The sequence below is a fragment of the Candoia aspera genome, chromosome 7 (assembly GCF_035149785.1).
Source record: "Candoia aspera isolate rCanAsp1 chromosome 7, rCanAsp1.hap2, whole genome shotgun sequence".
Taxonomy (NCBI): Eukaryota; Metazoa; Chordata; class Lepidosauria; order Squamata; family Boidae; genus Candoia; species Candoia aspera.
Window position 1 is genome coordinate 71830268 of NC_086159.1, and position 576716 is coordinate 72406983.

General features: G+C 40.0%; 4 protein-coding genes across 6 annotated transcripts; 3 read left to right on the forward strand and 1 right to left on the reverse strand.

Moving 5' to 3' along the window:
• The first annotated feature begins 19193 nt into the window (after window positions 1–19193).
• On the forward strand, window positions 19194–480383 carry LOC134500729 (platelet glycoprotein 4-like). Of its 2 annotated transcripts, XM_063308096.1 has the most exons (14): window positions 19194–19280; window positions 23404–23634; window positions 44413–44573; window positions 46138–46282; window positions 47596–47778; window positions 49238–49329; window positions 50849–50895; window positions 52423–52492; window positions 53307–53494; window positions 53944–54062; window positions 54546–54619; window positions 57459–57513; window positions 58169–58333; window positions 60108–60671. In XM_063308096.1, the coding sequence occupies exons 2-13, from the start codon at window positions 23515–23517 to the stop codon at window positions 58331–58333; spliced, it is 1419 nt and encodes a 472-aa protein (XP_063164166.1). In that variant the 5' UTR covers window positions 19194–19280; window positions 23404–23514; the 3' UTR covers window positions 60108–60671. The 2 variants fall into 2 exon arrangements, 1 of the variants encoding a protein (XP_063164166.1); XR_010068291.1 differs by lacking the exons at window positions 19194–19280; window positions 23404–23634; window positions 44413–44573; window positions 46138–46282 and adding an exon at window positions 480372–480383 and having other exon boundaries at window positions 47567–47778; window positions 60108–60538.
• LOC134500725 (platelet glycoprotein 4-like) lies at window positions 66796–82497 on the forward strand. Its single transcript, XM_063308092.1, has 10 exons — window positions 66796–66991; window positions 71020–71180; window positions 75155–75299; window positions 75967–76149; window positions 77888–77979; window positions 79522–79568; window positions 80485–80554; window positions 81128–81315; window positions 81774–81892; window positions 82372–82497. The coding sequence occupies exons 1-10, from the start codon at window positions 66872–66874 to the stop codon at window positions 82447–82449; spliced, it is 1203 nt and encodes a 400-aa protein (XP_063164162.1). The 5' UTR covers window positions 66796–66871; the 3' UTR covers window positions 82450–82497.
• Window positions 97725–130989, forward strand: LOC134500724 (platelet glycoprotein 4-like). Of its 2 annotated transcripts, XM_063308090.1 has the most exons (12): window positions 97725–97919; window positions 105668–105828; window positions 119954–120098; window positions 120782–120964; window positions 122914–123005; window positions 124540–124586; window positions 125520–125589; window positions 126163–126350; window positions 126809–126927; window positions 128081–128154; window positions 129699–129753; window positions 130711–130989. In XM_063308090.1, the coding sequence occupies exons 1-12, from the start codon at window positions 97800–97802 to the stop codon at window positions 130873–130875; spliced, it is 1419 nt and encodes a 472-aa protein (XP_063164160.1). In that variant the 5' UTR covers window positions 97725–97799; the 3' UTR covers window positions 130876–130989. The 2 variants fall into 2 exon arrangements, with proteins under 2 accessions (XP_063164160.1, XP_063164161.1); XM_063308091.1 differs by lacking the exon at window positions 105668–105828 and having other exon boundaries at window positions 97841–97919.
• SEMA3C (semaphorin 3C) lies at window positions 165935–341232 on the reverse strand. Its single transcript, XM_063308094.1, has 18 exons — window positions 341169–341232; window positions 332783–332924; window positions 253416–253576; window positions 244149–244211; window positions 236533–236652; window positions 233392–233482; window positions 217828–217947; window positions 214097–214239; window positions 209872–209986; window positions 208032–208101; window positions 201507–201651; window positions 195073–195295; window positions 183178–183266; window positions 177246–177287; window positions 175852–176009; window positions 173132–173199; window positions 170565–170695; window positions 165935–168705 (listed from the first exon to the last, which is right to left on the reverse strand). Exons 2-18 carry the CDS (start codon window positions 332883–332885, stop codon window positions 168292–168294), a joined length of 2256 nt encoding a protein of 751 aa, XP_063164164.1. The 5' UTR covers window positions 332886–332924; window positions 341169–341232; the 3' UTR covers window positions 165935–168291.
• Window positions 480384–576716: the final 96333 nt, after the last annotated feature.

Here is a 576716-nt window from a genome sequence, read left to right on the forward strand (position 1 = left end):
AAGCATGGAACTGCAGGTATGGAATGAGCCTTTAACTGTGTGACACTTAACATACCCTTTCAGGCAGTACAAATTGGTTTAAAACTATAAAAATACCTTCTTCGTTGCATTTGAGGGAAATGGGGAAAGGCCTTTAGGGAAGGTGTTTTGCCATCCTTTGGATCTGAAGATAAAAAAAGGACTTAAGAATGCATGGGGACATTCATATAGCAGTTGTCATTAGTTCCTTAAAGGAACCATGTCTTTTCTTAGGATCATACTATGTAGTGCAATTCCCCCAAATATGCCTTTGATTTAAGAAGTTGCAGATAGAACTTCTGCATATTCCAAAGTATATTTTTGCCTTGGAATCTGAACCTCTGAGAAGCCCTACAATGTAGTTTATGGCACCAATATGTAATTATCTGTGACTTTACACTGAGCTCAGATCTGGATTCTAAAGTGAAGTGGAATAATCTGGACAGTCTAGGATAGAACAGTTGAGAGTTATCTAGGTACAAGCCCCTCTTTCTTGTCTCCCACCTTCTTCCAACTACTGGGAGGCTGCCCTTGGGAGAACTACCTTGGGCTTCAGCATTGGATGTCACCACCAAGTTTTCTACTTTTAGAACAGGAGAAAGCACTCCCTCTCCTTCTACCCAGCTAGACTGGTGAAATGGCAGCTTGCTTCTTGTCTCCCTTTTAATTCTGTAGTGATTTCATTAAGTGTCTAAAATCTCCATCAGACATAGGACCAGAAAGCAATCTTTGCAAAGAACACCAGCCACGGGGGCCTGATGGAAGCCATATGGCTGTCCCATGCATTCTGAAGTCAAGCAAATGATGCAGTTTACATAACTGTCTCCTTTTGCAGTACAAAATGATGCAAATCCACAATTCACATTGTGTGGGATGATGTCATGAGGCTTGCAGTGTCATTTGTCCTCCCTCCCTCTTCCCCATTGACACTAACACAAGGGTGGCATTAGCAAGTTCACCGAAGCAAAACAATGAACAGGAACTGTACCTGCATGACAAAGAGGCAAGCAAAAATAATACCCTGTTTTTCCAATGGGCTTAATTGTATTTTTGGAAATACACACTAGTTTGTATTTATGGTCTCAACAACTACTTGTAACAATTCTCCTTCTTGCTTAGCATACATGTTACTGTCTATATTAGTACTATATGTTTTCTTTTTTTAGTTTATGTGCCATCAAGTTGGTGTTGTCTTTTAGAATGGCCATATATACCTTCTCCAGGATGATTTGAAGGCCCTTCAAGCCTTCCAGTGGTGCATCTGTCACTGCTGTACATAAATTAACTCCATCCACCTTGCTGCTGGTCATCTTTTTCTTCTCTTTCTTTCCACCTTTCCCAGCATTATAGACTTATCAAGAGAGATAGGTCTTTACATACCTACTACATGCTTACAAGGTGCTAAGTGAACAATAGTTTACACAGTTTACACAGCCTAATTTTCTGGGTTCTTGTGACATCCATTAACCTCAAACTAACAATATAGTCTAATACAACCTACTAGCCTAATGGGTTGGTTTATGGTTCAGTGGGAGCATAGCTTCCATTAGTAGCAAGTCTAGCTTTACTAATCTGGTACCCTCTTGATACAGTGGAAATTAATTCATGCCATCTTCCATTGGCCATGAAGTCTAGCAGATGTTGGAAGCCAAGCCATGGCACTAGGTAGGATAAGGGCAATAAGCATCATTCAGTAACTTTTACCCTTATTTTTTTGGGGGGGGGAGGGAACTATAGGTAAAGGCAAAGGTTTCCCTTGACATTAAGTCCAGTCATGTCCAACTCTAGGGGGCGGTGCTCATCTCCGTTTCAAAGCTGAAGAGCTGGCGTTTATCCGAAGACACTTCCTCCGTGGTCATGTGGCCAGCATGACTACATGGAACACCGTTACCTGCCCGCCGAAGCGGTACCTATTAATCGACTCACATTTGCATGTTTTCGAACTGCTAGGTTGGCAGGAGCTGGGACTAGCAACGGGAGCTCACCCCGTCACGTGGATTCGAACTGCTGACCTTCCGATCGGCAAGCTCAGCAGCTCAGCAGTTTAACCCCCAGTGCCACCGCATCCCTGGAGGGAACCATGGTCACTAAATATTTAATTTTACATTGTACTCTCCCAAATGTTTAATTAGCAATAACATTTTTAATGCTTTTCTTGTGCATATCTGGAATTTGCTGATTACAAAGTTAAAAGAAGAGACAAGCAACTTTATTTTTTTATGTATGTGTGTGGTGTGTGGTTAAGAAAGACTCCAAATATTTCGATTTCTGATATTGTGATATCTGAAATTGGTGAAAATGAATGTTGGTTGATGGCTTAATTCCAGGGTTGAACAAGGCCAAAAAGTTCTGAGAAAATGTAAAAAGCCTTACAGTGCATACTAGAATTCACAGGTGAATGGGTGTCTGTATTTTTAACTAAACTGCCTGTTTGTTACTATCTGTAAAAATATTTGGGATAAGTAAGGTCATTGGCAACCTATCTAAAACATTTTCTTTTATTCCTTGTTTATATTTTGGTGTTGTAAGGCTAAACATAGGATATGTCAACTTTTTACTGGTCTGTAAACAGTGATAGTAATCCTTCGGGTGGTTGCAGGGTGTTATATAGCTACACCACAAATAACTTTACCTGAAATATAAGTATTGCACATGATAAATTGCATGCAACTTGAATTATGGCCCAAATCCAAATGGTATTTTTGGTGGAGTGAAATCAAGATGAATAGCACTATTTGATATGGGCTATTTGTGGCAATTCTGATGAAGAACTTGCAAATACAGGAACTGCACTGTAAACACTCATAATAACAGCCATACAATGGTCTCCATTAAGCTTTCATTAAGATGGGTTTAAGTGCTGTACTGTACCTGTTCTTCTTACTTAAGAATGTTGGGCAACTTCATCTGGCCTGAGACACAATGGTGTGATGGCTAATGTGACCTCTAAAAATAGCTAAGGTCTCATAAGGTCACCAAAATCTCACTGAAACTGCCTCTTGGTGTTTGGAGGATGCTATGTGACTGATCTAAGTTTAATGAGAGACCTCCCCAAAATATGAGTAATTGAAGCAGGTACAATACACTTCTGTGCTGTCCTTTCTCCCAATTGCTTCCATATAAATCTCAGATTTTGGGCCAGTCATCCTCTCTCAGCCCAACTCACCTCACAGGGTTGTTGTTGTGGGGAAAATAGGAGGGGGAGGGAGTATTAGGTATGTTCGCCACCTTGACTTATTTATAAAAATAATAAAGGAGGGATAGTAAATAAATAATTTTTCAACAAAGGATCAACTGTATCAAATAAGAGACAGCATAGCCTGCAGCTGGATAGTGGGTGGGGCAAGAGGCTTAGAGGGGACTGCCCTAACAGCCAGGAACCACGCTGAGACAAGGAATAGGTCTCTAGTGTTTTATTACTGCTACATAACAGAAAATCCTAACAAACTGAAGAAGCGTGGGAAAAACCCAGACATATAAACCCCAAAGGCTAAGGCGGGCCCGATCTGTGTCTCTTTGAATGGATACCTAATTCCTCAGTACTACGCATGCACTTTACAGCCTGGATGGGAGCCCCCTGCTTGCCATCCTTACTCATGACATCACCCTCCCCTCCAGATTCACATTCCATTTCAGCCCCCTCCCTTCCAGAGGCTTGATAATAGTCGGCGTCTCCTTCTAAGGTCCCATGGGAACTGGGCAACGATGGAAAGTCTTCAAAGGAAAACTCCTCCAAGGACGAATCAGTGCTGCACTCCAGGCCTGATAACGCTTCTGGCCCAGGTAGCCACTGCTGGAAAATAGCTAGATAATTAGAAGAGTCGAAACCCTCCCCCCTGGGAAATGCACGCCTGAGGTGGAGGGCTGTGCCCCCCCCCCTTCTCTGTAACCAGAGTCAAGGCTTCAGGCGGGGGTGGAAGGTGCAAACTTATGAATTCCTCTGCCTGCTCATCCAAGTGAGGAATCTCTGGTAGAGTGCAAGGCTTGGGTTTGTGAGGGAAAAGCTGATGGAATCGATGAACCAGTGCTGGAGCATGTACATCTCTGGCATTCTCCCACGTGTGCTCTTCCTCAGGGTACTCTTTCCAGTGTATGAAATATTGGATGCCCCTTCCCCTCCTCCTAGAGTCCAGAATTTCCTCAACTTCGTATTCTTCCTCCCCCTCCACAATTACTGGATGGGGCAGTTGCGATCGTAAGGTACTTGGGGGAGGGTCTTTGGCTAGCAATGATCTGTGAAACACTGGATGGACTTTCATGGATGCTGGTAGCTGTAAACGATAAGCCACTGGATTTATCTGCTGTACCACAGTGAAAGGGCCCACAAACGTAGAGTCCAATTTCTTGGAGGGTCTGGTAGAGATCAAGAACTTGGTAGAGAGCCACACTTTGTCTCCTACTGCGATCGCTGGCCCCTCCTGCCTGTGAGCATCTGCCGCCCTTTTGTAAGCACTCTTTGCCCTGTTCAGCTGCTCCTTTAACAACTCCTGTGCGGCTTGTTGCTCTTTAAGAAAATCAGCCGCGGCTGGAACAACTCCCTGCTGGGAGGAGGTGGGCAACACCTGAGGGTTAACCCCGTAGAGTGCCTGGAAAGGGGACATCTTGGTCGAGGATTGGACAGAGTTGTTATAAGTAAATTCTGCCATGGGGAGCAGGGCTGGCCAATTGTCTTGCTGATAAATGGTGTAACACCTGAGATACTGCTGTAACCATTGGTTAATTTTCTCGGCTTGCCCATTACTGGCAGGATGATGCGATGATGACAGGTGGATCTGGACCTCTAATGACTGGAAAAGGGCCCTCCAGAACCTGGAAGTGAATTGTGGGCCTCTGTCACTCACCAAGTGATTCACCATGCCTCTATACCTAAAAACGTGGTCCATGAACAACTGCGCTGTGGCTTGTGCAGATGGGAGGCCCTTGCAAGGAATAAAATGCACCATTTTTGTGAAAAGATCCACCACCACTAGTATGGAAGTCAGCCCCTGGACTGGGGGTTAATCAGTCATGAAATCCATGGAGAATGTATCCCAAGGCCTACTGGGGATGGGTAGTGGTTGCAAGAGTCCTGTGGTCTTCCCTGGGAGAGGCTTGTCTTGTCTTGTCTGCAGGTATGACAAGAAGCAACATAACCCTTTATGTCTGCAGTCATCTTAGGCCACCAGTAGTCTCTCAGAGCTCTATGGAGAGTTTTGAAAACACCTCCGTGGCCTGCCGTTTGATGGTCATGGCAAAGTCTCAGTACTTCTTCCCTCAATGAAGGGGGAATGTATAATCGTCCACTATGCCAGAGGTTTTCTGCCTCCACATTAAATGGGGAGGCAGTGTCTTGCGGGTCCCTCTGGAGGTCATCCATCCTGGCCTTGGCATACGGGTCCTGTTGCTGCTGAGATCTGACTCTTGTAAATAGGTCCTCTGCTTGTCTGCCTGCTGCTCAAATCTCTGTCTGGTTCCCTCTCACAGACTGCTGAAAGTTCTGAGGTTGTAATATAGTAGCCTGTACCTCCTGGTGAGTGGCAGGGGTTGCCTGAATGGATCGAGACAGGGCGTCTGCCAAACGGTTCTGTGCCTTGGGAACATAAGAAATAACAATATTGAAACAGGAGAAAAACTGGCTCCATCTGATTTGGCGTGGGGTGAGGGATCTGGTGTTTTGTAGAAGCTGTAAATTCTTGTGATCAGTGCAAACTTTCACAGGAAAGGTTGCACCTTCTAGCCAGTGCCTCCACTCTTGAAATGCTGCTTTAATTACCAGCAACTGCTTGTTAAAAACATAGTTTCTCTCTGCTGGTGAGAGTGTGCGGGAGAAAAATGCACAAGGTAGCAATGTATTCTCTGTTTTGTTAGTATATTGCAATAAAACCACAGCGATTGCAAAATCTGAAGCATCTGAATTCAGTATGAATTGCTTGTGGGATCAGGATGCTTCAAAAGCGGCTGGGATGCAAAGAGTTGCTTAAATTCTTGGAAGGCTGCTTGCTCCCTCTCCCCCCAAATGAATTTGGATCCTTTCTTCAAAAGCTGTGTGAGGGGTTTGGCCCTGTCACTAAATTTATTTATAAATTTTCTATAAAAAATTGGAGAATCCTAGGAATTTTCGTACATCTTTCACATTTCGGGTGGGTTGCCAAGAGAGAATTGCCTGGACCTTTCAAGGATCCATGGATATGCCTTCTGTTGATATTCTATAGCCCAGGAAATGTAATTCAGTTAAATCGAAGGCACACTTCTCTAGCTTGGCGAACAGCTTGTTCTCACTCAGTCTTTGTAAGACATTACGTACATGGGTTACATGAGTTGTAGCATCCTCAGAGAATATTAATATGTCATCTAGATAAATGACCAGATACTTATCTAGTAAATCAGAGAAAAATTGATTCATAAATTGGGAAAATATGACTCCTGCATTAGACAAGCCAAAGGGCAAAACAAGGTACTCAAATTTACCAAACCTGGTATCGAAGGCAGTCAGATATTGATGCCCCTCTTTCATCCGGATCAGATTGTATGCATTCCTGAGGTCCAACCTAGTAAAAATGTGTGCTTTCTGTAAGTGATCCAGCAGATCAGATATTAGGGGGAGTGGGTAATTTTCCTTGACCATGACTTTATTGAGGGAACTGAAATCATGTACCACTCTCATGGGTGCCTCCTGGTTTGCTGGTGCCAACGGGTCAGGCTTCTTTGATATGAAGAAGGTAGGAGCAGATGCTGGGGAAGTAGATGGTTGGATGAAACCCTTTTGGAGATTAGAACCCAAGTAATCCTTTAAGGTGGCTAGTTCCTTGGGGAACATGGGATATTGTTTCCTTGCTGGAATCTTGGCTCCTGGTATCAACTCAATAGTGCAATCACAGTCCCTATGGGGGGGGTAATGCTGGGGCCTCTTGTTCGCTGAAAACATCTGCAAAATCTGCATACTTGGCTGGCAACTGGATCCCCCCCCCCCTGCTTCCATGACTGTGTTTGTTGCTGGAGGGTGGAGAGTGGCTTGAATCTTGTGGTGCTTGCATTCCTTAGCTGGGATTGAGATTGCTCCCAAAGTCCAATTCAACAATGGGTTGTGGATCTTCAGCCAAGGTGTGCCCAGGACTATAGGCACATTAAGTGATGCAGTAACATAAAGTTGGATCCACTCAGTGTGGTCTCCCATTGTTAGTTGCAAAGGTTCTGTGAAACTCCTAATCAGCCCTGCCTTGAGAGGCTGGCCATCAATGGTCTCCACTTCTACGGGACGTGGCAATTCTATGGTCAGGATGTTGAGGTCTTGTACAGTCTGTACATCAATAAAATTGGTGGAAGTTTCAGAATCCACGAGGGCCTCTAGCTTGACCTGGTGCTCTGGGTTTATGTGCATTATGACTGGTAAGTAGTAAAAGGATTGCCTGGAATCCTCGGAATAAGCCCTTCTTAATTGATTGATGGTCTCCCTGCTGAGCTCTGTGGAGGGAGACCGATGGAGTTTCCCTGGTTGGAAGTAGAGGCAGAGGTGGCTCTTGGTTCTGCTGCTTGCCCTGGGGCTCTTATGGAATTTGCTTGGCTTCTTGCTGGGCAAGCTCTCACCATGTGCCCCTGGACTCCACAGTAGAAACAGAGGGCTCTCTGTCTCCTTCTCAGTCTCTCAGCCTTGGAAATAAGCCTCCTGCTCACCCCAATCTGCATCGGCTCCTCTGGTCCTGAGTAAAGAGATGCTGCGGAGGGAGCTGGAAATCCTGGAAGTGCTCTGAGGCCCCTGCCTCTCCCCGGCTGCATCTGTCTGAGCTGTTCTAGCCTGGTGTCTACGACCACGGACAGTTGATATAAACCTTCTAGGGTAGCTGGTGTTCCCTGGTGCACTAATTCATTTTTAATTTCTTCATCCAGCCCCTGTTTGAATTGGCCTTTCAAGGCACTCTCATTCCAGTCCAGATCTCCTGCTAACAGCTTGAAATCAATGTAAACTCTCACCCTCTTGTTGCCTTGCTTGAGCTTCTGAATTTCCCGGCTGGCAGTGACCTCTCAGATCTGGTCATCAAAGTGTGCTCCGAACCCTGCCAGAAAATTCTGGTAGCCGTTGAGAATTGGGTCGTTGTTCTCCACCATGGGAATAGCCCATTTGGCTGCTGGGCCCTTTAGCAGTCTTAAAATGAAGGTGACTCTGGTTCTGTCTGTGGGAAACTCTGCCGGTCTGCTGTCAAAAAACATTGTGCACTGTGTGAGAAAGGTTATCAACTGTCCTGCTTCTCCTCCAAACTTCTCTGGTAGACTGCCCTGGGATCTCAAGACTACTGGCGGAGCTGCTGCTGCTGGTCGTGGTACTGGTTGTGGGTTAATCGGAGCTGGTTGTGTAACTGCTGTAGCATGGCTGCTTGTAATGTGTTGATCTGGAGATCTACTTGTGGCTGAAGTTGTTGTAATGCTCCTGCCAGTTGTTGGATGGCCTGCCGAATTTCCTGGTTTTCCGAAGACATTTTCCCAAATATCTCTTCCTTTCTTTTTTTTTTTTGTTCCTCCCTCTTTCAATGGGAGTAGAGAGTTTGTTAGGATTGATGTCCTAACAGCCATGAACCATGCTGAGACAAGGAATAGGTCTCTAGTGTTTTATTACTGCTACATTAGACAGAAAATCCTAACAAACTGAAGAAGCGTGGGGAAAGTCCAGACAGATAAACCCCAAAGTCAAGGCAGGTCTGATCTGTGACTCTTTGAATGGCTGCTTAGCTCCTCAGTACTACGCATGTGTTTTCCCCCCTGGATAGGGGCCCCCTCCTGCTCGCCATCAGTACTCATGACACTATGACTGTATCTTCAGATACCTCCTGTCTGAATATAGAAGGAGAGAGAATGAGAGAGAGAGAGAGAGAGAGAAGCAGTTAGAGAATGACCTTGGCTTTGAAAGACAATTGTAGTTGGCTTATATAAATGTAGATAAAAATGCAGAATTTCTGAGAAGCTGACACTGCTAGGAATGAGACCATTAAGACGTCACACTGCTTGAAAAGTATGGAATAACCTTCTATTCCTGGAAATTAATTTCTATCTTTGTTTCCTAAATCTTGCTTGAAATAAAGTTACCTCCTGTCAGTTAGCATGTTTTATAACTCACAAGACAGGAAATGGGATCTCTTCCCACAGCTTTTGCCAATGTGTGACAGTGGAAAGTTTAGCAACATCTACTGGAACATTTACAAAGGGTGTTGGTTTCCATTAATTAGAGGCCCAACAGTTGAGTAGCTGACTACTCCATATCTTTCTAAACATAGGAGATGTTACCGGGACACCACTGGTGTGGAAAATAATCCTTCTCCTGACCCTCTGTAATCAATGTCTACTGTTAAGAATTCCTGCTTATCCCTGTCATTCCCATATAGTAGACATTCGGTCAGGAGAATTGCAATGTTTATGAAGTTACTTCCAATTGAGACATAGTTCACCAGGACTACACTCTTCAGACCCTATTACTGACTTCTGTTTTATGTACTGTATTAAATTAAGATTTAAGACCCCAGTTATATACATGCCATGATATCCAAGGACTTGTATATTAGAAATTTAATGTCAGAATATTAGTCCCCCAAACCTCAGAATCTAAGAATTCTAATTTCTAATGAAAGAAAAATGGGTGAAGCTCTCCTGTGTTTTCTCCTACTATGTAGGTAATAATAGCACCTTCATTAAGATCTCACACAAAATAAGCTTAAATTTGTTTCAGCGTGTGTGGTACAACTAAGAATGGGTAGGCCAATGCAAAACTTGGCTGCTTTATTGACTGAATTAATAGGGTGGTATTCAGATCTGTCATTTTTAATTCATTTATGAAAAATCTCTATACATTTATACTTGTGACTCCCCCTAGTGTCCATTGCTTCTAACTTAGTCATCCTTGGGTTTTTTATTTCCTATTTCCATAGGGAAAGCTATTTTTCAGGTAACTATCCAATTTCATGGGCAACAGTCAGAAACATATACTTTCCCATCATTCGCTAAGAAAGCTCTGGGAAAAGATCCATGCAAGCAATGTTTCTGTTTCAGTTTTGACAGAGCTCACGTTTCTACTTCTATGGAAATTCATGGATTGTTAGTCCGTTAATACAGAGTTACAGTGCAATCTGGAGATCCTGGAGATCCTTATCTGCAAATAGTTTTGAAAAGATACCTCCTTCTCATGAATCTAAAAGAGGGAAGAAAGGTAGCATATTCATATGTCACCCCATCAGGAAGACCAGACTAAGGAACAGACACTGCAGACCGAAAGCTACATTTATTAGAACAGTTCAGGTAACAGAATCTTGTACCTAATGAACAAAACCATAATTAGAGGGAAAAGGTGGACGTGTTGACTGAACACAGGCACATGGTGAAGGCCACGGATCTAACTAAATTTTGGTTCTTTTGCTACTGTAGCCAAACAGTACTTCAGGATCCTGGCATGCCATCTCAAAGGCATGGTTGTGTAATCATGCTTCTTGGGAGGGTGTGTCCCCTGTTTTAAAGCAAAGCCATAATTATAGACCATAATCATTTGCAACCCACAAGCAGGCTACAGGACTTAAGTTCTGGAATAGCCGATCATTCTTTTGACTTGTTGTGATTTTCAGATGGCTAAACTTGAAAACTAAAAATAAGATCCGTTCTCCCCTTCAGCTGAGTTTCGCACTGCATACATGCTCAAGAGAATCAGACTGAAGGAAGGCCATACAATATATTTCCTCATAGGCAGTTCTGATACTGCTTCTTTGTGTTTCCTTATGCAATGGCTTCTCATCACCCATTGGATTTTGTCATGGCAGGGACTTCTTAGTTTCCCAGCTGCTAAGCCAGGTGAGTGGTTAACAATTACATGGTTTCATCTAATGTTTCTGGCATAAGCAGTTCTCTTCCTATTGTCATTTTTTGTCTCCTCACTGCTGTGTAGAGACCTGAATCGGTCTACTTGGTGGAAGCATCAAATCTTCCCTTAAGGCACTTGAAAAAGGAAGAGGAATAGAAGCGAAGATGTTGGTGGGTCATAAGAGAACAAAGCAAGATAGGGAAGGAAAAAAATCTGCCTGGGAGCCTTTTGAGAAATAGTAACAGAAGGAGCTGTAAAACAGATGGGTGAAATTAAGGTGTGTTCTGGTGATGTCCTTTGTCAAAAATTAAGTATGATCTGGACTGCAGTTTCAAAAGCTGGATTATACACTTTAAATTGAAATTGGAAATAGACAAAGATCTCTCAAGCATAACTTGTGTATTTGGAAGGGACTCATTACCTATAAAAATAAGCCCAGGAGAGGCAAGGATTAGATTAGTCTCATTGGTTCAAAGCCAGGTGATGTTCTAAATATAGACTCTTTGGAGCAAGAACATTCTATGTGTAATTTCTTTAAAAACTGGAACAATTATTTTTTTGGCCATTCCAGACCCTCTGTTGTGGTTTTATTTGTGTTGAAATGAGTGAATATATTCCTTCTTGCAATTAAACCCACCTTCATCCATTTCTGCTTAAGACTTTTGTTTTGTTTTGTTTTAATCAGAGACTTGTCAGATTGAACAACTTTATTAACTGCTTAAATTGTGTGGGTTGAGATTAGGTTATGATTTATAAATGGTTTCTGCCAAGAGGTTCATTTGTTTTAACTTTTATATATGTCTAAAGGCTGGTGGAATGTCTGGCTGCCTCTTCTGGGGAAATGGAGTGAAAAAGAGAAAGAATAGCTCTCTTAACCCATTGCCATTCAAGTAACAGCAGATCTTCAATTTCCATTTGTCATCTTAATTTTTTTAGACTAAAGGTCCACCAAAAGGGTTGAAATGAATGCATCTCTTCAAGAAGTATTAGAGAACTGCAAAATCCTGCAGTATTAATTACATTGGAGAGAGGACGAATAGACATTTATCTAAATAGCAATGTAGAATTTTTTTCAGTCAGGCAATTTATTAGGCACTTATTGTCAAGAGAATAATAGTTTGTCATTTGATTTAGAGGATATCTAATCCAGTTCCACATTTGATGAAGGAGATATCTATAGCATTCTTAATCCACTTATGTAATACCAACACAAACAAACTGCTTCAACTTCAGAAGAAGCTTACTGAGTCACTCTTCCCATTGCAGAATAAGGATGGGTAAGACATTTCTTCCATTCACATGTTGATCTGAGTTTACTACAGTCACAACTTCAGATTATAACAGTATCTGTTCTAAAGTCTACCCTTCTCTACTGCAAAACACATGCAATGCAATACATAGTACCAATGATACAAATGTGTATATTGATGAAAAATGCATACAAAAAAATAAGTATGCTCCCCTATCCCAAAAGCATGAAAAAGCACATATTAGGAGATATGGGTGTACTGTACATATTGTGAAAGCCACAAAACCAAGAAGCCAATTTGTCAACCCAATGCAAACCTCTCATTTATCTGCAATCTGTTTTATTCAGTTTAGGCTGTAACTCCTGCCTTGTGGAGAAAGAAGAGCAAGTAGTATTGATTTGCCTCTTCCCTAAGGTGCTGGGCCAGGATGGTTGTTGAGCCCTAGTTGGGTATGAGATTATCATGGTGCCTTCACCAAGGTTTGTTTGTTTGTTTTAATTTGGGGGGGGGGTCCTGATTTTTATTTTCTACTTATTTATAACAGCTTGATGGTGGTTAGACACCTGTATAAGATGGGTGGCCATATAAATCTTTTAAATAAATAATTTTGTGCAACAGCTCTTCAAATATTATGAAGTGGCTTCCAGCACTAGTCAACAAGTAGTTCTGGGAAGAAACCAGTGATGATCTTGAGTACCCACTAAGTAGGTATTCTATTACGGAAGACAACCTGCTCTAAATTGATCCTAATCTGCCCTTACTAAAGGAGAAAATATTTGATAGCCTAAAGAATAGATATTGTATGGGAGGTGGTATTCTCTGACTTATGTCAGGCTCAGGCTATTTAATTTTATTTTTACATCAAAACCAGCATATTGAATTGGACCTGTTAGAATATTGGAAGCCAAATTTCCATAGCCTGGAAAAATGAAGTAATTTGTTTTTGTTAGTAAGTGGATGATCATAACTCATCCAACTGAAGCTTCAGAGATGCCTTCAAGGGCACATACACACACATATACACACACCTGTGCATTATAGTAGTTTAATGAACAGGAGAAAAAGAAGTTAAGTTTAAAGCATACTAATATAGCATTCCATATCTTCATATGGATAGCATATTTATATGCTATTCAGCTAAACCTATTGCAGGAAGTGAGAATAATGCCTATAAATTTGCTTTGAGGGACTTGGAGTCCCTGTTGTCTCCCTTCCCCTTCCCCTTCCCCTTCCCCTTCCAGAGCAATAGAAGGCACTGAAGGCTAACAAGATGAAAAGAAAGTTTATTGAATAAAAAAGTCTTGGATTTGAATGGCAATGGCTCCATGGAACTATGAAATGTTTGTCCTATACTGAAGCTTCAGAGCTACTGTCATCCAGCTTGTTATGCTTCTCTGAGTGACTTGTGTTCTATAGTCTTCCTATATGTGATCATATCAATTGCTTTATATTCTGTGTCAAATACCAGGAACCTTTCCTCTTTGTTAGCCTCCCACATACTGTAGGGTGAAATTTGCTATGTCAGGTTAATGCTTGCAATTAGGAGCATTGCAGATGAAATGCTACTTAATTAGATGGGATTGGCTACGTTCTTCCCTCATGCAAACCTGTTCTCCTGGAATGCCCAATATATACTGGATACCTTCTGTATTAGTTCAGAGCAACTGTACTCCTAGTTCAGAGCTCCTATCCTGGAGTTAAGTTTACACACAGTTTTTGTCTGTTTTGTTTTCTCCTCCTACTTTGAAGATTAAGGGAGCTTTGGTTGTCCTGGGCTGTGTCAGTTCCTCCTGACCTCCCGAGACCGTTTACTGTAATCACTGAGACACTTTGCCTTTTTAAATCTCTACTGAGGCTGATGAAAGATCAACGGACTCTTGAACAACTGGGCAGTCCTACGCTACCCTGAGCTTCTGCAGAGTTGCTACAGCAACCTCTTTTCTCTGTGAATAAGGATTCAAAATAGCAGGCTTTTTTTGTTTATTTTGTTTTAACCACTCTACGAGTCCTGTTGGGAGAGTAATTGAGGGAAGTTCCTCCCGTGGTCCAGGTTGGTTTGCAACTTCAAATAATAGTTGGTGCAGGGTCTGTAATAATGGGTCAGGTTTTGCAGTTACCTTAAATAGCAGGAGGATGTGCAACCAGGGAAGGCCTGTTAAAACTGAACCTGTTTGTAAACAAACTTGTCTACCATTTTAACCACAGCTGTTGATACCTGGGGGTGCAGTCTTGCATTAAAATTAGACTATTGCAGGTGAACAACTCTAAAGCTGAGCATATTCATCACTTAAGTGAGAGATGTTCATGTTATATCAAAGACCTTCTTCCATCAGATTACTGTATTGTTAGTCACTATTTTACTGTATTTATAAGGCAACAGAGGATGCTGCCCTCAGCTTGGGGAAAAAAATGATTTATTATTTATTTTACTGTGAAAAAAAACATGCATAATAAACTTAGGATGACTGTGTCTGTTTTCATGCATCTTTTAGGTTGCAGTGCTCAGAATCCATGTTAGGGCTTGGGATCTGCTGAAATCTATGCACAGGGCCACAACTAGGGGGGGGGGGCAACCAGGGCATGTGCCCTGGGCGCTGCGCTGGTGGGACACCAAAATGAGCACTGGGGGGTGCCCAAATGAGTGCTGGGGGGGCACCAAAATGGGTGCAGAATCCATGTTTGCCCCGGGTGGCACAGACCCTAGTTGCGGCCATCTATGCATCCCTTTTCAAAATATAATTCCATAGAATTAGATTTCTCCAAGCTCAGAGACATTCATCTGTCTTCTTTCTTCCTTTCTTGGTTCTTTTATAGTAGAGATACAGTAAACAAAAACATAAATAATCATCCATAGAGTATATGAAAAGATGCAGATGAAATAGATAGTTTGAAATAAGCATTTTCATTGGTATATGCCTTTTGAATTTACATCCACTGAACTGCCACTCTGTTTTAAGATTGTAAAAGTAAAAAAAAGAAAAGTATTTGGCACTATCAGACTTTTATTAAAGTGTTTTGGAAGTGGGAGAATCCAATGCATAACATGTGCCTATAAGAGAAGAGAAAAATATGTTTGGGCTTGGAAGGTGTAATAAGAAATTAAAGAAATAGTTGAAATATACTAATATTTTAACTATTTCTTTAATTTCTTATTACAGCTTGCCAAAAATATTTTTCTCTTCTCTCACAGGCATGTATAGGCATTAAGCAATCCCATGTTGTGAAAGTTTAGGTGCTTTCAGTAAGCCAAAGCCAGCAATGACAAACATTTTTTAATTATTTTTTTCATGTTGTGGTTACAATATCAGATCTTCTGTAAGAGTAAAATAACTTCAAACAAGAAGGTTGTGACATATTTAAGGCTGCACTGGAAAAGGACTGGAACACTTGAATCTGAAGCATTTGCTCTAAACTGGATTACAAACCAAAATAATATATATATAGGTTGTGGCAAAATCAGTTTATATGAGCAGCTGGTGTCTTGGGAAAAATAGCCTTGTGAATGGTTGCTACAGATGTGAAAAGCAGATGCCGTTACTGACCTTGACAAGGTGGGGTAGAGAAAAATATTTTGAGCCTGCCTCCCTTTTTCGCCCTTCATGACCCTTTCCATTCAAGTGATGATTGTCTGGACTAGAGACCTGCCCCCTCTTCCATTGATTTCCAAGTACACCTTCTCAGGGCTTCTAATAATGCCAGTCTCCTCCAAGTTACATTTTCTTATTGATAGCCCTATATAAATTATGCATATTAACTAATCTTAATGGCCTTGCAGCCAGAAAATGGATGTTAACTGTCCGTTAACTATCAATGGGCAACTATCTTTGGTAAAACCTTGCCAACTATTTCCCCAACTCAGATTTACCTTCTGGTAAGCTTTTCACCAATCAAAATTTTAGCCCTAAAGCTGAGTAATTCTTCCCTTTCCTGAATGAAATCTTACCTTTTTTTTTTTTGCTCGTTGGACAAAAGCCTGCCTGTTTTGTTTAAAGGAGCTTTTTCCTTTTTGACAACTTTCCAGCTTTGATTATATTTTGGATGGTGGACAATATAAACCTTGAGATTCCTGTGGCAATACCAAAACAGTGTCCTTCCTTGAAGGTTTCTCAGTTAAATGCTATCTGTAAGCAGCTTGTCTAGGAAACCTTACAATGGCATGGGCAGGAATGAACACTGACTCATGTTAATGGGACAACTGATAACATGATCCTTTGCTTTTAGCTATGATGACACTTGACATACTTGCAATGTAACCACTTCCCCTTCCCCTCCCTCACAAAAAGCAGTTGTGAATTGGAGAGGGGGGAGCAGAAGGTAGAAGCCTCCTTTGTTATAAATAGCTACCCAGTACAAGTTCAGCACATTTTCTGGCAATCAACTGGGAAGCTAAATTGAAGAAGTAACCCAACTGTCTCATGACTTTAGGATTTATTATGTCAGGAGGATGCACACTTCTGTTCCAGAAGTAACCCTGGATCAGAGTAACAAGCAATCTTGTTTTAAGACTGGAATAGATCAATTTTCATTTGCTAAAGGTAAGGCTATTCTCATTCTGTATTTAGAAGCTGTCCAGAAACATTCATGGGTAAATGAGCACTACGTTCTGCTAAATTGAAACCAGTTTTTCTCTTGTATGCTAAATAATTTTTATGGCTTAGACGGCTTAGGATTTCTCTATTTTTATTTTTAATGGTCCTTTTTAGAATTCTGGCAATTGGAAAAACCATGTTGCCATCTGCATGTTGTTAATTGCGCAAATAAAGGTTTTGCAAAAATTATTTATCTGTAATATTTCATGTTATTGAGATGTATGAATTTCTTAATCCTCTTCTAAAGCCATCTAAAATAGTGGTTAATCATGATCTATTCATATCTTTGTGAGTTCCCAGTGTGTGCATTTATTTCTTTGAGCAAGTTCCATTTCTGAAGTTTTTGCTTATCTCTGAGTCAGTAATCTGTCAGTAATTCTCATAAGCAGAACAGTGTATCTTCACTTCCCAAACTACCCTGTCTTTATCAAAAGCCTTGTCGTTAACCTTGATGTTCACTGAAAGATTTTGTAACTTGGTTGGGTAATTTGAGGATAAGTCTAGTCTGTCTTTTTAAATAGTGGGTGTTGGCAAATAACTGGCATGCCATGTTGGAAGAAAACTATCCCTGACCTGTATCCCTGAACTGTGTTAATGATATAGTGGTTAAAAAGTTTTTGAAACGACATTCCAGAAATTGGCTGGCTTATTCAGAAAAAGAACCTAAAAAGAAGGGATTCTATTTTAAAGGTGTAAAAGGTTTCTGGGATATATTTGGAAGAAGACCATGGAACTGAAATAATCTATTGGCATATCAAGACAAGGTTTCAACCGTGTCTCTGGAAAAATAAAAGTTCCTTCAGGGAGAAGATGAGTGAGTCTATAATCAGGATTATTCAATGAAAGGGCACTCAGACTTAAAGAAATCCACAGTCTTATGCAATCAGAGACTTATTCAGCTTCAATGTGGACCTTTCAAATTAACACAAGGTCCTCTTGATGGAGAGGTGAGAGATAGATAATACCTCCTTTCCTTTCTAGGTGCCTTTTTCTTAATGTGTGAATATTGCAACTGGAATTATAGGCATTCTGTGGAGCACCAGATGTTCTACTGTTCTTCTCATTATTCCTGACAACTGCCATTACAAGATTGGAGCTATCAGGAATTGTAGTCCAAAAATAGCAGGAAATCCACATTTCCCAGCACTGTCTTAAATCTTCTGCAACAGTAAAGGAAGTGTGCAGGAGTTTTTGGGTTTGGTTTGTTTTTGACACTCATACATGGAAAAAAATCTTCCCAAGGAAAGGTTGCTTAACAAAAATATTCACCTTCACAAGAATATAATTGTCGTGGCTTGTTTTGAGCAGGTTGGTAGGTACCTATGTTGATGCAAAATGAGATTTGCTTTGTGTTTGCATTGAAATTTAATTTGGGAGCTATTTGCTCCAGGATGATTATTAGAAGAAAACAAGAAAAAGTCAGTTAAAATGCAGCAGGATGACTGGATAGAAATAATTGCAAAAATAAAATGGCTTAGATAGAACAAAGTAGGAGAAATACGCTAAGTGAAACTGGGACTGTGCTTACAATCTTGCTTCAGCTTTCCTTTGCTCCGCAGATCTGCAAAGGTTGTAAATGTGAGGACTGGTCACAAAGTTACCTTTTCATCGCCAATGTAACTGCAAACAGTTGCTAAATCAATCAGTTGCTAAATGAGGACTACCTATATTGTCCATTCTACAGTGGGGAGGGGGGAATCAGGTCTCATAACTGGAAATAATAATAATAATTATTATTATTATTTAAATTTATAGCTGTTCTTCTTCCTGCTAAAAGTAGCTGGGGGAGGGTGGAGTTTTGGGGAAAAACGACAGTCAGAAGCAGGGGATACTTAACAGTGGACCACACAGGAAAGGAGTTGAAAAAGACTCCAAGTTGATCTCAACATTTCATTGGAGTTCTTTGGCCAACACTGAAATTCTTTTGGCCACCTTAAGGATTTCTTAGTCTTTCCCTATTGAAGAATTGCTTAGGGCTAATCTTGCTTAGCCAATTCAAACTCAGGCAAGATGAGCCAGCTGCTGCTATGTGCTGAGACACACAGTCCAGGAGAGCACCATAGGCCAGTGTTTCTCAACCGTGGCAATTTTAAGATGGGTTTCTTAAACTTCAGGAATTCTGGGAGCTGAAGTCCACACATCTTAAAGTTGCCAAGCTTGAGAAACAGTACCATAGACAGATTAGTAGTAATGACGTGCTTCTATTCTTCTAAGCCAAAGTTGAAGCTGCACTCCATTGTTTTAAGAACAGAAAAGAACCCATATTCCTAAACAAATAGGCAACTGTCAGCTGCCTTTTGGGTGTGGAGCCAATGAGAACAGTGTGGCAGTGGCGCATCCCTTGTCTCTCCAATGTATATCCCAAAGGCAGTATTAAAATAGTTTGGCTGCCTTGAGTTTTTTTTTTTTTTATCATGCTTCTGCAGCTTTAATCTGGCCATGTCAGAGCTACTCTGTTCTATCTTGTAAGCTTCTCCAACACCACCTTAAATGATGCAATTACTGCTATCTTTTTTTCTTCAGTAAAGCAATTAGATAGACACACCTCCAAGCTGTTTTTGGAATACTATCATCTTACACTGCTGCTGCTGATGCTGCTCTAGCATGTTTCATGTAAGTATATGTGTGCTGCTGTGTATTAACTGCTGCTTTGTCTTGGAACTATGTGGGATCTGGAATGTGCTATATGGGGATCTGTATGGGGGAGAAATGCTGGATTTTCATCTGCAATAATAACCTTGCATGCGACTTTTATTATATAAGTACTGTATGTTGTTGATTAAAGTATTGCTGCTGATATAAAGTGTGCTCACTCTTCACATCCAGGCCAATAGATTTGCCAGATCTCTTGCTCTGGGGATTCCAGACTTGCTTTTGAAGTACTCATGCACAAATTTTGAAGTTGTGATCAAAGCTTCAGCTCTACTTATCATGCCCATGGCTCATAATCCAGTATTGGGTAGCGGGCTGTATGGATGATGATTTACTGGCTTTTATGCCCTAGCAAATGCTTCCCTGTTTTCTACCATGCTTTTCAGTGTGGCACCGACAAATGTTACTTTCTTATCTGTTGGCCATATGAGTGAATCTCTTATTTTCCAGTGTTGGGCACAAGGTTTTCAGGATTTGTCAATGTTCAGGAACATCCACGTCTCCCAACTCACTATTGTTTTTTTTGGAAACTTGAGGACTCTATTCATATTTCTTTGCACAGAGTAGCTGAAGTTCAACAAGCCAGTCTGGTGTAGTAGTTAAGGCAACAGGCTAGAAACCAGGAACGTTCTAGTCCCACCTGAGGCGCAAACCAGCTGGGTGACCTTGGGCCAGTCTCAGCCCTAGGAAGGAGGCAATGGCAAACCACTTCTGAAATCTTGCCAAGAAAACTGCAAAGGAGAGTTGAGGAGACAGCACTGACCCTTAAGTTTGCCCATTTTATATTCTTACTGTATAGCCTTTAGATAACTCCTTCAATGTACATATTAAACAGTTAATTTCTTAAGTAGATCCTGAATGACATCTTGATTTTGCCTTATGTTGAAACAGTATGTTTTAAAAGGAACAATTTATACGCAAGCTTCCCTGGGGCCATAGCACCTCCATAAACCAAGATGGGGATTACATGACCTGTGTCGTGGCAATAAAGTTGTTTCACATCGAGTTCTTTCTTAAAATAGTACAGTGGAGCTTAGAAATAATAATGGAAATTTTTGAAGGCATGCACATAGGCATCTGTTCCTAAGCATGATGACATCAAAAGGACAACATGTGCTTTGTGATATCATGATGCAAGCTTCTCAGGTATGTTAGGATGGAGTCTGCATTGTTAGTTTATATTGCACATTTTGTCTCCACCCCTTGGTATGGACACCTGTGGAAATGCAAGTTGAGAAGAAAAGTAATGGCCTTGTATTTCTTCTGAAAAGAACAGGAACAGGAAACACCTGATTTTAGCCAGGCACAATGCAATTGAAGTAGAAATTGTTGGAGGCTGTGCATCTGAGCATTTCTGCGAGCTAGAATCTGAACTGACCAATGATGTATGGGTGCGCATGTGTGTATGTATATCATACACACACTCACTCACTCACATTATAGGAATCAGCAAGTCCTAACACCTAGGTAACTACATCCTACCAAGAAAAGCATTAAAGGACATGTTCTCTGTGTGCATGGGGGGAAAAGCTGAAGGAAATGACCACTGATTATCAATCTCTTAGATAAAGAGTGGACAATCATAGATTAATAGGGGATATTTAAAGCCCTATCTATGCCCTTTTGCCCCCTTGTGGCCAGTCAATCAGGACATGGTGAAGAGACAGTGACATTGGACTTGCCCTCCAACAAAAATATAGCAGGGCTGAAGTTATTGAGCAGCATTTATTCATATTGCTGTGCTCTCAGTATTACGCAGAAGTCACATACGAACGAATTTAAAAATGCGATTTTTAATCACGATAGTGCCTGCTGTCTGTGCGGAGGGAGGCTAAGTAAAACGTTAAAAAGGTAGAACTAGAGAAATGGAAAGAAATGCTGGAGGTAATCTGTATAGTTTTACAAATACTGTATAAAAGGTTACATATCACCCTACTTTAAACATCAGTCAAATGATGAACCATCATAAAACAGAATAACCAAATGCAAAAGCTACTCAGACATATCAAAAGCCCACTGGAACAGGATCATCTTCACAGCTTTGTGAAACCAAAGCAACATGAGGGGTCCCCGTTCTTCAGAGAACAAATTATTTTCAAGGTGGGGATCATCACTGAGAAGGCATGCTCCAGAACCCGTTCGTTTTACCATATGTACCAAACCATGTAGGGCTATTAAGATTAAAACCAGCACTTGAATTGGGCCCAGAAGCCCCCCCGCCAAACCAATGCAGTGACTTCAGCAAAGGTGTAGCACTACTAAACTTACTCTTCCTCGTTAGTAGTTTGGCCCCTGTATTTTGAGTCAATTGCAGCTTCTGAGTCATTTTCAAGGGCAACCCCGTGTGAAGCATGTTGCAGTACTTTAAGCGTGAGATGGTAAAGATGCAAGTCCCTTGTGTAAAGGCTTCTCAGTCTCAAAGGATCCAGAACTGGTACACCAGTTGAAATTGGGGGAAGGCCCTTCTAACCCTGGCCTCTGTCTGCTGTTCAGGCATGAGTCCAGGAGATCCTCTGAATTGCAGACCTGCTCCTTTAAGGGGAGCATGACTCCATTCAGACTCAACTTGGAACTAGAACCCGTCCTGGCTGATCATCTACAGTCAGCAGTTCTGCTTGCAGGAATTTAATCTGAGCTTGTTTTGACCCACCCCAGACTTCACAGCTTCCAGACACACAGTGTCCTCAACTTTACTTAAGAGTGGGTGGGTCAGGTTCCATTGGGCAGGCTGGGACACTGATATCTAGGTAAGATTGTTCCTCACTCTAAATAGTTCAAAATTCAGCCCAAGTTATATGGGTCATCCAGAGCAGCACATGACTATTTGTGCCTCTTTTAGAATCTGAGCATGATCTGTCTCCCTTTCCATAGTATTTAACCCATGACAATCAAAAGATGGTCATTCTACTAGATGCTCTACAGGGTCATGGCAAGGTTTCCTGCTGCAGTTGATGGGAAGACATGACTATAACCTCCTTATGTGCCCCCTGAATTGAGGGTCTTATCCTATCTTCTGGGAAGCCAAGCCCGGCAAGCTGAAGTAGGCCATGAAGAAGGCATCGTTGTACTATCTCAAAGGAACACAGCAAGCATATAATCTTACAAAGACTGATGGTCGCTAACCCTAAACAACAATTGCAGCCATCCCAAGCCCAAAGCAAACGTAAATGTGGAATAGCATGGTGAATAGGCCAAACTCTTACTGCACCTCATAGCGGAGTAGCTGAGGTCTCAACTGTTCTTCTGCTATTTGGCTGCAAGAGTTCAAACCGACAATGGTGGAGCAACCTTCACACAACTGTCTTTTGAAGCAACCTTCTCAGTAGGCTGTGGTGAATGTTTTTTTTTAGGGTGATTTTGAAATATGCACTTAATTCATGGAAGCCATTGAAAGTCTAGATGAGAAGGTTGGGGAGGGAGGGGCTTTCAAATTGAAGTTGACTCCTGGCAGCAACATGGACCAATTCCTGAAGTCTTCTAGGCAGTGTTTTCCAAAAAATGTGCATCTTGGAATACCTCTATTGGTACTAGTGAGATATTAGCATTCTAGTATAGTAAGACTCAAATAATGCAGGTATATGCTTCTTCTAAGGAAGAATGGTAACAACTAATGAAAAGCATTCATAAATATACATTTAAAATCATGTAGAGAGAACTTTGCTCAGTCTTTGCTCTTTAGCAGGGTGGGAGGTTCATATGTTTGGCTGGAAACCAAGTTTAGAAAAGGCCAAACAAAGAATGTAATTCAGCCTTTCAAACTAATGATTGCAATTATTTTCCTCCCATCTGACACTTCTTGACCAAAGCATGGACTTATTTCATGAAGAGAGAGGTAATTCAGTCTGGAATTATTACTGACTTTTCACTTCTGAGTCTACATAAAAAAGTTCACTTTGGTATTAAACTGAAACTGCTCTGTCAATTTTAGTTTAGCCAGGCTTCAGTTATGTTGACTTTGCCTGTTTGCTTTTCTAAATGTTCTTGCATTTAAAAAAAAACAAAAAAACATTTGTTTCTAGGAGCACTAAATGATCTTCCATGTGATTCTTTATGCTGTATTTTATGCTTCAATCTCTTTTGAAAGTGTGCTTAGGTCTCTGCAATATATATTTTGAGGGAACATCAGAGTGAGAAAACTGAAAGGTCAAAGAAGCAGAAGGAACAGACACAGCGACCTGCAACTGTGTGAAGAAGCATGGGGTGGAAACAAAACTGTTGCTTGCTGATGGTTGCAGCCATCGGGGCAGTGCTGGCCATCCTTGGAGGCATTCTGATTCCAGTTGGAAATGATCTCCTTGAGAAGAAAATAAAAATGGTAAGAGACACTTCTAATCCCTGTATTTCTGCATATCTTCATCACTTTCTTCTCGACATTTGCTTGTGATGTAAACCACCACCATCACTAGCACCCTGCCACAATTGCTCTGACATTTTTTGTAATTTAATCTCACTATTTAGATGTTCTGACAAAGAATCTGCAATCTACGCAGAACCATTTCTGTAAAGAAGTAGATGTGTAATGTTTCCTTGTTTTTAGCAGGCAAACAGCCACTTACTATCAAAGTGGCTATTTGATTAAGTAGGCTATCCTGATTAATTGATTATTTTTATTTAGGTTTTTTTTTTTAAAAAATATTTAATTATTTTGCCTTTGTAGTTTTAAACCTTTTGGTACACCATCCCAGGCTACTTTACCTGAAAAGGAGTGTATGCTGGCTCTACCTGGAAGAAATGGTCATGAAGAACTCTGCCAACACCGCTACCATCTAGCTGGCATTGTTTGAGTCTGTTCCACCCCTTCCATTCCCTCATATCTTCCAGGCCCTGCTTGTCCTGTGATAGAGACATGCATCTGAGTGTCATCAGCATACTTATGATACATGACACCAAATCAATCAACGGCCACCTGCAGTGGCTTCATAGATGTTAAAAATAATATAGGGTAAAGGGCTGAGCCTTTGGGGTGCCTTTAAACAGTCTTCTAATCACACTGATTAGAAACTTCTGCTCAGGAAGAAGCAGAACCACTTTTAAGCAATGTATTTAAAAAAAAAAAATACAGCTGAGAATATTGCAGGCTCTTTTGGCCAAAATCCAACACTGAATAATACAGTCATTTAACTTTTAGTAGCTGATAATCTTTTAAGACATAATTGTTCACGGTCAGCTCTAGCATTAATGCCAATCAGGAGCTTCATCTAAAAGTAAATTAAATTGCTTGTGATTTCATGGTTGCCCTTCTCTCTGAGTTAGTTGCATTATCATATAAGCATTTTGCTTATGTGGCAAACTTGCTGTTAACATGTGCTTCTTTTCAGTGAGGCCTCTGATTTTCCAAGGATACTTGTTATTGCCACAAATTTCCTCTTCTTTGATAGAGCACTTCCAAATAACCAAGCAGCTTTCTAAATTTCAAATATCTGGAGCTGACAGACCGGAGCCTAGGATTTTTCTGAACCTTTCTTGCAACAACCATTGATGATGTCTTCTTGTAATTGGATTCATTACTTAAGCAGTAGCTTTCAAACTCGGGTCCAACCTCAGCTGACCAGCCAAGTGGATTTCCTGAAATGTTGTCATTAGAAGAAATCCATAGGATCTCAGAAAATCCTTCCCCTTTTCCTGTTGGTCAGGCTGATTGTTGACAATTTTGTGAGCTCTTCAAATGACCTGTGAGCTCTACAGCGGTCATTAAAATTTCTTAAGAAAAGATGACAATGACTCTAAAGAAGGACATGATAAAAAAGAATGACAGTGACGAGGAATTATTTTTAACAACTAAATGCACCCGCAACTAAAAGAACCCTAACAATAAAGAATAATGTGAGATATGAACTCACTAAATCTTTACAAATTGTGTTCCTCCAATGCCCATTTTCTCATCCTGTAGGTTTTCTTTTCCCTTTTTCTCCCTCTCTTAATTATATACAAGCACATGTGGGATGTCTTGCTTTTTTACATCAGCGACATTTTTAAAATTTTCACTGGCAGAAGCCAAGAGATGGAAGAAAGACTTGGAAGAAAGCTTTGGCTTTCTGCTTTGCTTTGACCACTTCTTTCCATTCTTCTTGTCTCCTTGGACACCAGCCAAGTTATGTCTTGTGTGTCCAAATCCCATCCCACTAGAAGGGTCAGGCGATCCAATTTGGGTTGCAGAAATCGAGAGGACCACTAGCTGGAGGAAAAACATGGAGGAAACACTAATTATTTATTGCTCTCTAGTGGTCCTCTGGATTTCTGCAGTCCAGATGTGGTGGCCCGAGGAAGAACAGAGCAGACAAAAACAAGGCAGGCAAATAGTGAGTCTGCCAGAGGGTAGAGTCTGCCAGAGGGTAGAGTCTGCCAGAGGGTAGAGGTGAAAAGAGAATATACTTTAAAAAAGGGCATGCTGTCCAGATGTAATGCCATGTGGGAATGACCTTGGGAGACAGGGGAAAGAACCACAGCCAAGTGAAAGGTTGGACAAGAGGCAGCTTATCCCACAAAAGGAATGTGGGCATGGCAAATAGCCCAGAAAGGACTCTCCTTACAGTACTATTACGTCGGCAGAATTCTGGGCTTTTGCCCATCTTTGCTGCTTTGAATGTTTGTTAGGCACACCGATTTCTCAGCAAGCGGTGTGTTTATAGAAAGCCTTATGCAAGATGAAAGAGCTGAAAAAGACAATTTTGAATGACTGCATCTATACCTGGACATTTCTGGGCTTGGTGTAAATAGCATGTAAGGCTTGCAGACTCTCCTTGGCATGTCTGCATTAGAATCGTGTATGACTATATTGGCAGTCTGTAGCTTTCTACTGCTGTTTCTAATCTGAAAGACCTCTTCTTCAGAATTTAGTAACTCTTTTTTTTTCCCCCTTTATGGTTTAGTTTGTTTTTTGTCTGTCTATGGCTGAATCTGCTCACTCTCCTCTCCTCTCTGTCCATATCCTTGACATCAGACATTCTCATCTCCTTTGTACTGTATGTCATCAAAACTTCTTGATCAGCTCCATCTGTTTCTTCCTCCTCCTCCTCCTCTTCCTTTCCCCTTTCTTGTCTCACTGCAGCATGCTTTGTGCTGTCAAAAGGACATGGCCCTCAAATGTGTACAAAAGGCAGACTGGTAGACTTCTCTTTGGAACTGGGTGATCCCGGCAGCACCAACGTTTGAAAACCTTTTGGCTCAGCCTCACAATCAGGCTATCAGTGTCAGAAGACTGTATTCAAAAATGAATCAGCCATGTGGCTGTTGCATTAGCCAGGCCTGCATACTAACTTACCAGCAAAAGAAAAGCTAGAGCAGCCCTCTCTTTGCATATTACTCACAATTCTTATAACAAACTGTTAATGGGCAAACCCCTAACTTAGACAGGAAGCACTCAGGAAATCTTCCTTAGAGAACAACTCAGGCAGAAGTCCTTTGGGAGTTGGTCTGCTCAAAGCAGGAGCTCTAGGGGTAAAGTCCTGAGACACAGACTGGTCAGATCCCCTGTAGTATGCTGTGGCAAATATCCTAAAGTTGTTTTTCATGGTTATTTCTACATGAAGACGTTACAAGGTGTGCTCTTGCAATAAACTCTTGCAATCAATCAAACACACACAAGCCATGGGCTCACACACGACACCACCGAACAGGAAGAAAAGAGGCCAGCAGAGGCAGAATGTAGCTAGCATACAGTCTTTCACCTGCCCCTCTCAAGGTGTGCACTATAGTGGGTAAGACTGCACCTATTAGTGTGGGATTATACTGACACTTAAGTTTAGAAACTGGTTGTGTAGTCTCAAAACTTGCTAATGCTACATTGTGCATTATATCCTTATTTTACTTCCTTGTAGTACCTAGGATTCTTGTTGTGAAGTTCTCACCACAAAGAAGTAAAATGCTTTTGACTCTGTAACAAACTTGGCCTCATGGCTTTTTCTTGGTATGGGCATTAGCTACCCCATACAATGAAGCAACTAAACCAAAACACATCAGGTGACCTTGAAGCATTTTGTCTTCTATGTGATTTATCCATGGAATATCCACTCCAAGGGTATGACTAAGTGTATTGTTAAATCTTAACTGACAACAGAGAACTATAGATGTATTCATCGTCCTGCCATTAGAGTGCTTCTAGTTGTCCCAGACTCCCATCCCGGGATGGCAGGTGAAAAAACTTCCAAGCTATTTGAAAGCCTACATACCCTCTGTGTGAGCATGTGAGAATGACCTTGGGATACAGGAGGAAGAGCTGCAGACAGGACAACCATCATGTAAAGGATATCGTAGTTCACAGAAGGGGAGGGGATTGGGGGTGGGAAGGGTTTCATAAGGGACCCTCCATAGTTTTCTGGAGAATAAAAGGAGAGGAGGGGAGAAATACTTTCAGACTTGCAAGATTCTATTAATGTAAGCTTATAATAAAGATATAGGGACGCGGTGGCACTGCGGGTTAAACCGCTGAGTTGCTGAACTTGCCGATTGGAAGGTCGGAAAGTCGGCGGTTCGAATCCGCGTGACGGGGTGAGCTCCCATTGCTAGGCCCAGCTCCTGCCAAACCTGGCATTTCGAAAACATGCAAATGTGAGTAGATTAATAGGTACCGCTTTGGCGGGCAGGTAACGGCGTTCTGTGTAGTCATGCCGGCCACATGACCGCGGAAGTGTCTATGGACAAACGCTGGCTCTTTGGCTTTGAAACGGAGATGAGCACCGCCCCCTAGAGTCGGACACGGCTGGACTTAATGTCAAGGGAAACCTTTACCTTTACCTTTTATAATAAAGATAGAGCTACTATTCATTGTTGTGCTTCTTGTCTGGACCAGCCTTGAAGGGCCAATGCCCTGGCACTGAAGGTGTGCACCATTTTTTCCCATGTGTTGCTTAAATTCATGAAGCTGCTTGAACCTGAGCCCAGCCATGTATTAGACAACTTTTCCAAGCAGACATTCCTAAGGTTTTTGCAACATTCTCTGTCAGTTTCTCCATACACAGAACGTAGGGTTTAATTTTAGCAAGCCTGGTCCTTTTGCCCCGTTCTGTGATAATATCCTTCCCTGAACTATTAAGCATGTCTTTTTATCATCTATAATACAACCTTTTTCTGTGTGCTTCTCTTTATTAATTGTTTTCATGTACTAGTGCAGGGTTTCTCAACCTTGGCAACTTTTAAGGTCTGTGGACGTCAACTCCCAGAATTCTGGAAGTTGATGTCCACACATCTTAAAGGTTGAGAAACGTTGTATGAGGATATGTCTTTTCCCCTCTCTTTTCAGTTCTACACTATCTGCTCTTACATTTCCTTTTTTTCTCATTTTACAGCAAGAACTAATTAAACATTAGAGCTTGAGGCAGTATTAGCAATTGACTGTGCATGTTCCAATTAGTCATGTTTTAGCTCAAGCAGAAACAGCTTCAGATTCTTTGCAATGGGGATACATACTTGATGTCTCTATCCTGGCTTTCTCTGTTCCATTCTACCCCACTGGGGCAATATTTGGCAATAGAAGAAAATGGGGAGGTAGGAAAACTTTGACCTACTGGGTATTATTTCATCAATATAGAGCAGGGCTCTTCAAACTCTCCAGCTCATTGACCCCTTCATGAAGTTTCAGATTGTTCATTGATCCCAAATGTTTATTATATGAAAATAATTTAATAAATACTACTTAGTTCATAGCACTATGGATAACAACAACAACAATAACATCAACTCCTTAGATAGTCCCATCAACCATTGGGGGTTGATATTGACCACGTTGGGGAACTCTGATCTAGAGAATCACTAGGAAACACACATGTTGGGTTAAGGTAGCTTGCAGCTGAAAGAAGAGGCACCATTCATTCCCAGCCCTTTCTTCCTCTTTCAGTGTTGTTTCCCCCACTCAATACATAGAACCAAAATGGCAGCTTTGTTCAGCCCTTGGGCTCCTGAGCAGGCATTAAATCAATTAAATTGTGTGAGAGGGACTTTGCATTCTTTCCAATTAGATTGACTACCTATCTGGCACCTTCTCTTGTTCAGTATAAACAAAGGTCAACACTGTATTATTTATTTATTCTTTTTCCACCCTGCCTTTTCTGTAAGGAATCAAAGAATGGTGTACAAGGATCACATCTCATTTTATTCCTGCAGCAACAACTCTGTGAAGTATCCTGGCTTGAGAGGAAGTAATCCATCTACGGCTGAGTGGTGTCTTGAACTTTAGCCTCCTTAGGTCTAGTCTAACTCTTAAACTACTAAACCATTCAGGCTGTAACCATTACACTACCCTGTTCACCCTGTTCACCACCCTTCCTCATACCTAGGATGGTCTTGCTTGTTTGGAAATGTTTTCAATGGTATCCTAGGTATGAGGAAGAAGAACAATGTCTGAAAGGGTTATGGCTATGACTATCTTCTTCAGCTGGGTCCTATGACATTTTAGGTGTTAGATTTATATTGCAATACATCTTTACTTCTGGAATTCAAGATGGCTTAGCTGTATGCCCACCACAAGCCAGTGGGGTAGGCTGGGCTGAGAATGACTGCTCAAAGTAATCCAGTGAGTTTCCATGGCTAAGGGTGGGCTAGAACCTGGGTCTCCCCTGTCCTGGTCCAACACCTTCACCATTACAGAAAACTGTCTCTTGAGTCCGACGCCTTACATTTCTACTTCAGATTCCTTGTGCATCTCCTATTCTGCTGTCCTCTCCTCTCTAAATTACCATAGACTTAGTTTTCATCTCCTCTGCCTTCCTTCTTCTGTACCAGACTTTCTTAATACTCTATTTTGCTTTTGTTTCTGTCCCCACTCTGTCTTTGGATTTCTTGCCACTCTTATACTCTTTGTGCTTAGTTGCAGTCTGCTTGATCAGTGTATCAGATTTTCTTCTCCAGAGGCACTTGCTTGGGTATTTTTGAGAGCCTTTCCTGCTACTTCTGCTCTGATATTGCCTTGGTTAGATTGAAAATCTTGGATCAGTCTTTGCCCTTAACCTTGGCTTAGGCTGGCTTCCTAAAGCCTTGCTTGCCTTCATCCTTATTCTTCAGTTATCAACCAGCCCTTAACCATATGCATTCTAGTCACTTTCTCTTCTGAGAATTTGCAGGACTTGCAAACCCATGCATATGGTGGGCATCAAATAAGTTGGATTTGTAGTCCCTGGCCAACATATGGGATACATCAGGTTGGGGAAGATTCCAATCTAGCACTTGGTCTAGCCCTGAAGGGTTCTAGAGCAATTTCTAGTGGTTGAAAGTTGATGAATAAAAACCTATCTGTATTGTTAGCATGATGAGGCATAATCTAAGGAAATCAGAAGCGCCCATGTTTCCAGAATTTTGAGTGTGGGGTTGTGTGATAAAGTTTTCACTTGACATTTTATGGATGCTTCCATTGGTAGTGGCATCAATGAGCCTCATTTCTGAAGGCTGATATATAAAACAGATTTAGATATTTTTCAGGAATAGGGGAAAAAAAAAACATTGAGTGTGAGGGGCATAAATATACGATCTACCAATCCTGGTTTTTGTTCTTGACAAATTGACGATAATTTGGAGTTCTACATAGATCTTCAACGGTTCTTGCCAGACCTTTGCATTTTGTGTGGCCTTGCCTGAGGGAGATTTCTGGAGAACTTGAAAGCTTGCACAGTCTGTGGTGGTAGCATTTGGGCTATACCTGGTCAGATGAATTGTTTCATTATGGATTTTTATTTCCAGAATGGAAACTCAAAATTCAAACCCTTTAGGTTTACAATGGTTACACTTCAGAGTTTTTCTAACAGCCCTAGCTGTATCAATGTTTCACAGTTATGGGGGGGGGGGGACCTGAGTTTATCAGTTCTTCCATCTCCATTTTAATGAGAGATTAGCTTGCCAAACCAAGCCAAATTTATTTGTGGTTGACCAGGTGTGGTTTGGCTTATTTTCTCTCATTGAACCATTATTCCAGTTCTTCTTTTGAGCAAAGCAGTTAAAAATCAATCGAGACCTAAGGGTTGAGTCTGCACATTTTCCCCAGTCACACGTGGCTTGTTCAGATGTAAACTCTGACAGTGAGCAATATTATATCTTGGTTCAGCTTTTCCAATTGCAGAGACATGGCCCAGCCATAATAATTCCCTACTAGCAATTTCCTTCCTCATTGCTACTTACTGTTTTAAAACAAAGGGTTTGTCCTTGGCTAGAATAAATAAAATGAATGTAAGCAATTCTGAAACAAGAGGAGTGTGCAAACAATGTGAGCTGTTCAGTTAACTAAAAAGAAAAAAAAGTTTATAGCTGACATAGTCCTGGCATGATTGTTATCAGGGTCATTTCATATCTGTTGTAAAGTACAGGTACTGTATATTTGGTGATTGTTGCAAATAGTCCTCGCAGCAGACTCCAGATAAAGGAAATGCTTGTGTGGAATGGAACTGTAGACGAGTTCTTAAGTCTGACTTTTGCTTAGATTCACCTTAGTGCATTTGTCTATGTCATGTCAATCAAATCTTATCATTTCTATTTGCCTATATTCAAACTGCAGGCTGTGCTGAAATTTTCCAATGTTGATTTTTAAAGCAAAGGCTAGATATTTGGCTGGGGGTGAAGCTGATCTCTACCAGAACCATTGTGTCTCACTAATGATTGCTACTTCTTTCCATTCTCATTTCTGGAATAATCAGAAGAGTTAAAAAATAGTGTACATTTTCCTGTATGATCTCCATTACAATGAATTATCTTCAGCCACTGTTACATAAAGCAGTTTGCTCTGGAGGTACAAGGCTGACGCTGTAGGCAAAAGCTAAACAAGTCCAGACTGAACAAGGGAATGATGTGCTACTGCTAAAACATTTGTATAACTTGCCTGTATACAGACAGAGACAGATGAGAATATTGACTTGTTCCATGTCCAAGAGGAAAGCAGCCAATGTTGTCTGGCATTCACTAAATGAAGGAAGTATTGGTCTGCTATCTAATCAATACTCTGTAAAATAAGAGTTGCCTATATTGATCATCAGAGCAGGTAGAGCCAGTCTGGTCTAGTGGTTAAGGTGCTGGGCTAGAAACCAGGAGTCTGTGAGTTCTAGTCTAGGCCTGAAAGCCGGCTGGGTGACCTTGGGCCAGTCACTTTCTCTCAGCCCAACTCGGTGCAATGTAGACTAGCCTCCTTGTGGTGCACCCCGGGCAACGTGACTTGTCACGGCTAAATAATCTACACATCTGGCTGCTGGAACTCACAAGGATTTCCCAGAAAGAAAAAAAGCAGCATGAACTGCTATGCTATACGATTCTATCTATCTATCTATCTATCTATCTATCTATCTATCTATCTATCTATCTATCTATCTATCAGAGCAGGTCATGGCACAGGGTCACCCTTTAATCATTGACTTGAAAAAGCTAAGCAGGGTTGGACCTGGTTAGCATTTGGATGGAGGACCAATAGGAAATTCCACAACTGTAATTTAGATTGGTTGCAGCATCCTGGAAGAAGGCAATGGCAAATCACTTCCTTATATTGCCTCAAGAAGACTTCAGGGATGTGTCCATAGAGTCACTAACTGAGCTCAACTCAGATGAGTCTTTATTTTTACTATAAGTGGATGGACTGCAAAGAGGTAAGACCAGCCAGGTAGATACAGATGGAAGGACCAGCCAGTTGCCAGTGGGAAGCCAACACAGTAGGACATGGGGCCAACAGAGCTCCCCACACAGGAGCAAAATGATACCCCTCCAATACTGGAGCTACTGAAGAGCTACATCTTCCATAAGCCTTTAGCTGATCCTCTTTTAAAGCCACACAGATTGAACAACACTGCACACCATCTCATGATCAGACCCTGCACATTCCACAGATTAGCACCACTTTTGTTTTGATTGTCCTGACTGTCTCCCTATTCTTTTAATTCTGCAGGACAATACTGATGTATCTCTATTCTGCTCCACCTTTATTTTCCCCACCTCCAAGCTGGAAACTTCCATCTATTTTAATGTTTTCTCATAGGCAGATTATCAAGAGGCTTAAAATAACTTATCTACCATTTTTGGAATGTTCAGTTGAGGTTGCAGAACACCAGAACTGTCTGCAGTGCTACAGGTGGTTGTTGAAAGGCAAAGTCCTATTATATCTGTCCAACTTTTAGACCTTTTCCAAAGGTCTATTTTCCTTCATTCCACCACCTCACCCCCCACAATACCACTTAATGGGTATAATTTTACATACACCACAACCCTACTGTTTCTTTCTTCCCCCTTCCAGTCTAGTTATTGCATATGTGGCATTCTATTCCAATCCTAGTCCAAAGGAATCCCACTGCCATTGTTTCTACTGTCTTATTTTGTCAGCTGGCAAGAGTTGGGATAGATTGGGGTGGCCTATACATGTAATAAATAAATAAAATGCATTGAAATCTTTGCAACATCTTTTTTTCTAAAGAATGGTTCATGGCTTTCATGGAAGAACAGCAACCATTCTGTTGAACTCAAGTTTAATCTCATCAACTCCCATAAACCACAGCATGTCTGCAGGGCTTAAGCAGAAGCATCATATCAGGCTGGCTAAAGATGACTCAGGTTCTGTAATTCAGAACTGCAAGACTTTGGAAGTAGGGAGGGGTGGGGGTGGGGCTAGGAAGAGGTAGGGCTTCATTTTATTGAGCTGCTTTCTATGGTGTAATATTTAAACATGCCATAAATTACAGTTCATATAAATGGTATTCCAACAATCTTTCCAAAAATGTTTAGAAAAGCTGCTTGTGACCCAGCATTAACACAAAACCCTACAGAGTTTCTCTACAAACCCTGAATAATCCTTCCACTTTTCCAGCCCAGGTTTGCAGGGGAATCTGCAAAAAAAAAAAAAACTTAATTGTGTCCCATAAAGAGGCTTTGTATGTATCTTTGCCTGATTTATGCAAATGTTGATGGAAATTTCCCTGAGGGTTTTTTCTCCCAAATTGCTTTTACTAGCACTTTTTTGTTGTTGTTCTTTGACCCAGATATTTTTCAAATGCAAGAGTTTTAAATAAAAATCCCAAGTAAGTTTTTTTAAAAGTAATCACTTTTATTTGCCTGTAACTTTCAGTAACACATTTTTTTAAGACTGTGTGTGTCAGAGTCAGATGGGGGGAGAGACCATTTTAAAGCAGTAAAAAATGACGATTACTATACTGTTTTACACTGGGGGCGGGGGGTGTCACATTACTACCAAGTCTGGTAGAGGTGAAATGTCCGAATTAATTTCCAACAGAATCGTGGTATAGACCTTTTATGTGTTCAGTTGTGCACACATGGACATTATGGGATCAAATATGCTCAAAACAAACAAGTATGGCATTTCGTTTTACTTTTTTAATGCAATTTGATTTAATTAACATTGCTATATGAGCTCATGTCTGGCTTTTTGTCATGAAAGCTAATTTGACAATCTCATTAGCCAGAAAAGATGCTTCTGCCATTGATGCTGATAAACTTTGTATATGACATCAGCAGTTGCACCAGGGGTGTATGTAGGGAGGGGCTCAACAATTTACATATACTTGATAATACAGCAATTTTAATAATCTTTTAATAATCTTTAATAATCTTAATTGTGTTAAACCAAAACCAAACATTATTATTTTTTTTATTATACCTTAATAACCTTAATCCAAATTGTTAAAGAAAATTAAATGAAATCAGCCAAATCCGTAGAGCAATCCAGATAAATATTCTTAAACCCTTATTCCACTTCAAAATAGACCAAAGCGTTTACATATCTCTACAACACACACACACAGCATTTTTCTTAAATCAAACAGCCCAACTGCCCCCCTGCCAAAAAAAATTCCAACTTCTCTTCAGGAAACCTCCCATACATAATAACCCCTTCTTTTCCAAGGCACTCCATCAGAAAATCCATTTCACTTATGGCTTGTAACTTGATCTCTTCCTTTAATTTATTCCATTCAACTATCCAATCTTCAACCAATATCTCAGCAGAAGTTGAATAAACATTCCTGTCACTGTTAAATTCCTCAATTTCATCTGCGACATCCCCAACCAGATGAGACATTTTAAAGATCATATTTTCCACAATGTCCTGAATGCCTTGCCTAAAAACTTGGTAAGAATCAGAAGGAATCTGCTTAAAATCTAGATGGAAGTCAGAGAAAGTCTGTTCAAGGTCCTCCATGTCTCAAACAGTAGATTGTGGTGCCCCCTTGGAGCTTAACCAGCGAAAGTCAAAGATATGAAGGAATGTGTTTACTTAAGTGAGAGTGAGATTAGCCAACAATTCCTCAGGGAAAGTAGAAGCAGAAAAGTGAAAGTTGAAAACAGCCAATTGGATGTGCAGGAAAATGCCAATCTCATCAAATTCAGTACAAAAATAATATCAGGGAGGCATTATTTACTCTCAGTCCTCCTTAACATTTGGATGGGAAACAAGCCAAAACTTAAAAAAAAAAAAAAAACCAAAACAACAATAAGCACTAAGAGAACCCACTTCTCCTTGAGGTAGAAAGCCTCTCTTAGGGTACATTTACTTAAAAATATATAAATTGAGTGATTTAGAAATGGCGTGGCTGGTCTTAATGTCCCTTTAAGGCTACAGTGCGGCTTGGAAATGGTGACGTCCCAGCCTCCCAGCTAGCTCTTATCAGACGAGCGCAAATGCTGTTTGCGATCTTGTGTCTGCAAGCAGCTGTTCTGGAGGACAGATCGGGTGATTCCAGGTGTTTTCCTTTCCCAGAAAAACGCTCCTGTGCTTCAGGAAAAATCTGCCTAAGCTCGAAAAAACTGCCACATTGTCAGTTCTGCCTGTGGAGCTTGTGGGCACAGCTGTTCAGTCCGCCATGTTCCCACTGGAATTCCTCTGCCATATTGACTTTTGACACCCCTAAGTTGCATATTGATATCAAGGCTTGTGTGGATCATTTTTGCTCCCTGAGTTCCCTGTGGGATCAAAATGCTTGTGGGACATGTAGATCTGTCTGCACAGATAATGGAGAAACCAGTGGCCACACTTGATCTAGTTGCTACCTCATTGATATTTCATCCCAGAGGTCTAGGTAACATATTAGGCAACCCTTGCCTTGACTACTGCTGTATGTTTCATGTTAGACTCTCCTTGAAGATAGTGGAGAAGCTTCAACTTGAATAAAATGCAGGAGATAAAAGCATGGAATTATTTTGGACTAACAATTCTGGTTAAATAGTGAACATGTATTTATATGAAGAAATGTTTATTTAAAATAAACTCAGTCTTTGCTTATCTTCAGCATGTAACAACTGCAGAAAATATACTCCCTGTTTTTTCAATGTTAAAATGTGAAAGAATGACAACATTTCACTTAATAAGGAATGTGTTTGAAACAGTAACAATAATTTCTCTCTCTCTCTCGGGTATTGTGGACTGAGTAAAAAAAAGTTTCTTTGGGCTGGCCCTGCATGGTAGGAGCTTCAGAAGAAGCTCCATTTGAGACATTGATTTGCTTCTTCATTTAGCCAGTTAGCTCAGCAAATGAAAACTCCACCCCACACATTGCTTAGGTTGATTAATTGATTACATTAATCAAGTAGTTGTTGACTCTTAGCAACCACATAGATAGGTTTTCTCTCTCTTTTCGAAATAAATTTTATTAAAAGTTTTACAAAGAACTAGCAGAAAACAAAGAGGAAAAGGAGCAAAGAGGAAAAAGAAGCAAAAAGCAGAAGTGCAGAAAGAATAAAAAGGAATAGAAAGAAGAAGTTTCCAATTTTCCTTTGCAGCAAATATAAGTACAATTACGAAATTATTTCTTATTCTATGATTACAAACATATGGAGTGGTTTTCTCCATTATGAACTGTCCCTAATCTGGCCCTTCAGCTCATCCAAGGGCACCCCCATTACCACTGTAACTGAGTCTGCCCATCTTGCTGCTGGTTGTCCTCTTCTCTTTCCTTCCACCTTTCCCAGCATTAGAGCCTTCTCCATTATGTGTCCAAAGTAGGATAATTTGATTCTGGTCATTTGTGCCTTGTACAATAATTCATTTAACAGTGAAAGAGAAGGACCTTCTCCCTCACTTCCTTGATATTTCTTCCTGTTTCATGAGGAAATCTTGAGTCATCTTGAGCCCACACCTATAGCCTGAAGTTCTAAACCTGAGCCCCAGCTCTTGGGCTATAAAATTGCATTGTTTCCTGGTTCAGCCGTCAAGGATGGTGAGGCACACTTTTTCAGTTACTTGTTTTGATGTGTGTGTAGGATATGATCTGCATGGCAAGCATCAACGTGTCCTGCCATGGCTTCCTTAGCTTCCTAGGCAATGGTGGGAACACCCTTTGACTTGCTTGCCAACATTCTGGCTTCACAGAAGATAGTGGAAAGCTTCTCAGTCTGAAGGTGCAATTCATTGGTGCTTCAAAAACTATGCAGGGATGTGAAAGTGAAAGGTCCCCTGTGTAAGCACCGAGTCATGTCTGACCCTTTGGAGGGATACCACTTTCACTGGCAGACTATAGTGGGGTGGTTTGCCATTGCCTTCCCCACTGGTCACCTTCCCCAGCAAGCTGGGTCTTCATTTTATTTACCTCGGAAGGATGGAAGGCTGAGTTGACCTGAGGCCACTACCCAGGAATCCAGCTTCCGCTGGGATCAAACCCGGGTCGTGGGGAGAGTTTTGGTTGCAATACTGTCACCCACCACTCTGCGCCACATGAGGCTCTTCTATGCAGGGTTAGGACTTGTGAATATCACAACTCCCCCCCTTATTTTTGCAGCTAAGCCTCAAAGCAGGAATACTCTCACTGTTCTTTTTTTCTCTTTCTCTCTTCCTGTCCTCTCTCCCTGGTCTAACAAGATGGCCCTGTCAGACAGAGATGAAGAGCATGCACAGAGTGCAGGAATAACAGCCAAATCAACATTGAGCCCAGCTGTCAACCAAATCAAAGGTTTTTGAAAAACAATTTGTTAAATCCAGACTGAAACCAAATCCATGCACAGAATGCAATACTAATAAACCAACACATCAAGGCAACAAGGAAGCCTAAAACTTTTAAAAATAAAGGAGCAGTAACAGCAGCTTAGCTTCCATGTAGCTAGGATGCCTCCTCTTGTCTTTGGGCTGTGTAGTCTGCTGGCATTTCATGTGAGTGTTGTGCAGCTTCAGCATTGCCCTGTACAATGTAGCTGAGCCAGGAACTGGGGCCAGTAACATCATCCTTGGCCATGTATAAAGGGAACAGGAGGTAAAGGGTCACTCAAGTTTTCCTTGCGTGCCTTACATCGGAAAATATGAAACCTTTGAGATATCCAGTTTTCTGGTAAACAGATTCTCAAATAAGAGGATCAGCAGACCACTCAGGCCCTTTTGTGGCCTGTTGCTTTGCAAGTCATATTCCAAAGAGAATTACCTCTCTGATGCTGCCAGGAAGAACGATTAGGCAAGCAATGCAGAGTTTGGTTACTGTTGACAGCTGAGCATCATTTTCTATGATAAGGAATTATGCAACTTCTTGATCTTGATCTTCTGAGTTACATCAATTGCCCTCAACTGTGTCTGACAAGTAACTGTCACATTTCTTAATCAGAAGTTCTCCACCTGCACACCACCATCAAAACCTATGGAGATCAGGGTTCATGTCTGCAGGAATAAAATGCAGAAGCCCCTTTATTAATGTCTGTTAATCTATGTTTTTTCTTCTGAGATTGCTGTGTCTGGTGTTGTAAAGAACATGCTCACTCTGCATTGGTAGATGAAAGTCGTTGACATTCACAAAGATCATAATGAAACTACTTCACCTGTGAGACACATTGGTTTAGAAATTCCTATACCCCAAGAATGGGATGTTGCTACAGCACTATTGCATGTGTCATTGTACTGACATCTGTTGTTGTTTATTTGTTCAGTCAGTTCCGACTCTTCGTGACTTCATGGACCAGCCCACGCCAGAGCTTCCTGTCGGTCATCAACACCCCCAGCTCCCCCAGGGACGAGTCCGTCACCTCTAGAATATCATCCATCCATCTTGCCCTTGGTCGGCCCCTCTTCCTTTTGCCCTCCACTCTCCCTAGCATCAGCACCTTCTCCAGGGTGTCCTGTCTTCTCATGATGTGGCCAAAGTATTTCAGTTTTGCCTTTAATATCGTTCCCTCAAGTGAGCACTCTGGCTTTATTTCCTGGAGGATGGACTGGTTTGATCTTCTGGCAGTCCAAGGCACTCTCAGAATTTTCCTCCAACACCACAGTTCAAAAGCATCGATCTTCCTTCTCTCAGCCTTCCTTATGGTTCAGCTCTCACAGCCATATGTTACTACGGGGAACACCATTGCTTTAACTATGCGGAACTTTGTTGTCAGTGTGATGTCTCTGCTCTTAACTATTTTATGGAGATTTGTCATTGCTCTTCTCCCAAGGATTAAGTGTCTTCTGATTCCCTGACTGCAGCCAGCATCTGCAGTAATCTTCGCACCTAGAAATACAAAGTCTTTCACTGCCTCTACAGTTTCTCCCTCTATTTGCCAGTTATCAATCAAGCTGGTTGCCATAATCCTGGTTTTTTTGAGGTTTAGCTGCAAGCCAGCTTTTGCACTTTCTTCTTTCACCTTCATCATAAGGCTCCTCAGTTCCTCTTCGCTTTCAGCCATCAAAGTGGTATCATCTGCATATCTGAGATTGTTAATGTTTCTTCCAGCGATTTTAACTCCAGCCTTGGATTCCTCAAGCCCAGCATGTCGCATGATGTGTTCTGTGTACAAGTTGAATAGGTAGGGTGAGAGTGTACAGCCCTGCCATACTCCTTTTCCAATCTTAAATCAGTCCGTTGTTCCGTGGTCTGTTCTTACTGTTGCTACTTGGTTGTTATACAGATTCTTCAGGAGGCAGACAAGATGACTTGGTATCCCCATACTGCTAAGAACTTGCCACAATTTGTTATGGTCCACACAGTCAAAGGCTTTAGAATAGTCAATAAAACAAATAGATGTTTTTCTGAAACTCTCTGGCTTTTTCCATTATCCAGTGGATATTGGCAATTTGGTCCCTAGTTCCTCTGCCTTTTCTAAACCCAGCTTGTACATCTGGCAATTCTCGCTCCATGAATTGCTGAAGTCTACCTTGCAGGAACTTGAGCATTACCTTACTGGCATGTGAAATGAGTGCCACTGTTCGATAGTTTGAACATTCTTTAGTGTTCCCCTTTTTTGGTATGGGGATATAAGTTGATTTTTTTTCCAGTCTGATGGCCATTCTTGTGTTTTCCAAATTTGCTGGCATATAGCATGCATTACCTTGACAGCATCATCTTGCAAGATTTTGAACAGTTCAGCTGGGATGCTGTCATCTCCTGCTGCCTTGTTATTAGCAATGCTTCTTAAGGCCCACTCAACCTCACTCTTCAGGATGTCTGGCTCTAGCTCACTGACCACACCGTCAAAGCTATCCCTGATATTGTTATCCTTCCTATACAGGTTTTCTGTATATTCTTGCCACCTTTTCTTGATCTCTTCTTCTTCTGTTAGGTCCTTGCCATCTTCGTTTTTGATCATACCCATTTTTGCCTGGAATTTACCTCCAATGGTTCTAATTTTCTGGAAGAGGTCTCTTGTCCTTCCTATTCTATTGTCTTCTTCCACTTCCGCGCATTGCTTGTTTAAAAATAATTCCTTATCTCTTCTGGCTAACCTCTGGAATTTTGCATTTAATTGGGCATATCTCCCCCTATCACTCTTGCCTTTTGCTTTCCTTCTTTCTTGGGCTACTTCTAGTGTCTCAGCAGACAGCCATTTTGCCTTCTTGGTTTTCTCTTTCTTTGGGATGTATTTTGTTGCTGCCTCCTGAACAATGTTGCGAACTTCTGTCCATAGTTCTTCCGGGACCCTATCTACTAAGTCCAGTCCCTTAAATCTATTCTTCACCTCTACTGCATATTCCTTAGGAATATTAGTGAGCTCATATCTAGCTGATCTGTGGGTCTTCCCTAATCTCTTTAGTCTGATCCTAAATTGTGCAATAAGAGTTCATGATTGGAACTACAGTCAGCTCCAGGCCTTGTTTTTACCGACTGTATAGATGTCCGCCACCTTTGGCTGCAAAGGATGTAGTCAATCTGATTTTGGTGTTATTCATCTGGGGAAGTCCATGTATAAAGCCGTCTCTTAGGTTGCTGGAAGAGAGTGTTTGTTATGCACATTGAGTTTTCGTGGCAAAATTCTATCAGCCTGCTTCGTTTTGTTCTCCCAGGCCATGCTTACCTGTAATTCCAGGTGTCATTTGACTGCCCACCTTAGCATTTCAGTCTCCTGTGATGAAAATAACATCTCTTTTAGGTGTGTTGTCCAGTAGGTGCTGCAGATCCTCATAGAACTGCTCTACTTCAGCTTCTTCAGCATCTGTGGTTGGGACGTATATTTGGATCACTGTGATGTTAGATGGCTTGCCCTGAATTCGAATTGAGATCTTTCTATCGTTTTTTGGATTGTATCCAAGCACTGCTTTAGCCACTTGACTATTAATTATGAAGGCTACTCCATTTCTTCTGTGGTCCTCTTGTCCACAGTAGTAGATCTGGTGGTCATTTGATGTGAAGTGGCCCATTCCAGTCCATTTCAGTTCACTGATGCCCAGAATGTCTATCTTTAATCTTGACATCTCATCAATAACCACATCCAATTTGCCCTGGCTCATAGATCTTACATTCCAGGTTCCAATGGTGTGTTGATCCTTAGAACATCGGATTTGCCGTTCACCACCAGCACCGTCGGCCGCTAGCCATCCTTTTGGCTTTGAGCTAGCTGCATCATCACGTCTGGGGCTAGTTGAACTCATCCTCTGTTCCTCCCCAGTAGCATTTTGACCATCTTCCAACCTGGGGGTCTCATCTTCCAATGGTATACCGACATATCTCTGGTTGTACTGATCCATTTAGTTTTCATGGCAAGAATACTGGGGTGGGTTGCCATTACGTTTCCCAGGGATCACATTTAGTCTGACCTCTCTGTTGTGACCTTCCCATCTTGGGTGGCCCTTCACGGTTTAGCTCATGGCATCATTGAGGTGCTCAAGCTCCAGCACCACAACAAGGTAACAATCCTTTGCTGAAGACTGACATCTGACATCCTGCAAATTATTGGAATGGTTCTAGAGAAGCCCGGCAGCTTTGCTTAATTCAGTTTGTGATGACTAGAAAGTTTTGCAATGCAATTGGTAGTTCCTACATTTTTGTAAACAGTATTATCTAGATATCCTGCCTGGAATTTCTCCATTTAAGATTTCAGAGCTCTAGGTTCTGTTATGTCTTTCCCTTTTCCAGGAGAATTATTTCAATCAGCCCCTTGTGAATAACAAATTATCATGAGAGTGTCATGGTATGCTGATAACCCTTTTAAACACCATGCCTTTGGTGTAAGTTTGGACTAAGAGGTCATATGTAGAGACAATGAATGCTATCATTTGATGCTGTTTGCAGAAGTAATTATAAAGACATGCTACAACTCCGAAGAAACTTCTTGCTTCTGCAACAGCTGATGTAGCATCATTTAGGACTAAATTGAAACTGTGGGCAGCACAGTAGATATATTGTTTGTAGCTCTCTGTTGTTGAGCTGTAATTCTACCTTGGATATTAGTATACAGCCCACTTGTAGGTGAAGTTCCATCATAGCCTTTGTGTTGTAGTTGACGTGTCCAACCCATTACTTACAATGCTGCTTAAATGGCATATGTCAATCTAGCCATTAACTGATATTCTTCTTCCAAAATGCCCCCCGCTCAACTGTTGTATCCTTATGCTGAGAAATTCACCAACATTGCTATCAATAGATACATAATGAACCACCTGGCTCAGCTGGACTTTCTTGCCAATAGCTAGGGTGGTAATATATTGTCATAAAGAAAAAATGAGCTTGCTTTATATCTTTCATGATCCCATCCCCAAAAGAGTTAGAAATAAAGCCAGTTAGTTCATTTGGTATATCAGGCCTGTCCTCACTCAACGACCTGTCCAGCACAGCTTATATCTGGCAACAAGTGTGATAATTAAGGCAAAAAATCTCAAGGGAATCCACCTTAGTACACACTCAGTACACATCCTCTGTGATCTCTGAGGAGCAGGTTAGAGACAGCCAGGATCACTGTGACATTGAGAATTCAATCAAACATTTGTACAAGGCTTATTAGATTCTTTCCCAATGCATTCTGTAGCTGTCATTGGTATCTGAAGCTTCATGAGTCAGAATGTTGCTTTAAGTGAGCCCAACCACTCATACAATCCCTAATTGAAAAAAAGCCTGCATGCCCAGTAAAGTTGGAGAGCAGCAGAACCATTCTTGTTGACTTGTACCCCAGCCTTGCTTGTGAAAATCAACAAAATATGTGGTACTATCCCATTGATAGTAATTAAATACTCTTTATCAGCACTTAAGAATTCACTGAAATGAGAGGCCCTGAGGGCATTAGACTGCTGTCAGTTGGTCTCTTGGTCCATTTCCTGCTCAAGACATACACTCTGTTTTGGTCAATAATAATCAATGATCAAAATAATTCTCTATGGCTCAAAAGATTTCTTTGGTCTGTAGGAACATCTTGAGGGCCTGCTCAGTATTTTATTTTGTTTCTGATCAAAAACAATTTTGATCATTTTGCTAATTTTGATTCCAATTAAGGTAGATTGTAGCATGATTAGTATAGCCTAGACCCAACCAAACTCTATTCGTCTCAGGAACAGGACATAAGTTGTCTGAAATGCCACTCAAAAAATGCTGCTCAAACTTTTTTAGTCTACATATTCATTATTAAAAACAAAATGAGTTTGATGCACACACTACTATTTAGAACTCAAAATTCATGATTACAGGATTTTAACAGTTGTAGCTGTAATTTGGCTACATTCTCTGAAGAACAAAGTAACCAGTCTAGTTGATGTCAATGAAGTGCACTGATTTTTTTTTATTTCCCTAGATGCTTGCTTAGGTTTTTGAAGAAAAAAAATTACTTTCTACCCTTCCTGAACCTAAATATTGCTGTGAAGTGAAAATGATATTCAGCTCAGATTTTACTAATCAATAAAAATTGATGGGTTTTCCAGGAAACATTATCTGAGCCACATGTCTTTTAAACAAATAAGGTCCAAAAATATGTCTATTCATAGAGGCTTGGAAAAAATATTTAAATGCTAAAATGTTGTTATTCCCTTCTACAGGAAGCAGTCATTGAAAATGGTACAGTTTCCTATGAGAACTGGGTTGTTCCTGGGAGTCCAGTCTACAGACAGTTTTGGTTATTTGATGTACAAAACCCAGAGGATGTGATGGAGAATGGTTCTAATCCAATACTTCAGCAGAAAGGCCCTTACACTTACAAGTAGGTCAAGACATGAGAATGTCTTGGGTACCTGGAAGAGGGATTAGAGAGCAAACACAGGTATTCATTGAGTTGGGACAGGAGATTGACTCTTACCACCTGTGCACTGCAAGAATCCAAAATGGAATATCCTTAACAGATGAGGGTCCATAATTGCTTGAACACATTCAGTGAAGGAGCTGACCACCTCTCTGGGTAATTGGTTCAACTGTGGAACTGCTTGGGAAGATTTTCTAAATGTTCATCCAGAATCTGCCTTTCATAACTGAAGCCCCATTTTTCTGTGATAGAGAACTAATAGTGGCTCACTTCAGTTGTGTGTATTCAGGGACATGTAATGTTGGGACTCCAAATACTCATCGTTTTACAGAAATGATTTTTATATATCAACCATGGATGACTGAAATGAATCATGGCTTCAATTTACTGATATATGTATGTCTGTAAATTTTGTATGTTTTTGTTTCTCTTTTTTTGAGCTGGTTTTCTTTAATAATTTTGTGCATTTTTCTTTTTTCTCCATTTTTTGTATTTAGTTAATAAAAAGTAATTTAAAAATAATGCTTAACACACTATTTTTCTCCTCTTCTTCCTGTGGTTCACAGGCTCCCCTTACCTTAGTCTTTATATACTTAACAAATGGCCCTGACCTACAATCTGGAAACATTTAGTAACTGGTTGCTGCCCACTATATTTTTTCTTCCCTCTTATCAGTCCTTCAGTCATAAAGACGATTTCTGTTTTCTCTCTACAACAAAAAAAAAACTGTTGGTTGCTCAGTTGTGCTTTATGTAGCAGATAGTTGAGCCTCCTGGAAAATACTGTAGTTAGAAAATGGAAGGAAATATTTCCCTTGCTTTTAAATCACATTAGAGGTGAGCACAAATGGATAACTACATCATGAGGCACTAATCCACATGATGCCTGCTTAGTGGCAGGGGATTGTGGGAAGTGTAGTTTCATTCCCAACATCTTGAGGATGCCAGATTACTGGTACTTAGATTGCACTCCAAAACCACTGCTTGCAAATCATGTTTTGAATGCTCTGTTGTTGTCCATGAGCACTACTCTCTATGACCAGTGGGGCTTACTCATCCAGCTTCTGCAAACCAGTATTTTTTTGCCTTGATCTCCATGGGGATATTGTGTATGAGTCTGGCTGTCTTGGCCCAGTGTAAACTTTTTGCCTTGCATTGAATTGTATCCTCAGGCTCTTAACAATAGCGAACTTCTTTCAAGTGTGTCTCTCTGTGTGTCTGTGTTTGTGTGGTTTGCTCTTCCTGATGGATATCTCTAGAACTATCAAAATGAAACAAAAGCTGAACCATCTACTTTGGGCTGGGGGAGTGGTATGCTTTTCATCAGGATTCACAGAGTGGGTAATACAAAACATACTGAAAGAGGTTCTAAATGTGGATATTTGTGTGTTGTGGAGGGGAAGGGAAAGGAATAAAAGTATTTGATGGTCAAATTTCCATTTGTCTGCTGGCAGAGTGCCAGCTCTAGTTACTTCTGGTTTTTGTTCAATGCTTAACAACTGAAGTGGAATTTCTTGTTTTTCAAGGATGCGATATAGACCCAAAGAAAACATCACTGAACACGAAAATGACACTCTGTCCTACTTCCTGCCAAATATTGTTCTCTTTCAACCTGATATGTCAGTTGGGCCAGAAAATGACACAGTCACCACAGTCAACCTTGCTATTGTGGTAAGCAAGCCCTCCGATAAGATTTATAACATCTGAATATTAAGTTGTAATAATAAATCAGTAAACAATTGGGTTTGGGGATTGTCAATACTGTGTAATGATGTTCTCTCTTATCCATTCCTTCAATGTTGTGGATGAATGAAATAGAGTCTTCAGCTGAAACAATCTACTAAATTGGTCCATTTGGCTCCAACAGACTTCCTTGCTTTGTTCCACAAACATTTTGTGGTTGTATTACCCTGGCCATGCTTTTTAGCTTCAGCATCTTTTCCATTTAAATCTTTGGAGACAGAGGAGGTTTCTCAAATCCCTTGTCCATTCTATACTTGGCTACTTTGGTGAGATGACTAACAAGGGTTCCAATTATTACTGCTTGGTAGCATCTCTAGAGGCATCCAGACCTATGGAGTTTGTGAGTTTTCAGTAGAGCATATTGCCCAAACCTCTTGGGGCCTGATATAAAGAATGATTTAGCCTTTGTTTGTATCCAATTCTTGAAACAATACTGCTTAAATATATGTGTGTGTGTGTGTGTGTGTGTGTGTGTATATATGTACAGTATATGCATATACTATCTCAGAAATATGATATCAGACTTAGTCTAGTGAAGTCTATGTTTTATGTGTTGATGAATTAAAATGACATCATTCCTTCTAAAAACTCTGACACTGGAAAATTTGGGTCCCTTTGGGGGAGATGGGCAGTGATAAAATTTGATAAATAAATAAAATAAATAATGAATACATCTAAAATTAATACATTTTAATTATTTCCCCTTCTGATGTCCCAGCTAATCTTTGACTTTTTGGCCAATAGGGAGAGAAGCTGGGAGATGTAGTTCAGCAAAACCTGGAAATCCATATATTGCTAATTCTTATCTTACCGTATCATTTCTCGATCTTAAATTTCATCAAAATGAGACATCATCTACCTGTAAATTTGATATTAGTCTCTTGTTGCTATTGTTGTCCACTTTCTCATCTTCTGACTTTCGACCTGACATTATTATTTTATTTCCAGAAACTTAAAACTAATTTTATCTTCTGTATCCTACAAAAGGAATGGTCAAGACTGTTTGTTATGATGGTGAAGATACACATCCTCTGCAAAAACATTTATCATTGAACTGTGATGCGTGTCTCATTATATTGATACTAATGCAGTTCTTCAACATGCACCAGGGTTCAAAACCTTAAAATATTCTGTGATTTGATCACAAAAACGATTTAATTCAAGCCTGTTATGAAAGGTTTTTGTTGGTTTTCATCCCAGTATCAAAGTTTAGGTTTCAGACATATTTTTATTTGCTGCAGGCTGCATCTGCTAAGTTTACAACTGGACTAGTTCTGGCAATGATGGATCTCTGGATGAAATCATCAAAATCAAAATTCCTCCAAACTAGAACTGTGAAAGAAATACTTTGGGGCTACGAAGATCCCTTCCTGAAAAGAATTCCAATGGTAAAAATTAATAAAGTTGTTGGAGTATTCTATCCTGTAAGTATGAAATCAAAGGGAACATTAATCACTTGTGGTGTGATTCTAAGAAAAACATGTATGCTGATATATTAAATGCATCCTTAAAATTCAGAAAGTTCAAAACATTAAAATTAGGGTAGCATTTGGCATATATTAGCATGACTTATCAAACACAACAGATTTTTATTCTACACAGAAAAAGCATTGCTGATAGCAATCTACTCCATCAGGTGTTAGAAATAAAGGACATAGCAACAAATGGGATTTTAATCAGGGTATAAAGTACTTTCCTTATCTTGTTTCCCTTCATCAGGTGATAGCACCAGTCTGATCTAGAAAGCTAAGCAGAGTCAGTCCTGGATAATAGTTGGATGGGGAAAACAACTGGGAAGATCTACTTTATAGACAATATTATTTTATCATCTTCTTTGAAAATATTTTTTTTGTCACAGATGAGTCCATATAAGTCAGCAGCTTGACTCAGAGATGTTTTGACTATCTCATTTCACAGCAGAGAAGTGAGGCCTAGGCCCAAATTATTTTTGGTCTGCACAAGTGTCTTTCATGGGTGTTCAGAATTTTTTTTTCCATTTTTTTCTCCCTGGGAATTTGGACATCTGAATTATCTAACATTCTCTCAGAATGAAAGGATTGCCTTTTGTATTTCCCATTTTCCTGCAACTCATTGTTTTCATATTTTTATATGTTTTGATATATATTCCTATATATATTCCTAGTTCATAATTATTTACATGCTTATGTTGCTAATGTATCTTGATACTGTTATGGGTGTGATTGTATTATGAGTGGGAAGGGAGATGTTTTAATATTGTTTTTTGTCAATATGCAAGAAAAGTGGGAGGGTGGGATTAGAAATTAAAGCTGTGGCAAATTTTACATGATCAACATCCAGAATATAATATTAGAAATTCTATTTATTCCAAAAATGACAAAGCTAGTCCAAAGGCAGGAGGAAAAGAAAATGAAATAATCATGTAGGAGGAAGATGTACCATTAATGTCCATAAACTATCTGAGTCCTTGTCATAGAACAGAAGTTAAAATAATGGTCACTTCCATATGACCATGTTGAGGTTACTGGGGATTTATCTGAAGTTGATTTGGGTTATTTTTAAAACACATGAATGCTTGGTCTAAAGCTGACTCAGGATAGATATAGATATAGATGATATAGATATAGATATAGATATATATTATCATCAATATATATATAATTATTTCCTTGTCACTATTTTCTAGTTTGAATTTTAGCAAAACCATATTTCAAACATGAAGATCTCTATGACTTAAGTACAAGAAAAAACTGTTGTCTCCTAAAAATAAAAATGGTAGACATTATTTTTTGTTTTTGTAGAGCAGCCTTCAGGAGACTTTCAAATAGAAAGAATCCATCTTGATAATCAAGCCTGTTTCTATCACAAATTAATTTTATGTTCCCTCTCTTTCCTTCATTCAAGTACAATGAAACACTTGATGGCCCTTACAGAATTTACAGTGGGAAAGATGATATAAGCAAGAAAGGAATTATCTTCACTTTTAATAATAGCAGGTATAATATAATAGATGTATTTATTTTTTTCAGAAATTGCAATAGTTTAGCAATCAGTTTTCTTTTGTGAATTCTTGCAGTATCTGCTTTCTTAGATAGATAAGATTTCCCAATGCAGTTGCACAATATTCAGGCATAGAAAGGTGTGCTGGTTATCATGTTGTACTGAAGACCAATAGTTTTTATTGGTTGTTATGACCAGATTTGGAGTCTGAATGGTTGACATTAGGTTTCAAAACCTTGCTTTATCATAAAGCAAATATAGAGTTGCTATTACTCAGCTTGGTCTCCCTTGCAAGATATCTACATATGCTTATTAAAATTCTTGGGCAGAGGGAAGAATACAGAGAAGATAAAGGTTGACCCTTATGGATCAGTAGCATTCTATGAGAGTTGTTAGGTTCTTGCATAAAATAACTTTCTTGTCACCACGGGGCCAATCCTAAGAAGATGATCTTTCACTTGAGCCATAGAGTCAAGTCCTTAGTATAAATCAGGGAATATTGCATTTTTAGTAGAGCTTATGTGCCATCCCAACACAGAGACATGGGCAGATTAGTCTTCCTCTTATTAGAACTGGAAGCCCATCCAAACCCATTTCGGCAGATCCAAGTGGGTTTGGATGGGCTTCCAGGTCCAGTAAAAGGAAGACAGGGTGACCAAGTTCACACGACACTATCCCTTTCCTTAACTGACTCACTCCCATCTGCCAGCTGTATGAGACACTGATGGCTAAATCAGCCAGGAACAACCCACTTTCTAAGTCATGTTGGGAGTCTGTAACTTTCCTTCAAATGCTGGGGGTGGGGGATGATTAAAAATCCACAGCGATGCAATCAGGGTTGACACCCCTTTAGACAGAGTTGGTGAACTGTACCAACCTCCTCCCTTATTTTCCATTTTGTCTCTCTTCCCAGTATGAGTGTAGGGAGGAAAGGAAAGGTCAGAAGAGATGGAGTCCCAGAGAAGTCCCATTTTTCTAAAGCCTTTTTAGAACTTCATCTGTGTGCAGCATCATTAACAAGGGGAAATTGATTTAGCCTGAAACAGACTTGGGGTGTTTGGAGCTGAAACAAACATCCTGTGGGTTAGTATTTGGAGATAAGTGATTTTGTTGGGGTCTTCTTCCAATACTCAAACCCTCATTTCCTGTTGGATCCACCTAGGAGAGTCATGTGATCACAGCCAATGAGATTTCAGTGTATGTCATATAAATACTGTACCGCTCTCCTGCTTCTTCACTCCTCTCTAGCAAAACAGGAGGCTGTGGTTACTTTGCACAATGCTTTATACACACCCCTCTAATGCTAACATATATTCTTATACCTTTCTCAATTCCTTCTTGTGGGGAATATGGTTACAAAAACCCTTGAGAATAGAATATCTACTCTGCCCCTGAAGTTATTTAATTCCCACACTTTCCTTAGATTCAGAATGCAATTGTTTAGCCAAGAAAACTGCAAGGCATCATCTGACCTGCAGTTGTTGTTGTTGTTATTATTATTTTCTATTTTTAAAGGACTATTAAATACTGGCCAAGCTATTGTGGTATGGTGAATGGCACTGGTAAGTGTGTAAATGGAACATTATTGAATTTCTATTTCTGTGTAGAGCACACAGATAAATTTTGGCATGTATTATAAGTATGCAAGGTTGGAACTGATGTCTAGTTGGAAAGACCCCAAAATAATGAACAGGAAAAGACAGGAAAATTGTGGCGGGGGGGAGCGAGTGAGCTAGGTATTACTTATGGGTCTGTGCAATCTCTGGCTAAATCAGTAAGCTAAATAAATCACAGTGGGAATGAGTAACATTTGAGGGGATTGAGGGGGCACCTACAGTGGAGGCAAATGCTATGATTTTTGTCAGATGTTGGGATACAAGAATATAAGGATGGGGCTTTTTTAATGACATCACCATGCAAATGTCTTTATTTGGTATTGCATAGTTTGCAGGAAATGCACTTGACACACTTAATGGGGTTTTGTGGGTGGGAGCAAGGACTTCCATGAGTGGCGTGATAAGACAAAGAGGTTAGAGATATACCCTTTATGTGAACAATGCTAGGCTGTTCATTGTTAGTGTATTGTGTCAACAGCTGTAATGTTTCCTACCTCAACACATCAAAAAACAATGCTGCTGCTCCTGCCTTTTGCTCCATCAAAATTGAGTGTTGAGGCTGGAAGAAGCTTTGAAGTTTGGGGGAAAAAGAAAGATGGATAGATTTCAGGGACAAGTCCCCAAGTTTGAACTAGAAAATAAAGTTCCATTTGTTAGAAATTTTTTTTTAAAAAAAGTTGCACTTGCTGCACTAAAAATTAAGTGACATGCTTGGAGGGACAGGTTTGAAAACGAAAGAAGGAAAGAAATATTAAGTTCAGGGTCCAGTTCAAACCTGTCCTGCCAAATGTTCCATTTGGGTGGGAGGTCATGAGGTCTAGTCTGCCCTTTGACACAAACACAGCCGGGTGACTTTGGCCCAGTTACGTTCTCTCTCAGTCCTAGGAAAAACATGCTGGCAAACCACTTACAAAATGTTGGAAAACTGCAAGGCCTTGTCTATGTAGTCTCCAGGTATCAGGATTGACTTGAGGGACCATAACAACAATTTACAGTTCAATATCCCAGCTCTCAGATATCTGAGTTAGCATTGCAAGGTTTTGAGAGATGGAATCATCATTTCACCAAGGACTCAATAAGTAGCGGCCTTTCTTTAAATGGTAATCTGTCTCCCAAGTACCTTATTCTCTTCTCTCATGTGGCGTCCATAGCTACTGCTTGATAAATGGTCTTCCAGGTTGAAACTATTTACAAGTTAAAATTTGCCTTGCAAGTTTTAGGTGTGTAAACTGCTGTAAAGCATTACCTGGATGTTGTAAGAAGGAGAAGAAATGCTTTATTTTCCTTAGTTCTGGAATACCTGCCTTAGCCTCTGATAGCCCAATAGTTAGAACTGGACAGCTGAGCTAGATGAACAGGAATCACAGTCAGAGCCAGCCTCAGTTGTAAAGGCATGCTTTGAATTCGGACGCAAGTTTTTTGTATGAGCTGGGAGGCTCACCATTCATATGATGTTCTGATTTTTACTCACAGATGGGGCATCGTTCGCCCCTTTTGTCAAGAGGAGTGAAGTGCTGAGTTTCTTTTCCTCAGATATTTGCAGGTAAAGATCTTGAACAACTGGTTTCATTCTTTGATTCAGAAATAATAGAATTTTGAAAATCAACAACATTCGACCAGCAGGCCGGCAGAGTTAGTTGGGCTGGACTGCTAAATTTAACCGTAGAGATTGGCAGATTCTCTATTAAAACTGTCACTCAAGATCTAGTTTACCCCCAAACTGTTAACATGCAGAGACCTTTACCACGTCAATACCATGCCCATTATATTGGAAACCAGTTGTGTTCTATGCAAAACCCAAGATTTCAAGGCCTTCCGAGAGTATGATGTTAGTCATCTTTGTTCTTATATGTGTCATGAGTAAGGATGGCGAGCAAGGGGCTCCCACCCAGACTGTCAAGCGCATGCGTAGCACTGAGGAACTGTTCAGCCATTCAAAGAGACACAGATCGGGACCGCCTTAACCTTTGGGGTTTATATGGCTGGGTTTTCCCACGCTTCCTCAGTTTGTTAGGATTCTTGTTAAGTACTACTAATAAATATTAGAGACCAAGTCATTGTCTCAGTGTGTTTCCTGGTAATCAGGACAATATGGCTTTTTAGAACTTGTGCATCCCAAAAAGAATGACTGGCTCTGCTGCTGCCTTGGTGAGATCCCAATCACTCCTACCTCACCTAAGTGTCATGGTGGAGGCTAAGCTGACTGTTGATTCCCTCATTTTGATAAAGAAATGAGATCAAAGATGATCAACACATGCTTGGAGAAATGTGATTGATGACTTCAAGATTGGGAGATCTTGTTCCTCATGGTGCATGATCCTTCATAGGTGCTGCTTCATATTACTTTTATTCTATAGGTCACTCTATGGAACATATGATAGTGACCAGACAGTGAAAGACATCCTACTTTATCGCTTCATTATCCCGCCATCGGCTTTTGCTTCACCTCTTTCTAATCCTGATAATAAGTGCTTCTGCTTGAAAGAGGAGGCAAGTCAGAGGTGTATATTTAGTGGAATTATGGATATCAGCCCTTGCAAAGAAGGTAACAGAAGCAAAAATGGGAGGGTTGGGAAGGCTTAATTAAAACTGAAATTATATCAAAACATGAATCTTGGCTGTACCATTTGTGACTTTTGGCTGCATCAAAATCAGCTTGACATTGCATGTTCAGTGAGTGTTCCATAACCATTTTGGCCACAGGTTGAACATCAGAGTTGATACAAAAGGGAGTAATGCATTTAGTAGGAACCTTTCAGCTACAAAATAGTCAACAAGTTTTAGCTGGGAGTGGCTGTTGCTGTGCTGGAGCTGCTCCCCCCAGAATTCAGTAAGGACCATTAGGTAGACCAGACCCAGGAAATCAACTCCACAGAAAGGCTAAATCTTGCAGGTCTTTTATCTCACCTCCATTTTTATACTTCAGGCATCAAGTGACATGGAACTTCATAATCTGAATTGTAAATTGCCTTCATTTCCCTTTTATTTCTACAGAAAAACCAGTCATCATCTCCTTGCCCCATTTCCTGCATGGGAGTAAGGTCCTTTTTCAATTTGTTGAAGGAATGAAGCCAAATGTGGAAGAGCATACAACCTTTCTGGATGTGGAACCTGTAAGTGACTCCAAGTTGTACCAGCTCCGAGACTGTAATATAAACCAAATCCATACGCAGACTGTCTCTGTCATAGAATGTGATCCTTGGAGTTAATTTTTGGATTTGTGCACCAAAGTGAAAATTTTTCTCCTACTTCATTGTCCACAGATTGGACGAAGAATTTCAAGAGCCCATCAGCCTGTACTTAGAGAGGGTTGGGTTTGATTTTTCCTGCTTATTCTGAGCACATTTTAAAAGTGAGACACCAATCTTGAAAGCAAACATTAATCTCTAAATTAATGAATATCATCCAGTGTAAGAAATTGCAAGTAAATCACTGAAACAAGTAATGAAGTTAGTTATGGGTACTGAGAATCAACCTTGTCCAATGCTGGTGAAAGCCCTTTCAAACTCAGCACCTGAATGCATTTTTCCTCCTTAATTCTGCTAATCTGTGAATGTTTCCCCCCCACAATGCTCACTGTATTTGTTTTGTTTTAGAACACAGGATTTACCCTGCACTTTGCCAAAAAATTACAGATTAATCTATTAGTGAAACCGAATGCAAAAATCACGTAAGTCTTGGCTGCTATTATTTTCTGTTGGGGAAAAGTTGGCCAATGGTTTGATTGTTCTGCAATCTTTGCTTATCAGGAGAACTGGCTTATGGGCAGCAGCATCTTGGGCAGGGGGCAAAATCTGCAAGATGACAGCCATGACATCTGCATTGAAGCTGCATCTCTTTCATAACTGCATGCTGTAGACACCACATAATATGCTTTATAAATTGGGCCTGACTCAGATTTCGGTACATATTCTCTACTCAATCAACATCTTATGGATATGGTGGAAATTGTACCCAATTTCTGAGTAGATGCTTTTGCACTTTTCTGATGTAGTGGTGCAACCAAAGTGACATTGGCTGCAATATCCTGTCTTGTTCTCCATCCTATCCTTTGCCCTTACTTTTCATTTTCCACAAAAAATCACTAGTCCTGTAATCTAAAGAAATCTTAGATATCCTTACTGTAGCATAATAGCAACCATTAGTTTAAATGAATTTAGGGTACTGAATGAATCCCTCTATGTTAACGTTGGGTAGCAGTGATATAGGAAGATGACTAGTGGCAATGGCAAAGGCATCAATTCATATTAGGTGGAAGAAAACAATGGTAAACTACTACTATGTTTTTACCATAAAAACACATGGATCAAAAATATAGTTTAATTTATTATTTATGTCTACTGACCATATTGGGATAGAAAATATAGAATGATTGATAATACTGTACCAGATGATAGGCCCCTCAGGTCAGATGGTACTCAACGTGCTTCTGAGGAAGAATTGAGGATCTTTCAGAGTACTAATAGTGTTTATGAAGTGGCTAGATTAAAGCCTTCAAGGTGCCTAGTTGCTTATGTTGCCATGTAAGAAAAGAAAATCTGAAGCTGTGAAAAGATAATTACAGTGGGAGTATGGAACATAAGATACATGAACATGGGAAAGTTCAACACAATGAAAGATAAATGAATTGATTACACATCAACATGTTAGGTATCATCAAACTGAAATGGACTGAACTTGCACACTGTTTTTTATTCAGGACACGAAAAATGGTATTGCTTTCCTAGTTTGGAGTCACACAGACTCTGATTTTAATAAGATAATGATATTCATTCATTCATTCATTCATTCATTTAATGAATTCATTTAGAGGCTGCATGACTCTAGGCTGTTTACAAATAAAACATTAAAAATTGAAAAATAGACAAAAATTAAGAGTAGAGGTGGCAAGGATAACAAAAATGGATGGGAATGAAAGTAAAGATTTGACACTGTAAATAAAATTAAATAGCTAGGAAGAATATAGTAAGGATAGTACTTAGGTATAATGCACTCAGCGACTGAATACTATCAATTGGACTTCACAGAGGACTCTTTAATATGATTAACCAATGTTATGGTTAATCAATGTTATCAGTAATTAGAGCATTACTGATGCAGCTGGTTGGAAACTGGAATGCCAAAGTTGGAAATAGTAAGGAGGAAAAAGTAGTTGGACTGATTGGCCTAGGAAGCCAAAATTTAACAGAATGACTTTTTTGACAATTCAACCATTTTTTATTGCTAACATATTCTTCCAATGACCAAAACAATGGATATATACATGGATGTTACTCAATGGAGTACATAGAAAGCATATTAACTATATTATTGGTACAAGGTAGTGAAGAGCTCAGTTATAACAATAAAGACAGCGGCTGTCTGTGGAACTGATCATGAAATGCTCATGTGCAAGTTCCGGGTCAAGCTAAAGTGAAAGAAGAAAGCCAATGATACCAACTTGAGCACAGAAGGAGAACAACAGGAATTGCTTTGAACTCTTGAATGTCACTAATAGGGAACCAGAGGAACTGTGGAATAAAATCAGAGAACTTAAGAATGAATATGAAAAGAGACTGCCAAAGACCAAGAAATGGAAGAAAGCAAATTGGATGTCAGAACAAAGAGTGGAAATTGCCCAAAAGAGAAGAGGAGTCAGAGTGATCCAGAGTTCTCATTAGAAGTACAAGTAACCAAGTCCAAATTATCCTCTTTTGGGTGCAGTATGCAATGACCCAGCTCCATTGAGAACTCAATAATGCTATGGAAGGAAAAAGGAGAGGAGCAACATGGATGGGCTTGATTACATGGGGGATGGGCTTGATTACATGGGTGATGGGTACATCACTGAAAAACCTGAAGGACCAAGTTAGACAAGATATCCTAGAGAAAATCTCTCTACATTATGTTGCTGCTAAGAGATGGTACTGACTCAGTTAACTGTAGGAATAAAAATATTCAGCCCCAAGGTGAGCTGTGGCCTTCAGGTCTCCTGTTATTGTAGCCCATGAAGACTTTTCTGAACAATCTGATAAGACAGATGGGAAACAAGTGAAAGTGGTTATCTGTTGGCATTAAAATCAATGGAAAAATCAAATCTCCCGGACTCACTCCCATGAGTCACTGCCATCCACATTTGAGATAAGGCCTTATCCACTTTGATGCCCTCATCCTCAATTCCAAAAATATGTGTGCTCAGCCACCAAAAAGTTAGCCATCCTTGCTCTATTTTTCATATTTTGAAGATGCCACCAGCCTTTTGCTCAAAGGTGATGATCTAAGTGAACGTAGACATTTCTAACCAGGTTGGGGTTGGAGGAAGACCCAAGTAGAAACATGCACAAGGATGTTTCCTTTCCTTTCCTTTCTCCACAAGGAAAGTTTCAACAGGCTTTGAGAAAACTAGTACAAAACTCAAAAGAATGTGGTAGCCATTTCTTGCATTCTCAGAAGATAGCTGGCCAGAACTGAGTTATCCTAATCTTGCTGTTTTTGTTTTCCTTTTCCTTTTTATTTATTTTTCCCTGCAGAGCACTAAAAAATATTAAGCATGAGTTTATCTTTCCTATTCTGTGGCTGAATGAGGTTAGTAGGTTTCTTTTTTTAATTGTTTTTCTCCTCCCTTTTAGTATTTAGTGTGACTCTTCATGCCAATCAGGGAGATGTTGCCCTGCTCTCTTCTTGTCCTTGTGCTAAGTTAGTAACTGCAGGCATGGAATGTGAAGATAAAACACTTGATCATTCTGGCAACATAGTGACAGGTTTTCCGCTTGTTAATATCCAGTGGGAGGGGGCACATTTTTGAAAATCCAGGGCTGCAGAAGTGCTTCTCCTTCTCCCCCCAACAAAAAAAAAAAAGCATTTTAAATGTGGCTACAGAATTGTAGTATTTTGCATGACAGGAGAGGCACATTATTGGACACATGGGGAGTAATAGCGCTCATGATCCATGAATCTTTTTTATTAAACCAGATGTAAGGCAAGTCCAGACCTCAGTACCTTGCTGTGTTGGTCCTTCTATCTCTGCTGCTTTTCCATTTGGTGACAGAATATCAGTTTGTTCTTTGCAATAGTTTTCTTTCCTGCTGCAGTTGTATATACCATTTTATGCAAAATTGTGCAAACTGCAAGATAGTACTTATTTTGGGATGGAGAACCTCAAATCTTTTGCTCAGTGTTCAGTCCTGTATTGATGCTGGAATGATGCTGCAAGCTCTCTCTTTTTTCTTTCTTCTTCCAGACGGCTATTATCAGTGATGAAAAAGCAGGAGTTTTCCGATCAAAAGTGACCAGCAAAATCAAGATGTTGCACCTCATTCAAATGTTGCTAATTATCATTGGTTCCCTAATGTTCCTGGGATTCCTGATTGCATTTTTCATATGCAAAGGAAAGAGTCCCAAATAAGTAAGTGGGGTTTGCAATTTAGATCAGTAATTAATTAATTAATTCAGAAGTCCACCCAGCTCCACCAGATTCTGTGTGGCATACAAGATTAAAAATAGTGAGAAGCAAGAACAACATGAAAAGACAATGGATGTCCAGGCAAACACCTCAATTAACAGGTAAAATCCTATGGGAGCTTAATACCCAAGGCCTGGGAAACCAGCCAGATTTTCAAAGAGTTCTTAAACATTTTCAGAGTGGGAACTATGCCAATCTCTGGCAGGATGCTGTTTCAGAGGACAGGTGCTCTGACAGAAGTGGCCATTTCTCAGCATTTTTTTTTTCTTTAACAGAGTGTATTTGTAAGTGTAAACTCTCAAGTTCTCACTCCATACACCCAGAGAACAGAGGATGGAAAAACTTAGTTGATTCTTCAGCTGAATGTTGAATGCAATTTATTTCTGAGCCTGACCGTTGGAAGGTATATCCAATGCATCTGTACCATTTTGGACTGTTCTTAAATAAGATTAGAAATGCAGGTCACATAGCAATCAATAGATTGATCAGTGATGCTTTAATGCCTACCTCCAATGTCCATGAGGGGGGCAGATCAAAAATAGCAAGATGGTGGTCATGCATACAGCATTGAAACATATTCAGAAGGGCCAGGGCTTCTATCAGGCTGTTCCATCTGCTGTCTTGCCTTTTTTACCCTTTGCCCACCCCCACCCTGCAGATGTTGGTGATATCCATGCACTCAAGTGAGATGGGCATTGCTCTGGAGCAAAGCTACAAATGAAACGTTTCCCTCTAAACCTGCACATGTAAAAACAGAATGCAAGAATGAATCGTATTGCCACATATGCCCAAGAATTAATCAAGGAGCTCTGATTTGCTCCACTTTCCTGTTGCACTGGCAGCAAATATAGGTTTGGCTTTGATGTGATGTGCCCACATGATATCAAAACCAGCCTCTTATAAATTGATGTGTAAGACTGAAACACCAATCAGCAGCTGACATAATGAGTTAATGTGAGAGTGATTTTAAAAAAATGCCAAGTGTGGTGCCATTTCTCCTATTTAGGAGCCAGTAGTACAACGTTCTTACCAGCATCATCAGACAAGCATCTAGAAGATGAATATGGTAGCCAATTGCCAATATGCTATATCAGTGTTTCTCAACCTCCTCAACCTTAAGATGTGTAGATGTCAACTCCCAGAGTTGACCTCCACACATCTTAAAGTTGAGGAGGTTGAGAAACTGCTCTATATAGTTGCAAATACTTCTTACTACTTTAGCTACATGAGATTACTTTGGGGAAGCATGCACTCCAGCATTTTGAACACTGAACTAATCAAGACCATGCTTATTAAAATTATCTGGGCTGGCTTAGATGCAAAGTATCTTAATATATTTTGCTAGACAATAAATTGGGGAAAGGAAAGGTCAGGGTCTTAACCCCAATCCTTGGGGGAGTGGGGTACAGATAATTTCATGTGCCAGCTATTACTTTATTTGAAACATCTCTTGCTTCTTTGTCAAGAAATAAGCAATTGTCTTTGATCTGGGGCTTCCAGTTATTGCTCCTTCCCAACAACTGGGAGATACAGTAGTGGATACAGATGTGGCTTGACTATGGTTCTGGATCTATAAGTTTAGGAAAAAAATAAATAATATGGATCCTAAGATGTTGGCTTTAAGATGCACTCCAACAGAAATTGAGTTCCAATCAATCATCCAACAATTCTGGATTTCTCTGGCTCATTTGTGGTCTTTTCTTTTCTCCTCCTGCAGGGTGCTGCTGATGAAGGCAACCATTTCTTCCCATTTCAAGCAAAATAAGAGAGAGGAGTTGCCTTTGTGGCATTGTTGGCTGTGTTCTATAAATGCAAATATCCTGAGGAATAAGCCTGCAGTACAGCCAGGCCAGTGAAGGATAAGTCTCTTGACAACTAGAAGCCCATGGACATTCAGATGAGCTGTTTTCACACCACCAGAAAGACTGGCATGACACTTCTGGGGCTCTCTGAATAAAATCCCATTTTCACTCCCTTCAAAATGGAGCTCCAATTTGGATTTGAGCAGCTCCTGCTGATTATGCAACCGTGCCACTTTCCCCCCTGATTCTTAGCATGCTGGGAATTAAAAAATTGGAACTGAAGTTATAGAACTGAACTGCTGGGCTCATCCCGCCCTTGAAAATAATGTGCATTTTTGTTGTTGTTGTTTGCCTCCCACTCCTCAGAAGAAAAGAACCCTGCTGTTTTTGTCTTCAAAAGCTGTGACTTTTTTTGAAGGCGAGGAAGAAAGACCAATAATTGTAGAATATTAATTGCTAGTAAAGGATTTACCAAAAAGGCCTGTTTGATTATGTGGGTTTCTGTCCATACTACCACAAGCTCTCCTAACCCTTTCTCTCTGCAAAGTAGTCTCTTGATGCTGTGTTGTGGGAAGAAGTTGTGTGTAATCCAAGAATAGGCATCTTAATAGGCAGATCTTAACATTTTTGCCAGTGTCTCAAGATAGCTGGGGTTCTATGTCACAAATGGTGTTGCTGGTTTTGGGGAGTGAGTCTGAGTTTGTTTCCATTTGTGATATCCTACAGTTTCCCAGTTTCCAAAGTAGCAGTAAACTGTGCAGTTTGTCACTAGCAAAGATTGTAACAGGGAAGTTAGAGAGCCAATGTGGTGCTCAGAGTGTTGAAGCCCAAGCAGGGGATCCAGCTTCCAGTCCTCCCTCAGCCACCGATATTCCCTGGGCAACTCTGGGCCAGCACACACTCTCAACTAACCTATTTCATAGAGTTATGTGAAAAAAGAGGGAGGAGTGCTATGCATGCCACCTTGAGCTGCTAACTGAAAAGTGTTATATGAAATTAATAAATCAGAATAAACTTGGGCCCTATGGAGCTTAATGACATGGACTTTGCTATCACTGAAGTGAATTCATCTTTTTTGTCCTGCTATCTGACCTGCCAGTGGAGAGAATGTGTACTTTAGCTTGTGGCGAACAGGTGGCAATGCTGCATTTCAGTGAAAATGAGAATGATTCCTTATTGGAAAGGGAAAAAAAATCAAAATTAAACTAGCCCTCTATTAAAATAAGTTTGGGATATTTTTTTTAAAAAGTCATGCCAATATGCAGGCTCAAGAAATTTGGTTATTTTTTCAGAGCTGGGGACTGGAGTCCTGCACCATACAAATGAATGGTAGCTAATACATTTTAGTTCCAATTTCATACTTCTAGTCAATTTTTGAAGCAAGCTATTTCTCTGAAGACATTGGACAGAAAGTTCCCTCATGCCCAATATTCCAGGACTGTGGCATCAGCAGGACTGAAGGGAAGAAATGGTTTCTCCCAGGAAGTTTAGAGAAGTCAACATAACCATTATGTGAACTAACAGCTGGGACACCTGTAACCATGTTGGTTTTCACATAGGGGATAATTGCATTACAGAGTTGCATGTGATACCAATGGGATTAGGATCAATGCTAATTATTTTACCTTTATTGTTTCAAGTCAATAGGTGATGTAACAGGGTCAACTGGTTTGCAGCCAGTGTAAAAACAGCTGAGTAAGTATTCAGGGCACCATTATTTGTGAACAGAGAGTGTGCATGCTATTTTGGGGTCTGGTCATATACCCTAATACACATGTCAATGTTCTTGTGTCTGAGCACAACATGTTTGCTGATGATGACTTTGTTCCAAGCTAGCTTTTCACTGACTCCTTGCCTACACTTGGAAGGCTGCCTTTTCACAGTTGACATGGATGCAATAAAAGCAGACAGTTGTCTTGGAAATTGGAACTAGTCTGTTGATGATAGAGGGCAGCCCTTAAGACCCAGGAACTGATTTCTGTGGTTTCTGCTTTTCTGGCTGTTGAGAAGTTTGCCATAGTGCCCCTGGTGTTAAATTTTCAGTATGTGCTAATGTAAGAGAGAACTTTTATAAAATGATATACCAGTGATATACGACACCAGCTAAACTGTAAAAAGATGAATAAATGAATAGCAAATCAGTGTTGGAACTGTGAATATGAAGAAGGGGCTTTTTTCCATGCACGGTGGACTTGTGAAAAAGTGGAAAGATAGTGGACACAGATACATATGTTGATGCAGAGAGTTTTCAAAATTAACATTCAGATGTAATTGGAACTTTTCTTTCTAGGACTTATTGACAGTCAACTAGAAAAGGCTCATGGACGACTGGATTTATATATGGCAAAACTTCAGCGAGTCTATTATTTGCACAAAGATGGATGAATACAGAAATACCCATAATGGAGGAATGGATCATGAAGATGGCTGAGTTTGCAGAAATGTCTAAATTGCCTTCCTTGATTAAGGAGGGAAGAACAATTAGTTTTATAAAAACCTGGAAACCCTTTATGGACTTTTTGCTGAAATTGGATTAAAATGTACTGATCATTTCCCAATTTATTTATTAAAATGGCATGTTTATGGGAAAAAGGGAACCATGGTATGTAATTTGGGAGGGTGAAGATGGCAATTATTATGTTTGTAACTGTTGCAAAGAAGATTGGAAGCTGTTTCTTTAGATACCTTTTTCTTTTTTTTGTTATCTTTCACCTTTTCTTTTACTTTATTTTCCTACTTTTCTTTCATGTTTCTGTTGCTTTTACAAACCTGTGTAAAATCTTCTTATAATAAAATTACTTTAAAAAAATAAAAATAACCTGATTACCAGAAAATGAGAGCAAACAAAAATCCAAGCAGAGAGTGACAATAAGTAAGTAAGTAAATATGGCTGGTTGCAGCTTTTCTGCATTCAGCTGGTGATAGGCAATTACCAGCAGAAAACAGATCAGCTGGTCTTGCTGACCTAGTCTTTGCTGGCAAGCAAGTAGCAAAATGCAGTTGAATGACATCAGAGCATGCATACTGACATGCATAGTGTTATAGGGCAGGGACATAAAAAGGGGGCTTGCATGGTAATATGACTGTGAGATGGGGACTTGCCATAAATTGTCTTGCTTTGTGGTTGAACACTTCTAACCTACTCATACTATTTCCTAAATTTGCTATTCAAAATGAGACCTTATTTATTTATTTATTTGGATTTTTTTTAATCCTGCCTTTATCATTTTTATAAATAACTCAAGGTGGCAAACATTCCTAATACTCCTTCCTCCTCCTATTTTCCCCACAGCAACAACCCTGTGAGGTGAGTTGGGCTGAGACAGAGGGATGGGCCCAAGTCACCCAGCTGGCTTTTGGAGCACTTTCTTAATATTTCTTAAACGAGTTTTCCATGAAGAGAAAATTACTCCACTCTTGACTTGCTTCAACAAAATGCTGCTGGTCTTCCAACTCTGAAAAGTAAGGCTATAGCTGTAGAGAAATAGATGAACACTGCACTGGCAATGCCCTTGAAAATGAACTCCTTAGACAAGCGGTTCTAGGTAACAGTAAAAAAGAAGGCAACTGTTGAACCATTGGGAACAGAACTTTTACTTTTTAATGTTTTAAAACATTAACTCTTTTGGAGATCTACCAGCTCAAGAGCAGGAGGAAATACTCAAGAGATTGGAAGATCCTATACACATGCTGGTGGCAACATGTGCAGTAGCTGCACCATTAATTGATTTTGTCTTCCCACTCAAGATGATTACATCAAAAGCCCATGATATACTGAAAACCGCAGTAGAACACTCTGACTACTTAGAGGGTGAAAACCAACATGAACAGATAGAATTAATCTGCCTGTCCCAGGAACTGAAAAGGGCTGGAGTCAAAGAGTCTGAGCTATCCATCTTATCCACACCCCTGAGGTCCTGAGGACTTTGTGATCTTTGCCAAAAAGACACAAACCTTCAAAAGGAAGAGGGTGTGTGTGTGTGTTAAAGAATCTGAAGCCAACAGAAATACTAACCATGTGAAGAATACAAAAAAATCCATAGCCAACAAAGATCCAAATCCCTTGATTTTGAGTTATTTTGCTTCTGGAATATCCCCAGATGACACCACAATACCTCCTGCAAAACTCTCAAGAGGAACAGCATAGAGAAGGAGATCCACAGACACCTCAGTCACTGTCTTTTGTTTCTCACCCACTGGTGGTCATCTCCTGGAGTGGAAGAATAAAAGCAGTGACACCTCTTTTATGAATTACATCCAAAAGTTTGACATTATTTTTCCACAGGAAACTTGGCTTTCTGAGGACGCAATACTAGATGGATTTAAATCCTTTTCAGTGGGGTCAATCCCTGGAGCTGGATGGGGCAGATTTTGTGGTGGCCTAAGTTTGCTTATCTCTGTTGCATTTCAATTTGAAATTCTTCTCTGGCATTCCTTGGAATGCTGTGTGATGGCTGACTACTTAAATTCAGCAATGTTATATTTTTAGTTATTAATGTTTACATCCCATCACTGCGGTTGCACTCCCAACTGAAAACTGTCTGGTCCAGATTAGAGACATATATTGGTAATTTACAATGTAATGTGCTTTCCGACTTGCAAGATTCTGTTCATGTAGCTTTATAATAAAGGAGAATTAGCTTATCTGGTCATGCTTCCTGTCTGGTCTACCTGGGAAGGCTGACATTAATCTTTCAAGTCTGAACTACAATTCTCCTGCCATTTCCTTAACAGTCTGAGAAATGAGGGAGGGTCCCTTCTGAGCCTCTTGCCCTTCCCACTATCCGGCTTTGGGCTAAGCTGCCTCTTAACTGACCATTCCCTAGGCAACATCTCTTCACCCCATCTCCCAAGGACTTTCCCATGTACAAAACCCTTAACAAATTAAATCTAAATCTGCTACAGTTCTATGCGTAGTGATTATCCAACAGAATTTACTCATTGGGCTGGCTCTAATCCTTGCCTAACAGACTATATAGCAATTTCCCAAAACACGATACTTTTTAGGTAGAGATTTTTCACTGATAGTCTTGCTGATAGTGACCACTTCCCAGGAATTTTAACCATCCAGATCCATATTTTAACCACTTAAAAGTTCCTGCTGCACCTTTTTCTGACCCGTGCTATACTGCTACCAAGGAAGATGAACTCTTCCCCAGCTAAACTCAACATTACTGGATTGGAGGGAATCTGAACAGATTTTGGCAGAATAACAATCGGGTTTAGGACTAATCATTTCCTGCCCCCTTTGTCATGCATTTGTATTACAACATTTAATAGAGAAGTAGACAGATGAACCCAGCTAGATAGATAGATGATTTCTATAGCTGCCCAACTCAACAAATGACTGGGTGGCATACAATCATAAAAACATAAAACAATTAAACCAACATAAAATAAATACAAAGGGTCAAGTAAAACTATTGCCACAGATTTTAATATAGCCAAGAAACGGGCGAAGAGTCAGTGGCACTGGATTTGCCCTCCAATAGAAATCTAGCAGGGCTGCCATTTATCGGGGAATATTCATTAATACCACGATGCTATCAGTGCTATGCAAAGGTCACATACAAATGAATTTAAAAATGCAATTTTTTAGTCACGATAATACCTGCTGTCTGTGGGGAGGGAGGCTAAGTAATAAATTAAAAAGGTAGAACTGGAGAAATAGAAATGGAAAGAAATGCTGGAGGTAATCTGTATAGTTTTACAAATACTGTATAAAAGTTTATACACCATCCTACTTCAAATATCAAAATATGAACCATCCTAAAACAGAATAATCAAATACAAAAGCTTGTTTTGACTACCTCCAGAGTTCACAGCTTCAAAACACTGGCACAGGGCCACCACGGCACCCCCAGCTCAGCCCAGGGTAGCAATCTAAAACTGCAGTCATCCCAAGCCAACAAGTTAATGCAAATGTGGAATAGCATGGTGAATGGGCCCAACTCTAATTGTCTCTCACAATGGATTGGCTGAGGTCACAACTGTTCTTCTTTCATTTAAATGTGAGTCTTGGAATACCTCAGGTGGTATTAGTGAGATATGCAGGTATATGCTTTTTCTAAGGAAGAATGAAGTAATAGCTGATCAAAAGCATTTGTAAATATTCATTTGAAACAACATAGTGAGAACTTTCTTCAGGCTTTGGAGAACTATGCTTTTTACCGGAGTGGGAAGTTCATATGTTTGGCTAGAAACCCAAGTTCAGATGTGACCCAATGAAAGAAGTAATTGAGCCTTTCAAGCTAATGGCTGCAATTAATTTCCTCACATCTGATACTTCCTGATCAAAACATGGACTTATTTCATGAAGAGAGAAACAATGCAGCCCAAAGTTACTACTAAATGACTTTCACTTCTGAATTTACAAAAAAATGTTCACTTTTGTATTAAACTGAAACTTCTCTGTCAATTTTATTTTAGCCAGGCTTCAGTTATCTTGACTTTGCATGTTTGCTATCTTGAGTATTCCTATTTTGTTTTTTTTTAACTGCATGTTTCTAAATGATGTTCCACAGCATTGTTTACAGTGTACTTCGTACTTTAATCTCTTTTGAGAGCATGCTTAGATCTCCGTGATATATATTTAGTGGGAACAACAGAGTGAAAAAACTGTAAAAGGTGAAAGAAGCAGAACGGGGAGCCACAACGACCTGCAACTGTGTGAAGAAGCATGGGGTGCAATCAAAACTGTGGCTTGCTGACGGCTGCAATCATCGGGGCAGTGCTGGCCATCCTTGGAGGCATTCTGATTCCAGTTGGAAATGATCTCATTGAGAAGATAATAACAAAGGTTAGAGACACCTATAATTCCTGTATTGCTGCATATTTTCATCACTTTTTTCTCAACGTTTGCTTGTGATGTAAACCACCACCATCACTAGCACCTACCACAATTGCCGCTTACCTTTCCTACGATTTAATCTTACTGTTGAGATTAAATTAGGTTCTGACAAAGAACCTTTAATCTGGGCAGAATCATTTCTATAAAGAAATGGATGTTTATTGTTTCCTTGTTTTAAGCAGGCAAGCAACCACTTCCTATCAAAGTTGCTCTTAGATGGTGTAGGTTATCCTGTTGGGTTAACTATTGATTTTTATTTAGGGTTTTTTTGCCTTTGTAGTTTTTGGGTCTTTTGGTGAACCATCCTAGGCTACTTGAACTGAGAAAGAGTGCATGCTCATTTGAAATGATGAAATACAAAATATTGTTATGGAGAGTGCTAAAAATGTTTAATGCATTCATTTACAAAAACCGGTATGCTAATTACTCACTAGAAAATTCTAAGTGGCTTTCAGTAATAAATATATATTTTTAAAAACTCACAGTATATTAAAATAATCAAGATGCACCAAGCCACATCTATATTCACTGCTGTCCCCTTTTGAAGACCTTCCAGTCTGAAGGCCCTGAGAAAAAGGACTGTATTTAAGCTGTTCCTGAATGACAAAGGGAGGTCCTTTCTGAGTTCAGGGGGCATAATGTAGCAAAGTCAGTGTGGTTTGGCTGAGAAGACCATCCTGTGGACCCCTATCTCTTTGATCTCTTGGAATGGGTACCTGAGACATCCCGTCCCAACTGAACCACACTGGATGGGCAGACTCCACTCGGAAGAAAGACTCTGTGCTAACAGGACTTCCATCTAGCTGGCATTCAGTTTGAGCCTGTTCCACCCCTTCCCTTCCCTCATATCCTCCAGGCCCTGCTTGTCCTGTGATAGAGATATGCATTTGAGTGTCATCAGCATATGGATGATACCTGACACCAAATCAGTCAATGACCACCTGTCGTGGCTTCATAGATGATAGAAATAAAGGGGTAAATGGCTGAGCCTCTGAAGTACCCTCAGGTACTCCTATCCCAATGACACTGATTGGAAACATCTGCTCAGGAAGGAGCAGAACCACTTTTAAGCCATGCCTCCAGACCTTTTTCTAACAATTGGCTTCACCCTTGTACCCAATTTACATCGTTGCACAGTGCATCTGCATTTAGGGTCCTGACTGCCCTGCTTCAGAAACCAATAGAGAAATAATAAAAGCAACTTTGGTTTTCAAAGCTTGCGGAGTGTGACGCTATCTGTAATGTAGATGTGCTTCCTGAAAAAAAAAAAGCACAGCATATTCAGAACACAAAGATGCAGCATTATTTTGCATGCCATACATTCTAACTTCTCCATAGCAAAACAATTTAAAACAATGCTACATTTACAATACTTCCAGTGGTCTTCTCTAGTTCCTGAACACATGGGGATGGTACATATACCTGCTGATTTTCTGGCCCATTCATATTCCAAATTGTGTTTGTGTGTGTTAAAAATAAACAAACAAAAATAAGCAAACCAATTGGAATTTATCAAGACATTCAGAACAACATGGAATGAAATGTAGGAGTTTCATCCAAAACTCAGGACAAAACATCAAGACACAAAGAGTTTAGTTTTTAGCTTTCAAACAGCTGATTTGAGCTTGGAACATTTAGCACATTTCTAAACTGATGTGATGTACATGCCTTAATAACCTTAAAACTCTAAAATCTATAGTATTTTTTAAAAAGGCAGCTGAGAATACTGCAGGCTGTTCCCTGTTCTCTTGGCCAAAATCCAATACTGAATAATACAGTCATTTTAACTTTCAGTAGCTGATAATCTTTTAAGATATAATATTTCAAGGTCAACTCTAGCATTAATGCCAGACAGGAGCTTCATCTAAAAGTAAATTAGATTGCTTGTGAATTCATTGTTGCCCTTTTTTTGCATCATCTGACCACTTAGAGGCTGCATTATCATACAAGCATTTTGCTTATGTGGCAAAGTTGCTGTTAACAGGTGCTTCTTTTCAATGAGGCCTCTGATTTCAAAAAGATACTTAATATTACCACAAATTTCAAGCAGCTTTCTAAATTTCAAATAACTGGAGCTGACAGTTAACATTTTTCTTTTTTCTTTATTCACCTCAAAGCCCACTAACAACCCAAATTCTTTCATTTTTTTTAACAGATGTTCAGCTGAGCCCAAGGAATCCTGTAAAATCAAGACTAGATCATCAGCAAATGCCTTTAACTTAAAGACCTCCTGTTAAATCTTTAAGCCTTTTATTTGTTTGTCCCTTCTAATGTCCCTCCCTATTAAACACTTCTAACACTAAAATAAACAACAAAGGTGATAATGGACATCCTTGCCTTGTTCCTTTTTGTATCTTACATGCTTCACTCAACTCATCATTCAAAATAATATTAGCCCTTTGGGATGTATAAATTGACTTAATTCCCTCGATAAAAGATTCTCCAAATGCCATGCTTTCCAAAACCTTAAACATAAAAATCCAATTCAAACTGTCAAAGGCTTTCTCTGCATCTAAAAAGATAAGGGCCATCTGACATTCATTATCATATTGGAAATATTCTATAATATCTAGCACAATTCTTACATTATCTTTTAACTGTCTTTTGGGTAAAAATCCACACATAACTAATGATTTCCTGTAAGATTATTTTCATCCTTTCTGCTAATACTGATGCAAATATTTTATAATCATTATTTAACAGTGAGATTGGCCTATAATTCCTAATTGAAAAGGATTCCTGTCCTTCCTTTGGTATAAGTGCAATGTTTGCTTCCCTCCATGTGTCTGGCATTGCTGAACCCAACCAAAGCAAATTCATCAGTCTTTTAAAAGGTAGAAGAATCCGATCTGCGAAACATTTATAATACATTGTAGATGTTCCATCCGGTTGCAAAGTCCATGGCCCAAGGCCAGGTGAAATACATCATGCAACAGCCTCATTGGAATCAAAAAGACAAGTTTGAAGTTCTGACTTAATTGTAACATTACTTTAAAGAAGATTATAACATCATTAGTATAGCCTAGATCAGGGTTCCTCAAAGTGGTCACTATTGACCCCAACTATTTGAAGGGTCAGCAAATGGCTGGGGGTCAATAGGTGGTCAATAAATGATGGAAGGTTGATTGGGGTCAGTTAAAGTTTTGGGGTCTCTATAGAGCTCCATGCCAGTCCCTAGTCCTGAAGGTGAGGTGGCTACTGGTGAGGCAGCGTGACTCAGAGTTGGATGGTCAGACGCCAGTGAGGGAGGCCTTGAATTGCCTCTATCAGCTGTATGTTGTTACTGCCTTTTTTGTTGTTATTCTTGTTATTGGTAGTACTATTAGTTTAAGTAGTATTTATTAAATTATTTTCATATAATAAATGTTTGGAGTTGATGAACGATTGGAAACTTCGTGAAGGGGTGGATGAGCTGAACAGTTTGGGGACTCCTGGCCTAGATCCAATCAAACTAAATTCAACTCAGAGATACAGCTGATATACAAACAAACTGTCTGAAACCCCATGGCCCCTTTTCCAACACTGCTGCTTAAACTTTTTTTAGCTTACATGGTCATTATTAAAAACAAAAACAAAATGAGGTTGATGCACATTTTGCTGTTCAGAACTCATAATTCGTGATTACAGGAGTTTAGCATTTGTGGCTGCCTTAATTTGGCTACATACTTGAAAGAAAAAGATAACCAGTCTAGCTGATGTCAAAGAAGTACAGAGAAACTTGTTGTTGTTTATTTCCCTAGATTCTTGTTTAGGGCTTTGAAAAATCTTACCTTCTACCCCTCCTGTACCAAAATATTGCTTTGAAATAAAAACGATACTCAGTTCAAATTTCACAATCAATAAAAATTGATGGGGTTTTCCAGGAAACATTATCTGAGCCACTCTCCCTTTGAGAAAATAATGTCTGAAAAGATGTCTATTCTGACAGATTCTTTTAAAAAATTAAAAGTTCAAAATATTCTCATTCCTCCTTACAGGAAGCAGTCATTGAAAATGGTACAGCTGCCTATGAGAACTGGGCTGTTCCTGGGAGTCCAATCTACGTACAATATTGGTTCTTTGATGTACAAAACCCAGAGGAGGTGATGGAGAATGGTTCTAATCCAATACTTCAGCAGAAAGGCCCTTACACTTACAAGTAGGTCAAGACATGAGAATGTCTTGGGTACCTGGAAGAGGGATTAGAGAGCAAACACAGGGATTCATTGAGTTGGGACAGGAGATTGACTCTTACCAGCTGTACAGTGCAAGAATCTAAAATGGAATATTAACAGAGGAGGGTCCATAATTGCTTGAACACATTCAGTGAAGGAGCTGATCACCTCTCTGGGTAATTGGTTCAACTGTGGAACTGCTTGGGAAGATTTTCTCAATGTTCATCCGAAATCTGCCTTTCATAACTGAAGCCCCATTTTTCTGTGATAGAGAACTAATAGTGGCTCACTTCAGTTGTGTGTATTCAGGGACATGTAATGTTGGCACTCCAAATACTCATCGTTGTACAGAAATGATTTTTATATATCAACCATGGATGACTGAAATGAATCATGGCTTCAATTTACTGATATATGTATGTCTGTAAATTTTGTATGTTTTTGTTTCCCTTTTTTTCAGCTGGTGTTCTTTAATAATTTTGAGGGGTTTTTTCTTGTTCTGTATTTTTTTTTTTTTTAGTTATTAGAAGTAGGTAAAAACTAATGCTTAACACACTATTTTCCTCCTCCTTCTCGCTATTATTATTAAAAAGAACATCCTGCACCCTGCAATATAAGGATGTGGTTCACAGGTTCCCCATCCCTTAGCCTTTATATATTTAAGAAATAGCCCTGACCCACAATCTGGAAAGTAGTAACTGGTTGCTGCCCACTATATTTTTTCTTCCCTCTTAACAGTTCTTGAGTCATAAAGATGATTTCTGTTTTCCCTCTACAGGCAAAAAACTGTTGGTTGCTCAGGTGTGCTTTACAGAGCAGATAGTTGAGGCTCCTGGAAAATACTGTAGTTAGAAAATGGAAGGAAATATTTCCCTTGCTTTTAAATCACATCAGAAGGGAACACAAATGGATAACTACATCATGAGGCACTAAACCACACAATGCCTGCTTAGTTCCAGGGGACTGGGAAGTGGAGATCCATTTGCAACATGTGTGGGGGGGGTGGAGGGGGGAGGAGGGCAGATTACAGGTACTCAGATTGTACTCCAAAACCACTGCTTGCAAATCACGTTTTGAACACTCTGTTGTTGTCCATGAGCACTACTCTCTGGAGCAGGATGACTCATACAGCTTCTGCAAACCAGTTTTGTACCAATCGAAGCAAATATTTGTAGCTCAGGGTTGAACTGTGGAGTCCTTGGTGCTATCTGAGCTTTGTTGTTTTCTTGCAGATGTTTCATTGCCAGACTAGGCAACATCTTCAGTGTGAAGAGGGAGTGGGCCTTGCTCTCAGTTTATATACCATGGTTTGTCCAGCTTGTGCTGGTGGAGGTGTTGTTCTCTTCTTGGGAGTTCCTTGATTGGGCTGTTGTTTGCTGCTTGGCTGACTGACTGAGTTAACAGTTCCTTGATTAGGGTATATTGTGCTGTTTGATTGTTCATCTGGTGTTAATCCTGGTGTTAATCTTTGCATATCTGGGTGTTGATTGCTGGCGAGGAGGTGTTCTGGTCTTTTGGCTTTTCTATTGTTTCTTCTGAATGGTACGTAAATGTTGTTTACCTCTATGTGTCTGTTGATGGCTGCTTTGTCTGAATGCCAGACTTCCAGGAACTCTCTAGCATTTTTGGATTTGGCTTGGTTTAGGATGCTCACAGTTTCCCAGTTGGAAGTATGGTTAAGTGTCCATGTGTTGTGAGATTAAGGAGTTTTCATGGTGTCTTCCGACTGCCAGTTGGTGTTCATGGATGTGCTCTGCTAGTCTTCTGCCTGTCTGTCCTACATAGTGGCTGTTACAGTCCTTGCACTGTATGTTGTAGATGACTCCTGTATTTTTTATTCTTGGGCTGCTGGGTCTTTTGTGTTGCTTAAGATGTTTTGAAGAGTTTTAGTTGATTTATGTGCTACAGTAACGCTGTGTTGTTGTAACAGTCTGTTGGTGGTTTCTGAGATGTTTCTGATGTATGGCAGAGTTATCCTTTTCATAGCTTCTGTTGGTTGGGTTGTAGTGGGTTGAATGTTCAGGCACTTTTTGATAAAGTTGGGGGGGGTATCCATTTGCTGGAAGATGCTGTATGGGTGATCTGTTTCCTTTTTCTGGTGTTCTGGGTTGTTGCAGTGTGTTTCTGCTCATCTGAATAACGTTCTTACCCAGCTCCTCTTGTGGGAGGTTGGGTTGTTGCTTTGGTAATGGAGCACTTGGTTGGTGTGGGTAGCTTTCCTGTAGACTTGTGTTTCTAACTGGCCACCATTTCCTCTGCTGATGAGGATGTCCAAGAAGGGTAGTGTGTTGTTGTTTTCTTCTTCCCTTGTGAATTTTATTTCATTGGAGATGTTGTTGATGGTTTCATGTGTTTCCTCCAGTTGTTCCTTTTTTATTATGACGAAAGTGTCATCCACATACTGGATCCATACTTTGGGTTGTATGCATGGGAGTGCTATCCTTTCCAGATGCTGCATTACAATCTCTGCTATGAGTCCTGAAATTGGTGATCCCATGGGTGTTCCTTTGGTTTGTTGGTAGATTTGTCCATCAAACGGAAAGTAGGTCATAAGGCAGAGGTCCATTATTCTGGGTATTTCTATTGTGGTGTATTTGGCTAGGTCAGGTGTGTTGCACAGAACTGCTGCCATGGATTCTTTTGCTAGTGCCGGGTCTTTGGATGAGAACAGAGCTGTAACGTCGAATGACACCATGATCTCATCTTCTTCTATTTTTATGTTTTTGATTTTCTGGAGGCACTGCAGTGGGGAGTGGATAGAGTGTTCACTCTCCTCGGTGAGATGCCCAAGTTTCTTTGTGAACCCTTTAGCTATGTTGTATGTGGGAGTCCCTGCTAATAATACAGTTGGCCAAAGTGGTAAGCACTACTCTCTAGAGCACGATGACCAGTGGGGCTTACTCATCCAGCTTCTGCAAACCAGTTTTGTTTTGCCTTGATCTCCATGGGGATATTGTGTATGAGTCTGGCTGTCTTTGAAGCCAATTCAGTGGCCTGCTAGAACCACTGAAATGGAGTGGAGCTTATAACACAGCTTAGAAGCTGGCACAGAAAAAGAAAAAAATATCTTAGATAGCTTCAGTGAGCATGCCAGAGAAACACAGGTTATTGCTCTTACACATTCAGCCCTCCCAAACACAAAGAACCACACACTTACACACATTAGGTTAAGAAGTAAAAAGAAGCTTACTGACTTTATTCTTTGTTGTACTGTAACATCCATCTTGGTGGAAAAGTTGAGGTTCCTTTGTTCTTCTTGTCTTTCTAATTACACAGTTTGCCCTAAACTCTCAGCCCTACAGCTGCCAAGAGGTATGTGTGTGAAAGAAAGGGGCAGAATCCCTCATCAAGGCCCAAGCACATGGCCCTGCTGAAGAGAGCAGCATCCATGCTGCCTCTCCCTGGGTGGAGAAGGGAAAAAGAAAAGAAAAAAAAGGAAGTGGGAGTGTCAACAAACAGCTTCCTCAGAGTTGCATTTTGGGCAACTTAATTTACATTTTAATGAGGCATGCTGGATTTGCCCCCCCGCCCAAAAAAAAAAACTTCCAACAGTCTTGGCCCAGTGTAAATTATTTGCCTTGCATTGAATTGTATCCTCAGGCTATAAACAATAGCAAACTTCTTTCAAGCTCCTGTGTGTGTGTCTGTGTGTCTGTGTGTTTGAACACATGCATGGGGGGGTGGGTTGCTCTTCCTGATGGGTATCGATAGAGCCATCAAAATGAAACAAAAGCTGAACCATTCACTTCTGGCTGGGGGTTTATGCAGGATTTGCAGAGAGGGTAATGCAAAACATACTGAAAGAGGCTCTAAATGTGGATATATATGTGTATCTTGGAGGGGAAGGGAAGGGAAGAAAAATATTTGATGGTCAAATATCCATTTGTCTACAAGATTTAGTTACTTCTGGTTTTTGTTCAATGCTTAACAACTGAAGTGGAATCTCTTGTTCTTCAAGGACGCAATATAGACCCAAAGAAAACATCACTGAAGACAAAGATGACACTCTGTCTTACTTCCAGCCAAATATTGCTCTTTTTGAACCTGAGATGTCAGTTGGGCCAGAAAATGACACAGTCACCATTGTCAACCTTGCTGTAGTGGTAAGCAAGCCCTCCAATAAGATTTATATCTGAATATTAAGTTGTAATAATAATTCAGTAAACGATTGGGTTTGGGTATTGTCAGTACTGTGAAATGAAGTTTTCTCTTATCCAATCCTTCAATGTTGTGGATGAATGAAATAGAGTCTTCAGAAATGCTGCATTATCAACTACTGGTAGTGAGGGATGCTGGGAGATGTGGATCAGCGAAACCTGGAAACCCATATATTTCTATTTCTTATTGTATTGTTACTCTATCTGAACTTTTCATCAAAATGAGACATCACGTACCAGAAGATCTGACATTAATCTTTCATTGTCATTGTTCTCTTCACCACCCTCTGATTTTTGACCTAATTTTTTTTTCCAGAATCTTTAAAACTATTTTTATCTCCTCTATCCTACAGAAGGAATGGTCAAGAATGTGTGTCTGCTTTGATGGTGAAGATACACATCCATTGCAAACATATGTATTATTTAACTGTGATGCATTCTCATTACATTGATCTTAATCAAATTCTTCAGCACATGCTAAGGTTCAAAACCTTAAAATATTATGTGATTTGATCACAAAAATGATTTAATTCAAGCCTGTTATGAAAAGTTTTTGTTGGTTTTCATCCCAGTATCAAAGTTTAGGTTTTAGACGTATTTGTATTTGCTGCAGGTTGCACCTGTTGTCTTTCCAAATGAACATTTTCAAGCAATGATGGATATCTTGATAACTTCATCAAAATCAAAATTCCTCCAAACTAGAACTGTGAAAGAAATACTTTGGGGCTATGAAGATCCTTTCCTGAAAATAGCTCCAATATCAAGCATTGATAAAGTTGTTGGAGTATTCTATCCTGTAAGTATGAATTCAAAGGGAAAATTAATCACCTGTAGTATGATTCTTAGCAAAGAGTGTATCTTCATATAATAAACACATCCTTAAAAGTTCAAAACATAAAAATTAGGGTAGCATTTGGCATATATTAGTATGACATATCCAAATTCCAGAGATTTTTATTCTACACAGAAAAAAACATTGCTGATAGCAATCTACTCCATCAGGTGTCAGAAATAAAGGACATAGCAACAAATGGGATTTTAATCAGGGTATAAAGTACTTTCCCTACCTTGCTTCCTGTCATCAGGTGATAGCACCAGTCTGACTGTGGCTGATCTAGAAAGCTAAGCAGGGCAAGTCCAGGATAACAGTCAGATGGGGAAAACAACTGGGAAGATCTACTTTATAGAGAAAAAATATTCCAAAAAAGGTGATAAAATGCCTAGATATGTCTACAATATATAAGTCAACACCTTGACTCAAAGGTGACTTGACTTTCTCACTTCACAGCAGAAAGCAAAGGTTCTCTATCTCACTTTTATGTGCCAATGTGGGAGTTGCTTCTGTGTAGTAGAAATGGACTAGCAGATTCAGCTGTAACTCTGGGTTTCTTCATTTGATGGCTAACTTGATGGAGAAAAGAACCGTGCACTTGACCTGAATAATCACTTCAGGTATCCCTGTGCATGCTGTATTTTAGTGCAGGCATTTTATCAGGCATGGTCCCAAATTATTTTTGGTCTGCAACAAGTTTCTTTCATCAGTGTTTGGATTTTTTCCCTCTTTTTGCCTGGGAACTTGGACATCTGAATTAACTAGCATTGTCTCAGAAGAAGTGAAAGGGTTGGGATTTGAATTTTCCATTTTCCTGCAAGGGATTGTTTTTGTACTTTTTATATGTTTAAAATTCATCCTAAACCATATACATGCCTTTGTTGGAAATGCATCTTGATACTGTTATTCCATCATCTGCAGGAAGGGAGATATTTTAATATTGTTTTTGTCAATGTGCTTGAAAAATGGGAGGGTGGGATATGAACTTAAAGTTGTGGCAGATTTTGCATGACCAACATCCAGAATATGATGTTAGAAATTCTAATTATTCCCAAAATGACAAAGCTAGTCCAAAGGCAGGAGGAAAGAAAATGGAATAATCATGTAGGATGAGGAAGCTGCACCATAAATGTCCATAAACTATGTGCATCTTTGTCATAATACAGAGGTTGAAATAATGGTCATTTCCATATGACCATGTTGTGGTTACTGGGGGTTTATTTTAAATTGTTTGGGGTTATTTGTAAACAACGTGAATGCTTGGTCTAAAGCTGACTCAGACCATCTTGAGACTTTTTTTTTCCTTAACTGGGACTATTTTCTTGTTTCTTGTACTATGACAAAAATGCAAATAGTTTATGGACATTTATGGTGCAGCTTCCTCATCCTACATGATTATTCCATTTTCTTTCCTCCTGCCTTTGGACTAGCTGTGTCATTTTGGGAATAATTAGAATTTCTAACATTATATTCTGGATGTTCTGGATAAATATGTTCTGTGACCACATTTCAGACATGAAGATCTCCATGTCCTAGGTACAAGAGACAAAAAAGTTGCCTGCTAAAAATAAAAAATGAAGAATGTTAGACATAATTTAGATTTTGTAACGCTGACTTTTAAATAGTAAAGAATTCATCCTGATGATCAAGCCTCTTTGTGCCAAAAAATATTTTTCTGTTCTCTCTCTGTATCTCCTTCAAGTACAATGAAACACTTGATGGCCCTTACAGAATTTACAGTGGGAAAGATGATATACGCAAGAAAGGAATTATCCACAGTTATAAAAACAACAGGTATACTATACTGTAGATATATTTATTTATCTGCTTTCAGAATCTACAGTAGTTTAGTTTAGCAATCATTTCTGCTTTGTGAATTCTTGCAGCATCTGCTTTCTTAGATAGATAAGATTTCCCAATGCAGTTGCACAATATTCAGGCATAGAAAGGTATGTTGGTTATCATGTTGTACTGAAGACCAATAGTTTTTATTGGTTGTCATCATCATATTTGGGGTCTGAATGGTTGACATTAGGTTTCAAATTCTTGCTGTATTATAAAGCAGTGTAGATGTTTTGGGCAAGTTGCTATTACTCAGCTTGGTCTCCCTTGCAAGATATCTACATATGCTTATTAAAATTCTTGGGCAGAGGGAAGAGCACAGAGAAGATAAAGGTTGACCCTTATGGATCAGTAGCATTCTATGAGAGTTGTTAGGTTGTTGCATAACATACCTTTCTTGTCACCACGGGGCCAATCCTAAGAAGATGATCTTTCACTTGAGCCATAGAGTCAAGTCCTTAGTATAAATCAGGGAATATTGCATTTTTAGTAGAGCTTATGTGCCATCCCAACACAGAGACATGGGCAGATTAGTCTTCCTCTTATCAGAACTGGAAGCCCATCCAAACCCATTTCGGCAGATCCAAGTGGGTTTGGATGGGCTTCCAGGTCCAGTAAAAGGAAGACAGGGTGACCAAGTTCACACGACACTATCCCTTTCCTTAACTGACTCACTCCCATCTGCCAGCTGTACGAGACACTGATGGCTGAATCAGCCAGGAATAACCCACTTTCCAAGACATGTTGGGAGTCTGTAACTGTCCTTCAAATGCTGGGGGTGGGGGATGATTAAAAATCCACAGCGATGCAATCAGGGTTGACACCCCTTTAGACAGAGTTGGTGAACTGTACCAACCTCCTCCCTTATTTTCCATTTTGTCTCTCTTCCCAGTATGAGTGCAGGGATGAAAGGAAAGGTCAGAAGAGATGGAGTCCCAGAGAAGTCCCATTTTTCTAAAGCCTTTTTAGAACTTCATCTGTGTGCAGCATCATTAACAAGGGGAAATTAATTTAGCCTTGGGGTGTTTGGAGCTGAAACAAACATCCTGTGGGTTAGTATTTGGAGATAAGTGATTTTGTTGGGGTCTTCTTCCAATACTCAAACCCTAATTTCCTGTTGGATCCACCTAGGAGAGTCATGTGATCACAGCCAATGAGATTTCAGTGTATGTTATATAAATACTGTAGCGCTCTCCTGCTTCTTCACTCCTGCTCTAGCAAACCAGGACGCTGTGGTTACTTTGCGCATTGCTTTATACACACCCCTCCCATGCTAACATGTATTCTTATACCTTTCTCAATTCCTTCTTGTGGGGAATATGGTTACAAAAACCCTTGAGAATAGAATATCTACTCTGCTCCTGAAGTTGTTTAATTCCCACACTTTCCTTACATTCAGAAGGCAATTGTTTAGCCAAGAAAACTGCAAGGCATCATCTGACCTGCAGTTGTTGCTGCTGTTGTTGTTGTTATTATTATTTTCTATTTTTAAAGCACTGCTCAATACTGGCCAAGCTATTGTGGTATGGTGAATGGCACTGGTAAGTGTGTAAATGGAATATTATTGAATTTCTATTTCTGTGTAGAGCACACAGACAAATTTTGGCATGTATTGTAAGTATGCAAGGTTGGAACTGATGTCTAGTTGGAAAGATCCCAAAGAAAAGAACAGGAGAGAGAGAGAGAGAGAGAGAGAGAAAGAGAGAGAGAAGGAAGTGACCTAGCTATTATTATTTATGGGTCTGTACAATCTCTGGTTAAATCACTAAACTAATTCAATTACAGTGGAGTTGGGCAACATTGGGGGAATGAGGGGGCACATACAGTGGAGGCATAGACTATGATTTGTGTCAGATGTTGGGGTGCAAGTAAACTTGGTGTCCTCATGGTTTGCAGCAGATGCACTAGGCACACTTAATGGGGTTTTGTGGGTGGGGAGCAAGAGATATACCACGTACGTGAGCTATACTAGGCTGGTTCATTGTTAGTGCATTGATTTAACAGCTGTTGTCTTTCCTACCTCCATACATCCACCCTCTCCAAAAAATGCAGCTGCTTCTGTCCTTTGCTCCATCAAAGTTCAGTGTTGAGGCTAGAAGAAAATCCATAGTCTTGGGCACCTTGCTATGCCATGGCTACTGGTTGATAAATGGTCTTCCAGGTTGAAACTACTTATAAGTCAATATTTTGCCTTGCAGGTTCTAGGTGTGTAAACTCCTGTAAAGCGTTACCTGGATGTTGTAAGAAGGAGAAGAAATGCTTTATTTTCCTTAGTTCTGGAATACCTGCCTTAGCCTCTGATAGCCCAATAGTTAGAACTGGACAGCTGAGCTAGATGAACAGGAATCACAGTCAGAGCCAGCCTCAGTTGTAAAGGCATGTTTGAACTTGGACGCAAGTTTTTTGTATGAGCTGGGAGGCTCACCATTCATATGATGTTCTGATTTTTACTCACAGACGGGTCATCGTTCGCCCCTTTTGTCAGCAAGAGTGAAGTGCTGAGGGTCTTTTCCTCAGATATTTGCAGGTAAAAGATCTTGAACAACTGGTTTCATTCTTTGATTCAGAAATAATAGAATTTTGAAAATCAACAACATTCGGCCAGCAGGCCGGCAGAGTTAGTTGGGCTGGACTGCTAAATTTAACCGTAGAGATTGGCAGATTCTCTATTAAAACCGTCACTCAAGATCTAGTTTACCCCCAAACTGTTAACATGCAGAGACCTTTACCACGTCAATACCATTCCCATTATATTGGAAACCAGTTGTGTTCTATGCAAAACCCAAGATTTCAAGGCCTTCTGAGCGTATGATGTTAGTCATCTTTGTCCTTATATGGCTTTTTAGAACTTGTGCATCCCAAAAAGAATGACTGGCTCTGCTGCTGCCTTGGTGAGATGCCAATCACTCCTACCTCGCCTAAGTGTCATGGTGGAGGCTAAGCTGACTGTTGATCCCCTCATTTAGATAAAGGAATGAGATCAAAGATGATCAACGCATGCTTGGAGAAATGTGATTGATGACTACAAGATTGGGGGATCTTGTTCCTCATGGTGCATGATCCTTCATAGGTGCTGCTTCATATTACTTTTATTGTATAGGTCAATCCATGCAACATATGATAGTGAGCAGACAGTGAAAGACATCCTACTTTATCGCTTCATGTTCCCGCCATCGGCTCCTGCTTCACCTCTTTCTAATCCTGATAGTACCTGCTTCTGCTTGGATAAGGAGACAACTCAGAACTGTACATTAAGTGGAGCTTTGGATATCAGCTCCTGCAAAGAAGGTAACAAGAAAAAATGGGAGGGTTAGGGTTAGGGGAAGGCTTAATTAAAACTGAAATTATATCAAAACATGAATCTTGGCTGTACCATTTGTGACTTTTGGCTGCATCAGAATCAGAGCTTGACATTGCATGTTCAGTGAGTGTTCCATAACCATTTTGGCCACAGGTTGAACATCAGAGTTGATACAAAAGGGACTAATGCATTTAGTAGGAACCTTTCAGCTACAAAATAGTCTTACAAGTTTTAGCTGGGAGTGGCTGTTGCTGTGCTGGAGCTGCTCCCCCCAGAATTCAGTAAGGACCATTAGGTAGACCAGACCCAGGAAATCAACTCCACAGAAAGGCTAAATCTTGCAGGTCTTTTATCTCACCTCCATTTTTATACTTCAGGCATCAAGTGGCATGGAACTTCATAATCTGAATTGTAAATTGCCTTCATTTCCCTTTTATTTCTACAGAAAAACCAGTCATCATCTCCTTGCCCCATTTCCTGCATGGGAGTAAGGTCCTTTTTCAATTTGTTGAAGGAATGAAGCCAAATGTGGAAGAGCATACAACCTTTCTGGATGTGGAACCTGTAAGTGACTCCAAGTTGTACCAGCTCCGAGACTGTAATATAAACCAAATCCATACGCAGACTGTCTCTGTCACAGAATGTGATCCTTGGAGTTAATTTTTGGATTTGTGCACCAAAGTGAAAATTTTTCTCCTACTTCATTGTCCACAGATTGGACGAAGAATTTCAAGAGCCCATCAGCCTGTACTTAGAGAGGGTTGGGTTTGATTTTTCCTGCTTATTCTGAGCACATTTTAAAAGTGTGACACCAATCTTGAAAGCAAACATTAATCTCTAAATTAGTATCATCCAGTGTAAGAAATTGCAAGTAAATCACTGAAACAAGTAATGAAGTTAGTTATGGGTACTGAGAATCAACCTTGTCCAATGCTGGGGAAAGCCCTTTCAAACTCAGCACCTGAATGCATTTTTCCTCCTTAATTCTGGTAATGTGTGAATGTTTCCCCCCCACAATGCTCACTGTATTTGTTTTGTTTTAGAACACAGGATTTACCCTGCACTTTGCCAAAAAATTACAGATTAATCTATTAGTGAAACCGAATGCAAAAATCACGTAAGTCTTGGCTGCTATTATTTTCTGTTGGGGAAAAGTTGGCCAATGGTTTGATTGTTCTGCATTTTTGCTTATCAGGAGAACTGGCTTATGGGCAGCAGCATCTTGGGCAGGGGGCAAAATCTGCAAGATGACAGCCATGACATCTGCACTGAAGCTGCATCTCTTTCATAACTGCATGCTGTAGACACCACATAATATCCTTTATAAATCGGGCCTGACTCAGATTTGGATGCATATTCTCTACTCAATCAACATCTTATGGATATGGTGGAAATTGTACCCAATTTCTGAGTTGATCCTTTTGCAGCTTTCTGATGCATATAGTGGTACAACCTAAATTTAAACATAAGCCAGTTTGGTCTAGTGGTTAAGGCAATGGGATAGAAACCAGGAGGCTGCGGGTTCTAGTTCTGCCTTAGGCTGAAAGCCAGCTGGGTGACCTCAGCCCGTCATTGTCTCTTAGCCCTACTCACCTCACAGGGTTGTTGTTGTGGGGAAAATAGGAGGAGGAAGGAGTATTAGGTATGTTCGCCACTTTGAATTATTAAATTAAATAAATAAATAAAAATAAAATAAAATGACATTGGCTAATTCTGCAAAAAAGGCATGCAAGGTTGGATTTAGTGTTTGTTGTTGTTTATTCGTTTAGTCGCTTCCGACTCTTCGTGACTTCATGGACCAGCCCACGCCAGAGCTTCCTGTCGGTCGTCAACACCCCCAGCTCCCCCAGGGACGAGTCCGTCACCTCTAGAATATCATCCATCCATCTTGCCCTTGGTCGGCCCCTCTTCCTTTTGCCTTCCACTCTCCCTAGCATCAGCATCTTCTCCAGGGTGTCCTGTCTTCTCATTATGTGGCCAAAGTATTTCAGTTTTGCCTTTAATATCATTCCCTCAAGTGAGCAGTCTGGCTTTATTTCCTGGAGGATGGACTGGTTGGATCTTCTTGCAGTCCAGGGCACTCTCAGAATTTTCCTCCAACACCACAGTTCAAAAGCATCGATCTTCCTTCGCTCAGCCTTCCTTATGGTCCAGCTCTCGCAGCCATATGTTACTACAGGGAACACCATTGCTTTAACTATGCGGGCCTTTGTTGTCAGTGTGATGTCTCTGCTCTTAACTATTTTATCGAGATTTGTCATTGCTCTTCTTCCAAGGATTAAGCGTCTTCTGATTTCCTGACTGCAGTCAGCATCTGCAGTAATCTTTGCACCTAGGAATACAAAGTCTTTCACTGCTTCTACATTTTCTCCCTCTATTTGCCAGTTATCAATCAAGCTGGTTGCCATAATCTTGGTTTTTTTGAGGTTTAGCTGCAAGCCAGCTTTTGCACTTTCTTCTTTCACCTTCATCATAAGGCTCCTCAGTTCCTCTTCACTTTCAGCCATCAAAGTGGTATCATCTGCATATCTGAGATTGTTAATGTTTCTTCCAGAGATTTTAACTCCAGCCTTGGATTCCTCAAGCCCAGCTTGTCGCATGATGTGTTCTGCATACAAGTTGAATAGGTAGGGTGAGAGTATACAGCCCTGCCGTACTCCTTTCCCAATCTTAAACCAGTCTGTTGTTCCGTGGTCTGTTCTTACTGTTGCTACTTGGTCGTTATACAGATTCTTCAGGAGGCATACAAGATGACTTGGTATCCCCATACCACTAAGAACTTGCCACAATTTGTTATGGTCCACACAGTCAAAGGCTTTAGAATAGTCAATAAAACAGAAATAGATGTTTTTCTGAAACTCCCTGGCTTTTTCCATTATCCAGCGGATATTGGCAATTTGGTCTCTAGTTCCTCTGCCTTTTCTAAACCCAGCTTGTACATCTGGCAATTCTCGCTCCATGAACTGCTGAAGTCTACCTTGCAGGATCTTGAGCATTACCTTACTGGCATGTGAAATGAGTGCCACTGTTCGATAGTTTGAACATTCTTTAGTGTTTCCCTTTTTTTGGTATGGGGATATAAGTAGATTTTTTCCAATCTGATGGCCATTCCTGTGTTTTCCACATTTGCTGGCATATAGCATGCATTACCTTGACAGCATCATCTTGCAAGATTTTGAACAGTTCAGCTGGGATGCCGTCATCTCCTGCTGCCTTGTTATTAGCAATGCTTCTTAAGGCCCACTCAACCTCAAACTCTTCAGGATGTCTGGCTCTAGCTCACTGACCACACAGTATTGTTATCCTTCCTATACAGGTCTTCTGTATATTCTTGCCACCTTTTCTTGATCTCTTCTTCTTCTGTTAGGTCCTTGCCATCTTTGTTTTTGATCATGCCCATTTTTGCCTGGAATTTACCTCCAATGTTTCTAATTTTCTGGAAGAGGTCTCTTGTCCTTCCTATTCTATTGTCTTCTTCCACTTCCGTACATTGCTTGTTTAAAAATAATTCCTTATCTCTTCTGGCTAACCTCTGGAATTTTGCATTTAATTGGGCATATCTCCCCCTATCACTCTTGCCTTTTGCTTTCCTTCTTTCTTGGGCTACTTCTAGTGTCTCAGCAGACAGCCATTTTGCCTTCTTGGTTTTCTCTTTCTTTGGGATGTATTTTGTTGCCGCCTCCTGAACAATGCTGCCAACTTCTGTCCAGAGTTCTTCCGGGACCCTATCTACTAAGTCCAGTCCCTTAAATCTATTCTTCACCTCCACTGCATATTCCTTAGGAATATTAGTGAGCTCATATCTAGCTGATCTGTGGGTCTTCCCTAATCTCTTTAGTCTGATCCTAAATTGTGCAAGAAGAAGTTCGTGATCTGAACTACAGTCAGCTCCAGGCCTTGTTTTTACCGACTGTACAGATGTCCGCCACCTTTGGCTGCAAAGGATGTAATCAATCTGATTTCGATGTTGTCCATCTGGTGAAGTCCATGTATAAAGCCGTCTCTTAGGTTGTTGGAAGAGTGTGTTTGTTATGCAGAGTGAATTGTCTTTGCAAAATTCTATCAGCCTATGTCCTGCTTCATTTTGTTCTCCCAGGCCATACTTACCTGTAATTCGAGGTGTCATTTGACTGCCCACCTTAGCATTCCAGTCTCCTGTGATGAAAATAACATCTCTTTTAGGCATGTTGTCCAGTAGGTGCTGCAGATCCAAATAGAACCGCTCTACTTCAGCTTCTTCAGCATTTGTGGTTGGGGCGTATATTTGGATTACTGTGATGTTAGATGGCTTGCCCTGAATTCGAATTGAGATCATTCTGTCGTTTTTTGGGTTATATCCAAGCACTGCTTTAGCCACTTGACTATTAATTATGGAGGCTACTCCATTTCTTCTGTGGTCTTCTTGTCCACAGTAGTAGATCTGGTAGTCATTTGATGTGAAGTGGCCCATTCCAGTCCATTTCAGTTCACTGACGCCCAAAATGTCTATCTTTAATCTTGACATCTCACCAATAACCACATCCAATTTGCCCTGGCTCATAGATCTTACATTCCAGGTTCCAATGGTGTGTTGATCCTTAGAACATCGGATTCGCCGTTCACCACCAGCACCGTCGGAAGCTAGCCATCCTTTCGGCTTTGAGCTAGCTGCGTCATCACGTCTGGGGCTAGTTGAGCTCATCCTCTGTTCCTCCCCAGTAGCATTTTGACCATCTTCCGACCTGGGGGTCTCATCTTCCGATGGTATACCGACATATCTCTGGTTGTACTGATCCATTTAGTTTTCACGGCAAGAATACTGGGGTGTGTTGCCATTACCTTCCCCAGGGATCGCATTTAGTCTGACCTCTCTGTCATGACCTTCCCGTCTTGGGTGGCCCTTCACGGTTTAGCTCACGGCATCATTGAGGTGCTCAAGCTCCAGCACCACGACAAGGTAACGATGCTTTGCTGAAAGGATGAAAAATAATGAGAAGCAAGAACAACATGAAAAGACAATGGATGTCCAGGCAAACATTCCAACTAACAAAATCCTTTGGAACTTCAACACCGATCTTAATTCCAGAACTGGGGAACTACTCAGGTTTTCAAGGAGGCCTTAAACATTTTCAGGGTGGGAACTATGCCAATCTCTGGCAGGACAATGCTGCAGAGGGCGGGTGCTCTGACAGAAGTGACCATTTCTCAGCATTTTTTTTTTCTTTAACAGAGTGTATTTGTAAGTGTAAACTCTCAAGTTCTCACTCCATACATCCAGAGAAGAGAGGCTGGATGTCATGTTCGCCATTTCAATGTCTTTGATACATCGTAACGTTTCGCATGTCATTAGCTGGATACGTGTTTCATCTTTCACGGGAGGATGGGAGTAGTTATCTCTTGGCTGTGCTTTGGAATGTGTTTGCTATATCTGCTATGTTCAAGGTTACTTTCCCAGGCTAGCAGGTCTGACGATTGCTAGCACCTGGGCCGGGCGGGGCTGTTGCCAGGAAGGCGGGATACGTTTGCACCGAGGGTTTTAAGTTTGTATTTGGCGCGCTTTTTGCTCATTCTCAGCTTTCTCTGTATTTGCCATAAGTTCCTTAATAAATCAGATTTCATTTAGCAGCCTCTTGTGAGTCTGAATATTGGGGCTGGGCAATCATTACACTGGAAAACCTTAGTTGATTCTTCAGCTGAATGTTGAATGCAATTTATTTCTGAGCCTAATCATTGGAAGGTATATCCAATACATCTGTACCATTTTGGACTGTTCTTAAACAAGATTAGAAATGCAGGTCACATAGCAATCAATAGATTGATCAGTGATGCTTTAATGCCTACCTCCAATGTCCATGAGGGGGGCAGATCAAAAATAGCAAGATGGTGGTCATGCATACAACATTGAAACATATTCAGAAGGGCCAGGGCTTCTATCAGGCTGTTCCATCTGCTGTCTTGCCTTTTTTACCCTTTGCCCACCCCCACCCCGCAGATGTTGGTGATATCCATGCACTCAAGTGAGATGGGCATTGCTCTGGAGCAAAGCTACAAATGAAACTTTTCCCTCTAAACAGGGTTGTTGTTGTGGGGAAAATAGGAGGAGGAACGAGTATTAGGTATGTTCGCCATCTTGAGTTATTTATAAAAACAATAAAGGTGGGATAGAAAATAAATAAATAAATAAATAAATAAAATGTGAGCATGATTTTTAAAAAATGCCAAGTGTGTATGGTGCCATTTCACATATTTAGTAGCCACAACATTCTTACTAGCATCATCAGACAGGCATCTGGAAGATAAATATGGTAGCCACTTGCAGGTACTCTATAAGATAGGTTCTATGTTACAAATGGGTGGTACTAGCTTTGAGCAGTGAGTCTGCTTCCATTTGTGACATCCTACAGCTGCTCAGTGTTCCCCACCTCAAAATAGCAGGAAACTGTGCTGTTTTTCAGCAGCAAAGATTGTATCCGGGAACTTAGAGAGGCAGTGTGGTGTAGTAGTTAAGGCACCAATCTGGAAACCAGGAGACTGTGAGTTCTAGTCCTACATTAGCCACAAAGCCATTTGGGTGATCTTGGGCCAGCCACTCTCTCTCAGCCCTAGGAAGGAGGCAATGGCAAGCCACATCTGAAAAACCTTGCCAAGAAAACTGCAGGGACTTTTCAGGCAGTCACCATCAGTTAACACTGACTTGAAGACACACACACACAAACGTGGTAAAACTGTTGGACCAGGACTAGGTAGATCCAGATTCTAGTCCTCCCTCAGCCATGGAAGCCTGGATGACTTGGGCCAGTCCCCCTCTCGCAGCTTAAGAACCAGCATGTCTAACGATGAGGATGTTGGGTGAGGCAACCGAGCTTCTAGCTGACTGTTAGCTTCTAATCTTCCCTTAGCCACAGATGTTCCCTGGGTTGCTTTGGGCCAGTCACACCCTCTGAATCCAGCCTATTGCACAGAGTTATGTCAAAAGAGGTAGGAGTGCTATGTACGCCACCTTGGGCTTCTAAACAAAAAGCGTGATATGAAATTAATCAGTATCAACTTGGACCCCCATGGAGCTCAGGAATGAATCTAATTAGGCACTTGGTTCTGTTTTTCTCCTCAAAACGAGGCCCGTAAGGTACACCAGAACTGCAGATGAAAAGGCAGCATATGAAAGAACCATGAAATTCTGTCTTATTCTATCTAGCTTACACAATTACAGTTCATATCCACTCCAGGAATCTAGATTTCCAAATCATTCTGTAGCTTCAAAGGCTCTACCTGGAGCACTGGATTCTCAAATGTTCATCTTAATTTTTTCTTTAAAAAGAAAAGAAAAGAAAAAACAAACCTTAATGACATGGATTTTGCTATCACTGAACTGAATTCATATTTTTTTGTTTAACTGTCAGACCTGCAGGTGGAGAGAATCTGTACTTTAGGTTGTGGCCAGCAGGTGGCAATGCTACATTTCAATGAAAATAGGAATTATTTTTATCGGAAAGCAAAAATCAAAATTATGGTAGCCTTCAACATACAACAACATAACAGAGACTTTAATAACGAATAATTTACCTTAAGACCAAAACTATTATTGTACACAAATACCTCAATGTATGCTTTTCCTTCCCTTTTTCATTTTACTAAATAAACATTATATTTAATTTTGAAGAAAAGTGAAATAATTATAATACTTGTAACAGTCAAAACTGTAATTAATATTAATAGAAGATCCACTTTCTTTCTTTTTTCTTTTCATCCTCTAAGGCTCTTACGTGATAGAATATAAAGAATTGAAGCGTATTATGTAAACATCATTGCATTGAAATAACATATTGTACTAAAACTGAGAGGATGGAGCGATAGATGGTTTATATGGTTAGGTTTAATAATATGTTAATAATATGTTAAAGGATTGTGCTAGTTCTATATTAACATTTTATGGATATACTTTTGGTTTCTACAAATGTCATTCACTTATTCATTATTCATATTTTTTCTGATTTTATTAGCACTGCTATACTTTTGATTGTTCTGTATTGTGTGTGTGTGTATGCATGTGTGTGTTTCTGTATATATGTATATATGTAATATATATCTATACCTATACCAATGCCTATACCTATATAGATATAAATATGATAAGATCAAGGAAGATCAAGCCGAGGAAGTGCCATGGCAAGACAAGAGCCTGCATGGGATGTCCCATCGACAGACAGCTGAGGTGGCTGACCTTGGGAAATCCTACCAGTGGCCGGAAAGGGCTGGACTAAAAGACAGCACTGAGGCACTGATCAGAGCAGCACAAAAACAGGTGCTAAGCACCAGAACCATTGAAGCAGGGGTCTACCACACTAGGCAGGACCCGAGGTGCACACTGTGCAGAGAGGCCTCAGAGACAGTCCAGCACAGAGTGGCAGGGTGTAAGATGCAGGCAGGAAGAGCATACACTGAACGACACAAACAAGTAGCTGGCCTTGTGTACAGGGACATCTGCAGGGTGTACAGGCTAGACCCTCCCAGGTCCAGATGGGAGATTCCACGGAAGGTTGTGGAGAATGACAGGGCTCAGATCCTGTGGGACTCCCAGATCCAGACAGACAGGCAGGTACTGGCCAATCAACCAGACATCATGGTAGTAGACAAGGACCAGAAGACAGGGGTGGTGATAGATGTAGCGGTGCCAAGTGACAGCAACATCAGGAAGAAGGAGTGTGAGGAGCTGGAGAAGTACCAGGGCCTGAAGGTGGAACTGGAGAGGATGTGGAAAGTGAAGGCCAAAGTGGTCCCAGTGGTGGTAGGAGCGCTCAGGGATGTACTCAGGGCTGTGACCCCCAAGCTGGGAGAGGGGCTCCAACAGATCCCAGGAGCAACAGCAGAGCTCTCTGTCCAGAGAGTGGACAGTGCTAGGAACAGCTAAGATACTGCACAGAACCCTCCAACTCCCAGGCCTCTGGTAGAGGACCCAAGGTTGAGGAAGACACATAAGACCCATAGGGGTGAGGAGGGAATATTTATTTTTTATATAAATAAATTATACTAGCCCTCTATTAAAATATGTTTGGGATATCTGAAAATTCATATCGTGGTGCTGGAGACAACTACTACGCATCTCATGGACAGTGAAGATTACCAACAAAGAGGTCCTAGACAGAGTCAAACCAAAAATATCCCTGGAAGCCAAGACCACCAGACAAAAACGGTCATACTTTCATCATGTTATGCAAGCTGACTCACTCAAAAAGACAATTATGCTGGGATTGGTCCGTGGTAAAAGAAGAACGGGCTGCCCCAGGACTCACTGGCTTGACACCATCAGAAGGGACACTGGAATGACTTTGATGGAACTAAAGGATGCTGTAAGAGATAGAAAGGCATGGAGAGCACTGATCCACAAAGTGACCGAGAGTTGGACATGACTAAACGGATAGACCAGACCAGTTTCAAGTCAATAGGTGATGTAACAGGGTCAACTGATTTGCAGCCAGTGTAAAAACAGCTGAGTAAGTATTCAGGGCACCATTATTTGTGAACAGAGAGTGTGCATGCTATTTTGGGGTCTGGTAATATACACTAATACACATGTTAATGTTCTTGTGTCTGAGCACAACATGTTTGCTGATGATGACTTTGTTCCAAGCTAGGTTTTCACTGATTCCTTGCCTACACTTCGAAGCTGACTTTTCACACTTGACACGGATGCAAAACAAGCAAACAATTGTCTTGGAAATTGGAACCGCTTGTAGTCCTGCTGGCTGCTTTGGAATCCTAAGTTTAAAGCTTCCTGATATTCCAAACTAAGTATGATCTCTAATTTTTTATTAGCATATCATTAGATCATTCTATGTGGGTTATCTAAATAAGGAATTCTCTGCCTGCAAACTTATATGTTTACTACAAGACGAAGGGTAGGGGGAGGAAAGAGGAATTTAAACACTAAAGTAGTAGCTTCTTCCCTGCCTAATGGAAAAGGAGCTGACTGACCTCTTCATTCCACAATTTTTTTTAAAACCATGATCATCTTTGGGGGAAGCTGGTCCTTAAAGCTTTGGACACTAGGTGGGGCCTGAATATAACAGCTCTGTGGAAAACACAGATGATTTTGAAAGACCAGTTCAGCCCTTGTTTCAACTTTGTTTACTCCAAAGCCCCCCCTTTATGAAGTTAGTAAGTTGCTCTTTGCTGTGCTGATGAATGGGTGGTGGTGGTGGTGGTGGTTTGATAAGAATTTCTCAATATTGGCACAGTCCTTCAGAAATGGTATGGAGGTAAAAAGAGTTTGGGAAAAAAGTGGTTGAAAATAATGTGTGAGCATCAACAGTTAGGATTATGATCTGCAGTATGTCTCCAAAAATAAAATTATCCAGGGGTTAAATAGAGTTGATACTGCACCACACAACTTTTCATATCTTTAAACTTATTGTACGATTATTAACTGCCCAGATTCAGTGCCAGATCTGAAAATTTAGAAAACAGCCTTTGGTAGTTCAATCTTCATCTTCATCTTCTTCTTCCTCCTCTTCCTCCTCCTCCTCTTCCTCCTCTTCCTCTTCTTCTTCTTCTTCCTCTTCTTCCTCTTCCTTTTCTTCCTTCTCTTCTTCCTCCTCTTCCTCCTCCTCCTCCTTCTCCTCTTCCTCTTCTTCCTCTTCCTACTCCTCCTCCTTCCCCTCCTCCTCTTCCTCCTCCTCCTCCTCCTCCTCCTCCTCCTCCTCCTCCTCCTCCTCACCACTAGGAACAAAAGTGGCTTTATTCTGGATGGGAATTTTAGTCTCCAGGAAAGTCCAGGCCCCCACGTTGTGAGTGCTCTCATAAGAAGCTGCCTCTAAGATAGCTAGGTGGGCAGGTTGTTCACACCTAGGTGAAACATGCCAATATTTGCTGATCTAAGACTTGGTTTCATCACTACACATGAGGCACTATTCTGTGGGGTGACCCTTGAAGGAAAGCCAGTTTGGTGTAGTGGTTAAAGGTGCTGGATTAGAAGCTGGGAGACCATGAGTTTTGTCTGTCTAAGGCACAAAAGCTAGTGGGTGACTTTGGGCCAATCATGCCTTCTCAGCCATTCCCAAAAAATGTTGCAAAGAACTTTGTGGACTTGTTCCTGCAGTCACAAACAATTAGGGTTGACTCTATGGACCACAATAATAGCGATCCTTGCAGAGGACAGTTAATAGGTTCACTGCCTTACACTAAGGACTATCTGAAAGCCTGGAATGGCTTGGAGGTTGACTAAGAGACTACTAACTTTGACATGCACTAGAGCACTAAGGAAGGACTCTTCCTTAGACTCTTCTTAAATAAGTCTTCTGAGTCACATGTTTGTGTGTGAAGCAGCTGGGAGAAGGCCATTCTCTGTGATGTTGGCTAGCTTTGGAGTATACTCCCTTGAGAGTTGAGTTCAGACACTAGACTTTAAAAAAAACTCAAAACATTCCATTTTGAGCCCATTGCCAGTGTTTTTCACTGCTGTTCATATATTTTAAACTGGATTCTGTTCACTTTATATTAATTATGGTTCTTTCTCATTTGCCTTCAGTGGTTAAGTCTCCCAGAGATGCTGGGGGTCGGGTGGCATATATATTTACTATATTATGATTGATCGCACATTCAGCCACATGTTTAGTCCACCTATCAAGTCCTTCCCAAGGACCTGGGATAGGCGGATGTTGTATATTATTATTCTTAATAAAAATATCACCCAAGAAATAGCTGAAAATGAGCCTAAATGTTTACATTTTTCAAAAATAGTCTGTTGATGATAGAGGGCAGCCCTTAAGACCCAGGAACTGATTTCTGTGGTTTCTGCTTTTCTGGCTGTTGAGACGTTTGCCATAGTGCCCCTGGTGTTAAATTTTCAGTATGTGATAATGTAAGAGAGAACTTTTATAAAATGATATACCAGTGATATATGACACCAGCTAAACTGTAAAAAAATGTATAAATGAATAGCAAATCAGTGTTGGAACTGTGAAAATGAAGAAGGGGCTTTTTACCATGCACGGTGGACTTGTGAAAAAGTGGAAAGATAGTGGACACAGATACATATGTTGATGCAGAGAGTTTTCAAAATTAATATTCAGATGTAATTGGAACTTTTCTTACTAGGACTTATTGACAGTCAACTAGAAAAGGCTCATGGACGACTGGTTTTATATATGGCAAAACTTCAGCGAGTCTATTATTTGCACAAAGATGGATGAATACAGAAATACCCATAATGGAGGAATGGATCATGAAGATGGCTGAGTTTGCAGAAATGGCTAAATTGCCTTCCTTGATTAAGGAGGGAAGAACAATTAGTTTTATAAAAACCTGGAAACCCTTTATGGACTTTTTGCTGAAATTGGATTAAAATGTACTGATCATTTCCCAATTTATTTATTAAAATGGCATGTTTATGGGAAAACGGGAACCATGGTATGTAATTTGGGAGGGTGAAGATGGCAATTATTATGTTTGTAACTGTTGCAAAGAAGATTGGAAGCTGTTTCTTTAGATACCTTTTTCTTTTTTTGTTATCTTTCACCTTTTCTTTTACTTTATTTTCCTACTTTTCTTTCATGTTTCTGTTGCTTTTACAAACCTGTGTAAAATCTTCTTATAATAAAATTACTTTAAAAAAATAAAAATAACCTGATTACCAGAAAATGAGAGCAAACAAAAATCCAAGCAGAGAGTGACAATAAGTAAGTAAATATGGCTGGTTGCAGCTTTTCTGCATTCAGCTGGTGATAGGCAATTACCAGCAGAAAACAGATCAGCTGGTCTTGCTGACCTAGTCTTTGCTGGCAAGCAAGTAGCAAAATGCAGTTGAATGACATCAGAGCATGCATACTGACATGCATAGTGTTATAGGGCAGGGACATAAAAAGGGGGCTTGCATGGTAATATGACTGTGAGATGGGGACTTGCCATAAATTGTCTTGCTTTGTGGTTGAACACTTCTAACCTACTCATACTATTTCCTAAATTTGCTATTCAAAATGAGACCTTATTTATTTATTTATTTGGATTTTTTTTTAATCCTGCCTTTATCATTTTTATAAATAACTCAAGGTGGCAAACATTCCTATTACTCCTTCCTCCTCCTATTTTCCCCACAGCAACAACCCTGTGAGGTGAGTTGGGCTGAGACAGAGGGACTGGCCCAAGTCACCCAGCTGACTTTTGGAGCACTTTCTTAATATTTCTTAAACAAGTTTTCCATGAAGAGAAAATTACTCCACTCTTGACTTGCTTCAACAAAATGCTGCTGGTCTTCCAACTCTGAAAAGTAAGGCTATAGCTGTAGAGAAATAGATGAACACTGCACTGGCAATGCCCTTGAAAATGAACTCCTTAGACAAGCGGTTCTAGGTAACAGTAAAAAAGAAGGCAACTGTTGAACCATTGGGAACAGAACTTTTACTTTTTAATGTTTTAAAACATTAACTCTTTTGGAGATCTACCAGCTCAAGAGCAGGAGGAAATACTCAAGAGATTGGAAGATCCTATACACATGCTGGTGGCAACATGTGCAGTAGCTGCACCATTAATTGATTTTGTCTTCCCACTCAAGATGATTACATCAAAAGCCCATGATATACTGAAAACCGCAATAGAACACTCTGACTACTTAGAGGGTGAAAACCAACATGAACAGATAGAATTAATCTGCCTGTCCCAGGAACTGAAAAGGGCTGGAGTCAAAGAGTCTGAGCTATCCATCTTATCCACACCCCTGAGGTCCTGAGGACTTTGTGATCTTTGCCAAAAAGACACAAAGCTTCAAAAGGAAGAGGGTGTGTGTGTGTGTGTGTTAAAGAATCTGAAGCCAACAGAAATACTAACCATGTGAAGAATACAAAAAAATCCATAACCAACAAAGATCCAAATCCCTTGATTTTGAGTTATTTTGCTTCTGGAATATCCCCAGATGACACCACAATACCTCCTGCAAAACTCTCAAGAGGAACAGCATAGAGAAGGAGATCCACAGACACCTCAGTCACTGTCTTTTGTTTCTCACCCACTGGTGGTCATCTCCTGGAGTGGAAGAATAAAAGCAGTGACACCTCTTTTATGAATTACATCCAAAAGTTTGACATTATTTTTCCACAGGAAACTTGGCTTTCTGAGGACGCAATACTAGATGGATTTAAATCCTTTTCAGTGGGGTCAATCCCTGGAGCTGGATGGGACAGATTTTGTGGTGGCCTAAGTTTGCTTATCTCTGTTGCATTTCAATTTGAAATTCTTCTCTGGCATTCCTTGGAATGCTGTGTGATGGCTGACTACTTAAATTCAGCAATGTTATATTTTTAGTTATTAATGTTTACATCCCATCACTGCGGTTGCACTCCCAACTGAAAACTGTCTGGTCCAGATTAGAGACATATATTGGTAATTTACAATGTAATGTGCTTTCCGACTTGCAAGATTCTGTTCATGTAGCTTTATAATAAAGGAGAATTAGCTTATCTGGTCATGCTTCCTGTCTGGTCTACCTGGGAAGGCTGACATTAATCTTTCAAGTCTGAACTACAATTCTCCTGCCATTTCCTTAACAGTCTGAGAAATGAGGGAGGGTCCCTTCTGAGCCTCTTGCCCTTCCCACTATCCGGCTTTGGGCTAAGCTGCCTCTTAACTGACCATTCCCTAGGCAACATCTCTTCACCCCATCTCCCAAGGACTTTCCCATGTACAAAACCCTTAACAAATTAAATCTAAATCTGCTACAGTTCTATGCGTAGTGATTATCCAACAGAATTTACTCATTGGGCTGGCTCTAATCCTTCCCTTACAGACTATATAGCAATTTCCCAAAACTCGATACTTTTTAGGTAGAGATTTTTCACTGATAGTCTTGCTGATAGTGACCACTTCCCAGGAATTTTAACCATCCAGATCCATATTTTAACTACTTAAAAGTTCCTGCTGCACCTTTTTCTGACCCGTGCTATACTGCTACCAAGGAAGATGAACTCTTCCCCAGCTAAACTCAAAATTACTGGATTGGAGGGAATCTGAACAGATTTTGGCAGAATAACAATTCGGGTTTAGGACTAATCATTTCCTGCCCCCTTTGTCATGCATTTGTATTACAACATTTAATAGAGAAGTAGACAGATGAACCCAGCTAGATAGATAGATGATTTCTATAGCTGCCCAACTCAACAAATGACTGGGTGGCATACAATCATAAAAACATAAAACAATTAAACCAACATAAAATAAATACAAAGGGTCAAGTAAAACTATTGCCACAGATTTTAATATAGCCAAGAAACGGGCGAAGACATTGTGAAGAGTCAGTGGCGCTGGATTTGCCCTCCAATAGAAATCTAGCAGGGCTGCCATTTATCGGGGAATATTCATTAATACCACGGTGCTATCAATGCTGTGCAGAAGTCACATACAAATGAATTTAAAAATGCTATTTTTTAGTCATGATAATACCTGCTGTCTGTGGAGGGAGGCTAAGTAATAAATTAAAAAGGTAGAACTGGAGAAATAGAAATGGAAAGAAATGCTGGAGGTAATCTGTATAGTTTTACAAATACTGTATAAAAGTTTATACACCATCCTACTTCAAATATCAAAATATGAACCATCCTAAAACAGAATAATCAAATACAAAAGCTTGTTTTGACTACCTTCGGAGTTCACAGCTTCAAAACACTGGCACAGGGCCACCACGGCACCCCCAGCTCAGCCCAGGGTAGCAATCTAAAACTGCAGTCATCCCAAGCCAACAAGTTAATGCAAATGTGGAATAGCATGGTGAATGGGCCCAACTCTAATTGTCTCTCACAATGGATTGGCTGAGGTCACAACTGTTCTTCTTTCATTTAAATGTGAGTCTTGGAATACCTCAGGTGGTATTAGTGAGATAGGCAGGTATATGTTTTTTCTAAGGAAGAATGAAGTAATAGCTGATCAAAAGCATTTGTAAATATTCATTTGAAACAACATAGTGAGAACTTTCTTCAGGCTTTGGAGAGCTATGCTTTTTACCGGAGTGGGAAGTTCATATGTTTGGCTAGAAACCCAAGTTCAGATGTGACCCAATGAAAGAAGTAATTGAGCCTTTCAAGCTAATGGCTGCAATTAATTTCCTCACATCTGATACTTCCTGATCAAAACATGGACTTATTTCATGAAGAGAGAAACAATGCAGCCCAAAGTTACTACTAAATGACTTTCACTTCTGAATTTACAAAAAAATGTTCACTTTTGTATTAAACTGAAACTTCTCTGTCAATTTTATTTTAGCCAGGCTTCAGTTATGTTGACTTTGCATGTTTGCTATCTTGAGTATTCCTGTTTTTTTTTTTTTTAACTGCATGTTTCTAAATGATGTCCCACAGCATTGTTTACAGTGTACTTCGTACTTTAATCTCTTTTGAGGGCATGCTTAGATCTCCGTGATATATATTTAGTGGGAACAAGAGAGTGAAAAAACTGTAAAAGGTGAAAGAAGCAGAACGGGGAGCCACAACGACCTGCAACTGTGTGAAGAAGCATGGGGTGCAATCAAAACTGTGGCTTGCTGACAGCTGCAATCATCGGGGCAGTGCTGGCCATCCTTGGAGGCATTCTGATTCCAGTTGGAAATGATCTCATTGAGAAGACAATAACAAAGGTAAGAGACACCTATAATTCCTGTATTGCTGCATATTTTCATCACTTTCTTCTCAACGTTTGCTTGTGATGTAAACCACCACCATCACTAGCACCTACCACAATTGCCGCTTACCTTTCTTACGATTTAATCTTACTGTTGAGATTAAATTAGGTTCTGACAAAGAACCTTTAATCTGGGCAGAATCATTTCTATAAAGAAATGGATGTTTATTGTTTCCTTGTTTTAAGCAGGCAAGCAACCACTTACTATCAAAGTTGCTCTTAGATGGTGTAGGTTATCCTGTTGGGTTAACTATTGATTTTTATTTAGGTTTTTTTTTTAAATAATTGTTTTGCCTTTGTAGTTTTTGGGTCTTTTGGTGAACCATCCTAGGCTACTTGAACTGAGAAAGAGTGCATGCTCATTTGAAATGATGAAATACAAAATATTGTTATGGAGAGTGCTAAAAATGTTTAATGCATTCATTTACAAAAACCGGTATGCTAATTACTCACTAGAAAATTCTAAGTGGCTTTCAGTAATAAATATGTATTTTTAAAAACTCACAGTATATTAAAATAATCAAGATGCACCAAGCCACATCTATATTCACTGCTGTCCCCTTTTGAAGACCTTCCAGTCTGAAGGCCCTGAGAAAAAGGACTGCATTTAAGCTGTTCCTGAATGACAAAGGGAGGTCCTTTCTGAGTTCAGGGGGCATAATGTAGCAAAGTCAGTGTGGTTTGGCTGAGAAGACCATCCTGTGGACCCCTATCTCTTTGATCTCTTGGAATGGGTACCTGAGACATCCCGTCCCAACTGAACCACACTGGATGGGCAGACTCCACTCGGAAGAAAGACTCTGTGCTAACAGGACTTCCATCTAGCTGGCATTCAGTTTGAGCCTGTTCCACCCCTTCCCTTCCCTCATATCCTCCAGGTCCTGCTTGTCCTGTGATAGAGATATGCATTTGAGTGTCATCAGCATATGGATGATACCTGACACCAAATCAGTCAATGACCACCTGTCGTGGCTTCACAGATGATAGAAATAAAGGGGTAAATGGCTGAGCCTCTGAAGTACCCTCAGGTACTCCTATCCTAATAACACTGATTGGAAACATCTGCTCAGAAAGGAGCAGAACCACTTTTAAGCCATGCCTCCAGACCTTTTTCTAACAATTGGCTTCACCCTTGTACCCAATTTACATCGTTGCACAGTGCATCTGCATTTAGGGTCCTGACTGCCCTGCTTCAGAAACCAATAGAGAAATAATAAAAGCAACTTTGGTTTTCAAAGCTTGCAGAGTGTGACGCTATCTGTAATGTAGATGTGCTTCCTGAAAAAAAAAGCACAGCATATTCAGAACACAAAGATGCAGCATTATTTTACATGCCATACATTCTAACTTCTCCATAGCAAAACAATTTAAAACAATGCTAAACTTACAGTACTTCCAGTGGTCTTCTCTAGTTCTGGCCCATTCATATTCCAAATTGTGTTTGTGTGTGTTAAAAATAAACAAACAAAAATAAGCAAACCAATTGGAATTTATCAAGACATTCAGAACAACATGGAATGAAATGTAGGAGTTTCATCCAAAACCCAGGACAAAACATCAGGACACGAAGAGTTTAGTTTTTAGCTTTCAAACAGCTGATTTGAGCTTGGAACATTTAGCACATTTCTAAAACTGATGTGATGTACATGCCTTAATAACCTTAAAACTCTAAAATCTATAGTATTTTTTAAAAAGGCAGCTGAGAATACTGCAGGCTGTTCCCTGTTCTCTTGGCCAAAATCCAATACTGAATAATACAGTCATTTTAACTTTCAGTAGCTGATCATCTTTTAAGTTATAATATTTCATGGTCAACTCTAGCATTAATGCCAGACAGGAGCTTCATCTAAAAGTAAATTAGATTGCTTGTGAATTCATTGTTGCCCTTTTTTTGCATCATCTGACCACTTAGAGGCTGCATTATCATACAAGCATTTTGCTTATGTGGCAAACTTGCTGTTAACAGGTGCTTCTTTTCAATGAGGCCTCTGATTTCAAAAAGATACTTAATATTAGCACAAATTTCAAGCAGCTTTCTAAATTTCAAATAACTGGAGCTGACAGTTAACATTTTTGTTTTTTTCTTTATTCACCTCAAAGCCCACTAACGACCCAAATTCTTTCAATTTTTTTTATCAGATGTTCAGCTGAGCCCAAGGAATCCTGTAAAATCAAGACTAGATCATCAGCAAATGCCTTTAACTTAAAGACCTCCTGTTAAATCTTTAAGCCTTTTATTTGTTTGTCCCTTCTAATGTCCCTCCCTATTAAACACTTCTAACACTAAAATAAACAACAAAGGTGATAATGGACATCCTTGCCTTGTTCCTTTTTGTATCTTACATGCTTCACTCAACTCATCATTCACAATAATATTAGCCCTTTGGGATGTATACATTGACTTAATTCCCTTGATAAAAGATTCTCCAAATGCCATGCTTTCCAAAACCTTAAACATAAAAATCCGATTCAAACTGTCAAAGGCTTTCTCTGCATCTAAAAAGATAAGGGCCATCTGACATTCATTATCATATTGGAAATATTCTATAATATCTAGCACAATTCTTACATTATCTTTTAACTGTCTTTTGGGTAAAAATCCACACTGATCATAACGAATGATTTCCTGTAAGATTATTTTCATCCTTTCTGCTAATACTGATGCAAATATTTCATAATCATTATTTAACAGTGAGATTGGCCTATAATGCCTAATTGAAAAGGAGTCCTGTCCTTCTCTTGGTATAAGTGCAATGTTTGCTTCTTCCCTCCATGTGTCTGGCATTGCTGAACCCAACCAAAGCAAATTCATCAGTCTTTTAAAAGATAGAAGAATCCGATCTGCGAAACATTTATAATACATTGTAGATGTTCCATCCGGTCCTGGTGTTTTTCCTAGCTTAGTTTTCTTTATAGCTTCCACTATTTCAGAAGTGGTTATTGAGCTATTCAGTATTAATTTCTGAGCTTGTGAAAGTTTTGATAACCTTTGTTTATTCAAATATTCATCAATCTTTCCATGTAAATTTCCTGCTTTTCATATAAATTAGAAAAAAAAAATACAAAATGCTTTTTTGATTTTTTCCCCCTATTATCCACTAATTCAACATTACCTTCCTGAATTTTAGTAATCATTTGCTTCTGTCTTTCTTTCCTTAATTTAATATGTTGACCATCTTCCTGGCTTATTAGTAAATTTGAAATACCTCTGCTTAGCATATTTTATTTTCATTTCAATTTCTTTTACCATTAACATTGAAACTTGCTGGTATAGTAATTTAAGTTGATACACAACATTATTGTCTGATGGCTTTTTCTGCAAATCTTTCTCTTTTAATTTAATCTGATCTAAAATCATTTGCATTTTTGTTAAGATTTTTTCTTAATATTTTGATTATGATAAATAAAATGCCCTGTCATAACCACTTTACTAGTGTCCCACACAGTTTTTGTATCTATTTCATTATCTAAATTAATCTTAAAAAAAAAAAAAATCCTTTTACAATCCTCAAAAACCTCTTCTCTTATCAAAATAGCTTCATTCAATCTCCATCTAAAAATTCTAGAAGTTTTCTCTATTACCATACTTACATGATTATGATCAGAGGAGGTCCTTGGTAGAATGTCCACTTTGGAAAATTTATTTGCCAAGTATGTTGAAATCCGTATCATGTCGATTCCTGAGAGTGATTTATGTCTCTCAGAGTAAAAGGTATAATCTTTGGCCATTCCATTTTTATGTCTCCATGCATCCACTAATGCCAAATTTTCCATTAAATCGAAAGAAAGAAAGAAAGAAAGAAAGAGAGAGAGAGACTTTGGTAATTGTCCTTGTTTAATTTTAATTTGCTTTTCAGATATGCTATCAATGGTAAAAGGGACGCGGTGGCACTGCGGGTTAAACCGCTGAGCTGTCGATCGGAAGGTCGGCGGTTCGAAACCGCGCGGCGGGGTGAGCTCCCGTTGCTCGTCCCAGCTTCTGCACACCAAGCAGTTCGAAAACATGCAAATGTGAGTAGATTAATTGGTACCACTTCGGCGGGAAGGTAACGGCGTTCCATGAGTCATGCTGGCCACATGACCCGGAAGTGTCTATGACAACGCCGGCTCCAAGGCTTTGAAACGGAGATGAGCACCGCCCCCTAGAGTCGGACACGACTGGACTTTACGTCAAGGGAAACCTTTACCTTTACCTTTATCAATGGTAAAGTAACTCCATTCCAATCTCCCATCAAACACCAACTTTGGTATGAGAAGACTGACAGTTCATTCAAAAGTTTTGTACAAAACTTACTTTTATCATCATTCGGTGCATATATAATCATTTTAAGTCCATATATATTCAGTTTATGTTCGGAGTTTGATTTTATTGTAAACCGCCCAGAGTCCCTCTTTTGGGGGAGTTGGGCAGTAATTAAATTTGAATAATAAATAAATAAAATAAAATATATCTCCATTTCAATTACTACATATCTACCGTATTCATCTGCAAGTTACAAGCATGGTTTTAAATAAGATTTAACATAAATTACAATTCCATTTGTTTTCTTTGAATTAGCCAAAACAAATTCCTGCCCCAAATTCTTATTTACTAAATATTTTATATCTTCTTTCTTTATGTGTGTTTCTGGTAAGCAAATCATGTCCTATTTCAATTTATTCAAATAATGAATAATCTTCCTGTTTCATGAGGAAATCTTGAGTCATCTTGAGCCCACACCTACAGCTTGAAGTTCTAAACCTGAGCCCCAGCTCTTGGGCTATCAAATCGCTTTGTTTCCTGGTTCAGCCTTCAAGGATGGTGAGACACACTTTTCCAGTTACTTGTTTTGAAGCATGTGCAGGATATGATCCTGCACGGCAAGCATCAACGTGTCCTGCCATGGCTTCCTTGGCTTCCTAGACAATGGTGGGAACACCCTTTGACTTGCTTGCCAACATTCTGGCTTCACAGAAGATAGTGGAAAGCTTCTCAGTTTGAAGGTGCAATTCATTGGTGCTTCAAAACCCATGCAGGGGTAGGACTTATGAATGTCAAAACTTTCCCCCCTAATTTTTGCAGCTAAGCCTCAAAATGGGAATCGTCTCTTTGTTCTTTTTTCTCTTTCTCTCTTCCTGTCCTCTGTCTCCCTGGTCTAACAAGATGACCCTGTCATACTGTTCAGACAGAGATGAAGAGCATGCACAGAGTGCAGGAATAACAGCCAAAACAACATTGAGTCCAGCTGCCAACCAAATCATCTGGAAGTATGAAATTTTGGGGACATCCAGTTGTCTGGCAAACGGATTGTCAAATAAGAGGATCAACAGAGCACTCAGCTCCTTTTGTGGCCTGTTGCTTTGCAAGTCATATTCCAAAGAGAATTACCTCTCTGATGCTGCCAGGAAGAACGATTAGGCAAGCAATGCAGAGTTCGGTTACCGTTGACAGCTGAGCATCATTTTCTATGATAAGGAATTATGTAACTTCTTTATCTTGATCTTCTGAGTTACATCAATTGCCCTCAACTGTGTCTGACAAGTAACTGTCACATTTCTTGATCAGAAGTTCTCCACCTGCACACCACCATCAACAGCTATGGAGATCAGGGTTCATGTCTGCAGGAATAAAGTGCAGAAGCCCCTTTATTCAAGTCTGTTAATATGTGTCTGTGTGCTTCTGTGTCTGTTTTCCTGAGATTGTTACGTCTGGTGTTGTAAAGAACATGCTTACTCTGCACTGGTAGATGAAGGACTTTGACATTCACAAATGTCAAAATGAAACTTTATCAGTCTTCATCAGCACTCAAGAGTTCATTGAAATGAGAGGCTCTGATGACATTAGACCTGCTATCAGGTGGTTGCTGGTCCACACACATTCTATGAGCAAAATAGTTCTCTGTGCCTCAAGGGATTTCTTTCGTCTGTAGGAACATCTTGAGTGCCTGCTGAGTATTGTACTTCATTTTGCTTCTGATCACTGTGATTACTAATTTATCTTCTTGGAACTTCTACATTCTTCCCACTGTGGCTTTGAAACATCCCAGTAATGTTTTGAGTCCCTTATGGTTTTCTCACCATTCACTTCTGCACACCACGGCAAAATTCTGGTTCTTTTCATTGCTGCTCCTGGAGTTACCGTTCTCAGAACTGGGGTTTATAAATGAAACCTCAAAATCCATAAGGAAATTCTGTACCAGTATTTAATAATTAAAGTCATCTTAACTTTTAGAAAATGAGAAAAGCTGCTGTTTATACTTCTTGCTGACTATTTGGCAAAAGCAGCATAGGACTTAAGTCAAGCAGTTTATGAATCATCTTGTAAAATGATTTCCTTTTGATTGTTATAGCCTTGCAGATAATCATCTCCAGCTATCAGTGGTATAAAGGCTGGAGTTCAACTCTCATAATCTTTGATATTTACAAGTCTCCTATCCCTGATTTAAGAACATTTAATAATGCAAGAATTGATTACAGCTATAACATCTAGGGTCATGCTTTTTGTAAGTAGGAGGGAGAAAGACTGTATCCAGCATTGATTAATTATTTATTATGTGCTGTCAGATCATTGTTAACTTTTACCAACCACACAGATTTTCTCCATAATGTTCAGCATATTTTAATTTTAATGCTGAGGTTGCAAAGTCCATGGGCCAAGGCCAGGTGAAATACATCATGCAACAGCCTCATTAGAATCAAAGAGACAAGTTTGAAGTTCTGACTTAATTGTAACATTACTTTAAAGAAGATTATAACATCATTAGTATAGCCTAGATCAGGGTTCCTCAAAGTGGTCACTATTGACCCCAACTATTTGAAGGGTCAGCAAATGGCTGGGGGTCAATAGGTGGTCAATAAATGATGGAAGGTTGATTGGGGTCAGTTAATGTTTTGGGGTCTCTATAGAGCTCCATGCCAGTCCCTAGTCCTGAAGGTGAGGTGGCTACTGGTGAGGCAGCGTGACTAAGAGTTGGATGGTCAGATGCCAGCGAGAGTGGCCTTGAATTGCCTCTATCAGCTGTATGTTGTTACTGGCCTCTTTTGTTGTTGTTCTTGTTATTGGTAGTACTATTAGTTTAAGTAGTATTTATTAAATTATTTTCATATAATAAATGTTTGGAGTTGATGAACGATTGGAAACTTCGTGAAGGGGTGGATGAGCTGAACAGTTTGGGACTCCTGGCCTAGATCCAATCTAACTAAATTCAACTCAGAGATACAGCTGATATACAAACAAACTGTCTGAAACCCCATGGCCCCTTTTCCAACACTGCTGCTTAAACTTTTTTTAGCTTACATGGTCATTATTAAAAACAAAAACAAAATGAGGTTGATGCACATTTTGCTGTTCAGAACTCATAATTGGTGATTACAGGAGTTTAGCATTTGTGGCTGCCTTAATTTGACTACATACTTGAAAGAAAAAGATAACCAGTCTAGCTGATGTCAAAGAAGTACAGAGAAACTTGTTGTTGTTTATTTCCCTAGATTCTTGTTTAGGGCCTTGAAAAATCTTACCTTCTACCCCTCCTGTATCAAAATATTGCTTTGAAATAAAAACGATACAAAGTTCAAATTTCACAATCAATAAAAATTGATGGGGTTTTCCAGGAAACATTATCTGAGCCACTCTCCCTTTGAGAAAATAATGTCTGAAAAGATGTCTATTCTGACAGATTTTTTTAAAAAATTAAAAGTTCAAAATATTCTCATTCCCCTTTACAGGAAGCAGTCATTGAAAATGGTACAGCTGCCTATGAGAACTGGGTTGTTCCTGGGACTCCAGTCTACATACAATATTGGTTCTTTGATGTACAAAACCCAGAGGAGGTGATGGAGAATGGTTCTAATCCAATACTTCAGCAGAAAGGCCCTTACACTTACAAGTAGGTCAAGACATGAGAATGTCTTGGGTACCTGGAAGAGGGATTAGAGAGCAAATTCACAGGTATTCATTGAGTTGGGACAGGAGATTGACTCTTACCAGCTGTACAGTGCAAGAATCTAAAATGGAATATTAACAGAGGAGGGTCCATAATTGCTTGAACACATTCAGTGAAGGAGCTGATCACCTCTCTGGGTAATTGGTTCAACTGTGGAACTGCTTGGGAAGATTTTCTCAATGTTCATCCGAAATCTGCCTTTCATAACTGAAGCCCCATTTTTCTGTGATAGAGAACTAATAGTGGCTCACTTCAGTTGTGTGTATTCAGGGACATGTAATGTTGGCACTCCAAATACTCATCGTTGTACAGAAATGATTTTTATATATCAACCATGGATGACTGAAATGAATCATGGCTTCAATTTACTGATATATGTATGTCTGTAAATTTTGTATGTTTTTGTTTCCCTTTTTTTCAGCTGGTTTTCTTTAATAATTTTGTGTTTTTTTTCTTTTTCTGTATTTTTTTGTATTTAGTTATTAGAAGTAGGTAAAAACTAATGCTTAACACACTATTTTCCTCCTCCTTCTCACTATTATTATTAAAAGGAACATCCTGCACCCTGCAATATAAGAATGTGGTTCACAGGTTCCCCATCCCTTAGCCTTTATATATTTAAGAAATAGCCCTGACCCACAATCTGGAAAGTAGTAACTGGTTGCTGCCCACTATATTTTTTCTTCCCTCTTAACAGTTCTTGAGTCATAAAGATGATTTCTGTTTTCCCTCTACAGGCAAAAAACTGTTGGTTGCTCAGGTGTGCTTTACAGAGCAGATAGTTGAGGCTCCTGGAAAATACTGTAGTTAGAAAATGGAAGGAAATATTTCCCTTGCTTTTAAATCACATCAGAAGGGAACACAAATGGATAACTACATCATGAGGCACTAAACCACACGATGCCTGCTTAGTTCCAGGGGACTGGGAAGTGGAGATCCATTTGCAACATGGTGGGGGGGTGGAGGGGGGAGGAGGGCAGATTACAGGTACTCAGATTGTACTCCAAAACCACTGCTTGCAAATCATGTTTTGAACACTCTGTTGTTGTCCATGAGCACTACTCTCTGGAGCAGGATGACCAGAGGGGCTTACTCATACAGCTTCTGCAAACCAGTTTTGTACCAATCGAAGCAAATATTTGTAGCTCAGGGTTGAACTGTGGAGTCCTTGGTGCTCTCTGAACTTTGTTGTTTTCTTGCAGACGTTTCATTGCCAGACTAGGCAACATCATCAGTGCGAACAGGGAGTGGGCCTTGCTCTCAGTTTATATACTGTGGCTTGTCCTGCTTGTGTTGGTGGGGGTGTTGTTCTCTCCTTGGGAGTTGTTTGGGCTGTTGTCTGCTGCTTGGTTGATTGACTGAGTCAATAGCTCCTTGATTAGGGTATATTGTGCTGTTTTATTGTTCATCTGGTGTTAATCCTGGTGTTAATCTTTGCATATCTGGGTGTTGATTGCTGGCAAGGAGGTGTTCTGGTCTTTTGGTTTTTCTATTGTTTCTTCTGAATGGTACGTAAATGTTGTTTACCTCTATGTGTGTTGGCAGATTGCTGGGAAAGCCTTCAGCCCAGGAGAGATCAGAAAAGTCACACACCAAGCATTTCTATAAAAATAATTTATTTACAGAAAGCAAAACAGAAGCAAAACATATTTAAAGGACTTAGCTCTCATTGAGAGCAAGCCTGGCTTGCTCCATGCCGGCACAGAGCAAGTCCCGGCAGGTTCCTCCCCCCAGGCGATTGCCATCAAGCACGTGAAAGGAGACAATCAAATACAACCTCTTCACCCAGCCAAAATGATTAGGTACAATAGCAGTCTTAATTGTTAGTAGGAAAACATCAACACTCCCCTTTTTATACTATAGATTAAGATGCAAAACAATCTTCTCTGACAACTTTGTATGTCTTTCCATTCACATTACTTTACCATTATCTTCCCTTTGGTTTAACAGAAAGCTACCATTCTTCTTCCTGTGTTTTTCCAAACCTAGGTTGTTATAATTCCAAGGCTTTTTAATGTGAAATGGCTTTTCATGCAGGCTTCAAAATGAAGCCTTTGTTTTTCTGTTGATGTGAATAGCAGCAAATCATCAACATAAATGCACAGATACATACAGCCTTGTTTGTCCTTCATATATACACAGGGATCTGCTTTTCCTTTTTCAAAACCAAAACTCTGCAGTTTTTCATCTACTTTTTGGTCCCAGGATCTAGCAGCTTGTTTTAACCCATAGATTGACTTCTGCAGTTCACAGACTAGATTCTCCCCTTTTTCATAGCCAGGGGGTTGCTGCATGTATAATCTGTGGTCTAAATCACCATAGAGAAATGCAGTTTGAATGTCATAGTGGTTAACTGACTTTCCTTTCAGTGCAGCAACTTTTAACAGTAATCTAATTGACTCACCTTTAGTAACTGGTGCAAAAGTCTTGTCAAAGTCTAAATCTTTCCTTTGAGTGAACCCTTTTGCAACCAACCTTGCTTTATATTTTTGGATTTTGCCATCAGCATCCCTTTTCAGTTTGAAAACCCACCTACAACCCAGACAGCGTTCATTTGGAGGTAGATTTACCAGTTTCCATGTTTTATTTTCTTTCAAGGATGCTAATTCCTGTTGCATGGCAGAATGCCAATTTTGTGCAATCTCAGGTGGTAAAGCATTCACTTGTTCTAAAGACTCAGGTTCTGTGAATATGTGAAAAGCCTTTACTGTTTCAGCCTGAAAATGTGATAGAGGAACGCCTTTATTACTTCTCTGAGATCTTCGAGGTAATACAGGGCTTAAATTTTGACTCCTATCACTTTCCTGAGAAGCATCTGTCTCATCAGACAGATCTTCAGTTTGCTTTTCTGGTTTAATGTCCTCATCAGGCAAAAGATCACCATCAGCAAGTCCTTGTTGTTCTCTTGTGGTGGTCAGATCAACTGGAGACCTAGAGTTTAATCTCCCCCAGTTTTGTTCAGCAAAAGAAGCACTTTTGCTAATTATTAATTTCGCTCCCATTATGAACTTGTAGCTCCTCTGGCTTTGTTCATAGCCAACAAATATGGCTTTCTTTGTTGTGGGACCTCCTTTCCTTCTCTGCTGTTTTGGAATATGAACCCAAGCAGTGCTACCAAACACTCTAAGATGGTTTACCTTTTGTTTCAAACCGTAAAACAAATGGAATGGAGTGTCCTGAATCACAGAGTTATACAATCTGTTTTGTACATAACAAGCAGTAGATATGGCCTCTGCCCAATAATTAAAACATAATTGTGAATCTTTTGGCATGCATTTCATTGCATTTTGCAAGGTTCTGCCCTTTCTTTGAGCAACACCATTTTGCTGAGGGGTATAAGGGTTAGAAAGAATTTGTTCTATCCTTTTTCCACTAGGAACCTTCTGAATTTGTGAGAAAGGTATTCTCCTCCTCTATCACATTGGAGTGCAGATACAGGCCTAGGGAATTTTCCATTTGCCCAGGTCACAAAACGTTTAAATTTCTCAAATGCCTCATCTTTATGTTTTAAGATGTAGATAAATGTGTATCTTGAGAAATCATCAATGATGGTCATTGCATACCTTGCTTGTCCAAGACTTGGAGCAAAAGGACCAATAATGTCAGAGTGTGCAATTTCCAAAGATCTAGTTGTAACTCTGTCACTGTGCTTACTCACAGGAGCTTTTAGTGTTTTGCATTCTTTGCAAACTACACAATCTAAGTATTTGTCACAGGGTTTTATCTTTAGGTCAGCACACAGCTGTGGCTTTTGTGCTATATATTTGAAATTAGCATGACCAAATCTCCTGTGCATCAGGTGTACACATTGGTCATGATATGGCTTGTTGCCAACTGCAGCCTTGCAGCTTGGCTTCCTTGCATTTTGCACAATGTACAAGGAGTCTTTTAACATACCAGTAGCACACACTTTCCCATTTTTTCGTTCTCACAACCATTTTTCTTAAATGTTATGATATACCCTGTTGCAGCCAATTGTGCCACAGATAAAAGGTTTGATTGTAAATTTGGCACATACAACACACCTTTTACAGTTTCTCCTAAGCAGGATAAATACAAGTCACCTTGTCCCATAATTCTGGTCACAGACCCATCAGCCAAAGATACACTTTGTCTTTCAGTTTTAGACAGTGACACAAAAGAGCTTTTACAATTACATAAATGACAATTGGCCCCAGAATCTAACACCCACACATCAGAATTACCCTTCTCAGCAACCTGTGCAATTTGGGTTGTCTGAAGAGCCTTCTTCTGTGTTGCCCTTGTGTTCTTCTTCTCTGTCTTTCTACTCTTGGGTCTCAAGGCACAGTCTTTTTGCAAATGTCCAGTTGAACCACAAGTGAAGCATCGCTGGCTGGCTAGCACTGTGGCCTCAGGTTCCTTTCCCTTCTTTTTCCTCATTTTCTGGTATTGCAGCTTTCCAGAAGAGATGAGGGGGATCTTTCCTCTCTCTTCTCCCATTCAGCGAGTAAGCACTGTGTAACATACGATGGGGTGAGGTCTGCTTCAGGCATAGCTTCCAGGGTACAAATCAGTGTGTCCCATGTTTCATTCAGTGAGGACAGGAGGATATATGATTTTGTGAGAGGTGTAAATTCCATTCCTCTCTCCTGCAACTCAACAAACAGCTGCTGAATATAATGCAGGTGCTCAGGAAGGCTATCTCCTTCTGCAGGGTAGGCTCTGTACAGCTTTTTCATCAGAGTAACTTTACTCCCTGCTGTTGCCTTTACATACAAGTCTCTCAAAGTGTCCCAAAGTTGCTTTGCAGACTGCATACCTCACACGTGGACTAGCTGATTGTCCTCAACTCCCAGGATAATGGTGGCTCTAGCCCACTCATCCTGTCTCAGCCATTCAGCACTGGGATTTTGGGGGGTTTGCTCACCAATTGGCAGCCAAAGATTCTCTCTGCGAAGATACATCTCCATCTTCAGGGCCCAATTCAAATAGTTGGTCTCTGATAGGTGCTCCAGAGGCATCGCTGAGGGCTTCTTCCTTCTTTTGCAAGTCACCTCAGCTGGCTTCTTTGTCCTGTAGACCAGAAGTTGCTGGAAAATCTCCAGGCAGCTCCAAAGAAAACCTTCACAGGACTTTGCTACCTTCCTTTAAATTGTGCATGAGGTGTGGAGCTGATCTCTCTTTTCTCTCTGGGTTTTACTGGGCTTACTGGGCTGCTCACTGGGCCCATAACCTGTTGGCAGATTGCTGGGAAAGCCTTTAGCCCAGGAGAGATCAGAAAAGTCACACACGCCTAGCATTTCTATAAAAAATAATTTATTTACAGAAAGCAAAACAAAAGCAAAACATATTTAAAGAACTTAGCTCTCATTGAGAGCAAGCCTGGCTTGCTACATGCTGGCACAGAGAAAAAGAGGAAGTGAAACAAGTCCCGGCAGGTTCCTCCCCCCAGGCGATTGCCATCAAGCACGTGAAAGGAGACAATCAAATACAACCTCTTCACCCGGCCAAAATGATTAGGTACAATAGCAGTCTTAATCGTTAGTAGGAAAACATCAACAATGTGTCTGTTGATGGCTGCTTTGCCTGAGTGCCAGACTTCCAGGAACTCTCTAGCATTTTTGGATTTGGCTTGGTTTAGGATGCTCACCGTTTCCCAGTTGGAAGTATGGTTAAGTGTCCATGTGTTGTGAGATTAAGGAGTTTTCATGGTGTCTTCCGACTGCCAGTTGGTGTTCATGGATGTGCTCTGCTAGTCTTCTGCCTGTCTGTCCTACATAGTGGCTGTTACAGTCCTTGCACTGTATGTTGTAGATGACTCCTGTATTTTTTATTCTTGGGCTGCTGGGTCTTTTGTGTTGCTTAAGATGTTTTGAAGAGTTTTAGTTGATTTATGTGCTACAGTAACACTGTGTTGTTGTAACAGTCTGTTGGTGGTTTCTGAGATGTTTCTGATGTATGGCAGAGTTATCCTTTTCATAGCTTCTGTTGGTTGGGTTGTAGTGGGTTGAATGGTCAGGCACTTTTTGATAAAGTTGGGGGGGGTATCCATTTGCTGGAAGATGCTGTATGGGTGATCTGTTTCCTTTTTCTGGTGTTCTGGGTTGTTGCAGTGTGTTTCTGCTCATCTGAATAACGTTCTTACCCAGCTCCTCTTGTGGGAGGTTGGGTTGTTGCTTTGGTAATGGAGCACTTGGTTGGTGTGGGTAGCTTTCCTGTAGACTTGTGTTTCTAACTGGCCACCATTTCCTCTGCTGATGAGGATGTCCAAGAAGGGTAGTGTGTTGTTGTTTTCTTCTTCCCTTGTGAATTTTATTTCATTGGAGATGTTGTTGATGGTTTCATGTGTTTCCTCTAGTTGTTCCTTTTTTATTATGACGAAAGTGTCATCCACATACTGGTTCCATACTTTGGGTTGTATGCATGGGAGTGCTATCCTTTCCAGATGCTGCATTACAATCTCTGCTATGAGTCCTGAAATTGGTGATCCCATGGGTGTTCCTTTGGTTTGTTGGTAGATTTGTCCATCAAACGGAAAGTAGGTCATAAGGCAGAGGTTGATGAGGTCCATTATTCTGGGTATTTCTATTGTGGTGTATTTGGCTAGGTCAGGTGTGTTGCGCAGAACTGCTGCCATGGATTCTTTTGCTAGTGCCGGGTCTTTGGATGAGAACAGAGCTGTAACATCGAATGACACCATGATCTCATCTTCTTCTATTTTTATGTTTTTGATTTTCTGGAGGCACTGCAGTGGGGAGTGGATAGAGTGTTCACTCTCCTCTGTGAGATGCCCAAGTTTCTTTGTGAACTCTTTAGCTATGTTGTATGTGGGAGTCCCTGCTAATAATACAGTTGGCCAAAGTGGTAAGCACTACTCTCTAGAGCAGGATGACCAGTGGGGCTTACTCATCCAGCTTCTGCAAACCAGTTTTGTTTTGCCTTGATCTCCATGGGGATATTGTGTATGAGTCTGGCTGTCTTTGAAGCCAATTCAGTGGCCTGCTAGAACCACTGAAATGGAGTGGAGCTTATAACACAGCTTAGAAGCTGGCACAGAAAAAGAAAAAAATATCTTAGATAGTTTCAGTGAGCATGCCAGAGAAACACAGGTTATTGCTCTTACACATTCAGCCCTCCCAAACACAAAGAACCACACACTTACACACATTAGGTTAAGAAGTAAAAATAAGCTTACTGACTTTATTCTTTGTTGTACTGTAACATCCATCTTGGTGGAAAAGATGAGGTTCCTTTGTTCTTCTTGTCTTTCTGATTACACAGTTTGCCTTAAAGTCTCAGCCCTACAGCTGCCAAGAGGTGTGTGTGTGAAAGAAAGGGGCAGAATCCCTCATCAAGGCCCAATGTCATGTTCCCTGTTGCAAGGCATACATGCATCACAACGGGGAACATGCGTTTCAGGATAAGGGAAGGAAGGAGGAAGGAATAATCCTAATCCCTTAAACACTTAAACGTTAAAGCAATCACAAAGACAAAGGAGGCACACCTTTGCCCGGAGCAAAGAAGCCATCAACATATCGCCTGGACATACCCCGGGGCCAACACCTGCACAGGACACGGGGAGGAGACAGAGGAGACCAGCGATGATCACCCTGATCGCCCATCAACAGACCGGTATCACATCCCGATCGCCCATCAAGGATCCGGATCCAAACTGTGGGACAATAGGGGGTGGAGGAGGGCCAGGTCCACACCGCAGGTATTTACAAGGTACCCCGCAACCATGTCTGCATTCCCGTCTTTTTGCGCGTATGCACTCTGTACTCAATAAACGGAAATCCTTAGCCCCATCTAAGTGAGTCCGTGCCTTATTGGGAAAGCGAGACAACCGTTACATAAAGACGGGAATCGAAAAAAAAAAATTTCAGCAAGCACCAATCCAGATCTCATCTGTGAGGGATCCGAGTTGGCGATGGAAAGAATCAACCTACAGAGAGGCAGCGATCCGAGGACCGGAGACAGGTCACCCAGCTCCGCGGAACGAGCGATCGGCAAGACCCATACTCCCCGATGGCAAGAAGTCCGGGAGGGGTCGGGATCGGGCTCGGAGGAGGAGACCAGGAGGAGAGGAACCCTCGAAGCCACCAGAGAGTCGCAAGGCGAGTGGCTCACTCTAGACAAGACGGAGGGATCCCTGCCCGGAGCGTTCGGCCCGTCGAATGAGCCGAGGGAACAGCGGTTCCCAACAACCCCAGGAGTGGAGGGAAGGCACTGGAGCGGATGAACCAAGGGCAGCTTCCAAGCCGACGAGAGGCTCAGCATGGTAGAATCGAGGCTGGAGTCGATAGAACAGCTGCTCCTGAGGTTGGCGATCAGGTGGGAAGCCCGAGGAAGAGGTGAGCCGGAACCAGGCTCCAGAAGTGCATCGCCCCCCCCAAACCTTCGAGATGAGACAACTGGGGCAAGGAAGGAGATGGCAAGATGCTGAGGCAGTGCCAGGCAGAGGTCTTCATGCAGAACCAGCCCGGAGGTCGTCTCCCCCGCCCACCCACCCTGGAAATGCAATGACTTGGACGAGGCTGGAGCCGGCACGAGACGGGGGCAACGCCACCCAGAACCTGGCAGAGGGAATCCCCACAGTGAGAGCAGAGAATCCCAGCAGCCCGAGAGATGCCCAGATGCCCAGATGTGAGTTGGAGCCCACTGGGAGCGGGAGTCAAAGACCTCGGGGTCAAGTTCGATGGAGACCTGACCACACTATCGTTTTTCATCACACACACAAAAAATTATATGGAAGAATATGGACCATATTTCAGATCCGAAAAAGGCAAAATAGATGCCATCATGGACAAACTAAGAGGAAGGGCAGCTGACTGGTATGTACAGCTGTGCCAAGCAGATGCCCCAGAACTCGATTACATCGACGAGTTCCTCTGGGCACTGGATCTACACTTTCGAGATCCCCTTGAGAAAGAGAGAGCAAAAAGATCCCTAAGGGGAATCAGCCAGGGGCAACGTTCTGTGGCAGACTATACCATGGAATTCCAAGCCCTGGCTGGAAAGGTGGAGGACTGGTCACAATCAACACTGATCGAACGCTTCAAGGAGGGTCTGAACTTGAACGTTTTGAGGTGGGCATTATGCAGGGATGACCCAAACACTCTTATCGAGTGGATACTGCTAGCCGGTAAGGCGGAAAATGCCCAAGAAACTTTCCTGCAAGCAAAACAAACAGCCCTACAAACAATGGCAACAAGGGGACCCCGAGCCATGGCCGGACCGGCGAGACAAGCACCCCAATCCTGGAAGGAGTAGGAGCGATGGTTCGCCAAGGGAAAATGCCTTCGTCGTGGGAAGGAGGACCACAAAGCGGCTGTCTGCCCGAACGCAAAAGCAAACGACAGCAGAACAAGAAAACCACTGGGCAAACCACCAGCACCGCCCAAAAAGATGCCAGCGGCAAGTGGGGAAGCCAGACTGAAAGTGTTACTTTACCCCATTGAAGAGGCGGAGAGCGACGAAGACGAGCCACCGGGAAACGCCAACCACCTGCCCTAAGAAGCGCCAGAGGGCAGGTGAAGGAGCAAGAAGGGTGCAGCGACAGCTGGGTGAGTGACAACTGTCCCACCTTATACGTCAAAGTTCAATTAAAATCCCAGCTGAAGTCCATAACAATTTGGGCCCTAATTGACTCGGGCTGCTCCAGGTGTCTAATGCACCCGGACCTGGTGGCCGATTTAAAGCTACACTGCTATCCACTTCAGCACCACATAGTGTTTATCCAATTGGACAGATCAGCGGCAGGAGGGGGCCCGGTCACCCAATACACTGCTGAAGTAGCGCTGCAGCTCAGCAGCCACTGAGAAAAGCTGCAGTTTGTGGTGGCACCGATGGGCCAACCCTTAATCATTTTGGGTATTCTGTGGCTAGTACGACGGAATCCACACATCAATTGGGAAACCAGGACAATCACCTTTTCAGACGGCCTCTACCAAGCGCCCACAGGGGATCACGTTCCCCGGGCTGCAGTGGGGAGGGCGGCGTCAACAACAAGACATCTGGAGGCAGTGGCCCTGGAAGGATTACCTAACAGGTACACGGAGTTTGCAGATGTGTTTGGGGAGAAAGAAGCAGATAAACTCCCACCCCATAGAAAGACGGACTGTACAATAGAACTGGTTCCCAATACACTCTTACCAAAGCCCAAAATGTATGTGATGACCCAGAAGGAGCTGGCAGCATTGAGGATGTTCGTGGACAAGAATTTAGCTCGCGGCTTCATCGAGCCTGCAAACTCACCGGTTGGAGCCCCAGTCCTCTTCAGGGAGAAAAAGGACGGGACATTGAGGCTCTGTACGGACTACCGTGGCTTGAATGCCACATCCATATCAAACAAATAACCCTTACGCCTAATCAAGGACATCCTAGCACATCTGGCAAAGGGCAAAATATTTTCCAAACTGGACTTGCGAGAAGCATACTTCCGCATACGGATACAGGAGGGGGATGAGTGGAAGATGGCTTTCAATTGCCCTCTGGGTTCGTTTCAATACAAGGTGTTACCATTTGGTTTGGCGGGGCCACCAGGTGTATTTATGCAATTGATTAATGACCACTTGTTCAAGGGGGTTCTCGTCTACTTAGATGATGTCTTGATATAGTCAGAGACGGAAGAGGAGCACGAACGCTTGGTTAAGCAAGTGCTCAAGAAACTCTGCAAAGCAGAGCTCTTTGCCAAGCTCTCTAAGTGCGAGTTTCAGGTAATCACAAATAGATTACTCGGCTACAGAATCTCTGCGAGGGGCATCAAAATGGACTCAAGTAAGGTCCAAGCCATACTAGCATGGGAGCGCTCATGCACGAGGAGGCAACTACAAAGTTTCCTCAGATTTACAAATTTTTACAGAGGTTTTATCCAGGGACTGGCGGAGATTGTGTTGCCCCTTACCAACTTACTTCGAACAAAGGGCTTGGGAGACATGCGCAAGTCACGAAACCCAGGAGCGCTCCTGAACTGGACTGCTGACTGTCAAATGGCTTTTGATCACCTCAAAATCCTCTTTACAGCAGAGCCAGGGCTACAACACCCCGACCCTACCAAGCCTTTTGTGGTTCAAGTCGATGCTTCCGACTTTTCCATTGGGGCACTCCTGCTACAGCGGGATTTAAACAATCAGCTGAAGCCCTGCACGTACCTCTCCTGCCAGTTCTCTGAAACGGAACGGAGATGGCACGTATGGGAGAAGGAGGCTTTCGCCATTAAAGCAGCCTTAGAGGCATGGCGACACCTCCTGGAAGGGGCCACCTGCCCCTTCGAGGTCTGGACAGACCACAAAAATCTAGAGGCGCTCAGCACTCCAAAATGCCTCAGCCCCAAGCAAGTTCGCTGGGCACAGTTTTTCAGCCGATTTGATTTCAAACTAAAGTTCATACCAGGGAGGAAGAACTTCTTAGCAGACGCTCTCTCCAGGTGGCCCCAGGATGCCAGTCAGGCATCCGACATTGTGGGTACGGTGTGGACCAACACACAGCTGGGTTGCCAAGCTATCACGTGCAGCCAAACCGGAACACAACGCACCCCAATGCAGCCACCCGCAGAGGGAGGGAGACACATGTCAATTTCACCTAACTTGCAACAACAATTCATTCAAGCCCTCACAACGGATACATGTTTGCAAACCAATCAACACAATGTATCTTTTACAAAGGGTCTGGCTTGGAAACAGAATAACTTGTACGTGCCAGAGCAACTGCGAGCTGAGGTCCTGAGCCGTTCACACGACGACAAAATGGCTGGGCACTTCGGGTTCGTGAAAACGCTGCATCTAGTCAGGCGACAATTCTGGTGGCCCACTCTTAGGAGAGATGTAAAGGAATATGTCGCCGCTTGCCCCACGTGTGCCATGGCCAAACGAAAAGTGGGGAAGCCCCAGGGACTGTTGCAGCTGGTAGCAAGCCCCTCCCGCCCTTGGGAGGAAATCTCGATGGACTTTATTGTAGATTTGCCACCCAGCTAGAGAAAAACGGTTATCTGGGTGGTAAAAGACTACTTCTCCAAACAGGCACATTTTGTACCCTGTGCCTCCATTCCCTCCGCTCAACAGCTGGCATGCCTCTTTTTAAATCACATCTATAAATTGCACGGTGCCCCCTCCTGCTTGGTAATGGATAGGGGCACACAATTTACTTCCAATTCTGGAAGGCATTTTTGAAATTAATTGGAACCAAGCAGGCACTGTCTACTGCTTGGCACCCCCACACAGATGGCTCTACGGAGATCCTCAACTCCACCCTGGAGCAGTTTCTATGCTCATTTATAAACTACCAGCAAGACGACTGGGTAGACTTGCTCCCCTTTGCGGAGGTGGCATACAACAATGCAGTGCACCAGAGCACCGGTCACACCCCCTTCTGGGTGGTATATGGTAGAGACTTTGTCCCAATCCTGGAGCTGCCACAACCAGACTCCCCACCTTGCTCCCCAGATGACTGGATGGTGCAACTGGCCACGGTTTGGCCGGTCATCCAGCTGGCTCTCTCGGAAGCTCAAGCAACTTACAAATGGTTTGCGGACAATCACAGGGCTGCACAGCCAAACTTCAAAGTAGGAGATAGGGTCTACCTCTCCACTAAGTTCATCAAGTCCCTGCAGCCCTCGAAGAAACTGGCCCCCAAATTCATTGGCCCATTCCCAATTATAGAAATAATTAACCCAGTGACCTTCAAGTTGAAATTGCCACACAACTTGAAGTGCATACACCCGGTGTTCCACTGTGCCTTCCTGAAACCATTCACCTCTTCAAAGTGGCACAACGACCCCCCCGCCCCCGCCCCTCATGATTGATGGACAACAACATTTCAAAATAAAAGAGGTACTAGACTCCAGAAGGTTAAGGGGCACCCTCCAGTACCTGGTCCGCTGGAGACATTTTCCCCACCCTCAGTGGGTACAGGCACGAGATGCCTCAGCACAATGGCTTGTCAACTGCTTCCACAAAGCATACCCTGACAAACCGGCACCTTGAGGTTTTTTGGGGGGGCGGTATGTCATGTTCCCTGTTGCAAGGCATACATGCATCACAATGGGGAACGTGCCTTTCAGGAAAAGGGAAGGAAGGAGGAAGGAATAATCCTAATCCCTTAAACACTTAAACGTTAAAGCAATCATAAAGACAAAGGAGGCACACCTTTGCCCGGACCAAAGAAGCCATCACCATATCTCCTGGACATCCCCACATTACCCCGGGGCCAACACCTGCACAGGACAGGGGAAGGAGACAGAGGAGACCAGCGATGAACACCCTGATCGTCCATCAACAGACCAGTATCGCATCCCGATCGCCCATCAAGGATCCGGATCCAAACTGTGGGACAATAGGGGGTAGAGGAAGGCCAGGTCCGCACTGCGGGCATTTACAAGGTACCCGGCAACCACATCTGCATTCCCGTCTTTTTGCGCGTGTGCACTCTGTACTCAATAAATGGAAATCCTTAGCCCCATCTAAGTGAGTCCGTGACTTATTGGGAAAGCGAGACAACCGTTACACCCAAGCACATGGCCCTGCTGAAGAGAGCAGCATCCATGCTGCCTCCCCCTGGGTGGAGAAGGGAAAAATAAAACAAAAAAAAGGAAGTGGGAGTGTCAACAAACAGCTTCCTCAGAGTTGCATTTTGGGCAACTTAATTTACATGTTAATGAGGCATGCTGGATTTGCCCCCCCCCCCAAAAAAAAAAAACTTCCAACAGTCTTGGCCCAGTGTAAATTCTTTGCCTTGCATTGAATTGTATCCTCAGGCTATAAACAATAGCAAACTTCTTTCAAGCTCCTGTGTGTGTGTGTGTCTGTTTGTTTGCACACATGCATGGGGGGGTGGGTTGCTCTTCCTGATGGGTATCTATAGAGCCATCAAAATGAAACAAAAGCTGAACCATTCACTTCTGGCTGGGGGTTTATGCAGGATTTGCAGAGAGGGTAATGCAAAACATACTGAAAGAGGCTCTAAATGTGGATATATATGTGTATCCTGGAGGGGAAGGGAAGGGAAGAAAAATATTTGATGGTCAAATATCCAATTGTCTGCAAGATTTAGTTACTTCTGGTTTTTGTTCAATGCTTAATAACTGAAGTGGAATCTCTTGTTCTTCAAGGACGCGATATAGACCCAAAGAAAACATCACTGAAGACAAAGATGACACTCTGTCTTACTTCCAGCCAAATATTGCCCTTTTTGAACGTGAGATGTCAGTTGGGCCAGAAAATGACACAGTCACCATTGTCAACCTTGCTGTAGTGGTAAGCAAGCCCTCCAATAAGATTTATATCATCTGAATATTAAGTTGTAATTATAATTCAGTAAACGATTGGGTTTGGGTATTGTCAGTACTGTGAAATGAAGTTTTCTCTTATCCAATCCTTCAATGTTGTGGATGAATGAAATAGAGTCTTCAGAAATGCTGCATTATCAACTACTGGTAGTGAGGGATGCTGGGAGATGTGGATCAGCGAAACCTGGAAACCCATATATTTCTATTCCTTATTGTATTGTTACTCTATCTGAACTTTTCATCAAAATGAGACATCACGTACCAGAAGATCTGACATTAATCTTTCATTGTCATTGTTCTCTTCATTGTCATTGTTCTCTTCACCTCTGATTTTTGACCTATTTTTTTTTCCAGAATCTTTAAAACTATTTTTATCTCCTCTATCCTACAGAAGGAATGGTCAAGAATGTGTGTCTGCTTTGATGGTGAAGATACACATCCATTGCAAACATATTTATTATTTAACTGTGATGCATTCTCATTACATTGATCTTAATCAAATTCTTCAGCACATGCTAAGGTTCAAAACCTTAAAATATTATGTGATTTGATCACAAAAATGATTTAATTCAAGCCTGTTATGAAAAGTTTTTGTTGGTTTTCATCCCAGTATCAAAGTTTAGGTTTTAGACGTATTTGTATTTGCTGCAGGTTGCACCTGTTGTCTTTCCAAATGAACATTTTCAAGCAATGATGGATATCTTGATAACTTCATCAAAATCAAAATTCCTCCAAACTAGAACTGTGAAAGAAATACTTTGGGGCTATGAAGATCCTTTCCTGAAAATAGTTCCAATATCAAGCATTGATAAAGTTGTTGGAGTATTCTATCCTGTAAGTATGAATTCAAAGGGAAAATTAATCACCTGTAGTATGATTCTTAGCAAAGAGTGTATCTTCATTTAATAAACACATCCTTAAAAGTTCAAAACATAAACATTAGGGTAGCATTTGGCATATATTAGTATGACATATCCAAATTCCAGAGATTTTTATTCTACACAGAAAAAACATTGCTGATAGCAATCTATTCCATCAGGTGTCAGAAATAAAGGACATAGCAACAAATGGGATTTTAATCAGGGTATAAAGTACTTTCCCTACCTTGCTTCCTGTCATCAGGTGATAGCACCAGTCTGACTGTGGCTGATCTAGAAAGCTAAGCAGGGCAAGTCCAGGATAATAGTCAGATGGGGAAAACAATTGGGAAGATCTACTTTATAGACAAAAATGTTCTCAAACAAGGTGATAAAATGCACAGATGAGTCAATATAAGTCAGCAGCTTGACTCAGAGGTGTTTTGACTATCTCATTTCACAGCAGAGAAGTGAGGCATAGGCCCAAATTATTTTTGGTCTGCACAAGTATGATAAATAAATAAATGAATAAATAATGGATGGGGAAAACAACTGGGAAGATCTACTTTATAGAGAAAAAATATTCCAAAAAAGGTGATAAAATGCCTAGATATGTCTACAATATATAAGTCAACACCTTGACTCAAAGGTGACTTGACTTTCTCACTTCACAGCAGAAAGCAAAGGTTCTCTATCTCACTTTTATGTGCCAATGTGGGAGTTGCTTCTGTGTAGTAGAAATGGACTAGCAGATTCAGCTGTAACTCTGGGTTTCTTCATTTGATGGCTAACTTGATGGAGAAAAGAACCGTGCACTTGACCTGAATAATCACTTCAGGTATCCCTGTGCATGCTGTATTTTAGTGCAGGCATTTTATCAGGCATGGTCCCAAATTATTTTTGGTCTGCAACAAGTTTCTTTCATCGGTGTTTGGATTTTTTCCCTCTTTTTGCCTGGGAACTTGGACATCTGAATTAACTAGCATTGTCTCAGAAGAAGTGAAAGGGTTGGGATTTGAATTTTCCATTTTCCTGCAAGGGATTGTTTTTGTACTTTTTATATGTTTAAAATTCATCCTAAACCATAGGTATATACATGCCTTTGTTGGAAATGCATCTTGATACTGTTATTCCATCATCTGCAGGAAGGGAGATATTTTAATATTGTTTTTGTCAATGTGCTTGAAAAATGGGAGGGTGGGATATGAACTTAAAGTTGTGGCAGATTTTGCATGACCAACATCCAGAATATGATGTTAGAAATTCTAATTATTCCAAAAATGACAAAGCTAGTCCAAAGGCAGGAGAAAAGAAAATGGAATAATCATGTAGTATGAGGAAGCTGCACCATAAATGTCCATAAACTATGTGCATCTTTGTCATAATACAGAGGTTGAAATAATGGTCATTTCCATATGGCCATGTTGTGGTTACTGGGGGTTTATTTTAAATTGTTTGGGGTTATTTTTAAACAACGTGAATGCTTGGTCTAAAGCTGACTCAGACCATCTTGAGACTTTTTTTTTCCTTAACTGGGACTATTTTCTTGTTTCTTGTACTATGACAAAAATGCAAATAGTTTATGGACATTTATGGTGCAGCTTCCTCATCCTACATGATGATTCCATTTTCTTTCCTCCTGCCTTTGGACTAGCTTTGTCATTTTGGGAATAATTAGAATTTCTAACATTATATTCTGGATGTTCTGGATAAATATGTTCTGTGACCACATTTCAGACATGAAGATCTCCATGTCCTAGGTACAAGAGAAAAAAAAGTTGCCTGCTAAAAATAAAAAATGAAGAATGTTAGACATAATTTAGATTTTGTAACACTGACTTTTAAAGAGTAAAGAATTCATCCTGATGATCAAGCCTCTTTGTGTCAAAAAATAATTTTCTGTTCTCTCTCTGTATCTCCTTCAAGTACAATGAAACACTTGATGGCCCTTACAGAATTTACAGTGGGAAAGATGATATACGCAAGAAAGGAATTATCCACAGTTATAAAAACAACAGGTATACTATACTGTAGATATATTTATTTATCTGCTTTCAGAATCTACAGTAGTTTAGTTTAGCAATCATTTCTGCTTTGTGAATTCTTGCAGCATCTGCTTTCTTAGATAGATAAGATTTCCCAATGCAGTTGCACAATATTCAGGCATAGAAAGGTATGTTGGTTATCATGTTGTATTGAAGACCAAAATTTCATTGGTTGTCATCATCAGATTTGGGGTCTGAACGGTTGACATTAGGTTTCAAATTCTTGCTGTATTATAAAGCAGTGTAGATGTTTTGGGCAAGTTGCTATTACTCAGCTTGGTCTCCCTTGCAAGATATCTACATATGCTTATTAAAATTCTTGGGCAGAGGGAAGAGCACAGAGAAGATAAAGGTTGACCCTTATGGATCAGTAGCATTCTATGAGAGTTGTTAGGTTGTTGCATAACATACCTTTCTTGTCACCACGGGGCCAATCCTAAGAAGATGATCTTTCACTTGAGCCATAGAGTCAAGTCCTTAGTATAAATCAGTGAATATTGCATTTTTAGTAGAGCTTATGTGCCATCCCAACACAGAGACATGGGCAGATTAGTCTTCCTCTTATTAGAACTGGAAGCCCATCCAAACCCATTTCGGCAGATCCAAGTGGGTTTGGATGGGCTTCCAGGTCCAGTAAAAGGAAGACAGGGTGACCAAGTTCACACGACACTATCCCTTTCCTTAACTGACTCACTCCCATCTGCCAGCTGTATGAGACACTGATGGCTGAATCAGCCAGGAACAACCCACTTTCTAAGACATGTTGGGAGTCTGTAACTTTCCTTCAAATGCTGGGGGTGGGGGATGATTAAAAATCCACAGCGATGCAATCAGGGTTGACACCCCTTTAGACAGAGTTGGTGAACTGTACCAACCTCCTCCCTTATTTTCCATTTTGTCTCTCTTCCCAGTATGAGTGTAGGGAGGAAAGGAAAGGTCAGAAGAGATGGAGTCCCAGAGAAGTCCCATTTTTCTAAAGCCTTTTTAGAACTTCATCTGTGTGCAGCATCATTAACAAGGGAAAATTGATTTAGCCTGAAACAGACTTGGGGTGTTTGGAGCTGAAACAAACATCCTGTGGGTTAGTATTTGGAGATAAGTGATTTTGTTGGGGTCTTCTTCCAATACTCAAACCCTCATTTCCTGTTGGATCCACCTAGGAGAGTCATGTGATCACAGCCAATGAGATTTCAGTGTATGTCATATAAATACTGTACCGCTCTCCTGCTTCTTCACTCCTGCTCTAGCAAACCAGGAGGCTGTGGTTACTTTGCGCATTGCTTTATACACACCCTTCCCATGCTAACATGTATTCTTATACCTTTCTCAATTCCTTCTTGTGGGGAATATGGTTACAAAAACCCTTGAGAATAGAATATCTACTCTGCCCCTGAAGTTGTTTAATTCCCACACTTTCCTTAGATTCAGAAGGCAATTGTTTAGCCAAGAAAACTGCAAGGCATCATCTGACCTGCATATTATTATTACTATTTTTCTATTTTTAAAGCACTGTTGAATACTGGCCAAGTTATTGTGGTATGGTGAATGGCACTGGTAAGTGTGTAAATGGAATATTATTGAATTTCTATTTCTGTGTAGAGCACACAGACAAATTTTGGCATGTATTATAAGTATGCAAGGTTGGAACTGATGTCTAGTTGGAAAGATCCCAAAGAAAAGAACAGGAGGGAGGGAGGGAGGGAGGGAGGGAGAGAGAGAGAGAGAGAGAGAGAGAGAGAAGGAAGTGACCTAGCTATTATTATTTATGGGTCTGTACAATCTCTGGTTAAATCACTAAACTAATTCAATTACAGTGGAGTTGGGCAACATTGGGGGAATGAGGGGGCACATACAGTGGAGGCATAGACTATGATTTGTGTCAGATGTTGGGGTGCAAGTAAACTTGGTGTCCTCATGGTTTGCAGCAGATGCACTAGGCACACTTAATGGGGTTTTGTGGGTGGGGAGCAAGAGATATACCACGTACGTGAGCTATACTAGGCTGGTTCATTGTTAGTGTATTGATTTAAGAGCTGTTGTCTTTCCTACCTCCATACATCCACCCTCTCCAAAAAATGCAGCTGCTTCTGTCCTTTGCTCCATCAAAGTTCAGTGTTGAGGCTAGAAGAAAATCCATAGTCTTGGGCACCTTGCTATGCCATGGCTACTGGTTGATAACTGGTCTTCCAGGTTGAAACTACTTATAAGTCAATATTTTGCCTTGCAGGTTCTAGGTGTGTAAACTCCTGTAAAGCGTTACCTGGATGTTGTAAGAAGGAGAAGAAATGCTTTATTTTCCTTAGTTCTGGAATACCTGCCTTAGCCTCTGATAGCCCAATAGTTAGAACTGGACAGCTGAGCTAGATGAACAGGAATCACAGTCAGAGCCAGCCTCAGTTGTAAAGGCATGCTTTGAACTTGGACGCAAGTTTTTTGTATGAGCTGGGAGGCTCACCATTCATATGATGTTCTGATTTTTACTCACAGACGGGTCATCGTTCGCCCCTTTTGTCAGCAAGAGTGATGTGCTGTATTTCTTTTCCTCAGATATTTGCAGGTAAATGATCTTGAACAACTGGTTTCATTCTTTGATTCAGAAATAATAGAATTTTGAAAATCAACAACATTCGACCAGCAGGCTGGCAGAGTTAGTTGGGCTGGACTGCTAAATTTAACCGTAGAGATTGGCAGATTCTCTATTAAAACTGTCACTCAAGATCTAGTTTACCCCCAAACTGTTAACATGCAGAGACCTTTACCACGTCAATACCATTCCCATTATATTGGAAACCAGTTGTGTTCTATGCAAAACCCAAGATTTCAAGGCCTTCCGAGCGTATGATGTTAGTCATCTTTGTCCTTATATGGCTTTTTAGAACTTGTGCATCCCAAAAAGAATGATTGGCTCTGCTGCTGCCTTGGTGAGATGCCAATCACTCCTACCTCACCTAAGTGTCATGGTGGAGGCTAAGTTGACTGTTGATCCCCTCATTTTGATAAAGGAATGAGATCAAAGATGATCAACGCATGCTTGGAGAAATGTGATTGATGACTTCAAGATTGGGGGATCTTGTTCCTCATGGTGCATGATCCTTCATAGGTGCTGTTTCATATTACTTTTATTGTATAGGTCAATCCATGCAACATATGATAGTGAGCAGACAGTGAAAGACATCCTACTTTATCGCTTCATGATCCCGCCATCGGCTTTTGCTTCACCTCTTTCTAATCCTGATAGTACCTGCTTCTGCTTGGATAAGAAGACAACTCAGAACTGTACATTAAATGGAGCTTTGGATATCAGCTCCTGCAAAGAAGGTAACAAGAAAAAATGGGAGGGTTAGGGTTAGGGGAAGGCTTAATTAAAACTGAAATTATATCAAAACATGAATCTTGGCTGTACCATTTGTGACTTTTGGCTGCATCAAAATCAGAGCTTGACATTGCATGTTCAGTGAGTGTTCCATAACCATTTTGGCCACAGGTTGAACATCAGAGTTGATACAAAAGGGACTAATGCATTTAGTAGGAACCTTTCAGCTACAAAATAGTCTTACAAGTTTTAGCTGGGAGTGGCTGTTGCTGTGCTGGAGCTGCTCCCCCCAGAATTCAGTAAGGACCATTAGGTAGACCAGACCCAGGAAATCAACTCCACAGAAAGGCTAAATCTTGCAGGTCTTTTATCTCACCTCCATTTTTATACTTCAGGCATTAAGCAGAATGGAACTTCATAATCTGAATTATAAATTGCCTTCATTTCCCTTTTATTTCTACAGAAAAACCAGTCATCATCTCCTTGCCCCATTTCCTGCATGGGAGTAAGACCCTTTTTCAATTTGTTGAAGGAATGAAGCCAAATGTGGAAGAGCATACAACCTTTCTGGATGTGGAACCTGTAAGTGACTCCAAGTTGTACCAGCTCCGAGACCCCCTTGGGGTTGGAGCTGAGGCTCGGGTGGGCGTCAATGGCTCCGGGAGTCCGCGGTGCCTCTGGCCTCGGTCGGTCCTCCTCTGCTTCTTGCCGTGCGGCTCGCCCTCCTTGTCCGCGTCGCGCTGGCCTCATCTTCCTGGTCTTCTCGCTGTCTACTCCTCCCGCGGCTCGTTGTCGTCCGGTGGGGCTCGGCGAGGCTGAGTTTATGACTCTCAGCTTTATGTCATGCGCTGCCTACCTCTGAATAATTCTCAGACACTGGTTCTGTGGAACAGGCTCTGATTTATTCACAGTGTAGGTACAGTATAGGAAAAAAACTGAGAGTGACAGGAGCGCGCCGGTGCGGGGTTTAAATACCCCGCGCCGGTCAGCGCCCCCTCACTCGCGGTTACGTCACCCCCCTTTGTCCAACACGTTGTCCTGCCGGTAGGTGAGGGGTTGCGAGGCCCCGCTGGCGTTCCGGGATCGCCCATCATCGGTTTCCCTATTCCTCCGGTGATTGCTGTCAGCTGGGCGATCTCCGTTGCGTTAGCGCTAACAGCTTGGGTGTGCCTCGCGATCCGTTTAGCCATTGTCTCTTGTCCTTCAGTCTTTGTAAGTTGATGGCTACTTATCTTGAGCCCCTTCCCCTGTTTCCTTGCTATTGTCATGTGTGCCATTGCGCTGATGTCTTCAGCTCAACGGCACTCATGACACTGTCTCTGTCATAGAATGTGATCCTTGGAGTTAATTTTTGGATTTGTGCACCAAAGTGAAAATTTTTGTCCTATTTCATTGTCCACAGATTGGATGAAGAATTTCAAGAGCCCATCAGCCTGTACTTAGGGAGGGTTGGGTGTGATTTTTCCTGCTTATTCTGAGCACATTTTAAAAGTGAGACACCAATCTTGAAAGCAAACATTAATCTCTAAATTAATGAATATCATCCAGTGTAAGAAATTGCAAGTAAATCACTGAAACAAGTAATGAAGTTAGTTATGGGTACTGAGAATCAACCTTGTCCAATGCTGGTGAAAGCCCTTTCAAACTTAGCACCTGAATGCATTTTTCCTCCTTAATTCTGCTAATCTGTGAATGTTTCCCCCCCACAATGCTCACTGTATTTGTTTTGTTTTAGAACACAGGATTTGTCCTGCACTTTGCCAAAAAATTACAGATGAGTCTATTAGTGAAACCGAATGCAAAAATCACGTAAGTCTTGGCTGCTATTTTTTTCTGTTGGGGAAAAGTTGGCCAATGGTTTGATTGTTCTGCATTTTTGCTTATCAGGAGAACTGGCTTATGGGCAGCAGCATCTTGGGGAGGGGTCAAAATCTGCAAGATGACAGCCATGACATCTGCACTGAAGCTGCATCTCTTTCATAACTGCATGCTGTAGACACCACATAATATCCTTTATAAATCGGGCCTGACTCAGATTTGGATGCATATTCTCTACTCAATCAACATCTTATGGATATGGTGGAAATTGTACCCAATTTCTGAGTTGATCCTTTTGCAGCTTTCTGATGCATATAGTGGTACAACCTAAATTTAAACATAAGCCAGTTTGGTCTAGTGGTTAAGGCAATGGGATAGAAACCAGGAGGCTGCGGGTTCTAGTTCTGCCTTAGGCTGAAAGCCAGCTGGGTGACCTCAGCCCGTCATTGTCTCTTAGCCCTACTCACCTCGCAGGGTTGTTGTTGTGGGGAAAATAGGAGTAAGAAGGAGTATTTGATATGTTCGCCACTTTGAATTATTTATAAAAATAATAAAGGCGGGATAAAATTAAATAAATAAATAAAAATAAAATAAAATGACATTGGCTAATTCTGCAAAAAAGGCATGCAAGGTTGGATTTAGTGTAAACCCTTGAAAATCTAGGATTGTAGGCTAGACTCTATAGTTAAGACAGGACAGGACAGGACAGGACAGGACAGGACAGGACAGGACAGGACAGGACAAGACAAGACAAGACAAGACAAGACAAGACAAGACAAGACAAGACAAGACTGATCTGGAAGAAGGCAGCTGCCAACCACTTTTGCACTTTGACCAAGAAAACTGCATAAACACCAATCTGTTAGTGACTTCCTGCATATTAAATAGACCCCAAAGTGCTATATTCTATCTTGTGCTCCATCCTATCCTTTGCCCTTTCTTTTCATTTTCCACAAAAATTCACTAGTGCTATAATCTAAAGAAAGCTCAGATATCCTAACTGTAGCATAATAATGACCAATAGTTTAAATGAATCATTATTAGGGTACTGCATGAACCCCTCTGGGTCAGCATTGGGCAGCAGTGATATAGGAAGATGACTTTAGTGGCAATGTCAGAGGCATCAGTTCAGACTGGGTGGGAGAAGGCAGTGGTAAACCACTCCTGCATTTTTACCAAAACAACAACAAAACACGGATAGAAAATATAAAATGATTGCTGAAACCGGAATGCCAAAGTTGGAAATAGTAAGAGGAAAAAAGTAGTAGGACTGAATGGCCTAGGAAACCAGAATTTAGCAGGAGCCTTTTGCTCAAAGGTGATGATCGAAGTGAACGTGGACATTTCTAATTGGTTGGGGCTGGAGAAAGAACCAAGAAGAAACATGCATTTCTCCAGAAGGAGAGTTCGAAGAGGCTTTGAGAAAAGTGAAAAATGTGGTAGCCATTCCTTGTATTCTCCGAAGATAGCTGGCCAGGACTGAGTTTTTCTAATGTTGCTGCTTTTGTTTTCCTTTTTAATTTATTTTCCTGCAGACCACTAAAAAAGATTAAGGATGAATTTGTCTTTCCTATTCTGTGGCTGAATGAGGTTAGTAGGTTTCTTTTTTCAATTGTTTTTCTCCTCCCTTTTAGTTTGACTCTTTGTGCCAATCTGGTTTCACAAGGCCTGCTTCTGTGTGGTCACCTATGCATTATGTATTGACTAATAGGCTTGTCCAAGTTCCCTGAGCTGTGAGAAATTCCACAGGCCCTGGGCTTACCTGGTCTTGGTCTCCTCTGGAAGGAAACCAGTAGAAACCCACTTCTGGTCTCATCCGTTTTCCCCTTTCCCAATCATGAGCTGCTTCCCCTCCCTTCCTCAAGCCCCTTACACGGAAGGAAGGAAGACCATTCTGGACAGTATCCTTTGGATGGCACAGAGGCTTTAGAATGCTCTTGGGATGAAGCCATCTCGGGCATCAGGGAGATGTTGCCCTGCTCTCTTCTTGTCCTTGTGCTAAGTTTGTAACTGCAGGCATGGAATGTGAAGATAAAACACTTGATCATTCTGGCAACATAGTGACAGGTTTTCCGCTTGTTAATATCCAGTGGGAGGGGGCACATTTTTGAAAATCCAGGGCTGCAGAAGTGCTTCTCCTTCTCCCCCCACCAAAAAAAAAAAAAGCATTTTAAATGTGGCTACTGAATTGTAGTATTTTGCATGACAGGAGAGGCACATTATTGGACACATGGGGAGTAATAGCGCTCATGATCCATCAATCTTTTTTATTAAACCAGATGTAAGGCAAGTCCAGACCTCAGTTCCTTGCTGTGTTGGTCCTTCTATCTCTGCTGCTGTTCCATCTGGTGACAGAATATCAGTTTGTTCTTTGCAATAGTTTTCTTTCCTGCTGCAGTTGTATATACCATTTTATGCAAAATTGTGCAAACTGCAAGATAGTACTTATTTTGGGATGGAGAACCGTGTTACTGTTGCTCAGTGTTCAGTCCTGTATTGATGCTGGAATGATGCTGCAAGCTCTCTCTTTTTTCTTTCTTCTTCCAGACAGCTATTATCAGTGATGAAAAAGCAGGAGTTTTCCGATCAGAAGTGATTGGCAAGATTGAGTTGCTGCACCTCATCCAAACATTGCTAATTGCCATTGGTTCTGTAATGTTCCTGGGATTCCTGATTGCTTTTTTCATATGCAGAAGAAAGAGTCCCAAATAAACAAGTGGGGTTTGGAATTTAGATCAGTAATTAATTAATTAATTCAGAAGTCCACCCAACTCCACCAGATTCTGGGTGGCATACAAGATGAAAAATAGTGAGAAGCAAGAACAACATGAAAAGACAATGGATGTCCAGGCAAACATTCCAACTAACAAAATGCTTTGGAACTTCAACACCGATCTTAATTCCAGAACTGGGGAACTACCCAGGTTTTCAAGGAGGCCTTAAACATTTTCAGAGTGGGAACTATGCCAATCTCTGGCAGGACAATGCTGCAGAGGGTGGGTGCTCTGACAGAAGTGACCATTTCTCAGCATTTTTTTTTCTTTAACAGAGTGTATTTGTAAGTGTAAACTCTCAAGTTCTCACTCCATACATCCAGAGAACAGAGGCCGGAAAACCTTAGTTGATTCTTCAGCTGAATGTTGAATGTGATTTATTTCTGAGCCTAACCATTGGAAGGTATATCCAATACATCTGTACCATTTTGGACTGTTCTTAAATAAGATTAGAAATCCAGGTCACATAGCAATCAATAGATTGATCAGTGATGCTTTAATGCCTACCTCCAATGTCCATGAGGGGGGCAGATCAAAAATAGCAAGATGGTGGTCATGCATACAGCATTGAAACATATTCAGAAGGGCCAGGGCTTCTATCAGGCTGTCACATCTGCTGTCTTGCCTTTTTTACCCTTTGCCCACCCCCACCCCGCAGATGTTGGTGATATCCATGCACTCAAGTGAGATGGGCATTGCTCTGGAGCAAAGCTACAAATGAAACTTTTCCCTCTAAACCTGCACATGTAAAAACAGAACGCAAGAATGAATCGTATTGCCACATATGCCCCAAGAATTAATCAAGGAGCTCTGATTTGCTCCACTATCCTGTTGCACTGGCAGCAAATATAGGTTTGGCTTTGATGTGATGTGCCCACATGATATCAAAACCAGCCTCCTATAAATTGATGTGTAAGACTAAAACACCAATCAGCAGCTGACATAATGAGGTTAATCTCAGCCCAACTCACCTCACAGGGTTGTTGTTGTGGGGAAAATAGGAGGAGGAAGGAGTATTAGGTATGTTCGCCATCTTGAGTTATTTATAAAAACAATAAAGGTGGGATAGAAAATAAATAAATAAATAAATAAAATGTGAGCGTGATTTTTAAAAAATGCCAAGTGTGTATGGTGCCATTTCACATATTTAGTAGCCACAACATTCTTACTAGCATCATCAGACAGGCATCTGGAAGATAAATATGGTAGCCACTTGCAGGTACTCTATAAGATAGGTTCTATGTTACAAATGGGTGGTACTAGCTTTGAGCCATGAGTCTGCTTCCATTTGTGACATCCTACAGCTGCTCAGTGTTCCCCACCTCAAAATAGCAGGAAACTGTGCTGTTTTTCAGCAGCAAAGATTGTATCCGGGAACTTAGAGAGGCAGTGTGGTGTAGTAGTTAAGGCACCAATCTGGAAACCAGGAGACTGTGAGTTCTAGTCCTACATTAGCCACAAAGCCATTTGGGTGATCTTGGGCCAGCCACTCTCTCTCAGCCCTAGGAAGGAGGCAATGGCAAGCCACATCTGAAAAACCTTGCCAATAAAACTGCAGGGACTTTTCAGGCAGTCACCATCAGTTAACACTGACTTGAAGACACACACACACAAACGTGGTAAAACTGTTGGACCAGGACTAGGTAGATCCAGATTCTAGTCCTCCCTCAGCCATGGAAGCCTGGATGACTTGGGCCAGTCCCCCTCTCGCAGCTTAAGAACCAGCATGTCTAACGATGAGGATGTTGGGTGAGGCAACCGAGCTTCTAGCTGACTGTTAGCTTCTAATCTTCCCTTAGCCACAGACGTTCCCTGGGTTGCTTTGGACCAGTCACACCCTCTGAATCCAGCCTATTGCACAGAGTTATGTCAAAAGAGGTAGGAGTGCTATGTACGCCACCTTGGGCTTCTAAACAAAAAGCGTGATATGAAATTAATCAGTATCAACTTGGACCCCTATGGAGCTCAGGAATGAATCTAATTAGGCACTTGGTTCTGTTTTTCTCCTCAAAACAAGGCCCGTAAGGTACACCAGAACTGCAGATGAAAAGGCAGCATATGAAAGAACCATGAAATTCTGTCTTATTCTATCTAGCTTACACAATCACAGTTCACATCCACTCCAGGAATCTAGATTTCCAAATCATTCTGTAGCTTCAAAGGCTGTACCTGGAGAACTGGATTCTCAAATGTTCATCTTAATGTTTTCTTTAAAAAGAAAAGAAAAGAAAAAACAAACCTTAATGACATGGATTTTGCTATCACTGAACTGAATTCATATTTTTTTGTTTAACTGTCAGACCTGCAGGTGGAGAGAATCTGTACTTTAGGTTGTGGCCAGCAGGTGGCAATGCTACATTTCAATGAAAATAGGAATTATTTTTATCGGAAAGCAAAAATCAAAATTATGGTAGCCTTCAACATGCAACAACATAACAGAGACTTTAATAACAAGTAATTTACCTTAAGACCAAAACTATTATTGTACACAAATACCTCAATGTATGCTTTTCCTTCCCTTTTTCATTTTACTATATAAACATATTTAATTTTGAAGAAAAGTGAAATAATTATAATACTTGTAACAGTCAAAACTGTAATTAATATTAATAGAAGATCCACTTTCTTTCTTTTTTCTTTTCATCCTCTAAGGCTCTTACGTGATAGAATATAAAGAATTGAAGCGTATTATGTAAACATCATTGCATGGAAATAACATATTGTACTAAAACTGAGAGGATGGAGCGATAGATGGTTTATATGGTTAGGTTTAATAATATGTTAATAATATGTTAAAGGATTGTGCTAGTTCTATATTAACATTTTATGGATATACTTTTGGTTTCTACAAATGTCATTCACTTATTCATTATTCATATTTTTTCTGATTTTATTAGCACTGCTATACTTTTGATTGTTCTGTATTGTGTGTGTGTGTATGCATGTGTGTGTTTCTGTATATATGTAATATATATCTATACCTATACCAATGCCTATACCTATATAGATATAAATATGATAAGATCAAGGAAGATCAAGCCGAGGAAGTGCCATGGCAAGACAAGAGCCTGCATGGGATGTCCCACCGACAGACAGCTGAGGTGGCTGACCTTGGGAAATCCTACCAGTGGCCGGAAAGGGCTGGACTAAAAGCACTGAGGCACTGATCAGAGCAGCACAAAAACAGGTGCTAAGCACCAGAACCATAGAAGCAGGGGTCTACCACACTAGGCAGGACCCGAGGTGCACACTGTGCAGAGAGGCCTCAGAGACAGTCCAGCACAGAGTGGCAGGGTGTAAGATGCAGGTAGTGTCCTAACAACCAGGAAACACACTGAGACAATGAACTGGTCTCTAAAGGAAGCTGTAAGAGATACTAGAAAGGCATGGAGAGCATTGATCCACAAAGTGACCGAGAGTTGGACATGACTAAACGGATAGACCAGACCAGTTTCAAGTCAATAGGTGATGTAACAGGGTCAACTGGTTTGCAGCCAGTGTAAAAACAGCTGAGTAAGTATTCAGGGCACCATTATTTGTGAACAGAGTGTGTGCATGCTATTTTGGGGTCTGGTAATATACACTAATACACATGTTAATGTTCTTGTGTCTGAGCACAACATGTTTGCTGATGATGACTTTGTTCCAAGCTAGCTTTTCACTGATTCCTTGCCTACACTTCGAAGCTGACTTTTCACACTTGACACAGATGCAAAACAAGCAAATAATTGTCTTGGAAATTGGAACAGCTTGTAGTCCTGCTGGCTGCTTTGGAATCCTAAGTTTAAAGCTTCCTGATATTCCAAACTAAGTATGATCTCTATTTTTTTATTAGCATATCATTAGATCATTCTATGTGGGTTATCTAAATAAGGAATTCTCTGCCTGCAAACTTATATGTTTACTACAAGACAAAGGGTAGGGGGAGGAAAGAGGAATTTAAACACTAAAGTAGTAGCTTCTTCCCTGCCTAATGGAAAAGGAGCTGACTGACCTCTTCATTCCACAATTTTTTTTAAAACCATGATCATCTTTGGGGGAAGCTGGTCCTTAAAGTTTTGGACACTAGGTGGGGCCTGAATATAACAGCTCTGTGGAAAACACAGATGGTTTTGAAAGACCAGTTCAGCCCTTGTTTCAACTTTGTTTACTCCAAAGCCCCCCCTTTATGAAGTTAGTAAGTTGCTCTTTGCTGTGCTGATGAATGGGTGGTGGTGGTGGTGGTGGTTTGATAAGAATTTCTCAATATTGACACAGTCCTTCAGAAATGGAATGGAGGTAAAAAGAGTTTGGGGAAAAAGTGGTTGAAAATAATGTGTGAGCATCAACAGTTAGGATTATGATCTGCAGTATGTCTCCAAAAATAAAATTATCCAGGGGTTAAATAGAGTTGATACTGCACCACACAACTTTTCATATCTTTAAACTTACTGTACCATTATTAACTGCCCAGATTCAGTGCCAGATCTGAAAATTTAGAAAACAGCCTTTGGTAGTTCAATCTTCATCTTCATCTTCTTCTTCCTCCTCTTCCTCCTCCTCCTCCTCTTCCTCTTCTTCTTCTTCTTCTTCTTCTTCCTCTTCCTCTTCCTTTTCTTCCTTCTCTTCTTCCTCCTCTTCCTCCTCCTCCTCCTTCTCCTCTTCCTCTTCTTCCTCTTCCTCCTCCTCCTCCTTCCCCTCCTCCTCTTCTTCCTCCTCCTCCTCCTCCTCCTCCTCCTCACCACTAGGAACAAAAGTGGCTTTATTCTGGATGGGAATTTTAGTCTCCAGGAAAGTCCAGGCCCCCACGTTGTGAGTGCTCTCATAAGAAGCTGCCTCTAAGATAGCTAGATGGGCAGGTTGTTCACACCTAGGTGAAACATGCCAATATTTGCTGATCTAAGACTTGGTTTCATCACTACACATGAGGCACTATTCTGTGGGGTGACCCTTGAAGGAGAGCCAGTTTGGTGTAGTGGTTAAAGGTGCTGGATTAGAAGCTGGGAGACCATGAGTTTTGTCTGTCTAAGGCACAAAAGCTAGTGGGTGACTTTGGGCCAATCATGCCTTCTCAGCCATTCCCAAAAATGTTGCAAAGAACTTTGTGGACTTGTTCCTGCAGTCACGAACAATTAGGGTTGACTCTATGGACCACAATAATAGCGATCCTTGCAGAGGACAGTTAATAGGTTCACTGCCTTACACTAAGGACTATCTGAAAGCCTGGAATGGCTTGGAGGTTGACTAAGAGACTACTAACTTTGACATGCACTAGAGCACTAAGGAAGGACTCTTCCTTAGACTCTTCTTAAATAAGTCTTCTGAGTCACATGTTTGTGTGTGAAGCAGCTGGGAGAAGGCCATTCTCTGTGATGTTGGCTAGCTTTGGAGTATACTCCCTTGAGAGTTGAGTTCAGACACTAGACTTTAAAAAAAACTCAAAACATTCCATTTTGAGCCCATTGCCAGTGTTTTTCACTGCTGTTCATATATTTTAAACTGGATTCTGTTCATTTTATATTAATTATGGTTCTTTCTCATTTGCCTTCAGTGGTTAAGTCTCCCAGAGATGCTGGGGGTCGGGTGGCATATATATTTACTATATTATGATTGATCGCACATTCAGCCACATGTTTAGTCCACCTATCAAGTCCTTCCCAAGGACCTGGGATAGGCGGATGTTGTATATTATTATTCTTAATAAAAATATCACCCAAGAAATAGATGAAAATGAGCCTAAATGTTTACATTTTTCAAAACCAAACATAAAATCACTTGTAGTTAAAGGCCAGCTTAAATTTTTTTTGCATAGTCCTGATTCTCAAAAGAGGAAAGTTTCAGGGTTGACTTATGTGGTTTTGTCTTCTCATCTGGAGCATTACCATGAAGGTTTGTTTGTTTGTTTATTTATTTATTTATTTATTATTTCTTTTGCCACTATACAAACAGATGTACTGTAGGTGGAGGCAAGCAACACCAGCATTTTTAGCAGTTCATTGCCTCAGAGATATCTGAATCCTGAAGTATTTTCATCATTCCATTCACTTTCAGTGCTTTGGATCTGTTTCTTTTCCATGAACATAGATCTTACCATATGCCATGATTTTGTAAGTAATATTCCCCACATTTTTCTGATATTCCAGGGATTCCTTTCTACCATCTTCTTAACCACCAAAGCCTATGAGATAATGATTGACCATTAAGGAAATTATGGCCTATTAAAACATTCATCTCCCCTAAGTCTCCAGATTCCTCATTGTGTCAAAACCCCTGTGAAGCTGGGAATGTCTTTACAATGTACATGTTCTACCCTATAAACAAAGGCTAGATGGCCTTTTAATGCCCTGCTATCATCTTCATTGAGAAAAACAGTTGAACAGAGTGGATGTTGGTTCTGCTTTATCTAGTGATCAAAAGTTTTCAAACTTTTTCAGGCCATGAAACTGCTAAGTTAAAAAAAAATCCCAGAACCTTGGTCAAGAGGCAAAGCTCTAGTGATGGAAAGTTGCCTATGTTTGGAAAATTTTGCCCCTAGTTTCTTATGGAACTCTGTCATGCAACCCAGTTTGAAAAACCTGGGTCTAGATGTCCAAGAGATGCTTAAATGTGATGACTTGGTATCGTTTGCTAAGATTCCAGACAGCCCTCTAATAGAAAAATATCTCTCTCTAGAGAGCAGCATACAGTTTTGTCTAGCCAGGAATGTATTAAACACAAGCTTTTAGCATCTGGAATAGTAGGAGTCCAAAACCAATTGTATGCTTTGCATATTGTTTTAGCTCTGGTGTGGTCATTTGATTCCTGAGGCATGAACACATTTGCATGGGCAGGACAAACTTTTAACCCCTAAGAACTGCTGTCTAGCAAACAGCAGCTGCTGAGTGTGTTAAGCCAGCTGAACAAGGGGTGGGGGAGTAGGAGGGAAGAAAGCCCAGCCACTGTGTTCACAGCTGCATTAGCACATCATTAAAAAAAAAAAAAATCTTTTAAAGGCAGTCCAAAACCAGTTTTCTTGACTTGGATTTTTTTCAGCCGAGGGACCTTGCTAACAAAATTCCCTGTAGAAGCATCACTAAAATGTGGCTCTTCTTGAGACTTCACTATCCCCAAATCTATAACACTGTATCTTGCCTAATGTCTGAACAGGGCACCTGGTTGAGCATTGCTGGGTTTGGAGAAGGTTGAAGCCAAGTATGAAAAGCTGTGAAATGTTAAAATATACCTATAGATAGTTAATCCACAATCACTGCTTTGTCCTTTGATGGATGCTTTGTTTCCTAAGAGGAGAACATTGTTCCTTGCTGCTTGTACATCAATATATCAGTATCTGAACTTTTCTCCATAGAAATTATTCTCTTCTAAGGACAACTCTACAAACCATCTGGGAAAAAAAAAATGGTTCTGTTGTGTCTGACACCTGGTATTTTGAGTTCCTATTTGTTTCCCATAAGCAAATATCAGGAGGTTCTGCTTAGAACTAACCAGATAGTATTAACAGAAAACAGCTCAGGGAGTCCTCCTGTAGCAAATCTTACAAAAAACAACTCATTGACAATCCACCTAGAAAAATGTGTGAAGGTCTCTCTTTCACTCTCTTTTTTTTCCCTTTTTATAGGCTTGCAGGCAGTATTTGCTCTATTTTCCCTAAGCAGTGGTATGTTTAGACAGCTGAGATGAGACAAAACTTGTTTCTCCTGCCATATCTTCCTGTGAAAATGTAAAACACAATTATATCTCTTGGAATTTCCACACTGGGCTATCAAGATCTCCACAAGATCTATCCTGTGGAGATCTGTCGTGTTATTTAAAAATGAAGTCTATTTATCCCCACCCTAAATTTATGCAGTAATGGTGCTTTTGTAATGTTTTGCCCTTTGCTATGTAAATTAGATTGAATGGAGGCTGAAGTCCCAGGGGGTTGGAAGATCCCAGTTGGCTTCATGGTGCAACAGTCTATGAGGGTAGCAAATATGTGCCATAAACCTTAATCTGTATCTGCCAAATTGAAAAATATGAAGACTGAAGATAGCAGATAGGTTGCAAATAAACGTGCATCATTTCCCGCCTCTTTCCGTAAACAGTTTCACCTAAAGATGTTGAGCTGATTGGAGTTGATCTTTATCTTGGGAGTTTTAATGCAGTGTGTGGGAGGGTATAATTATTTCAAAATACTAAAATACATCTGTTAGATTATTTTAAAATCTTCTTTCTCTCCCCTCTAAGTTTCTGAATCTTGGATCTGCTCATTTACAGGGGCAAAATTTAGCCTGAACTTCAACAGGAATGAAATGATGTATCTCTCTAGAACCCTGCAGGGAATATATAGTCTGTAAGCGTTTTAAATAAAAAGTAAATCTACCAATATGGGGTTGTGATACATTAGACAGGCATAAGCATTCATTTTCTCCAAATGTGAACAGAAATTAGGGAAAGGGTGCTTCTAAGGAAAATAATACATTTGGGGGAAACAGCGTCCAAAAATGTGCACTATAGATGAGATTTTTTTTTTTTTTAAGTACACTTTAGGAAAACTTGTCTCCCAAAAATTATTACAAAAGATTCCATGGGATAACCAGTATGGCATTTTTTAAATTTAAATTTAAATTAGATCTTTGGAATTGCATTAGACTGGGAATAATTCCTCCTCCTCATTTTTAAGAGCCTTATCTAAGCAGTAGCAGAAGTGTTATATTTGACTTTAGTGCCATCTAGACACTGTTTTAAGCACTACAGTGTCTTAACGTGCTACATCTGCCTAAATCATATTTACTTCTCTATTGCATGACTTTTAGCATTGCTGAAAATAGTTGAGTGATCAGGACCCTCTCCCCCAGAGGTATATGCCAAAATATAAGATAGAGGTATAAAAGAATAAAAAGCATAGCTTGTTCCTGTAGTAACTAATTTGAAATTTTAGTCTGTAAATAAGTACCATAACTACCCATAATGTTAAGCCATAAATAAGTACAACTAGCAGAGTCTGCTTCAGCAAAGGATCGTTACCTTGTCGTGGTGCTGGAGCTTGAGCACCTCAATGATGCCGTGAGCTAAACCGTGAAGGGCCACCCAAGATGGGAAGGTCATGACAGAGAGGTCAGACTAAATGCGATCCCTGGGGAAGGTAATGGCAACCCACCCCAGTATTCTTGCCGTGAAAACTAAATGGATCAGTACAACCAGAGATATGTCGGTATACCATCGGAAGATGAGACCCCCAGGTCAGAAGATGGTCAAAATGCTACTGGGGAGGAACAGAGGATGAGCTCAACTAGCCCCAGACGTGATGACGCAGCTAGCTCAAAGCCAAAAGGACAGCTAGCAGCCGACGGTGCTGGTGGTGAATGGCGAATCCGATGTACTAAGGATCAACACACCATTGGAACCTGGAATGTAAGATCTATGAGCCAGGGCAAATTGGATGTGGTTATTGGTGAGATGTCAAGATTAAAGATAGACATTCTGGGCGTCAGTGAAGTGAAATGGACTGGAATGGGCCACTTCACATCAAATGACTACCAGATCTACTACTGTGGACAAGAGGACCACAGAAGAAATGGAGTAGCCTTCATAATTAATAGTAAAGTGGCTAAAGCAGTGCTTGGATACAACCCAAAAAACGACAGAATGATCTCAGTTCGAATTCAGGGCAAGCCATCTAACATCACAGTGATCCAAATATACGCTCCAAACACAAATGCTGAAGAAGCTGAAGTAGAGCAGTTCCATGAGGATCTGCAGCACCTACTGGACAACACGCCTAAAAGAGATGTTATTTTCATCACGGGAGACTGGAATGCTAAGGTGGGCAGTCAAATGACACCTGGAATTAAAGGTAAGTATGGCCTGGGAGAACAAAATGAAGCAGGACATAGGCTGATAGAATTTTGCCAAGACAATTCACTCTGCATAACAAACACTCTCTTCCAACAACCTAAGAGACAGCTTTATACATGGACTTCACCAGATGGACAACACCGAAATCAGATTGATTACACCCTTTGCAGCCAAAGGTGGCGGACATCTGTACAGTTGGTAAAAACAAGGCCTACAGCTGACTGTAGTTCAGATCACGAACTTCTTCTTGCACAATTTAGGATCAGACTAAAGAGATTAGGGAAGACCCACAGATCAGCTAGATATGAGCTCACTAATATTCCTAAGGAATATGCAGTGGAGGTGAAGAATCGATTTAAGGGACTGGACTTAGTAGATAGGGTCCCGGACGAACTCTGGACAGAAGTTGGCAGCATTGTTCAGGAGGCGGCAACAAAATACATCCCAAAGAAAGAGAAAACCAAGAAGGCAAAATGGCTGTCTGCTGAGACACTAGAAGTAGCCCAAGAAAGAAGGAAAGCAAAAGGCAACAGTGATAGGGGGAGATATGCCCAATTAAATGCAAAATTCCAGAGGTTAGCCAGAAGAGATAAGGAATTATTTTTAAACAAGCAATGCGCGGAAATGGAAGAAGGCAATAGAATAGGAAGGACAAGAGACCTCTTCCAGAAAATTAGAAACATTGGAGGTAAATTCCAGGCAAAAATGGGTATGATCAAAAACAAAGATGGCAAGGACCTAACAGAAGAAGAAGAGATCAAGAAACGGTGGCAAGAATATACAGAAGACCTGTATAGGAAGGATAACAATATTGGGGATAGCTTTGACGGTGTGGTCAGTGAGCTAGAGCCAGACATCCTGAAGAGTGAGGTTGAGTGGGCCTTAAGAAGCATTGCTAATAACAAGGCAGCAGGAGACGACGGCATCCCAGCTGAACTGTTCAAAATCTTGCAAGATGATGCTGTCAAGGTAATGCATGCTATATGCCAGCAAATTTGGAAAACACAGGAATGGCCATCAGATTGGAAAAAATCTACTTATATCCCCATACCAAAAAAAGGGAAACACTAAAGAATGTTCGAACTATCGAACAGTGGCACTCATTTCACATGCCAGTAAGGTAATGCTCAAGATCCTGCAAGGTAGACTTCAGCAGTTCATGGAGCGAGAATTGCCAGATGTATAAGCTGGCTTTAGAAAAGGCAGAGGAACTAGAGACCAAATTGCCAATATCCGCTGGATAATGGAAAAAGCCTGGGAGTTTCAGAAAAACATCTATTTCTGTTTTATTGACTATTCTAAAGCCTTTGACTGTGTGGACCATAACAAATTGTGGCAAGTTCTTAGCGGTATGGGGATACCAAGTCATCTTGTATGCCTCCTGAAGAATCTGTATAACGACCAAGTAGCAACAGTAAGAACAGACCACGGAACAACGGACTGGTTTAAGATTGGGAAAGGAGTACGGCAGGGCTGTATACTCTCACCCTACCTATTCAACTTGTATGCAGAACACATCATGCGACAAGCTGGCCTTGAGGAATCCAAGGCTGGAGTTAAAATCTCTGGAAGAAACATTAACAATCTCAGATATGCAGATGATACCACTTTGATGGCTGAAAGTGAAGAGGAACTGAGGAGCCTTATGATGAAGGTGAAAGAAGAAAGTGCAAAAGCTGGTTTGCAGCTAAACCTCAAAAAAACCAAGATTATGGCAACCAGCTTGATTGATAACTGGCAAATAGAGGGAGAAAATGTAAAAGCAGTGAAAGACTTTGTATTTCTAGGTGCAAAGATTACTGCAGATGCTGACTGCAGTCAGGAAATCAGAAGACGCTTAATCCTTGGGAGAAGAGCAATGACAAATCTCGATAAAATAGTTAAGAGCAGAGACATCACACTGACAACAAAGGCCCACATAGTTAAAGCAATGGTGTTCCCTGTAGTAACATATGGCTGTGAGAGCTGGACCATAAGGAAGGCTGAGAGAAGGAAGATCGATGCTTTTGAACTGTGGTGTTGGAGGAAAATTCTGAGAGTGCCTTGGACTGCCAGAAGATCCAACCAGTCCATACTCCAGGAAATAAAGCCAGACTGCTCACTGGAGGGAATGATATTAAAGGCAAAACTGAAATACTTTGGCCACATAATGAGAAGACAGGACACCCTGGAGAAGATGCTGATGCTAGGGAGAGTGGAAGGGAAAAGGAAGAGGGGCCGACCAAGGGCAAGGTGGATGGATGATATTCTAGAGGTGACGGACTCGTCCCTGGGGGAGCTGGGGGTGTTGACGACTGACAGGAAGCTCTGGCGTGGGCTGGTCCATGAAGTCACAAAGAGTCGGAAGCGACTAAATGAATAAACAACAACAGCAGCAGAGTCTGGGATCCCTATAGATTTTCCACCACTGCAAGATGTACAGTATATGTAGGCATATATGTCAGTTACTTATGATCCTTCTATCACTCTTTCAGTGAAATGTTATTCTATAGATGGATGAATGCATGAACATCCATTCTCTATCACAAGCGTAGAATCTCAGCTAACGATGATGAGAACTGGGCCAAATAATCATCATCTATCCTTTCGAACTCATTCCCTCCCACATCCAAGCTTTGTTTAAATACAGACATTATGTCCATTTTTATTTCCAATAGTTAAATCCCTCCTCCTCCTCCTCCTCCTCCTCCTCCTCCTCCTCCTCCTCCTCCTCCAAGTAGCTACACAATGCAAGAGATAGGTGTCAACCTTATACAGTTACACTGTCAACAAGGATCAGCTCAGTTAACCATAATTGTTATTTTTTTGCTCAGGTGATGCTTGAACAAACACATGTGCATGCACGCACACAGACACACACATACAACCTGTCAACTCTTGGCATCGTAGTTTGAAATCTTTCTTGTGACATGACTTGTACAATATCCAAGAATTTTGCTGGCTGGCTTCAGAGTTGGCTACATGAAACTCTTTTCTGTTCAAAGTACAAAATTCGCTTCCTCCACCCACCCACACTATCAGGCAGATGAATTCCTTCTGAAAGAGCAAGATACAAACCAGCAAGGTAAATTGCCTCTTCCTGTATTAGCTTTTTGGGCTAACTACAATACTGGCAATGAAATGAGCATCGAGGGGCAGAGAACCAATGCCATTTGTTAAGAAGGTGCAACTATTTTTGGAAATTTCATTGCTCTGTGTCAAACTGAGAAATTGTTATAGCCATCTGGTTTGCTTCCAGTGGTAATGGAAGATTTGGATTTCTGAATCTAGCATTAGATCTGGGAGATAAGTTGAATCAGATAGCCTTTGAATCAGTTCAAAATCACGGTTGTGTAAATGAGGGCCAAAATCTAAACATGTATTCAGTAGGCTAAGAAACTGACATGGATGGGAAATGCACTTAGAGGTACATCCTAACATGGTAGATAATACGTATGTGAAATGTACAAGTTAGGGTAGATATTTGCAGATGTGTAAGTCTCCCAGGGCCTGGAAAACATTCCAACTTCATGAGACGGTTAAATGGCAGTGGTTTTATTTATTTATTTATTCCTCACATTTATATGGCCGCCCATCTCACACAAGGAGACTCTGGGCGGCGTATAACGAGATAAAAACAGTAAATAAATAAGAAAATCATTATAAATGATAAAATGATTATTAAAAAGACAATTACCACAAAAATTTAAAAATATCAACCCCATGGAGAGAGCAAGAACGTCAGTCATAGTGGAGCCATCTAAGAATGTCTCCCATTCCCAAAGAACTCCAGGCCTGACAACATAACCAGGTCTTGAGGGACTTCCTAAACTATAGCAGGGAAGGAGCAAGTGGGGGATGTTCCACAAGGAAGGAGTGTTGGCAGATGCTGGGAAAGCCTTTAGCCCAGGAGAGGTCAAAAAAGTCACACACCAAGCATTTCTATAAAAATAATTTATTTACAGAAAGCAAAACAAAAGCAAAACATATTTAAAGGACTTAGCTCCCCTTTGGAGCAAGCCTTGCTTGGCTACATTGCCGGCAGAGAAAAAAAGAGGAAGTGAGAAACAAGTCCGGGCAGGATCCTCCCCCCAGGCAATTTGCATGAAGCACGAGCGAGGAGACAATCAAATACAACCTCTTCACTCGGCCAAAATGATTAGGTACAATAGCAGTCTTAATCATTAGTAGGAAAACCTCAACAGGGAGCCAAAGCAGAGAAGGCCCGCCTCCTGGGATCCACTAAATGCAAGTCCCTGGAGGACGGAACCCATAACATGCCTTCCCTGCTTGGTCTAATGGGACAGGCTGATGTAATCAGGGAGTGGCGTCCCTCAGATATCCAGGCCCCATGCCATGAAGGACTTTAAAGGTCAAAACCAGCTCCTTGAACTGGACCTGGAAGCAGCTGGCAGCCAGCGCAGCTCAAAAAGCAGAGACATAATATGTACTCTTCTTTCCCTTAAGCCAGTGATGGATTAAGGGAAAGGATTCTTGGAAACCTGGTGGACAGTTCCTCATAGTTTCACCACACAGAGTTAAAGTATAAAATTGTTGTTGTTTATTTGTTTAGTTGCTTCTGACTCTTTGTGACTTCATAGACCAGCCCACGCCAGAGCTTCCTGTCGGTCATCGCCACCCCCAGCTCCCCCAAGGTGGAATCTGTCACATCTAGAATGTCATCCATCCATCTTGCCCTTGGTCGGCCCCTCTTCCTTTTGCCTTCCACTTTCCCTAGCATCAGCATCTTCTCCAGGGTAAAAGTATAAAATAGACATCAACAATTTAGGAGGCTTATTAGAGGGTGTCAGTCTTTATGGCTACATATTTCCTCTGGAATTCTTCAAGGCTGTGTGCTGGTTCTCTTTTATCCTGCCAGTGAGCTTTGCTCTTGGTTAGAGTGCCAGACTAGATAGGCATTCTATGGCCCTAGAAATGCCCTCAATGTGCTAACTTTCTTACTTGTTTGTTAATTACTAGGACATTTATTTAGTTATCCAATTTGTATGGCCATCCACTTGCATGCAGCTGGGCAGCTAACTTCAGGTGAAAAAACTACAGCAAAATCACCAGAAGTGCCAAAGCAGCCCACATATCTACACAAATGAACCCCCTGAGACCAGACTCACCTAACCACCTGGCCCAATGACTCAAAGAAAACCAAGGTCTTCAGCATTTTACAAAAGGCCAGCAGTTGTGTCTCTTTCAGAACCAGTGAAGGAAGTTTCCAGATCCAGGCAGCCCTAAAACCCACAGCAACTTGGTCTTACTAGGGTTGAGCCTAAGTCTTTTCTTCCCTCTCCAGGGCACCTCCAGACACTGAGAAAGGACTTTGATGGCATCACCTGGTCAGCTCAGAGAAGAGATGTATCAACATGCTGCTTCACTCTGCACAATTCTGAACAGCGTGCATTTTCAATTCATTAGAGAATAAGGTTAAAACTCTGTGGCAGAATGTAAGCAGGCCTACAACCCACAAGGCCGCAACAGTAATAACTGAACACACTTTGGTCCTCCTCCTTCAGGAGTTAAATACCTACCCCTTTTCCAAAGACTGTTTAAAAGAGTCTCAATAGGTCTCAATAGACCTCTGGTATACTGGCAAGAAAGACATTGTCCGTATCTCTGGGGTAAGTTGTTTCAGTCTTATGGTAAAAAAAAAAAAAAAAAATCTAACATAGGTACATTAATTCATCTTTGGCTAACAATTTAAAACGTCATACAACAATTACTTCTCAAAACTGTGTGGAAAAGGAACAATTTGGATCATATGCTATTAATAAGTCAGACTGCTTTTAACAAGCACCTTCCAAACGTACTGGACTGCAACTTATAACAATGTTGGTTAGTATAGACACTGCGGTCCAAACACATGTAGAGGCCTTTACCTGGGGGAATGTTGTCGTACACGATGGCTTGGATTATGGTGCTCCCATTGTAATGAAAGACCACAAATGAAATGCAAGGCCCAAGTAATGTATTACCTGATTAATGCATTGCCTAAACCATAATGTGGCTTGTTTAGTTTTGGATAAGTGAGTTGTGAGAACCCAGCTGCTGCAGTTTGTTAAACATGGTTTCTGGCAAAATAAAATGTCTGAGATCAGCCTACGTGACTGCCTTGAGTCCTTCATGTCCTTCACTATTGACTCTTCTTTGTGACCAAGCCAAATAGCTGGCAATGGTCTATTTTACAAGGGCAACAGCTGCATGATGAGATTCAGTAAACTCTACCCACAACATTTCCAAGGCTGAGCAGCTGCTAATATAGAAGCTGATCATGGGTGGAAAACAGATGGTGGTCTGTGAGAAACCTTTAAGATTAGTAGTGGTCTCTTGGTCCAAAAAGGGTATGAGTAACTGGCAAGAGGCTTAAGAATGGTATGCATCTGAAGAGAAATCAAGTAAAACAAATTTGATTGTCCACTGAGTCAGTTTCATGTGGAGAAATCAGCTCTCCCTCCCTTGTTAATCCTGGTTTCTCCCAGCTGTATCTTAGTAGAAAAAGTATTATAGTGATGGAGATTTCGAAGTAATTCTGGGGTATCTGTAGCATTAACACTCAATGAAAGAGCACAGTTCCCATTATACACTAAAGAGTTAGTCCATCCACTTTGTCAGTTTTACAGGCATCTACTAAGAATATATGTAGATATAGTCTTGTAAAGACAATCCTTGCAGATGTTTTGAACTCCAGTTCCTGTCATCAAACTGTTTTGCACCATTCTGATGGGGAAATCTTTGTCCATAAGCCAAATATTGTTTTGTTTTCACAGGTTTGAAATGGGCAAGCCAATTTTGTGAAGTTATTTTGTGCTTCCTTGATAGGCAAATTTAACTGTTGATATGTAGTATCCTATAGATTCCATGTGATTTTGTGAAGTTATTTTGTGCTTCCTTGATAGGCAAATTTAACTGTTGATATGTAGTATCCTATAGATTCCATGTGATCTTAAGACCATTTTTTGACATTATATATGGGAATCATCTATTTGAACAACGTATCATACCATAAAAGTAGCTTCATTGGAAATGTATTAACTTAGAGTCTCACCTTATAAACAGAGATAATTGCCTCTGACACTGGATGTTGTGTGTGTCATGTGAGTCATAGATTCACACTTGCTAAATGAGAAAAAAATATTTCAGTATTACATTTTTGAGAACCAAAATAATAATAATAAAAAATGTCCTAAAGCTTTTCCCCTCAAGGAAGAGTCTTTCATTCTTAACCTAATCAGGAGTGCCTGCAGGGTATGGTAAAAAAGGTCAAGATGGAGGCCATGCGAGTGTGTTCAAAGCTCTGCCTGTTTATGTGTAATGCACATTAAAAAAAAAAAGAGGATAGAGCTTTGATTGCACTGTCATGGCACCATCTTGGCCTTTTTGACCATAACCTGCAGACTTCCTGTTCCCATTGAACACATTTACTAGTCCATTGAGCATACTTACTACTAGCTGTTTTTCTTTTATAAACACTCAGGGCCAAATGGCACAATACACAGTAACTCACAATGATGGAGTCAGTTTCTTCTGATGCAACAACAAAATTCAGACTGGAGCGGGTGGGAGAATTCCCAGTAAATTAGGTCCCTGGAGAATGTAACTAGCTCCATCTGTTTTCCCCTGCAAATCAAAAGCCAAGGGAATGGTATAGTAGAGTTGGAACAAAAAATGTTTCCTAATTTACAGCAGCAGCTACAGCTGGAACAGTGATTCCTGCATGTAAAAAAGTTCTCATGTACTTTGTCCCTTCTTTTAAAAGAAGTAATACAAAGAGTGCATTCTAATATTGTGATGTGGTTTCTGCATTAAATTGAAATACATATACATATATATGCTTTCTGTTTTAAGAAGCCTATGATTTCAGCCTTTCCCATTCCTTATTACCTCCCTTTTCCAAGACACATATTACTGCATTAATGCTGAGAAGCTCAGAAGGGAAAAGACAGAGATGAAAGGAACACATTTTTTAATTTACTTTTCTTCTGTATATGCGAGTTGTCACTTTCCCTGCATCGCCTCTGTAAATAATTATGCATGGTTAATGTTTGCTGAAGCAGAAGCATTGTTTGGTTTGAGCTACTTGGCTTCTTCCCAGGAGAGGTCAAAAAACATCAAGAGAGTGACTGCAGACCTGCTCCTCTTTGATGCACAATGCACACTGCAGCCATCTTGGCTTTTTTTGCCCCCCCCCCCCCCCACAGACACTGTTCAAATAATGCCAGTCAATTTTTTTCAATGCTGAATTGTTTGCAATTGTATAAACCAGTGTTTCTCAACCTTGAGAACTTTAAGATGTGTGGACTTCAACTCTCAGAATTCCCCATGCTGGCTGGGGAATTCTGACAGTTGAAGTCCACACGTCTTAAAGTTCTCAAGGTTGAGAAATGCTGATACAAGCTCTTTGTACCCATGAACCGAGTTTGACTACAAAAGCAGGGGGCAAGAATTAGATGAAGAAGGAATCTCTACTCATTGTCACTGTGTCTGTTTCTCACCTGGCCTATTGTTAGTTAAATGAATTTCCACTTTAAAGGAAGAAAAAAGATCCCTACTGTTCCTCTCTCTCTACTGCTTCCCATCTTAAAGTTGTAGTTTAGATAGAAGTGAGGCTTTTCTAGCCCACATCATTTAATCACTCAGCTTTTAAATTAAGCAATAATGCACATTTGAATGAGTAAACTTTATTACAATCATTGGCTTGTCCAACTGTCTCTGGAAAACAAGCTAAAAAGAGGGCTGCACAAAGAATTTTGGGTATGGAAGCTAAGAGAGATATAGCTACCCTCAGTAAGGCTGGCACATTGAAATGGATGAGCTGCTATAAATGCACCTTCCAAATTGCTAAATATTTAAACACAGAATTGCCCAAGCATTTTAGCAGATATTTACTCAAGCAAGAATTTGAGCAGCTGGGCACAATAGTTAAATATGAAAGGTTTAACCAAGTCCCTTAAGATGAATGCATTTGTATTTGTGGAGCTCCAGAGATAGAGGACTTAGCACAAATATTATTTGAATGTCAGCTGGATAAGAAAGAGGCACATCAATACCACAAATTAGACGACTGGCCTATTGGGATCCTTACATTAAAACAATATATTTCATGTGCTGTCAGAACCCAAATATTACATATAATATGGCCCTTTATTTGAACAAAACAGTGCAGTTGAGAACTGCATCTGTGGATCTGATTGGGGCAAATTCTACCCAGAGATATGATTTGCATTTCTTTTTGGTTCTGCTTTTGATTCCTTGTAATACATGGTCTTATTATTGTTCTGTATCTTGTATTATGCATTTTGATATGTCCTAATGGCTAATCAATATATTATTGTTGTCATTGTTATTGTTATACTGACCAATTCAGAAACAACAAGAAAACAACTTCTGACACAAGTAAAAACCAAGGTAGGTAAAGGTAAAGGTTTCCCTCGACATAAAGTCCAGTCGTGTCCGACTCTAGGGGGCGGTGCTCATCTCCGTTTCTAAGCCTTAGAGCCGGTGTTGTCATAGACACTTCCGGGTCATGTGGCCAGCATGACGACTCGGAACGCCGTTACCTTCCCGCCGAAGCGGTACCTATTGATCTACTCACATTTGCATGTTTTCGAACTGCTAGGTAAGCAGGAGCTGGGACGAGCAACGGGAGCTCACCCCGCCGCGCGGTTTCGAACCGCCGACCTTCCGATCGGCAGCTCAGCGGTTTAACCCACAGCGCCACCGCATCCCTCTTAAAAACCAAGGTAAATTGTAAGAATTATAAAACAGATGTGGCTAGAGTATGACATCTTTTTTTAAAAGCTAAGCAAAACTGACCCACATTCAGAGAAATAAACTCATATTGCTTAGGCAGTAACAACTGTAGATAAAATGGACCCAGATAACATGGAAATCTGACTAGATGGAGAATTATGATCTGCAGTGGGGGATCTTTATAATAAGGCAATATAGTAAAATGTGGGTTAATGTGTCAGGAAATCCTTTATTACAGAGGCAGTCATTATTTGAATGGGATTGCCCTGAAATACAGTGTAATGGTTGCCTTGCTCCCAAAAAGACGGACTCACTTAGATTGGCTAAGGATTTCCGGTTTAATGAGAACAGAGTGCATACACGCAAAAAGATGGGAATGAGCACATGGCGTGCGGGGTACCCTGTAAATACCTGTAGTGCAGACCTGGCCCTTCTCCACCCCCCATTGTCCCACAGTCTGGATCCGGATTCTTGATGGGTGATCGGGCTGCGGTACTGGAGTCTTGATGGGTGATCAGGATGATTATCGCTGGTCTCCTCTGTCTCCTTCCCGTGTCCGGCGCAGGTGTGTCCCCCGGGGTAATGCAGAGATGTCCGGGTGATATGATGATGGCTTCTCTGGTCAGGGCAAAGGTATGTCTCCTTTGTCCTTGCGATTGTGTTAGTGTTTGAGTGTTTAAGGGATTAGGATGATTCCTTCCTCCTTCCTTCCCTTTTCCTGAAAGGCATGTTCCCCGTTGTGATGCATGGATGCCATGCAATGGGGGACATGACATACTGCCCCCCCAAGAAAACTTCAAGGCACCGGTTTGTCAGGATATGCTTCATGGAAGTGTTTGACAAGCCGCTGCGCTGAGACATCCCGAGCCTGTACCCACTCAGGGTGGGGGAAATGTCTCCAGCGGACCAGGTACTGGAGGGTGCCCCATAGCCTTCTGGAGTCTAGTACCTCCTTGATTTCAAAATGTTGTTGTCCATCTATCATGATGGGCGGAAGCGGGGGGGGGGGGGTTTCGTTGTGCCACTTTGAAGGGGTAACCGGTTTTAGTAAGGCACAATGGAACACCGGGTGTATGCGTTTCAAGTTGTGTGCAATTCTAACTTGAAAGTTACCGGGTTGATTATCTCTACTATTGGAAATGGGCCAATGAACTTCGGGGCCAATTTCTTTGAGGGCTGCAGAGACTTAATGAACTTAGTGGAGAGGTAGACCTTATCTCCCACTTTGAAGTTTGGCTGCGCAGCCCTGTGGTTGTCCGCATACCGCTTGTAGGTTGCTTGAGCTTCGGAGAGAGCCAGCTGAATGACTGGCCAAACATTGGCTAGTTGAGCTGCCCAGTCATCCAGGGAACAAGGTGGGGTGTCTGGCTGTGGCAACTCCGGGATTGGAACAAAGTCTCTACCATATACCACCTGGAAGCGGGTGTGACCCGTGCTCTGGTGCACTGCATTGTTATATGCCACCTCAGCAAAGGGGAGTAAGTCTACCCAGTTGTCTTGCTGGTAATTTATAAAGGAGCACAAAAATTGCTCCAGGGTGGAGTTAAGGATCTCTGTAGAGCCATCCGTGTGGGGGTGCCAAGCAGTGGACAGTGCCTGCTTGGTTCCAATTAATTTCAAAAATGCCTTCCAGAATTTAGAAGTAAATTGTGTACCCCTATCTGTTACCAAGTGGGAGGGGGCACTGTGTAATTTATAGATGTGATTTAAAAAGAGGCGTGCCAGCTGTTGAGCGGAGGGAATGGAGGCGCATGGGACAAAATGTGCCTGTTTAGAGAAATAGTCTTTTACCACCCAGATGACCATTATTCTCTGGCTGGGTGGCAAATCCACAATAAAGTCCATTGAGATTTCCTCCCAAGGGCGGGAGGGGCTTGCCACTGGCTGCAACAGTCCCTGGGGCTTCCCCACTTTTCATTTGACCATGGCACATGTGGGGCAAGCAGCGACATATTCCTTTACATCCCTCCTAAGAGTAGGCCACCAGAATTGTCACCTGACTAGATGCAGCATTTTCACGAACCCAAAGTGCCCAGCCATTTTGTCGTTGTGAGAACAGCTTAGAACCTCAGCTCGCAATTGCTCCAGCACGTACAAGCTATTTTGTTTCCAAGCCAAATCATTTGCAAAAGAAACATTGTGTTGATTGGCTTGCAACCATGTATCTGTTTTGAGGGCTTGTGCGAACTGCTGTTGCAAGTTGGGTGAAATTGACATGCGTCTCCCTCCCTTTGCGGGTGGTTATGCCGGGGTGCGCTGTGTTCCGGTTTGGCTGCGCGTGACCGCTTGGCAACCCAGCTGTGTGTTGGTCCACACAATACCCACAATATCGGATGCCTGACTGGCATCCTGGGGCCGCCTAGAGAGAGCGTCAGCTAAGAAGTTCTTCCTTCCCGGTATGAACTTTAGCTTAAAATCAAAGTGGCTGAAAAACTGCGCCCAGCGAATCTGCTTGGGGCTGAGGCGTTTCGGGGTGCTGAGAACTTCTAGGTTTTTTCTGGTTCGTCCAGACCTCAAAGGGGCAGGTGGCCCCTTCCAGGAGGTGTCACCATGCCTCTAAGGCAGCTTTGATGGTGAAAGCATCCTTCTCCCATACGTGCCATCTCCATTCTGTCTTGGAGAACTTGCGGGAGAGGTACGCGCAGGGCTTCAGCTGATCATTTAAATCCCGCTGAAGCAGGAGTGCCCCAATCGAAAAGTTCGAGGCATCAACTTGAACTACAAAAGGCTTGGTGGGGTCGGGGTGTTGTAGAACTGGTTCTGCTGTAAATAGGCTTTTGAGGTGATCAAAAGCCTTTTGACAGTCAGGAGTCCAGTTCAGGAGCGCTCCCAGGTTTCGTGCCTTGCGCGTGTCTCCCAAGCCCTTTGTGTGGAGTAAATTGGTTAGGGGCAAAACAATTTCTGCTAGTCCCTGGATAAATCCCCTGTAAAAATTCGTAAATCCGAGGAAACTGCAGTTGCCTCCTAGTGCGTGGGTGCTTCCATGCTAGGATGGCTTGGACTTTTCCAGGGTCCATTTCTATGCCCCTCGCAGAGATTCTGTAGCCCAGATAATCTATCTGCGATTTGTGAAACTCGCACTTAGAGAGCTTGGCAAATAGCTCTGCTTTGCGGAGTTTCCTGAGCACTTGCTTAACCAAGCGTCCGTGCTCCTCTTCAGTCTCAGAGTATATCAACACATCGTCTAAGTAGACGAGTACCCCCTTGAACAAGTGGTCATGCAAGACCTCATTAATAATTGCATAAATACCCCTGGTGCCCCTGCCAAACCAAATGGTAACACCTTATATTGGAATGAACCCAGAGGGCAATTGAAAGCCATCTTCCACTCATCCCCCTCCCATATACGTATGTGGAAATAGGCTTCTCGCAAGTCCAGTTTGGAGAATATTTTGCCCTTTGCCAGATGTGCTAGTATGTCTTTGATTAGGGGTAAGGGGTATTTGTTTGATACGGAAGCCACATTTAATCTGTGGTAGTCTGTACAGAGACTTAATGTCCCATCCCTTTTTTCCCTGAAGAGGACTGGGGCTCCAACCGGCGAGTTTGCGGGCTCAATGAAGCCTCGTGCTAAATTCTTGTCCTTGAACTCTCGCAATGCTGCCAGCTCCTTCTGGGTCATTGCATAAATTTTGGGCTTTGGTAAGAGTGTGTTGGGGACCAGTTCTATTGCACAGTCCGTCTTTCTGTGGGGTGGAAGTTTGTCTGCTTCTTTCTCCCCGAACACATCTGCAAACTCCGCATAGCTGTTTGGCAAGCCTTCCAGGGCTGCCGCCTCCAGATGTGTTGTTGTAGACGCCACCCTCCCCACCGCAGCACGGGGAACCCGATCCCCTGTAGGCGCTTGGTAGAAGCCGTCTGAAAACGTGATTGTCCTGGTTTCCCAATTTATGTATGGGTTCCGTCGTACCAACCACAGAATGCCCAGGATGATTAAGGGTTGGCCCACCGGTGCCACGACAAATTGCAGTCTCTCCTGGTGGCTGCCGAGCTGCAGTGCCACTTCGTTGGTGTATTGGGTGACCGGGCCCCCTCCCGCCGCTGATCCATCCAATTGGGTGAATACTATGTGGTGCTGAAGTGGATAGCAGTGGAGCTTTAAATCGGCCACCAGGTCTGGGTGCATTAGGCACCTGGAACAGCCTGAGTCAATTAGGGCCCAAACTTCGACAGACTTCAGCTGGGACTTTAATTTAACTTTGACGTACAGGGTGGGGCAGTTGGCACTCACCCAGATGTTGCTGCGCCCATTCTCTTCCCTCACCTGCCCTCTGGCGCTTCTTAGGGCAGGTGGCTGGTGTTTCCCGCCGGCTCTTCTTCATCACTCTCCTCCTCTTCAATGGAGTAAGGTAAAGCTTTTACTCCTATCTCTCCACTGGCTGCTGGCATCTTTTTGGGCGGTGCTGATGGTTTGCCCTGCAGTTTTCTTGGTCTGTCGGTTGCCTTTGTGTTCGGGCAGGCCGCTGCTTTGTGGTCCTCTTTCCCGCATCAAAGGCACTGCGCCTTGGCGAACCGTCGCTCCCTCTCCTCCCTCCAGGATTGGGGTGCTGGTCTCACTGGTCCGGCTATGATTCTGGGTCCCTTTGCCATTGTTGCTTGGTGTGCCATCCTTTTGGCTTGCAGGAAGGTTTCCTGGGCATTTTCTGCCTTACCAGCCAGCCGTATCCACTCAATGAGAGTGTTTGGGTCATCTCTGCCTAATGCCCACCTCAGAACGCTCAAGTTCAGACCCTCTTTGAAGCATTCGATTAGGGTAGACTGTGACCAGTCCTCCACCTTTCCAGCCAGTGCTTGAAAATCCATGGCATAGTCTGCCACAGAACGTTGTCTTTGGCTGATTCCCCTTAAGGATCTTTTTGCTCTCTCCTTCTCTAGGGGATCTCTAAAGTGTAGATCCAGCACCCAGAGAAACTCGTCGATGTAATCGAGTTCTGGGGCAACTGCCTGGCATAGCTGTACATACCAGTCAGCTGCCCTTCCTTTTAGTTTGTTCGCTATGGCATTGATTTTGCCTTTTTCAGAACAGAAATATGGTCCATATTCTTCCATATAATTTTTTGCGTTTGTGAGGAAGAACGATAGTGTGGCTGGGTCCCCGTCGAACTTGACCCCGAGGTCTTTCACTCCCTCTCGCGGTGGGCTCCAACTCACATCTGGGCGTACCTCGGGCTGCTGGGGTTCTCCGGTCTCGGTGTGGGGATTCCCTCGGCCAGGCTCTGGGCGGCATTGCCTCTGTCTCATGCCAGCTCCAGCCTCATCCCAGTTGTCATGTTTCCAGGGTGGGTGGGGGGGAAAACGACCTCCTGGCTGGTTCTGCGCAGTGACCTCTGCCCGGCACTGCCTCAGCTTCTTGCCATCTCCATCCTCGCCCCAGTTGTCTCATCTCAGAGGTTGGGGTGTGTGTGTGATGAGCTGCTGGAGCCTGGTTCTGGCTCACCTCTTCCTCGGGCTTCCCACCCGACCGCCACTCTCAGGAGCAGCTGTTCGATCGACTCCAGCCTCGATTCCACTGTGCTGAGCTGCTCATCTGGTTGGAGGCCACCCTTGGTCCATCCACTCCGGTGCCTTCCCTCAGCTCCTGGGTTGTTGGGGACAGCTGTTCCCTCGGCTCTTTATATGCCCCGAACGCTCCGAGCAGGGATCCTGCCGTCTCGTCCAGGGTGACCCACTCGCCCTGCGACTCTCTGGTGGTTTTGAGAGTCCTGCTCCTCCATGTCTCCTCCTCCGAGCTTGATCCCGAACCCTCCCGGACTTCGTGCCATCTGGGAGTAGGGTTCATGCCAATCGCTCATGCCACAGAGTCGGGTGACCACGGAGGCCGGTCCTCGGGTAACCACCTCTTTGTGGGTTGAGTTGTTCCATCGCCAACTTGGGTCCCTCACAGATGAGATCTGGATTGGTGCTGGCGGAATTTTTTTTTTTCGATTCCCTTCTTTATGTAATGGTTGCCTTGCTCCCAAAAAGACACGGACTCACTTAGATTGGCTAAGGATTTCTGGTTTAATGAGAACAGAGTGCATACATGCAAAAAGACGGGAATGAGCACATGGCGTGCGGGGTACCCCGTAAATATCCGTGGTGCGGACCTGGCCCTTCTCCACCCCCCATTGTCCCACAGTCCGGATCCGGATTCTTGATGGGTGATCAGGGTGCAATACCAGGGTCTTGATGGGCGATCACGATGATTATCACTGGTCTCCTCTGTCTCCTTCCTGTGTCTGTCACAGGTGTGTCCCCCGGGGTAATGCAGAGATGTCCGGGCGATATGATGATGGCTTCTCTGGTCAGGGCAAAGGTATGTCTCCTTTGTCCTTGTGATTGCGTTAGTGTTTGAGTGTTTAAGGGATTAGGATGATTCCTTCCTCCTTCCTTCCCATTTCCTGAAAGGCATGTTCCCCATTGTGATGCATGGATGCCTTGCAACGGGGGACATGACATACAGATGTTGGAAGGGTGTTAAAGTTTGCCAGAATTAAGTCTCTTCTGAGTTTGGGAATTCTTATTTGGCTGAAATACCTAGCTGGCTTGAAAAACTAGGTGAGCAATGTTCAAGTACACATCTTCGGGTATGATAGCCAAGTCTGATAAATGTCTGTTTGTTATCATTCACTGATAGCTATGCAAAATCCATATTCTGCATCGAAGACAAAATTATTATGACCACTGCATTTTTTTTGTTGATGACCGACAGGAAGCTCTAGAGTGGGCTGGTCCATGAAGTCACAAAGAGTCGGAAGTGACTAAACGAATAAACAACTTTTTTTTTTTTCCCTAAGTGGGATGTTCTGCAATTGAATGATTCATCACCTCTGCTTATGCTCAGGAGGATATCTTCTAACAAGGACTTTTGCTGAAATCAAATCTCCAACAAGAATTTTGCTTTCAATACCCTTGGCTTTCTCAGTTGGCTCTGGGCTCTCTTTAAGGTGTTTTCTGGTTTATATAGAAGTCTGGCACTCAAAGAATATTTGAAGAGTGAACATGCTTCTGACTTTCTAAATTGTAATGTGGTTTGGGATGGGTAATTACTGTGATATGCCTCTGTCAGTCAGTGAAATACAATGAATTTTTCATTTATTTAGTTGCATATTTGCCTGGATTAAGTAGGAATTTACCTTCCCCTCTCCCTTAAATTCCATGGTTTAATCACATATTAGGTAAGTCTGAATATACTTTAATTTATTCCATAGATCTTGAGTTGGCTGAGAATTCCCTTTGGAATTTGATGGATTCTACACAGAACACAGATGGCAGATGAAGAAGCCAAAGTGTTTAGCTCTACAATTGCTTTCTTTCCTTGCTATTTTAACATCTATCATTCTTCATGAAATTATTTCACAAGAGGGGCTGGGGCCTCTGTAATATATGATTCAGATGCTATTATAGCTTTACGTACAAACCCATTCTCCTGGGCTGGGATAGTGCTGGGTTTGCTCTAAATGTTCAAGATGAAAAATATGGCTGCCTTCTTAGTACTTTTCATCAGGAGAAGACAGGCATCTGCAGATATTTCTTTTTCAATACTTTGCAGGTGAGACCCAAAATGTCAGCCATTGAAATTAATCCTAAAGTTAAGTTTTTTTTAAGGGAGGGAGAGTTGTTTTCTTATTGCCTTATTCCTGAGGAACATCTGGAGAAGCAGTGTGTGCATATATATATATATGTGTGTGTATTTGGTTTCCATTAAATCTATAGAGAAGAGGGGTTGGGGAACTTTAATTTAGTCCTTGTTAGTTCTAGGAATGCTGGAAAATTGGTTTGAATGCTGGTTTGTATTTTTGAAGTGAAATGACTTAATTTGCATTTGATGGACTAATACATATAAAACACAGATCAAGGTTTGGTTGATTCATGTGGCAGAGCGCTGGAAAGCGTTTGGCCTGAGAGATCAGAAAAAACACACACCAGGCATTTCTATAAAAAATAAATGTATTTACAGAAAGCACAAAAACGCATTTACAAGTGTGTGCATTCACACACGCTCAGAGAGGACTGGGAGGAAGGCTGTGTCGAAAGGAAACTGAAACTAGTAACAAGCCCAGGCAAGCTGTCCTCCAGGCAAATCAGGAGCTTTACCTTATATGGTCATGCCTTTTCACACCCAAAACTAAGGATACTTAAGTTTGACCTTCTGACTCTGCCACAGTGATTTGTTACCCCAGTAACTGAGTGGCTTGCTCCTTGCAAAAAACAAGGAAATGCCAACAATTCATACATATCTAAACAGAGCCAGATAAGCACATGATCTTCCAAATACTTCTGGGTATAAAACATTTTCACCAGAACTACCTCTAACCTTGTTAGCTCTTTGAGGTAGTCCAGACAAAAAGCACAACCAGCTACTATAGAGCTAACTCTAGCTCTATCTTTATTGCAAGGTTACATTAACAGAATCTTGCAAGACTGAACATATTTCTCCCTGCCTTTCCTTTTACCTCTGGCAAACTAGGGAGGGTCCCTTCTGAAATGTCTCCCATGCCCTCCCTCCTTCTGTGGGCTATCTTTTACACACCAGTTGTCCAGTCTGCAGCTCTCCCTCCTGTCTCCCAAGGTCATTCCCACAAAGCATTACAAACCTATTACACTCTAAGGTATACCTAGGTTTTCTTGTTGCCATGCTAGTTTGTGTGTGTGTGTCCCAACATCCCTGCGTCTAGGGTCAGCTCCCTCTGTTATTTCTGCTTAGGTGCAGACACCACCCTCTGCATCCCAAAGGGTTGTTAGATGGTGCTGACTCTAAGGACAGGGAGAGAGGAGAGAAACTCTCCCCCCGGTTTTCTAACATCAGACACCTTTTCTGATGCAGCAATCCAGGCCAAGGGAAGGAAGAAAAAGGTTCTGCATTCATAGAACAGATTCTGCCAAAACACAAGTCTCTCTGGCTGAATGATGCTGACTCCCAAATCACAGGACCCTCTTTCAGCCAAGTTCCTTGGGTTGTGGGATCTGCTGGTGAGGGAGCAAAAGGATCAGACTTTTCCTTTTGGGAAGAAATTGCTGTCCTCTGGTTTGGTCAACCTTTCAGCATTCCAAACAGCTAAACCTCGTGTCTCCAAATAGGATCTCCAAAAGACTTTGCTATGAATGGTTTCTGAGAATGATGGGGAAGGAGCATTGCTTACATAGTGATTGCTGCTCATTTAACTGTAACAGCTTAAGGTAGCCAGAGTAGGTAATTCCTGTGGTTTTTCCTTCTGACATTGGTGGGAGATAACCAGGGACTGTTTAGTTTCAGAGCTAAATCTCTTGCAATAATGAGACCATTACGTGGTGTATGGTGTTCCCCCCCCCACCCCCTCACCCCCCCCACCTACCTCCACCCCAATCCCAGCTACACTTGATTTTTGGCTTCCTCACTCCCAGAACAATACAACATTTGGAGCTTTATTCATTATTTTTCATGTGGTAGATTTATATGTCACTTTTCCTTTAGGAACTCCAAATGATTTATATGGAAGATCTCTCTTCATTTTAGGCCCCCAAATAATCCTTGGGATAGGCTGGCCTGAGGGAGAGGGGGAGAGGGAGAGGGAGGGAGAGGGAGAGAAGGTCTCCCTAATCTAGTCCAACACCTTTACTAACACACCACTCTAGTTTTCAGTTTTGTCCCATGCATGTCAAGCCCATTATAGCAAGAACTACACAGATTTCCATATGGCTCCTCAGCTCAAACAATGTGATTCTTGTCAAGAAACAAACATATCAAAAACCATGCTCAGTAATAGGGAATTTGGCTCTCATTCATACTTTTGCTGGATGAGAACTTATTCATCCTGGCCCCACCAGTCGGAGAAATATCTATGTCTTTAAGGCCTTTCTAAAGGACAACAGGGTTGAAGCCAGCCTGTCTGTCTGTGTGTCTGCCTGTGTGTGTGTGAGTGTGTGTGTGTGAGAGAGAGATCATTGCAAAGGGTAGGAAAGGGCACGTGGTCTGTGTTCCGTCAAGTGGCATACTTTCAAGGACAGCATTTAAAGCATGCCACCCTATTGCAGTGAATGGGATGGCAGATGTCTTTAGGGATAGGCGGTTGCATGAATCATCTGATCTGGTGCCATGTAGGGCTTTCTAGGTGGAGACCAGCACTGAAACTGCATCCAGAATTGTTCAATGTCTCGCACAGAATCTTTTAAAGGTTCTAATCGTGAGAGACAAAATGCATTTGGCTCCTTCCCTGCCTTTCTGATTATATCCTGTATCAATGTAATGTTTTGTACTGACATAAAAGTCCGTTTTGTAAGTATAAGTTATGCCTGAAAAAATCTTGGAATTAATACTCCATGTCATGAGTGCCGTTGAGCTGAAGACATCAGCGCAATGGCACACATGACAATAACAAGGAAACAGGGGAAGGGGCTCAAGATAAGTAGCCATCAACTTACAAAGACTAAAGAACAAGATACAATGGCTAAGCGGATCGCGAGGCACACCCAAGCTGTTAGCGCTAGCGCAACGGAGATCGCCCAGCTGACAGCAATCACCGGAGGAATAGGGAAACCGATGATGGGCGATCCCGGAGCACCAGCGGGGCCTCGCAACCCCTCACCTACCGGCAAGACAGCATGTTGGACAAAGGGGGGTGACGTAACCGCGAGTGAGGGGGCGCTGACCAGCGCGGGGTATTTAAACCCCGCACCGGCGCGCTCCTGTCACTCTCAGCTTTTTTCTACTACTGTATCTACACTACGAATAAACCAGAGCCTGCTTCAACGGAATCAGTGTCTGTGTGTTACTCGGAGGTAGGCAGCGCATGACACTCCACCACAACTTTAGAATATTCTGTGTGGTCCAAACGGTATCATCCCAAACTAAAATCCTCTTTCAGATAATGGAGCAACTGGATGGGGATTGCAGAGCCTGCAAAATGCCCTGGTGTCCCGTCTGCACCTTGTTTCCTCCTGTCTTACCTAGCATGCAAAGATTTTACAGATAATTTCCCTAGGATAATGCATTTTTCTGGATGTATTTCCTGAATTTATGCATTCTGTGCAAATGCCGCTTCACAAGTATGCTTTCCAATGTTCGAGATTTGAGTTTTGTTCAAAAATGGAAAATTGGGAAATTTTGCATTAAAAAGTTAAAGAAATTAATTTCTTCGATATCACTGCTTCCATCAACTTTAGCCAGCGCAGACAACACTTATGGGTAGCACAGAGATTAGCAGTTTGGGAAGAATGTGCTACATTGTTGTAAACTGAAATGATGTGCCATTTAATTCAGGGTTTGGCTTCATAAATACTCTTAAAACTACAGAGATTTCATAAAATCCTAGATTTGTGTATATACATATCTTAGCTACACCAAGAAGGATGCAGAATTATACCAAAATATAAAGTATAAAAGTATTTCACCACTTTTACTTGGCCAGGCCTGAGTTTTTATCTAGGGTGGTGGTATTATTATTATTATTATTATTATTATTATTATTATTATTATTATTATTATTATTATTATTACATTATGTTGAGTATATTCACATTGTAAAACTGAGATGTCTCCTATTCTTTAATATTTTTATAATCTGTGAAAGACCTCATTCCATCTCTTGTTGAAAATGCTGCATTCTGCATAAGAGTAGGAAGCCTTCAAAGGGGTTTGCACAACATGGCACTAGATATAGGAATGACAGCTGAATATGTTTGTTGTTTATGCAAAAATACTTCAGTATCGTCTTCTAATTTCCATATTGCTGCTGCCCTTCTCTTTGGCCACAATCCCCTCACACACAACCCTAAAAAAAAACTTTCTAGCAAAAGAGCACCATGTTCTAATACAAGTTATTCTATCAAAATCTCAGAGTTCCACTAAGATAAAACAAAATGTCTACTTTTTCTGATGACCCAAATGCATCTGCATGGCTCCTGGTGTTGTGAGTTGTCATTCATCACTTACACTTAAGAAAACATAAATGGGAGGATGTGGTTGACAATATTGCTGTAACTTGACTACAACTAATTGTTATTTTTGTCCTATGGGACAGTCTGCCATGATGCTCCATTTCCTTTGGCTCAGTGCACTAGTTTGGAAACTGACACTTCATACATTTTCTCAGCATATAAACCTTTTAACCTTGATGTCGAGTATACTATGAGTATACTACCAATTGAGAAACACAGATCAAATGTAGCAGACATTTCATACAACAACAAACCAGCCAAAACCAGAAAACAGCTCCAACACCCTTTATTTTTCAGGCAAACAATAGTTGGGGTACCCAATTAAATAGTGTGTTATTCTTTTATTTTTAATTCAAAATCTACCACGTATTCACCTTCATGGGCTTCATCATGCTAAAACTATACACATTCATATCTGGCATAAGAGGGGGGATTTTTAAAAAGATGTAATACATGTATCTACAGTACTGACAATCACAAAGAACGCATTGTTGAAGAAAATTTCATCCAACTTTACAAATAACAAAAGCGGTCACAAAACATATTTAGTATGCACTGATGAAAAAAAATAGTATTGAGCATCTTTACATTTGGCAAATTCAGGTCTAGAAGATGTTTCTTCATTTTTAAAAAAAGAATTATATACATTATGCAGTATCTTCAAAATAGGAAGATATTAAATAAAAACAAAACAAACAACCAATATTATAAACATAAATGTTTGTGTTAACAAGATAAGGAGAGTTTCTAAATGGGCAGAATTTTAACAAAACTCTGTGTCAGGTTTCTACAAAATGATGTTCTCCAGATGTTGCTCATCATTCTAGTTGGAAAGCCTGCTGGTTGGAGTTAATGGAATTGAAGGCCAATATAAATGGAGAACACCACATTTAGAAGGTTGGGCTGATGAAACTATCATGTATGAGGGTGACATAAGGATTGCTCATTGTACATTGAGGCTTGATCCAAGTTCAAGAAGTACTAGTCCAATCCAGCTTGTATCAATCAGTCTCAATCATTCCCAATTCCAGAATTCTAGCATTCCTTTAAAAAAATTCCCAATTCTAGCATTTTTTTAAAAAGTGTCCAAAAGGTTCCTGCCATCAGTGCATTTCTTTCCCTTATTTTTTGACTGAGGAAGTGGTTAGAGTCTAGCCATAGTGATTTTTTTCCCCCCAACTGTGAGTACAAACTCTTGGGAGGCTCAAAGCTGAGGCTGTGGTTGAGCCATCTCCATCATTTAGAGGAAGGGAAGCAAAGAGAAAGAGAAAGGAAAGGATAGGAAAAATAGGAAAGAAGTGGAAAAGTAAAGGAAACTAGAACAAGAATGAGGGTGAGTAGAACAAAAAATCAGTCAGTCATAATCTCAGGTTGCCATGATGCAGAAACCATCAGAATTAAGAGTCCAGACAACAGCATGCCATTTCAAAGAATGAAACAATTACTTTAAAGAACTGCAGATACTGTAAGTGCTAAGTTCCTCACCCTGTGTGCTCCGAAGTATCTTTTGGGAATGTAATCCAAAATACTATATATCCATATCAGGCAAATTCATGAATCATAAGGCTATTGATAGTGATCAGTCATGATTGCTATATACTATTCCTAGGATTAGGGGCCCCATGGCTATTACTCTTAGTAGCTTCACAACTGCACCTTTGGTCTTAATTGGTAGGCTTTTTAAAGATTATAAAGGGTATCAGGCATACATGCATATGATAGAAACACCAGAAAGCTAAGAGATGCTTACATCTCTCCATGCTTAGAAGTGTAATGGTGACATTCAGGTTCATCCATCAGACAACCTGATGTGTGCAGCCCCCCCGCCCACCCACCCCAAAAAAGGACAGGCACATCACTAGATTCGGGCCCACTGTACATAGTAAATTATGTGCTAAATGTGGTAGGAAGAAGTATTTGCATTAGTGCTTGAAGTAGACCTTAGTTTAGTTTTGTTATTCTGTTCAGGGCAATATAAGCTTACTTAATTAAAGCTTTGGACACATCACCAAGGGTAAATATTTACATTGCTCTAGCAAGGCTATGCCTAGATGAACACCTGACTTTCATACATGCTAATGATTTGCTACAAATTAACAAAAGGTTGTTATGGAGATACATAACTGTTCATGCAACATAGACAAAAGAAGTTTAAGCTTAATTCCTTAAACAGTCATATCACTATATAAAACAGATTTTTAAAAATATACTGTAGTTTTGAAACTTAAAACTCTACTGGTTTGGTTACCCAATCTGCAAATATGACCAGTATCACATTTTTAATACAGCATGTTAATTATCATAATTTCTCAGATCTAATGAGTGTCAGTTTAGCTGTAACTGAAGCTGGCTGTTTAAAGAATGGTGCCCTGGAATTCTTACCAACTCTAGTGCTTCATCCTAAAATCAATTTTTATCACTGTTATTAATACTGTATTAATTGTACTCTGAGATAGATGATGGATGGATGGATGGATGGATGATGTTATTTATAGATATGGCAGTTGGAAATTGCCATGTTCAGAAATAACCTATATAGGAAGACAAAATAAGAATACAGGAGGTAGCCTTATTCTGTGAAGGTTACATTAATATTCTGGTTTCTTAATGGTGGCCCCATGATACTATGTATGTACCATTTTGAAAACTATTCTGTAGCACTCCACTGGCAATGCCAACTTGATATTACTCAAATGTAGCCACTAGATGTATTGGATTTTGGTTCTTGCATCAGGATGAATGTTGGGGAATTATAGGAGTTGAAACTCAGCACATCTAAGGAAGGCTGTTTTAATTGCATTATAAGGGCTAAACATAATTCTTTCCCTTCCTAACCCAGTATACCTAATTATTGGCTTCTTAACTTGTGTTCTCATGGTGGATAGAAAGAATTTATGCTATACTGAAAGCAATTTTTTGTTAAGTAGCTGTGAGAACTAGTCCTGGCAAGATCAGAAGGAAGCAGCTTGAAACCAGACTAATATATTACAGTAACAAGGGACAGGTGGTAAATGCTTCCTCCTGACCAAAAGCAGAATGTGTCAAGTTTGTTGAACTGTCCAGAGGAAGAAACCACCAAGAATTAATCTTGAGTTCAGTTTCAGTAGAGCTTGCAGTTGTTGGAATTCTTTCCAAACAGCTGCCCTAGATTTTGCAATAAACTTACTTATCAGAAATTAGTATCTTTAAATCACAGCCTGCATAACTTCCAATTCTAGGATCAGCCAAGAAATGCTTGAGAGCGAATATTTTCATGTGGGCCAGCACACCCTATGCACAATGGGCATTCAACTTGGGAGATCGGTCTTCCTCTTTTGAATGTAATGCTTGAAAAAAGTTAATTAGAAGTGTCTTTAAAGTAGGTTACTGCTGTGCCCTGCAATTAAGTGTCATCATACTATGATGTAGCTCACTCTCCATATTGATTTTCCTTTCAGGAATATTTCTGCAGTGTGCTCAGTTTTGAGCTTTGTCCCCAAGAACTTGTGGGGGTCCTGTCTAAAACCAGACACTTCATTAAGCATCATTGAGAAGCACAACAGAGAACAGACTAGAAGTTGGCAGCTTTATTCATTTCTTTATGATCAGTGGAAGGTTTAGTAAAGAGGAAACAAAACCTCCCATTGATAGAAGTTATCACAAGGAAGATTAAAAATGGAGGCAAAGTGGAGTTATGCTTACACAGGCTTATTTTACTCTTGGGGAGGTTGAAAACTCTGCAACATTAAGAGAAATTTGGTTAAGTGCTTTAAAAAGGGCATGAAGCTGTTCATCTTTAGGTATGCTTTGTAATTTATTTAAATTACAAAATTGGTTATACATGAGAACTGGGAGTTATTTGTGTGGGAAGCTAAACATCTGTTTGAGAAATGTCTTGGAGAAAGAATACCCTGACCCGGGGTGGGGTAAACCACAACAGATTTGATAACTACCTCTCAGTTTGCATGAAATGCTGTTAGAAGAGCGCATAGATTAGGTAGAATTCACACAAGACCAAAATGGTATTAGAGGCTGTTTGGCACAGCTGCTTCTTGAGAGCGTCTCAGGGGAAAACTGGATGACTCTGAACCTTTCAGTCCAGACTACGGACAAGGAATCAATTTGCTTGGTTCACTTTTTTGTATGTTCCTACTTGACTCACATTTCTCAAATGAATATTCTGCCTTATGCAGATGCCATCATTATTTGTACTTCTTTGAATTTTGCAATGCAATTCTCCTGTTAAAAAAGTTAAAAATGCATAAATAAAGAATGTGTGCACATATTAGGGAAAACTGCATACCAAAGGCATACATTAGTAGAGATAGCCATATTGTTGAGTGGTCTTCAAAAGAATCACAAGCTATTGCTGAATTTAATTAAATTTAACATGAAGATAAATGAGAAAATGATAGAGTTGAAAGTACAGATTTTTCATCATTATCCCACTATCAACACTTGACCACAAATTGGAGGGAACTGGTGGCACAGGTGCCAACTGCACTTCCATATGTTCTTCTCCTTGGACTTCACTCTTGACCATCCCCCATAGAGCATGGAAAGCCAGATACTTTAAGATCTTCCATGACTGGAAACCCAACATTCCAGATCATGCAGAAGATTCTAAATGTATTCAGATGAATGTACTAAGAATGTCCTTTCTGACCCACCTTCTCAGCGCAAGAAGGGTGGAATGAAGCTAATGGAGAAGACTTAATTTTTGGTGTTGCTAAGGGTGGCCTTGGTACAGGTCTATGTTTCCTTTGCACTTTATGAACACATATCATGAACAGATTATATCACTACACAAGAGATTGGACAATACAATGAATACAATGGAACACAGCCACCTGTATGTATTTGTATTTGTACTTGTATATGTATCTATATATCTATATCTGTACTGATAACTTTCCCATCATTATGGAGGCTATGCTGTATATCTCTGAGGGTTGCAGGTGGGTATTTCATTAACTTTTTTCAGGTTCAATTTAAGACATTTTTCAAATTCCTAATTAAATCAAATTACTGATGTAAATCTGTCTACACATAATTAACTATGTGTGTTATGTATATTGCGTGTATTATTGTACTACATGTGAGATGTGTAATAAAATAAATTATTGTAACTTCCAGTAAATATTTACGTTCATGCTACTCTTCTCCTTCATTTGATATGGGTCTTGTAGTTTTGGAGGTGTATATCTGCTTTTAAGTTCCTTTTTATACAAATACACAATGGAAGCTGAACACTTTTGATGTCTGCTAACTGAAAATGGTAAATGCACTCACAGTGGTGAGATTAGCCTTCCTGAATCTGGTGCTCTCTAGTTGCGGTATACTCATAACCCCATAATTCCTAGTGAGCATGATACTTTTGTGGCATTAACCTGGGATATTGACTTTTGAATTTGGGCATCCACAAGGGCTAGTTTTCCAATGCAATGTACCGGAAACAGAGAATCACACACACACACACACACACAATTATATATGTAGATGGAAGACCTGCCTATAAGGACCACTCCAACCCACTCTTTCTTTTAACCAACTCTTTCTTCCCACCTTGCATTATTCCAAGCTGGACATTCAGTGCATCATCATCTGCTCTCCTTATCAAGAAAACAAAGCTGACATGGAAACATGGCATAATACTCTCTGTTAAGGCTCATCATCAGACTTAGAGAGTGAACGCAAGGTGGAGTCAATAGGTTACTTCACAATGGGAATCTCTTTGGATCTGGTCTCCGCTTTTCTGTTTTTAGCTTAGACAGTTTGCATGTCCTGAACTTTTACAGAGTGTGCTTTAGTACTGTTTAGCTCTACTCTCAGCAGGGAAACAAAACCACCAAATAAACACAAATCCCTTGAGTGAGGATACAAGATGACAATGGTGACAAAAAAGAAGTTTGATGACAGAGGTCAGCCCTTAAGACCCAGGCAACTGATTTCTGCGGTTCCTGCTTTTCCGGCTGTTGAGAAGGGCTTTTAGTTTGCCATAGTCCCCTCTCATCTTCTGGGGATCTTCAGCCTGCTGCCCAAGTTGCCGTGTGTCTTTGCAATATTGATTAATCATCTGCAGTTCTGAGTGACTGAAAGACCCAGCCAGATCCTTTGGATGAAACTGCAAAGCATGGAGTGAACTGGCCCAGGTCCATGGAGACCACTTTTCAGTCATGAAGGCCACCGTGTCTGAATCCAAAACCTTGAAGTTAACCTTGGCTATTGTTTGCTTGAAGCCATTTTCTGTTGCAATACAGTGGTAAAGTCCACGGTCAGCTTCTTGCACTGAGCGAATTAAAAGCCCTTGTTGAGTTGCTAGGATTCTTTCACTGAGTTTGACCTAGGGACAATTAAAATATATGTTTAGAAATTTAAGAACCTTGTGGAAAAAAAGTGTTTTAATATTATTAATAAGTCTTTGGGTTTTCTTCATTCATCAGCCATTGCATTCTGGAAACACGTGATGATGGAGGGCAATCCTTAAGACCCAGGCCACTGATTTCTATAGTTTAAGTATTTAATTTGACATTCAATTGCTAATGGAAATTATTAATCTAAGCTATACTCTTTAATGGGCAAAAGGACTTTTAATTAACTTTTAATTTTAATTAAGCAGCATACTTAATTCTCCTTTCAACATGTGTGGGCTGGATGTACTATTTATTATTCAGATGCAAATGCTGCTAGTATAAAAGGATTTATACTAGCAGTATAAATCCAAAGAAGTATAAAATTCTTATCCAAAGAAGTATAAAAGGATTTTTTTTTCCCCACAGGGAAACAATCTGTAAATAAAAACAGTGTTCCATTTTATTTCACTAAAGGAAGACTAGCTCCCTGTAAACAATTACCCCATTCACTAGAGAGCTGAATTTGAGAGTCTGGGACAAGACGGTAATGGAAAATGTGATTACACTATAGTCAGGACAAACTTTGCTGCTGGGAGTATTTTTAGTTCAGATTAATTCCTTCCTACAAAAAACCCTTTCTATATCACCTTCTCTCTTGTTCCTCAGACTTAGCTTGTTTTGTGTGTTTGTGCATGCACGCATGCACACCGTTAAGTAAATCTTGACTCCTGGTGACTGCTTGGATAAGTCCTTGCAGTTTCCTTGGAAACATTTTCAGAAGTGGTTTGTCCTTGCCTTCTTCTTCCTGGTGCTGAGAGAGAGGGACTAGCCCAAGGTCACCCAGCTGGCTTCATGCTTAAGTCAAGACTAGAACTCATGGTCTGCTGGTTTCTAGCCTGGTACCTTAACTACCACACTAGATTGGCTGTCTGCTGCCAGAATATGAGATCCAGCCAAAGTTAACCTGTTCTGAAGTCTCTCCTATTCAAAATCACTGGCTAGATTATGCCGTTTTTATTATCAAGGGGATATATCCTGGATCCTGCCAATATTATATATGTAAGTTAAATAAACTGAAGATATAATCATTTACCTCAGATTTATTTGAAAGACCAGGTTAGGGAAAGATCATCATGGATAAAATCTACCTATATGGTCACTAAAAGTCAACACCAACTTGATGGAACATCATCCATCCATCCATCCATCCATCCATCCATCCATCCATCCGATTTATTAAACCAGATGGCAGTGACAGATTTATTAAACAAGCTGACAATAAAACCTGGGAATTAAGATAATGACCTAAATTAACTTTAATTAAAATTTATTATGAGTATGACCTGAACTATCCTAGAAAATGTAGAAAACCTGACCTTCTGAAAATTACTGCTCAAGTCCAGCATGATTACTGTACCAAACAGGACTGAGTCACATTGCAACTAGAATGAGCTGTGCTGGGCACTGACAATGGGGATCCACAGAGGGGAAGGGATAAATGCACAACGTGATGCAAACTCTGCCAAGCAAAGTTTGTATTGCGAATAACAACTAATATTCTATCATTTTGGCATTACCATGGCACTGTCCATAAACAAACTGGTGGATTATGACTGGCCCTCCACTCTATCAGATTATGTTCTTAGTTCACTCATGCACTTTGAAGCAGTTAAAAGATTTTGCTATCTCAATTGTGAGCATTCTTGGTGAGTTAAGGAATGCTGTTATTTTTTGCATCTTGAAAAAAACATCGGCTCTATGATCAGTAGACCCAATCAGTGATTGGGCTCTAGTTAACACACATTGTTTCTCCTTTGCTCCTTCAATGCCTTTCATTAAGATCACTCACCTCTTTCCTTCTGTCATTGTCCTTTTGCAAAAGCCATTTAACAGAAGCTTGTGGAGATTTAGGTGTACACTCAAGGAAAGTGGTGTTATTCTTGACTCCATACTGAATGACCTCAGCTGCATTTCGGTAAGCTAGAATGTAAAACATCATCATCAACATCATGAGAGTCATAGTTGGGCCAATAGTATTTGGTACACTAGAAGCCACACTAAAAGATTGCAATAGCACTTGGACATAATAGAAATGGACAGAATCTTAACTCATCAGTTACATTAGTTGCATTACTTGAAACAGGGCACATTCTATGATGCTATCTATAACCATCCTAGATCCACTCAGAACTATCTGGTAGCCTGGGTGTAAATAACAATCATCATCATCATCATCTATTCATCCAACAAATACCACAATCTGGGTATTTGCTGATGATTAGGGTTCTAACCAAGTGCTTAGAAATCATGGGAGTACATTGTAAAACATAGGAAGTTCCAAGAAAGATGGTCTTTTATGAAGTCAGTGATGCTAAGTCTGGTAAAGTTAAAACTTCCAAAAATTTGGTGAATCCCTTTGATATGGCTCCAAGAGCTTCAATTACTAGGTATTATAGTTGACTTTTTATTCCAAAGTCTTTCAATTCCAATATTATTACTTTTTCATTTGTTTTTCACCAATTTGACTATCCCCATACTTTTTTTCTTTTCAATAATAGTAATGTTTGGTGTGTTGTGTTTCAAGTGTCTGTCAATGTGTATTTTCAAGTCCAACAAGATCTTGACCTCCACATTTTCTAATACTTTTCCAGGTGTGTGATCTTTCAAGGTGTAGTTTTTCAAAGTTCTAATTAACAGATATTTTTAAAAAAATATAAATTCCGATGTCTAATTTTTACAACTCTATCATGGCATGCTAATATTCAGTTTGCTATTGTCATCCTGTCTTAATTTCAGGTATTTTCATGTAACTTACATGTGAATTAATCTTTATTTTATCTCAATGACAATATGGTGAGATATGGTGTGTCTGAGAGAAAGAATGACTGGCCACTAATATTCCATAGTGGTTTTTTAAAAGAGGACGTTTTTACAAAATCATCAGATGCAGCAGGAAAAAAAAAATCTATCCATATTTAATTATTTTGTAGGTGATGGTTTTGAAAAGAAGAAAACACATTAACAATTGCATATGCAAAGAATTTTCATACAAAAAGAAAAACAGTGGCATAAGGCATGAGGACAGGGCTGGCACCACCGAAAACAGTCAGGGCAAGAGCAATACACAGACAATGATCTATGCTCATTTGTGATTGGCTGAGAGGCTTTCCACTCTACTTGCCCAATACACAGACAATGATCTATGCTCATTTGTGATTGGCTGAGAGGCTTTCCACTCTACTTGCCCAATATACAGACAATGATCTATGCTCATTTGTGATTGGCTGAGAGGCTTTCCACTCTACTTGCCCAATACACAGACAATGATCTATGTTCATTTGTGATTGGCTGAGAGGCTTTCCACTCTACTTGCCCAATACACAGACAATGATCTATGCTCATTTGTGATTGGCTGAGAGGCTTTCCACTCTACTCACTGTCCCATGATTAGCTGAATATACTCAAAGGAATACAATTTTTCAAATAATAACATGGACCTGATAATGCTTTTTTTAAAAAAAAAAAATAGATGGAAATAACACCAAGATGAAGTTTCAGGAGCAGAGATGAAATTTTGCCCTGAGTATGATCAGTCAGACATTCATAAACTGATTTTTTCTTTCATAAAAACATATTCTGGAAACCAAAAGCAATTTAACAATTTAATGAATTAATCTAAGAGAAAGGGTGTTTGTGGGAATCTAGCAGGGTCTGTCCATCTATTTTTAGAAATGCTGCTCATTATAGTCAAAATGTAATAGCCTCATATAATCTTAAGTGTTGGAATCAGAGACTGTTTATTGCTTTCCAGTTAAGGGAACAGGGAAGAAAGAAGTTCTAAGCCTTAAAAAAAGGAAGAAGTAAGTAACGTTTTATTTGGTCTGTGTGTATAGGCTATGTTCAGCTTGCTTTACAGCTTTGATTTCCAAGAACTATCTGCTTCAGAATTTTGGAAAAGCTTCAGATGTGTCAGCCCTCCTTCAGTATAAGACATAGGACATGAAAACTGAAATAGGGCCCATTTCGATATCTGCAAAAAAAACCCCTAGCTTTCCAGCCACCTTGAAGCTCCCATTGAACTTCTCTTTATTCGGGACTGTATGGCTGGTGATGATTCAGGGAACCCATTGACCCGATGCACAATGCACTGAAGTCAGAAAAATAAAGTAGTCATGCTCCAAAAGGTCATGGAGATATCTTCATTTGTGGTGTCATGTTGGCCAGTATTGTAGGTAGAGTTGTTTTTGGAACAAACCACTTATTGTTAATTTAACAATAAGACACAGCTCACAAAGGGAAGGAAAACAATGCTACACATTTATGGGTACTATACTATTTTTCCTCGTGTATTAAATGGCCAGTATGATTCACTGACCATCTCTTTTTATAACCCAGCCATCCTTTAGGTCAAAGTACCTTTGAGGTTAAATCCTCGACACTGAGTCATGGGATTTCCGTGTCTCACATCTTGTCTTCGACTCCGCCTATGACATTAAAGGAAAAGAAAAATATGTAATTGCAAAATTCCTTTAAATAGCCACGTGTTTATTAGGATGTAAAAATACTCGACTTAAAAAAAACAAAAAAAAAACTTCTAAGCAAGTTGCTCAAATTCATTCCTGTGATTAATAAATACTTAGATCTTTACATTATATAAAGATTCATGTATTCATGCTTCATTATTGTGATATTTTACATATAGCACTCAGAGCTATTTATTAGAGCAGAATGAATGAAATTAGAAGAGTTAGACATCCCTTAGTTGCATTGATTTCACTGGGTTTATCTAAAGATAATTAAGTCAAAAGATAACTCACTGTATGTTTTGCACATGTAGCAATATGTTAAATAGCAATATGTTAAATGGTAATTGGAAACTTGTTTCCATTATTTTAAAGAATATAAATCTTTAACTGGGAAGTGTGATTCCTTTTGGTGGAATGAATATCCAGAAAGTCATACAGCTTCAAATGGTATATTTATAGGTGTCTGTAGACAGGGCAAGTGTCTGATGTGATGCAACTCCAACCCTTACATCCTTGAATGTGATGTCATGGCATAGATACAAAAGAGCAGAGCTTGCATTGTGACATCACAACCACATACCACAATTTGGGCATCATTCTGGTTAGGAACAGATGCCTGTTTCAATTTTAGAAAACTCAGCATTGGAATTATGGATTAAGACTGCAGATCTTGGTTAGAATTTCCAGTATTTTTCAAAATTACCATTCCCAGTGTTGTTGGGGAAAGGAAGATCAAATGGCTTTTTAGCAAGTGCATCTTGATTTTCTGTTGTGATCTCTGGTTGGCTTTTTCTTTTAGAAGGAACCTTTATTTTCCTTTTAGTATTGTTATGTGTTAATAAAAAGAATTTGACCCTGTGTTTAAAGCACTTCTCTGAGGCAATTTCTTTTAAGTCTTTACTACTAATGTTGAAAGAGATCACAGACACAGAAGAACAAGTGGTTATGAACTGCTTGTTGACTTCTTTCAGAAATGCTATGAACAATGGAAATATCCATCTTAAAAAGAGCTTGGAAATTTGTAAAATTCCACAGGTAAATAACTGTGACGTTAAAAATATTTGGCAGGCACATAGATGGGTTCTGACAGCAAGGATATCAAGCATCTCATAGTCATGGTTTGGGAACAAAGCTTTGTAGGCATCCATAGGGCACAGAAAAGAGACAGAACAAAATATTGTCTGTACAAAGGAGTTACTACCACTGTCTAGACTTCGAGACTTGGCTTGTGACTGACGTTTTTCTCAATCATAAACTTTTTTTTAATAGATAAAGAAACTTATTTCCTAAATATGCAAAACCCAGACTTCATTATTTACGCATTTACTTTTTTCCCACCAGAACAAGCACAAATATTACTGCAAGAAGAGCATGATGTGCTCTTTAGTGCACACAGTGAAGATATTAAGACATTCACAGACATTTCTAAATGTTCATGTCACATTTTGGCATTTGGATGCAAGCTCTGAAACTTGCATCAGCCAAATTTCCCTTGTTTTGAGGAACTGTCTTATTTCAGACCAGCCCAGCATTGAGAACAACAGGAAACTACACTTTCCCCCACATGGTTTTTGTTTTGTTTAGGATTGGAAAAACCACAATGGAGCCATGTCTGCAAAACCCCTGGGAGGTTACCCTATATGGGTGCATAATTCTTTACATTTCTACGTTTTAGAATAAGAGGTTTTGCCCATCTAATGCAAAAAGTTTTAAATTTGATGTCAGATGTTGGGAGATATCAACTACAAGACGGGGAGAAAAAATCTCATCCTAGATTCTTGGGAGTTCATTCAGTCAGGCTTCCAACCACTAGTCAACCCTTTGCATATAGGATTCTTTCAATAGTTAGTATGTAAGAAGAGAAAGTAGAGACTGTTTGCTGCAAAAAAGTACCAGCGTAGTCTCTTAGCTCAGAGATGGCAAATAGAAGGTATCATCTGAGCTACTTCTATGTTACCATCTTCATTGTAGAAATCACAGGATTAGGGAAAACTACCTTAGACCAAGTCCTCTTTGCTAGACTGAAAGGTGCTGATTTTCCAAAGTTGAAATTCCAAAGGGAATTTCCCTTCTCCATTTTGGGACTGAACCTGAATTTGGGAATTTCTACATATCAATCATATGTTCTGCTATGGTGTTAAACCCTCCTCAACAGCTCTTCTCCTGGATAAATCATCTTTCTGGGGCAATATTAAAAATAAAACATTGAATATTAAAAAAAAACAAAGAATGGAATCGAAGTGGGATGTGCATTCAAACAGAAAAATCACAACCAAGATTTTCCAGGAGGAAGAATCCTGCTGTCAGTAGATCATTCTGTTACTTGTTAGTGAATGAAATTTTCCAGTTGAAAACTTTCCAAAGAAAGGACAGTGGGACCTTTGATATATAGGAAGCAACACAAACCTTTGCACTGGCAAACTTCAAAGAGGCAAAGCTGTCTTCTTAATTTGGAAAACATCTAGATGGGCAGCGTGACCCTTTAAAAAGGTTAGAAGCAAAGAAAGACTTCTGTGTGGCCCTATTACCTCCCCACTAAATGAACAACATGTTAAAACTACAGTTGCATTTCACTCTGCAAACCTGATCAGGTGGCCTATCCTTATTCACCTTTTGCCCGTTGGGTAGAACCTGGAGCAGGAATTGCCATCCCAGGCACAATAAGGGTCTCTGGCCAGACAGCAATCGGCACAGGCTGTTCCATAGATGTGACAACGGTGTAAGGAAACCTGGGTGATTCCTTCATCAGAGCTCACGTACAACTGTTGCTGTTCAAAAGGAAATGGATAGGTTTCTTTCAGCTTATGGAATTCAAAGAAGATGTTTAGCCTGGGTGCAATAAATAGAAATCGATGTTCTCCTGCTCTCTCCAAAGGATTACACAGCCAAGATCTGAGTCACCAATGCCAAAATGAATATTACACTTCTCTTTTAGAATATATTTAAAAAGAAGTTTTAAATATAAACTTTCAAAACATTGAGGATAATAGTTAAATCTGTCAGGAGAAAAGCTGAGGTCCTTCTAGAGAGATGATACATTGTTTTTTTTTCTTGTTATTTTATCCCTGCCAACCCTCTGTCCACCCTGAGGAAGGATGATTGTTATGCTGGATGCCATCGTTCACTTCTACAATACTTTTTTTTTCATGTCTTGAATGGCAAAATCCCAATGTTATATGAGAAACGAAAGGCACACTTTGTTACTTCTGAATTCCATTTGTATGTTAAATCAAGTCTCCTTCAAGTCAGCCTGGACCGCCGATAACTACGCCCTTTCTTGAAAATAATATGCAAGTGATTTGCCATTGTCTCCTGGATTTTTTAAAGCTTCGTATTCCTCTTCTCCCATCCAAATCTGACCCTGTTTGGTTTTTAGCTTTTTCAGGATCAGCCAAAATCAGCCAGGTTATGCCTACCTGCTGATATTTGCATACTTCCAATAAAAATATGCACTGAGAGTTCTAACTCCCTTCATTTCAATTCCAGGGAAATTAGTATGTATCTTGAAATTAGTATGTATCTTCTGTGTGATTTCTTTCACACAGAAATCAAAAGGATACCAAGTATACATACTGTGGTCACTGCTCCATGGGTATATATATCAGGTTGCATTGGCGCATAGCACACACAAAAGGTGGGGGATGGACATGAGTGACACCCTTTCAAAACCCTTCTCAGTAAAGATCTTATCTTTGGCATAAAGCACATTCCCTACTCTTCACTCTAATCCACCTCATAGGCTGACTGTTTGACTATGATATTTTGGGGAAAAAATTACAAAGAAGTGTTTATCAAACGAGTCAGACCCCAACTGACTTGATTAAATCAATGTTATATCAGTGGGACACGCTAGCCTTGACAGATCTTGGTAACCTGATTTATGTTCAATGACCTGGTTCAGGATTCATCCCAAGGTCTACAATTTATGCATTTGTACCAAATGCATTTACATAGTTACAAACCCCAAACTACAACTGCTCAATGATGGTTCTTCCTCTCAGTACCTTTTTAGATGAGATGGCCATTGTTGTTATCGGAGCATTATTCTGGAAAACAAAAAGAAATGATAGTTTAGATTCCAAAACTTCTACTTTGCTTAATCCAGTCATAACAGTTTCCAGTCCATAACGTGATAGTCCAGTCTTCTGATAATAACCCTTCCAGCTTCGTAACTTGCTCTTCACCATTTCCTGTGACAGCATAATAACCACATTAATAAAACTCTGACCAGGCACATGATATGGCACGGATGCTTACGGGTCTACTACATGAGCGGCCCATGAAGAATGGTCTCAGAACTGAAGATAGTCTGTGCTGTTAATCAATCTCTTTCCAAACACATTTTTTTTTCTATTTATGCTTTGAAAAATGATAGCATGTATCATTTTGGGTCAAAGCTGATATGTAATTGGTATGTAAACAGGATGGGGGAAATATCAAATATTCCTTGCAAGCAATACCTAACAAGGCGCACAATTTCATAGCTTGGTTTTCACTTATCAAGGCAACCTGTCAGTGTTACAAGTGAAGTGTTGGCACATTTGACTTTTTGTTTGCATTCAGCTTGCTCAGAAGACACATTCAGCTAGCTAGTTGTAGCTCTCTTTTGCTTCTTTGGGCCAGAGTTGGAAACAGAAAGAGGACAAAGGAGCAACAGGTTGTGTTAACAGGATGTCCTACTAAACCAGCGAGACAATACACCGTATGCTCTTTGTAAAGCACACTCATATGATAACCAAGAAGAGGGTATATCATTTTCCAGGGCTCAAAGATTAACAGGAATAATTGCATAAGAAAAATGAAGTCCAGGCAAATCAAGCTGAAATGTATCTCTCTACAAGATATGAGGTGCAGTAGCCTAGATTTAGGCAGAAGCTGAACTTGGTCTTTGGATGGCTGAATTTTTTGCATAGGGTTCAACTCTAACTCCATCCAGGCACAACTGTGGAACACTGAACCCGATCAATCCACTTTTGCTCACCTAGTTTGCCATGAAAAAAAGAGTTGGAAGAGTGACTCCCAAAATATATATCTTTCTCCATTACAGAACTCACTGCTGGAGTCTGGTGGTGCAAAACAGACCTTCCAAATGGATTGGTTGCAGAGGCTAAGCCAAGTCTACAGCTGTAACCAATGGATAAACACAGTGCCAGGCAGTGGTATCCAATGAGCCCTTGAACCAGGAGTATGCCTGCTGCTATACTCCTATGCAAGGGCTCACGGGATATGAATGACCTCCTGGAGAAGGTTGGCATGGATGCTATTCCCTATATATCTTTACCTAGTAAGTACACCTGTGCGCTGCCACAGTCATCAATAAAGAGTCTTGACTAGGTTAGCAGCTGACAGAGTGAAGCATGTTGTGGGAAAAGGGCCATGAGATCTGTTTCTAATAATAATTATTATAATAAAATGACTCATCTGGAACAGAATGTTAGAGAATATTACTTGGTTCACATTTTGCACTCTTTGGACTAGAAAGATTGGAACGCAGGTCTCCCTTGGATTTCATACTCTTTTGAATCTGTGATGCAGGACACAGCTCAACATACATAAACAACAAAAAATCATGCTAGTGAAAGTTGCTTCCCAAATAATTGCACATTTTCCTGGATTTTTTTTTTTTAACCTCACGATAATGGCAGAACAGACTTGAGAATATGCAAAACTGAAACAGACCAGACTTAGGCTGATCCATAGATCTCTAACTGGGATGATCCTTCATTTTACATTTATATCAATTTATATAAAACATTAAATTTGCTGTTGTAAGGCTAATGCCACTGGAAAAAGCTTCACAGAGAACCTTCTTGAGGAGGAAGCACTATATTTGGGCTGTTCAGTTGAGAGCCCCCCATCCAGCAAGTAGTGGGCGAAAAAAATGACTTCAGAACATTTTTAAATAGAATGAGTAATATGCATTCTCCTCTCTCTCATAATTCAAAGATCCCAGGGTAGTCAATCTTTTGGGGCAAAGGCACATCTGGAATTTTAAAAGTAAGCAGCCACAAAAGATTTACCTATTCCTAAAAAATGCCAAGTGAGCATGGTTATGGACTTTTCATGGAAAGAACATGGCCATACTGGCAAATGGAACGCTGAACTACAAATATCCAGTTTTCAGGATTCTGTAACAAAATGCTTATTTCTTTCAGTATATCTGCCTAGTTAAGATTCTGTTTGAAACTAGCTTTTTTAACTGCGAGTGGCTGCAAGGGGCTTGATAGGCATAGTCAGTCAGAAGCACCCACTTACCAAAAGGTGAAATAGCCTCACAGGTTTCTCTTTGATCAGAAAGACCTCAGTAAGGCCATATTGTTGCCAATGTTATTATGCAATTATTGTGTATATATTGAGTTGGAGCCACCTGGCTCCTTATGGCATGTATGAACAAGGAAGCATATGAGAGCCATTTAAAGCAGGGCATAAAGATAAAAGGGTTTGTTCTGGAATCATATGGGAAAAAAATATCTGAACCAAGGTTTCTAAGAAGTCATAGCACTCACAAGAGGACATTCCTTATGTCAACTGAATGAGACATTGGTATTCAAGTGGAAAAGTGCCAGAAGGTATGACCTGACTATCAAGCTGGGACTGGTGAAACCTTTCAGAAGCTATAAAAGGGAATGAGAATTGCACTCTTTCAGAGCCATCACTCACAACAAGGTACTATGCATGGTAAAGTTCCTGTCTAATTTTTCTGGAATGCAAATCTATCCTGGTCAGTTAGGCATTGAATTTCAGGAGTCATGTATGTGTTTGTTAAGGGTATGTGTATGAGGAAAGATGTTAGTTCAGAAAGTGAAATAAAAATTGAAACCTACATCTGTTTCAATATGCTCTAGAGTCTCTTTCTTTAGGACCCTCTGCATGATACCTTTGTGGGATCTGAGTAATACTAGAATCTGATGTTTTGCTTTGCAGCTCACCATGTATCTGTATCTGTATCTGGACCTGGACCTGGACCTTTCTGTTAAAAACATGTTTAAGAAAAGTTGGGTGAGGCAGGAAACATAAGAAGAATCAAGGAGGGAGTCTATGGGCACACTGGTGCCTGCAGCATTTACAGTACCCACTCCAGATTTAATCCAGTGAAGCTGAATTATGGGAACTTTCAGAATGCCAAAAGGATATTTTTCTCCCCATAGCACATAATTAAATAATGCCATCTGCTGCCAAAGAAGTGGTGGAAGAGGCTGACAAAGATTCAATGTAATAAATTGATTTAAGTTTATGAATAAAGATTTCAAAGAATTCCAAGCATGAAGACCCTAGAGAAAGATCCTTCTAAGATCACAGGTACCATAAACGGTGTTGCTGAGGAACATCAACAAGTCTGGGTTATTGCCCTCCCTGTGGTCATTCATTTAGAATTAGGAAACTAGATTAGGTAGGATTTTGGTCTAATTCAGCAGCATTTTTCATGTAGCATTGCTACATTAACATGTAACAGAACACCCAATGGTGGACTGTAAGGGGACTCAACAATCAATTTGCACTGGAGAGGTGGCATTTCAAAGTACATGGGTTTGGCTTAATACTGTACATTTGGGATTTTCACATCTGATTCACAAGCAAATATTTTTTTTCCTCCTATGCAATATGTAAGAAATTGCAAAGAAAGCATGCTAAGGATTCCTCAATCCAACTGGAGGCCAGGAATCCTTTCTCAGCACTTAGTGACAGATGAGATGTCTAATCAGACGTGACATGATATCATCCCTGAAGGCCTCTTTAGCAGGCACAGCCCACTGCAAATTTATTCCTTGAACATGGACCAGACAAGCCTTAGTTAATTTTCTCTCTCTCAGGTGTTTATCCTTATTCTCTATCACACTTGTGGCTTAATTTTCATTGTGAGTTTAAGAAGGGGAGACACAGGGAAAATGAGCTGTGAAGCAGAGAGCAGATAAGGATAAGGAAGAGACAGAGAAAGGCAGCCAAAAACTCTGAAATGCTCTCCAAGTCATTTCTTGGAGAACTTTCAGAAGGCTTGACAGAAATTGCCAAAGGGGTTTTCCAGACTTTTGCCTGGAAAGAAACTCTGAGGGATTGCAAAACCCACCACCAGCTCCCCAATTCTTCTACACATTGAATTATATCCAAGCTATAATAGACCCCCCTTCCACTGTCTTCATCACTTACCTCATCTTCAGAAGCTACAGATTTCCCTCACCATACCCTAAATCCACTTTCCCTTTGTCATCTGTGGAAATGAGGCTGTATTAAAAAGGAAATTATTCTCCCCTTCCCTTTCTCTCTGCAGTGGCTTCATCATACTCCCTAAGAGTATGCAGGGGATGGAGATTTTGGAAAAGGTAATTCTCCCAAAGGATCTTAAAGCTGGAGAACTAGAAGGAGAGATAGGCCAAATTCAGCCTGACTCAGAAAGAATATGAGAAGTTTCCTGATTTTCTTTTCTTTTTCTGCAAAGCAGCTCAGCCTATAGCTGTCCTAGTCCAATATGAGCTTGGGAATGGGAAAGAGAACTTCAAAAGCCAGACTTGGCTTACATGTAACTACTTTTCTTAGTATAAATTACAACTTGGATGCAAATGCTGGCAAACAACAAATGTCTCTGGATCCACTAACAGTTCACAGTGAAACCGGGAAGTCCCTTTCCATCTCCTGTGGGCTTCCAAATACCTAGAAAAAATGCATGAACTGGGTCTTTGAAGATGAGGAGGGTCCACTTGTGTTACAAGGGACTGATGTGACTCTTCTTTTAGCAATCAGTGTAATGGTTCAGTAAAATGATGTTGTCTTTGTTGAAAATATACAAAGAGAGGTATATACATTCAGTGGAGAATAATGTAACATTAATCTAAACAATAACATTGGGTCATGCTAGGGTTTCTCTTCCTAAATCACTTCTTTATAGCTCCAGCTGATTGAAGCCTATGGCTTTCCAGTACCAGTAACATTTAGGTTATGGGAAAAAGAAGGGAAGCTGATTTTTTTAAGATCTGAGGCTTAGTGTCAGAAACCTCAACTAAGACACGCACACACACACACACACACAGAATTTGACATCCCACCACAAGCAATTGTAATCATGATATAAGCAAAAAAAAAAAAAAAAGTCAGATTTCTGGCAGTTTTTATAAGCTGGAAAGGGGAAAAGAAAGAGCTATCAACATTCTTTAAGCCAGGCTGACAATATACGAAAAACAAGCAAATTAAAGTGCAGTATATAATATTTAAATCTTGCTTTCCTTTGAGAAATCCAGCCTCACAATATCAATACAATGACACCTCATTTTAACAGACCCACTGAAAGAGTGGGCATCTGTTGTTAAATGTCTGTTCAGTGTGAAAGTATGTCTTCATGGTGATTTGTATCATTTAATGAAACTATTATGCAAAGTACATCATTTCTGTTAATGTACATCATTGGCTTGACGTTATGATGCAAATGCGGTTCATTAGCCCAAACCGTGTCATTTGCATTGTGGCATAATGGAAAGAGCATAAATTGCCACTGAAATTTGGCCTCCTGCAAGCCGAGATAAACTGCTGCAAAATGTGGTCCGCTATATCAATGTTTCACTATAACTAGAAAATGCAGTGATTTTCCCTTACCTTTTACCAAAGAAATATTCCATCTTGGCAAGCTAATTTAGATTAAAGTGCCAATAGTAAATATATATATATATATATATATATATATATATATATATATATATATATATATATAGGTATCTCAGGGTTGAACTGTTAAGCTTTGGTGTTCTCTGAGCTTGGTCCCCCCCCTCCCCTTGCAGATATCTTATTACCAGGGTAGGTACCATCATCAGGGCATGAAGAGTGAAGTTTGCTTGTATGTTTTATATATTATAGTTAGCCTTGCTAGTTTTGGGTGTCTATTTGTTTCCTTGTTAGATGGAAGTGTTTTTACTGGGGGAAAAGGAATGAATAATCTTGAAAGAGACCAACCTGAAAAACTTGCAGTTCTTCTAAGATGAGCTCTCCAGTTGCTGATGAGTTAGTGGGCAGTACCACCACCTTCTGCACCGTTCCCTGGTCTGTAACAGAGACAAAATGGATCACAGCTGAGACCATTTTATGATGCAGAAGATAAGAGCTGAATTTACACTGCATACAATACAAAGATGTTGGTGGGGTTTATGGTAATCCATACAAAACAGAGAAATGAGTTGCTCCTTGTAAAAAGAGAGAAAGAGATCTTCAGTGGACCGGCTACGAAAGCACTTCAAATATTATTTCTCTTGACAATGTCCATTATTAACATGAAGAAGTCTAAGTAGGCTAGCTAGTCAAACGCTTTATAGGCTAATAACTTTCATAGAATTATTTTCAAGATGGCATTAACATTTTCAGCCTGACCAGCTTACTGCTACCAGAATCATGCAAATGAAAAAAAAGGGGGTTGGAGTTGTAAGAGCCATGTGAATTTCTGCACATCAGTCAGGTTAATACTGATGATCACAACACTCTTTTACTCCCTCACTCCTATGTCACTCTTCAATTTTGTGCTGCTGTGTTACCCCTACCCAGGGCACTACTGAAAGGAGTTCCCAGTAGAAGTATATAAAAACATTCTTCCAAGCACATTCACTGCACATTTCCTTAGTTGGTATTACAGTATAATTGTATTTCTCTCTTTTGCTGAAATGCTCTACTTTAACTTCTTCTTATATAATAACAAATGAGGAAAAAGAAGCCAAAGAAATCTCCAAGGACCGTACAGATTTTGAACTCTTCTCTGCATGTATATTAATCATGGCTTTTCTTTGAGGTCTACGTAGCAACTTGTTACACATTACATTTTGAGTAAATAAGTCCTGTTGTTTGTTGTGGTAACACTTCCCAAGATATGCAAATGTAAGCACGTAATGGGAAAAAAATGAATGGTCTACCAAAGGATCAAATTAAAGAAATAAGCACCAGTGTGACCACAGTTGTTCTCTGCCAGTTTTCAGACACCGAGTCACCTGCATTCATTCAAACAAGCATAGAGAAAGCTGTGCATGAAATCTCTCAGGGCCGGAGATGTTTAAAAACACTTCCTTTCAAATGCCAACAACAGCTTCCCCTCACATAGGCAGCTAAGATTAATGGGAAAAACAGACCCACAATTGTTCTTTTTGCAAATTATTGTCACGGTATAAAGGCTAGAATATTTCAGAACTATGCTAATGTCGCTACTGAATCCAAGGGAGATTTGGAGAATTCTTAATCAAGGATATTATTTTATTATACTTGGCTAGAAGGAATATTGATTATCATGACATTTTAAAGTATCTTATTGGGAAGAGTAATAACATTATCATGACAAATAAAATAGTTAAGACAGCTGCATAATTTTAAGAGTCATGGAAGTCTCAGAATTTAATAAATGTGTGAATTATATATCAACATTTTTTTCTTTTAAAATATCAGTTGGTATATGTGTTTGGTTAATCTTCCTCCAGATCAGTCAATGGAAATCCAACAGTTTAAAACACTGTTATTTATTATATGTTGTACATTTTCAAATTACCCCTGACTCAAAGAGACAGAAATAAAAATAAAGCAAACCATTATAAAGATTTAGAAACAAAGCCCTTAAATGTCTTGCTTGCCCCAGTCCTCACATTCAGTGATAGTTACCACTAATTGCATTCTCATAGCAAGTTTGATCTTGTTATTGAATTAATCTGTATTCTGAGTTTGCATAGTATATCAAACAAACTAGATAGGTTCATTTTGCACAACACACAGAGCAAAGTTAAAACTAAAATGCATCACATATTGTGGAAATGCAGTTGTTAGATTTTTTTTTCCTGAGCTGATTTAAATACATTCTATGAATTTAATTTAACTTAATTTAATTTGATATTCCAATTTTGAGACTGCATGACTCTAAGATGACTTGGGGTGGCTTATAATGAAATAAGAATAAAAAGAATAAAAAGAACCATATACAATGAAAAGAAGGTAGAGCCAATGGAAGCCAATCCATAACACAGAAAGCCGTAAAATACCTGAACCAAACCCCCCACTCCCAAAACCCTGGGAGAACCAGGTTTTCAACAATTTGCAGAAACTCAAAAAGTTGGAGCAGAATGAATCTTTGGGGGCATGTCATTCCAAAAGCAGGAATGATCACTGAGAAGGCACACTGTTGTGTGTCTCAAAGATCTTTCTCTCATGAATAAAGTTGCAATAACTGTGGTTAACGTGTTAATAAGTACAGTACACGTCATTTGCTTTATTAACTGATACCCCCTCCTCTTCCAAATTGTGATCTGCAGCAATTGGGGAATAAAAACTGAGCTGCAAATAGGAAGGGCTTATTCAACTTTGCTGTGAACAGAAGAGGCAGCTTCAAGCCAGTGATTTATTTTTTCCATTTTAAACCCCACATCTGCAAAATAATGCTAAGACTTCTCTCTAAGACATGGTTGGCATAAAGCATGCTGGCTAGAGAATTCTGGGAGTTGATGTCCACAGATCTTAAAGTTGCCAAGTTTGAAAAATGCTGGTATAAAGGTTTTTGGGATGAAATAGCTACAAACTGCTCTGAACCCCCAGAAGCATTATATACATGCTTAGTTTTATAAGTATTATTATAAATCCCATTTTTTCTTATGAGGATTTGGGAAAAAGCCGGGAAACAAGACATTAGAAGAGTAAAATAGCCAACAGGCTGAGAAATGGAGCAAAAAATAGGTGTGTGGAAGACGTGTACAGACAAGGAAGGACTGAGATGAGAAAACTAAATATTGACCTCCATCGTCAACTGACAGAAGTATGGCCTACTTCTAGAGAACTCAAATATGACTGTTTATATCAAAGTATGGTTCACAGCTTGGGTAGTACAGAACACACAGATGTTTGGCTGCTACACAGTATGTCCCACTGACTAATTCACGATAAAAGTTTAAATCTTTCCATACATTTTTAATATAAATCAGTCCAAAGAGAATGTTCTAGTTAGCACTGTAAACTTCAAAAGTCAGACTTCAAAACAGACTTCCATGAAGCTATTTTCCCTTAAACAAATAAACAAATAAACAAGGGATAAAGGCTGACAGAGCAAGGGCTCCTGCCCACATCATAAAAAAAAAAACCCACCACCACAATTGTTAGGAAGTGCTGGCCCAGATTGCAGCTTCATGGCAGTTCTGCTTTGAGGTGGTCCCTCTTTGGTTTAAAGATGGGACCAAATGCAATTTCAGATCTAGATCAAACATAAGGTATTTTGATTGGGGGTATTTGACCTCAAGGTCAAGCAGACAAAAAGAAAATTAAAAAAATGAAAAGCATAAAAATAAGCTCATTTTCTGCATTCTGATTGAAATATTTATCCCATAGAAGAGAATATATTCATCTCATGGTTGAACTGTGGAGTCCTTGGTGCTCTCTGAGCTTGGTTGTTTGCTTGCAGATGTTTCATCACCTGACAAGGTGACATCATCAGAAATGTTTATTCTTGTAAGGAATAGCACAGCTTTGGGGGGTTGCCAAAAATGGTCTGTACCAGCTTAAGGAACTGCCCTGTTAAGTTTTACCTTATGAAAATTGATTGTTCTGCCCTGGGAATCAGTCAAGTATGCTTCCTGTGAGCTATTTCCATGCTTTGTTTCCAGTTTCAGGCCAACTGGAAAGTTTCTACTAAGACAAAATCATTTCAAAAGCAGCAAAATAGAATTTTGTGAAGATGCCCATTCAGCACAGACAATACCCGATGATGAGCCTTTATTGTAAAATGTCTCACTCTAAGGGCTGAGCAATTTTAGCATTTATAACATCTTCATCTACTGGGGCATAGGGCAATTGTCTGATCTTCTGGGACTATCTTCACCCTTTCACTTGAATCACACGTTAACCTTCTTCAGCTAGCAAGTCTTCATACAAATTCAGCTGTGCTTTGTCCCTTAGGCTTAGCATTACATCCTCAGCATCATTGTACCTCCCATCCTCCAATAATCTGAAGAGGATGGAGCCTGTTTGAAGAATGTCAGTTCTACACATGATGTACAACCCTGAACAACCAAGTTCTAAATTGTGTGGGGCCACTTACATGGACACAGGTTCTCCCCTTCAGACCTGCCACTTCCAATATGTGGTGAATGGGGATGGTGCATAACAGAAAGTAGCAGGAAGTTGCCTTCACACAATAGAATAAGGAGAAAGCTTAACACCTGAACAGTTGTCAATGTCTCCTGTGTGGTGACTGGTCTTTAGCCAGGGAATCAGTGCACTTTAATTTGAGACTCACTGAGTTCATTCCCCCAACAGGCCTCAGAGATTGAATGGCTGTGCTTGTAAAGCATACAAACAGTGGTTAATTTTAGCTTGGATTCATTTTTTTCCCAGTCTCAGCATGTTTTATAAGCTGAGTTGCTAGTTTATGATTCAGTGTCTTGTGTGAAAAAGAAGGTAATTTACTAATCAGATTAAATATATTGTGCAAATGTTTTCAGATGCACATTCTTTTGAACTACTTATCTACTACATGGAAATTGACAGCTGAACAACAGAAATGGATTCTCTGTGCCCTGATTATTGCCAGGAGATTAGTTCTTCACATGGAAGATAAATTTATGGCCCTAATTCCTCAGTGGATTAAAACCTGATGTTACTTGTGTCTTTTGAATGAGTTGCCTATAGATGTAAATTATACATGGATGATTACAATGAAATATGGCCATTTTTATTGAAACTGTTATGAAAAATTCATGGATATACATCTATAGATGCATGAGAAGCCCTTATATATAATTTATACTATTGTTATTGCATTTTCTTCTTTTTCTCATTTTAAATTTTATGTATATCTATATGTTCTCTCTCTGTTCTGTTAAATAAAGCAAAAACAAAAACAAACAAACAAAAAACCCCAACAACCAGTATTGTGCAAACTCAGCTGTAAACTACAATACTTTGTCTTGGCTTCTATTACAGACATGCAAAACATATTTTCTCCTAATATTAAGCAAACATGTGCATTATCCCGAATTCTGCTTAATACAACGCATTTTTGTGTTTATGTTTACCTGTTACACTCAGTTGATAACCCCCCCCCTTTTAATACTGCCAAAATAGCATTTCAAATTTGAGCAAAAGGCAATTTTACAGCCTTCTGGTTCTCATATGCCATCAAATTGGCCGGTGGAAATCTAATAAATTTTTAAAGCAAAGCAAAGCAAAATGAATTTTGCATCTACCCTTAGCCCCAGGAAGTCTACTCAAAATGTGTATGTAGATTAGTCCTGAAGTGAAATGGGAGTGCTTTCTGAACTTGGCTTGGAAACCCCATAATTTGTAGAATGATTGATATTATAGACACAGTAGACATAACTAGCTCAGTCTGGGCTTAGCTCAGCATTCATGCATACTAAGCTCATCTTAAACTTAAATGTTGCCACTGTGCCAAGCCCCATTTGCCAGAGGGCTGCTGCAGCCCCTACCATCAATTACTAAGCCTGTTGATGTTACACAATACAGTTTTTACACTCCCCAGAAGGAAATGGTCACAAACGTTTTAATTAACTTGTCATCTTTGTTCCGACTTTCTTTGTTGAGGGATGTCTTTAGTAAAGCCTTTGCAATCCTTTTGAAACCACAAAGGGGAGAGATACACTGATCTGGGTAACTTATGCACTTAGTTTGCATCTTAAAAAAAAAAAGGGTTATCCATTTGTTATTTATGGGATTGACATCTGAGGCATTTCAACACAGGCCAAGCCAAAGAAAGCACATTACCCGACTGGAACCATTTGAATAACGCTCCATTTGTAAGAAGGGAAACGTGAGAGATAGACTCTAGTAGCTCTTATGGTTTCCAGGAGTTGACAAACAGTTGGAGCTGGCTTTCCATATGGGTTGTGTGCATGATAACATCTCTAATACTATATTTTTAATCTGAGCCAGGCAAGTTATTATTTTTTTTCTTATTTCCATTTTTTTGTGAAAAAGCATAGGAAAGAACATAGTCATCTATGGGGGTGGGGTGGAGGCCAAGGGAAGAGAATGGACCAAAGCAGCATTGGAACTTTGTGATGCAAGCTCTGCCCTTTTGACTGTGTGCCATGTTACATGCATGTGAGAAAGGGGTGGGACTTACGGCAGTGAAATGCTACTTACATCATTTTGATAAAAGCCTCTGACACAGTGGACACCTCTGGGAGGGGGATCAGGTATGGGGAATGGGAAACTTTGATTTTGATTTTGATTTTTTTTTAATTTTTGCCTAGTATTTGCAGGTGTGGAAGCCAAAATAGCAAAAGGATGAGTGTTGCAGTATCTGGTATACATTGTTAGGTGATGAGGCAATGCCAAACTCCAATATCTGCTCAGCCTTGAAATTCACTGGAGTTTGAATGAAATTTGCACGTTTCCTTGCAAGCAGAATGGTAAGAAGGAAATTATTAAGGGTTCTTGGGCCACCACTTGCCAATTAGTTCACTGTCCCTCCTGGCTGGTGAAAGCAGCTCAGGAGGTGACATGTGGGTGGGTCCAGGCGATGGTGAATTCATCCTTAGTGGAGGGGCTGTTTCTGGCAGCTTTTAAAGAGGCGCTGGTACACCCCCTCCTCAAGAAACCATCACTGGACCCCATCGTTCTGGACAATTTTTGTCCAGTCTCCTACCTCCCTTACTTAGGGAAGCTGGTTGAGAAAGTGGTGGCATTGCAGCTCCAGAGGATCCTGGATGAAACAGACCCTTTTCAGTTGGGGTTCAGGCCTGGATATGGGATGGAAACAGCATTGGTCGCACTTATGGATGATCTGTGGCGGGAGCAGGATGGGGGCAGTGCGTCCATCCTGGCTCTCCTTGACCTCTCAGTGGCTTTCAGTACCATCAACCATGGTATCCTTTTGGGTCAGCTCAGGGAGTTGGGGGTGGGTGGCACAGTTTTGTGCTGGTTCACCTCCTTCCTCCAGAGCCGGTCCCAACTGGTGTTGATAGGGAGCTAGAGATCCGGCCCGTGGCCCCTCTGTTGTGGGGTGCCAAAGGGTTCGGTGCTCTCTCTACTCCTTTTTAACATCTACATGAAACCACTGGGTGAGATCATCTATCACCATGGGATGAGGTATCAATACGCGGATGATACCCAATTATACATCTCCATCCTGGTGACTTAAGTGATGCTGTGACAACCCTCTCTCGGTGCCTGGAGGCTGTGGGGGTCTGGATGGGGAACAACAGGCTTCAGCTGAACCCTGGTAAGACTAAGTGGCTGCTGGTTGGGAACCCTACAGTATCCAGGAATTTATCATCTTTGGTTCTGGATGGGGTCACACTGCCCTAGACAGACCCGGTGCAGAATCTGAGGGTTCTCCTGGACTCACAACTCCTGCTCAAAGAGCAGGTGGCAGCCATGGCCCAGGGAGCCTTTGCACAGCTTCATGTTGTGCACCAGCTCTGCCTCTTCCTGGATCGGGAGTCCCTCTGGTCAGTCACTCATGCCCTAGCCATCTCCCGCATAGACTCCTGCAATGTGCTCTACATGGGGCTACCCTTGACGAGTATCCGGAAGCTACAGCTGGTGCAGAATGAGGCCACACAAGCAGTCTTAGGAGCCCCAAGGAGGGTGCATATAACACCATTGCTGTGTGAGTTGCATTGGGTGCCAGTTTGCTTCCAGGTCCAATTCAAGGTGTTGGTTATCACCTTTAAAACCTACATGGCATGGGTCCAGGTTACCTGAGGGACTGTCTCATCCCCATTACATCAACCCTTCCCACCCGGTCTGGCAGAAAGGGCATGTTACGGACCCTGTCCATGAGGGATTGCCAATTGGCAGGGTCCAGGAGGAGGACCTTCTCTGCCGTGGTCCCCGCCCTCTGGAATAATTTACCCCTGGAGGTGAGGCAGGTCCCTACTCTCCCGGCCTTCAGAAAGGGAGTTAAGACCTGGCTATGCCACCTCTCTTGGGGTGAGAGGGGGGATAGACAATCATGGAGGTGGCTGGTACCATGATGCAGCCCCAGTAAATTTCGTTAAAACCATCTTGGACTTCATATTTTATATTTTACATGTTATATTTTTATATTTATCCATATTTATATTTATAATGAATCCTTATTATTTTATTCATTGTAAACCACCCAGAGTCATTGCAGGAGATGGGCAGTAGAGAAATTCAATAGATAGATAGATAGATAGATAGATAGATAGATAGATAGATAGATAGATAGATATAAAGAAGCTGAGCCAAATGAAATTCTCACTGCCCACAATAGCCAGATTCAATATATTTCCAGCAAGAAGAGAAAAAACTACTAGCTGTGATGACCCAGCCTTCAACATAGCAGTTAAGGATGTGTAGACTGTCAGAAGCAAAAGAGATGTTGCCTTGAGTTCATTACCATAAATCTGGCTGTACAGACACAGATTTTCACACAGCTTTTAAAGCCTGCTGTGTGGAGGAGAGGAAAACCCTGTCTGCCTGGCTTTCACCAACATTCCTCCCAATGAAGCAAATTACTACTGATCAGGGTGAAGAATTACTGCATGATGCTTATATTTGTCATTGCTTCCTCGAATACATCTTTTCATTTGTAAGACAATCTATTATCCTAGCGATGAGTTTTATCTGAAAAGTGTATTGCTTCATGGAAACCCAGTAAGCAGAAGGAAGTATACCACTTTCAGCTGGATCACTCAAGAGAAGTATGGTGGATCAGCAACTTGGAAGATTTGTTTATACATTTTAGGTTTGTTACATCATTGCTTGACAATTTCTATATTCTCCACATGTTTTTATAACTTTCTCCTAACTTATTTTCATTAAAGATCTGGATGAATATGCTAATAAATGTACCATTTATAAATGAATGCTTAATATAGTTTCTGCATGCTTTCTTGTAATTTTAAAAACATTGTAAAAAAATCAACCCAAGCTGAATAAAATCCTTTCCCATCCCTAACCTTGTCAGTTGTTTTTGTTTTTGTTTTCCCCATAGTTTAATGTACTTAATGTGATTACTCTGAGAAGAAAAGTAAAATACTTGGTGAATGGAAATAAATGTTTTTGTGAATACTGATCATTGCTATAAAAAGGCAACATTGCAACGTGTTGATGGAATGAAGTTCATTGGATGTCAACAGGATAGAGGCCTTTCTTAGCTGTGATGTCTCCTCTATGGGTTCACGTCTCTTCTATGTCCACCTTGGGAAGAGTTGTCTTGTACCTCTACTATAATTTTTTCAGCACCAGATGAAGGTATCCATATTTTTCTCTTTTTATTTCCACTCTAGGTCACAAACTTGGGATTGTTTTTCATTCGACTAGTTACCTGCTTAACTTTTTCAGGATCATACAAGATTAGTTAACTTCTGCTCAGCACTCAGTATCTTATTTTCTTTCCTGTGTTAACTGTCACTGGGCTGTAATATGGATTTTGCTATTTTGTTACTCTATATCTCATTATATCTGCATACATTTAATGCCATATTTCAGAGAATGTTTTTTATTGGTGGGATTAAAAATAATAAACAAACAAATAAATAACAGTGGCAAAGCCATTCTTGATCCTTGGGCTAGAGGGATGTAATAAGTCTCTGGATTCTCAGCGTCTCTCAGCAGAATACCAAATGGTAAGAATGGAAGATAGAAATTGGTTGGCATTATATTTATATGGGAGAATAAAAAGAATATTGTATTGTAGCCACTAATTCACTCAAGTTTGTTCATTCAACCTATAAACAATTGAATCCCATAAGACTCCTGGGTGGTTGCCAATGTTATATGTGTATGAAATATTTTTGTTTTGTTTTGTTTTTATTTTCTATCCCACCTTTATTATTTTTATAAATAACTCAAGGTGGTGAACATAGCTAATATTCTTTCCTCCTCCTCCTATTTGCCCCACAACAACAACCCTGTGAGGTGAGTTGGGCTGAGAGAGGGTGACTGGCCCAAGGTCACCCAGCCGGCTTTCGTGCCTAAGGCGGGACTAGAACTCTCGTACCACACCTGATTGGCTCTTGGGCTGAGAGAGAGGGACTGGCCCAAGGTCACCCAGCCGGCTTTCGTGCCTAAGGCGGGACTAGAACTCTCGTACCACACCTGATTGGCTCTTGGGCTGAGAGAGAGGGACTGGCCCAAAGTCACCCAGCCAGTTTTCATGCCTAAGGCATTCAGGGTACATAGTAGAAACAATAAAATTTCCATTGTAAATTGTGACTAAAACATAAATGATGAACCTAATTAAAATAAATATAAATATCACACAATAGCACAAAAGCTATAATTCAATTATATATTCAAATCAAGGTGGCATCAGAAATGTTCTACAGAAATGCTCAGTCTTGGGCATCTTCCAAAATAAAATCAAAATGGGGGCAAGTTTGATCTCAACAGGAAGGTTGTTCCAAAAGACAGCTCCAGCTCCTGAAAAGCAGAATCTCTGAGCCTCCATATCCCACCTCAGCCTGGGATACTACTAGCAATTTCTCCAGGACTCCCTAGTTGGTTGGATTGATTCTTGGCAGAAATGTAGACCTAGGTGCTGATCCACATAGGGCCTTATGGGTAGAAACCAGCACTTTGAGTTGCATCTGGAAGCTGATTGACAACCAGTGCAGGGCCTATAGCAAAGGTATAATGTGTTCCCGGTAGTGACTGTCGGTAAACAGACTGTAATGGGATGTGAGAATAACCTTGAGAGACAGGAGGAAGAGCTGCAGCCTAGACAATGGTCTGTGCCCTAACTGCCAGGAAACACGCTGAGACAAGGAACTGGTCTCTAATGTTTTATTGCTTGTACATAACAGGAATCCTAACAAACTGAAGAAGCGTGGGAAAAACCCAGCCATATAAACCCCAAAGGTTAAGGCGGGCCCGATCTGTGTCTCTTTGAATGGCTACCTAATTCCTCAGTGCTACAGATGCGCTTAACAGTCTGGATGGGAGCCCCCTGCTCGCCATCCTTACTCATGACAGCCTGGTACAAGAAACTTGAGTCCAAAGCAGAAATGTAATTAAAAAAAAAAGCATCTCAGAATTGACCCTCCCTAGTTCTCTGGAGCATGGAGGAAGGGGAGGGGGGAAGTGCTTTCAGACTTGCAAGATTGTGTTACTGTAACCTTACAGTAAAGGCAGTATTTATTTATTTATTTATTCAATTTGTCCCTGCCCATCTCCTCCCATCGGGGGTATTAGTATTCTTGGTTTTGGTTTCCTGGTCTGGGCAATCTTGAAGGGCTGACACAAACCAGCCCTTTCCTGTATCTTGTACTGTATCTTGTACCAACTGCACTTTCTGAAGAGTCTTTGGAGGCACTGCCATGTAGAATGTGCTTCAGTAGTCACCTTTAATTATATATGTTATATGGAGGCCTGCCTTGGAAGATGTTACTGGAAATTTTAAATAGTCTAAATCAATGTTTCTCAACCTTGACAACTTTAAGATGGTGGACTTCAACTCCCAGAATTCCCCAGCCAGCATGATGGCTGGGGAATTCTGGGAGTTGAAGTCCACACATCTTAAAGTTGTCAAGGTTGAGAAACTCTGGTCTAATAATTAGTTTCTGAATTGCTGACTAGAACTGATGACACAGCATTTTTCCCCAATCTTAATCCACCACTGATTACTTAGATTGTAATCCAGATCAAGCAGGCAAGAACAAGAAGTCTTTCTTATTAAAACACAGTTTGGTATGTAGACTTGTTTTTATACTAAATAGGAGGTTGGTTCTTCCTAATGCTAATGTTTTATGGTTTTGTGACTCATCTCCTGCCTGCTTGTCTTTCTAAACCTTCTGAGGCAGGAATGGATAATGTATTGCTGATGGAACCCAATGTTCTGGTCCTGCTGCAGAAAACATAGATGGTAAAACTGCATTTAAAAAGCATAATGCCAAATTTTCTTACCTGTTCCAAGAAACAAAACATGGTATCTTCCATCTGCAGCACTAACACGATCAACAGCTAGCTTTGTGTACTTGTAGTCTGTGCCTGTCCGAATAATTAATGGCCTCTTATGGAGTGGATAGATGGAATTAAACATCAAGGGATGGTTCCTGATGAAGGTGACCACATCATCTGGAAACTCCTTGGTTGTCCGAATGTTGGGTGTGAAGGCTCCTCCAGGACACTAGAAAAGGCATTGATAATCATCAACTACACCAAAGATGTTTCAATTCCCACCCCTTTATAATGTTTCCTCAATTGTACAAGTGTGCATCACTTCACATTATTTCTTGGAATAAAGTGGGAAAATCTAAATCAGCAAGAATTGATTGCTGTTTGATAGACTTTATGCAAGCTTCATCCAAGTTTTCATATCACTGAAATATTGCTAAAGATATCCTTGAAGAACTGTACTAGTAAAATTCTCTCTTCTATGCCATTATCAATTCCATATGAATTTATGAATCCCCCATAAAGAATATATTTGTGGCTGGGATGTATGCAGTCTTCACTATCTTGATCCAGCCAGCTGATGTAGATATATTTCTGGAGAGAAATATGCATTAGATTGAGTCATTGATCCCCTTGGATGTGTCTGATGTAAAAAAAGCATTATATTCACAATGATAATTATTAACTATCCACAAGAATACAAAGGTCCTACAACTTTTTATTAGCTCTGTATTGCGATGGTTTGTCATCACCTGCATATCTGCTCCCAAATTTATTTCTAGCACCCTAACCTTCAAAGTATGAATAACTGTGATGGTATAAGGAACAGCGTGTGTGGTATATGTTGGCAGAACACCACGCTGAAAGTTAGCTGAAATAGGAAATAAGATCTTGATGGTTGAAATCGTTTTAACATTGGTCACAGCTCCATTGTCCCCAAGACTGCCCTCAGCTGGATCTTGGAACTTCCCTATCTGAAATGTAACAATGAAGGGCTATGGGATAACATATCTTTGAATGGCAATTGCTTATAAAAAGAAATAAGCTATGTTGTAGACTAATGGAAAACCCTCAGATTTGCTTATCCTGTAAGGGCAATGCAACAAATGTTGTTTTGCACAGCCATCAATCTCTCATGCAGATCCATCTCTTACAAATAAATTGCCTTTCATAGCAGCTTATCAGATTGAGTTGTAAGCAGCTTCATACTTTTATCAGACTCATCACATAAATACCATGTTTTAACAGTATCCTGTAGTTACGGTACAAGGAAACAATGGTAAGACATTGCGCATTCACAGAGAAAGACTAAGATGTCCATTAAAGGCAATGTCCAAGCCAAATCAGCTTGATGCAGTTGAACGTCTTGGTCAAAGGAACTATCTGACTGCCAACAACTGCTACATCTCTGAACTTCCAAAATAAACAAGCAAGCAAAGAAATAAAGATTATCCTTAAATGAGACATCTTGTCTTTTTTTTTCCACCTTCTGAAAGGATATGAACTTTAGATTCCTACATTAAGGCCAGCATTTTAGCTGTTCTTTGGTTGTACTTGCCAGATGTCCCAAGGCTTGAACTGGAACAACAGAGCAAGCCAAATCAACTACTTCTGATTTACAGTCCATTTTTTCCTCAAAAAAATATCCTCCGGATTCACGTTTAATGAAACTGGAGACATGAGAGCCGTTGCAGCACCAAGCAAATGAAGTTGATGGATCAGGCCAAGGAACTTCAGCTCTTTTATTTATTTTATTTCTATCTCCTAAAACTGGGACAATATCTGCATGGTGAAAAGTTCTAACCTGGGGCTCAACTTTTCTTGCAGAAAAAAAAAATAACTGAATTTTCAGAGCAGTGAGGAGGAGATGTCTCTGTAGGGTATTATCACAAGCAGGTATCCAATATTTTAGTTTTCCAAGGCAGGTCCCAAAATTTAAACTTTTAGGATAACAGTTCAACAGTTTTCTGTCTAATTATTCCCACAATCCTGTTCTAGTTCAACATGAGGAATTGCCAACCTTGTCTCATGGTGATAGTATAAATGCCAAAGTTATGCTATAAGGCTCTTCTCTCTAAAAGATTGCTAGAAAAGCAGAAAACATGGACCACTGCATACACATAATTCATCTATACACAATGAATTTAAAAACAACAACAACAACAACAACAACAACAACAGGTAAAGTATTTTTGATTTAAGCTTGACTCAGTTCTTATATTTTTCTTGACAGGAACATGGAATTAGGCTGGCATTACCTTCTAGGATTTTTTTGTGTGTGTGTGGGGTGGAAGGTCCTGTTTCTTTATTTGCAATAGATAAATTGACTCCACCACTCAAAACTGACTATATATACACATCATACTCTTCTTTCCTTGCCATTCAATCCCAAGGATAGTCTCTTACAGATGCAACGATGTAAGGCTCATAATTTATCTATGACATGCTATAGCTTCAGATAATGATTTGTGTCAAAGTCTACATGACAAAGGAGATTTGAGACACAGTCTTTCACCCAGCATGTACCATCGTTCAGGTTTTCTCTAACTCACAGTTGACCATGGCAAAAAATATCTACACAGATGCCAAAGCCTACAGCTCTTTAGCATTGCTAAGTGAATATATAATATTACTTAATCTTACTCTGTTTCATTTGAACTGTTGCTGAAATGGCTGTCTTTAGAATGTAAGCAAATAAGATCAAGGCCCAGCTAATCCACAATTCTATTTCCCCAAAAGTAGAGGCCACAGAAAAACATACCATACTGACATTTAAAAAAAACCCAAAAAACTGGGCTATATTCATGGAAAATATTAAATGCTTACTTCTAGTCTATACTAAGTCTGAAGTTCTAAACCAAGAAATCTCTAAATCTACATTTAAGGAATTGGATCAAAGTGTTCACTGACTACAAATGACTAGCAATGGAATGTTGAAAACATAAATGTGAAACAGATTTTTTTTTTGCTGGTTAAGAAATGAAAAGCCAACTAATACAAGAACTTAGATGTAACTAAAAACCATTATTTTTTTCCCCTCTAGTATGCTTTGGGTGTCATCAAATGCTTTTGTTTCATATGACTGCTACTTTTTATTTTTCATAAGGAAGTTGAACAAATAAAATGATCTCCAAACATGGTCCCATTCTGAAGATAGGACCAAAAGAAAAATGCACTTTTAGTTAAATTGTTTATTCCCTGAATCTAAAAGCCAAGTTATATACTTTGATATTCCATGTAGCACAAATTGCCTTGAACTAGACAATTTCAAAATGGAGTAGAGGAATACAATTTTTCTCCCTGTGCTAGTTTGCAATGCCAGGGATTTGGGCTTTCACTAAGAAGTCTAGCATACCAAAGAAGAGAGAAATGGAAAGCATCAAAATTCCTTCCACCTGCCAAATACAATTTCAAACATATATATTCATGGGGAACAAATAAATATATTTTTGATTGTATCATGAGCATGGAGAAATTAATCTCCATGGTTTCTAGACACTATCCCTTTCTCTACCAAGAGATTGATTTCTTGCTATGGTGATAAAAGTAGCATATGTAGTAATAGTTATAATACTAAACATAGCAGCCTACCTGCCTGCCTGCCTGCCTGCCTGCCTGCCTGCCTTCCTTCCTTCCTTCCTTCCTTCCTTCCTTCCTTCCTTCCTTCCTTCCTTCCTTCATCTCATAAAATTTCTGTACTATCCTACTATTTCTCATAGCTCTATGTGGTTTTATGATAGCAATTTAATGTTCACACCTTTTCAGATATATCTCTTCAGGAATCTTTATGTCAATCCTGTAGGATAGAGCTAGTAACATTATACACATTTGTCTCTGGATGTGAATGGAATCCTTGTTCATGCCTTTCTTTATCAGCCACTACACCACAGTAACTTTTTCTAGGTGAGCTGTTCTATAATATCATTTAGAAGGGAACCCTAAGAATAGATGATGAGGATCAAGCCCATATTTATCACACAGTGTACAGTTGACCCTCTTGTTTGTATTCACTGGAGGGAAAGCATGTGAGGTCCCATCTGTGACATTACATACTCCTTTTAGGAGAGTTGGGTACATTATGGAAAGGAAGAGGTGGGTGTGGAATGTACTCAACCTTCCCTTCTAATGTACAAAGTCCCTATCTGAATGAAGATGCTACCTGCATGCTCCACAGTAGGCAAGAGGTTCATGCTTGGTTATTATTTGGACCTCAGAGGTTTGGAATTACTTCATAGGTAAACTGCTAGACAATTTTCTCTTGGAAATAAAAGACAGTGCTTAGTGACAGGGAGGTTTAAGGAAAGGCATCCTCCTTACCATTTGTCAATGTGCATTTGGCTACCATTTTTAGAAATGTATGGACGGTCAGGATTAGATTAAAACTTCAAGCAGGATGGGGACTGCTGGTGTTGATAAGGGTTTTCTACTTCTTTCATTATATTACAACTATTCCACAAGCACTTTCATAGCAGGCTGTTGCTTAATGTGTGAATGGCTAAATTGTATTAAAAGAGTTTCTGAAATCAAGGAACTCAATTATGATATATTGGTTTGGCTATCTCCTGCCTACCACGTACACATTGTACAGTACCTAGCTATTATTTCAAAACATCACTACTAAAATTATGTGCTTAAGAATGTCCCAACCATCCAGTAAAATATATCTTACAAATCTCATTGTTTTCAATGAGATGCACATGTTTTGGAAGGCAGCATTAGTCTCTTTCTGGATTAAACTCTGTTTTCAATGTGCAAATTAAGTTGTTTAAGAACATAAGGCGTCATGCTAGCTCAGACCAAAAGTTTTTGTGGCCAACCAAATACCTATGGGAAGACCAGAAAAACACATATGACCAATCCCAGGCTCATAAAACTTCCTTGTAAAATGATCCACTACATTTATACCCTGCAAAAGTCTATAAAAACAATTAATCTCTGGAATGCAAGCAAAGCAACTGAATAACCATTATCTTTTATTCAGCTTTTATCTCTTATAATCCTCAGTGTATACATTCATTTATCTTCATGTGAAACTGAACTGCTAAGGTTGAGACAAAGGGGAATTACATTTTACTTGGATCTTATGCTGTTCATCCTTAAAGTCCCTCCCCTCCAAAAGAAGGAATCAGATCTGCCTGAGCTAATCAAATTGTTTTAATCCTTTGTGCCATTAACAACCATTATGCTTCTGTTACTTCAGCAAAGCTCTCATTGCTAATCAGCTAGAGAACTGATCTCTGCTAACAAACTGCTGCTGCAGTTTTCTCATCTGACACCACTAAACTGTTATTCGAGGTTCCCTTAGGATTAAGAAAAAGGAAGACAGATTATTAGGAAATAAATTGGTAGGGGAGATGTCCTTGGTGGAAAGCTACAAAGTCATTCTTCCATTCCGTTAGGAAAAACCAATGAAAATAATTGTCTTCTCCTAACTTGGGAGCTAGAGAGCTGGTTCAAATATCTCAACTGCTTACAAGAGTATGCAACTTCCATCAGGTGAGGGACACACCAAGCTTTCCATAGCAAGTTCAAGCCCAAATCCAAAGTGAACCCATTCATGGAAAGGACTTCAGGAGTGTTAAGGAATGAAAGATGTACCTTAACATCTGCAAAAGATGTTTTACCCCTTAAACCCCCCTCCTTCTAAAAGCACAAAAACGGACCATCTTTTTGTTCCTTCCACTCTGTGGAGAAGTGGGGTGGGGATAGGACAAAACAGATTTCTTGAAGGCCCCGTGAGACTTTCAGGATGCACTTTATCCCTCAATGAACAGTAACAAGAAATGCAAGATGGGACATATTTCATCTAACTCCAGAAAGCCAACTTAGAATCAAATCTTGCTGGTTTTAAAAGACTCACTTGCACAGGCAGTTTTAGATTAAAAGATGGTGGAACTCAGTCTGAATGTACCTCTACAAATTCTACTAGTAAACTACAGATCATCATCCTTTCCATGCCTGAATATGCGCTTAGTATGTATGTATGTATGTATGTGTAAACTTCAGTCAACCCCATTGATGTCTCAGCCTACATTTTTCCCATGTGTAAGGCAGTGTTGTTTTCTCTGTATGTGGAAGCATTCAATAAAACCTAAATCATGTAATGCAGCAGCAGTTTGGCCCCAACGGTATTGATAGTGATATTTTTGTCTAACAGAAGATGGTTTCTTCTACGCTCCATTTTATGACACACAAACACACACACACACACAACCATCTTCTTTCTAGGCTAAATACATTGCAGATCCATTAGTCTTGTCATGCATCAAAATTATTTATTTATTTATTTATTTATTTCCCTCTTGACTCCTGGCCAGTTCATTGAAATATCTATCTATCTATCTATCTATCTATCTATCTATCTATCTATCTATCTATCTATCTATCATCTTTCGATGATGCTTGGTAATACATCAAAAGATAATTTGATTGTGGGCACTTACAGTCCCTGGTCGTGGATAAGGAATTCTTCCCTGATAGGGAATAAGCTGATGGTTTGGTCCTTCCTTGTGTGCAAATGGTCCATTGAACACTCGCTGGATATCGGATAAGTGATACACGCAGACTGCTGAGCCTTTAAATACAGAACTAGGGAAGGAAAGAAAAACAGGAAACAAACAAGATGCATTCATTCTATTTTATTATTTGTCTTGCAAATGCCATCTCTAAATCATTATTGCCTGCTTAAAAATGCAAATTTTTAATCAGTACTTGATTTCTTCATTTTGGGTTCAGAGCCTCCTATACATTCCCTCTTTTTTTTCAGTCAAGATTGTGATTTGTCAGTTGTTGAAGAGCTGGACAGTCCAGACTCATGCAGAACTAAATAGATAACTCTTTCCTTATATATGCTTCTTCCTGGTCACTGTCTTAGGGATGACACCATAGACTTGCTAACTAAATGCCCAGGAATTTTCAGAATTTGATATCAGCATATCTTTATGACCCGGTAGAAAGTCTTCCTCTCCAGGAAAGCAATCAAGTTTCTGGATATTTCTTGCTTATGCCCTGGTGAAGCAATTAAATTAAAAAGAGCCAGTTGAAATGCTATGAACAGAGGAAGTAACCAACTCTTTTTTATTGATGAGGGGATGGCAATAATGTCAATGTGACTCATTTCATGATGACAACCTGAGCAAATGATATGACTTATGTACTTGCATCACATACAGTATCATTATGTCTACCAGTTGCATAATGACACAATGTGAAAGATGTCATTAATTTGACATCACCATGGCTTGTTACAGATGCCCCTACCCTTTAAATGCTCTAATATTAAATCTCACCCTCCCACACACACACACACAGATAACTTCATGCCTGGGAGAAGAATTAAATTTGAAGAAGAAAACACAATTCCTCTCTTTACATGTTTTGCTTATCTACTTTGTAAATTTCTGAAGAGAGCTCATGCTAGTGCACTTTCAGTTTAATTTTTTTTTTTTAAAAATCAGTCTATTCGGACATTTGGAAATTATCCTGACATTAAGATTACAATCCAACAACCTAAGAGACGGCTTTATACATGGACTTCACCAGATGGACAACACCAAAATCAGATTGACTACATCCTTTGCAGCCAAAGGTGGCGGACATCTGTACAGTCGGTAAAAACAAGACCTGGAGCTGACTGTAGTTCAGATCACGAACTTCTTCTTGCACAATTTAGGATCAGACTAAAGAGATTAGGGAAGACCCACAGATCAGCTAGATATGAGCTCACTAATATTCCTAAGGAATATGCAGTGGAGGTGAAGAATAGATTTAAGGGACTGGACTTAGTAGATAGGGTCCCGGAAGAACTATGGACAGAAGTTCACAGCATTGTTCAGGAGGCAGCAACAAAATACATCCCAAAGAAAGAGAAAACCAAGCAGGCAAAATGGCTGTCTGCTGAGACACTAGAAGTAGCCCAAGAAAGAAGGAAAGCAAAAGGCAACAGTGATAGGGGGAGATATGCCCAATTAAATGCAAAATTCCAGAGGTTAGCCAGAAGAGATAAGGAATTATTTTTAAACAAGCAATGCGCGGAAGTGGAAGAAGACAATAAAATAGGAAGGACAAGAGACCTCTTCCAGAAAATTAGAAACATTGGAGGTAAATTCCAGGCAAAAATGGGTATGATCAAAAACAAAGATGGCAAGGACCTAACAGAAGAAGAAGAGATCAAGGAAAGGTGGCAAGAATATACAGAAGAACTGTATAGGAAGGATAACAATATCGGGGATAGCTTTGATGGTGTGGTCAGTGAGCTAGAGCCAGACATCCTGAAGAGTGAGGTTGAACGGGCCTTAAGAAGCATTGCTAATAACAAGGCAGCAGGAGACGACGGCATCCCAGCTGAACTGTTCAAAATCTTGCAAGATGATTCTGTCAAGGTAATGCATGCTATATGCCAGCAAATTTGGAAAACACAAGAATGGCCATCCGATTGGAAAAAATCAACTTATATCCCCATACCAAAAAAGGGAAACACTAAAGAATGTTCAAACTATTGAACAGTGGCACTCATTTCACATGCCAGTAAGGTAATGCTCAAGATCCGGCAAGGTAGACTTCAGCAGTTCATGGAGCGAGAATTGCCAGATGTACAAGCTGGCTTTAGAAAAGGCAGAGGAACTAGAGACCAAATTGCCAATATCTGCTGGATAAAGGAAAAAGCCAGGGAGTTTCAGAAAAAAACATCTATTTCTGTTTTATTGACTATTCTAAAGCATTTGACTGTGTGGACCATAACAAATTGTGGCAAGTTCTTAGTGGTATGGGGATACCAAGTCATCTTGTATGCCTCCTGAAGAATCTGTATAATGACCAGGTAGCGACAGTAAGAACAGACCATGGAACAACGGACTGGTTTAAGATTGGGAAAGGAGTATGGCAGGGCTGTATACTCTCACCCTACCTATTCAACTTGTATGCAGAACACATCATGCGACATGCTGGGCTTGAGGAATCCAAGGCTGGAGTTAAAATCTCTGGAAGAAACATTAACAACCTCAGATATGCAGATGATACCACTTCGATGGCTGAAAGTGAAGTGGAACTGAGGAGCCTTATGATGAAGGTGAAAGAAGAAAGTGCAAAAGCTGGCTTGCAGCTAAACCTCAAAAAAGCCAAGATTATGGCAACCAGCTTGATTGATAACTGGCAAATAGAGGGAGAAAATGTAGAAGCAATAAAAAACTTTGTATTCCTAGGTGCAAAGATTCCTGCAGATGCTGACTGCAGTCAGGAAATCAGAAGACGCCTAATCCTTGGGAGAAGAGCAATGACCAATCTTGATAAAATAGTTAAGAGCAGAGACATCACACTGACAACAAAGGTCCGCATAGTTGATGCAATGGTGTTCCCCGTAGTAACATATGGCTGCGAGAGCTGGACCATAAGGAAGGCTGAGGGAAGGAAGATAGATGCTTTTGAACTGTGGTGTTGGAGGAAAATTCTGCGAGTGCCTTGGACTGCAAGAAGGTCAAACCAGTCCACCCTCCAGGAAATAAAGCCAGACTGCTCACTTGAGGGAACGATATTAAAGGCCAAACTGAAATACGTTGGCCCCATAATGAGAAGACAGGACACCCTGGAGAAGGTGCTGATGCTAGGGAGAGTGGAAGGCAAAAGGAAGAGGGGCCGACCAAGGGCAAGGTGGATGGATGGTATTCTAGAGGTGACGGACTTGTCCCTGGGGGAGCTGGGGGTGTTGACCACCGACAGGAAGCTCTGGCGTGGGCTGGTCCATGAAGTCAGGAAGAGTCGGAAGCGATTAAACGAATAAACAACAACAAAAAGTTTACAAGCTCTTTGGCCTTTCTATCTCTCAAAAGGCATGCAATTTTTATCTTACTTAGTATCTTGAATATGCTCAGTGTTGCCATCACATCACAATGTATCTATGTCATAACCTATTGTATCAAAATTAATTATTCTTCTCCACCAAATAATAAATATGAATGGTGTGTGTGCGTGTGTGTGTGCATCTGAAATAGTATGTCCTTTGTCTGGTTTTGCCTATAACATTAATTCGTTCAGAAATGTACTCAGAAATATGTTAATCCATTAAATTGATTATAATTCTATGTGGTAACATGGTCCTGAATTTTGGAGATGCTGTGGCTGCCAAATGAAATCCATTACAGCCTCTACTACAAATTATACTGTGCATCAACTTCAGAGTTATTTTTTAAACATGTATTAAAATGTATCTGTGGGTTTGTGGCAAAAGAAACTGAATCTGAATAAACTGAGTAGAGGAGGAATAAAATATCTGCAGGACTCTGTGCTGCCTTTGTTTATCCAGCTTATATGGTTGCAACCCATTTTCTACTCCACCACATGAATTAATCAAACCAATTTCCAAATTAAACATGTGTGGTCAGAAAAATAATATCTTCCCATCATTACTGTTAAACTTCCTTCTGGCTCTTCATGGAGCACAAGAGAGAGGTTCAGCTATTCCAATGAAGCTTTTTAAATGATTGCTTGGATGCCAAGTGAAAATGCACATTATCCATTTGTTATGGCAAAGGACACAGCAGCAACAGAAACAGCCATGTTAAAATTTCAGAACATGGAGGCCTGAACACGATGAAAAAAAGAACGATCAAAGCTTCAGGGCAAAGATGGACAACCTCATATGTATGCTGTTATTGATGCTTTCATAAACGATGCTTTCATAAATGATGCTGTTAAAAGTTTTGAGGCTTGAAGCTAACGTGCCAAGTATTAAGGCTCAGGCCTGGATTAGGATTTTAACTTCAGGACTCAGAATTATGTTTGACTCTACAGGCCTGATGCCTCTGCTGTTGTCAGACAGCTACCAAACCCATCGGCAGCGTACTTGCACAAAAGAACTTTGCAGACTTGACCTCTCTCCTGAATATGTAGGCCAACAAACTCTGGAGAAGGCCAATTCAATACTAAAAGAAAGAATTAGGGACACTGACTGCCAGAATGATATTTCTAACGCTCCCAAATTCTATCGCCAAATTTGAGATAGCCGTAAACCGTCTACTGCGGGGTATCTATACAATCTCTCCTTAAGCAAATATAGATGGACCTTTTCCAGAGCCCGCTTTGATGCCCTCCCCTCAGCAGTACTGGCAGGAAGATTTCCTGGGACTCATTGTTCACAGAGAGCTTGCCCTTGTGGATCCAGGGAAGTAGAAACTCTTGCCTATGTCCTCAAACGGTGTCCTTTTTATGATGCCCCAAGATGTGCCCTGATCTCCCCAATTATTTCTAAATTTGTGGGTCACACCAATAGATTCTACGTTTATTTCTTTTTAAGGGATGCTGATTCTTCAGTGGTGGCCAAATATTTTTATCAAGCTCTACAGTTACGCAAAATTTTAACTAGATATATTGCTTTGCTGTTCTATTGTTTTCTTTTCTTCTGACAATGAAATGGTGAATCAAACCAATTTTCTTTTTCTTTTTTTTTTGTTGTAAAGGTTGGTCAAAGACTGTAATGACGTATTACATTACACATGCTGCTAAATTTGGGGAGCAAACCAAACAGCAAGACGACTTTTGGTGGAAGCAAAGAAAAAATAGACTTGTAAGATTTTGCACACCAATCCACCTAAGACTTTGCAACCTCCATTAACAACCCTGTAGAAGTCCTGATCCAGCCTACTTCAGGGACATCGTGATGCTACTACCTACAGCAGGGGTTTTCAAACTTTTTCAGGCTGCAGCATCTGTTTCTTTTTTTAAAGAACCCATTCATCTTTTTTTAAAAAAGAATCCCTGATTGAAAGGGGTAGGTCTTCTGAATGTCAGTGGACAAGCCCCACTCCTTCAAAAAATTGCTATGGATTGCCCTGAGATGCAGCATTGAGATGGAAGCAGATGGTTGTTTGTTTGTTTTTTTAAAAAAACTCTTTACGAGGCATTATGTTTTTTTTTCCCTTTAGTATTTTCAGAGTCCTTTCCCCCCTCCATAACACATTAGCTACAGTACAAAACAGCACAGAAAAGCAGCAGTACCTAAAACAGGAAAATAATTTGTTCCAAATTTGATCAGAATTTTTTAATTGACATGGAAATGGCAAGCAATTAAAAAAAAGTAACTCATGCAGTGTGTCTTTTCAGACAGAGATGACACAGTTTATAGCAACATATAATGTGTTGCTTTAATATCATTTCTATAGGCTAGAGGAAACAGACGATAAATGGTTTAAGAAGGACTCTTAAGGAATTCCGGACGGTGAATATTAATTATGTTCTTATGTGTGTTTTTTAATTTTTTTTCTAACATTCCTTTTGCTGAGCCTCCTTTTTTTATTATTTTTTTTTCCTTTAAAAAACGTCCTTGCAAAACTTTTCACAAGAATCCCAGTATTTTCGAAAGCATTACTCCAATTGGCATCAGAGATTCAAAGCACATGTTTGTGCAAAGTGTGTATGGACATTTTGTAAGTGATTTTTTTTCTTTACATAATATGGTTTTGTGTGCATTGTTCATTAACACACACACACACTTTGTATGGATTTGTTTAGTTGCTAAGTGCATCACAGAATTTGGAAAAATGAAGATATTTGTATATGACTTTATTCCCAGTTGTGCAAAGGTCCAGAAAGTTAGAATGCTAATATCAGAATGCTAACAAAATTCTCTCCCATTGCTGCAAGAAACACAAGTCAGTACCATACAGATTTGGGAAATGGGAACATCACCTTTGATGGGGAGATGCAGATGGTATTATATATAAAATAATCACTGCCAAATGATCATGGCATGGTCATTTAATTCCTGGCAATACTGAAGACAGTTGCCTTTAATATTATACTTAAAAACTTTCATGAGAATATTCTTGAGATGTTGTCCAAGATAACATCTTAGAATACAGAACAGAACAGATTTAGAGATACATCTTAATAGGAATCACATCAACACATAACAGTGACTTCCATGCCCATTAAAATCTCAGTCTGAGGTTTTTCTTCTAATAAATATGTAGGATTACCTGGAGGTAGTGAAAATGCCATATATAAGTGTTGTTCTCGGGTTATCTGTTTCTAGTAGAAAAACATCCTCTGTAGAGGAAAAAAATATAGTTATTAAGTAAATCAACAAATAAATTTTGTTGTTTCCAGATCTTTGCCTTCTTTTATTTTTTAAAAGTGTCATGGACAAACTTATCTCTAGAAGTTAAAATACATTGAAATGCAAGCAACTAAAAGCAAGCACAGGAGAAAAAGAAAAGAAAATGTCAGACCCTTGCCAACATAATATTATAAAATAGATCATGAAAGTTAAAAGGATAAGGATTGTTAAGGGACAGGTGTTTGTTCTATTGAACGTAGCTTAACCTATACATGGAAACAAAATTGCCCAGTGATAGGCTGTCTTAAATTAAATATAATATCATTTGTAAGATTTACATAACACCAACTAAATCAAGCAGCTTAGTGACCCAACAAGAGTATCCATTTCTTCTGGTTTACAGAGAACAGATAAGATCTCAGACAAGATTCCTTATCTCAAAGTACTTGAAAAGCTACCCTGTCCTGACCAGTCTGTAGGTAAAGAATCCTAAACAAATAAAATAAAATAAATCCTTGAAATTCCTCATCAACAGTTAGCACCCAGATGTTAGACTGGGTTAGACATGTGGTCACTATGATAAGTTGCACAGTGTCTGTTTTCAATTGCAATAATTCTGCATTTGCATCCATACCTCTCAAGTTGAACATGCACATTCAACATGAATCTTCTTTTGCAATCTATTTTTTTTTATTTCTGGCTCATTCTCAGTCCTTCATTTCCCTGTTCTGTGGCCCTGGAGACTGTTGGTCACTCATCTTGTGCACCCAGTATAAAGCCTTATCAGAATTGACAAAGATCATCATATGTGTGGACTGTCCCCATTTTGGATATGATGATCTTTGGTGATCTAGGCTAAGAAGAATGAAAAGCTGAGGAGGAGCTGACAAGGTTACTGGCATCCTCCCCAGAGAAAGAGAGGAGAAAGTAAAAGACCAGTGACCTCATCACTGACTGTAGACAATGAGATGATTTGTGAGACACCACTAGGGACACTGAACCTTGCTTTATTATAACTAGTTAGCCAGCTCACAGCACAGAGAAATAATGGAGATGAGGAAAGATAGTCCAGAAATAAATGAGTTGAAGCAGAACTGCTTGTCAACTCTTGGATGGATCCAGCTAACTTTCTCATCATACGTTGCATTTCCACTGGTGCATAAGAAAATGCCTGGGGAACTGGGTTTCCTGAAAAGGCTATTTTTTAGTATACTGACATCTGCATTGTCGAACTAAACAGCCAAATGGCTGCAAGTCTGAAGGCAGATATTTCCATACCATAAGCCAGCTTCCAGTATTCCTCTACTTCTGACAAACTGAGTTTCTGATGGACACAAATAACATAATTGCACAGTAGCCCATCATAAACCACTTCTTCTGTGATGTTATTCTGTTTATCTACACAGCCAATTGTCCATGTCACCAACAGTTCATTGTGCCTATGCATGCATCGCTGAGATAAAATTTTATTCTGTTAAGGAATGCAATTCTGCTCTATGCATACAGTAAGAGTCATTGTCCTATTGGGAAAGGACCAACCATTTTTTTGTGCAGTGTAAACAGGTATAATTATTTAAGCATATGCAATTAGCCTTCTCTCTTAGCTGGGAATTCTGAAAGTTGTAGAATGGAACAGCCTATTTTAATCCTCCTATCTTCACATTTTCTGAGATATTTGGAAAGAAAGGTATAAAACATTGAATAATATATATTGAACAACACAGGTATGGAATAAAATTATGAAAATGCTGCCACTATACCTAATTCATCAAAATAGGTCTCTGTGCCATCATCATCCATGACTGAACACACAAGTCTTGCTTTCAGGTAAGTTGTCCATTTGTTTACAAGACTACGCTGTCCACCCGTGTCATTCTGCCAAAAGAAGAAGAATGTATACATTAAGGAAGAATGATTCTGATGTCTCTTAGCATTTTTCAGCAAGCATTTGGACAAAGAGAAATGCGTACTTGTTATCTGCCTAAGCTGACATGATCAGGGATTGATCAAGTTGATCAAAAGCTTCTGCTGCTACATTTACTGGATAGAAGGGATTTTTAAGAAGTTATTAAAAACAAAAGAAATAATATACCAAAGCCTAGTCAGAGCTGCGAAAAATGTGGATGCTTTTGAACATTAAAGATGGAGAGGCTGCTTGCCTGGCAATTTTAACCCTTTTGTTATACTAATAAAGGATCTCTCTGTTTTTGTCCCTTTGATCTCAGTTACCTTTTCCCCTCTCCTCATCTCAATCCAGGTTTTCTCTCTCTTCCCACCCTTCCCATGAGGGTCATACTTTCTCCTTACCTCACCTCCACCCTGTTTTTCTTCTTTTTGTTTCTGCTAGAAAGAAGGAGGGGAGTAAGTATATGTGCTTATATACCGCTATGAGTGAGAGTGGTTTTTGTGCAATGGAAAAAATGCAGGTGGGGATGATGATGCTGCTGATGATGATGATGATCATCATCATCATTTTTAATGGGGTACTTTATTTAGAGGCAGTTAATTTGAACAAATATTTCCTTCAGTTCTTGTTCTGGCCTTTTGTGGGAAGGTAGTGGTGGTGGAAGTATGGTTTCTGGCAGGTATTAGGACTAATTGAAAAAGAATGAAGTGTTTTGTAAAGTATGTTAGCATGTGTGAACACCTCTCAAAATGCCAAAGCAATCATATATTTGGGAAGGCTGTCATGGCTGTTTGGAAAACTGTCCCTGGCATTTCTTCACTGGCATTTCCAATGGAAAGGATGCATGTGTTTACCTGAAAGAACCTGGCACCTCACATTTATTTATTAGTTTTTTATTTATCATATTTCTCCCCCGCCCATCTCGTATTACAACAACTCCACATACATAATTGTTTTACAAGCACACTTTATTGTGTGGGGTTGGGGTGGGGTGGGGGAGAACTACCAGGCTTCTCCATTGGTTTCTATTTGAGAAGTTAGCATTGTCCATTATTATTTATTTTTTCCTGCCTGTTCTTCCTTTTTGGATGCATCATCTCATATTCAGATTTAAGTTTTAAATGTCACTTCACTTCAGGATAATCCTTAATTTAATTAATTATATGGAATTAAATAATGAAACAGATTTGCTTACTGAGCAATTAAACAAATTAAAAACTGAAACAAGGTACAAGATTCCTTGCTGAAGAAAATTTTGTTTAGTCAAATAAGACAAGCTGTAGAAAAATATGGTACAAACCTACAGGAATACCCCCTATCTAGATGTGTACAGATTTATTATGGGCTGGAAATTAATGTACATAGCTTTATGGCCTGTACATAGGAAAATAACACATTAGGAAGAAAATTTTGTTTGCTCACTATGGACCAGCGTTCTGTGGATACACCGGGCAAATTTCAAATATCTAACTGCCACCTGCAAATGGATATAGCACTGGTGTAGAGAAGACATCTGTATTTCTGTTGTTTAATAATAAATCAACTGAAATAAATTAAGCATCCTGCTAGCAATAGGAGAAAAGTTGATTTCAATTTCTTTCTTTCTCTATTTGGGGAATCTATTAAGTTCCAGTTTGTGTAACTTGAAGATTTTCTTTAACAAAATCATATTAAAATAGTTACATACTGTATAGCAGACTTCTCCAAGCTTATGCATTTGTGTTTTGAAGTCTTCTGAACAGTCACCTCTTTTGCAAATAATTTTCCCTAATATAAATACATTTTATTCCTTATTTTCACAAATACATGCAATTTTGCCTAGGTTTGTTGCTACTGTATTTTTTCTCCATCTTCGTCTTGTTTAATTTACTGGCAAATTGAATTGCAAAATTCAGAAAACAATATGTTTTAAGTGATAATTAAATTTGTGATCATATAGTGGTTCTAAAATGTGAAGTCTGAATTCAGACTTCTCTCCCATCTTCCTGTGCGGAAATATTATTAAGCGATCTTCGGCCACCTCTTTGAAAAAGATTACTGATGCCAAGTTCTAATAATGTCATCAGAAATACAACACACAAATTCAGCTCATAATCTTTTGAAGCCTATTTTTCAAGTTTTGGCATAGAAGTTTCAAGGAGAAATGTGCCCCAAGTCTTCTAAGAAATCATCTGGGCTTCATTAGAACAACAATGGTTTAATCATATTTAGTATCTTCTGAAAAACATCTCTGGGCACTTTATCAAAAAATAATAAAAAAAATAGCAGTGCAAAGTCTAGGTCACAAGTCATGTTCTGACAAAGATTAACCAACTTAAAAACATTTTTTTTTAAAAAAAAGCACAAAGGATCTGTTGTTTTGCTCATCCCATTCAAATGAGCAAGCCAAACTCATCAGAATGTTAGATCATGTGCTTGATATGCAAAGGAGATGCCAAGATTTAGAGTGGTGAAGGTTTTTATATTTGAACATTTGGTTTTCCTTTAATTATATATCAGGAAGACCTTTTTATAGGAAAACAACAATAATATAAGAATATTACTGCACATCTGGATGAAATAATAAAATGTCCATCTCCAGCATCTCTGCATTAGCATGACACTGTTTATGGTCTCTACATGCATTGGACCAGATTTTAGTGAAGTGATTTCTACTTTTATGTTCTTCTGTTCCTGGAGGCAAAAACCAAATATTAATCCTTGTCTTAGACAGTCCCAGGTCCAGTAAAACAGTTCTGATTGTTACTGGCATCCAGAGGTTTTCAGTTTCAAATAAACAGATGAAAAAAGTGGTAGACTATGAAAAATTAGATGGACGACTTGGCTTAAACTCTGCTAGGTAAAGGTAAAGGTTTCCCTTGACGTAAAGTCCAGTCGAGTCCGACTCTAGGGGCGGTGCTCATCTCCGTTTCTAAGCCTTAGAGCCGGCATTGTCCGTAGACATTTTCCGGGTCATGTGGCCAGCATGACGACTCGGAACGCCGTTACCTTCCCGCCGAAGCGGTACCTATTGATCTACTCACATTTGCATGTTTTCGAACTGCTAGGTTGGCAGGAGCTGGGACTAGCAACGGGAGCTCACCCTGCCGCGCGGTTTCGAACCGCCCACCTTCCGATCGACAGCTCAGCGGTTTAACCCGCAGCGCCACCGCGTCCCTTAAACTCTGCTAGTCCAGAATAAATCAACAATAACAGTGCAGTATAGTAGCATTGATGTTACTATCATTGCATTACAATTCTGATCACCTCAACTATCTCATGTACAAAAGGGATTCAAGTATTCAAGAAAAATATGCGAAGTATGATGGTTCTTCTGCCACAAAATATACACAATCACATTATGCACTGTAGGTCTGGTTTTCCAGTGGTTTTCTGCCTCCAGTCTGTAGATCAAAAGGAAACATAATGGACTAAAACATCTATCACTTATGTAGAATTTTGAAGTTTCCTACAAGGAATGAAGGCATCCGACTGTTATTTCTATAGTATTTTCACTGAGTTCCTAAAACTAAGGTTAGACAGACAAATAGCTTACTTTAATGATGCATCTATAGGAAAAACAAGAACTCTTCCCTACAAGTTGGAATAATAATAGTTTCCAGCCAAGTCCATGCCCAGAAGATAAAAATGGTTAGAAACTGAGTGCAACTATTATTACACAAAGGAGTATTACTATTTCTCTACAAAGAAACTGCAGCCATTTCTCTACTTCTCACTGTTTCCAAATATCTTTGTATGATATTGCTACTCTCTCCAATCACATCTTCTTATCCAAAGCAGACATGACCACACCAGAACTGCTATACACAGAAACTAGCTGCACAAAGCCACATGAACATGATTCCTACTCAGATCAACATTACACTGCAGATACATTTGGCATAATCAGGCACAGTCTATTTATGGCTTCCCTTCTTTTATCTGCCCCTGAGCCCTGTTTTAACTCATCATGTCTAAACAGAACTGGATTGTAACTTTAGATTTCTACTTGTTCTAATATAAAGCATTCTAGAATATTTCCCCCCTTATCCCATCAATGGTGTTCATATCCTTAGCAGCATATGAACATCTTTGCTTACGGGGCATATTCTGGCAATCATGGAGTGGATCTGCTTGGTCGTGCCACTGTTGTCGGTCAGCTTCTCTTTGAAGAAGAAGTACACTTTAGCATCATTAGGGTCAGTGCCATCTGGGATGAGATGGGCATCCACAAATATCGGCTCTAAAATAACACAAAGAAGCACATCAACTAGAACATCAGTCTAAGTGCTGTGACCACAGCTTGACATAGCAGACATCTGCAATCAACCAGGACCTTCTCTTCTTTCCCATTATGGAATCTGAAAGTTCCCCATGCATTTGTTCTGAAGATGTCCAGATCTGGATTTTAAATTCATTTAAACCATAGCATTGTCTATACAATGGAGTTTCTTTCTCTTGCCCTGATGCTAACACATTTGACACATCCCTTTTTGTTGTTGGAGAAAAGGACAAACTGTTTTCAAGTTATAGTCTTTTTATTGTTTTATCTGTATCCAGATATTTCTGTGGCTGGCTACTACCTGACCATAAAATACATATTTTTAAAATAAACAAGGATACTAAAGTAAGCAAAGTCGGCTTGAATGAGTTCTGGAATAAAAAAAACCTGCTGATTTTTGCTGCTAACCCCATAGCATGGTGCTCTCTAGATTTTAACCCCGAGGCTCAGGCCTAATGCATCTCTGAAGGGTGAGTGTGGGAAGACATGAGAACTTAACATTTCCTATAGCCACAAAATGCTCAGTGTTCAGCCTTTTTAATGGGGTGGGGAAGGAAAAACTTCAAAGGGAATGGAGAATCCTGGAAGAGGGTATGACTTGCTTGCCCAAATCTTCAACAGGAACATTCCATATTTCCTCCCTGCCGCCCTTTTTCAAGTAGCAGATCCCAGTTCTAAATCAGAAACCACTATTTAAGCCAGAGTGATGATATGATAGTAACATTTATGGCAATTTCCCCAAACTTTACATTTATTTATTTATTTATTTATTTATTCATATTTCTAATTTTATCACCACCCATCTCACCCAAAGAGTGACTCTTTACATTACATTACTCACTCACTACATTACTCACTCACATTACTTACATTACACTGGATTTCAGGTGGCCTCTTTTTGAGGCACTTGAAGATCCTTCTGGTACATCTGGTATCTGACCATGCATACTTTATTTTTTTTATTATTTATCCATCCATCCATCCATCCATCCATCCATCCATCCATCCAAAGTTGTTATAGCAATCCAACTCCAATGGACTTTCAATAAATCAAAATAGATAGATGAATCCTGTGCTTTCTTTAATAATGAAATAAAATAGCAGAATGAGTGAATTTTGAGTGGGACCAGATTTCGTCTGCCAATTTTCTGGCTTCAGTTCAAAATGCCTAGATTCTGAGTTCTGAAATGACTTTTATATTTGCCATTTAAAGTTATATTCCCCTAGTGCTCATTGGCAGGCATACCGTTGTAGAGGCACAATCAAACATCACCACAGTTTCAGATATATATCCCAAATATCTAGGCTGTGAGTCAATTATTAATAAAATAATTAAGTCAGAAGCGCTGAGAAAACCATTTACTTCCCAGAGGCACATTTCAAACATGTGCATTTAACATGAGAATGTACTTACTGTATTTTCTCCTCGGTCCATTCAGATATATTGAATTTTTAATTCTCTTAATTCCCCAACTACATTCTGTGGCTTGTGGGTGAAGCATGGGGAAAGCTACCACACATTCTGTTTATCAGAGTGCTCATATAGTGTCAGGAGACAACTATATGGCCAAATAAATTGGGTGAATTACTTTTATTTGTCATCCTACTTTTGCTGCTATTTATTTCAGGGATATTTGGATTCTGGCTGAATGCCACTCTATCAATAAGCAACCAACTTCACAGCAACAATTGATCAGTGTGTGGTATTTCAATGGACAATTTAGATGGCACTAGATATACAGTATGGGACGCGGTGGCGCTGCGGGTTAAACCGCTGAGCTGTCGATCGGAAGGTCGGCGGTTCGAAACCGCGCGGCGGGGTGAGCTCCCGTTGCTAGTCCCAGCTCCTGCTCACCTAGCAGTTCGAAAACATGCAAATGTGAGTAGATCAATAGGTACCACTTCGGCGGGAAGGTAACGGCGTTCCGAGTCGTCATGCTGGCCACATGACCCGGAAGTGTCTATGACAACGCCGGCTCCAAGGCTTAGAAACGGAGATGAGCACCGCCCCCTAGAGTCGGACACGACTGGACTTTACGTCAAGGGAAACCTTTACCTTTACCTTAGATATACAGTTACTCTAAAGCAGTGTTTCTCAAAGTTGGCGATTTTAAGATGTATGGACTTCAACTCCCAGAATTCCCCAGCCATGCTGGGGAGTTGAAGTCCACACATCTTAAAGTTGCCAACTTTGAGAAACACTGCTGTAAAGCAACTAAAGTTTGCCACTAAGCTTGTGGCTTAAGTTGCACGGCAGTATGGTTTGGGTGAACTGGTGTCTGTGTGCATGATGGTCCACATACAGCCATGGAGGACTGCAGGAGCAGCATGCCAATGCTGTAAAAATCACAGCAGTAACAGTTATACCATTCAGTTATATGACAGCATCTTTATGTGACTGAAGAAAAGGGAAAGAAAAGAAAGAAAAACAGGAGAGGAGGGGAGGGGAGGGGAGGGGAGGGGAAGGGACAAAACACAGGGCCAGGGCAGTGGTATGATGCAGCTGGCTTGTGCCAGATTGTGAGAGCCAATTGTTAAATTTTCTGGAATTTTGTGAGAACATTGCTGAGCCATGACTGCTAGCGTGTTGATCAGCTGTTCATCAGCTGGGGGCATGGCAAGGTGGTGGCAATGGAGCCAGCACAGCTGACTGTTAAACATTTACCAGAACACCACTGGTCAATGGTGGGGTCTGCAAGGTATGGTAAAAGAAAGTCAAGATGGAAGCCATGATGGTGCAATCAAAGCTCTGCCCTTTTGTATGCATGACATGTTGCAACTGTATAGTTGGGACTACCATCTTGACTTTCTGTTTTTAACATATCCTGCAGACACACACATGTCTGCATCTGTGTTTTTCTCTCTATCATCCACTCACCCACCCACCCTCACACACATAGGTTTCCCTTGACGTAAAGTCCAGTCATGTCCGACTCTAGGGGGTGGTGCTCATCTCCGTTTCAAAGCTGAAGATCCAGCGTTTGTCCGTAGACACTTCCGGGTCATGTGGCCAGCATGACGACACGGGACGCTGTTACCTTCCCGCCGAAGCAGTACCTATTGATCTACTCACATTTGCATGTTTTCGAACTGCTAGGTGAGCAGGAGCTGGGACTAGCAACTGGAGCTCACCCCGCTGCGCGGTTTCGAACCGCCGACCTTCTGATCGACAGCTCAGCGGTTTAACCCGCAGCGCCACCACGTCCCTATCCTCACACACATACACACATGTATATTGCCTGAATTGACCTCTCTTGTTTTAAATATTATCTGAACTCTTCATACAAAGGAAAAATTGATGTAATTCTAGCAGGACTCTGCGGTGCTGCAGATTCAAAGGCTAAAGATCCTCTGCTAGCAACTCCATAAACCAAAAACGTCTTGTCCCAGGACTGTGGCGCCTTCTAATTTCTAGCATCAGAGGGTTTTTTTTTTCCCTGATGTACTTGATAAAATATTCTGCCCAAGCCAATGAACTTTACAGGAAGCCAATCTCTTTATCCTTTCTTTGGGAGCAAAGTCAACAGAGCGTAAATGAGATCCTCTTACCACTTAGCCATTTAGAGTTGTGTTGATCCGTCCTCACTGCGTTCCGCCTGGTTAAGCTGCGAAAAATGGCAGCGTCCGTCCCCATGAAATCAATGTACATGCCTGAAAATAGTTCTTGGTCTGCAGAAAGTGAAAGGGCAAGAGGAAAAAGTGAATGCATCTCCTGCGGGGAGAGAGGGATTTTTAACAACTTCTTTCTTTAATACCAGCCCATTTTCTAAATTTGTAGCAGCTGAAACGAGAGGGGGATATCCCCTGAATCATGATTTAAAAAGCGCCAAGTTTGCCATTTGGATAACCATACAATTAAACAGGAAAGCCTAACCACAAATGTGGAAGAAATGTTTTCAAGCAGCATACCATTTAGTGGTCAAAGTGGCTCAAGAAAATGGAAACAGTGAGAAGCAGCAGCAAATTTTGTTTTCCAGAAAAGAAAATATAAAACTAGCTACCTTAAATGAAGGAACCTCAAAAGGTTTCCATTGGTGGTATAAAAAGCAAATTAAGTTGCACCCAGTTTTAGTTTCCAATGAGCTCAGGGTCCATGGAACTAGACAGAAATTATAGTTCAATCTGACTCTCATCTGAATGTGCATCTCAGTTACATGATTCCTCAAAAATGGGTAAAGGGCTATTTAATCCTTTCCCAAATATGAATGTTTGGTGCCAGTTTGGTGTAGTGGTTAAGGGACCAGGCTAGAAACCAGGGGGTTTCTAGTCCTGCCTTAGGCATGAAGCTTGGGCCAATCACCCTCTCTCAGCCCTAGGAAGCAGGCAATGGCAAACCACTTCCAAAAAAAACCTTGCCAAGGAAACTGCAGAGATTTGCCCAGGCAGTTGCCAGGAGTCAACGCTGACTCAAAGGCACACTCACACAAAAGGCAAGCAAAAGTGTCTGCAGGGAGGTGGGATCAAAAATATCAAGGTGTTGCCCACAGCCATTCAATCAAAGCCCTGCCCCTTTTTTGCATAGTTGTGGCCACCAACTTGATTTTTTGATCCCCCTGCAGTCATCAAGTTGATTGCCCAGATTTTTTTTTCAGCCCAAATATGGCTGCCCTCAGCTATGCTGCCTCTTAAGGGGAAGATTGCACTTTACATTTTGTTGTTTGATAAGAAGGCAAAAATAAGTACTAGCTCATGGCCAACCCCACAAGAGATGGGGATGGCCATAAACCTGGGTGTCTTCAAAAGAGGATTGGATCAAATCACGATGGGCAGATATCTTGGTCCTAAAATTCAATGCTGTCTCTGAGTTGGGAACAGCATCCCTCCTCCTACAAGCTGCAGGGGAACAATACAAGAGAAATGATCATCTAATTGGCCATTGTGAGAAAACAGAAATTACTTATTGTGTTCATTTCTTGTTTATGGGTATCTCAGTGGCCACTGTGGGCATAATAGGGCCTTTCATTCATTCAGGTCTTCAAATGTTACTGTGTGTCTAGGAACAAATCACAAATTTATTGTAAGCCACCCAGAGTCCCCCTGTGGGAGAGAGATGGGAGGTGAATAAATTTATAAAATAAAATAATTTAAAAAAAAAAACATGCCTCTTTTTCTCCTTGTTTCTGCTTCTTCTTGTGCATCATGTACAGTAGAGAACATGATACTCAGATTGCTGACCCAGGAGCATGGAGAAATCTGGTTTAGGATTGTTTAGATGGGCTGTGGGATATGACTTATGATACCATGTGGAGAATGTGAGCAGTTTAAGTTGGAACCCAAAGGGATGTCAACATGCTTCATCGAAAGGAAATAATCATACAACATTCCTTTGCAAGAACAGAATCATACACCTATTTTTATTTGTACTGAAAGAGATCTCAAGGCAGTAAACTGTATAGAGGTATGAACTGAATTTTAAACCAACCAACCAACCAACCAACCATGTCCTGTGGGCTAGCAAGGCAGCCCAAGAAACACGTTTGCAAAACTAGTTTCTCACTTACAAGTTGCTATAAAAGAGTGGCTGAGTTGACAAGTGTCTAATAACATCTCTTGGCTGTGATTTGCAGATTGCTCCTGGTCAAAAATATTAAGTCATTCACCAGAGAGTTAAACCTTGCTGTCAAGTTTTGGAATATCTTGCCAACTGACTGTGCAACTGTATCTAAGTGTCAGGCTTAGAAGATACCAATCTTTTGACAAAAACAGGATGAAACCCGTTGCAATGGGGATGGTGGAAAATCTGCTTTGCATGGCAGAAAAGATCTATGGCTTAAGTTGCACTTAGTTGAGTCAAATCACAGTGATATTAGTGTTGGGCCTGAGGGCAGATGCAGGTAAGTGGCGTAAAGACTTAGTTTAATACAGCCTTTCTCAATCTTTTCATCCTGGAGGAACCCTTGAACTATTTTTCAGGCCTGGGGGAGCCCCTGCACATTCAGGCTCAAATAGAGGCCAGAAGTTACAAAATTATTATATTTGTTTCATGTGTAGGCCTGTATATATGCACTAACAGTGTTCTTAAACTGAAAATAAAGAATGAAACTTAACTCTTTAATGTGAAGTAGCCTGAATTTGAAATAATTTTTAAAATAAATCGTGATCTCCCAGAAAACTCCTAGTGACCTCTTGTGGAACCCTAGGGTTCCACAGAACCCTGGTTGAGAAACTCTGGTTTAACAGGAAGTTCAAATCTGGATTCCAAGCTAATCTTGGTTCTAAACTTTCTGTGATCTGGTGTATTGCAGGTAGTCCTCGCTTAGTGACCACAAATGGGACCGACAACTCCATTGCTAAGCACTGTGATCCCTAAGTGGAAAATCGTGTGACCATGAAGGGCTTATGACTTCCCTTCCCATTCGGTCATTAAGTGAAACATCATGTGATCACGATTTATTATTTTATTTACACGCTCTCAAATTAACTCTGCCTGTCACCAGCCAGTTGCAAAGCACACAAATGGCAATCATGTGACCATGGCATGCTGTGATGGTTGTAAATGCATGCTGGTTGCGAAGTGCCTGAATGCAATCACATGCCTATGGGAGGCTGTGACAATCGTAAATGTGAGGATTGCTCACAAATCTATTTTTTTACACTGTTGTAACTTCAAACGGTCGCTAAACAAGGCAGTTGGTAAGCGAGGTCTATCTGAAGTAACCACTGGTTCTCTGCAAAGCATGCCTTGCAAGTCACAAGCCAATCTTGGGCAAAAGAGAACAATCTTCTTCAGGACAAACGGTGCATTACAATCATCTGTAATCATGGTATATCACTGCTTATTCCCAGCAAAGCTCTCAAAATGACTTGCAATAATGCAAAAGCATAAACACGGACAAGACATATTATTTCATACAATGGAAGGCGACACAGCTGAGAGATACAGAACCTAAAGACTAAAAATAATAGTGTTCTGCTTACAGCCAATGGAACTAGAAGGAGTTGATATCTGAAAGGACTACCTATCAGTCAGGGGTATCCATGAGGTAGGGCAAAATAGCCAAGATGGCTGCCAAAACCATGTGTTTGAAGCTCCACCCTTAAATCATGACATGTAAAAAAGGGGCAGCCATCTGGTCTGCTAGCACAGAGAAGAATCCTTTGCCTTTTCTTCTCTTAAAACATCACTTTCCCAGTGTAGACATGTGTACTTCTTTATGGTTTTTGTCACAGAAGGCATTTCATACCACAGCATGTTTCCACTTGCCCTCCTTGGTAACTTGATCTACTTATTTGCTGCAGGGCTGGAGATGAAGCATAATTACCAGAGAATAATGCAAAACCCTTGACTTGGAAACTGCTGCTTGATAAAATAAGCCTAAAATTACTTCTGCCCTTTTTTTTTGCAGCCCTGAGACACTGCTGACTCAAGTTCTGCTTGTGATCCAGCTGAAGTCTTGAGGCCCTTGGACCATCACACAAGAAGCTTTTCCAGGAATGTGTCCCCCAACAGCAGTTCTGTAACACAAGGAAATCCTACGAACAGTACAGTGCAATATCTAGGCATCTGTACCCAATCGTGGCAATGTCACTATGAAATGCATGTTGCAACCCTGCAACACAACTCTGCCTTTTCCTACTTATAGCACAGTGTTGCATGCAAGTGTGTAAGGAATCCAGAACACAATGAATGTTTCAGCACTTGTCTCCCCTCTTGCAGACACCGGTGGATACCGCCCCAAGCAAAAATTACTGAAACATATCAATATTCTGCCTATTAAAAGGGACACAATTCATCATGGTGGAACTGAAAAAACACCATCCCTTTCACTGGGATGTCTAGCAGATACTCCGAAGAAGACCACAAGCAAACCATTCTGTTTACTCCTTCGTATGGAAAGTCAACCCAGAAAACAAGTCTATACTTTATATCTAAAGGAACATGGCCAGCCATCTCCAGTTCTCCACTGACGTGAAGGAGCTTCTGCATCACTTCAATTATTCTTCTATAGACCTTGTGACCCCCGATGCACAAGGAGAGATGGAAGGAGGCTGGGAAGGCAGCAATAAAGTGAGAATAGTGCAATGCATACTAATGTGGCTGTCCCGTGCACAGTTTAGGATACAATTGCAAAAAGTAATTCTACTTCAAAGAAAATGGTGGTGCTCTGATTGTACTTGTCTGCAGCTCCATAGTTCTTTCTGCTTCTTTCTCCAGATTCACACAGTTGCTCTCTCCAACTGCAGCATAATCCCAGGAGAACACATATATGGTTAAAGAACTGCAGGCGGGTCCTTGTTCAGCGACTGCCTCATTTAGCGACCGTTTACAGTTATGATGGTGATGAAAAAGAAATTTTATGAGCAATCCTCACATTTTTGACCTTCACAGGTCTGTAAAGCAAGGGAAAGCTGAAGTAAGATCATAAGCACAGTTGTGGTTTCACATAGCAACCACTTTGCTTAACACCTGAGTTGCCAGTCCCAATTGTGGTCACTAAATGAGGACTACCTGTACTGCATGCACATCCAGACATGTTCCATAGCAACTCTTTCCCTGTGGATTCAAAGAGCTGCACAGCCCATCAAACTTAAGTCAACACTAACAGGAAAAGGAATAAGCCTTTGTTGTTTATTCGTTTAGTCGCTTCCGACTCTTCGTGACTTCATGGACCAGCCCACGCCAGAGCTTCCTGTCGGTCGTCAACACCCCCAGCTCCCCCAGGGACGAGTCCGTCACCTCTAGAATATTATCCATCCATCTTGCCCTTGGTCGGCCCCTCTTCCTTTTGCCTTCCACTCTCCCTAGCATCAACATCTTCTCCAGGCTGTCCTGTCTTCTCATTATGTGGCCAAAGTATTTGAGTTTTGCCTTTAATATCGTTCCCTCAAGTGAGCAGTCTGGCTTTATTTCCTGGAGGATGGACTGGTTTGGTCTTCTTGCAGTCCAAGGCACTCTCAGAATTTTCCTCCAACACCACTGTTCAAAAGCATTGATCTTCCTTCTCTCAGCCTTCCTTATGGTCCAGCTCTCGCAGCCATATGTTACTATGGGGAACACCATTGTTTTAACTATGCGGACCTTTGTTGTCAGTGTGATGTCTCTGCTCTTAACTATTTTATCGAGATTTGTCATTGCTCTTCTCCCAAGGATTAAGCGTCTTCTGATTTCCTGACTGCAGTCAGCATCTGCAGTAATCTTTGCAACTAGGAATACAAAGTCTTTCACTGCTTCTACATTTTCTCCCTCTATGTGCCAGTTATCAATCAAGCTGGTTGCCATAATCTTGGTTTTTTTGAGGTTTAGCTACAAGCCAGCTTTTGCACTTTCTTCTTTCACCTTCATCATAAGGCTCCTCAGTTCCTCTTCACTTTCAGCCATCAAAGCGGTATCATCTGCATATCTGAGATTGTTAATGTTTCTTCCAGAGATTTTAACCCCAGCCTTGGATTCCTCAAGCCCAGCTTGTCGCATGATGTGTTCTGCATACAAGTTGAATAGGTAGGGTGAGAGTATACAGCCCTGCCGTACTCCTTTCCCAATCTTAAACCAGTCTGTTGTTCCGTGGTCTGTTCTTACTGTTGCTACTTGGTCGTTATACAGTTCTTCAGGAGGCATACAAGATGACTTGGTATCCCCATACCACTAAGAACTTGCCACAATTTGTTATGGTCCACACAGTCAAAGGCTTTAGAATAGTCAATAAAACAGAAATAGATGTTTTTCTGAAACTCCCTGGCTTTTTTCATTATCCAGCAGATATTGGCAATTTGGTCTCTAGTTCCTCTGCCTTTTCTAAAGCCAGCTTGTACATCTGGCAATTCTCGCTCCATGAACTGCTGAAGTCTACCTTGCAGGATCTTGAGCATTACCTTACTAGCATGTGAAATGAGTGCCACTGTTCGATAGTTTGAACATTCTTTAGTGTTCCCCTTTTTTGGTATGGGGATATAAGTTGATTTTTTCCAATCTGATGGCCATTCTTGTGTTTTCCAAATTTACTGGCATATAGCATGCATTACCTTGACAGCATCATCTTGCAAGATTTTGAACAGTTCAGCTGGGATGCTGTCATCTCCTGCTGCCTTGTTATTAGCAATGCTTCTTAAGGCCCACTCAACCTCACTCTTCAGGATGTCTGGCTCTAGCTCACTGACCACACCATCAAAGCTATCCCTGCTATTGTTATCCTTCCTATACAGGTCTTCTGTATATTCTTGCCACCTTTTCTTGATCTGTTCTTCTTCTGTTAGGTCCTTGCCATCTTTGTTTTTGATCATACCCATTTTGGCCTGGAATTTACCTCTGTTTCTAATTTTCTGGAAGAGGTCTCTTGTCCTTCCTATTCTATTGTCTTCCACTTCCACGCATTGCTTGTTTAAAAATAATTCCTTATCTCTTCTGGCTAACCTCTGGAATTTTGCATTAAATTGGGCATATCTCCCCCTATCACTGTTGCCTTTTGCTTTCCTTCTTTCTTGGGCTACTTCTAGTGTCTCAGCAGACAGCCATTTTGCCTTCTTGGTTTTCTCTTTCTTTGGGATGTATTTTGTTGCCGCCTCCGGAACAATGCCACCAACTTCTGTCCAGAGTTCTTCCGGGATCCTATCTACTAAGTCCAGTCCCTTAAATCTGTTCTTCACCTCCACTGCATATTCCTTAGGAATATTAGTGAGCTCATATCTAGCTGATCTGTTGGTCTTCCCTAATCTCTTTAGTCTGATCCTAAATTGTGCAAGAAGAAGTTCGTGATCTGAATTACAGTCAGCTCCAGGTCTTGTTTTTACCGACTGTACAGATGTCCGCCACCTTTGGCTGCAAAGGATATAGTCAATCTGATTTTGGTGTTGTCCATCTGGTGAAGTCCATGTATAAAGCCGTCTCTTAGGTTGTTGGAAGAGAGTGTTTGTTATGCACATTGAGTTGTCTTGGCAAAATTCTATCAGCCTATGTCCTGCTTCGTTTTGTTCTCCCAGGCCATACTTACCTGTAATTCCAGGTGTCATTTTACTGCCCACCTTAGCATTCCAGTCTCCTGTGATGAAAATAACATCTCTTTTAGGCGTGGTGTCCAGTAGGTGCTGCAGATCCTCATAGAACTGCTCTACTTCAGCTTCTTCAGCATCTGTGGTTGGAGCGTATATTTGGATCACTGTGATGTTAGATGGCTTGCCCTGAATTTGAATTGAGATCATTCTATCGTTTTTTGGATTGTATCCAAGCACTGCTTTAGCCACTTGACTATTAATTATGAAGGCTACTCCATTTCTTCTGTGGTCCTCTTGTCCACAGTAGTAGATCTGGTTGTCATTTGATGTGAAGTGGCCCATTCCAGTCCATTTCAGTTCACTGATGCCCAGAATGTCTATCTTTAATCTTGACATCTCACCAATAACCACATCCAATTTGCCCTGGCTCATAGATCTTACATTCCAGGTTCCAATGGTGTGTTGATCCTTAGAACATCGGATTCGCCGTTCACCACCAGCGTCGGCCACTAGCCGTCCTTTCGGCTTTGAGGTAGCTGCGTCATCACGTCTGGGGCTAGTTGAACTCATCCTCTGTTCCTCCCCAGTAGCATTTTGACCATCTTCCGACCTGGGGGTCTCATCTTCCGATGGTATACCGACATATCTCTGGTTGTACTGATCCATTTAGTTTTCACGGCAAGAATACTGGGGTGGGTTGCCATTACCTTCCCAGGGATCGCATTTAGTCTGACCTCTCTGTCATGACCTTCCCGTCTTGGGTGACCCTTCACGGTTTAGCTCATGGCATCATTGAGGTGCTCAAGCTCCAGCACCACGACAAGGTAACGATCCTTTGCTGAAGGGAATAAGCCTTAGCAGATGGAAAAAAAATATATACTTTTATACTTTATACCAGATATAAAGGATTGGATTTTAAAGATCTGTGATCTAGCAACTTTTGAGAAAATTACATGTTCTGTCAATCAGAAAATGTTGCATTATCTTTTCTTCTGGGAAAAAAAATTCTTGGACGGTTTGGGGAAATGCTGAAAACTTAGTTTCGTTTTTCAAAGTTTTATTAAATCAGGTGAACTTGGAACATATTTGTAATTGTAGGCTTTTTGCCTTTTTTTATATCCTTTTATTTGTTGTGTTGTTTTTTCTTTTTTCTTTGAGCGGTGAGTTTTTCATTTTTATTTCATATATCAGTCGAAGAGAATATCTGTAGCTCAGGATTGAACTGTGGAGTCCCTGGTGCTCTGTGAGCCTTGTTGTCTTCTTGCAGATGTTTCATTGCCCAACTAGGCAATCTTCAGTGCTAGAAGGAAGTGGGGATTGCACTCTGTTTATGCACAGCAGATTGCCCTGCCTGTTTTGGTGGAGGTGTTGGTCTCTCCTTGGTAGTCTGTTATTTACTGCTTGATTGTTTGACTGAGTCGGTGGTTCCTTGACTGGGATATTGTATACTGCTTGCTTGTTCGTCTGGTGTTAATCCTGGTGTTAATCTTTGTACATCTGGGAGTTGATTGCTGGCAAGGAGGTGTTCTGGTCTTTATGTTTCCTTTTTAGCTTTTTTATTGTCTCTTTTGAATGGTATGTAGATATAGTTTACCTCTATGTGCCTGTTGATGGTTGACTTGTCTGAGTGCCAGGCTTCCAGGAATTCTCTAGTGTTTTTGGATTTGGCTTGGTCTAGGATGCTCACAGTTTCCCAGCTGAAACTCTGGTTGAGTCTGTCCATGTGTTGTGAGATTAAGGAGTTCTCATTGTGTCTTCTGACTGCCTGTTGGTGTTCGTGGATGCGCTCTGCCAGTCTTCTGCCTGTCTGTCCTATATAGTGGCTGTTACAGTCCTTACACTGTACGTTGTAGATAACTCCTGTTTTTTCTTCTTGGGCTCCTGGGTCTTTTGGTTTGCTTAAGATGTTCTGGAGGGCTTTGGTTGGTTTGTGTGATACAGTGATTCCATGTAGTCGGAACAGTCTGTTGCTAGTTTCCGAGATGTTTTTGATGTATGGCAGTGTTACCCAGTGTTATTTCATATATATTTGTTTGAAAATGGATTGTCTTGTAGAACATAATAAAATTAAATTTAAAAAAAGCAAAGCAACAGTAAGAAAGGCTCTTTTTTCTTAAGGTTTCATTATTAAGTTATTTGATTTGCAGAATGGGCCAATGAGGAACCTTGGCCAGTGATCACTGGCATCTATAGTGAAGGAGATGGTTTCAGGTGCATCACAGCATAACTGAAATGATTCAAATTATGCAATTTACATAATTGCATAATTCATGCCATTTGCATAATGGTGTCAGGACATGTGTAAAGTCATTACTGCTTCTGCTGTATGCCTGTGTTTGCAATTACAGTAACTGGATTTAATGTAGATGCTCCTGGTTAAAAGAAAGAAAAAGGGAATTCACTCCACAGAAGGAAGGGAAATGCTACAATTTTCTACATTTCAGTGCTTCATCTGTCTTTAAATTAGGCATACTTATGACAGCCTACAGGCTAATGGGCCTCCACCCACAATTTCAGAATAATACTATTAACTTACAAAGTTGCTGTAGGGTTACTAAAAAAAAGTAAGACGGATTAAGAACACTTAAAATAAATCATTATACACAAACTCTATGCATTTTATTAACTTTTCCATGGATAAACTGCTCTGGAATTCCTCATCATTTGCTTCTTCAGCAATTGCTTTTAAAAGTGTGGGTTCTCACTAAGATCTCATGTCTATGCCTCCTTTTAAAAAACAATTAGACCTGGAAACAGCCTGTGCCCTTAATCCCATTACATACCAGCTTTATTAGTTATGCTAAGCATTCCTAGAGTCTGCTTGTCTTATCAGGTCCCAATAATATCTGTCAGCCCGACTTCCTTTTAGCTTCATTGCTAAATTGCCCCAAAACAATTTATCATATTAAGTCAAGTCTCCAGTCTTTGGCATTAAAACAAAAAACAAAACCCAGTGCATACCTGGCTGGTTTTGTAAAATCCTGAACTCAGTTGCTGAGGGAAAAACCATCTGTTTTCCTTACCAAAGTGGTGGTGGTAATGGTGGTGGGGAGGGACAATTTGCTGGTATTTATAACTGTGGCTTGAAGTGGGTTTCTAATCCATGTTTGTGAAGGGACTGGTTAATGTCCACCATGGTTAGTATCACTGGACACATTGCTTTAAACCAGACTAAATACAGACAAGGAAAGAGCTGAGAATTTCAGAGCATAAAAGATAGGGAAGGATTTTCTTTCCTGGCAGGTGGTTCCCAATCTATAGATTGTGATTCACAGCAGGAATGGGCTCTGTTGGACTTCACATTTTTTATTTTTATTTATGACCTGTCCAACTCTGTTATGATGCTATACAAAATTTAAAATAAAATAAAATATTCCATACAACACAAAATACAACAACAACAAAGTCCAGAGAAGATCACCACAATCTCCCAAATGAGACAACATGTCTCATTTGTCTCATTTAATATATTCTAGCTCAGAGCAAAAGAAACAAAATGTTTTAAGGGCTTGTCTAAATAAGGTGAGGCCATATAAATTTCTGGGGGCGGGGGGTGTGCCACTTCAGAATTTTGGGAGGGCTAGATAATTACAAAGTGATCATGGGTGTATTGGTGGGATCAGAAATTTCCATTCATCTGGAAAAAATTGAGGGCTGGAGAGAGAGGTTTTTAGCCTTGGTTAAACTATCTTCGGGTTTCCACCATTCTTTTTAGCATGTCCACCAGCTTCAATGGACAGAAGGGGGTTTTGAGGGGCACAAGAAGGAGATCTGCATCCACAGTTTGCCCGTGTTTGGTTTGTAGAGGCCCTTTGAATGGTCACTCATGCCCTGGTTATCTCCCATATAGACAACTGTAATGCGCTCTACATGGGGCTACCCTTGAAGAGTATCCGGAAGCTACAGCTGGTCCAGAATGCAGCCGCACGGGTAATTTTAGGTGCCCCTTGGGTGGCACACATAACACCTCTACCGTGTGAGCTGCACTGGGTGCCAGTTTGCTTCCGGGTCCAATTCAAGGTGTTGGTTATCATCTTTAAAGCCCTACATGGCATGGGGCTAGGCTATCTGAGGGACTGTCTCATCCCCATTACATCAACCCGTCCCACCCGGGCATGCTATGGATCCCATCTGTTAAAGAGTTTCATCTAGCAGGATCACAGAAGTGTGCCTTCTCTGCAATAGCACCTGCCCTTTGGAACGTTCTCCCCCCGGTGTTGAGGCAGGTCCTTTCACTCTTGGACTTCCGAAAAAAATTAAAAACCTGGCTCTGTCAACATGCCTGGGGCGGGAAAGAGAATAGTTCTTCTTGGGGATGGTTATCTCCATAGAATTGCCCTATTTGCTTGTGGATAGAGAGAATATCTTAGCCACCTGGATTTTATTATATTTTAATATATTTATATTTTTATGTCATTGATATTGTTGTATATTATTGAATATTATATTGTGGCTGAATGTTTTTATTCTGAACCGCCCAGAGTCCCTCCTTGTGGGGGAGATGGGCGGTGATAAATTTGATAAATAAATAAAATAAATAAACTCTATGTCTGTAATGGACGGTGCTGATGTATGGACATAGAATCCACTTAGTTTAGCTATATTGCAACACAACTGATTTTGTGTGATGATTAATTCAGCCATCATTTGCAGAATTTGTCCTCTTCCATGTCTACTTGGGGGGGGGCAGTATTGTTTCAATCCATACTTCCATTACTTCTATCCCTCCCCAATTCTTAACACTTTGGAAACTGGAGTGCAGCTTCTCTGGGATCTCCCCTCTTTATTTCTTTACATTTAAAAAAAAAATAACATTCATCTGGCAATCTAGTGCACAGGTCAAACAAACGAGCTCCCCTCACCCCCAGCTGCCAAATGCCTCTTGATTTGGGACAGCAGTGTTAGAAATAAAGCTCTAAGACCTGCTCCATTGCAACCACTGAGCTAAGCTACCTCCATGTTGTTTTCAGTTGCTACAAAGTACAAAACACTACCAAGGTTGGTGGCATCCTTTTCTTTGTTCAAGAAAAAGCTGAATAATGGTATCTTGGATAGAAACACAAGCAGATTGTCATGCCAGGTTTAGTCAGGGTGGGATTAAATACTCAGCTGCAATTCTCGACTTTGGGACCACAGAATCCCTCCCCCCCCCCCACTCCCCTATCCAAAAGATGGTGTGAAATGCACCAGTCTTTGCATCCATAAGGAGAAAAAAAAGGGTTGCTGGGACATGCAAGGCCACATGCTGGTTAAATGGCATTAATTTAGAAACGTGAACAGGAGTTTCCAGCCAGGCAACCTGAAGATCTCCTGCTGACTCTGAACAGGGAAAGGCAAAGAAAATCCATTGAACTCCACTAATAAATTCAAACCGATATGCAACTCACAGGGTGGACATTAGTCTTCAAAGCTTCCTTTTATTCCAAAGCAACCTTCTTTCTCATGGCCTCTTGGGAAGACGTACAAGGGTGAGCTTATGGTGCAGATGGCTGAATGTTAATATGAGCTGGGGTTTAATAGAGGAACTGCGCACAGGGGAATTTTATTATTGCCCTGGTGTGAAAGAGCTATATCATTGAAACAACCTGCTCAACCTTCAATTTACACAAGAAAAGAAATGCACTTATTTTTAATATACTGGTGTTCATCAACCAAGTCAGCTTGATCAATCTGAACTTGGGTGTGTTTGCTTCCACTGGAGTCAAATCATCTGCTACAAATCTAAAATTATAATATAGCAGAAAGCATTATCATTTGTGCTGAATGGCCCTATTTCATTATTACTATTATTATTGCTGTTATTATTATTATCAGCAGTAGTATTAGTATAGACATTAAGGCAAAATTGAATTCAGCTAAGAATGGTTCCAAGTGAATTTGGAGAAGGAGGTGTGCAGGGGACGTGTGTCCATATTTTGGGCCCAAATAATTTCTGATCACCAAATCTCAAGGAGGAGGACACCTAAAAAAAGTAAAGAAAATGGCAACCGAAATAATCATGAGACTGGGATAACTCCCTTATCTCAAAAAAGAGCCAATACATCTAATAGGCTCCTTGGCTTTGGAAAAAAAAAATAGAAAGATTAAAGATAGGTTCCCGTTAGACATGAGGTTGGACAAAATGGTTTAAATGGCTCATTCCAACTCTTCTCAGAGTATAGAGTATAGAATTTTTCTTCAACTCTACTGCAATGCAGTTCTTCAACTGCATTTGTCTCTTTTTGGGCTCTGTGATAGCTTTCCTCACCTGCACTTTAGGTAAATTTTGTATTATTGTGCTTTTAAGCAATCCTCCAAGCATGGAGTTCTACAGAAGGGAACAACTGTGGGAAGTGATGCGACATGCATGGTGATATCATCACATAAACATTGTGACTTTCATACTTGTGTCATACATCAGTATACAAGCACACAATCATGGTATGGTATGATGCCTGGCCTCATTTTAATGTCACTTCAGATTGCTGCCTCCAAGCATTCTTACTAACTTTTTTCTTATCAGTTTAAGGCCAATTTTGGAGTGAAGAATATTTGTATTGGACGTTCTTGGCATTACAAACTTTCTTGTAAGTTTCCTAGCAATAACAATTAAAATCTCATTTGAAGTAAACTCAAATTCAGGTGACCTCATGGACCCAACTATGTAGTTTACTTTTCTCTGATTTTTTTTTTTTAAACCTCCCAAGGTTAGCTACAATCCAAGTAAATTCTGAAAACAAACTCCTGGAACATATTAAACATTCTCAAACCTAACCAAAGAACATAAAAAAAAAATAAATCAAATAAATCAAATCATTTTATTGATGTTAATACTGGAAAATGTATGTTAAAACTCAGTGGAACTGGACAATTTTCATCTAGCCTCCAGCCTTTACTGAGGGAAGGCTATTGAGAAGGTAGTTGACATGGAGCTCCAGAGAGCCTTGAAGGACATGGATTATCTAGACCTTTTCCAGCTGGGTTTCAGGCCTGGTTATAGCACTAAAATGGCATTGTTCACACTTGCTGGTTTGCTCCAGTGGGACTGTGATGATGTGCAGTGTATCCATTCTGGCTTTTCTTGATCTCTCAGTGGCTTTCAATACCATCAGATGCAATATCCTTCTGGATCAGCTCAGAGACATGGTGTTACATGATTATCCTCCTTTTTCCAGGGCTGTTTCCAGTCAGTATTTGGGAGGGGGGCAGCCCTAGACCCTGCTTTGCAGGGTCCCTCAGGCCCCTATTCTTTCCCTGCTCCTATGCAACATCTACTATTGGGGTGAGCTCATCTGTTAACACAGGTTTTCGTATCCTAATTGTACATCTCTGACCCATGCTGATCTGTAACGCTACCAAGGTTCTTTCCCAGTGTCTGGAGGCTTTGGGGATCTGGATGGGGAAGAGGAGGCTTTGGCTCAACCTTGGCAAAGCCAGGTAGTGTGGGTTTTGACGACTCCCAGATTGGGAAATTTTCTTCTCCATGTCCCTTGTTTGATTATCATCTAATAGGACCAAGGCGATACACCTTCTCTGTGGTGGCACCTGTTCTATCTAACATTTCTCCTGTGATATGGATAGCCCCAACTCTGTTGGACTTCTGCAAAGACCTGGCTGTTCCCACAAGTCTTGGGCCAAGATGCTTGGTGAGCCTGGTTTGTATGATGGTTCATTTGCTTGTTTTGGGAGGGTTCTGAGTCAAACCTCAGCAGCATGGCATTGTACTGGTGATTACTGTTACTGTTATTTATTTGTATTTTTCTTGTTTCAAATGGTTGTTAGCTGCCCAGAGTCATGCAATGAGATAAGTGACCACATAAGCCAGTAAAACAGTCATAAAAATAAAATAATGTTTAAAGAAAAAAGAGAGAGAGACAGTAATGAATTACACCAAAAATTCCTTCCTCATGGCTACATGTTATCTCCTTCACAGAGACCTAAAATTATTTCTGGCATACTTCCTGAACCTAGCATTCCCCTTTATATGGGCTGAAGCCTAATATAATGGAAATTAGTTACTGGAATGACCCTATCATCCAATGTCTTGAACTGGAGAAAATTTCACTAGAAGTAAACTATCAGCGACAGACCATTTTTTTTCCAGTTACTTCTCTTGCCCTGTGACTCAGTTTGTTTATATCACCCCATTATTTCACTCTCAGCACCTAATGATTTAAGCCTTCCAAACCCTGGCTTGTTTTCACTTACTGATCATAACAGAGACAGTGTTTGCACTGGGGTTGAAAGAGCAGCGTCCCTTCCCTGATTCACATTTGGAGTCAATCTTGAAAACCTGCTCCTGTAACACAGAAAAACAACAACATGCAAGCTGTAGCAAAGACTAAATGTGAATTTTAATGTGCCTGATTTGGATACTGCTCCATGAAAAAAATGGCCAGCGTTAAAATTAGTAATTGTAATTTTTTTTTTTATTTTGCATAAGCAACCAAAAGACTAGCAAATTCATGAGAATGGAGAGCAATGCTTCTGAATGTCACCCTCATCATCCTGCATCTTGATGAACTTCCACAACTCACTTTTTTTTCTGAAATATTTCACTTGATTTAATGGTCATTATTGAGATCATTTGTGATCTGGATAAATACCACAGTTTAATGCTGTAGTGGTAAGAACTGTAGATCAAGTGTCCAAATTCCCAACAGGAGGACTTTGATTTCCTTATGATGACAGCTGATTTGAAGCTTTAGCAATAAGCAGTCCTTGGCCAAGCTGTTTAGCAACACCACAAACTCACCATATTTTCCTTTTCTTCCACCTCTTGTCACACTGATCACATACCAAAGTGGCAGAAAACAATGGAAATCATGAGATTATATTGTGGTGACAGTAGTAGTGGTACTGGTAATGATTTTCAGAGTTGAGTTAAGACATTTTGGTCATATATGATGACCAGCTGCTGAAGGACGTTTATGTTATGGGAGAGTTTCAGGAAAATTCTGGGGATTGGGTTTATGGAGAGATAAGTGAAATCTTTCCACCAAGTAATCAACCAATACTATTAAGGAGAGGCTAGAGAACATTGTCTCCTAACACTATTTCCCTTACACATTTTACATTCTCAGTGCAAAAAACACTGTTGCATACATGGCACATCTTCTTTCTTCTGCAGTCTGTGAAATAATGAACTACCCATAATTATGTAAGTGTACTAGGATTTAATCTTAAAGTATGTGTTCCACCTTGATTGCATGGTATGTTAATATGAATTTAAACTGTTGTTCCTAATTTTAATATTCTTTGTAGGTGCCCCACCTAGAACAGCTTTCAAATCTAGGTCCCTACATAACTTTTGGTCTCTAAATCTCACCATCCCTTGGCTGGGTCTGTTGGAAATTGTACCAAAATTCATCATTCAAGGTTGGGAAGGTTGCCTGGGACAAGTGTTTCTTACAGTAAGTGTGCAAGAAGAAATTACATCCAAGGTCCCTCTGCAATCTAGAATGCTGTTTCCGCTAGTAAAATGGCATCTTTTGAAATACTGCTTTTGGGAGGCTCAAGAGCAGGAAAGAAAGGAAGTCATGTTAATTAACCTGTTGTCACTATATAGCTATGCAAAAAGATGCTGTCTATGAACACGAAAGATCTGATATGATCACAAATGACCAAATCCTTTAAAAAGCCATCTATCCTAATAGCCTTCTATCCATCTCAAATAAGGATTATGACACATGCCTATTTTAAATTATAATTCTGTCTTCAGCATAGTTCTAAAATCTATCAAAGCACTCAAAATTATTAATGCCTTTAAAAATTTGCACAAAATTGTTGTGATAAGACCATTTCGCCAGCAACATCAATAACCAGTTAATTTACAACCACCCACAAAAAAGAGGCCATTAAAAGCACACCACATGCTAATGGGCTGTTATATCCCCAGTGAGTAAAAGATGTACTGTGTTGAATGAGCAATGAAAGTGTTGGCACCTGCTTGAATTGCCCAATGTTCCATTATGTGATATAGATTAGGAAGAAACATCAAGGTTTAGCTTAGCTTTCAACAGTTTGATGCCAGCTGACATGCAGAGTTATGTTTTATGATCTCATCAGATCCTGGCTTTGGGGCAAAAACAAAGAAAAATCTTTCTTTCATTCTTTCTTTCTCCCTGCCCCCACCCCCCAACCTTTTCCCAACAAAACCTGCCTTTGCATTAGAAAGTAAGATGAGGAAAGGCTTCTCTCATTGATAAGGTGGCACTATTTCCCATTAATCTTGCCTCTGGAATGCTAAAAATAAATCCACTTGATGCCACGGCTGCAGAGAGGAGGGACACTTTAAATCCTTAGACTTGAAACAGCTTGGCTATTGTTGGCTTTTACAATAACAGCAATGAAAACTAAAGTTTGAAGTCAAGTGTCTTGCAGACTCCAAATGTCTGAGGCAGTTTATTTGATCAATAGATTGTAGGCATGTGGTTACAGAGACAGCTCTGCTGAAGCATCACTTGTTTGTGGTCTCAGAACACCACAATTCTCCCTTATCTTGAAGTCTAGCATGTTATTATAAATTAATGCATGCCATGTTTATGTCAACCCATTGGAGAAATTTCATCCTGCTCTGTGTGAGGTTTTGGAAGAATATTTGGGAAATTCTTTTTTTAAATGGGTCAAGGATCTCTTCTCATTTCTAGACATTTGTTCCAAGCTGTGGAAGGAGAATGCCTGATAAATGTCATGAGCACTTTATCTCCCAGTTGGGGGAAAAGAATCCTTCTGCTTACGTTGGCAAGTTTTGCAAAATAAGGAATGGGTGAAAACATTTAAAGGGGAGGAAGAGGAAAGAGTGCCCTCTTACTGACACTGTGACAAGCCAGTTTTGCTGGATGGCATTCTAGTGGTAAGTGAAAAAAATTGGAAATCAAAATGTTGGAAAATAACATTAAAAATAACATCAAATCAGGCAACGTTCACCTGAATTCCTCTGCAATATTGACGTATCAATTCTCCTCCCAAGATCGACACACAGAGTAAGAGAAATCTCTTTGGCAAAACTATTATCTCAACAAGGCTGAGATAATAATTAGATTTCCCCTGACCCAAGGGGAAATCTAATTTCTTATCTCAGTTGTTCCATGGCATGGGATGTGATCACATTTATTGTGTGATCCTTGTTTGGCTAGCATCATGTACATACTTGAGACAGAAGCTGTCAAAAAATTAAAAATAGTGCTTAAGTTTAAACAAATCAGAATTCCCAAAGAGATAGGCAGGTTTAGGGAATGCTTTACTTTTTAGAAAGCAGGCTCCTTGCCTGGAAAAATTTTGTTTGCAGCAGTTTGGAACATCCCTAGGAATTGACCAAGAGGTAAGACAATTCAAAAATCCACTTACTTCAGATCTTCGTCCTCTGTTGAGATATGCACATACAGGGCTAAATGCTCCACTCCCACACACATAAAGGTGGGTGCGGTTGAACGTCTGGATCACCCGAACAAAATTGCCACAACCATGCTGCAGGAAAAAGAAAAATGATAAATCTGCACATGATTGTTACATCACAACAGCCCACATTAACTTCTTATGGGTGATGGGATGGAAGAACCCTGAGTAGAGAGAACTTCCTGTAGTTTCTTCTATACCCAACATTCAGGAACTAGCTTAAACACAGATGCTTCACAAGCTGACACAACTAGGTAAGTTGCTTTATCACAGACAAGAAAGACGTTGTATATATGAAGAAGATCTGCCTATTGCAGAACACAGGAACGAAGACATGTGTCCATGTGTGTATTGTCCCAGGGTTTCAATCCCAGGTTTCTCACCCCACCCTTTCAAGTCAACAGACTTTGGGCCATTTCTTTCTACAAAGAAACAAAGCCAATTGGCCTGATAATCATTGGTTCTCACTTCACCAGCTTCAGCCCTTTCATGTAACACATTAATACATTTTTGGAACTTTCAGGGGAAAAAAAGGCAGCCTAGTGTCTTTGATCTAAATTGGTAGTTCATTCTGCCCAATGTAAAGAAGGGGAGCAACAGAGCTGATTCACCCATTGACTTAGCATACTGTGGGGACAACACCATCACATTAAGCAATAATGATAATAATAATTCCTCACCAAACCATGTTCTGCAAACACAGTAATTGTGCTTTGTTATTTTAGGATTAAGCTTATTGTGTTAGTACAGTGAAGTGGTATGAGTAATTAAGGAGAGATCCTTTCTAGAACACCTAAAGCAAATGATGTGAACCTACAAAAAAGGAATCTGGCATTGACAGTAGGAGTCCATGACACTGCATTATATGATCTCTCACCTTCAGCACAGAATCAGGTCAAAACTAACCACATTTTTGGTCCTTGTTTATAATATGTTGTACTTAACATCAGGTGGTAGCAAACTTGGTTGATTGAATCAACCCATCCAATCTTCTAGGTTTATACAACATACTCAGCTATAAACTAATTGAGCTGGTACAACATACTAAGTTACAATAGGGTTGGTTAATTCTAACCAACTGAAGCCGATGTCAAAAAGCAAAACAGGGTCTGTCCCGGTTATATGTGGATGGGAAACTACCAGGAAATCCCATGGCTCATGAAACTGATAATTATCCATCCATCCATCCATCTATCAGGGGAAAGCAGTAGGATATCTGAGGTAGCAGCTGAAGAAGTATAGAGTAGGACTATGGGTCTCTACTTTAGATATCTGGACAACCTGAAAAAATGTTCATTAATGAACCAAGTTATTATTACCTTGCTGTTATTTTCCATCTGATTTTGCTGTGGAATAAACATATGTCTTGTACCTTATTGAAGTTATGAATTAACCTCCAATGTACAATGACACCACTACTGGTTCCCTCAATTCTCTCATCACTTCATTGTTACCCAATCTTTCACAGTAGTTTGTGATGATCATATTTTGCAAGCAGTTAGCTAGAAGTTTTAATAATGGATTCCTTTTTAGGAAACGACTTATGAGTTAATCTCTTTATGGATACACTTATATCACCTCAACAATCAGCTCAACAACTTTAGGTCTGCTTGTGGACAACCTGAAGCAGAAGGGGTCTTTTCCAAAGCTCTGAATCTGACCTTCAAAAGGTTATTACAGTAAATCCTTGATTTAATAGACTAATGGGAGCAAAAGGTGTCCTGAATGTCTATTAAAGGTAAAATGGAATTTTATTGTATGTATGCATAAAATGGGGTTATGAACGCACCAAATGACAAATAGATTTTGTCTGCTGCATTCAAAGCCACTGAGATCTAATACACTGAGGATTTATTGCAGGACATATCACTAATCCTTAATTTACAGCCCTTAAATGACATAACTTTCAGGTTTAGATGCTCTATAAGATTATAAAGCAACACTTAATCTTATCATGTGAATGATTTTACCTTGCTTTCCCATTTACCTAGGAGATTTTATACCGCAAATCCCAAACTTGAAGTGGGTGTATTTTACTGTATATTTCAGTTCTTCTGCTTGTTTGTATCTGATGGTCTGATGGTTGTTCATCTTTCATATATGTGTGTGTGTTACACAAACATATATAACACACACAAAGTCAGAGTATTGTGATTATGCAGTAAGATTCCTTTTTTGTGGGGGGGAGATGAAAAACTTTTCGAAGTTTTACTTTTCCACAGAAATTTCCCCATCCCATATCACTGATGATACCAATTTCCCTATGCAAATCAGGCTAATTTGAGCAGAGTAATTTTCATTGGAAAAATTACGATGCAAATGGCATGTTTCCCAATGCAAATTTCCATATGCAAATCAGCATAATTTGCATGATATATATATATATATATATATATTCATTCATTCATTCATTCATTCATTCTGTGCAACACTTCTGCAAAACCTACATGTCCGAAATGGTAAAATACTGCACTGAATTAATTTTGGTATGAAGTCACATGAAAATCTCTTTTTGCATTGTTCTATCAACACATACTATGGAAGATGGCAGTACCAAATCATTCTGTATTACTGCCAAGGAAACAGCATGGACATATCATAATAGTCACTAGAACTTAAGCTCAGCCTTTTTTTAAAAAATCCACATAGGTATATTCATTTCAGTGAATGTTTGCCTGCAGTTTTGTTAGATTCATATCAAGAAGCCCAACCTAGGATGGCAGTGGAAGAAGTATAGAAGGACTGGCTAGAATCTCTAATGGCCCTAAATGGCATAGTAGTTTTCACTTGTTTGAATAGAATGAGTTTGGGGCAACCTTAAGTCTTTCAGAAACTCAAGACAGCCATTTCATTCCTTAAAACCCCAAATCTTGTCCCACCAATAAATCCTGGCTCTACTTTTGGGCCATGACCTTTTGACATGTCCCATGAAGCCCGCTGGAGTCTTTTAAATGATGGAAGTTGCACATTCATATTCTAGAAGAAATAAGGCCTACTTGTTCAAAGCAGAGCTACAAGTATGACACTCTCAAGAATGTCTGACTGGCTACTGAGATTTCCAGATTATTATGATGTTGATGCTGGACAATGAATGATGGTGCTACTTAGTTGGGTAAGGAAATGTCTGCAAGCAAACAACTAAGTCCAGTGGGCACCAAGGAGTCCACATTTCCAGATTAGACAGGCAAAGAACTGAAGTTTCTGTTTAGTCTTTTTGGACAAGTTCATACTGTTGAGAGCTGGAAATGAATTATCTTTTAAATTGGTCAGGGGCTATAGAACTTTTAGATTGGTCATGGCAATGGAACTGCACAAGGTGAACGTGATCCCAATGGGACACTACCAGCAACCCTGATCCCGTTTGAACATGTTGCAGGATTTGGTCTATGAAAAAAAAAAAAAAAAGCAAATACCTTCTGCTGAAAAGTTCTATCTCATGAAAAAAAAGTAGACTTTCTCCCTCATCCAGTAAAACGTTTAGAAGTTTCCTCTCTACCCACACCCACTTTCCCTGTTCATTAGAAAACAGGAGGGCATTTTGAGGATTTATTGCTAAACCCAGCAGACTGGATCTGTAGGCTTAAGTTTTGTGGTTCAAGCAACTTATACAACTAATTCTTCTCTGGAATCTCCTGGGATTCTCTGGTGTTAAAAGAGATAAAGGAAGTCTGTGCTGGCAGGACTTCTTATTTGGATGCATCTGTCCAAGTGTCTAGAACTACCACTCTAATTTCCCTTCCTTTCTGCAGATCAAGTAAACCGGTGTTGTAGTAAAATAAAAAAGGTTTAAGAACAGAAGGCACATCATCCAGTGACAAATGATGGTTTATATGTATATAAACTCCAAGACCATTAGTGGGTGCTATGCACAAAGTCCAAACTGGGTCTTCAATAAGCACACATCTGGAAAAGAAACATCTGTGTGCAAAATGCACCAGCAGGCATTGCTCAGGGTCCAAAAGGAACAAAAGAATGAAAGAATGGGGAAAAGGAACAAATCACCTGTTTACATCTTCCACATGACTGGTTAAATGTTTCTTGTCTGCTGCGGTTAATGTTACAAGCAGGCTTTCAGTATTGCTGGGGGAAGCTGTCTAGACAAGTAGAAAAGGCAATGGACATTTTGCTGACTCTTGAATCAATAACAAGAGTCAAGAAAGGGAAGAGGGATTTTTTTTTTTTTTAAGATGCATTTTAGGAGTTATCTTCTTCCCATCCTGAGGGGGCAATGTGCATTGACTTTATCTTACTCTTGCTTGAAATTGTGGTTAGGGTTAAAGGAAACCCACAATTTAACAGACATTCAGCTTTAATAGATACCCCTTCCCCATCTTTTATTATGTTAAATTGAGTGAAGTGGCTAAATTTACTGGAGTGGCTAAATTTAACTGGCAACACCTTGAGATTCTTTATAACAGCTGTGGGGATCCTATCACCCTCCAGATGTTTCTGAACTACAACTCCCAGCAGCCTCCAGCCCTGTCTGGGGACGCCTGGAGCTGCGGCTCAGCCAAGGGTCACAGGACCCATAAGACAACTTAGTAACACCCATGTCAAATAAAAATGTCAGAATGAACGTGTGCTTTGACCTAAGACATATGTACACTAATACACATACATCTCTCCCCTTGTTCTTTGAGAAAGATTTTTTTATAGACAGTTGGAAGGGGTCACAGAGCTTAAAAGTTTTTCCTAATATTCTGCCCCCCTCCAACTCATCCAGATCTCAACACTGTTAAAGACGGAGTGGACAAATATTCTCCATAAACTGGGAGGGCCAAATGTTTATTCTGTACCTATTGAATGAAGAATTTGCTAGTAAGTTCACATTAGGACTGTTTCCATGCAACTGAAATGCTGACCAGGCAAAATTTAGAGCAAATACCAGACTCTGATGACTTTAGCATACAACAGGTTGGATTAAGTTTATCAGTGACTGTACTTATTTAAAAGAGCCTAAAATTGTGGCCCACTGAGGCTTATCAGATAGTGACCATGAATAAGAACATGACAGCTATGCAATGCAGCACTACTTCTGCATAATCAGAAGGGTCCCTGAACTCCGGGGGATTTACTCACAGTTAAGTATATATGGTCTAAGTCCCATATAAAATTAGCTCATCTAATGCACTCACACATACAGTGACTGCATGAATTAATATGAAACCATTCTATCTGTAACGTATTAGAATGATATCCTCATCTGGTAATGGAAGAGACACTGTGCTTTTTATAATTATTCTGAGTCGCTTAAACAGAAAGCATGTGTGTCCATTACTGGTGACATCATAATGATATAAGCTATTAGGCTTTGAAGAGCCAATATTTTCTTCCTCTGATTTGATTAAAAAAAAAAAAAAGTTGAACTTGCAAAATGTACCTGATATATTTTGATATCATGTCGTTTTTATTATGACTCCAGGGCCAAAATAATTCTTATAGTGTTGCCACAGTATGGGCTATGATCACAGTGGGTTACAAGACAACCAATGAATGATTCCAAGTAAGTTCTTCCCAAGCCCATTGATCAGTTTTATGCAAAAGTATGCTGAATGAAAGGCAGTGTGACAGTTCCCAAGATCCGTATCAAGCCTGAAGGTTCTGTGGTGTGTTTGTTGCTTCCAGTACAATAGCCTTTCAAGCCCTGTGCCTGAAGAAGGCCTCAAAGCAAAGCTCTGATCCTCACTCTGCAGGATGAATTATGCTGGATGGAAATGTGGAAAGGCTGAGAGGAAGAGGCAATGAGAAAAACATTAAGAGTGGGAAAAGGGATTTACAAGCACCCCTTAGGCACAGTTATCTCTGTGTGGCAGAGCTGGAGGACCAAGGGCCAAAAGCTCTTACAACCTACCAGAGTATAGCAAGCTGCTGCATTTTAAGAGCAGTTTAAGAGAGGCTGATTTGACACAAGGAAATATGCTCCCCTGGTTCTGGTGAATGAGAATTGCAGTTTAAACTGAAAGTCAGATTTCAGGAATTAGGCAATGATAAGCAAGCTCATCCTTCTCATTACAATAGCATTAGTGGTAAGCTTTCTGCTTAGTTCCAATGAAAGAGTTTTAATTTACAACATCTTAAGATGCTGTTTTTGCTTGATATATAGATTAAAGTGTAATTATTCCAAGTAAGTGGTCCATTGATTCTTGCCTAATCTTATGACCAACAAAATCATTGGTTTTATTCCTGGATGGGAGATGGAAAAATACTTTTAGGGGACTCAGAGCATTGCAAAGTTCGATAATCCTTGGTGTAAAGTAATACTGTTATATATTCAATCAAAATTAGCACACATTTTTCCAATATTAGCAACAATGACGACAAAACGATTTGATATAACGGTCATTGTGTGTGCATTTATGCAAACATATATTTCTGTGTTTTGATTACAGTCATGCAAATGGTGTGAATTTTTTTTAATATGAATCTTGCCACTAAAGAAATTCTCTGCACAGTATATGAACTCTATGATCCATAGTAAAATCATATTGAAAACAATTCTGACAGTGAATAATCTTGGTTCAAACAATATACCATAATGTTTTTAGTTTAGTTTAGTGGGTTCTGGGAAACCTGGACAGTGTGGTTTGTGAATCATGGATTCTGCCTTTACAAGTTGTGAGAACCCAAAGAATTATGATCTATTAATAAACTATGGTTAAGCAAAACACAGCTGACTACAATTTAGCACATTCCCAGATCCCAACAAAATTAAATATGTTTGGAATTTTTATGACTAGAATAGTCTGGTCTTTATTACCATTTTTAATGTCTTAACAACTAAAGCTGTAATAAAAGGGACAATGATGCTTAGCACACCTCTTTAAAAAAGAGAATCACCCAATGTCATTTCTGATTTTTCACCACCAAATTTTGAGCCAGGCTAGTGCATGCCTCTAACAGATGCAGTGAAATTGTTATTCTTTTAATTTCTTACAGCAGCCTTTTCCAAATGTGCCTGATACATATTAATCTCTTAACAAAGATGCTGCCTGTTTGACCCAGAATTTCTTTGAATTTTTCCCCCCAGTAATTGGTTCAACAGATGATTCTTCTGCGTAATCCATGTTTTACTCAGGCCAGATTTACCTGCTCTATTAAAGTTTTAACCTTTTTCAGGCATCTGCTGAAAATGTTTTATAAATCTTTATGATCAGGCAGTAACTGCTATTGGAATGTGTAAGATTTTTTTTTTCCATGCAAAAAGCAACATATACTGTCTAAGCACTTACATTAGCATTAGCTCAGTCTGCCTTATATTCTCTGAGAGATACTGAAAGCAAGTCTTACCAATGGTATCCATCACTAGCAGTAAGAAAAGCAAGACAAGAATTTGCTTTTGTTTTTATATTTATTTTTTTAAAAAGCTTGGTTCTGAACATAAGCAAAGCACTCAGTTTTCCAACCCGGGTAGTAAGATCTAGACTCTGTCTTGTTTGTTTCAAAATTTCACAGGATGATCCAGCCCGAAGAGCATTAAACGAAAAATATGTCTTTTCCCTACTACTCTTGGCTGTACCCAAGGTCCAAGCAGCCAAATATTTAATTAAAAGAAAAAATAAGAGACTTACCGTAGGATCTTTGCCAGCCATTTTGCACTCATCGACTTTGGTTGTTGATGCTGGCCAAAAAATCTGTGTGGAAAGAAAAAAAAATATTTTAAATGGATTACATAATTTTTAATGTATATTCATGGGGGGGGGGGATTAATTTGAACTATCATACTGCCTTTGCATCATGCCTGAACTCATAAAGTCAATATTTTTGTACATCTAATTTGCTGGGGAAATTCTACAGTTTTTCTTACGAAGAAACCCAGTTAAAGGGCTAAATGCTGCCTTATCTTCCTCCAGTCTTAACCGCTGAAGAACCTGGCTCAGGGCACTCCAGGCAATACCAGACATACAGCAGATATGCCAATGCAGGGTAAGTTGCATGCTCAAAGAATCAAATCTGTGGTGCTTTTAGACTTCCATGAGAGCCAGTTTGGTGTAGTGGCTAAAGCCACCAAGCTAGATACCAGGAGACAGTGAGTTCTAGTCCCACCTTAGGCACGAAACCAGCTGAGTGACCTTGGGCCAGTCAATCTCTCTCAGCCCTAGGAAGAAGACAAGGGCAAACTACTTCCAAAATTCTGGCCAAGAAAACTGCAACCAGGCTGGCAGGAGTCAAGACTGACTTGAAGGCACAAACATTTTGGTCTTGTATTGTTTCTAACACGTTCAGTGGTTCTCATGGTCATGAGTGCCCCTTTCCAATCTGTGACTTGATCATTCCTTGCCTAAACTGCAACTTTCTCTGCATGGCGGGGTCCACAAAGACTGTTTTATAGCTCTATCTACTGGAAAAGCTTCCAAAAGGTCCAGATGGCTCACACACCTTGAGTTTAGGAAGATGGCAAAACATGTTGTTTTATCAGCTTTGGGCAGGGTAGATGTGGGGGAGCAGCTGAAGTGGCCGCTACACCGCACTTCTAAAATTATTTATTTATTTATTTATTTAATTTATTTTCTATCCCACCTTTATTATTTTGATAGATAACTCAAGGTGGTGAACATACCTAGTACTTCTTCTTTCCCCACAACAACCCTGTGAGGTGAGTTGGGCTGAGAGACAGTGACTGGCCCAAGATCACCCAGCTGGCTTTCATGCCTAAGGCAGGACTTGAACTCTTATACCATGCCTGATTGGCTCTCGGGCTGAGAGAGAGGGACTGGCCCAATGTCACCCAGCTGGCTTTCATGCCTAAGGCGGGACTAGAACTGTCAGTCTCCTGGTTTCTAGCCTGTTGTCCTAACCACTAGACCAAGCTGATGTTTTCCATTTTTCACACTACTTATGTATGATGTTTTGTTGTGAGTTGCCCACAGTCTGTGAAGTTGGATAGGAAATAAATTAGGCAAATAAAAAAAGATAAAAGACAACCTCCAGCTTGATTTTGTCACATCTTGTCAGTCCTATGAAGAAGACCAGGTCAGGAAACAGACAGAGCAAGGATTTCAGGAATACAACTTTACTGTTGTAGGATATAGTAACATATAAACTCTTGAAAGCTTCTTTGTGTCCCCTTTTATACAAACAGAATTGTGTTGTTGTTGTTGTTGTTTTGGAAAAAAAATATTAATCCATTAAACCTTTCTATGCAAAACAGCCCCCGGTTAAATTTAATTGTATTAATTAATTAAGCCAAGCAAATCACTTTAAAATATCTAGAGAAGAAAAAAATAAAATTTAAAAATCCAGTAAAAAAACCTATCCTAAAGACACTCATTATAGCCCACTGACAGCTGGACAAAGGACCACATTTGATTTCCTTAAAGAGGGCATTACATGGGACATAGATAAGATACTAATAATATTAAAATTGTGTGTGTTTTAAAATATTTGCTTCTATATTTTGTTGGCCACCTTGAACATTCAATTGAATAAAAGTTGCCAATAGAAATTTAGATAAATAACCACTGGAAATTTAAATTCTGTGGCATTAAACTAACAGACTGCCAATATGCCATCCAGTGATGTCTGAAGGGTCTTGCTTTTGTTAGAATGATGGAATCATACAGAATTTGTTCAGCCCGCTGTTCATTTGTTTACAAGCCCAGCCCAAGGGTACAAAAAGCTGAAATTTTATAAAGAAGTCTGGCGTTAAAAAGCGTGGCGGGATGCCACCATCCAAATGCAGGGTATCTCATAAGAAAATATGCTCTGTTAAACTTCTAACAGAATTTATCCCACACGGTAATTTCTAGATAAACATTTCAGCCTCTGAAGATTCCACACCCAAATTTAGAATAATATACATTTCATTTTCGGCCATCTTCATTTTAGGCAAGAAATAAGAAAACATATTTTCATCCATCAGGAATGCAACAGCGTCCCTCTTGAACTAGATAAAGCTTTCACTGCCATAGCTAGCTTTGCAGGCTTTAGCATAATAAACCAAACTCTAAAGAATGATTATTGGCATTTCCATCAACCTTTTGAAGGGTTTACTTACTACATTCATCAACGTAGGAATTCTTACGCTGTAAAATACAATGCATATGCACCATTCTAATGTTATATCCTGATGTGTGCATATTGACTGAGGCTGAGAAATACTAACTGGGCAATCCTATCAGAAATTTCTGTCTATCAGAAATGGGCCTGATTCCTAGCTAAATGGTTATAGGCTTTCCCAACACCTTACTAGAGACTTATTAATTAAATGAGATTTTTCAAAGGGTTCTTCCATCATACATTTTTTTAAAGGGGCACCAGAATTTCATGTACATTAATCCTTTGTTCTTGTTGTTCCATTTGCATGTGGTACCCTGAAGTCATTGCTGATCAAGGAAACTGCCAAGATGCAGTGTCAGAAACACATCTTGAAACAATGTGAACTTGCTTTGTATCAAGTGTTCCCTAGTTAAATGAAAAACAACAAATGGCCACAGGGCCAAAGGAGATCCCACCAAAAGCTTTGACAGAAGCTCTCAGTTCTGCTCCAAAGTTGCATCAAGTTAATTTTTAATAAGGGTAAAATTATAAAATCCAATTAAGTATATAACATTAAAATTAATTCAGTGCCATTCCTCTCTTTCCCCAGTTCTTTGTCTTGTTCCTGTTCACTTTTTTTGACTGTCTCTCTCATATGTCTCCCAAAGGACAGCTATGGCTCTCAGCCACAGAACAGCTATAGAACCTTGACCTAACCCACTACTAATTATTGCAGCGTTTCTCAACTTTGGGAACTTTCAGATGTGTGGCCTTCAACTCCCAGAATTCTCCAGCCAGCTGGCTGGCTAGAGAATTCTGGGAGTTGAAGGCCACACATCTGAAAGTTCCCAAGGTTGAGAAACACTGAATTATTGCAACTGAGAATGTTCCTACAGTATGTGAACCCAAGGTTATTCCCATCAACTTGTTCCTTGATTCTTTTAATTATAGCTGCCTGAAGACAAGCTTGGGACATTCCACTGCAAAATATAGTACTGCCCTACATAATCCTAGCTATTGTCTATAGATTTACTCCTATCATAGGGGAAATAGTCTGATGCTTTGAACTTTCTTGGTGTACGAGTTAATTCCCAGATAGATGAAGAGTCAAGAGACCATTATGTAAACAGCCAACTGCAAGTTTCCCTGTTATCAGTGAAGAAACATGTCTCCTTACAAGTTTATTGAAAGAACATGAGAAAGTTTGCACCAGCATATATGTGGATATATTGGTTCTAAATGAGAAATAGTTCAATTGCTGGAACTCTTGTGGTCCCATCCCTTTCATTTCAATCAATATTACTAAAAAGAACTTTATGAGAATCATGCTTGGAAAGAATCACTTTCAATTTCACATAGCTGCCAAAGGGCCTGGCACTTCCAGTGTGCCTTGATTGAAATGAAGACTTTGATGTGCTTCTCATACATCAGCCTGGGAGTGCTTACATCAAGTCTGCAGCAAAAGCAAGTAGAAACTTTTAAACACAGCTTATGATTCAGTTCAAGGGTTCCTAATAAAGTTTTATATAGATAGGCTGTAAATTTGCAAAGTTTGCTTCCTAATGTTACTGTGAATATCATTTGCCTTTTGCCAACTGCAAATGTTTGACTTAGAGTTCTATGACTGGTGAAATAAATCTTTTTTGAACTGGGTAAAACTGATACTGCTTAATATTTAGTATCATCCTCAGTTTAGTCTTGAACTGTCTTATTGGGATGAATTTGGAATTCTGGCTTTGATGGAAAACAGGAGGTATTAAAGTTAAGAAAAAGCATGGTTCCAAAAAAGAGCGAATTCTCAGTGGGATGCATACAGGCTGGTAAGGAAAAGTGAAATAGGATTAGAAGCCAGGCAAAAAAGTAGCAATAAAACCCCAGTTGCTATGAACAATGAGCACAGCTTAGTTCTATATGGCTATTGGACAGATTCCAGCTTGTAACAGTCTGCTGATGGAATAAGCTGCCATAAGTTGTACTTTCATTTACTAGTCTGGAAAAGGTAGACAGACATTGTTCTCTTTCTGGTTCACTCTGTGAAGTTTCAGCAAATTCGTTCTGCTTCAAGGGTCCCACATAAAATGCATCTTAAATTTCTGTAGTTGAAAGCACTGCCAGTGTGAAAACACATTTTTGAATGAGATGTTAAACAAGGATTAGCGAATGTGGTAAGGATTGTTGTGTGATTGCTGTAGCTCCCATGCTATTGCCTGGAGCAATGCATGTTAATGCAGAAGACTGACTGAATAAAAAAAGTGAAACAGCATGCCACTGCAATATCACCATTCTGTTTAGAAGAGTCCAGAAACAGCTTATAATTACTGATAATAACTTTTTAAAAAGGGATACCTGTCCTATTCTGACTATTCAGTTCCATCTCTCTTTGGAGACTTCTGAAGACATCTGATTTCCAAGCTCTCGGCCTGGTTCAACTAATAACTGTAGCATTAGGTGTCCCTTGTTTTGGATTATGGTCTTAGGATGCTGATAGTGTCAGTTGTGGTCAATACGGTAATACTTTATCAGGGCTTTTTTCCACCAATTCTAGAAATCAGCACTTTTTGCTATATGTGGGGAACTCAGGGACCTTCCATTAGAAACAAAACAGAGGAATTAAACAATGGAACAGCTAATGGTATCCTCTTAATTCGTATCACAAGTGGATACAAATGTTTGGTGTCATCACACACTGAAGGCATGAAGAAAATGCAGGTATCTATAGGGTTGCAATCTGCTTTTACTTATAGGATATATTTCCCATCTTTGGGGCTGTATGGTACTCATTGAAAGGGGCTATCCAAATGGATTGCACCCCTAGCTAGCTTATAACTATGCCTGTGTGGAGCAGCCATGATCCCTCCATCAAATTCAAGGTCATGCCTCAACTTGAAAAAATAAGGCTGCCTTGCATCAACTCAAGTCAAAGCAAACTGACTTGATACAACCTGCCTTTTGCTCTACCAGAAATAGTCTGTGCATGCAGAGCACACAAAGACAAGCTCCTTTTAGCATCTAGATTGAAATGGCATAGTCAGGTTTTTGACATTTGGAAGCAGGACACTGCATTGACGAAATCTTCAGTGAAGGGGTCCTCCCTTCAAAAATCTGCATGCCTGACTTGTAACACCCCCTTTTCTTTTTGTTAGATATTTATCTTGCACAATATTTTCCATCAGCTGGAGCCTCAGTGTGAATGACTGCTGAATCTGCTACAATTGAGATAAATATGTGATAGGCAGGTTCTGAAATCTGAGGGAACCTGCTCCTCAGTTATGGTGGAAATCCATGCAGGCATGAAACTGAGCCCTATCCTCACACTGACCAAAGCCTCCCTCAAATCAATCTCATATATTGTTGGTTTTTCCATCATTTTAACATAGCCTATCTCAAAAAGCTATGCTCAACATAAACTCCTATTCTGAGTTTAATTGAGTAAATAATGCTGCCATCTCCTGCTGAGAACTTGCCAATGATCTAAGCCAAATGAATACCTTTTGTTTGCAAGACTGGAAGCTAATTTATAACAAGTTAAGGCCTAGGTCTACTTAGTCCAATATTGTCAGCAGCAGCTCTTCATGATTTCAGAACATGATTTATCCAATCCTTCCTGAAAAGTCCATATGGCTATGGAACATATATTTTAAAGCCCATCCCTTTGAGAGGCCATGTTTGATCTCCAGGGGTGCAACTCAGGTCCAGTACAAATCAATGAAAATAGTGCTTTCACCAATTTCCATGGAAACTGGATGGCATGGGCTGCCCACAAGGCACCTGTCACAAGTGCACTGCCATGGGGCAAAAGGCATGGCAGCGCACACATGACAAAAGACAGCCTCAGGTAAAGAGGGGAGAAAGACAAGCAATTAGGAAAACAAAAGGAAGCAACAATCTAGAATCTCCTACCTAAAGAAGAGCCAGCACCCGATCGTTAACGCTATCTCCCGACAATGAGCAGGGCAGGAACGAGCAGGGTGTGGTTGAGACATGCGCAGTCATGACTCAATCACACCCAAATAAGGAGATCTGGAGAAGGGGCGGAGCAAGGGGAGGGGGGAGGAACTCTGGCGGGAACGAGGGGATATATTTGAATTGTGTGACAGCCTATGCTACTCTCGGCTTTCTCTTGGATGGCAACTACCCAAATAAACCCTGAACCTGCGTTACCCTAACCAGTGTCTGTGCGTTATTTGAGGTAAGACGATCCTGACAGCACCCAACACTGGATGGGAATTGTAAAGAGTAAGGAAGATGACACTGATGGAGATATGCAAAAGGGGATGAAGCATTTTTAAGTCCAGAATGAGATAACATTCAGAAGCTTCTCAAACAGATGCCTCCCTAATTCAATGAACTATAAGGAGGAGGAGGAGGACTAGCACAATTTGACATGCAAGATTCTGCTATTATAGCCAATCTCAATAAAAACAGTTTTAGTCTTCCTGCTGAGTTGATTTCCTGGTCTAGTCTACTAGTGGGATTGACAGAAATTAAATGACAAGCTCTCCATGACTAACCTAAGACCTACTTATTGCAGCACAAGTTAGACACCACTAAAATAGATAGAAAGGGATCCCTCCCCATGCAGACATACTGTATATAAACATACCACATTCACACAATCACATAATGCACACATGCACACCTGCATAAATGCCTGCTTTTCATAAAAAAAAATGAAGAATAAGAAGTTGGATTCTCTGAATGAAGGGGAGATAAATGGATATTTCAAAGCAATATCTGTCAAATGGATTCTCTGACCGCCACAAATGATACACAGCCAGATGCATGGGGTAGGAAGAAGCAGCATTTTGTGCCAACTTTTTTTTGTTAACTGAAACTATTGGTCTGGAAGAATAATCCAGCTCCTTATCCTTTTAAACTCATGGCCCACCTGCCCATCCAAGAAATCTGCCATGGCAATAAAAATATTAAAAAAAAATAAAACTTTCCAAACATTGTCAGCCATGTGCATGGATGTCCCATATGCTCCATCTGTCTTGCTTTACAAGGAACAGGCTCTATTTTGAAATGACACTTGAAGGATGCCTTTTTAAAATATTGTTCGGCTGTGAACATATTCAGGAACTTCGTTTCTATAATGCTTCATACTTGGCAGATCACAAACAGTGATGAATGTGTTTGAGCTGAAATTCACCTATAAGTGCAGGCAAATTTACTGGGAGTTTAAATATTTTTTAAAATTAAAAAAAAAAAAAATACCCAAAGAAATATGTTAGAGATGCTACTGCATTAGAGCATTTACTGACATGTTTTGCTCCAGAAGCTAAACAAATGCAGCATATGTGGAAGCGAAAAAACTTTAGCAATGTTAATGTTGAGTTCTTGATAGGAATAAGAGGGCCCTAAGCACACAGGGGATGCGGTGGCGCTGCGGGTTAAACCGCTGAGCTGTCGATCGGAAGGTCGGCGGTTCGAAACCGCGCGGTGGGGTGAGCTCCCGTTGCTCGTCCCAGCTCCTGCACACCAAGCAGTTCGAAAACATGCAAATGTGAGTAGATTAATTGGTACCGCTTCGGCGGGAAGGTAACGGCGTTCCGTGAGTCATGCTGGCCACATGACCCGGAAGTGTCCTATGGACAACGCCGGCTCCAAGGCTTTGAAACAGAGATGAGCACCGCCCCCTAGAGTCGGACACGACTGGACTTTACGTCAAGGGAAACCTTTACCTTTACTAAGCACACAAAAATACCTCTGTTTTATGTGGAACATTCTGGGCACTAAGCACACAAAAATATCTGTTTTATGTGGGAAATTCTGGTGGGTATTTTGTCTAAAACCTATAGAGGTGAATAAAAATCAACAGGAAACATTCTTAGGAAACACCAGGAGACATACAGTACTTTGTCAGCTGCCAATAGCCATGTGAACTGGGAGAACTGATCTCTAATGCTTACTCTGGATCCACTTTTTTTTTAAGGTTATTTTTTCCAACCTATATGCTGGGGTCAGTACAAGCCACTTCCAACCACCATCCTAGAATTGTTGTCAATACTGCAATTGTGATACAATTGCATTGTATCCATGTGTGATGGGGAGTAGTGGGGAAACAGGTTACTTTGAGTTCTATGCGTGGAAAGAAAAGATGGGCGCCATCAAGGCCAAAAGACAGAGAATGTTTCTGTAGAGGAAGACATTTTTTTTCTTTAGCCATGTGGCTGAACTTCTAGGTTGTTGGGAAACACTGCTGGCATGTGTGTATGTGCAAGCGTGTGTGCATGTACACACACGCAAACACACTTGTCTGAAAATGCCCAGGAAACACTATGAGATATTATGATGCCCTATTACTTCATGCATATGTTTATACGAAAAAGATGGCCTCAGCCATGTCTTATTGTGGTTGCCTTTTTTTTTTCAATGTATTATTGCGGTTGCCATCTTTTTTTAACGTATTATTGCGGTTGCCATCTTTTTTTAACGTATTATTGTGGTTGCCATCTTTTTGTTTCCCCTTCATAAAACTCTCTGGTTGACCAGACATGTGATCCTTGAGACATGTGATCAAAATTTGGGTGCTTTGCAACCAGCATATATTTACAATGGTTGCAGTGTCTGGGGTCATGTGATTGCCATTTGCAACCTTTCCAGGTGGCTTCTGAGAAACAAAATCAATGGGGAACCATGTGGTTCATTGAACGACTCTGGTGATTTGCTTAATGACCACTGCAAAAATGTCGTGAAATCAGGTGCGGTTTCATGATTCCTCACCTAGTAATTGGACCATTTAATGACAAATTTTCTGGTCCCTGTTGTGGTTGTAAGTCAACGACTACCTGCATTTTAAGCAACAACTGCTCAGTGAAACATAGAAAATTTATGAATCTACCACATTGTGAACTTACGCTCAGTGGCTCCTGGCTTATATTATTGATATTCAAAGACAAAATATGATCTTTGCTGCCAACATAGATCCGGTCTTGATCTTCATCCATCACTAATATCCTGTAGTCTAAGGGGTGATGGGAAAGAGAGTAAAACTGGGATGTCTTGGTTTCCTGTAGTTCTGTAAAAGAAAGAGAAATCTGAAATTAATTTTCCTTCAGTGGCTGCTGAGTTTCATTAGAGGTATTTTCTACAGCTAAAAAACCAACACTCTTACCTTGAAGAAAAGAAATAGGATCACAATAAAAGTGAAAAGTCTGAGCATGACCATCAGAATTTTAAGCAAAAATGAAACAATTTCTCTGTCAAAAATGACTGCCCTGCTTTTTTACACTTAAGTAAATCACTTTACTCATTAACCATCCAAAATAGCCTTACCCAGTCATCCAAACAACACTGTTGTATTAATGGAAACTATTATTTGCAACTGGCCCTTTAAAAAACATGATACAGCCAACTAATCCATGCAATTTTCACATGCTATGACAGGCCAGAATCAATACTGAAAAAGTCACAGAAATATATTTCATTTAATATTTCTAAGAATTGAATTAGCTAAGATCAATTAAGATTTATTTGTTTTGCAATCAAGTCACAAATACTTTTTCTTCCTCCTTCTCTGAATTAATTTTTGCAACTCTGCAATTTTAACTGCATTTTCTTAGGAAATTGTTTAACTCAAAAAAAAAGGGGGGGAAGGGAAGGGAAATGATTAAACTACTGTGTATCCCACAGCATTTCTCCCCTAGTTTTTTTTAGAGCTGTAGGCTCATATTTAACTTAGCATAAAGCTAGGTAATTATAGCTTGGGGTTAACAACACTGGTGCAGAATAATATTCATGAAAAAGTGAGAGAGTAATAAAGCAGGAGTGAAATAATTCTGTATGTCAAGGATTTTAATGGACACTGGTTGTAGGAGAAAGACAAGAAGGAAATCATAAGCACTAGCTATTACTGTAGATAAGTTAAGCATACATAACTATCACATGACACACTGGTGCTGAATTTCAAAACAGGTAAGGTTTAGATTCTGTCTAAATCGCTTTCAGTGTGTAGACTAATCTTGACCTTTATTTATTTATTATTATTTATTAATTACATTTATATCACCGCCCATCTCCCCCAATGGGGGACTCTGGGCGGTTTACAATAAATAGCATTAAAACATAGCCAGATAAAAATTACATTAAAATATACATAAAAGCAAACATGAAATCCAAGTGGAGATGGATCATTAAGGGGTACTATGGCACCAGCCATCCCCAGGTGGAGCTATCTCTCTCCCCCTCCCAAGCAAGGAGGCAGAACCAGGTCTTAAGTTTCTTCCGGAAGTCCGAGAGTGAGGAAATCTGTCTCAACTCCGGGGGCAAAATGTTCCAAAGGCTGGGCACCACTGCAGAGAAGGCTCGCCTCCTGGACCCTGCTAGATGAAATTCCTTTGCTGATGGGGTCCGTAGCATGCCCTCCCTGCCTGACCAGGTGGGACGGGTCAATGTTATGGGGACGAGATGGTCCCTCAGGTACCCTGGTCCCATGCCATGTAGGGCTTTAAAGGTGATAACCAACACCTTGAATTGGACCCGGAAGCAAACTGGTGAATTCCAGTACGAACTGACATGAAGTGTCTCTAACAGGTCAGAGAAAAGGAATCTGGAATGCTTCAGCCGGTGTCAAAAAAGGCAAGGTTGTTATCATGGCAGGATAATTGTAGCCCCATTCCTTTCGTACATGCATACAGAAAGGAGTGGGACTTGGATCACTCTGCTGCACAACCACCATCTTGCCTTTTTTGACACACACACACACACACACACCCATCATGATTGCTGGTGTTACTGAACTACAGCTTCTAGCATCTTTCACCACTGATCACGCTTATAAGGTTTATTAAGAGTTGTGTTACGACAACACCTGAAGGGCTATACATTCTGCACTCCTGCCCTAGATTCATGTGCATTTTGGGTCTTAGTTACCAACACATTCCCAAACGTCTCATAGTAAGTTTCAATTCAAAACACACCAAGTGTTTAGAATGCACATATTGATAATCTTTAAAAACATTTATATCGACAGATCATACACAAAAATGCACATATTTACACTTTTTTAAATGATTTTGGGGGTTGTTGTTGTTTATTCGTTTAGTCGCTTCCGACTCTTCGTGACTTCATGGACCAGCCCACGCCAGAGCTTCCTGTCGGTCGTCAACATCCCCAGCTCCCCCAGGGACGAGTCCGTCACCTCTAGAATATCATCCATCCATCTTGCCCTTGGTCGGCCCCTCTTCCTTTTGCCTTCCACTCTCCCTAGCATCAGCATCTTCTCCAGGGTGTCCTGTCTTCTCATGATGTGGCCAAAGTATTTCAGTTTTGCCTTTAATATCATTCCCTCAAGTGAGCAGTCTGGCTTTATTTCCTGGAGGATGGACTGGTTGGATCTTCTTGCAGTCCAAGGCACTCTTAGAATTTTCCTCCAACACCACAGTTCAAAAGCATCGATCTTCCTTCGCTCAGCCTTCCTTATGGTCCAGCTCTCGCAGCCATATGTTACTACAGGGAACACCATTGCTTTAACTATGCGGGCCTTTGTTGTCAGTGTGATGTCTCTGCTCTTAACTATTTTATCGAGATTTGTCATTGCTCTTCTCCCAAGGATTAAGCGTCTTCTGATTTCCTGACTGCAGTCAGCATCTGCAGTAATCTTTGCACCTAGGAATACAAAGTCTTTCACTGCTTCTACATTTTCTCCCTCTATTTGCCAGTTATCAATCAAGCTGGTTGCCATAATCTTGGTTTTTTTGAGGTTTAGCTGCAAGCCAGCTTTTGCACTTTCTTCTTTCACCTTCATCATAAGGCTCCTCAGTTCCTCTTCACTTTCAGCCATCAAAGTGGTATCATCTGCATATCTGAGATTGTTAATGTTTCTTCCAGAGATTTTAACTCCAGCCTTGGATTCAAGACCAGCTTGTCGCATGATGTGTTCTGCATACAAGTTGAATAGGTAGGGTGAGAGTATACAGCCCTGCCGTACTCCTTTCCCAATCTTAAACCAGTCCGTTGTTCCGTGGTCTGTTCTTACTGTTGCGACTTGTGAGTACAGACAGGCAGAAATGATATGGACTGGAATCCGATATTCATGTATCCATAGTCAGCTGTCATGGGTGGGTATTCATCCAGAGCTCTAAAGATCCTTTTTGCCAGGAACAGCATTTTGCAAATGCATTACCTGGTCCTTCCATGACTGTAACCAAGAAATAACAGCTCAGCATCACTTGATAAAGTGTTAAGCCTTGAGGGAAGTTGCATAAATAAGCCTTTCCCTATTGTTGCAAACCAACTAAATCAGGATATTTTAATCTTCATTAACTGGTGTGAAAACACATTACGTCCTATGCTTTGACTTGCTACTATTCTTATCCTGACTCCACACTCAAAGGATCAGCAGTCTGTTCTTCCACAAGAATTTTAAATAACTACAAAACCAAAGTATCTGATTTTCAATTCCAATCACTCATACATTTGGTAAAAATAATAAATAACTGTCATACAGATTCCGCCCCCCCCCCGCCTTAAGGAACCTAGGTCTGAAACACTGGCCTTCTTCAAAGCAATTCAGAATCCCTTGCCTTAAGAATTTGGGAATATACCAAGGAAAGCAGTGAAGTATACTTGTCAAAGAACCACCAGAATGCTAAACCGCTTAGTATTCTGCAAGTCATAATTTTGAATAGCAATGAAAGCAAAACTCTGTTCTTTCAGTAAATAGCTGCTGATCCTTATTCCATAAGAGTTCCCTTTGTTTTTTCTGTTCAGAAAAAGAAGCAAATGAAGGCAATCATTCCTTTCCTGGGGTGATTAACATGATAAGAACAATATTCACACCTTCAGCATCTGATCCATTTCTTTAGGGTCAAATTGTCCCAGTGTTTGCATGTGGAATGCCTGTCTCTGTGTGCTGTGGTTTCTATAGATATCCATTCACTAATTTATTGTAGGACTCTGGGAAAGGAGAAGACATGTTCTTCTGTGGAGTCCTTGGTATTCTCTGAGCTGGGTTGTTTTCTTGCAGACATGTTGTTATCTGACTTGGTGACATCTTCAATAACGTTTTGTTTCCCAACTAGGTAACATCTTCAGTGCACTGGAGATGTTACCCAGTTGGGTAAGGAAACGTCTGCAAGAAAACACCAAACTCAGAGAACATCAAGGATTCCACAGTTCAACCCTGAGCTACAGATATTCTCTTCTATTGAGTTGTTCTTCTTCAGAAAGGAGTCAATGAGAAGAAAAGACAAGTCCTTCTAGACCACAATCATTGGGAGGGGAAGACATAACCTTCTCCAGAAGGTCACTAAGAGAGAAAGCCTTGTCCTTCATATTTACTCCTAAATTACAGTTTTAATGTGGTAATTATGAGAGGCAATCACATTAGCAGTATCTCAGATGTCATTTTAATAAAATGGTCCCATAAGTAAACTGCATCAAATTTAATGTGCTGGGCCTACTTTTCAGAGTGCTCCTTTTGACACACACACCCACACCCCAGTTTATGCATCCTTGTTAGGAAAAACGAAATAAAATTTTTAAAGAGCAGCCTCCTGGGAAGACATGGATCCAGTTCTGATTGTCTGCCTGTTAAAAACATCCACAAGTTTCACACAAAATCTCAGCAATAAAATAGAAGATGAAATAGGGAGGAAAATGAATTTGCCATTCTTGTTTAGGATTAATTCATCTGCATCAACCTTCTACGTATGAGATTTATTTATTTATTTATCATATTTGTATAGCCACCCATCTCACATAGATCTAACAACTGCAGAGTTACTGCTTCTACAAATGAGCCCTGTTAGGTCTAGAATCACAGATAGTCCAGTCTAGTCATCTCAAACCTTTCCAATGGAATTGGCACATGTACAACTGGGAATGAATAAGGGCAAGGGCTGATAAAGCTGAGAAATCAAAGGATCTGCAGCCATGTGTAAACCACTCCTATGCTTTATATTTCATTGTCATGTGACATTTCTAAATCAACTGTCAGTGTAATGGTGACATCACTTCAACTTACAAGGGATCTCTATTATGGAAATACTAGGAAACTGCAAATGAAATCAGTGTAAGCTGACAACCCCAGGCTTGCTATGAAATCAACAAGAAGACAAAAGCAATACTGAAGGTTAAACGGCCCAATTTCTCATGATTGTGGTGGGGAAAAAAACATAAGAAGAAGGCATGCAGTGTAGATCATCTATCTATCTATCTATCTATCTATCTATCTATCTATCTATCTATCTATCTATCTATCTATCCTTCGATGTCCCTCCATTCTCATGGGCTCTAAGCGGCACACAATCATCAGAAAAAAGGGTTAAAAATGCCATAGCAAGAATACCAGTATGAGCTCAAAAAGGCAGTAACAGGATCATCCATCAGGGGGAGCTGCTGGAGGAAAGGCAGGGTATAAATTAAATAAGTAGATGAGTAAACAAACAATCCTTTTAACCTAGATGAGAATAACCAACATTTTCACCTCCCCCTTTCCTGTTCACTTTCAGGAATGTTTCCTTCCAGTGTTGGGAATGGACATTCTTGCCTTAGACCCTTCTCATCTGAACTTGCACCAGCTTGTTGTGTGACCTCTCTGACATTCATGATGAGACACAATGGACTATGTGGAACCCACCCTGCTACGGCACAGAATACTCTTGAGAAGTCTGCAAACTGACTGTCAGTTCCGCTTGCCAGACGCATGCTAACGAAAAGAGCTCAACCTCCATTGCTTCATCTAGCTAAGAAAACATCTTTTTAAAAATAAAATACGATAATCAGTCTGCAGGGACACTTCAAGATAGATTAAAACCTAGTTACACCATATTAGCAATTAATTTATTACATTATGATCTTTAACAGATCAGGTTCCCATTTGTAACAAAGAAATCGAACTGTTAGCTTCTTAGCTCATAAAATATATAACTCCATCAAAGTGCAATTAAAAATATGTCATGATCATGGCTTCTGCCATATCACCAAGGAATAAATTTTAATTCCCCAAGAGACAGTTTAGAATTATAACTGACTGTCCCTTTTGTCTCACTGTGATACCCCAGCTTTCTCGAAGCATGTAGAGACAGGAAGCATTTCCCTGCCTTTGATTAACCACCCTCTCCCTTAGCATTAATCTTCATGGATTAAGTTATTCATAGCTCGACAGTGATGCTACAGTGCAGTACATAGTTATTAATTATGTTTATCATCAAGTATATACTACTTTGAGCTTTTCATGGCAGTATTATTAGTATGAGACACATATTTTCAGATACTTACTTGCTTCATTTGCACTATACAGTTTAGATGTCCACTTCAGAAATGTTATATGTACCCATGCACATACACACACTCATAAAATATGAAGTGGACCTAAATAGGCATGAATGTCCTCTACATATGTATATATGCATGCATGCATTTATATTGTTTCAATCTCTATGCTGCTCTCCAACTCAGGTTTTTTGGGGCCACCAAGAATAGACATATAGCCCAAATGAATCCACACAGACAATAGTATAATCATGATCCAATGAACAGCATAGGTCTATGGAGGTCAATTCAGAAGTAGCTCCTATTAAGTTCCAAGAAAGTTACTCTCAGGATACAGTCACCTTTCCATTCATGTTTCTGTGACAACACTAACAGATTTTTAAAAGCTTGACTTAGGGATTGATTCAGCCAACACAAGTAACTTTTCTTATTTTTTTCCCAAGTAATATTTGTGACATTAGGATACTCAGGATGAATGAAGATTATGCTATTTTGAATGGGGTACATCAGGTTGACTGCAAGTTTGTTCTTATGGATTCTGCTCTTTAACCTTATTGTGTTGATAACTCTAAGCAGCTTGGAGACACTAGAAACCAAGGGGCATATAGGCCAAAGCAAGAAACAAACAAATGGTTAATCTGAAGATAATTGAAAGCTCTTTCTGAGCATAAAATACTGAGAATCTTAGATTTAAGCTTTGTTGTTTCACATGGCAGTATTTCTTCACCATCCTTAGCTTCAGGGCTTGGGGAAGTAATTCATTGCTACTGAACTATTCCCCTAACTCTGCTGAGGGTATGAACAAAACAGAAAATTATTGAAAAATAAGGCAAAATGCTCAAAACCACTGGGAAAACAATCATTTCAAAGCACTTTGAAAATCATTTTGAAGTTAGTTGAGAGATAGCATTCCAAATGATGACACAGGGTCCACCAACTGGTTTGCACAATATGTACCAGGCTTGGAATGTAGCATAAGAATGTAACTGGAGGAGCTAACCTAAAAACTAGCTTTTGCTGGTTCTAATATGGTGCTGAAAATCACCTACATTATTTCTTTCCCTGTGAAAGGATTAACTCCCTGCTCCAGTTCTTCTACCGAGATTTTATGGTGATTTCAATTTTTTATTTATTTTTATTTTTTTGCATTTTTTGCAATTATTGTTGCAAGATCACATACGGTGCTGTTGGTAGTAGATTTTTCTTTTCTTCCACTAACATCTCTCCATCTCCATCTCCATCTCTGTTCTTGATAACTTCTGGACTGCTCATACTTCCTGGTTTGAAAACTTAAGAATGAAGAAGACCTAATAAGGTCTTCCTTGGGGATTTAATGTAATTGTAGGAAGCCAGGAGGACTGCAGGCAACTCCAGAGATGATTGTACAATGCAAGATCAGACAGACACATTCAAGCTCTTTGTGTACCTTATGATTGGAACAAATACCGGAATCCCATGCTCTTTGCATGAGAATTCCATACGGCTAGTCTCTGAGCATAAATACAACTAAAGTTAACTAAGCAGTCTATTTCTTCAATGTTTTCTTAGACTTTGAAAAAAATAAAACAAAAGCAAGATTGTATTCTGCACCAAAGGATTTGCTGTTTTGTCTCACTTGGGGATGGCCTATGGAAGTTCCTTTCCCATCATACCCTGTGATTTTGCTGAAAGATGCACTACGCAATATTTTCAACCATCTATTTTTATTTTATTCCTTATATGTATGAAGCACAAACACCACACATTTTCTTCTCTGTGGTGCTTAAAAACAGTTGGGTTTTGCCAACTATTAGTTTGGATTTAAGAGAAAAGTTGTGTGCTTTTCTGTTTAGATTTCATCTGAACCGAAAGCAATTAAAATAAATAAGCCTTCTGCACTCATCCATGCCAAATCTAAACTAATATTGCCATACTTGTTCAGAAGCAGTAGAGAAACTGAACTTTGGCACAGGAGGGAAGAAAAAAGGATTCTATTCTTCTACTATTAGTTGATTAAGCACAACACTGCCTGGGGAATTAAAATCAAATCTTATAAATTATGTTCAGGACTGTCTCCTCCAAGTAGGATTTACCCATCCAATGCATGTAGGCTGAAAGGGGATACTGTGAACTCTTTCCCTTCAGGGATATTATTACAGCCCTTCTTTGTTGTATCTCCCTTGTTCTAGAAGACTTTGCTCCCTGGAGTTAGGACTATCATCTCCTTGATGATGTTCAAGAAAGGCATTAAGATAGTGATCTTCCCTAGAAACTTCAAAGCACAAGGTGCCATATCAAGAGACACAGTGGTTTGGGTGATGATTGATTGTAATGTGGCTGTTATAATGCTCTTTATAGATGCTGCTTCAATGTATGGTGTTATTGTTTTTATGAAATGTGATGCATCTCGAGAGAGCCAGTTTGGTGTGGTAGTTAAGGGACCAGGCTAGAAACCAGGACATTGTGAGTCCTAGTCTTGCCTTGGGCACAAAGCCAGCTGGGTGACCTTGGGCCAGTCACTCTCTCTCAGTCCTAAGAAGAAGGCAATGACAAACCACTTCTGGAAAACCTTGCCAAGAAAACTGCAGGGACTAGTCCAGGCAGTCACCAGGAGTCAACACTGACTCAAAGGCACCAAACAAACAAACAAAAAAGCATCTAGAATCTTCAATAGTTGCAGGAAAAGATTGGGAAGAAAATTTGGCAGTTGAGAAAAGATACAAGAAGAACAGACTCATGGGAAACATGACACTCAAACCAGCATTTCTAGCATGTAGCCCATCTGAAACTGTTATTTTACACTCAATGGGATAACATTTTCTATTGGTTCCAAAAATATTTCTTTTCAGTGAATATAGCCCTTTCAGTGGACAGATTTCCACCAAGAAGATGGAAAGGATTAAATTCTTACAGTACTGATCCTTGGGTTATTATTATTATTATTTTCTTTCAAGGACTACTACAAGCTTTCATTTGCTTTGAATCTATTGTATATTATTTTCAGGCAGGAAGATGAATATGTAACAAACACTGCATGTCCCTTCCTATTCATTTTCCCTATTCCTTCTAAAAGCATAGTGTTTCCTTGGTGTCAGTATGAAAGTGGTTTGGCACTTGACTTCTTTCAGTTTCTCAGTCTGGACTACAAGCTGTTCAATTGCCTAGTGGTCCACTATCTAAGCACTAGCCAGGCCAAATTTGCTTAGTTTATTAACTAAAGTTAATAATTTTACCCTGAAAGTTAGTAATTTATTTATTATATTATACCCTTCCCCTTTTTGTTGTATGAGTCAAGGTGGCAGACATAGTGTTCCTCCTCATATTTTCTCCACAACAATCCTGCGAGGCAGGTTGGGTTGAGAGAGAGGGAGTGGCCCAATGTCACTCAGCTGGCTTCCATGCCTAAAAGAGGACTAGCCTCACCATTTCCAGTCCACCCAATTGGCTTGAAACCAGGAGACTGGGAGTTCTAGTCCCACCTTAGGCACAAAGCCAGCTGGGTGACCTTGAGCCAGTCATTCTCTCTCAGCCCCAAGAAGCAGGCAAGGGCAAACCACTTCTGAAAAACCTTGCCAGGAAAACTGAAGGGATTAATCCAGGCAGTCGCCAGGAGTCAACACTCGAATGCATCAAAAAAAAAAAGCAAAACACATTTTGAGGTCCTCCCTGGATCTCATGCATTGTTCCTCCCCTCAACCTCAAAATAATTTAGAAGTAACCAATGATTAGACTTCCAAGCTAGCTGGAACACCGCCCCTACCAATCTCTTGGATACAGCCCCCATAGCAAACTCTGCCACCAAATTTTAATGTTTAGTGTGAGAGAGAGGGACAGCTGTCAAATACATGATGTTTAAGCATTTCAACTATATTGAATTTTCATTTATATCTAAATTAAATCAGGTATCATAGCTTTATCCATTTGTAAAGCAATATAGAATTGACCTTGAGGAAGGAAGGCACAAGAACAGACTTGCTGAAGAGATTACACAGTCCTGAGAAAGAGGGAATTTGAGAAAGAAATTCAAAATAACCCCACCTTGATTTTGTTTATTATAAGATGGGACAGAGAGAATCTTGGGCAGTCTTTCAAGATTCTGTTAGTCTATCTTAGTGCAAGAAAGAACATTCCCAAGATCCTGCTGTGCCTAGTTCTTGGCTTGCCTCAAAGGGCTGACACCATTTCCTTATCCAGCCCTAACAAATGGGTATCTGTATTAGTCTCTACAGGAGAATGTCAGAATAGTTGCCACTATATTTTAATTCTAAATCCTCCTTAAAATTATCTTGCCTCCACGCAGTAATGGCCTTGCAGGGAATAGTGAAAGCTAACCCTTTTGTAGAAGACTTTTGTGATATGATTGTTCACCATCATCATTATTTTTTATATATTAAAAAGGTAAAGGTTTCCCTTGACATTAAGTCCAGTCATATCCGGCTCCAGGGGGCGGTGCTCATCTCCGTTTCAAAGCCGAAGAGCCGGCAGTTGTCCGTAGACACTTCCGTGGTCATGTGGCCGGCATGACTACATGGAACGCCGTTACCTGCCCGCCGAAGCGGTACCTATTAATCTACTCACATTGGCATGTTTTCGAACTGCTAGGTTGGCAGGAGCTGGGACTAGCAACAGGAGCTCACCCCGTCACGCGGATTCGAACCACTGACCTTCCGATCGGCAAGCTCAGCAGCTCAGCGGTTTAACCCGCAGCGCCACCGTGTCCCTTATATATTTTATATATTATTATATAATATATATTTTATATAATAATAATTTTATAATAATATATTTTATATATTATTAATTACATGTTTTTGGTTTTTTTACTGTTATCATTACTGTTATTGTTGATTTTGATTCAATGAATTGTTTAGCGGACTTAGTGTTATTAGGGTTGGGAGTGAAATATTCACACACTCAAAAAAAACAGATATATACACACATGCATTATTATTTTAACCAAGGACATGTTGCAATAATTGTTTTTCTTGACTGGAATTTCTATGGGATTTTTATCTTGGAATACTCTAGGAATCTGAATGATTCAGCTACATACAAATTTCATAAATAATAATAAATCACAGCAGACATTCTCCCTAAGTGACTGGATATCATTACTTCAATTTATCTCTGGAAAAAACAGAGCTACAGTTGAGTGGTAAGAAGAGACGCTGCAAAATCTCATCCAACTGCACCAAATACAAGGAGAAAAAAATGTTTGATGTGCCTTTCCTTGCAAGGCAAGCTGATAAAAGCAAGTGTGCATATCATGTTCCTATTTATTACTGTCCGAATAAATTGAGTTGTACAATAATGGGCTTGGGGAAAAAAATCTTCCTAGACACAGTTTCATATCATGCAATGTTATTTATTGCTAGCGTTTATTGCTGAGTTAATACACTTTTGTCAAAGCACACATCGCAAAGTACAAAGCTCTACATTAACTCCGACTGCTATGAATCAGTTTAAGTCCTTTTCTCTTCACTTTTATTGTTGCTTTTAATGGTTTCAATGTTTTTTTTTTCTTTGCAGAAAGGCAGTAATAAAATCATTTCTTGCCAAAGGAAACCAGCCATTTAAAAAAACAAAACAAAACACCAAGAGCGCTTTTAAGTACATTACAATAGGTATTGGAGAACACGCAAGTACATAGAACCATTTCTTTAAACATTTCATACCTGACCTAATGCATCTGCAGCTTAGGCTTTACCAATGGCTCTAAAATTTTCTCAAACAATATTGAAAAAAAAAAGGGTGGGGGTGCTGTTGCACAGCTTGGACAAGTTTACTTTCTTGATGCATCCCTCTTCCCCTTCTTCTGAGCTTCTGTATATTTTTAATTCTATACATACATACATACATACGTGTAGATATACAGTATACATACATGCACACACATACATGCACACATATACACATTCACATGCACATGCACACACATATTGAGATTACATGAAACTGCCATGCATGTGACAGTGAGATCCTAGTTTTAAGTAACCCAATAATCACAAAGGACCTGCTTTACAATTTAAATATATGCATGGGGAGAGAGTATTTAACCTACCCTTTGTGCTGCCTTTCTCTTTTCCAATACACCAATTTCCTGCCTGTTTAGTTATTCCCAATTTGAGAGCTGCGGTAGGAAAAAAAGGGTCTTCTCTCTGCTCGTGCACTTTGTTCATATTTGAAATCACACACTCCCAACTACCACAAGCAACTTGACCTGATGCCCACCTGATGCAACAGAACACTTTTAACCTTCAGGAGGGCATTGAACACCTGGCTCTTCCCCCCAAATGGGGAGAGGATGAGGTTGGAGTGGGAAAGAATGTGTGGGCTGTCAGGGAAGTGTGGCTGTGGTGCAAGGTTTTTCTGTTTTTTGGTTATTGGTTTTATTGTTTGGGGGGTTTATTATGTATATGTGGTTTTCTCTTGGTGCACAGAGTTTGGTTTAAGATGGGCAACTCTAGAAATGTTTTAAATACATACATACATACATACTTTCTTCCCTCCTGTGAAGTTAAATGTAACCTTCTCCCAGTATGATAGCTCCCAATCTTTTCCTTTATGTAGACCACTATACAGTAATCAAAAACTTTGGAGGGCTATCTCATAACCCCAAAACTGACCCCAAAATTAAACCACCATTTCAATCAAGAATATCAACATCTTGCCTGATTTGCAGATGGCATGACAGTTTGCTTTTACCAAAAACGATAGCAACAACAATAACGACAACAAACCCACACACACTTTTGCCATTAGGAGCCTGCACCAAAGACCACCTATAATTCTTTTGTGGACCACTAATGTTCATGCAAGTCAAGTTGGAAGCTGTCTTCAACACCATACACAAGAAGGATTGTTTTACTTTTAAAGAGATTTTTAATCTTACCCAACTAGAATAAAAGTTTGCACTACCTGATGTATATTTGTTTGGAATTTAGGTTTGTTAAGTCTTTTGGGAGTGACTGTACAGTCATCTTGGAAACATTTTTGTTTGCTTGTTTGTACAAGCAAAATTTATTCACACTCAGCTATAGAACCTCTTCCACATGGTCTCTTCAATTATGCCAAATAATGTCAATATTGGCTCCACCATGAATATCAAAATGTCACTGAGTTGAGGTCTTTGACATATGTGAATACAGTAGCTATGTTCATGGAAGTGGTTCTACACCTTTAAAAGATGGTGAAATGTTGCTGGTGGAAACTGGTTTCTTGTTCAAACACATTTTGCACTGCACAAACTCAATCCATCCATAATATCCATATTGTAAAGGTATTTGCCATTGTTCACGCCGTTCTATCACAGTTTAAATACCAGTGAGAGCTATTTCAATAACTGCAATACAGTTCCAAATTAGATATGGCTTATTGGTCTGTTAACAATGGCCGCTTGTTTTCCAGTTAACAGAATGTACTTAGTAAATTGCCTGGGATGAATAATTATTTAAAAAGTAGAAAGAACTAAGCATATAACATAACCCGTGTGAACTAAGACTTCTGGAGTATCAGTGATGTTCAGGGTGTGTGTATGCTGTGGGAGCAATTATCGATTGTAGATAGACTTGGTAAACAAAAGGACATTTTGTAGACATGGGAAATTTCTAAGCTGAAATGAGGTTAGATTTCTAACCCCATTTCTAATGGCGAGATTAGCCAGACAAAAGGCAAAAAGGCATATGAATATCATTGGTTACGGCAATTGTGATTTAGAAATTGTGCCCTAAGTAATTATGTTGATGGTGCTCAGCAATACACAGTGTTGGCTGTCACCATAAAGTCACCAGCTAGATACCATAGGGTATCAAAAAGCCTAGGTACAGTAACACCATCAAGGGTGACCAGCCTAGATAATCTCTCAGCATCTCTGAAACATTAAAGTTCCTGAATAAATTGTTTCATTCTCTTATTCCTTAAAATAAATTCAAATAGTACAGTCCTGAATGGTCCTTAAATCAAAACCCAGATATTAAAGCAATTAACCCCATTCACCTGCACTGATGTGAACCAAAAGGAAAAATCCTTCAGTACAGCACAAGAGAAAGCCTAATTTTCCATCTGCTATATCTTGAGAATATTCTTCAAGGTCAGCTCTGCAGAGCACAGATTACAATAATTTAAAAAGAAGGTAAATTATGCATGGACAATGACAGCCCTTAGGCCCATAAGTATGCAGCCAAACGAGTCCAGAGCTTCCAGAAAAGTGGGCCTTCAAGCTGCAAACTAAGATGTAAATGTTTCTTTGAAAACATAAATTCTGAAAGCCACTAGCCAGAAAGGTAAGCCAACAAATCCAACTAAGAGCAAAACCTTGGTAAGAGGGCTTCCATACTCTTTGGAGAGTATGAATTATTTGTTCCCATCAATAAAACAAGGTCATCTGATAGGATCCTGGAAACATGCCTTCCCTGTCACCATTCCTTCCCCTTAGAATAGAATTCTCTCTGGAATTTCTATGGTCTACCCTTTTATCTTGCTTGAAAAAGCCCTTAAACCCTTAAAAAGCCTTGGGTTTATTGATGGTGGTGTCCTCCACAGTACTCTTATCATGGGAGGTTGTGCTACATCTTCTTTGTCACTTCAACTTTTGATAATTATTGTTTTTATCTGTTTTTAATACTGCATGCCACCCAGAGTCATTTTGAATTGGGTGGCCTTAGAAATTCAGCACATTAAGTTACAGTGCATTTTCTGACTACTGGTTCACATTCCTTTCTCTCTCTTGTCTCTATTTACTTTCTGTGCAGAAAGCCCAATTGCAGGGACTGTTCTGCTTTTTAATGAGTTGATCCAAGAGCCTTTTTGCAGAAGAACACGATTTTTCAAAATGGCTTTACATGAACAGATAAATCATTTCGAAATGAAGCATCACTTTAAAGGAAGGAATTTCCAACTCTCGATCACAGATACAATGCAAAATACAAATTACCATTTTGACACTGGGATAGTGAAAATGATTTTTCCACTGACAGTAGGTAAAAATACCACCTAGAAAATACTGCTCTCACACCGCTTAACTTTCACAGATATGCAACCTTGCGCTTACAAAGCATCAACCTACCATATGGTGTTACTGAGTTCTGAATCAGTTTATTTCTTCATTAGGAAAGTGTTAATTTTTCCATCTGCTTCTCGGGATTTTTTTTCCTTCTCTCACCCTCGCTGTAAGATGCTAAGCATTTTTCCCAAGTCTCATTTCTCCTTATTTCCTGATGTATTCCCAATCCTTTAAGTAGAAGAAAATGCTCAACCTTGGCGATCAATGGGGTGACAGATGTTGCAGCCAGATTGCCCTCACAGGAGTGAATGCTATATTATTGTGTGATCTTTTTTATTAGTTGGTAGTATATTATTGTATTTCTCTGTTTTACTTTGTTTTTCTCCTTTTAAAGTTTGCTGGTCATCGACTGAATAAGTATTATTGATTCCTCATATTTTAAGGGACAATCCCTATTGCACCCTGTTAGAGATGCACTTCAAAGAAATTAGCTACTGGCATATGTCCTAGAGCTGTGAAAAGCATTCAGAAGAGGGACGTCACAAAATGCTTTAGAGCAAAGCATCTCTCCAAACACATCCTTTGGAGACACCACGGGACTACTTTGAACTCTGTGCCAGATGCTTGCATGACTGTGTGGATGCACACAACCCTTTCACTGGGACCACCAGTGAAGGAAAGTGATCGTGCATGCATGAAGAGGTAGCTGGAGGCAAAGACACCTGGAGTCACCTGGTAAAGGGTAAAGGTAAAGGTTTCCCTTGACATTAAGTCCAGTCGTGTCTGATTCTAGGGGGCAGTGTTCATCTCCGTTTCAAAGCCGAAGAGCCAGCGTTTGTCCGTAGACACTTCCGTGCTCCATTTCAAAGCTGAAGAGCCGGCGTTTGTCCGTAGACACTTCCATGGTCATGTGGCCGGCATCACTAAACAGAATGCTGTTACCTGCCCGCCGAAGCGGTACCTATTAATCTACTCACATTTGCATGTTTTCGAACTGCTAGGTTGGCAGTTCACCTGGGCCAGGGGTTTATTAAGCCATGGAACCTGTTAGTTGAAACTGATGCTGAAGTTCTTGTGATAGAATATTGGAACAAAACTTGGGTTAATTGCCACTAATAGCTGCCTGTCATATCTAAAGTACTGATTAGGAATACTGCCCAGAGGGAAACTCCCACCTGCCCACCTAAAACCTTCCATTTAACCTTGCTCTGGGGAAAGGGAGGGAGGCAGGCCTGGGGCAGGATTACTTTGCAGAAGTAAAGTAGGCATGTGGAAGATGGCAGCCATGGTGTTTTTCATGAGAAACCACTATACAATCATGTTTTGTTTTGTTTTTGCAGAAAAACAATGCATGGCCAAGGCATTTTCCTAGGTAAAGACCGTGGCCATCAATTCTGCCCTTTTTGCTGTGACTTGGAAAAAATGCTATGGATATCCCTGGCTGCAATTTTTTTGCCCTTCGTCTCTCATGAAACCCCATCAAGTTCTCATGGAACCCTGAGGTTCTCCAGAAGACAGTGTGAAAAACCCTGAGCTCTTCAAACCTTGCAAGGAACCTGACCCCTCTGACATTACAAAGAGCAGAACTCCATACACACTAATACACTTTGTGAAGCATCACTTTCTAATATTTTGTGCAGCTCTAACTTTTACATATTGAGATTCACCACCCTTCATGCAGTGTATAGCTCATTTTTTTTCGTGTAATGCAGTGGCTCAGACACATGAGCATCAATGTTTCCTGACACCCTTTAATCTAAAAGAACAAATTCTTCCCTATCAGGTTAATAAAAGGCAGGTGATTGATGTTGAATACACTGGCACCTTCAGCAGAAAATAATGTGCTAAGTAACAGGACTCAGGAAAAGTACAGATATGGATGGTCAAACTGAAGCAGGGCTCCTCCAAAATGATCCAGCATGAATCTGAATCAACCTCTCCAAAGGTTCAGGGATGTTCACAGACAGTGTATGTTGGCAAAAATGAAATTATTTCTTCCAAAGCTTCTCAATTTATAGAAAATGGGGTAGGGAGAAGGAGAGAAAGAAGGGGATGATTTATATTTTATTGCACCATTTTTCAGTAGCAGTGACTGATTTTGCCATGGGTCTCCATTCACTGGGCTTTGGTGTAGGGATCTTGAAGTCATGCATTTCAGCTATTCCAGTGTTCAATGCTCTTTGTAATGAGTATTTTAGTAATGAGAGATTTTAGTTGCCCCATGAACATCTATACTGGAAAAACTGTAAAGCAGATTATAGGGAGACTGACCTGTAAGACCTTGAAAACCATGACTTCAAAACCAAATGTCAGCATAGATTTGTCAAGAATTTGCCAGGCTAACCCTATCTCATTTTTTTTAAATTGAGCAATGACAAATTATTTGTTCTGAATTGTTGCCAAAAAGCAACCCTGGACAAGTTTATATGGTTATCAGGTTCAAGCTCAACTTAACAGAGAACACATTTATCTGTGAAGCAACTATCCAAAGAAGTGATGAGTACCTCATTCACTGGATATGTTCAAGAAGAAGCAAGATAGTCTGTGGAGGCTGTTTAATTTGGATTCATGCACTGAATGAACAAATTTACAACCCTACTTTTTTTTTAATAGTTCACTATATGCATGTTTCCATAGAAGCAAAATTCCACTGTATTCAGTAGAAAATATACTTAAGATAGGCGACAATGTTTTTAATTGGCTGTATTTGTATGTACTTTGAACCACAGATTAGCCACCTTTTAAAAATCCAGCGCATGTATCTAGTCATCATACGAATCTAATCATTATCTACTATTTGCACATGGCCAGCCAAAGTCAATCTATGTGGTTAAACTGGGAAAAGAGAGCAGAATAAGCTGGGTGTGGGGTATTTGCTACTAAATAAAAGTAAACAAGAGGGGAAATGCATATGTGACCCAAATTCATCTACTCCTTCCATTTCTTCAAAATAATCCCTTGATATAATGAAAAAAATACTTGTTACTTTAATAAATGCAATCTATTTTAATCCATATATTAACTCTTTCATAGACAAGCTGAATAGCCCAGCTCTTCATCCCCCATAATTGGGAAATACACACATTTCTGTTCTTTTATATGCAGATGATGCCATGTTGCTTTCTCAGACACAGATTGGCCTGAAGCGGGCACTCTATATACTTGCTGAACACTGCCAAGAAGAATGGCTGGAAATAAATCACTCAAAAACCAAGATCCTGGTTTTTGCCAAGCACCCTAAGGCACTTGTCTGGCGGCTAAACGATCATTTAATAGAGCAAGTTTAAATATCTGGGAATTGTTTTCCATGTCACGGGTAACTGCAAATTCCACGCCAATTGTGTCAGCCTAAATGCACAAAAAACAGTGTCAGCTTTACAATCTTTCTATTTCTCCAAAGGAGCTCAGCATACCTGCAGCAATTAAAGTTGTCTCAGCTAAGATCTGAGCTCAGCTCTGTTTTGGAACTCAGTTGGGCCCCTACGGGTCATTCCTTTCTCTTGAAAGAGTTCAATCCAAGTTTCTAAGATCTATTTTGCAAGTACCTCACTGCATTCCGAACGTGGTACTTCGCCATGAAGTTGGCCTACTTAAAATAGAAACTTCTGCTTGGATTTACATTTTTTTTTTTCTTTCTGGCACAAGCTTTCTGTTTTTCCCAGTTGGCTTAGCCCCTTTGATTATGGCTGATAACTTTCAATCTTCTTGGTGCCAGGCAATTCACACCAAACTGCATTTATATAGCCTTTCATGGGCATCCTGAAGGGCTACAAACATACACTAGCTGATCTCAAACAATGGGCCATAGATTTAGAGCTGCAATCAGATTAATAAGTTTTACCTAAAAATATTTCTGGGGGACATTCTGCACATCTTCTCCAACCAGCTAGATATCTTAGCTGCATAACAATTCCGAAATTTAGAAGGGCCTTACCTTTGGCTACAGCCTCATGTGGCACAGAGTGATAGGTGCCAGTATTGCACCTGAAATTCTCCCTATGATCTGAGTTCGATCCCAAGGGAAGCTGGATTCTTGGGTAGCCGGATGAGGTTGACTCAGCCTTCCATCCTTCTGAGGTCGGTAACATGAGCACCCAGCTCGCTGGGGAAGGTGACGACTGGGTAGGGCAATGGCAAACCACCCCACTATAGTCTGGCAGGAAAACATCACGAAAGCGGCATCCCCCCAAAGGGTCAGACATGACTCAGTGCTTGCACAGGGGACCTTTCACCTTTCACCTATCTTTGGTAGGTGAAAGTATTGCACCTGAAATTCTCCCTATGATCTGAGTTCGATCCCAAGGGAAGCTGGATTCTTGGGTAGCCGGATGAGGTTGACTCAGTCTTCCATCCTTCTGAGGTCGGTAAAATGAGCACCCAGCTCGCTGGGGAAGGTGACGTCATGTTCCTGTTCCAATGTTTATGGTTCCTCGTAACGTTTCACATGTCATATCTGCAGTTGCGTGCCTGCTTGGCCACGCTGGTAAATTTCCTTTGTGCTGACTTGTGATCTTCTGGAATGTATGTTTGGGTTATCTCTGCTGTTCAAGGTTACTTTCTCAGGCCGATTCTAACGGTTGCTAGCATCTGGGGTGGGTGGTTGCTATGCTAGCCTGAGGGGAGGGTTCGCAACGGGAGCAAGGCTTTTTAAGTTCAATGCCCTTCCAACAGCTGTTATTGAAGGGAGATACTGAAACATCCCTTTTGAACAAAGACTGTGCCCATGCGGTAGAGGAATTGTCCTAACAGGCAGGAACCATGCTGAGACGAGGAATAGGTCTCTAGTGTTTTATTACTGCTACATTAGATAGAAAATCCTAACAAACTGAAGAAGTGTGAGAAAACCCATACAGATAAACCCCAAAAGTCAAGGCGGATCTGTTATGTTGGCAGATTGCTGGGAAAGCCTTTGGCCCAGGAGAGATCAGAAAAGTCACACACCAGGCATTTCTATAAAAATAATTTATTTACAGAAAGAAAAACGAAAGCAAAACATATTTAAAGGACTTAGCTCTCATTGAGAGCTACCTGGCTTGCTACATGCCTGCACAGAAGAGAAAAAAAGAACTGAAACAAGTCCGGGCAGGTTCCTCCCCCCAGGTGCAATAATTAACATTTGAAAAGGGGGCAGTTGAATTCAACCTCTGCACCCGGCCAAAATGATTAGATACAATAGCATCTTAATCTGTTAGTAGGAAAACCATTAACACTCCCCTTTTTATACTACAGATTAAGATGCAAACCAATTTGCTTTGTCAACTGTTTGTGTCTTGGTACAGGAAGAGGTTTGGTTAAAATATCAGCAATCATGTCTTTTGATTCACAATATTTTAACATTATTTCTCCTTTGCTTATCATATCTTTGATATATTGATATCTAATATCGATATGTTTTGTTCTATTTCTGCAGGCTTCAGATTTTGCCATAGCAATGTAAGCTTGATTATCCTCATAAACAGTTATAGGCTGGTTCACTTCCATGCCTATGTCTTTTAACAAATGTTTAAACCATGTAACCTCATTACAGGTTTGTGTTAGAGAATAAAACTCTGCTTCTGCAGTGGAAAGAGCAACAAGTGTTTGTTTTCTAGAATGCCAGCCTAAGCTAGATCCAGCAAATTGAATTAAAATCCCAGAAATGGATTTTCTGTCACTGACATCTGCTCCCCAGTCAGAATCGGCAAAAGCCTGCGATTTCTCAGTTCCAGAGGCATTTAGCTTCAGGCAATAATTCTTTGTTCCTTGCAAATACCTCATTAACCTCTTCAATGCTGCTTTTCCAGTAGATGTAGGCTTCTCTACCTGTCTACTTAAAATGGCCACAGAATTTGAGATATCTGGGCAAGAGTGATTTGCAATGTACAGTAAACTTCCAATTGCAGATCTATATTTCTCTGCCTCAGTTAATTGAGTTTCTCCTATATCTTTCTGAAAATCTATTATCATCGGAGTAGAGACTGGTTTACAGTCTTGCATATTAAAATCCTCTAGGAGCTTGTGAATTTTACTACGTTGGTTTAACAGAAAGCTACCATCCTTCTCCCTGTGTACTTCCAAACCTAGGTAATTTGTCACAACTCCAAGGCTTTTTAATATGAAATGGCTTTTCATGCAGGCTTCAAAATCAAACCTTTGTTTTTCTGTTGATGTGAACAGCAGCAAATCATCAACATAAATGCACAGATACATACAGCCTTGTTTGTCCTTCTTCATATATACACAGGGATCTGCTTTTCCTTTTTCAAAACCAAAACTCTGCAGTTTTTCATCTACTTTTTGGTTCCAGGATCTAGCAGCTTGTTTTAACCCATAGATTGACTTCTGCAGTTCACAGACTAGATTCTCCCCTTTTTCATAGCCGGGGGGTTGCTGCATGTATAATCTGTGGTCTAAATCACCATAGAGAAATGCAGTTTGAATGTCATAGTGGTGAACTGACATTCCTTTCAGTGCAGCAACTTTTAACAGTAATCTAATTGATTCACCTTTAGTAACTGGCGCAAAAGTCTTGTCAAAGTCTAAATCTTTCCTTTGAGTGAACCCTTTTGCAACTAACCTTGCTTTATATTTTTGGATTTTGCCATCAGCATCCCTTTTTAGTTTGAAAACCCACCTACAACCCAGACAGCGTTCATTGGGAGGTAGATTTACCAGTTTCCATGTTTTATTTTCTTTCAAGGATGCTAATTCCTGTTGCATGGCAGAATGCCAATTTTGTGCAATCTCAGGTGGTAAAGCATTCACTTGTTCTAACGACTCAGGTTCTGTGAATATGTGAAAAGCCTTTACTGTTTCAGCCTGAAAACGTGATGGAGGAATGCCTTTATTACTCCTCTGAGATCTGCGAGGTAATACAGGGCTTAAATTTTGACTCCTATCACTTTCCTGAGAAGCATCTGTCTCATCAGACAGATCTTCAGTTTGCTTTTCTGGTTTAATGTCCTCATCAGGCAAAAGATCACCATCAGCAAGTCCTTGCTGTTCTCTTGTGGTGGTCAGATCAACTGGAGAGCTAGAATTTAATCTCCCCCAGTTTTGTTCAGCAAAAGAAGTGCTTTTGCTAATTATTAATTTCTCTCCCATTATGAACCTGTAGCTTCTTTGGCTTTGTTCATAGCCAACAAAGAGGGCTTTCTTTGTTGTGGGGCCTCCTTTCCTTCTCTGCTGTTTTGGAATGTGAACCCATGCAGTGCTACCAAACACTCTAAGATGGTTTACCTTTGGTTTCACACCATAAAACAAATGGAATGGAGTGTCCTGAATCATAGAGTTATACAACCCGTTCTGTACATAAGTGGCAGTAGATATGGCCTCTCCCCAATACTTAAAAGATAAATACGAATCTTTTAGCATGCATTCCATTGCATTTTGCAAGGTTCTGCCCTTTCTTTCAGCAACACCATTTTGCTGAGGGGTGTAAGGGTTAGAAAGAATTTGTTCTATCCCCTTTTCCACTAGGAACCTTCTGAATTTGTGAGAAAGGTACTCTCCTCCTCTATCACATTGGAGTGCAGATACAGGCCTAGGGAATTTTCCATTTGCCCATGTCACAAAACTTTTAAATTTCTCAAATGCTTCATCTTTATGTTTTAAGATGTAGATAAATGTGTATCTTCAGAAATCATCTGTGATGGTCATTGCATACCTTGCTTGTCCAAGACTTGGAGCAAAAGGACCAATAATGTCAGAGTGTACAATTTCCAAAGGTCTAGTTGTAACTCTGTCACTGTGCTTACTCACAGGAGCTTTTAGTGTTTTGCATTCTTTGCAAAACTACACAGTCTAAGTATTTATCACAGGGTTTTATCTTTAGGTCAGCACACAGCTGTGGCATTTGTGCTATATACTTGAAATTAGCATGACCAAATCTCCTGTGCATCAGGTGTACACATTGGTCATGATATGGCGTGTTGCCAACTGCAGCCTTGCAGCTTGGCTTCCTTGCATTTTGCACAATGTACAAGGAGTCTTTTAACATACCAGTAGCACACAATTTCCCATTTTTTCGTATCTCACAACCATTTTTCTTAAATGTTATGACATACCCTGTTGCAGCCAATTGTGCCACAGATAAAAGGTTTGATTGTAAATTTGGCACATACAACACACCTTTTACAGTTTCTCCTAAGCAGGATAAATACAAGTCACCTTGTCCCATAATTTTGGTCACAGACCCATCAGCCAAAGATACACTTTGTCTTTCAGTTTTAGACAGTGACACAAAAGAGCTTTTACAATTACATAAATGACAACTGGCCCCAGAATCTAACACCCATACATCAGAATTACCCTTCTCAGCAACCTGTGCAATTTGGGTTGTCTGAAGAGCCTTCCTCTGTGTTGCCCTTGTGTTCTTCTTCTCTGTCTTTCTAGTCTTGGGTCTCATGGCACAGTCTCTTTGCAAATGTCCAGCTGAACCACAAGTGAAGCATTGCTGGCTGGCTAGCGCTGTGGCCTCAGGTTCCTTTCCCTTCTTGTCCCTCATTTTCTGGTATTGCAGCTTTCCAGAAGAGATGGGGGGGAATCTTTCCTCTCTCTTCTCCCATTCAGCGAGTAAGTGCTGTGTAACATACGATGGGGTGAGGTCTGCTTCAGGCATAGCCTCCGGGGTACAAATCAGTGTGTCCCACGTTTCATTCAGTGAGGACAGGAGGATATATGATTTTGTGAGAGGTGTAAATTCCATTCCTCTCTCCTGCAACTCAACAAACAGCTGCTGAATATAATGCAGGTGCTCAGGAAGGCTTTCTCCTTCTGCAAGGTAGGCTCTGTACAGCTTTTTCATCAGAGTAACTTTACTCCCTGCTGTTGCCTTTACATATAAGTCTCTCAAAGTGTCCCAAAGTTGCTTTGCAGACTGCATGCCTTGCACGTGGACTAGCTGATTGTCCTCAACTCCCAGGATAATGGTGGCTCTAGCCCGCTCATCCTGTCTCAGCCATTCAGCACTGGGATTTTGGGGGGTTTGCTCACCAATTGGCAGCCAAAGATTCTCTCTGCGAAGATACATCTCCATCTTCAGGGCCCAATTCAAATAGTTGGTCTCTGATAGGCACTCCAGAGGCATCGCTGAGGGCTGGGAGGTAGCCATGGCTTCTTCCTTCTTTTGCAAGTCACCTCAGCTGGCTTCTTTGTCCTGTAGACCGGCAGTTGCTGGAAAATCTCCAGGTGGCTCCAAAGAAAATCTTCACAGGTCTTTGCTACCTGCCTTTAAATTGCGCAGGAGGTGTGGAGCTGATCTCTTTTCTCTCTGGGTTTTACTGGGCTTACTGGGCTGCTCACTGGGCCCATAACCTGTTGGCAGATTGCTGGGAAAGCCTTTGGCCCAGAAGAGATCAGAAAAGTCACACACCAGGCATTTCTATAAAAATAATTTATTTACAGAAAGAAAAACGAAAGCAAAACATATTTAAAGGACTTAGCTCTCATTGAGATCTACCTGGCTTGCTACATGCCTGCGCAGAAGAGAAAAAAAGAACTGAAACAAGTCCGGGCAGGTTCCTCCCCCCAGGTGCAATAATTAACATTTGAAAAGGGGGCAGTTGAATTCAACCTCTGCACCCAGCCAAAATGATTAGATACAATAGCACCTTAATTTGTTAGTAGGAAAACCATTAACATGTTATGTGTCTCTTTGAATGACTGCTCAACTCCTCACTACTACGCATGCGTTTTCCCCCCTGGATAGGGGCCCCCTCCTGCTCACCATCAGTGCTCATGACAAGAATAGTTGAAATGATGGAACACGTCATTTCGTATGGTCCTCTCTATGTAGATGCTCACCAGGAGCAAGATGCTCAATATAAAGGCCTTTTTGGTATTTGCTTCCAGAAGGGATAACCCATGCTCACCTGCTACAGTAAAAACAAACAAGAATCTTGTGGAACTTTAACAATTAGGAGACCACAACTATTTGTGGTGTTTCTTATGACAATGCAGTGCAAAATATGGTGTCGTACAACCAATACTAAGCTGAGCTGATTTGAGTTTATCTTTAAAAAAGTAAAGATAAAAACTTCCTTGATTCCATATGGGCTTGACCACATGGAAATGTCCTTCAAATACTAATGGAACTAAAAGAAAAAGATGTATTTTTTTTGAAAATGTATTTTCCAAATAAAACATTGAGTTGTTTACTTTGTCAAATTTACTGCACTTTGAATGGTGTAGGGAAATTTTGTCTGCATGGACAATCCACATCTTATACACATTAATTAATACACATTAATTGATACACATTAATTAATACTTAATATATAACTTTATAAAATCCATAATGGAATCTGTTGATTCCATTGCACCATATCATTGGAAGCTGCATTGCACTCAAATAATGAATAAATGTTTGCAATAACATAGGGAAAAAACAACTGAAACAGACACACATGTGTATATGTCCGTGTATACGATTTTTAAAAAAATAAAGTAAAAAAAACCAACAGTGAGATTTCATTTTTTAGTCCTGCAAATGTATGTTTTTTATTTAGGTGGAATGGATAATTGAACTAGCTTTAGATTAGAGCACCATACAAGCCCAGGCAAATAAACAATTTTTAGGTAAATATACAATTTTTAAATTAAAGTTTACCTTCCTGTAAATTTTTGTAAGTTCTCATCATCAAAACATGAAGCTAACGAAATAGTCTCCTATCTCTATGGCTGACACTAACTAATAATTGAAAGCATTTTATCCCCTAAATAGATCATTTCCATAAAATAAATTTCACATTTCTCATTACCCAATCTCTAAATACCAGCTACCTATTACTAATATATAGACAACAACATCTTACAACCAAAATCACCTAGTTTTGTTGACCACTTTAGAGGTCAGCAAATCATTAATAGTTCAGTATCTACTAACACTGAATTCCAAACCATAGATAAGTATTCACAATTAACATTGATTAATTGGTAAGATGCTAATAAGCTGAGTTAATAACCACGGAAAATGCTGAGCCAATTAAAATATCTATTCGGGTCTTACAATACTTCAGTGCTTTGACAATTAATGGTGAAGACTGAATTTCTTTCTCCTTCTTGAAAACTTAACTGAGAAACAAACTGATCCTGCGAAAGGCTCTTAAGCACTGCTCCCTTTTCCTTTTCTTTGGATTTTTTAAAAATGCTTTGTGATTATTTAATTTCACTTCCTTTATTTTTATTAAGCACTTTTTTGAAAAAAAATAAAAAAAAAAGATGGACCAACAAAAGAAAAATGGAGAAATGGAGAAATGAAGATAAATTAAACAGGAACTGAATAAAGAGGGAATTTACTAGCATCATTAAATATTTCATTATCTAGTTTTAAGAAATTGAATACATTGTATAGTTTTGAAAAACAAGTGGTTATTAAAATCAAAACAATATAAATATCAGCTACAGTAGACAACACATTATAAATCATAAATAAGATCAAAGTAAATTCTATCCAAATTACTGAAGATCTATTCTGATTTAACAGATCCTTTAGAGCTAGAATATTAAGATGACATGTTAAGAGAAACCCACATTTCTAATGTGGTTTAAAAAGCTTTTCAAAGAGCAACGTTGATATGTTCTCCAAATCTGGATCAAACATCTTTCCATCAAAACTGTATTTTGGCAAATAATATTTACAGCCTCTCAGAAATAAAGAGCTAAGATTCTCATTAGGAGAACAGGCTTTTCCTTCACTTTGTGTAAATTAACAAGAATGAGAGTATTCACTTTCATTTGCAGATCCGGTGATACTTCTACCGCATCAATGCTGTTTCATAGAAGATAAAATATTCAATATACACAAGTGTTAACTGGATGGACCCCCCCCCCTTTTTTTTTTTCAAATGTATAATTCGGAAGTAAATGTATAAACTCTGTACTTCCAATGACTGTATGAACACAAGCAAAATTAGGGCAATTGCTTTTATTTTCCAGGAAATTTAATATCTGGAAGTAGATACATGTCTCTGGGAAACTTGAGTGAGTGGTGATGATTTCTGCATTCCAACGTAGAATTAGAATTATGTTAGCTTTTCAGTCCCCAAGTCTAATTAAAGGTAAAGGTAAAGGTTTCCCTTGACGTAAAGTCCAGTCGTGTCCGACTCTAGGGGGCGGTGCTCATCTCCGTTTCTAAGCCTTAGAGCCGGCGTTGTCCATAGGACACTTCCGGGTCATGTGGCCAGCATGACGACACGGAACGCCGTTACCTTCCCGCCGAAGCGGTACCTATTGATCTACTCACATTTGCATGTTTTCGAACTGCTAGGTGAGCAGGAGCTGGGACTAGCAACGGGAGCTCACCCCGCCGCGCGGTTTCGAACCGCCGACCTTCCGATCGGCAGCTCAGCGGTTTAACCCGCAGCGCCACCGTGTCCCTCAAGTCTAATTACTTGACACTAAATGGTTTACTGCTAAAAGCAGACACAGCTTTCTCATGGTGCTAGTGACTGAAAAACATGTAATACCAGTTACGGAGATGTCAGCTGACTCCCTTTGAGGGCAACCCAGTTCAAAGCCTGATGTTAGGCCATTAATTCATGGTGCTCATAGAGGAAACTTATCATTAAACAAGATCTAATGAGAGTTCCCCAATAGGGAGCAGCCCCTAGTTGACTTTGGTTGATCTCAAAAGAGCTACACAGAACTGATCATAGTTAGTACTTGGATGAGACATAGTTAGTACTTGGATGGGACCAGGAAATACCAGGGGAGATTAGCTAGCATGCAAAATTAGGAAAAAAAAAATCTTGGAAGAAGGCAGTGGCAAATCACTTCATTTTTTTTTTAATCCGTTCACTCGTGTCCGATTCTCGGAGACTGCCTGGACAAGTCCCTGCAGTTTTCTTGGCATGGTTTTTCAGAAGTGGTTTGTCATTGCCTGCTTCCTAGGGCTGAAAGAGAGTGATTGGCCCAAGGTTCCCCAGCTGGCTTTGTGCCTATGGTGGGACTAGAACTCCCAGTCTCCCGGTTTCTAGCCTGGTGCCTTAACCACTACACCAAACTGGCTCTCACTTCATACTGTTGCCATAAAAACTACATGGCCTTAAGTTTAGATCTCAGATCTGGTCTGTTGCTCACCTTTTGAAAAGAAAAGGCAAAAAAGCAGAGTAGACAAAGAAAAAGATGTAAGGACCATGAAATATATTCTTTTATCTTTTGCATATGCCCATCACAGGATGCCAAATGCTCATGAGATTGTCCAGGACAGCACAGTTTCTAATTTATGACAGTATGGATACCCAGAGATATCTAAATAGCTACTAAAGAGATATCACCATCTATTGGTGACCCAATTTATTTCTAGAATGAAGGCTCAACTTCTTCCTAGAATGAAGAGGTAACTTTGTTATCATGATTCAGCCTATCATCAGTGAGTGTCAGAAAATCTGAATTTGTCAAAATTCCAGTTATCAAGTTCTCATCCTTGTTGGTCCATTGTGCAAATTCTATAGGGAGATATCTGAGCAAAAAGGAATGTTTCAAATAAAACAAAGAGAGAATGGGAATGGGAATAGCATGGTTCTGTATTTTGGCTTTGCTCCTAATATCTTTTATCACACAAGCAGTGGTATACAATCCATCCTACTCATCATATAAGCAGTCTTGCTTGCTTTACAATATATATATATATATATATATATATATATATATATATATATATATTTTTTTTTCAAAACATGTCTTCCAGACATCAGTTTTATATCAACCAATTAGGCAATCCTAATATTCACCACTTAAAATGTATGATTTTTCAGTTAAAATGCAACAGATCTAAGGTGCTCTCTTACACTTGGTTGAGATGTGAATGAACACTAATGATGCCATAAAACAGACTTTTCCCAGTCTGGTGGAGTCCAGATGAGAAAGCATCAATGACCAGAATTCCTCCTGCTCATGACCACTGGATGGGAATTTGGGAGTTTTAGGCCAACACATCTGGGAGTATCTAGTTGAGGAAGATAGCTTAAGCCTTAGTTTTAAATTATCCCACTAGACTAGACTAGAACTCATGGTCGCCCCGTTTCTAGCTGATGCCTTAACCACAAGACCAAACCGGCTCTATAGGACCATAGAGAGTTTCAAAAAGACACTTCAGCTCTACAAGGTACCATTCAAAACAAAGTACTAGATTATGCTAAAAGGAGTTTCAGAGTAAAGAAGACATCATATCAAGTTGGCTTCAGTTCAGGGCAGCAACTTGATTTTTCCAGTTGAGGAACTGGTTTGAATAGGACTGCCTCACACAGGCCTTGCAACTCTAACTAATCATCCATCTATCTATCTATCTATCTATCTATCCACCCACCCAACCACCGACCCTCCATCTATTAATCTGCCTGCCTGCTTGCCTGCCTATCTATCTATCCACCATCCTCCCTCCCCTCCCCTAAATCAGCATCTCTCCTTTTTAACAGAGAGCACACAATTCTATCTCCTTTCCCCCCTGCAATGCAACGAAAACAAATGCTGAGCCTGTCTCTCCTTACGAAGCCTGCACTGCATCAAAAGCTCTTCCTGAAGCAACAGCCAACTGATAATGAAAAGCTGCCAGCAGCCACACCCATTCCCTCTCCCATGCGAATTGGAAGAAAAATTTCCGTGACTTGAGGCTGTTCAGATCAACTGGGGAAGACATATCTGATTCTGATCCAAACCAGCAGCATGTGAAGGAAACCACAAGGCCTCAGCTTCAGTAGGCAGATCTCCTTTGCTACCAATATCTTTGTTCCTCTAAAGGTTTTGCTGTCTTACCATATCAGCTTCAAATACACAATGCATGGGTTTTTCCACTTGTTATTTTATCTGGTATGTGGCTTTTGGAGCAGGCCCTGGATTTATAGTTTACAGACTGCAGCAGGACATATCAATTTTATATAATGGTTGCATGGTGCCAAAGGTGGAAGGAAGCAAAAGAGAAATCTGCAAGGGAGACACATTAGTGGTTTGATGTCATATGAAGAAAGAGAAATGAAGCACGGTTCATCGTGGCTTAATTCTGCAGGCTTGTAAAAATTTGTTCCTGTTACAATTTTCTCTACAAAAAGAATTCTGCCCTTCATTGCATGAGGACCATTTATGGTAACATTTTAAATACAAAAGAAAAGGAAAATGTTCATTATCAGAGGAGCCCTAAAAGAAAACTATTATAAGACTTATTGTTAATAACACTAAAACATTATAAAAAGTCAATATACTGTGCTCTTCTTGAACAATCTTTATTCTTATCTGGTGGGACTATCCAAAGATAAATTGTTTTTCTGAAGGAAAAAAAAATCAAGAAATTCATTTACCTTGCTTTATCCCTTTTAAGCAAGCCCATATTCTATTAAGAAACTTTTGAAGTGGCATCTGCCATATAACTAATTTTGAGCTAATCTAGAACTGAATAAAAGCTACAGGATATTCTAACCACACATTAAATGTGCAATTCTTTTGTTCATTTTATCTTTTGAGCAGCAAATCAATCTCTGGCAAATTGCTGAAATGGCAAAAACTTTCAAGTAGCGCACAAATGAGAAAATCAAGGAGAATATGAACTGTTGAGTAAATTCCCTGGTTCACAACAGACTGGTTCAGAAACAGACTGAACTGTTCCTACTCTCCATCCCCAAAGGTAAATAATTCTACTCATTTTTTAGCCAATCTGAACTCAACACTTCTAATCTTCCACATGGCTTCCCACGACCTGCCATTAAAATCCTCTTACACATTCCTTAACTCTTCTCTATTATTTCTTGTACAGTAATACTACAGTAGTAGTAGCCATGAATGGAAAGTGGTCTGTGCCCAGACCCCAAGAGGTAATGAATAAAATGTCGCTTTCCTCCCTTGCCACCTCTGGACCACCAATAGTTCAAAAAATGGGAGAGGATGATTTCAGGATGTATGAAAAGGAGATAAAAAGGAAGTGAGATGTGGTTTGGTTTATGAAATAATTGGGGTCATAAAACTGTCCTCAAATTTAAGGTGACACCAGAAAGTAAGCCCTCCGGCCTATATTTCTGGGTCCCCAGAAATGGTTTTCCTATAGCATGGGATAGGCAACAACTTTTGATTCCAGAGCTACATGAAGTCCCAGGTAGCATGTCATGTGGCTCTTGGCCATTAAAAGATTCCTCATCCATATTGATGATTCATTCCCCTCAGGTTCTCCAGATGGTTTGCTGCACTTCTTATTGGTCCCAGCTGATGAGAATAATCATGAATGATGGCTTAAAACATTGGGTAGGCATCAGAAGGATGAAACATAAGCTATTTGGTAATACAGTCAGTTCTTCATATAAAATGGTGTATGACTTGTTTGTATCATTGAGAATAAACAAAACCAAATATTGCAATGCTGTGATATTTGGTTTATGTTAATTGTACTTAGAAGGGTTGTTGTGAAGAAAAGCATATATTTAAATTTGGGTGGGGTAGGGTGGAAATGCTAAATGTGTAAGCCAAAATGATGGAAAATGTATTTATTTATTTGTATAATGAGGAAAATAGATTTACAATCAAGAGGATTATTTCTGACCTTTAACAGCTATGTAGGCTTCATTTTTTTTCACCGGAGAAAGACTTCACATTCTTCACTTGAAAAATATACCTACTGAAAATCAGTGACCCACTGAATTATCTGACCTGTTTCTGCTATGTTCATTCTGCTATGATGGTAATGTAGAAACATTCAAATTATTGAGCTGGGTCCAATTAGGACCAAAACAGATCTTTAAATATTTAGCTTATTGCAATGTGTTTTGTTTTGTTTTAGTGAATTGTCATAAAAAACAAGATGGATGTCTTTACCTCCCAACACGATGAGAGTATAAAATGACACAATTTCCAAGCATGGCTAGAAGAAAATTCCACTGGCAGAGGGGAATCTTTTTCCCCCTCTGCTTGCAGGAAGGGACAGTTTAAACTCCAGCTGCCTTGAAAAGCAGACATTGAAACTTTCTCTCCCTATGTGGAATATTTCTGGTAACAATATGCCCACTGCACTTTTAACTGCACAATGAACAATTCATAAGATAATTCTGGATAGGCTGCCACACCATACATATTTAGAAAAAAAGGTTCCAGACCCATGAAACCCTGTAGAATCAACATTCTGTTTCTAAAAGCAACTAATTAAGATATATCTGGAAGCTAACAATAGGACAACTTTCCCCACTTGTTTATCACCATCCTCAGTTGCTACACTAAGTGCTCCTGAACATGGAACTCCACATTTTCCATAAACCTATCTTCCTTAACAAGCTCTGTAGTGGTTTGAATGTTGATCTGGGACAGAGAAAAAACAGATTCAAATCTTCACCCAATCATTAAAATTCAGCCTATTTCCTGGCAGGGTTGCTATAAGGATGAAATGAGTGGGGAAACAGTATGTCAGCCCTGTGTCTCCTTGAAGCAAGGGTTGAATAGGGAGATAGAGATAGAGGTAGAGATGCTGCTGACTATTGGAGTCACTGAGTTGTTTACACTATAAATAAAGAGATGGTGATAAATTAAACTGGTTCTACTTTTTCTTAGAAGTATTATTTTTACTAAGATGGTCACTAATGAAAACGATACAGGATTAAATGATACTTGTTTGGATATAGCAAAGCAGATCTTCCACAAGAGGTAAATAGCTTCTAATCAATCAGGGAACCTAAATTTCAAGTTTTGTATGTTTTCCATATGTATCATCAGAATCCACCCATGATTATACTATAATGTTTATGTTTGGCTCACATTATTTTTTTTTGGCTTTACCGAACTGACTTAAGAGTTCTTGGCTCAGTTGTGACATGTTAGGAACACAGAAAACCCCAAAAGGAACTACAGCTTCCAATGAATGTACATTATATATTCCTCAGTAGGGGGAAACTGAATTCACCACAATTAAAGCAAAATGTGAACTGTGTTAGGGATAGAACATGCACTGTGAATCATGGCTGGTAATCAAGATGTATAGGCATTTTGAAAAGTGCTTCCAGTTAATGTTTTCCACACACACACACACACACACACACACTTAGATAAATGACATAACATAGTATACACACACATATATTTGCTTCTAGAACCACGTACCCACAATCCAATAATTATTATTCATTCCTTCTGGTAATTCAAAAATGACTCTCAGAGTGCAAGGCTAATGATCTGTATATGTTGGCTGTTTGGGGCCTGTTTATGTTTTTTTTTATTGCTGCAATTGTATCTTATGTATGTTTTTATAATTTCATATCCAATACTAGTAAACAATATTGTATAGTATAATTTGTGGCCCTTCACATTGTTACTTGACCTTGTTGTTACCTTGGAAAGAAATACAAAGACATGCTTTACTTAGGAAGTAACATGATGACAGAAAAAAAAAAAACCTGAGATACTTAAGTAGGTCTGTTTGTAACTAGAACCATGCACCATACTTTCTTTTATTAAGGAAGGAATCAGGTAAGTATCTGAACTGGGCAGGCCAGAGAAAGAAGAGACCTGAAATAAGAGAGGGAGGAAATGACAGAAACCCTGAGAATAGCAGTTAACCAACAAGAAACATGTCAGACACATGCAAAGTAATGGAAAGGAGACAAGACTATAGAATCACTGTGCTCACTGTCTATTACCCCTAGTGGTCCAAAGGGAATTCCAACACTCTTTCCTAAAACTTTCTATTACATGCAATTCCAAATGTAATTTGTTTAATTAGAATTAGTACATATACTGGGCTGTCCCCCAACAAACATATCATACAGAACAGAAAAAAAGATTCTCTAGTCCAGCAACCAGTTGTACATATTATCCAGCCAGATGATTTTGGCAAAGCTATCAGCAGAATCATCCTCTGCAGCAGCAAGTAATATTTCAGATTTCACCTATTTGCATGTATCATTTGATCTCTGCACAGTGAGATTTGGATGAGGATGGAATGAACCAGCTCCACTGATGGACAGAAATAACATGTGAACAGGGTTCTCCTACCCCATTCTTTACCCAATGTTATATAGGGAGTGGGTGGAACTATCCCAATTTTTGCATCTCAGTACTATAATTTGAAGGGAAATCCAAGGTACATTTGGCAAACTTTTTTTTTTTTTTTTACAAAACTCTCCCAATGTAGGGACCTCATAAATGAGCATTCCTAATTACCAGGAAGCTTCTAAATGCAATCTGCTGAAATGTATGTGAATGGAGGAATTAAACAGGCAAAGGAGGGCATGGCAATGTGATCAAAGTCCCACACCTTTATGCATGGGTGTGTGATGCACATTCAGAAGGGGTGGAGCTTTGACTGCCCTGCCACAACCACCTTGTAGATTTTGACACCCCACCTGAAAGACACCACTTTATGTGTCCTACCTTCTCCTGCAGGAGTTGAAAGGGTATATGTAGTACTCTTTCCTCCCAACTTTATCTTAACAATAACCTTGTTACTGCTGCAAGGAAGGATGGACTGTACGATAGTTGCCTGAGCATGGGCAATAACACCAGAATTTTTGTAGTGCCTGTCCTTCAGAACATCATTCCACCTGATCCCAATCCTGCAGCCTTCCATAATATCTGGGTCAAGCATCTGGATCAGGAAATAGTTGTGCTCATGAGCTGTGTGAATTTGCTCCTTAGCTGTCTTTTTTTTTACCCGTTTCTGATTTTAATGTGATTTTATTACTTTTCCTATTTCTTCGGACACACATTTTTTTTAATCATGTAAGCCACCCAGAGTTGCTTTGTGAGATGGGCAGCCATATTAAATCTCATAAATAAATACATTTTGGATCTTGGAGTGACTGTTCCTTGCAAATGTCTGTGTGAATGGACCATTTTTGTTCTGAAGAAGCCAGAATAGGGTCAAACTATATTTATCCTGGGAGAAAATTCCAAAAATCCTTCCTTCAGTCTCAACTTAAGTCAGGAAGAACAGGAATGTGGACAACAGGATCTGTGCGTACAGACTTGTGCCCTGTTTACAGATGATGATAATGGTTATAATGATAATGATGATTTCCTAAGATTTTCCAAGATGCTAGTCTTACATCAAGAACAGAACATTCCTGGGTGTTGGTTTGGTTTCTCCTTTCCCATGATGATCTTCCAGGAAAGTCTCATTAATTTAGCCAATAGTTGAGGACAGAATATACTGCTCATCTGGCATTACCCCAAACAGTGTGAATCCTCAACTCCATTTCCACACAGTCTGGAGGACTATGCCTGAACAGGTTATGGTGTTAATAGTCTGACTGGTTCAGGTATAATGCTGACTGTATCTAACACTGGACAGGAGACAGGGAATTGAGGGGGAGAAATAGTTAAGGTACTAGGAGGAGTCACTGAATCCCCTAACTGTCAAAATCTTTTCAGAACAAGCTCTAACAAAGGTCACATAGATCTTCTACAGTAATACTACAGTAGTAGTAGCCAAGAATGGAAAGTGGTCTTGGTTTGGAAGGTTGCTGTATATGCACATGTAGTCTGAGAATATAGCAGAAGAATATATACACTCTATAGAAGAATATACGTACCATGGAGCAGATAGCTTAAATCTTTGATGTCAACCATGAACATATGTTGCAAGATTTTTTTTAAAAAATGCAGTCCTTTGCTTCTGACAAAAGGAAGTTTCCTGGTTGCCTTAGAGCATCCTTTGATGTGTGTTGTAAATTTGTGAACCAGATGCTGCAGGGTTCCCCCCTACCCCCTTTAAAAAAAAAGGTTCAAACACAGCATGTCAGGGATAAATATAATTGGTAAAACAAACTGTTTAAAGACTTGGGAAATAAACAAATAGAACGACATAAGCAGAATCAGGAATTACCCCAGAAGCAATGCCAAAATCATCTTTAGTTCTCTTAAGTCCTACAGGAGGAAGCAGAACAGGATTACATAGGCCACTGAATGATAAAATGCCACAGATGTGAATAAAATTCTGTGTGGCTACATTTTTAAGAGAATGGACTGATTAGTATTACCCGGATCACTTGCATGGTCACAGCCTATAAAATCTGCATTTTGCAACCGCACACAAAAATTACTTAACTTAGGGAAAGGTGCTACAAAATAAATTTGACTTTTTTCTAGATTAAAAAAAATGCAGAACAGAAGAAAAAAAATGAAGGTACAGATGTATGAATGTAGAGGTTGACATACAGATTAAAATAATAATTACAAATAAAGACAGAGTAAAATAAGAGGGATAAAAGAAATAAAATAGTTAAAGATTAAAGTACTTAAGATCAGAGTTGCTCACCCTTCACCATCTTCATCCTCCCCCTATATTAATCTATATAGTTTAATACTGATTAGTTATCCCTTCTCTCATCTGTTTGAAGATAAACTATGTCAGGCCACAAACCATGATAATAAGGTTCAATAATAATAATAATAATAATAATATCAAAATGGTGAAACCTGAAAATAATAATAGTGATAATAATAACAACACTGCTTGGGTCTCCACATATACTATGCCGATACATTACGGCATCCTAGGTGCTTGGGAAGAACTCGATGTGAATGAAGGCCGACACCAATTAAAGAACTGGCAGCTGTGATTTCATGTTGTTGTGTATATAATAATGGTATGCGATGCACATAAAACTGTGCAGAACTTCCATCGCAACACCATGGCCACCACTGTGACTTTTTTTTTACTTTACTCTGTAGACACCCCCAAATAATTATAATAATAATGAATATGCATTAGTTATTTTCGTAGTATGTTTACATGTGTGTATGTGTTTTTAAGCCACTGAATCCAATAGCCAATTCTTAAGATAATTTAGAAATATCTCCATGTTAAACCAGAGAAATGATCAAGCTCTCCAAATAAATTAAAGCCAAAACATGTTCACTCTCTTGATTCAGGTGGGGGCTTAAAGGGAAGCAGATTCTATCTTCACAGCATTTGCACTAGGCATTTCAAACAGCAGGAATATATTTAACACATTAACTGCTTTGCTGCCTAAAGGCAGAAATGATGCTTCAACCATTTCATGAAGGAAAAAAAAAAAAATCCAACATCCAGAGCTGGGAAACACTTCTATTAGGACCAACCCATCATTTCCAGAACATTAAATGAGTCGTCATAAAATTCAAAGTTGAGGAAAAAGCAAAAATTAAGCCAATTTTTTTAGCAATGAGGTCTACAAGTTATGTCTTGGGAAGTGGAGAGATTTCCTGAATGCAATTGTCAGCAGTAGGTGTTTCACTGTCAATTTACTCCTAGCATTCAGGGACATAGGATTAGGGCTGAGCAATTTAGAAAAGCTATTTCAATTCCCAGTCTGTCTCTTGTCAAGGACAAAAACTCAAGCTTCTGGTTTGGCAAAGAACAGAAAGAAAGAACCATTCCAGTGCTTTGAAGCATAATTGCATGAAAAAAAAAGTATTTCATTTATTGGTGGGGTAGGGGGGAGCAGTGAACAGAGAGCTCATCTTTTCAGAAATATAATACTACCACAACAGCATTATCATAATGTACAAAGTTTCTAAGACGTGAGAAATTTGGTACAACACCCAAGCATTAGCTTGCATATTACAAAAAAAGTATTTTTATGTTATCTTACTTGTTAAATACCAACACTAGGAAATAGATAATGAAATGTTCCTTCCTATTCAATGGTTGATGTTGGGAAAAGATGAATTACTCAAAGGCTAATTTAGCTTTTCATAATTAAGCCAACAGAGTGTAAGCTGAAGAGTTGAAGAAAAGTCAAATATCTATTTAAACTCAGAGTTTATTGAGTGCCTTTGGGTCAGTCCCCCTTCCTTCAGCATAGCCTACTTTGCAAAGTTGTTGTATGGGGAATAGAAAAAGCAGAGAGACACCCCCATTTCTGCTACTTTTGCCCCAAGGGCAAATGGCTGGAAATAAATTCAGTGACGAAAGAAATATAGCTATTAAATACTAGGTAGGCTAGCAGAATTTTGCTTTCACTCTACAGTACTGCACCTTTCTTCCCAGCCAATATTTCTGGGAAGGAATACTTCTGGAAAATCCACCAGCTATGTTGACTTGATTATTTTAAAAAGAATCTCAGTTTACCAGAGATACTGTACAAGTTGCTTCCGGGGATGGGTCAAAGATGGTAAGGTTTCATCCACAGAGTCACCAACTACCAGTCTCTCTTGGTGATCTCTAACTACATAACTAACTCAAGAAACATATGCTTCAGTAGCTGGTTTCATTAATTTAACAGCAATACTGTGGTTAATTATAACACTATTTATTTCAGCCTGATAACAGGTGAAAATCCCAGAACAAATGCCATTTATTCTCAGGATATGTTTATTCCTGAGCAGAATCACTTATTTATAATGTTGAACTGCTTGATATATACTTTTCCAACCTGATCCACCGGCCCAGGATTATTAGAACGGTTGTTATTAATTGCTGGACAGCCCCAGAATGAGGGACCGTGATTTAATTATCCCTCACCCCTGCCTTTTATTGCTGTAATGTTTAGTATTTACTGTATGTCATTTTTTTTAAAAAAAAATGGTTATAATGCTTTGATACTACAGTATGAATGGTGGCATATAAATATTTGTTAGTAAATCATTTTTAAATAAGTGATTTCTACCAAGTGTGGTAGATCACAGTGTCATGACTGGCCCATAGGCTTAAGTGGGAATATATCATTCATTCATACACACAGACATACTCATTCTTTTAAAAATGCATGACAAGCAGGGTGTGTGGGTGTCAAATGACCACATATGTAATGTCACCGTGCAAACTGCCACAACTTATGTATTTGTGTTAGACTGGAATGCAAATATGTAATGACAGCATTTGCATGATGATATCATTACACTCATGTTCTCATTTCGATATAAACATGGCTTGCTATGAATGCTGCTAGTTGCCTTTTTCTTCTGTATTTGTATCACTGTAATAATTGTAGCTTTGTTTTAGCGTTTCAAAAAATACTTTTACTTTACATCCAACCAACCAACTTTATGTGTAATATATTAAATGATATAATAGATCTGGAGTCACAGCATCGATCCATTCAATCCAGTACTAACTCTGACTGGCAGGTGCCTTATGGAACAAGGATCTTAGTGGTACAATTACACAATAACTTTTAAGGAACAACTTGAAATTTCAGAAATGCAAAGCATTATTTTGGCTGTACACGACAACGACCTCACCCTCTTCACAAATGGGCTATTGAACCTTTTCTGCCTTCCCCCACAAAATCTCCATCTGTCTTGATAAATAAGTGAAAGAACAAAACCAAGACTGAGCATATGGGTCACAAGTGCTTCTCTGACACCATCATGTGTGAGGAACAGATTGAAAGAATAAAAAGGCCATTGGAACGGGATGCATATCAGAACACTGTCTCTAGCAAAGCCAAACAGGGCAGCCTGTTTTCCGAGGAATAAATCATCCATCTGGATAGGGTTACCACCCCAAGGAATTGGCCATTTAAAATAAATAGGTCTCAGCATTCGAAGAGTGACCAGGCTGGTCAAAAGCCACCCAGGTGGGAGTTCTTCTCCTCCAATTCTCCTTAAGAGCAGCTCTCTTTTTGTGGCCTGTCTTTAAGGCACCAGCTCTTTTCATCTAAATGAGCTTCAGCTTCTTGTGCTATTAGCACCAAAACCTGCCGCTGTAAGCATCTCTTACCTCCAGGCGATTATGACATATTGATTTCCAGGCTGGAGTCACTTCCCTCAAGGCCCAGAACATATGGCTGTTTGCTAAACCTGCTGGCGGAAGCAAGTTGAAGACAGAAAAGGAAGAAGAAAGCACTCAGGGCAGGTGGATGCTTCAATATTCCTCACTGCTTTATGGAACAGCCATTAAACAAACTTTCGGAAAGGCTTGTAAACCCCTTTTCGTTATGGGTCTATTGCATACTGCTGTTTTCAACTGTATGCACTGTGAGGGAAAACATTGTTGAATATGTTTAAGTGTGGAAAATCATTACCAAAATAATTAGGAGTGTCAGTCTAATCCAAAGTTTTCTTGTGACTGGAGAAATTCCAGGATTTAGCCTTCCTGGGCACCCAACTTCATTTTAATGAAGAAAGCATCTCCCAAAGTAAGAGGCATAAGTTAGCTCTTAGTTCTTCTATAAAAGTGTTGGGGAAATGGTAAACAGCCATGTGAGCACTAGAAGAAGTTTAGCTAAGTGAGAAACGCCTGTGGTTTCTAGTTCAGCAATGGCTTGTACGTTTCAAAACATTCAGTGTTTGCATCGAAGAAGGCTGTGCTGTACTTTTTTGTTAAAGAGAATTTACACTATGAAAATTCAAGCAAAACAGGGCTCATGCAGACAGTTTTACAGCATCTACTCAGATGTGACTGCAGGACAGTGTTACAAAACTAAGTCAGCATGCTTTGTATTTGTAGGCTACACAAATTTATAAACAAACAAACATAGTATCAAAACCCACTATGAGAAAATACCACAGGGTGTGTCCAAATCATATCAAAGTACCTACAGATATAAGGAAGAGGTCATGTTTCTTTTGCACTGTCTGGTCTCATTTCTAAAATGGGGAAACTGTTTTAGAAGACCTACACTTCACTCCATCTCCATTTTAGCTCACCTTTCCTTTTAGCAGCTGAAGGAAGCAGATATATTCAACATGTGGAAAATACATTTTTTCCCAGTGCATTTGAGCATTCCATTTTCTTGTGTTCTGCTCTTAAAATGTATTAATTTATTTTTTGGTTTATCTGTTGCTTCATTCCCAAAGACTCTCAGAGGCTACTCTACATAGATGGTTTGGGTATGACATATGGAATAACCTACAGCGTTGCCATAGGAAGGGTTCTTTCACCACACTAGAAACCAAAATGGATTTTCCACCATCTTTTATTTAAAGAAACTGTAGAAATGGTCAAACCCCCCACTGAAGTCCCACATCACCACAAAGTTGTAAGCCTTTGCCATTTTATATTTGCTGTTGCTAGTTATAAACAAGGCTGGGCAGTGCTTCAGATCTGATCTGATCTCCAAAATGGGCTTTGGAGCACGTGGCACCTGATGGTAACACCTTAAAGCAGCTCCATCTTTTCCCAGGACTGCACAGCAGCTGCGAAGGACAGCTGCACCATTCCAGAAAAGATGCACCTCTTTTAAGGCTGTTGCGCACAGGTGCCACATTGGTCTGAAGCACTTGCTAGAAAATGGATATGAAGTGATGCTCAGCTTTATTAAATAGCCTACTGTGCAGTAATTATCTAAAACTTGTTTATCCAAGCATCAGGCTATTAAAAAAAAAAGATGCACACTCAGTGTAACTCTACTCCTGAGGGAAAGAGAAAAAATAATCCCTTCTAATAGATTCATATTTATTTGTTACATTTATATCCTGTCTTTCTTCCAGGGTCTTAAGATGGCATATGTATGCATCCTAGGAGGAGTTGAGAGACAGCAACTAGCCCAAACTCACCCATAGTTGAATGTAGGCTTTGACCTCAATCTATTTGATCCTAATCCAACTCCTTAATCTATACATTGTGCAGGCTTTCATGCTAAACTGGAATTACTGGCAATATGTTTTATTCATTTATATGTGTAAAGGTTTACGAAATGTCTAAGTACCAATCAGTATTGTACTGAAAAATGGATACTGTCATTGGGAAAACCCACATTAGCATTCCCAGGACAAACATCTGACACCTTATTTTAAAAAAGAAGTGACTTGAAGTATACTTTGAGCAAGCATTAGGATTTTTACTGATTTTATTCTTGGATTTTAACTGTCTAAAGGGAAAATCCAGTCTAAAGTTCTTTTGTTTTTCTGCACTAGACAAAACAAGAAAGATAGACAAATTCAATATCTGAGGGTCACTAGACTCAAAAAGAATACTGAACAGCTGGTGATTTTAAAGACCACAGATGACAGCCCAGTTCCTGAAACCATGTAGCTTTCATGAAATTTCAGAACCTTCCTTGTCCCCAAATATTCCAGTCAAAGTTATCTGTGCAACTGAAAATCTATTTAAGACAATTTGGGTGCCTTCATATAGGGTATAGGCTAATACACACTAGGGTAATATTTTATTCACACAATGTGAATATTCGCACACAGTGTGTATGTGTGTTATTCTAATATCACATTGTGTGAATAATATATTACCCTAAAGCATATTAGCCTTCTCTCTGTATGTATGTATGTATGTATGTATGTATATTCATGAGGAGTGGGTCATCAGTATTAAATTAGTTCTGTAATCTTGACTCTGCAGTTTAATCTACATCATGGGGTTGTCTTGAGCAGAAGGAGTAAAGGAGAGAGAGAAAGAGAGTGAAGAATAAGTGCATATCATTCCATCTTCTTTGGAAACTGATTTTGGTGATATTCACCCATAAGTTCCCCAGCCACCAATATTGTGGTTTTGATTAATGTGGCATCTTTTAACGAGCAGAAGAAAAAGAAAACACAACTTGGACAGAGATCCAGAAATAGTATTGCACAACATGTGGCCTTGATGGGGCTTTTTTTTCTTCCCCAGCCAATTGACTCCTTTTAAAACTCAGCAAGTTTGTTTTGTTTTAAATCTAGCCTTTAGGTTTGCTGAAATAAACTTGCTTAAATAAAAGCGGCCAATCCCTGATAGCCTCCTTGGTGCCAAGCAAGCTATTCAGCCTGAGCGCAGGTACAGCTGTTAACCAAGTCACAGACTTTATAGTTGTGCTTCTGAAGAAGCCAGTTTCTTTCAACAGCCTCATTGTGCAAAGGGGATACAGCTGTTGCCCACTATAGTAGCCATGGATTTAGGCAGTGCTCTTACCCGTCCGCACTTGTCAACATGCAGCAAGACAAAAGGAAAGGCCCACTCCTAGGCAGATAGAGTGGGGTCATAGAAACTGTCTTGCTCAGCTGTCTCTGACTGACATGCTCCTGTAATTGTGTGGTAGAAAGCAATTGAGGCAGGAAGGGTGTGTATACCTCTACAAAGGAGCCAAAAATCAACTATATTCCCTTCGGGAACTATAACAGCTGTCACAGTTCTACAAATATGGAAGTGCATTTAGGCAAATTATATGGATATCAGGCCTTCTGTTTAATATATAGTGGCCACCTTGCATTTAGATGCATAAGTGAACAGAAATAACTGAAGTATTTTTAAAAAAATAGGAAACTCCTTTGTCCTGCCAATATTCTCATGCATTCTTAAGAGACTTTTCACCAAACAACCTCAAAGGTGAGGCACAAAAATAGCTGTGAAACATATCCTCTCTCCCAGGCAAGTCTGCTTCACCATAAAGCTGATGAGCAACCAGACTCAGAAGCTTCCAATCTTGGTTACCCGGAATAACCTCACTTCTAAATCTGTGAAGAGCAGAACTTTTGAACTTTCCCAAACTCTTTTGGCCCATCTTTCATTATAAGGTTCACAGCATTCCAAAAATAATATCCCGCCTGTAATCCAATCGTCCAGTATCATCTTGCAGTTCTCTTGCCACCTGTAAATGTCAGTGAGCTCAGAAAACTGAAGGAGTTCATTCCTCTGCCAAGTCTCTTGGCAGCTTAAGCAGATCTGGGCTAAAGGTCACAACCCAAATTTCCCTTGCACGTCCAGAGATGACAGAAAAAAAGCAGTCCTTGGGAAGGTCTCTTTTCAGGTTTATCTCCATTTTCAGCCCCAAGAGCACAATTACTTCCTGGTTAGAATGAAATTAAAAACCCATTGCAGCTTCTCAGAATACCATTAATATCAGCCTCACTGGAACACAGTGTGGTCACATTGGGTTCATATGGCTGCAAGGGCTTTACCGTGGGACTTCTAGAGAAAGAAAACAATTGCACCACCAACCTAAGAACAATCCCATTTAATGCAGTGTTCTGTGTCATGCATTACACAATCAGATGCATCTTGAAACTTCACAAGCAGAATCAGGAGAGTGATGGCCTTCTTCTACTGCTGATATTATACCCGATATTTGAGGTATGAAGCAGCATATAGCCATCAAGTCTAGAAGCTGCTGACAACCTTATCATCTATAAATTTCTCTCATTCTGTTTTAAGGCATATAAATAGTTATGATTGTAATACATCTGATGCAAATACCATAATTTAAGAATACTTGGCAGTAGGAAGTCATTCCCTACACCAGACCTGAATCTCCATGCCTTTAGTTTCAGTGGATGATCCTACTTTCTCCAAGTAAGAAATCCCCCCCCCCACATTATTTTCTACATTCTACCTGTCTCCCATCATCAGATTCCTTTCCTGAAAAAGCCAGTTAGATGACAGCCCGTTATGGGGAACATGATATAAGTGCACATCACATGCATAATTTCATTTTCCAAGAACCAAAGATGTCACCCAAAGTTCAGATTTGAGGCCTGGTGCAAATTAACCATGATGGACAAGTTCAATGTGCCTGCTCAGGAAGTATTAAAATTGGCAAGATGGCAGACAGAGCATTGCGATGCAAGTACTGACCCTTTTGAACATGCATGTGAGGACAGAACATGTAGAAAAAGGGGTGGGGCTTGCAACATGATGCTCTGTCCACCATTTTTCTGATTTTGAGCCACTTCCCCACAGGCATCTCTGGACATTAAAAAATCTTTACTTGCTTTGATGCTCTTCTAATTAAAATCCTCTCCATATACTTTCAAGAATGTGAAAATTCCACAGAACACATCTGAGAAACCACTCTTTTAGTGCTTGTTTTGTTCAGAGAGACTTGGCAGAAGTATTGTTTGTTTTGACTGCCCATTAGTATTGGAGAAGAGGAAATTATAGTTCCTAAAATGGTTTTGCATGCTCAAAAATGATGCCTATTTCATTTGCTTTTTCGTTGGCTTGAATGTTGCAACTGGAAACTACCCTGTGCCTCTGGAAAGGTGAGATGGAAAAGATATTCTCACTGACAACAGTGTGAAAAAGTGCCGATTTCACTAGAATCCTCGAGTCTCCACAGTCCCCTTTTGGCATTCTGCTAACAGGGCCAAAAGTCACACAGAACCTTCTAATCAGAACCTTCTAATCAGAAGTTAGTGACTTCATCCAAGGTTTTTGTTCCATCCTTTAGTCTGTCTCCATAGTAGGTAGCGAAAGGCAGCTTAAAAGAGCAGAGGGCAAAAATGCTTGGCTGGCTTCACTTGAGGGGAATTTTGCCAATTGAGAATAGTGGCCTAGTTTTGATTACTCAACAGAGGTCTGCTTCCACTGCTATTAACGTTGCCACTGAAAGAAGCATTTATTGGAAAACTACAGAATGTACATTAGATGTTCAACCAAGCGTTTGTAACAAAAGTCGAATGTCAGGATTCCCTTTATTCCCTTTTACAAATTCCTTATTAGGCCAAAAATTATACTGCAGTTATTGAGACAGTCTTGTGAAGCTTCCATACTGGAATTTCATTCTTACTCAGTCACTACGTATGCCAGGTTTTGAAGAATGAGAAAGGATCGAGCCTTTCCAGCTGTGTCCCATAGAAGTCATACAGTGCCTACAACATTCTTAATGACCACCAGGTTCTATGCCCCACTTGATTTTTCTTTTCTTTTATTGAATTAAATATAAAAAGTATTCCCACTTGGAAACTCATATCCTGGTAGTGGGGTAGGAGGGAAATTTTCACAAGTAATATGAAGAGGAATCCAGTTCTGGGTTCTCTTCAGAGAGAGATTGTGGATTTCTCACCTTTTGGCATTCCATGTCAGTATCAGAAGTTGTTCAATTAAGGAATTAAAAACTGAAAAAGCACCTGGTGTTGACCTTATTCTCCTAGAGTGGATTAAAATTAATTCTGATTTGTGGGTTCCAATCTTGGCTTCTTTATTTTCATTATCCCAGAGACAGCCATATGTTGTCTCCCTCCTCCTCCTCCTCCTCTTCCTCCAGTCACTGTTGACTCCTGGCAACTGCCTGGACTAGTCCCTGCAGTTTTCTTGGCAATATTTTTGGTAGTGCTTTGCTACTGCCCTCTTCCTAGGGTTGAGCCAAGGTTATGCAGCTGGCTTTGTGCCTAAGGTGGGCCTAGAACTCACAGTCTCCCCGTTTCTAGCCTGGTGCCTTACCCACTACAACAAACTGGCTCTCAGTTAATGGGGTACAGTGTCATGAGCACTGATGGTGAGCAGGAGGAGGCCTCTATCCAGGGGGAAAAACGCATGCGTAGTACTGAGGAATTAAGCAGCCATTCAAAGAGACACAGATCAGACCACCTTAACTTTCGGGGTTTATCTGTCTGGGTTTTCTCACGCTTCTTCAGTTTGTTAGGATTTTCTGTCTAATGTAGCAGTAATGAACACTAGAGACCTACTCCTCGTCTCAGCATGATTCCTGACTGTTAGGACAACAGCAATAGTTATTCCAGTTTTTAAGAATGGAAGGAAAGAACTACTTGCTCATTACCCCCAAATTAGTTTGTTAGATAAGGTCTATTCTGTGAAATCTGCGGTGGGGGCTGAGTGCCTGGCCCAAATAGGCCCTCATAAAATGATATAAAAAAATAAAGAAAACTATATTGTTAGAGATGAACAAACTTCTTGAAAAAGGGTTATCATTTTATGACAGTTATCTTGAAACCAGGTATTTATAAATTGTGAGAGTTATTGCCTAATATCCTTGTCAAACGAGAATGCAAAAATATTGACTTCAGAAGTTGCAGAATGTACTCTCATTACTAATACAGTCTGTATGATCCGGCTTTATAAAGAAGACAAGGCTTCTGTGACTATTAGACTATTGGTAGATGTTTATCAGTTCAGTCTGAGAATCTTGAAAATGCTGCTGTAGCCTCACTAAAGGCAGAAAAAAAACACCTATGCTACATACAAATTAAGTGTTTGGAATATGTCATGGCAAAACAATTGATTCCTTTTCACTTGTATGACTCAGATGGCACTTGATCGTTTTGGACCATTTGCCTGAGTCAAATAATATTAATGGGATCGTTTATCCAGCGGTCCACCTGCCCTTATACTTATTCTGCATTTGGAACCTTTGAACTGTCCAATTAGACAATCTAGTGCTATTTAAGGTATAAAAGTGGCAGTAATGGATGCTCTTGATTTGGGGTGTCATTTTAATGATTCTCCAAGTTCTTAATTTTATGGCAGTTGTACAGCAATGCAGAAAACTTCCCAGATCAGAATAAAACTACGAATTTGTCACTAAGGCTTTAATGAAAACATGTGAAGATGAGCTTTTGTTTACAACTTGGCTTCTCTTAAATATTTGGGGACTATTATTAGTCCCCATTTTATCCCCATTTTGTGGATTATAAAATATATTTGGTGGTAGGTGTGAACACTTTCAAAACACTTTAAATTGGGTAACAGAGAGTAATAATGATATTAATATCCATGAGTCTATGGGGAAGACTAAAGATTATGAAAAAGAATATAACTTCACTATTCATAGTTCTTAAGGCGGTATGTATATGTTAATTCTACCTGGATAGACAAATGGACAAGTTAATGATTACATTACTATGGAAAGAACAGACCCCAGGGTTCTGTTTCTCAAAGTTACAACATATGGACATAAGGTTAATTTTCCTGATCTTCTATTGTACCACTAAACATATTTATTAACTTATGATTTCTACTGGGAAAAAAAAATGAGATTTAATGTGTACCACCACGGGCACTATTAAAGAGTTATTATTTTGAAGCTTTGAAACCCTAGCCAACATTTGTTCCTAATTAGAGGCACAATTTTATTGTACTTCCATCATTTACAATAGTTAGATGTATTTGGATGTTATTGGGAAAGACATTTGACCCATGAGAAGCAACTTTATGATGCATGACAAATTGATTTTTTAGAATAATGATTATTTTTAAAAGGTGAATAAAAATGGTTTTATTGGGCCATAAAAGGATTTATTCAGCTAGATCAGTTCATTGTTAATGATATCTTTAAAAACTTTAAGTGCTTACAAAAAGTCTGAGACAGCTGAGTGGCATAACACTGGTTATGTCTTCAATAGTACCTTGGTGTGTTGACTCTTTCAGAAAGTCCTATAATTTTCAATATATTACATAAAGTTGCTTTAGTGGCTAAACTAATGATGCAGTTTTATCAACATTTAATGCATTTTAGAAAAATAAATAATAATTTACAAGACATTTCGAGCAGACAACAAGAGCTTACAAATTTTACAAGTCAATGGTCTCTGGCTGTAAAAATAATATTTGATGGGTAGGTAGGTAGGTAGGTAAATAAACCTTTATTATGGTCTTTTACCAACATATATGTTTGTGTGTGTACATAAAATATACATAAAATATACATTAAAATGGCAATTTAAAAATAGTTATACGACTTAAAGAGGAGGAAAGGAAGGGAAGGGGAAAGAATGTTAAAGGTATCAGAGAAATGCAGTTTTATTGGACAAAATTTGTTGCCTCACTCTTGTAGCAGTGAGGGAAAATTTAGCAACATTGTGGTCTGCTAAAAGGTAGGAGATGTACCATCGGTCATCTCTCCCTGGGAATTCCTGTATTAATTAATATCTCATGCAGGTTGAAATAGAAATCACAGTACAACAGGACATGCTGAACATCCTTTATGGCATGGGAGTCACAGCAGCAAAGTCGTTTGTGGAAGGGAATTTTTTGATATTTCCCATCAAAAACTGCTGAAGGTGGTGTGTTGGACCTGGCCAGAGTAAATGCTCTGCAGTGCCTATTGTTTATTAGAGATTGACAATAATCAGCTGGCTTGGTGGTAAAAGACAGTCTCCAAGACTTATGTAGCCTTGGTGCTAAACTAATATTATGTTGCTATCCTGTATCAAGGATCCCCTCCTTCAGTGATCTTTTTGCCTGGTCATCTCCCCTCGTTTGTAATGATTCAATAGGGAAGCCATAGGTTGCCAGTTTTTCTCTAATGGATACCTTCCAAGTAGATTGGACGTTATCTCTGTTAACGAGGGATGTCACGCATGTTGGGTTAAAGAGTAGTTTTAGCCGGTAATTAAAGATAACGATCCACATCCTGGCTTCTATCCTTGTAATTCCTAGTTCTAGTCTTAAAGCTGTGTTGGATTGATATCTAGGGACTTGCATGATTGATCTTAAGAACTTGGACTGTACCTTCTTGGCTGCAGTTATGTCAGTGTTAGGCCCCACTAGAACCCCATATTATAATTGTGTCATACCTTTTGCCTCAAAAATTTTTAGGGCAGCTTTAGAGAGATAAAAGGACATTATAGCTGTGGCACTCTTCTGGGCAACCTGCAGTATCCTCATATTGCAGGTTTTGGGTCCCTGCGTCCTGCAGAGTGAAATATAATTCCTAATCGTTAAAGCATTTGTTTTGCTCAATGTTATTGCCATTGATATGCCAAATGTGAATTTTAGGTCTTTTGTGAAAGGTCAGAATTTTTGTTTTTTGGTAATTTATCACCATTTTTTCTTTTTCACAATATTGAGCAAAGGATCTAAGGGCTCTTTGCATCCCTACCCCAGATAGTGAAAGAATAATTCTTTATTCTGGAATTCTATATTTTATATTGTATTTTACATTGTATATTTTGTATTTGCATGTGCATGTTTAGGTATTTATATTGAATTATTTTAGCGATTTGCTATTTTCATTATTTGTAAACCACCCAGAGTCATTGCACGCGAGATGGGTGGCAAAGTAATTTAATAAATAAATAAAAAGTTTCCCGTTGTCTTAAAATTTATATATACAGGTAGTCCTTGAGTTACAACCATTCATTCAGCAACCATTCAAAGTTATGGCGGTGCTAAACAAATGGTACTTACACCTGGTCCCCAAAGTTACAGCCACTGCCTTGCCCCTGTAGTCACATCATCAAAAATTGGGCACTTGGCAGCCTGCCCACACTTATGACCACAGGGGCACTTCAAATCGCCCTGCCCATCTATCTTCTCCCCCCCATCTCTGCCCTTTTCTTCACAGCCAAACGTCTGGCACAACTCCACAGCACAGAATGAGGCATAGAGGCTAGAACAGTTGTAACAAAGACCATATAAACCATAATCCACAGTGTTAAGATGGCAAACTGTAGCCCAGATGTAATACTAATACTTCAATTAGATGCAGGAGCAATAAAGGTGGAGTCTCAAAAGCAGTAAAGAAAAATTAATTACTGCATTGTAATAGAAACTCTACTAATATAAGCACAGAATTAAATTTGGACAGCAGGCAATGCAGCTCCCATAGCAGTGGTGTTACAGGAGAATAACAAGAGTATCCTACAGGCACACAGGCTACTGCATTTTGCACCAAGTGAATCCACAAAATGGGTCAAGCTCCAAATGGAAACACGAGTGATGGTCACTCCTATTCCAGCAAATTCCTCAAAAATGCCAAGTTAATGGAGAGGAGAGGGAAGAAGAGGATATTAAGTTCTAAGAACTTAATCAAATCTTGGAGAAATGTACTGGCATAATGGCTGAACTATAAAAACCATGATGAAAAATCAAGTCTTCTTTAATATGAACCCAGACTAACTTTCCACGCTTTCCATATATGGACTGACCCATGAATCTGCAAGATGAGAAAGTTAATTTTAAAAAAGCTTTCCTCAGGGTTTAAACTGTCTGACATGTTTGGAAACAGGCATGCATAAAAGCTGCAATCTGAAGCTTACGTTTACAAGTACATCACTAGTATCAATGACCTTAGCAAACCAGATAGTTCAGATTTCCATGCATGAACTGTTCATGAAAGAGTTTCCCCCTTCTAAAGTAGCAGACAAGCAACCTTTCTTTCCCAACATAAAGTCTTCTTATATTCTATCAATACTTTGTTTCCTGTATTGGACTTTATTTATCGTTATTATCAAAATAACGAACACATTAGCTATCCATCCAGAGTTGATTACAATATCATTTTCCCTGTTAGATATGGTGAGCAATTTTTACAGTTGATTTTTGTTTTCTCCATTCCTTTTACTAAGAATGCAACACACCTCACATTGCTTGTGAGCCCTCTAAAGGGATACCTACCAGCTGTGATTTTAAGGTATCTTAAAAAAAAAAAAACAAGCAATGATTTCTCATGCAAAATGTTACATGTGTTAATGCATTGCACAAATTACATGGCATGAAAAGTCATGCTTGGGTACTTGCAAAAGAGCCCAAGTCTACTGTATATGCAAGATGATGCAAGATGGGTGGATGCATTAAGGAACATTTATCTTCATCCTTTAATAACAGGATGGCTCTACCAGATGATCCATTAAGTTCTGCCCATTTGTTCTTCCTACTTTGCTTCAAGTTTTATGCTGGTTTATTGTGATATTCCTTCAGTATCATCATTGTCATCACCACCACCACAGCCACAAGGGGGCAGAAAAATATCTGCAAAAAATAAGCTTCACAGCATTTCAGTCCAACAGGAGGGAAATGGCCATCAGAAGGCCCCACATGCAGCCCTATTCTATGGAAATTGGGCAGATGTTTAAATAAAAGTTTGACTTTTATTGTGGAGCTATTTCTTTCCTACCACGTTTCAAGGACACAACTTTAGTTAACTGTGGTAGGAAGCTGCTGGTAATCTTCCAAAAACTGTCCTCCATAGCCTAAACAATTGTGCTTTGTGCCTGCCTTCTCTTTATTCATGCTTTCTTCTATTTCCCTTTTATTTCATTCCCAAGGACATACTGAATCAAGAAATTATTCTCTAGGCACATATATTGCATCCATCCAGATAGTTCAACACCAATTTTCTAGACAAAAAACCTTCATCAGCCAAGTCACACAGCAGAGTTTAAGGGGCAGAACTTGTACAATATCTAAAAATATTTCTATGTTGTCCAATAACTCTGCACATCTCAGCTCCTTTCGCTGTGCAAGCACCTTTTGTTATGCACATACATTTTAAATGGTGTTTCCCTCATTTTTAATTATGCACAATGGCCCTTACTAATCCTAGATGTGTCGTGTAGTGTTGGCAAAACCAGTTCTGCAGAGAGAGATCTCACTTCCCCAAACCAAGGGGGGTTTCTTATCTAACACTTCTTCTCTGCCACCAGTACATTATCATCCTCACTTCAGTAGCAATCAGTGGTAGATGATGGAGAGATTTAGAACAGTGTGATATTACCAAAATAGGCAAGTTTTGTCAGTTGGTACCTACAGTAATAGATGGAATAGAAGAAACCACCCATCTACACCACATCGTCAGTATATGAAGGGGCAAAAGCCTGTCAATATTTCAGGCAAAAGACTTCCTAGAGGGAGAAGCACAGTTACTATCCCAGGCAATAACTGGACAATAATTGAAACATCTACTTTGATAACATGCTGCATAATACAGATGGTAAATGGTTATTTCTATTATACTGCATCAATTATATTGCATTGGAAATTTGCTTTCTATTATTATTATTATCATCATTCTATTATTATCATCATCATTATTGTTATTATTATTATTAATAATATTATTATTATTTATTTTATTAGATTTATAAGGCTGCTAAATCAAAAGACCCAAGATGGCTTACAGAGTTAAAAATGTAACAAGAATACACAACCAAATGCAGAAATACAAGTGCACGGAGGAAATATACAAATACGAGAATTCCACCTGTCCATCATCAGTAAACTGAGTCACAAAATGCCTCAGTCTATCTCCTGTTTGAAAAGCCAAGTTTTTAAATCTTTTCTAAAGGACAGCAAGGTCAAACCCAAATGAAACTTGGGAGAATGGTATTCCAGAGGACAGGAGCAGCAACAGGCCTCCAGAATCCCACAAGATGGCTTTGTTTTTAGAGGGACCTCAAGCATGTCCTGCCCATCAGATCTTATAGGACAGAGAGAGACAATTGGAAAAAGGTGGTCTTATAAAAATAACCAGGCTCTAAGCTATGAAGGACTTTATAGATGACTACCACCTATCCTCACACCTGGAAGCCAAATGTGAACTAGTTCAGCTCACAAAGTAAAGATGTCACATGGGCATACAAGGTGCACCTGTAACTATTTATGAAGCCATATTCTGGACCAGCTACGGTTTCTGAGTGCCCCATCTCAGCACTGGTTCTGTTAAATACAGCTAGAAATGATCAGTGTTTGAGGAATATGCATTAGTATAAATTACAGTTCAGTTGATAGGTGCTGAAAACTTTTTTTAAAAAAAGAATTCAACTAGGAAGACATTTCTGGTAAAGCTTAATATGATTATACATCAACATTTGTTCAGTAATAATTCCAGGAAGACTTATTTGAGCAATACATTTCTATTAAATGAACCATTTAAAGGTGAAGTCTGCTTCAAGTTGAATTCGACTCCTGGTGGTTTCATGGCCACATCCATAAAGTGTTCTTGGCAACAGTACAGAGGTGGCTTGCTCTTGTCTTTGTCTGGGATATTTTTCTCTTATATTTTTTAGTCTAGGTTATAGTCCTGGAATTCCCTGGTGGTCTCTCATCAAAATACAAACCAAGCCTGACTCTGCTTAGCTTTTGAGTCTAAACAAGTTCAGCCAGGGGCTGCCACCTGTTAATAGATGAATCATCTAGTTGGCTCTTAATTCAAAGATATGGAATCCACTGACAATCTTGTCATTGTCTGGGGATCCACAGAATCTTTTGGGAGTGCTACAAGAATTTCCTATTATGTTCCAAAGGGTAAATGCATAACCATAACTTGAAAGCTTGGATAAATGGAGAATTATAAAATGACAAAAGCTAATGGAAAATTATTGTATTTATCTGAAAGAGAGGTGATTCTGTATTTAAGATAATATTTTCCCCAAAATGAAGACAAGACTAATAAACTGTTTCTTGCTTTGAGAAAAAAATCATGTACAGAAGAAACCAATGCAAAAGTGAAATCTAGTTTGACATTAATAAGTATATTTTAAGTTTCATGATTGTTCCCATTTTGGGGGAAAGGGACTACATTTCATTGCAGATGCTATGTACAGTATATGGTTTACCCCAATTCAAATCAGCCAGTTATGATACAATGGGATCAGGGCTCAAAGTGAAAATGGGAACTTATCCCATTACCTTTCAGACAGACCTACAGTCAACCTATTTATTTTCATTAGTAAAAATAAGAAATTATAATCTCTCTCTCTCTCTCTCTGAAAACTGAGTCTGGTCCAATTTTTCAAACTCTTTTTTAATCCAACTTTGAAAACATCCCATTCCTTTTCCTTTGTATTGAAATAACCATGTCTGGTCCCATTTCAAGCATAACAGGATTGAATTTGTTACTGCTCATGATATCTTTTTCTTCAAACTTTATTTTTCTACTTTATGGGCCACTAAAGAAGGCATAAGGCAACATGGCAGCTGAGAAAACAGACAGCTCTATTCTACTCTGATTAGTGCATACTCTAGTGTTTTGATTTGTTATACAGCTTTAAGGGCTGGACTAGGAGAATCAACAAATGTTGACAATAGAGGCAGTGATCATGCTTAAGCTTTCAAGTTTGCCATTCTGTTTATTATTTCATCTTTTCATCTGATTAAAATGACTTCTTCTGTAGTCCTTTCAAAAGTATTAGTCTTCCTATCTGGAATTTCTCTTCTTTTCCCTCTCTCTCCCTCAGTTACACACAAACCAGATACTTCACTATTTATTAGATTAGGTAACACCTGCTAGGAGCTTTCCAGCATGCTGATATAATTCAGTGACTCTGGAATTTAAATCCCCATTCTCAGGATTAAGTAAGATCAACTAGAAATGAGTAACTCTTTGCTGCAAATAATCCTATGTAATAAATCCTGGAGGGTGAAGGTTCTTAGAAAAAGAAAACCTGCCGCAACAGTTTCATCTCAATTTTTGCTTAATTTTAGTTTCAGTTTCTTTTCACCCTTCTCCAGCTTCCCAGTTTGATTGTCTTTCCAGGGTCTATGTTAAAACTTACAGTATCCTTGTCTCCCTCAATTACGGTTAGAGGTGAAGTTAAAATTCAGTGCTAGCTTCAATTTTGGGGGACATTTGGCAAAGGAACCAGTGTGGGTGTGGAAATTGACAGTGTGGGGAAAAAATGTGGAGTTGTCTTGGAGGATCTTCTCAGCAGAGATGGAGGACAGAGGACACACAGAAGTCTAGAGAAGATCTTGAAGCATGGTTTCTGCTTTCAGCTTTGAATTTCTCAGAATTACAGATTATACATATGGATAGTACTTTCACACGTGCCTCTCCCCATAAGGGAATGGCATAGCACCACTAAGTGAAGTCTCAGCCATACTTTACTGATGTCTATAAGACCCAGCTTTCCTGCACTACACTCTCAAGCTACTTGACTCCCATGCATAAACTAACTGGAAATTGGCTTAAGAAACCCCTTTCTGGATTTCAACCCCTTCCACCATTTTGGCTGTGGTGATTGCCTGGTATTCCACATGGACTATCCTCACCATGGTTCCCCTGTTTCTTTACCCATCCCACCTTTCTTGAGAAAACAGGCATCAATAACTTTCCTTTCTGCTGGTAAATTTTTGAGGACATGTGGTTTCCATTGCTAGAACTTCTGTATGAGCCCTCCTCCCATTGACCCCTCATCATACTTAACACCTTCCCATCTGCTGTGGCCACTAGTAGACCAGTTAAAGACATACACACAAACACAACAGAAAACATAATTTTTATCCTTATTCCAGCTCCTTGGGCTAGAAGGGGAAACTGGCAGAAATCTTGTCAATTTCACTGGGGAAAGAAGGAAGGAAGGAAGGAAGGAAGGAAGGAAAGGCTTTCACTTCAAGTCCACCAGTGAAATAAAGGAAAACAGAAAACAAAATCCAGCAACAGACATTCATCACTCTAATTCCTAATTTTGCTGCACAGAAAGTTAGGCAGAAGTTGCCTTTCTGGTGGGCCAGGGTTGAGCAGAGGACGAAATTGCGTATTTCTGCCCTTGAGAAATAGGTATGGGTCGGTACTCATGCCGGAGCAACCTGCTCATGCAATTCTGTGTCTGGTTATACTAATATTGCTGCCTCTCAGCAGCTCATATGGAGGAACTACAACTACTCCACCCACCCCATTTTTAGCTGGGGCATTTTTGCCTTGCTTTTCCAATGAAGTTATGCTCTTTTACTCTGTTCATTTCTTTCTCCCATCACCAGTCACTCCCTGTCCATATCAGAAACACATGTAAAGCACGTGTGTTTCCTCCTTGAACAATCACGCATTGTTAAGTGCCACTGATTGAAGTGGAAATACATTCAAATCAGATGAAGCCAGAAGGCATACGTCTAACTCTCTCATTGAAATTCAAATGTATATTGTTCAATGTGAGCTAAGCTAATTGAGGAGCATGTTTTGATGTTCACAGAAGTCAACAACATGAGGCTGTAAGGGCACAAAAGAGATACACTGGACCCTGAAAAATAATGTATCTTTCAATGCCATTATTCCCCAAAACGTCTGCAAAGCACTCATGCTTCTATGAATAAGATCACAGAAATACCCCAGACATGGTTATTTCAATACAAAACTTATCACCAACAGCAGTCTGATTTTTGTCCCGCTTCTCGTCATTCATTGCACCCAACATCTTAGAAAGCAATCTTTGTCCAGATATAATGGCTTTAGGAAAAGAATTGGCCATACAAAGAGCATTTTCTTCCTTTCACGGCAATAACCCAACACTACTATAAATGCGTCTGGCTCTCGACAGCCTGCATTGAGCCAAGATTTGGATTTCCTGATGGAAAGAGAAATCCTTTCTCCAGAACAAGAACATCTCTCCTTAATAGTTTAAGAGAAACCCTTGTGGAAACTCAATTATATCTCAGGATTTCCAGATTAATTCCAAAGAAGCCAAAATACTGTCATAGAAACCACAGCAAACACTGCCTGGTTTATTCCAAATAGAGGTGCCAGCTCTTCAGATAAAACAGGCTGGTCCCTAGGTACGTCTGGAAGCAGAAAGACTAGAGGAAAACAACCGCAACAACATTCTTGTGCTTTTTTAGGTTATCAGCCACAAAACAGAGGAGTAGAGGGAGAAATCTATCAGTATAAATAGGCCACAAAATAATTCAACTGTGTCATATTTAATATCAACATTTATGACCACTTTAAATTCTATACTTATGAATATGAGTGACATGGGTTGTATTTATTTTATTTTATTTTATTTATTTTATTATTTTAGCAAGCGATTATCATCTTGGTAACTCCATCACATAGCTATGGTTGATAACAGCTTAATGGCACAAAAATTCTAAGGACAGGCATTTCAAGTGTTAGAACGAAAGCTTATATGATTTGATTGTTGTCCCAAGCTAGGAAATTTCATTTTATATTGATTTGTTTGTTTGTGGCAATGTCCCCACAACTATCTGGCTTTGTTTTGTTCTTCTTCAGCTATTAGCTGGAGAATACATGAGCCAATAATTTAAGTTTCAGTCCTACAATCATTGGCTGGGGTTAATCAATGAAAGAGTGGGTGGGTGGGTGGGTGGATGGAGGTAGGTAGGTAGGTAGATGTGCAGGCAAGCAGGTACCTACCTACCTCCATCCATCTACCTACCTCCATCCATCCACCCACCCACCCACTCTTTCATTGATTAAGGTAGGACAGTCAGTTAAAGTAAGTCAGTTATTGAACATAATAAAATGCTGATAGTTGGATGGTACATGTATTGCTGCTTTAATTTGTTTGCTATGAAGAAGTTAAGAGTTTTGGGTTGTAATCCCTTATAGCAATCATCAGACACAAAAAAGAAAAAGGACTAAAACTTAGGGGAAACAATGCCCAGCTTTTTAGGTAAAGGTAAAGGTTTCCCTTGACGTAAAGTCCAGTCGAGTCCAACTCTAGGGGGCGGTGCTCATCTCCGTTTCTAAGCCTTGGAGCCGGCGTTGTCCATAGGACACTTCCGGGTCATGTGGCCAGCATGACGACACGGAATGCCGTTACCTTCCCGCCGAGGCGGTACCTATTGATCTACTCACATTTGCATGTTTTCGAACTGCTAGGTGAGCAGGAGCTGGGATTAACAACGGGAGCTCACCCCGCCGCGCGGTTTTGAACTGCCGACCTTCCGATCGACAGCTCAGCGGTTTAACCCGCAGCGCCACCGCGTCCCTTTTTAACACAGCTTTTTAACACAACACAAAAAGAAAACAAATTTGGCACAAAATACGTCCAATAAGAAAAGAAATAGAAGCAGGCATCCTGACAATTAGCAACCATGAATTCCTGAACAAGATAACCAACTTCTAGAAGGCCAGGTGGGATGCCATGAGCTACATGTACCTCAAGCAGGGTCCTGGGCCAGTCTAGTATGCAACTTTGTGTGAGAATGCCAGCAAGTGGCATGGTGATACAGAGGCACATTTGAAATGAGTTGGTCTTGCAATAGTGACATGGCTTTCTGAAGGTTCTTGCTGCTTTTGTCAATATGTCAAAAGCTGTACAGCACCATTATGATGCAAGCTCCATACATTCTGGACATGCATGTGATGTCATGACCCATGTACAGACCTGTGTCATGACAGCACAGGTTGATTTGACACCCCACTTCTGACTCCACTGAATGGTGGGTGATGTTCTGTCCTCTAATTTTTTCAATGCAGTTGAAATGCAGGTGCACAAGGTGTAAATATAAAGCAAAAGTACACTCAAATGCACATATATTGAGACAAATGTGCCAGAATGCACGGCATTAGAGAAAATTGTAAACATCAGTCCACATATTAGGAAGAACAGTAGGAAAATGTGTTATTCTTACATGATGTTTTTAAAGAAAATATATATAATAGAAATAGGAGACACGAAATTAAGGCTAGAAAAAGGAAAAGCTCAGAGGAACCAAAATGTGATTTGTTCATTCCATAACAGCAACTTGAAACAAGCTTCAATCAAGGAAGCAATGAAGTTCTCATAAACAATATATGATTAACTCTGACCAAAAGCCCAACATAACATATTAGAGATTACAAATCACTGCAGTAAAATACCTTGGAGAGCAAATATCATGTAATAGGCAAACTTCTGCATATAACAAATTAACTTTAAAATGTTAAGTAATTCTCTCCATTAAGTTTAAGTCCTGAATTATAATAACAACAACAACAACAACCCTAATAATAATAAAGAACCAAAGAAACCAAACTGGCCTATAAGAAAGACCAAATGAAGAACAGAGAAGAGACATGGCAAAACAAAATATTACATGACAAGTACATTAAAAAAAACTTAGGAGACAAAGCAAATAACAACAAGACCTGCCAATGGCTAAGAGCAGGAAAGTTGAAGCAAGAGACAGAGGGGCTAATTCTGGCTGCAGAAGACCAAGCCTTAAGAACAAATGCATATAAAGCCAAAATTGAGAAGAAAGCAACAGACAGCACATGCCATCTCTGCAAAGAACCTGAAGAAACAGTGGGCCACCTAGTTAGCTGCTGCAAGGAGATCGCACAGACTGATTACAAACAATGGTGCATTGGAATATCTGCAAGAAATACCTCTTGCCTGCAAGCAAGAACTGGTTGGACCACAAAATAGACAAAGTAGTAAAAAGTGAAGAAGCCAAAGTGCTCTGGGACTTTAGAATTCAAACAGACAAGCAACTACCACACAACACCCCAGACTTGACAACTGTTGTTAAAAAAGACAAAAAGGTCTGGATAGTGGACACTGCAATACCCGGAGATGGCAGAAGAGAGGAGAAAGAACTGGAGAAAATCACAAAATATAAAGACCTGCAAATAGAAGTAGAACAACTGTGGCAAAAGAAAGCAAAGATAGCACCAATAGTAATAGGCACGTTGGGTGCACTTTCAAAACATCTGGAGCACCACTTGAACACCATCAGTCAACCGCAAAAGGCAGCTTTACTTGGAACAGCTCCCATCCTGCAACAATACCTTTAATATTATTAAATAACATCTGCCTATCCAGGGTCCTTGGGAAGGACTCGATAGGTGGACAAAAATGCCAAATCCAGTCTAAACATCTGGCTGACTGTGCAATCAACCATAATAATGTTATTGATTAACTGACTTCCAGATAAGGCTGTATGAGAGAATGAATACCTATAGATGTTTTCTTACCCATGTCACAGGATTGGCTAAAGCAGACCTGAAACTAACTTGGCAACAGACATCATGATCTTACATGGTGTCCACGCTCAATGGAGGTGCACAACCTATCATTCCTCATCATATATTTTACAGCTGGCAACCCTCTTCCCTAATTAAATTATTTGGATATTTATACACTGCTATTGCCTCTCTAATCACCCTAGCAAAACCCCTATTACAGCAAGCCATAATGTTAATATTCTCCATCTCTGTATTTTTTTTTTCTGAAATGTTAACTGATGAAGCTTAGATTGCATATTGGGACCCACATTCTGAGATATGGTTGTAGTCCTTTTTTAACAGAAGAGGAATATTTTAGAGATAGGTTTCATATACTATAGCTTTTTTTTTTTTTTTTGTCCAGGCAATGCCCAAATGTGATTTCATTCATTAGATCCAAATACCTTCCCTGAAATAAAAAGAATAAAAAGAAAATCCTACTATGAATCTAATGGCCTTTGTCTCAGCTGTAGGTTACATGTATTCAACAATCAGGAGGAGACTGGTAGCTCCTTTTCTGACTCCTAAATTGTATTAAAAGGTGTAAGTTTTTGTAAGCTGCAACTTCTCCTACAATGTATTCAAGAAATAGTGTGCTGGAAACTCAAAAAAAGAAAAAGTCATGCTAGTGGCAGGAAGTGGGTTTACAGCAGAATCAATTTAAAACATTCCTGTTGTGTTCATAATCAACCCACTGGGGTGGGGAAAAAAATTAAACCCAATATCAAGCTTTTCATGCCAACTAAGTCCTTATCAGGCATGTGATAGGTGACTTTTTGAAGGAATGCCAACTCTTGCTTCACAACAGCTTAATTGGCTCATAGTAATAAAATTGCAAATGCCATTTTATGCAGTGACATTGCCTAAATTGTTTCCTGTCAACTTGACATCTGCTTTCCAGTAATGCTTTCCATCTTTCGTACGGATGCCAGCAACAGCATTCGCACGTTTCCAAAGGTTGGCACCTGAATTGACTATAGCAAGTTGGCAACCCAAGGTTTCCCACCCACCCCAACTCTTGCCTTGTCAGAAAAGAGAAAAATCAGTGATTTGAAGCTGCAGAGCCAGTTTGGTCTAGTGGTTAAGGTGCTGGGCTAGAAACCAGGAGACTGTGAGTTCTAGTCCCGCCTTAGGCCTGAAAGCCGGCTGGGTGACCTTGGGCCAGTCCCTCTCTCTCAGCCCAAGAGCCAATCAGGTGTGGTACGAGAGTTCTAGTCCCGCCTTAGGCACGAAAGCCGGCTGGGTGACCTTGGGCCAGTCCCTCTCTCTCAGCCCAACTCACCTCACAGGGTTGCTGTTGTGGGGAAAATAGGAGGAGGAAGGAGTCTTAGGTATGTTCGCCCCCTTGAGTTATATATAAAAATAATAAAGGCAGGATAAAAATTAATTCAATCAATCAATCAATAAAACAAAGAAAATTCCAGCTGACTTACTCAGTGAATAGCATCACCTAATAGTAAAATACTAACCCTGTCAATCCAAAAGCAATTTTGTTCACATGTGCCAAGACAAATTGCCTTGTAAAATGATGCACCATCTTTGTGCATTGAAAGATAGGTTTGCTGAGGACATGAAGGGCCATATCCTTACCTGTAGCATTTCTATTAAACAGCATTGGATTTTCTAACCTCGTAACCTTTCCAACACTCTCTGTGCAACATCCACAATGAGAAAATTGCCCTATCTACCCACATTTTTTCTAGACACTACTTGAGGTGAAAACAATAGCCTACATATAATTGTTTTTTTTCCTGACAAACCTTTCCCTGTCATTGTTTTTCATATCCTAATGACTGTAGATTATCTCCTCCCCAGCAAAAAAAAAATCTGTTTATTTTACTGGATTGATTGCATGGATGGCTCCAATGTTTAATAAAATTTATTAGCAAATAATCCCATCACTGTGTAATATAGTGAGTCACATCTGGTTTTGTGCTAATTACACTAAAAGCAGAGTCCATTTTAAGTGATTGTAATATTGTTTGAACAGCAACACGAACTTATGGCAAAAACAATCTTGGAATGCATGTTGCATTGCATGTGAACTTGTGGCCCTACCACTGGTAACATCTAAAGGAAAAAATAATTAAATCTGGAAATAGTGCTAAACTGTACATTGTCGTGATTCTTTTGAAGCACAGAATGAAGGACTGAAAACGTTTTGTTCACCAAACAAATTTCCAACCAAGGCAGAAATTCTGACTAAGAAAGTTAATTAAGCATTCTTGTTTCTAATAAAAATAAGCTTATTTTCCCAGTTAGACAATGTTTTTCCCAATTATGGTTTGGAATATATAAGTCCCCACATTATACTCCAGTGAGTTAGGGAGGGCTCTGGTGCTTCCAAATGTTATCTCTTTGCTCGGGATTTAAATTATGTTTCAGCCCCTTTTGCCTAGGTAACAGTTCTTGCATATTTATGTCAAGGTCATCTTCCTTACTATCTACTGTATACTTCTTCAACCTTGTACTTTCCAAATGTATGAGGACCACAACAACCAGATTTGCAAGCACTCTGGTTGCTAAACCAAAGAATTATATTCTCAACATACTTGTTAGATAACAGATTCAGGATGATATAGACCATAATTGAAATGGTAAGTTGCACATCCCTAAAGGGGCTGTTGCCCAACCATGTAGGAACATGTATCCAACCTTGGGTGAACCTGAAACATTAAACATGGTCAGATCTAGTTAGTCCTTGGATGGGAGAACAGTATAATAGGGGTATAGGCTGGACTAGCAGCTACTTCTATTCTGTTGCCAAGAGAATTACATGGATGTGTTCATAAAGTCGCATAAGTCTTGTTGGACTCAAAGGTCTACCTTTAGTAGATGTTCCTTTCCCAATTCCTTTGAAATGGTAGATTCCATACCCTATCATAAACTGCTCTTTGAAAACCATCTTTCTCTGGGGCAGGGGAGGTGGATTCAATGTCCTAAATGCCTCTTTGAACTCCAAGATGCTATGAAAAATTGTTTGCTATATAGTGCATGAGTTTATGAGCTAGCTGAAAAAAAATCTATGGATTGTGGTTTGCAAGTAGATTTTGCCTAGGTTCCTGGCAGTGACAAACGGACCATCAGCATCATGAAAATCATATGTTTCCCCACCACAACCAGCAAAGGCTTGGAGTGAGGTGTTTCCATTACAACCATATAAGATCAAAGTTGCTCTAACCAGCAAAAAAGGCCATTGGATTTTTATAGCTAGATAAACTCTTCCAATCTACCCAGGTTACAGCATGGATTAAACAAGCAGACAACCACCCGAGTTCACTTCAGCTGTGCGTTAGAGCTGAGCAGCAGCCAGATTTATACAGATGTTCAAAGAAGGAAAATATTCACCAAATGGAATCGTCATCAATCATTTAACTCTGCTACTTGTGAAAGCTGTTGCCATAATAAACATTGCTTAGAACTGTACAGAGACATGCAGAGAGTAAAGGAGCCCAAGGATATCATTTAATCAACATGAACAAAGGGAAGGGTTTTCAGTATTATTCTTTTAGTAAAGTCAGATTATGAAAGCACTGAATCCACAGCATGAAGGAGCCACAATTACCATCAAAAATGTCATGGAATAGGGTATGCAACACTGTGATAGTTAACTTAGTACATGCACCTTGCAGACCAGAGGCAAAGTGTGAAAATGGCACCTTCTTTCCTGGTGATAAGGAGATGAACTATTGTTATTGGGGAAAAGGCTAATAATAACAGCTGACAACCCCCCACATGATGTGTGCTGGCAAATTAGAATACCATCTCCTAATGACACCTAACTAACCATCATTCTTCTTACATGCTCATCTACCACTGTCTCTAGGGATACAAGAACTTGCCGATAGGTACAACCACCTTCCCAGCTAGATGTCATATAGATGAATTGGACTTTAACTCTCATTATTCCTACCCAACACAACCAATGACTTTTCTGGATACAGCAATTATGGAAGCTGAACTCAAGAATACTTTGGGGACACCAGAGAAGACTGATAAATGAAATCTGAAGAAGACGACTTCAAGAACTCTAGGACATCTTGGTGCCAAACACTCAGAAAGGTAGGAATTCTGAGACAGTTGGCAAATCTCAAATAAAAATATGGGCTCAGCACCACTAATGCAACAGCATTGTGAGAAGTCGAGAATTTTCTTTTTGGCTTTGAAACTTCCCGTCCCTTTCCTATGAAAGCTCTGAATAATTTTTTAAAAATTAATAATTGGGTTCCTGTGCTAAGGATTCAAAACCAGTCAATGCTTGCATGTACCAACCTCCCCTTTCATTTCTTCCATATACACATGGAGAACATATGAAAAAGATGAGTACCATCTACAGAGACTATTTGAGATCTACTAGGTGTTCAGTGGCAAAGGAGTAAAATCTTAGCCTGAAAGGAAGCCACATTATTTTGTTGTGAAAAGGCAACTTTAAATCAAAAGATGCCTTCCTAAATGCATTTTACTCAAAAATGTACATTTGGAAACATACTTTAATGTACAACTTTTTAGTTTGTATTTTTGCAATACAAATTGCATTGTGATATTCCAAGAAGCACAGAATCCAAAGGATACTTTGGTTCCTATCCGTGGATGTCACTCTGTCTCTGCAGATATGTGTCTAAGCAGTGGCAGCAAATCGGTTCAACTGGGAATTCACAAAGAGCAAATTCCTCAGATGTCCATAGTGTAAGGGAAAGTCACTGGAGATGCCACCTGGGCATAGACACAAGGAAGGGAGTGCAGGAACAAATACATACAACGAAATGTAAATTAAAGTCACAGCAGAAGCTATGAAGTCCTGTGGCCATGGTCAAAGTCTATTTTTGGTGTGCAATTTGGGGCATGGTTTTACAAAGGTCTAGTTGCACGCAGCACAGTTCTACAACTCCTCAGCTTCCTTTTATCTGAGATATTTCGGCCCTTGCAGAAAATTCTCTTCTGTCTTCCTCGAGTTACCAAAGGACCCTGCATGTTAGAGCATTGACTAACTTTATCTCATAGTACTACCGTAAGTTCATTTTTTAAAACATGAAGGAGGTAGGATTTTATGACTTCCCAAAAAGTTGGCAGGGCTTACAATAAGAATGTGCATATCCTACTTCAGAGAAAACCATTACATAATCTGTATCATCTTCCATGTTTTATACTCAAAGGGGGTCAAAGAAATTGAAGCACACTCCATCTTAGATGACTGTGTCCAAATGAAATAGCAATGTGACAAATGAATGATCTTTTTGTACTGGCTGGAAGTAAGAAAGAAATCAAACAGAGCTCCATGAAGACTATGCCATTTACACATAAATCTTGTTGATTACCTTTTCATCACAACATCAGTGCAGCATCTAACCAGCATAGCTCTTTCACTCTCTTTCTGCACACACACATCCTTAATACTGGTCTAGGTATAACCTAGTGAATTTATGTGACCAAACTAATCCCACATCCTCCTCAGGGACTGGGCTCTACATCCAACCAACAGTTGCTGGATTCTCAAATTCAAACTCTTTCCCTTCTGCCCTGGAATTTGGAGTACAAACCCCCAAAATATGAGGTAATGCCTCACAGTGATGATTAGAGGGAAGACATTTCCTTGGGGTAAACAGTAATATACCCAGCACATTTCTACACATTCAAGGTCTTCTGGAATCTGAAGGCAATGCGCTGAAACTGCAGGTCTCTCAAAGCATACTCTATTTCAGAGTACTCTTTTGAGGTTATAACTTTCCTTTCCTTTATCTTTTTTTTCCCCCCTGCTGATTTTGGGCTCATTTGCTGCCTCTCCTCCCTATAGAAATCAGTGATAGAGCACAAGATTGCAAAATGGTGCATTATCATTGGCAAGTAAGTAGTTTGTTGTTGTAACCACAGGTCATAACATAAGAATGCAATGAAATGCAAGAAAATATAATAACAATAAAATAGTGAAATTATACAATAAAGTAATAAAAGAAGCATTGTATATAAAAAGGTTACAAGTTTGACCTAGTGGTTAAGGCAATGGGCTAGAAACCAGGAGACTGAGAGTTCTAGTCCCACCTTAGGCATGAGAGTCAGCTGGGTGACCTTGGGCCAGTCCCTCTCTCTCAGCCCAAGAGCCAATCAGGCATGGTATGAGAGTTCTAGTCCCGCCTTGGGCGTGAAAGCTGGCTGGGTGACCTTGGGCCAGTCCTTCCCTCTCAGCCCAACTTACCTCACAGGGTTGTTGTTGTGGGGAAAGGAGGAGGAGGAAGGAGTATGAGGTATGTTAGCCGCCTTGAGGTATTTATATATAAAAAATAATAAAGGCAGGATAGAAAATACATAAATAAAATAAAGTAAGAACTTACAATAAGTATTTCTTCCTAAGTTGAAATGAGAGCAGAGCAAAAGTAGCAACTTGGTTGCTAGCAGTTGGAAACACATCTGCAAGAAGATAAATCAGTTTTTCAAGGTCAGAGCCCTTGAATTCATCTGCCATTAATAACCTGGCTGTGATCTTACTGTATATGGGGCAGTGGAGGACATAATGGATAACATCCTCCACGTGACCAACACAAGGACAGAGGTGTTGTTTGACAGGGAACTTACAAAGTCTCCCTTCAAGATATGTGGAGGGCATGGTCTGTAGGGAAAGGGATGTTAAAGCGCTTCTCAGTGAAACACTGGTAATATTAGCCAGGTATTGGGAGATGTTTCTATGATTTTTATAATGATGATACCAAGATGAAAATTTGGATGATTGTACAACAGTTGAGTCTTTATTAACATCCCTTTCAAAAAGCCAAGCTCTAATATTTTCTCTGTTCCAAGATCTAAGTTCTCCCAAAGGGAATACATTTGTAGAATGGGTCACAAAAGTTTAGTCCGTTGATTCCCAGCTGTGTAATGGAGAAAACAGAGTTTGGCAAGATAATTGGGGAATTCCGGAGTTGAAGTCCACACATCTTAAAGTTGCCAAGGTTGAGAAACACTGATCTAGCCAGTCTTTTACACCTTTTCATCCCACAGACATGCCATGTAAACATTATTTCCACAGTGTTTTCTGTCTCTCTCTCCCTATTTCTATGCCTATTCCTGCATATAACTCTTCTCTTTAGGGCTCTGATTCTCTGATTCTTTTTGGAAGGAATAATAATAATAATAAAAAAAAACACCTGCCAGGAACAAATACTTATATTGTATACAAATAAAACGAATTAAAATCCACAATGCAACCCTACAAAGAGAGACCCAGGCATAACTCCTGGGTCCCTGGCCAAAGTCTATTTGGTGGGGGGGGGGGGAGAAATTTGGGATGTGGTGATTCCAAGAACTGCTTGCCTGCTGCAAAGTTCTATTTTCATCTGTGAAATGTCAACCCTCCAAAGACATTCCTATCAGTGTTTCTAGAGTTCTGCATCAGAGGTGCGCATTTGACAATGGACCAACTTTTTCTTGCCAAAATATAATTTATATCTTTTTGGAGGGACCAAAATCCATAACTGAGAAATACCAGACCAGGGAATAAGAAAATTACATCTCTACTATATTTATGTGTAGATTTTCCCCAATAAGCTCTACTATATTTATGTGTAGATTTTCCCCAATAATTAGTTAAGGGATACCCCCGTTTTTAAATTACCAAGACAATGATCCTTAATAGATACTCCAGGCAACTTTATTGATTTCCCCTGCCTCCACTGTTCCCAGCAGCAAATATCTATGCTTTTTGGTCTTTCAATCACCTCTCTTTCCCCTTCAGCCCTAGATACACATGAGAATCCTATGAAAATCTATTGTGGAATAAATCCCAATTTCAACAATTGACAGGGAAGTCAAGAAATGGTATGTTTTGTTCAGAGTTGAGCATGTATTCATACCCAGAGACACCTATCTATGTTTATCCTTTACAGCTGGCTACCCTGCTTTTTCTCCTGTATCAGCTGCAATGGGCATTAGTCATAGCGATGTATTAAGAATGAATATCATAAGCACATTGCATTAATTGCTGAGCCAATGAAGATGAGAATTCAAAAGTCCTACTTGATCTGGGCCCCAGTCCTTATTTCTAACCTACTGGTTAAAAGGATTACATTTCATAAGGTTTACATTTTTTGCACAGTTGTTATCCTTCCATATGTTTCCAATGGATCCCAAAGAAGTTGTCAAAACAGGCTCCAGTCACTTCCAAAATGTCAGTTTCTGTGCACAAAATGTCATATAAAAGGGGCCAGCTATCAGCCGTTCATTGTCAGTATAATCACACTGAGCTGTTCATACTACACAGAGTAGTTCACTGGATATCAGGAATGCTTTTAATCTTTCCTTTCTAGTTGAGAAGGGAAAGAGAATGAACCATTTACCACTGTCAATATGGTATTCTCTTGCAAGATCTGTCATCTTGGGAAGGGAAATAAAGAATTATGGAAAATAGCCCAGATACTTCTTTCTTCACATTAGATTTTTCTGGGACATCTGGAGAGATACAACAATTTTAAACTCTCCAGAATAAAATTGCCAAGCTTTCATAACTTAACTTCATGTGTGAATTCCCTAAACCACAATTTTAAATTCAGTATTTAACCTCACTTTCCAAGCTTGCACAGAATTAGCTTGGGAAAGAAAGAAACCCATTGCAACTTTTTTAAGCCTAGGATGTGTGACCACAAATGGATTCTAATATATTCTAATATAGATCACTTGTATGAATTGATTGGATAACTTGCTTCCTGAATTACAGTATTCAGGGATGCACTTAGAAATATATGACTCTCATTAGGAAAGAAGAGTTATAGAAGAAACTATTAGGAACTAATGAGGAAGAGGTTAAGCCTCAAAGCAACACCTGCTCACAGTTACAACCATATCAGATGCATAACTCGAAAGTAGGATGGTAGAAGTTCTTTTTGAGCTCCTTGTATATGAATTGTAATCCTATTCAGGCTTCATTAAAGCTGATAATTTAACAAGTGATCAAGTGTAAGGAGTCCCATCTCCCCTCAAATTTCTTCTGCAAAAGCGTTATCCATTCTACTGCTTCCTTCTTGGCAAACTTCCACATTTGTTTTTTTTTGGGGGGGTGGGGTTGAGTTTTTTCCCCATCGTTTCTCTGGCTGACCATGTGACTAATGAAATTTTCCACTGTGACCTGCACTGAATTGTGGGAATCTTTAGACCATCCATGAGACAAGTGTACAGTGAAAAACTTGGCACTTACCCATATCTTAATTATCTCCAGTTAATGCAAGGACTAGAATCCTATAATATACTGCCCAAAAATATCACTAAAAGAAAGCATTTTCCCCTGGTTGGAAAAAAGAAGTATCTTGGGATGACACTCTCATATACAGCAGAACTCCATCATCCTATGTATACAGTTGAAGATGCAAAGGCTAGTAATATTCACTAGCAATATTCACACTGTTTGTGCAGTTACCAAGGGAAGAGAAACATCAGAGGAGGGAACTGGAGAGCAGAACTCAGCATGAACTTGTTGCTGCTCATGCATTGGGTTTCCCAGTTTTAATGCTTTAATACGTCTTTTATAGTCTCTTGCTCCATTCCACATGCAATGAATCCTAATTGGAACAACTGAAGACTAGCATGAGCCAAGCTACTTCCAACAGTATAAGAAGAAATTATCCCAACTTTCTGCTGATTTTTCCTCACCCTGTAAGTATGTCAAGTTCTGCTCCAGAAAGTTCCCTAATTTAAGCAGGAAAAAAGATGCCAGGATTTTTTTTCCCCCACACACAGGACTTTGTTCACAGTGAACCTCCCAGCCAATATTCTTTCATATACATTTGAACATTCTATAAATTAGATCACTTTTTTCTTATGCACTAATAAAATCAGTCTCATTGCTAGCTGGATTTAGACAACATAATTTCATAGGACGTAGTTACAGAACTGCAAATCCATTGAATGCATTGGAAAAAAAAATCATTTTATTGTGCCTAAAATGTTTAGTTGCTTAAGGAGCGCTTTTTTTTTTTAAGGAACCTGATGTCCTAGCAGAAACAAGGAAGCAAGCAGAAGGGGAAAATGCTGTTAAATCTTCAGTTTAATTTTTGCAGATGATTAACCCGAGTAAGAGAAAGTGACCCAACTTTCATGAGAACTACATTCTGAAGGTCAATATTTTTGTAAACCAAAAAATAACCAATAAAAGTTTCCAAAAAGTAACCAAAAAGACCAATAAGAATATAAAGATACTTATCTGAAACCTCTGTTACGTCTTAAACACCTTTTCTTTTTATGTGCAACAAAAAGGCAGATTGTTTATTAAATTAAAAAAGACTCCTTTACAATTCAAAATCATTCTGATTTTCTTTGAAGTAACTTTAAAAAAAAGTTTGACAATCACAAATGTCTCCTTAAGTTTTTCAATAAAGCAAAGCTGGCCATTGAACTGTCATTAACACAAAGCATCCCATATAATAAATGAATGTTTTATGAGCTGGAGAGCAACATTAGCATTACAATGAGGGATTGTTTGGAAACAAGCTGTATTACTGTTGCTCAGGAGATAAAAGAAACCCTCTCTAGGGTAAATTAAAAAAAAAAAAGAATGATTCATGTGGGTCATATTAAAACTTCCTTAAAAGGTTGTCACTTAAAACACAGTGTTTTAATTCTTCAAGGGACGTTCCCTGCTTTTTAATTGCTTTTAATGAAGTTAATAGGATGACTGGATATAAAAAGTTATTGGGTGCAGTCCAGGAAGATTTAAGTTCCTTCAAAATTCCAGTGACTTTAATCTGAATTAGCTACAGTTTTAAAAGGTTGGATTCTATCCACTGCTTATTTATTTGAGGGGTGAAATTTATATCAAATATTTGTATACCTTTGAATTTTACTTGGTAATCTTTAATCCTTTCTTCTGGAAACTGAGAAAAAAATATTCACATGAATCTGAAACATCTTCTCAGACTAAAATCTCCTTGAGAACATCTATTGAAATGCAGCTCATAATGCCAGTAAGATGACTTCAGTGATTATGTTTCCGATTTTAAGAATGTTTTAACACTGAAGCAGGCTCAATCATGAAGGAAGACTTGGACTAATAAGATAATAGTGTATATGTTATTGCTCGGGACACATAATTAGTCAATTCAAAGCAACTACCTGCTTTCATTTCATCTTAATCTTCAATTTGCATTGGCCAAAGCCAATCAGGATTAGATGTGATAGATTGATGGATGAACTCAACTAAATGAAAAGCTTTATGAACAGGCTCTCAGAATTTACCATTCCTCACCAGGGCAGGAGAATTATTCTATATAAAATATTTGTTAAAATAAAGAACTGACAATGCAGATCCCGTGGGCACAACACCCTAATCCTGTAATACCCTTACATATCATTACGCAAAACATAAAAAATAAAATAGTAAAAAAGACTGAAATCTTGTGAGGTTGCCACATCTTTTGATGTTCTAGTATTTTTGCCAAGTTGTCAAAATGTTTCAGGTGAGAATGCATACAAGTGAGCTCTTCTGAAAATTAGCACATTGAACATTTCAGCTACCTTTAAAAAAATGTATTGGGGGAGATCTGAAGCAACATATAGATTGAGGGGTGGGAGCTGAGGCCTGGACGTTCTACTGAACCCTGTAAATTTTAAGGTTTACTTGGGCAGTAATTAACTTATTCTGAAATTAGTCTATGTCTGAGGAACACTATCAATGTAGGAAACTGATGTAGGATACTTGAGAATGGCTGCTTAAATAAGATTGGTGTTAGTTTCTTCCTGAAGCACAATACTGCGATGACAGCAAAAAAACAAAGTTTCTGGATTCCACTGTTACTAAAGATCTCTAGAACATTAAATCCATCTACAACTACCAGTACTCCCAGGCAGCCAGTATAACGTTGTAACATGCGAAGTTGTATTCTTTTTTTTTTTCCCCTACCATTCCAGGATAACTGATCAAAGCCAGCTACAAGCTTTGTAGATTTTTCAGTAGTATTGTGAAACGTGGTGGTCTTACTAAATGCTTGATAATTTGTCTGCATTAAGGAATGTTGTCACCTCCAGATAACAAAGGGCTGTCATGGGGAAGAGTGTGGGGATTTATTTTCCACAGTGCCCAAGAGCAGGACAAGAACCAGTGGTAGAAACTTTACAGAGAGAGATCCAAACTCAAAATAAGGAGGAATTTCCTAACTGTGAGAGCTGCTAAACAGTAGAACAGTCTGCCTCCTGACATCATGGGTGCTCCATCTCTGGAGTTTTCCAGCAAAGGTTGGACAGTCATTTGTCTGTGATGGTTTGAAGATTCCTGTCCTGAGAAGGGAGTTGGACTAGAAGACTCCAGGGTTCCTCCCAACCCTACAAGTTTATGATTCTATGAAAAGCTGGATCTGAATTCTTGTTGTGCCCCAATACTAAGAGTGAATGAGCCCAGGATGCTTTTATCACCCAATATCAAATGAAAAAACAAAAACAAAAAACACCCACATAGTTACCAGCTCTCCATATGAACATACGTGATCCAAAATCAAGGTAAAAGTATACAATTCCTTGCAGAGATTCTGTAAGACCCTTTATTAGGGAATCCCCCTGAACCTGGAACAGGGAAACTCAAATTAAATTATCCATATCCTTGTAAAACTCATTAGATGTAATTAAGAGTCATTTTCCATGTGACCTTTCTCACAGGATTATTGTGAGGACACCTAAAGCCAGGGGTGTGCTGGGGTCAGCTCACACTAGCTTTCAAAAGCCAATTGTTAAATTTTCTGGAATTTTGCAAGCTGACTGATAGCAGAGGTGAACCCTGATGCCTAGTGCTCCAGTCAGCTGTTCCACAGCTAGTGGCATAGTAGGGTGGCAGTAATGGAGCCAGGAGAGCTGGTTCTTAAACATGTAGAGTACACCGTTGTCTAAAGCTTACTGTATTCCTTGGAAAGGCCAGCATTTAATTGTGATAAATAACCTAGTTCATTTTATGGAAGAGAAGTCCAATCCTACCTCTCAACCAATTGCCTCGTTTGGTGCTTCTCCATATTGGAATGAAACAGTAGCAGCATAAAATATTTATCTGGAGTTGAAACAGAAGGTTGTTTACATAGTGCCAGGCAGAATACGTGTCTTTTCTCTGCACATGATTAATGTTATCCATTCAGCGTTCTTTTATTCTAGCATAACTGAATGCTAGTTCTCTCACATTTTCATCAAAATGAGAGGGAAGATTTTTAAGGAGATATTTTACCATACATGTGTGCATAATAGACCATGCTAGGAAACCATGAAGCCTCAATGTTCTTGTCATCAGTACAACACACTTGAAAATACTACATCATGATGATTTTTGGAATGGCTGTTTGCCACTTCCGCATTCCAGAAGTATGGACCATGTTTGCTTCAAAGAGTCTTTCAAAGGACCGTTTCTGTGAAATAGTTCAAAGTAGCTCATATTTCTTCTTGAAAATGTAAAGAAAATTGCTCTTCCACTGGCATTTTCACATGCAAAGCTCAAATAGCGTTCAAAGCAATCTTTGAACATGGTCACAGAAATCCTGTAATTTTGGAGCAGTTAAGACAGAGTTTACTAAGACAATGCCCTCCCAGATGTGCTGGATACCAATTCTCATAATCTAGAAAGGAATAGAGTTTCTTACCTCAACCACTTCTCACTTTTCTTCCTCAACCCCCCACCCCCAGCCACTACTCCTCTTAAAAACACATCATGGACATATGTTTTGTTTAAACAATTAAATCCTATTCAGCCCTATTTTTTTAAATACTATCTCTCTATTTCTTGGGGGGAGGGAAAAGCAGATTTTTCTTCTCTTATATCATTACGGGACAAGAAAGAGGTAAAAGCTTTGGCTGAACTTCAAAGATCAGTTGTAACTGTGTTTTCCTACTTCATTATCTCACCATAGAGGTACAAAATTCAGCACACAGCTGCTTAAAATACAGTGAGCAACCAAACTTTTCCAGCCCAAAGGGAAATACTGGCCTAAGTCTAGCCTATCTAGCCTTTTATGTCTCACAAAATTGAGGCCAAGAAAAGTGCAAAGATCAAGTATCTCTCTCCAGGGTCTGACCTTGGTTGATACAATGATGCACTTATAACCATAAATCAAGATTGGTTCATAACCATTGAGGGAAGCTTCTGGGATGGTTGAGTTAAAGAGAGATAGCTAGACAGCTAAGTTAAGTCTGAGTAAGTAACTGCTTAGGATGGCACCAAAAAAAAAAAAAAGGCCCAGATCTGAAGATAAAATAAAACAAGCAGAGTTGAGATGGTAGAGAATATTTGTAGCTCAGGATTGTTGTGTTCTCTGAGCTTGATTTTCATTTGCTGATGGTTCACTACCTGCCTAGGTTGCATCTTCAGCATCTTTACTGGCCTTTATTCCCCAGTAAAGGTATAGGGGTGCAGCATTGGCTTCACTTATTGATAAATTATCTGTGGAATGTTGATTTCAAGAGAAAGATTATCTGTGTATTTTTGAAACAAATGAAGTAAGCAGGCTGATATGTGCTCCATCTGAACTTCTGCCAGCAACACACAACATCTTTTTAAAAAGTCAGCTGGAGTAATTCTGAAAATCAATGGATAATGAAGGAAATAACTTTCTAGACACTTGGGTGACAGTAGCAGCTGGAAAGCAAACACTCCGTAATTAAAATGGAAAAAAAAAGCTGCATGCGTTGACTGACAGAACGTGTTATTCCCTTGGTTCTCTTGTGTTTCTTTTTATATTGCCTTTCAATGGTTTTTTTCCCCCTCCCTTTCTCTTTACGATCTCAGCATGACACGCACGCTCTCATTCCACTTAACAAGTGGTTTGGATCATCAGCCATACAGGCTGCTCTGTGCTTTGGCAGTGGGCACTTTGAAAGATCTGCTTGAATTTGGTAATCAGAGCTAATTCCTAACATGCCCTGGAAAAAATGCAAGCACGGAATGAAATTCAAATGGAAACACTATCGGCTAACCTCACACATTATTTTCACTGAAACTCAAGTGGTACCAGCACAGCACTTACATGGTAACTGAAAGCTGACAGTTCCAATGACAGCCTCCTGGCATAAAGCCCACATGCTGTCCAAGATCTTCTACAAAGAAAAGATGCTGATGATTAGTGGTAATAGACCCAAATTATTATAAAAATGTAGAGACGACAAAAGAGAGCAGGATTTGGATACTGAACAAATTTGGAGACTGATCAGTAGATAGAGCAGTGTGCACAAATAGCAGTGTGCACAAATAAATCCAGACACCACAAAACCAGGCTCTAAAACATCTTTTGTTGTACCACACTGAAGTTGTCTTGGGCACTTAAAATCATCTCATTCTCTCTAAGCACACATTTTCAGATGAGGAGGACATCACATCTTTACATCACTTTTAGCCCCTCACACATCAGGGATGTCCACAAGGGTTGATAAAGAAGTCAGAATGTGAAACACATAAAACAGGCAAAGCATCCATTGCTCCATCAAGACCACCATCTTGACTTTTTTTTACCATACCTTATGGTTATCCTTGCAACCCATCTTTCCAACTGCAATTTAAATTGGAACTGTCAATCAAGGAAACCTTGGCTGATCCCTCCAAAACTAAGCAGGGTTGGGACTACTTAGCACTTGGATGGGAGACTGGGAAATGGGAGGGGAGGGAGAGAAACTGGAAGGAAGCAATGGGAAACCACTTCCATATTGTTTGCCAAGAATTTTACAGAGAAATGTCCAATCAGTCATCAGGAACTGAGCTTGACGTGAAGGAATCTTTGCTTTCAGCTGTTCTAGTCATTAGTGATGTTTGCAAACATTGAGATACAATGAAGCCAAACATGATTATATTCAGGAAACTGTCAGCCAACCAGTGTCCTGGTGCTGGCAAGCCTTGCTCTACATCTTTCTCTAAAGTCAAGCCTAATGATATGTTCAAAGAAATTTTACCAGATGCTTTTGTGGAACATTGTTTCTCTTTCCCCGTACAACTTCTAGTGTTGGCATGGCTGGAGCTCCTTTGCATTCTGGGAACACAGAGTTATGGAAGGGATATAAGAGCTGGAATATGGGGAGTTAGGATATAGCAAATGAAAGTGTAAACTTCACCTCCTAGTGGAAAACTCCATGACAGAGTAGTTATTGTTATCCACTACTCCCAAAAGACCCCAAAGGGATTGCTTGCCCAAGGAACCAGCAAAAAGAATCACTGTGATTTCTTGCTGGACTAGGACCTTAGTCTGGAAATATCCAAGATAAATTGTACTTAAACTGTAGCCCACCCACTCCCACCAATCTTCCTCTTGATTACTAGTGATGGTGACCTCAGGCCAGTCCCTCTCTCTCAGCCCAACTCAGTGCAATGCAGACTAGCCTCCTCATGATGCACTCCGGGCGACGTGACTTGTCACGGCTAAATAGTCTACACATCTGGCTGCTGGACCTAACAAGGATTTCCCAGCAAGAAAAAAGCAGCATAATTACCAAACTGCTATGCCATACAATTAAAAAAACCAAACCCTTAGACTTGGATAATCTGGATTGCTGAGCCTAGAAACCACCTGGGACAGCTTCCCCTAGCAAAGAATTTGCATTCCCACTTAGTTTGGGTTTTTCAAGGCAGATACCTTTCTTTCTGGAAAATCAGAATCCTTTATTATTAATCCAAAGGTAGGAACTTGCTCTTTGAGTGTACCAGATGTCCTAACACGGATACCACTTCATGTAAAAGGATGGCAAAAGAAATGTAGACCATGCATACACTGATGCCATCTGTGCAGCGTACCTGGCAAGATATGCTGAAATGCAGAGGACTTGCCTGAACCAAAGCACACACTGAAGAACCTACCCATGCAATCCAGAGAAAATTGTTTTCTTCTCCATACATCAAGTGAACCTAAAGCAAGAGATTTTCCATCTCCACTCCAAGTTTTCTATAACAGGGAAGCTGGCACTGAATCATAAGGTGATGTAGACTAAGCATTGCATGAAACACATATGTAGTTTGAAATATTGGGCAATCACTGCCAATCTAAGCCAATATGGCAGAGTGGGTGGACTGGGGAGACTCAGCTTCAAATCTCCATCCAGTTCAGAGTCTTCCTAGTTAGCAGACACTGGTTCTCTACCTCAACCTATCTCAGAGGGTTGTTGTGAGAAGGGAATTTGCCTTGACTTTCCAGAGGAAGGACAGAATTTAAAGGAAACAGATAAATATCAATCAATCCCTGACTCAGTGCCATGGAGAAGATGTTCAGGATTAGTCTTCTCTTCTACCAGAAAAAAAAAAATCAGAATAATGGATGCAATTTGCAGGAAAGCAGGTTCTGATTGAATGTTAAGGGGAAAAAAGAGTTCTCAATAACAAGAGCAGTGTCACTGTGGAAACTGAGATGCTTGGGGTGGATTCTTGCACTGAACATGTGGTTGGAAGTAATGACTTCAATGGTGTTTTCCACTTCTAGGCTTGTATGGTTCTACTATGCCCGTGTGGTGAACCATTTATTGCATTTATTTATTCTGCTCCTGTACTGGTTCCGAGCTCACAGTGCAATTGACAAAAACATCTGTAACAGTAAAACATCTGTGGTAAACATAAATAAATTCAAACAACCAATAACTAATCACAGTTACAACGCGAGGATAAATTATAACAATATTAGTGATAATGAGCAATAAATCAAATCATAACAAAAGCCAAAAAAAAAAAAAACAACCCTCCCACAATTAAATCAATGCAAGTAATTCAAAAGGAAACAACTTCCAGATTTATCCATCTTTGGTTGATAAATCAAAGTTGGCGACAATGATCATGCTCTTTGGAAAAGTTCTATCTATGATAGGTTTTGGGAAATTAAATGGAATGAAGCAAGTCTATGATCTACAAGGAGGTTATTCCAACACAGAAACAGTGCCACCTGGTCACTAGTCCTTCTTTAATGAAATTGGTGTATGACCAAAATAATTTTAAAAATGATTATATACTGTGTAGTAAATAAGCATGTATTATTAGTATTTCCCCTGTCTTCCCTTGTCCCTTCTTGTTAAGAAGGATGGTGATTTGCATTCCTGGAAAGTAGCAGGAAGGGACAGCTGCAAAACTTGATAGCAGGTAAGACGTCTAGAGTCCCATAACTCAAGCTTTTCCTCTACTGCTTCCTCACTTGTCCTTTGATTTTATCTTTCACTATAGCTCTTCACCACCTGCCCCCTCAATTCTGCTGGCTGGATCTTTGATGCTTGTCAGATTTTTTTTTTTTCCTAAAAAAGCTGGTTTGTTTGATTTGGTTTCTCCTGTTAGTTAAATTGTTTGTAGGATTTTTAACAACATACAATAAGTGTAGGAGTGCTGAGTGTGTCAGGCAAGAAAAATAGGCATTCAGCAATCCATGAGCACCCTAAGATTTTTTTTTTTTTAAGCTGAAGGAAGATTTCTCAGACATGTCCCATCAAAGGCTGCAATTGATACAGATATTAGATTAAGTCAGATTTGAATTGAAAGGTAGCTTCTCTCTCCCCTCCTCCTTCCTGGCATTTGAAGGTATGGGCTTGGAGGAGTCTTCGGTATGCATAAGATATTGTTCCTGAACTCATCAAGAACTGTTACAACAAGAAGATGGGGTGAGGTGGGGGAAATAAGATAGTGTACCTATATTGGAGTTAAAGAATTATTGTGGTTAATTGTATTTGCCAGCTGCAGAAACTGAACCCTAAATAAAGCTATGTCTCTTTAAAACCAGAAGGAACTGGTGGTGTTGCCTTCTGCCTCTGGAGGACATAATTGCCCTGATGGATCTGTCATCTGCAAAAAATGTAATTCCAGCTGAGAAGTTCATCACATCAGAAGCAGCCCAGAAAGCCACTTGAAATGCAGCTCTGCATACCTTAACAAAAACATGCACAAGTAATACAGTGATGTCTACAGTGATCACATGCGAAAACTCAAGGGCATTAAAAGGGCCAAGAGTCAAAACACTACTCCTTTAAACCTCAGGAAGTACATTCTGTAAATAGCGGTAGGAGCAGACCCAACACACAGATCCATGTATCCATTGAAAGGAAGGGAAATTAGGTTGATAAAGCTCTATTTTATTTACTGCTTCATTACTGGGAAAGAAAGAAACAAAGAAAGAAACAAAGAAAGAAACAAAGAAAGAAAGTTCTACAACTGCTTTCTTACCATTGAAGGTTAAGAACACCCTGGCCTGAGGCTGCGAGGATCCTTTTACACAGGAAGAGCAAATAAACACTCCAATCAACACCTGGAGTCTTTGAAATGTCATTATCTTAGGATGCAAATTTTAATATCCAAGAGAGAAAACCTGAAAGGGGAAAAGAGAGAAATTTTACACATTTCACAACATTCAGGGTCAGTGTGATAAGATAACACAGTAGAGTTTGACCAGAACTGATAGTTTGCATCATTCTTCCAAATCTGGCAGGGCAAGCAGTTCAAAAAAAAAAAAAATGAAACAGCAGTTCAAAAAAGCCCACAGTAAGAATTAACGTCAATTTATTCCACTAAGGATGATTCCCACCGGCTGGAAAAATTATTATGTTAAATGTCAAGGCAGAACAAAGCAAGGGCGAGCTATAAGGTTTCATGAATGAAAACGTCTTGATATTTTTAGAACTCTGTCTTTACTGTACTCTTTCCAAAATGTAAAAAGGACCTCTGCGGGTCAGAGTAACCATGACTGCCCCTTTGGGTTTATCCTTGTATAAAATTGAGAATGGAAAATGTTTGGAGAGAAAGGACGTGCGGCAGCTCTGAAGAGGCAAAACAGGAAGGCAAAAGTTGTAAGGTAGTCTTGGAATCCCCTAAGTTGTCTAGACTTCAGCTTCCAGAATTCTCCAAGCAAAATTCTTGGCCTGCAGAAAATTCTGGACATTGAAGTCCACATCTCTGAATAGCAACCAAGTTGGGGAAGGCTGGAATGATGGAATCTATGAAGTTGGAGGCAGCATAAAAATGTTCTCTCTCTCTGTCTCCCTGCTTATAGGTCATAGAGCTTCCCCACTGGGGGTGCCTTGCAAAAACCTCCAAATTTTGGAACTCTCTTTGAAAGCCCTCCTATGAAGTCAATGGATGTGTTACTAATGTAACTAGAGATGCAATTCCCCAGTCCTAGATCTTAACAGTATAAACATTAATCAGGCACTACATAGGATTGTTTGCACTGAGCTTGCATCTGGAGCAATCAGGCATTCACTGTGGCTTTGGCAAGACCAGCATTTAGCTAAACACCAAATATTCTTTCTCTGCCTGCAACAGTCTTACCAGATCAATGGCAAAGGCATAGCAGAACCACTGATCAAAGGAAAGTGACAAGTCTGAGATTGTGAACATCTCAGGAATGCTAGGAGGGAGGTATAATGAAATATTTTTATTGATCTTGTGACTATGAATTCAATGGTGAATATTAATGGACCTCAGTGATTCTACACTATAAAACAAATAGAGGAAGATGAGGCAAAAAAGGACAACAGATAAAAGGAAAATGGGCCCTATAACCCAAAGTTTCTTTTAAAAGTTGAAAAATTACAAAAGACAATGAAGATAATTGGGTAGTACCTACATTACCTAGTGAATACAATAGATCTTGACTGTTCTGAAAACATTTACATGCAGAACCATTTATTTCAATGGGACTGAAATAGAAATTATTTTGGTTGGAGCCGCCCCAAAAAACCCTTTAAGTTGAACCATCTAAGTTTGAGCAGTATCTGAAATGTCTATGGAGATTACATATATTATTTGAAAAATATATGAAATGTTTATGAACAATTCACATTCTTCAGTACTTACTGCTGATTGTTGTTTAGCCAATGTGCAAACTCCCTTCAGTTGCTATTACACATTGCACTTATGTACTTTCACATGAAAACATGCATTTATTAGTGTTCAGGGGCCAGTCAGCTACATTACCAAAATACATACCAAAATATTTAGTTCAACAAAAGGTATAGCCCTACTTCTTAAAGTTGGGAAATGGTTTGTTTTCAAAGCATTTTATGTTCAACTACAGTGTGAAGGGTATTTCAAAAGAGCAAGAAGTGTATATATAGATTGGGGGGGACGGGGAACTATTATTCATTCTCATTAAACAAAATAGAATTGAGTTTTATGCAAAAATCAAATAGCCATAGATGATGTTTATGTAAATGAAATACAACCAGGAATGTGTAGTGGCAAATTACTTATTCCCAAATGTTTATTCTTTTGTTAGTGGTTTTAAAGCTGAACTAGAACTGAAGCAGCAAATACACAGAAGTCGTTAAAATGCAGATTGAGCATGTTATGAGGAAATAATTTCAGCCATAACATGCCAATAACTTGTTGGCCTCTTCAAATTTCTCCTACTGAGAGTAATCTCAGCATGACAAAGACATTCAAATGAGCCACATATGCCAAGAATTTTTTGAATCATTGATATGACAGCCACTGCAGGAGTAGTTATGCATGATTGAACATACCAACTTAATATTTAGGGAATCCTTGGCCAAGTTGGTACCTTCTTTGTACTGGATTATGACCCTTATCATTCCTGCCAACTTCATGGAGGATTATAGGAATTTAATGCCCAACACATCTGGATGGTACTACAATAAGGAAGATTATCACAGAGATTTAAATATTACATGAGATGACCTCCATGGTGATTTTGTAATGGGGTAACTGAAAATATGATGAGGACAAGTTGATTGATGTTATCATATAACTGCGCACAAGGAGGAGACCTAAACTGTGGCAGATTGCTGGAAAGCATTTGGCTCGAGAGATCAGAAAAAACACACACCAGGCATTTCTATAAGAAGAAATGTATTCACAGAAAACATAAAACATAAACAAGTTTCCATATCCAGAAATCCTGGATAGGCACAAAAGCTTTACAAGCTCATATTTTACAAGCTCATACACATACACACATGCTCTGAGTAGTTTTGAGCTGCTGCTGCTGGGCTTAAAAACAGAAACTAAAAATTCTGTTTAGTGGCAAGCTTCCCCCCAGGCAAAGCAGCAGCTTAGGTTATATGGTCATCTTTTCACACCCAAAACAGGATACTTAAGTTTGACCTGTTCACCCTGCCAAAGTGATTTGTTACCATAGTAATTTAGTGGCTTGCTACTTGCAAACAACCAAATACCAACATAAACTAGGTGTAATTCACCTATTTTACAGGAATTCACTGGAGTTGGGAAAAAGATACACAGATCACAAGGAGTTCCACTGAGAAAACAACATTTAAATTGCTGCAATTGCTTCTGAAAGCAGTTTGAATCATATCATCTGGAAATGAGTAGATTATGTAACAGTAAATGAATGTAGATGAAAAGAGAAAATGAAAAAAGGTGTTGTATTGGCTTTGCATTTTTGCATAAAACTTCCTGGATTCAATGACCAATCATTAATTCTTGAATTCTCAGCTGAATGTCCCTCCCAATGTGGTAAAATTAATGTCACGTATAATTCTCCTTGTTTCCCTTTCATGGCAATGCTAAAAGACATCCAGAAGGGGAAACATTTAAGGCTGTCACAAAAGGAGGCGTTTTTCCTTTTTCTCTTGTTCCCTTTCCACAAACTTCAATCCCTTTGAAAAGTGCCTTCTTCCAATTGTTGTGACGTCTCAGAAGTCTGATTGGATCTAGTCCTATATTGGCATCACAAAACACTGATTTAGAAACCTCCCATTGTGTTCCTCTAAGAAGAAAAGGGCAAGAAACACTTCCAAACACCAGTTCAGCTTTGTGACCCCAATATATTAAGAGGATCCAGCCATACTCTTGAAACCAGGTTGATAACTCCCAACTAGCTAGGATCACATAGCTCAGTAGAAACTACCCTGATCAAAATCAGCTAAAAAGCAAGCACAGCATGCAAAGGTTCACAGACAACCTTTTTCTGCACTTAAGTTAAATGGGTTGCAGATGAATCTTTGGTGCAGCCTTACACAAAGTTGCCCTCTTCAGAGTGGAACAGGTAAGTATAAGAAGAGTTCTACAGGGATTATACATAAATTGCCTTCACTTCATCCCTACAGAGGCAGAGATCTAAATCAGACATATTCTCCATAAACCTGCCTTCCACAATCTGGTGCCTTCCAAACGTAGTGATGCTAGAAATACTTGAATCTTCAGCCAAATAGATTGCAACACATCTATAAAGCTATGGATGGTTGTCATAAATCATGTGAAACTCAAACAAATATTGTTCACAGTGGAATTCTGGGTGATTTTAATTTGAAGTTAGTTCTTCTTTCTCTTCTTCTCTTTTCCCTTTCCTGAAACCAGTTAATATATTTAATCTGATATAGTGTTCCCTTTCTCCAATTATTATTCAAACTCTGGCCATTCAGTCATTCATGTGTTCAATACCTTGTCACTGAAATACAAGATTCTGCTTTGTGTAGAGCCATGCAAATATCACCTTGCTCCTTCCGTGGTACAATTCCAACACCTGATGTCCAACCAAATTTCCACCTCCACTGGATCCCCCTTAGTCACTCTTGTTAAAGTGAACACTCTCATGGGCCAGGACTGGCATGATGAGAATGGGATACAGATCAACACTTTGTTTTTTGTTGACATTTAGGGTATAATAAAACTTTAATCTGAATTAATGGGAGGAGCTAATTTAGGCTTTCAGACTGAAGTACTATTGTTTCATAATTGGTATTAAACGTTCCTAGTTGGGCATATGTCATGCATCCCATACCTCCACAAAAGTTGTGAATATTAAATTGTTACTCAAATAGGACATTAGTGCAACTTCACATATCCATGTGAGCAAAGATACTATATGTGGGAACTCATAGCTCCAAAATAAATAGTTGAAGTGCTCAAAGGTTCATACCATATGTTATATAGTATGATTGCCACCTTTATCTCTGCTTTTATATCTGCCAAATATTATACTTCCTACAGTGGCAAAAGCAAAGCCAAATATTTAATTCTCCTATAATCTTCCTATTGCATGTACTTTATGCAACTTCCATATTGCATTCAATTACATTCTACTAGGATTTGTTGTTTATTCGTTTAGTCGCTTCCGACTCTTCGTGACTTCATGGACCAGCCCACGCCAGAGCTTCCTGTCGGTCGTCAACATCCCCAGCTCCCCCAGGGGCGGGTCCATCACCTCTAGAATATCATCCATCCACCTTGCCCTTGGTCGGCCCCTCTTCCGTTTGCCTTCCACTCTCCCTAGCATCAGCATCTTCTCCAGGGTGTCCTGTCTTCTCATTATGTGGCCAAAGTATTTCAGTTTTGCTTTTAATATCATTCCCTCAAGTGAGCACTCTGGCTTTATTTCCTGGAGTATCGACTGGTTTGATCTTCTTGCAGTCCAAGGCATGCTCAGAACTTTCCTCCAACACCACAGTTCAAAAGCATCGATCTTCCTTCTCTCAGCCTTCCTTATAGTCCAGCTCTCGCAGCCATATGTTACTACGGGGAACACCATTGCTTTAACTATGCGGACCTTTGTTGTCAGTGTGATGTCTCTGCTCTTAACTATTTTATCGAGATTGGCCATTGCTCTTCTCCCAAGGATCAAGCGTCTTCTGATTTTCTGACTGCAGTCAGCATCTGCAGTAATCTTCACACCTAGGAATACAAAGTCTTTCACTGCTTCTACATTGTCTCCCTCTATTTGCCAGTTATCAATCAAGCGGGTTGCCATAATCTTGGTTTTTCTGAGGTTTAGCTGCAAGCCAGCTTTTGCACTTTCTTCCTTCACCTTCATCATACAACTCCTCAGTTCCTCTTTGCTTTCAGCCATCAAAGTGGTATCATCTGCATATCTGAGATGGTTAATGTTTCCTCCAGCGATTTTAACTCCAGCCTTGGATTCCTCAAGCCCAGCATGTCGCATGATGTGTTCTGTGTACAAGTTGAATAGGTAGGGTGAGAGTATACAGCCCTGCCGAACTCCTTTCCCAATCTGAAACCAGTCCGTTGTTCCGTGGTCTGTTCTTCCTGTTGCTACTTGGTCGTTATACAGATTCTTCAGGAGGCATACAAGATGACTTGGTATCCCCATACCACTAAGAACTTGCCACAATTTGTTATGGTCCACACAGTCAAAGGCTTTAGAATAGTCAATAAAACAGAAATAGATGTTTTTCTGAAACTCCCTGGCCTTTTCCATTATCCAGAGGATATTGGCAATTTGGTCCCTAGTTCCTCTGCCTTTTCTAAACCCAGCTTGTACATCTGGCAATTCTCGCTCCATGAACTGCTGAAGTCTACCTTGCAGGATCTTGAGCATTACCTTACTGGCATGTGAAATGAGTGCCACTGTTCGATAGTTTGGACATTCTTTAGTGTTTCCCGATACACCAAGGAATTATCCTCCCCCCCTCCACATACAGGCAGGTTTTCTCATCCTTGAATACAACTAACACCTTCTTGGAAAATATTAACTCCATCTTGCAAATAATTTCCCACTTGATAGCCACAATGATGTCATACCACCTCACAAATGATGTCAATTATGTAAGTTGCATAACGATATCACAGCTCCCAAAATATCACTTCCCACCATGCTCCCCATGTGGATGCTAGGCACAGATAGCCAATAACCTAATTATGATGCCTGCAGCTAATACTGTAACAAGACCAATAATTTTGACAGTAATTTTCACAGATTACTTAACAGCAAGAAATAAATTTGGGAGGAAGCATTTGAGGTGAAAGGTTCACAACCTCATGGTCAATTTTGGTCAACTAGTAGTCACACATGATGCTTCATTCAAAAAAGAAATGCACCAAGTCGCTTGAAGAAATTAGTTCATCATATCCATTTCTCATTTTATGTAGCCAGTTATTCAGTGCCCACAGCAGTATGGAGAATTTAAGTTGTTAATGTGGAAATTTTGTGTTACCTTCTCTAGATGGTTTTGGACACTGCACCACAGTCTGTTCTGATTATGGCTAAATATGATCTCCACTGGGGTTTGTAAACCATGGTTAACCATGGCTTCTATATAAACCAGTTATTTCACATAACCATTGTTTAAACAGAAGAGTGACTTATAATCTATGACACAATGTATTTATGGGTGGGGATATGAAGTCACACTCAATGTCTTGTTAATTTCCCACACTCTAGAGTTGACATAAATAAGGCATCCACTTTAGGTAGAATGTATTCACGTTAATTTAATCACCACCCTGAGTTATTTACGAAAATAATAAAGGCAGGATAGAAAATAATATAAGTAAATAAATAATTTCCACAAGTACAGATACATGGCACAAAAACCTGGGAAATAGTAACACCTTGCACTTTTGAGATCTATTTTCATGGGGGGGGGGGTGATCTCTTCAATTCAGCCCTTCATTATTTCTAATTTACCCAACTTCCACCCACAATCCTTTTTGCAAGAGAGGAAATGCCATTAACACTCAATAAAATGCTTTTGTTCGACTTAAATAGCCGATCAGTGGAATGAGTATTCCACCACTGTAGAATGCATTCTTTCAATACCACAGGAAGAGAAATAACCAAAGTTTTGCCATGGAATTTTATTCAGAGAGAAATTAGACTCACAGCCCATACAATGTCTCCGTGCATTTCCCCATTTATACCAATTTAAACTAAACTTAAAATGAACAGAAACTTTTTTTCCCCAATTATTTGGGATGATTTTTAGATTGACACTGTTTTGCTGCCTGGCCCCTGCCAATCAAATCTCATTTGGTCATTTAAACAACAAAACAAGTGAACAGGTGCGCCTCCCCCGAACACCCTTACACCTGTGCTAGTTGAAATCAAAAGGGTCAACTCTTACTCTTGAGAAACTGAGGACAGAGTTACCTGGGGAAATTCAGAGCATCTATGCACTTTTCCAACAAGCAATCGATTTTAAGACCGATAACAAAAAATAAAAAAATAAAAAAATGCCGCCCTTCATACTTGAAATTTGTGGGGCATACCACCAAGGAGATACGTACCTGATCAGGCACCACGTGCAAGCCCGTGTTATTATTTTTAAGCCCCACTAAACGCCACGTGGATTAGAAAAAGGAAATAGGCGTTTTGCAACAGCATTGTTTTTTTTCTTTTGCACCCAGCAAATCGACCTGCTTTAATTCGCCAAGCAGCGTTTCCGCGTTGTGTTTAAAGTCAGTCCTGCCCCGTCCCTTCAAAACCTAGGCAGAAAAATAAGCTCGGTTGTCTGAACGGGACGTGATCCCCACCGGCCTGGAAGAGGGACCCGGAGGAGCCCGTGTCAAAACGCCGGGGACTCAGTCGCTGGCGGAGAAGAGATCAGATCCGCACTCCCGAAAGCGGCCAACGCGCATTAGCAAAGAGACGCTGTTTGGGTAAGTTGGGGGTTTAGTGCGTATGTATGTACGTATCTCCAGCTGAAAGGGAAAGCCTACGGCAGGTGTAGTGAGCGATATTCTTCCAGAAGGAGGAATAAAAGATTCAATTGCAAGGGGGATCAATTCAGCTGCTGGGCTGGCGGGCACATTTATTCCTCCGAAACAAGAGGTTAAAATGTGATCTCCTTTCGGACATATCAATTCATGAAAAGGAACTCGGGATGGTACTCACCACGCCGCTGACGGATTCAGCAACGAAGCGCCGCAAGAAATCTCCTCCTTTGGGGAGAAAGGCAACTTTAAGATAGAAGAAGAAGAAGGGGGAAAAAAATCCCGGCGCTTGAAATCACTTTTTAGGCAGGCTGCAGATTCCCAGGGCGGGGGAGAAGGAGGGGGGAAATCCGATCTTTGGAGCAGCCGCTTTTCAGGTGCCACCAGGAGCCTCCTTCGCCTTGTGGAGCGCCTAGACGAGGGAAGCCGGAATGGAAAGTCGCTCCAATTACGCCCGCCCCGGCGTCTCCGAGCCCTCCCCGGGTCCGCCTTCGCTCCAGCAGCGGCTCCACCGGAGTCCCGAAGACATCCTTGGCGGAGCGAATGGGAGGGCGGGCGCGCTCGTAAATAACCGGGGAGGCCACACCTCCGAGGGAGGGACGGGCAGACGGACGGACGGACGAGGCCGAAGGAAGGCGCCGGGCGAGCTGGCCGCGAAAGGCAGGTGAGGGACAGACGGAGCCCAGAGGGACTCGGGAGAGAGCCGGTCCCGTATGACACGAAGGCTTCCCTCTGGTCCTCTCTCCTTGCTCGAGGACCTCCCCCACCTGCACCCCGCTGCCCTTCCGGCCGTACCATCCGGCGAGTCCGTAAGAGGGAGCTTTCGCTGCTCGTTCTATTCTTTCCGTATAGATGCCTTAGAAATTATAGCCCGCCTTTCCTGTTGGAGCGCCAGGCGGCTTGTGAGGGATCCCCGTCCATTTTGTCCCTGCGGTATCAGCGCTACGAGGTCGGGCTGAGGGGGAGCGAATTCCTGCCCCAAGGTCTCCTCAGCGAGTTTCCAGGGCTGAGGATCGACGTGAAGCTGGATTTGTTGGTGCCAGTCCAACATCTTCACCACTCCATCATTGGGTCCCTGTGCTGGGATAAGCTGTGGTTTGTCTAACAAGCCACAATGGCTGGGTTCGCAATTGGTCTCGCTGGCCAGTTGTGAGATTTGTATTTTCATTATTTTTCTGAACAAATGATACCTTCCCAACCTATTCCCTTGAGGTTTTATCCATCTCAATGCCATAATTTCTAATTTTGGATAGGGGACATCTAGTTACACAGCAGTGGGGGAATGGACTGTGTACATGTTTAGAGCACTTTACTCTTGGCTGACTTGAGTTTTCTTTCCTGGCTGTTCTTATGCTATAAAAACAGGTGTTGGGTTCAATTCCAGTGAGATCTGACTCATGTGAACTATAGTGCAGAAAAGAAAAGGCAAGGAATTAAATCCATTTATTGTCTCTAACGGGCCTTAATCTGTTCAGTTGCACTGCAATAAGTCTTTATGAAACACAATTACCAGATTTCCAGTTGTACTATGACAGTGTCTGTATCATTCCTTTAAAAAGTAAGTTCCATGTTCCCCGCTTCCCTCATCCCAGTGTTTTACTCTCCTCTCTTTGTTACAAGTCAAAAGAAGAAGTTTTAATTCTAATTAAAAACCATTGTAGATCTTCTAATTATTTGTAAACTCCATGGGTGCTGTTAAAAGAAAAATATCCAAGACTTGAGTTTAAAGCAGAACAAGACTGCAATATATTGCAAATCAGTAGATGTCAGTGCCTAGTGGAAAGAAAGTACATGAATGGAAGATTTGCTTATCTTAGGAGACCAAATCTTAAAACTTGTTTGGGCTAGTAGTAAAATGTTACTTGTTATCTGTAAAAACTGTTTGCTCTTGCTGGGATTCATAATGTGTTGAGTGTTTAAACAATTCTGAGGACTTTCACTAATAGAAATGTCCCTGTAGATACCTAGTATCAATAAAGATTTCAGTGAGGTTACTTATTAACCAATTGGTTATAATTTTAAATATGCGCATATTTTATTTTTTTTAAAAAAATATATTACAATACTATTTTATTGTTGAAGTATTAAGGTATTTTATAGGTATAATACTTTATCAAATTAGTCAACCAGCTTTTGGGAATCTTAACATTATGCTTTCAATGTATATACTTAGTTAATATAAAGTAGCATTATAACTTAGTGAATTGGACCTACATACATCAGTTCCTATTTTCCTGTATATTATTGTACTCCTGTATACTTTATTTACTGTCATTTGATAGGAACTTTTTGCTGTATTTTTATTTGGGATTTATCACTTTAATTATGCAAGTGTATATTGTGTACAATTAAAGGCAGTTCATTCATTCACTGAGAGACAGTGTGATAACATGGAAGCTGTAACCAACAATTTTGGGGGGCAGGGGTCAAAAGTTAAAATGCCAGCTGTGACCCCATGATTGTACATGTGTGTGCTGTCAGTGCATGTACAAAAGGGGCTGAGTTTGAGACACATAGTTGCAACCCTGTCTTAACTTTTTGCACACACACACACACACACACACACACACGTGCTCCTGGATCGGTAGAAAGAGACTTCAAGACTTCAATGGCCCATTCCATTGAAGAGTTGTAGGTTTTTCAAATTTGTCAAGTGTATAATTTATGCTGATACTTCTTTCAAAATGGGGATCTGAATAAAGCTGACTTCTCTCTATTGTTCTCACACATTTCCACAAATGCTTATTTCTAGCCAATTATCTCGCAGTAGCCTCAGTTTGATGTTGAACTGCAATGTTACATGCTACTTAAATATTGAGTCCAGCCCTTCTTTCATTTACACTGAATTCTTGCTGCTTCTCAAAAGAGCAGCTTGTGACTAATCCGGCACACATCATAACTGGGTTACTATTTTGGTCAGTGTGAAATACCTTGGATTGATTTCTAGAAGCAAGCAACCACAGTCTGGGCAGTTCAAATTTGCAGATATGCCATATAGTGACTCAACATTTCCCTGCTGTATGTAGACGGATACGCGAATGTAATAAATATTCATAGATGCAAGTCACAGGTTGGTGTTGCAATATTTAAAGGATAAACTTTAAACCAGCTGCATTGGTCTATCTAAGCATTTTATAGTTAAGAGAACTGCATATTTTGCGTTGCATCTCTAGAACAAATGTGACTTGGAAGCAATTCTTTTTTTTTTCCCCTTTCTCATTTAGAGGGCTGGGATTTAGCCCCCCCCAGCATCATTTTTTGTTGTTTGTTTTTAATGTTTGACAAAATCAGATATCTGTTGCATATTTTTGAGATGTATTTCAGTCCTTAGAAAAGAGATGCTATGTCCTTACAGCTTTCCAAAAAATTGCAATATGGGAGCAATGTATCAAGAAGAGGATGTCTAACAGCTTAAGATGAAGTGTTTGTATGCCTCCTTGTGTTCACAAACTGAAGTCTTAAGACTACTGTTCTTATAATTCGCTCTTATAGGAACGTACGGATGTTCAGCCCTTTGGATGTTCACAAAAAGAGATGGAGACATAACTTCTCCACTCGTTGATACCCTGCAAGTAGAATTTGGAGGTATTCTGTCCCCAACCTGCAGGGAACATTGAGTCTTCTAAACCAATAGCTCTTGACAGATCTGTCATCCATGAATTTGTCCAATTTCCTTTTAAAGCCACCCAAGGCCATCACTGTGCCTTGTAGTAATAAATTCCACAGGTAAACTCTGCATTGTGTGAAGAAGTATTTTCTTTTGTTTGTTTGAAATCTACTTCTAATCAGTGTCATTAAATAACCCCTAGTCTTTGCCAAATTGCCAATATCCGCTGGATAATGGAAAAAGCCAGGGAGTTTCAGAAAAACATCTATTTCTGTTTCATTGACTATTCTAAAGCCTTTGACTGTGTGGACCATAACAAATTGTGGCAAGTTCTTAGTGGTATGGGGATACCAAGTCATCTTGTATGCCTCCTGAAGAATCTGTATAATGACCAAGTAGCAACGGTAAGAACAGACCATGGAACAACGGACTGGTTTAAGATTGGGAAAGGAGTATGGCAGGGCTGTATACTCTCACCCTACCTATTCAACTTGTACGCAGAACATATCATGCGACAAGCTGGGCTTGAGGAATCCAAGGCTGGAGTTAAAATCACTGGAAGAAACATTAACCATCTCAGTTATGCAGATGATACCACTTTGATGGCTGGAAGTGAAGAGGAACTGAGGAGCCTTATGATGAAGGTGAAAGAAGAAAGTGCAAAAGCTGGCTTGCAGCTAAACCTCAAAAAAACCAAGATTATGGCAACCAGCCTGATTGATAACTGGCAAATAGAGGGAGAAAATGTAGAAGCAGTGAAAGACTTTGTATTCCTAGGTGCGAAGATTACTGCAGATGCTGACTGCAGTCAGGAAATCAGAAGATACTTAATCCTTGGGAGAAGAGCAATGACAAATCTCAATAAAATAGTTAAGAGCAGAGACATCACACTGCCAACAAAGGTCCGCATAGTTAAAGCAATGGTGTTCCCCGTAGTAACATATGGCTGCGAGAGCTGGACCATAAGGAAGGCTGAGAGAAGGAAGATCGATGCTTTTGAACTGTGGTGTTGGAGGAAAATTGTGAGAGTGCCTTGGACTGCCAGAAGATCAAACCAGTCCATACTCCAGGAAATAAAGCCAGAGTGCTCACTTGAGGGAATGATATTAAAAGCAAAACTGAAATACTTTGGCCACATAATGAGAAGACAGGACACCCTGGAGAAGATGCTGATGCTAGGGAGAGTGGAAGGCGAACGGAAGAGGGACCGACCAAGGGCAAGGTGGATGGATGATATTCTAGAGCTGATGGATCCGTCCCTGGGGGAGCTGGGGGTGTTGACGACTGACAGGAAGCTCTGGCGTGGGCTGGTCCATGAAGTCACGAAGAGTTGGAAGCGACTAAACGAATAAACAACAACAAATTCTTTGCATTTTGAGAAGGAAACAAACCAATCCTTGTCCACTTTCTCCATGCCATGCATGATTTTATACACAATCATGTTTCCACTCTATCCCATAAGAAGATGTATCTGGGAAAGAAAATGGATAGTTTGAAAAGGAAAATAGATGTTTCCAAAATATTGCCAAACAAGAACAAATGAACAATCAAAGAAGCAATTATCATCTTCCTCATTAAACTAATAAATAGTTAGGAAGAAGGCAATAGGAGAACTCTTGCCCTAATTATTCAATGATAAATGACAGCCAAGGTACACATATCCAGTTTCCAAGATTCTGTAGGTGAACAATATTTTTTTTTTCCTTACAATAAACCCACCCATTCAGAATCTGTGTGAGAATCCTGTGTTCTTGATTGAGCTGCTGTAAGAGGTTTAATAATACAGGTTCACCACCCTAAGGGGACACCTCTGAAAGTGTGTTTTCCTGGAAGGTCTCAATTGCACAAGAGACAACAATAATATAATTTTATATTCATATTTACACAAGTGAAGACCTTCAATTTTCTTTTAATTGCATTGCAACAGTTACGTATTACTATTAAATCAAGTATCAAGTTACAGGAGTTCAAATTTGTGATGTCTTCTCTTAATGCAAACAAGGATCAGGCTGGTGAGAAAAGTGAAATGGGGGAAGTTTTAATGGGATTCTGAGATTGAAGATTTTACACTAGATGGTCAATGTCAATGGAGATGACCAGGGTTTCATCTTATCAAGTTATCTGAGATTAGTCTGAGTCTGAGAGTCCTGAGGAAACTGGGTTGTCTTTTGTGTCAGTGCCCCGCTTCTCAGCTGGATCCCTGCCCCTTGTGGTTGGTTAGGTCCTGCCACAAGGTGGTAGGAGGTTGGATCGGAACAGTTGCCAATCCTTTGGGTGAGGGTTGTTTCTATCTCCTCTGAAAAAGGACATGGTGTACTCTTCCTCAAGAAGCTATCACTTGATGCAACTATTTTGGGTGACTTTAGACCAGTTCCTAATCTCTCCTTTTTGGGAAAGGTGGTAGAAAATGTGGTAGGTGCAGCAACCTCAGAGGACCCTGGAAGAAACATTATCTTGACCAATCAGGGTTCAGCACAGAAAATGCTTTGGTCACATTTGTTAAGGTTATGGGGAGAGTCCAAGACCAGGTGGAATGGTCCTCCCTGACTTCTCAGCAGCTTTTGAAAGCTTCATCTATGATCTTCTTTTGGATTGTCTCTGAGGGATTGGAGTGGGGCACATCATTCTTCAGTGGTTTATTTCTTAAGTGGTCAGTTGCAATGGAGGGAGGGGGAGGATGAGAAATTTGCCTAGATATCTCTATTCTGAAGAGTTTCCCAGAGGTCTCTATTCTCCTCATTTCTCTTTCATACCTGAAGGAAGAGGTCATCTATCCACCCCATGCTAAACAGGTATGGTAGAAGTGCTTGGACACCATCAGGATCTGGATGGGAAAGAACAGACTTCAACTGAATCCCTCCAGGATGGAGTGGCCTTTGGGCCTGTGGGTCAAATAATTCCAGAGTAGCACAATCTTTGGCTCTGAACAGAGTTGTATTCCCCCATTCAGAGGTGGTTCACAATTTGGAGCCCTCCTTGACTCATATGTGTTGCTTGTGGAGGTGGCAACTTTGGCCAGGAGTGATTTACACAGGTATTGTAGGAAGATGACCTTGATAGAAATAGGCAGGAACCATTGCCTGGGCAAAAGGGGCTGAAACATTTTTAAGTGCAAAACATTCAGAAGCTGCTCAAATAGATACCTCCCTAATTCACTGAATTATAAGGAGGAGGAGGAGCTACATCACAAGCAGGCACAATTGTGTTGTTATAGCCAATTTCAATCAGAGCAGTTTTAGCCTCCCTGTAGAGTTGGTTTCCTGGTCTGGTCCACCTAGTGGGGCTGACAGGTACATCTTGTGTACCAGTTGCACCATTTCTGGACTGAGAAGCTTTGCTCAGCCACTTATGCCCAAGTCACCTCCCCTTCAGTTTACTGTAACACACTCTGCATGGGGCTACCTTTGGAAAGCATCCAGAAGCTACAACTGGTAGCCTGGACAGCGATAGGCATTTCCTGTTGTATTTGGGTAACTCCACTTTTCAGGAGTTGTGTTAGCTACCAGTTGGCTTCTGGGTGTGATTCATGGTGTTGATTGCTACCTTTAAGGTGCTACATGGCTCCAGATCTAGTTGCCTATGGGACATCTTCTATAATCTGCCTGTCAAGGCCACCTCCCATCAGGTCCCATTGATCCAAGTATAAGACTTAGACACATCTTTTAACACAACCCCCATGCTTTGGAACTGCCTCTCTACAGAGATCCAGTCACCCTCTTTCTTCCTGTACTTGAAGAGTGCAGTTAGTAGCAGATGTGTTGGCAGATGGACAACTTCATCTTTAAATCTCTTCTGATGCTGTTAGGATTTCCATTTTTTTCCCCCAGTGTGTTCATTTTTATTCATTGTTGTGTGTGGGGGGAGTTATGATGTTCTGGTTGTTAGCCACTCAGAGCCTTTGAGAATAAGCAGCATATAATATAGTAAAAAAAAAAAAGCATGAGAGCTGGCATAGCAGAATTCAGAACCAATTTCTGGACTTCTTCATTTACTTCATAGATGAAAGTAACTAACGCTCCACTCCATGATCAGTAACAGATGAAGCATCCATACACTTATTAAGTGCCATCACTTTTTCATAGCTGTGTGCTTTCACTTTATATGCAATTTTATATAAAGTGAAAGCACACTGCTATCAAAAGGTGGCACTTAAAACATAACGTTTTGAAAGGAAGATTAAAAACTAATACAAACTAATATATAGTAAGGAAGAAAAAAGAAAAAGAAAGAAATCAAAGAGAAAGCTAAAAGTGAAAGAAATGAGGAAAAAAGCAAAAGAAAAATAGAAAAGAAAAAAAAAGATGCAAAGAAGGGGCTTCCAATATTCTTTACAGCAGTTATAAGTACAATTATATTTTAACCTCTGTCTCTAAAGTACTTTTTTTTTTTTTTTTTGCCATTCTCAATTCAAGAGTGGCCCATTAAGGACCACTCATAAGTCACTCTGCATGGTCGTCCCCAGAGATTCTATACAATTAAATTGTTATCTTCATACTAAATAAAGAACTGAGAAGTACAGGTATGTGAATCATGAACATTCCTGTCCATTTACTATGCATTACTAAAGCATAGGGTTTTTTGTTTTGTTTTGTTTTGTTTTTTGGCAAGCAGGGTGGGGTAAATTTCTACTTTAAAAAATTCTATAATGATTTATGTTTGCAGCAGCTCATAGCATATGCATTTGTGCATTTTTTCCTTAATAATATGCAGTTATATTAATATAATAAGGGACGCGGTGGCGCTGCGGGTTAAACCGCTGAGCTGTCGATCGGAAGGTCGGCGGTTCGAAACCGCGCGGCGGGGTGAGCTCCCGTTGCTCGTCCCAGCTTCTGCACACCAAGCAGTTCGAAAACATGCAAATGTGAGTAGATTAATTGGTACCGCTTCGGCGGGAAGGTAACGGCGTTCCGTGAGTCATGCTGGCCACATGACCCGGAAGTGTCCTATGGACAACGCTGGCTCCAAGGCTTTGAAACGGAGATGAGCACCGCCCCCTAGAGTCGGACTCGACTGGACTTTACGTCAAGGGAAACCTTTACCTTTACCTTATATTAATATAAATTGCCCAAGAACTTTTTTTTAAGTGAAAATTACCCTGCTTTCATTTTTTGACATAAATTTCCTTAATGTAGTCTTTTGCAAATGGAAATTCCCTGGTGTAAACTCTTTTTTAAATGTAGCTAGAACCGATTGCACATCATTTTAAGCAGTACATAATTTTTAGGGGTGTGTGTATGTGTATGTGTGTATGTATGTGTGTGTGTATTCTATTTGGGGAAAAATGAATGCTAATAGACTTTGATATCAAAGTTTAGCCCAAGATTCAGTGGCAAAGGGACATTAAGAACTTTTTACCATCTATGCTTTGGAATGTATTATTTATTTAAAAATATTGTTTTATTGTATTATAACTAGTATTTATTCTTGTTTTATTGTAAACCACCCAGAGTCGCTCCTTGAGTGAGTGACTAAATTTGAAATATAAATAAAATAAGCAGCAGAATAGATTATTAGGAGAAAAAGAGGAGGGGGAAAAATAACCCACAGACTAGAATCTGTCTGAAAAGACCCCAAAATAGACTGCAATGCTCTTCTATTCAAGGCATGGCTGAGAATTCTGGGAATTGAAGTCCACATATGTACAGCTGCAAAGCCTGGAAAGACTGATTTAGTCCATCCCCTATTAGCCAGGGAATGACTAGATCTCTACATATCAGTTAAGTAGCTAACAGAGTTAGACAAACTAAGAACAAATTATTTCTCCGTTGCCTTTGTAGTGGGTTCCTCCACTGGGCAACAAGTTGAATTAAATGATCTGTAAGGCCATTTCTAACCCTTACAACCTATAATTCTATGAATACGAGATTTCAAGGAAAGCTCACATTTATAAACCTTGATTAGAATTTAAAGGGCAGGCATTTAACACCCTTTTCCAATTAGCCTTCGCACCACATCTTTTGACTTTTCATTTCACTTTCTTGACTCTAGTAGACTACAATTCTCTACAAACAAATTTGTAGGATAACAGACTTTTGATTCTATTCAAAGTGATTTGAATTTAAAATCAAATTACCATATCTTAGGACCAGTGTGAAGAAGCTGGTGGTAATACAGAGCATCAGTCAGGTCTTTTTTTGAAATCCTGGAGATTTTGTGTTACATGTCAACATAGACAATTTTGCAAGTGAATGATGGAAGAAGTTATAAACTATCTCACAGACTATAAGTTTATTAATTATGGCTACATTAAAATAACATTCCAATAGCCAGCCAAATATACTATGATATCAAAAAATTGAAGGTTTATAGAGATTATGCTAAAGACTGTAGTTGCAAACATTGGCTTAATTTTTAGTGATTCTGCAAACAAGCAGATCATATCTTTGGAAAAAAGTAATCTATTTTAGTTTATTGTCTGGGAGAGAGAAAAAAGAGAACAACATGGAAATATGTTACAAAGAGTGGGGGAAGATAAAGGGAATGGCTGATCATTCAATTCTTATTTCCAACCCTGCCTACTCCTTGGTTAAGCTGCCCCTTTAATTCACAACCAGTTTTCCTACAGATTATTCCAAAGGGAATGAGATCCTTAAAAATAAAGATTTATCCATTCCCAGTCTACATATAGATCATTTTTACCTACACTGAAGCTCCTGAGTATCTGGAAGATACTGGAAAAATGAAAGTGGTAACACCTATGCCAAACCCATTGGTGATTCCCAAGTTAAGAAGAAGAAATGTCAGCAAATGGCACCACAAAATGATTGTGTGATATTTGAAACAACCATCCAGACCAATTAGTTTCATGACCAGCACTATAAATAGGAAGAAAGAGGCTCACATTAAAATATGAAAGGGTTAAAATCAAGGCCTATTCATAAAAAAAGCTCAGAAACATTAAAGTGGGTGTTAATTCTTTTTATGTCTCAATAATTAGCTATATTCTATTTACAACATGCAGAAAATGTTAATTTTCCTGGAAGGATGTCAAAATACACATTTGTTGTCCTCTTCCCCCCTCCCCCTTTACTTTTCTTCTTCAAAAATGCTAACTTCCTTCTTTACTTTGGCAAACTTTGGAGTAACAATCTGTTCCTTCTAAAAGATAAAGCCAAGATTGTTCGGTGTTATCTGTAACCCTTGCTATTGTTCATATTCTTCAAATTTACTCCTCTGCCTGGCTCATGGAATTCTGGTTCAGTTTCTTTATCATCCTTAATGCTTAACAGAAACTCAGTCTTCAAAAATTGATTTGAATACTGGGAGCTATGTTGGCAGACATCCTCTGACAAGAAGCCAATTCTACTGTAAGTGGAGAGCATATATGTGAATGAATTCCCAATGTCACAGAAGGAAATATCAATCTGTAATCTGTAATCTCCTTATCATAATAGCTCCTGAGTTCAACTCAACCTCCCAATTTAAAATGTAATAATAAAGTAAATGCAATCTTGAGGCTGCTGTTTTGGCATCCAGGATTGCTGACCTTGGATATGTGGTTATGGGAAGGATTCACACAGTTACATCTGAGCAGGAAAGCTAGTAAATCAATTTGGAAATATGATAAATGTCAAAACTGCTACTTTCTAAGAAGACAGTAAAGCTAGACAGTAAGATACTGTATATTCATCAAAAGGACAAAAATGTCTGACCCAAAGTAGAGTCATGTTTAAGGTATGGGTCTAGGCCCAGGGAAACCAAGATCCATCTTTAGCTGTGACAAGTCACCGTTGGTTTTGGGCCTGTTGTTGTCTGTCAGCCCAGTCTGTCCCACAGGATCCTTGCTCTGGGGAGCAAAATTGAGGAGGGAGAACAAGTGGGATATAAAACTAATAAAATAATAAATATGAAGACTAATGATATATAAACAAGGAATGTCAAAGGTGAAGAATCTTCTGAATTGAGCTTTCTTCTAGTGATTCTATCCATGTCATTTTCTTGGAAAAGCTATGGAAGTTGTTTGTCACTGCCTTCTTTCACAATTCCTTTAAGCTTCCCAACTTAGTCTAGAATCATAGAATTGGAAGGAGGCCATAATTCCAACCCCCTGCTCAGTACAAGGATCCAAATTCTAGCATCCCCACTGATGCCTTTGAAGCATTTGCTAGAATCACCAAGCAGAGGGGGCCAACCACCTCCCTGGGTAACTGGTTCCACTGTCAAACCACTCTTATTATTAGGATGTTTTGTCTAATGTTCAGTTTGAGTCATCCTTCCTGAAACTTAAATCCATTATTCTGGGTCCTGCACTCTGGAATTAGGAGAACAAGTCTTAAATTGATTCTATGTGACACTCTTTCAGATAGGTCAAGAGTGCTATTACATCCATCGTCTGACTTCTCAAGGTTAAACATGTGCAGCTCCTTCATTCTCTGGTTAAAGAGACTTCCTTCCTAGATATGGAATTTTTGGGTAGTCTCCATTAAGTACTAATCAGATTTAACTCTGCTGCTTAATCTCTTCAAGATCAACACAAATTGTCTAGTTGTTGGCTGAAAGGTTGTTTAAGATATGGCAGAGCATACAGATGTTATCTATTTTCTGTCATACTCATATATAGGCTGTAGCACAAGAGGAGCCATGTACACTTGAGCTCTTGAAGGAAAGGCAGGACAAAGAAATCATGGAAGAAGGAGGAAGGAGAGGAGGAGAAGAAAAAGGTATCATATGCGTTGTCAACAATGGCTTTGGGTCAACAAAGTTCCCAGTACGATGGTAGAGATCATGTTGAGGGAAAACTTCTCTTTATGAAAAGGGCGAGTTTTATGACTGATCATGGCCACTATGGCAGCCATTACGTGAAGGGGCAAGTCTCTCATGGCAGACATGTGAATGTTGAGATAGTTTGGATGAACTCAGGAGCTGTTATGATAAGGAGATTACAGATTACAGATTGATATTTCCTTCTGAATGTTCCCCCTATATGCTGTTAACATTCCAAATGTTTGCCCAGCCCAAAGGGGAGTGCTGATGTTCAATTTACTTAAACTTAAAAATTATGTTTAAGCCTGAATAAGTTTAAGAGATGAAATTCCATGTGGCCACCCAACAATTCCTATAGAAATTTTAAGACATACTGTAGATATAATTCTTTTATTTAAACTGTTACTGCTCACACTATCTCGAGCAATTCTGAAATGAAAAGGAAAAAGGGGGAAATGGATTAACACTCTTCTTCAGCTAGTACTTATTAAAAAGTAAAAGAATTCCAAATGCTTGTACCAACTCTTGTTGATTCAAATCAAACCTTGAAGAGTAGTGTTTTTACAACACCTCTACCACTGCAGAATAAACAGTTCTTCATCTTGTCGGGCTTGGTGAAGAACATGGCTTTTGTACCATTCTGCTTTACTGATGGCTAAGTTATTGAAGTGGCTTATGCTTGAGCTGATGTCTAATCTTAACAACTTCTGGTACTCTGAGAACAACCACTGACCTTTTGACTGCTGAGACCATGCATCTTTTTAACAGATAAATAATAGAAAGTAAAGTTGAAGGATTTGGAAATTCCATTCTTGAAAGGACTTAGGACATGGGTGAAGTATTTTTTGTTTGTTTATTTATTTATCAAATTTTATCACCACCCATCTCCCTCCCAAGGAGGGACTCTGGGCAGTTTACAATAAAATATCTGGGCGGTTTACAAGTGTCGGTGGTCTTCCAAGAGGATGGTGGATTTCTGGTCTCAACATTTCTGACCACTGTTCAGAAATTTGAAGGATTCCATATCTTCCTAATCACATTCTTCCCTATCATTACATCAGCTGTTTTATGTACATATCTGACTAACGTTCAGCAAAGTCACCTAATGCTACCACTTCAGGCTTCATGAATAAAGCTGTAACGCTGTATATATTTACCCAGGAGTAAGGCCATTGAACTCCAGATACAACCAGATTAGTTAGGACTGCAGATTAGCTGGGTATCAGCTGCAATCTGACCACATCTTGGGAGCAGCAATATGAACTGTACATAGGATTTTGTTGTAAATCAGAATAACTCCAGTGAAAATTTGCTTCTTGGCAACATGGGGTCAGGTCTTACACAATGACATACCATTCAGCATTGATCAGATATATCAATCCTTCTTATTCAAGCTGGTAAATGTATTCGGAACATGGAGATTTTGAGGGATTTTTGGCTGAACAGAGTGGGGTGGACATGGGGAATTGTTCAGGATTTGGAGGAGCTTTTATTTACTTCCAAAGAAGCAGGGAAGGATTTCAGGGCTGGGTGTTATTTCCCAATGATACTTTCCAGTGACAACATGGGAAAGTGTTTTTTGTTTTTGGAAATATTTCTTTCCAAAAGGAGAGTCAGAGAAGAAATTCTCCACTACTGACAATGAAACATGCATCACCTTTGTTTTGTTCCAATATTCCAACAGCAATATTGCCCTACTTTGAATTAGTCCTCCAGTTTCCAGGCTGTCCTTCGCTTCTGCAAGCAGAACATGGTTGAAGTGGGATAAATATCCAAGCCAACATGAATTGGAAGGTTTTGCACTTGGACTCTGAAATGGGGTACAAAGCCCTTCAAATTCTGGCTGATGTTCCTATATTTTCCTTGCAATGCTCTTTCTCTAGCCAGGTACAACAAACCTGCCCAAGGGGAACCTGGTTAGATCATGGCCTTTCATCCTTTGCTAAGTTGCTACTTCCTGTTTGTAGATGAGACAAGATATGTAGTACAGAAGGTGCTGGATTAAGAGCAGGAAGATCTCAGTACAGGTTCACTTTCAGTCATGGAAACTCCCTGAATGACTTTGGGCCAGACACTCACTCATAGCCCAACCTACCTCTCTTTGAGGGGAAAAAAAATTGGAAGAAGAAGTGCTATGTATATCTCCTTGAGCTTCTAAATCAAAGACAGGATCTCAATCTAGGAACCAAGCAAACGATAATAAGAATAAGAGGAAAACTTTTGGTTTGTTTATCTAATCTATGTGAACAGTCTATGTGAATATTCAATCTATGTGAGCAATTCTGAGGTCCTCACCCTACAGAAATAGTTCTTAAGAGGCTAGCCCTCCATGAACAACTTCAGCACTGTTTACAGATTAAAATGTTAATAAGACTAAAACTAGAGTGAAAAAGAACACAAGCATGATGACTGGTTGTTGCATTAGTTAACCCTGTTCCTCTTCTACAAGCTTTAATATGCACTCTTTCTTCCTACAGTGATTCCCACTAACCTATATTCCACAACCAACCACCTCCAACCCCACCACTTCTCAAATCTCCTGCTCTTTTTATACAGAACTTCCCTTTCTTCTTGTGGAGAAAAGCCCATAAAAGGCTTTCACATTTATGAGCAATAGATTTCATTGATAGAAAAGGAATAGCTACTACAGTATGTCAAGGATAATGCCATAAGATGCAGCAAGAAGATAAAACAGTGTGGTGGAGGCAGAGATTTAAATGAACATTGTATTAACCCTGGGTCTATGAGCATCTTAAAAAGCTGTGAATACAGTCACACTGTATAATCAGTATCCTACACACTCCTTGGAGGGAACACGGTTGAAATTAGGGGAATTTGCTTCCAGGAAAGTTGTAAATGCATGATGGACAGTCCACTTCAATCTCAGGGTCAAAAGTAAATGATAGTCTTTTTCTCAAGCCCTGCCTGACCACCCACGTAGGCTGCTTTCCTCCACATTTAACTCCAGTGAATTCCAAGTTTGTTGAGGAAAATTAGAACAAAACCAAAACAGAGCTTGTAAGAATGTTTCTTCCCCCTCTTTATTCTCTTTTTCAACATCCCATTTGGTGAATGTAATGTGTTTGAGACTGGTTTGAATAATTTGTGAAACTATACAAAGAGAATGCAATCACCAACAATTCATTCACCAGGTTCCACAAGATCTTGATATCTTGTCCCTTTCCCTATCCTTCCCCATGTTATTCCTTTCTAATGGTCAATGCAAGCTGACCATTAAAAAAAAATTAAAAAGAGTAATAAGAAATCCCAACAGTTTCCTTCTTATGGTGGAATAGATGTGTGCAGCTTTTCAGTAGAAACAGGGGCCAAAGGAGAGGGAAGAGAACATTACAAGGCAAACTGGATAAATCATTTGAACATGATTACTGTGGATCAGCATCCTGTTAAGGTCACAGAATAAACAGACCAAGGGAAAACATGAAATAATCAATAAACAACATATTTGCAATTTGGCCCAGGTCAGGTTAACAAAGAGGCCCCCAAGTGAAACTCAACCCCACATAACTACATGGATAAAACCATGTAGATATCTTGGCAACAACATCAAAGTGGTTTGTTCCTGCATTTTTCTAGGATGTCTTTTGACTTTTCAGTATCCTGACTGGTCTCCCATCCAAGAACTAACCAGCCTCAGTCCTGCTTATCTTCCAGGTACAAATAGGGTCAGCCAAATGGGTGTTGATTACAAGACCAAAGCCTTCAAGTAAATATTACAAATATGCAATTTACATATATCTTATTCAAGGAATGGGCAAATGTCATGTATGTCATTGATCTGCTCCCCAGCCCCCATTGTGAGAGATTCTGAATTCCCCCCTCCTTCAAGATCACTGCCAGAATTCAGTTATAGAAAGTGGAAATCAATTTTCCCAACTGTGTACTTTTGTGGAGTCTATGCATTTTCCTTAACTTTCCAATCCATATCCTCCCCCCACAAAAAAAGGGCAAATGGGATAAAAATATTGCTTTCTCCCTCCTGTGATATCACTATGCCACCACCACTTCAATCACTCTTGGAGGCTTTAAATAAGTAGGTGTCAGACCCCTCCGATCAAAAGGTTCACAGAACCCTTTATCAGGGCACCTGCCAATATTTTCTTATCAGGGGTAACAGACTCCATGTCGCCAGATGGGACAGAACAATAATTAAAAAGAGTAACTTTTATTGTGATGGCAATACCTGGGGACAGCAATCAGAAACAAATATAAATTATAGAGATCTAATGATATGGAAAGGATCTTGCAAAGCCATTGCTATGGCTATAGGTGCATTAGGCAGAATAATAGATGAAACAAATCTTTACAAGAACTAAATATTTCAGCTATATCAACTGCCAATTTGCAAAAAAACAAAACCACTTTGCTGGACACATGTCATATCTTACAAAATTACTGGGATAATTCCTAGTTTCCTGTCTGGAACTCAAATTTCCAAAGAGCAAGAGTCAAATCTGTGATCTCTTTGTTCTTTCTGCTGTGTTATAATAAAGATGATGTAAGACTCCTGAGCCCCCCAAAAGTTACCCATTGTCTTACCCTAACTGATAACAGGGAAGATTAACAAATACGTAGAAGTTGGATTTGCCTATCAATCAGGAGTAATTGTGAAGTAAGGAACATTCATGCTAATAACTACTGCACCGTGCTTGCAGGAGAGAAGAATAAAAACAACCTTACTTATCAAATACTTGAAAATATTAAACTAAAGGTAGATTAAGAGACCAGGACTTTTTAAAGCAGTATATAATTTCACCTGTTATCTTTTCTTTCACCTTGTGAAATGTTTAGCTATGGAGGAGTAGCTTCAGAACTTGCCAGAAAATTATGCCTGGAGAAAAAACTTAAGATAAACACCAATATTCCTGCTGGAGAGAAATACCCTAGAACACGATGATAGTATCTGTAAATATTTTCTCAGTTGTTTAAATAGAGCCATACCCGGGATCTACCCCAAATGTTAATCTAGGTTGTTAAAAGGGGAAGAAATTTGCTTGGTTAGCATTTTAAAAGCATGCATCAACCATAAATCTCTCAATTTGATGGGATCATATTCCAACTGCAGAAAAAAATACAGAGAGAAATCCAAGGGAAAAGCAAAATGCAGAAGGAAGAAATAGCATACTATTCGATAAAATAATATAGATAAATGCATATATTAGACTTTCCTTGGAAAAATTGAAAAAAGTCCCAAGCTTATATGGAAAACAAAACTGGAAAAATGAGGGAAATGGTAGACAATTCATCTATCTTTAATGATCAATCAAGCAATACTGAGGAGTCATTTACCTGCACTCAACATCTTGTTGGAAGCCTTGAGCTGATGAAGACATTGTCAAGATTTGAAAATTAGAATTGCATCTGGATTTTACCTAGTATGACACTTCATTTCATCTCAAGAGAAATAATTTTAATGGGATGAGTAAATGTTTCGGATTGGATTCCACACAATTATGGATAATACAGCAAGGTATTCCCTGTACAGGCCCCACTGAAAAGGAAGGATGAAGATGTCTTTGCGTAACTTCTTTATTCAGGGGATAAATTAAAAGATAAAATTGCTTTTAATTCAACTCCTGGTGAATCCATGGAGTTTTTAAAGTAGAAATATTTTTTTTTCAATTTCCCAATACAGCATTCAATCCTGGGATCTGCTGATATCTCCCATCCAAGTCATAATCAACACTGATCTTTCTTAGCTTCTAAATCAGCCAAGGCCAGATAGCTGCTTTCATGAAGAAAAAAAAAAAAAACACTCAGAAGAGGGCAACATCAAACCACTTTAGAATTACCAAGAAAATGATGGGCATATCAATCAAATCACCAGAAGTCAAGCCCAATCTGAAGAAGATTCAGTAAAGAATAAAGATTTAAAGTTTATGTGCAATTTTCAAACTGTTCTTCATATTAAAAAAGCAATTTAAATAAATGCAATAACATGGAAAATTAGTGTAATGGAATGTGGGAATGACCTTGGGAGGTGAGGGGAAGAGATGCTGCCCAGGGAACAATCAGATAAAAGGGGGAGGAGCCTGCAGCTGCATAACGGGCACAGAAAGAAACTTCGAAAGGATCCACCCTAACTCATTAGGCTGTAGAAAGAGACAGCGGGAAATCTGCACTTGCAAGATTCTGTTAATGTAGCCTTACAATAAAGTAGAATTAGCTCATCTGGTCGTATTTCTTGCCTGGTTTACCTGGGAGGCTAACAGTTAGTGAAAAAATACCAGGCAAGGAAACCAAAAAAACAAATATTTAAAAAGGCAATTAAGGCAGCTGGTAAAATCAAAGGAAGGCATGGACAAGTTGATAATTCAATAGGGACCTACTTAATTTTTGGCAGAGCTTTCTTTGTCAAAGTGGAGCAGGTCTGATCTAATCTGATTTGATTTAATCACCTGAATGAATATTACCAATCTGTGGTATGGAAGTTTAGTCTTCCAACTGTAGAGACCAAGTAAGCCTAAATGTGTGATCTACCCATATAACACGCACACAAAACTGTTTGAAAACCCAAACTCTCATTTTTATTCTACATATTCAGCATCATTGTGACTGTTGGAGAGAAATATGTACATGGATTTAAGTGTCACTGCTTTTTATACAGTCTCCCTGTTTTGAGAGAGTCATAGTGAGATCAATCCTTTTAATAGCCTTCCAGTGTCTTTGAACTAACCAAATCTAATAATCTCATAATTAGAATCTGGAAACAATCTGAATAATCTGCCTTTTGGGAGAACCATGGGTTAATTGCCTAAATTCCAATAAATTTGCATGCCACCAAGTAAATGCCACCTGTACAGTAATTTTTTTGATATATTGAAGGAGCTGCCAAACTTGGTTCAGAAATAGTGCTCACACATGGATGGAATTGGCAAGGTTTCCTGTGTACTCTGTGTCACAGCATGACTGAGGGTTCTTTTATAGGTGTGTGTGTTTGTGCATGGATGTGTGTGTGTGTCTTCAAGGAGCTTCACAGAGACAGAGACTTTTTTATTTCTTTTACTATGTACAGGTATTTTTACAGGAATTTGTGTGTGGGGGTGTGGGGGGAGAACCAACCTCCAAATGACATCTTCTCCTTCTGGGTCCAGGAAGTGCATACTCCAGTGGCCCAGCACAGTCACAGGGATGTCTCTCTCCAGCCACCAACTTCCCAAATAGTCTCTCCAAAGGCATTTACTGCTTTGATGCCTTAAAGCAGCACAACAGCATTTTCCCCAGCAACTGAGGTAGGTTTCCCCTAGGGCTTCAGGCCCCAGCACCTATGTAGTAGGTTTGGCCAATCAAAATGCTTTGATTTGCCCCACAACAGTCCTGGCCACCTAGCAGCCAGGGCAGTTCATCTGTCCTTGTGACAGCACAAGGCTATACCTGAGCCCCTTCTCCCCATCCCAGCCCCGCTTTCTCTACTGGCTCATGCCAGCTCAACAGCAGCCAGTCTGGCCACAAACCCACATGCCACACTCTGCCTCTTAATCTCTGTGATCACACATTCAGTCAAGGGTGGGTCACCTTTCTGTAGCCAAAGCTAGGTTTTTCAGCCTTCAAGGGCAGCCCAGGGCATGAAACCAGGCCATAGCCTTTCCCATGCAGATCAGGCTGAAAATGTTGTCTCCTGCGGGGCTAAGAGCCCAAGAGTATCAAAAGCAAAGTAGGTTTCTCTAGTCTAGCCTTAAAAAAATTAGTCACACTTCCAAACATTGCCAGTTTGGTTTTGGAGCACAAGTACATGATCCTGGGATCATAAAATTGCATTGGGGAGGTTTCAAACAGCCAGTAGCTTGCCCTTTCTTGCATTAAATGTTAATATCTATAGAGAGGCGTTTTTCACACATGCTGTCTTGAATGCAAAGAAAAGAATACTGTACCATGAAAACAACCTAGAGTCCTGAGCAATCTGAGTTTGATTCTAGGGCAAGACCTTTGAGAAGTGTGTTGAATATTGAAAGGTTTATTTACTGCAAATATTCACATTAAAAACAATTGTCAGGGCAACGGTGAGGTGGCCCCCATAATGTCGGGGTAACCGCATTCCAGGGGTGAATATGAATGTGAGCATTATTTCCAAATTAGATTAAGGAGGATGTATTATTTCATAAACGAAAGAACACTCATTGCATTCATCAGATGATGACCTGTGCTATAAACTAGATTTAATGAGCACCCAGTTCACCATATTAAAGTCCTTTGTAATTTGATAGACACAGTCTTCCACATACTAACCTTTTATGCTCCTCTATACCCATCTAATGCTCCTACCTCTTCTTTTAGATTCTTTTAGTTTCTTGCCTTTTATGTATCCTTTTAGTTTGTAATTCAAATACCTTTTGCATTTTCTAGCTTTCCATAATTTTTGTAGATTTAGATTTTTATTTTTACTCTTCATGTATCCTTTATGCTTTTAAAATGACTGTACTGCACTTTCCTTATGCTGGTCTATGACCATAATACAGATTTGATTCACAGGACTCCTTTCTTGTATGAAGGACAAAAAAGAGGGGATTTCCCCCTCACTGTGTCTATTCTTTTTATTATTATTATTCTGTGGTATAGAATCCCAACCAAGGTCAAACAGACTCACAACACAGTTTACAGAAGTTTAATATGTACAAATTAACATCTTATTCATTGTTAAATATAGCAGACAGCAGATAGAATTAAGCCTTATACCTTTAGTAGAATTTCTCCATCTTCTTTTTCACCACCAAAGTTACATCATGCTTCCTATAGCATCTACTCAAGGAAATACTACATTTCCATTCATTGTGCTCTTTCAGTCATTGTTGTTAAGTGCTTCCTACCACCCCAAGCCCCCAAAAGGAGTTCCAGCTATTAGCCAGTCCTTGTTTCAGAAAGTTCAATGCCTCATGCCATAAAACCCATTTCTTCTTGATCCTGAACAACTTGTCTGACACAAGATGTAACAAATGTTTGCAAAAGAAAAGAAAATCGTAATTTTCTGTCATCAGTAGCTGGAGCACTGACAACAGATGCTTGATTAAGTAGACCAGAAGGGTCAAGGCAGCGCTGAGATTCTGGTTCTTGTTTCAGAAGAGATTTTAGACATCGGCTCTTTCATTACTAGAAAGTAAATGTCTAAGTGAAGTAGGATCTCTTTTATAGATTGAGTTCCTGATTATCAAGAAAACCATCAAAAGACATAAAGGAAATTAAAATATCCAAGGAAGGAAAGAAGGAACAGTTTTTATTTAAGAGTCTTGGTATTTATTCCATCCCAACAGATCAAGGATACCTGGGGTATTCCGTATATAACTAGACTACAGTTCCCATCATCGGTGGCATGGGCTGCAGGGACTTCCAATTAGCAACTTTTGGAAGACCACATATTGCCAATCTCTGTTATAAATCAAAGTTTCTGGCTGCTATTACTGCTGCTTAAACTATGTTCATGAAACAAGTAGCAAAACTCAAAGCATTCTGTGTATTATCTGGCCTTAGTAAAAGCACTAGGGTAAGGTACTGCTAATTGTCTGTGACTGAAATCACTGGGAATTAAATGTGATTTTAACTGGATGGCACTTTGAGTTCAAACTATTAATCACAGAAAACGTGACCTGCTTCTTTTTTTCCTGTCATTGTATAACTGGGAAATTGATGACAAATGCCAAGGGACGTCAACAAAAGAACAATTAACTTTATCAACTGGGTATATTGCTATTAAAACCAGAAATTTCTTTTCAACTTTCATGAATAAACCATCTCAGCTACAGGAAGAAACACAGAAACATTATGGATGAAAATTCAGTCTGAATTATGGTTTGCCTGTTTTAACAAACCATAGATCCTCATCCTCAAGAGGAAGCTAGGGAAGGGTTATATTCCTCAACTGCAGAACCAGCATTTCTCATTTCAACTGATATGAGAAACTATAGCTTCTGCAAACCATAGTTCATTCATAAATTCAGATGTAGCTAAAGTTCACTGTCACAGCTGCTTACAGTTGCCACTATATCTCCAATTCTGGGAGGGGAAAAGAGAAGCTGCACAGAATCTGTGGGTAGGTTTACCCATTTATGCTAAACCATGGCTTGTTTATCCATGCTTGTTGACTAAGGCATAATAAACTAGTACACTGACTAGTACGCTGAGCCAGGAATCCATGGTTTACCAAGTACCATAGTTGGATCACACAATGCTCCAAGTCAAAAACAGCACATTATACCTTAATGCATTGTGAGTCCTCTGATTCCGAGATTCAAAATGCTAGGCATATAAAACAAAGACAGAGATGGACTGAGGTCTGACAAGTAGAAAATCAACATTAACCTAATCAAACTCACTTAAAAAAAAACAAAAAAACTTCCATGAACTTTGTTGCACTCTAATTTAGCATTAGATCAGAAGACATCTCTCTCTGTGTCTGACATCCCTTGAGATCCCTGCAAATGTTTAAAATGCATCCTTATGTATTTTAAATTTCTCTTTAAAGAACTCAGATGCAACTACTACTTCCCAGGACGGAGTTTCAAAAATGAGGTGTAGAGAAATGCAGCCAGCTGTAGCGAGAAGATGAAAGGTGTACTTCATAAGAAGCATGGGCCAAAGTCATTAAAATTTTCCTTCACCGGGGCAGAGAGATTCAAGAGGCTTTCGTAACCATGCACAGCAAATGGGTTATGCATCTTTAATATCCCATCTGAAAGGCTTTTACACTCTCTGCCCCCTGCCAAGATCAAAGGCTAGAATGAAGACAACTGTTTTTGCAACTGTTGTATAACGAATACAACCAACTCGGGGATTCCATTCAATTCCAAAGCATTCTTGCCAAGAGACACAGAAAGGAGGAATTTAAATGTGTTAGTCACAGCTGTAAATGTATTACAAAACCTCTTCTTTCACCCAGCGTTCTTGACATTTTTACACAGCGTACTCCTACAACCCACATGCTCATTCAGATGTTGGAAAGGCCCTCCAAAGCACCAATGAGGATCAAAACTTCTACTAGCCCTGGCCTTGAATGTAAAACCTGCATATTTTCAATAGCTATGAAAAGAATCAATATGGCCAGCACATCCCAACTAGGCCAAAAGGTTTTGTCATCTATATCATGGCTTTTAATCAATCCCATCTAAACTGAGTTTAAGGAATATTTGTGTATTCCTACCATAACCCCCAAATTGTGACCGGTTCTTTTTTTTAGATAGGAGCTTGGCGACTGTGATGTAACCCTAGGTTAACTCCAATTACAAACTTATTTCCTTCCCAAATCTAAGAGAACAAAAATAAAGAAAACAATCTTGGCTATGCAACTAGCCTCAGTCTGTCTACTCAGAGATAAAGTCTTGGCGTTCAAGTGACTGTCAAGGGTGCTTCTGTTGGAGTGTGGCCTTCTCAGCTTGAAATCCTTTGGTGGGTTGATTGAGAAATTAAGTAATAGCTACATACTTTTCTTTTGTTTAGAAAAAAACAAATGAACAAACAGAGCCATACAGGCAACACCTACAGTATATGACACCTTTGCTGGTAGATTTTCCAGGTCGCCCAGGCGTTTTTAACCTCTGCACCTATTTTCTGGTAAGTCTCCTACTGTAAAATACAATGTGGCAAAATTCTGTGTCAAGCAAGTAAAATTAGGAAGATGCTGGTGTCCACAATTAATTAGGGAAATAGTTTTTCTCCTCATTTAGTTATGTGTTTGTTTCTGCCTTCAGCAATTCCTTTTATACTTTTTTGGGGGTGGGAGCAAGGAGCGGATTTATTTCTTTTTCTGAAGCTTTTAAATATACACAGTTAACAAAGCAATCTTTAAACTTAAAGGAAGTTTTAAAAATTAGAAAAGAGACAACCCGAAACAAACTAAAAATACAAACTAAGAAAGGAAAGGAAAGAAAATCTACCTTATAGTTTATATTTATCAATAGTCACTGATTTACTAATGAATACAGTATACTACAATAAGATCACTACAAATTATTACTGTAAAATATCACAAACTCACTGCCATAGTAATGCATCATGCTCCTTTTATACCTACTTATTTTATGTATTTCTATTTCTTTTTACTTGCCCTTTATGTTACTTTTTAATTTATTTATACAGGGAATTTTTGCAAAAATATAAATGTTAACTATGTTTTATTCTTATTCTTATTTAGACTTGGATTGCCTGTCATGGGTTCTGTGTGCTTATTTCCCCCACATTGTATCATTTCTTCCCTTTCATGATATCGTTTTATACTTCTATAAAACTTTTTGCATTGTATTTTTATGCTGATCTTTGGGCATAATAAAGTTTGTTTGTTTGTGTTTAGAATATGTTGTAGTGATTAAACCGCTTGACCAAGACTAAGGTAAACACTGATTTGAGCCAACTTCTGTCATGGAAACTGAAAAAAGGAACTATGAGACAGTTGGAGAAAAGGCAAGATGTAAATTTGACAAACAACTAAATATTGTTTCTGACTCTGAAACAAAATGATCCCTGAAAATGCTGACAGAATGATTTGGTCAAAATGGCATGCTACTATATGCAAAACAGAAAGTCACCTTTATTTATAACTGGAGGATAAGAGAACGGACTAAGGTGTGAACATTTTTAAAACATGCCTGTATTAATTTTATTATTTGTTAGATTTATATCCTGCCCTTTTGTCCAGGCACTCAGGGCCATTTATATGAAGGTCTCCCTTCATTCTGTCCCCCAAATGTCAACCCTGTGAAGCAGATTGGGCTGAGCAAGAGTAAATCGTTTACAGTTGGCCAGTGCTCTTCCATCCTTAAGAGTAGATTTAATCCTGGATCTCCCCAGCCCTGGTTCAACACCCTAACCACCATGCCAGTTCTCTGTAGACATCATGTAGTATAAAACCTTGATTGCCAGGGTGAGCAATCATTTAGCAGACTGGGGTAGCATTATTCTGCACTCTGTCTATCTATTTGTCTGTCCATCCATCCATCCATCCACACACACACACAAACACCTGCAAAAACCTCTGAAGGCTACAGGGAACATGGTGATGTCCTCAAAAGAGGTTGGGCTAACATTTTTTCTTTGAGGGCATTTAGTCCTTCTGTGCTGTGGGTCCTGCCCTCCAGAATAACATCCCCCCAGAGGTGTGGCTCAGACCCTGATGATACTCTGAAAGCCCTTTAAAACCTGTTTTCCCAGATCTTGGAGCATGGTGGTTATTGAGCCTCTGACGCTTATTTTTGGTCTGCTATGTATATTTTTTCTGGACATGCCTGGTTTCTTTTATCTATTTTACCATCCTTCCTTTTAAAGTGTAAACTGCCCAGAGTGATTTAGGGTTGGGCAGTCTCCAAATTTAAATAAATGAATAAATCATAAGCAACATGAGCACATTAAACTTGATCTGATCATGGTCATGCTCCAAGTATCAAAGTTCTCACCCGGATGCTGGAATATTCCCTCTGCATGTTGTTTTATTTATTGCCTCTGTGTTGGTGTTTAAAATTTTTCTGATCATTTTCATGGGATGATCTGGGCATGAGACAGAAAGATGCTTTAAAAGTATTTAAGATCAGCTTTTAAGAAATGAAGATTGCCATTAGTAAGGTACACCAAGCTAAAGAGTATTTTTCTGAGTGCCTTAGTCTTAAAAGAGGAACTCATAACACTTGAAGAGACCAGCCAGCTTTAAATAATAGCAGACTCACTGCGCAGCTTATGAGCATGTTGCCTTTTGTTTGTGTTGTTTGGAAAACTGCTGCCAATTCAGAGGTCTGGAGCTTATTATAATTATATCTATGATACATACAAAATAAATTGGGTTGACTGAAATGTTAACCAAAAGCAAGAAGCAAAAACTGCCTGGATGATCTCAGACATAACAAGCAATAACAAGTTCCTTCATGAGCAATTGCTAGCTTGTGGGGGGAAAGACAGGGACTATTTTAAGTATGTCAGTAGAATTCAAATACAGCCAAAGTAGCAGAGAACACCGGAATCAAGTCCAAGTCAATATATGGGGTTTATTCTTAATTAAGTGGGCATGGAATAACAGCCTTAAATTATGTGTGTGTGTGTGTGAGAGAGAGAGAGAGAGAATGGGGGAGAGATGGGGAGTGGTTGCTGTATGTGCACATTTGTGTGTTGAAGTGGCAGAACCCAAATTTATTTCAAAAATTGTCTGGTTTCATTTAAAGTATCCAATGTTCTCATTCATACATTCTAAGAAGCATTTATGACATTATTTCATGGCATTGCTGCCAATTTGGATTTTAAAAAAATATATTTGTAAGACTGGGTCAATCAATGATTATATTCTGGTCAAATAAGTGTCAGAATACATCCGTTCCAGATTTTCAAGATGGAAAATGTTTCAGGCAAAGAGGAAATCTGAAGGACTTGGAAATATTCATTACCTTCCATATTGGAAGTTCTTGTATACCAGCCAAGAGCTGGTGGTGAGGACTTCAGTATAGAGATCAAATAAAGGACGTAAGACTTTGCATGATATTAGCCAAAGATCAGGATTCTGTTAGTCCTTTTCGGTCCAACAAATTATATTAAAAAGCATAAGCTTTTGTCAGCTACAGCTCACTTCATCAGATACATGGGGTGGCTCAAATGATGTAGAATTTAAACTTTGCACAGATTTTTCACACAAGAACTAATGGACGAAAGTTTGAACTCCAGAGTCAAACCAAAGACAAAGGAATATCAGAGCATTTCACCCTTCCAGGACACTCCATTGAAGATCTCAACAGTTTTTTTGGGGTGGGGTGGGGTGGGGGGAAGAGGCTTTTAACAGCACAACTGAGCAAGACATTGTTGAATTCATATACGTCAAAAGGTCTCAAGAAAACAATGGATTTTTTACACATTACAATTGAAGTACCACCTCTCCTCAGGGATCTCTATCCATCCTATTAGGTCTGGTAGGAGAGTCATGACTGAGATCCCATCCATTAAAGAATGTCATTTTGCAGGACCAAGGAAATGTGCCTTTTGTGTCACAGCACCTGCCCTCTGGAACACCCTACCATCTGAGATCAGATTAGCCCCAATCCTTCTGGCGTTCCAAAAATCATTGAAAATCTGGTTGTTTGCCCAGGCATGGGGGTTGTGAAGTTACTGAAGCCCAGGGGTGTTAATAATATATTAGATTGCTTTTCACTCCCATATATTGAATTATATGTTAGCATTGTAAATTTTAGGGACAATATGTGGTTTCCACATATAAATCTAAATAAATAAATAATGCACTAGCAATCTGTCTTACCTGTAGCCTGCAATCTGTACACCCATCTTCCCCTTCCTTCCTCCTGCTTCATTTAAATCCTACATTAATGTAACCATGCATGCATTTGTTAGTCAGAAAAGGTGCCCCCAAGGGCTCTCCCTCACTTTCAAAAGCTCAGTATCTTATGAAATGTGCAAATGAAAACAAATCCAGATTTTTTAAAATGCATTGTTTAAATAAAACCTATTAAAAATTATGGGCTGGAAGATTGCCTGGACAGTAAAATGGGATTTATTTGGAATAAATTTGAATTTGCTCAGTGTGCCTTTTTGACATTTGATTTCTCAAAATAATGCAAGACTTGAGTTCATTTCAATGTCTTAATGTCTTAGTTCAAGAAATGTTAGATGATCTGACCTTTGGGTTCTCCTTGTGAATAGCTACAGTCAGTGTAAAGCTAAGCATTTCTTAACCCCCAAGTTGCATTAAGGTAACTTGCATAATGCTGAAAGTACTACAAGATGATCCACAGCATAGCAACAGTACATGAGATATAAAGTTGGCCATTTAAGGAGAAAGGCAATTTCACACCTTATTCAGTGTTCAACCAGAGAAGTCATAACAAAAATGAGGGGTAGAGAATCAATTTGTACTGCATTTTCTATGGAGGGAGGCCTGGACTGGCAATCAAACTCTTTTTAACCCTTGCCAGAAAATTATGAAGACTTAGAGTCAGATTTACAATGAGCATATTATTTATCAGAAATCGTGCCACATGGGCAACATTACATCTTGATGAGAATCTGCTTCATTAATGCTTTGGTTATACTATCAGAACCACATTAAAAATATTAAAAATCTGTTTTCAAGTCAAGGGCTGTACAAAGCATGTATGAGTCCACAGTGGCACTAGAGTGATTAACTAGTTATGATCAAGTACACTTAATTACTAAAGGATTTTCCTGAACATTGCTGGAACAATGTAATTATTTAATATGGAGAAGAATTTTGGAAAGGGAGGGTTTTGATAGCTGAAGGGTGTTTTTAGAAATATGTGCTGGGTACAAAGGATATGAAAGAACTAAGCTTGCTTATTGGTTTGTCTGTTTGTTTATTAGATTTACCCCTCTCACATATGTGACTCTGGGAGGCTCACAACAATTAAAAACAGCAACAATGAAAGACAATAAAAAAGTAAATAAATTCAACAAACATACAACCATAAGAAAAACTACCATTAAAAGATAAGGTAAACAAAAAACATAATCATTGTCAGTAGGTGAATATGACCATACATCCCATGTAATACAACCATTGAAAAAATTCACTCCCATTACCAGACCACATGCATATTTCGAGATTCCAATCCTCACTATCTTCTTCTATTGTTGTTATATTAAAATTTATGTTAAAAGCAACTTTAACATTTACTTTAAAAGCAACAAAAGCTACAATACAATTTTTCTGCCACAAAAATACTAAGATTTGGAAAGTGTCAATTTAATGGAAGGGAAGAATAAATCTTGACATCTAACTGGTGTCCTGTTTCAGGACACTGATATATTATCCTTTAATCGATGGGATGTAGATGATGACATATTGGCTTGCAAAGTGGTCTCTAGATTATAGACTCTAGCTGGCATAGAATAGCATGAACATGCTTGGGGAAAACTGGGCATTGGGTACACTTGTGGCATACTGGCCAAACTATGTCCAAACTGGCCAGTATTGTCCTTATTATTAGCAGGTAATGCTGTGCTTAAAACAAGTATGATTAAGGTTGGTGACCTAGTCTACATCTTCCTTAATTACCAGAAAGTGTTATGTGAAAGGCTTGATTAAACAAAGTGGTGATGGTCAGCAGAGGTCAAAACCTATGGGCTCATCCAATAATGACCATGTCATATGGAAGGGTTTAACTTGAAATGTAAAGGAGTAAAGAATGTGAGTTAATTGATGAAACAAATGAAAGACAAGGTTGTGTAACTAAAAAAAAAGGGAAGGATGTAATAGATCTGAATGAAAATAGTCCGATCTCATGGAGTAAAGTTGATGAATACATGAAAGGAAGGGAATTGCTCAGTTTCATTGTGAAAGAAAAGGCTAAAATATATGTCAGAAAATATGAATTCATGTTATTTAACTTGCAGATGCATATAAAAGTAGGATTACATAATTTGGTAATAGTATCATGTTACAAAAGTCAAGAGGAAGAAGAAGATTAAGAAAGTTAATGAGATCCTCATTATGAGTTTTTTTTAAGCTTCTGAATGATACATATATACATATACATATACATATACATATACATATACATATACATATACATATACATATACATATACATATACATATACATATACATATACATATACATATACATATACATGGGATGCGTTGATTGGAAGCATTAATTTGATTGAATTAAGAAAACTCAAATTTATAAGATAGAGTGAGCAGAGATAGACAGACACATTTATGGTTGTGTTGTTGATAATAAACAACACAAAACATCTGATAATGCATGTACCCAGTTTATTTGCCCTTTGGGCAAGCCCTTTAATCATTACAAAAGAACAAAGTTCATTTCATCTCATGCCCTCATTTTTCATCTCATTAAAAACAACAACAACAACCTAGTTTTGAAAGTTAGTTTAGATATCTAAGAAGCAGATATCCTAGAAAAGACAACATACCCAACTTGATTCATGTGGTCTCAACAATCTGCTTGGCCTCTTCTTGAATAAAAACTCCCTGAATCTGAAATACAAACTGCTTGCTCTGGGCAACAGCAGCTTTGTGCCTAGCTTCCTCTTCTTTCTTTATATCTATTATTGCAAACTATATGATGTTGTGATGTTGCAGCAACATACATTTCCCTGTCTCCATTCATGTCAGTGACTGCTATTGTAGTGGGCAGGAAATGTAGTATATCATAACGTAATAATATGAAGTAATTTCTTTTAAGTACTGTGACCATAAATAGATGTTGTCTAAACAGAGATTCATAACTGTGCATCCATCTACAATCTTATGGACTTATGAGCAATATAAGTGTTATTGCTTCCATTACTTTGGTCCAACTGAGCCTCTTGGTTGGGACTAGTGAAAGCCAAACTTCATGTGGTGGACACTGATACTCCAGTCCTGATTTGTTCTTTCCTAGTTGCACAATAGGATTCAGATCCATTAGATTGAGGGGAGGGGAATCCTGTTCATTGTGATTGATGTCTCCTCTTCAGAGCTATGTTCTCTATTTAGCTGCTGTATATCTCAAAGACCATGCTACTGCCAAGTCTGTTTCTAAAGTTTCACTTTAAGCAATTCACATTAAGCTAATGCTTAATATGAACCATATTGTAGTTAGATAAGATGACAAATGCTAAAGATGGAATTAGGAAAAGAGATTGATTCCATAGTCATTTTCTCTCTATTTCAAATGGTTCTTCTTTCATCTTCCCATACATTTTAAGTTCATGACTGTAGTATAGCCTGTGATAAATATAAATCATTATCCTACGTATGGTCTATCCTTCTCAACTGACCTTTGAGGAAACAGGTTCTTTGAGGAAACTGTGAGCAACAGTTCAGCAGCGAGCTACTGAAAGAACTGCGTAACTTGTTTTGTTTTGGCTTACATCAAATTAGGAAGGGAAAAGTGCTACTCTTCCATCCCATTCCAAGAAGCAAAACAAATATGTTTTCTTGTATTTGTTTATTTATCACAATGGCTTTTATGCTGTTCAGTTAAAAAAAAAAAACTGAACCTGTAACTTTTCTTGCATTGTATTGAAGTGATACTTCTTTATTAAGACAAATTGTGTCTTACTGATTTTTATACACTCTGCAAATGATTAAATACCATTCCCAATATTTGCAAATATAAAATTAGATGTTTAAAAAAATCCAATTAAAATAGTGTGGTTGCAAGATAAAGATTCTTCTTCTACAATTACTACTACTACTCTGTTATATGAAATTGACTGGCTTGACAGACAGGTAGATTTTACTAAGATATTCCTTAAATCAAAAAAAAATCGCCCTTGCCATGGACCATATTGATGGTTTCTGTCTTTTTCGTAAGTAAGAATTACAAAGATGGATCTGGAGATCCAAGCTGGCATTGTGTGAACTAGACCTTATTTGTGTGTGTTCTGATATGCCACATTGCCATGGCCCCAGATATTCTCAAACATTGCTGAGCTGCTGAGCTTTATCTTTTGGCACCCTTCATTACTGGCTACATTATCTAAAGCTGCTGGAGATGTACTTCATACAAATCTAGATATCCACAGATTCTCCACTCCTGAATGAAATCAGAGATGGTTGGAATGTTGTCACAAGGCATTTCCAACTTCTGCAGACCAACATGGCCCAAATCTGGTGAAAATATCAACAGTCAAGACCCCTTGATAATCACAGAACTAAGGATGTAATGCAAATACACTTTCTTAGGAATCATTTCAAACTACAAACTTATAGAGCATAGCTTGCTACAGTCTTTGGGATGAGTGCTGCATGAAACAATTTGGGAAATACAGTGAGGAAGGCTAATTCTATACACAATAACTTCAGTCCCATAAAACCCATTGAACTGCATAATGCTTCCTGTGGGTAGACATGTCCAAATCAAATCAAATCAAATCAAATCTTTATTACAGTCAAAGACCACCATACGGGTAGACATGTATATGACTGCGCTGTGAATTCCAATTCATGCATTAGTCCTGCTGATTAGTTAATTTGCAAAGTTTGAATTCAGCCATCTCCAGTATACAGCATAGCCTAAGAATCATATCCCTGCAATTATAGCACTGCATGAACCAATTAAAATAATGCTTGCCACTATAGAAAATGGCATATGGTTTTAAAAGTCATTTTATTGTACAACATGAGTTGCAAATTGTACATAACTCACTTGTCAGAAAAGTGTGGAAAACAAACATTCCTCTTTTTAAAGGAAAAACAAATCCTTTAAAAATTGAAAATCTATTCAAAATTGCTTCTCTCCTTCCTTAAATTAATAGTTCCTGAGCTCATGATTGTCACAGGAATAAAAGTCAAGGCAAATTCATGTTGACCAGGAATCCTAAAGACGTGCACAAATACTTCCATACATTTTTCTTGCTAGCATTACAGACAGTGGTTTATTGCTAGCCTTGTGTTTTCCTCCATGTTTTCAATCTAGTCTGCAGCCCTGGACCTCCAAGAGGGTCTTCTGCCCAAGAATTAACTAAGACTATCACAATTTAGTTTTCTAGATCAGCGAAGTTTGTCTAGATCCGACCACCTAAATGGTCAAAGGATAAAACCATGTTAGGGGGGGAAATGATGGAAGTTTGACACCTATGAGCTTTAATTTTAATTTTGAACTTTTCCAGATATTGACATAATTCAGAGATAGGACTAAAATCACACAGACTGAGTTGTGTAACAGTATAATTTTGCTTCTCCAAACAAATATAGCACTGTCATTGAAAAACGGATTTTCTACAGTAAACGACAAAAACATCACAATTATTTGAGGAAGCACACTTCTATTTAATAACCCCTTTCAGCTCTCTCTCACTAATACCTTAATACATCATTGTTTTCATTTTTAAAAGGTCCATCTGTAGTTATTTGTACTTTAATACCTAAACTCAACAGCAGTCTGAAGAAGAAGATGAAGATGATGAAGATGATGAAGTTAAAGAGGAAGAGGAAGAAAAGAAGTCTTCTTCCCCCAACACCATTTAGCAGAATTGAAAAATACCTAACATAGAGATAAGCGTTACCAGAAGAATTTGTTGTCAAAATAAAAAGTATGATCCTCACCCCTCCCCCATTCTCTCCCATCAGAGCCAATTCTGAATTTTCAAAAGATACAGACAAGGTACCACCTTGGACCACTTTTTTCTTTTTTGCTGTAATTGCTATTGTTTATTTACTTACCTGTTTACTTCAGGTACATCTGACAAAACCAGCTAAAGGTTCCAGTGAATTTTTGTTGTGGGGCCACAGTAAATGGCCTGTCATTCAATGGGCATCCCTTTGTCATATCTGCAGGCACATGGACTTCCTACACATGATAGTGGTGGTCGTAGTACCTCTGATAGAGGTTGCAAGCTACTTGTTCAAACACACAAGCTATGGGAGTAGGACAAATTAGTAAGTATATTGCTTTCATTTTTCACCATCCTATTCAATATAGACAAGCAAGTGATCGGTCTAATACAGTGATGCTGGCACGGTTAAAAGAAAGTGAACAAAAAACAATAGAAAGGCAGGAAGTTTTTGCTGGCAATATTATGCTGTGAGTTTTATGGATCTGATTATCTAATGGGATGCAAGTTAGGGAAGTAGATAACATAATAATAACGGTAAGTCAAATTAAACATTCCATCCCAAATGATTGGAATTTCTAAGGCTCTGTTTTTATAATTTGATGGGTCCTGAAACAGCCATCTACAATGCTATTTTATTCTCCCCCTCCTAATAATGAACTGTTCTTCTCCAAGAGTAGTGAGGTTTTATTGTGACCATGAATCCCACGGAAGTCTCCACAATGGTTTAAATTACTGTGGTTGGAAGTCTGTGGAAGCAATTATTTTATAGACAGAGAATTGAGGACCTGAACTAGGCACCTCCCAAACAATTTCATAGAAATTGCAACATTAAAAAATCAATAACAAAATAGTGGTATGCCCAAAGCTATAGAGTCCAACTATAGCAGGAGGGGAACTTAGGAATTCTATAGCCAAGTTTTCCATCTGTGAAACCATATTCAGGGATCTCAAAGGAAATATCTGGGTTTCCTATTGCAAAGTTATTCCAGTAAGTATAATGCAATGGAATGAAAATCAGTAAAGTCACATAAACAGACAAACAAAATGTAACCTGTTCTGATAAGGCTTCTGAGCATCCAGGTATATAGTCTGTCTAAACACACCTGTAGAAAATCATTTTTAAAGGAAACTTCTTTCAATAAAATTAATTAAAGACATAAAAATGGGCTCAGCAGAAATGGTAGAAAGTTGTGTATGTAGGTAGCATGGGAAGCCTACAGGAATGATGCCAATGAAATCAGTTTCCAAATTTCCATCAGGGAAACTGGGATATGAAACCTACAATGGAATTCCAGATCTTTTAATATATGTGTTATAAATTGGGTTAGAGGGATGCACTGCTTAGAAAGCTGGCAACTTGGGCATTTCTAAGCCTAATAAGGAATCCTTTTCAGCACTGTATCTATTGCTGGCCCCAAGCTTTGAACTGGACCAGAATTAACAGACCCCCCCAAAGATCTTTCCTTCTGACAGTAATATGAATTTAGTCTGAAAATATGCATCTTTATGAATTCACTTGCTCAAGATTTAGCAAAGCATGCATTTACCCAGTCCAATTCAGGGTTCAGTTCAATTTATGGGTTTATTATTCTTTTATCAGCAATTCCTGACGTGCACATGTAGATGTATGTATTTGGAAACTCAGGTCAAAGAAGAATGTACTTTCAGAAAGAACATACAGTTGTAGGCATTTGGGGAAAAGAAGAGTTGATCATAGGCTCCACTACTAAGCAGACCACAAATCATGTAAGCTAGAGTACACCCATCCAAAGGAGACAGTTCATGAATCAAAGCCAAAGATAAAACAAAGTCTAATTCCACCAAGGAGAATTCTACCAGGAAGAATCTATTCAAAAGATAACCTTTATAAGGAGTGACTTACAGTATTTGGTAAATGAGGAATGATACCATATGGTGACTCTTCTGTAAAACTATTTGGCAAAGAGTATGGGAAAAATCCACAGGCATGGACGAGAAAATCCTAGCGTACCTTGAAAAATCCAAAAGGGACTGGACATGGAAAAGATGGTTGTGGAAACAAGATAGTAAATTACATTGCTGCATAAAATTCTCTCTCCCTCTCTCTCTCTCTTTGTGTGTCTGTGTCTCTGTTGCTCCTGCTTTACTTTCCCTCTGATACTTCTAGGCAGAAACATCCCTTCTCTACACCAAGCACCATCCTACTGAGTCCTATATCACCATTTTCTATGCAGATTCAGGAGGAGAACACTTTAAATCCCCTCTGCCTTTTCTATTTTCCTTACATTCAAGTACAGATTTCCTCCTCTAGTGGAAACATAGTTCTAAATGCTATTTTTCTCTCTTTTTCTAGCCCAGTGTTTCTCAAACTTGTCAACTTTAATATGGATGGACGTCAACTCCCAGAATTCCCCAGCTAACATTGAAAACACTGTTCTAACCTATATTATAAGCCTCCCAATTGCCTGCTTTGACAGCTTCTTTTCACCCTTAAACTTTATTGATGAGCATTTCCGAAATGTTTCATCAGCTTGTTACCCTGCCCTGGCATAATCGCATGCCTCTCCTTCAGTAATTTGTAAATAAGAGTCAAAGTATCAGTTCCTAACTTTGGGGTGTTTTTTTTTCCCCTCTCTTTCCTTACTTGCAGATAGAGGTGTCTGCAGAGGTGTTATGGTTAAAAAGGGCAAGATGGCAACCACAATGGTGTGATTGAAGCTCCACCCATTTTTAATGCAATGCACATACAAATGGGTGGAGCATTGATTGCACTATCATGGTGATCATCTTGACTTTTTTTTTTTTACCAGATCTTGCAGACACCTCTGTGCATAGATGTATCCCCAGCCTTGTCACAAAGATCTTTTAATAACTCACAAGACAAGTATAAGTTACAATTTGTGTTGTTAATCTGGAACAGGAGATGCTGTACCCTACCCTCATGTCTTACGATCTGCTGGTTCCAGAACCCTCTTAAGCATGGGATAACTACTGTACGTTCTGAGATTTATTCTGCCGGTACTATGTGGGCTTGGACAATGATGCTTTATTGGACCTAAGACCTATACTTATATAGGACAAGAAGCCAAAGCTTCAATGCAAGAAGAAACTTAGACAGATATATAAAGTTTCACTCTAGAACTTAACCTCTGCTCTCCTTGCTGTGACAAGAGGTTTAAAAAAGAAAAAAAGGGGGGGAAATGCTACAGAGATGCATGACATAATTCCAACATTAGTTATTTGAATTTGACACCTGCACTTTCCTGCTGGCTTGGTGATAAAATAGATCAATATCAGAGAGTAAAAGTGAAGAAAGAGGAGGCTGAGTATAAAGGAAGGCAACCAACCCTTCACGGATAAGGAAGGTAAATGTACAACAGAGAGGTCATGCAAGAAAATGGTGCCTTTTTATGCAATGCCATTGTTTTACCTCCAGCCAAAAAGCATTCCACATTACTCATGAGATCAGTTTCAGCCTTAGCATATTGATTTCACTCCCACTGACTTTATTAGCCTCCTGAAACCAAACCAAGTGTTCTCTGTGAACAACAGATCAATAGGTGCCCACTTTGTGCTTAACCATTTAGCTTTTTGCTTCCAATAAGCACTTTGCTGCAAAACAAATCACATCTTTTCACAGGCCAAAACTTCAGCATATTTTTCAAAGCAAGGGCAGAGACAGGGAAAAGTCATTTCTGGATCTGTGCAGAGGATGAATATACTGTATAATCCTTGTTGGTGGATCTGTTTAATTTTGAACCTTTGAATGAATGTGAAGCTTGGCTGGGTTTCATAATTCACACCTCTGAATTTGGTGAGGCCATTCTCCCTTTCAGAATGTGATCAAATGCATATGTTAGGCAAAGTTGCTCGCAGAACTGATCCGCTAGGTAAATCTGTGTATACATTTGGTGGTTAGTGGAAATGCACCCTAAAATGTATGTGAATTTTTGTACAAACTGATAGAAAAGTGCTTGGAGCCAAAGCTAAGATTTAGAAGTAAAGGAACTATATTGTTATAAAGACAGAATAAAAGTGGAGCTTAGAATTTAGAACGATTCATCAGTTTTTGCCCTTCTGATGTTCTGATATAATCCTCAGTTCAATTCTTAGTTACCAGTATGTGTTTTATTTTTTTTTATTTTTTTTAAAGAAACTGAAATTTAACTTTTGCACAGGTTTTTTTAAAGAAGCAGTTCACAGCTTCCTGCAGAACAAGGGCAGGATGAATTTAAAAGTAATGTGAAAGTGACATTGATTAGCAATTGACCAATTCACTTTTGGAATCTGTGGCCAAAGACAACATTTAAGTAATATTCAAATCCTATTCAGCCACACTCTTGAGCGTATCTAAACAACATAAAGCTGAAAGGGTGATTGTGATTTAGGCCACTAAGTGGAGGTACAAATGTTTTAATTAGTAATGAAAGTTCACTCTCTGCCCTCTGTTGCCAAGGTCAGACAGGAAATAAATCTCTCCATCTGAACCTTGATGCCTGAAACCCTCCATTCTCTTTTATTTCAACCTTGCAGATGCTCATTTAAATTCCTCAATAGCCTGAAAACAATCTCTTTCTCAAATGTAATTACTTTCTATAGGTGGGTGGGGCAGAACCATTTCCACGCTGCTAGTTTTGTTATGTCTTAGTAGTAACTTTTAATGGGTACTTTATTACCCAGAAGTGTTTCTTTCCTACAGCCCAGCCCAATGACATTTTCCCCAAACCTGGGTTTGTTTCACAAGAAGCCAGAGAAAAGACACACTGTTCAGTCTTCGTGTTTCTTTCCAAAATTATAGACTCTTAATTATTGTGCCAGAAGTATATCATGTTAACCAGCCCAGCCAGTTTTCAACAGTAGAAAAGAAATACAGTAGGCTGTAGAGTTTTTGGAGACTTTACATCATGTCAATACGAGACACAGAGAATCTATTGTCATTTCTCCATCCTGTACCATGTGAAACGCCCTGCTCGTGTTCCAAAAAGGAGTCAATGAAACCATTCATAGCAAAATTTAAACAGATTGTTTAAAATGTTCATAAGTCACAGCTGGAAGGTCACACAGGGAGACAGGGTTTTCTTTCAGAAAGAATAAATGAGAGGAACTTAAACCATATCAGTCTAGTGCAGTGTTTTTCAGGCTTGGCAACTTTAAGATGCATGGACTTCAACTCCCAGAATTCCCCAGCCAGCACAACACTGATTCAGTGTCTATCACAAACTCATGCACTGATAGAATAATATCCATGTAATGGCTAAAAAGCAAAGGTGTTCAGTCTGATAAGAAATTGCCAAACACTATATGCCTACCAGGAATACATCAAAACCAGCAATTTATAAAAGCAAAGGTATTAAAGACAGCAAAAGAAAGAGATGCAACTATTGTGCTTCTTGGTTAAGAAAATGCTTTAATTAATTCAGCCTATAAACATTTCACTTTCCAGGCCCATATTGCAATGGGCCTCTTCTCTCAGAAGACAGTGCAAACTACATGTTAATATGAGACCAGGCAACCATTTCCAACAGACCATAACGGGGAGAAATTGAAAGAAGAAATCCAATCCCATGTAGGTTTGCTAAAATGTATGGATATACAAAACAGTTGGTGCACAAACTATTTGAGGCATGAAACTGCTAGTTTCTGAGGGTTCATGTCCAAGCTTGGGTTTGGTTCAGATGAGGAAGAAAATTGGCTATTTTATTTTAGATACAGACTGAGGCATAGTCGTTCTGGAAGACGAGAATTTTGGGGGGAGCGGCTGGCTGTTAAGAGTTGATGGTAGGCGATGGGATATGATAGGCTGGGTCAGTGGTGGTGATGAGGGGAGGGGAAGAAGCAGAGATTTTGGGAAAAGGGGGACAAGCAAGGCATTGGGATGTGCTAGGAACTGCTGCAAAGAAGAGGGGAGAGAGGGAATGACACCTACCAGTCTCACTCTACCCACCCTATAAAAGAATTTCAGCTTCCTTATGGGTTTTATTTTGGCTAAAGCCCAGAACAACAGAAACTTTTGGGTTTCTTTCAGCTGAACTGTGGCCCATCTGGAATGGTTTGGCAGAACTTCCAGGATGCAATGCATTTGTTCTGGATTAAAATAAAACACATTTCCCATTTCCTGTACAGTCCTAGTGAAATGCAAATCCAATGAAGTGTATGAGACTTACTGTCTAGGTATATGATTATTGCTGGGAGGCCCAATCATTCCTGTGTCTATCAGTCTGTTTCCCCTGTAAAGGAATTTAGACCTGATCTTGGGCAGGCTATGAATAAGCCATTAAGGAGACAATTCTAGACGCGATTATACACTCCGGAGACTGAAGCAAAGGTGAGAAGAAGAGAAAAAAAAAAAAACTCGAAACAATCCTGCTTTGATTTTGTTTAGTATAAGATGGACAGAGAGAACTTTGAGATTAATATCAGTCCTTCACAAAACCACTAATCACATTCACAGCTACCAGAACCCTCAAAGCTATTATCCCAGCCCCAATGCCAGGGGGGGGGGGGGGGGGGAAGCCAGGTCTTCCTTGTGAAAGGCCAATAGAATTGAGGCTCCCTGTATCTTGGATGGGAAGCTGATCCATAAGGCAGGTGCCATGACAGAAACAGCACACTTCTTGAGGTCCACCAGGTGACACTGTTTCACCAACAGTATGTAAAGCATGTCCATTGTGCCAGACCTGGTGGGATGAGTGAACACCAGTGGAACTGTTGTTGTTGAGTTGCCACTGGAATGTGCTATTGTGTCCTCATTTCAAATCTCTTCTTAGTCATGAGCTTACACTTTGAACCAAAACATGTTTGAAGTCAGTTTGTCCTTCCTTCCTTCCTTCCTTCCTTCCTTCCTTCCTTCCTTCCTTCCTTCCTTCCTTCCTTCCTTCCTTCCTTCCTTCTCCATGTTTTTGAGGATGAGAACAATATTTGGGTTCATTAAAGGATTGCTGTAGGTGTTATAAGATCAAACCTTTTTTTTTTTTCTTATCTTTCCGCACAAAGGAAATTGTGGTATGCCACAAGGGTTGATATAATGGCAAACAATGATATAATGATATAATGGTGAAGGGGTTAAATAGCAAAAACCTAGGTTAAAATCTTCATAATGTCACTGAGTTTACTATGTGAATCAGTCACCATCTCTCAGCTCAATTTACTTGCAGAATTATTGTTATGATGATAAAAGAGGGGGATTTTACTTTAGGGAAACTACCATTTCCATGATGACAGTGTGATGTCCTGCAACAAAGGGATTTAGCATACACATGAATGCTTCCATGAGAGCTACTATTCCTTTCTAATCCTACTCTTGGGAAGCGATCACTTGTAGAGCTGGGCTTCCTGCCACACACAATCACACTGCTTGTCTTCAGTGACTTCTCTGACATGATTATAAGAAGAAAATGTCTGATTACCAATCCTACTGTGTTTACTGAACATGGGAAGGAAACATCTAACTGGAGGAATGAGGGAAAGATATTGTGGTTACATTTTCATAGTAATATGCCCCTAAAAGAGAAGTCACCTTTACACCTGTGAAAAAGTACAGAAGCTTAAGGAGACTTTACAAACCTGAATGAGCCACTGTTTGTGAGAATCATTTCAAAACACCCTGAGAATGTTGTGGAAGAAAAATACTGAAATAATTAAACTTGCTGTGAGCTGGGAATGAAGGATTATAAAACCATACAATATGTGGCAGACTATGGTTTCATTTAATTGAACAAGATATATTACAGAAATGTGCAAGACATTTTTTTTTTAACCAGATCAAAGAGTTTCCTCTGATTTATATGTACTAATTGAGGAAATTGGTGTGTGTTCTGGCATAACTCCACCAAGAAATATAACATCAAGCAGAGTTAATTGTTTACCAGTTTCAGTGCAATGGTTTAGATTAAAAATATTGTTTTATTCTGAAGTGTGGTTTAGGAAATAAACTGAGAATGTGCTGAGCAGTTCATTATTTATTTTAGGTGTTATGTCCAATGTTTCTTAGGATACAAACCCCAGAAGAACATTGAGCTAGTGTTAGAATTGAGCTAGTGTCCACAGCAATTTATCTGGGAAAATTTCTGACTTTTGTTTTGCAAAGACCACTGCTTTGCAGAATATTCTCCAAATATTATCTTTTTGCTAGCTGATGCCACCAAATCTTGTCCCCTAGGGTTGAAGGCAATGAAAGATGGGCAAACTGAGGGTCATTCTGCCAATACATTTGCAGTGGCCATCAAAAAAAAGCATGGAGGAAGCAGACGAGGAAGAGGAAGAGGAAGAGGAAGAGGTTAGCTGTAGACTATGTAGTCTCTGCTACTAATGGTGAATTCAGTTCTGACAAATGGCTGGCAAACTGTGGGAGAATTTATTGTGCCCTTGGAACAATCTGATGAAATGTTCTCCCCAATACTTCCTGTCATCAAATATGGGAAAGAACATGGAGACACTATTCACTCACATGTCTTAGTTGGCTTATCTTGGCTAATCTTAAAACAAACAAGCAAACAAAGAAGGCTCAGAACTGGTTAATATTGGATGGGGAACTGACCAGACATCGCAGGGCAAGAGACCAGACTGGGAAGTAAAAGTAGAAAGTCCAAAAGAAGGCAGCAGTAAATCAATTCTCTATTTTTGTCAAGAAACCCACTTGGATCTGCACATGAAGTTGCCTGGATCCAAACTCAACCTGAAAGAGTCTTCACCTTTCCTTCGAAATTACCATCCCTCTTCCAACTGAAGCAGCCTTGTATATCTACTCTAATAATATGACTGTGTTGTTGCTTTTTACTTTGTATTAATTGCTATTTTTTCTTTACTGTAAATGTCTTTTGATGATTAGTTATGGCCTTTATATTTGTTATACTGTTAGCTGTTTTGAAGGAGACTCTGAGGGAAAGGGTGAGAGGTAGACTCTCAATTAAAATTAAACCTAATGTTACATATGGTAATCTTCAGGGATACTGTCAGGTCACAATAACAACAGAAGAACAGAATGTCCAGCTCTGAGTTAAAGAAACAGCTGTGTGTGAAAATCAGAGAAGCAGCCGCTGGACCCATTGGCCAATTTAAAGTCTGATTTTATTTATTTATTTATTCAATTTCTATAGCCACCCATCTCAACCAGTGACTCTGGGTGGCTCACAACAATAAAAACCATAAAACAATAAACAATTACAATAAAAAATACATATACATGGCTGCCAAGTAAACAATGTAAGATGTCAATACAACCAAGAAACGGGACCATTACCACACTCGGGGCCCCAGGCCCAGGCACATAACCAGGTCTTCATGGCCTTACGAAAGGCCAACAGGGTTGGGGACATCCTGATCTCTGAGGGGAGAATATTCCAGAGGGCAGGCGCTACGGCTGAGAAGGCACTAAGTTACGATGTTAAAGTGACTCCTTTTGCAATTAATTAGCAACATATTGACAAAAGAGCATTGTTTGTTCAAAACAAACCTGGTTAAAAAAAAACAAAAACTAGCTGTGGTTCTGCACTAAGGGTGATATACCAGCGGCCCTTTGGGCGTTCCTGAACTACAATTCCCAGCAGGCCCAACAAGGCCAGAGAAGTGGCCTTGCAATGCTTGGAAAGTCATAGGTTTCTTCTCTGAACTACCTAATATGCAATAGACAATAAGGTAATAACAGGTATAATGTACTTGAGAGGACAGATAAGATTTGCTACCTAGCTAGATAAGTGAGATTTGCCCCCAATATGTATTGAAATATCTTGCCATCCTTGGAATTCTAACATGAACATGAATTACAAGGAACAGATTCTGAACATAAACCCATTGCACTAACAGTTTCAAATAAAGTTAATTGAAAGCAGAGTTTCCCTCACCAGAATTATATTATACATTCCAGTCCAGAGTCTTAGAACTTGAGCAAGGTCACAAGAACGCTGTAGGGAAAACTCAAGCAAATTTCTTTCTTGAAGGACACAGTAGCCATGAGATATTTTTTTTTTAATGCATGAAGTTGTTATTATCTATGACTTAGGAATTTTATCTTTACAGATTCTTATCCAAAATGAACTAATTCACATTTCTTAACCTATAAAGTAATTTGAAGTATAACTATCTTTGGATTTTTCATTTCTGTGAGTTTTGTACTTCAGCTCATCTCAGATGGTAACCAACCTTGCCTGATCCCAGCAAAGCTAAGCATGATCATACTTGGTCAATATTTGGATGGGAGATGATCAAAAAAGCTCAAGTGATGTAGTCTGGACTGGGAAGTCAAAAACAAACATTTCATGATAAATCCATTGTAAACCACTATTAGACATTGGCAAAGAAGACTACATGAATTATCCAAGTAGACACTAGAAGCTGAGCTGAACTCACTGGAACCTTTACTTTGTTCCTTCCTTCCTTCCTTCCTTCCTTATTCAGTCATCACAGTGACTTCTATGACCTTTCAATCTAACTATCTTTAAGAGGTTTTTTTCAGCTTTCTCCATCTAAACACTCAGGTTGCCCAAGTCAACTCCCCAAATTTTCAGCAATGGCCATTCTAACTGGGGAATTTTTAGAATCCCAACCCATATATCTGGAAAGTATCCAGCTGAGGATTATCTACCTGACCATGTTCTGCAGGTATGGAAAATTTGGCTTAGTACAATGTGTGGTATTTGGTTTTCTTTTGCTCGCCCATATTCTGTCCCTACCCCAATCCCCAGATCAGAACTTCAGAAGAAGGAGTGGATTGTGACAGATGCATTATCCTCAGAACTTTGGAACTATTCACTGTTGAGTGAGTTGGAGAAACACACAGGAGACTGTATGACAGCAATATCTTAGGATCCTAAACCATCCATGAAATTACTGCCTTTGTGCTTTTTCCAACCTCTTGGGCAGGGATGAGTGGAGAACAAAGGTAAACAATCTTCACTTCTTCCAAACTGGCAAATATGCAGATGCACCAAAGGCATTAAGTGGAGAATTGTTTATTTTTCAGTGAGGGAGACCTTCCAGGATTCTCTCTCCAATAACACCTGGGTGCTAAAAAGCCCTTGCAGATGTGGTTTTTCTATTCCCACCAGTGCTCTTCTGACTAGAAAATCAACAGTCACCTCACAACTGTTGCAGAGACTGTTGAAGCTATCTTAATTCCTCTGCTTGGCAGAGTTAACTGTGATTTCTCATTCTTTTTCATCACACAGTTGTTGCCAGGCCTTCCTCCAACCGAGAAAGGAGAAATTGAAGAGGTCAAACCTGTTAGTTTGTGCTCCAGATTGTGCCTGTCAGTATATCCAACTGTACTGAACCTTGTTGCTCATTTCCTTTCTTTGCTTCTACTCAAGCATCACCCTTTCCACCCAAACATATTTCTAGACTTATTTGCTTGCCCAGGTCCTCCTCACCCCCTGCATCCCCCTCATTTCTCTAAAACTAGAAAGCGATTTAGCTCTGGCCTTGAGAAAGAGGTGGGAGAAGAGAAATGTCTTCTCGGTCTTGGGAAAGTAGAAAGTAAGAGAAAGAGACTCAGAAGAGCCCCACATTGACCTTGTTGTTCTCAAAAGCAGGCAGTAAAGCTTTTGCACATCCTTTCAAGATTGAGGTCAGTCCTTCAAGGCAGGCCAAGCCAAGAAGCAGACATGGCAGGGATTCCAGAAAAGCTACTTAATTGTAGTATAAGGTAATAGGACTTTGAAAACCTGTCCCAAAACCTTGACTGCCCCTTTTTAAGGACAACAAGGTCAAAAGTGGGGCTGTTTTAAATCCATGTCTCACACCTCCTATTTTCCAAGGACTAAGCAACTTTCTCTCACATCTTTCTCAAAGCCAGAGCTAAATTCCTCTACAGAAACAAAGTATCCAAAAAGAAATGCAACAGTTTTATCAGAATGGAATGAGAGCTACAATAACAAGATGTAAGCTGTGACCCTTAAATACATGCAGGTGATGTCATGAGGCATGCACAATGCGGGAGGAGCTTGCATTGACATTATCACACTTCTTTCATCATTTGACTCATTGCCCATGTCTATAAATAATTATTTGTATAAATCCCCCAAAGAGCTTATCATGTAATCAAGATACATTGATAGAAAATGCCCTCACTCTTATTTGGGTCTTTACCATAATGATGCTTAGCTCTATGCTGTTTTTACTGCTTCTAGTAAATGGAAAGCTAATTGTTGAAAGTTTGGCTATCTGATCAAGATGAACAAATATGTGCCAGAAATTGTTACTAAAGTTTATGGCTAAAAAGCTGCATTGGCTCAAACCAAGCTCAATAATTCAACACATTGGTGATCATTCTTATGGATGACTACTCAGTGTGCCAGTGTAAGCACACACCATCATTGATACCACTGATATGATACCTATAATCCATTAACTCCAGGTGTGGAATATGATGGAAAATAAAATTAATTTGAGAGTCTCTGGAAAGAATACAGTTTCATCCAGGAATACTCAAGAATTAAGTACACTTTAAGCACTTTAGTTATGGAATGCGACAAACCCTGATCTCATGTCAAATTGGCATAAAAAGCACCAGAAGAACAGTGCAATGAGAATCCAGATGTTCTCTTTCACCTTAAATGCATACTGTATATCAAGGGGGATCAAACCAGCTGGCACATAACATTTTGGAGACAGACTGTCTCCACTCTCCCGAAGATGGTCACTCAATTTCTCTGAAAGGGAATTGAAATCACGTAAAAAAGGTTATATGAGGGATGTCACAGAACATCAACAGTTTTAATAAAACTAACTGGAAAGGAAAGGAATCGTACCATCGATGCTTTGATGACAGGAGGACTGATTTTGTAAGAAGTCTAACAGAGGTTGAGTTAGAGAATAATTTACCCTTGCTAGAGTGAAGAGCAACTTTAAGTGTTCCCTTTAGCTTCAAAAGACTTTGGAGTTCCTCTGCTCCACTTATTAATCCTCTTTAGTCTCATAATAAGTGGATGGATAGACTATCTTGTCACAGATTTTGAGCTCTTCTGGCATGCATTTTCAATCTTGGCAACACATTTACTTGTGATTTTCCTCAACAGAATGGCAATCTGCAGTGTAATTAAATTAGGTTCTGTCTATATATTGTTCTGGCTTATGAAAACAGAAAGCATGAGATTTGATCTGCCTACTTGGAAACTCATCAGTATACTGCATCATCAGTACATCAAGACTTTTGGCTCTGGAAATACTAGTCAACACATTAATTAATAAAGCAATAATAGAACCAGCTCAGAAGACAGATTCAGAACACATGCTCCATATGCACCAGCAGATTGGGCTACTTCAGCATTTTACTTAATATAGATAAAACCTCTGATATCATGTGATGTGGTTGGGCTCCTTGCAGGTGATTAAAACCTTGATAAAAATCATGATAGACAACTCCTCAAATAATAGAGAATGAATATACTTGGCCATGTAAAAATATTTCAACAGACATCAATGTGTGATTGCAATTTGTAGGGATACATCCCTGTTCATAGCATACTTCCCTTACACCAGATGTCGTGATCTAAGAAGAATAATTATTTGCATGCAATAAAGGTATTCTGCCTAACTTCCTATTCTGGAATGGGACAAGTATGTTCCCACTTTGGGTGGGAGCTCATTAAAAATTTGGTCTTTGCAAGTTTTCATAAGAAATTGTCAATCAGCATATACTGAATTAACACCATGGTTGTTATTTACTTTACTGTTATTTATCCGATTGTTAATAGTTTATACACATTATTAAAAAAAGGAAATATAACCCACCAAAAGGCCATATTTGAAGTATTATCTAAAAAACTTTTTGAAAGGATTGTTATTGTAAAAGAAAATTTCAGATTATTTCAGAAGTGGAATGGAATGAGTTAAAAATGAAAGTGAGAAATGAGTCAGAAATGAGACCAGTCTGAAGTTCCAGATATCTATACCAAAGTTGCTCAAAGAAGACATATTCACATGACACAACTCATTTAATCTGTTGCTACCCAATGTTAACATTTACTATGGTGAACCAGTAGCAGATGAGGAAGCAGGAACCTTTAATGGTCTCCCAAAGGGACCATCAACATTATTTTAAAATAAATCAATAAATTCATCAATCAATAAATAACCAATAAATCCACAGTACCACAACTGGCTTGGGGAATGACAGACAGAATTGGGGACAGATTATTCCACACCCCCTTTCTGCCTCTGTTTTCCACATCTCATGTGACATGGAGGTAAAAAAAAAATGATCAGAAGGCTGGAGTTCCTAGAAAACAGAGCCAGTTTATTCAGAACCACTTTAGAACTTTATTTCTCTGATGGCAGAAGGAAAGGAAAGGGTAATATCCTATTTTGATGACTTGATCCCACTTCCATGTGGGACTGCGAAAGAAAGCTTAGCCCAGATAATCCCTGGGCTATTTTTATTTTTTTAAAATCTATCATTTCTAATCCTAGTGGTTGCATAATATACCCAAAGTGTTTCATATATATTATCTCAGCAATTCTTATAATAGCCCTGTAAATTTGGACAATGTTATTGTTGTTTCTGCTAAAGGTCTTCCAAAGCAAAGTTCATCATGATAAAAAACCAACCATTTTCAAGATGCTAAAACTGTGTCATAGTACTGCATAACATGAATCCATATCTGAGCAGGAGAAGCAACAATTAGATTAAATCTAATACTATACTAAAACCTTCTGATTTCTTGAATGTTTCTTTCTCTGTCCCATCCCCTGACAAAGAGGTCTATTTTTTTTTCTTACTTTGTTCCCAGGCAACTTGAAAATTTCTTTTGGTTAAAATTATAAAGTTTGATTATGGCAAGGTGGTAGAAGTTGCTTCATTGTCCTGGGAGTTGGCTGGATGGCTTTCATACTTCCTGATCTAAGCAAGCAGTTGAAGCCTGAGAAAACCAGAAGGATTCAGAACACAGCAAAAATGCTTGTACAGTAGAAAACACCTAGTCCATGACTGCTCCTAACCAAGGTATTGTCATGACTGCTGCAACCCACCTATGCAAATTTCACCAAAGTGAATTTGCAAGGGAATTTCCAAAACATGTTCCCTCCATCAAATAAAATGTGAGTGTGTGTGCCTTTGAGTCAATATTGACTCCTGGCAACTGCCTGGACAAATCCCTGCAGTTTTCTTGGCAACATTTCAGGACATTTGGGCTGTTCTCATTATATTTGGAGAGCCAGTTTGGTGTAGTGGTTAAGGCATCAGGCTAGAAACCAGGAGTTCTAGTTCTCCCTTAGGCACAAAGCCAACTGGTGATCTTGGGCCACTCAGTACTCTGAAGGAGACAATGGCAAGAGAGAAAGTGACTGGCCCAAGATCACCCAGTTGGCTTTGTGTCTAAGGTGGGACTAGAACTCCCAGTTTCTAGCCTGATGCCTTAACCACTACACCAAACTGGCTCTCAATATAAAATGAAAACATCCCAAATCTTCAGAACTGTGCTTAGAAAACAAATCTGGTGCATAAGAAACAACTAGGAGAACATTGAGAAAAACTGAATGGGATATAGAGCTGAATGCTTGCAAGGCAGCTGTTTGAATGGAGACCTGGGAGAGAATGTTCAAAGTATGCTGGCTGGGGAATTCTGGGAGTTGAAGACCACACATCTTAAAGATGCCAAGGTTGAGAAACACTGCTTTAAAAGAAGTCATTCAGGCTGTGTTCCTGTGGACACTTACTGAACAGAAAGCCCCACTGAATTTAACAAAACTTGCACCTAAGAAGACACATACTAAATGTAGGTGGCTCTTATTGTTATTAAATGTGGAGGCTGTATCTTAGTTTTCTTTTCCTCTGCACCCCCACCGCCCACCTCCAGGAGAGTGGGGTTGGGTCTGGGAAATGTATGCTGTTCGAAGAAAAAAAAAATCTCCAAGAGGATCTGTCTGCAGACATATTGAGATTTATTCAGTCATCTGCTTCCTGACAAATAGCAACAATTAGTTTCCACTTCTCTGTCTCCCCACTTCAGCTAGTGCAGCTGGGCATAATTTAAATGAATGAAACTCTTACAGCCAGTTCAGCTAAAGTTGTGGTGTGACTGAAAAAGCCCCACCAAGCGAAAAAGGTCGGATTTTAGACGTGTGGCTGTTTCTTAAACACAAAGTAGAAACTTCCTGTGTAGCTTACCTGCACTATGAATTGTACTCTTTTAATATTACTGATAGCCTTTTGCCAGCCTTGCACATTTTCAAATTGTACATTTTCAAATTGTACAAGAAACCATCTTTGAAATTGGTTACGTTTCAAAGGAATGGAAATACTGGTGAGATGCAGTACAAGATGATGCATCTTGTATTGCTGGCCCAGTTTCATGTGTGTTCTGCATTTTTTTTTCTTAAAGACTGCTTGAGAAAATGTACATTTAAACACATTTTTCAGAATGCTTTTTTCATTAAAAATATAGCTTTATTTCAAAAACCATGTCACACCTTTGCAATCAAAATAATGACTCCATGTTTTAATATTTTGCCTGAATTTGTCACATTTTCCCTCCAAAGTAGCATCTATCTCTTTATTTCTTGACTAGAGTTATCATGCCTATAAAATATTGAGCCTAGAAGATCAAATGTTAGCGTTTCAGCTTCTTCTCTACATGTTGGCATTGGGCTGGCAAATGGAATTTAATATTGGCTTTTGCACTCCTTTCCTTTACCAAGAATTAGAGTCTCCTTAAGTTTTCCTCATTTCGTGTCATCAAAGTCAGATCATCAGTGCATCAAAGATGGTTAATATTTTCCCCAGTAATTTTAATACCAAATGTGTTTACTTCTCAGCAAATCCTTTTTCAACAATTATAGACTGAATTAATTACCTAGAAGTAAGCGTGCAAGGACTGACTCCATTAGTTTCTATACAATTAATATAAGTATATTAATTATAATCAGTTGTGTACAATTGATCCATTTAATTCAGCATGACTTTAAACTCAGAATCTCAACCTGTATAGAAAAGTAAAAAAATGAATATAATTTTTCAAATGCCTGAATTACTGATCCTTTTTGCTTAACTGTATCTTGGACCCATGATGATCTACCATGGATTTCTCTCTGTAGCTTTAACTGGCTGTTTTGTAATTTTAAAATTTTGTGGACAGTGGATAAAATTATTCTGCTTTTGGATCTGGCTAATTTTACTGCTGGCTGTGCAATATTTCACTTAGCAAATGCTTTTACAGTGCCTTTGAAATAGCAAGATATGGCTGCAATCCATAAACACTTTGTATAATGAGATTAGCTTTCCTGCACAGGAAAAAAATGGTCAATAAATTATATTTTAGATATATATTTTAATGAGGTCAAGTGGTTTAAAAAATCATGCACGTCTGTTACAAATACAAGCTGACATCATTTAATTTTCTTGAAAATTAATGTTGATCTTGAACTGGTGAAGAGTGAAGCTGTCCAATTCATTCTAGTGCAGTGCAACAACAAATAAGATATCTGAATTGTTCATCACAAATAAAAAGAAACTGGGATTTTTGTATGCCAACAAAAACCTTCCAAATGTGATACTCACTTCAATACTGTGCATATTTACTTATATTACTTATCAGGTTTGAAGCAAATGCACATAAGATTATAGCCTTTGGACCTGAAATGCTGTTCAGCATTGTTCAAATTGTCTGATCATGTCAAACAAAATGCAATCATTCAAGTAAGTAGAAAGTCTAGCCAAGGCCAGCCATGCTGTTTAAGCAGGATGGAGTGGCTGATTCAGCTGGCGGAGAGGGATAGGCATAAACCTAGATCCCAATCTGTCTGGGGTATAGTGATTGAAGAGATGAACCAAGGCTAGTAACCCCAAGTTCAAGTCCATCCTGAGCTGGGGAAGCAAACAGACTGACTTTGGATAAATTACTCTTGGACCAAATTACCTTACAGGGTTGTTTTAAGGACAGGTGGGAAGAGAGGGAGTACTAGATAAACTGCCATTGATTTCTGCAAATAAATGGCATATAAAATAAACATGAAATATAAACCAAACCTGAACTACCCCTATCCTACTTGCTACCTCTTATGCACAATAAGGTAGGCAACCCTCGTCTTACACGCTTGTCTGCCCAAAAGCTTCTGAGTGGGCCCTCTGAGCAAAACATGATGGTTAAGATGGTTATGGTGAGCACCTGCATGGTCCAACACAGAGGTTTACTCCAGCTCCATTGCAAGAACTCACTCTTGGGAGTGTGGAGTTTGGTCCAGAAGAGAACATGGAAGAAACACAAGAGAAGGTAAGGATCAGAAGACTATGGAAGACCAGGGCAGGTTTTCTCAGGCATTAGTTGCTCCAGCATCTGCACCATGCAGATTACGGTTTGAATGATCCTATGGTTAAAAAGGTAGCATTCCCACAGATGGAAGGATGTAGCCTATGATCCTAATTGATTCATCTAGAGGCTCCTGGCCTCCCAATTTTGGATGACTCAATCCTTCATTTAGCAGCTATTTTTTTTAAGTCCCTCTGTAAAGCAGGCTGGTAAGTAATTGCTTCTCTTTACTTCCTGTCTTTTAAATTATTTTCTTGCAATACTATGACCAGGGTTGGCTCAAATTTGGACAAGCTTTGGGGAAGTTTGTCCCCCTCCCTTGGTGAAAATGAAGTAACCAGAGAGACAGAGGTGGAGTGCCTAAAAATGTCCTGGTGAAGTTAGTTTAATCCTATAGAAAACAGGGTCTCTTTGGAGTATATGTGACTTGGGGAGGGGGTATGGACTGAGTCAACTAACCTTGAGAAAGAAATATTAATCTACTCCCATTGATCGGTTTAGTATGTCATCATAACAGGGACCTAAAGTTACTTTTCAGTCTTCCACTGCAAAGTTCCAATAAAATCAATCATTTTCATTTTCATGCTGAATTATATTAAAAACAGAAAAACAAAATATTACCTCTAAGGCTCTTGAGCTGCTCAAAGTATTCTGATTGGGATGCATAAAAACTTGAACAATTGAGCAAATAAATACATAGACAATCAAGCTAAAATATGAATGAGCCTTTTTCTTGAACTTCTTAAACAACCTTTGAAAAAGGAGGAAATTTTCAACAAACGATGGCTTCATTTTGTGCTGCAATTAAAAAATTATGGTTACTGGTTTGGAACAAGTATCCTGAAACCAGGGAGTACAACTGAGGATCACAGAAGTCATTATCCCACAGAGCTGGTGAACATCAGGTTAGTATTGTCATCTAGTACAAACCAAAATGCTGTCATATGCATTGTTACGTCACTGTGCAAATGGTAGGAATTAATATCATTAGCATCAGCTATGGCATAATGCAAATAATATATGAGTTGACATGACACCATTGATGTCACTTCCCCCATCGTGTGAATAAACACTTGTTCTATCTGTGCTACCCCATGCTTCCATAAAGAGAAAGTTATAATTTTAAGAAGTCTTACAATAAAAAAAGAGATAACAAAAAGAAAAAAGGCGGGAGTGGAAATATTAAATTTGTTTAAGATCCCAGTTTGTTCCAGATCTGGTCCATACATATTCCATATCTATCTGGTCCAGATGTGCCCATTCCTGGATTGGGGGGCTCTGCTCACTGTCACTCATGCCCTAGTCACCTCCCATTTGGACTTCTATATTGCACTCTAATGGGGCTGCCCTTGAAGAGTATCCAGAGCTTCAGCTGGTGCAAGACAGTTATGTGTACCCCTAGATGGGTACACATCACACCTCTGCTCTGAGAGCTGCATTGGTTGACAGTTTCCTTCCAGGTCCAATTCAAGGCACTGTTTTTGACCTTTAAGGTCCTTCATGGCATGGAGCTGGGTTATTTGAGGGACTGCCAATCCCTTGTTACTTCTGCCCATCCCATCAGGTCCAGCGGAGAAGGCATGCTGTGGGTCCTGCCTCAGAGAATTACATTTGGCAGGTCCCAAGAAGTGGGCCTTCTCTGTTGTGGTGCCAGCCTTGTGGAATCTTCTCCCCCTGGAAGTGAGGGTAGCCCCATCCCTCTTAACATTCCTCAAGTCCCTCAAGAGCTGACTAGGCCATCAGGCCTGGAGGTCCCAGGGAACTTGGAAGATTTTGCAATGGCTCCCTTACTACAGTTAACATCATCCTCTCTTGTGTGCTTTTTAATAGTTTTTTTAAATAGTTTTTAATGATGATCTGTATGTATTGGTTTTCTTTTTAACTGAGTATATAATTTTTAATCTTTATATACAGGATTAATTATATCAGGAAAGAAGGGACAGAAACAACTGCATAGATGAACCTAACATTTATTTATAAATTTAGAATAAGATCCTTTTAAAAACCAGGCTGTAGCCTTCACTTAAATTATACCCCTAAGCATGCAGGAATTCATCATGCACTAAAACATTCAAGTCTGTATGGAAAGCAAATAAGTAACTATTCCAGATATATATATCCAAAAGTATATATGCACCTAAACTAGATTTGATTCAGTGGGCTTTTCTAGACAAGTTGAAAGATGATGAGGTTTTATATATCAGGAAGCACAACTACCATTAATAGTTCACTAGTTAGTCATGCTATGTCTTATTGATTTAAGGTGTTCTTTTCTCTCTCTTGCTAACTAGAAGGATCAAAGGAGATGGATTTTAAAAAATTGCATGGGATTTTTTATTATTATCATTGTACAGATAACATGAAAGCAAGAAAGAGACAGCTAGTGATTTGAAGAGATTGTATCTAAGTCTACTACATGCTGTGGTTATTTTTGGTCTTCTAAGAAAAGTTGTTTTATGTTCATTCTTATCTGTGCTGACACACATTCTCCTCTTGTGTTATTGCCCAAAACCAAGGATTTGACTTGAAGCTTTCAAGCAGGTTATGTCTGAAAAAACATGTTTTAATTTAACATCTTCTCATTCACTTTAAATTATTTGGGACAAAATCCATGCATAACAATCTCTCTCTTGCTCTTTATTTCTCTCTTTCACATGCACAGAAGTAAAAAAATGCCCCGTTGAGCCATGTGTCAACACTGTGTCAACCATGTGTCAACACTGGCTGGAGATACTCTGCTTGAAACTTCACCTGTAGGAATGGCCTACAGGGTAGGCCTTTTCAGTGAGGCACCATGAAGTTGGAAGTCCCTCTGGAGGAAAGTGTGTGACTGACCACTTACTGATTTTTAGGCACATTTCTGTGGTCTTAGACATTTGTGAGGAATACTGCCCTAACAGTAAAGTGCATCTTGAATTGCTGCTGACCGTATTTTATTTTTATTGGTTGATGTCTGTCTGTCCATCTGCCTGCCTGCCTGCTTGCCCACCCATCCAATCTAAAACATGCTCCAACCTGTGCTTGTGTGTGTATATCTGTGTATATATGTAAATATTCCTCTGCATGCTTAAATGGGAGAGAGAGAGGGAGGGAGGGAGGAAGACTGTGCTCCACAGTCAAGTTGTATACATTGTTATGGACTTTTAAGAGAAAGGGCGCTTGTCATGTGCTGCCTACCTCTGAATAATTCTCAGACACTGGTTCTGTGGAACAGGCTCTGATTTATTCACAGCGTAGATACAGATTGGAAAAAAAAGCTGAGAGTGACAGGAGCGCGCCGGTGCGGGGTTTAAATACCCCGCGCCGGTCAGCGCCCTCTCACTCGCGGTTACGTCACCCCCCTTTGTCCAACACGTTGTCCTGCCGGTAGGTGAGGGGTTGCGAGGCCCCGCTGGCGTTCCGGGATCGCCCATCATCGGTTTCTCCATTCCTCCGGTGATTGCTGTCAGCTGGGCGATCTCCGTTGCGTTAGCGCTGACCGCTTGGGTGTCCCTCGCGATCCGTTTAGCCATTGTTTCTTGACCTTCAGTCTTTGTGAGTTGATGGCTACTTATCTTGAGCCCCTTCCCCTGTTTCCTTTCTATTGTCATGTGTGCCATTGCGCTGATGTCTTCAGCTCAACGGCACTCATGACATACTGCCCCCTGTCCGAATAGTGCCCCCCCCCGGTTTTCTGGTTTTTTTTTTTTTTTTCAGGAGAGCTGTCAAAAGGAACTTTTGAAATTCCCGCCGGAGTATTTTTCGCCCCTCCCATTGTTCCGCCCTCTACCACGTGCCTTCCTAGGGTGTGTCCTTAGTGCGCATGCCCAGGTCACCCCCTGGCGTGCGCATGCTCCGGCCACACCCTGCTAGTTTGGCTCAGTTCGGCGAGGCGAGAGGCGTGGCTGGTCGGGTGCTTATCGGCTCCAGGTAGGGCCCTTCTTTTTTATTCAAAGTGCGTCACCTTTGTTATGTGTGCTCCTGGGCGTTGCCCCAGGATGCCCCGTTGACTTGCTTGCCACTCCCCCGTGGGCCCGGGGCAGGGGGAGGGTGCTGGCGACCGCTTGTTACTGCCTTGTGGGCCCGGGGCGGGGGGAGTGAGTCCCGGGGGGGGGAGGTCCACCCAAGTCACGGGCTTGGGGGGGCCCTTTCCCTTGGGGCACGGGAGGCGGGGGGGGCCCGCGGGGGAGGGGTTTTGCAGGTGACGGCTTGCTGGCCTTGGTTTTGGCTTGTCGGGGTATGCCCGGTGAAAAGCCCGGGTCAGATCAGGCGCGTTAACGTTGTGCGCCGCCACCCATTCTGGGTGGGGGAAGTGTTTCCACCTGACCAAATAGTGTAAAGTTCCCCGTTGCCTGCGAGAGTCGAGTATGTCCCTTACGTCAAAGTGATGTTGCCCGTCGATCATCACCGGTGAGGGCTGTGGCGTGCTTGGGTGCCATCGTGAGGTGGTTGCCGGTTTCAGGAGGCTGGTCTGGAACACCGGGTGGAGTCTCCGTAGGTTGTGTGGCAGGTCCAAGCGTATTGCCACCGGGTTCACTATTTGCGTGACTTGGAACGGCCCGATGTACTTAGGCCCCAGTTTTTTCGAGGGTTGGGGTGACTTTAGAAATTTGGTGGATAGGTAGACCATATCCCCCGCCTGGAACGTCGGTTGTTGGCGCCGGTGCTTGTCGGCCTGCTCTTTGTAGGCCGCCTGTGCATCCTTTAGCGCTGCCGTGATTATTGGCCACGATTCCGCAATCTTCCGTCCCCAGTCGCTAGCGTCCACCTGGGGTTCCGGGGGTTGTGGTAGCTCCGGTATGGGGACGAAGTCGCGCCCCGAGACTACCTCGAACGGAGTTTTCCCCGTGCTCGTGTGGACGGCGTTGTTGTATGCGACTTCGGCAAACGGGAGCAGTTCGGCCCAGTCGTCTTGATGATAGTTGGTGTATGAGCGTATGAATTGCTCTAGGGTGGCATTAAGGACCTCTGTGGCTCCGTCCGTCTGGGGGTGCCAAGCAGTGGATAGGGCCTGTTGGGTCCCTGTCAGCTTTAGGAAGGCCCGCCAGAATTTAGAGGTGAACTGTGTACCCCTGTCGGTCACCACACGTGCGGGACATCCGTGTAACCTGTACACATGGATGAGGAAGAGTTTGGCTCGTTGTTGTGCGGACGGGACCGACGTGCAGGGGATGAAGTGGGCCTGTTTCGAGAAGTAATCCTTCACCACCCAAATGGCCGTTTTCTTCTGGCTGGGTGGGAGGTCCACTATAAAATCCATAGAGATTTCCTCCCATGGGCGGGAGGGTTCTGCCACCTGTTGTAATAGCCCCGCGGGTTTGCCTGGTGCCCGTTTGGCCCTAGCACACGTTGGGCAGGACGCTACGTATGCTTTCACGTCTCATCTGAGCGCGGGCCACCAGAATTGATGCCTTGTTAGGTGTAGGGTCTTGAGGAACCCAAAGTGTCCCGCTTGCTTGGCGTCGTGTGCCCTATGCAAGATCGCTTGGCGTTGCGAGTCCGGGACATAGATTCTGCCTTCCCCCCATGCCAGGTCCTGTGCCATCGTTACCTTGTCGGGGTTTGCCAGGAACCAGGGGTCGGTTTTGAGGGCGGCGGCGAGGTCCGTGCGTATTCCCCCTGGTAGTTGCGGTTGGCTTCGTCTGGTCGCAGGTTGACCCGCCGTTGGCTGCGCCGTAGAGTCGAGCTGCCTCCGAGTGCCGCTTCGGGTGGTCACGGCCATCCCCAGTTGCGAGGCGGATAGGACCGTCCCAATGGTGTCTGGGGCGGGTTCTTCGTCCTGGGGCAGTCGGGAGAGGGCGTCGGCCAGGAAGTTCTTTTTTCCCGGCATGAACTTCAGCTGGAAATTAAAGCGGCTGAAGAATTGGGCCCATCGGACCTGTTTTGGGCTAAGGCGTCTGGGCTTTCGGAGGGCCTCGAGGTTCCGGTGGTCGGTCTAGACCTCGAATGGTTGGGTGGCTCCCTCGAGTAGGTGTCGCCATGTTTCCAGCGCCGATTTTACCGCGAAAGCTTCTTTCTCCCAGACGTGCCATCGCCTTTCTGTCTCGGAAAATTTCCTCGACAGGTAGGCGCATGGTTTCAGGAGTCCCGTGGGGTCCTTTTGGAGTAGGATGGCCCCCAGGGAGAAGTCTGAGGCGTCGGCTTGGACCACGAACGGCCGTTCTGGGTCCGGGTGCGCGAGGATTGGCTCTGTGGTGAACAGCGCTTTCAGCTTGTTGAATGCAGTCTGGCACGCGGGAGTCCAATTCAATACTGTGCCCGGGTTCTTGGCGCGTCGGGTGTCCCCCACCCCTTTGGTTTTGAGGAGGTCCGTTAGGGGGAGGGCTATCTCTGCGAACCCCCGGGCGAATGACCTGTAAAAATTCGCGAAGCCGAGGAAGCTCTGGAGTTGGCGTCTGTTGCGGGGGCGTTCCCAGTTCAGCACCGCCTCGACTTTTGCGGGGTCCATTGCTATGCTGTCTCCGGAGATTCGGTACCCCAGGTAGTCTAGGCGTGCTTTATGAAATTCGCACTTTGTAGGTTTGGCGTAGAGCTGTGCCCTTCTGAGCTTGTCGAGGACTTGCCTGACTAGGGTCACATGTTCTTTGTGCGTTTTCGTGTAGATGAGGACGTCGTCTATGTAGACAAGGACCCCTTTGAACAGGTGTTCATGCAGTACCTCATTGATGAGCTGCATAAACACCCCGGGGGCCCCCGCGAGTCCGAACGGCAGCACTTTATACTGGAAGGCGCCTAGGGGGCAGTTGAACGCAGTCTTCCATTCGTCCCCCTCCCTGATTCGGATGCGATAGTATGCCTCGCGAAGGTCCAATTTGGAAAAGACTTTGCCCGTGGACAGGTGGGCGAGCATGTCCTTCACCAGGGGTAAGGGGTATCTGTTGGACAGGGAAGCCGCGTTTAGGCCCCGGTAGTCGGTGCAGAGCCGTAGGGTGCCGTCTTTCTTCTCCCGGAATAAGACGGGGGCTCCGACCGGTGAGCATGCTGGCTCTATGAATCCCCTGTCTAGGTTTTTATCGATGAACTCCCGGAGGGTTGCCATCTCCTTCGGGGTCATCGAGTAGATCTTTGGTCTAGGTAAGGGGACGTCGGGCAGCAGGTCGATCCGGCAATCCGTCTTGCGGTGGGGGGGTAGTTGGTCAGCTTCCGCCTCTCCGAAGACCTCGGAGAAGTTGGCGTATTGTTCCGGTAGGTCTGCTATGGTAGCGGCGTTGTCCTGTGTAGTCGCCTCCGCTCGTCCCACAGTGGGGTTGGTTCTGCCCGCTGGAACTGGTGCCCGATACTCGCCGTCGCCGAATGTGAAGGTGCGGGTCGCCCAGTTGATGCGCGGGTTGTTTGTCGCGAGCCATGGCATCCCCAGGACTGCAATGGGCCGTCCGATGTGAGTGACGATGAACGATGTGCGTTCGGTGTGAGTGCCCATTTGCAGGGTGACCGGCTCGGTTTGCAGTGTAGCTGGTTTCCCTCCTGCTGTAGAGCCGTCCAGCTGGTGGAATGCCAACGGCGTGGGGAGGGGGAAGCAGCGGAGGTCGAGTTTGGCGACTAAGTCTGGGTGGATGAGGTTTTTTGAGCACCCCGAGTCCACTAGTGCTGCGGCCGTGGTGGCTCCGTTGCCGGCAGAGAGTTTAATTGCCGCCATTATTACGGCGCTTTCGCCGTTCCGTCGAGGTGGTTCGCGCTGCTGTCCCACCGCCTGCCTCGCAACGCGTTTCAGGGCAGGCGGGGAGTTTTTCCCGCCGGCTGGTCTGGGTCTATGTTGTCCTCTTCCCCCCAGTAGGCGTCCCAGCCTTCCTCTGGTGTCGCTGTGGCCACGGTCATTCGGCGGTGAGGGGGCAGCCCCGGGTTAAGTGGTTTGGGGCTAATTTTCGGGGTGGGTTTAGGCGCACTGGTCGGCGGTCGGTTGGCGAAGCAATCTGCCGTCTTGTGCCCTAGTTTGCCACACTTCCCGCAGGGCTCCCGATTGAATTTCTTCTTTGGGTATGTGGGGCCGGCCGTCCCCACGTGTGGTGCGGGTACCTTTTTGCAGGTATAGTTTGTGTCTTCCGTGGTTGTCATGAGGAAGGTGCGGTGTGCGTGTTCGGCTTTCCCCGTGAGGTGGATCCACCCGTGTAGAGTTTCTGGGTCGTCGCGGTAGAGGGCCCATTGCAGTACGTCGCGGTTAAGCCCCCTTTTGAACATTTCCAGCAGGGTGGTCTCGGACCAGTCGCTGACCTTCCCCGCGAGGGCTTTGAACTCCAGGGCGTAGTCTGGAACAGTGCGTGTGCCCTGTTTAAGTCTTTGGAGTGCGCTTTTCGCCCTCACTTTGGCTAGGGGGTCTTCGAAGTAGTTTTTCATCTCATTGATGAAGGCGGGGAAGTTGGCGAGGGCGGGGGAGCTGAACCCGTACAGTTGGACGTACCAGTCCGCCGCCCTGTCTTGTAATTTGATCGCCACGGCGGCGATCTTGTCCGCTTCGGAGTCGTAGGAGTGTCCGTGCCTCCCCATGAACTCCCTGGCATTCGTTATAAAGAACGACAGTTTCGTGGGGTTCCCATCAAAGAAGATGGGGAAGTCCTTTGGGGCCCGGGTGTTTTGCGCGGCCCTTCCTCTCGCTTCCCGGCCTGTGGTGTCGTCCGCCTGGGCCATCTGCTGACCTTCATCTGGCCCGTGGGGGTTCGGTGCTTCGCTCGGGGCGTGGGCCTGTGCGGGGACGTCGTTGGGCAGCGCGGGGGGCATGAGCGACTGCAGCATGGTCCGGAGTTCCTCCAGTTGGGTCCGCATGGCCGCGAGTTCAGCTCGTGCTTCCTCGTCCACAGTCCGCGCCGCCGCTGGGGCCGGTTCCGTCGGTGTGTCGGTGGGGGTGGGTTGCCGGCGGGGTTCATCCTCCCTCTGCCGTTGGTCCGCTTCCTCCGCCGTCTGCTGGGTGTCTCCATCATCCTCCTCCATGCTGACCGCCGTTGGGCTGTCGCTCCACGCCCGTTGCTGGGGTGCGATGTGGGGCGCGGGGTCCTCCGCTGGTTTCGGAAGGTATGTCGCTCCCTCCCGCGGTCGGGTCGCCTCCGTCGCCATCTCCCCTTGGGGTTGGAGCTGAGGCTCGGGTCGGGTCGGGTGGGCGTCCATGGCTCCGGGAGTCCGCGGTGCCTCTGGCCTCGGTCGGTCCTCCTCTGCTTCTTGCCGTGCGGCTCGCCCTCCTTGTCCGCGTCGCTCCGGCTTCATCTTTCTGGTCTTCTCGCCGTCTATTCCTCCCGCGGCTCGTTGTCGTCCGGTGGGGCTCGGCGAGGCTGAGTTTATGACTCTCAGCTTTATGTCATGCGCTGCCTACCTCTGAATAATGCTCAGACACTGGTTCTGTGGAACAGGCTCTGATTTATTCACAGCGTAGATACAGATTGGAAAAAAAAGCTGAGAGTGACAGGAGCGCGCCGGTGCGGGGTTTAAATACCCCGCGCCGGTCAGCGCCCCCTCACTCGCGGTTACGTCACCCCCCTTTGTCCAACACGTTGTCCTGCTGGTAGGTGAGGGGTTGCGAGGCCCCGCTGGTGTTCCGGGATCGCCCATCATCGGTTTCTCCATTCCTCCGGTGATTGCTGTCAGCTGGGCGATCTCCGTTGCGTTAGCGCTAACCGCTTGGGTGTGCCTCGCGATCCGTTTAGCCATTGTTTCTTGACCTTCAGTCTTTGTGAGTTGATGGCTACTTATCTTGAGCCCCTTCCCCTGTTTCCTTTCTATTGTCATGTGTGCCATTGCGCTGATGTCTTCAGCTCAACGGCACTCATGACAGCGCTATATAAATAGAAATCATCATGATAGCACAAAAGCCTGAGAAAGCACAAGATTGGCAGAAGGACATCACTACTATTGTACAAGACACCTGCCGTTGTGTGTTCCCAAAGCAGTCCTGAAAACCCCAAATCAAAGTTAGCTTTTTCTACTCTAACATGGCATCAGTGGTTGAGGCAGGTCATCACTCACACTCTGCTTTCCATTCTCTGTCTGTCTCCTTCTGCTCCTGAAGGATAAACAAAGCAGTCCTGTGTCCTGGTTTCATGATGAACTTCCCATCCTGATCCAAATCTAATTAGGGTTGAGAGAATAACCACCCTGGTGGTGGTGAACTGCTTCTGTTCCTATGTAAATAATTTCATTCCTCCCCTTTTTAAAATGGAGGGGTGGGGTGGAAAGTCACAGAACAGAAGACAGTGTTTTTCAGGAGACCAGGAACATTTGCAAAATGTGTCTGCCGGTTTCAGCTCTGTTACGATATGATCTTCCTGTGTAGTCTGCATGTATCCAAATTAAAAGGGATTATTTACTTAAGCTAATGGGTTTCCTGCCATTACCATCCATTGAACTGAGCATAAACAAAATACAATGTTAACAAAAAGGCGGGGGAGGCAGATTTAAAGGGGGAGTTTATGTGAGCTTACTGCACACTTGAGTTGGAGAGAAGATGGAAATCAGAGTAATGTACAACCTCATGTACTAGAAGCAGACTGAGTTTTTTTTCCTGGCACTCAGCCCATGGAAAAGGATAAGGCAAAAGAAGTCTTGGATCTTCTCAGTTTATTGGACCTCCAGAAAAAATATCAGCAGCAGCACTCAGCAAATGCAGGTTTTCAGATCACAATGCTTGGCTGTGAGCTTGCATGAAATCATTAGCATGCAATGCATCTTCAAAACAGTTTGCTTCTGCCCTTAAAATTCCAGAAAGAAAGAACAGCAGGTGCTTCAAGGAAGCTTGAACTAAGGGAATGAACCGTTGCTGTGGCTTTCATCTTTTGGGATATTCTGGTCAAGGCCACCCTAGATTTCAGCCTTTCCAGAAGGTTTTAAACTCAAGGGCCTTGTGCAGTCAACATCTCAGAGTTAGGCTACTATAATGCACCCTACATGCTTTTGAAGATGACTTGGAAACTAGGGTTAGAGTAGATGAGAGCTGCTACTGTAACATAATACCCGTTTTGTCATTGCTTTGGCTACTTGTTGGTTTTTGAGTCTAATTAGAGATACTGATTTTCACTTACAGTATAAAGCCCTTTATGGCTCAGCCTCAAAGTATTTTAGGGATTGCCTTCTGCAACATGATTCTTCCCATCTAAGTAAACATGATTAGCATCCTTCCCTGGGAGAGATTGGGGAAAATGATCCCAGAGACAACCCTTCTCTGTAATACACCTCAAATTGTGGAATACCTTGCTCTTGAAAATCAGAATGAGTTTGGTAGCACTTTTTTTCAGGCTAACATATTTTATTAAATGGCATAACCTTATGTGAGCCACATCTCACTTCATCAGATGTACTAGAGGTCACAGTAGAATATACTGCTCTCATCCCACAATATCCTGCTTCTGTAGATTCACCTGGTCCCTTCATTTTATAATAGTTCTTTCTTAAATTATGACACAATGTAAATTTAACACCAGTTTCCCACATTTTCTCCCATACATCCATATTTATCTTATAACCAGATTTGCAGCCAGGTTGCCTTTAAATCTTGAACTGCCAACTCAGATCAGACTATGTCCTTTTTGAGTCTAGAATGCTCTGTCTCAATTAAATCTGGGTTGATTCATTTGGGCCTAAGGCTCATTACTGAATTTCACCCCACAGCTCAGTCTGATTCTTAATTTTCTTCCCTCTAAGGAGCACATTTCAACAGTGGGGCATTCAAATAAATCAAGCTGCTTTTTGGGGGGTGGGGGGTGGGGAATATCTGGCCAGACCCATTCTAAATTTACTGGGTTGGGTTAATAATGCACAAAAGAATTACTTCCAGGTTTGATTATCTCAGACCAGATGTATGTAGCAATAAAACATTCCACTTGGAAAAAAAAGGAGGAGCTGCCCTTGTTTGGATGCACTTTCCAGAACAGATTTTCTAATCATGACCTCTGAGAGGTTCGGAATGGAGCTCCAAGCTGACTCTCAGAATCTTTAGGGAATCATAGTGAAATGTAATAATAAATGAAGAATGTCCAGCTACAGCCAATCCTACTTTGCAGCACTATTACTTTATGTGTCCATTTTTTATGTAGTTAATTCAGATGGAATTAAACACTTTTGCACAGACAGACAACTGGATGTAGAAACATTTGACAGAAATGAAATAACTGGCCTCGGAAAAACTGGTGGCAATAGGATTTATATGGGGGTTGGTATTGTTAGCTGTTTTGGATAGTGGTGTAAGCAGTGGACAGTTACATACTCTTGCATCAGCCTTTGGTTTTTGAAACAGGGCGGATCCTGAAAAACTTTTCCAACAGACTGAACATTGTTATCATCTTTTTCTTCTATCAGATGGTGCTGAGCAGATTGGTTGCTCTTCCCCAGGGAAGATGAGTCACTCTGCTCTGAAACAGAAGTGAAACACTCGTCTTCATTAAAACATCAAGGCAGAGTTGATTCACCTCATTCGACTTCACTTTGGCCATTGGAGTTTGTGCAAAAGCCCATCTTACCACCTGAAGTTAAGCAGTGTGGTTGCTCTGCTCCAATGAATGGAACTTCTGGAGCTTCAGAAGCTTCCGTCAAAATTCCAGTGAAGTGAAGTAGGAGGTCTGCACAGCCTTAATGATTTGTGCTGCCCTATCCTCTAGTTTCTTTGCCTGAGAAGGTGGTTTCTCTTTTCCTGCCTGGTTCTTTTTATGAACACATTGAAGGGCTGTCGATCTAATGGCCTTAGAAGAACTTCCCCACCCTGAGCCCGATGGTTGCCACCATCTCTTTGAGAAGATTATATGTAGGGTGCATCATGTTCCCTAACAATGCATCACTGTTTTTTTTTTAAAGGAGTAAACAGTGGTTTTAAAGAATATTTGAATGTGTAATGTTTGATATGGGACGCGGTGGCGCTGCGGGTTAAACCGCTGAGCTGTCGATCGGAAGGTCGGCGGTTCGAAACCGCGCGGCGGGGTGAGCTCCCGTTGTTAATCCCAGCTCCTGCTCACCTAGCAGTTCGAAAACATGCAAATGTGAGTAGATCAATAGGTACCGCTTCGGCGGGAAGGTAACGGCGTTCCGAGTCGTCATGCTGGCCACATGACCCGGAAGTGTCTATGACAACGCCGGCTCCAAGGCTTAGAAACGGAGATGAGCACCGCCCCCTAGAGTCGGATTCGACTGGACTTTACGTCAAGGGAAACCTTTACCTTTTTTAAACAGTGGTTTTAAAGAATATTTGAATGTGTAATGTTTGATATGGAAGTGAAAGATGGTCGGCGGTTCGAAACCGCGCGGCGGGGTGAGCTCCCGTTGTTAATCCCAGCTCCTGCTCACCTAGCAGTTCGAAAACATGCAAATGTGAGTAGATCAATAGGTACCGCTTCGGCGGGAAGGTAACGGTGTTCCGAGTCGTCATGCTGGCCACATGACCCGGAAGTGTCTATGACAACGCCGGCTCCAAGGTTTAGAAACGGAGATGAGCACCGCCCCCTAGAGTCGGACACGACTGGACTTTACGTCAAGGGAAACCTTTACCTTTACTATATTTTTAATAGAAATGAGATACACTTTACCTTAAGGGAAAGGGTATAGACAAGTGATCTGGATCTTGCTCTGACTGATTTCAGGTGGCAATTGCAGATAAGGATTCTGCTCAGGAACTACTCTAAGTTTTGAACCAGGCTTGGACTGGCCAGATCTTCAAACAGAAAATGCCTTGAAATCAAAGCCTATTTTCTGACAGATGTTCCATCAGTAGAGTACCATATATGACCACACCATTACAATTGTAGTGCCTTTTGTACAACATAGTCTTTCATTGGGCTGAGTGCTGTACTAACTTTTGAGTAGTATGTCAAAATGGTTGCAAATATCTACCTTTTAGGGGTGGTGTGGATTAGTGCAGATAGGGTAGCCCTAATGTTGGGAGGGTTAGGATCATACTCTACTGTAAGAGAGAGAAGACAGAGTATGCTGGAAGGAGGATGGAGAAAGGCAGTGGTGGCATAAGCCTGGGGAAAAGGAATAGCTGTGAATTTTAGGAAAATGGGAGTTGTTACAGAGAGGCCAATGATAGAGCAGTGGGGAAGGAGGATGAGATGTGTGATAGGGAGTGAGTGCTGCTGCAATTCAGTGACAGGGTCTGATGGATATAAGGGGTCCTATCTGAAACCATCGGAGGTAAATTAGAACCATCGGAGGTAAATTCCAGGCAAAAATGGGTATGATCAAAAACAAAGATGGCAAGGACCTAACAGAAGAAGAAGAGATCAAGAAAAGGTGGCAAGAATATACAGAAGACCTGTATAGGAAGGATAACAATATCGGGGATAGCTTTGACGGTGTGGTCAGTGAGCTAGAGCCAGACATCCTGAAGAGTGAGGTTGAATGGGCCTTAAGAAGCATCGCTAATAACAAGGCAGCAGGAGACGACGGCATCCCAGCTGAACTGTTCAAAATCTTGCAAGATGATGCTGTCAAGGTAATGCATGCTATATGCCAGCAAATTTGGAAAACACAAGAATGGCCATCAGATTGGAAAAAATCTACTTATATCCCCATACCAAAAAAAGGGAAACACTAAAGAATGTTCAAACTATCGAACAGTGGCACTCATTTCACATGCCAGTAAGGTAATGCTCAAGATCCTGCAAGGTAGACTTCAGCAGTTCATGGAGTGAGAATTGCCAGATGTACAAGCTGGGTTTAGAAAAGGCAGAGGAACTAGAGACCAAATTGCCAATATCCGCTGGATAATGGAAAAAGCCAGGGAGTTTCAGAAAAACATCTATTTCTGTTTTATTGACTATTCTAAAGCCTTTGACTGTGTGGACCATGACAAATTGTGGCAAGTTCTTAGTGGTATCGGGATACCAAGTCATCTTGTCTGCCTCCTGAAGAATCTGTATAACGACCAAGTAGCAACAGTAAGAACAGACCACGGAACAATGGACTGGTTTAAGATTGGGAAAGGTGTATGGCAAGGCTGTATACTCTCACCCTACCTATTCAACTTGTATGCAGAACACATCATGCGACATGCTGGGCTTGAGGAATCCAAGGCTGGAGTTAAAATTGCTGGAAGAAACATTACCAATCTCAGATATGCAGATGATACCACTTTGATGGCTGAAAGCGAAGAGGAACTGAAGAGCCTTATGATGAAGGTGAAAGAAGAAAGTGCAAACCTGGCTTGCAGCTAAACCTCAAAAAAACCAGGATTATGGCAACCAGCTTGATTGATAACTGGCAAATAGAGGGAGAAACTGTAGAAGCAGTGAAAGACTTTGTATTTCTAGGTGCGAAGATTACTGCGGATGCTGACTGCAGTCAGGAAATCAGAAGACGCTTAATCCTTGGGAGAAGAGCAATGACCAATCTCGATAAAATAGTTAAGAGCAGAGACATCACACTGACAACAAAGATCCGCATAGTTAAAGCAATGGTGTTCCCTGTAGTAACATACGGCTGCGAGAGCTGGACCATAAGGAAGGCTGAGAGAAGGAAGATCGATGCTTTAGAACTGTGGTGTTGGAGGAAAATTCTGAGAGTGCCTTGGACTGCAAGAAGATCCAACCAGTCCATCCTCCAGGAAATAAAGCCAGACTGCTCACTTGAGGGACTGATATTAAAGGCAAAACTGAAATACTTTGGCCACATAATGAGAAGACAGGAGATCCTGGAGAAGATGCAGATGCTAGGGAGAGTGGAGGGCAAAAGGAAGAGGGGCCGACCAAGGGCAAGATGGATGGATGATATTCTAGAGGTGACGGACTCGTCCCTGGGGGAGCTGGGGTTGTTGACAACTGACAGGAAGCTCTGGCGTGGGCTGGTCCATGAAGTCACGAAGAGCCGGAAGCGACTAAACGAATAAACAACAACATCTGAAACCACAAAGTGAGTGGAGAACACATAAGCTACTGGTCCATAGATTGTAACCCTACGTAACCCTATGTAACCACCCAAAGTTCCTCCTTGTGGGGGTAGATAGGCGGTAATAAAAATTTGATAGATAGACAGACAGACAGACAGACAGACAGACAGAAATATGTTTCGCTGCATAACAGCTACTTGGGGAAAGAGAAGAAATCTAAATATACGATCACCAAGTCTGAGTTTCCATAACTGCCATGTGATCTGTCATTCAATTGTCCTTTACTTTTCCAAATTTTGTAATGAAGTTCCCGAAGAATAAGAAAATGCATTTACTAGGGGAAATGACATGCAAGAAAGTATAACCATATTTTATTACTGTATTTTATTTTTATGTTGCCTGTACCTGGAGATTCTGGGTGGCTAGCAATCGTTCAGAATCAAATAAAAAGCAACCCTTCCATAACATTTAAAATCCACCCATAATATAAACAAAATTGAAAACTTCAAGAATAATAAACAGAAAATATACAAAGTCATGATCCCAACCTTAACGCACCAGGTGTCCTCCAGTGCTAGAGAGAATGGCAAGATCTTAACTGCTCTCCTGAAATCCAGGAGGGAAGGAATTCTAAACAATGCAGGTGGAAGGCTGAAAATGCTTGGTCCCAAGGTCAGAGATGTTTCTCAGCAATGGCCCTGAGAAGTTATATAACAAAGAATAAACCCTGTTATTATTGTCATTCCGCAAACAAAACAGAGCTCTTATGGAAAATGTTTTAATTTAATTTATTGAGGGAACACCAAATATGTTTATATTGCTCTAAGTTATTATTTTTATCGTGCTAATTGTTGTACGGTAGATCTATAATATCTATATTGTAGATATTTTATGATGGGCTATTTTGTAATTATCTTCATCCACAGTGGAGAGTCGCTCAATTGCAGCCTTTTAGAAATCTTACATATAAATCAATGCATATATCCAGAAAAGTGGAGTTAAAATGAATAACTTCAGAACAATCTGCACAAAGGTTCATAAGGGAATTTGCAAGGTACTCTTTCAAAGGAAAAACAGGACAGAATGGTATTAATGTTGGAATAGTTTGGAAAAAAAAAATCAAAGTGATCTTGATAGAGATGTCCTTCCGTATTCTTAGATGTCAGAAGAAGATGAATGTTGGCTGGACCCCTGTGCTTAGTTTTCTCCTGTCAAATGAATAGCTGAACCAATTTTCTTATCTGGTGAAAGAAATCAAACAATTTGCTCACTTGTTTTGTAAATTCTATGTTTCTAGTCCTACTAGCAGCCTGTCCCATAAACTCTTCCACTGCAGATGAAGTAAATGCTTTGCAAATAAAGGGTTAGGAAAAGTCTGCAATCTAGAACAGTACGGTCCAGAATTCTGAATTTTAGCTCTCATTGGCCCTAATTTTAATCATTATGGGCAAAAGCAAAGGATTCTGTAAGTTACTTTTCAGAACATCTTGATGGCTTCCAATGTGCCCATGAGCAGCAAATGATTTGGATTTTTATTAATATCCTTCTGTGGGAGTAGGTACCTCATTTTTGTGCTTTTTGAAATTTTGGGCTGGTAACTGTACAATGGAAAAAGTAAAAACTATTTTTTACTTGGTATTCTGGTTTTGTAATGATATAGCTCCATTGATCACAGTAGAATCCATTTTACTTCAATATAGTTACAATTAGCTTGTTGGCTCTTTGGGATTTTAAGAATTGGTTTCAGACATTATGGAACACAGACGTTAGAAGCCACATTTCCATATGGGGTATGAATACATCTTGTGGTTCAGACCTATATTTTGGAAAGACTTTATGTCAGCAGTATGCATATCTGAAAATGGTTTAAACCAGCATGAATGGTCTCTATTCAGCATTAATCCATCAAATTGCCATGCCAAATAAGTTTCAGGATTATGGCCCCTGAAGTGAACATCCATGGGAAAGAATTTCTTAGTGGTTTTAAAATAATGACTCTGATTAGCTTTTTAAAGATTGTACTATGGTGCTGAGTAGGAAGTAATTTAGGCCTCTTGACAGTTCCCCATATCTTGAATCATGGACTAAAGACATCTAAGAAGACAGCAACTTACTACCACAGTGATTCTGTCTTAATAGGGCAATTATTTAATTTGTCATGGAGAAATCCTCTGATGGTGAGATAGTTCAAGAAAGATAGTTGTCTCTTCCTTTAGGTAGACTTGCAATAGAAATTCTAGTAGGAGGGAAAGAAGCATGTAACTTCCCATTGAAAACAGGCTAATTAAGAATTGAACCATGTATCTTTTGAAAGGATCATGCAAATTACTTGAAGACACTCGTTGTAAGAAGTTACTTTTGTTTGTTTTTTTGAAATGCTATACTTAGAATCAAACTATATTCCTGCCAATCTAACCTTGCTAGTAGGTATCATAGTTTTTCTACATCTTCTGAAACATTAAAATGTCAACAATTGTATTTAGAAGAACTCCCCTAGATTAAGATTTAACATGCTGAAATAAAAGTTTCAAGCTACTTTATCCAACTGCTTTAGAAACAGTAGGTAGGGATGAGATTTTACTTCCCTTCCTATTACTTCCATATATCACTTCCTATGTTAGATTATAGTGATATATGGAAGTGTCCCAACAAATGGGATATATGACTTACAAGTATTTCGAATGTTAAGGAGATTTTTGAACAGGAAGCAAATGATCCAGATTAAAATACTACAATTATCTATCTAAAATTCGATATCTATTCTAAAAGACATCATTCATTTAAGACTATTGTTTTAGCTCATGCCCATAAATTATACAAGTAATTTAAAGCATCCAACAAGGAAAATCATATCTTCAAAGTAAATGGTTCTTCTGAGCACATCTGAGAGTCTGGAGGCAAGTAGAAATCAAGCATGGAGGAATATGACGACAAGCAAACAACAGGTTGTCAATCTAATCAGCAGACAAGGATATAAAAGAACAAGGGTAGATACAGAAGAACTTGGTCCACTCTTTGACTAATCAGGAGTAACTACCAGAATTGAAATCTTCTGGATTATTCTTAATTTAAAATATTTTTCATACATCAATATGTGCTATCAAGTTGGTGCTGACTTTTAGCAACCAAGAGTCAACAGTGACTTGTTGGCACGTAATCAATAGATAGATCTTCAGGACAATCTATCACCAATCTGGCCCTTCAGGTCTTCCAATGGTGCACCCGTTGCTGCTGTAATTGCATCCATCCACCTAGCTGCCAGTTGTCCTCTTCTTCTCTTTTCTTCCTCATTTTCTTCACATAATGTGTCCAAGATATAATTTGAGCCTGGTCATTTGTGCCTTGAGGGAGAATCCTAAATTGATTTGTTTGATGATCTATTGTTTTTCTTAGCTATTCATGGTATTCTCAGGAGTCTTCTCCAACACCAAAGTTCAAAAGCAGCAGTACTTTCTTTCCTACTTCTTCAAAGTCCAGCAGTATTTTAGGCACAGTTAAAGAGCATTGTTAAAGTGGATAATAGTTACTTGCAAGAAGTCCGGAAGAAAAGATTGGACTATTTCATATTAACCAACCAATAGTTAATGGTCTTAAAGAATCTTAAGAATGTTTCTTTTGATCTAAAAATTTGATTCAGGAAAATATTTTTTAAATATTTATTGGATACCTAAGAGGACATTTAAAAAGTGCTTCATTATGTTGGAAGAGTAAAATAATGGATGGGATTCATGGGATTCATGTCATCATATGATGAAGGCTTGACCCACCATTTGCTAATATGATTGTGGGAAGAGAAATGTGGTTGAAAGATGTGAATGTGATATTTCATTATATACCAAACAATTTGAATTTGTCTTTAGATGAAATACTATGAATTAATTTGAGCATAGGTCATTGCAAAAAAAGATTATTCTTTTATAATGGAAAGACAGTGCCACCCTAGATTTACAGTGTTGGATTGATGCAATGTGTTCTCTTTCTGCTTATGAAATGGCTCTCTGTTGATGTAATGGAAAAACTAATCAGTATTACTCTTGTGTGGCTAAGGCTTAAGGCGGTGTTTAAATACTAAGCTTTTTTTTTTTAATATGTTATATTATCTTCTTTATCCATCTCCCCCATTTTTTCTGTCTTTCTTTGTCCTATCTTTTTTCTGTATACAAAGCAAAATAGAATGAATAAATAAATAAAAAAAAACCCTAATCACTCTTAATTCCTTATGCCATTAGATATGCTGTTGATTTTTCTGGCTTTTTAAAAATCGCATAATAATGAATTACATGCGGTCCTTTCCTATTTCCCTATGAAAGGTTTTATTCTACTTTAGTTGCTTTCTTTTCTCTTTCTCTGTCTCTCCCTTTCATTTAAACAAATGAACTGTTTTGTATCAGCTGGGCTTTTCACCATGTTAATTGCAATCAATCTGTGTCTATTAATATATGTCACTGTTGTATATAAACTGTGTATCATTCTTGTCTGCAGCTTTAATTGCCTGCATTTTCTCTGGAAGACCCCACCAGCCAGTGAAATTAGAGGTTATGAGAAGTCTGCCAGATTTTTTTCAGTCTTTATATAAAGACTTTATCCACAGTTCTCTGATAATATGATTGAAAATGGATTGGCAGCAAAAGAGTTTAGCTGTATTGTTGAAATGAAGGGGATAAGGTGAATGAATTTCAAACTCATTCACATCTTTCAACCACATTTCTCTTCCCACAACCATATTAGCAAATGGTGGGTCAAGCCTTCATCATATGATGACATGAATCCCATGAATCCGCTCCATTATAACTCTTTATATTTCTAGGAAAGATTTTGTCAATCCAATTATATTTGCAGGAGGTACTAAAATGCTACATTTCCTCAACCCCCTTTAGATTTCTTATCAAAGCCCTTTCTTGACACTAAGCTTCTAATGAATTATTCTTTATTCCAAATTTTTAAATTAGAAGCATTTCTAATTCACATAGTGTTAAGAATCTGGAACCACAGAATTCTTTACTTAGGATGTATCATAGCATGCTTCCTATCTGTTGAGTGGGAATGTATAAATAGGATTAATTTGCACCTCCCCAGAAATAATTGGAAACTTTGACAGGAAAATTTGGGGGATGATTAATGTAAAATGCAGATAAAATAGTTGGAGGTTGTTACTTTTATATGACAACAAAACAGAAAACCCATCCTTATTAAAGAGTATACCCAGCTGCATAATATTTGTATGTGCATGTGAAGTTTGGTGGGGCTTTAAATCTTTAATGATTAGTAATGGGGCCATTTGAAATTATTTGCATTTTGGATGTCTTCCAAATTAAATTGTTTGAAGCAGATTTCTTCCTTGGCATTTGGAAAGAAATGTGCCTAAGACATGGCAACTTTTAATACATTTTTTAGCTTCCAATGGAGATGGCATAATGGTGATCTCACTGCAGGAAGCAGAGCCAACCCATTTTAGCCCTTTGGCTTCTCTGTTTGCTTTTACTATCTCAAGGGTTGTGAAAAGGGTGCATGTTTAAATGCCAACTAGCTTTCTTGAGAAAAGCAATCATGAATTATGGTTGTTCATAACTATCTCTAAAATGTATTCCATCCAGTTATATTGTGTCAAAATGGTTGCATTTAAATGGTCCATGATGTGTTTATACCCATCAAATAGAAAATGAAAACCTAGACTGAAATACCCAAATAAAATGATTTAATCTCTTGTGAGGTCAGGAGGATTTAACTCATAGTTTGAGAGGATGCCATAATTTTTTTTGTATAATTCTTTGGGACTAACTCCCCAGATAGCAAGATTTGCTAACAGAACAATTGCAAGTGTCCTTAGTAGGTACAGCATAAGCTACACTTCTGAACTTGCATTCTTACAAGTAGCTGTGCCTCCTGCCATTTCCTGTAAGCAGTTTCTTGAAATAAATATGCTTTGAAGGTGGGGTGGGCCATAAACATTCATTAGGAGCAAACCGCTTAAAAACAAAACAATGTATTTTGTAATCAACTGGATAGGAAATGGATATTCTGGAATGGAGCATTCAAAGGTCATTAGCAGGAGCACTAGATGATTGTGCTCATGCATTCTAGAGTAACAGCAATATTTTAGAAGAAAGAACTAGTCAATGAGAGTCCTGGAAGTCATCTTGCAATGCACTGATTGAATGGCTTTTATGGAGGGCAGTGCAGTCTCACTGTTGCAATTGCCATCTTCAGAAAGACATAACCTATAGACCAGTGTGGACCAAGAGGGGATGTACTCTACCTCTGTGGAGTGTCAAGATGCAGCTGATTCCATCTGATTGGCTGATTCTGTTGCATAAGTATATATAAGCCACTTTTACTGGGCTCAGGTGAAATGTGGTGACTGTTCTGCCCCAATCTTTAGAAGTAGATGTCATTTTGCTTCTAACATTGCTTTAAAAAGGTACTTAAATAAATGGTGGAATGAAGCAGGTAGCACCACCTAGTCAACCTTTGTTATTCAAGAAAGGTAAGCAGATTCAGATCTGGTTAGTTGTATGGGGAACCTCCAGCTCAGGGTGGTTGATTGGGAAATTAAATGCATACATGCATATGTACCAGAAGAAGGAAAAGACAAACTATTAACATCAACCTATGTGGACTATAAAATCACCGGGAGTTGAGTTCTTAGGTCTAGTACTCTTTCCATTTCCTTGTTGGTCACAAGGTGGGTGGCAGCTTTGATCCACACCCTAAGCACACTCACACAGTTATTCCTGCAAGTGGAATGCAAGTTTCATAAGGTTTGTAAAGGAAGCTGCTATATTTTATTCAGTTTATCTGGGAGCATCGCCAAGCTTGCTGGTGTGGGCTCCTTAGGAAGTGAACAGCTCCATATATCAAACTCCTGGGAGCTTCCCTGGAGTTTTCTGGTTTTGTAGGCTAGCAAATGATTGCACAGGCCTTTGGCTCTTTTGAAAAATAGTCTATAGCATTTCAAGATTTATACAGCTCTCTGTTGACCTGTAGTAAAACAACAAAATTGTTCACCTGGCAACTAGTGCTGTGCACAGCCCGTAAGATTTTGGTTCAGATCTCAGTTTAACACTTCTTAAAACAGGCAGCTTAACTATTGACTGATTTCTTAAGATCAGCCATTTGTAGAGCACTGTCTGCGTATCTGTCAGAATAAGCTGACTTTCTTTCCCAGAAGGAAATCTGGGAGTGAGATTTTTGCTTTCACTCACTCAAAGTCTTCTCCCTTCTGGAAGTATGTCTTGAAAGATATTTGGAGGATATGGCTCCATCCTGCCAGAGATACCATTCTTGAGTTTCACATCTGTCAAGTATATGAACACACCCTTGCGGTGGTGCAATTCATAAGCCCTGATTTAGGAAGTTGATTCAAGATCTTTCTTACTCTGTTTTGTTTAAGGTATTTTTCTGTGTAAGGACTTGTTATTCCTTTCATAATTCTGCATAATTACTCCAGTAAGGTTTAAATATCCTTAATTACATTGTGAACACTTCAATCCACCCTGCCAAGCATAAATGTTTTTGAACACATTCCAGGTTTGTTTGTTTTTTTAAAAAATCAACATAGCTAGCTAGGTAATTTCTTTGCCTAACACTGCCCTATTATGTTGGAAAAACATATGACAAGATTAAAGAAATGTTGCTATTTGGTATTTTCTTACTAATGTAGCTTTTAATAGTAGGAACAATCTCTCTTGATATCTGAGTATTTCTTTGTTTTCAAAGCTCTAGGTATTCAAATTAAGTTCAGCAAACTAATTCATATTACAGTTCAGAAAGGCAATTACTTTATCCATTTTAATGCCATTCCTACATCGGTCACAGAAGAGAAATTCAAGGGTTTCACAAAAGAGAAATAAAAGAGTTATAACCATATGTGGATAGATTATGCCTACAAGGTGTGAATACCATCAAATCAACAGTTCATGCCCCCTTTTACTGTTATACAGATATTCTTCTTTGGCTTATATCCCTACTACTAACAAATTATCGTAGGTGCTCAGACTTTTTTTTTTTTTTTGACTGTCACCCCAATTTATTCATTTATTTTTTACTCATTTTTAATTAATATTAAAAAAAAACAGAAAACAAGGGAAGGACTTGATTCGGAGATATAGTATCAATATGTGAATAAAGAAGTTATCAAGGTTGTACCGTTAGTGCTCACTATATTGTTGATGGAAAATGAACCATTAAAAAAACAGAATATATTGTCATTTTTACCATGAGAGAAAAGATATTAGAGATCTTTCTGAATCTCTGAGCTAAGTGCCAAAGTCTTCACTGTTTTGTTATTTAAGAATTCAAAAAATAAACTAACAAGGTAGAAAGAAGAGAAACTATTAAAACATTATAGGTAACTGTTTATTTCTAACTTCCCCTTTTTATACTCTGACTCACATACACTATTTATAAATATAAATGCTCTTCCCACAGCAATGTTGGAGGTCTGACACAAAAAAGTTCCATTTGAGCTGAGATTGTGCCACTGTGGACAAGGGGCTATTGAAACTACAGCTCATGTCCTGCCATACTGTACCTTCTCTATGGATTCATGGACCCATTTTATAACTCCCTATTTTAAAATACCTGGGAATTCTGATCTTTTTTTATGTACATTTGTTGCTATCTGATCAGTATGATTCAGTTTCTTTGAATGTGGCTAAATTTTGTTATAGTGTCTGTAAATGTATGTATGTATTTTTGTATGTATTTGATTTCTATAGCTGCCCTTCTAAGCAAGTGACTCAGAGTGGCTTACAACAATAAAAATACTATAAAACAATTAAAACAAACTATAGAATAAAATTAGGCAGACTTCGATTGCCCACAAATGATCCCACCATTAATATTATCATGTTTTGTTTTATTTTATTTTAATGCATTTTATCCATATTTGTATAAATTTGTATTTTATTTATAATTCTGGTCTTTGACAGTAATAAAATATTGATTGATAAATATTTAAAATTGTCATTTATTTCTGATTTCAGTTCTTTGGTCAAATTCTTCTTCCCCATAAAAACCATAATCTAGAGCAGTGTTTCTCAACCCTGGCAACTTCAAGATGGGTAGGTAGACATCAACTCCCAGAATTCTCCAGTCAGCTTGCTGGCTGGGGAATTCTGGGAGTCAAAGTCCACCCATCTTAAAGTTGCCAAGGTTGAGAAATACTGCTCTAGATGCTTAAATTTGCCTTCCTGTGTAATGTATAATATATATGGAAGTCAGACTTTTTTTTTACTTAAAACACCTACTGTCAAATAAGAACCAATTCATCTCTCTAAATATGGCAAAGTTATGTCCTCTCTTTGTGAATTACAGTTATGGCTTGATGAATTAACATCTGAGTAAGTGCTTGTGCTTTAAAGTATATATGTTGTCCTCTGTTATTTAACTACTTGTTCTGTTATGTCTTTATAGTTTTTTTACAATGGTCTGTGATGGCAGTAATGAAGATCAGATTTGATCTGAGTTCAGGAAACATATAATGGTAAAAGACACTGCATTATTTAACATTAACAGTGTTGAGCATAGAGTCACAGTACAGAGAGTTTACATTTTAGGTAAAAGCTAAGGCCATTTCAAAAGCTATTTGGGACAATGGCTGTCTACAGATAAAGTACATAGACACCTTGCTTGCAACAGATATTTTTACCCTTTGGTTTCTAGAGATGATTGGACTAATTCTCATCAACTCTAAATGTTTTCCCACCTGGCTACCTCTACACTGATACCAACTGACAACTCAAATGATGAAAGCCAATATCTCATGATATTAGCATTTTCCATTTGACATGATGTGTACACAAGGCCTTTCAACTTATTTCCCTAGTAGTGGGCTACAGCTTGGTTCCTGATTCAGGAATCATGTATATCTTGCATCTGTACCTTCATGTTGGAAGCAGACCTCATAAATTTGATTTCCTTTGTTCTTCTTCCCTCTTCCTTCTCCAGAACCAGAGCACAACCTCATTCTCCCATCAAGGACAAAATTACCCCATGGTCCCCTCTATTTAGTAAAATAGGATTCACAAGGCTTGTAGCCCCTCTCTGTACTTGCTCTATTCTAGTGATGCCAATTGCTTTTTGAATATGCTTAGCATATATGGATCTATGTTTACAGTTGAGAAAAGGAAAAGTGGAAACCTAAATGTCATCATGTAGGCTGTAGCATTTTATTTCCCGTTCTGCCCCCCACCCCACTTTTCATTGTTCTTTTCTTGTAATATCAATCGCTTTATAGCCTTCAGGAGGGGAACTCACATGATCTGAGACTGCAGATTATTGTGATTATAATCTAACCCGTAACTCCATTTGTCTCGGATAATCGCTTTGACACAATGACAGACTGAAGGTAACAGTAAATACTAGGCTGCTTCCGAATTAAAAGTAGTTTCCTAGTTGGCCACCTGGATGCAATTTATACTCACCACAGGAGAACAGGAAATAGTTACTAACATCAGCATTTTAAAATTACGTTTTGCAGCCTTACAGGCTTTTTTTTAAAGCTATCATAGTCTTTTTTATTTATACCTAAGATCTGAAATGGGCCAATCTGCATATTCAGAAAAGCACATCAGACAGCCTTCTTCAATATACAGGTAAAGAAATAAGACTTATATAATAAATATTGTATTAAGAAAAAGTTTCAGTCCATACAACAACAGTGTTAGAGAGACCTTTCCCACCCCCATCCTCCAATAATGTTCCATGGATCTGATATTTTTAAAAGGGGCAATACAGAGCTTGAACATCATCAGGACAGTAGATACACCTGCAGTCTTTCTTGATGCAATACCTACAATGCTATGAATTATAGCATTTCTAAATGTGCGACTACACATAGAAATCAGAGCAGATAAAATATTATGCAAACGGGTATAATTTCTAATGGAAATACATTTTCTCTTCTTTTGTGACATACAGATAACAACTCGTACTATTTTGTCTGCTTCTCACTTCAGTAATGTAGCAACTTTTCCTGTTATAGTGTACAACCACTTCTGAAAGGTGCAAATGAATCCTACTTTTACATCTCAACAGATAGGAATGTACTAGATAACCACTTGGTCATCATTTCGGAGATATTTCCTTACCTAGACAGAGAAACAGAATGACCACAGGTTGGCAAAAAGCAGTGGGAGAGGGAACAACTTCCAGCTTCCTGCTAGCTTGCTCATTGACTTCCCTTGTGGGAAGCTTTCAGGGAGTGTCAAAAATCCTTCCTTCCTTCCTTCCTTCCTTCCTTCCTTCCTTCCTTCCTTCCTTCCTTCCTTCCTTCCTTCCTTCCTTCCTTCCCCCCTCCCTCCCTCCCTCCCTGTTCATTCCTCCCTCCCCCTTTCCTCCCTCTCTTTCCTCCCTTCTTCCCATGCATCCTTCCCAATCCTTGCCACACCTCTCATGTACCCCCTCATTCCCTCCCCCACCAGCCACTTACCTGCCTGCTAGCCTTGGACTTGCAATTTCCTGCCAGCTTCCCCAGTGACTTTGTTTGTGGGAAGCTGGAGGGGAGCGTCAGCAATCACATTTGAGTTTAGACTTCCTACCAGCTTCCCCAGTGACTTGTGGGAAGCTGTCTGGGAGTGTTGGAAATGACAGGCACATGACTGCAGTTGACCGTGGCAGCATGGTGGTGTCGATGCAGTGGCAGTGTGGCAGCACTGAAATGGCCACAACTTTGCCAGATTTTAATCCCATGGGAGTAAGGGGGTCCTGGATTTTGGATGCATTCTGTAGGTTAGCCCGTGTGAGGTACTTTGGTTCAAAACTTATTGCCCTACGCTGCACCATTTTGCCCAATTGAAGGTTACAAACAGACAAGAGAGTTTTAGTAGTATATAGAACTTGCTTATGATACATCCTTACTAAACAATTCTTCTGTAGATGCAACTTCTCAAAATTAAATTTAAAAATTTAGGTATTAAAAATTTGGAATAGAGAATAATTCATTAGAAGTTTATAGTCAAAACTCTTGATACAGAATCTAAAGGGGATGGTGGGGAAATACAACACTTTGGGGCTAGCAGAAAATATAATTGGATTGGGAAAATCTTTTCTAGAACTTTAAAATGTTTGAAATCCATTCCTTTTATCCCCTTTACTTCAACCAGTACAGCTAATGTCTATTACTGCCAATCCATTTTCAATCATATTAGGAGAGAACTGTGGATAATGTCTTTATAGAAAGATCAGAAAAATGTGGCAGAGTTCTCATAAGCTGTAATTTTATTTACCAGTGCGGTCTTTCAGGGAAAACATGAGCAATTAAAGCTGCAGAAAAAAACATGTGCAGTTTATATAGAACATATATTAATGCAGATAAATGGACTTCAGTTAGCATGCTGAAAAGTCCAGCTGATACATAATAGCTCACTTATTTTTTAAAAAAAAGACAGCAAGAAAAAAAAAAACTCTGATAAATTAGAATAAAACCTTTTGTAGTGAAATAATAATAAAAGCACAGTATTGCCCAGAATGTGATCTGTAGCTACAAAAATATAATATAATAAAAGAGTTGGAATAATCAAGTATAATCATTTAACAATAAAATCTAAAGCTTTATAAAAAGGCAAGATAATAAGGAGAATTAAAGGAACTGGGTTTTCAAATGGTTCTTCAATTGTTTGTCCAGGTAGAACTATAATTATCTACCATGGTTCAGAATTGCTTAGATGGAACCAAGATTTTCACTTTTTTTTTCCTAGATGGGCACACAAAGGGGGCTTTATGGGAGGGTTAAGGAACAAAATTGGTTCCTCAAACCTAACAGTCACTGTGCCTGTAGAAGATTTGATGGCTCCCCAATGGAACCTTGTTTTCAAAGTGACTGTATCCTTCAGTCTATGTGGATCATTTTATAGCAATGGGAAGTGGTTTAAAAGAAGACTGTTTTTGTATCAACAGTGTTTTCACTGGGGCCATATAACATCTGTGCCACTTGGTGGTTCGCTATTATTTGGTGTCCTTTAATCCATTCCTTCTTAATGACTTATTACTTGTGAAATAATAAGCATTACTTGTTATTCAGCCGTCTAGCCCTTCAGCTAAATCCAAAAACATTTTTTTTTCTCTAAATGCTGGTGTGTTGATTTTGATAATATGGCTACTGATGGCAAAGAAATGTTAAAACGTGATAAACATGGGATTTGATACACAATCAAGAAATGTATAGTGAAAGTATGGTAGACCATTAAAAGCATTTACAGCTATTTGACAATTGCACAAAGAAACTCAGCCAGTACCAGCTGATTTTCATGGTTCTCTTCAATGCTTGCAAAACTTCTCCAAAACAAGAAGTCACCAAGTAAATGAGCAGAGGTGGTTAATAAACTAAAGCATGACAATAGCTGAACCATGACAGAAATAGAGCTGTTTTACTTAATCTGTTTTTTTATCAGATGGGCTGAGACTACAAACTCCCCCAATTCATCAATTTATGTCCAGCACCAACTATCATCTGTGCCACTGAGGCTTCTTGAATAAATGGGCCAATACATCTGAAGTTGGGATACATGGAGAGAGCTGACACAGAAAAAAAAAATGAAGATCACAGGAAATGAGTATGAACCTACCTGGGCTGCAAAAGTCCAGATGACAAGAAGATAGGGGCAAAGAGTTTGATTTCTATTTCTCATTGTCGGGATAGTTGTTGGGATGCAATTGTAGCCCATATACAGCAATCCTATAAGAGAGAAGTTCAAGGAAAGTAATTGAAAGAAAGATCAGTAAGTTCCTGGCTGTCCATTAGGGAGAATGAGGCAACTGATTTAGGCAGCTGATTTGGGGTGTCACAAAAGCACAGATACTGTACATTGTTAGTATTTTGTATTATTATTACTACTACTGCTAATGAGAAAATGGATTGAGAGAGTCTCTGCTTCACCTCCCTAAATCATCTGACAGACCTGACATTTCTATAAAAATAATTTATTTTCAGAAAGCAAAAACAAAAGCAAAACACATTTAAAGGACTTAGCTCCCTTTGGAGCAAGCCTTGCTCGGCTACATTGCCGGCAGAGAGAAAAAGAGGAAGTAAGAACAAGTCCGGGCAGGTTTCCTCCCCCCATGCTATTTTGCATGAAGCACGTGAGAGGAGACAATCTAATACAACCTTTTAACCCGGCCAAAATGATTAGGCACAATAGCAGTCTTAATCGTTAGTAGGAAAACCTCAACAAGACCTACATACTGTATTGGTTTTGTGGGTGGGAACATTCTTCTACTCTGACCAAGGCAACAACATGGATCAGGCCAGCCCTGAGTGAAACAAAGCCATGCAAAGCTTTAGAGCTGACAGCAAAGTTTCTGCTCTTTCCTGTAGCCCTAGAAGGATCTGATACATCGTCCCTTCACGGGGCCAAGTTTTATCAGCAGAATTCTTGACAGAGGCAAGAGGATGGCAAGGAGATAAGAGAATGCAGCAGAAAGGAAGGCATACAAGAGAACAAGGCTTTCCACATCAAAATTTAACATGTATAGATGCTGCTGCAATCTCCCTGATCTAAAATCAAATATATCACAGATATCAGAAGCTAGGAAAGCAGGCTGTGAAGTTCAGAGTCAGGAGTCAGAGGACAGGTAGTGAAGACTTAAGAAGACAGCTCATTGGTGCTGGTCACTAGCCAACTCATTACTTGATTCATTACAGCCAGGAGAGCATTTTCACTGCTTGGGACATCCGAGAGCTTTAAGGACCCCTTCTGTCCAAGCACTAGCTCCAGGAAGGCTGGAAGCTTTGCATAAGGAGCACCAGTGTACACCCATTAGTTGCTCTTTGCTCACTGATCCCAAAGGGTTGCTTGTGCTTGGATTCTAAGAGTAGTTTGCAATGTTGCAAGAAGCAACATTGCAAACTTCTTCTCAATCCAGAAGTGGATTGAGCAGTGTTTCTCAACCTCAGCAACTTTAAGATGTGTGGACTTCAACTCCCAGAATTCCCCAGCCAGCATGGCTGGCTGGAGAATTCTGGGAGTTGAAGTCCACACATCTTAAAGTTGCTGAGGTTGAGAAACACTGGGATAGAGGGAAGGAAACTGGTAGCTCATGGTTTCTAAGACATTATCCCAGAACCCTGGATTATCCTCACTGCTAGATTTCAGGGCCGAGTTGAAGTTCAGGTAATCAACCTGGGGTTGCGACCCTAAGCAACCTTCATTTACATGCACCCAAATAGTTCAATATTATATTTGTCTGTCAGCTCTATTTCTTAGTTTCCTGTTACCACATGGGGGTCAAAAAAGATGGCAGACACAACTATTCTATCAAAGTTGTCCAACAAACGTAAAAAGGTGTGGGGTTTCGATGACACAGGCATGGTCACTATCTCGACTTTTCTGGCACTGCCACACGCACACACACCCTGCCGATGCCCCTGCTGGTTGCTACTCTTAGATTGCTCAGTGTTCCAGTCTTAAAAACTCCTAAACATCCCAGCGGTGCTCCTTACCCTCACCACAAGCTTTAGGGTTTAAAGAAAAAAGAACAGTGTACGTATACTCATACATTTATTGATCAGCTTGGTGTATTCATCTACATTTTAAGATCATCTGTATTGGCAGCACTACTTCTTGCTACCTGATGGAGATAGGGGTATGCAGGAAAGCAGAGTCTTAGTAACAAACTCTCTTGAGACTTCGTATTCATGCAGAAAGTGCAGGATTTTTGTAAAGCTGCCATGCCAGTATAACGGCACTGTCTTTCTTGAAGATTCCCAGTGACGTCTTGTAGTCATTACTGCAAGGCTGAACGGAAACGGCACAATATCATACGGGAGGCTACATTCACTGGCTCTCCCTGGTTTTAGTCACCATCAGCATGTAAGTCTGCTCTATAATTTGTGTCCATTAACTCTCACATTCAGGCATACCAGGAAATGAATGTCATCCAAATGTGTTCTTGGTGAAACATCTGCTCCTTGAAGCACTTTATAAGATTTTCTTTTCCTCCCTTTGGGAAAAGCCTATTGATTTATTTTATGTATTGCAGCAGAATATTTTCTGATTATTAACAGACTATTTCCCTTTGATCTGCTGTACTGACAGTTCTTCAGTGCTGTCAGTTTACTATTAACAAGACAATAATTAACATGAGAAAACACAGTATGGAGCTCTGCTTAACAGCCCAGGAGTTAGATGATACTCTAAGTATGGTATCCAATTGCTTAGGACACATTACATTATGGTTATTTAATAACTTCACTGTGAAACCATTTGTATGATCTAATCACCTGGCTGAAAAACACACTAAAAACTGCATTCAGTGAGCAGTGTTGTATGTTTCACATCACACACCATAAAGTGATGGAGCTCAAGTGTTCCTTCAATGTATAATATTTGCAGGGGAAGTGGAATTTTGCAAAATCCAGATCCCAACCACAAAAGGATGGGTGCATCATTCACATACCAAGTGGGTCACTTCTGCATGGGCTTATGCTCTGCACATTTGTCTGCAAGGTAAAAAAAAAAAAAAAAAAACCTTTAAAATGGCATATTTAAAAGTCCACTCCATTCTGCTGTTCTAAATCTGCAGTTTCTCTCCTACATCAGGAAGGATAGTGTACCCACAGAGCACTATTTTTAAAAAAAAAAAAATCCATACAGTATATGTACTGTATGTCTTATATAAAACACTAGCAACATTTTTTTCTAATTATCCTGGAGCTGAACACATTCAAGAATAGTTGATGACAAAGGCTATTTTGAAATTTATTTAAACAGAGGACCAACAGTCCTAAATACAAGCTGGAGAACTGGAGCAATGGAATTGCCTCTCACATTTAGGCATGGTGAATAAACAGATACATATGGTTGTTTGATAAGAGACAGACAGGAGAACTCAGTGGCTGGAGGTCATCACAATGTAGTGACAAAAGCCCAACATTTATTCTATTCTTCTCATCTATGTTGACTTAAATGTCAGCATATCATAGAAGTTAAGGAGAGATACATGATTTAAGGAAGCCACTGAGGCTGAATGTAGGAAATTGATTCATCAGAAGGGCTATTCGATCTGAGCTGCAAAAATTTCACATTACGCATCAGAAGGCAATGAGGTTGTCCTTCAAGGTCCAAGATTCACAAGGGAAGGGAAATGTTGCCAGATCCAGATCTCAAGAACAAAAGAATGGGCACATCATTCTATAACTGGTCTGTATCACTTTTGCATGTGCTTAATCTTCCATCTCATCCACATGTTAGTCTACAGGGTTAAAAGGTTAGAATTCTCTAAAATGGCAGATTTAGAAAAAGGTCAATTTCCTTCTTCAGCATGTAGTTAAATGAATATTGAAAGAAATTGATTCAACCTGACTTTATTTTTTGCCAAACATAATGATGTGTCAGCCTTCCCAGGTAGGCCAGACAGGAAACACAACCAGATGAGCTAATTTTACTTTATTGTAAGGCTACATTAGCAGAATCTTGCAAGTCTGAAAGTACAAATCTCCCACCATCTCTTTTACAGCCTGATAAGTTAGGGAAATTTCTTTCTGAGTTTCTTTCTCTGTCTGTTATGCAGCTGCGGGGTATACCCCGCTCTTATCTGATCATTCCCTAAGCAGAATCTCTTCCCTCCATCTCCTGAGGTAATTCCCACATTCCATTACATGATGTCACTAAAATAATGCTGTGAAATATAAATGGGAATTTGGCATATAGCCTATATGCCAGTCCTCACCAGGAAAAAGGCAGTGGTAAGCTGAAGCAGTGAGTGGCATCTAGTTTGTCTTCTGGGAAAGGGGTGTTTTGTGATTGGCCATGCCTACTGGGGCAGCCATTTTGTGATTAGACCAAACTCCCAATGACAGAGTTGAGGTAACATCCATGAAAGATTCTCAAAGTTCCAAATAGCCAGCTGGTTTCCTAGCTGATGAAAACTGCATCATAGGTAAAGTTACCAGATGTGGGTTGCATAAATCAAGAGGACCACTGAATGGGAGGGTTCTGTATCTTTTTTGCTGCCATCTAGTTGTCATTTGGATTTCTGCAGCTTAGAGCTGGTGGCCCTAATCACATCTAGAGAAATTCTAAACTGAATGGAAAGTTTTGGTCCATATTTTTCTCAAAGGACTGCTACTTTATATAGACATTTGCAAAAATACGACATCCAAGGTACTTCTTCCTTGGTTTTACTGCACACCCAAAAGACTACCGTGTCCAGTTCCACATCTGTTCACCCACATTTATTTTGAGAGGGCTTAGCAAGTTGGGTAATGCACTGCAATCAAAGCAAATCCCAAAGAACCAAGCTTAAAAAAAAAATCCATTACCAAGCATAATAAATAAAATTGACAGTATTATAATGAAACAGTTACAAGTCACTCAAATTGTGATGGGTCAAATTTTTTAACTCAGTGTTATAAAATAAATAACGGCACTGGTCATTTCTTGCAAATACCATTAAACCAAGAACCCCTTTCATTGTGGCAACACGGTTTTACCACTTGGATGACTACAACAGATTCTGAGTCTACTTTTTGTAGCACTGAAATGGTGTAGAATTTGATGCAAATTTGCATTGTTTTATGCAAATTTGCATCAGGCTCTTGCATGATAGTTTACAAACATTCTAAAGTTTAGAATGGTTTTATAATATAAAACATTGCAAGGATATTATAATAAGAAAACTCCACCCTACAAGGCAGACACACATGTGCACACATGAAGGAGCTGTTCCATTTCCAGAAGAGAGCTGCAGCATTTCAAAAGTATGCACATATGTTATTACTCTTTGTCAGGTTGTCCAGTCTCTTGAATTATTTAAGGGTATTTATTAAGACTATATGTTCTCATTGTCTCAATATGGACACAGAAATCAGATGTAGGAAATGTAAGAACTGTAAACGCTTCATAGATTACAACATAAAGCTTGGTAAATGAAAAGAACCTATGCTTTTATGAATACCTCATGTAACTACTGGAAAAAAGTTATCGTATATCAGGTGAATGATGCTTTTTTATTGTATTTCAAATGTCTGCATAAAATGAGAAGAGTGAAATTTACTGTTAAGAAGACCTATATGCCATCAATTGAAGTCCTACCTTAACTATACTGTTTTTATGCAAACCACTATCTAAGCTGCTTCTGCTAACTGCTTCTGCCCTACACAGGACAGGAAATTAAAACCCTGGTCCAGATCCACAAGCTCAATTAGTTAAGAATGCAACAATAGCTGGGCTGGATCAGGCCCATCTTAATCCACCATTTGGTTTATCACAGTAACCACCCAAAAGCATCTGGGATGTTCATAAGCAGGAGATGGAGACAATCTTGTTGTTCTCCTGAAATTGGAAACCATCTAAGGTACCATTCATCTTCAAGACTAATAGCCCTTGATTGATTTGACCTCCATGAATTCATCTAAGCCAAATTAAGGGTCTTTACCAGGTCTTGTGGGCAATAAATTCCACAGGTTTTTTATGTGTTATGTCAAAAATGCTTCCCTTTACTTTTTTCTAATTCTCCTTCCAATCAGTTTCTCTAAGCTTGTTCCTTTTAAATTGCATCTGAATATCCGAATGATATTTCATGGGAAATAGTACTTTTATGGGTTTTTTGTTGCCTCATGGAGATCTTAAGAGTCTGCATTCAGAAAGAAGAAAGCCATGGATAATGCAGATGGCAATTAAACGTTTAAATAGAAGCAGTTGAGGGAACAAAGCTATTAATCTGGGAAACAGGAGAGGAAGTTCATAAAAGTACTGTTAAGAGAACATAATGTTAAAAATAACCTTAAAAGTAATGTAAGAGAAGAGTGTTAATAAGGAGAATCAAGAATTAAGGAAACATTTTGGGTGGCCAAAGAACCGATGACAATGGGGGAACCAATGTAGTTTAGAAGTTAAAGTATTAGATGGTAATTGAAGAGATCCATGATCAAATCTGCACTCAGCCACATACATCAAGTGGGTTTGGGCCAATCACAATTCTTCAGTGGAATATACTTTCCAAGATATTGCCAAGATAAATTCTGAAGATAAAATATGGGATGCCCTGCATGATTACTGCCGGGAGCACCTAAAGACAATGTAATATACAAATATAAAGGAAGTCCAAGGAACTTAAATATTAGGTTTGAGATTTGATAATCTCTGGAAGAAATACAAAAGTATACAAAATGCAAAAAAATACAAAATATCTAATTACTATTAACAGGGTATCAGGCCAGGCTGTAACCTGAGAATGTTTTTTACAGGGAGCAACATTTTAAAGAGGGATTGGAAAAAAGTGTATTACAGCCATACCGATTGAACTATTTCATTTACAAATTGTCTAAGCTTTGCCTGATGATACATATCAAAGTACCTCTCTAGGGAATTTGAGCTCAGCTACAATATCAATAAAACTGCAGTTTGTCATAACTTACTTATCCCATTAATTTCCATGTTAGTTTTATCCTGGACTTTGATGGGCTGATTTAGATTTAACACATCCCAGATATATGTAGACAGATACAGTCTTAGACAATCCCTTATTTATTTACACACAAATGGGAAGTGGAGATGTAACCAAAGTTTACAGAAGACTATCCAAAAATCATCAAGGCTATTTCTGTCTTCTAGATTTCTGAATCTCTAGTAGAAAATCTCCAGACCACATGATCTAAGAAGGATTTTGCTGATTCTTCTGTCTGTTGAGAGGTTTTTAGCAATAATATCCTTTCACATTTTACCTGCATGAAAAAGAGGGTTATCTGAATATTACAAACAGTTATTTTTATTCTGGCTGAGGTTGATTTATTCATTCATACCCCGACTTTCTTCCAGGAGTCAAAACAGCATACCCAGCATTTCTTCCAATTTTAGCACCCAACAAAAACCCTGTGAGGTAGAGAGGGCTGAAAGAGACTGTCGCAAAGTCAGTTAGTGAGTTTCTGTGGGGATGACCTTGGCAGTTCCTGGTCATAGTCCAACAGCTTTACCAAGTTCTCAAGCTACCCATTTTACCAAACTAGGTCTGTTTGCTTGAAGGGGATCAGAGCTCCATAGACTGCAGTGCAGTGTTATCGTTTTTCTGAAAAGTTCAGCAGTATGGTCCCACCTTTCCGTGCTCAGATTCATAGCTGTAACTTAAACCCACTTTGCTAAATAAATGCCTGGACTAAAAAAAAAAAAAAAATAGTCAGACTGTTCTCAGTATAAGGACTTTTTCTTAAACAACAACAACAAAAAAATCTCAATAAAATTTAAAATAAAACATAGAGTTAATTCTTTAACTCGGCCTTCATTCTTTTAAGATCTATACAGCGTTAACAACAGTTCTCATACAATGGAATATTTAGCTGCTGTGATTCTCTTACAAGCTCTAAATACACCATGTTTATTAGAGCAGCAATATCCTTCCTGTTTCCTAGTAAGATTGTAAACCCGATTGGAGAAGTTCTCGGAAGAACGTTTCATCTAGTGATACATCAGTGAAGTCCCTTGGTTTTAAATAGCCATAACTCATTCCCATAGACACACAACAAAATTCTCAGTGTTTTGCAATAACTTGATTAGTTATTATTAGTAGGCAGTCTTCAGAAGCATCCCAGCATTGTATAGAGTTAATGTTGAACAAAATAGAAGGTTCCCCCTCTCTTTAACTTAAGATTTATGGTTGATAAAAATTACACCTAAACTTATTGATTGGATTTCATAATCTACAATAACAGACTAGTTAACCCAAACCTTGTTTGCTGCTGCAGCCAGTTCCTTCTCAAGTAGGAATATAAAATAATCCACCAGAGATTTCAGTGGGATGAAATGGAGTGAGCAGCTAAGGTTGCCTACACTGTCAGACCTAGATGGGCAGAAATGAATTCAATCCTCTGACCATTATTTTTTGTATCCCATGATTTGCCCAAAGCAGTGTATATTATCACAGATGCATTAGAAAATCAGAGCCAGTTTCGTTTTTTAAAAGAGTCAGGAATGAGGCACTGGCAAACCACTTCTAAAATCTTGCCAAGGAAATTCCAGGCAGTCACCAGGAGTTAACATTGACTTGAAGGCACAATTAAAAAAAAACAAAAAACACCTTTATATCTTAAGGAAATATATGGATATGAAGATGCTAGCTAGCTAACTCAATAGATTAGATAAGCAGTCCTTTTTTATTGGGGTAATTATTGTAAAAATATATTATTTGTATATTATTATTATTATTATCTTTATTGATTAGTCAAATGACCATATCAAGAAGTTAGGTATCAGACACTATAAGATATAAAATATAAAATATGATACCATAAAACAGATAAAATACAGTACAGTAAGATAAAATATACCATGTAAGATAAAATATGATAAAATACGATAGGGTAAAATAGAGATAAAATTGTAAGATTAAAAATGCAAGATATAAAGAAAACAAGTAATAAAATACAGAAACAATGTGAGTTTAAATGAATTCATCACCTTTACATGCCACCCCAATGTGTTCTATAAATTGTGTTCTCAGTTGGACAGCCCTAACTATAAACTTAACAGTTCTGTTGACCACATATGTATTTGTGCCCTGGAGGAAGTAACATAGTCTTTTGTTAGGGTCCCAGTATGTGGTTCTATCAATTAATGTCTGAAGGTCCTGAGCCCTTGCTGGGGCATATAGTTGGCAGTTAAATAGGACATGTGCAATGTCTTCTACTTCGGATGCTCCACAAACACATGTCCTCTCAAGGTAAGGCACTTGGTGGAATCGTCCGTATTTAACCATAGAATCTAGCTGCTCAAATCTTGCTCTGGTAAGAGCTATCCTATGGTATTGGGTCAGACCCATTGTCAGGTATTTTTCTATTTGAAAGGACAGTTTATTTTAGCCAGCCATTTCAACGACCTATTGTGTACAAGTGACTCAATGTCCATTTGGGTGTTAACATCCAAGACTCTTTGTTTGAATATTGCCTTGGCCTGATCTCCAGCAGAAAGTAAATATTGTAATGAAAAGCTGAGGAATGTGATAGTTTGGAGGAGTTGATTGATCCATGTGGTAGGTTGAGGTGTGCCCATCTGTTCTTCAAGGCACATTTTTGGTAGTCTATCATGCTCCATTGGGAGAATCCTCCACCAATAATTAAAGACTTTGATTACTGATAGACTGTAAATGGAATGGGTGCCTGTTTCAGCTCTTACTGCTGCTGCGGGTATATTCCTGTCAGTCCCCAGAATGGTCCTTAAAAAGTGTGCTTGATTTTGTTCAAGTAAGGAGGCCTTTGATAGGCCCCACAGTTTGGCACCATACGTTAGCACTGGTACAATTTTTGCCTTGTGGACCTTCAAAATGGAGAGCAGAGAGCAAGGGTGATTGTAACTAAGTAGTTTAATTAGTGTTTTAGAACTTGCTGTGGCCTTTGTAGAACTTTACTTGTAATGATTAACCCAGGGCCCTGTGTCTGTAAAAACCACCCCTAAATATGAGAAAGAGTCTATTTCTTTTATAGGCTCCCCATCCAAGTGCCAATTGTATTTGGCCTGTCTTTTCCCAGAAACCACCAGTTTGGATTTGGACTTATTAATATTCAAAAAGTTTGAGGTGCAGTATGCACCAAATTTCCCCATCAATCTTCTCAGGCCTACTTGGGAATGTGCCATCAAAACTATGTCATCTGCATACAAAAGGATATTGATATGTCTGTTAAGGATCTTTGGCATGTGAATATCCATTGAATGGAGGAATCCTGGAAAGTCATTAACATAGAGATTAAACAACTTCGGGGCCAAGATACATCCTTGTCTGACACTTTTGTGGGTGGGTATGCTCTGTGTAAGAGAGCCATTGACTCCAGTATGGACTTTCAGGTGTGTATTTGTATAGAGGGCCTTTATCAAGTATAAAAGTCTGGGTTCCGTGGCCAGCTTTTCCATAAGATATCTCTATTTATGGAATCAAATGCTGTGCTAAGATCAATAAAAGATGTTAACAAGTGCCTTCCATCAATTGTATATTTAGTGATGAGATGATGTAAAATGAAGCAATTGTCTATTCTGGAGTGCCCATGTCTAAATCTGGCCTGTTCTACCACTAGTATAGTTTTCTTGATTACCCAGTCCTCTATTTTTCTCAGGAGATATTTTGCATACATCTTAGCAGTTATATCAATAAGGCTTAAAATTATATATATATATATATATATATATATATATATATATATATATATATATATAATATTTGTATACAAATAATATATTGTATAATATTTATATTAATATATTTAATAATATATTAAAATATATATTATTTGTATACAAAGCCCTGTGTACTAAGGAAAGTTACACACACAAACACAAAATAAGATTTTCCCTTAAAAAACAAACCAACCGCAGAATATTTGACAGATTGGAACAAGATCAAAACCAACCCTTTCTGTTGTTGAGATGGATTCAGGCACATTCCTAAATGCAAAATCTTGGACATGGGTGTCACTCAGAAAATCCACATGAAATTACTGAACACTGGATGACTCACAGCTGAAAGTGAAGTGGAGTGGTGAAGTGAAGTGGAATGGTGACAAAAATTGAAATATAAATAAATGAGACCTGTTCCTAGTTTTAGGACATTCACGGTTTCCAATTTTTTTGGTCACACTGGATATTTCTAGAGTATGAGATGGCTATTTTCATAAAAAGGTTGGTACGTGGGATGGCTTTTCCATCCATATCACAAGAGGGCTTAGATGAGTTTCCTATTTTCAAACAGTTATTCCTATGAACTAAGAGGAATTGCATTAATCACTTGCATGGGCACTATGGAGATAACAGTATCTATGAATCTACAGACACTTAAAAATCTTTCCTGTTTCTCATGCGTAATGTTAGGGCTAAATGCACATGTCACATTCTAGCAGCTCCTACTACTTCCTTCCAATGCAAATCTTTGTGTATCACTTAAACCAATCAATTATTGTTCATTTCTTGTCTGCTGAGTAACTTCAGTAATGATCTGTGAAGTATTATATTTCTAAAGCATTCTTTCCACATATGTTCTGGACAAAGTCTTATTCAGACATATATTCTGCTGTGTGTCTGTCATACTTTACCCAAGTATGTTGTTTTTTTCCAGAGGAGGAGGAATCAATGCAGATTTCATTCTCTCTGTGGGTGCTTCTGCATTAGCTCTTTTCAAGGCACCCCTCATTATCAATCTTCACATGAAACTTAGTGTATATTCAAAGTCAAGAGAACAATTGACTGCAGAAGGACATGGTTTTCAATGGTTTTCATATGTACAGTTAAAAGAAAGTTTTAATATGGATAAAAAGACAGTTGGAAAAGAGAATATTTTTATAAAATGATGTTTGGTCATTGGTATATGTCACCAGAGAAATTATCAAAAATGTACAAAGGTATTTCAAACTTTTGGAAATGTGAAAAGCATGGGGGGGCATTTTATCATGCATGGTGGACTTGTGAGAAGCTAAGAAATTTTGGATAAAAATTCACACAATGATGCAAAGGATTTTAAAGTTTAATATTGTGAAGAAACCAGAATTCTTTTTACTGGGACTTATGGTCAATGAATGACAGCCAGTTTGGTCTAGTGGTTAAGGTGCTGGGCTAGAAACCAGGAGTCTGTGAGTTCTAGTCCTGCCTTAGGCATGAAAGCCGGTTGGGTGACATTGGGCCAGTCACCCTCTCTCAGCCCAACTCACCTCACAGGGTTGTTGTGGGGAAAATAGGAGGAGGAAGGAGTATTAGGGATGTTCACCGCCTTGAGTTATTTATAAAAATAATAAAGGTGGGATAAAAATTAAATAAATGAATAAATAAATTAGAAAAGACACATGGTGGACTGATTTTGTATATAGTAACTGCAGCAAGATTGTTGTATGCACAACGATGGAAGAATACTGAAATTCCCACAATGGAGGAATAGATTTTGAAAAAGAATTTGCAGAAATGGCAAAACTGACCTGTTTGGTCAGAGAACAAACAACAAAAACTTTTCTGAAAGACTGGAAACCTTATATGGACTTTTTGCTGAAAGAAGAAAGAAATGAAATGATGATTTATGGAACTGAAGATTAAGAAAGATGTGGATTGAATGATGGGCTGAAGGGACTTGTATAACTAAGGGGGAGGAGGGACAATAAGATTGTAATTATCTGTTGGAAAGAAGGTTGTAAGTCATTTATATATTCTTTAACTTTAGTTTTTTTTCCTCTCTCTTTCTATTTCTTACACTTTTTTATTTCTTTCCTCTTTTTTCTTTTGATTTGTCATTTATTCTATGGAAAAAATATTAATAAATATAAATAAAAGAAACTCACTGCATATCCATTAAGCAAAGGCAACACAATGTACAGTAATCATACCTTCTGGAATCCCCACATTTTGCTAACTGTCAATTACAGGGTGAACAGGTGGCCTATAAACCGCTGTTAGTAAATTGTTCTTTCCAAAACCACTTATTCAGCTATTTCCTACTGTGAATGCAGCCTGAAGGCATTTATCAGAGTGCAGAAAATAAAAGATGGGAAAATAACCTGCACTGCTAATGGGTAAACCCATACAATTCAACCAGTTATTACTCCCAAGGCCATGGTCCCTTTCCTTCTCCATGTTTCATGTTCTGTAAAACAAACACACAAAGGAGCTTTAAACTGGAGCAGAACTTCAATTAAAATCTTCCATTATAATTCTGTAAGCCACCCAGAGTCATCCTGTGTGAGTGGGCAGCCTTATAAATGTGTTTGATAAATAAATAAATAAATAAATAAATCTAGTTCAGTACAACTTAACTTCCTCGACTGGCAGCTGCTTTCAAATTGTTTGGGCAAGGTTCTTCTTCTTCATTCTTCAGAGAAGATTCTAGGAATTCGGCCTTTGCTGTATCCCTGTTCTTGTGGTCTTCCAAACAAAGTTCCCCAGCTGAAATTCCTCATGTAGGCATGGTCAACTGGAAATTTTGTCTGTTGTTATCCCAGGCTTAGGCCAATATAAGAAGGTACTTCCTGTTAAAGACTGGCACTTTCCTCACCATTAAGAAGAGTCATCCAACCATCTCAATAGGTAGCTTCTGAAGGATGCTTAATGGACAGAGCTGCTACTAAGTCCTCCAACCTTCCAAGCTCCTATGCTGTTCTAGGATTTCAGGCTGTTTGTTGCATTTATTTCCCCACCCTTCTCTTGTCAATGCCATAAAATGGAGTTTCCCCTAATTTTCTGCCCAACTACAACCCTGGGAAACATTCATTTTGGACCATGGTAGAAGAGGAGAGGAGAGGAGAGGAGAGGAGAGGAGAGGAGAGGAGAGGAGAGGAGAGAACCCTGGGGCATAGATTGAGCAAAGAGAATATAAGTTGTCCAATATGACTTCCATGGTCAAGTGGAGACTGGAATTCGGGTCTTCTTGATCCAAATCCAACAGCTGAACTATTCCAGTATTCTGGCACTGGTATTTTGTTGGCAGAGTCAAGGTAAGAATCAACTGCCAATCTGGTTGGGTTTTACTTATGGAACCAGGCATACGTAAAATTGTCACTTTGTCAGAATATTTTGGGACAGACCTGCAAGAACTCACTTATTTGTGAACCTACTGCATCTTCTTTTATAGATTTTTTTTTCTACCTCTATCATCTTCTGGGGAGATTTGTGGTTGCTTCAGCCAAGGCCTGGACTGATGTTTATTTGTTCATGTGTTAAATCTGTCTTGGTAATTTATTGAGAAATCTCCCAACTAATAAGATGAGAAAGAAAAAAATATTGCTGAATTAAAGCTTACATCTGATATCTCTTTATTGTATCCTATTTATATATTCAGAAGGTCTAGAAAGTCATTAAGTCTATGTTGATTAATTGATTATGTTCCATCAAATTGGTGTCAAGTCTCAGTGACCACATGAACTGATTTTCTCCAGGACAACCTGTCCCCAGTCTGGTCCTTCAGATCTTCCAATGATGCACCCATAGGCACTGTGACTGACTCTATCCACCTTGCTGCTGGTTGTCCTCTTCTCCTCTTTCTTTTCACCTTTCACAGCATTATACTTCTCCAGTGAATAGTGTCTTTGCATAATGTGTCCAAAATAAGATAATTTGAACCTGGCCATTTGTTTCCTGAGTGAAGACTCTGGACTGATGTGTTTGATGATACATTTGTTTGTTTTCTTGGCTATCCATGGTATTCTCAGGAGTCTTCTCCAAAACCAAACTTCGGAAGTGTCAATAGTCTTTCTATCCTGCTTCTTCAAAGCCCATTAGACCTAATACTTCAAAGCCCATTAGACCTAATACTTCAAGCCAATTTATTATTTTATATTATCTGATTTAAGTGCTCATAAATACAGGTTCTTAGTTTCTCATTGTATGAATCAGGCCAAAAGTTATCCTTTGTTTTGAATAGACATTGTGGATTATATTATTTCTATAGATAGAAATGAGTTTCCCTCTTCCAGAATGATCTATATCTCGACAAATCTCTTTTTTATAGCTTCTCAAAAATTTATTCTTTTAATGAAAAACAGTTGGTTGTAAGTGGCAGTATTGGTTCCCACCTGAGTTGTCACCAATGTGTGTTGTCTTCACCAGTATCCAGAAGAGTCTTCAAACTGTGTTTTAAAATGTTAACTCCTTTTTAAAAAATAAGCTTTGAAAAGGAAAATATTCACTGATGATAAAGGAAGCAGGAATGCTTTTTTCTATAAACATATTCTAAGAGGCAATCCATCTAATGATATCAACCATTATGATATAGATGTAGATATAGATAAATAGTAATGGGGGGGAGGAGATTCTTGGAAGAAGAATTTGAACAATTTAAAGTTGGAATGCTAGAGGCTGGTTTCTATCCAAAGAAGATCTTTAAAATACTCCATCTCTGTTTAATCCTGAATATAAATCCGCTGACACCAGTTGTATTAAGGAAGAAAGCAAAGACTTCATTAAAAGCACTGATTTTCTATTGTTTCCAGAAGATTCTCAGTTTTCCTTTCTACTATCTTGCCAATCACATCTTGAATTTTATTTTCTGTTTCAGGATGAATTTCTTCACTGCTTGCCTGAGTCAGCAGGTAAACATATGTTTACCTTTCCTCCCTCCCCTTTCATGAAGTCTGAAAAACTCAAACATTTTTTAATAAAACACTTGTCCAAAAGAGGTTCCAGCTCCAGTTTGGAAAGCTGATTTCTTCCAATAAAAACCATATATATTCAGGGGAAATATGCAATTTCTGTAACTGGGCTGGAAAACATCCTTCACATTTCAGGTAATTGCTTTCATGAAATTTCCATGGACATTGTAGGACCCCATGATGATTTCTAATATTTTGGTCCATCACTGTGAATCTATCACACTGCAGAGGGGAGAGAGAGAGAGAGAAATACAGAAACACAGAAAAGTCTTGGCCAGGGTGTTTTGTGGCACTAATGGGGACACTTGCCCTGTGCCCCATCCACAGAGGGGGATCCAATTAATGTTTAGTATTTGAAATGATCGAATGACTCAATACTTTTCATTTAAGGTAGCGGTAAAATCAATCAGTTAAAATATGATCCCAAGAGTTAATATGGTATATTGATTATTTTTAATATACTGCAAGTAACTGGATCATTGATTTCATCCTACAGGCTCCTTAGAGACTTCTTAATTATTCCCTAGCCAGAAGGCATTCCAACAAGCCATTTCCACACATTTCCATCCATGGTCATGAAAAGAATGGTGACCTTAAGAACTGATGAGAAATTCCCATCTTTCTTATTTGTTATATTGTTTAGGTTCAACACATGAGATTGGTGACTTCATTGTAGCATCTCTGGAGGCCTTTTTGATTAATAAGTAATGTAAAAATGCCTTATTATTTTTTAAGGTCCCTGATTTTGCCACACTAAGGAGCAAATGATGAAAGCAAATGTCCTTCCCATTCACATAAATAGGAATAAAATTCTCCATATAGTTGAGAAGCTTCCTTTTTTATAGTGACCAGTTCCACAGAGGTCTACTCATTCATCTGCATATGAGTCCAACTACCCCTCACTTTCACATCTTGCTATTCAACATGGGGAGCTTAGATACAGAGAAGCAGGGTAATATTCTCATCCATGTGCTCTCTGGGGTTATTTAAATAGGGAATGGGTGAGAAATTCATTTAGGTTGCATCTGACTGCCAGTGTATCTGATTCTACATTTTTAATCAATTTATTAAGTTTGGGCAACTGATGTTCTCAGGTCACACATGCTCCCTTTCCCACTTCCCCTTTATTGCTAAAAATGTATGGTATGTGTTTACACTGATCTGAGCAGGGCCATTTTTTTTTTTTTTTAGTAGTACACTCTCAAATGACTTGATAAATGGAACCTGTTACTCAAAGACTTTTAAACCATAACCTCTTATCAGATGGATTACCGAGGGAGGAACAATAGACTGGAGAGAGAGGAGATCCCAATGGTCTCAATTATCTGCTGAAAGGAAGGGAGCTGGAAGGTTGGGTGGACTCGCTGAGATGGGCAGCTATAGAAATCAAACAAACAAACAAACAAACAAACAAATAAAGGATGCATCTAAGGAAATCTCTGGGTCTTACCCAAGGAGCTCTTCCAGTAGGCAGGAACACTGTTTAAATAATTGGAACTTTAGTCAAAGAAGCCCAGAAACAAAAAAAGAAACTGGAATGTCAGGAACCAAATTGCAAATTCAGCTGGGACAATAGAAAGCTCAGAGAAAGGGGAGATTTTTTTTTCCTTCCCTTTTAAAGTTGTCAAAGTCCCTGCTGGGATCTTCTGTGTGTCAGGCAAGTGTTATAAGCGCTGTGCTGCTGGAACACCATTGGTAACAATAGCAGCAGAAGAACAGAGTTCTTTAGTTGCAGAAGATCAGCATAAGTGGGAAAAGGCAAATTTTTATTTCAAACTGTTAGGTCTCACAAAAATAGACATAACCAGCAAAACCACCCACAGAAAGCAAAGCAATTGCCAAATTCCTTGCATGGAAAGTTGGGAGGGCATAGTGGCAGGGCAATTGTTCAGTGGAAGCCAAACGTCTGGATTCAACACTTGGCAAGCTATTTCCAAAGCATCCCAATCTGTTTTTTTTTTTTTTTCCCCCCTAGGTTGGTGAAAGCCAGACTGAAGAGAGTACAGGAACAGCCCAAGGGTGTGGAAGAACCTATAGATATGCCATAGCATTGCAAGAGGTAGGCAATCTACAGCTACCAGATCTGGCATGCAAAATTCCATCTGAACAAGAAATGGCAACAAAGAGACTTATGTACCTGCCCTCTAGTCCTCAGCTGAATCTTTTCAGCCCAGATCTGGAACCCCTGTCTTAGACCTCTCTCTTTCCAGCCAAGGTGATATGAACTGCTGTTTCCTACTACTCTGAGATGGAAACATATTTAAATCTGAACTGGGAGCCTTAAAAGAACAAAGAACAAAATGCAGTGTCCTCTCCCAAAAGAACCTGGGGAGGAAGGAATAAAATCTTGGTACATAACATGGCCTCATCATTGCACTCTTGCTTTACCCAGGAAACATTGCCCATCTCTGCCTGTAGGGGTATCTCTGCCTACTTCACAACATCTTCCATTGGAAACTGATTTTCTATCTATAAAGCTCAACATCAAGGATGAACCGTTCCTAATGCCTCGACTTAGGAACACAAAAAGATGTCTTATCCTTAGTCAAACTGCTAGTCCATCTAACCAGTACTGTAGACTCTGGTTGGCATCAATCTACTGGGATGTTCAACAGCTGTAACTGGAAATGCTGAGATTGGACATGGATCTTCCCACATGCCAAATTTCTTCTCTCCTGCTAAGCTATGGCCTGCTTTCAGGACCATATTCCTTGAAACATTTTTTTCCCACAAATACTTCGTCAGATGAAAATGGGCAGCAGTCTATAACTGTGCAAAACAAACATGTTGTTTGTCACACTGGAAACATATCTAATGCACAGCTCAGCAGGAACTGTGTATGAAAATCCAATAGCTGATTGTTTTTAAACAAGAGCCTGCACTGAAAGTTAACAGACACTATTCTGCAACAGGCTTGCTATAATCCAATATTTACCATATATGTTTTCAATAAACATTTGGAATATAGTCAGCCTACCATGGTAATTAACTGATTATGTAGGTGCCGTCGAGTGTTATTCAAGTGCTTGATGATTCTTCTGCACAAGTTTTGCTATTTTGACCAATCTTTCATAATAACTCACAATTCTTCCAAGGGCACTTAAATATCTCTTTGTCCTTGTCCTCCTCTTTACCTTTTCTGTTTCCTTTGTTCTCCTTCCCTCACTTCTGAAGCATAAACGTTTTTCCTAGTCCATTATCTGCTCGCATCACACCCAAATTATGTGAATGTCTGCTTCCTGACCATTGCCTCAAGTGATCGCTCACCTTTTATTCAGTCCAGCACTGCTTGATTCTTACAGTCCATGGTACCAACAGAAGAGAATATCTGTAGCTCAGGGTTGAACTCTGGAGCCCTTGGTGCTCTCTGAGCTTGGTTTTCTTGCAGACGTTTCATTACCCAACTAGGCAACATCATCAGTGCTAGTGAGTGTGGGGTTTCCCTGGGGAGCAAACCCCACACTCACTAGCACTGATGATGTTACCTAGTCGGCTAATGAAACGTCTGGAAGCAAACAACCAAGCTCAGAGCACCAAGGGCTCCACAGTCCATGGTACTCTTCATCACTGCCTCCAACGCTATCATTCAGATATGTCCAGCTTGTGTCTCTTGCTCTTTCTCAGGGTTCAGCTTTTACTGCAGAAAATACATGCAGCCACCACCTTGCTTCAGTTCCAGAACCATGGAAAAACTGCTTTATTTCAACATGCCTGCAGTCCCAGCTGCCTGACTGTGGGTGCCTACCTTGGATTTTATTTGGAACTTGATGTTGCTTTTTTGTGATTATTTTTTTGGCTTTGACATTGTTCTGGCTTACTTATTTTCCCTTTTGGTCCTTTGGGATTGGGAGGGGTTAGAAGTACAGCTAAGTAAACGCATAAAATAAAGATCCTTGTTTTAACAATTCTCATCTTTGCTGTCAATAAAATCTTCCTTTCCTCCCTAGGATTAATCTTCTCTTTATGTCTCCAACAAACTGTCCATCATTATCTATTCTTGAGCTCAAGAAAACAGAACTATTTACCACTTTCACCACCATCAGCTGTAAGTTTTCAAGCAACCCAGCTTTCATTACCCCCATTATTTAACATTAATCTGGGTTCTTTCATTTTTAATGCCATAAAGACTCTTCTGAGTCTTTACTTTTGATTAATTAAATGCTGGTGTCTGCATATCTCAACTTTGTATTAGTTTGATCTCCAAATTTGATGCCAGTTGTCACCTCTTCCAGTCCTGGTATTCTCATGATAACAAGAATCAGATAATGATACAGTGAATCAAATATGAGGACAATATGTTCCGTGTCTCATTCCTTTCTCAGGAACTCTCTGACCTACTTGGATCTTTTCTTCTCTGAAATTTTGGAAATATTTGGAAATATTCTAGTAAGAGGGGAGAATGAGTTTTTTGTTTTTTGTTTAAGTTTGTCATGAAAGAAGCCAGACCTAGGTAAATACGGTCCTGATTAATACGTACATTTCTGCTCCCAACCAATTCAAACCCAGGATAAATAGAAATGTATAGCATCTGAATTTTAACCTTGCAGTAGAAGTGCACTCATTGTGCTTTGTTAGATGTATACTCTTCTTTCCTGAACACAGGGGAATACATTTTTGCACATTTAGAGCAGAAACTTGCTGCACACAGCAACAATTGCTGGAATTCATGATATCATTAATCCACCACCCTTTCCCTCCCCAGAGCCTTTTTCAACATTCAAAAACTTTGTTTTGTTTTCCCTTCATTTTGTTTTTAAAGAGGAGAGTGCGAATGCATGCCTTAATTGACTCAACATTCATAGGTTGCTACCTTTTAATTTGACGAAAGCTGAACGAATGAGAATGGCATCTGACAAGGAAATTAGAAAGAAAATACAGCAATATGGACCATTCTGAACTACTTTTTAAAGTTGCTGTTCTCCAAGCAATGATAATCAGGTGGAGAATGGAATGTCCCAATTCACTCCTTCTCAACAACCTGATCTCCTGTTTGCCTCTCATTGGGACAAGCAAAGAAGAGACTGTTTGACAAATTGTATGCTCTCCCCTCCTTAGGATTTAGATTGGGGTGGGCCACGCATTCCAGATTTGTAGCTGCAACTCAGTCTCCTGGCTGGTGGGACTCATTAAGCTATAACATAGTCCTATTCCTGGAAGGGAGGGTGGAATGAAATTTTTGGCCAGTGATTTAAAACCATGAGCTCCCATCTCCATAGTTCTTTTCACATTTTTTAAGGCTAAAATCACACCATCCACATTTTGCTGCCAAATTTTGCAGCATGGTTTTGTCTGATTTCTTGAACGTTGAAGGAGGTTTAAAGAAAGGAACAGAAACATTCTCTCTCAAGAACACTTGATGTTCCTCTTTGTGCCTTTATTGCTTATTTTTAAGCCCAAAGTCACAAAACTGGAAGTTAACCATTTTACTGGCAACTTTTGATGAGGAAACCCTTGGATGCTTTAGGAGCTGGGGACCATGGATTCCCCATCCCAATATATAACCTTCATAGTTTAGAGCTCTAAATACAGTTTGGGAAGGAAGACTATATGCACTGAGCAGGATACTTTTTCCCCACATAAACAAAGTCTTCAAATAAAGTCAAAATCAATAGGAATGTCTATTGATTCTTCAGGTGTTCATACCATGAGAACAGATGGTCCTCCAGGAGCCATACAACCTTACTAGAAGAGGAGACCCTGGGGTCATCTTCACAGGACATAAACACAAAGGTAGGAAGTAGACATTTATGCTGATCTTGTTCTTGCTCTTAACTGGTCCTTCTGGCCAGATGACTCTAAATGCAATTGGCCATGTCAAAACAAAGCTATCAGGCTAAAACAACATAGGATTGCTGGGGGCCACACTTGACATTTTTGGGAAGGCTGATAGGTGCATTGGGTGGGGGAGATAATATAAATAAAGATGGGTTGTTTTTTGGAGTGGGGGCCCCTATTTTGGGAGGAGGACTGACATCTTTTAAGCATGCAAAGACTAGTTTTCAACATGGTAAGGAATTGCATTTCCAGAATTTATCTTTTGTGGTTAGAGGGAATTTGGGGATCATGAACAGGAGTCCTGAGCCTCTATTTGCCACCACCAGCAACTCTGCAATTTTGGCAAACAAACAGTGGAATGATGGCTTATCTTTTTGTTTCAGCCTTTGTTAACTGCTTAGACTAGTCTCTGCTCTGGTTAGCTTCTATCACCTCCTACTTACAGTACATCATTGTCTTTGACCTTTAGATGGCCTTCTGACCATTCTAATTGGATTAGGAGTCTCTGCAAGTTACTTAACCATTTAGTCCCCGAATGAACTCATGATGATGATTAAATAAGGACTGAAAGAGATTGCTACAAAATTAAAGAAAGGTATTCTGGGCCAAGTGGAAGTGCTAAACCTGTGACAGAATGAGACAGATTCTTAGTCATCAGCTATCATCAGAGTGATATGGAGGAACCCTAAGAATGAGTGAGGTTTAATATTGACACAGAAGCCAGTAGAAACACATCAGTTTTTCATTTCTAAGATTGGCTGTCCATTATCCCTAATTACAGGGAAACTCATTTTTAAATGATGAGATCAAGCAACAACAGAAGCAACAGAAATACAGTATCTCCTGATGTCACAGAATGAACTGCCATGATACAAAAAACTGTTTTCTTCTCAGCTTTGTAAATATCAGGGTTAAAGGTGTTTATTTATTTTTTCCTGGGTGGTCTGATAGTCAAGCTCAAGCCTATAGGCCTCTAGAAAAAAAAATCCTAATTCCTTGGAGGACCTGAAACCTGGCAGGTATGCTTTTTGGAGACCAAGTATAGAATCCAGTGTAGGCAGGGGGGATCTTTCAGGGTTTAGGGGAGATGCTGATGGTGAGAGGGATGACCAGGCAAGTGGAGGACCAAGAGAATCCATGGCTACACACTGGAGGAGGATTGGGGTACATCAGCACCAGATGGATGAGGATTCCAAAAGAAGTGACTGGGAAGAGAGGCTGTCTAAAAAGGAACCAAATCAGGACCCTATACTGGTCTTTGACCATAATAAAGATTTGTTTGTTTGCCAAATCAGGACCAGAAAAGAAAACTATGTAACACCAATGAGGAGGAGGAGGAGGAGGAGGAGGAGGAGGAGGAGGAGGAGCAGCGGGGGGAGATGTGAGTACATTCTCTTTCTTCTTCCACTTTTGGGTAAGGTTTTTCTCCCTTGGAAGTGAAAGCAAAGTTAGCTAAGGAGGGGAATACCACCCCAGAGCCTGCTATTATATAAGCAGCTGTGGAAGAAGGGAAGAGACCAAAGCTGTGTTTCAGAATTAAGAAACTTTTCAACAGAGGTTTGATAAATGCATACAGGATATTTACATTCAGCTAAACATATATATTCATGTGCATATTCCCTTAGTATAGAAACAGATCTCTGTATATGTACACAAACTGCATCAGTCCTTTACTGCAATCCTTTGTAAATAGTAATAAATTTCACTTTAATTAACAGTTCTGTCTGGGTCTGGATTGATTCGTATCTTTACTCACCCTCAGATAGATGGCTGTTATATTATGGAACCTCATAAATACGTTTTAATGTATTTATTTATTGATTATTTTCTAATCCTGTTGTATGCTGCCTAGAGTCACTTGAAAAAGTGAGATGGGTGGCTAATAAATTAAACAAACAAACAAACAAACCTTAGTTGAAGGAGATGTCTAGAATATCCTTTCTTGAAAGTGGCAATGTTAATATTAGAATCCTATTTCTCTTTATTGTATTTCTGCCATTTATTGTATTTCTGCCTTCTTGAATGTTCATAATATTTCCACATTTGCAAGATTATGGAATACAAAGTGCAGATTGAGCACTGAACTGTAAAATTGTCATATTCTTAGAAGGAGGAGGACAGAACACTGCCATAATGGCTGGGTCCACACATTACACTAAGCCAGAATTTTTAAGCATGTTTATGGTGGCATGTTTTATTCACAAAGCTAAACTATCATGCAGATCTGTGCAACCTAAGAACTCAGTTCCCAAAAGCCTTGGGAGAATTCTACCAGACCTTCCAAATATCATCTATGAATTGTAATTTTTAATATAACAGAAGTAGGAAATTAAGGGCATGTAACCATATTGATTGCATTTAATGGATTTCCAATTAAAAATAATCCAAGTGCCATCAAAGCACAATTCATTTTTGTCCTGGCCCCATCCACTTGTAACATTTACTGAGCCCACATCATTTCATATGAGGATGAGAGGACTTTAGTTGTTAGGAAAGTATGAACAAATGGGTGGGACATTGGGAAATCAGTGTCCTCATGTTTATTGCATGTCAAAGTTATGTTCTCTGTTACAACTCTCCAGAGCAAAAAACAAAATAAAATTAATGATTGCAGGGTCTTGTTTGCAAATTCAGTACCTGCAGGCTGTAGATGCCCTAGCATTTCATTAAGACTTCAACATGCCTCATGACCATATCATAAAAATAAGAGCAAGCTACAAAAGCCTCAAGTTTACTGTAGCTAATCCTCATGATACAAAAGTATACTTCGGCATTCCCTTGAAGGAATGGAGGGTGATAGCAGTCGTAAGCCTGAGATTACTCAAGTGTTTATGCAGGGGGCTCCATGCTGGGAAACACTCAAATTTACTTAATTAAATCCCTCATCTGGTGACCTGCTGCAGAAGAGTAAGCAAAATGTCTATGTACAAGTCTGTTCTTGAATGAGATTCACATTTATTATACATATTTTTCTGGCCAAAGAGGAAAAAAAAATCTCAACTTCTTGTAACAAGAATTACACTGAAAAAGCTGTTGAAGAGTGTGGTCTCGTGTTATAGAACTTTTACCACCAAACATACAAAAAAATCTGAAACTTGGAATTCATTGCCCAAACAATTTCATATTTCAGATGAGTTTAGTAAGAAAGATTAGTTTAGTTATAAAATTTCAGACCTGGTAGTTGTTTCTAGTGTTCATTATAAATGTGGCCCAAATTCTCCTCCCCGTCCCCAATTCTAAGGCTTATAATTTAACAAATACAAACCATAAATTTCTAATACCAAACATAGCTTTCTTTATTAAGAGTTGTATTTTTCCATGACTACACTAGTAGATCATTAAAAAGAAACGTATACCGTGAAAATTAATGAAATGTTTCCTTTAAAAGTGAGAAAATATATGTAATCCAGTGATGAAAATAAAGGAAAAGAAATTCTAAGATGTATGTCCACTTGGCTCATTTTCTTAGCATGTTAAATTTACAATACATGTTGAATTAAAATGTATCATTCATGCTACCAGATTCCCAATATCCATTCAGTTAGAACAGTTTTTCCCAGCTTGGTGGCTGCCTGAAATTTGGGATTACAACTCCCATCTTCCCCAGCCGCAGGGTCAAAACTACCCTATATAATGTAGCTTTATTTTGTATAGCTGTTGTTTTAAATAATTCCCTATTAATATCAGTTACAAAACATATTCTGAAAAGAGGTACATAATTCTCTTTCTAACAGTGCCCCCAAAAATGACAAATTCTGCCCCTGTGGCTCTGCTTGAAATATTTTCCTATAGAAAACTACAGAAAATTCACATGGACAAAAGGAAAGTCATATATGTATCATATGTGTCATCTGTACATAATATGTAGTTTGCCTGTGTAACACATGTATCCAAGGAAGTTCAGTGCTACAGCTCAGTGCTTCCACCTACTTTCAGTCCATCCATCCATCCATCCATCCATCCATCCATCCATCCATCATTTTTTTCACAAGCTTAATGGGCAGAAACATTCCCTACTGTTTTATATCATTAGATTCTATCCAGATTTTTGTTTCATTCTGAACATAGTAATAATGTATCACAAATGTCAAGAAGTAAAAGAAGTTTCTCCCACCCTCTTTTTGACAGTGCAATGAAGCTCTTTGACATCCCAAAAGGTCTGCCCGAAGGTGTTCATTCAACAGTAATGTGCATTCTTACATTTCAAAATTCACACATTCATAAACAAAGGTTGGCCATCACACAATACTGACCCGGCTTGTTGTTAAAAGAAAAGGCTTAAGCTCACTTAGTAGAACAAAGGCTTGGACTGATACCTTAAATCAAGCCTAGACTTGGTTGCTCCTTCCATACCACCCAAGAATTCCAGAAGCTTTAAAAAAGTCACATAACTGTTTAATGCTGATTTGCTGAAGCATATTCAGACTAGGAGGACTATAAGATGTATTTAGCCTTTGAAGTTCTAACTCCATCAACGGGTTCCAATTATCCATTTATCCAAGAATTTCCATTGTTTCTTTTGTAGAAGGAAGAGGTAACCACACTCCAAATATTGAGTTTTGACCACATGTAATATCAACAGTGTTATCACAGAACAGCCAATAAAACTTCCTTTCCCCATCCTTTCCTCCCCCAACACCATATACATAACCAGGGTGGACGTTTTCTGTTAAGTAGTGCATAAAAGAGGAAATCATGGACAGAGCAAATAAAAGATGAGTCTGTTTTTTTCCAACAGCATTCTAGTCTAAAGAGAAACAACAATTAAAGGAAAAAGGTTCACACGATTCACATGATCCAAATCCAATCCAACTGAACCCAAATAAAGAGAACTATTTCAAAGATGCATTCCACAACCAGCATCAAGTTTCCATCCTCAGCTATAAAATATTTTGCTGAACAAGCAACAGTTATAAAACTAATGCCATGGCAGTTGGAACACCTCATAAAGCTTGGCTGATATTAGTGAAAGCTAAGCAGGATCAGACCTGATTAATATTTGGAGAGAGATCATCCTAAAAATAGTAAGCACAGTATATTAGCAAGACTCAGCAGTTGAAAAAAACTATCCCTGAAAATGATACTGGCAAACTATTTCCATATTATTGGGGGGGGGGGCAGTATTAAAGATATCCAAATAGCCACCAAAATTTGAGTTGGGTTGAGGGAGTATATCATTTTATACTTGAAAAAAAAAAAAAAAGGTAAATGAAATAAGCAATACCTCTGGAAGATACTAAGTGGAGAGAGAATCAGATTGGGAATGGCAACCTTAAGGAGATCAGATGTGTTTTCCTTCTCTCTGACGCTCATTTGCGTACGTATCTTTTCCTTCACTTTGCTTGGAGCAAGCAATGCCTGAAAATGCAACATAAGAAAAACCCTGTTTGGACATTCCAACTGCCTTTATTCATTCATGGTTGGCCAAAATGCATGCTCTGGCACATTCTAAGGAAAGTAATCACCAACTCGGATATTGCTAAGCAGGTAAACACAGTCCCACAGCTAGAATCCAAATGCTGTATGTGAAGCATTTACCCAAATTTAATGCAACTTCCCCCCCTCTCAAGGAAAAATAGGCAGGAAAAAAAAAAAAAAAAACTGTTGTGCCTTGTTATATTCTCAGCTAATTTAATTCTTCCATCTTAAAGATAAATTATTTTGGAAAATCCTAGCCTTTCTTTCAGACATTCACAGTAGTTATTTTAAACAGTAGGTCCAAGCACTTAGGTGTTATTTTTTATCCACTCTATGTTTGACAATTTATGCACATTTGTGTCAAATAAAAAACCAAAAACCAAAATAATAAAATTAAATGTCCAGTTGATTTATGATATTTACCCATCTTGGTTTATTTCAGAAAACTAAGTAGGGTTAGACCTGGTTAGCACCTGGTGTGGGGCCACCAGGAAAAGCCAGGCCCATAGGTTAGACTGTAAAGTTGAAAAAACATCCCTGAAGGCAACAATGATAAATACTCTACATATTGTTACTATGCAAGTATTCTCAAAAGTCATCCTCAGATAAGGATGAAGACCAGGACAAAGCATGCCTATCTAGGCCCTAGTCACCTATTAAGGTAACAACAGCCCTCCCTGTCCTTACTCTGGTTTGAGCAAATTCTAATCTTAGATCAGGAGTCTTCCCCAAAAGTCTTTGAATTTTCCATCACCTACAAGTGGAAAGCAACTCCTTTCACTTTCCAGAAGATGGGGAGGTATAGGAAGATTCAGCTACCACAGGAAACAGCTGGACCACATAGGACTACTTAGGAGTAACCTCTAGAGGCAAGCAGTCTTCACTAGGGCTAACATTTCTTAAGCAGAGGCATGAACTTCTGATATTTAGACAGCAAGATAAACATGATGAAGACTGCTGGAATGATGTTGACCCATGGAGCCTTTATTTGGCTTAGAGTTTCACTAGATCCTTATTACAAAGAAATCTCTAGCATTTTTTTTTTCCTTTCTTCATTTGTTCCCCAGGTGAGCTTGTTTTTATCTCCTGAACTCAGCCTGGCTTTATAAACATAATCTATCTTGATGGATTTATATATAGCAAAGACTCAGATAACTAGCTACTGTTACAAGGCCAGAACACAAAAACATGTCCATGTAGTCAGCATTTACATACATACATATATGGATGAGCCTTCAGAAAACCAAGCAAAGGTTCAGGCTGCCTGCTGTCCACTGTTAGAGCAGGAAGGAGGTTTTTTGATTGGTGGATGCAGTCAAAAGCTACTCAACTTGGCATATGCCATAATCCATAATGTGACTGTCACCTACAGATACAAAGCTGAAATCCTCTCCAGTTTAAGAGGGCATACAGTTTATTGGTTCTTTGCAAAGGAAACCCTTAAAACATTTTGATTTAGTGCCAGAAGACAATCAGTTCCACATCCTTATAAACATTGTTCTATGAAGCTTGGCAGAAGAGGATAAATACAGTAACAGAGAAGGCTGTATTTTATACTCAAAAATGCAAATCCTATGCAGAAATACTTCAAGCCATTAAGGCAGGAGAACATAATTCTGTTCAGTGAAGGTCTATAATTTTCATCTTTCCAAACATGTATGCTAACGGAAGCATCCTCAAGGTCCCTCAAACAGCCATGTGATATTTGTAAAAGCAATTTCTGAGCTTTTTAATAGTTACAGTTTAGTTGCTCAATGTTGGCTTTAAAAAAAAAACCCAATAACTTTATTAGATCTTTTTAAAATAAAGAGATAAAAACTATCAAGAACTAATAATTAAGATAAGAATCAAATAGAGAAAAAAGTAAAGAATGAAAAAGAAAACAAAGCCAAAAGTGCGGAAAGAAAAAGAAATACGAAAAGGAATGGCTTCTGACTTTCTTAACCGCTGAGCTGCCGATCGGAAGGTCGGCGGTTCGAAACCGCGCGGCGGGGTGAGCTCCCGTTGCTAGTCCCAGCTCCTGCTCACCTAGCAGTTCGAAAACATGCCAATGTGAGTAGATCAATAGGTACCGCTTCGGCGGGAAGGTAACGGCGTTCCGTGTTGTCATGCTGGCCACATGACCCGGAAGTGTCTACGGACAACGCCGGCTCTAAGGCTTAGAAACGGAGATGAGCACCGCCCCCTAGAGTCGGACACGACTGGACTTTACGTCAAGGGAAACCTTTACCTTTTTAAGTATAAATTTTCATTAAACTCTTACTCTAAGTTTACATCATAACTTTCATTTTCTTCCTACTATCTACTATTATTTCTTATCATCAAATCAATATGTTATGATTTCATTTTTTTTCCTGTTTCATGCAAAAAGTCCAGAAGAGGCATCTATTTAACATTAAAATTAATCAATGTCTTTTCTCTAATCAAAGCTGTCCATTTCACCATCTGAGCCAGCTCCATCAACTTCACCATCTATTCTTCCTTTGTAGGTAGTGTGAAATCTTTCCACTGTTGTGCATATAAAAGTCTTGCTGCTGTTATCATATAGAGGGAGAAAATTCCATGAGTTTTTTTCCAACTGTTTATCCACACTAATGTTGGCTTCCCCCCCCCCCCCACAAGTTACACTAATGAGTTTCACTCTTCTTCCCTCCAAACCAATGTAATATATGCATGGAGCTAATGTTATGAAAATGTGTAACCCAAGAGATTCCATAATCCACATCTATCCTAAGGTCACCATTCTTAATCATCTGTGAACCTGCTATAAACATATTTCTTCCAGTGTCAGTGTATTAATTTAAAAATTAATAGTAAGAGGTAATTTTTAATTAAATGGAAGCTTTCTAAAAAAATGAGCTATCATGGCTAAGGTTATTTAACCTATCAAAATAATAATTACTAATGAAAGGCCAGGTGTGGCCTTATCTGGAATAGGATGCACTGTGAATGGTCATTCATGTCCTTGCCATCATATGCTTGGATTACTGTAACCCTTCTACAGGGCTACCTTTGAAGACCACCCTGAAACTTCATCTGTTCAGAAATGCAGTGGCTGATGGGCTTACAGGACAATCTTAGTACAGTGATCTTACATGGCTACATTGGCTATCAATATGGTTCTGAGTGCAGTTGAAGGTGTTACCCTAAATTCTTTTGTGGCTCTGGGCCCAGATATTTCTTAAATAGCACTGAGTGCTATTCCTATGTAGATTCTACCTGTCCTGTCCACCAGAAACTACTGCTGAAGGCCCCTTCCTATCACAAGGTATGGTAGGAAGTGGCTTGCTGGCAGGCATTCTCACATCCTTCTCTGGAAGAACTTGTCCCACAAGGCAAAGTGTACCCACTTCTCAGAGGTGCCCACAGGTTATGGGGGGAAAAGTCAATGAAGTTAAAAAAAGATAGGCTAAGATGGGAGAAATCACAACTGTCATTGCTGGGGAGAATTTCTGTGATAAAAATGAATGTCTTGCCTAGAATGATGTTTTGATTCCAGACAATACCTGTTTTGACAACTGATGCACCATTTAAACAGTGGCAAAAGGATATATCTAAATTTGTGTGGCAGGGGAAAAAACATGAGTTAAATATAAGGTGTTATGGGATGCGACGGAAAGAGGAGGATTGGGTCTACCTGATTTGAAATTACTGTAACAAATTACAAATTAAAAAACAAAAAACAAATTTGATTTAGTTTGGATGAAAGAATGGGTGCTGCTGAGAAATAGAAGGCTTTTGGAGTTAGGAGGACTTGACCTGAGATTTGGGTGAAATGGATATTTGTAGTATGACAAAGTCAAGGTTAATGTGGATTTTAAAAATCATTATGCTAGACATGCCATATTAGGGATATGGAATAGAAACAAATCCAGGTTGTATCCAAAAACATCTTCATGGCTCTCAGCATAAGGAGCATTTTACAGATGAGAAATAATAGACAAATACAAGTGGCTAACTTATTGTGAGATAATTGAATTTTGTCAAAGGGAATACAAAAGAAAATCAAGAGAACTGATGGCAGAGAGACATAGTTGCCAATGGTTTTCTTATTTACAGTTATTAGAAAGATTTAAAGTAGGCAAAGGAGTATATAATTTTGAACGTTGTAAGACTGAGTTTGAAATGGAATTATGTACAAATGATGAACATGTAATTGCTAAAATATATAACTTTTAATGAAATTTGAAACAGAAGAACTAGTGAAATAATGTATGATAAAGTGGGCTAAAATGTTTGGTTATAATATACAGATGGAACAGGAGGAAAATATGTGGCTGAAAGGATTGAAATTTACACTATGTTATAATGTTAAAGAGAATTTTATCAAAATGACGTACGGTTGGTATGTATCATCAGAGAAATTGTCTAGAATGTATAAAGACACTTCAAATACATGTTGGAAATGTGAACAAAACAGAAGGGACATTTTATCATGCTTGGTGGACATGTAAAAAAGCTAGAAAATTTTGGATTCAGATAAATACACTGATTCAGAAGATTTTAAAGATGAATATACAGTTGAGACCAGAGGTCTTTCTTTTGGGACTGATGGACAAACAGTTGGAAGAAAGTCATGGAACTTTGTTTTTGTACATGATAACTGCAGGGAGATTATTGTATGCACAAAGATGGAAAGATCTGGCAACACCGACAATGGAGGAATGGTTGGTGAAGATGATGGAACTTGCTGAGATGGCCAAATTGATTTCTTTGATTAGAGAAAAGACAGTATCTATGTTCACTGCTGACTGGAAGCCCCTTATTGACTTTTTGAGTAAAACAGAAAAAAATAAACTTATGATTTATGGTTTTGATGATTAGACAAAATAGATTATAGAAAAAAGAGAGTTATGTTGTAACTATAGAGTAAGGAGTAAATTTATAATTGTACTTAAAACTGTTGTAAAGGAGATCAGAAGCTACTTTTTGTGTCTTTTTCTTTTCTATTTTTCTGTTCCTATTTTTTTTCCTTTCTTGCACTTTTAGCTTTTTCTTTTCTTTTTCTTTTTCTCTTTCTTTTTTCTTGTTTCTTTCTTATTAGTTTTATTAGTTTTTTTTAATCTTTCAAAAAAACTTTTGATAACATTATAAAAAAAGAAAAGAAAAAATGTCAAGATGGCAGCCAAGACTGTATGATTGAAGCTTCACATGATTTTCTTATGTGCATCAAATGCAGCGTGCATAAAAAAATGGGCAGAGCTTGAATCACACTGTCATGGCCACCACCTTGAATTCTTTGACCACACCCTGAGGACACCTCTGCCCACTGTCATGGCCTTCCAAAGACTAGCAAAACTTTGGCTCTTTCAAAAGACCTCTGGAGTTTGATTTTGTGGAGTCATCTACACCAGAATTATAGTGTCCTTGTGTGTGTGTGTGTGTGTGTGTTTGTACTATTAACGTTTTACAGTTGTTACTGTGTTTCATGTTTTGTACATCATCTAGAGTCCTTGAGAACTGAGACTGTCAGTAAATCTTATAAACATCCCAATTTTATCCATACTTACATACAGAGATAACTTTGGTAAAGGATTTTAACTGACAAGTATAAGATCCCAAGGTACTGATGAAAAAATGCTAAATATCTTATGGAAAACATACTAAAATACTTACAGAACTTCAGTTTTGTAGTCTAATGCCTATATCTAAATCTCTGATAAATTAATGGAGTGGTAGTCCAATATAACTGCAGAAATATTCTTAACTCATAAGTATTTAAACAGTTTACTGGCATAGGGTCACATTCAATATTTGTAGATCTCTGAACTCCCCAGATTGAGGATGAGAGCTGATATAAGACTAGATACCCCCTTCTTTCCAGATGAATGCATTTGTCAATGTATCTTCTAACCCACCTTTCCAGGCCAATGCATCTAGTTGATGGCTCTAATCTGCACTCTTTCCAGATTTGTTAACTATACTCCTGGCTGATCAGGTTTCTACCCTCATGAAGGAGCTCTATATGCATATATTTGTTTTTGCATAGACTCCTGTCATCCTGATTCCAGACATTAAGTCTCTAGGAGGGAAAACGAGTAGCTAGATTGAATGACCCTGCACAGTCCTAAAGCATTCATTGCACTTGGCTAGATTTTTAAATGTTTTTTTTCTATTTCCAACTGGCATCAAATCCAAGTCATTTTGACTTTGGTTCCAAGGTTTGCTAGAGTTTCTGAAAATCCTTAATAAACATGGAAGCCTCTCAGGGGTAAAAGACTATTTGTTTTTATTTGATGACATGCCTTTACAAATATGATGAAGGGTTTGCTGGGCTGCAAGACATGGAATCTTTTTACAGCAACTGTGGGAATCTAGCATCCCTTTCCTGTGCCCGCATTAATGCCACACAGTGAATATGGGGCTTTGACCTTAATCACACTTGTAGATGAAACATGTTCACATGACCTGTTCAAAGGCCCTGTTGATGCACAATCTCACTCTGCATTTCCAGTAAACTTAGATACATTAGCTAGTCTAATCAAAAGACTAAGCCAACAAATGAAATCACCCAAATTTCCCAGCTGTATTCCATAAACCTGTTTTCGAAAGATACCAAATGATTTATCTCATCAGAAATCATCAGAGACAATGAAGGCAAGAGTGATGTTCCTGCTTCTAGCTTTCTCAAGTCATCCAAACACCAGAGACCAGTATAAAAATGACTCATCCTCACAAATCATTAAGCAGGACCGTGAACAGTCTGATGTCCAGTGGATTTCCACCTGTCTCTTATTGGACTCCAGAACAGTCTGAAATGTTGGTTGTGTTCACTTAAAACACAGAAACAAAAATCAGATTAAGTTTTAAAAGAGGTCTTAACTTGTCCATCAACATCATCATCATGAATGGTGGCTGAATGAATGGCTACCCATTAATCATGTATTAATCCTATAAACAAAGGGCTTCTCTAAAACAGGATTGTTAAACATGATCCATAAATGTGATTCATTTTCAGTTTGACAATAATCTGGAGATTTTGCAGTAGGCTTATCAAATTTAGGCCCTGGACTGTATTGTATTGTAAAAAATATAGTCATAGTCAGTGGCAGGGTACAATCCATATATCATATTCAGTGCAACCATGGAACAGATTCTATACTACAGCTGGATCCCCAAGCACGGTGACACATCCACATCATCATAGCCTTACTAAAGGCCAGAAGGGTTGGGGCCAATCTAAGCTCCAAGGGAATGATGTTCCCAAGGGTGGGCACCATGGCAGAAAAGGTTCTTTTCCTGGGTCCTGTCAGATGACTCTCCTTAGTAGATGGGACCCATAACATGTCTTTCCTGCTGTGCTTTACAGGACAGGTAGATGTAACTGGGGAGAGGTATCTCAAATATCTGGTTCCCATGCCATATATTTGATTTCTATTGCACCTTTTCTCCAGGAGCTCAGAGCAGCATAGACAGCACTCCCTCCTGCATTTTCCACCACAATTCCCTCCCTGTAAGGCTGGCAGAGAAAGAGCAGTTGGCCTAAAATCATGCAGTGAGCTTCCACGGCTGAGGGTGGGCCTGAATCTGGATCTCTCCATCTTTGTCCAACATCTAAACCAGTGTTTCTCAGCCTCTGCTGGCTGGGGAATTCTGGGAGTTGAAGTCCACACATCCTAGAGTTGCCAAGGTTGAGAAACACTGATCTAAACCACTAAACTAGGTGGATGGAGGAATACCTACAGAACAGCAAATATATAGATGAAAGCACCAAAACCACTTAACAAAACTTGTAGGTGCGGCCTCAGTAATTCCCATCTGAAAGGTTGGATTGCCTCTCTCAAAAACAGTGCAAAAACAAGTGACAAACCATTGTGCAATAAGAGCAGTTTGAGACATAGCATGAGTACACGGACATATTAGACATTCAGGTTATTCTCCAATTCTGCACTTACTTAAAGTTTACACAGGAATCCACTGGTCTCGGAGCCAGAGCAAAGCAGGAAAAATTTATTCCAATATAGCATTGAAGTCTAGATAGAAAAGGCTGGGTAGAATAGGTAAGACCCAGTCAACGTAAGTACTTGGGGTATGGAGATAATCTCTGACCCATTTGAACTGAGTTTTGTCCTTCAATATGGTTTTGGTCTGGTTTTTATGTTTCTTTTTTTACTTTATCTGGATCAATTGAATCCCAATTTGATTATTCAAATCATTGTGGAAATTGAGATAGCTTGATTAACATGCCCATTTAAAGCATGACATCAAGCCGGTATCCTGTCTTGGAACAGGCTGCATGAAACTTAAATGACATCTCCTGATTCTTCAGTCTCTGTGAAGAATAGAAGAAGCTGCTGGTTCATCTTCCAATGCAGAAAAGTGGACAAGCAGTGGGGCCCTAAATATGGAGAAGACATTTAGAGCAGTCTACTGCATGCCTCTATGGTTATCATGTTTATCTTTTGCTGCAGGACAAGAGCTTAGAGGATGGTGAGTCATGAAACTATAGTTACTAGTGGAAAGAAATCTATTGGCTTGTTCTGTTCCTTTAGAGGTCCACCCCAGAGTGTGTGTGTTGGCAGAATGCTAGGGAAGCCTTTGGCCCAGGAGAGATCAGAAAAGTCACACACCAGGCATTTCTATAAAAATAATTTTATTTACAGAAAGCAAAAGATATTTAAAGGCTGTTTGCTGAGAGGAGAGATTTCTCTCAGCTCCATATTCTCTGCAAGCCTACACAGAAGGGAAACTGAAACTAAAACAAGTTCAGGCAAGTTGTTCCTCCCTTAGGCAATGCAACCATTAACACGTTCAATCTCTTCACCCGGCCAAAATGATGAGTTACCATAGTAATCTTAATCTGTAGTAGAAAAACATGTTAGCAGTGTGTGTGTATAACAATAATAATAATATTAGTATTACATTAATTTCTCAGATTATAAACTTTACAGACATTTATTTGATAAAGGTTGCTCCTCACTTGCAGATTCATGCTAGATATAGTTAAATCAAGCAAGTTGTATTCACTAACATTTAAATCCAAGTTAAGTGTCAATAATATTTCAGGCTTAACTGCAGAATATAAGAACAGGCCACACTGAAATCAAATAAAACCTCACTGTATTTGTTTTCTTATTAAAAGTAGATAAAGTGTAGATATGGACAAAGTTAAGGAAAAGATTCTTCATTTCAAGCCTACTATTACAGATTGTGGGGATAAACCAAGGACCAATGAATCAGAACCAATGTCAACAATCTTTAAGTTGCCTTCTCAGTAAGCTGACTGCTGAAATTACAACAATCAAGATTTAAAAAAAATTAGTAACCCACAGGACTGGGAAGTATGTCCAATATAAAATGTAACTATTATTATATCCAAGCCATAAGATCCAAATCTGCTCTTAAAGCAATCATGTATATGTTTACTAGGTCAAAGCCAGAATAAGCTTCTTCCTCAATACTCAAGAATAATAAAAGTAAAATAATAAAAAAATAATTACTTGTAGTTAACATCCAGCCAAGCATACAGGAAAGTAAATGCAGTATAGTTTATGGCAGGCAGCACTTCTAGTTTAAAACCACATCCACTTATCCATCTACAAGTTAAATTCCATGCCAGCACACTGGCCTTCCAATTCTATTGCTTATCACCTCCTAAAGAAGTATTCTTTTACATATTCTAAAGTACCACAATTACTTCAGATTTAGGCTGCTGTCTAATGGTCATCCTGAGTTTTACAACTCTGGTCTCTCTAGTTTTAAAAGAATACCCCCTGATTCACAACTACAGAATTCAGGCTTAATGATGGAAGCAAGATCAGAAAGACATAGGGCACTGCAGATAGCCATTCTGTTTAGAAACAGTAGAATGCTGACTTTCAAGTCTTCACATTTTAATGAAATCACATAATAGATTTCAGGGTAAGCAGCTTTGTGTGAGTAAATACCATCCAGTTTCTAAATCGCAGCTTCAGCGAAACAGAAACAAGCACATTTAGCTAGGTAACAGCTCAGAATGCAACTTACAGAGAACAGAAAAGCTACATCTGTATCAGAGTTTATAGAGAGCAATAGTGCAAAATAGCACAATACATTTATTATGTCCCTTACAGATATAAGTGTTCAATAGAAAGAACAATGATGTCATATACAATACAATGCCACTAGGCTCCCCTTGCCTGAGCAAAAAAAAAAAAAAAGAGAGAGAGAGAGAGAACAAATAATTGACATGTATCAAAAAGAAGGGAGAAGTTGAAAGTGAGCATTAAAAAAAGGAAGATTTATTTATTTATTTATTTATTTCAACATTTTTTGATTGATTGATTGATTGATTGAATACAGGAAACAGATTTGGCATGGATCAACTTATCAAGGGCTACAACCAGGTGGATGGATGCACTGGAAGGGTTTGGAAGGAAAACAACCCAGATGTTTAATCTTATTTTAGAACAAAGCTGCTGAGAATAGGAGAAAATGTGCAAAAGGAGAGAAGCTTCCTTCTTACTCCATTCAGAAATCCTTCTTGGAATGGCTCCTGTCTATCCTTAGCCTACCAGTCCACAGGTACATGCACGTACATACACACATCTATACACACACACCAGCAAAAATCAATAATGCCAACATAATGATACATGCTCCTCTTACTGTATTTGCAACCCAACATCAGATGCAACCACATAAGCTGTAACTTTTCTATGGTATTGTTGTTATGCTGTTGTCACTTGTCTTCTTTTGCTGACACAGACACTCAGGACTGGGTCCACTGCCATGTCAACTGGGCCCACTAGGTATGGCACAATGTACCTTACCATGCATCACCTCCATTCAATTAAATCAGTTAGTAAAATAAGGGATTTTTCTCTTAATTCCATTTATTTTTCCCAAGATAAAGAAAGCCAGAATCCTTTCTTTTACAGAATAGGCTACTGATCTCAGCTTTCCTTTCCAAGCACAAGTGAGAGATTTAAATATTACTAGAACATTTGCTACTACATAGATGTGCTGAGAGCAGATATCCAAAGAGACACATCCATAAGCCAAAGGGGCATTTCTGCAGACCCTCAAGAGAAATGCTGCTAATCTTATCATACACGGCCTTGAGGATACATGGTGCCAAGTCTCCAAATCAGGGAGCATTTCCTTTATTAACATCTTCTTTTAATTGAAAGGAGAAGAAATGATGCCAGGATTACCTGGAATCGAGTTGCATCAGTCCTGATTCCCACATTCATCCTGCCATTCCTTTTCAAATCCAGTCCAAAGAAAGCAAACTTAATAAATGGACCCTTTTCAAAGAAACTGAATGCTTTAATATGTGTCTGTAGTTACCTGCTTGGAAGGTAAGTGGATTTGCGTAGCTAAACTATTGATTCCACTTGGGTAACAGCTGATGGGAAAATGCAACGGAGAGCCCGGTTTGCTCCAAGTCATGCCAAATTAAAATGCATAGGTCCTAATTCTACAATGAGCCAAGCACCAAATGATTTTTCAGTGTAATATATTTATATGTGCTCAATGGCTTCGTGTGAAGAAAAAGTAGTGCAGCTGAAATGAAGGAGGCATCTGGTTTTACATCTGTACTGCATTAGTGAGGGGGAGACACAAAGATCTTACATTATATGTAACTCTTGCAACCTATTAATAGGAATAATGGGTTGTGATATATTGCTTATATTTGGAGAGTTTTGCAGACATAGGTTGCTGGAATACACAGCTCATTGCAGCTGAATTTAATTCCTGTTATAAATGTGAAGAATGAAGGCAGAGATGAGGCATATCAGAAAAAAGAGATGATTCATAGCTGCCTGTTACATATAGAAAACATTTCTGAACAATGCATGCATCTTTTCTTAATACAGAATTTCCAATTTATCAACCTATTAATTCAAATAAAAAATGGATGTTAAATGTAACAGGGTGAGCAGATGGTAGTTCTTCCCTCACATCTGATATTTACTTAAATCATCCTTTAGATAGGTCTTCTCATATCACATCATAAGCTGGCCAAAAGGTTGACATGTTTTTTAAATTTATTTTTCTGAAATTCAGTGAAAGCATTCCTGTGGGGTGCCCTCCTAGCCATTAGCTCTAAGGTACCATGAGTGTGATTTGCAGGAATACTGAACATTCTTTTACTGATACCCCAACTGAAGGCAGACCAAAGTGGAGGACTTCTGAAGCAAACAATGGAGTTCATCAGTACGATTTTCCCCGCATCCTTGTCCAACATAAACCTCAGCCAACAGATCTCCACCCATCGAATTCCCTAGAACCTGTCAGTTCAGCAGAGGCACATCTGCTAGTATGATCACATGGCCAAGTGTTAAATGCATTGTCTGCAGAATTAAGAATTTGTGCAACAGCATGAAGAAATCTTGCAACAACTGTCCAGGGCTATAGTAACTAATGTTGAAATTCTATACAGGGAGGTGGTGGTTGTGGGGAAAATAGGAGGGGGAAGTGCAACGTTTACCACCTTGAGTTATTTATATATATATATATAAAAAGTGGAATAAAAAAATCTAAAATGAATTAAAAAAAAAATACTGTGCATCCTATATAGCTTTTACTTACCAAACCTAGGCTGATGCCTTCAAACATGGTGGAAAGCCTCTCTCATTGCCTGTTTTGAAGATCATATTCCACAGATCTTGTAGACAGGGCATGCTCTGGGTCCCTTCTATTAAATGTTGTCTTGTTGGACCTTGAAGCTGTGCCTTCCACTTGCCGTGTGGAACAGTATTCCCCCAGAGATTCAGATGGCCCCAACCCCAACTCAGAATTATTTTTTTAATTTCTTTTATCCCACCTTCATTATTTCTTATAAATAACTCAAGGTGGTGAACACACCCAGTACTCCTTCCCCCTCCTATTTTCCCCACAACAGCAACAGTCCTGTACAGAATTTTAACATTAGTTGCTATAGTCCTGGGCAGTTCTTGCAAGATTAGCATTTAGCAAGGCATTGAAGACCTGGATGTTCTTTCAAGCATTTGGGTCCAGGGGTAGATGAGCTCTGCTACCACTCATGGTGAGTGGGTCAATAGTTTCCTTGGATGCCAAGAGTTGTTTTGTTTAATCTTGTAAGCCACCCAGAGTCCACTTGTGTTAGATGGCTATATAAATTATATAAATAAAGCTATATAAATTATATAAATAAAGCTAAAATTATCCATCTAGTCAGTTTCTACAAATGGAATGAAAGAGAATGCTGTGTTGCCTTTAGCCCTGAGTCCCAGTCTGAATCAAAGTTCAAAATAATGCACATTCAGGAAGAAGAGCTACACTGATTAAATGGAAAAGAGACCAATCAATGTGGCTTCCTCATAAAGATGAGAAAGTATTGTGTTTTTATTAGGAGTGTGAAATCACCCAAGTTCTGATCTGTATCCAGTTTGTTGAGTCCAGTTAATTCATGAAATCAAAGCAATCTACTTCAAGAATCAAATAATTTGGTAACATCTATGAGAGCGCACTGTGATTTAAAACCACCCCATTCAATCTGGCAAAATTGATTTTTTTCAGTGCATTTTTTCTAATTTTCAATTCAAATACAGAAATTAGAATTTCTGGACTGATCTTTTGGGTGATGTGTTTTCTTTTCTTTGGTAATATGTAAGTGATCACAGTAGAGAATATATAAATAGAAGCTTTCTCATGCATCCCACTAGTGTGCAAATATTTCAAGTGCATCCAAAAGTAAAAGACAAGATTAGCTAGGGCCACAAGTTTATTACTAAATTCAAAGGTATCTGCAACAATATACGTGGAATACGAATGTTTCTAACATTTATTTGGGCAAGCTTCCTGAATATGAATCCATAATTATATCTGCCACTTGGATACTCAACCTCTTAAATGTCAAGGTAACATTCTTATAAATCATAATCCCTTGAACCTTACAATTCTTGTATTATATCCATTTATACCTCAAAGGAGTTCTTTTCCCTGCCCTTAAATCTCACAGAGGTAGTGGTGGTGTTTTCTTTTCGTCTTTTTTTCTACCCATGGCTTTTGAAGTGTTACATTTGAAAACTCAGAACAATCTGAGTATCTTCATACACTGTTTCTCTTCAGTGGTCAGTGTTACGGTCTGTTTTGCATAGCGCTTTGCAGTTCACATGGTTGTCCCATAGGAATAGGAGGATAGCTGTAGACAAACAGGGCTTTGCTACTACAGTTAGCACATCTTTGCCACATTTTCCATTTTTGAAAAAGTAGATATAATTCTCCCAGCCCTTCTTCCCCATTTCATGGAGGAGAAAAACAAAGACTAGCATACTCCATTTGTAATTAATGTTTCATCTATCATAGGTTCCTCTGAGATAAAAATCCCAAATCCATACCTCATAGACTGGATGATTTCCTGCTAAGACTCTAGGAATGGTAATCAAATCCAGTTGGTGAGAGATTCAACTTCACATGCTAAATTGATGTACATTTAGGAGATGCACACAACACCTTAAACCACAAAAGGATACTAATCCAGATAAAAACTAACCACATTTATCATGTTTTGTAATTATATCTAATAGACCCTTAAGTGGCCAAGTTATTGATCCAGAGCAAATGACTCAGTCCTCATCCAATTTGAATCTTTGATCTAATTCAGAAAATCAATCCAGTTAGATGCAACAATTCAAACCAATTTCATTTGAACACCGTATTGAACCACTGAAGTTTGATCTGAATTTTTTAATTGATTAGGAGGGGGAAAACCATTATTTCTTCACATTTGAAAGAGCATCCAGATAATCCACATCCATTCAGAAATCTACTGGATTGACTAAATTATTTGATAAGATTTCCAGTTTGATTCTGAAAGTTGATTCAGTTCAGATCCTAACTTTGCACAACCCTATCACTATCATTTGGCCTGTATGGTTCAGCAAAGGTACTTTTCTTTACAGAAATGAGCAAGAATAATGGCACAAATGCTGTAGAATTGTTTTTTTTTAAGTTTTCTGAAATTAACAATAGGGCTTACTAACAAGGAATAACTTTGCCCTGGGGGCAACATTCAGCACTGTTCCACTAGTTACAATGATTTATTCATTCATTTATTCATTCATTTATTTATTTATTTGATTTGTTTATCCTGCCTTTTTAATTTTTATAAATAACTCAGTGTTGCTTCTTTTATGTTTCTAATCCATTTAAATGAGATAGACAGACCTCCAGATGCACATATGTTTCATCTGCTAAAGCAGAGAATGGAAAAGGGACATTTAGCAACAAAGCAGTAATCAAAAGTAGTATAGTTAAATTCTGGATTTTATCATTCTTCCAAAATGCTATGAGCCAGTTGATAGTTCAAACTGAAGCTGGAATAAACAACAAAGCTTCCCCACTCCCCACCCTCTTTAAATACCTCTGACTCCATAAAATATACATTTAAAAAGTCGACATTTTATAAGGTAGATGAAGGGCAGAGGCAACACAACATAGAGTGATTCTTTTCAAATGTATATCTTCTTGTTCCCTTGAGCATATTTCAAGATGTAGCACTTCATGACTGGCATCTATGAGTTACAGTCCTGTTTTGTATAAGGAACACAAGTGCTTGTTTCACTTTTCCCATAAGAACTTATCAAAGTTGGCAAATTTTTAATAAAGTGGAATGGAAAGAACCTAAAGCTAAAACAAAACAAAAGAACATCTGACCTTGGGAGAAAGAGAGAAATTCAGCCCTCCTGGAAGATTTGGAATTCATGAGTCTTCAGAAGTTTGAAATGAATCCCTACAGATTCAACCATGCTTATGATGTTGAAATTATGGTTTCCACCTTTTTTTCCTGACCCCATCTTTAACAGCTGCATAAAAGACAGGTAAAAAAATAGCCAACACCATGCTGGGACCAGAGACATAAAATGTCTGCATGTGGCAGAAAGTGAAACTTATACTTGTCCACCACTATGAAATAAATTAAAAACAACATGGTATTTTGTAAAAATGAAAGCAGTGCCTTTAGGGCCAATGGGAGAAGATAGCCCTTGAATTGAGATTATATGAGACATGGCAAATAAACTGTAATGTGCTTTGGGGATGTTGCCTAGGCAATGTATAGCCAGATGTGGACTGTGATCCCTGAAAGCTTATGCAATAATAAATTGATGGAAGGTCACAAGAGAGTATGTTCCTGGTACAGCAAAGGAGTTTTGAGCAGGTTTATCAATTCTGTGCAAAAGTACGTTGGATGCAAAGCAAGCCATGGTTCCAAAGTCTTGCAAGAATATTCTGTTTAAAACCAACCAACCCACCATGTCTGCCTTTCAAAGGAAGAGTAATCGCACTTTGAAGAGATGAGACTTCTGTGCAAAGCTTTGTACCTCATTCTGTAGAGAGAATTAGGACAACAGGAAAAGGAGAGGATGGTGACGTTGCAGTGAAAGAAATTGCAGAGATATGGGGAGAGAGTTAAAAGCACCAGGCGGTAAGGGAAAGAGAAGAATGATAACTGTATCTGTTGTCTCAGCACAGCTGCACTGGGGGAGGTAGCATCAAAAGCAACCTACATCCTGCTAGTGTTTTGCAAGCTGTAGTGTTTTAAGAACATGTTAAGAGAGAATGGCCAAGGCAAAGAAACTTTCTTTCCTCTTCTGACATTGGTGAATGAGAATGGCTGTCTTCCAAATAAAAATTAGTTTTCAGAAATTATACAAAGTAAGCAAGCTCATGATTCTTATTAAAATATTTGGAGGGGGTTTTCTTTTCCTCCTTATTTCCAATGAAATTGTTTTATAAGATTGAATGTTCTATCACTGAGTTATTTGATACATAGATTAAAGTGTAAAAGTATATTTCTTGCCTAACCTTAACCTCAGTGAAAATATTAATTTTATTCAGAGGGGGTCACAAACATTCCTTTTATCATTTTAGGGAGTCACAGTGTTGCAATATTTTAAAACCGTTGAGTTAGAGTCATTCCAGATCACCCAAATGCTTGGGATATTTAAATGATACACATTTACAAAAATATCTTTGTGCTGTCTTTACTTTTTCTGACCATACTACCATAATCATGAGCATGTCCACATTTTTGAGACTCCAGAACTTACCCCCCCCCCAAAAAAAAAAGATGCCCTAGCTTCCACTAGGCTTACCAATAGCAGATAAACTTTTGAGCCCCAGCACATCATGAGCAGGGGAGCTTGCCACTGTGAATTGTATGAAGTTGTGCATGGTGGCAGTATCTACTGAAGCATGAAGTTGTCTTATAGCACCAGGGTCTGAAGAGTGATATGAAAAATAATATCTTGGTGTGTTGTTCCACTGCATGTCTGAGTTCCACTTAATTTCTGGATGTCCCTACCTTTGATTCCTTTGAAGTTGAGACTGACGTGTTTTCTAACAAGCCAACTCCGGAGCACTTAGGGCATCTGCTGGTCAAAAGTTCCCTTCTGCCCAAGTACAGCATTTAGTTGTTTCATTGGAAAAGGGGAGCTGATAGGATATTCCCATGCAAAATGGCTGGATTTAGGACAATATTAACACAGACCTAGTGTACACTGATGCAACTTTTCTCAAGCAGATAGTGGAGCTTTGCTACCTCCCCGCTGTACAGGTTCAACATCCAAAATCTCTGATGAGTGGGTGGAGTGAAGCATCTTCCTCTTCCATCTGTACCCTGCAGATTGCTCAAGTCTCCCATAAATTCTCAGAGTTAGATTAATTTAGAGAAAGTCTATGGGGTTTCTTGAAAAATCAGCTCATCCTATATCTTATCTGAGACCCACCCTTTTAAAGTAATATTAAGCTTTTTTCATGCCATGCCACAGTCTGAGCTAACAGCTGAAAGTCAGCCAAATATTCTCTCACACAGCATTTTTGCTTTTGTAGGCACCAGATCTCATGGTTGGATGTGACCTGTTTGCCAAAATTATCAAAAGCACCCTCAAGAGTTTCACAAAGTTAGCATGCTTCTTGAAGTCCAAGCTGTCATCAGCAGAAATGAGCTTGCCAATTTTACAGCTCTCTCAATCAAGAGCTCAGTTATAAATCCTATATGGGATCAGCCCATGGAAAAATTCCCAGGGTTGAGAGAGATGCAAAGTCACAAGGAGTGAGGAAGGTAGTAAATATGTCAGGATTATCAATATATATATATATTTTCAGACAGAGGGGCAGGTTTTTGGTATCAGAGAGCTGCTGCTGGATCCTGGATTGGAGAAAACATAAGTTGGGACAAGTTCTGGCTCACTTACAAAACCAACTGATTCATCATTTGGGTCAACAGGTACATCTGAGTCACCACTTGGTTCTCATACTTCAATAGAGCCATGGTGACCTGACCTACCAGTCAATTTTGCCAGAGGATCAGTAGCTATTGTTGTGTTGGACTCTTTTGTGTGATTCTCCTCCCATAGAACTGAGAGTATTTATTTAAATGTATTAGCTGCCCAAATCCAATGGGGTAGGAAAAGCTGATCTTCTTGTTAGGCTTAGACTCTTGAGATTAACTTGCACTTAAGAGTTTTCATGGAAAAATCAAAGGCAAGGCTAATATGGATAAGCCTCTCTGCAAATACAGAGTAGCCATAGTAGTGATGATCACCTTCCACTTACCTATAATGGATGTCTTGCAGCCTGTTTCTCAAGCTTGTCTGTTGATGGCACCTGTGCTATGTTGACAGTATCTTAAAACTCATTCCTTTCATGTGAATTTAGTGATCAAGTCACTAAATGAACTCAAAAAATATGCCTACTAGAGAATGACAAGCCCAAGACACTCAAGTCAATTCCACACTATGATGACAGGAAATTCCAGGCTTTGAAATCTGACGCACTTGGAGGGCATCACATTATCAAACAACCCTCAAGCCACACATCTGTCTAACATCTTCAACTATTGTTAGGCAGCTAGTAACAGTTTGGTACCTTCTTGTTTATTACTGGTTGATTTACTGTCAAGTTTTTTTAATATAAATTTTATATTTTATGCTGTATTAACCATTGGGCATCTATACTGATTATAGTCATATGCAAAACAAATAATTGTGGGAAAATATCCTGAAAATCAAATTCCCAAAGAACTGAGGTCTCCTCACATTAAATGCAGCATTAGTGTTTCCGTATGAAATGCTTCAAATCCCGCCAAAATTCTCTTGCTACATGGGTATTTGCAACAAATTAGCACTGCATCTTGTTCCAATTAACCAAAAAGCAGATTAATTTGTTCCTAATGTGACTCATTTTATAGAGGTGCCATCGTTTTCATTGGACAATAGTGTTTCTGTTTTGGTCTAGGAGTTTTTCTTTAAATGACAACAAGAAGGAAGAAATAGTATGTGAAATATGTTGGCTCAAGTATTATTTATAGTACAAATAAATAATATAGTACAAATGGGTGTACACACATTACAGATGTGTATACACAAATGGAATGTGTTTGTCTTCTTCATCCACTATTGTAATTGGGAAATGATTAAACAATTTGGATGTGTCTGTAGTGTTGATCTCACCCAGAGTCCTGAATGTTAAGAATTCTTATCCACTTTAGAACCTTAAACAGTATTAGGTCCCCCCCCCCCATTTATTTATTTATTTATTTCCTACCACTATTTCTATACATTTCTACTATTAAAAAATCAGACTAAAAGACATATAAATTGTCTACTCTTAAAATTAATAATGCTGCAATGATAACAATTGTAATTCTATTAAATCTAAAACCAGCATTTATTGTTTATACCTCATTCATCTTAACAAATTGTTGAAAAGGAGTATAAAGTCAGACAGCCTTAAAAGCAATCCAGATAAACATTCTCATATCCTCACTCCACTTCAAAATAGACCCAAGCATTCAGATATCTCCACAATAAACACAAGGCACAGAGAGATCAAGAAGCCCAACTGCCCCCCTTAAAAAATCAGACTTCTCAGCAAAAAGCTCCCATAGAAAAAAACCTCTTTTTCCTCATAACTTTCCATCAAAAAGACAATTCCATTTATAATTTGCAATTCGATCTGTCCATTTAATTCCTTCAGTTTCACAATCTGATTGTCATCAGCAGAAACCTCAATCCCACTATCAGTAAAGACACGTCTATTCTTGTTGTTGAGATCCTCAACTTCTTCCACAACTTCTCCAGCCAGATGAAACATTTTAAAGCTGATGTTTTCTACAGTGTCCCAAATATCTTGCAAAATAGCTTGACAGGAGTCAGAAAAGATCTGTTTGAAGGACTGTTTAAGCTCACAATGAAACTCTGAGAAAGTCTCCTTGAAATCCTCCATGTTTCAGGCAGTAGATTATGGTGCCCGCTAGATACTTGACTAGCAAGAATAGGAGTTAATGAGTTAATGGAAAATTTCTGAAAATTGTTGACATAAGAGAAAGCATGCTAACAGGCAGCTCCCAGGGAAAGTGGCAACAGAAAGCTGAAAATTCAAAACAGCAGGGTAGAAATGTGTAGAAAAATATTAAATCCTTCAAATTCAGTACAAAAATAATAGCAGGGAGGTGACTATTTATCCTCAAATCTCCTTAGTATTTAAAAAGGAAACAAACCAAAACTTAAAAAGATTTTTTTTTAAAAAAAATAATCCCAGAAATTATAAGCACCAAGAAAGAACACTTCTCCTTGCTGTAAAAAGCCTCTCTTAGGGTATATAACTTTATATATATATCTCAATCAATTGGGTGATTTAGAAATGTGGTGGCTCGACTTAGTGTCTCTTTAAGGCTACAATGTGGTCTTGGAAACGGTGATGTCCCAGCCTCCCAGAGGCTCTTACCAGATTGGTGCAGATGCTGTTTGCAATTCTTTGGCTGCAAGTTGCTGTTCTGAAGGGCAGATGGGATGATTCCGAGAATTTTCTTTGTCTGTGAAAATGCTCTGGGCTTCAGAAAAAAGCCTGCCTGAGGCCAGAAAAACATCGAATTGTCAGTTGTGTCCAAGGAGATCACAGACACAGCTGTTTCGTCAGCCATGTCCCCACCGGAAGTTCCACAGCTCGTCATCTTTGGAGGATGGAAGAATCATTTAAAATTTGTGGTGGAGCAGAAGAAACCCAGTACTTTTTCTAGCTAAAAATCATGCACTTAGCACCAGAAAAGAGAAGGAAGAAATTTGAAAAATAATGGCAATCAATTTTATTTATGGATTCCACCAGAACTGGCAAGTGTGTCACTTACAGAGGTCTGAATGATAAAACTCTCACAAACTTTTGGGACTCCTGTGTTGATCATTCCCTAAATGCCAATAAACTTCTTAGCCAGTTCAGTGACTCCATGCTCACCAATATTATCTTCACCAAACTAAGGATGAAATCCCACTGAGATTACAACCTAAACATATCTGGATTGACCTATGAAGTAAAGTTTAAAAGGAAGAGACCTAGGTCATTAATATAACTCTAAATATTAGGAAGCTAAAATCTCTCAACCATTGAATTTATATAGAAGGCATCTGAATTTTATTGTCAGCTTCATTCCACTCAAGTCTCTCTCCTGAAATGAATTTCACACTAATGTGATGTATTAAATGATCTGATAATGAACAAAATTCTTTGACTTCCCTTGAAGACATTATTTTTATGCATTCTGCTTCTTAAATATGGAATAACTAAAACCAAACCAGGGCAAAAAGTCCCATTTTATTTTACAAAGTTCACAATGTATGCAATTGGTCACATACCATTTCCTGAATCCCTCTTGCATAGTTCTGAATTACACAGCCCCATTGTTTTTAACACAAATTAAGATGATATCTAGATTGTAATGTCAATGAATTATGATTACATTGCAGACTTATAGTAAATGATGTCCTCCTCTTCAAAAAATGATATTCTCATTATTCTAAAAGATTAACCTTTACAGGAAGACTAAGGCTAGATTATGTTATTAGTTTGTCTGAATTTTTAAAGGATGGCTTTCCTTTTAAAAAGACCAGCCATTTCAAGATGTTCAACTTGAAAGAATAGACCTAACTTGTTAAATCTAATAATATTAGATTTCTACTTTCCTCCCAAGGAATTCAAGACAATATATATGATTCCCTGTCCTCCCATGTTATATTCACACCAATCTTGTGAGGCATAATACAGTGATTAGAACTGGGGGTGAAGCAAATAGTGGGTGAGGCCAGAGCTAATACTGGTTAGAGCTAATACCTGCTCTATCACCGACAGTTTATGAAATCTGCTAATGTCTGTCTCAATATTTCCTGGCTCAAAAAGATCTTTTTCAGAAGGCCGCTTATAGAAATGCATCTGTTTGGAAAAGTTCCATATATAAACAAGCTGATATCAGGAAGATTGCCTAGAAAGATGCATAGAAGATACATTAAAAATGGTTATGTTTGGAAAGTTGCTTATGTAAATAAATGTGAAATTTCCCTGAAGTGTTTTTTTTGTTTAAAGACTATGAAACTTAGAATGAATGAATGAATGTGTGTGTGTGTATGTGTGTGTGTGTATATGTGTTTGTGTATGTATTTGTGTGTGTATGTACGTGTGTATGTATGTGTTTGTGTGTGTGTGTGTATGTGTGTGTATGTATATATAGATATACATATATAGAAAGAGAGAAAGAGAGAGAGAGAGAGAGAGAGTAGTTGCTGACTGGTTCATCAGACTACAAGTGGGAAAGAGTTGGGTTCAAGTTCAGCCTCAGACATGGATGCTAGTAGGTGGGCCAAGCCTACTTCACAGGGCTTTTGTTGTGGTGAAAAAAAAAAAAAATAGAAGAGAAAGTGCAGTGGGCAGAGTGGCTCAATTTGGGATAACAACTGAGAAGATTGGAGGGTGGAAATTAATTCTTCACCTGATTGATTAGATTTATATCCCACCTTTATTCTTACCTCCCACACAGCATTGCTACATAGCAGAGCTAGTATCTTAAAAGGGAAATTTGTTACCAAGATAAATTGATTTTGCCACCCCACTCAGAAACAAATGGCAGACAATAGGGACTTTCGGTGGAGGCATGTTGAGTTAAATATGTCTCTGTGGAGAGTAGAGATGATGACCATGGCAAAGACGGAAAAACTGCTGGGTAGACTGGTTCCTTGGAACCTCTTCAGATAACAAAAGGACAGGAGAACATCCACATGTGCTCCTGTGGCTGCTCCTTGTGAGGATGCTACAGGACAGTGGTCTTCCACAGATTTGAGTGGAAGGAGACAAAGGGATTAATCCTGAACCTCACAACCCTGGACAGTGCCTTTTAAAGGAAACTAAGTTCACTAGCCTAATCACTTTTGGAAATTGCTTATCTAACCATCTTAAAGTTATCAGAGATCATCAGAAAGACAAGTCTGAAAAGCTATCTGGTGAGTTTATCTTCATTTCTGAACAAAAGGAAAAATTAACTATAAGTTTAAATACTTAAAGGATTTGAAATAAATGGCAAAAAGCTAAATAAAATTTTGAACCAAGGAAGTTATAAATGAATTAAGGGTCCAGACAAATTTGGAATGTTGAAACTTTTACTACAAGATTTTGGAACTACAGTATATGAAATAAACAGTTTTTCATGGGAACCAGAATTATTTTGTCTACTGTAAGTCATAACAAAGATTAGAGACCATATGATATAAATTGGACACTAGAGGGGACTAAACATTCTAGGCAAAAACAACCACCACCACCTTGTCTTTGGTTTTGATTAGGATTGGGATTTACAAAATGACACAAAACATGATAACATTTGAAATATTAAAGGAGACCTTCAAAGAATGGGGCCAGAAATTAGTAGCCACAATATCAACAATATCAGTAATGATGTCTGCTTCTATGGATAGACTATGTTTAAAGGATGTTAATGAAGGAATGACAGATGTGAAATAAATCTTGCTTGATGTAGAAATAGTGGAATCAGAAATATTGAATAAAAAAAGTGTGGATTACAAGAGGGAAAAGGTATTTAAAGTGGAAATACAAGCACCAGGCCAAGAGAATGAACTGGATAAGGACTCTTTACTGGATTACAAAAGAGGCTGGCTGAAGTTTTAAAAATTAAAGGGGAAATGCAAATGATAAACCAAGAGAATGATCTGTATTATGTCTTCTTACTGAATTTACAAAAAAGGCTTGTTAAAGCTTCAAAGAATCCTACACAATGAGACAAAGAAGAATTGAACAGAGATCAAATCCTACGGCGATATTTGAATGAACTAAAGATTAAGATTTTCAGAGGTAAAAGGAAGGAATATAAAGTTGATTTATTTGATCAAGGTTAAAATAAGTCATGTTTTTAATGAAGCTTGTGATGAAGATTGGAAGTTCCTTAAACACACACAGATATATTGTAATTAAAATCTTCAATAAAAATATTTACAGAGAGAGAGAGAGAGAGAGAGAGAATAGGTATTGGCTAAGGAGAGGCAGAACTCCACTGGATTCTATAAAGGTAGATCTGAATCTCAATTCTGCAGGGGCAGAGGGAGAAAAAGGGACTGAGTGGAAGAATAAAAACTGTTTTTAAAACCATGATCTTTAGGTCTTCTGTTCTTCCAAAGGAAATGACAAATGTGATGTTTATTTTTGCTCAAGCTCAGAGATGTGGTCAGGTCAGGAACTCATTGTAACGGATGATTGCTTCAGCCACTGCTAAATTCTAGCTTTTGAAGAGAAGGGGTGTTGGGACAAACATGTAGTTGTATATTGCTTATAGCAATTGTGGAACTTTCTAATAACAAATGTTTAAAGGCAGATCCCTTACCAATCACATTGTCATGTAAGGAGTTAATAGCTGCAGCAGAAGCTCTGAGGATGAATCCCTCTGAGGTACTGTGGATATTCCATTGTTATATCTGGGTACAGACTTTGCCAGGGGCTTTTGAAATTCCAGAAAAATACACACAGAACACACACACATATAGACAATATAGAGAGAGAGGCCAACAAAGAAAGGGTCACCTCTTTCTCGGTGTCTCCCCCCAGCGGTGTTCTGGAGTGGGTAAGACTATGCACAAAGAAGTTGGAATTAGATGGATGCTTAAGGCTTAGAATGTATGTATGTGGTATCAAAGCATGCTAATTGCTATGTGATCTATTACTTCTTTATTTTACTTTCTTGGAGTACACTAAGGTTCATGTCTCAAGTTTTCTCTTTCTGCTCTCAAATGAGCATTATCTTATGACTTTTTCTAGGTATGGGCCTTGACTGTCCCATGCACTGAAGCAAGCCACCAGGTCTAGGCTGACCATACGTCCCATTCTGACCGGGACAATCCTGTTTTTTTAACATTTCCAGACAGTCCTGTCATTTTAATATAAATGTCCATTTTGTCCTGTTTTCTTAAAAACCTTACTTAAAAATTTGAAAGTTCCCACAAACCTGTCAGAATGCAGTCTGACTTTGACTGGAAGGAAGGGGAGCTCAGCAGAAATGCTGGGGAAAAAGTCACAGAGCTCAACCTGGCAGGAAACCTAAAAAGAAAAAAAAAAACAGGATCAGTTGATAAGTGGTGATCAAAGGGTGAGCCGATTGGCTACTGCCTTTAAAGGGTGGGAAGAAAAGAATGTAAAGGCACAGCCAGAGGAGGAACAGCTTGTCAGGGACAACCATTCACTAGACTCTCCAGCCTAGCCTTGCCTCTCGCAAATGAAGGAATCTGAAGATTCCCAGCCCAAGAAAACTGGAGAAGTTCCTGCCTGCCAATCCAGCTTGTTGCCCTGTCCTGCCCCATTTTGCCATTCCAATATCCCATTTTTAACCCCGTCCCATTTTGCCATCCCAATGTCCCATTTTTGTCTGAAGGAAATATGGTCAGCCTAACCAGATCCAAAGGCAAAACTTCTAATACAAAGTACTTATCTTCTGTGAGACTAATCCACAGGATACCCTGTTCCTCAATAATATGTGGGACTGAGAAGGGGGGCATTGTAAGACCTGTAATCTGACTGTGAAACCATAAAAGGTATTATGAAAGAAGCAATATACTTTGCCCATTGGAATGGGTGACCTTCTTGAAACAGATGTAAAGGAACTTGCAAATAATGCAGCTGGTACATTAAAATCTAAATATTATGTGATGCTACACTTTACATGGCCCTAAAGATAAGTTGTCATCTTGTTGGGTCAAGTGCTCTTTGAACTTGAGATCCAACCTGAAATTACCTTAGTACTCATTTTTAATATCATGGATACATTTGTTTACGTATCTACAGAACTACAACTGTGCTTTTTGGTTTGCCTTTGCTATAAACAGTCCCTTGAAATTAAAAATCAGGACGACATATATTGCTCCCTGTTGCTTCCTCTCTTTCACAATCTCAAATGACAAATTCTCCACCACACCCCTGCCAGTGCCAGGAAAAACAAAACAAAAGCCTGTTTGTCATTTCCCTTGGAAGAAGAGAGGAGCAAGTTCTCAGCATTGCAGCAAATAGCTCAGTCATGCTCTTCTCCTTTTTCCTGTTCAGGAAAAAGCTCCATGTGACCATTTTCCTATGATTGCAAGTGTAAATGTCACAGGAAATGAGACTGTGGTGGAACGTAGTCTTCAGGTACCTCTTAGAGAATGAAGGATTTTACTTTAGCTTTTACAGACTTCATTTGTTGATGAATTAATCCAACTCACAAACAGCTCAGGGTGGCTTGCAAACAAATTAAAAAGGATGATTAAAAACAGTGCATATCAAAGGCAAACAAAACAAATTGACAATGAAGGACACTGATTGATATACTTCTGTATAACACCTCTTAGAAATGGACTCATTTCATATTCTTTGGCCCAATGCCTGTGAGAACAGCTAGGGTGACAACCTTAGAACAGGTCAACAGGGTTGGGACCATCTGAATTTCAGAAGACAAGCTGTTCTTGCTGTGATGGAGAAGTCATGCTTCCTGGCTCCCATTAGATGGCACTGCATGACAGAAGGGACCTGTTAGTTCAAGTGGGATGAAGAGAGCTAATGGGTGAAAGATGATCCTGCAAATAATCCAGTTCTGGCTAAGAAGGAGCTGAGGCATGCAGCTCACCACCATCTCTTTTGCTGCTCCCCAAATTCCCCAGAGCATAATGACTTAAAACTGTTAGCCCGTTTATCTTACATTTTTTAGAATTTGGAGTTGTGGGGTTTAGGAGCCTTAACCCTTGCAGATTCTGCTCCAGGCCACCCCACCCAAACTACTGCAAAATGGATTCTGGCCCCACCACCTTTTGGAGAGTTGTCCTTGATATGGCACACACGCTGCTCCTGACCTTTGGCTCACAGAAGCTGTATCTCCATGGCTTACCTCAAGTAGCTGATTCATCTGCAATAAACAGCAATCAAAAACCTATATGGGCCCTGAAAATCACTTTTTTCTGCCATGTCCATAAGGTGTTGCATTCTTCTCATTCCCAACCCTTGGGTGATTTTTTTTTTTTTTTTAGCTGCATTTGGTGCTAGTTAGCTTTCCCCCTTATCCCAACACCATCCAAGGGCAGACTTACAATGCATATAACCTGTTAGGCTTTATCTTACCCTGGAAGGAAGAAATGTGGTTGGTAGAGTCTGGGAACAGAGGCAAAAGAAACAGGATTGGGGTCAGCAATAGGGAGCCATATCTCAGGTTAGTCTTGTTTTCTGCTGACTCAAGGGTGGAGTGCCCTTCAGTTCAGCCACTGGGAAGGAAAGACCTACATTCAAGAAGGTGGATCCAAAGGGTAGCAACAGCCAGTGTAATGCTATCATACAAAAATGGTGGAGCAAACACTAGATGACAATAGCCCGAAAAAAGGCAGAGGAGCTAAAGAATGGCATATCTGTTGGGTAATAAAGTACGATAAAGAAAAAAGAGGAATCCCCCCCCCCTTTGTTTGCTTTTAGAAGACACTAGACAACTCTGTGTCTCATTGGGTCATCCTTTGAGAGAAAGGTAATGCAGTCTGATTTGGACAGAATGAATGTTAACTTTTAGGTGGACCACATTTTTTCTTTATCCCAATGCTGGCTTATTGGGAGAGGATAAGAGTCATCGAATCAAAAATAGAATCTATTGAATACATGTTGAGATCAATTTCATCAGCTGTGGGGGCCCCGGTGAGAGGCGATGGGAGTCCAGGTGCCAATCTACTTCCCAACATCCCCCCTCCCCCACCGCAGGCACCCAGAGGGCCACGAGATTCATCCCCGGCACAGCGGGGTCCAACACCAGCATCAGGGGGAACACCTGTTCGTCCAGTGGTCGGATCTGCACCAGTTGCCAAAGACTTTCCTGTCAAATTTGATGGTGACCCTACAAAGTTATCCTTCTTCCTCACCAATGCCACAAGCTACATGGAGCAATTCGAACATTGCTTTACATCTGAAAGGGCGAAAATCATGGCAGTAGCCACGAAGCTTAAGGGCAGAGCTGCCGACTGGTATGTACAGTTAACTGAGGCAAAAAGCCCTGGCACTTGGCTCTTTTGGCACTTTTTTGACCACCTTGAGATGATACTTTGAGGATCCCCTTGCTAAGGCTAGGGCTAAGGAAGCTCTGAAGGAGCTCATTCAGGGGCAAAAGTTAGTTGCTGACTATGCCCTGGAATTCAAAGTATTGGCGGGAAAGGTGCCTGAATGGTCAGAGGCTACCTTAGTGGACAGATTTAAGGATGGTCTCAATAGAGAGGTGTTGAAGTGGGCGCTGGGCAGAGATGATCCGGAGTCACTTCATGATTGGATCTGTCTCGCCGGTAAGGCTGAACATGCCCAGCGTACCTACATGCAAGCCAGAAGGGGCGACAAGCCTCCCTCCAGGGGAAAGGGCACACAGCAGGGAGCGGCCACGGCACGGGATGACGAGAAGCAGCGCCACTTTGCCCGTGGGCAATGCATCAAATGCGGCAAAACAGGTCACCGGGCTGCGGAGTGCCAGAAGGGCAAAACTGCAGAACGCCCATCGAAAGCACTGCAGAAGACACCTAACCCCCCCCCCCCCATCAGCTGACTGGAGCCAAGGCATTGGCAGAGGAGGAGGATGATATCTACCTCACGGGAGATGCTCTTACTGCCCTCGAGCAACCGGCGGGAAATGACTTCCACCTGTCCTAAACAGCGCCACTGGGCAGGTGGTGGAGAATGGGCACGAGGACGACATGGTGAGTGCTGACTGCCCCATCTTAGCTGTAAAGGTCAAGTTGGGCTCCCGCACCAGAACCGTCGAAGTCTGGGCTTTGATCGACTCGGGGTGCTCCAGGTGTCTAGTCCACCCCGACCTGGTGGCCGCATTGGAGCTGCCTTGTTTTCCCTTTCAGCAGCCATTGTATTTTACACAATTGGATGGTTCTACGGCGGGGGGTGGGGGGGGGCAGCCACCCAGTTCACTGGGGACATAACACTGCATATGGGTAGTCACATGGAAGTCCTGAAATTCATCGTAACACCAGTGGGTAACCCACTGGTGGTGCTGGGGATTCCCTGGCTGACTAACCGCAACCCACACATCAACTGGATGCACCGTACTATCACTTTTGAGGATGGGTTTTACCAGGCTCCAGTGCTGGGGAAATCCATCACTGTGGGGGTGGGGCGGGCTGAAATTGTCAATCCCCAGCCACCCGATCTGTCCGTGGAGGTTTCTGCCTGCCCGATACCAGGACTTTGCCGATGTCTTCGGGGAAGTGGAAGCAGACCAATCCCCCCCCCCACTGCAAAACTGACTGTGCCATAGAACTCCTTCCAGACATTCCATTGCCCAAACCAAAAATCTATGCAATGACCCAAAAGGAACTGGCTGCGTTACGGGAGTTCATTGACAAAAACCTTGCAAGGGGTTTCATAGAACCGGCTAACTCGCCAGTTGGGGCTCCCGTCCTTTTCCACGAAAAGAAGGATGGCACCCTTAGACTTTGTACAGACTACCACGGTTTGAATTTGGTCTCGATTTCTAACAAGTACCCTTTGCCTCTTGTAAAAGATATGTTAGCCCATTTGTCAACCGGTAAAGTCTTTCCAAACTTGACCTGCGTGAAACATATTACCGCATTCGCATTCGAGAGGGGGATGAGTGGAAAATGGCATTTAACTGTCCCTTGGGCTCTTTTCAGTATGAAGTCCTCCCTTTTGGTTTGGCAGGGGCCCCGGGGGTTTTCATGCAACTGATAAATGAAGTTTTACATGATCATTTGTTTAAGGGGGTCTTGGTTTATTTGGATGATGTGCTCATCTATACCAAAACAGAAAGGGAGCACGAACGGCTCGTGAAGCAAGTCTTGACCAAGCTCAAGAAAGCTAAGCTTTATGCAAAGCTTTTAAAATGTGAATTTCATAAGACTCAGCTTGATTATCTGGGGTACAGGGTCTCTGATAAGGGTATTGAAATGGATCCTGCCAAGGTTCAGGCCGTTCTGAGCTGGGAATGCCCTCGAACTCAACGTCAACTTCAAAGTTTTTTGGGGTTCACCAACTTTTACAGGACCTTTGTCCAAGGGTTCACGGAGATTGCACTGCCCCTCACCGATTTGTTGCACACCAAGGGGCTTGGAGAAACGTGCAAGGTGAAAAACCCAGGGGCGATGCTCAACTGGACTCCTGCCTGTCAGGCTGCGTTTGATAAGTTAAAATCCCTTTTTACAGCTGAGCCCATTTTGTCCCACCCTGACCCTGAACGACCGTTTGTGGTCCAGGTTGATGCCTCTGACTTTTCTATTGGAGTGATCTTGTTGCAAGAAGATTCCAGCAGGCTCTTAAAGCCTTGAGCCTATCTCTCCCATAAGTTTTCTGAGACAGAGCACCACTGGCAAGTTTGGGAAAAGGAGGCTTTCGCAGTTAAGGCTGCTTTAGAAGCCTGGTGCCACATTTTGGAGGCGGCGACCTGCCCTTTTGAGGTTTGGATGGATCACAGAAACCTCAAGGCACTTCACACACCCAGGCATCTCAGCCTGAAGCAAATCCGCTGGGCTCAGTTTTTTAGCCGCTTCGATTTCCAACTCAAATTTATCCCTGGGAAGAAGAACTTTTTGGCTGATGCTCTCTCCCATTTGCCCCAGGACACAGAACCGGTGTCCGATGTCATTGGCACCATGCTCACTGAGCCTCAATTGGGTTTGGTGGTGGGCACTCGGAGCCGGGCCCATGGGCAGCCACTTTCCCCCTCGCAGCCAGCTCCGGTGGGAAGCCCTTCTGGGTGCAGGCAACCCGAGTTGCCTGGTTGGTTGCGCACTGATTTTGTCTCCGCTTTGAAATCTGATCCCTGGCTCCTAGCAAATGCTGACAAAGTTTCTTTCGAGCACTACCTGGCTTGGGTGGGTGACTGCTTGTACGTCCCTGAATCTCAGAGGGCTGCTGTGCTTGCCCGTTCACATGACAGCAAGCAAGCTGGTCATTTTGGATTTCTCAAGTCCCTCCGCTTAATCCAACGGCAATTTTGGTGGCCCTCCTTGTGAAGGGACGTGAAGGATTACGTTGCTTCTTGCCCTGTCTGTGCCATGTCTAAAAGACAATCTGGCAAGCCTCGGGGACTTCTACAACCTGTGGCTGACCCCTCTCGCCCATGGGATGAGATTTCTATGGATTTTATTGTGGATTTGCCCCCCAGTCAGAGGAAAACTGTCATTTGGGTGGTCAAGGATTATTTCTCTGAACAAGCCCACTTTATTCCATGTGTGTCCATTCCCTCTGCACAGCAACTTGCCAAGCTCTTCCTGGTGCATGTTTACCATCCCCATAGATGTCCCTCCCGTTTGGTGACCGACAGGGGTACACAATTTATGTCCAAGTTCTGGCAGGCTTTTTTGAAGCTCATTGGTACTGAGCAAGCACTGTCCACCTCTTTGCATCCCCAAATGGACGGATCTACTGAGATCCTTAATGCCACCCTTGAGCAATTCCTCAGGTCTTACATTAATTACCACCAGAACGATTGGGTTGACTTGCTACCTTTTGTGGAGGTGGCGTACAACAATGCTGTGCATCAAAGTACTGGTCAAACCCCCTGTCAGGTTGTTTTGGGGCGGGACTTTGTTTCCATCCCCGAATTTCCTCAGCCTCCCACCCCGGTTGTGTCTGCCTGCGACTGGGGTGCTCGGCTAGCTGATTCGTGGCCGATCATTAAATGGGCTCTTACTGATGCTCAAGCTTCCTATAAACTCCACGCTGACAAACACCAGGCCAGGCAGCCTACTTTTCAGGTTGGGGACCTGGTCTATCTTTCTACCAAATTCATCAAGTCTCCTCAACTGTCCAAGAAGCTTGCTCCTAAATTCATTGGTTCCTTTCCTGTCACTGAGGTTGTTAATCCTGTCACTGTTTGTTTGGATCTGACCCATAATTTGAAGCGTTTGCACCCTGTTTTTCATTGCAGTTTGCTTAAGCCTGCCCATGACTCCACTCACTGGCATCTGCGACCTCCCCCTCCTGCGCCTGTCATGATTGATGGACAGCAGCACTTCGAGGTCAAGGAAGTTCTCGACTCTCACAAGCTTTGAGGCACCCTGCAGTATTTAGTTCGTTGGAAGCACTTCCCCCACCCTGAGTGGGTCTCTGCTCGGGACGTAGTTGCTCCTGATTTAGTGCAGCATTTTCATGTTGCTTACCCTTCCAAGCCTTCTGCTTAGTTTTCTGGGGGGGGGGGGCGGTATGTCATGTTCATTGTTTCAATGTATTTGTACATCGTAACGGTTTACATGCCAGAGCGTTGACGCGCGCTCCTGGCTGGGAGGGAGCTGCTGATAAACCTTGTACAGAAAGCTGTATCTCACTGTGCCAAGCAGGAATGTGTTTGGGTTATCTTTCTAATGTCAAGGTCTTTTTGCCCGTTGATCAGCAGAACTCACTAGGAGCACCTGGGAATGTGGATTTGAGATGATTGAAGGGGGGTGGGGGTGGGACTCTGTTTGTAACGGGGCTATTTAGTTTGACTTTAGACACACTTTTCTCATTCTCAGCTTTCTTTCTGTTTGCACTCTATTCTTAATAAAAATCAGAACTTAAATTTTGATTTTGAGTCTGAGTACTTTATTGGGAGAGGCATTCATTACAGATGGTCCCATGATCATCCAAGAAGAGTCTATCTCATAAATAGAAAAATAATTGTAGTGGCAAACAAACTTCAAGAATAAGTCAATATTTACTTACCTAAACAGAGAAACAGAATGACCACGGGTGGGCAAAAAAGCAGTTCGAGAGGAAGCAACTTCCGACTTTCTGCCAGCTTCCCCATTGACTTTGCTTGTGGAAAGCTGGCAGGGAGCATCAGAAATCATGATCACATGACCACAGGGACACTGCAATGACATCTTTGTGAATAGAACTGGTCTGAACATTGTAGAAGTTTCAATTCCACAGGAATAATGGGTCCCAGATTTTTAACACATTCTTTAAATTAGTGGATTTTACATACCTTGTTTCAAAAATTGTCATGGTATGATGCACCATTTGGACTAACTTAAGGATACAGAGAAATGGATAAGCACAATGGGAGTTTTAGTAGTATATAGATAGAATGCAAAGAGCTGAAGTATGATTTCCTTCATTACAACTGAAGTAATGAAAAGGGTGTGTATGTGTGGAAATAAGCCTTCTCCAGAACTCTACTTGCCAGTCAATCAATAACTCAAGTTTTGAAGTTACCAGTGTATCTCTCCTATCATAGCATTATAAACCAGGGGTGGACAATGTGCCCCCTCAAACATTGTTCTTGGTAACTATCTGATTTTTTTTTTTTTAAATAACTTAATTAAAAATAAGCTGGCATGTTGGAAAGTACCAACTCTAGAATGTATTTACAGAAAGCCTTTTGGGCTAGCTAGTTCATTTTCTAATAAGTGGGTGTTTTATAACTAACTATGACTAGTATGGAAGCCATTTTATGAGTAGAAAAGGCCTCCCTTGCAGCTCCTTCTGTGTTGATGTCCACCACATGATCTCAACATTTCAAGTTTTGTCACACCTTGAAAGGCTTAGCTATCCTACCTCTGAAAGGATAGATTATGGGTTTTTTGTTTTGCTTTGTTGCAATATTTCTTTGTTTCATTCCAGTGAGGCAAGACAAAAACTTTAAAATAGAAGAACAGCCAGCTTCACTCCAAATGCCAACTCCCATTCTTTATTTATTTCACTGGCCAGCTCTAAAAGGAGGAAATATACCATTTTGACAATTTTATTCTTTCTACCCTCTCCTGAAAACCTTTCCAACTGTAATCTGTTGCCTACAATAAACAATGAATTATATTTCAATCATAAGCATAGCTAGTACAGAAGATAAAAGATTTATTTTATGAAGGCATGTTTCTGTTCTGCCTGCTTGATTGTTCTCAGACTTCAGCAAATAAGAAGAGAAGGATGAAGGTTAGGGGCTAATATATTTTTAAAGTTCTGATCATGTTCATGCTTGCAATATGGACAATGTATGTATTATCAAATAATGTTACTGTTTTTAAAATGTGCTAAGGCATCTGTCCAGGCACCTGAGTTAAGAAATGAAGATCCAGGAATAGAAAGCCTTTACTGCATTTCTTTCTATGCGATTCCTGAAGTGTCATTTCATTAAGAAATGTGTTATATTCATAGTTGCCATATGTACAATTAACACTCAGGGATCCTGGTCTGGTACATGATCTCCATGTGGTATGTAGATCACCATTGAAACCTTTTAGCTGGATGCACACCAAAACACCAAACAGTAGCAAATAATATAATTGTGAGAATTCTTTGACAGTTCAATTAGCCATGCTTCTGAGGGATGAGTAAGTAGCTTCGTGCTTGCAAGATTTTAAATAAATTGAAAACAGTGTGATATCAGCCCAGCTCTTGTCCTCCTGTTTCCCCCCCTCTGTTGCTACCAGAGAGTTCCTAGTGCATTCTACATGCCACATGATCAAAACAAGTGTCTTTCAGGGAAGAAGCAGATTCATTTTGAATGGGCAGAATACTTTCTTTGTAAAGCAATGGTGTATATATGCTGCTTGCAAGAATGAACTCCCAACTCGCTCTTAGGAATGTATAAACACCATATTTAATCCAAACTTACCTTCCCCAGTGATAGGATGTAGGACCTGTTCCAAAGCCCATTGGAATCTGGAAACACACCCTTGGAAAAGAGCCATAGGCTTCAGCTGGATCACATTTATTCTCCAACCCATAGCCCCAGGGGAAGCTTTTGCTCCCTCCTCTGACCTGGTTCAAGTTAATAGGATGCATCTGCCATGTGAATCCGTAGCCATTTATTGTGCTCCACAGACAAATTCTGACACCTGTATGTATCCTATTACCTGTGGGAGTTCTCACGGACAGGCACAACCCAGACATAGTCCTGGAGTTTAGGATCAAGCACGTGCAATTATAGTCAATGCATCACAGATATAAAGGGCTTACCCGCCAACATTGTGAGATTTAATTGTACATGCATTAAAAATTGCATTAAAAAAATCCATAAAGTTCTTCCATTGCTAGAGGAACTTAAATTAGGACTAAAACACATATTCCTGTAGTTACTACAGGGATACTATTGGAAACCACCTCCTTCTGTCTGATCTCCACCTGATCTTTCAAGGGGATAAACATTTGGCCCTGATTTAATTGACAGTTACATGTGTTTAGATTAATCCCACATCTGTCTTGATGTATCTTCTATGTTTATTGGCCAGAACATCAGAGTCAATGATATAGATACCCATTCTTGTTTACCTGGCAAGGATTCTTTTATTTCCATAACTCTTTCTAACCTTCTTTGATTTCTCAGTTTGTCCCACCTACTGTCCTCCTTTCCTTCAAAGCTTAACAATTTGTGCTTCTTTTATTATTTACCTGTACTGTGAGGTGTTGAAAATATAAAATTAAGCAATTCAATTACCCACACAGTGTATGGTACTTAATAACCACACAACAATTTTCCACTCCTCAAACTTCTTTATAGTGAGTGAAGAGAGTAAATACCCACCAAGTAATACCTGGTGAGTTCTAATGGTTTCCCATGAGTATTGTTATACTGCCCTTAATGTATGTAAAGAAAATGCATGAGAAAAGTAGACTGTCATATTTGTTTGCTATAAGATTAAATGGTAATCTTTGGACATCACACTAATCTTCAAATATCAAAACCTATACCAATTCACCTTTTAGGTTCTTTAAAAATAGGAGAAGCCTTGCTCTCTGTCACCCCAGAGCACAGGATATGGAATAATAGTTTTCAATTATAAGAAGGCATCTTCTAGATCACTGTTTCTCAACCTTAGCAGCTTTAAGATGTGTGGACTTCAACTCCCACAATTCCCCAACCTGCATGGGGTTGGAAATAATGTCCTAAATGGTTCCCCTCCATTCTTTGATTCTATGGTTTAATAAAATTTATTTATTTATTTATCTAATTTATCCCCACCCATCTCCTCCCTTCATGGGACTCTGGGCAGTTTACAACAATTGATTAAAAACCATAACCATAAATACAGAGAATAAAATACAGTAACAAATAATATAAATAGAGGTAAAAATAAAGAATCCAAGTGGTGAAGAATCTAAAACAGTCCAAGTGTGGGAGGAGTGGTCTATAGCAACCATCCCCATGTAGATCTATTCCCCTCTCCACCCCAAGCGAAGTGGCAGAACCAGGTCTTCAGACTCTGCTGAAAGGCCAGGAGCGATGGGGCCAGTCTCACCTCCAGGGCAGCATGTTCCACAGGGTGGGCACCACTGCAGAGAAGGCCTGCTTCCTGGACCCCGCCAAATGAAATTATCTTACCGACGGGGTCCTCAGCATGCCCTCTCTGCCAGATCGAGTGGGGTGGGAAGATGTAATGGGGAAGAGGTGGCCCCTCAGGTAATCTGGCCCCATGCCCTGTAGGGCTTTAAAGGTTGAATTGGACCCTTGAATTGGACCCGGAAGCAAACTGGTACCCAATGCAGCTTGTGCAGCAATGATGTTACATGTGCCCTTCTAGGGGCACCAAAAACAGCTTGCGCAGCTGCATTCTGGACCAGCTGGAGCTTCCAGATACTTTTCAAGGGTAGCCCCATGTAGAGCGCATTGCAATAGTCTATATGAGAGATAACAAGGGTATGAGTGACTGTTCAAAGGGCCTCCCGATCCAGGAAGGGGCGTAACTGGTGCACAGCACGTAGTTGCACGAAGGCTCTCCTGGTCACGGCTGCCACCTGCTCTTCGAGCAGGAGCCGTGAGTCCAGGAGGACCCCCAAGTTACGCACCGGGTCTTGTCTGGGGCAGTGCAACCCCATCCAGAACCAGAGATGTTAATGTCCTGGATACAGAAGAAATATATAGTTCTTCACAGGCCATAGCTGAAATGAGATTGGACAGCTTGACACTCCTAAATTTTCCTTCTCCCATTAACTTTTTCTACAATGAAGGCTGATCACCACAAGATGCCTCTCTGTTTTTGTTTGTTCATTTGTTTTTTAAGGCTCCTTCTGAACTTTTAGCTCAGCTATAGGTGTGGATTTTCACCCAGCTTTTAAAAGCAGAAAACCATGTGAAGGCATAATTAAACCATGCTACTGCATAATTAAAAGCTAAGCAGATTTCAGCTCAATACATGCTTGAAGGAGACTAACTGGAAACCATGTAAACTGGATTAGATCTGGGCTCATAATGTTGGACTTAAAGCGTGTGTTCAAGGATTGTTGGATTTGTTGGATCTCAAGAAGGCAAACAGTTGATGGGAAATGTGGTCCAGGTTTTCTTGATAAAATACAGAGATTTTCCCATGTTGCTAGTTGCTGTTACGGACTTAAGTTGAAAAGCTTTTTCACATCAGCAACATGTGATGTGTCCAAACAGATTAGTGGTGCCCCATGCTGAGAAAGGTAGGGGGTTTGCTTTCTCTATCAAGAAAAAGGCAGATTTTCTATATGAGACTGCTGTTAAATGCATGGGTGCAGAATTAGAAAAAATGACAATTTAGATTTATCTTGAATTTTGAAAAAAGAACTAAACCAAGATTTTGTGAGTTCTTATCAATGAGGTCACAGTTTGGTTGCAGCAAGTCCAAAAGGAGGAGAAAAAATGGTTTATGTGGAATTAGCCAGTTAGTCAGGTCTTAGTTAGTAAATTAAGTTACTCTGTTTATCACATGCATTAGGTCTAATTAGGATTTCTACAGCTAATTGAGACAAATGACTGTCTGTTCCAGCAATGAATTACAAGGAAAAGCTTGAGTTCTTCTAGGAAGAAAGAAAATGAAAAACAAACAAATAAACTCATATCACAACGTTCAGGTATTAACTAAGGTCAAATTAGGAACAAGGCCATATCCAAATGAATCATTTCTGATGTGAGAGCAGATGTGATTTTTGGGGAAAGTTGCACAGTTCCACCCTCCAAAGATTTGCAAGGAACACTGGAACAACTTGTTCAAAACACTGGGAACTGGGCTCTTCTAACGATATGTACTGATACCAGATATAAGGCCAAAGAAGAAAAGACTTATTGAATGGTTGTATGATTAATTTATACAGCCCCTCTGGTGGGAGGAGATGGGTGGTGACAAATGTGATAAATAAATAAAATTAATTGATTAATTGATTAATTTAAGAAAACTAGTTCCACTTCCTAAGAATGGCTAGATGGCAACAGCCTTCTACAACCCAATGTCCTCCAGGATCAATTCTGGGAACTGTAGTTCCCAAATATCTGGGGGAAACTAGGTTGAGATGCCTAACTTACAGTAAGTAGAGGTATGAGAGCTGTGTTGCAAAACATCCTGTAATCATTAGATGGCAGCAAGGAGCGACAGAAACTCCAACCCTTTGTTGCCATCTAGTGCCTGTCTCAGTTTCTGCAATCCTAACTCTAGTTTAGATGGTTTTGTAATTGACTCTACAGCTCAAGGTGGGGCAATGGTGCTATCAGGATAGCTGTTTAGACAACTGAACAAAAAGTGCTGATGAAATAGGACAGGCTTATAACATTTTGTTATAAATCAGCTTTATCACTGTGGGTCTAAACTATTTGCAGTAAGGTAAGTAATGTAAAGGACAAAACCCTGTAAAATGCAGTACTAAGGATATTGAAGTGCATCATTTAATTACGTACTGATGAGCTATAAGAATGCTTGGAATTTCTTTAGGACTTCCTATGAAGGCCAGAGCTTGAGGACAAATAGAAGTGGGACTTTTTTCTTTTCTTTTTCTATGCCCTTCTTGTGAGCCACCAGGCTGATACCATAATCTACGTTTGGAAATAAAACATCAGCCTTTCTTCTACTTCAGCCAAAAGCTCTGGCGTATTTGAGCCAAATTATAAGCAAATAGAGAACCCCTCCCTTTTTCCCCAAGTCCTTGGAATGCATCAAAAATGCAGGTTAAACAAAAATAATCTGTTTGACTAGGCACATTCTTGTGTACATAAGAATGACTAACGAGACATCATCACCGTCCAGGCCACATGATTATTTCAAACTACCAACTCAAGACAATGCTAAATAAACTGCACTGCTGCACTTTGCAGTGTTGTTTTATCGACAATAGTTAGGATACTAGGATTTTTAGCCCAGCCACTGTTTATTGATACTTTAGGGACACTGGCTTTTAACACAGCGCAGTTGACTTTGCATGATCTATCACCATTTAGTCTTGCATTACTGACCATCTACCAGTCAAACATTGGCCATTGATGGATGAGCTTAATTCTTTGGCAAACCTATAAGCGTCTTATATCCCCAGCAGGGCACTGGAACATTGAGAATAGAAAACAAAATGGAGAAGACTACAACCTTCACTCATCAGCTACAATATTAAATTAATTACTTTTAATAGAGGTATGCGGATGGGCAAAAGGGCCCATCACTTCAATGCAGGAGAAGAAGAAGCATCCCTTAAAAGTAGGTTTGTGGAGCAAAATTGTTGTGTGCCAGTTGCGCCCTTTCCTGGATTAGGAAGCCCTTCTTTCAGTCACTCATGCCCTGGTCATCTCTCATATGGACTACTGCAATGCACTCTACCCTTGAAAAGTATCCAGAAGCTGCAGCTGGTGCAGAATGCGGTGGCGCAGGCAGTTGTGGGCACCTCCAGGGCTGCACGTGTAACACCTCTGCTGTGGGTGCTGCATTGGGTGCCAGTCTGCTTCCAGGTCCAATTCAAGGTGTTGGTTATGGCCTTTAAAGCCCTTCATGGCATGGGTCCAGGTTATCTGAGGAACTATCTTGTCCCAGTCACACTGACCCATCCACTAGGTCCGGCAGGAAGGGCACATTACAGACCCCGTTGGCTAAAGCATTCCAACTGGCAGGGTCGAGGAGGAGAGCCTTTACTGCTGTTGTCCCTGCCCTGTGGAAAATCTTGCCCACTGAGGTGAGGTTGGCCCCCACTCTTCTGGCCTTCAGGAAGAGTGCCAAAACCTGGTTCTGCCAACTAGCTTCAGGATCCAAGTGGTAGGCAGCCCTGGGGATGGTTGGTAGCTTAAGATGCTCTTTCTGCCTTTTAGTTTCCTTCTTATATCTTCTATTTTTTGTATTTTTATAATGGTTTTTATAACTTTTATTTGTTAAACCACCCAGAGTCACTTTTATAGTGAGATGGGTGGTGTATGAATCAATCAATCAATTAATTAATTAATTAATTGATGGGGCCTTGCTTTGCTCCGCATTGAGGTTTTTTGGGCACACTCTGAAACTCCCACACCTCATGCAGCTTAGCTGTTGAAGATATTTATTTATTTATTTAATTTTATTTATTTATCAAATTTTTATCACCGCCCATCTCCCCCCACAAGAAGGGACTCTGGGTAGTGATAGATAGATAGATAGATCACCTCTGCCTTGATCGAGGCAATTTGAATCACCCCTGAAAGATGCTTCATGACTCTGGGCAGGACAATACTTCTTCTTGAGATGTGTGTCACCCTTCTTTCTTAGTACTTCTTACAGCAGTTGACTAAGCTTGGATTCTTTGGAGGGGAAGGGGGAGAAGAGAGGTGAAAAGGCCTTAGTGGAGCTTCACAAATAAAATGAGAGATTTGGAATTCATGTCTTAAAGCCATCAAAAATCTTAATGATGACCAAAGGGAACCAAGAGTAACTTTCCTAAATCTCTTTCTGCTGTCTAGCAGTCATCTGGATTTTTGTCCCACAGGTAAGATGTCACAATGTATCCCACTGTAGCTAAAATCCCAAGTGGACTTTGAAAGGCAAGAAAACAAGGCAAAAAACTGGGGTCCCCATGCAAGCTTGTTAGTGCAATGCTGAGCAGTTGTCTGGTTAAGGGAAAATCCAAAATATTTTGGATAGGCCAGGAAAAGCATCTTCTGGCATGAAACATCTAGGTACAGAGATGTGCTATAAAATATATAGGAATCTCCTTTTTTTGCAGAAAAAAAAAAACATGTTAAATATATTGAATCAAAAGTAAGAACATGTCTTAGGGATTCTTAAAGACTAACAAATGTATCTTCTAGTTCATCTACATCAGGATTTCTCAGTTTCTCAACCAGAGTTCTGTAGCACCCCAGGGTTTTGCGAGAGGTCACTAGGGGTTCTCTGGGAAATCACAACTAAAAAAAAAATTCAAATCTGGGCAACTGCATATTAAAATAAGTTTTATTCTTTATTTTTAGTTTAAGAACATTGTTAATGCATACATACAGGCCTACACATGAACCAAATATAATAATTTTGTAACTTCTGGTCTGTATTTGAACCTGAATGTGCAGGGGTTCCCTGAGGCCTGAAAAATATTTCAAGGGTTCCTCCAGGGTCAAAAAGCTGAGAAAGGCTGATCTATATCAATGATGTGTGAATAAATTTGTAAATTTTAAAAGGGCCACAGAACAGAATAGGGCATTTGGGATCAATGGTTTGCTTCCAGATCTGTTTGACCATTCATGCTCAGTCTTGGTCCCTCCTGCTCACCCTTCTTATCAACTCAAACCCATGATAAATTATTCTTTTAAGCTGTATGTAACTCTGGTCTTCTTTTGTCTTTGAGATATTGCCTAATGCTCTTTCTCTGCACAATGGGGGAATCTGGAAGAGTGGAGAATCAATAAGGTAAAGATGGATGCCACAGCTGCACCCTTTATATGCACCCGGAAATAGGTGGGGATTTGATTGCACAATTCTGACCACCATCTTTACTTTTTGAACCTCAACTGCAGACCATCCAGGTTCCCATGGAGAAAACCCAGGGTGTGCATTTGCATATATAGAGAAAACAACATGGACAAGCAACAGAAAGCAGCACTCAAGTTTTCATGTCAGTACCAGAACTCTAATATGTATTATTTTCAGCCACTGTGAAGGAAATTTCCCCAGTCAATTATATCTGAATTTTTTTTAAAAAGGTAACTAAAGCACAGTGAGATGGATGCAGGCAAAATCTTCTGAACAATGAGTCATTTACTTCACTGGGGCAACAGATATACCAAACACATACACCAAACCCTAAGATAGACTTGAGCTGTAGTGGAAGCCCTACTTTACTCAAGCATCTCACTGGGCAGTTTATTTATTCAGACAAACATTGATGTGCTGCCCAACTTTAAAAGATTCAGGGCAGTTAAACAGTACGTTGGGAATAAAACCAATAGCAATAAATAACAAAAATCATAACCCTCCAGAATGATCAAACTATAAAAGCAGCATAATTCTGCCAAGTGCTGTACCTGATTTGATTTAATTAGTATATATATATAAAAACAATCACAGGATGTGGAAATAAAAGGATACTACTCAAATATTATTTTTATTTAATACACATTCTGTTCTGTACTTCCTTTTTCATTATAAAGTTATTCTACAAAATGCCCCCCTACTTGGAAGTATTTTTAAAATAAACCAAATGTTGGAAAGAGAGAATATTGCTCAAATATTGTTTTATTTATATTGCTAGTATAACTTTATACTCTATGCTATATTTCATTATAAAGATACACACTGAAAAAAAAAAAAAGCAATTCCTACCGGAAACTATTTTTTAAATAAACCAGAATGATAGGATTTCAGCTTCCTGCATGAAAGCATTTAAAATCATAAAAATGCAAACATATATCCAGGCAACATTAAAATCCAATGAAAGGAAGTTTGTTCTTTGCTGCAAAACTGAGCATTTACAGTTTGTTCTCAATTGATTCGACCAGGTCTTCAACAATTAATTCCACCCACCCCACCTTTGTGTGTGTGTGTGTGTGTGCCTTCAAGTCATTCTTGATTCCTGGAAACTGCCTGGACAAATCCCCACCATTTTCTTGGCAACGTTTTCTGAAGTGGTTTGCCCTTGTCTTCTTCCTGGGACTGAGAGAGAGAGACTGGCCCAAGGTCACCCAGCTGGTTTTAAACCTAAGACAGGACTAGAACTCACAATTTCCAAGTTTCTAGCCCATGCCTGTGACCACTGCACCAAGCTGGCTCTCTTTCCTAATTTATGAAAGCATAAGTTGTGTTTAGATTGATGATTGCCATGATGGCATCTGGAAGGCATTTTGCTAATTGAAGCATGGATAGAACACGTGAACGTCTTATGTTATTTTCAGCTACATGATAAAATACCAAGTTACACAAAGTCTTCAAAGTTCCCTTTGGTGTACAGTGCTAAGATTTGGGAAGTGATCATGCTCACTCATAGGAATCTCTTTCAAACATCTTATTGTAGCCCCCAGAGTATCCCAGATGTTTGTTAACTGCTAAAAGTGTTTGATGCTGGAGGTTTACCATTTAAAATAATAAATTTCAACCCCCCAAGAGACATAGAGTTTTTCTTCACTTGAGTCTAACCAGGGTTTAAACATGACCTGGCAACCTGTTTTTGATGTTGTGTCTCCATGACATGGGCCTTCATCTCCTCCACAGGACACAAGTAATGCTTTCTCTGTTATTCTAACACTATCCAATGACAGCCTCAAGGTGTATAAAACCTACTTGGTTTTGTTATCCATTACCTGGGAAGGAAGAAAGGTGACTACAGAGACTGGGGACAGAAGTAATAGAGGTAAGATAGGGGCAGCATAGAAATTGTTGAAAATCTCAGCACTTTCAAGACCAGCTACAAAGTCTAGAACATCATTTAAAATGTCTCACCTGTGACTAGGTGACCGGCAAGGACTGAGCATGCAGGCAAGAAAGAGAACAGAGATGTCATGTTCGCCGTTTCAATGTCTTTGATGCATCGTAACGTTTCGCATGTCATTAATTGGATGCGTGTTTCATCTTTCTCGGGAGGATGGGAACGGTCATCTTTTGGCTTTGCTTTGGAATGTATTTGTATTATCTACTGCGCTCAAGGTTACTTTCCCAGGCTAGCAACTCTGACGATTGCTAGCACCTGTGCCGGGCGGGGCTGTTACGAGGGAGGCGGGATACGTTTGTACCAAGGGTTTAAGTTTGTATTTGGCGCGCTTTTGCTCATTCTCAGCTTTCTCTGTATCTGCCTTTAGTACTCTAAATAAATCAGATTTCATTTAGCAGCCTCTTGTGAGTCTGAGTATTTGGGGCTAGGGCAACCATTACATAAAGCTGAGAATCTAAGTTCCTAACTCCGCTGGCCCCTGTCCAGGAAAGACAAGCGTCTAACCCTGTGAGGGAGAGAGCCCGCGATGACTGAACCCGACATTATGATGATGGAGGAAGGGGAACCGGACTCGACCGTGAGGCAGTCCGGCCGACCGTCCCAAGGGGGGGAGCTGTCAGCCATCCGAGAGGAGGCGAGCTCCGAGTCGGAGAGTGAAGTCGGGGGGCTGAAAACGGCCCCAGAGACCACCGTAAATTCTCCGGGCGAGCTGCTCACCTGGGATACGACCCAAGGAGATGCCACGGCAGCGGGGGGTCCCTCCTGGAGGCAGAGATACCCATTGTCCCCCAACGTGGTGCAGGTGCAGCCAACGGAGGGCTCACCCACTCCGGATCGGATCCGAGTGTTGGAGTCCAAAATGGATTCGTTGGAGGCTATATTGAAACAGCTGAGCTTGGATGTGACCTCGTTGCGAGAGGTCCGGGAAGAATCAAGCCAAAGGCATTCAACCCCCTCTTCCCAGGGGCTGTCCCCGGAACGGCGACGGGCGGTGCGGAGGCGCGAAGGGGACCAGTCGGTCCGGATGGAAATCGCAGCATCGCCAGGGCGATCGCCCCGGGGCCCCGTGCCGCCCCAAGCTAGGGGAACACAAGCCGCGGCAGCACCGGTGGTGGGGCGCAGCGCGGCGGGAGGCGGCATGCGAGACTTCCCTGTCAAGTTTGATGGGGACCCGACCAAACTCTCGTTCTTCCTGACGAACGCGAAAGCCTATATGGAAGAATGGGGGGCGTTTTTCCAATCGGAAAAGGCAAGGATCATCACCATTGCCACCAAACTGAAGGGGAGGGCGGCAGACTGGTATGTCCAGATGTGCCAGTCGGAGGCGCCCGAACTGGACAGTCTCGAGGAGTTCCTCTGGGCGTTGAAGCAACACTTCGAGGACCCCTTAGCAAAGGAGAGAGCAAAGCGAGCCCTGAAGGAACTCAAGCAGGGGTTCAGATCAGTGGCCGATTATGCTTTGGAGTTTAAAGCGCTAGCTGGGAAGGTGGATGACTGGTCCCAAGCCACCATTATCGAGCTCTTTAAGGATGGCTTGAATACAGAGGTGCTGCGCTGGTCCCTGGGGAGGGACGACCCATACACGCTATATGAGTGGATCCTGCTGGCGGGGAGGGCTGAACATGCACAGGAGATCTTTGCCCAGCGGAGGACCGCCAAGTCGGGGCGGGAGGTGAAGCCCAGCCGCCCATCGACCACCGGGGGGAAACCGGGACAACGACCCTGGGACGAGGAGCGGGAGAAGCGGTACGCAAAAGGCTTGTGCCTGAGATGTGGTAAGGAGGGGCATAGAGTGGCAGCATGCCCGAAGGCAAAGGTGGAGGAACGGCCCGGAAAACCGCCAGCAAAGTCCCCTGCATTGCCTAGGAAGCAAAAAGCTGCGGTGGCTGAAACCGAGGGAGACGATGTGATGTTCTTCGAAATTGAGGGGGAGACCGAAATCCCGCAGCCGGCGGGAAACGCCAGCCACCTGCTCTAAAGGGCGCCGCTGGGCAGGTGGTAGAGGATGGGCGCGAGCCTCCATCGGTGAGTGGCACTTACCGCATACTCATGGTGAAATTGAAATTGGGCTCCCAATCCAAGACTGTGGAAGTATGGGCCATGATTGATTCGGGGTGTTCCCGCTGTCTTATGCACCCCGACGTGGTGGCGGCTTTGGAGCTCCCCACGTTCCCTTTACAGCGACCCATCGCTTTTACTCAGCTGGATGGGTCCGTGGCAGGGGGCCAACCGGTCACCCATTTTACAGGGCGTGTAGCCTTGCAACTGGGCAGTCACCAGGAAAAGCTGTCTTTTGTGGTGGCTCCGGTTGGGGGGCCACTGGTGGTGTTGGGGGTACCCTGGTTGGGGCAGCAAAACCCCCACATAAACTGGGTCTACCAAACTATCACGTTTAGGGATGGGTTTTATCAAGCGGCCGAGGGGAAGGGTGCCCCAGAGGAGATGGTGGGGGTTGCGGCAGCTGCGACTCCGCCTTACCCGGCCTCTCCTCTGGAAGGCTTGCCGGCAGAGTACTGGATGTTTGCTGATGTATTCGGTGAAAAGGAAGCCGATCAGTTGCCCCCCCATCGAAAGACGGACTGTGCCATAGAACTGTTGCCCAACACCCAATTGCCTAAACCAAAAATTTATTCCATGACTCAGAAGGAACTAACTCTGTTGAGGGAATTTGTGGACAAAAACCTGGCGCGCGGATTTATTGAGCCGGCAAATTCACCCGTGGGGGCGCCGGTTCTTTTTCGCCCAAAAAAGGACGGGACATTGAGACTTTGTACGGATTTCCGCGGATTAAATGCCGTCTCAATTTCCAACAAATATCCCTTGCCATTGATAAAGGACATGTTGTCACATCTGGCCAAGGGCAAGATCTTCTCTAAACTGGATTTAAGAGAAGCCTACTATCGTGTACGGATCAAGGAGGGGGATGAGTGGAAAACCGCATTCAATTGCCCGTTGGGAGCTTTCCAGTATAAGGTGTTGCCGTTTGGGTTGGCTGGGGCCCCTGGGGTATTTATGCAATTAATCAATGAGGTTTTGCATGAACATCTGTTCAAAGGTGTACTTGTGTATTTGGATGATGTATTGATTTATACTGAAACCATGAAAGAGCATGTGGCTCTGGTAAAGCAAGTATTGTGTAAACTCAGATCGGCTGAATTGTATGCTAAGCTGTCGAAATGTGCCTTTCATCAGACCCAAATTGACTACTTGGGGTATAGAATTTCTGATAAAGGCATAGAAATGGATCCTGCAAAGGTGCAGGCTATCATGGACTGGGAGAGTCCCCGCACCCGCAGGCAACTTCAAAGTTTCTTGGGGTTCAGCAACTATTACAGATTGTTCATAAGGGGATTCGCGGAGATTGCCTTGCCCCTAACTGAGCTGCTGCGGACCAAAGGGGTGGGAGATACTAGGAGAGTCAAGAATCCCGGAGCGCTGTTGAGGTGGACGCCTGCTTGTCAAACGGCGTTTGAGCGCCTGAAAGCAGCTTTTGTCAAAGAGCCAATTTTACAGCATCCTGATCCCTCCAAGCCGTTTGTTGTACAGGCAGATGCTTCCGATTATTCTATTGGGGCATTGTTGATGCAGAAGGATGAGGCAGGATGCCTCAAGCCCTGTGCCTACTTATCCCGCAAATTCTCTGAGACTGAAAGGCGTTGGCATGTTTGGGAGAAGGAGGCATTTGCAGTAAAAGCTGCATTAGAAGCTTGGAGGCATCTGTTAGAAGGGGCAAATCATCCCTTTGAAGTATGGACTGACCATAAAAACTTGGAGGCTCTTAGTACCCCTCGAAAACTGAGCCCCAAACAAGTTCGTTGGGCTCAATTTTTCAACCGATTCAATTTTCAGTTTAAATTTATTCCAGGGAAAAAGAACTTCTTGGCTGATGCCTTGTCAAGGCAACCTCAGGACTCTGGGGCAGCGCCAGATGTGGTAAGCACCCTATGGACGGCGCCCCAATTGGGCATGCAGGCTGTGACGCGAAGCCAGACGCGCGCGCAGCAGCCGCCCACTACAAGCGCTGTTCAGCCAAGTCCTTTGTCAATTCCCTCCCAGTTGCAACAAAAGTTTCTAAAAGAACTGAAAACGGATACTTGGTTGCTTGCAAATAAAGACAATGTTACTTTTGACAGAGGCTATGCTTGGAAATCCGACCGCCTCTACGTCCCTGAAAGCCTCAGAAAAGATGTCTTACTCCGTTCACACGATGACAAACTTGCAGGTCACTTCGGGTTTGTAAAAACCTTGCACCTCGTTCGGAGGCAATTCTGGTGGCCCACATTACGTAAAGATGTCAAAGACTACATTGCCTCCTGCACTGTTTGTGCAATGTCCAAGCGCAAGGTGGGCAAGCCTCAAGGACTGCTGCAACCGGTGGCAGCCCCTTCTTCCCCTTGGGAGGAAATCTCCATGGACTTTATTGTCGAGCTCCCGCCCAGCCAACGCAAAACGGTCATTTGGGTGGTCAAAGACTATTTCTCCAAACAGGCTCACTTCATCCCTTGCGTGTCCATTCCGTCGGCCCGTCAATTGGCTCGCCTATTCCTTGTACACGTGTACAGGTTACACGGATGTCCCTCCCGCTTAATTTCGGACAGAGGTACACAATTTACCTCGCAATTTTGGCGGGCGTTTCTCAAGCTGTTGGGCACGAAACAAGCCCTATCCACGGCTTGGCATCCTCAGACGGACGGGGCCACTGAGGCGCTTAACTCGACTCTAGAACAGTACCTTCGAGCTTTTGTGAATTACCAGCAGGACAATTGGGTAGACCTCCTACCATTTGCTGAAGTGGCTTACAACAATGCAGTGCATCAAAGCACTGGCCAAACCCCCTTTCGGGTTGCCCTGGGTAAAGACTTTGTACCTATCTCTGATCTACCACAACCTCCGGCTGGTGCAGTCACTCCAGATGATTGGACAACACAACTGGCTGACTCCTGGCCAATGATTCAAAAGGCATTGGCAGATGCCCAAGCAGATTATAAACTATATGCTGATCGGAAGCGGGCTCCCCAACCGGCATTCCAAGTGGGGGACTCTGTGTACCTTTCAACAAAGTTTATCAAGTCATCCCAACCTTCAAAGAAACTTGCACCTAAGTTTGTGGGTCCTTTCCCGATTATCGCTCAGATTAACCCTGTGACTTTTAAACTTGACTTGCCTCATAACCTTAAACGCTTACACCCTGTTTTTCATTGCAGCTTACTCAAACCGACTATTCCTTCTGACCGATGGCATCGTCAACCTCCACCTCCCACCCCCATCATGATTGATGGTCAGCAACACTTCGAAGTTAAAGAAATTCTAGACTCTAGACGCCTTCGCAATTCTTTGCAATATTTAGTTCGTTGGAAACATTTCCCTCATCCTGAGTGGGTCGCTGCACCAGATGTGGCTTCCCCTGTTTTGGTAGCCCGCTTCCACTCTGCTTATCCCACAAAACCGGGTCCCTAAGTGTATTTTTAGGAGGGCGGTATGTCATGTTCGCCGTTTCAATGTCTTTGATGCATCGTAACGTTTCGCATGTCATTAATTGGATGCGTGTTTCATCTTTCTCGGGAGGATGGGAACGGTCATCTTTTGGCTTTGCTTTGGAATGTATTTGTATTATCTACTGCGCTCAAGGTTACTTTCCCAGGCTAGCAACTCTGACGATTGCTAGCACCTGTGCCGGGCGGGGCTGTTACGAGGGAGGCGGGATACGTTTGTACCAAGGGTTTAAGTTTGTATTTGGCGCGCTTTTGCTCATTCTCAGCTTTCTCTGTATCTGCCTTTAGTACTCTAAATAAATCAGATTTCATTTAGCAGCCTCTTGTGAGTCTGAGTATTTGGGGCTAGGGCAACCATTACAAGAGATGGGGATGGCAACCTTCATGCCAGTAGAGTTTCCTGCCCACTCAAAGATGAGTAGTTGGGTTCTCCAACTCAGCAGTGGAAAAGACCCAGAAAAAAAGGGGGAAAAATATGTGCATTCAAATGCCAGTGCTTTCATTTAATGATGAAGTGGAATAAATAATTGTTCTGGGATGGAAGAGCCAAGGAGCTGAATATTCCAGCCAAGCCAGCAGAAAAGGCTTTGTTATTTAAACTAGGAAGTAGGAAAAACAGGTGAGGATGAATAATTCTAGGAGGGGTAGAATGAAATTATAGTTGCTTCTAGCTAAGCTGATGGAAAGGATCCAATGGTGCAATTAGATAATTGTAGACTGACGTCAATGGCCTTTTGGGATCATTATTCTTCATTATGTATTACTTCTCTTGGTCATGTTATAAGCCAGCTTGGCTGAGTTTGGGAAGTTTCCTGCTTATTCCGTTGAGTCAGGCCCTAGATTTGTGCTGCTAAAAAGAATCTTTGAAGATTCTGCTTGCACAGGAAGTATTGTGTGCATCTCTCGGAAATACAGCAAACTTCAGATTTACAGAAACGGTGACTGTCTCTGCAATGTCGTCTCAATGTATCAGAAAGGAAACAAATTGCAAGCACTTTCTTTTTTTTCAGAATCCACAGGGGAAAAACCTGGACTGAGAACTTGTCTCCTCAAAGCAGACAACGAATGGAGAAGGTTTCTGCTGTCATTTCTTCCAAATCTTTGCATGGGTGATAGAGCTTGGAAACATCCTTAGAGAAGCCAACACACACACACACACACAAATCATTGCTAGAACAGAAAATGTGAAATCCAAGATGCATTTTGAAGACTATCCTGGGATCTGATAGTGTCCAAATCAGTCACTAAGTTCTGTCAAACTCTTCTTCTGAAGAAGCGTAAAGATGCTCTCAAGGTAAGTTCAATTTCTGATGATATAAGCAAAGAGCTTCCTTGGCAGAATTACAGAAGTGACTTGCCAATGATTTTTTTTTAAACTTCCCAGCCTAGTGAATGCTAGTTTCATACAGAGAAAAAAAAGTTCAGCTTTTCAAAGAACTGGGAACCAACAAATATTAACTTCATTTTTTTTTTTCTGTACCTGCTGTCCTAAAGGCCAAACTGATGAGGGTATAACCATTTTTATTAATATAGTATGATGCCTTATCATAGCAGAATGCTTTGATCCTTTCTGCTCAGTCTCATTATAGCATTGTTCAGGATGGGATGAAAGGACCAATTCGTTTTAAAAATATACAACCATTAGATAACTTGCTCCATGGCCAATGGAAAATGTGAGGTTCTATGAGTCACCATGAACTAAATTCTTTAAAATATTTAACCAATAATTGAATTTTATCATAGGTGTCTATAGGAGGGTCAAAATCTGGTGGATGTGCTTAACAAAAGGGATAGGTTTTCCATGGAACACTATACCTTCCATCTTGCAGATTTTTGTTCTTTCCACAAATGCCATAGAACATAATTCTCATTAAATGGGGGGGGGGGATATTCCAGAAATTATTAGTTTTTTCAGTACTTCTTTTTAATCTCTTTATATAGCTGCAGGTCCACAATGTGAAAAGGGAGATAAAAAGAATTTTCATCGGTAACTTGGATCTGCTTTGCTAAAGGGGATGGCACAGTTCAAATGCCTATGTTATTTATTTATGTATTTAAAACATTTGTGTAGTTAATTTGTAATGTTAACAAATGCAATCTAATTTGCATTGAATTATATAATAATAATGAACGTAAGCGCCAAATAATAAACACAGGTGTCAAATAAACTGAGCTACTGAAAGAAAACTTAGAAATATTTTTTTTTAAAAAAAAAATATTAGTACTCTGAAAAAAATCAGATTCCTGCACACTTGGAAAAGCAGTTTTAAAAAGTCACTTGCCAGATATCCACCTTTACTGTGAACTTTTAATATCCATTCACTTCTTTCGATTATTAGAATTCCTGTTTGGTTTTCTTCAGTATCTGGTTTTAAAAGCAGCAATTTAATCCCCTTAAAACGCATATTTTACAGTGATTTGTTGCCCTCCTAAAGATGATAGGAAAAAAAATAAATGAAGGATCTATAATGGAGGTAAAAAATTCTAGCATTTCATTTCAAGTTGCATAACTATTTAAAGGTGAGCCAATTTGGTATAGTAGTTAAAGATGCTGGATTAGAAGCAGGGAGTTTGTGAAATCTAGCCCTGTTTTAGGAACAAAAGCCAGCTGGGTGATTTTGGGCCAGTCACTCTCTCCCAGCCCCAGAAAGAAATCACTGAGAAGCCACTACTGAACATGTTGGCAAGGAAATTCATTGACTTATTTCAGGAGCCAAGTTGACTTGAGGGACCATAACAACACCAGCAAAGTTTTAGAAACCATTCATTTAAGTACTGCTATGTAAGAATGGTACAAAATGATTCAGTGAAGCTTCTATATAATATCATTAGGATGGATGGAAGCACATTTTAGAAGCCTATCTATTCCTGTTTATCACCTTAGGGGAATCTTTCACACATCGGCTACCTTGGCTCTCTCCTTATAAATCAACCAGATTGTCAGCTCTAAACAGTTTGCTGTGCTCTCTTGGACAAGTCTCATGTCAGTCTTTGATTTGTTTCTGGTAGCAAACCCATTTCTGGTTGCCCCAGTTGAGATACACTTCTGGGCTAGAGCACTCCAGTTGCAGCAGCTAAACTCAGCAGTTTATTGGCTATTTTACAGGGGTAGGACTGTTCCTTCAATTCAGATCTATACCTCACCTTACCAACACTTAGCAAAGAGAAGGTTGATGATGATTGAAACCAGACAGAATTTTTTTAAAATTACGATTTTTCTGAAGTAGATAGTTTTCCTCCTCTGCTTTTTTTTAAGTCCAGAGTTTTACTGTTCTCCAGTCACCTGAGGCAGAATAATTTCACTCCCAGCTCCTGATTACCCCAGACAAACCCACAGGCTACCTGGGAGCTGGAATGAAACTGGATCACCTTTATGTGCCCACACTTAAGGCTTAAAGGCTCTTCGAAATAGTTGAATGAATATCAGGAAAGCAAATCAAGTGGAAAGCAGCTAGATCTTTTGCTTCTGAGCAAAATATGATTTTCCCACCAAAAGCTCTCAAGAAAGAGATCTGAGATGGATCAATAACAGCACTGCTTAAATAAAACAGAATAACATCCAGAGTCAGGAAGTGATTGCGTCCCGTGATCATTTAAATAATTTATTTCAGGAATTAGGTCATTTCAGATATCAACATCTGGCTGATATCTTCTTGAAAAAGTACTAGGAAAAGCATGAGGACATTGCAACAAGTGAGAAATCCTTATGTGTTGATATGATACCTGATACCTGAACTTCACAACCTATCTCCAATGAAAATCTTGGTTAGCTAAAACGTAAGTACAGCATCAGTTCAATACATGGGAGCCACAGAACTGAGTTCCACAAAAACCTATGTCATAATAGAAGTGTTGATTTTTAAGATGCCCCAAGATGTTAGTCTTTTTTAATGAATGCATGTTACAAGAAGTCATAATTAGCTCTAAAGAAATTAATGTGAGCTTCTTCCTCAACAAATCTTGTTAAAGAGATAGACTATTTTCCCCTGTAAATCAGTGGCCCTTCCTGTTCTAGGTGTGGTGTGAGTATTTTCCATTTCTAAGGAAGCTTCCAAAATTGATGATGGATAGATGGATAGATGGATAGATGGATAGATGGATAGATGGATAGATGGATAGATGGATAGATGGATAGATGGATAGATGGATAGATACTGTAGATGTTTTTGCCTGGAATTCTAATGGCAGTTGTATGCTACAAATAAAAAAATAATAATCACTATGACACATCTTACAGGAATGGTTCCAAAGCGGGGATGGTACCATGCTGAATAAAACAAGTCTTCTATAGGCCAATTTCTTTTAAATAAACAAAATGTGAAATTGATTCATGTGCTCATGAATCCCCAGTGGGCTTCACTGCTTTCATGATTAATTTCTTTCCCTAACCACAGCTTTACAACCCTTGACCTTACAGCAGCAAGCAGGCTGTGTAAAAATACAGACTTGATGTGAGAAGGCATCCTTCAGCTAATGTGCCAAATCCCCTGAGGCTTGTTAGCTCTTTGCACAAATAGGAAAAATGAAGCTGTTCTATTGCTAAGGATGGTGAACCTTGCCTCTTTGTCTTGAGTTCCATGAAGATGATGCAAAAAGCAAGATGGTCTTGTGCTGAAAACATACACAAAAGTCAGAGTTAGTCTAGTACTTAGGCACTGCCAGAAAGGCAGTGTAAAGGGTTGGACTAAGACCAGAGGGATGAGGTTCAAATCTACCCTTAGCCAGAAGAGATCGTCTTTTGTGAGATTGTGGGGAGGCTGGGACAGGAATGGAGGAGAAAGCAGTGGGCCAGGTTGTGGACAGCTTACCCCATAAATGGCAACTCAGCCCAGGGAGGGAGAAATCTGGGGAAAAGCATCTCAAAGTATTCCAAGAATCTAAAGTATTCCAACTCATTTTAAATGAGGCTGGGAAATTCCAAGTTTCCAAGGATTCTGTATCAAACTAATATTAAAGATAGCTTACTGAAGTTCTTGCTTCCTTGGCCTTGACCAATCGAGTGGGGATTAACAGTCATTAATTCTCAATGCAACCTGTTGCTGTTATAAGGAATAATTGGAGAAGGAGTGCTGTGTATGCTGCATTAGGCCCATACAGAAAAGGGGGCTATAAATCAAATATATTAATCAAATATATTAATCAAATTTAGCAATATGGTTGTGATTTTTTTTAAAGCTTCTGAATAAGGATATTCCACAGAATTTTGAGCCTCTATCCGAATATTTCAGTAATAATGGAAATAGACACTGTTCCTTCCACCCCCCACCCCCAGGAGTGGGTAACCCATACACATCTCACAGCTGTGAAAATTCACATGGTGGAAATCTGGCAGCAAAAGAGTCAATTTTCAGTTGAATTATTTCTGGCTATTTGGGGAGATTGAAGAAGCATTTAAGGGTTGGAACGCTAGAAGTTTGCCTCCTTGAGACTACCAAAGCCATTAAATTGAAAGAATGGGCCAGATCAAATTGGCGGCAACCCTTCAGGTGATATCACCACATCATCAGAGAGCTTTCTGTCCCCACCCCCACCCCCAACAGTAGCAGGCAGGCTCAGTGCATATGCAGGAGGGATGACAGCATTGAGCCCTGCAGTATCACACAAGTCAAAGGCTTAAGGCTTGATCTCTCTTCTCCTGACAACTGACCACAGAGAAAGGAGGGGAGCCTCCATAACATCATGCTCCCTACTCCCAGTCCCCACAGGAAGTCTAGAAGGACACCATGAAAGCCATTAAGAGATCAAGGAGAACCAGGATGGATGAACCACCCCATCTCTTCTTCATTGAAAAGCATGATCAATTTTGTCTCAGTTCTTTGTCCTGGTTTGAAACCTGACTGAAAAGGGTCTAGGTCATCTGTTTCCTCCAGGGCCTGCTGAAGCCACAGTCCAACCACTTGTGCAACAACCTTCCCTAAAAGCAGAAATTTGGAGATTGAATCAAAATTGCCCAGGAGTGTTGGGTCTAACAATGGAGTCTTTAGGGGGGGAGTACCATGTACCACTACCTCCTTTGAGGCAAGTAGAACAAAGAAGGCACTGAAGAGTATCTTGAAAGGATACTGATCAGGAATATTCTACTCTGATGTTTGTTAATAGTACGACTTGCCATGATTACCTTTCTTTTTCAGTATTTGGTTATGAATGGCAACGCTCATATATAGTTATTTAGCCACTAGAGATAATCCTTGTATTTGAGGAAGGAAGGAAGGAAGGCAGGAAGGAAGGAAGATTTCATGTGCCTCTCCTGATAGTCACTTTAAGGAAGAATGTGACGAATATGCAGAGACTTGAATGAACATTTGAAAAGCATCAAAGCACAAGCAGCTGCTCCATATTTTTGGTGGGATGGAAATAGCAGGGATGATCAAACTTTTGCAGATGAGGATGATGAGGATGGTGATTTTAACCTTGCCAAGTATCAGCTGTATCTTTTTGGGGGGCAAGGGGATTCTACAAGCATTTAAAAATATTTCAAGTGGACCTTTTTAAAAACAGAAATGACAAGGATGATGAAAGAACAGCCTTTCAGCTATCTAACGAACCCAGAAAGAAGTTTTGCTTGAACTACTGCAGGAAAGTAATTCTAATTTAAAAGTAAACACTTTTCAAAAGTAACTCCAAAAGTAAACTCTTGTCTTTTTGGGATTCCAAGTTTGACATGAAGAACAATCTTTGATTTGCTCTTGCAGAGTGAGGTGCCTCATCACAGGTTGTTTTACTTTGGGTGGTGGGATACCAGTAGAGTAAGCTAAGCTGGCTAGTAAGTTTGTCTGTCCCAATCTTCGGAGCAGCAGGAAATCCATCAAATCTACAAGGCATCAATTCTCTGTATCAAAACATCTCCAGTCTCATGGGGCAGTCTGAAAGAAGTGTTGTCAAACTGAAGTGCCACTCAAAGCTTTGCACTGCCCTGGTCTGTAACACTACAGTTCAATCAGCCAAACAGTTTATCTCATACCATTTTTCTCCTCCCCTCTCTGCTAGGCACACTAAAAAGCAGATTGGACCAGCTGACGGCCAACCAGAACTATATCTGCCTGTGGGCTCTTTGAACTAGATCTGTTTATCTCTTAAGTGGTTGCCCCATCTCTCAAACAAGAATACTTTATGTTTGTACAGAAAAATAGCTCAGTCAAGCCCATAATTTGTAATTACTTACTATTTAGCATGATACAATGATGATTTCCCCATCCCCTTTTCTGGTAAAGTGAGTTGGTGAGGATCAAATCCATCATTCAAAAGTTGAGCTAGATGAAGATTTTGTACAATGCAAAGCAGAGGCTTAACTATAGGCTTAAGAAGTCCAATTGGATTTCTATTTATTTTTTTAAAAATCCAGGTTCATCTAATATTATTTCCAGTTGTGTTATTATAAAATTGCCCTAGCTTCTCTCTAGTTCATTTTATCTCTCTCAAGGAACTGTATAGATATAAATGGGTTTATATTTTGGGAGTCCTCAGGGTGACCTGATACTGCATCTATGCATGATCAGAACCAATTTCCATTAATGGTGGCCCACTCCCACATCTTATTTAAAATTATAATTCAGTACAGGCACTCAACCAGCCAAACATTTCTCCCAACATCTTAGTTTTTAAAATTAGCATCTTATCCAATAAAGCATTCTTGAGAATTTTGCACACTAGTTTGTGTCTCAGATGTGGCTACCTTAGAATGATGATATTGCCTACCATCTGGTTTTATGGACAGGATATACCTTAGATCTAGGCCCAGACCAATGGGTAAGTATTATTTCAACATAATATCAGCCATCTACTGGATGAAAAAAAAAAAAAAAAGGTGAAAGGTCCCCTGTGCAAGCACTGAGTCATGTCTGACCCTATACTTATCACTATTTTCAAATTTGCTTTTTTTAAAAAAAAAATGGTGCATAATGTACTAGATAAGAGTATTCAACATGGCCTAAATAAGCATAAGTAATGCTCAAAAGACTATAGCCACAGTCTTAAGGTTTAAAAACACTATTATTGGAGGGAGCTTTCAGTATTATGAATTGTGTTGTGTTCTTTTCCCATTAGGATACATGCTGACAAAGGACTAATTTATTTGTGTGAAAACCACAACCGTGTTGCGATAGCCAAAGATCTTTTTTTTTATGTCATTTGCTTCCTGTCCCAAGAATTCTGTCTCCCCAGAATCCAACTTTTATAGCATCATCTTTTTAAAATGATTTTAAATGATTACCACGAAGCCAAAGCTACTGTTTAAAATGTTGCATATAATATATTTTCCATATCTGGATTTTGGCTAGTGACTATGGAGGGACTGGCTAAAGACATAAAGCACATTTTTACACAATAAACTCCAACACAACAGAAATCTCATCCTTAACAACATACCTGGAGGGCCCCAGACTAAAGGAAGTTTTGTGAGAAATGAAGCAGAATGTTGCTTCCAAAAACTGTGATTAAAGAAACAGAGTTTTGTGCTTGTAACTTCTCCCAAGGCAGCCCTAGCATTAAGAAAAAGGCAAGTCCATTTAAGAGAAGACTAGTCAATTTGTGTCTTTGGAATGGGATAGGTAGGAGGATGTCAAGAATCAGCTTTGCATGATTCCTTAACATAATCCTGGGAGAATGCTCTATCACCATTCCAGTTTCACAGAAGTTTCTTTAGGACAAACAAGCAGGATAGGATATGAATGTGACATCAAGGCTAGGGAAGAGATAATGGCTAAGATTACTGGTGTGATTTTAGCAGTACCAGTTGCACTTCTGCTGAAGCTCCAAGTTATGAGGCTGGGCTGTAGGGTCAGGTTATGGCTGTTATTGGGAAACCATCCACCTGCTACCCAACAACAGCCCTTCCTGGACTTTTGGATCTCATAAGCAGGGGTGGTTGTGGAATGCATCAGGCTTTTCGCATTGGGGGGTTTTATCCTTGTGCCCTGGGGATGGGGTCCAGTGTGACCAGGCATTTGTGCCCTCCATGGCAATAATTGACTTGATCCAGATTACCTCAGGACTTGATGTTTACATGCAGCAGAGGCCATGTCAGATTTTTTTGGTCAACTGAAGATCATTGACTAATCTCTGGGGCACCCCACAAGATAGGGGCCACCAGGCCAATCTCTCCTCTCTCACTACTATGACTGAAACCTCTTGCTGCGGAAGCAGTGAACTACTGCAGAACAGTACCCCCAATCCTCACAGCAGACCCACAGGGTACCATGGCAAATGGTATCAAAAGCTGCCAAGATATCTAAGAGGAATGGGTAAGGCACATTACCCCATCCAAGTCCAAACAAAGGTCATCTAGGAGAGCCACCAATACCATCTCAGTCCTCAGCCTGAAGCTTGGCTGAAAATAGTCCAGATCATCTGCACCTTCTAGGATGCTCTGTAGTTGACCTGCTACCACAGCCTCAACCACCTCCCTATATTTCCCTCTTTCTTTCAGTCCTGAATTTTCTTGCATTTAATTTCAATGGATGACCTCAAGTTCTAATTTTATGAGATAAGGACAAAAATTCTTTCTGACCACATTATCTTTTGTGTCTTCCCTTAGCCTCTTTCATTCCAAGCTAAGAAGCTTATAGGAGGGCTGCTCTACCCCCTTAATAATTTTGTCTGTCCTTTTTTACATGTTTTCTAGCTGGTCAGTCATTGCCAGCTAAGAATCCATTTACAGAAGTTTAGACTTATGTGCCAGCATGCATCCTTTTATATGTGTTTATGTTGAACTGCATCTTCTATTCTTAAGCCCTTTCCCACTCGCCCTTACATTTGGTGAGATCCTTTTTGAGTTCTTCACCATTCCTTTTGATTATCACCCTGAAATGTTTTGTATCATCAGAAACTTGCCAGTTTCATTCCTCTGCCTTGAAGATGTTCTCAAGATCAATCTTTGGGGAACTCTATTATGTACATCTTGCCAGGGCCTGTTTCCAGTTTTGAATCAGTTGCCAGTTCATGAGATCTCTTGTCTTCTTATTCCATTGCAGTTGTTTTGCTCAGGCGAAGGACTTCATCAAAGGCTTTTTGAAAGTAGAAGCGTACAATATCTACTGGGTCATTCTTGTGGATCTGCTTGCTGATGCCTTCAAAGAATTCAGGAAGAACAGCAAGACAACACTTAAAGGTAAAGGTAAAGGTTTCCCTTGACGTAAAGTCCAGTCGTGTCCGACTCTAGGGGGCGGTGCTCATCTCCGTTTCTAAGCCTTGGAGCCGGCGTTGTCATAGACACTTCCGGGTCATGTGGCCAGCATGACAACTCGGAACGCCGTTACCTTCCCGCCGAAGCGGTACCTATTGATCTACTCACATTTGCATGTTTTCGAACTGCTAGGTGAGCAGGAGCTGGGACGAGCAACGGGAGCTCACCCCGCCGCGCGGTTTCGAACCGCCGACCTTCCGATCGGCAGCTCAGCGGTTTAACCTGCAGCGCCACCGCGTCCCTACAAGACAACACTTAGCTTCGCAGAAACCATGCTGGTTACTTTTCAACAAGATTCCTCCTTTCCAACAAGCAAATTATTTTCAACTATTTTCACTGGAATAGTTCTTAAGCTAACTGGCCAATTGTTTACTTCATGGCCCCCAAATCCTTTTTTTTTTTTTTAATTGGGATCACAATGACTTTTTTCCGGTTCTCAGGAACAGATGCTGATGTTAAGGAAAAATTGCATATTTTCATAAAAAGATCACGAATTTCAACTTTTACTTCTTAAATAATTCTTAGAGAGTCATCTGGTCTTGGGGATATATTTATTTTTAGCTTGCCATTCTGGCTTATAAATTCATCTCTCATTACCTCTATCTGTCTCAGTTCCTCTGATTTTTCTCCTGGAAAAAACAGAACAAAACAGCTTGAGTATACATACTTACCTGGCCTTAACAGAAGGCAAAACAAAGGATGTGTTCAATTTCCCTGCTTTTTTGCTAACTTTCTTTAGCATAACTTTTATACTCCTATTGCCCAACAGCTGACTGGCTCATTGGTTGGTTTCCTAGTTTGAGTATATTTGATTTTTGTTACTGTGGTTGTTTGTTAAATAAATAAACACAGACTTTAATGCCTTTTTACCAAATCCCTCACCTTAATTTTATTCTTCAGGCAGAAAGTTTTTATTGATTCTACTAGTAATACACTGACTGGCTTGTTTTTTTTTTTTAATATCTTCAGCATTTTAAAAAAACAACACAACATTAATATTCTAGCAACTGGACAAAATAAATCTACTTCTATTATCCCACAGTCTGTTCCTAGGAAAAGATAAATATATATTACTTTTTGAAAAATGCTGTCGCTGAATGTCTTATCAAAATCCAACATGGATATATCCTTTTAAAATCAAAGCAGCCATTTGTTTTCATAAAATTTCTTGAACAGAATGCAATCGGTAAGCAGCAAATTCATATAATGTTACATTTTCTGATACTGATTCTCTCCCAACTCTCTCTGCTTTATCACAGGCCAAGGAAGAGGAGAATGATCAAAAGTCTTAGAATACCCATACCTCTTTTCAGCTGAATAAATTCTTCCATTAGATCCATGTAATTAAGGATGTCAATCAAAGAGAATATATGTAGCTCAGGATTGAACTGTGGAGTCCTGTCTGAGTTTGGTTGTTGGCTTGCAGACTTTTCATTACTGGACTAGGTAACAGAGACATAGAGATAAATCACAGTTACATGCCATTCAAAAGGGACAATAAAAAAGCTAAGATCTCCAACAGCCAACATCCTCTCCAGCAGCCAACACCCAGATAAGCAGGGATTAACACCAGACAAACAATCAAGCAGAAAACAATACCTTAATCAAGGAACTACCAAGGAGAAAACCACATCCCCACCAACACTGGCAGAGAGCACCAAGGACTCCACAATTAAGGGTGTGTCCAGTAGAATGTTTAATGGATTTAACAGTTCAAACAACCTCTAAATCAGAATGTGGATCATGATAATTTAATGAAAGATATAAGTGGCTGGGAAGGAGATGCTTCATCAGAAGTACTTCCTAGACCTTCTTCTGTAATCATGAACAAGAACAGCTATTGATGTGCACCTAAGGAAAAGCAGCAGAAGTCACAGACAAGTAGAGAGTTTAGTATTTTATGATCTTTCACACCCTCTGTGTCTCCAACCTGGTGGCCTTCAGTCTCTTAAGACTATATTACCAGAATTCTTGTCAGCAGCTTAGACAATCAACAATGACTCCTTTTTGACACACCATTCTGCACCCATCATGCCTCATTTGTTTCTGTGTGACAGCATCTGCGGATGGTTTCCTTACACTTCAAGACAGTAGATCAAAGAAATGGCTGGCTCTGTTTCAGCAATGCACTTAAAAAACAATGCCTTCAAGACCTGTGTGACACTGAGAGGTGCACAGATGAAGAAAACACATGTAAATGTCTGCTTTGGTATCTCTTTCCTGGCTTTGCAAAAATAAACAAACAAACAAGTTATAAAGCATTCAGAAGAATACTTTGGAAATGAAGAGTTATGTCCATGGGTGCAGGGAGACCAACCACACCTGGCTGTGGGTTTTTGTTGTTGTTTTTACTTCCTGGCATTTGTTTTTCATGCATAAAAATAGAACCAATGGAGGTCCATTTGGTCTGACATTTCAATATTCTAAAACCTTCTTATAAAACAAATGCACCACTCTTTTGATAAATCTTCTTCTCTCATAGCAATGCTGAATCTGAATTTGTTCTAAGTGGCACAATATTAACCTTGAGATCTGTCTGGAATCACAGAGGATGTGGAGGAGGAGGAGGAGGAGGAGGAGGAGGAGGAGGAGGAGGAGGAGGAGGAGGAGGAGGGGACAAAATATTGAATGTTTCAGCTCAACTTTCTTCTTACACAAGTTCATAGGTTTCCTGGGATTGGCTATGCCAGAAACATGCCACCAATGTTAACTGCTCACATATGTGAGCTGAAGATAAAGACGTCTCCTGCTTCCAGCAGCCTATTTCTGCTTGGCCAAGAGCTTTAATGACCAGTTGAGTGTGAAAGTGTGTGTGCCACAAGTTCATGATAAACTGGAGGGGTCAGGCACACATTTTCTTTTGAAATGCTAGCGGCTGTGGCTTACCCAACATTCTCCTGCTGTTCAGCTTCCTTTCGAGAAGCTGGGCAGCTGTCCCGCTATGGATAATGCATGCATTGAGACAGATGGCCTGAATATTTGGTGAGCATATGCAGAGTGACCTGGGTGGTGTTCCAGGTCATCAACATCCTTGTAATGTAGAGCTGCTTGCAATTCATTCGCGTGTCTTTGTGCCCAAGAGAAAACCCCATTTTATCAAGCACATTAGGAAGTCAACTGATAGGAAAGCATTCCAATGTGCCTCTAATCATTGGTCAGAATGTGGTGGGGAAACAGATACAATCAGCATAAGGACTAAGCAAACAGAGAAGTCAGGTGTCAGGTGACATGCCCTAGATATATCGCCTTGGCCTCTGAACTATTCCTGTGGCACAGAAACTTGGAATATAAAATCCCCTTTGATGGATTTCCCAAGCAGTTCACATGTCATGTCTTCAAAAGTCTGTGATGTCTTGAATGCCCTCTTTGTCCACGTCTGAGATGACATGGAATCAAATTCAAGTGCTGTGCATTAGGCAGAAAGAATGTCAACATTAAACCATCGGAAAGATTTTTTTTTAAAAAATCATAGTTCTATAGTTCTTCTGTACAATGAATGTTAAATGAGCAAGGCCTTGTATCTTCTTGCTAGCAGTCAGCTGAATTTCAGGAATGACAGTAAACAGGAATTATTGTATAGCTTAGGGAATTTACTAGAAGCAGAGTTGATTCCCATATATAGTTGAATGGAAAGATGAGTCATGTGTTCTAGCTTCATATTAAAAAATGCTATAGGCTTCTTTCACCAAAGTGTAAAAATATAAGCCACAGTCTTGGATTTCCAGTCAATGGAGAATTGCCGCAAGAGACGGAACATGGTGCTGTTAGGCAAGGAAAAGGTGAGCATGTTATTTATGCTGCCTTTTGTCTGATCATTCCCTTGGCTGCATCTTGTTGCCCTGTCTCCCAAGGTCATTCCCACATATCACTATAATTTGGGACAGCTCAGCCTTACGGGATTACATCTGCTGTCCCCTGGTTTTTATTCTTTAACGTGAGCCCCAGAAATGCATCCAGAGGTTGTGTGCTCAGAAACAATCCATTCCCAGTATTGACCTGAAAGAAAGAGCATCACTTATCTAAATCACATCTTGTGGCTAAACAATATAGTGGGGAATTCTGTAGTTAGTCGCAATGTTGAGTGTTCTGTTGAGAGTGATATGATATATGATTTGATATAGCTTCAAGGTCCAGGATTTCTTTATTTATGAGAGTTATAGGCTCTCCCAGTCCTTTACAACTCTGGGAAGCTTACAAAATAAAATAGTGAAGGAATTGTGTGCAAATGCTACAATTAAACTTGGAAACAGGGAAACTGTAAGCATGGTACTGAGCTCAGAATTCAGTGTTTGGAAAACATAACTTAACATTCATTCTTTAACAACATTTTAGCCTTTGTAGCTGGTAATAATTGGTCTTATGCATTGGGTAAGGCTCAAGACAAAAAGAAGGGAAGTACTTCCAGTTTATGTTCACTGTTATAAGATATAATGATGATGGTAGACCCACTTATTCCCTGAACAAAAAATGGGAAAAACTTTGATCTGAGAAAGGAAATTGCCCTGTATTATTATTTTCTACAATATTGGGGCTGCAATAACGCACCCCTCAGTTAAATCTGTTTTGAAAATATCATTGAATCATAAGATTAGGAGGATTAGAAAGGACCTTTGAGGCCTTCTTGTCCAGCTCTATGTCCAGGGCAGGAATCCTTAGACTATTCTAGGAAAATGGCTACCAACTTTTGATTGAAAACCTTAATTCAAAACACCCACAACTCCAGAAGGCAGGCTGTTCCACTGCTTAATACTTTCACAGTCAGGAAATTTCTCCTTTTTCTGAGTTTAGAACTCTTTCTATAAAGCATCCAACTGTTGGTTGGTCTGAGGTTTGTCTTAATTTTTAGGGTCAATGAAGAAGTATAAACTGACAGGAGTTGCACTTTTTGGGTTAATTAATGAATTGTCATTTAGTTATCCATTACATTTTGTTCTTCCCAACATTCTGATGCTGTTCTTGGTGTAATTTTTTTTAAAGAGAATCAAAGCACGTTGAAAAAAAAATAATGTTCAGGGAATTTTTTAAAAAAATATGTTTTGAGAGAAACTACATTTCAAATATGCATTAAAAAAATCTACCTGAAAATTTGCATTCAGAACTAATATTTGAATGTGAAAGCTCATAGATTTCTTTTTTAATTGCAGACTATGGACATCTATATTTTCCTGAAGTTCATGCTTATTTATATGGATATTGGCAGCTGGACAATGGAAGTGGATTCTCTGCACCCTTCTTGTCACTAAGAGACTTCAGCATTATAAAAATAAATTTATAGCCCCAGTTATTCCATGGATTGATGTTATTGGTGACTTGAGAATAGGTTGCTGACAGATCTAGATTGTGAATGGATGATTATAATGAAATATGGTCATCTTTTATTGAAACTGTTGTGTAAATTTTGTGCACATACATACATGCATGACACCCCATATATTTATTTATATATTTATTCAATTTCTATAGCTGCCCATCTCAACAAGTGACTCTGATATTATATATATATATATATATATATATATATATATATATATATATATAGTTATATATATATATAGTTGTTTTGCTCTCATTTTTTTTCTTTTTCTCTTCTGTTCCATTAAATAAAGGTTCTCCTTTTCTTTCCTTTCCTTTTCCTTTCCTTTTCTTTTCTTTTCTTTTCTTTTCTTTTCTTTTCTTTTCTTTTCTTTTCTTTTCTTTTCTTTCTTTCTTTCTTTCTTTCTTTCTTTCTTTCTTTCTTTCTTTCTTTCACTAATGCCATGTCCACATGTTTAAAGACTTTCCTTTTGCCCCTTTATATACAAGACTGTGACCTGATCTGATTGCCTTCAAATCAAATCGCAAATTGATTAGGTAATCTTAGGCAGTTATTTTTTCTTCAGCTCCCACTTGCAGTATGAAAATAATTCTTCTGCATTTCTCAGCTTGGTGTAATAAGTATAGGGCACGGTTTGGTGCTATGAGAACATTGTTCAGTGAATAATAGGATTTTCCCTTCCACCATCCTTTTCTTACAAAGGAAGGAGACTAGAAGCCTCTCCCCAGTTTTGTGGCAAATCACAGTATCCCATGTTGTCTGAATAAGGGAAACTGTGGTTTATACAAACTATACTTAGTTAATAAACTATCAGACAAGGAAATGCTACTATTTAATGGCAGATTTGCTATTAATTTGTTCTAGATCCATGTTGCCTAGCTAGCAGGTGGAGCTGAAGAAGCATGTAACTCTACATTTGCTTGTCCAAAGGAAAAAATGTTTTTAAAGTGGGCTTCCTTGGACCATCCTCCGTTCTTCTTTTAGAATTCCCAAACTGCAACAAACGACTTTGAATGATGATTGTATAAATAATCTAAACCCAAATATCTCCTCTCACACACACTCCATTACTAGAAACAGATTTGAGAAGAGTCACTGCAAAGGCAAGTAAGAATAGCTTTGACCTTGATATAAACCAATCACAGGCCACATTTTTTGGACTGGCCCTTTGGGCTTTGCCCATGTATTAAATTAGCTTAAAATATTGCAAGACTTCAGTTAACAAAACTGTTATTTTTCATTTCAGTATATCTCCAGCTATGAAAACACTGTCTGTTTTTGTTGCAGCGATAACTGATAGATGAACTTGTCCTATAGAATAAGACTCAAAATCTCCGAGTCCTTAAAAAAATATCCATGATTAAAGAGGCAGAGATTCTTCAGCCACAGTGATACCCTATGGAAGAATTTGCAGATTTTTCATTCACTCCCATGTGTTATATGTAATACTCCTTTAATGTAAAAGTTAATAAATTAACTGAGCTATAGAAAAAGGACAGCTTCTTAAGGCTTTAAGAATGCTGGGGAATAATGTCATTTTTATTTGAAACTTGCAGTAAACAAGCTTTGCCTACAATGTAAATTGCAGGCCAGAATCTAATTCTGTACATGGAAAAATTATCTGCATTTGGGGATGAAAATATATACTGTATGCAAAGGTGGGTTCAGGGAAGCTGCACATGTCTTACTGCATAGGAATGTGCAAAACCTGCCCATTTATATTTTTTTTCCTATCTATTTTTCCTTTTGCGTTTAGAGCATTATATCTCCAAGATATATTCTGAAAGCAATCAGCATAATGTAGATCCAAATTTAGCAGAGCTAAAAATGTACACCAAAGCAACTGCTTTTACAGAAATGACCAAAGCAACATCACATTGTCACAGCACAAGCTCCACCCCTTTCCTACATATGTCTGATGTCATAATTACAGTGACTATATGTGCTTTCTTATAAAGGACCATGCTTTATTTCAGAAACCCGTCCTTTAGATTTTTTTTTTCTTTTTCAAAAACTGACTTCTAACCTTTATTTTGGTCATTTAACTGTCACCGTACAGATGGTGCCACTTAACACACAGTCTTTCACATTCATGTGAAAAATATGGAAATTAAATTGTCTTTTTAAAATAAATGCACATATACTGTTTGATTTTAGATATGTTTATTAGGATATGCATTTTTGGAATGTTTTCCTTGGTTTTGCTCTTAAATTTTCCTTTGCAAAGCAAAGTTATAAACATAAACAATTAAACTTTTCTTTATCATTATGAAGCTTTTTCAGATTGGCCCCCTTTTCAGGTTCGTCATTTATTTACTTTCTCCAAGAACATACAGTCACTGTAATCATAACACAGGTACGAAAAGGGAAGAACTTCTATCAAGCTGGTAAAATGTTGCTTTCATCGATGGTCCTCCCTTGATCCTGCCCTGCTGTTCCCACTGTAGGAATGCAGCTGCCGATCGGAAGGTCGGCGGTTCGAAACCGCGCGGCGGGGTGAGCTCCCGTTGCTCGTCCCAGCTCCTGCTCACCTAGCAGTTCGAAAACATGCAAATGTGAGTAGATTAATTGGTACCGCTTCGGCGGGAAGGTAACGGCGTTCCGTGAGTCATGCCGGCCACATGACCCGGAAGTGTCTATGACAACGCCGGCTCCAAGGCTTAGAAACGGAGATGAGCACCGCCCCCTAGAGTCGGACTCGACTGGACTTTACGTCAAGGGAAACCTTTACCTTTACCTACCTATTTTCCCTGGATTCTTTCTTTAAGAAGAAAACCTTTTTAAAAAGCTGTAATACTCCTTATTCCCATCCTTCCCTTTCATGCAGAGCATTTTTATACGATTTCCCCTAATTTTTTAACATAATTACTCCAAGAAACCATTTTGAGTGCTAGCTTCCTTATTGCACTCTTTGGCGCATTTTTTTAATATAAATTGTCCTTTCTTTCCCTGTCTTTTTTCTTCTCTCTCTCTTTATAGGCTCTTTCCCCTTACTGTATTGTATGTAAGTTTCAAAACTTCTGTACAAATGCTCATGTTAGTAGTTCCCATATGGCTTCGTCAGCTGTGCCATAGCAAAATCTGTTTTAGTAGATCTTGCAAATTGGCTGCCCCTGAGATCAATAAAAGATTTCCTTGGCATCCCAAAATTCAGTTGTGTTTAATTGTGTGGTTGGATCTCTCATTTGAAGACCAAGGAGTATAACTGGAACTTAAATTCTCACTGGATATCACAGGTACACTATTGCAATGTGCAGCAAAAGGGAGACACTGAATGGACCTGTAAAAAGTGATCATGTTTATGCAACTGACTTTGATAAGCCTATCATGGCTAATAATGCAACTGACTATGATTGGTTTAGGGACGCGGTGGCGCTGCGGGTTAAACTGCTGAGCTTCTGAGCTTGCCAATCAGAAGGTCGGTGGTTCAAATCTGCGTGACGGGGTGAGCTCCCGTTGCTAGTCCCAGCTCCTGCCAACCTAGCAGTTCGAAAACATGCAAATGTGAGTAGATTAATAGGTACCGCTTCGGCGGGCAGGTAACAGCGTTCCATGTAGTCATGCCGGCCACGTGACCATGGAAGTGTCTACGGACAAACGCCGGCTCTTCGGCTTTGAAAGAGATGAGCACCGCCCCCTAGAGTTGGACATGACTGGAATTAATGTCAAGGGAAACCTTTACCTTTTTATGATTGGTTTATCCATCTAAAGTCTCATCCATCAGTTCCAAGATTTGGAAAAGGCTTATAGTCAGGATCAACAGTGGGCAGAAGCCATTTCCAGTGTACCCAAAGAGGGTGGGAGAGATTCCAGTGAATACACAACACAACTGCCAAAAGAGACTCTGGAAACTTGCCCAAAAGGAAACAATGCAACACCTTAGTCTCACTTTTAGAAATGGGAGGGTGAGAGGCTTAGACATCCACCAAAAGCAAACAGTGGACAAACATGTTATGACACCATTATGCAAAAAGATATGAGTTACATACTTAGGTCATTTGCATGTCCTGGCATGTGTTTCATAATTTTGAAACTGTAATGGCTTCTTGATGGATATATATTGCTCTGTGAAACAACTTCAGAGAGGTGTTTTACATGAACCTTCATTAAAGTGACAGATCTCTTTGAAGAGTTCCCCAAGTCCTAAAGCTGAATCAGTGCCAAATCAGTAACTGTTTATTCCCTTTATTTTAAAGCGGTAGGCTCTCCTGCTCATAAACAGCTCTGACAGCCCCATATCTTTGTATTTCTATGTATAGGCATTTTTATCACTTCCATTTATCAGTATTTTTAGCTTTATTTTATTGATTTAGTGTTTACTCATTTCTTTGATTTTCTGTGATATGTTTGTGTCCTAGCTTTGTGCTAGGTGTCTTGATATTTTAAAACTTTTACAAATAAATAAATGGGTGAGCAAGGGAGGTGGGGATGGGGAAAATGATGAAATGTTTGTGCTGGTTAATGACTGCAATGCATTTTTTTTTCACTTTCAAATGATAAAATGCATATCAGGAGGCAAGCTCCATCACTTTTGGACAGTCTCACGACATCACAGGCAAATATATAAGGGCCTATAAAGGCAGGAACATGCATTGCAATGCTGTGATTCATGTTCCATTGTTCTGTTGACATTTTGGCTTGCTGCTTTACAAGATCCCTTGTAGAGTTACACAATAAATTAATGAGCATGCATAGTCTGCCTTTTCCACCTATTGGATGAAAAATATTCTTAGAGTAAGGATTAAAACATGGGAATCACTTTCTGCCAGCCTATTGCTGGAAACTGTATCTTGTAAATAAGCAAGTCCTGGATGGTAGCTTTAAAACAGAGTTTGTGATGAGTTTACTCAAGTCTATTGCAGGTAAGTCAATAATATATTACAACATTAGGATTCCATCCTATGCATTATTAAGTTGATACAAAGTCTTGGTGACTTAATGGAGGCTTATGTTAAGGTGACCCTGTCTGGGCTACAAAAATCCAGATGGCCTCTTGATAGCAAGACAAATATACAGAAAATTCAAACACTTTGCTGCCCTTTAGTGATCATCCAGATTTTTTGGACCCCTGTAATGGGAGCCATAGCTTACCTAAATAAGCAAGCCGGAGATTGCACCACACTTTTTAAAAAGATCTTTGATTGTACACAAAACAGTTAATTAACCACATTTTTTTTTCATCACTGTCACTGACTGTGTGACTAAATGCTAAGAATAATTGGCTTATAATATATTCTAAATTGTAAGCCAGATTTTCTTAGCATTTAGCCCCAAAGTCAATCCAATTGTTTTTAAAAATGCAGTTAATTAATTATATTCTAGTTGTAGAAGAAAAGTGTTTTTCTAATTATAGAAAATAATTGTTTTGAATGAGGTTGCCAGGGTTTAGAACAGAAAGTACAGTGTTGTAGATATGGGTCTAAAAATGTAATAGCAAATATGTGTACCTGTGTTTTCTTTTCAATCAGGAATGGAGACGTGCTGGATATTTGGACCATTTTAAGGATTATTTCTTCTGAACATAGTCTTAGAGAACCTAAAAGTAATGCATATGTTATCTAGATTTGGAACATGAGAAATAAATGCTAATTTTATTCTTGAACACACATACAGATACATACACACACACACACAAACAATATTCCTAAAATATTCAACTTTCATTTAATTAATTCTTAACTTAAATATAGATTATTTTCTGCGCAAAACTCATACATGTAGAATTTACATGATAAAAAATGATATATGCTGTAATCATATTTGTATGACTGATAAGAAAAATCTGTTTTCCTTTTCTGATTAGAGTTACCCAGAAAATAGGTTGACGTGATGTACTATATAAACAAAAAAAATCTCACTTACACACAGCCATAGATGTGGGCTGAACTGAGAGAAGACACATCTTTAAAACATTATGGAGTTTATTTTGTGTATGTGCAGTGAACTATCAAAAGTAACCTGGAAGACCACACAAGGTCTGATGTTCAAAAGATTGGAGAAAGTGGGATTGGCTGAGATTTTTCACTGTGTTAAGCTCTGAAGGCACTCACTGGTCATGAATCCCCACTGTTTCTTGAGAAAGGATATAGCATTTTTAAAGACTAGGCTGTAACTGGTAAGTCACTTTGGGGTCATGTTATGGAGGACATAAGATAGTTGTGATAAGCTTTTTCTTCTACAGGATGCTACAGTTTTGTTTTGTTTTGTTTTTAAGCCAGCATTTGGGAGCATCAAACACCATAGCTGGTATCTGGTATTAAAAATGGATCGGCATGTTGTGCTTTTCACATTTGGCTTGCTTAGGACATTCATCACAAAGTACAAAGTGCACACTGTGGTGAGTTACATTCCAGCAGTTTTCTACAATATGTGGTTCTTGGCTCTGTTGCATATAGTTGCATATACATAGTTAGAATGTCACCAGCCTCCAAACCGTATTCAAAATGAGGCCCACATAATGCTTCAACATACATGTAGACAGATTTTCAATACAAATATCTACAGGCTGTCAACATTGCCATGTTGCACTCCGGGAAATTTGCACAAATGATAACATTTGAAACATTGAAAACCTAATCTACTCTAAACATAAAGTCTTTCAAAAACCCAGCCATGTTTTTTTAAAAATAATAATAATAAAAAGAGCACTGAGTTAAATCATTTATTTTTATCTTAGGCATTTGCTTTATTTCATAGATCAGATCACTTCATGCTGTTAGAGCAGGATAAAGTAGCTTTATGTCTTATTTTTTTTTCAGATGGGGACCTGTCCATGATTGGCCCTTACAGTTCTCCCTGAACTAATATATTATTTCACAGACATATATGAAGAACACCAAGGAACATTATTGACCTTTCCCTTAACCACAACCGCACTGTCCAGGTTGTTCTTTAATTAAGACCAAGATTCTAATTCTGTTTAATATCCATTAAAGTACATGGGTCTTTCAGTACTATTGTGGTCAAAAGGTGTGTGTGTATGTGTGTGTGTGTGTGTGTGAGAGAGAGAGAGAGAGAGAGAGATAATATTTTCACTATAAGGTAAAGGTAAAGTTTTCCCTTGACATTAAGTCCAGTCGTGTCCGACTCTAGGGGGCAGTGTTCATCTCCGTTTCAAAGCCAAAGAGCTGGCGTTTGTCCATAGACACTTCCGCGGTCATGTGGCCGGCATGACTACATGGAACGCCGTTACCTGCCCGCCAAAGCGGTACCTATTAATCGACTCACGTTTGCATGTTTTCAAACTGCTAGGTTGGCAGGAGCTGGGACTAGCAACGGGAGCTCACCCCGTCACGCAGATTCGAACCGCCAACCTTCCGATCAGCAAGCTCAGCAGCTCAGCGGTTTAACCCGCAGTAATAAGCCTGAAATCAACATAATAAGTTGCTTCAGTTCCTGGATCATTTTCCATTTACAACCCAATCTGGATTCTGAATCTTCACTTAGCATTATTTAATTTATGGCATCTCCTTTTAAACTTCTCACTGTCTTAGGAAAGGAAAAGGCATAAAGCAATTAGAGAACAGCATCCAAAGAAGCTGAAGAATTCTGGAGAAAACAGCTAGGAGAGGACTTGTCGCAGCAATGAGCAAGATTCGTTTGCTGTCTCTAAAAGAATGGGATTGATCAATATCTTGACCTACAATGATCTAAACTACATGGATATCTGCATTTTTGGTCTGGTCTTCATTCATTGAAGAACTGAACTGAAAGATATTGAGAAAGTGACAGGCAACCCACTGTAGTGGTTAATGTATTAGACTAGAACCAGGACAGACAAGCTGAAGCCTACCTGCAGCTATGGAAATTCACTGGATGACTTTTGGCTTGTTACCCTTGTTCTGCCCATCCTATCTCATAGATTTTTTGTTGTGGGCATCAAATGAAGGGAGATCTCCATGGAAGATGCTCCGACCCTCTTGAGGGCTTGAGGACAGGCTTGGGATGTTCAGTCAGGAGAAAAGAAGACTGAGGAGAGATATGATATCCATGTTCAGGTAAATAAAGATTCCCATAGGGAAGACTGTCAAGGACTATCTTCCTCTGTCACAGAAATTAGGGCCAGAAATAATGGGTGTAAGATGCAGCTACCTAGATTTCATTTAAATACGGAGGGGGGGGGGATTCCTGGTGGCAAGATCTGTAGAGTGGTTGAGAGATTTCCATCTCTGAAGGTTTTTAGGAAGAGGCCGGATAGCCGCCTCTCAAGAATGGTTTAATTGTTTCTCCTGCACATTGTAAAGGAGATCATTCTTGAAGGCCCTTCCAGATCCACAATTCTATGCTTCTATGATTACTTGAGAAAGGTACAAAATAAATCTAACATTAAGCTAAACAAATTGAGAAGTAGCACAAGGAAAAGTATTGAGAACCGAGGCTAAAGTTAATAGTTCTCTTAAATTTTATTGTTTTGCTATGAAGAAACCAAAAAAAGAATTGTGGATTTCTCTTCTATCTATTATCAGTGTGTCTGAGCTTGGAAGAACTGATATGAATGAGTAATTCCACATCAGGACAAGGTGCCAAGTTATACAGAACTTTAGCATTATAGGGTATGATCTGGCTTAATTCTCCCACCCTGCTGGTTTCCAGATTTTTAGGATATCACTTTATGGAAAGTTGTCCTAAATAGAATACATCAAACTATGTATGACACTGTTATATTTAGAATCTTACAGTGATTTTTCCTTGCTTACTGATAAATGCTAAAGATCACTGCAGTTGACAATAAGCACGAAAGATCTTTACTGTGGGTTTCTTATGCATGTGTTGTTGAAGGTAGTTGTCAGATAAAATAATATAGCAAGGATAAAATATGGAATCCTGATTGTATTAAATCTGTGCCAGAATACCTGCTAATTTTGCAGATTTTCATCCAAAGATGTGTCAGATATTTGGTAATGAACCTTGACATCAAGCTACAAGAAGTAATGCCAAGAAGACACCAGCTGTGCTAAAAGGGCAACAAGCTGTTACAACTTTACTTCTCAACCTCTACTCCATAAAATTTATGATCTAGATTTCACTTAAAAACTATTAAATCACCATGTACTCTTGGAAGGAAAAAAGAAACACAGTTCATTCATTTTAATGCCAACAAAGTCTTAGGGTTTTTTCAAAGATAAAGCAGAAAGTGACCATATTTTAAGTCAGAAGTCACTCTCATAGAAGTTGAACAAGATTCTTACCCAGTAAGCATATCCAGAACTGCACCCTAGATGTTCATTTTCTAATCTAATTTTATAAGTAATCATTGGGGTGTGGAATGTATATACATTTGTTATGAGTCCTGTAGGTTATCATAGTCAAGGTTTCCGCCTTGTTGTTTTTTTTAATCAGTAAAAATGAGACAAAACCAAAAATGTTTTCTTTTGAAAAGCCAGATTAAAAATGCAATAAAAAACAAAACAAAACAAAACAAATTACATTACAAGAGAAGTTGTCATGTTCACTGTTTCAATGTGCACTGTACATCATAACGTTTCACATGCCATGGTGCTGACGCACGTTTCTGTTGGGAGGGAGCTGCTGCGAAACCTTGTGCCAAGCTCTGTGTCTATGTTCATTTCAATGGAATGTGTTTGGGTTATGGGCTCTGCTCAAGGATGTTTCTCGTGGACCAGCAGAGGCCGTTAGGAGCACCTGGGATTGTGAGCCTGGGAAGATTGTACGGGGGGAGGGATCTCGTTTGTACCGAGGGTTTTTTAGTTTGCATTTGGCACGCTTTTTCCATTCTCAGCTTTCGTTGTGATCCTGCATACTATTCTTTAATAAATCAGATATCTTTATGATCCTGTTTATGAGTCTGATGGTGTTTTAGAATAGGCAATCATTACATAAAGCTGAGAATCACCAAAGTTGTACCATTAGCTCCTGCCAAGATTAGTTTCTTGTGAGGGAAAACAGTTAATGATGGTCAAAGCCAAACCCACGACTGGGAGACTTGAGGAGCCGACTAGCTTGATGCCCAAGTCAACAGTCAGGAGCGAAGAATGGAGCCTCACCCCAGAACCTTCAGCCTCACAGCAGCATTCAAGTCCAGCCCAGAGGGAGAGGGATCCGAAGAGGGGAGAGCACCAAAGCAACCGGCACCCAGCGAATTGCCCACAGAGTTGATCACCTGGGATGAAATGGGAAAACCCCAGCCAGGGACGTCTCAGGCATCTTGGAAGGAGGTATCTCTAACCCCTGAAAGGCTAAGAGTGGTAGAGGCCAACTTAGAATCGATGGAGTACATGCTAAAAGCCCTGTCTCTGTCATGGGGGGGGGGCAGTTGAGGCGCGAAGGAGATTCCAGCTCCACGCAATCATCCTCCATCCCCTCACCTGGACCACTGGCGGAGCGGGGCCAGAGACAAAGCCGGGATGAATCTCCACCCAGCAGAGCCCATCCATCAGTGTCCCCACCCCGAGACAGGAGAACTACTGTAACCTGGGGCCCAACCACTCAAACAGCCGCTAATTCAGCTCCAACAGGAGCGGGGGTGAAAGACTTTTCTGTCAAGTTTGACGGGGATCCAACTAAGTTGTCCTTCTTCTTCACTAATGCAAAAAATTATATGAAACAGTTTGGACCCTGTTTCCCTTCCGAAGAGGCTAAAATAGCTGCCATTGCCACCAAATGGCACACTTTTATCATTCTCAGCTTTCTCTGTGATCCTGCATACTATTCTTTAATAAATCAGATATCGTTGAATTCCTGCTCATGAGTCTGATAGTGTTTTAGAATAGGCAACCATTACATAAAGCTGAGAATCACCAAAATTGTACCGTTAGCTCCTACCAAGATTCGTTTCTTGTGAGGGAAAATAGTTAACGATGGCCGAGTCCAAGTTTACGACCGGGGGACTTGAGGAGATGGCTAGCTTGATGCCCGGGTTGACAGTCAAGAGCGGAGAACTGAGCCTCACCCCAGAACCTTCAGATTTCTGGGAGGAATTGAGTTCCAGTCCTGAGGTGGAGGAATCTGACAATGGGAGAGAACCAGAGCAACCAGCACCCAGTGAATCGCCTGCAGAGTTGATCACCTGGGATGAAGTGGGAGAACCCCAGCCAGGGACGTCCCAGGCATCCTGGAAGTATCGGTTCCCACTGACCCCAGATGTAGAATCTACCACGGTATCAACAGAGAGACAGCCTAACACACAAGGAAGGGAGGAATCTCAAACCCCTGAAGGGCTAAGAGTGATGGAGGCCAAAATAGAATTGATGGATTACATGCTAAAAAACCTGTCTCTGTCACTGGGGGGATGGGGGAGGCGCGGAGAAGATCACAGCTTCACATAACTATCCCCCATCCTCCCATCTGGACCGCCAGTGGAGCGGGGCTGGAGAAGGCTCCGAGATGAATCTCCACCCCGCAGAGCTCGATCACCAGTGTCCCCCCCCCGAAGAGGGAAAGCTACTGTAACCTGGGGCCCAACCACTCAAGCAGCTGCCGATTCCGCTCCAACCAGAGTGGGGGTGAGACACTTTTCTGTCAAGTTTGATGGGGATCCAACCAAGTTATCTTTCTTTCTAACTAATGCTAAAAATTACATGAGGCAGTTTGGAGCATACTTCCCTTCCGAAGAGGCTATTATAACTGCCATTGCAACCAAGTTGAATGGTTGAGCGGCTGACTGGTATGTTCAATTAAGTGAGGCTGACTCCCCTGCACTTGATTATTTCAAGGAATTCATGTGGGAGTTAAAGCTGCATTTTGAGGATCCTCTGTCCAAGGCTAAGAAGGCACTGAAGGATCTTACCCAGGGCCAAATGTCTGTAGCTGATTATGCCCTAGAGTTTAAGGCTCTAGCTGGGAAAATCCCCAACTGGTCTCAGTCAACCTTAATAGAATGGTTTAAAGAGGGACTCAACTGGGACGTCCTACGGTGGGCGTTGTGTAGAGATGACCCAGAGTCATTGTACGAATGGATCTGTCTGGCAGGCAAGGCTGAGCATGCTCAGCATACCTTCATGCAAGTTAGAAGATCTGAAAGACCACCCGCCACCATAAGGGCACCCCAAAGTGCTGCGACTGCTCCCCGGCCAAGCTATAGAGCCTGGGAGGAGGAGAGAGATTGGCACTACGTGAGGGGTCAGTGTCTCTGATGCGGAAAGGAAGGGCATCGAGCAGCTGATTGCCCAAAAGCCAAGGCTGGAGATTGAGCGGGCAAGCTGCCGGCCAAATCACCCCCCCCCCCTGCAGCGGATGACAGCAGCCAAGGACGCAGCCGACTCTGAGGAAGTATTCTACTCCTCAGGAGAGGCTGAAGCCAGCGGGAAATGCCAGCCACCTGCCATGAAGAGTGCCTGCAGGCAGGTGGAGGAGGATGGGCACAAGGATGCTATGGTGAGTGCTGACTGTCCCACTTTAGCAGTAAAAGTGAAATTGGGCTCCCACACAAAAACTACAGAGGTCTGGGCTTTGGTTGACTCTGGGTGTTCCAGGTGTTTAATTCACCCTGATCTGGTTGCTGCTTTGGACCTGCCTAGCTTCCCCCTCCAGCAGCCTTTGATCTTCACACAGTTGGATGGTTCAACGGTGGGGGCGGGTGGAGCAACCCATTTCACTGGAACTGTCGCAATGCAAATGGGCAGCCACCGTGAGACTTTAAAATTCGTTGTAGCACCTGTTGGCAATCCCTTGGTAATTCTGGGGATCCCCTGGTTGACCTATCAAAGCCCGTATATAAACTGGGAACACAGAACTCTGACTTTTAAAGATGGGTTTTACCAAGCTCCTACAGCGGAAAGACTGCACGTGCGGGGGTTGGAAGGGCTGTGATCGCCATGCCGCACCCTAGCTTGGCACATTTAGAAGGCTTGCCCGATCGATATCAAGACTTTGCAGACGTATTTGGGGAAATGGAAGCAGATCAGCTACCCCCCACACCGGAAAACTGACTGTGCAATAGAGTTGGTTCCCAATGCTCAATTGCCCAAGCCAAAAATTTATCCAATGACTCAGAAGGAGTTTGAGGCATTACGGGACTTTATTGACAAAAATCTGTCAAGGGGGTTTATTGAACCTGCAAATTCCCCAGTTGGGGCCCCTGTGCTATTCCAGGAAAAGAAAGATGGCACGCTTTGACTCTGTATGGACTATTGAGGGTTAAATTCTGTCTCAATTCTCAACAAGTACCCTCTTCTGCTCATGAAGGACATGTTAGCTCATTTGTCTAAGGGCAAGATTTTCTCCAAGCTCGAGCTTCGCGAAGCCTATTTCCGCATCTGCATACAAGCTGGGGATGAGTGGAAAACTGCTTTTAATTGCCCACTGGTTCATTTCAGTACAAAGTCCTCCCTTTTGGGTTGACAGTCTTCATGCAATTGATTAATGAAGTATTACATGATCATTTGTTTAAAGGGGTCCTGGTTTATTTAGATGATGTTCTCATTTACACTGAGACCGAGGAGGAACACAAACACCTCCTCAAACGGGTGTTATGCAAGCTTAGAAATGCCAAACTCTATGCCAAACTTTCCAAATGTGAATTCCACAAGACCCAACTTGACTATCTGGGCTATAGGGTGTCTGACAAGGGCACTGAAATGGACCCTGCAAAAATTCAGGCAATTTTAAGCTGGGAATGTCCCCACACCTGGAGGCAATTGCAAAGTTTCCTCGGGTTCAGTAATTACTATCGCCAATTTATCCAGGGGTTCACTGAGATTGCCTTGCCCCTCACTGATTTACTCCATACCAAGGGCTTGGGGGAGACATGCAAGGTAAAACATCCTGGAGCAGTGCTGAATTGGACGCCTGAATGCCAGGCAGCATTCAAAAAACTGAAATCCCTTTTCACTGCTGAGCCTATTCTACAGCACCCTGATCCTGAACACCCCTTTGTGGTCCAAGTTGATGCTTCTGACCCCTCAATTCAGGCTATTTTGTTACAGAGAGATTCTAAAAATCACTTAAAACCCTGCGCTTATCTGTCCAGGAAATTTTCTGAAACCGAACGCCGGTGGCATGTTTGGGAAAAGGAGGCGTTTGCTGTAAAAGCCACTTTGGAAGCCTGGTGTCACCTCCTTGAAGGTGCTAAATGCCCTTTCGAGGTTTTGACCAATCACAGGAATTTGGAAGCCCTCCGCACCCCTGGCGTCTCAGTCCTAAACAAATTCGCTGGGCTCAGTTTTTCAGTCATTTCAACTTCCAGTTAAAATTTATCCCAGGAAAGAAAAACTTTCTGGCTGATGCTTTGTCGCGTTTACCTCAGGATTTTGACCAGGGGGCAGATGTGGTTGGGACTGTTCTCACTGAACCACAACTGGGTTTGGTTGCTGTCACTCGGAGCCAGAGCCATGCGCAAGCAACCCCGCCCCCAGCCCAGTCTGGGAAGTGGAAAGTGCAAGTTCCTTGTCAGTTACAGAAGGACTTTCTCCAGGCGCTGAAATCTGATACTTGGTTGCTAGCTAATAAAGACACTGTTTCTTTTGAAAATGGTCTGGCGTGGGTGGAACACCACCTTTATGTGCCCGAAACTTTAAGAGCTGAGATTTTACAGTGTTCCCATGATGATAAGCTTGCTGGACACTTTGGTTTTGTCAAAACATTGCAATTGGTTCATCATCAATTCTGGTGGCCTACCTTGAGATGTGATGTAAAAGACTATGTTGCTTCCTGTCCTGTTTGTGCCATGTCAAAACATAGGGGGGGGGGGAACCACAGGGGTTTCTACAGCCAGTGGCCAGCCCATTCCGTCCCTGGGATGAGATTTCTATGGATTTTATTGTGGATCTTCCTCCCAGTCAGAAGAAAACTGTCATTTGGGTTGTAAAAGATTTTTTTTTCCAAACAAGCACATTTCATTCCATGTGCATCCATCCCGTCAGACCTGCAATTGGCGTTCCTATTTCTCATCCACGTCTACCACCTCCATAGTAGCCCCTCCTGTTTGGTCAGTGACCGTGGGACCGTGGGTTTACTTCCCAGTTTTGGAAATCATTTTAAAAATTGATTGGCACCTGAATGAGCACTGTCCACATCTTCCCATCCTGAGACTGATGGTTCTACTGAGATTTTAAACTCCACTCTTGAACAGTTTCTTAGAGCATACATTAACTACCATCAGGATGATTGGGTGGAGTTACTACCTTTTGCTGAAGTGGCATACAACAATGCTGTCCATCAAAGTACCGGGCAAACCCCTTTTCGTGTGGTTTCTGGTCATGACTTTGTTCCCATCCCTGAACTGCCACAACCGCCTTCCAAACATGTTCTGCATTGGACTGGGCTGTTAAGCTACCTGATTCCTGGCCGATGATTCAACAAGCTTTGGCTGATGCCCAGGCTGCTTACAAGTTTCAAGCCAATAAGCATCGTTCCTTGCAACATGACTTCAAGATTGGGGATCAGGTGTATCTATCTACCAAATTTATCAAGTCATCACAACCCTCTAAAAACTTGCTCCCAAGTTCATTGGTCCTTTCCCTATTGTTGGTCTTATCGATCCAGTTACTGTTAAATTGGACCTGCCTCACAATTTGAAATGCTTTCACCCTGTTTTCCATTGCAGCTTGCTCAAGCCTGTCCATCACTCCTCCCGCTGGCATCCTCAACCTCCTTCTCCTGCTCCGATCATGATTGATGGCCAACAGCACTTTGAGGTCAAGGAGGTAGTTGATTCTCACAAGCTTCGAGGCACCCTCCAGTATCTGGTCTGATGGAAACACTTTCCTCATCCTGAATGGGTGTCTGCCCGCCATGTTAATGATCCTGATTTAGTTCGCTGTTTCCACCTAGCTTACCCTTTGAAGCCTGCTGCTTAGTGTTTTCTTTCTTTTGAGGGGGCAGTATGTCATGTTCACTGTTTCAATGTACAGTATACATCATAACGTTTCACATGCCATGGCGCTGATGTACATTTCTGTTTGGGAGGGAGCTGCTGTGAAACCTTGTACCAAGCTCTGTATCTGTGTTCATTACAATGGAATGTGTTTGGGTTATGTGCTCTGTTCAAGGACTTTTCCCGCAGACCATCAGAAACCATTAGGAACACCTGGGATTGTGAACTTGGGAAGATTCCACGGAGGGGAGGGATTTCATTTGCACCGAGGGTTTTTGGTTTGCATTTGATGCACTTTTATCATTCTCAGCTTTCTCTGTGATCCTGCATACTATTCTTTAATAAATCAGATATCTTTGAATTCCTGCTCATGAGTCTGATAGTGTTTTAGAATAGGCAACCATTACAACATCAAATTCGTTTTTCCAAACACCAAGAAATCATGGTCAGCAATTCCTTTTCATGCTGCTTTTTTATTTGTATGTTTTCCCTCCTGAGATCCAGATCCTCACATTTTCCTTTATTTCAGATCCAGTTTCTCTGTGTTGTATATTTTTAGGGTCGTGCTGTGCTTGGTGGGAAATCCAAATACAGCATAGCATGGAGTTTGAATTGAGATGGGCATCTTTAACTTGCCTAACACTCAAATCAAAGCCATGGAGCTCTATCTCAAATATTTGCTTTCTTATTGAGTGATAAATTCTTATTGCTGTCAAGAAAATGTCATGGAGTGTCCTGACTAAGCAAGTACCACGCCAAGATGAGGAAGAAGTCTCTAGTGCTTTATTATTGCTATAGTAGACAGAAAATCCTACCAAACTGAAGAACCGTGGGAAAACCCAGACAAATAAACCCCCAAAAGTCAAGGCGGGTCTGTTCTGTGTCTCTTTGAATGACAGCTCAAACTCTCTAAACTATGCATGCATTTTTGCCCCTGGATAGTGGTCCTGTCAGCACCTGATCATTCGAGCATTCACACAATTACAGTCAGGAGGCTGGGATTCCTTTAACTGTTTTAATGAAGCGTAATGAATGGTACAGAAGGCAAGCTGCGAATAAAGATTTCGCACTCAAACCTAACTTAAAACTACATTCCCTTAGTTAATCCCCTTTCCCACGAAGCATATCACTCCCCCTCCCATCCAGATGGTATTCCTGGAGTATCTCAACCCTGCGTCCTTGATGTCCTCCACAGCCATAATAAACCACTTCACACTCCAACTTCACACCCCCTCCCATCTAGCAACATGGGAGAAGGAAATGATGGGAGATGCTCCTATAAGGATTTCCGATAAAACCTTTGATCAGGGAATCTGACAGGCCCCCTCCTGCTCACCATCAGTACTCATGACATGGAGGAGTTGAAACTGAGGGGGGTTTCATCCTGTAAATGATAAATCTTATGCACATTTCAAATGGTGACTAAGTTAATATGTAGGGCAAGGCAGTAAGATAAAATCTTATTATTGGACTTAACAAAATCCAATGGATTGATTTTCAGCTCACTGCACTGACATCATACAACAGGACATGAGCATAGTAATCAATAATACCTCTATCACAGCGGTATCTACACATTAATGTACACATATCCACTCAAACGTCAATACCTAAAATTTAAGGAGGGATAGTTTGTCTATAGTAACCAATTTTTTTGGTGGGGGGGGGGGACCCCTGCTTTCCTGAGCTCTTTAATATGAGAATGAACTGAAAAGTTAGAGGAGATGTTCTTGTAAAAAGATAGAAAGAACTATAGAATCAGTTCTTTTTCAGACATAGCACTAAGCGTTTGTTTGATGACATTTTCCAGCTACTTCAGAAGACTAAAGCCTTTAAAATAAATGATCTACTTGCATATGATATTGCTACCAAATCAACATTCCAAGGTCTGTACATGGGGGCCGTAACAGTGATGTGTTTGATATGGACTATTTATTTATTTGTTTGACCTTTTTCTGTCCCCAGCAGCAAGAATCCCTTGCTGGTTTACAATAAAAAATTGACTCCATAATGTAACAAAACTCTTCATTTGTTATCACTACCTAATGAAAAGAATGAATATTATTTGGCTGCGGACATGGTAACTCATTCTGTTAATTCAGTAGGGAAAAATACTAAGGGAGCTGTCCCAGATCACTATATGCTAAAAGCTGTAAATACTTGAAATAATATCTTTGTCAGAGGAGTCCAAGTATTTTAGGAAGGGTGTAAACCTTTTGGCTGACAGTTTTCCAAAAAGTAGTTTAACTTTCCACCAGCTGTATGTAAAGATATGCACCACCAGATGATTTCATTCAATGTTCTAAGCTGGTCTCTTTCCCAATAAAAGTAATTAACATTTCGTTCTCCCTACAGGCACTCCTTATGATAGTTTTATACATACCCAGAGGGGAAAAATAACTGCACAAGAGATACATCTGGCTAGGCTCCATTAGTCAGAATAAGTGTTCATAAAAGTGTGGATCCCTCTACAAAAATCAAGGTAGGAAGCATGCAAGCAAAAACATTGTGATCAAGCAAAATGTCTAAATTAAGCTAATTTCTGTTGTTTTATATGTCTAGATGTTGAAGAGTTCCCCAAGTGGCAAAAAACTTTTATAAATCATCTTCATGCTGGAAAGAGTAGGTTGTCTTTTCTTGAAAGTGTGTGGAATCCTCTTTAACATAATAATTCATGCAAATCAGTTTCAGAAATGGTTTTGTGCTATCCTAGCTTCTTGTATATTGAGGAACTCTTATGGTGTCAAGATTCTGGCTACTTAGGTATTTTAGAACAGATGAGGAAGAACAATCAGTTCTCCCATCCAATGTATTTACAAATTTACATATTTCCTAAAAGCTGGCCATAAGTTTCCAACACAAAACTGTAGCTCATGACAAGAGATACACATGTATAGAATTTATTCAGATATGCCAAAAATATTATGAACAAATATGCTGGCTGAACATAGTAGAGCAGGTGGACAACCCTACATCTGTTTCATGAATTTTTTGAATGCTCAAAGGACCATCAAAACATTCACACATCCCCACAGAATGAGGACACGTGGCTGCAGAAGTTTAGCTATCTTACTGTTCACGGCTGTGGAAAATTGCTTACAGAGAAATCATCCTCATCCTCACCAAACAATTAGAATTCATGATTTTTTCCCCAAAGTTCTTGAGCATCCTCCCAAATACCCAGTGAGTTAGACTACACGCAAGGTTTCTTATGAGAAGTTACATCATAAATGGTACTGAAAGCACCTCAATCTGCAATCAGGCCCCAAAGTTTCCATGCACATGGAGCTATGAATTCTATGGTGGTTGTGAACAGCTGTTCTCTTTGAATTGAGATGTAAGGCTTGGGTGTTGGAGAAACAGAGGAACATGTCAAGCAAATATGGTTTCAGTTTACAGCCTGTTAACAACAGATCCATTTCTCTCTAATCCATTTTAACAGAATCTTTAAAACATTTTTGCGTTTGGCCTAGGCTCACATACACAAAACTGCTCATCTTGTTAGAGCTACTTCAGGGATTGTGGAGTCACTTGGAAATTCTTGTTCTTTGTATCTGGGAGAGAAGGAGCATACAATCCTCATTTTGAACATGATTGACTTTTAACAGGGCTACCAGATCTAGGCTGCAAACTACATACAGGGTACCATTACAGAAGGCTGTGTGAAATTGTTTTATAGTGTGTTTTATATTGAAATTTTATTATATATTTATTGTTTTATATTGTAAACCGCTCAGAGTCCCTCCACTCAGAGGAAATGGGCAGTGACAAATCAGATAGATAGATAGATAGATAGATAGATAGATAGATAGATAGATAGATAGATAGATAGATAGATAGATAGATAGATAACATATCAGCAAAAACCTAGCCAATTCTGTATCTCTACTGCCATCCACACTCACTTCACCATGTCCTTGAAAAGCATCCAGAAGCTTCAGCTGATCCTGGATGCAGTGGCAAGGGTAATTATGGCTGCACTTCAATGCGCCCATGTTACACCTCTGCTCCACAAGCTGTATTGGTTTCCACAGGGCTTCTGATTGCAATTCAAGGTGCTAGTTCTTAATTATAAAGTCTCACCAGGTTATTGATGGGATTGCCTCACTTGTTTCTACTCATTAGGTACCCCACCCCACGAGGTCCAACAGAAGGGTCATGCTCTATCAGGAAAAGCTATCTGATGGGACCTAAGAAGTGAGCCTTTTCTGTTGCACCTCCTGCCTTCTGAAACACCATCGTCAGCTGACCCTGACTCTGCTGGCATTCTGAAAGGATGTAAAAACATGGTTGTCTTCCTGGGTGTGGGGGTTGGGAGGTTAATGGGGCCCATGAGATGGGTGAAATGGGTGCTATTGATGTAACTGTTGCTGTCTTCAACCACCACTGTGTATATTGATTACTATTGTGTATTCTTGTGTATTGTTGTATAATATTATGTATTATTGTGTATTGTGTACTGTGTATTGTTGATTACTTTATTGAGTTTTTAATGTTAGTGGCTATTGCAGGATGGGTGGTTGTATAGATTAATTGATTGATTAAATCAATAAATGGATATGGTACCCTTAATTCTAACCACTGAGGAATTTGTATCCAACCAAAGAAACTATTTCATGAAAGCAGCATTCCCATTTAGTTCTGCGGAGGCATGAAAGCCACCCAGGGTTCCATCTAAAACCACATGTGGAAAGCTGTTAATTCTAGGAATCGAGCTGAGCTCTTGCATCAAAGAATGGAAATTAAACAAAACAAAACAAAAAATCCATATGAACACATCTGGCAGTGTGAATATTACAGTAACTCAGGTGGCTGACACTTCTCTTTTATTTAAAGCTATTTATTACATCCTGTTGTAGCACGCTCTTTGTTCTTTGTGGTTTTTATGGGTGTTATTTTTTTTTACATCTGCCATGCCTTATACCTGCTATTTTCTACTACATGCTACACACACACTATTGTTCTGATAATGGTATTGGATTTCCTTGTGTCCTGATTTTGTTATGAACTGTGGTAATTCATCATGACTGGAAAAAAGAAATGTATTTCATTTATGTGTTTTTTCCACCATTTTGAACTACAGTGAAAGTAGAGCCTGTGCTTTGTGCCATGGAATTTAATCACAAGGCTTGAGCTGTGATAGTTCATTTCAAGCATGATATATCTGCCATTTGAAATTTGATCTTTCTGACAAATTAGGAGCCATTTATCTTTCTGAACACTTTAGAGATTCACATCCCTGGAAATAAAAAAATATTCTACATATCTGAAATAAGCATCCTAGAACAATGGCAACACACCCATGAGCTCCTGATAAGCTAATGATCTACAGGGATGAATTCACCAAAAGAACTTCTACAGGCAAGTGACAGTACTTATAATTTTATAGTTAGTTAGTCACTTATGTGGCATCAAGTCAGGGAATGACTGAATGGACAAAAATCTCACAGACACACCCCTCACCCTGTTCCCATCTCACAACCCACAATACTTCCAATTTTTAAAATCTTATGGCATAGCAGTTCAGGGTTCATGCTGCTTTTTCTTGCTGGGGAATCCTTGTGAGGTCCAGCAGCCAGATGTGTAGACTATTTAGCCATGACAAGTCACATTGCCCAGGGTGCACCACAAGGAGGCTAGTCTGCATTGCACCCAGTTGGGCTGACAGAGAGTGACTGGCCAAGGTCACCCGGCTGGCTTTTGTGCCAAGGCGGGACTAGAACTCACAGATTCCTGGTTTCTAGCCCAGCACCTTAACCACTAGACCAAACTGGCTCTCAGTACTTCCAGTGCCAGCCCTGTAATATATTTGATGATGAACCACCCTGTCTTTTTTCAGATTTAATTCTTATAGTAGCTTCTTGATCATGATACAAACTTTTCAGAATAATAATCAGGTACTTTGGCACACTAAATGCTTTAATATGTGTTGCATTCTAGCAAAATCTATAAAATTAAAGGCCTTATTGTAGTCTACCTTTATTGAGTAGGTCAATCTTCTCTGATTTGTTCCAATATCCATCTTACATGAGATATCTCGTCTTGGGGCCCTCCAGCTTTTCAAGAACCTCCCTCTTCATCTGACATTCCTCTCTCCTTATATGGCAGCATCCATGTTTCATTTTGCAACAATGCAGACCCTTTCACCAATGGCTGGATGCAAGGGCATTTAAATGACCATGCTGTTCATCTTAGCAGCTCAGCCATTGGCTAGAAAAAGCCTACAAAAAGCTAGGTATTGATATTGCATCAACTCATTCTTCTGTGAACCTATTTCAAATCTGATATGAACTATTTGGAGAGACCCTTTGTAAAAGGCCAGAGGGTCCCCCACTTGAACTTATGCCATACAATGTCCTGCCCCTGGTTCAGCAAGGTCATTCAGAGGGTTCCCCAATAAGCATGATGAAGAGGCAATCCCAACAGAACTGTCATAGGTGTCTTCTCATGCCTGCTCTCATGCTTGAGGGCCCTCGTGGTGAGCCATTAACAAAAGCAGCAATTGAACATTTGAAGCAGAGGATTTAGAGGGGACTTTTGGTTGCATCACAGTTCACCCTTCCAAGTGGTTCATATTCCCTTACTTTTCACACTATAGGGAGGCTCCAGCAGGAAGTAAATAGAGCAGCCATAAATCAAGTCTAATCACTACTGTATTTGCTATGGCTGTAAGCTATAAATCAGCCTTTCTTCCAAGCCGCAAGGAGCCAGACAGTAGCAGCGTTCAAGTCAGATCAGGTATTAAGATTCCAGCAAACAATCCACATCTGGTGTCAAGGTTTAAGGAGTCTATTCCAGGGATCAGGGAGTTTCATGGACAGACATGAGGTACACAGCTTCAACATGAGTTGTCATAGAAATTACTCCAGCAAGGAATTTCTCTTCTGAGGCAGCCTTAACTGCACTTCCTAGCCTGGTACAGCGAAAGCTAAGCGGCCTAGATTTGCTACGGCCTAATTCTGCAAAGCTTCACTCCTTATTAGGAGGCTCCCCCTGTCAGTGCCACTCCTTCATCTCACTAACGTCTGGGTCTCCACCTGTTTCTGGCAGGCATCCCTGATGGCTGGACAGGGGTCTTGCCTCCAATTCTAGTTCAAGGGCCTGTTTCAGCATAGGAACAATAGACCTACCACTGGTTTTTCACTGCTGGTACTGGGACTTCCTTCATGGGAAGGAGGTTCCAAATGAACCACGTGCATCATAATGCAAACATATTTGCATCAGACTTTGTAGCACAAGTTCTGGGTTGCATCCTTTGCATGATGGTGTCATGATGCCTACCTCATTTTAATGTCATCATGCTTCGTTATGGAAAACAGTGTCTTACTTCTATAGTTTATGGCTTGCCAGATTCTTCAGCTTGGTTCTCTTCTGAGGCAGGTAACAAGTTCAGCTGGCCTCTGACATTAGTAGCAGCAGCTCACTGTATTTGTAGGATATGATGAATACAATTAAATTAGACCAAGTATAGGTTCCTGGTCAAAGTGAAAGTTAAATAAGCAACATAATATTTTTGTGCTTACAATTGCAGTAGGACAACCAGGCCCACATCTTGACAAAAACCATTTTATTTGACATTCAGAGAAAGCGTTGATGGGTTTGTGAGGCAAACATCTTTGAAGGCATGACTTTCTCTAAACTCACATCCCATCCTTTGCCAAAATAGGAATCATGAGAAATCTGATGTATATCAATGTTTGTACTGGAAAAGCAATCTTCTGGACTTTTTAAAAAATGTGTAAGATTGCTACCACCACCCCAAAAACCTAGTACTTATTTGCCATTCACAATATTCTAACATATATACAGTTTGTATGCAATTTCTCTTAATATTTATGATTTTTTAATGTAAATCTAAGATAACTTTTGCACTAATTTCTCCAAATATCATCCTTTCCCCCCATGTAAATGTTTTTGTTATGTAACTACCCTAAAACATTTTGAAAACTCACAAGCACTCCTGATATAATCTTTTACCTATACGATTATTAGAAGTACATAGGCTTTTCCATATACATCTTTTACAAAAGAAGGACAATCTGTACAGATTTTTGACTAGATAAAAAAACCGTTGTCATTCAACTCCTTGGCTACAGAATCCTGCAGTTCTTGCAAATTAATCCCCGTAGAACCCATGATGGATTAGTTTTATATTGTTAGTAAAAAGCCCTAACCCTAGCTTTTTAGAGAGGAATTATTTTGCTCCAGTAAATAAAGACTGAAGACATATATAATGACAATTGCAATCCTACGCAGGGAAAAGTAGTTTGAAAAGCCAACCTGTAACAATCTGAGTGTAATTGAACAGTGCAGTCAGAATGGAAATTCTGAACTAGGTTAGAACACTGCCATGAGATTAAAGATAATGCACACCAAGTGTTATGAAAAGTCTTAAAACACCATATAAATGCAAAGCATTCAATAGCAATTCTCAAACAGGTGCTCTCAGGAGGATTAATAGTTCAGTGGTTTGCTGGAATTAAATAAGCATTCTTTCAGGAAGCATCATTTGCGTTAAGTTTCACAAAGGCAAATTTACTGGATGAGGAAATAGAAATCTCTCCAGTTGAGTTCAGTCCCTGGCGACAGCACGTCCATGTAGTTTTCTTAGCAGCAATACTTCCTTATTTATTTACTGTATTGCCAGACCAATAACTAAATAACTCAATATTTTTTAATAAAAAAACCCAGCCATAAAACCATGTAAATCGTACATCAGCAATAAAATTCAAGGTGATACGAATGAATATCAAATGAAGAGATGTCAGCCCCCAAATGTCCTTTTGTAGCTCTGTTTTCAAAGTCTTCCTGAAACTCAGGAGTAAGGCATCACCTGGATCTCCAGCAGAAGGTGGTTCCAAAGGGTGGGTACCATCACAGAAAAAAAACAGTCCTTTCTCACCCTTCCCTGACACTCCTAAGTTGAGTATGCTGGACATTTAGGATCCATATGAAGTAGGTGGTCCTATAGGAACTTAGCTATTTTGGGCTTTTTAGGTCAATACTACTACTAATAACTATACACAGAAGCCTACTGGTAACAAAAGCAGTACCCATAACTTAGGAGCTATACCTCGAGTAGTGGGTCTTACATGCTCACAGATGGGCTGCTGTATTTTGTACAAACTGCAGCTTCTGAGTAGTCTACACAGGCTGCCCCATGTATTTCAACAGTGGTAGAAATTTGTCATTGCCTTCTTCTACATTTGCTTGTATTTCTCGATCCAGTGTACAAACATGGAATTTCCTTGTTGTGTCTCATCCAAGTACTGCCAATGTAGGAAGCATTGCCTAGGTAAAAGGGGCCGAAATCTTCTTTAAGTCCAGAACAATGAGATAACATTTGGAAGTGGATCTCTCTAATTCACTGAACTATAAGAAGGGGGAGGAGATAGAACACAATAAGACTTGCAAGACTTTTATTACAGACTAAATCAGTAAAAGTGGTTTTAGCCTTGCTGTAATGTTGATTTTCTGGTCTGCTCTACCTAGTGGGGATGACAGCCAGTGTTTTCAAGATCATAAGTGATCTGGTTAAGTGATACCACTTACTATACATTTCTGTTGAAAGTTTATGAATACAGGTAGTCCTCGCTTAATGACCATAATTGGAACTGGAATTTCAGTTGCTAAGATAAGCATTCATTAAGCAAATCTGACCTGACTTTACAATCTTTTTTGCAGCAGTCATTAAGCAAATCATTGCAGGCATTATGCAAGCCACAAGGTCGTTAAGCAAATCATGCAGTTCCCTATTGATTTTGCTTGCCAGAAGCTGGCTGGGAAGGTCGAAAATGGTGATCACAAGACCGCAGGATGCTGTGACGGTCATAAATGAGAACTAGTTGCCAGGCACCCAAATAATGATCACATGACTGCAGGGACGCTGCAACAGTTGTAAATGTGAGGACCGGTCATAAGTTATTTTTTCCAGTACTGTCATAAGTCTGAACCATCACTAAACAAATGGTTGTTAAGCAAGGACTGCCTGTAAATAACCCATATACATCTTCATCTCATAGGAGAGTTTTTTCCTTTACTTGCAGCTTTTTTTTAGCCAGATTCCTTGCAATCACTTTTTGCTCTAAGATGGTTAATTGTTGAGCAGCTCATTAATTTGCTTTCCCTAAGATGATTCATATTCCATTGTAAAGCTTTTTACTTTTCCCTCTGTTTCACACGCTGAGTATTTTAGTTTTGCTTTCTGTGCTTCATCCTCTGAAAACCCATTTCTTTTTTAAAAAGTAACTTGATAATTCCTTAATATCTTGTCCCCCACCCCGTTCTTGCAGTATTGGAGTGTATTGCGTTGCAATACACTGGATATTTTGATCTTTCACTATTTACAGTGGCCATATAAACAGCACAGCATCAAATGCAAAATTCTTGCATGAAAGCCAACCACAATATCATATTATCAGCTTCTGAAAGCCAACATCTTCTAACAATAAAAGCAATTAGAAAAACATTTTAAACCTAAAATATTCAAGACCCCTAGCTTCTAGAGCATTGTAGACCTTTTTTAAGATACTGTATAAACTAAGGTTCTATCTCTATCAGCTAACAGATGGCTAATTTTACACATCGAATATAAAACCTCGATTCTTGTTATCAGCTATTACCATTCAGAATGTCTATCGATAGCCAACAAATAACCCTTCTAATCCCTGCCTTTAAAACCAATGTGTTTACATTCCTGTGAATTTTTAAGACTTTAGACTACAGTAAAATACAACAGATGATCTTGGAACATACTAGTTTTGTTCTTGTTTTATTTTCACTGTATTTCCTGGTGGCGTCTCATGTAAGGGCCAACCTAATCACAACTGTTTTTTTTTTTTTTTAATCAGCCCAAGTTGACTATAACCCTGTTTAGGTTAAGTGCCATCCTTTGATCCCAGAACAGAATAACTATCAATGAATATAACAAGCATTGCCTTTGCCAATATTTTTGCTTGGAAGGATGCTGCTAGCAAAGGCTGCAATGAGTCAGCCTTCCCAGAGCTGTTTGAATGCCCAAACAGAAATGAAACTTTTAGAGGAGAAGGAAGTCCAGGTTGTTTCATTTAAGTCAAGAGGATCACATTGGTTTCTTAGAAAAAGAGAAATATCTCCACTTACTGCATTATTGTTCAAAGGAGGAATTAGACTGTCAGTCGTCAGCTGTTTAGAAACTGTGCTAGGATTTGGATGACCTGAGTTTAACCAGGCATTCTTCTTCTTTTCCCCTATACCTATGCAGTCAGTTTAGGAGGGCATGAAAGAGAGAGAATTGATTTCAGGCAGGCAAAAAGTGGGTTAGGAGTTAAAAAGAAAATAGAATGCTGCAGCTGCAGTGCCATCTTGCAAAATAAATAAAATAATAAAAAAAAAAAGTGCTTTCTTGTATGGTGCACTTGCAAGGACATCCTTGCCTTAGAAGCTGAGCAATCTAAATTTCTTATATCCTTATTCTGAGTCCCCCATTCTGTTCCTAACATGCTTCTCTGGCTAGAACTCAGCTGCATCTCAGCTGAAGCTCAATCACAGTTCTGCTGGTTGAAGTATTGGCTTAAATCAAGTTGGAGAGGCAAATCACTAGCCCATCTAGTTCTTACAGGCAGATACCAGTCTTCTCGGAAGAAACAAATAATGCATGGCCTGGATCTTTATGGGTTCACTCCCCAGTCTGTGTCCATGCTAGAGTTCAAGCAGAAAATTTTAGATCTTGATTTATAAAGAGATAGAACCAACATTTCTCATCTCTGCTACAATGAGCGCATGCACTCCCCATTTACAATTCTCCAATACTTGTATCATTTATTAGTCCCATCTCATAGGAGGGCCTTCACATTGGCGCTTTTGGATGCTCTCCCCTCAATGGTAGTGTTGGGTAGATACAATGGTATCCCTTACCAAGAACATTTATGCATCTGCTCAGACTCTGGAATTGAGATGGCAGTGCAGATGCTTCTGAAATGTCCTATCACTTTTGGAGGGGAGAGTTAATCTCCTCTCTGGTTACAAACTATTCAGACCACACTCACATGGCAGTTGTGTGCTCCCTACTATACAGCCAGGTTCAGGAAGTCACTAGAACTGTAGTCAAATGTTGTACCATCTCTATGTCAATTCAAAGTTTCTGGACTGCATTATTTCCCTAGGTGTATCTAGTACAGGTATGAATAGATGCATTGTTTTTCTTTTTTTAATTAGATGCAGTGTAATGTATTTTTGAGATGAGAGCCAGTATGGTGAAGTGGTTAAGGCAACAGACTAGTCATTCCCCCTGAGCCCTAGGAAGGAGGCAATGGCAAACCACTTCCAAAAAACCTTGCCAAGAAAACTGCAGGGACACATCCAGACAGTTGCTGAGGATCAGATGTGATTGAACGGCCAAAACAAAAAACAAAAACATTTTTAAGTTCTGTATGTTTGGTCCATTTCTGTTTTATTGACTATTCTAAAGCCTTTGACTGTGTGGACCATAACAAATTGTGGCAAGTTCTTAGTGGTATGGGGATACCAAGTCATCTTGTATGCCTCCTGAAGAATCTGTATAACGACCAAGTAGCAACAGTAAGAACAGACCACGGAACAACGGACTGGTTTAAGATTGGGAAAGGAGTACGGCAGGGCTGTATCCTCTCACCCTACCTATTCAACTTGTATGCAGAACACATCATGCAACATGCTGGGCTTGAGGAATCCAAGGCTGGAGTTAAAATCTCTGGAAGAAACATTAACAATCTCAGATATGCAGATGATACGACTTTGATGGCTGAAAGCGAAGAGGAACTGAGGAGCCTTATGATGAAGGTGAAAGAAGAAAGTGCAAAAGCTGGCTTGCAGCTAAGCCTCAAAAAAACCAAGATTATGGCAACCAGCTTGATTGATAACTGGCAAATAGAAGGAGAAACTGTAGAAGCAGTGAAAGACTTTGTATTTCTAGGTGTGAAGATTGCTGCAGATGCTGACTGCAGTCAGGAAATCAGAAGATGCTTAATCTGTCATGAGTGAGGATGGCGAGCAGGGGGCTCCCATCCAGGCTGTAAAGCACATGCGTAGTACTGAGGAATTAGGTGGCCATTCAAAGAGACACAGATCAGGCCCGCCTTAGTCTTTGGGGTTTATATGTCTGGGTTTTTCCCACGCTTCTTCAGTTTGTTAGGATTCTCTGTTTAATGTAGCAGTAATAAACACTAGAGACCTACTCCTCGTTTCAGCATGATTTCTGACTGTTTGGACATAATCCTTGGGAGAAGAGCAATGACAAATCTCAATAAAATAGTTAAGAGCAGAGACATCACACTGACAACAAAGGTCTGCATAGTTAAAGCAATGGTGTTCCCCGTAGTAACATATGGCTATGAGAGCTGGACCATAAAGAAGGCTGAGAGAAGGAAGATCGATGCTTTGGAACTGTGGTGTTGGAGGAAAATTCTGAGAGTGCCTTGGACTGCAAGAAGATCAAACCAGTCCATCCTCCAGAAAATAAAGCCAGACTGCTCACTTGAGGGAATGATATTAAAGGCAAAACTGAAATACTTTGGCCACATAATGAGAAGACAGGACACCCTGGAGAAGGTGCTGATGCTAGGGAGAGTGGAAGGGAAAAGGAAGAGGGGCCGACCAAGGGCAAGGTGGATGGATGATATTCTAGAGATTACAGACTCATCCCTGGGGGAGCTGGGGGTGTTGACGACCAACAGGAAGCTCTGGCGTGGGCTGGTCCATGAAGTCACGAAGAGTCAGAAGTGACTGAACGAATAAACAACAACAATGTTTGGTCCATTGTTGTATTTTTAATAAACTAAATATAAAAACAATAGGACTTACATTATTCTCTTACTGCATTTTGTGATGGGGTGTTTGGAGAAAATTGGATGATTGAGTCATTTATACAAAGGATTAGAGTTATCTAGAGGAATCTAAGAGAAGGACATTTCTGGAAGCTCATTGGAAACTAATAGTGTACAACGACTACAGATGGGGGAGAATTAAATGGAAGCCAACTTTTTATATGGGGGAGAAAAGGAAGGAGAGAGGGAATAAAGGTTAATTGGGGAGAAAAGAAATAGGTCAATTGACAGATAGATATATAGATATATCCTTTACTGTGATTAAAAATAAACATTAATTTGTAAAAACTATTTTAGTTTCAGCTTTTGCTTTTCTCACTTTCCCCAATACAAATATTTCAGTTTTCTACATTATTCTGCTATGTGACTAATAATCCAGGGCAAAGATGAGTAGCGTTGAAGAGAGACAGCCTTTTGAAAGTTTTGTGGGCAGAGAAACTGAGTGGACCATTTCTTCCAGGAAAGGGAAATTCTCTCCAATGATGGCTAAAGCAGGGTTCCCCTAAAGCGTACTCCTTTCCATTTAATGGATTGGGGATGCCAAGGAGAGATAATTGTTCAAAGACAGCAATGTACACTGCTTGGGTTTTTTGAAACTAAATTCTACATGTGCTCAGGGACAAAACATTTCACCGAGGACATTTTTTCCAAATTTCTCTTCTTAAAAAAAAAAAAAGAGCAACTTTTCTTTCCCCTCCATTTTAACAAGAACTGGAAGAAAAACATGCAGATTTTCTCTGTTTGAAAATTCTCTGTGTGGGTGGGTGGGTGGGTGTGCATTTTAGTTCTGCTTCTCCCCCATTTCAGCTGCAGATATCCAACTTATTCCACAATGGGTTTCAAGCTGTGCACAACCAAAGAACTGTCAGCATCTCAGAACAGTTCCTGGGGAGAGACCCCATTAGTTTGAGTTAGTTCATCCCGGATTATTTGAAAAGTCCCAGCTGAGGAATTCCAATGCAGACTGTCAATTTGCAGGATGTAAATGAATTGGTCACCCTGGGTAACGGGAACTATTCCATTTTAAATTTGGTGATCTTGTAAGTCATGCAATATCAGCCTTTTCCCCTCTGTTATTGACAGAGTCAGTCAACAAAAGACCAATTTGGATTTAGCACCACCAGCAGGGTTTTTAACTAGAACGCTTGAAAGAGCCTTTTTAAGCCTGCACGTTTAGTCATTCACCCTTACAGGTGACACAGCACTGTACAGAACTGACCCACTTCAGCAAAGCTAAACTGCACAATTAGCTCACTGATGAGTTTCCTGATCTTCCAATTATTTATGAGTTTGCAGGTCAGGCAAGTGAAAGACCAAAAGTAACACACATTTAGGAAGCAGCAAGTGAGGTGAAAGGGTAAAGATCAGGCCAGATGGAGGTCAAATGAAGATAACAGAATAGTCCTCATGGCAAATCATCTACAAGTCCTTATAAATAAGGCCTCTTTCCCTTTCATAGCAAGCCTGGGCAAAACAAAAGTGACTTCAGCCTGGGAAAATGTACTGATTTCTTTTTTAACGTAATCAAACATTCTTATTGTTGCTAAACTTGGACAAGGGCATGGAAAATTCAGTTAACTTCCATGCTGTGAATGTTCAATCACATATAAAAATCCATCACATATAAAAATACATGATGTCCAGTTTGGAGAATAAAATGGAGATGTGACCTGAGCATTCAAATACTTAAGATGACAGAATTACCTGGCCTCATTGCTAGGATTGCCCAAAGAGGAAGAAACTCAAGTCAGAGTTTGGTTCATCTAATCCAGTGAAGCCAACCTTGACTGACAGATCTCTCCAGGGTCTCTCTGACAGGTGGTTTTGCAACCCTATCTGGAAATACCAGGCACTGAACTTGTCAATGTCTGTCTGCAAAGCAGGTGTTGAGCCTTGACCATTGGAGTTACAGTCTTTGATTTATCATTCTATCATGAAGCAAAAATTTAGAATCAACAAACCCTACAAAATTCAGAAACAGTGTGGAGATAAAATGGTGGCATATCAGCTCAGCTGGAATACTGGCCAGCTTTTCTGTGCTGGCCACAAAGGTAGCAAGCTGGAGGCCTGCCACAATCAAGTGACATGCAAACTTAGGCAGAAATTTAGAAGAAAAGAGTCCTTTTTACCTATATCTAAATATAGCAACTGTAATGTAGTCAAAGGCTTGGCACAGACTAAGACCTGGAATCTAGTAAACAAGTGACATATCCAGGGGAAAAGACATGAGACATGGTGAGGTGGGATCCAGAGTTCAGAGCACAGCACAGCAAGGCAAACACGACAGAGCTGAGGCTTCAAAAACACTGTACTCGGTGTTTTCTCTCAGGGAGTGAAGCCAATAAATAAGCAAAGCTGAGCCACCACCCTGATGCATAGTTGTGGTATGTTACTCATTAAATCTACTCTCCTGCCAGCCTGCTTCTTGGCCAGTCTATCTGACCTGCAGATCTCAGCCCTCTGCTGTTGTATCTTTAAAGCATGCTTCTCCTTGGGACTGGCTGGGTGAACCTCAGCGGCTGTCAGTGGGTGAAGGCAGGGAGTCCTGGGGACTTGCTGGATCTGTCTCAGCCAGAGTGGAGTTATTGGATTCAACCTTGCTGGAATTAACCCTTCCAGGACTATTATCCCCAGAAGCCCCTGGCTCCTCCTCCTCCTCCTCCTCCTCCTCCTCCTCCTTGTCCATCAGGACCATAACACCAGACAGATTTCCTAGGAAAGCTTTCCTTCCTTCCTTCCTTCCTTCCTTCCTTCCTTCCTTCCTTCCTTCCTTCCTTCCTTCCTTCCTTCCTTCCTTCTTTCATTGATACGATTATATGGCTGCTCATCTCACAGCAGTGACTCTGAGTGGCATACACAGTTAAAGCCAACAATAAGAACCACAATCAAAACAATAAATGTCCAAGGTTGCAAAAAGAAACAAATTCCAACTTACAATAAAACAACATCAGCCAGCACAGCTTGCTTAACCGCCCCACCCAAATCCCTGCGGAAACAGCCAGGTCTTTAATGCATTGCAAAACAATATTTCTCTGGAAGTTTCACCTTTGTATGATACTTTCTCAGAGGAACCTCTGTTTCTGACTAACTTGATGGGGCTACTTACTGAGACACAACCAAGCAATTCTGAAATGTGACAGCCAGTTTGGTGCACTGGGATAGAAACAGGGAGACCATGAGTTCTAGTCCGACCTTAGGCACAAAGCCAGCTTGGTGACCTTGGGCCAGTCCCTCTCTCTCAGCCCTAGGAAGAAGCAGGCAAGGGCAAACCACTTCTGAAAATCTTGCCAAGAAAACTGCAGGGACTTGTCCAGATAGGAGTCAAGATTGACTCAAAGGCACCAAAAAGAAAGAAAGAAGAAAGTCTTAAATATATAGTACAAAGTGATTCTTTGCTTAAGGAAAGGATGACCTTGGTTGCCACCTTAGACAGGGAAAATGAAAATATGTGTGTATCTAAGAGTATCTATTTATTTATTTATTGGGTTTATACGGCAGCTCATATTGCCTTGCCCTTTAGGTCCAGCACCCCCCGTGCATTTGGATGGGAGAAGTATAGATTAGTGATTCAATTCATTGATTCACTTTAAACAGCCAATCCAATTCAACAAGTCAAATCAATTTAGAAAATCCAGCCGATTCGAAGTTTTGGTTCAGTTTGATTTGCAGGCCCCAAAGCCTTTCTGAATCAGCTCCAGCACAATGAAGTCAACTGCACTGCGCCATTCCAGAATGACTCAACCCCCACCCCCCATTCACTGACTGATTTCAGCAGCTGGTTCAGTCTGAAGACCCAAATGAATCACCTTCAGATCAAATGTCAAAACTGAGGTTTTGTGCGTGTGATTCTTTGCGCATGGTTGTGCGATGCTTCATAATGCTCCTCCCAAATCCCTAAACTCTCATCTAATTAGGAAGCAGTGTCTTCACTATTATTTGAGGAATGAAACGTGCAGACTTTTCCCATTATTTCTGTGGACAGAAATACAAACATGGATTTAAAAATCTTTAAAACCGCTATACTTTCACAGCACTTTGGAAAATAGTTAAGAGAGATCTCTTTCATCTGTCACTGTCTATTAATAGGGGGATTTTAAAAGCTGCTTCAGTGTCCTTTGAATCTTGCTGCACCATTTAGATATATTTATGCTGTCCATAGGTTTCCTGCCCCCCGCCAACTCTTCTTCAATTTTTTTGTATTATGCCTTGGTGACATTGCTAAAAAGCATATGTTAACACTCCCAATAAAACAAATAATAAAGAGTCCTAACTTTTGGTGCCATCCTATGTCCTAGCTATCCCCCACATGTAACAGTACTTTTTTTGCATCTCTGTGTGTGTCTTCGAGTCAGTGTTGACTCCTGGCAACTTCCTGGACTAGTCCCTGCAGTTTTCTTGGCAAGATTTCAGAAGTGGTTTGCCATGGCCTCCTTCCTAGGGCTGAGAAGGAATGACTGGCCCAAGGTCAGCCAGCTGGCTTTGTGCCTAAGGCAGGACTAGAACTCATGGTCTCCAGGGACTGCCTCTCTCTGGTGGTCCCTGCCCAACCCACTCACTCCAACAGAGTGGGCAAGCTCCAAGTCCCTTCCCTGAAATAATGCCATTTGATGGGACTCAGGAAACATGTCCTCTCAGCCCTGTAGTGTCCCCTGGAACAATCCCTACCCAAGATTTGAGTTGCCTCAACCTTGTTAGCCTTCAGGACGATCTTGAAGTCCTTGCTATTCCCTTGGGTGTGGGGGCTAGGATATTAGGGAAGCTCATCCTGCAAGCTGGAGTATATGTTGATGTTTTCTGTTGAGTTTTTCTTGTATTGCAATTTTGTTTTTATTGTTGTACACCTCCAGGAGTCACATTTTTGCAAGTTGGGCAGCCATATAAAGCCTATGAATGAATGAATGAATGAATGAATGAATGAATGAATGAATGAATGAATCTACCAACCCTACCTCTGCCACCAGAATCAGTAAGGAAGTGGAAAAGGGTCAAAACAGCATGCAAAATGATGCTGCCAGTAAGATCTTTCATAATATCTGTATAGAAAGGCAACATACGGGTTGTGCTCACCTCCACTGGCTTACATTTTGTTTCCATGTCAGTAATATGGAAGGAGTTGGTCACAGCCATGTTTGTTCGACTTTGCACTCTAGCTTGCAGTCCTGAAGTTTCTACTGTAGCTCAGCTGAGGCTGGCAACGTACAGCTAGTGAGCATTAAAAACCACACCCCAAATGTAGTACTATCTAGAAGTTTTGGAACCGTACAACTAGAGATTCCCAATTAGCAAATTGCCAAAATTCCACACTCCATTTTACCTCCCAAGAGAAATGACCCAGTAAATAACAAGCATTCTCTTGATCTATGCTGCCAATGCAGGGTGATGGGGTACAAATAATAAGATTCTGTTGCTAATTAAGGAGGAGGAGGAGGAGGAGGAGGAGGAGGAGGAGGAGGAGGAGGAGGAGGAGGAGGAGGAGGAGGTGGACCACCTCTCCTTCTTGGTAAACTTGTCTTACCAATTAATATCAACGAAGTAAATCTTCTAAGACACGTTCATGGACAAGTCTTACATACAGTATTTACTTCACTGATATTACTCAGTGAAATCTTACTAGCTTCCATTCTTTTTTGTGTTACAAAATTGCATGGCAAGATTGAGGTTGTCTATTGATTTCTGACTGAAATACTGACTGAAATACTGATTGCCCAGATTCGATAGTTAATATTAAGATGTATGTGTATGTAGGCATGCATAGAAGTCTATGAAACTGGCTTAACCACACCAAGCATTTGATGATGAAATATATTGTTTTTGACAAAGTCTGAAGCATTGCTCAATTATCCTGTAACCTTCTGGGCTGCGAATGACTATTTTGCAGATTTGTGGCTAAACATTTTTGTCAGTGGAAAAATGCAAACAGGCTGACTCCAAATTCCATTATATACAATAAGGGTTGTACATCAGTTGCAGTTAATTTTGCTGTAGCTTTTAAAATAACAGGCTTCCAGAGAGCTTTTTTTTTGGGGGGGGGGGCAGGGGGAGAATCATGACTGCCACATGACACTATGGAGACAGATTTTTTTTTCTCCCAAACTCCTTGAAAATAATGGTATGTCATCACGTCTCATCATTCCCAGAACAATTTGTAGCCCATTATCAAATGTGCAGTTGGAACTATGCTCTTTAGAAACTCCAAGCAGCTATTAGCAATTTTTTTTTTTAAAAGAGACAGTCCTTGAATGACTTAGTAATGGAAAGAAATAGGGTTGCTGGTTCTGAATTTGCACCCAGTCACTCGTGCACATTCCTACAGACAGTGTCGGACAAGTGGACCACATTTGCCAGGTCCTTCAACCATCATTTCCTGAGACTTAAGCCTGTGTGTTTCTGGATCTGATTCCATATATCTACCTTTCTCAACAGATGGCAAGCTTGCCTGAACTCAGAAAACCAGCAAAGAATTTTACAGCTGTAGATTAGACTGGGAAGTCAGCAACACATTCAGTAAGGAGGCCATGGAAACCTATTTCCATTTTGTTAACCCCCTTTCGCACCCCCCCCCCAAAAAGCCTACATGTGTCCATGAAGACATAGGAAAGTTTAGGCTTGAAGTTCAAGTTTAGGCTTGAAGTTTTATTGCCTTTTGATTCTTCATCCTAGCCCATGATCTGGAGTGAATACCAGCAGTTTGACAACATGGTGGAAGACAGACATATGCTGAATTCTTTGGGGATGAAAGCTAGGTGTGTCCATTGTCTTACTCTGAATCCTAAATTCTGAGCTATGCTGGTCACTTTGAGCAAGAGTTTGGGCTTCTTGAAATGAACAGAACTGAACTGTGACCACTGCTAGGCTTCATTTATGATTGGGAATGGTACTAAAAACATTTCTGACAATATCCATCCCTCATCAGTCATATCAAAAATAACAGGGAGTCATGCAGCACATTTATTATTCCATCCATCTTCGTGACAACAATGTACATATGGAGCAAAAAAGAATATTATATATACACTCAGTGCAAACCAGGAAGGAATAGAAAAGGAGAAATTAAATGCTAAGGCACAGACTGTGAAAACTCTATCTGCAAATAGGTGCCATTTTCAGCACCTAAGGTAAAGGTAAAGGTTTCCCTTGACGTAAAGTCCAGTCGTGTCCGACTCTAGGGGGCGGTGCTCATCTCCGTTTCAAAGCCTTGGAGCCGGCGTTGTCATAGACACTTCCGGGTCATGTGGCCAGCATGACTCATGGAACGCCGTTACCTTCCCGCCGAAGCGGTACCAATTAATCTACTCACATTTGCATGTTTTCGAACTGCTTGGTGTGCAGAAGCTGGGACGAGCAACGGGAGCTCACCCCGCCGCGCGGTTTCGAACCGCCGACCTTCCGATCGGCAGCTCAGCGGTTTAACCCGCAGCGCCACCGCGTCCCTTTCAGCACCTACTTATTACTAATCTCCTACCAGCCAACAATACCATTTTTTCCTCTGATTCTAGCACTACACTGTTCAGATTTTTGTTGAGATTCAGTTTGAGAAGACTTCCCAAATAACAGAGAGGAAAATGGAAAGGAAATAATGAAATGTACCAGAATCACAAAACGGTTGTGTTAAAGCAAATCATTCACTAGGGACTAAGGAGGATGGGAAAGTTATTTTACTTCACAGTCAGTAAATGAAATGGCCATAATTTTAAAACCCTGCCTAAAGGTGTAAATTACAGAATGACAAAGCAGCCCCTTGAGGTAGTCGTTCATTCTCATTTCAAGCTGAAGCATCGTTTTGCTTGGCTGTATTACTTTTTCTTTTTTTTTCAGGATGACATTCTGCCTGCATTTATTGCAATTAATTCTTCCCAACACAAAGGATCATTCACACTGGGTGCCAAAACAGGTTTCCTGAACATCAGACTTTTAGTTCACAAAGGAATTTTCCTGAATATTTTAGCAAAATCTAAATAACTATTCATTGGGAAGAATAATTTAAGGCCAAGCAAGGATTCATCAAGTGTTCCTAAATTTTACTGTTTTGAAACTATGATATTTGAAATTGCCATATCAGGATGTATCTATTAAGACACAAACATTGTTGGTCTGTCTATGTTGGCACCACAAATAGATACGGGTATCAATGCAAATCTAACATGATTGATTCTCCAGATTTCAGCACTGGAATCAAATCTCAAAAAAATTGTAATCCACTAGAGCAAAGATGCTGCACAATTCGCAATTTATCTGGTCATTATTTTAATATGCTCATGCACTTGAGTTAAAATTAGCTCCATTTACCGACTATTAATAGGGACGCGGTGGCGCTGTGGGTTAAACCGCTGAGCTGCCGATCGGAAGGTCGGCGGTTCGAAACCGCGCGGCGGGGTGAGCTCCCGTTGCTGGTCCCAGCTCCTGCTCACCTAGCAGTTCGAAAACATGCAAATGTGAGTAGATCAATAGGTACCGCTTCGGCGGGAAGGTAACGGCGTTCCGAGTCGTCATGCTGGCCACATGACCCGGAAGTGTCTATGACAACGCTGGCTCCAAGGCTTAGAAACGGAGATGAGCACCGCCCCCTAGAGTCGGACTCGACTGGACTTTACGTCAAGGGAAACCTTTACCTTTACCTTTACCGACTATTAATATCTCAAATGGAATAACCGTGGAAATATTTATAGTTGGATTGAGCCAGTCATGAAAAAGAGGTGCTTCAGAAAGTGCAGGAGCCTATACAAAGCATTACTTTTTGCACCAAATCTTTTTCTAGGCCCACAGACACTGATACACAACATTGATACACAAATGTGTTAGCATCTACATGAGCCTGGAAAAACATGTCTGTTTCAATTATTTGCAAAGAAGTGTTTTATGCATATGTACTGAAGAATTTGCATGGCCTGATTCTATATAGCCAGGGGCATCTGCAGGGGTCATAAAAAAGTCAAAATGGCAACCACAACCATGCCAGAGGGGCTACAGGAAAACTAGCAAGGGATTAAACCAGCCAGATTCTTTTGTATGTCTTTTTTTTTTTTTTTTCAGACCTCCAGTTCTTGCTTGCTAAGACAGTAAGAGCCATTCTGAGTTGCAGGTCTACATTTAAAGACCAGGCTAGATGCAAATAAATGAATAAATAAATAACCCTGGCAAAAAGGAATATCTGCATGCAATTTAGAAGAGGAAATGAAGAATTATGGGCACATTCCTGGCAAACTTAAGCATGTAGAATCCCTACCAATCCGAAACATACATTTAATTTTCTGACTGAAATGAATGGAACATAAACATTCCTAACTTTGGCTGGATCATCTCGTCCACATAAACCTATAATAAGAGTCACACAGGGACTTGGGTCCAGACTGCCAAGCCATTGACGACATTTGAACAATCATTCACTTTGAAATTGGAGGCATTTAATTGACTATTGAAGATGAACAGTGGTGGTAACGGGGCAAGGGCGAGGAAGGAAGGCACTTCTCATCTATCGCCTCCTAATTGCCCCTAGAGGCAAGAGAAGGAAGGCATGCACTTAATCATTCCCTTGGAAAGCAAGTTACTTATTTTGTGGGTTAGGATTATGACTGACCTCCATAAAATGGAATGAATATTGGAATTTTGCAACACACCACTGCAAAATCACAATGAGCTTAAAATATACAAATATGAAGGATGAGAACAAGAATTAGCTGTCTTTAATTAACAGCCTTTAATTGTCCCTGCACTTTCTGCTAATATTAAGTGGGTGGAAGACTAGAGGTGCTCTCTGTTTAATGAACCATGTTTCCCACAATTTGTTGTTTCTCACAACCATCAGACAGTAACTCACATGTAGTGAAACAATCCAGGGAGGCACTTTGCAAGGAACACCAGTCAGTCTCTGTGATTTGATTTTCATCTTCAGAAGCAGACCAAATTGTAGCGTGGATGTAATTTGTTCCAACTTGTTTGTTCCAACTTGTTCCTGATTCAGGAGTGAATAGAAGGAATATAGTGCATATAGAAAACCAGAATGCTACCATTAACAAAGAAAAAAAAACCCACCTATTTCTACCGATAGGAAGTTTTTGCTTGTTGGTTTTTATCAGGTTGGGACAAAATTTGCAAGAAAGTTAGAGAAAGTTTAATAGACCCCCCACCTCCATAGGGGTTTTCAAATTACATGGATTTTTCACTAACTACTGGAAGGGACGTGGTGGCTCTGTGGGTTAAACCGCTGAGCTGCTGAGCTTGCTGATCAGAAGGTCGGCGTTTCGAATCCTCATGACGGGGTGAGCTCCCGTTGCTAGTCCCAGCTCCTGCCAACCTAGCAGTTCGAAAACATGCAAATGTGAGTAGATTAATAGGTTCCGCTTTGGCGGGCAGGTAACGGCATTCCGTGTAGTCATGCCGGCCACATGACCACGGAAGTGTCTATGGACAAACGCCAGCTCTTCAGCTTTGAAACGGAGATGAGCACCGCCCCCTAGAGTCAGACATGGCTGGACTTAATGTCAAGGAAAATCTTTACCTTTACCTACTGGTTATTCAGACCAGAGATACCTACATGTTCAAAAAGGGTAAGGCTTTGATCAAGATGCCACACCCACCCGCTTGCAGATTTTGATATCCTCCTGTGGGTGCTTCTGGTTCTGACCACTTTCTCAGCATTCTCAAACCCCTCCAGAAATCTCTTACCAGCATAAACTGACAATCCTGTTCCCATCTGTGTCTCAGGTATTAACATCAAAATGCCAGCATAAAAAGATCAACAATATGGTACAATAACTATAAAAATAAATTTTAAAATTGCAAGAAAATCCTAAAGCAATTAGCAGGGAATAATTAATAGCATGAGAGAGGAACCAGACAGTTTCTAACCACTACAGCTATTCATAAGAATTTTGCAACCTTCTTAATGTTTTCTGAAGAGCAGTCACCCAGGAGAAGGAGAAGTTTAAAACTTCCAGTTGTTAATAACTCTAATTGCCATTGTGAACAGCTTCCTGGTCACAATGGCAATTAGAGTTATTAACAACTGGAAGTTTTAAACTTGATGGTCATTGGGTGTACAGTGGACATTTCGATAGCACACGTGAGACAGATTCTACCTCTGAGTCTGAACCAAAGCAAGTTTGGCTTTCTTATGAGAGGCTTATATGCAGGTAGTCCCCAATGAACATCCACAACTGGGACTGGAAACTCGGTCACTAAGGGATGCAGTCATTGAGACATCATGTGACTGCAGCTGACATACAACGTTGCTTTTGCCATGGTAGTTAAATTAATCACTGTGGGTCATTAAGTGAGACATCACATGACTGCAATTTGCAACTTACTGATGGCTTCCCCATTGACTTTGCTTATTGGAAGTGGGCAGTGAAGCCTGCAGATGGCGATCACGTAACTGTGGATTCTGCGACCATTGTACAACCATACCAGTTGCAAAGCACCCAGGTGGTGATCATGTGACTGCAGGGATGCTGCAACAGCCACAGGTTTGCAGGCCAGTATAAACCTACTTTTTCAGTGCTGTTGTGGCTTTGAATGGTCACTGAACAAGGCAGTTGGTAAGCAAGGACTATCTGTACCTACTAATGGTCGCTTTAATAGGTAGTGCCCCAATTCAGGCCAAAATAAATAGTCTTTGGAGCATGTAGATGTTAAAGAAATATCTAGGGACAGACCAAGGAGTGGTACCTTAATTCAAGATTGCTTGAGTTCTCTTATATTTGTTTCAAGGTTGTCATCTCGTGGTACACACTTTGTCTTCATTACCAGTTGTCTGGAAATCTCTAGGCCTGGAAGAATACCATCAAATGAGATACAACAAAGACCCACTAGATAAATGGTCTTGAAGAATCATGTGATGGCATTTTTATCTGTTTTTGTGATGGTGCTTTTCCAGAAAAGTGATGATCTAGTCTCAGGTCAGTACTTTGGATAAAATGCTCCCTCTAGTGGTAAATATTAAAAAAGAATGAATATCATACCTTGGGCAACAATAGAATCCCTTAAGGCTGATTTACTTTTTTACCAAAGAAAGCAAGCTGCTATTTTTTAAAAGAAATTATTTGTCCCTAGATATTACACTCCCTTTTTGTTTCAATTGGAGGGGAGGCCTATAATGTTGAAAATGCTATTTTCCTTGTGTTTGCTTTTTTACTTCCACCATTCTCCAAAACTGCTTATCCATATGACAAATTTTGTGGAGATGTATTACAGCCTGTTTTACTGTGAGTTTAAGGTTCTTCCAACATTTTCTGAAACATTCTTACAGTGCCATTTGTTGGGGGGGGGAGGGGTTGGAGGCATTGAGTTTTTTAAACATTTTAAAGATTGTGTGAACTATGAAGGTTGGAGACATTCAGAATGAATTTAAAAAATACAACATAGTTAATAAGATCCAAGTGAATAAACATGGGAACTAAAACATTACGGAGATTACAATTTTTCAATACATCATTAGTTATTCATTAAGTTTCTGTAACATGTGGTCTCACTTTTTAAAGGAAAAACAGAAAGTGCTACTAAGCATCAAACTAAAAACACCTGAATAACACAGTATAAATCACTAACTCAAATCATAGGCTATAATGAATTAAGTCAACAGTATAAATCTAACTTCTCATACATTTGCAATGTGGATTTTAAACGTAGTAAAACCCAAATACTGAGTGTGGAACACACCCACGTATTACACTGTAGTCCAGGAATGGTTTCCAGTTAACTAACTATAGTGCCATCTTTTATCTTCCTACTTGACTAACTTCCAGGGAAATGTGTACAGGATTGTAATCTTCAGGTACTTGGTTTCTCTCACATTCTTCAGTGGCAAAGAATCAAGAACAATATGCATTTACTTATTAATTAATTGTGTTTAATTCAATAAAGGACAGCAAGAGTGAGTGAGGAAGCACCCCGTTAACACTCTATCTCCTAGGGCCAAGGCCTTTCACGCCAAGGAACACCTCCCTTCAGTGGGAAGTGGGCAGCCATTGTGTTTAACTGTGCAACCACCTAACTAGTCATTATTGCAAAAAGTGTGCAATATTTTGTTGATTAAAAGTGAGAGGATATGTTAGATCCACATCATTTAGTTGCTCCGTTGCTAGAATGCTTCCAACTATTTCTGGAGAGCAGAAATGGATGCCACCACTCTGTACCACTCCGCCACTCACTTGACAAACATAAAACATGTTATAGGTTTTTTTTTTAATCAGCAAATGGTGCTCAAAGTAGTTTAGATAGTTCATAGAATCCATTGAGATGTGAGCATTTGATTCCTAAATTCAGGGTATCAATTTTACCCTGAAATACAGGGAATCTTCCAGATTTTATGGGCATCTTTGTAGATAATGGTCTCAGGTGTCCCCTTAAGTGTATACATTTTGGACGTTGCACATATTGTTTTTGAATACATCCATCATATATTTATCAAGGGGTCATTCATAGCTGCTACTTCTAGCTGAATGTACATAGGAATGGTTTTCAGATGTTTAATTCTCCACCCCATGAGGTCTGTGTATGTTCATTAGAATATTTAGCAGAGTCCACATGATTGACAAAAACTTTGTCACTGCCACTATCATGCCCCTGATCTATGAAGCATCCTCAGGTGAGGTGAAAGTACACATTACTAAGACAGATATGGAGAGTGGTGCCCCTTGCTCTGACTCTGTCCCTGAACATCTCAACTCTGAATCAAAGACTTATCTGTTCAATTAATGAGAATGCCAGCATTGTTGTATAGAGACTCCTGGGGTTGGGAGACAGAAGAGTACATAGTTGCATAGGAATGTATATGCCACAGGATGGGGCAGCTTGGGAGTAGGTTGGTGCCTTGAGTGGTCCGGCTCTGGGAATCAGGACAGACCAGCTATACTAAGATAGACACCAGGAGCTTCCTATATTAGGTGCAGTAAAACACTGGAATCTCTGTCAATGGTAGCCCAACTTCATTTTTTGTTGTAAACCATGAAAACCTATTTAGAAAATCTACCTAGAATGACAGTTGCTGTCTTGCCTTTGACTCTTAGGTGTTAGTAGACAATTTTGAGAATTTTGGACTGGAATAAGACAAGGCTCTTCTCTGATTAAATGTTTTTCCACCTTCCCAACTTGCATGCTATCTACTCTCCCTTGATGGACCAGGACAGCAATGTGTATTTACCACACACTGTGCAGTAGAAAATGGCTGCTGGATAAACCCACTTGCTCTTAATTCTGTGAAAGGGCCTTTGAGAACCAAGAAAATCATTTGGCTAAGATTGTCACTCTCAAGATCCCTCTGCTGCATTTTGTTTTGACAAGGGGCTGTCTGAACAGCTGGAAAAAGACCCAACTACCACCTCTGCCAATATTAAAAAGAACTGAAAAATGTTGCCCCAGTGTTACATAATTGAGCAGACATTGTGAGACAGTGTTAAATGCAAATAGAATTATCTTCTATAATGTTCAAACTCTACACATTCCAATGCACTGATTAAAAGTCTGACTCAAAAGCACATGCAAATTATCTTTCTGGGTCAACTGTCAAGTAACCAGCTATTGGTTGGTAGGGAGCACATCTTGAAAAACAATAGAAATGACATTTAATTTAAATTTCATGAAGGGAAAGCATCACTAATATTTGGAGTTCCCATTTGTAAACTAAAGATGGGTACATCTGATGTTAAAAACAATGTTGTTACTGTTTTAATAATTTATATTTTAAAAAATGCTGCACATTATTTATTTATTTTTTTAACTATTGTGGTCAATAAGATTAGAAGAAATGCTAAAAATAAGAGTGAGCATAAATGACTACTAGTAGTCCTCAAGTTACGACCACAATAGGGACTGGAAAATTTGTCGTTAAGGGGTGCAGTCATTAAGCAAGGCATCACAGGACCACATTCAATTTTACAACATTTTTTTGCAGTGGTTGTTAAGCAAATCATGTGGTTCCCAATTGATTTTGCTTGTTGGAACTGGGAAGGTTGCAAATGGTGATCATGTGACCCCAGGGCGCTGCAACCATCACAAATACATGCCAGTTGCCAAACACCTGAATTGTGATTATGTTACTGTGGAGACACTGCGATGATTGTAAGTGCAAGGACAAGTCATAAGTCACTTTTTTCAGCACTGCTGTAACTTCAGGCAGTTGCTAAATGAATGGTCATAAATTGAGGACTACCTGTATTGAGTATTTAAGTGAGACTTATGAAGGCAGAGTCTAAACTTTATTTTATTTTCTTTTGTTTTGGCACAAACTTAATCTTGGAAGCATTTATTGATCACAGGAATCAGTCAGAGGTAAATCACCTGTTTATAAGCATCCAAGGAGTGGGGAAGCATGGTAAGTGACAAATGTGTATCATGATGTCACAGTGCAAAACTCATAACTTACATTATTGTGTCCAGCATCAGGATGCAAGTACATAAGAGCAGGGTTTGTGTTGTGACATCATCATGTGTGTGTCATGATTTTGCTGTCATCACTAGCTGCAGATCTCTTTCCCTTGCTTTTAGGAAGAAGGACATTAAATTCAATCCCTTGTACCTTCAGATGATGGAAAAGTTCTTACCTGAAACCTTTACTGCTGGTGAGTATACCAATGTTGGGCAAGATGGATCACTGATTTAACTAAGTATATTATAATTCCTTGTGTGTTCAAGTTCCTAAAAGAAGAGCCATTGGGTTAACTGAATTTGGAAGCATGCCTGAAAAAAAAACAACAGCACTTCTTTTGTGACTTATCAACACCAGCATACAGATCCTGTTTCTTGATCCAAGTCACTGATCTACATTCTAATCTATAATCTAAGAATTATTGAGCATTTCAAGTAGAAAGGATTCATGCATGCTACTTGTAGAAAGGTCACATTATGGATATAGATAAATGCATGTCTTGTTCCAGTTGTTAAATAATTAGATCTTCCACATAATGAAAAATGATAGCCATATAATGGATCTATGTCCAGCTTGTTTCAGTGCTGATTTGGGGAAAAAGCAAAGCTTCCCATAGATTTTCCAGGCAACTGACAGATTTTATAACAAATTGAAGGGCTCGTCAAAGTTCAACAATCTTGGGATACTTAGCAATTGCAGTAATTTGCATTGTTGAAGGATTGCTCTGTATAACATCCTTCAGCATATGTTTTTCAATCATGCAGCTACAAATTAAATTATGACCACAGCAGTAAAATCAGGGGGAGGTAGCCTGTCAATTAGCTTCGCCCTTGGTTTACCAAATCATGAATAATGTCATTTTGGATGCATCTGTGGGAGAAGAAAAGCTGGCCAGGAGTTCTTCTTGTTATGTTCATAAAAAACCAATGGATTGAAACATGGCTGCCTGGAATCTTTACCAGTAATCTTTATTAGTATAGTCCTAAAACTAATGTCCCCTTCAAGTTTATCTTGACAAGATGTAGCCATGTTGTTTTCCTCACAACAGTATAAAAGTGGTTGCATTCGTCTTCTGGATTGTTTTTTTGACACCCCATCTTATGTAAGCCCTGAGATTGCTTACTGATCTCCCATCAGTAAGTACTATACTACAGTCTCAAAGTACTAATCAGATCAGACACTGCTTAGTTTTTCAAGATCAATGAAGGTCACTGTGTTGTGATGTTATAGAGTCCTGTTTCTCTCTCTCTCTTTCTTTCTTTCTTTCTTTCTTTCTTTCTCCAACTCAGATATGATAGTGATCATTATTCATCATCCACTTTTGATGACTGAAGTCTTTTCCATTTCTATGTTTAACAAAAATATTATTAATCATATATAGACCAGTGTGCACAAGGCTTCTAGTATTGCTCTGGGGCTGCTACAAAGCTCTCTCTCAAATAAATCCTGAATTTAGAAGGACAGTTGCCTGTCCAGGAGCATAAGAATGTGAGAAAAGTCAGGATGTAACATACAGTAATCCCAGGTTCCATCTAGTCTATCTTTCTATTTGGATGGTTAGATCACTCTAGGTACTCTAAGGCATGGTGTTAAGCTCTTTGACTTAAAACTTTCTCATCCCATTAGGAAATAATTTAACTTCTACTAAACCAAACCTTATTATTAAGGTTCATCAACCTCAGTATGGCCTACACTCACTGGAAGTTCCTTTTCAGAGTTTCAGAAAGGGTTGTTTTGTTTTTGTAGTCCTTAGAAATTCCAAAAATTGTTTTCAGGACTTGTGCTGTACCACTACGCCGTGTTGATTAATGTTCTTCAACATCATCCAAAATCAACTTGAATCTTTTCTATCAATTTCAGGCAGCATGGTTGAAAATGATATGATAATATGCAGTTCCATACTTTTGGTGAGAACCTGGTTGCAGAATCCTGGTCTATACTGTTGAGAGTGACTTTCCTATGTTTTAAATAAAAGCTTTTTCCAGGTGTACTTTGAGATATCATTGATTGTTGGCATGTCCAACTACCTGTCTTGCCATCTTCATTCTGAAGCAATATTGCCATCTGCATATAAAGATGATTGCAAACTATGGTGATTTATTACAAGCAGTCTGGTAAGTAATAGTCACAATTGAGCAGACTGATAAAAAAAGACAAATATGCAAAAAAGTCTTCATTTTAGTCAATCTTCAGTTATGACTCAGGCCCATATTAATGTGACTTTAACATAAAAATGTACATTTTCAGCCCCCTTCTGAATAACATAACTTGGTTTTGTTCATGTGAATGAGACTTGATTGCATGTTAGGTATAATGATACCTATCACCCCTCACATATTTTATATATTTTTCACTAGCTTACTCCCATGGCCTGGAAACATCTTTCTTATGAAGTACAATGTAATAAGGTCCTACATCAGAGACATTAACTGAAAAATTTGGTCTGCTCTTTCTTTTATCCTGAAAACATGGCAACAAGCATTTGAAGTTGTTAGTAGGACCAAAGCAATCAATACACATGAAGCTTTTACCATGGAGTGATATCTTGTGGAAAATCTAAAGCAGCCTTTCTCATCCTTTTGACCCTGGAGGAGCCCTTGAAATATTTTTCAGGGAACCCCTGCACATTCAGGCTTAAATATAGGCCAGAAATTACAAAATTATTATATTCCTTTGATGGGTAGGCCTGTGTATATGCATTAACAGTGTTCTTAAATTAAAAATAAAGAATGAAACTTACCTCTTTAATGTGAAGTTGCCTGAATTTGAAATAGTTCTTTAAATAATCGTGATCTCCCAAGAAATCCCTAGTGACCTCTCACGGAACCCTAGGGTGCCACGGAACCCTGGCTGAGAAACCCTGGTTTAAAGCAATGTTGCTTTCTTTCTGCAGTAACAAAGGAAACAATGTGTATGTCTGTATCAACAATGAACAGTTTTACAGTACCCAGGAAGTGAGCAGAGGCTATTTTTATAGCGATAGGCTTAAGTGAGGGAATTTATCACATATGTCCTTTCTATCTTGAGTGGATGGGTCCACACATTCTGCTAATCCATAACAGGGTATATTTATTACACATGAGGTGTGACTGTAACCACCATGTATACAATTCAGCATTAGGTCTGAACTGCACAAATAGGACTTGCTCAACAAACCATGGTAAAACTCAACCATGCTTTAGGACTCAGTGTCATAATGTCCTAAAAACATTATGGTGTGTGATTTCTGTTTAATTAGAAAATTTGAATACCCATGAATATTCCACTGTGTTTAGCTTTCTCAGCAGGTTTATGTTCTTTCTTTGTCACACTTTGGAGTCCTGGCCAATATATGCTTTAAAAAAAAAAATGATGCATATGAATCAAATATTTATTTTCAGACTATTCCATAGTTCTTTTAGGCTTCCTTGTGAAAGAAACTTATTCCATTCCACTTTCAAGCCTTTGTCTGAAATTCAGGGCTACCTGGAAGAGACTCGAAGAAGGCAGATGATGAAAGCTGTTGGGCAGATGTGATGCAAACTCACATCTTCCTCCCTCCCCCCAAAGGCTGCTATCAGTTTTCAGTAAAGGCTCCATTGCTACAATTCCTAATTTAAGATCCCCTATTACCCAACTCTATGTTATATCCATTTTGATGATCATAAATCAACACGCTCAGCATTTTTAACCAATCAAATAAGGGACTTTCCGACCTTTCTTTCTTTCTTTTATTTGTCATGCATGAGTACTTTATTTTATGACTCACTTGGTATACATATCACTGAGCTTATTCATCAGTTTCTACTCATATACCCAGGATTAACCTGAACTTTAGAACCATAAAGGTATTTATTAACTTTAAGAAGCCATATACTTTATTAACCTCTTCTCGTTATGTCATTCCTCTTCTAGTGCAGATTCTCAGCTAATCCTCAAATTTAAGATTTTTGACAACTATCAGATTGCAGCCCAAGTGGAAAAGGCCATGCAATTATTGGGAGTTATTCATTAACGGGAATTCAAATGGCAACAATTAACTGTCTGTGACTCTATGACATCAGGGGTGTGTTAGTCCATGAGTCATAAAAGTTAGTCCATGAGTCTGTTACAACAAAGCTTCCCTTCTCTACCTTGTGATAGTTTATGGATGGACGGATGGATGTTTATTATTACAAGGAGATGTATTATGTTAACTGCACTAAGTTTAGAAAAGAAAAAAAAATAGAAACAATTAAAAGATTCAAATTTATGAAATGAATGCATATTATGCATTTGAATTATATCAGCAGAAGTTGTAAAAAGCACTTCAAAGCAAAAATCACATCAAATCAGGGCTCTTCATTTTATTTAAAATGGCAATAAACCAAGGAATAAAAGCAGCATTAATGAGATGATTGTAGGGGACCCCTTATTTTTAGCCTCCTGAAATGGTTGTGCAGTAATTTATTTCCTGATGACAGAAAGACCCATAAAAAGCTTTATGAAATGCTTTAGATCTTAAAACATCTCAAAGGATATGAATTAGAATTAAACTGCATTATTTCTACAGCATCTCTAATTACAGCATCTTACTCACAGTGCAGTAGGCATAAGGAATGACAGTGGATGTATACAGGGTGTCACAATGCTTATTTCACAACCTTCTTGTGAAATGGTCTCTAAGAAATGGCCAACAGGGCTTATTGAGTGTGGACACATTCACAAATGCATATGATTGTTTCATGAACCACAGAATATTTTGCTGGAAGTGTTGCAGAGTGCTGGAAAGCATTTGGCCTGAGAGATCAGAAAAATCACACACAGCAGGCATTTCTATAAAAATAAATTTATTTACAGAAAGCACACAAGCATATTTACAAGCTCATGAATTCACACGCAGAGGTGAGAATAGGACTGGGAGGAAGGCTGTGTAGAAAGAAAACCGAAACTAATATCAAGCCCAGGCAAGCTGCCCTCCAAGCAAATCAGGAGCTTTACCTTATATGGTCATGCTTTTTCACACCCCAAACCAAGGATACTTAAGTTTGACCTGTTCACCCTGCCAGAGTGATTTGTTACCATAGTAACCTTAATGGCTTGGTCCTTGCAAAAAACAAGGAAATGCCAACAGGAAGAGTTGGAAATCAAGCAATCCATTCCTCTGAGTAATACAGTATGTTCAGTGCCCAATATTGCTTGAGCATCCCTGCCAGTTGGCCAATGCTGAAATGCCTACAGACAGGGGGTTCCATCATCTCCTAAGACAATTTTTCTCTTTGACAACTCTTATTGTAATGACTTGCACTTGGCCAGTTACCATCATCATAATACCAGAAACAGAGCACTCACACTGTGTTTCAACCAAGTCTGTTAATGTGATCAGCCATTGGTCAGAAAAGTAACCCAGACTACCCTCCAGTACCATGAAAAGGGTTCTGCATTTCTTTCTCCACAACCTTAATAGTGGAACAAGGAATAATGGCATGGTTCTTTTTCCCTGTGAACATCTTTTACAGGAAGATGTAGCCTTTTGCAAGGCATGTTAACAGAATGATTATAATGAAGAGCTGGGCCTCAGACCCAAGTAGACATGTTGTACTTTCCCCAGAACGTTTTGTCTTTTGCAGTGCAGGATAATGGAATGGTTACAATAAAGAGCTGGTCTTCTGGCTAACAAAATGTAAGCACAAGAAATAGGGCCATGTGCACCTTGTTCCATTGTAAAGTCTGATATTCCACCATTTGGCAGAGAAGTAGGAAAATGGAAATTTATTGAATTACCCCCTCTTCCAAAGAGCAGGCTATTCAATTATAGTATTGTCTTTAGTAATGAGTCATGTACAAATCTAGCCCTTGGATGGGGATAGGGCACACACATGGGACCCCCATATGCAAGAACCATTCCCATCACTTGCAAGTGGGCAGGGCGCCCAAGTGATAGCTTCCTTCCAGACAGTTGGTCTCTGGTAGCATTTCTTGGGCATGTAGTTAAATGCATTAATTACGTAATACATTTGAGAAAACCTTTAAATGGGTCCTGGTTAATCCTTTTTAGACTAATCAAACCCTTGAGTGCAATGATGGAGGGAAAATATCCAGGGTTGAATTTCAGGTCTCAGCGCTGCCAAGGAAACATTTAAAGTAGTTTCGCAGTATATTTAAGGAAAGCAAAACTTTCCCAGTTGGTTTACTTAATATACTATATCTGGATATAGTTTATATATTGTGTGGAAGTGATGAGAGATTGTTATATTTAAACTCACACAGAGTTACATAAGGAATAGAAGAGCCTTTAATTTTAATTATTAGCAAGTCTTTTGTGAATAGATTAAGTAAAAGAAATAAATTCACACATAAGGTCGGGGAAAATGATGAATATCTCCTTACTAAGATAAATATTTGTGATTTATTATGTGAACTGCTCTTTTTCATGATTATCTTTTTCCAAACAATTGGTATTGTTTTAATATATTGTTTGGATGTTTTATTATTGTAAGAACCTTTTTGTTTTCAAAGAAATAAGCTGACGCCTTCTTTTTATTATCAGTGGTTATGGGTATGGAAGGGAGGGAGGGAAGAAGGAAGGAAAGAAGGGAGTGAGGGCAGGCGGGATTTCCCTTTTTCATTTATCTTAAAATTTGATTATGCCAGAAGAGATCATAAAATTTAGGCAATGTAAAAAGATGAAGTCCAGGAAAGGTTGTTGTTTTTTATTTATCAAAAGGGGAAGAGGGAAGTCAATATATAAGAACACAGAATTAAAATTTAGAAAAATACGAATTTCATTTAAAATAGTTCAAGAGACTATTGTCAGTTGTCAGTTGTTTGTGTTGATAATGTTGTTCACACTGCCTTACTCCTTGAAGGACATGGTTCCCAAAATTAAATATGCCTGTGCTACCTATTTTAGAAATGCATTTCTGTTATATTGAAAGCAGTCTTTAAATATTTAAAACACTTAAAAGGCACCCAAAATCAAGCCATAGTAGCATCCATAAACGATTCACAATTATATGGCATGTAATTCTGGCATATTTGCCTCTAAGTGACCCCTCTATATTTCTGATTATAAACCAACTGTACACTATTTCTTAATTGAAAATTTAAAAAGGGGTGTACAGAAAGATAAAACTGAGGGGTATCAAATCAGATGTGGCATGGGGAAAGGAGAGAGAGATACGTTTTCTCCCTCTTTCAAAACAAACAAACAAGAACCAAGGCTCGTCAGTGAAGCTGTTTGGAAAGAGAGTTTGAACAAGGAAAAGGGAACTATTTCTTCACAGAGCACATAATTAATCTGCAGAATACATTATCACAAGATGGGGTGGTAGCCACTAATTAATATGAGCTTACAAGCGGTGTATGTTTCCATATCTGACTTGTGAGCACCTCAGTGAGCATAGGGTTGGCAATCATGGGGAAAAAAATGCCGGACCAGGATGGCCCTTGATCTCGCTTGGCTTTCTCTCTCTCATTCTCTCTCTCTCATTCTCTATCTTTCTCTCTCTCTCTCTCTCTCTCGATCATTGACCTACAAACACACTTAAGCTATATTTAAGTTATACTTAACTTCTGAAAATAGTACCATAGCCAAAGCTCAGTCAGTCACGGAATCACCTCAGTAAGGATTCTGCCATTTTTCTTAAGACCAACATTCCTGCTTTGTTTAGAGATGATCAGTGCTACATTGCAAGAATTTCATAGAATGACAATTTTCATACAAGCATTTTACTGTCAGTTTCTGAAGATAGATTATTTTAGCCCTCAGTTCCACAAGCATGGTTATCCCTCACTTGCATGTGCATAAAGTTACAATATTTGAAAGTCTTTCCCTGTCAGTCACATCTCCCCATTTATTTATTTGATTTCCTTCTACCTTGTTCCAATGGGTGAGAAAGTGATTAAAGCAAGCGTAAAAGAACCAAATAACCAAATGCAAACATTTGAGATGCACAGAAACAAACTGTAAAAGAAAAAAGGTACTACAGAGGTAAACGATTTGTGGTTCCCAGGATGCATGTAACCCCCGTCCTTCTTTTTTGCAGCATTCTATAAGACTGCATAGCCAACCTTTGGTGTCAGTGATCCTCTCGTTCTACACTTTAAGGGGATCTTGACGTTTCATACAGTGCTCCCTATATAATAGGCACAATAAAGTTGCAAGTTTGAAGGCTATGGGAGGTAGCCAATGAGAAGCCTTCTGGTTTGCAATAAATTACAGATCAATGAGAAGCCAAGAAACAAAGGAACCATCCCACCATCCACCACCTCCTGGCATGTTAAACGTATTGGTCACAATTTCAGTATATACTGTGTTATAGTCCTGCAAATATTTGCTTTACATTTTATTTTCCTAATCTCATTCATGCTTTTGACCCACCAACCTTCAAATCAATGGGGAAAGTTCCTTTGACTTCAGCAGAGATTTAATCGAGTTCCTTAAATGGATTTCAAATACAGAGGTGGGACCAGAGTTGAAACCATAGCACATTCTGAATATTTTAGGCCAGCACTTCTTAATCAGTTTGATTCCCTCCTTTCACCTTATAAAAGGCCCAGTGGCATGAATCTATTTATGTACCTATTTATAAAGAAGAGTTCTTTTATATAGTTGAAGAGTTCAATGCCTAACATCATTTTTGGCCCATATTTCTCATTAAAATGAAATACGTTTTGAACATCTATCCTGACATTTTTATGAATGGAGCCCTTTGTTAAGTTTCAGGTTTATGGATTTCGCTTAATGCTTCTGGGAAGCTGATTGAGTGAGCTATCATTTATTAAGAAATAGAAGTGTGACCCGCAACATTCCTGGAATGTCACGGTTTGTAAATTTCTTTCTTCGCTCTAGAATGAGTCCTTAATTAGAAACAATATTTACAAGCCCAAACATCTGAGTTCTAGTATTTGGAGTATTTTTTTTCCTTTTAAATAATTAACATATTGAGCCTTTTTAAAAACCAGATATGTTTTCTTTTTGCCTTTCTAGTTGGATGAGAACTTCTATCTGATTCTTCCACTCCAAACATTCAGCAATGGAAAATGTTTACTTTATATAATTGAAAACACCAAATTATTCACCTTCTCCTAATAAAGAGATATGAAAGAAAGTGAATACAAAATGCCATGTGTTTCTTTTTAGCATGCCTTCCTATCTGAAATTATTGCCAACCCCGAAAGGAATACGAAAGCCAAAAAAAGAAAAGAAAAGCACAAAGTTCAGATATGATAAGGAGATATTTTGATATTTCCCCTACAGGGTGGGAGTTTCTAACCAAAGAGTGTCATAAAAGACACTAAGGCCAAATTATAATTAAAGGAAATCAGCAAGCAGGGTGATATTCTGTACAACCAAGGAGACTTAACTGTAGTTTAATACTTCAAGCGTGCATTGAAAAAACAAGTTCAGGTTGATTCGGTTAGTGAATTAACTCATATTTCAGATTTATCTAAATATACCTAACTATATACTAACCAAATGCACTGCTACATTCTGCTAAACTCAAAATACAAAAACAAAAGCAAGCAAAGTTAACTCTAACCAACAATAGAATAATATGTATTATAGCCACTCATTCTTAATGGGAACTGGTTAAGGTGCCAAAGCCAAAAGGATATAAGAGCTTAAACCCAGAGGGATTCATTGCATGTTTAATTAATTTATTTTTTTCTCCATTCAAATGGTATGTTGGAGAGAAATTATGTAACAGGGGTGGGTAGGGATGCTTCCTGTCTGTCTGTCTGTACAGACAGCAGGATAACTCTTTGAAAACTGAACAATATATTGTGTAGGGGGAGAAGCTGGCAAAAGAAACATCAAGTTCAAAAATGAGACAGATGCAGCTGGGATCTGCAGGGGAAAGGATAAAAAAAATTCCCCAATGGATCTGTGTGGGAGAAGCAATAGGTTGGTGGCTCAGAATGATGTTGGACTCTCCATTCTAAGCCATCCTCCCTTTCAGTCACATGCAGAATGTATGCAAACTGTGCTGCCTTTTCTAGTGCACAAATACATAAATAACATGCTCAGGTGCAACCTGTGGGGAGAGCAGAAGCACCCACATACAGAGGCAACACGGTGCATTGTTATACAGAAGACAACACAGAAGCCTTCTATGGCCACTATTGCAAAGGAATTGAAAGGATTTCAGAAGCTTCCCTACCTTTTTTTAATGCCACCAGGAATAAAATGTTACAATAGGAACTACAGTATATGAAGGGGTACCCCTGGAATATTATCTCAGTATAACTGCTTCCTGTAATATTCAGAAAGCTTCCTTAATTTAACTATTTATTTTTTAAAAAATAATTTCTCGTAAAAAACATTCCATTTCTTAAAACTGATGACTCATCTAAATGTATTTGCTTTTATGGATAGATTAGCAATGTTTATCTGTTTAGAATAATTCACTCCTCACAGGAGATTAAATTGAGTTGTTGGTATAATAGCCATGAAATTGTTGTGCTTGGACCTGGCCAGGAAGTCACAATGCAGAACCTTGGACAGCTCCAATAGAGCTTTGGGGGTGGAATCTTCAATTCCACCATGGCCATTGTGTCTTCAAACAAATGGGTACTAGCTGGCCAGGCAGCCATTTTATAGATGGCCAACTTCCCTCACCACCATGGCAGAGGGTGTTTTTTTGTTTTGTTTTGTTTTTGAGGGCTCATGACACACTCTAAAAATATCAAAAGGTTTAGTGATCCTTGTCTTAGAAGTTTAAGTAGTGAAATACCAGGATAAAGAGAATCTAAACAATGGGCTCCAGTTTTGGGTGAGCTATGATGTTGGGCTTTAACATAAATGCCTCTGATATGCAAATATTCAAAGAAGCCCTTCATTTTCTCAGGTCTCCAAGTGAACCAGCCTTCAGTGTGTCTTCTGCATCTCTTCATTTCACAATGCTGGCTTTGATGCATGTGTAGAAGCCAATATTCATCAAGCAAATATGCTGCTTGAGACCAATCCATCCATATAACTATTGATTGAGGTGGAAGAATGGATTTCTGTGAGATGATTCACCACACTGAAGTAGCATTGACAATTTTCCATGAGGCAGATCACCTCACAATCCACAATTCTCTAGTAAATGTCTAAACATATATTTTTTTGAAAAGCTACCAATATTATATCCCCTGTCCATAATTATTTCTGAAACATATATTCTCTCATACAAACATTTAATGCAGAGAATGATGGATGCTGCTGTCATCAGTGATGTGATGGAGTCCATATTGGTAAATTCACAATAGATTCCTTCAGTTTTGTTTCCCAATGTGCTGTGTGGTATGCAGAGAAGGCAGTGTGATACAGTGCTTCAGTGTTACACTGGGGAGACCCAGGTTCATGTCCTCCCTTAGCCACAGAAGCTCACTGGTGACTTGCATCAGTTGCACTCTCTTTCAGTCTCACCTACCTCACAGGACTTTTGTTGTGGAAGAGGGAGCACTGTATATACTGCCTGGAGGTCCTGAAGGAAAGGCAGAATATAGATTTAATCATTGGTGACCCAGTAAAGGAAAAAAAAATGGGATTCTATAGGGGACAGGTTATTTGCAGGATGCCTCTCCCTGAGGGTTTCTGTCCATTCTAATAGGCCATATAGGGTGGGATCACTCCAGGTTCCATCTCTCAAGTGTTGTCATCTAGTGAGACTTATGAAGCATCCCCATGCCCCATGGAACACCTTTCCCTCTGGAATCTGGCAGGCCCCCACCCTGAGGGTAATGTTGGAGCCTGGGTGTGATATAGATTGATGGATGGGAGATGGTGGGTTAGGCACCTAGTTTTTTTGGTTTTCTCATTTTTGGTTTTACTATTGTTGTGTGCCACCAAGAGCTGTGTTTTACAAGATGGGTGGCCATATAAATCTTTTCAATAAAAATAAATAACTATAAAATCTCTTTTTGGAAACTCTTCTACTTTCCCCTGCAACAAAACAAATGATGCTATTATGGGGCCACATAAGGAATACTTAAGCTTTTTGTTCCAGGGCTTAAGCTATCTCAAAACTCATCTCCTTGCTCAACTGAGCCCTAATAATTTAGGGTATATAAGGAGGCAAGTATTTAGAGACATTTCCTTAGCAATGTGAAGGTTCATAATCTTATTCATAATATTCAATAGGGCTTGAGGAAAGTCCAACTAGAATTTTTTGTCCAGCGAAAGAAAATCTTCCAGTAGGCTGAGCTAATTTTTGCCCCTGGGCTATATAGCTAATTTTTCCTTGGAACCTGCTGCACTTTTCAAAATTAGTAATGCAAAATTTAAATGGATAAAACCTCAAAAGTAGTTCTGAAAATGAATGAAAGAAGACATTGAAAATATCAGTTTGGATCCAATAAGGTGACTCCACTGCCCAGCTTTGAGAAAATATTTCAAATGCCTCTACTTGCCATTGAATCCATTTAGCTTTCTGCCCATATTTATTTAATCAGGCCCAGTTGAAAGACAGCTTTGTTTTTCATTCTCCAACTGACAAAGACTTGCTTCACACAGTTTGTTATTTCAGATTTAAACGATATTATAACTGTCTCACAGTTAAGCCCACTTAGACTAAATTCTATACCACCCGCACGTGTGGGTAGCCCAAAGGGTTTAGTCACACCCCTTATCACAAAGCCAATTCACATCAGTTTGCAAACTAGCATTTGATACCCAGTGTGCAGATGGCCCCTGGTAACACATTAATACTCTGTATTATGCGTTTCAGAAGAATCTATAATATAAGTATTTATGGATAGAGATTTTACTAGAGACTGTTAATATTATTTCTCCTTATGGGATTAAATATGTAATAATTCTAGGTTCTGCATGAAAGGTAGCTGGAAGCTAGTACTTTGCCTTCCAGACACTCAAGGTAAATTAAATGAAAAAAGAAAAATGTTATGCTTTTTCAATGAAGCTTTTGGAAAATAACAGGGAATTGCCTTCCTGGGCCTTTCCTTTGTACTAGGTCTCATTTTGAAGATCATTTTGATTATTGACCACTGATCATTTTGGTCAAAGGATCACAGGTCAATATCAGGATTTGTAGAATCCTTTCTGCCATCTGATGACTAAGTTCTGGGATTCTGAGGCAATGGACACTTCAATGGAGAAGAGGTAAAGGGGGCTTTATTAACTGAAGGGAAATAAAAGTCATATACAGAGCAAAGATCACCTTACATCTCTTCTGCCTATCAGGAACTCCAAAGATGACTGCAGATTGGTCTCTGAAGCCAGCTTGTAAGTAGCACCTTAAGATCCAGGTTTACACTGAGGTTCATCTGAATTATGGCATCCTGCTTTTATACGTTTCAGTGCCCATTAATCACACCTGGTAATGGTCTAGTGATGTCTTCTCATACTGATGGTATCCTTAAACACCACAGCTCATTTCCCTTTGGAGCAGCAATCAAGGACATTTCATCCAGAGATATAGTCCTTAGCTTGTGTTCATGCAACTTCTTCAGGGAGCTGTCCTTGAGGTGCATCTCAGAAGTATGTTTTAATAAACAACAGCTCTGCCATATTAGGTGCAGATATAACTTCCAAAACCTAAAGAAGTTTATGCAGTCTTTAGTGAAATTTACAGAGTCTACAGTGAATCCTACATGTATACAGACATTTACAAAATTTACTAAAACCATAAACCCCCTTGTCTTACTTCCATATTGTCACTATGGTTTCTCTGATGTGGTGTGTGCAGATGATGCATTTCAGAATACATACTAATTATGACATTCCAATGAATCTCCTATGTCCCACAAATGCAGGGGATTAAAATGTAAAGGAGTTCCCTGCCATGCAGTTTTTGACATTTTTTCAACATACAATTTAAATACATGTGTTAAGATGCATTAAAACATAATAAAATATGTTTTTCTGTAGATTTTTTTAAAAAATCAGAGCAAAAGAGAATGCATTTCTACTGAATGCTGTAGGAGTAACATGGCTGGAACATTAATAGTTGTGCCCATCCTTCCCTTACAGAGATGGCATACCTTTATTCATTAAGGGAATGTCCTGCACATTAGGCCTATTTAACAAATTTGCAAACATTCATCATATCATTTTAATAATTCATCTACCATTCCCCCAACATTAGCTAACAGAAGGGTCTTTCAACTTTAATGCAGAGCAATATTCCTGGTGGAGGGAAAAATGGGATGAACCCCAAGCATGCCTACAATTGTGGAGCCAGGAGATCCAGGAAAGAAAATAATGTTATGTCGTTCGCATCAAAGAATCTGGGAAACAAAAATATAATTAAATCATCCAGCAATCTGCATTTCATTGCCACACTGGGAACACATAAATATTCTTTAATGAGTCATATTACCTTTCCTCTTCCCAATATGTGACTTTTATTCATTAGGAATTATAGTAGCTGCTTAGATCTGGCCATGCTAATAGATCTCAAGATAGAAAGCCTGTTTGTATTTGAGATTTGGAAGCCAAATGGGGAAAGAGCCTTGGCAGTTCTTTGACGAGTAACACAGTGTGGGCTTGGTTACAGCACACGTCCTGAGCAACAGTGGTTAGTTGATAGCTACCACATTCTTGATTGTAGGCAACAATTAGCAACCACCAAAAAATCAAGAAGTTCTTGGTGTGCTTCTGCCCTCTGCAATGTGTGCGACATTGATGAGAGCACCTGCTGTGCCTTCTTGGGAGATCTGCACATAGAACACAGTTTCAATAGCTTTGTTTGCTTTTCCATTGGGAGCCATCACTTGGAATTACAACAAAGCCTCCACAGCATTTTTTTTTTTACTGTATGCACTGCATGACACAATAAAAATGGCTGGGAATGTGGGGGGTGTGGGCTTGAAGCAGCTTGTGAAAACAGTTTATAATAGCTAAGCCAAGGGTTGCATTAGCAACCATGAAATGCCAACTTTGATGGGGGTGGGAGGGGACTGAAATGCTTGCAAAAATGCTTATCCCCAAATTGCTTCAGTCATAATATTAAGAGTGCTGAAGGTCATTTTGGAGCTCTTGATTCCATCTGGCTTTTTAAACACAGAACTGTGTGGCTTGAATAGAAGAATGTAAAAGCAGCCCTGCTGGATTAGGCCAAGGTCCATCTTCATTCAGCATTTTGTGGCCCACCAGATACCTCATGGGTCCTTCTTAGCAGGAGATGAGACATACCCCACTCTCACCATTGTCCCCTTACAACTAGCATTTGGAGGCATCCAGAGGTAATATTAAGACTTTAAGACTAATAACTGTTGATAGATTGTCCTCCAAGAATTCAAACTCTAAAATTCAAATCCAAGCCTTTCCCAGACTAGTGACCATCATTGGGCCTGTGGTAAATTCCATGGCTTGATCATCTGGTGTGTGAAGAAATGCTTTTTCTAGTCTATTTTATATTCCCTTCCAATTAGTTTCATTGAACGACCCCTGGGCTTTGTCTTCTGAGAGAGAAGCTTTTCTCTGTGCACCTTATCCATGCCATGCATGACTTTATATACCTCAATCATGTCCTCTGCTAGTATCCTTCTTTCCTAGCTAAAGTGTTTCAGACATTTTAGCTTTTGTTGTTCTTATTGTTGTCGTTGGGGGATACTCAAGTACCCTGATCATTGTGGTTACCGTCTTTGTGGAATCCAGCAATTAGCAATCTCTCAGCATTCTTCATGAGTGTTGGGCAGGGTCCATAATGTCCACCAAGGCCAGACATAAAAGGAGATGAGTAACTTCATCAGTCTGAATTTTTTGCTCATATATCCTTATTACTATGCTGTACAAGAGGCACACCACTTAATTGTACACTGCATTTCTCTGTCCCAGGCAATGAAGTTGAGTGCAAACCACAAAGCTAAGCAGAAACTGCTGTATTATCATATGGTATGTTTTCTGTTGGTAAAGATCTACTCTGGGATTTAGTGATGTAATACTGGATTGTCAAATGTTGCCTTGTTTTGTATATACCCTTAGATGAAAATACATTAAATAAAAAAAAATAGTCTGAATTGGTCACTCACAGCAACAACCCTTCCCCATGCCCCTCCCATAATTTAGCAGTTTCCAAAATAAGTAGTTAATTGTTAAGATTGTGCAATAACCATGGTTCCTTGAAGCCTTTAAGAATTTCTTCAAAATCTTCCCAGTTACTCCATGACCCATCTTCTACAGGAAAGAGAACAAGAGGACCTGCCTGTGAACATCCAAGGAGGAGGTTTCAATGCTTTCTGCAGTGAATAAGTATTCAGGCCGATAATAAATTACTAGTTTAGTTAGGCCAACTGCATTATTTGCAATTCCCCAGGTGCGATTGCTTCATTTCCTTATATTTTCCCTTTCCCAAGAAACTCTTTTTTATGTCTAGAAATTTTGCTTCATTGATTTCATAGAGAAAATTCTCATTAAAACTTTCCCCTCATGAAAAACTGCATGGCTACCCCCTGTGATTTATGATTGGCTCAATGTTTGTGAAGTTCTATATATCCAGACTCTGGGCTGGAAGAACCAAAGCATATTCATTTCTGTCCTTCCTTAATAGAAGGGTCTAAAACAGATGAGGATAAGGTGGGTCAGGAGGTTCAGTCTGACTGAAGGCAAGCCTATCTCATATTGGGGAACCCATGAAGTTTAAACTGATCACTCCTGCTAATTTATAACAGTATTAAATCCAGCTTTCTATCTTCATAGAGCATGAGGGTAGACTGTTTTTCCTTTGCAAGACCTCTTGCTTCAGTCACGTCCTGGCTCCAGAGCTGTCTCCTTCCCTGCAGAAGTTAAGCCACTGGGTTTTTGTCATATCATTTTTCTGCTGTTTTAATACCCTGAGCAAAGGAATGGTGCATTGGTGGCTTTGCATCCTGCCCATTGCAACAATGCCAAGCAAAACAGTCCGTGAATGGGGGAGAGGGCATTGGTTGGAAACCATTTTTCATACCTTTCTACTGGTCAGCTGGAGAGGGAAAATGGTGGCAGCATGGAAGGGACATCACAGTTATCACCACCTAGCAGGCAAAATGAGAGCTACCTGTGCCCACAGAAATGTACACATAGAACTATAGACATAAAACTATGCACATGGAAGAACTGGCTTACATACTGTAGGCTCAGTCAACTCTGTAAAGTCAAACTGGACCTTTTCTATTTTTAAATTTAGTGTCCTTCAGGATTTGGGTTGAGAAAAAGCAGAATCGCCAACACTATTTTCAAGACCAGCCGAAAGCCTGGTGCTTAATGTTATTCATCATTTTGGATGTAAATCACTTCAAATGGCAGATTAATATTGTGTTGCCTTTGCTTTCCCAGGCTCTTATGCAGCTTCCTTGACTTTTTGTTCATTTGCTCAGGTCTTAGTGAAAAGCTTTAGAGGGCAAAATTACTTAGATATGAGAAGAGAACCATTGGGAACTTGGTTGCTAAAAGCAGATGTTATTTATCAATATCTCTTTGGCTGTCCCATGTAATCTTGCTTTCTTTTCCAGAAAGGAGGAAAATATCTTCTGAAAAAGACCAGGAACTTAAACCCCAGAGACTACCACTCAGCAAAAGTGAGGCCAAGTTCTTTTCCAGAAGAAATGGAAACGGCTGGCTACACCACTACCATGTCCTTAAGGCTACATTTAGTTTACTTCAATTCTTATGAAAGGCCATCCTTCATTGGCCTGGAAGTACAGTTGAGTGTTTGGAAATATTGTTTAACAAACTTGGTGCTCTTTGTTGAGGTTTTCCTACTAATAGATTATTGTGCCTAGTCATTTTGGCTGAGTGAAAAAGGTTGCAAGTGATTGTCTCCTCTCACGTGCTTCATGCAAAATAGCCTGTGGGGAGGACCTGCCCGGACTTGTTCTTCACTTCTTTTTTTTCTCTCTGCCGGCATGTAGCAAGCCAGGTAGCTCTCAATGAGAGCTAAGTCCTTTAAATGTTTTGCTTTTGTTTTTGCTTTCTGTAAATAAATTATTTTTATAGAAATGCTTGGTGTGTGACTTTGTTGACCTCTCCTGGGCTAAAGGCTTTCCCAGCATCTGCCAACAGGTTATGGGCCCAGTAAACAACGCAGTAAAACCCAGAGAGAAAAGAGAGGTCAGCTCCACACCTCATGCACAATTTAAAGGCAGGTAGCAAAGACCTGTGAAGATTTTCTTTGGAGCCACCTGGAGATTTTCCAGCAACTGCCGGTCTGCAGGACTTAGAAGCTAGCTGAGGTGACTTGCAAAAGAAGGAAGAAGCCATGGCTGCCTCCCAGCCCTCAGCGATGCCTCTGGAGCGCCTATCAGAGACCAACTATTTGAATTGGGCCCTGAAGATGGAGATGTATCTTCGCAGAGAGAATCTTTGGCTGCCAATTGGTGAGCAAACCCCCCAAAATCCCAATGCTGAATGGCTGAGACAGGATGAGCGGGCTAGAGCCACCATTATCTTGGGAGCTGAGGACAATCAGCTAGTCCACGTGCGAGGCATGCAGTCTGCAAAGCAACTTTGGGACGCTTTGAGAGACTTACATGTAA

Excerpts from the sequence above, each read along its gene's own strand:
- LOC134500729 (XM_063308096.1), top strand. The coding sequence starts at position 23,515 with ATGGGGTGGAAACAAAACTGTTGCTTGCTGATGGTTGCAGCCATCGGG. Across the intron at positions 53,495-53,943 it reads TATCAGCCCTTGCAAAGAAG|AAAAACCAGTCATCATCTCC; the intron begins GTAACAGAAGCA and ends TTATTTCTACAG. Across the intron at positions 54,063-54,545 it reads CCTTTCTGGATGTGGAACCT|AACACAGGATTTACCCTGCA; the intron begins GTAAGTGACTCC and ends GTTTTGTTTTAG.
- LOC134500725 (XM_063308092.1), top strand. The coding sequence starts at position 66,872 with ATGGGGTGCAATCAAAACTGTGGCTTGCTGACGGCTGCAATCATCGGG. Across the intron at positions 75,300-75,966 it reads TTGTCAACCTTGCTGTAGTG|GTTGCACCTGTTGTCTTTCC; the intron begins GTAAGCAAGCCC and ends TATTTGCTGCAG. Across the intron at positions 81,316-81,773 it reads TATCAGCTCCTGCAAAGAAG|AAAAACCAGTCATCATCTCC; the intron begins GTAACAAGAAAA and ends TTATTTCTACAG.
- LOC134500724 (XM_063308090.1), top strand. The coding sequence starts at position 97,800 with ATGGGGTGCAATCAAAACTGTGGCTTGCTGACAGCTGCAATCATCGGG. Across the intron at positions 105,829-119,953 it reads AAAGGCCCTTACACTTACAA|GACGCGATATAGACCCAAAG; the intron begins GTAGGTCAAGAC and ends TTGTTCTTCAAG. Across the intron at positions 128,155-129,698 it reads AAACCGAATGCAAAAATCAC|ACCACTAAAAAAGATTAAGG; the intron begins GTAAGTCTTGGC and ends ATTTTCCTGCAG.
- SEMA3C (XM_063308094.1), bottom strand. The coding sequence starts at position 332,885 with ATGACATTTCAAAGACTCCAGGTGTTGATTGGAGTGTTTATTTGCTCT. Across the intron at positions 253,577-332,782 it reads GGTGTTCTTAACCTTCAATG|AACTACAGGAAACCAAGACA; the intron begins GTAAGAAAGCAG and ends TTTCTTTTACAG. Across the intron at positions 183,267-195,072 it reads TGTTTTGTTTCTTGGAACAG|ACCAGGGAACGGTGCAGAAG; the intron begins GTAAGAAAATTT and ends TCTCTGTTACAG.